General features: G+C 42.1%; 8 protein-coding genes, 1 non-coding gene and 2 pseudogenes across 20 annotated transcripts; 9 read left to right on the forward strand and 2 right to left on the reverse strand.

Annotated features, from left to right (window-relative positions):
• Positions 1-18,579: 18,579 nt before the first annotated feature.
• LOC143410522 (kelch-like protein 5) lies at positions 18,580-20,647 on the forward strand (annotated as a pseudogene).
• A 43,055-nt stretch (positions 20,648-63,702) lies between these two features.
• Ube2g1 (ubiquitin conjugating enzyme E2 G1) lies at positions 63,703-161,701 on the forward strand. Its single transcript, XM_076870658.1, has 6 exons — positions 63,703-64,091; positions 133,374-133,476; positions 142,082-142,179; positions 150,039-150,217; positions 152,563-152,686; positions 158,645-161,701. Exons 1-5 carry the CDS (start codon positions 64,046-64,048, stop codon positions 152,647-152,649), a joined length of 513 nt encoding a protein of 170 aa, XP_076726773.1. The 5' UTR covers positions 63,703-64,045; the 3' UTR covers positions 152,650-152,686; positions 158,645-161,701.
• Trnav-cac (transfer RNA valine (anticodon CAC)) lies at positions 83,446-83,519 on the reverse strand. The gene has a single exon. It is a non-coding gene; the product is annotated as a tRNA-Val (tRNA).
• Positions 161,702-165,191: 3,490 nt separating the features above from the next.
• Positions 165,192-256,877, forward strand: Ankfy1 (ankyrin repeat and FYVE domain containing 1). 4 transcript variants are annotated; one of them, XM_076870981.1, is made up of 25 exons: positions 165,192-165,209; positions 186,016-186,208; positions 190,697-190,815; positions 206,485-206,620; positions 211,303-211,426; positions 213,138-213,287; positions 215,106-215,271; positions 220,879-221,083; positions 222,845-222,913; positions 223,348-223,547; positions 229,265-229,362; positions 234,192-234,420; positions 235,353-235,451; positions 235,694-235,847; positions 237,494-237,665; positions 238,451-238,569; positions 239,031-239,187; positions 241,520-241,720; positions 243,508-243,684; positions 247,170-247,317; positions 247,783-247,873; positions 248,176-248,300; positions 249,778-249,924; positions 252,268-252,358; positions 252,892-256,877. In XM_076870981.1, exons 1-25 carry the CDS (start codon positions 165,200-165,202, stop codon positions 253,022-253,024), a joined length of 3,513 nt encoding a protein of 1,170 aa, XP_076727096.1. In that variant the 5' UTR covers positions 165,192-165,199; the 3' UTR covers positions 253,025-256,877. The 4 variants fall into 4 exon arrangements, with proteins under 4 accessions (XP_076727096.1, XP_076727094.1, XP_076727095.1 ...); XM_076870979.1 differs by lacking the exon at positions 165,192-165,209 and adding an exon at positions 165,372-165,443; XM_076870980.1 differs by lacking the exon at positions 165,192-165,209 and adding an exon at positions 165,372-165,443 and having other exon boundaries at positions 237,497-237,665.
• Positions 256,878-256,942: 65 nt separating this feature from the next.
• On the reverse strand, positions 256,943-272,778 carry Cyb5d2 (cytochrome b5 domain containing 2). Of its 4 annotated transcripts, none has more exons than XM_076870984.1 (4): positions 272,704-272,778; positions 267,996-268,136; positions 265,071-265,257; positions 256,943-262,913 (listed from the first exon to the last, which is right to left on the reverse strand). In XM_076870984.1, exons 2-4 carry the CDS (start codon positions 268,048-268,050, stop codon positions 262,697-262,699), a joined length of 459 nt encoding a protein of 152 aa, XP_076727099.1. In that variant the 5' UTR covers positions 268,051-268,136; positions 272,704-272,778; the 3' UTR covers positions 256,943-262,696. The 4 variants fall into 4 exon arrangements, with proteins under 4 accessions (XP_076727099.1, XP_076727100.1, XP_076727098.1 ...); XM_076870985.1 differs by having other exon boundaries at positions 272,681-272,735; XM_076870983.1 differs by lacking the exon at positions 272,704-272,778 and adding an exon at positions 272,273-272,556.
• Positions 272,779-272,968: 190 nt separating this feature from the next.
• Zzef1 (zinc finger ZZ-type and EF-hand domain containing 1) lies at positions 272,969-395,317 on the forward strand. The gene is made up of 55 exons (XM_076871594.1): positions 272,969-273,444; positions 285,890-286,034; positions 289,999-290,193; positions 291,842-292,013; positions 293,310-293,509; positions 295,042-295,252; positions 298,068-298,184; positions 299,557-299,735; positions 301,671-301,769; positions 305,995-306,086; positions 306,836-306,984; positions 312,203-312,314; positions 313,313-313,525; positions 314,769-314,869; positions 315,700-315,869; positions 316,646-316,779; positions 318,294-318,364; positions 319,487-319,601; positions 330,815-330,974; positions 332,023-332,144; positions 332,240-332,362; positions 333,890-334,056; positions 334,140-334,221; positions 335,015-335,216; positions 336,488-336,636; positions 338,338-338,578; positions 341,611-341,690; positions 344,227-344,320; positions 345,063-345,525; positions 346,616-346,780; positions 350,822-350,941; positions 351,560-351,721; positions 353,914-354,043; positions 355,881-356,019; positions 357,824-357,989; positions 359,247-359,509; positions 360,590-360,759; positions 363,123-363,273; positions 364,492-364,631; positions 367,321-367,598; positions 368,219-368,393; positions 368,980-369,112; positions 374,963-375,162; positions 376,750-376,869; positions 378,745-378,936; positions 379,920-380,020; positions 381,424-381,559; positions 381,652-382,011; positions 383,449-383,592; positions 384,781-384,949; positions 385,127-385,225; positions 385,722-385,887; positions 389,908-390,061; positions 390,654-390,725; positions 392,712-395,317. The coding sequence occupies exons 1-55, from the start codon at positions 273,091-273,093 to the stop codon at positions 392,790-392,792; spliced, it is 8,898 nt and encodes a 2,965-aa protein (XP_076727709.1). The 5' UTR covers positions 272,969-273,090; the 3' UTR covers positions 392,793-395,317.
• On the forward strand, positions 371,729-372,226 carry LOC143409845 (cofilin-2 pseudogene; annotated as a pseudogene).
• A 27,016-nt stretch (positions 395,318-422,333) lies between the features above and the next one.
• Atp2a3 (ATPase sarcoplasmic/endoplasmic reticulum Ca2+ transporting 3) lies at positions 422,334-455,263 on the forward strand. 4 transcript variants are annotated; one of them, XM_077110502.1, is made up of 22 exons: positions 422,334-422,567; positions 432,312-432,329; positions 432,584-432,666; positions 434,102-434,206; positions 434,373-434,511; positions 434,808-434,888; positions 434,974-435,059; positions 436,973-437,437; positions 439,013-439,101; positions 439,255-439,357; positions 440,536-440,667; positions 441,043-441,168; positions 442,603-442,821; positions 442,918-443,253; positions 444,274-444,494; positions 445,361-445,563; positions 446,115-446,200; positions 449,452-449,585; positions 449,793-449,910; positions 450,317-450,434; positions 450,817-450,916; positions 453,807-455,263. In XM_077110502.1, exons 1-22 carry the CDS (start codon positions 422,450-422,452, stop codon positions 453,868-453,870), a joined length of 3,144 nt encoding a protein of 1,047 aa, XP_076966617.1. In that variant the 5' UTR covers positions 422,334-422,449; the 3' UTR covers positions 453,871-455,263. The 4 variants fall into 4 exon arrangements, with proteins under 4 accessions (XP_076966617.1, XP_076966618.1, XP_076966619.1 ...); XM_077110503.1 differs by having other exon boundaries at positions 450,817-450,889; XM_077110504.1 differs by lacking the exon at positions 450,817-450,916.
• A 5,265-nt stretch (positions 455,264-460,528) lies between these two features.
• Positions 460,529-477,473, forward strand: P2rx1 (purinergic receptor P2X 1). The gene is made up of 12 exons (XM_077110460.1): positions 460,529-460,904; positions 469,880-470,024; positions 470,273-470,344; positions 470,795-470,864; positions 471,134-471,230; positions 471,494-471,574; positions 471,810-471,951; positions 474,269-474,396; positions 474,939-475,029; positions 475,538-475,603; positions 475,979-476,080; positions 476,200-477,473. Exons 1-12 carry the CDS (start codon positions 460,768-460,770, stop codon positions 476,263-476,265), a joined length of 1,197 nt encoding a protein of 398 aa, XP_076966575.1. The 5' UTR covers positions 460,529-460,767; the 3' UTR covers positions 476,266-477,473.
• A 3,804-nt stretch (positions 477,474-481,277) lies between these two features.
• Positions 481,278-508,011, forward strand: Camkk1 (calcium/calmodulin dependent protein kinase kinase 1). 2 transcript variants are annotated; one of them, XM_077110481.1, is made up of 16 exons: positions 481,278-481,800; positions 488,008-488,409; positions 489,319-489,366; positions 489,807-489,860; positions 490,262-490,313; positions 490,547-490,680; positions 491,147-491,183; positions 492,402-492,423; positions 493,612-493,700; positions 497,145-497,344; positions 499,690-499,743; positions 500,594-500,667; positions 502,362-502,449; positions 502,678-502,806; positions 503,199-503,302; positions 506,118-508,011. In XM_077110481.1, exons 2-16 carry the CDS (start codon positions 488,050-488,052, stop codon positions 506,188-506,190), a joined length of 1,518 nt encoding a protein of 505 aa, XP_076966596.1. In that variant the 5' UTR covers positions 481,278-481,800; positions 488,008-488,049; the 3' UTR covers positions 506,191-508,011. The 2 variants fall into 2 exon arrangements, with proteins under 2 accessions (XP_076966596.1, XP_076966597.1); XM_077110482.1 differs by lacking the exon at positions 481,278-481,800 and adding an exon at positions 487,845-487,899.
• Positions 508,012-516,822: 8,811 nt separating this feature from the next.
• Ncbp3 (nuclear cap binding subunit 3) lies at positions 516,823-552,677 on the forward strand. Of its 2 annotated transcripts, XM_077110511.1 has the most exons (14): positions 516,823-517,012; positions 518,892-518,957; positions 521,053-521,158; positions 532,649-532,774; positions 534,960-535,088; positions 535,312-535,388; positions 536,511-536,619; positions 538,967-539,066; positions 539,522-539,625; positions 541,310-541,607; positions 543,698-543,852; positions 545,271-545,432; positions 546,244-546,406; positions 546,864-552,677. In XM_077110511.1, the coding sequence occupies exons 1-14, from the start codon at positions 516,830-516,832 to the stop codon at positions 546,970-546,972; spliced, it is 1,887 nt and encodes a 628-aa protein (XP_076966626.1). In that variant the 5' UTR covers positions 516,823-516,829; the 3' UTR covers positions 546,973-552,677. The 2 variants fall into 2 exon arrangements, with proteins under 2 accessions (XP_076966626.1, XP_076966627.1); XM_077110512.1 differs by lacking the exons at positions 516,823-517,012; positions 518,892-518,957; positions 521,053-521,158 and adding an exon at positions 529,784-529,868.
• The last annotated feature ends 10,408 nt before the right edge of the window (positions 552,678-563,085 follow it).

A 563,085-nucleotide genomic window follows, 5' to 3' on the forward strand; every position in this document is an offset into this window, starting at 1 on the left:
TGCAGAGACACAATACACACACAGGAACCTAAACTCACAAATAAACCCAGACACATAGAATTCATATACACCACTGATGTGTACACATAGATACCCACAGGCATGCATGTGTATGCGCACCCTTAGTCTGCCATTCACACTGTAGTCAGAGCAACTGGCTGTTGCCTGTGGCTGCACAGTGCACGGCCCTTTATTTAGACTACTGTGCAAATGGTTGTCCCTGGAGGCCCCACAAACACCAAAATGCTTAGGCATATATACACACATATACATATGCCCATACAAAGACTAATGTGCCCTGGCCTATACATCTCTACCCACAAGCATGTTCTTCCAGAGGTTTAAGCACACAGATAAGAGCATGCACACATAGAGCTTCAGAGACTTGGGTCTGCCCTCAGTCCCACCTTCCTGAGGATAGCAGTCTCCTATGCTATGCTAGCTGGATCCCTAAAGCCATTCCAAGAACTTGCTAAGATATAGGCTGGGTCAGTGGGTGCTCAGCCCAATGCAGAGAATGCAGCCCTTCCAACACTGCAATCTCTTCCCTGAAATTCCCTTATCCCCTGAGTGGTACCTCAGAAAGGGCCAGAGTCTATGGTACCTGTTCATGTGAGCCATATGACTGTGGCCTTATCATTATCATGAAGAAAAATATCCTAGTCAATTTTGTGTTGCTATCACAAAATAGCCAAGGCTCGGTAGTTTATAAAGAAAAGTGGTTTACTTAGCTCACAGTTCTCAAGGTTCAAAAGCATGACACCAGCATCTGCTCCACTCTGGTAAGGGCAAGGGGCATGTGTGGAAGAGAAATTTAGGGAAGGTGCCAGCCTTGTTTATGACAACACATTCTCCCAGGAACAAATCCAGTTTTACTAGTTCTGACCCACGGCCGTGAGACAGCATTAATCCATTCCTGAGCCTCCATGACCCAATTACCTTCCACAAGGCCCAAACCCTTAAAGGTTCCACCACCTCCAAACCACCACAGTGGGGACCATGCTATATCCAAATGTTAGGGGACAAGCTATATCCAAATCATAGCAGAGAACATCTTCAATTTATTGACTCATGAGATGGCTGAGAACCAGGTCCTGATCTGCACAGGTACAGTTGTTCCCCTAAGAAATGGGACCATCACTGTCCCCATTATACAGATGAGGAAACCAGGCTCCAGCCACCCAAGGTTGCAGGACTGGAACTGGGAGCTGGGACATAACTCTTAGCCAGAGGCAGCCTGCCCCCTCCCCCCACCACCTAGCAGCCAAGAAAGGGAGCAGCAGCCCCCAAATGGGACCCTGCAGAAACACCCACACCAAGAAAGCCCCACATCCACACCTCCCAGAGCCGCCAGCAGGGGAATAAAGATCAAAGGATGACAGATGCCAAGTAAGAGCCTGTTGTTTAGTCACCTAACTTGGGCCCAATTGCCACAGCATCCAGGCATACAAACCGTTATGTCTTGTTTCCTCTTTTAATGACACAAAGAAGACGTAGTCATTGAAGAGAAAAAAATAGATAACACAAGTAAGCAAAATAACCGTCTCAATCCAAATCCACTCTAATTGCTCTCTTTAGGAAAGAGGTCCCTTGTTTTGTCTCATCCCGGGGGTACTTCCTGATCTTGTGGTGCTCTGTGGGTGGCCCAAGGCCAAGAGCAAACCCAACTTCACTTTAACCTGTTCCCTCCACCCTGGCCTCCCAAAGACCTGTTTCCCACACGAGAATGTTAGCTGCTGCATGAACCTTTTTTTTTTTTTTTTTTTTAATTAGATTGCCTTTTATTAAGTTGTAAGAATTCTTTTTTTTATTTTGATATTTATTTTTTTTAGTTATCAAGGGACACATCATCCTTGTTTGTATGTGGTGCTGAGGATCGAACCCCGGCCGCAAACACGCCAGGCGAGCGCGCTACTGCTTGAGCCACATCCCCAGCCCCCTGCATGAACCTTATGTCCCCAACAGTCAGCATGGTTTCACTTCTCTTAGTCTTCATCCCCACAATAACCACAGCCTCAAAGGACATCCTGAAGGGGAAGAAATCCCAACAGGCAGGATTCTGATGGCCCAGCCAAGGGCCCCCTGAGCAAGTGGAAGGGGAGCAGGCAGCCCAGACTCCAAGGCTCATAATCTGCATGCCGCATGTCCCCAGCGCCCCTGTGCCTCTCACCCTTCGTACCTCTTCATGTCCCCAGCTCAGGCTCAAACTCGGGCCTCCTCAGCTTTGGCCTGATCCCCTGCAGGAACCTGTGAACTGACGCCCCCTCCCCAGCTCAGTTCACCTCCATCAAGGCCTCAGATACAATTATATCCTCCCATTTAAAAAACTATCCCATGCCTCCCCATTTCCTGAAGTGAAAAGTCCAAGCTCCCAGGATGGCACCCAAGAAGCCCATGATCTTACCCCAAACACCTTTTTTGGAACTATTTCCTGCTCCCTTTGCTTCCTGCCATCCCTGATCAGCCCATATGCTCATGTCGACCCCTCTCAGAATGTCTTCCCCGACCTCATTGCCTTTCCCATCTTCTCAGCTTTCGAGTGTGCAAGTCCTGTGGGACCCCTCCATCCTCAGGGCCACCCCGCTTGCTCTCACCTCATTCTGTTCTTTATTAGAGTGACTAATACATGTGTTCTATGTCCCTCTGAGCAACTCGAAGACAGAGACCAGGTCTGGTGATGTCTGCAGCCCAGTCCCATTTATTCTAGGAGAATGTGCTGAGCCTGTAACTGAAGCTTCAATGCCCTGGACCCAGGGATGTTCAGAAGCTGCAGGGCCCTCTCCTGAGCTCCCCAGCCTGGTCTGTTCCTGCTGGTGAGCTTCCTCCTGTGACTAATATGGTCATTCACGCATTCAGAAATTACAAGTCTGAGTTCCTCACAAGTCTCCAGGGCCCACCAAAGGCTCCTGCCCATAGTTAGTATTTGATCTTGAATCAATGGGTCATGAAAAAAGAAAAAGGTTTCTGGGTGTGGTAGGGTACCCCTATAATCCCAGCAACTGGGGAGGCTGAGGTGTGAAGGTTGAGAGCAACCTCAGTGACTTGCTGAGACCTTCAGCAACGTAGAACCTATCTCAAAATAAAAAGAGGTGGGGATGTTGCTCAGTGGCAAAGAGCCCCTTGGTTCAATCCCCAGTATGAGAGAGAGAGAGGAGAGAGGAGAGAGAGAGAGAGAGAGAGAGAGAGAGAGAGAGGAGAAAGGTTGGTTCTTGAATGAATGAATAAGTGAATGTGTGACAAGAAAAGTGAGCTGAACCCCAGTCATTCTTCAATGAATGAATGAATGAATGAGTGAATGAATGAATAAATGAGTGAATGAATGACAGAAGACAGAAGCAGGTTGTGCCTGGAACCTATAAGAAAGGAAGACAGAATGTGCAATATCTGCCAGCTGCTGGGGGTCCCAGAAGCAGACGAGGAAGAGTTATTCTCGCGGGTGTGGTGGCACACACTTGTCACCCCTGCAACTCGGGAGGCTGAGGCAGGAAGAGCACACGTTCAAGGCCAGCCTCTGCAACTTAAACCCTAAGCAATTTAGCGAGACACTATCTCAAGATAAAAATAAAAAGGGCTAGGGGTATAGCTCACTGATAAAGCATCCCTGAGCTCAATCGCCAATACCAAAAAATAAAAACTTATTCTCACCTGGGAGCTGAACCGAGGCACCCTGTCCTCTAGAACCCCGCCCTGCAGCTCCTCCCAGAACCTTGAGCACATCATCTGCAAGGCACTGTCCTTCTTGTTGCTCTCAGCCACCCAGCGCTCCTCCTGTCCCTACCCTCACACCCAGTGTGGCTCCTTTTAGTCTGGGACTGGGTTGGGAAGTACTCTTCATTCAGCCGTGCCTGGAAAACACCTCCAGGGGTGTGAACACCAGAGATGTGCTCCAAGAAAAGATGTTGAATGGAAGGCCACCAAGGACATGCACCCACAGCCTGCTGGGGTGGACCAGCGGGTGCAGCCCCAGGACGCCTGTCCCTTCCTCACCTGCAATGACGAACCAGTTCATGTAGTTCAAGAGGTTGATGTAGCAGAGAACTGCAGCAGCCACGTATGCTCTCCAGCGAGGCAGGCTCCATGGGGCGGGCATGCTGGGAGGGGGACACTGACCTGAGACCAACGTCCCATAATGACCACCTGGTCTCAGGGCCTGGCTTTGTGGCTCTCCTGGCCTAGGATCAGGGCATTCAGCAGACATCACCCAGTCGTTGCCAACCCGCAGCTCTTGTCCCAGGACGGGTGCTGGGTTAAATGTATCAGCTCAGCACCAAGTCACTTCCTGTGGGCCCCCAGCCTCCCGACCTCAAAGCAGCTGCCCTAACTGTTAGACATCTGATCACAAGTTCCTGCTGAGCCCACCACAACCTTACTGATAAAATTTCACCATCCTCAGCCTCCAAAGCCTGCTGGCAGGGTGAGGAGGGCTCCTGGCACCCCCACCCATGTGTCTGGATAACTCTGTGGTCCCCTGAATCTATCCTGTGGCTTCAATGAGGAAGGGAAACTCCTGGGACAGGAAATGTCTCCCCTGGACCCTGCTGATGCAAGCCACCCAGCACCTAGTGAGCCAGATCAGGGAGGCTGGGTGTTGGCCAGAGGAGCAGCATTGGACTAGACAGTGAGGGAAGGTTGGTGCCTATTCAGTGTCCAATGTGACAAAAAAAAAAAAAAAAAAAAAGATCTGGGGGTGGGGGAGCATCCTATAAGAAGTCACCTGTGGGCAACACACACCAATAGAGCTTAGTCTAGGAGTCATTTTTGGAGAGGGACAGGATAATGGCATGGGCTTAAATGTGTCTCTGTAGATTGCTAGCTAGTAGCAAGTGGGCAAAGAGCAACTACACAGGGCTGGGGATATAGCTCAGTTGGTAAAATGCATGCCTCACATGCACAAGGCCCTGGGTTCAATCCCCAGCACCACCAAAAAAAAAAAAAAAAAAAAAAAGAGAGAGAGAGAGAGAGAGAGAGTAACTACACAATAGAGGGGGCAGACATCTTGACCAGAGATTAAAGCATCACAGATGGGGGCAGATGGCAGTGGGTCTAAAGCCCTGCACCCATCACCGTGCAGTGTTATAGCCAGAAATGCATAATCTGAATTTAATTACAAGGAGACATCAGATAAACCCAAATTGAGGAATATTCTTTTTTTAAGGGACTAGCACTATGATTTAAAAAAGTCAAAGTGGCTCAGTGGTAGAGTGTGTGATTGGCATGCATGAGGCCCTGGGTTCGATTTTCAGAACTAAAAAGAAAAACAATCAAAGTCATAAAAGACTAGAGATTAAAGAGATAAAACAGATATGACAAGTGTAACACAGAATTCTAGGCTGCATTCTGTACTGAGGAGAAATACACATTACTTGATCAATTGATCAAATTGGAATGTAGGGCTGGGGTTGTGGCTCAGTGGTAGAGTGCTCGCCTAGGATGCATGAGGCACTGGGTTCCATCCTCAGCACCACATAAAAATTAAATGAAGATATTGTGTCCACCTAAAACGAAAAAATAAATATTTTTTTAAAAAATTGGAATGTATGGGCTGGGGATGTGGCTCAAGCGGCCCGGGTTCGATCCTCAGCACCACATACAAACAAAGATGTTGTGTCCGCCAAAAACTAAAAAATAAATATTAAAAATTCTCTCTCTCTCTCTCTCTCTCTCTCTCTCTCTCACCTCTCTCTTTAAAAAAAAAAAAAATTGGAATGCAGCCAGGTGCAGAACACTCAGAACACTGAGGCAGAAGGATCACAAGTTTGAGGTCAACCTATAGTGGCCCTAAGCAACTTAGAGAGACCTGTCTCAAAATAAAAAAATAAAATAAATAGGGCTGAGGATGTGGCTCAGTGGTAAAGCACTGAACACCCTGGGTTCAATCCCTGGTACCAAAAAATAAAGTTTGTGAAAGGATGTAGTCACAGGAGAAGATAGCATGGTAGTCCTTGAAAGTTCAAAAAATAAGTAAAATAAAATAGGAATGTAGACAGTAGATTAGGAAGAAATTTTATATCAGTGTCAAATTTACTAAAGGTGATCGCTGTGCAGTTATGTAAGTAAATATACTTAGTCTGAAGCATCTAGAGATAAAGGGCTATAATATATGCAACTTACTCTCTCATGTAGTTCTAAAAAAAATTGATATTTACATATGGTAAGAAAGCAAATGGCGCCAGGCACAGTGGTGCACACCTGTAATCCTAGTGTCTCAGGAGGCTGAGGCAGGAAGATCACAAGTTCAAAGCCAACCTCTGCAATTCAGTGAAGCCCTAAGCAACTCAGTGAGAACCTGTCTCAAAATAAAACATAAAAAGGGCTGGGAATGTAGCTCACTGGATAAGCGCCTCTGGGTTCAATCCCTAGTACCAAAATAAATAAATAAATAAATAAAAATAAAAATGGACAAAGGGCTTGAATAGCCATTTCTCCAAAGATATACAAATAACCAACGTGCACATGAGAAGATACTCAGTGTCACTAGTCACGAGGGAGATGAAAGTCAAAACTACTTTATACCCAGTAAGATACCTATAATAGAGAAGGAGAAAAGAAACAAGTGTTGCTGAGAATGTGGAGAAATTGGAAGCCTCAGATGTTGCTGGTGGGGATGTGAAAGGATGTAGCCACAGGAGGAGATAGCATGGTAGTCCTCGAAAGTTCAACACCAAACTACCATCTGATTAAGCAATCTCATCACTGGATGTGTACCCAGTAGAACAGAAAGCAAAACTCTAATACCTCTCTATACCCTGGTTCACAGGAGCACTATGCACAATAGTCATAAGGTAGAAATAAAGCCAGGCATGGTGGTGCCCACCTATCATGCCAGCAACTCAGGAGGCTGAGGCAGGAGGATCACAAGACTGAGGCCTGCCTGGGCAACTTAGCAAAACCCAACTTAGCAAAATTAAAGGGGGCTAGGGATGTAGGTCATGGAACAGCATCCCTGGGTTCAATCCCCAGTACCACAAAAAAAAAAAAAATGAAGTATCAATTCATGATATATTGTAGATGAACCTCAAAAACAAACTAAGTGAAAGAAGCCAAATGTGAAAGGTCACATATTTTATGATTACATTTATTTGAAATATCCAAAGTAGGTAAGCCCACAGAAACAGAAAGCAAATTATGGTTGCCAAGGGCTGAGAGGAGGGAAGGATACATAATGGATATAAGGTCTCCTTTGAGGACAATGAAATTATTTTGGAACTATATAGAGGTGGCAGAGGCATGTCATTGAGAATTACTAAATGCCACAGAAGTGTATGTTTTTAAAAATATTTACAATTAGGGCTGGGGCTGTAGCTCAGTGGTAGGTAGCTTGCCTCGCATTCGTGAGGCACTGGGTTCAATCCTCAGCACCATATAAAAATGAATTTAAAAAAATACAGATATTGTGTCCACCTACAACTAAAAAAAAATTTTTTTTAAATATTTATACTTTTTTCAGGGCTGGGGATATAGCTCAGTTGGTAGAGTGCTTGCCTTAAACCCACAAGGCCCTGGGTTCAATCCCCAGCACCAAAAAAAAAAAAAAAAAAAAAAATTACAATTGTTTTAAGAGACAGGGAGGGCCTGGCTATGTTGCCCAGGCTAGCCCTGAACTCCTGGGCTCAAGTAACCCTCCTGCTTCAGGTTCCCCTGAGGAGTTGGGACTATAGACCCATGACACCATCCCTGGCTGAAATGTTTACAATTTTTGTTATGTGAATTTCACTTCGATTTTTAAAAAAGGTTAGAAAGCGGGCCTGGGGATGTGGCTCAAGCGGTAGTGCGCTCGCCTGGCACGCGTGCGGCCCGGGTTCGATCCTCAGCACCACATACAGACAAAAATGTTGTGTCCGCCAAATACTAAAAATAAATATTGAAATTCTCTCTCTCTCTCCCTCTTTCTCACTCTGTCTAAAAAAAAAAAAAAAAAAAAAAAAAAAGGTTAGAAAGCAGGCTGAGTGTGGTGGTGCATGCCTATAATCCCAGCTACCGGGAGGCTACAGTGCACTATACTGATCAGGTGCCTATACTAGTTCAGCACCAATATGGTAACCTCCCAGGAGCAGGGGACTATCAACCAGGTTGCATGTGTTGATTCTAATGGAATCACACCTGTGAATGAATAGCCAGGACACTCCAGCCTGGGCAACATATATTTAAAAAAAAAAAAAAAAAGTCACAGCAGGGGGTAGGATTGTAGCTCAGTAGTAGGTCATGTGCTTAGCATGGTCAAGGGTTTGGGTTCATTTCCCAACACAAAAAGAAAAAAAAAAAAAATTAAAGCAAACAAACTGAAAACTGGTCTGGCAAGAGTGTGAGCTTTATAGGGTGAGTTCAAATTCCAATTTTGTAACTTCCTTGTTGCGAGCTATGGGCATATTCCTAACCTCTCTTGAGCCTCAGGGTTCTCATGTGTGATAGAGAATAATTAATATGAGCTTCAGGGATTAACTGTGAGGATGAACTAAAATAAATGCATGGGACATTACTACAGCCTGACACATAGTAAGTCCTTTTGTTTTTGTCTTTTTAGTACTGGGGATTGAACTCAGGGACACTCGACCACTGAGCAACATCCCCAGGCCTATTTGTATTCTATTTAGAGACAGGGTCTCACTGAGTAGACAGGGTCTCACTGAGTTAGCATCTCGCTTTTTTGCTGAGGCTGGCTTTGAACCTGCAATTTCTGAGCAACATCCCCAGGCCTATTTGTATTCTATTTAGAGACAGGGTCTCACTGAGTAGACAGGGTCTCACTGAGTTAGCATCTCGCTTTTTTGCTGAGGCTGGCTTTGAACCTGCAATTTCTGAGCATCTGGGATTACAGGCATGCACCCAACTTGTTTTTGTCTTTGTTTTACACTGCTAGGGGGCCTCATGCATGGTAGGAAGTGTCCCACTGAGCTATATCCATTTATATATATAATGCTGGGGATTGAACCCAGGGCCTTATGCATTCAAGGCAAGCACTCTACCAACTGAGCTATATCCCCAGTCCTGTGAGAGGCGGTCAAACTCAGAGCCTCCAAAAAGAGCGCATGCAAGCAGTCCAGCATCCTGGCTAAGATCCTGAACTTCAGAGTTACACACTGGCCATAAAAACTCAGGTCAATCAATTTATCTCTCTGTGCCATGGTTTTCTCATCTATAAAATGAGATAGCAATAGTAGTTGTGGCTTAAATAAGATAATGTTCAAAAAGTGCCTGGAACTCTGCCTGATATTGAGGAAGTGCCATGTGCTAATTAAGTACAATGGGGATTTTCCCCGCACTTACAGATAAGACTCTTGGCCCCTGCCTTCCTAGTCCAGGAGAAACAGGCAGAGCTACATCCATGACTATGAGTGTACCCCGGCACACAAACACACACACCCACACTCACACTCTCACATGCAAATCACACAACAGTGTCCCAGCTAATGAGCTGGGACAAAATAGAGCTGCCTCCACCCCAGAGGTAGCTGCCACATCCTCCCCCTTTCCAGGGTGCAGACCAGTACAGACCCTACCATGGCTTTCAGAGTCAGTTCTATCCTCAGAGAACAGAACGCCCAGGAGTTGGTCAAATCGGGGAGGTAGGTATTGGCCAGAAAGGAAGCCTTGGAACATGACCATTGCCCTGGACTCCTCCACTTAGTTGACCCCCAGAGGGTTCCTTTTTTTTTTTTTTTTAACCTTTGTACTGGGGATTGACCCATCAGTACTTTACCACTGAGCCACATCCCCAGTCTTTTTTATTTTTTTATTTTTCAGACAGGGTCTCACTAAGTTGTTTGGGGCTTCGATAAATTGCTGAGGCCAACCTCCTACTTGTGATCCTCCTGCCTCAGTCTCCTGAGTTCCTGGGATTACAGATGTGTGCCACAGCCTCCAGCCCCAAAGGGTTCCTTGATAAAGAGGCTTTGCCACAGAGGCATCTTGGAAATCAAGCTAAAGAGCACCCCCAGGAGCAGGAGTCCCACATGAGGTGGCACAGAGCCGTGGACATGGAGGGACATCTGGGTTCCAACAGGATGCTTTCCCTCCCAGGTCTCAGCTTCCTCAGTCAAACCCTGGTGGTCATGTTGGTGGAGGGATTGGATGGACCCAGAAAGTCCAGGTAACTTCCAGTTTGTGTGTGTGTCTGAGGTTTCCTGAGGAATGAGGGGCCAGCAAGGAAAGCCCATGGATGTCTCCAGAAACCACTAGGCAAGAGAAAATGGCTCCTGCCACCTTCACACCTAACACATGGGAGATAAAGCCAATAAAGGCCTGCTTTTCAGAGAACAGAAAAATGTCCGGGGCTGGGGATGTGGCTCAAGCGGTAGCGCGCTCACCTGGCATGCGTGCAGCCCGGGTTTGATCCTCAGCACCACATACAAACAAAGATGTTGTGTCCGCTGAAAACTAAAAAATAAATATTTTTTAAAAATTCTCTCTCTCTCTCTCTCTCTCTCTCTCTCCCTCTCTCTCACTCTCTCTTTAAAAAAAGAAAAAGAAAAGAAAGAAAAATGTCCACATGGAGACTGACAGGGAATACTGTTTTGTTTGGGGGGACATACCAGAGATTGAACCCAGGGAAGTTTAACCACTGAGCCGCATCCACAGCCCTTTTGATTTTTTATTTCAAGATAGGGTCTTGCTAAGTTTCTTAGGGCCTTGCTAAGTTGCTGAGGCTGGTCTTGAACTTGCAATCCTCTTGCCTCAGCCTCCAGAGTCACTGAAGTTACACTGGTAGTCATGCTGGTAAAGCGAAAACTACTTTTAAAGAAAAATATAGGGGCTGGGGATGTGGCTCAAGCGGTAGTGCGCTCGCCTGGCATGCGTGCGGCCTGGGTTCGATCCTCAGCACCACATACAGACAAAGATGTTGTGTCCACCGAGAACTAAAAAATAAATATTAAAAAAATTCTCTCTCTCTCTCTCTCTCTCTCTCTCTCTCTCTCTCTCTCTCTCCCACTTTAAAAAAAAAAAAAGAAAAAGAAAAAGAAAAATATAGCCTGGAAAAGGCAGCTTTATGTGGGATCTGGAATCCCTGACATAGGAGGAAAGGGGAAGGAGAAGGATCTTCATGCTGGCTACAAGTCCTTCAACACGAAGGGCAGCCTCGAAAGACTCAGGCTGTCTGACACTGTAGTTTTTGCAAATTAAGTCATAATATGTTCAAAGTCACCTTCTCTTAAAAGAAAATGTGCACTTTTGGTACATACCCAGAAACATGGAAAGCAGGGGACTGGGGTTGTGGCTCAGCTGCAGAGCACTCCCTAGCAGGTACGAGGCCCTGGGTTCGATCCTCAGCACCACATAAAAATAAATAAACAAAATAAAGGCACTGTGCTCAACTACAACTAAAAATAAATAAATATTCTTTAAAAAAAAAAAAGAAAGAAAGAAAGAAATGGAAAGCAGGGACTTGAACAGATTTGCCAGTACTGGAAACTGAACCCCCAGGACCTCATGCACAATAGGCAAGTGCTCGGCTACAGAGCTGCATCTCCAGCCCATTGAGCAAATGCCCTTATTCAGCATTATTCACAATAACCAAAAGTGGGAACAACTCAAGTGAATGGATAAATAGTCAATGGATTGATATATAAAGAAATTGCAGTATACATACAATGGAATATTATTCAATCTTAAAAAGGAAAGTGGAGAATACAATGGGCATGTGCCTGTAAGTCCCAGAACCCAGGACACCAAGGCAGGAGGATCACTTGAGCCCAGAAGTTCAAGACAAGCCTGAGCAACACAGTGAGACCCCATCTCAAAAAAAAAAAAAGGAAGAAAATATAGGTACCAAATATATGCTACAGGTTAGTTCAAAGATACTTATCTCAGCTGGACATAGTAGCGCACACCTGTAATCCCAGCAGCTCATGAAGCTGAGGCAGGAGGATCATGAGTTCAAAGCCAACCTCAGCAACTCAGCAAGAACCTGTCTCTAAATAAAATATAAAAAAAGGGGGGGGGGAGCTGGGGATGCAGCTCAGTGGTAAAGCACCCCTGGGTTCAATCTCTGGTACCAAAAGTAAAAAATAAAAAAAATATGTATTTATCTCAATTGATTGTTCGAAGTCAGTTCCAGATATATGCTATAAAGTGGATGAATCATAAAGACATTCTGTTAAGTAAAATAAGCCAGTTACAAAAGGACAAATCGTGTCTGACGCCACTCAGATGAGGTATCTAGTTAGACTAGATGAATTCATAGAGATTGAAAGTAGAACAAAGGTGACCAGGGGCTGGACAGTGGGGTGGGGGTGAACAGGGATGGGGAGTTTCAGAAGATAAAGAATTTCTAGATATGGACAATGAGGGCAGCTGCACAACAATTTGAATACACTTGATGCCACTAAATTGCACTTAAAAATGGTTCAAGTTGAGGGCTGGGGTTGTGGCTTAGTGGTAGAGCGCTTGCCTAACATATGTGAGGCACTGGATTCAATCCTCAGTACCACATATAAAAAAACAAATAAAATAAAGGTATTGTGTGTTTGTCTACAACCACACATAAAAAAATTTTTGTTAAAAAGTTCAATGGGCTGGGGTTGTGGCTCAGAGGTAGAGCGCTTGCCTAGCATGTGAAAGGAACTGGGTTCGATCCTCTGCACCACATAAATTAAAAAATAAAGACTAAAAAATAAATATAAAAAATAGTTCAAGGGAGCCTGGGGTTGTGGCTCAGTAGTAAAGCGCTCCCCTAGCACATGTGAGGTACTGGATTGAATCCTCAGCACCACATATAAATAAATTGAATAAAGGTATTGTATCCACCTACAAATTAAAAAAAAAAATTAAATGGTTCAAGTTGGGCTGGGGTTGTGGCTCAGTGGTGGAGCGCTTGCTTAGCATGTGCGAGGCCCTGGGTTCAATCCTCAGCACCACTAAAAATAAATAAATAAAATAAAGGTACTGTGTCCAACTACAACTAAAAAATAAATGATGGGGCCGGGGAAATTTGTTAGGTGATGTTAGCTTACTGGTAGAGCACTTGTCTGGCATGGGCAAGGCCCTGGAATCAATCCCCAGCACCAGAAGAATTAAAAAAAGAAAGGAAGAAACTTGTTAAATGAATAGATATTGAAAGGCCTGGAGCTTCTCAGTCTGGGACAAGAATATGAAAGAATGTGGGCTCTGAGGGAGGCTTGGTTTCACATTCTTGCTCTTTGACCTTGGATAAGACCTTAGGACAAGTGACTTGACCTTCTCCAAGAACCTCTATTTCCTTAGGCAAGTGCTCTGCCACTGAGCCACATCTCGAAATGCCTCATTTTTAAAATGGGCCTACAATTATATCTACCCTTGCAGGGTAATGAAAGATTCAATATATGTAAAGCAGTTTTCCTCCCTGGTGTAGAATGGTTTTCAATAGATAGTAGTGTGCTAATCACTTCTACTGATGTTCTTAGAATGGCAATATAATGAGATGGACATAGAATGTTGTGACAGACAGATAAGGATTTGAATTCAGGCCCTGTCATTTGCTCTCAAAGATTCCCTTTGCTCTCAGAGGTCTCTTTGCCTAAATAATGGGTGATGCCAGGTCTCTAAGCAAGGCATTGTGAGAAGTCACATTCAGGCTGTCCACCCACCTGCCTGGGATGCTATGGAGAGAATTTAGGATTTCAAAAGATCCTGGGAAGGACGATTTTTAAGGACTTGCTAGTCTAGCAAGACTGGACTAAAAATAGCTTCTGAACACTGGCAGATCTGGCAGCAGGGTTGACCAGCACATCTTGAGAGAGAAAATTTCACCTTACCACACCCTTTAGTATCAGCACGTGAGTGGGGGAAGGGGTACCACCTGTCAAGATGCTATAGCTGGAGTACACAGCCATAACTCAATGGTAGAGCACATGCTTAGTATGCTAGAGGTCCTGAGTTCAACCCCCAGCAGGGCAGAAAAAAAGGAAAAAGAAAAAAAAAATCAAGATTCTAAAGGCAAAGAAATATCCTAAAGGCACACAAACACTTTGGCCTAACAATACCACTTCCAGGAACCATGTTTCAGGTATATGTTTATAGGTGTACAGAGGACCACAGCACCATTGTCCATGGTACAAGAGACAAGTGATAACTTGAATGTCCATGAACAGGAGCTACAAAAAAAAAAAAAAAACAAGATATGAGCTTCCTGATTTGCAGAGACCACTCATTCCTGATGTCTACAATTGAATTCTGGTCCAGTAAATATTTCTAAATGAATGAATCAATCCAAATAATAGGATATTCTGCAATCATTAAAAAAGAATGAGGGGGCTGGGGAAATAGTTCTGTTGGTAGAGTGCTTGCCTTATATGCACAAGGCCCTGAGTTCAATTCCCAGTATAATAATAATAATAATAACAATAGGACTGGGGATGTGGCTCAAGCAGTAGCGCGCTCACCTGGCATGCGTGCGGCCCGGGTTCGATCTTCAGCACCACACACAAACAACAATGTCATGTCCGCCGAAAACTAAAAATATAAAATATTAAAATTCTCTCTCTCTCCTCTCTCTCTCTATCTTTAAAAAAAAAAAACAAAGCAAATTGCTTTACCCCATTTAAAAATAAATAATAATAATAACAATAATAATTGAAAAGCTGGACACAGTGGCACACACCTATAATCCCAGCTAATTGGGAGGCTGAGGCAAGAAGATCCCAAGTTTTCAAGGTCAGCCTGGGTACTTAGAAAGACCCTTTCTCAAGGGATGGGGATATAGCTCAGTTGGTAGAGTGCTGGCCTCGAATGTGCAAGGCCCTGGATTCAATCCCCAGCACCACAAAAAAAGAAAAGAAAAGAAAGAAAGAGAGAGAGAGAGAGAGAGAGAGAGAGAAAGAAAGAAAGAAAGAAAGAAAGAAAGAAAGACCCTTTCTCAAAATAAAATAAAAACGACTGGGAGCTGGGTGCAATGGCATACACCTATAATCCCAGCAGCTCAGGAGGCTGAAATAAAAGGATCACAAGTTCAGTGACTTACCAATGTCCTGACCAACTTAACAAGATCCTATCTCAAAATTAAAAAAAAAAAAAAAATTGAAAAATGGGCTGGAAATGTGGCTTAGTGGTTAAGAGAGAGAGAAAAAATGAATTAGAGAAGTAGGCACTATCAGGGTTGGTGAGTGCAGTTGGCACCATGACATCATCAAAGACTCCAGTGCCTCCGTCTTTTCTCTGAAGTCTTTAGTGTTGGATTTTGGTTGCTGTACAACCCCCAACATACCCTGCCCTGAATTACAGATTTAAACACTAGGAGTTGTTCATCATCTCTTATACTTTATGTGGGTCAGAAGTCTGGGAGTGCTTTGGCTATGGCTCAAGATCTCTCATCCTTTCATTGAGGGCTGACTGAGGCTGACTGAGGCTGGAGGCTCCAATTCCAAGGTGGCACACTCACATGGCTAGAAAGTGGGTGCTGGCTGCTGGCTCCTCTCCACATGGGCCCTCCACAGGACCGCTTGAGTGTCCTTACAATATGGTGGCTGGCTTCCTCCACTGGGAGCATCCCATAGGGACCAAGGCAGAAACTGCAACACCTTTCATGACAAAGCCTTCTAGCTCTACATTCTGCTGTATTCTATTGGTCACAAAGACCCATCCAGGTTTACTGTGCTACCCAAGGGCATGAATACCGGTAGGCAAAACTGACAGGAGGGCATCTTGTACCACCACATCCCCCATCCTGAGGCTTGCCTTCTCACATGTAAGTGAGGAGAGGCCAGGTGTGGTGGCACATTCCTGTAATCCCAATGACAAAGAAGGATCTCAAATTCAAGGCTGGCCTGGGCAATTCATTGAGACCCTGTCTCAAAATAAAATTTGAAAAAGAACTGGGGATGTAGCTCAGTGGTAGAGCACCTTGGGTTCCACCCCAGGACAGCCAAAAAAAAGAGAGAGAGAGAGAGCTGCTAAACACTGAGGACCACAAACTTAACATCTCAAGACCAGGATCCTCCTAGTTGAGCGTGACATGTTTTCAAAAAGGATAATTCACCAGCAAGTCCCAGGGACTGACGGTCTGAACCAGGCTTCAATAGCGACACCATGTGGTCAGATGAAGAAACAGCAGTCATGAACTATTCGAGGCATAGGGTAAACCCCCAAAGTTTCTGGATAATTCAAGGTGATCTCAAGCACCTGGATTTCTTGTAATAAATCGTGTGCATGCTTGAGCCATTAATTTGGATAAGAGCTTATGACAATATTGTATGTCAAGGTATGGAACTGATCATATTTCTATAGTATATGCCCACAGCATAAGAAAGACAGGATATATCCCAAAGGGGTAACAGTACTCATCTCAGGCTCATAGGACTGAGTGAACATTTTTCCTTTATTTTCCCCCTTTTTTCTTTTCTTTCCAATAATAATAATATCAAACAATAACAGTACATACCATGTGCTATGCATCTGTGAATTGGGTATAGTAACTATACTTAGTTTTTAGGTAAGGAAACTAAGGCAGAGAGACTAAGTAACTGCCTCATGTGACCCTGAACTCCAGGCTTCTTTCTTCTGTACTATTTTCCCTGTCTGATTTCTACATACTAACTTTTCTGCATCATATTGCTTGTGTAGTAATAATATAAGGAAAGAAATTGTGGTGGCACATATGCTTTAATAATTTTTAAAAACAATAAAACAGAACAAAAATATACATATGGTAGGTGTGCATCCCTACACCTAGCTCCGTGGATTTCTTGATGCCTGACCTGCTTCTTATTTAGGGTGAATTATTTTTGCAGGAGACAACCCAGACCTCCATGCAAATCCCTTGTATCAAAAAACAAACAAACAACACAACCCCACACACCTTCTTACATGATGTCACCTTCCTCCGGGATGCCTCCAGTTTTGGCTAAAGGCTTATCTATCATAGTACCCACTGCTCCTCATTAGGATTTCTGGTATTCTGTCCTGATCAGCAAGTCCTTTAAGAGAAAGGTAGGTATCTGAACCCTTTTTGTCTCCCTAGAGTCTGGCCCAAGCCATGCTTGACTAGAGCAGGCCTTGACAGAACAGGAGTTCTGCATGAGTGAATGAATCTAGCTTCTCAATTTCAGCAAAGGTATTTCTGTGACTGTGACATACACAGTACAATAGCGGGATCCTTATTCCTTTGGAAAACACAACCCCAGCTGGGCGCAGCGGCGCACACCTGTAATCCTAGCAGCTTGGGAGGCTGAGACAGGAGGATTGTGAGTTCAAAGCCAGCCTCAGCAAAGGTGAGGCACTAAGCAACTCCGTGAGACCCTGTCTCTAAATAAAATACAAAATAGAGCTGGGGAAGTGACTCAGTAATTGAGTGCCCCTGAGTTCAATCCCTGGTACCAAAAACAAACAAACAACACAACCCCACACATTTTCTTTGGGATTGTGCGGAGGGGGTTGCTTGTACAGGGAACACCCTCTCAAGTACAAGGCACCTAGGTACTCTGTATATAGAGGTATCCTTCTATGGGGCTCCAGTGTCTTTCAGGGATATGAGGAAGCCGTTGCTGGTCATGTTCAGCGTGCTCCCTGGCTTGAACCAGGAGACAAGGACCAGAGGACAACCAGGGAAGGGGGCAGGGGGGAGACACTTGCAATGAGCCCTCTGATAATGAGATTAAGAAAATTCCATCCACAGGAGCAACACATTACCCCTCTTTTCTCAGAACCTTGGAGCAAGGTCAATGTCTCTCTTGCTCCCTATTGCCACTTCCAAACCATTTTCCTTCCTTGTCTCTTAAAACTCCAGTTCTTATGAATTTCATGCCAACAAACTCAGCCATGCACTCCTCCTCCTCCCCCTCTTTTCCCCCTCCCCTCCCCCTCCCCCCTCCTCTCCCCAGTCTCCTTGCCCATGACTTCAATGGACCCCTGATCATCCTCTCATTCACCCAAGACTCGGATGCCTCTGACCTCTTTCCTTCTTCTATCCTCTAGTGGCATCACCAACCATATGGATGGTCCCTACATCACATGGGCCCCTGGCTCCTCCAATTCTCCTACAACAAGCTCTCTCTCCTCCCAGCCATCACTCCCATGTCATCACCAACATCAGTGCCACTTTTGGAATCACACCTTAAGCATCCCCTCTTGGACCACAACTTCCCTCGTCCTGTCCCCACCTATAAGCCTCTTGCTGGCCTCTCTCTTCAGTCCTCAGGGGACCTCCAGCCTCCCAAGCCCACCCCATGTTCACGAACTATCACCTACTCATGCCTTCTTCCTCCTCATTACCGTCACCCTTAACTTCTCCAAGGCTCTCTTCCTCCCTTGACTGACCTGCCAAAGCCCCAATTCTGGCCTAATCTGCCCTTTCCTACTTTTACCCCAAAAGCTGGCAGCAGGTGGACAGGAGGAGCAAACCATGCTGTTCCAGGGAACAGTTCTGAATCCCTCCCACAGACCTAGTCGCCTGGCAACCTTCTGCTCTCTGGATTTTCCAGTGCCTGGCTGACTCCTCTTTCTAGGTCTCTAGGGCTTGGGTGAAGTATTGCTGTTTAGCTGGGCACAATGACACACACCTGTAATCCCAGTTGAAGCATGAGGATCACAAGATCAAGGCCAGCCTCAGAAGCTTAGGGAGACCCTGTCTCAAAATAAAAAAATAAAAAAGGCTTGGCTTTCCACTCTCTGATCATGATGTGAGTTGCTTCCCTCTGCCACACTCTTCCACCATAATGTTTAGCCTCACCTTGAACCCCAAGGAATGGAGCTGACCTTCTGTAGATTAAGACCTCCAGAACCTTCCTGGCAAACATGGAAAATTAATGCACATTTTTTGGGATGATATAAAATGTCAGAAACTCATTACGGAAGCAATGTAGTATCATTTATTACCAGAGAGACAACCCATGTTACAAAGTCCTCGGACAAAACCTAGGAAATCAACCGTTGGTACATTATTTGCAGTTGGAGGAATGGATTCGACAAAAGGACCAACAAGCATTGAAAAATATGATCTGAGGTGGGCATAGTGGCACATCTGTAAATCCAGCAGCCCAGGAGGCTGAGGCAGGAGGATCGTGGGTTCTAAGCCAGCCTCAGCAACTTAGCAAGGCCCGAAGTAACTCAGTGAGAATTTGTCTCTTAATAAAATAAATAAATAAATAAAAAGGCTGGGAATGTGGCTCAGTTTTTGAGCACACCTGAGTTCAAGCCCCAGTAGCAAAAAGAAAAAATAAAAATATGATCCACCTACAAATATGTGCAAATATGGACTCCCATGGCAAATATGAATGGGAGGAGGCTACAGCTCATGTTGCAGTGTTAAATGACAAACTGTACATGGTTGGAGGGAGAGAGGAACTGAAGAATTTTTTTTATTATTTGTTTATATTTTTAGTTTTCGGCGGACACAACATCTTTGTTTGTATGTGTGGTAAGGATCGAACCCGGGCCGCACGCATGCCAAGAGAGCGCGCTACCGCTTGAGCCACATCCCCAGCCCAGAACTGAAGAATTTGAATACTCTAGAATGCTACTCTTATGGCCCAGGCTATATGAGCAATGACCAAAAAGACTCCATTTTGCCCTGAGACTCCACATCATGTGAAAACCACTTCTCCCATGGGAAAGCTCCGCCTCTGGACCCATCAGCAGTTGCTTAGCATAGCATGTTTGGCCACACGAAATGGCAATTCTTCTGCAATGTAAAATTGTTCTCTTTTTGGTTCCTATTTTTCTTGGACAATGTATCCTGTCGGAGATTGATGTCTAGATGTTAGTGACCATTCTTTAACTTGTACTCAATTAGGGACGTTTTGACCCACTCTCCCTTCTGCCTATGATTTTAGATCTCATGAATTTTTTTTTCAAGCTAATGAATTTTGTTTATGATTTTGAATCATAGCAACAGCCACTTATGATTAATGTGGTTTGGGATTATAAAAGGTGTACTGAAACCCAGGAAGGGGTCAAAGGGTGTCGACTTGTAGCCTGCCCCTTGGTCCACCGGCTGATGGAAATGGACCGAATGCCAACTGGTGAATAAAGGTTCTGTTTCCAGTTTTAAGATCGACTCCTTGATTTATTGCAATCTCGCCACAACACTACAACCCCAAAACAAAACGTTGGAGAATGATGCCTCCAATGTCCACACGTAGACATGGCGTTAGTGTGGCCGTGTTGGAAGGTCCCATGTACGCAGTAGGTGGGCACGATCGCTGGAGCTATCTGAACACAGTAGAATGATGGGACCCCCAGGCTTGTCAGTGAAACTTCATTGCCACTATGTCCACCCCAAGAAGCACAGTAGGTGTGGCAGTACTAACTTCATACAGTTGGCGGTCGTGATGTAAGTCTCAAACCAAGAGAATGCTTTGATCCTCATATGAATAAATGGACACAGTGTTCACAAATGTCAAAAAGGAGAGGTGGCGTAGGAGCGACAACCTGGAATGGACGGCTGTATGCTATTGGAGGACACTATGCCCCTGCATCTAACTTGACTTCCAGACTCTCCAACTGTGTGGACAGATATGATCCCAACACAGACTTGCAGACTATGGTGGCAGCTGTGAGCACAGCAGAGATGCAGTGGGGGTGTGTTTACTGGGCCATAAATTATATGCCAGTGGGGGGATACGAACAACAGACCTACCTTAACACCGTGGAGGCTTATGGTCCCCAGACAAATGAGTGGGCCCACGTTGCTCCACTGTGCCTAGGAAGAGCTGGAGCTTGTGTTGTGACAGTAAAATTATAATTTGGTGCTTTGTTTTCTAAATGACAATATCCTCTTCCTTTATTAATTTGCTACATTATACTATCAACTATATTATACTATGATACTGTTAGTAAATGTGCAATATCATATTCCTGAGTACAGAGTGCCTCATTTCAAGGTGATGATGTTAAAAAAGGAGAGAGCAAGAAGTGGATGGACCAGGATTAAATACTTTCATTTCCTAGATCAAAACTACAACAGGTGAACATATGTCCTGATATGAAATATGAGGACAAGGTAACTACTCCAAAACAATCCAGAGTTAACCGGAAATTTCATTTATTCATGATTAAGAACATATTACTTACATTATTCAGATTGATTTTATTACAGTGCAAACATCATAAAAACTTCTAAAATGTTATTTTGTAAGTTCATCATACATGGATTGCAGTAATTTTTTTTGAGGGGGGAGGGTACCAGGGATTGAACTCAGGGGCACTGAACCACCGGTCCACATTCCCAGATCTATGTTATATTTTATTTAGACACAGGGTCTCACTGAGTAGCTTAGTGCCTCACCAAGGCTGAGGGTAGCTTTAAACTTGTGATCCTCCCATCTCAGCCTCCCATGCTGCTGGGATTAGAGGCATGCACCACTGTGCCCGGTTTTTACTTCTAATAATTTTTATTTAATCACAATCACTATTTTTTCCCAAAAAAATAGTTTATTAAAGATATGTACAGCTGGGTTGTAGTGCATGCCATTATGCCAACTATGTGGCTGAGGTTGAAGGATCAAGTACAAAAGGAGTGGATGACCTGTCAGGATCATATCTCAAAAAATAAACACAGCTGGGTACAGTGGTGCACATCTGTAATCTAGCAGCTCAGGAGGCTGATGCAGGAGGATCGAAAGTTTGATGCCAACTAAGCAAGACCTTAAGCAACTTAGCAAGACCCTGTCTCTGAATCAAAAGGGCGGGGTATGTGGCTCAACGGTTAAGCTACCCTGGGTTCAATCCCCAGAACCAAAAAAAAAAAAAAATTAGCTTATTCCAGGCTGGGCATGGTGGCTCAAGCCTGTGATCCCCAGAGACTCAGGAACTACTGAGGGAAGACTGCAGCAATTCCAGGCCAGCCTGGACAATTTAGCCAGACTCACCTCTAAAGCACTGGGGATGTGGCTCAGTGGTTAGTGCCCTGAGTTCGATCCCAGGAACCAAAGCAAAAAGTGTTAGCTTCCTATGGAGACATGGAGTCTTCTTCTTGTAGGGCTGGACAGCAGCACAGAAGTGGAGGAAATCCAGAAGTGCTGCAGGTCAAAGGCACACAGGCTGCTAGGATACCTCCTCAAACAGTGCACGATCACTGCTTCTGACATACTAAAGACTATACCATTTAGTTTTCTCAGCTACACTCTATATGCTTTGATTGTAGATTCTACCTCTAAAATTGGCTTAGTCCAATAAATTAAAAGAAAACCATAAAGCATTAACACAATAATGACCCAATAAAATGATGTGGTCCTTGATCTATTTAAATCTTCATTCCATTACATTTAGATTCATCAAGAATTACATGTAGGGGCTGAGGATATAGCTCAGTTGGTAGAACGCTTGCCTCACATTCACAAAGCTCTGGGTTCAATCCACAGCACCACCACCAGAAAAAAATAAAAAAGAATTACATGTATGACATTCTTTAATTGAAATTTAAATATGACAGTTTACATTAAACATATGCAAACTTATGTAGAGAAAATAAATATCATATGCCCCATAAAGTTTTCACTAATATACTTAATTACATGGATTTGTTTTGATTTCTATTACAATAAATGGTTTGATTTGTCTTTTGATATTGGCAAAATTGGATGTTCTTTTGTTCTCAAGTCTCCTGATTTTTCTCTTAGTTTTATCACAGTTAGTAATTCATCATGAGACTTTGTAATCAACCAGTTTGGAGGGAACAGGCTCGTTTAATGTTTAAAAAATAAGTTTAAAGCGTTTGTTACTCAAGCTTTTGTGCATTTCTAAACTCTAACTACATATGTGAAGGTTAATACTCTCCCTGAATTGTTTATTCTTTGCAAAAATGCATGGGGCAGTAACATTTTGTGATATTTTCTATGAGGTGTAAGTCATTAATAAATCCATATAAAATGAATCTAAACTAAATTCCCATCTTTCAAAATTTAAAAAAGAAAAAAAAAAGGGCTGGGGGGGCTGGGGATGTGGCTCAAGCGGTAATGTGCTCACCTGGCATGCGCAGGGTGCTGGGTTCGATCCTCAGCACTACATAAAAAATAAAATAAAGATGTTGAGTCCACCAAAAACTGAAATATAAATATTTTTTTAAAAAATTTTAAAAAGGGCTGGGGTTGTGGCTCCATGGTAAAAGATTCCTGCATTCAATCCCCAATACAGAAAAACAATTTTTTAAGTACTGCTGTTTACAAGCGAACCTCAAATACACCTTTCTCTCTCCTTCTCCCCACCCTTCATCTTACTTGTACCTTGGTGACAAAGTTTATCTCTGTGGCTCCCAAAACTGAATCCTCAGGCTTGACCCTCTCCCAGGCTCCAGACTTCCACTTCGTATCCTTGGCATCCTTCCCAAACATCCAACAGGCATCTCAAACTCGCCCAACCTCAGCCCTGGCCAAAAACAGACTTCTTGGTGATTCCTCCCAGCCTCTTCCTCCTCCAGTCTTCTCACGCTCATCAGGGCACCACCATTCACCCAGAGGCTTAAATTTAAAAAAAAAAAAAAAATCTAATGAGTCCCTTCTTTCTCTCACCCCCCACATCCAGTGCTTTATCAAATCCCATTGATTCTGCCTCTCAAACACTTTTTATTTTCATTCTGGTACTGGGGATGAAACCCAGGAGTACTTTACCACTGAGCTACATCTCTAGTGCTTTTTATATATGTAGGTATGTATGTATATACTTTGAGACAGGGCCTCACTAAATTGTCCAGGTTGGCCTGAAATTTGTGATCCTCCTGCCTCAAACTCCCCAACCACTAGGATGACAAGTGTGCACCACCACATCCACCTAAAACACATCCTGAATTCTTTTCTCTCCTTCTCCATCAGTGCCCGCCTAGTTCAGGCCACCAGCACCCTCACCTGGACCACTGCCATGGGATGTCAATTGGCCCCTCTGCTTCCCCCATTTCCCATCAGTCAACTAGTGCAGCAACAGCCAGAAAAATCCCTGTGAAATGAACATCAGATGAAGTCACCTCCCTTAATACACAAGGGGGGGCGGTGCTTTTCAAAGATTTTCCACCATGCACAGAGTAAAATCAAACCTTTCCCCTGGCTTTAGGGCCTAGTGATTGACCCCGCCACTCGGGGCCCTACATCTCTTAGCCTCCCCCAGCCCACGCCATTTACTCTGTACCCACCATCTCTGTCCCCACCATACTGCCTTCTCTGTTTCTCAAACACAAAAGCTCTTCCCTATTTCAGAAACTTAATCAACCCCTGCCCAGAAGGATGTTCCTCCAGGACTTTGCATAACCAGCCACTTCTTCTTTTCAGGTATCTTAAATGCCACCTCCTCCAAGATGCCCTATCTGGCCACCCAATTTGCAGTAGCTATCTAGTGACACTTTGTCCTAGCTCCACATTACTGTCTGATATTTTCTCAGATTTGCTAGTCTGTTTCTTCTCCCCACTCGCCTGTCTTGGCTTCTTGTGTCACCAGTACCATGGCACTTGGGCTGTGCTCATTCACATTTTAACAAATAAGAAAGGAGGGGTCAGGAACAGCGGCACACACCTGCATTCCCAGGGACTGGAGAGGCAGAGGAGGAAGGATCCCAAATTCAAGGCCAGACTCAGCAATTTGGTGAGATTCTGTCTCTAAAAAATAGGGTTGGGACCCAGGTACGGTGGCAGATGCCTGTAATCTCAGCAGTTTGGGAGGCTGAGGCAAGAGGATTGAGAGTTCAAAGCCTGGGGCTGGGGATGTGGCTCAAGCGGTAGCGTGCTTGCCTGGCATGCGTGCGGCCCAGGTTCGATCCTTGGCACCACATACAAACAAAGATGTTGTGTCCGCTGAAAACTAAAAAATAAATAAATAAATATTAAAAAATTCTCTCTCTCTCTCTCTCTCTCTCTCTCTCTCTCTCATCTCTATCTCTTAAAAAAAAAAAAAAAAAGAGAGAGAGAGAGAGAGTTCAAAGCCAGTCTCAGCAAAAGTGAGGCGCTAAGCAACTCAGTGAGACCCTATCTCTGAATAAAATACAAAATGGGGCTGGGGATGTGGCTCAGTGGTCGGGTGCCCCTGAGTTCAATCACCAGTACCTAAAAAAAAAAAAAAAAAAAAAATATATATATATATATATATATATATATATATATATATATATATATATATATATATCTCAGGGGTTGTAGCTTAGAGGTAGAGCTGCTTGCCTAGCATGTGTGAGGCCCTAGGTTCAATTCTTAGCACCTCATGTAAATAAATAATAAAGGTCTATAGACAACTAAAAAAAATGTTCTAAAAAATTAAAAAAATAGGGCTGGGATTGTGTCTCAGTGGCAGAGCGCTTGCCTCGCCTGTGTGAGGCACTGGGTTCAATCCTCAGCACTACATAAAAATAAATAAATAAATAAATAAAGGTATTGTGTCCATCTACAACTAAAAAAAAATATTTAAAAAAAAAATAAAAGGGCTGGGGATGTGGCTCAAGTGGTAGAGTGCTTGCCTAGCATGCGTGAGGCACTGGGTTCGATTCTCAGAACCTCATAAAAATAAAATAAAGATACTGTGTCCACCTAAAACTAAAAAATAAATGTTTTTAAAAAATTAAAAATAGGGCTGGGGTTGTAGCTCAGCAGTGGAGCACTCGCCTAGCACGTGTGAGGCACTGTGTTCGATCCCCAGCACCGCATTAAAAAAATAAATATGATAAAGGTATTGTGTCCACCTACAACTAAAAAAAAAAAAAAATTTTTAATTTTAAATGGGCTGGTGATAAAAAAAAATTAAAAATATAAGTAAATAAAAAGAGCTGGGGATGTAGCTCATTGTTCGTGAACCCCTAGGTATATTGTGTCCAACAACAACTAAAAAATAAATGTTTAAAAAAATAATGAATGAAAAAAAGGAATAAGTTGTGGTGTGATTGCGCAGAGCTTTGCTGCTGTTTGAGCCCTCTGGATGAAGGACTGAAAGACTGAAAGACAGGTTCTGAGGATCTGCCTGAGGCAAGTCAGTACTATGATGACCAGTGACCACCAGGTGTCGCCAAAGACTAAGGAGAGAACTTCAGTAAGCCATCCTTCCTGGGCAGATCCTTCTGGCTTCCTGGAAAACTCAAAAAATTGAAATAAACATGAAGCCTTGGGGGGCAATCCTGAAGTGATGGGTCACCAATTATCCAGTTATCCAGAGCCAGAGCTTGGACCCTAGGCTGTTGCTGGACCTGGGTTCTCATCTACCCACTAGATGCACTCTCATTACCCAGGTTCCTCTACCTCAGACTCCTCCACCCCTTGGTGGGAGGAAGGAGAATGGGAAAGAGGAAGAGGTGCCACTTTCCTCCCTCTTCTGCTCTCAGTGACCATTTCCCTGGGGCAGGGGTATGTCTGTCCCTTGGTGTGCGCCTGGTGCCCTCGCATCCAACGAAACCGGCTTGTAACAGGGAGGCAGCTATGCTGGTGATGAGGTGGTAACAACCATATTCCACCGAATTCATCTTCTGAGGTTGGGAGCTCCCGGAAGAGGAGAGGAAATGTATTTCCCTAAACAAACATAAAACCATTATTAGCTCAGGGTCCAACAAGAATCCACCGACCAGGCTACCAGCAGGTCAGAGTTTGCAGAACCTTAGTTTAGAGGAAGGAAAACCTCATGATGAACCACTTGGAGACTCAGGTATTATTTCAGAGAGTAGCTACAAGGAAGAGCCTTGACTTACCAGGGTCATCTCTTTTCTTCCTTCATGGAAAACATATACTCTTGCATTTGCATGCAGGTACATACATGTGCTGTGGTCAACAGGCTCCTGTGCCTCAATGTAAGGAAGAAATCTCTGATTCTGAGAGCCTGGGACCCCATATCTTTAGTAGGAATGGATTTTACTGCAATAAGAATGAATTTTACACTTCAGGTAGGGCAGAGACCTGAAGGTAGGATAAAGAGATACAGCCTGGCAATGTTAAGGAAAATGAGACTGAAGGAGTGTGCCAAGTGGATTTCTGGAGACAACTGACCTAGAGACTTTGGGGCTGTTTTTGAGGTTGAACCAGAGCCTGGACTTGTAAGTGGTGATATTTTTTTTTTTAAATATGTGATGCTTTAATAAAATGACCCATATGCTAATTATATCCACAGTTGTGTCCTGAGCTATTCATTATAGAGGACTTCTCTCTGATTCAGCTCTTCTGAACCCCTTCTCTACTTCTGTCCCCACATGCACAGAAACTTTGTCTTTACATGTGATCTAAGACAAACCTAGACTCCTAGGCCCTGTGAAGGTTTATGGATACAACCAAATCCTCAGGTGAGCAGGAATCATGGGCAAGGAAGCAAATGAGAGGAAGACAGAGGACAAGGGGCAGTGGTCTGCAGGAGTCAGGCATGGATAGTTGGGCACAGAGCCCAAGAGGCAGAGTGATTCAGGAAGGGGACACTCAAAACCAATGGAAGGGGCTAGCACCCCTTTACCTGCCAGCACTGTTGGCCTTCACCACAGAGACTCAAAGGAGGCCGCAGCATGGTCTGGCCCAAGTAGATGGATGCCAGTCTACATCAGCCCAGTGCCCCCAAGCATCAGCTGGGGATGACGGTCACACCTGTAATTATCAATCAAAGAGCATGGCAATTTTTGCTGGGCATGGTGGTGCACACCTGTAATCCCAGCAACTTGGGAGGCTGAGGCGGAAGGATCACAAGTGTCAGGTTAGCCTCAGCAACTTACCATGGCCCTGTCTTAAAAAAGAAAATGTTGGGGATGTGGTTCAGTGGTCGAGTGCCCCCCCCCCCAGGGTTCAATCTCCAATATCCCCACAGACACAAAGAATGACATTTTCTTGACTTCAAGTGACTTTGCTGGTGGGCATGGGAAGGGGCCTTGATTCTTTCTGGCCGAGGAGACAGCGAATTCTCAGAAAGGTAATGGGCCATTGCAATTCCTGAGATCCCCAAGTGTAGCCCAGTCTCTCCACCCACTTTGTCCCCAGGACTCCCTTTAGCTTCCCTCTCTTCTCTCTCCCCCAGTCTCCTGGCCATCTCAGTACATCCACTGTTGATTTGGTCAAAGTTCTCCCAGAGGAACTTTTTGCAATTAGGTATATACGTGTGCCTGTGGTACATGAACACCCCTGTGCATGGAAAAATGGTGTGGATAGACCACTGTGTGAGCCTGTGTGTATGGTCTGGAAACTACCGAGATACTGCTTTGGGGACTGTTTTAGAGGCTGAACCAGAGCATAGACTGGTAAGTGATGATTTTTAAAACATGATGCTTTAATAAAAGGATCCATATGCTAATTGTGTCCACAGTTCTGTCCAGAGCTATTAATTATAAAGGGCTTCTCTGACTCAGCTCTTCTGAACTAGATAAAAGAGTAGCATCTGTGAGCTCCGCTTTCCTAACCCTCCAAGGCCAGACTTAGCTGCCCTGGGTTCCCCTGTGTTGATAGCTGATTGGAGCAGCAGAGCCCTCCCTGCCCCACCAGGAAAACAAGAGGCCTGCCGTGCTTCTTAGAGAAAGCAAGGAGGAACAGCCATGAGCAGCGCCCCCTTGTGCTCATTCTACAGAATACTTGACTTGGGGATGAATGACACTGGCCCCCAGGAGTGTGGCTAGGATTTTTTTTTTTTTTTTTTTGTGGTGCTGGAAATTGAACACAGGGCTTTAAGTATGCAAGGCAAGCCCTCTACCAACTGAGCTATATCTCCAGTTCCAAGGCTGTGTGTGATTGTTTTTTTTTTTCCCTAGCTTTTCATTGTGACAATTTTCAAACATTAAAAAGTTGAAAATCAATACAAGAATCACCTGTAAATCCCAGAGACTCAGGAGGCTGAGGCAACAAGATCACAAGTTTGTTCGAGGCAACCTGGGTGACACATAGTGAGACTCTGTCTCAAAATAAAATAGAAATAACTGGGCATTCAGCTTCAGTGGTAAAACATCACTCAGTTTAATCCCCAAAACCACCAAAAAGGAAAAAAAAAAAAAATTACCTGTTTACCCCCACCATCTAGATTCAATAACTGTTAACAAGTTACCATATTTGCTCTCTCTAATGTGTGTATGGACATGCCTTCTCCTCTTCTGTCTTACCAAATTTTCCTCTGCCTCACTCTTATAAGGACACTTGTGGTTGCATTTAGAGCCACCTGGATAATCCTGAATAATCTCTCTATCTCCAGATTCTTAATTTAATGGCATTTGCAACCACCCTTTTGCCTTATAGAATAACATTTGCAGATTTTAGAGATTATGGTAAACATAACCACCCCTCAGATCAAGATAAAATAGATCCCCAACTTCCCCAAAAGTCTCCCATATCCCAAGTAACTGCACCATAAATTAAATTTGCCTTTTTTTTTTCCTTTTAATTTTGGTGGTTTTTTTTTCCCCTCTTTCTGAATATCACACAATATGGCATATGGGATATGTCTACATAAAACACACACACACAATATATATATATATATATATATATATATATATATATATATATATATATATATATTTCTCTCAACATAATATCTGTTCTATGTATCAGTAGGTATCATGTTATTGTAGGGATCGATAGTTTTCTTTCTCTATTTCTCTCTTTTTTATTTCTGAGTAATACTTCAAGATGTGAATGGTGTTTAGCCCAGCACAGTGACACATGCCTACAATTCTAGCAACTCAGGAGACTGAAGCAGGAGGATCCCAAGTTTGAGGCCAGCCTCAGCAACATAGCCAGGCCCTGTATCAAAATTTAAAAAATAAAATAAAAATGGCTAAGGATGTAGCTCAGTGGCAAAGCATCCCTGAGTTCAATCTTCAGTACCAAAAAATAAAAATTAAATTAAAAAATAAAAGAAAGAACGAGGCACAGTGGCACACACCTGTAATTCCAGAGATTTGGGAGGTTGAGGCAAGAGGATTGCAAGTTCAAAGCCAGCCTCAGCAATTTAACAAGGCCTGAAGCAAATTCATGAGATCCTGTCTCATATTTAAAAATAAAAAGGGCTAGGGATGTAGCAGAGTATTTAAGTGCCTGTGGGTTCAATCCCTGGTACCTAAATAAATAAATAAGAATAATATTTTAGTCTATTTGCCCTGCTATAACAGAATACCTGACACTGTGTAATTTATAAACAAGAGAAATTTATCGGGGCTGGGGATGTGGCTCAAGCGGTAGCGTGCTCGCCTGGCATGCGTGCAGCCCGGGTTCGATCCTCAGCACCACATACAAAGAAAGATGTTATGTCCGCCAAAAAAAACTAAAAAAAATAAATAAATATTAAAAAAATTCTCTCTCTCTCTCTCTCTTTAAAGAGAGAGAGAGAGAGAGAGAGAGAGAGATTTATTTCTCACAGTTCTGGAGGTTGGGAAGGCCAAAACAAACAGAAGGCATCTAGTGTGGGGCCTACTTGCTAAATCCTCACATAGTGGATGATAAAAGGGCAATCAGGGATGAACATTGTATCCTCACATGGCAGAAGAGTTATAAAGACACAACCCACTTCACAAACCCTTGAACAATGGCATTAATACATTCATTAAGGATGGATGGTTGTGTAGCTCAGTGGTAGAGCACACTTACCCAAGCCAAAAAAAAAAAAAAAAAAAAAACCTTCTGTATCTAAAAAGTGAAATGTCGAAATAAAACCCAAGTGTCTCGAGATAATTTATAAAAACAGGACAAATGGAACAAACTGGGGGCAGGTTGGGGGAACAATAGTGGCAGCAGCAGGAAAGACTGTCTCCATGTTGTTCATGCCCTAAGGGAAACTAAGGTCAAGAGCAGAAGCACATAGAATTGGTGAGTGGCCCCAGCACATGGCACATCTTAGGGGGCTGCTGCAGGGAACCTGGGCCTCACAGGGATGGAAGGTGACTGTGCACCTCCATCATTGCAATAGCTCCTCAATGCCAGGAAGAGGGCAAGGTGAGCCTGGGCCCTGTGGAGAAATAGCAGGGGACTCAAAGCTCTGCTGGCTTACTTCCTGTGCCCCAAATGCAACACAATCCAACCTAGCCCAAGGACTAGGAAATATGGGGGAGGAAGGAAGGAACTCTATGCGGTGATAGGAACATGATTTGATTCGGGTTGAATTTTGGTGTTTTTTCCCCCTCTTCCTGAATTTCATACAATATGGCATATGGTATATGTCTACATAAAACACACTACATACAAACGTGTATATACATATATACATATATATGTATGTGTGTGTGTGTATTTTTTTCTCTCAAAGTGCTTTGGGGCCAAGTATTCCCTTCAATTAGCCACACCTGCTGCTGCTGTTGTGGCAGAGTGGGGCGATTTGAAATAAGATGGGGCTGGGGCTCCTTTATTATTTTGTTTTGTGTGTGTGTGTGTTGTGAGAAATAAGGAGGTGCCCCCAAGAAATCAAACATGAGCTTGAAAGTGGGTGCCAAGGCAAACCTTTACTTCCAACACAAGGGCGGGATTCAGAACCCGGGTGGACAGTTGGCTTATTTATATACCTGAGGTAGCCCTGGTCTTCTCTTTGATTGGAGGACTCCGGGGTACAATCTTAGAAGGAGGGTGGGCAAAAAGCAAGGACTACTACAATTAGATGCCATTAAGGCTGAATACTGTATTTTGAAAATGGACCAATAGACTTCTATTTCTCACAGCGTGTGTTCCTGGGGATTGAACCCAGGAGTGTTTTACCACTGAGCTACACCCTAGCCCTTTTTATTTTATTTTGAAATTTAATTCATGTGATTAAATGATTCAAACATAACATAACAGTAAAGGCCTTGTAGGTTTTTCAGAAACAGAGTCTTACTAAATTGCCCAGATTGACCTTGAACTTCGGATTATTCTGCCTTGGTCGCCATAGTCGCTAGGAGCTGGGATTACAGGTGTGTACCACCATGCCCAGCTTGGGGCTATTTTATTTTTATTTGGGGGGAGGATACTGGGTATTGAACCCAAGGGTGCTTTACCACTGAGCTCTCCAGCCCTTTTTGTTTTTTATTTTTCAGACAGGTTCTCACTAAATTGCTCAGGCTGCCCTCAAACTTGCAATCCTCATCTCAGCATCCCAATTTGCTAGGATTACGGGTGTGTGTCACTGTGCCTGGCTTTAAGGGCTCCTTTTAAGGGGAGACCTCACAGTTCCTCTTGTGGGAAAACAGAGGGAAGAGTAGGAGAACAGAGAAGGATCCCCAAACCAACACCTCAGATGGTGATGTCCCCACTACTAGAGGAGTGAGGATGCAGCAGCAGGCATCGATTGTGACAAAGTGGGACATTAGCTTTGTCCAGGAGGGCAAGAGCATTTGGGTAGAAAATGAAACCCAAGGAACCCTTCCACTCTGGGGCATGAGGCCCCTGCAGTGACTGGAATGCTATAGGGGTGCGGTGGGGTGCCTGGGAGGAGCTGGTGATGCAGGCATGCTGTCTGATGACCAGGTGCACTCTGTTCTCTGGGGTATGTGCTAAGGAGCACGATCCAAGGTTTGCAGAGTGGGCTATGGAGAACTGTAATAGAAACCGCCAAAACACTCCCCAACCGTGCACTCTCCCTCTCCCCCCACTGCCCTTCTGGGGTGGTCCAGCTGCTCCCAGTCCTCCTGAGGGCCTGAGTTTGTGTGTGTGTGTGTGTGTGTGTGTGTGTTTGGGGGGGAGGGTGCTAGGGATGTGCATTGGAGGCAAGGACTTTCCCAACTGAGCTAAATACCCAGCCCATCCTGAGGGCCTTTGGGGCCAAGTACTCCCTTCCATTAGCCACACCTACTGCTGCTGATAAGTGCAGAGTGCTTTGGCCTGCCTTGATGCGGGGAACTCACTATGTCAATTGTCCCACACCTCACGTAGGACAGCACTGTTTTTTTTTTTTTGTTTTGTTTTTTGTTTTTTTTTTTTAATTGGTTATTCAAAACATTACAAAGATTGCAGAATCACATCGGTTACACATCCACATTTTTACATAATGCCATAATAGTAACTGTTGTATTCTGCTACCTTTCCTATCCTCTACTATCCCCCCTCCCCTCCCCTCCCATCTTCTCTCTCTACCCCATCTACTGTAATTCATTTCTCTCCTTATTTTTTTCCCATTCCCTTCACAACCTCTTATATGTAATTTTGTATAACAATGAGGGTCTCCTTCCATTTCCATGCAATTTCCCTTTTCTCTCCCTTTCCCTCCCACCTCATGACTCTGTTTAATGTTAATCTTTTCCTCCTGCTCTTCCTCCCTGCTCTGTTCTTAGTTGCTCTCATTATATCAAAGAAGACATTTGGCATTTGTTTTTTAGGGATTGGCTAGCTTCACTTAGCATAATCTGCTCTAATGCCATCCATTTCCCTGCAAATTCCATGATTTTGTCATTTCTTGGTGCTGCGTAGTACTCCATTGTGTATAAATGCCACATTTTTTTAATCCATTCATCTATTGAGGGACATCGGGGTTGGTTCCACAGTCTAGCTATTGTGAATTGTGCTGCTGGACAGAACTGTTTTGCCTGCAATAATTTCTTAAGCCTTCAGTAATTTTCATTCTGATTAAAAAAAAAAAAAAGTTGGGTGGTTTTAAGTGAACTATTTTTTTTTTTTTTTTGGTACCAGGGATTGAACTCAGAGGCACTAGACCACTGAGCCACATCCTAGTGAAGCCAGATTTAAAGTTAGGTAGTCAGTGTAGTTAGGTAAATCAGGTCTAATATCGAGTAAGATCTAAAATGGAGGCCGTGTTGAGAACGAATTCCGGGAAAAGTTGAACAACTCTTAGAATGTTAATGAAAAGCCCTAGGCCCAAAGCCCATCCCAAAGAAGTGTTAATGAACAGCCCCCAGCAAACTTGAAGGTGCTGACTCAGAAGTCCTTCCTGACCAGATTACTTCTTTGGCCCACCTGTGTCCCACCCCTCGGGCCTTCCCACCTACATTCCATCACTGAAAGAAACTATAAAATGGAGAGACAAGCGCACTTCCATGGATTCCATCTCTTGGGACCCCTTCTTCCTCTGGAAGAAGTCTTTTCTGCTGTCCTTTAATAAACTTCTATTTTCCACTCTGACCTTGCCTTGGTGTGCTTCTCTGGTATTATTCTTCCACATTGGGGAAGCAAGGACTCGTCACCGGTCAACACCGGTAACACTAGGCCTATTTTTTTTCTTTTTTCTTTAAAGTGATTTATTCCTTAATAAATATTTAACACTAGAAAAACTTCTGCTTCTCCTTTTTTGTGTGGGGTGAGTACTGGGGATTGAACTCAGAGACACTTGACCACTGAGCCGTATTTTGTATTTTATTTAGAGACAGGGTCTCTCTGAGTTGCTTAGGGCCTCGCTTTTGCTGAGGCTGGCTTTGAACTCAGGATCCTCCTGCCTCAGCCTCCCAAGCCACTGGGATTACAGGCCGGCACCACTACACCCAGCTTGTATTTTATTTAGAGATAGGGTCTCACTGAGTTCTTTAGCACTTGCTTTTTGCTGAGGCTGGCTTTGAACTCATGATCCTCCTGCCTTGAAAAACCAGCCTCTACCTCAGAGCAAAGCCTGTCCAAGGAAGGGACATGACCTTTGTCCTTGGAAAGACCCACAGAGCACTCCTAGGCACATTCCCACTCTGCTAAGTTATTTATCTACAAATAACAGGAGAGATCTGCTTGCCAGGTGTCCCTGACTCAGTCAGGCTAGGTGGGGACCCATAGCAACCCCCTAGCAGCCACCAATCAGCATGAGACAGGGAAATACCTGGGATGCCAGATGATCCTCCCAGTAGTTTATGGTGTTGGGAAACCATGTAGTTCAGCATGTACACCCCTTGTGGCTTAAACCAATCAGTTCAAAGAATCCCCCTCTTGTAATAACCAATCACCCCTACCCAACTTGTTCCCACCAGTGAATGTGCTAATCATGTTTTAGAGTTGTTATTTGATTTTACCACGGTGTGTGAAGATTTGCTAAGAGATGCTATGATGTATGTGGGGGTCCCTGCCTTCTCCAGAGTGTATAAAACTGCTGCAAACCCTGGGCTCGGGGCCTCTCAGTGTCACCAGTTGCTGTGTGTTCGCGCGGAGGAGCGAGCTAGCTCGCAATAAACACCTCTTTGCTGTTTACATCGATCTTGGTCTCTGGTGGTCTTTTGGGGGTCCCGAATTCAAGCATAACAGCCTCAGCTTCCTGAGTTGGGATCATAAGGGCAAACTAGCTAGTGCGCGCCTGACCTCAGTTCTTTTTATATTTTATTTTGAGACAGGGTCTTGCTAAATTGCTTAGGGCCTCCTAAATTGCTGAGGCTGACCTTGAACTCAGGATCCTCCTATCTCAGCCTTCAGATGGAATTACAGGCTTTCCTCACTGTGCTGGCTTTAAGTGGATTTTATCAAGATGAAGCCCTCTGGAAGTTAGATTTGTGCACACAACCATTGTTTCCATCTTGCAAACAAGAGAGAGAGAGAGAGAGAGAGAAATTTTTTTTTTTAATATTTATTTTTTAGTTATCAGGGGACACAACATCGTTGTATGTGGTGCTGAGGATCAAACCCAGGCCGCACGCATGCCAGGCAAGCGTGCTACCGCTTGAGCCACACCCCCAGCCCTTGCAAACAATCTTTACCCAGATATTTATTCATTTAGATACTAAGGATTGGACTCAAGAGTGCTCTACATCTTCAGCCCTTTTTAATTTTTATTTTGACACAGGGTCTAGCTAAATTGCTGAGGCTGAGGTTGAAATTTGTGATCTACTTGCCTCAGCTTTCTGAATTACTAGGATTACAGGTGTGTGCCACCACAACCTGGCCAGATTTTTAAACATTTAGTTTCATAATGATTATCTAATATAGGCTTTTACATATCAAACTCTTCTACCCAGAGGGAATCTTTGAATTAAATTTTTCCAATGTGATCTCCCTTTGCAGCAAAATTAGAATAAAAGCATTTAGACTGGGGGAGTAGCTCAGTGGCAGAGCACAAGGTTAGCAGGTGGGTTCAACCCCTCAAACCCCCACCCATTTTTTAAAAAACTGATGTTCACATCAGCAAGTCTTCTCAAGTCCTCTCTTTCCATCAGTTTTGGGGAGGTGGGTGTTTGGTTGGTGTTTGGTACCAGGGATTGAGCCCAGGGGTACTTAACCACTGAGCCACATCCCCAGTCCCTTTTCTTTTTTATTTTGAGACAGGGTCTCACTAAATTGCTGAGGCTGGCTTTGAACTTGCAATTCTCCTGCCTCAGGCTTCGGAGCCACTGGGATGACAGGCCTGCGCCATCCCAGCTTTTCCCATTCGTTTTAAACAAAACCACTTGTAGAAGGAAATTGGGTAAGAAAAACCCTAGAGTTATCAATTAAAAAAAAAAAAAAAAAAAAACAACTGTGTGTGTTTGAGGGTGAAGGAATACCCATAACCACATAGCTTTCTGTTGTTTTAACCTTTCCTGAAAGATTCCGAGGTTCCTTTAACAGCTTCCTGGCACTCCTTTTCTGATGGCCTAACGAGCACCCCGCCCACCCCCTGCCCCACACCCCGCCTGCCTCACGGGCAAAAAGGGGAAGAAAAACTCATAACCCAAGTATTTAGCTGCTGCTTCTGCCAATTGCAGAGCAGAAGCTGACGTAAAGGATCCTAAATCAAAGAAGGTTTGATTTACATAAATCTCATTTTGATAGTACCCTTCTCCCACGTCTTCCCCCAGCTGGCAGGTGTCCCAAGTCCCGCCCCTCCAGCTGTCCCTAACTCACCTAGGGACCCTGTGGCTGCCAGTTCCCTCCCATCAAAGTCCGGTCCACCGCCTTTCAGACGCTCGCTGCGAGTGCAGACTGGTCACCGCCGTCGGGAATACAGTCCAGCAGGAAGTGTCAGGAGCTGTAAACCGTCCACACGATCACACCCACTGGGGACAGTACAGGCCGAGCTGGAACCCGCCGCCCGGGAACCAGCGCTCGGGGCGCGGTCCAGGTTCGAGCATCAAGCCGGTGGGTCCAGATCGCTAACCTCCGAATTCCTGGAACGTGGCCCTGGAGGGTCTGCCCAACACCCCGCGGCGCCCAGTGAGAGCACAGGAATTGTCCCAGGGCCTGCGGAGGGTAGTACAGGACTTTCTCTCTCTCTCTCTCTCTCCCATCTGCTTTCTTTGTCATTCTAATGAACGGCTGGGGACACCTTTTGTCAACTGTAGAGAGTTATGCAAATGATTGAGGTTGGTATTGTTATGACTAAGAGGCGATTGGTCTCAAAATCACTTGAATATTCCACCATCAAATCCTGTCTGTTCCGCACCGGGTTGGGGGTTGGGGGTTGGGGGTTGGGGGGAGGGGGGGAGCTCTCCCCAGAGTTTGCCTTTTCCCCTCCCCGTGTGAATTGCAGGGTGGAAACCCAGCCACCGAGCCATTCCGGCTCAGAGTGGGGGGTTTGCCAAGCTTCTGGGGCAGCGGCAGAGTTTGAACTTTGAAATCAGACTGGCAGAGGCCCGGATCCTTCCCTGGGTCTTGGTTTACTGTTTACCTTTAGAAAACCACCGGGCTTCTCGGAATTCCACTTTTCTCACCTGTGAGAGGGAAGTGAATGAACAGTGTCATCAATGTCATGGTGATCCAGTGCAGAGCAAAAGAGAAAAAGAATCTAGTGCTCATAATCCTTATGTGCCATTGTCGAAAAAATTACATTGTACAACAAATATACCACTCATTGTAACTTTGAAATAACTTATAACTTTTTTTCCTTGTTTTGGTACTGAGGATTGAACCCAGGAGTACTTTACCACTGAGCTACATCCCTAGACCCTCCTCCACTTTTTTTTTTTTTTTTTTTTTTTTTTGACAAGGTTTTGCTAGATTGCTCAGGGCCTCCCTAAATTACTGAGGTTGGCCTTCAATGCAGGATCCTCCGGAGTCTCTGGGGTTACAGGTATGAAGCACCACGCTCAACTGAAATATTTATGTTTTCAGAACTCTATTCTTTTCCACTAATGACAATATTAATAATAGTAATGATGTGATTAATGTTACTAGCTGGGCGCACACTTATAATCCCAGTGGCTCCGAAGGCTGAGGCAGGAGGATCACAAGTTCAAAGCCAGCCTCAGCAACTTAGTGAGGCCCTAAGCAATTTAGTAAGACCCTGCATCAAGAAGCAAACCTTGGATCAGCAGGCTTTTCTTTATTCAGTATTTAGCAGTGGGGTCAATTTGTGGAACCCTGGAGTGGCTCATTTTCCAGGTGGAAAATGTCTCAGTGGAAGCAAGCATCTGGGTTGTGTAGGCTTCCTTTAGGGTAGGACAGGAATGTGAACAGGGAATTTCCTGTGGCTCACGGTATTGGCATCAGGTGACCCAGTAGGGTAGAGGTTCAGATGACTCTGGCTGAGACCTGGGATTTTAAAAGACAAAAGCTTTGAGGAATTGTCCTTGGACTTATTTTCCACTTTCACTAGGGATGTGGCTCAGTGGTTAAACATTCCTGGGTTCAATCCCTGGTACACCTCCCCCCAAAAAATAACATTTTTTTTTTTTTTAGAATTTTTTAATATTTATTTTTTAGTTCTCGGCGGACACAACATCTCTGTTTTATGTGGTGCTGAGGATCGAACCAGGGCCGCACGAATGCGAGGTGAGCGCGCTACCGCTTGAGCCACATCCCCAGCCCCAAATAACATTATTAATGATAATAAATTACATAACAAGCTCCTGGTTTTGATTTTCAACGCATTTTAATGTCCCTGTGTCAATTTCATTGAAATATTAGCAGAATTGAAAACTTGAGACTTGGGCTGGGGATGTGGCTCAAGCGGTAGCGCGCTCCCCTGGCATGCGTGCAGCCTGGGTTCTATCCTCAGCACCACATACAAAGATGTTGTGTCCGCTGAAAACTAAAAAATAAATATTAAAAAATTCTCTCTCTCTCTCTCTCTCTAAAAAAAAAAAAAAAAAAAAAAAAAAAACTTGAGACTCAAGGGGTTAAGAACCCAAGTCTGCAGGAGAGCATCAAGCTGACTGGGCTGTGTGGAACTGGCTAGGGGGAAGGAGCAAGGTTATCATGTTTAACAAAAATAAACAGTGTGCAGCTAAATTTGAATTTCACATAAGCAACTTTCATTGTTGTTGCATATGAAGCCTACTGTGGTGCTCTGGAAATTGAACCAAGGGCCTTGTGTTTGCTAAGCATGTGCTGTATTACTGACCTACACCAGAAGTCCCTAATATTTTAGCCTATGTATATCCCAAAAATTGCATGAGACATACCTATACTTTAAAAAATGTATTATCTGAAATTCAAATAGCTATTCTTTTTTCCGGCAACCCTAACAAAAGAGACTAAAACACATAGTATTTATTATTATTATTATATTATTATTATTATTATTATTATTAGTTATAGATAAACACAATGCTTCTTTTTATTTACTTATTTTTATGTAGTGCAGAGGATCAAACCCAGTGCCTAACACATGCTAGGCAAATGCTCTACCCCTGAGTTACAACCCCAGCCCTGCCTAGTATGTTTTGTTTTTGTTTTTTTGCAATGTGGAGGAGCAAACCTAGGGCTTGGTGCATGCTAGGCAAGTACTTTACTACTGCTACATCCGCAGCCCTGTAAAGACTGTTCTTGTGCCACTTGACATAAGTCTTCCTTTGACATTGGCAACTCTGGAAGAGACAGGGCAAGAGGTACTAGAAGATCTAGAACACTAAGCCTTTAAAGGGCAATAGCCTACTGACTGGGTTGACCACCTTTCACTCTCAGGTCAGCAGCAAACTCATTCCAGAAGCCTATATAAGGGCTGGGTTCAGCTGGGCCCAGCTCCCCAACATCCATCCTACCTTGTGTTCCCTCCAGTTCCAATGGTTCTGTTGTCCACCAGGTCAATAGCCACTTCCCAAGCTACCCATCCCTGTGCCAGAGGGAGAGCAAGAAGACAGATAGACCAAGGTGGTTAATGGGAGCAAAGCTAGCTCTGTGTAAATAATCTGCCAAGGAATCAGGCTGCGTCATTAATGGAAAGCCAGGGGCAGGACACCCAGAGGCGGTTTAACCTGCTGTGGTCAGACTGGCTGCATTCAATGTGACGACTACTCCATTGCTATATAGCTCCTGGGAGGACATCAAACAACAAACATTTCTCCTTAGTCCATCCCATAGGCGACTTCCAACCCACCCCCAGATCCTCCCTCCTAACTTCCCCCCCCTTTTCCAAGGTCACTGCCTATTCCCTCTTCTACCTCACCCAGTCCGCCCTGAGGACCATTTCTGACATCTCAGGGTCCATCCCTGCTCCTCCACTCAGGCTTGTTTTTACTCACCTGAGCTGCTTCATCCTCTACCCTCCTCCCCTTCTATCCAGCCCGGCTTCCAATAAAAGCAGGTCTCATCTTGCCACTCCCCAGCTGCAGATCCTCCCATTTTGCGTCAGAGGCCAAGTTCCAGCCCTCAGGAACAGAAAAGCAGGACAAACCAGGGTGGCTGAATAGAACATGCCTCTTCCAGTCATTCAGGAGAAACTGTTACTCATCCCAGGTGAGGGGGTTGAGGAGAGAACTCCTGGGAGGGCTGAGGGCCCAGGCTGCCCTCTTGCCTATAGGGATGCAAAGTATGTGTCACAGACATAGCTTGGGGTAGAGAGGCCAGATATCACCAAGTTTCAAACAGGCCTCTGGGTTTTTATTTCAATGTCATTCATAAAGAAATGAAAAATCAAAAGTTGGAAAAGCTGGGCCCTGTGGTACATGCCTATAATCCCAGGATTTGGGAGGCTGAGGCAGGAGGATCTTAATTTCAAGACCCACTTCAGCAACTTAGTGAGACTCTATCTCAAAATAAAAAAGAAAAAGGAGGGCTAGGGTTATAGCTCAGCGGTAGAGTGCTCCCCTACTATGTGTGAGGCCCTGGGTTCAATCCTCAGCATCACATTAAAAATAATAAATTAATAAATAAATAAATAAATAAATAAATAAATAAATAAATAACAAATAAATAAACAAAGGTATTGTGTCCAGCTACAACTAAAAAATAAATATTAAAAAAAAAAAAAAAAGCAAAAGGAATGGGGATGTGACTCAGTGGGAGAAGATCCCTGAATTCAAGACCCAGTACAAGAAAAAAAAAATAATAATAATTTTAAAAAATAAATAAGCACACATATTCTTTGTCATAGCAATCCCAATTTCAGAAATGAACCCTACAGGTATCCAGGTACTAGAGACACATATAATATGCATCACTAGAGTCACTGCAGCATTGTTTTCTAGCTTAAGTTGGGAACCTAAGTGGGGTTAATTACATAAATTATACTACAACCATACAATTAAGTATTATGTATTACTAAGAATGAGGCAGCAAGGTACTAAAATTAAGTAACTGTAATTAAGGTATTTTATTAAATGCATGCAAAAACAGAGTCAAACGGAAATGGTGAGTACAGCATATAAAGTGAATGTTTTTGTTTGTTTGGTAATAGGAATTGAACTCAGGAATGCTTTACCACTAAGCCACACACCCAGCCCTTTTTTTTTTTTTTTTTAGGGCTGGGAACATCCCCAGCCACCCCCCAAAAAAATTAATTTTGAGACAGGGTCTAACTAAATTGCTAAGGTTGGCCTTGGATTCACAGTCCTTCTGCCCCAGCCTCCAGAGTCCCTGGGTTTACAAGTGTGCACCACCCACTCCACTAAAATGGATTATTTTTCATTTGGTTATTTATTTATTTATTTATATTATTTATTGCACTCTACCTCTGAGCCACAACCCCAGCCCTTATGAATGATTTTTTTTAATTTAAAAGTTTAATGTGTATAGAATGTCTCTAGAAAAATAAAAATGAAATAATTAACTCTAGGGTGTTCTAGAGTCCTAAAAGTAGGGTATGGGAACACCAGAGTTAGCAGTGAGAGACTCACTCATAATTTCATATATATGTATGTATAGGTGTAAATCATTTTAAAAGCAAGCAATTTTTCTACCATAGTGCTCCATGAGAGCAAGTAATGAACATCATTTTGTATGTGTATGTGGGTGTGTCTGTGTGTGCACAAATGGGGATTGAACCCATATCACTGAGCTATACCCCAGTCCTTTTGATTTTTTATTTTGAGACAGGGTCTTGATAAATTGCTGAGGCTGGCCTCAAACTTGTGATCCTCCTGCCTCAGGTTCCTGACTTGTAGGGTTGGCAGGTGTGTGCCATCATGCCCAGCTGTGATGAACATATTATATAGTTGTATGGCCCTGGGCCAACCCCTGACTCTCCCTGAGCCTCAGTTTTCCAACTATACAATGGGAGTTTGGGATCAGAAAAGTACTTCTACACTCTTCCTAAATGTTAGAGCTAATCAACTGAGTACTGGGGTAATGGCATTAAAAAAATAAATAAATACTTGATGGCACGAGGAAGGGAGAACAATATGAAGTGGCATTGATGGAATCAGGATGCAGTGCCCATCACCTGAGGGTCACTTCCTAAGCAGGTGCAAAGTTGCATGTGCCAGGACCGGAGGAGCCTGCTTCAATCCTGCCAGCTCCTGCAGATGTCAGCTCCCCAGGCTTTGGCAGCTTCTCTCTGCCTCTGCCCACTGAAACCCTTGGGTGGCCCAGAGGAGGAGTTGAAGCTGGCAGGGAGCAGGATTCTGCAGAGCAGAGGAAAGGGGTACCAGGCAGAAGGAGGGAGTACACCACCTCTTTAGATGACATTCTGGCCTCCTTCGGACTTATTCCTCACCCTATCAGGCGCTGCCTAGTTTACCTGTCTGTCTGATTTCTCTCCACCTTTCAGGGACCATTCAAAGGAGGCAGCTCCCATACCACACTAAAGCTCCAGGCCCACCCAGCAACTTCCCTGAGTCAGGTCTCTCTTAACAGAGGATGTCTGTGTTGGAGGCTGGGAATCTTGAGATGCCAGCTACCTTGAAACTCCCTGGGAGGTGAGACTCAGAGCTCCTAGAGAACACCCAGAGGCCCGACCTCAGCAGGAAACCACCTCCTTACAAAGGTTTCTTCCAGGGTCAGTTCTGGGCTTTTCTGGTAATATTTGAAGCCAAAAGAAAAAATACATGAGAATCAGAGGAGTGAAACTGGCCATATTTCCCACTTCTCATTCCCTTGCCTTTCCTCCCTGGGTTTTGAAATCAGAGGACTTGAGTTCCTGTCCTAGAGTAGCCCTGGCTCCCTGACAAAGTCACCCGCCTTCTTCATGCCTCATTTGTAAGAACAGGCATGGACCCAGGGAGCTGTTTGTGAATAGGTGTCCACAGGTGGTCCTAATGCAGTGGTCAATTCAAAGGCTTTATTTATTTTTTTTGGGGGGGGTGTACCAGGGATTGAATTTAGGGGTACTGGACCAGTGAGCCACATCCCTAGCCCTATTTTGTATTTTATTAGAGACAGGGTCTCACTGTCTTAGCACCTTGCTAAATTGCTGAGGCTGGCTTTGAACTTGTGATCCTCCTGCCTCAGCCTCCTGAGGATTACAGGCATGTGCCACCATGCCCAGCCTGTTTGTTTGTTTTCTTGTTTTTATTTTTATCTTGAGGATCATGGGGATTGAAATACGGTCAAGAGGCACTTTACCACTGAGCTATATCCTCAGTCCTTTTTATTTTGAGACAGTATCTCTCTAAGTTGCTAAGGGGTCTCACTAAATTGCTCAGGCTGGCCTGAAACTTGTGATTCCCCTGCCTCAGCCTCCCAGGTTTCTGGGATTATAGGTGTACACCAACATACCAGTTTATGGGCACAGGCTTTAAGAAGCAGCCTCCTCTACCCTTGCAGAGAGAGGATTTGGTCTTCCATTCCTCCTGGTAATTCCATCCAGAAGCCAGGGTTCTAAATCGATTAAGCTGGGGCTTCTAGTAATGAAGCAGACGTTCCTTTGGATGGGCCTTGACTCATATAGTCTCTACCTGAGGCCAAAAAGGAAGTCAATGAAAGGTGAGCAGAATCAAGCAGCCAGAGACCAGAGCTACCAATCCCTGGGGACATCAGGAGGCTGGATTCTACTAGGTAAACCAGGCAAACTGTCACTACTCTTGGGATCAGGCAACCGAGCACATCTTCTCTTTGCTGTAGGCAGTAGGGTTAAGTGTTGGGTGATTCTGATTGTTTGCAACCAAAGATTCCTTTTGGATATACAATTCAATTTATTACTTTTTGTTTGTTTCTGTACTAGGGATAGAACCCAGGGCCTCCCACATACTAGGCAAGTGCTCTACCACTAGGTTACATTCCCAGCACTGTATTACATTTTTAATAAGATGATGAAAATAAATACAGTACAGAGAATTGCATATAAATTCCTATCAAAATGGCTTGCAGGACAGGCATTCAACAAAATATTTAACCTCTGAGTCTGTATTTCTTCATCTGTACAATGGGTATAATAATACCTACTTTAAAAGATTCTTGTCAAGACTATATCAGATAACTCAAGTAACAAATAATGCTCAGTGGGGGAATGGGGATATAACTCTGAGATAGATACTTTACTAGCATGTATAAGCCCCTGGGTTCAATAAATACTTCTTAATAAATATTTGTTGTAAAAATGAACTTTGACCTTTGTTTCACAACATACATCAAAATGAACTCAAAATGGATCATAGGTCAAATGTAAAAGCTAAAACTATAAAACGTTGTGTGTGTGTGTGTGTGTGTGTGTGTGTGTACATTTGTTTTTGTTTGTACTGGGGATTGAATCCAGGGATGTATTACCACTGAGCTATATCCCCAGTCCTTTTTATTTTGAAACAATGTCTTGCTAAATTGCCTAGGGCCTTGCTAAGTTGCTGAGGCTGGCTTTGAAATTGCCATCCTCCTACCTCAGCCTCTGGAGCTGTTGGGATTACAGGTATGCACCACTGCACCCGGCACAAACTCTGCTTTTTGGTACCACTGTGTATTGCTGCTCACACTCAGAAGGAAGGTCTCTCTTCCTAGGACCTGCACTCTCACTGCCCGCAAAAGCTCCATCTCTCTGCCACTCTCTGCAGCATCCTCTCCCTCATGCAGCTTTCTTTAGAATCAAAATCAGATGCATGTGATTGATTGAGCCTGGACCACCTGCCTGTGCCCCAGCCAAACAGGAGTCTAGATAGAGTGTGTCTTCTTACATGGGGAGACAGAGTTCATACTGCGGGATATTGTCTTGACATGAAATGGGTTTTCAAAAAATGCTGAGTGATCACAACCTACAAAAGGCACGGCACACACTTATAATCCCAGCTACTAGGGAGGCTGAAGCAGGAGGATTGCAAGTTTGAGGTCAGCGTGGGCAACTTAATGAGACCCTGCCCATAAATAAATAAATAAATAAACAAACCAATATATAAGGCTCAGGTTATAGCTCAGTGGTAGAGCCACCCTCAGTTCAATCCTCAGTACCACACACACACACACAAAAAAAAAAAAAAAAAAAATCCACTGTAAACCCCTTTTGGGAAGAGATGATTATTTATTGCCACTTGACAGTGAAACTGATACTCAAAAAGTCAAGCTACTATCCCTGGTAACCCAGCAGGTCCCTGCCCTAGGGTTTAGACAAGTTTCTTGCCTGCATAACTAGAGCAGGAAGGTACAGGGACTGAGAAAGCACAGGCCCCACTCCACTGGTTCCTGTCACATGAAGATGTGCTTCTCCCTTTGACCCATTGCCTGTAACTTTCAGGAACAATCTAATTGTTGTTGCAAGTTTGAGGCTGGCGTTGAGGATCGAACCCAGCGCCTCGCATGTGCTAGGCGAGTACTCAACCACTGAGCCCTAGCCATAGCCCCCAAACAAACTATTAATGAAATAATGATGGTGATGATGGTGGTGAGATTGTTGAGTATATTTAAACACTGAACACTTGATGATATTAAGAAATTATTGGGGACTGGGGTTGTGGCTCAGTGGTAGAGCACTTGCCTAGTGTATGTGAGGCACTGGGTTCGATTCTCAGCACCACATATAAATAAATGAATAAAATAAAGGTCCATCAACATCTTAAAAAATATTTTTTAAAAAAGAAATTATTAGGCATGCATGAGGCCCTGAGTTAAGTCTCCAGCCACTACAAAAAAAATATTTTTTAAAGATATGATGATATTTATATCTTTATTCTTATAAAAAGAGTCCATCTGTTTTAGAGATATTAAATATTTGCAGCTGAGATAATATTGTATCTAGGTTTTTGTTTTAAAATAATTTGGGGTAGGGGCTAGGGTCGTAGCTCAGTGGTAGAGTATTTACCTAGCATGTGTGAGGCACTGGATTGAATTCTTAGCACCACATATAAAATAAATAAAATAAAGGTCCATTGACAACAAAAAAAAAATTAAAAATAATAATCATTTTGGGTAGTGTAGGGAGAGGTGGGAATAGGGATGTAGCTCAGTGGTAGAGCACTTGCCTAGCCCTAGCACGAGAAAGGCCCTGGGTTCAATTCCCAGTACCATCCCCTCAAAAAAAAGTGTGGAGAGAGAGAGGTGGGGGTTATAAAGAAAAGAATATTGATTGCGAAGTCATATTCAAGCCCAGTGATGGGTACACGAGGGTTGTTTTTTTTCTTTTCACTTCTGTGTATGTTTGAGATTTTCCTTCTTTAAGTTATAAACAAATAAGTAATGAACATCCAGATGTAGAGAACAGCACAACTACCCAACCAGGTTGTACTCTCTCCTCACCCCCAACCTTAAGTGTCTCTGATTCTACCTAAAAGAGTTAAATTAAATGGAAGAAGTAGGGTGGTGCATGTCTGTAATACCAGCAGCTCAGGAGGCTGAGGCAGGAGGATCACAGGTTCAAAGCCAGCCTCAGCAACAGTGAGGTTCTAAGCAACTCAGTGAGACCCTGTCTCTAAATAAGATACAAAATAGGGCTGGGGATGTGGCTCAGTGGTCGAGTGCCCCTGAGTTCAATCCCCAGTACCAAAAAAAAAAAAAAAGTGGAAGAAGTAATCCAGCATTCACCAAGTTTGCCCTGGAGGCCCCTTCCCCCTGGGAGGTCATGATGAGTATGTGTTTGTAGCAAGGCTGAGTTATTTTATGTGGTGAGATAGAGGCTGCTTCTGAAAGAGTATCAGTTGGATGCCCATGGGCCTTTGCTGCTGTTTGGCAATGCATTCTTATCTTAGTGTGGATTCTCCCAGATCCAGGCCCTGAGACAAGATGGGCACAAGAGATTTATTTTTAAGGTGATCCCAGAAGCATTTAACAGAGGAGTAGAAAACTTTCCCATCGGAGGGCAAAGAAATGGGGTAAATAACTAATTCCTGGCAGTCACCAAGTAACTGCTAGGGAGCAGAAAGACATTTCATGGAAGTCCAGTCGTGCGATTGGTTAGTGCACAATACTTATAAGAAGGATATGTTCAAGCCAGGCACAGTGGTTCACACCTGTAATCCCAGTGGCTTGGGAGACTGAGGCAGGAGGATTGAGAGAGTTTAGTCAGGCTCAGTGAGACCCTATCTCTAAATAAAATACAAAAAAAAAGGGGGGGGGGCTTGGGATATGGCTCAGTGGTCAAGTGCCCCTGGGTTTAATCCCCAGTACCAAAAAAAAAAAAAAAAAAAGGTCTGTTCAGCCACCATGCTGGCAGAGCCAATTTCAGCCAAAGAAAGCTCCTTCCAGAAATACAGAGGGTGGCACTGGGATTGTACTACCTTGGTAAGCTCAGAGGGCCTGTGGCATCTACTGCAGTTCCTTCGGAAGAATTACTGTTCTTGTTTTGATCCTAGGATTATATCATCATACACATTTCCAAAGTAGAACTAAATGGGTAACCAGGTGCAGTTATGCATTTTTTTTTTTTTTTTGCGGGGGGTGGGGGTGGGTGTGGGTGCTGGGGATATTGGTGCATTGAATATTTATGAGGATTTGTCAAAGATAAAAGGTCATGGGCTTGTCCTTCATGTGCAATGCCACTCATACTGTCCAGAGTCCTGGGCTGTGCTGGAGGATGCTACCCTTTGAGATGAATCCTGCTGAAGAACTGAAGTACAAATTCTATCTCATTCAGAATCTCTAAGGCATTGGAACAAATGTTTTTGATTTTTCTTAAGTAGAGTGATAGCCTCTTAAGGGCAAGATTTATGAGTGTGTATAGGGTAGGAATTAGGTCCTGAATGTTCCAAGATTGCCTTTCACTGCCAACCTTTCCTCATTTACACACACCTGCTGAATGAATACAGGAAAAATAGAAGAGCGAATGAATAAGCAAATGATTGTCTGCAGGAGTGAATTTGTAACACTGTCAGGAATATGACAGAGCCATCATATCTGAGCTTCATTTGATCTTCTTGAAGTAAACAATCTTAAGAAGAGATCTATTGTCCAGAAATGTCAAGTTCAACAGCCACCACTCTCAGGACTATGAAGGAATCAACCTACATCATTATGTTTCCTGAGTATGTGAACATGTACACGCCTGTGCATGTGCCACAGTAAAAAAAATGGCTGTGGGATTCCAGAGAAGAGTTGATTTTTGTATCCAGGTAGGGGTGATGTATTAGAGAAAGCTAATGTGTAAGTAATACTTGAGTTAGATCTTGAAGGACAAAGCAAGAAGGTAATTTTCTTTCTTTCTGACTATTGTGGATTCAACCCAAGGGTGTTTTACCATTGAGCCACATCTCCAGTCCTTTTTATTTTTTATTTATTTATCTTTTTTTCTTTTGATTATTGGGGATTGAACTCAGGCATTCGACCACTGAGCCACATCCCCAGCCCTATTTTGTATTTGATTAAGAGACAGGGTCTCACTGAGTTGCTTAGCGCCTCGCTGTAGCTGAGGCTGGCTTTGAATTCTTGATCCTCCTGCCTCAGCCTCCCAAGCCACTGAGATTGTAGGCTCAGTGTAATCTGAGCTGTTAGGATTAAGGGTGTGTTCCTGGCTCCCCATTTAATCTTCACAATCATCTGTGAGTGTACTCTTCTTTTATTTGATGAGTTGGGCACTGGGGAGGAGGGTGTCAACCTCCTCTGCCAGGAGGACAACAAAGCCTTAGTTATCATCATACCACCACTTGGTAGGCTTCTGTGGTCTGTGCTGACCTGGAGTCTGTGGGCTGTTTTGCTCATGGCATGTCCATGGATCTGGTAGAGAGGTGTCAAATGCCAATGCCCTGAGCCAGGGACCCTGGCAAGTTCCATTCCAGGAGGTGCTTTTTGCTTTTCCTGCTGTATGATCACTATAGTCATCTTTTTGCCTTCCAAGGTTGGAATCCAAACCCTTTATGAGTCACTGGCTTCAGTCATCTGCTCACAGAGGCTGTTTTATTTTTTTTTTTGTGGAGAAGTTGTGTTTCTCTACCCATGTCATACCCAGAACTATTTCCAACAAGACCACTCTGAAAAGTCACATCTGCCCTGCGGTTGGTTCTGATCATGAAAAACAAAAAACAAAACAAACAAACAAACAACAACAACAACAACAACAAAAACACACACACAAAGGGATAGGATAGAGTAACTACCAAGCAATTTGTCAGAGGAAGTTTTGGTCAAGAATTCATAGGCCTGGCCAGGTGTGGTGGCTTATGACTATCATTACCAGCAATTCAGGAAGTTGGAGCAGGAGAACTGGAAGTTCAAGGCCAGCCTGGGCAACTTAGTGAGATCCTATCTCAAAATAAAATGAACAGGGTTCATCGCCAGTACTGCCAAAATTAAAAAAAAAAAAAAAAGAAAAAAGAAAACTGAATTCATATTGGAAGCCCACACAGTGGTATGTACCTGCAATCCCAGTCACTCAGGAGGCTGAGGCTGGAGAATCTCTTGAGCCCAGGAGTTCAGGACCAGCCTAAGATTCCTTATATTCAGAGCAATGTAGCAAGGCACCATTTCTTTTCTTAATTTTTTTTCTTAGTTGTAGATGGACACAATATCTTTACTTATTTATTTTTAGGTGGTGCTGAGGATTCAGTGTCTTGCATGTGCCAGGCAAGCACTCTACCACTGATCCACAACCCCAGCCTAAGACCCCATTTCTTGAGAGAAAAAAAGAAAAGAAAAGAATTCAGCCAGTGTAATGATGCATGCCTATAATCTCAGCATCTGGGGAGGCTGAAGTTGAAGAATCCCAAGTTCAAGGCCAACCTCAGCAACTTAGTGAAGGCCTAAGCAACTTAGTGAGACCCTTTCTCTAAATAAAAAAAATTTAGGAAAGGAGCTAGGGATATGGTTCAGTGGCAAAGTGTCCCCAGGTTTAATCTCCTGTACAAAATAAAAATAAAAATAAAAAATTCCTACAAGGGGTAGAATATTTTTCTCATTCATTTTTTTCAACCAGTATTTAAATAGTAAGAATGGAGGCATTGTTCCAGGCCTTGGGGATACATGGTAAACAAAAAAGGTTTTTTTCTGCACCTTGGAATTTACATTCTTGTTTGTGGTTAACATCACAGAATGAACTTTAGCTACAAACAACAGTACTTCTTATGCATTAAAGTAGAAGAGCTAGTTATTATTTAATGTTTGCAGAGTTCAGATTGAACCCAGGGCCTTTGGATTTCAACAATGAGGGAACCTAGATAGAGAGCATCATGTTAAGTGAAATAATCAGGCACAACCACATATCCTCATTCATATGTAGAAGCTCAAAACATTGATTCCATAGGAGTAGACTAGGTAACTAGAGGCTACATAGGGTGAGGTAAAGAGGGAATAGAGAGAGTCAAGGTAAGAGGAACAAAACTACAACTAGATAGTGATGAACCCAGCCTACTTCCAGGTTAAGATTGGGAGCCATTCTCATCACAAAGTCATGAAAAGTTAATTTCTGTTTTACTATAAATTACTGCGATTTCTAAACTTGTTTGGAATTCCTTCCTATTCCTTGAACTCACCCATGCCTGGCTTTCCTTGACCAGATAACAACCCTCTCTAAAATCTTAGTGGTGCCTCATAAATTCTGGCTCCCCCGATCAGATAACAACCCTCTCTGAAAACTCAGCTGCGCCTCATAAATTCTGATGTTGGGATCTAAGTTTATTCTATACCTTGAAATGTTAAGCCATGTAGATCATTAAACTACTATCTGCCTTTGTATTATGCTTGTCAAAATCCTGTTATCTGTAAGTTCTCAAGACACCCCCCCTTTGAAACTTTTTGTGCTATAAAACCTTGTTCCTGGAAAGCTGGGGTGCTGATCTCTAGCCAGGGTTGGGAGAGACAGCTGTTGATCAGCTCTTTTTTTTGGGGGGGGTACACAATACAAGTTTGCTTTAATTTGATTTAAAATTGGAGGGGCTGGGGATGTGGCTCAAGGGGTAGCGCGCTTGCCTGGCGTGCGTGTGGCCCGGGTTCAATCCTCAGCACCACATACAAACAAAGATGTTGTGTCTGTCGAAAGCTGAAGAATAAATATTGAAATTCTCTCTCTCTCTCTTTAAAAAAAATAATAATACATAAAATAAAATTGGAGTCAGTGATCTTTTCTTTGTGTCAGGGTTCAATAATAAGAGGAATTAGTTGTAGTGTTCTATAGCATAGTAAGGTGACTATAGTCCACAACAACAGCAACAATTTTGGGGGGTTCTGAAATCAAATCCAGAGCCTTTGGCATTTTAAACATATGTTTTACCATTTAGCTACATCCCCAGACACACACTGTTCATTTATTTATTTATTTATTTATTTTTGGTACCAGGAATTGAACTCAGGGGCACTTGACCACTGAGCTACATCCCCAGCCCTATTTTGTATTTTATTTAGAGACAGGCTCTCACTGAGTTGCTTAGCGCCCCACCATTGCTGAGACTGGCTTTGAACTCTTGATCCTCCTGCTTCAGCCTCCTAAACTGCTGGGATTACAAGCGTGCACAACCACACCCAGCACAGTTTATTATGCATTTTAAAATAACTAGAAAAGAAAAACCCAATGTTTTCCAATACATGGAAATGCTAAATGGTTGAGGCAGTGGAGTGTTGATTACCCTGAAGAGTGAGAGAGAGGGAGAGAGAGAGAACTTCAACATTTATTTTTTAGTATTCAGCGGACACAACATCTTTGTATGTGGTGCTGAGGATCGAACCTGGGCCGCACGCATGCCAGGCGAGCGCACTACTGCTTGAGCCACATCCCCAGCCCCCTGATTTGATCTTTATACATTTGTATACATGTATTGCTTTATCATACTGTATCCCATAATATATACAGTGATGCATCAATTAAAAAAAATTATTTTTCTTGAGGTTTCCCATCAACCTGAAAGAACAGGGCCAATAAAACAGATTCTTTTGACTTATAGCATAATTGTTTTTTCAATAACAGAAAGTATCTGGTCCATCCCTACCATTCAGTTCTCCTGGCCAGTTGTCTTTCTTTCAAACCAGCCTTAAATCATTCCAACTGCCCATCTTCTCTGTATCTGCCTTTAAGCAAGTGAGCACAGCTGATGGGAAAAAACACCTCTGAGCAGATTGGTGCCATTCTAAATTTATTTCAACATGACCTAGGCTCTCAGGGGTGCCTGACGATCTTCTTGTTTCTCCAGTCAGTTCTCTACTATAGGGAGTATTTCTTTTTCTTCTTCTTCTTCTTTTTTTTTTTTTTTTGTGTGTGTGTGTGTGTTGGGGATGGGTACGGAGGATTGATCCCAGGGTGCACTACCACTGAGCTACAAACCCAGCCATCTTTAATTTTATTATTTATTTATTTATTTATTTTTGTGGTGCTGGGGATTGAACCCAAGCCTTGAGCATGTGAGGCAAGCACTCTACCAACTGAGCTATTTTGACACAGGATCCTACTAAGTTAAGGAGATTGGCCTTGAACTTGGATCCTCTGAGAAACTCATGTGACTCCATTTTTTTTTTTTTTTTTAAGAGAGAGGGAGAATTTTTTAATATTTATTTTTTAGTTTTTGGCGGACACAACATCTCTGTTGTATGTGGTGCTGAGGATCGAACCCGGGCCGCACGCATGCCAGGGGAGCGCGCTACGGCTTGAGCCACATCCCCAGTCCCTCCATTTTTGAAAATAAATAAATAACAGCAGCTTCTACCTCAAGGCCTGTCCTAAGGAAGGGGGCGTGACCCTTGTCCTTGGAAAAACCCACAGAGCACTCCTAGGCACATACCCACCCTGCTGAGTTGTTTGTCTGTAAATACCAGGAGAGATCCCCGATTCAGTTAGGCTAGGTGAGGACTCATAGCAACCCCCTAGCAACCACCAATCAGCATGAAACAAGGAAAATACCCGGGATGCCAGATGACCCCCCAGTAGTTTATGGTGGTTGATAACATGTTGGGAAACCATGTAGTTTAGCACGTACACCCCTCGTGGCTTAAACCAATCAGTTCAAAGAAATCCCCCTCTTGTACTACCCAATCACCCCTACCCAACTTGTTCCCGCCAGTGAATGTGCTAATCAATGTTAAGAGTTGTTGTTTGATTTTCCCGCGATATGGAATGATTTGCTGTGTGATGTTGTGATGCATAGAGTATCACCCCAAAACCTATAAAATCTCACTGAACAAAGGACCAGGACTCACTCCCTGGGACCGCTGCATCAGAAACTGTTGTGAGTCCAGGCTGGAGCTTGCCATAAAGACTCTTGTGTGGGCTGGGGACGTGGCTCAAGTGGTAGCGCGCTTGCCTAGCATGCGTGCGGCCCAGGTTCGATCCTTAACACCACATACAGACAAAGATGTTGTGTCCGCCAAATACTAAAAAATAAATATTAAAATTCTCTTTCCCTCTCTCCTCTCTCTCACTCTTTCTTAAAAAAAAAAAAAAAAAAAAAGACTCTTGTGTGATTGCTTCGGATTCGGCTCCTGGAAACCTACTGGGGTCCCATGAATCTGGCATTACACCCCAGCCTCCCAAATCAACTGGGGCTACAGGTGTGTATCACCATGCTTGGCAAATGACTACTTCTTTTTTTAAATCTTTTTTTTTTTTCTGGGGGGGGTGGGACCGAGGATTGAATTCAGGGGCACTCAACCACTGAACCACATCCCTAGCCCTTTTTTACATTTTATTTAGAGACAGGGTCTCACTGATTTGCCTAGCACTTCATTCTTGCTGAGGCTGGTTTTGAACCTGGGATCCTCCTGTTTCAGTCTCCTGAGCTGCTGATGAAACCAGAATTAGACAGGCAGTCAGCATAGATAGGTAAATCGAGTCAGATCAGATCGAGGAGGCCAATTTAGAGTGAGTCTGGGAAGTTGGAGACCCTCCCCAGAGGGATTGAAATGTTAATTCCTTCAGAGCCCTTCCTCCACCCTTATCAAGAACCTGCCCCAGCTCCAACCTGTGGCTAAGGTAACCTCTCCCAGAAATTGCCCCTCCCTACAGGGAGTTCTAAAGTTGTTAATGTGTCCTGGGCTGCTCCATCTTGCCTCTCCCCCTTCAGCCCACCAGTTTTCCACCTTTTGGCCATCCCACCCAGCATTCCTGGGCCTAGTCACCGGGAAGGAGAAAGATAAGGGGAAGAGAGCAGGAGAACAAAGGAAGTCTAGGATTTATAAAAAGAGCAGACACCTCGCTTCTGGGAATACCAGGATACCAGCTATGGCCCCCTTCTCCCTCCTGGGAAAAATCTATATTACCCCTTTTAAAATAAACCCTGCCTTATAAGCTTGCCTCAAAGTGCTTCATGAATATTCAAACTTCTACATTTGAGGGAACAGAATGCCTCACCAGTAATCGGTGGTATCACAGGGATTACAGGTGTGGGCCGCCACGCCCAAGGCCCGCCCAGCTCAAGAGTATTTCTTAAACTATTCTCCTGTCCCCTTTTCTCTTTGTTCCATAAATGGCCTGTTCCCTATTTTACAGATCACAGAAGATAGAACTCTCCCAGCCTCCTGATCCCACTCCTACCAATTCACCTGCATCCACATTAGGTCCTTCCTCCTCTCCAGTTAAAGGGAAGTATTCCTCTACCTGTGGGTGGGTGGTCTACTTCTCCACCTATGCTCTTGCAACTTCCTCCTCTTCTTGCTTAATTCATTGTTCCCTTTTTTCCTAAATCTTCATCCTCTTTATTTTTTCATGCTGGGGAATCAAATCCAGGGCACAGTAGGCAAGTGTCCTACACTGTCACCCTTTCTTTACCCATTGAGCTACCCCCAACTCTTTAATCTTCTTTTCATTGACTTCTTATCATCAGCATTCCAGCTCAGCCTCACCTCCCTCAAACCAAAACACAACCACAAAAATGTCTCTTTTGGCCCCATTTTCCAGCCACTACCTTGTATCTTTCAACTCCTTGATAGGCAAATTTCTTGAAATTCCCCTATGGTCAGTCACCCCACCCTCTAGTATGGTTTCTAACCCTATAACTCCATTCTTAGTGTACTTACAAAATCAACAACAACTTCCTGGTTGCTAAGATTGGCTAATACCTGGGACAGGTGAGGGGACCAGAACTCAGGAATGAGTAGCACCTGGAATAGGTAAAAGCTTCCTGGATTCCTAGGATAGGTGAGAAGAGGACACGTTCTCAGGGAAATAGATCTTAACAGGTTCTGAGACTCAAGTTCACTGTTCTGGCCACACTGTACTTTGTGAGAACACAGGACATGAGAGAAGAGGCCTGTGTTTGACCTCTGAATTGATCACTTGTTGCCTTCTTGAGGACTTCCCTTCTTTGAGCATCAGGGTTATTCTGAGAAGCCCAGCAAGAAGTGACAATCAGTATGCTGCTCCAGAACCCACAGGTAGCTTGGAGTCCTAGCAAGTATTTTCTGTTTTTTTTTCTTTTTTTTCTTTTTTTTTTTTTGTGGGGGAGGGTACCAGGGATTGAACTCAGGGGCACTTGGCCACTGAGCCACATCCCCAGCCCTATTTTGTATTTGATTTAGAGACAGGGCCTCCCTGAGTTGCCTAGCACCTCGCCATTGCTGAGGGTGGCTTTGAACCCGTGCTTCTCCTGTCTCAGCCTCAGGAACCACTAGGATTACAGGCATGTGACACCGTGCCTGACTCATAATCTCATTTTTTGATCTCTAGTTTTGCTTCTTTTTATCTTAATTTTATTTGTGCTTTCTGTTTTCTTGATAAAGTTTAACAGAAGTCTTTTTAATTTTATTAGATTTTTTTTTAATATTTATTTTTTTGTTGAACACAATATCTTTATTTATTTATTTTTATGTGGTGCTGAGGATCAAACCCAGGGCTTCGCAAATGCTAAGTGAGTGCTCTACTGCTGAGACACAACCCCAGCCCCTTTTATTAGATTTTTTTAAAGCACCATGTTTTATCTTTGTTCTTCACTGATTTCCCTGTTTGTTGTTTGTAGTCTGCCTTGTGTTCTTTTTTTTTTTTTTTTTTTTTTTTTTAAAGAGAGAGAGAGAGAATTTTCAATATTTATTTTTTTAGTTTTCGGCGGACACAACATCTCTGTTTGTATGTGGTGCTGAGGATCGAACCCGGGCCGCAAGCATGTCAGGCGAGCGCGCTACCGCTTGAGCCACATCCCCAGCCCCCATTGCCTTGTGTTCTTGTAGTCTTGTTTTTCTTGTTTCTTTGGGTATATTTATTATTTTTTAAAAATTTACTTACTCTAATTTGTAATACTTTATTATTTATTTTATTTTATAACAGTTTTATTAAGATAAATTATATCCCATAAATTCACCCATGCAAAGTATACAGAAACCAGTGCTTTCAAAGTTCATCCTTTTAAGGTTGAATAGTACTCCATTATATGGACATACCACTTATTTTTCTTTGTGTCTCTGTGTGTGTTGCTAGAGATGGAACCCAGGGCCTCACATGTGAGACAACTCTCTACCACTGAGTTACATCCCCACTGGACATACCACTTCTTATCTATTCATCAGTTGATAGACATTTGGATTGTTCCATTATTTATTTATTTATATTCAGGTTCATGTTTTTCTGTAAATGCATGTTTTTAATTCTGTTGCATATATACCTACAAGTGGAATATCTAGGTCATATAGTAATTCTTTTTCACCCCTTTCCTCCCTATTACCAATGCTGGAGGTTGAACCCACTCCCATGGTAGGCAAGTGCTCTACCACTGAGCCCCACCCCCATCCCCTGTGTTAAAACTTTTTAAGGACCTTCCAGGTGTTTTGCAAAGTGAATATACCATTTTACACTCTCACCGGCAATGTGTGAAGGTTCTCATTTACCTATTATTTGTTTGTTTTTTTGTGGTGCTGGGGATTGAACCCAGGGCCTTAGTGCATGCAAGGCAAGCACTCTACCAACTGAGCTATATCCCCAGCCCATAATACTTGTTGTTATCTGTTGTTTTGATTCTATCCATCCTAGTAGGATGAGATGGTATTTCATTATGGTTTAGATTTGCATTTCCCTAATGGCTAATGATGATAAGCATCTTTTCATGTGCTTATTGGTCATTAGTGTATCTTCTTTGGAAAAGTGTATTTTCAGATCTGTGCCCATTTTTAAAAATTGGGTTATTTGTATTATTATGATTTTTATCATCATCATCATTGTCATCATTATTGCAGTACTGGGGATCAAACATGGAGTTCCTCCTCCTGCTCCTTGGTACTGGGAATTGAACCAGGAGTACTTTATCACTGAGTCACATCTGTAGCTCTTTTTATTTTATTTTATTTTGAGGCAGAGTCTTGCCGAGTTGCTTAGGACCTTGCTAAATTGCTGAGGCTGGATTTGGTTCTCCTGATTCAGCCTCCCAAGTTGCTGATATTATAGGCCTGCACCACTGTGCACATGTGAAGAGTCCTACCTCTGAGCTAAATCCCCAGCCCTTTCACTTTGAGAAAGGGTTGAACTTGAGATGTTCCTGCCTCAGCCTCTCAAGTAGTTGAGATTATAGGTGTGAACCACTGTACTTGGCATTTTAAAATTTGAGCATTGTTTATGTATTCTAGATATAATTTTTTTCTTTTTTTTTTAATATTTATTTTTTAGTTTTTGGCGGACACAACATCTTTGTTTGTATGTGGTGCTGAGGATCGAACCCAGGTCGCACGAGCGCGCTACCACTTGAGCCACATCTCCAGCCCTAATTTTTTTTTTTTTTTTTTTTTTTTGGTACTGGGGATTGAACTCAGGGGCACTCAACCACTGAGCCACATCTCCAGCCCTATTTTGTATCTTATTTAGAGACAGGGTCTCACTGAGTTGCTTAGTGCCTCATTTTTTTGCTGAGGTTGGCTTTGAACTCTTGATCCTCCTGCCTCAGCCTCCTGAGCCACTGGGATTATAGGCATGCACCACCACGCCTGGCTAAGAATGTTTTGCTTTTTAATCTGGGTTTATTTTGTGGCTTCAAGAACACTTTGGAAAACTGTTCTCTGCCACCCTCAGCCAGGTACACAAACCCACATTTAATAAACATAGCTCTATACTAATCTTGAGAGATTGTTATTAATTTTATAGAACCAATTTGCTCATTCAAAAGATATCTGTTGAGTGCTTACCATGTAGCCTCATTGTATTAAATGCTGAGAACAGAGAAGTGAAAATGTCCTGCCATGGCAAGCTTATACACAATTGAAAAGCAAAAAAGAAATTGCAATACTGCATTATAATGCTAGGATAAGAAATATAGGGCTGGGGATGTGGCTCAAGCGGTAACGCGCTCACCTGCCACGTGTGCGGCCTGGGGTCGATCCTCAGCACCACATACAAACAGAGATGTTGTGTCCGCCGAATACTAAAAAATAAATATTAAAATTCTCTCCCCCCCCCCCTCTCTCTCTCCCTCTCTCTTAAAAAAAATAAATAAAAGGAAGAAAAGCACTCAGAAAACAAAAGCAGAGATTGAGTATATAAAAAAAAAAAAGAAAAAGAAATATAATACATGCTGGAAATAGGAAGCGGGGGATAAGATTAATTTTGTGAATAGAAAAGGCATTCTGGGAGAAATTGCTTCCTTCCAAGCTCTGAAAGATGAATTAGTAGGAATTTGCCACATACATCTAGCAGAAGACTATTTCAGGTCATTGGAACAGCAAATGGAAAGACTGACCTTTTCGGGGAAGGAAAAGATATGTAGCGTGTCAGAAACACAGAGTGTCAGGAAGAGCCATGGGATGGGAGAGTTGAGGCTGGGAGTTCTGGAACACTACCTGGTGACAGGCAATTGAACCACAACGGGGAGCTCAGACCTCATCCTAAAACAGGGGGAAGCCACTGAAGACTTTTTAGTAGTGGTGGGACAAAAGCAGATTTGTATTTTGAATGTTTTGCTCTGGCTGCAGAGGGTGAATGAGGGAGGCAAGGTCAAGATCTGTGCCCAGGAGATCCTTTAGGAAGTTGTGGTAGTGACTCAGGCTTTGATTAAGGAGTGTCCCTGGGAAAACTTCGGTCTTGGTGGTCCATTGGGTATAGGGGTGAGATCAGGAACACTGAAAGTGACCCTTATGTTTATGTTACAGAGTGTGGTTCTGGGGAGAAGAAAGAGTATAGGTCAGGGCAGTTTGAGGTGTTCATGGGCTCCTCTTCACTTCCTGGCTTTACCTGAACCTGGCTCTTTTCTTAGGAGTCAGCTTCCTTTGCCCTCTCAAAGGAGGACTGACATTCCATGGATCTCAGGGCCTGCAGGCTTTGAATATTCACCTTGTTCCCAATTGCTGATTCTCCATCTTTTTTCCTTTAACTGGTAACTCTTTGGAGGTCAATGCCATACATCTGCACTACTTGTTTAGCCCCTTTATTGCTGTTATCTGCAAATATAGCAATCAATGAAGTTGACTTTTCTTCATCCTACTCCAACCCTGTCCTTTTGGGGGACTGTGTGGGTGACAATTCAGTATGTCTGCCTGACACCTGCTGGACTTCCTCTCCCATCCCACCAGTCAGCCTTTCTCACATCCCCAAGAGACAATCTATAACTATTTCACACTTGAATTCTCGGTTTCAGGTCAGCCTCCTGACAGCCATTTCCTGTCCATCTAGCTGACTTGTTTTAGTGTCCACATCACATAATTCTCTAACCTCATCAAGTCCCCATAATTTTTCATTATCTACCAGGCCTTTTCTGTTTTTGCTTTTTTGTCTCCCTAGCTTAGAGCAGTCCACTACTATAATCGCTTGCTCATGGACTCTCAACAAACTTGCCTGTGTCTCTCTATTTTATTTGCCTAGCTAACCCTTAATCCTAAATGAACCAGACTGTCAGTCACCCTCCACCTGAGCAGCTGAACATGACTGAGAAACAAAAAGCACAACAACAAAAAAACCCCCAAAACTCAACTGCATCTACTGTTTGCACTTTCAGTTCATGACCACAAACCTTAAATAAGTACTTCAACGTTGAGATCTCTACTTCCTCACCTTACAATTGGCCTTTAGGCCACTTTGTTCTGCCACCAAGAAGCACTGATCTATCAAAATCCTATCAAGGCCAATGAAACTTCCCAGTTTCAAAACTCAGAACATACTTCTCAATTCCTGTTTTTCCCTTTTTTTGCAACATGGGGCAGTTGACCCTTGCTCCTGGGAACATTTTCTATCTCAGTTTTTGTGAGATCACAAGCTGGGTTTTCTTCTCTTTTTCCATTTTTCTTTTTCAGCCTCCAATGCTAGTTCCTTTAAATGGGTACGTAGCCAGTCATAGTGGCACATGCCTGTAATTGGTAGTAATCAATAATCAGCCTGTAATCAGTGCCCTGAGTTTAATCTTCACTGCCAAAAAAAAAAAAAAAGTTTAGGTGCTTCATTGCTGATTTAAAAAAAAAAAAAAAAAAAAAAATATATATATATATATATATATATATATATATATATATATTTATATTTGAACCCAGGGTCTCATGCATGGTAAGTAAGCACCCTATAACTAAGCTACACCCTTGTCCCTTTCACAGCTCTTTTATTTTTATGAATGGATATATATGAATGGATCTCAGGGCCTGCAGGTTTCGAATATATATATAGGAGATGGACACAATATCTTTATTTTATTTATTTATTTTTATGTGGTGCTGGGGATGGAACCCAGCGCCTCACATGTGTGAGAGGATTGCTCTGCTATTGAGCCACAACCCCAGCCCCACAGCTTTTTTTTTTTTTTTTTTTTTTTTTTGATCTCATTACATATTCTTCCTAGGAAACCTGATGCTTACTTCTCCATATTTATATCCAGAGCTATGGCTTCTTTCCTGCATTCAAGTCTGATGTATGTATATGCTAATTTGACATCTCTGCTTGGATAGTTAATAAACAGCTAAAACCTAACTCCTTCAAAAATAGATCTCCTGGGCTGGGGATGTAGCTCAGTTGACAGAGTGCTTGTCTCACATGCACAGGCCCTGGGTTCAATCTCTGGCACCAAAAAAAAAAAAAAAAAAATTAGATTTCTTGATATTCTCCCTCCAAACAAACTCCAAACACTTTCTCCAATTTGAAATCAATTCAGTTATTCCAAGAATCATAAACCTACCTTTCTTTTCCCCTTCATCAATATTCAATCTGTTGGCAAATTGTTTTACTTCCAAAATTTATCTCAAATTCATTAACATTTGTCACTGTCCCATCCTGATTCAGGCCATTACTAACTTTAGCCTCATCTTCTGCAATACCTTTCTGATTACCCTTCAGTAATGTCTTCTGTTTTTCACATACTCCAAAATGAGTTTTAAAAAAATGTAAATCAGAGCTAGACTCTATGGCACACACTTGTAATCCCAGCTTTTTGGGAGGCTGAGGCAGGTGGTTTGGAAGTTTCAGGACAGCCTAGTTAGTTCAGCAGAACCTTATCTCAACATAAAATAAAAAGGGCTGGTGATATAGATATAATGGTAGAGCGCTTGCCTAGCTGTGTCAAGGCTAAATAAATATATAATGAAGTAAGTCAGCTCACTCCCCTCCCAAGGCTTCCATTGTAGCCACACTAAATTCCAAACTCTTTGTTGTGATCCACAAGGCCCTTTGTGGGATGATCCACACACATATCTCTCTAATCTCTACTCAGAGCCCCTTGTTCATTAGGCTGCAGTGTAGCTGTCCCACTCTGTTGGCCTCCCTTCTCTTCTTTGAGCTGAGCTCTTTGATATTGAGAGTCTTCATAGTGGTTGCTTCCTTTGCCTGAAAATGTTCTTCCCTAGAATCTTCAAATGAGACATCCTGTTTGTAATCTCAACCCAAATGTAATGTTCTGGGAGATGCTTTCCCTGAAAATGTTATCTAGAAGAAACTTCTTTTTTTTTTCAGCTACTCACTCACCCTATTAATTTCAATCATATCACTTATTATAATCCAAAGCCTTATTTATTTACTTAGGAATTGGGGTTTAAATTCAGGAGTGCTTTACCACTGAGCGACATCCTCAGTTGTTGTTCTTCTCCTTCTTATTTGTACTGGGGATTAGACTGACCCAGGGTTGCTTAACCACTGAGCCACATCCCCAGCTCTTTTTTTATGTTGTTATTTTTTTGAGACAGTGTCTCACTAAGTCCTCAGGGCCTCACTAATTTGCTGAGGCTGGTCTTTTCTGAATTTTCAATCCTCCTGCCTCAGCCTCCTGAGTCTCTGGAATTACAGGTGTGAGCTACTATGCCTAGGTTTTTATTATTATTATTTTAAATTTTGAGAGAGGTTCTTGCTAAGTTGCAGAGGGTCTAAGTCGCTGAGGCTGGCCTTGAATTTATGATCCTCCTGCTTCAGTCTCTTGAGTCACTGGAGTTACTATGCCTGGATAAAGTGCTTTGTTTAAATATTCATTTGCTTCTGTCTTCTGAGTGTCCTCTCACCCTGGGTATCAGTGTTATGAGGTTAAGGATCTGGTCTGTCTAGTTCACACTTGGACCTCAGATCTTAGAGTCATCTCTAACTCATAGTAGATGCTCAGTAAATGCTAATTAAAGGAAAGTTGAGAAAGTTGGATATGCAGTTCTGAACTTCTGTTGAAAAATTTGGGAAGGAGGTAAGGATTTGGGAATTATTATTGGTAAAACTGGGAATCTAACCCAGGGCTTCACATATGCTAGGCAACTCTGCTACTACATCCTCAACCCTAAGATTTGGGAATAATTAGACAAGTTTTTTTTTTTTTTTTTGATGTTTTTTGTTTTTGGTGGTGGTGGTGATTGAACCTGGGACCTTGCACATGCTAATTCAGTATTTTTTATAAGAAAAAAAAAAAAACTGTTGGAATTGGCTTCTCCCGTTTACTTCACCTGGAGCTTACAGAAACCTATGCCTTTTGAGGGTAGGAACAGAGCTGTCTTCCCACACTGAGCTTCTTTGTGTCTTCTATAGTCCAAGTACATAGACAGTAGGGGTTTAATAAACATTTGTTGAAGGAACATAGAAATTTAAGTGTCACTACTGTTGGTTGTTCTTCTGTTCCATTTCTTTGAGACTGTTTTCAAAAGGCACAACACTGCTAGAATGGGGAAGAGGACATAGGGCTGAGTAAGGTTTTTTCCTAAACCTTGGCTTTCACACCTTGATTTTACATAGTAGGTTCCTTTATGGATGCCAGTTTGAATTACATGTCAGATTTTGCTAGTCTTAACTCACCCTACTCAATGGAGCGTTATTATCGATTTATTTAATGGTTTTATACTATGAAATGCAGAACATTTTCCTTATTTCAAGAATCTTTTTGTGCATTCTTCATGAAAAGTGAATTATCAGTATATATTCCCTGTTTTGACAGTTGCTTAAAATGGGGAACATCTGCATTAAGTTTGGCTTTCTAACAATGATTAATTCGCACACCATCTGTGTAGAGTTTGATTGCTGCTGGATACTCGCCAACAACTAGACAACTACTGCTTCTTTTGGCTTCTTTACTCCCAAACCACTTCAAACTAGAGGTGGCGTCCTGACCCTCCGCGACCTCTTTGTCATGGCGTCCGCGGGGCGTCTACTAGCTGAGGGTTTGGCTGCCAGCCGGGCGTGGACCTTCCCAAGATGGCGGCAGCCCGGGCAACAGCGCTCAGGGGGCGGAGCTCCACTGCCGGAGGCGGGGCAGGGAGCCAGAGGGTCGGGCTAGCGGGCGGGCAGCTTCTGAAGTAGGCAGGCCCAGCGCGCTTGCGCGGAGCGGCCCTGCGCGCAGTGAGGCAGTGGCGGGGGAAGGCACCGGTGGGGCCGACTGGCGGGTTGAAGGAGGGAAGCGGGCGAGCGAAGTCCCAGTGCGCGCCGCGGCGGCCCGGGTACCCTCCCCTTCCGGGCTTGAGGCGCTGTGAGAAGAGTCGAACCGAGTGGACCCGCACCGGCGAGGTGCCGCTCTCGCTGCCCGAGCCCGGCCTCCCTTGGCTTCCGCGATCCGGTCGCGGGGCCCGTGTTCCTCAGCACACCCAGCTCCAGCCGCCCCCAGAGCCTGTCCCTAACCCTTCGGAAGCCCCGGCGCCAGCCCGGGCCCTTGGCGGGGAGGATGACGGAGCTGCAGTCGGCGCTGCTACTGCGAAGACAGCTGGCAGGTGAGCAGGCGGGCGGCGGGGCGCCTGGCCGGGCCGCGATCGCGGACAGTGGTGCCCACTGCCTCCTCCCTCCTTTCGGCCGGCGGCCGGGCGGCGAGGGGTCCAGGCCTGCGAGGGCGGGGAGCACGGGCTTGGTCCCAGCCGGGCCCAGCACTTCTTGCCTGGCTTTCAGAGGGTTTTGGGGGCGGGGACGCGTCCCTGCCTTGGCCCTTGGACGGGGCCTGGCGCCCCGGGAGTAGGAGGGTGGTCGCCCCCTCCCCCACTGTTCGGTGGGGCGTTGCGGGGGAGGGGCTGTGGATCCCGGGCCTGACTGACCCTCTCTGAGGGGCGGGTCCCGGGGCTCAGGTGCGGCGGAGGCCGCCGGACCTTGGGGCAGCTGGAGCGTCTGGACCCCGCGCGGCGGTGAGTCCTTGACGCTGGAGTCCAAGCGGTGCAGGGCAACTGGGGCCAAGAGTGGGCGATAGGAGCTGAACCCGGGCCGGATAGGGGAGACGCGCAAAACTTCTCCCCGGGCAGCGTCGGGTCCACGGAGTTACGGCCCACAACAAAAGCGGCGGCCAGGGCGGCCTGGGCGCTGGCGCGCGGTGTCCGGGAACCCGGCGGCTTGCGGGACGCCGCCTCGCCTGCCTCCGCCTGGCACCGGCTCCGGCTACGCCACCCGGCTGGGGGAGGGTAGGAGCGGGCACTGGGGACAGCGGCTCGCTGGCCGGCTCGGGCTTTGTGCTTGCGGCGGCTCAGGCTCCCGCGCAGGCTCGCAGACCCCCGGGGCTGCGCTCCCAGTCTCTGACTAGGGGCGGTGGCCTGGTCATCCTGCCTGGAAGAGTGCGTCCCCCTCCCCCATTGTCCCGGCCTCCGGCCGTTTGCGGCTTCCAGGTTGACTTTTTAGGGGGTTGGCTCCTACTCTGCTAGGACTGTGTGAGCCGAGCATGCGCGCTGGGGGCCTACGTGTGCGGAGTGTAAGGGGGGGTGGCGGGTTGGTGGCTTCACAATGCCGCCCCACGTGCTGCCAGATTTAAAGAGAGATGAACCAGCAGTTACCCCTGCTGTCCAGCGCCCCGTAAATGTCAATCCGGGTTCAGGCGATGTTCCCCCTCATTCTGCAGCCAGACTCCCTTAACCCTGGATGTAGAAACTTAAGGCTGCAATGAAGAAATCTGTCTTTGAAATGGATTGTGAGTTTGAGGTGTTAGTTAAATCACCTTTGTGGCTTCTTAAGGAAAAGGTTGTCGGGGGCTGTTACAGATTGTATAATTAAGTTTATTATTAGATCATGAGCAAGCAGGTTTGGACTAGTATTAAAGTTCTAGATGGTCAGGGGGAGTGGCTTGAAGTGAGTGGAAAAGTTCTAATGATACTATACCCACCAGGAATAGTGTGTTAGAAAAGCAGCAGCAGAAGTATAGCACCTTTATTGCACCTTGTATTTGCAAACAGCCCTTTTTATGTCTTTTTTTTTTTTTTTTTAAGAAAAGAATGAAGGTTTTCTTTTGTCTTCCTAAGAATTCTTTAATCAGGATAAGTTTTTTTAATATGGTGAACTACTGAATATAAATAAATACTAAATATTAAAGCAGTATCCCCCCCCCCCCCCCCCCCCCCGCCCCAGGGATTGAACCCAGGAACTCTTTACCACTGAGCTATGATCCCAGACTGTTTTTTGAGCCGAGGTGTGGTGGTTGGGAGGTCTCCTAAATTGGGAGGATGGTCTTGAACTTGTAAATCTCCTGCTTCAACTTCCTGAGTAAGCTCAACTCTTACATAATGGAAAAGATATACATTTTAGAAGGTGCAAAAGAAGTTTCGCAGTTACTAAGAAAGTAAAATATGACTAATAGCAGTGTTAGCAGTAGCAGTATGTCAGAACTTTGCTATTTGTGAACCAGTTGCAGATTTTAGTGAAAACTTGCTTTAGTTTTGCATTCTTTTTTTTTAAAACAATATTTCAAATGTTGATAAAACACCTCTCAAAGTGCTCGTTATGAATGGTTGATTTTCTGATAGGGCACACTAAAAATACTTTAATGTAGAGGAAAGAATGATTTACTTTGTAATTTTTCAAGCCTCATTGTAAAGTTACTTAACTCTAATTAACTTTTCTTGCTTTCTTAATCAGAACTTGTGTGTGTGTGTGTGTGTGTGTGTATATATATATATATTATATAATATATATATACAATATATATATTATATATATAATATATATTATATTTTTTTTGTGTGTGGTTGAACCCAGGGCCTTGTGCATGCATGGCAAGCACTTTGCCAACTGAGCTATATCCCCAGCCCTTAATATTTTCTTAAATTTTTGAAGGATGTTAATGTATGGAACAGAAGATCAAAGCAGTGTAACTGGAATCAGAAACTTCAAGTTTATTTTGAAAGACTTGATAACTATTTAAAATAAAGCCCTTGTTTTACTTTAGTAGCATGTAGACTGGAATATGTCTATTTCTACTTCTTCAAATATCACTTGAAAACAGGAAAGAATTAAAAAACTATAATCTCTTTTTTATTTTTATTTTTATTTTTTTAAGAGAGAGAGAGAGAGAGAGAGAGAATTTTAATATTTATTTTTTAGTTTTCGGCAGACACAATATCTTTGTTTTGTATGTGGTGCTGAAGATTGAACCTGGGTCGCACACATGCCAGACGAGCGTGCTACCGCTTGAGCCACATCCCCAGCCCCAAAAAACTATAATCTCTTGAAATCACTTATAGTGAACTTTTGAAAGGTTTGATAAGTGCTTTAAAAATCTTGAAGTGTATTTAATTAAGTGGAAAACATAAACCTGTAAGCCCTTCCAGAAGTAGAGTTTCAGAAACTTTCAACATGAGCGGTCAACAGTGACTTCTTTATTTTGCCTTTAGTCTGCCAGTGGTAAGGATTTTAGTTCATTACCTGAGAGAAATTATCAGACGGGTTGTCATTGTAATGAAGATTTGGTTACTTTCAGAATCAAGCAAAATGGTTTACTTGGATTTGCAGAGTTTTTTCAAGTTTAGTACCAATGATATTTTGGGCTGATTATTGTTGTGGGGGCCTACGCTGTGAATTATAGGTTGTTTAGTAGTGTTCCTGGTGTCTACCCACTAGATGCCAGTAGTATATTCCCAGTTGTGAAAACAGAAATGTCTCTATTGCCAAGTATCTCCTGGACAAAAATCATCCCATATTGAGAACCAGTGGGTTAAGGTATTCTTTTAGTGAAGGCCATTATGGCAATTGTAAAGCAAGTAAGAAAACAGATTCATGAAATAAGATAGGTTGTATATTTCTTTGTGATATTATTAGATTATGACTTACTCCTTTGCAAATTCAGTAATGGCAGTTCAACTTTTGCAATGCAATAAGTTAAATACTAAGAAATTCCTCAGCACAGGAGCTCAATTTTAAAAAAGTTCTTTTTAAAAATTAATTTATAAGCACTAGTTAAAATACAGAGTTCAAAAATATATAGTCTTTTCTCCCCATGTTTTTTTTTTTTTTTTTTTTTTCATGGAAGGTACCATCATTGACACTTGTGTGTCTTCCAGAGAGGTTCCTATATACATATATATGGACTAATGTTTACTGAGGACTGACATAAACCAAGTACTGAGTCCTTAACATGTATTATCTCATTTAATCCCCCCAAAAGGAAATAGAGGTTTAGAGAGGTTAAATAATTTGCCTAAGGTCACAGGTACTGTTAGTGGTGTTGCTAGAACGAAGACCTTATTTTAGAGACTGTTTTTAGAGTTGTTTTTTAATTGTGTATATTGCTTGTAAGGAAGTAATAACTGAGACAATCATGAAATAAGATTTTAAAAGGTTATTTGAAACTAATTCATCCAGTAACTAGGCAAATCGGTTTTCTCATCTTAATAAAATTTATTGTACAGAATAATACACATTAAATTCATGAGTGTTTTTGTGTTTGTGGTGTTTGGATTAGACCCAGGGCCTTGCACAAGCTAGACAAGAATTCTACTGCTGAGGGTACACTCCTAGCCTGAGAGTTTTAAGGTAAAAGATATATATTAGTCATTATCAACTTAAAGTCAACATGCTGCAGAATCAAGGAAAAGATGCCTTTGAATTTGTCATAGACCGAAGGAAGATAGCACCAAGCTTTTTTTTTGTTTTTTGAGAGAGAGAGAGAGAGAAAGAGAGAGAGAATTTTTAATATTTATTTTTTAGTTTTCGGCGGACACAACATCTTTGTATGTGGTGCTGAGGATGGAACCCTGGTCGCACGCATGCCAGGCTAGCCCAATACCAAGCTTTTTTTGATGTTGACATTTAATGGAGAAGAAATTTGGGGTTAGTTCAACTTGTTTCCTACATTGACCATACTAAATTTTATTATGAAGAGCAGTTTTAAGAAATAAGAAGACCCTTTTTAAGCTTTTTTTTTTTAAAGATTTTCATTAGTTATGTTTTCGTAGGCATACATAGGTATTCCATATTTTCATAGACATTCTAGAACTAGGAAGAATTCCTTTATGCATTAACAGTAAAATAATTTGGCTTCTTTTACAGTAGAAATCTTGGTTGTACATTTGAAAGTAATCTGGAAAATTTCAAGATCTGCAGTTTCCTGGCCACCCATGTAAGCAGGTTGTGATGAAGTGTTTTTCAGACTTGGTAAACAATAGAATTACTTAAAAAATAGATTCCTGGCCTCATCTCTGTAAAAAATAGATTCCTGGCCTCATCTCCAAATATTATCACTATGTATGTCTTAATGGGATCTTAGAATCCAGGTTTTTTACCCACTTAGTACTGGGGATTGAATCAGGGTGCTTCATCACTAAACTGCATCCCCAGCCTTTTTTATATTGAGACAGTGTTTGGTTTGTCGACATTTACCATAGTACTTGACTGGAATCAATTTTGGGGGTGGGGGGTGGTACCAGGGATTGAATTCCGGGACACTCAACTACTGAGCCACAACCCCAGCCCTATTTTGTATTTTATTTAGAGACAGGGTCTTACTGAGTTCCTTAGTGCCTCATCATTCCTTAGGCTGGCTTTGAACTCTTGATCCTCCTGCCTTAGCCTCCTGAGCTACTGGAATTACAGATGTGTGCAACTGCACCCGGCTGGAATCCAGTTTTTAAAGTAGCACTTGGGGGTGAATGTTAAGCTGGTGGTCTGAGTCGCACTGTAAGGTGCCCTGTTTTCTCCCTTGGAGGATCACCTACAAGGGACCCAATTTCAAGTTTTGTGTTATGTGGTTTCATCAGCAGCTCTGCAATTCATAGGCCATTCAAAGAATGGAGGAGTTAGAAAGATTTAATATTTCTTATTGGCCTTTCTATACTATATAACAATAACAATCTTAGCTAAGCAGAATAGAGTAATTGATTATTACTCTATGAAGTAGAAGAATATTATGTGTGATAGGGTTATACTATTAAAAGTTGGCCTGGGGATATATATAGCTCAGTTGGTGGATTGCTTGCCTTGCATGCACAAGGCCCTGGGTTTAATCCCCAGCACAACCCCCCGCAAAAAATTAAAAGAAGTTGATAATCCACGTATTTAGAAATGGAAGGAATTCCTACAAGTAAATTTACATTGCATCAAATTATTAGTTACTTAACAGAAGTTGGTACTTTTTATATCCAGAAATCATTAACAGTAATACAGAAATAATGCAGATACTGCATATTGTACTGAATACAGTGTCACAGAAAAAGCATAAATCAAGCAAACATTTTCATTGGGAGTGGTATTGTATAGTTTACATTTCCTGAAGTTGAAGGAATATCAAGGATTATTCAATTATTGTGTTGTTATAGAATCTAAAAAAGCCTTAACTTTTTAGTGAATATTTTTATTTGAACCTAGGGGTGTTTTGCCATCGAACTGCATTCCTAACCCTTTTTTATTTTTTGTCTTGGGACAGGATCCCACTGAGTTGCTGAGGGCCTCACTAAGATGCTGAGACTGGCCTCCAATGTGGTGACCCTACTGTCTCAGCCACCCAAGTTGCTGGGATTATAGGTGTTTATCACTGCACCTGGCAACTTTTTAGTGAATAAAAAAAATTTTCTTTAACATTAAGAAGCAAATGACTAAGTAAATAATTTGTCATTTAGTGAATAGCTTTGCTAATATAATGAAATTTAGTTTTTAATAATTGGTGGTTTGGAGCTGGGGTTATGGCTCAGTGGTACAGCACTTGCCTCAAATGTGTGAAGCACTGGGTTTGATTCTCAGCATCTCATATAATTAAATAAAAAAAATAAAGTCCATCAAGAACTTTAAAAAAGAAAAAAAAATAATAATAATGTGGTGGTTTAATTTTCCCTAAATAAAATACTTCAAATGAAGCATACTTTTTATATTAATCTTTGTTTTGGACAACCACGCTTTCTAAATCTAAAATACTGTTTTGTGTGTGTGTGTGTGTGTGTGTGTGTGTGTGTATATATATATATATATATATATATATATATTTTAATGTTGAATATATTCATTTATTTATTTTAAGTATCTTTTTTAGTTGTTGATAGACCTTTATTTTATTTATTTATATGTGGTGCTGAGAATCAAACCCAGTACCTCACACATGCCAGGCAAGTGCACTATGGCTCAGCCCTAGCCCTAGCTCTGTTGAATATATTTAAATGTTGAACTGAACTCTACAATTTGTCAATTTTTATCAGTGTATTAGTACACTCCTATGCTTACTATAAAGTGGTACCAAAGCATATAGTTTTATTGTACAGTTTACTTTAGTACAGATATTTTGTGATACTTCTACATATAAATGCCTTGTTTATTATTAGAGATGTCTAGGGTGGAAAGTCTGATAACCCAGCAGTCAGTCCTGTATTGTTGACTGTTGTTGCCTTTTTTTTTTTTTTTTTTTTTGTGGTTCTAGTTGAACTCAGGTTCTACCATTGCTCTATACCCCAGCCCATTTTATTATTTATTTTAATTTATTTGGTACTGGGGATTGAACCCAGGAGCACTCAACCACTGAGCCACATCCACAGCCCTGTTTTGTATTTTATTTAGAGACAGGGTCTCACTGAGTTACTTAGCATCTAAGTAACTTAGCACCTCGTTTTTGCTGAGGCTGGCTTTGAACTCAGGATCCTCCTGCTTCAGCCTCCTGAGCTACTGAGATTACAGGCGTGTGCCACTGCGCCCAGCCTAATTTTTTATTTTGAGACAGTACTGCCTAGGATGGCTTCAAACTTGGGATACTACTGCCTCCACCTCTTGAGTAGCTGGGATTACAAATGTGTACTACAGCATCATTTTGACCCCGCCCCCCCTTTTTTTGAGGTATTGAGTATTGAATCCATCAGGCTGAGCAGACACTCTACCCTGAATCCTTTGACTTCCATTTTGCAGGTGAAGAGGGACTGCACTTTCAAGATGAATTTCAATTCTTTGTATTATTTTGTTCTTAGTAAAACTGTGCTGTGGCAGGGAGGGTATGCCGTCTTCTGGTAGGTAAACTCGTGTGGGTGAGTCCTTGTTTCAAACAAGTAAAATATCAAGTGCTCTTTTTATTTTAATGTAATCAGATCAATTTAGGATGAGTATTTTGGCATTTCTAACTTTTTATAATACTTTTCTTAGAATTTAGATTTTTGTTAGAATTTAGATATCAGAATCTCTAAGGGTTCTTCTGATATCATTTTTCATTGTTTTTTAGAAAATAACTTTTCAGAGAAAGTATGTGCTTTTGGAAGTAATCTTGACAAGGTAAACATAGTGTAGTCATATAAAAATTTAATTGCATTTCAGATATAGAAAACTACAAATGAGAAAGAGGAAACATTTTCAAGTTTTGTAATGAGCATGAATTATTTGTATTAACACATAAATGACTGAATAAAGAATAAAATGAGGCTGGACATGTAAGAACTCTTAATGAGGCTGGACATGTAAGAACTCTTCTGTAATCCTAGCAGCTCTGGGAGGTTAAGCACCCCCCCCCCTCCTTCAATCCCTGGTACAGAAAAAGAAGAATAAAACAAGGCTGGTTGTGGATACATACCTTTAATCCCTGCTACTTAGAATCTGATGCAGAAGGATCACAAGTTTGAGGCCAGACTGGACAATTTAGCAAAACCCAGCCTCAAAATAAAAATATAAAAAAGGCTGGGGTGTGGCTCTGGGTAGAGGACTTGCCTAGTATGCGGGAGGCCCTAGGTTAAATCCTCAACACTGCCAGGAAAAACAAAAGAATAAAATGCATTTTTGGAAAATAAAATATTTAATTGTTAAAATACAGCAATTTCAACTTTTCCCTGTTGTAGGATAGACTCATTTGAACAAACCAGGAGTTTTTATAAGTGCTTGTTTCATTGATAGATTCTGGCCTTAAGAGAAACTTCTGGAAAAAAATTATAATTTGCCGTTGTTGTAGAGATGTAGACCTTTCTTTATGAAGTTATGTCCTCTAAAATTTGTGAAAAGATAGTTTTTTGTAATTGAATTTTTTTTTTTTTACATTTTATATCCATTTCTAAATCTTAGAAAAACTTAATACTGCTCTTTCTCTGCTTTTCTTAGCTTTACTTATCTACCCTTCTATTGGTTAAAGATATGTTTCAAAGTATGAGTGACAAATAATTCATTTAAACTTTTACCTGGCAATTGTTTTTGCTTTACTCTTCTGGGGGATAGGGGAGGTGGGGTTATTGGGAAGTGAACCCATGGGCACTTTACCAAAGAGCCACACCTCATCCCTTTTTATTTTTTATTTTGAGATAGGGTCTCACTAAGGCAAGGGTCTCACTGGCCTGGAACTTCTTATTCTCCTGCCTCAACTTTGGGAGTTGCTGGGATTAACAGGCATGTACCACTATGCCCTGCTTACTTTACTCTTATAAAGCAAGCTTGCTTTTAAATAACAGTTTAAAAAGTTTAAACATTTTAAAAAATGCCATTTATTTGAGGAGACACTGCTTTGATTTGCTTTTGAATGTGCATACACTTTAATTGCATTATCATTTTCTTTTTCTTATGTAAGACATACTTACCAGGGTTTCTATTTAAAGACAAAGTGTTCTCTAGGTGAAGAGTTTTTAGACATGACTGACTCTCAAAGTGTGATCCATAAAAGGAAATACTGATAAGCTGGACATTATCAAAATTAAAAACATTTATTCTGTGGAAGACCCTATTAAAAGGATGAAAAGACAAGTTACAGGTTGGAAGAACATATCTGGAAAAGAGTTGTTTCTACAATACATAAAATCTCTGAACCCAACAATAAAAAAAACCCCATCCATTTAGAAAATGGGCAAAAGACATGAATAGTCATTTTGCTGATGAGGACACACAGATGGCAAATAAGCAAATGGAAAGATGTAACATCATTAGACATTAGGGAAATGCAAATTGAAACAATAAGATATTACAGCCTGGTGGTTCCTGCTGGCCTGAACCCCAAACTGCTCTGGAGGCTGTGGCAGGAGGATCTCAAGTTCAAAGCCAGCTTCAGCAACTTTATGTCAGCTTCTGCTCTGCAGGTGGCAGAGGCAGCAGCTAAGTGCTTGGGTTTTGAGTTTTTCTTGAGAGGCAGGTGGGTATTTGGCAGGGGGTGCTCTATAGACCATCAGAAAAGGAGCCCCAGCAAGCTGTTAAACCTCTGGATTTTTCAGAAAAGATTAAGATGACAACAAAAGTTATGTGGTTATGGGTATTCTTCCTCCCTTACATACAGTTTCTTTTTTAAAATTTTTAAAAAATTTCTAATTAGTTGTAATAGTGTGAATGCATTTCACACTATTTCTTTATTGATAACTTCAGGATTTTTCTTACCTAGTTTCCTTGTATAGGTGGAAGACTACTTTTGTTTTAAAAGTAGTCTTGTTAAAACTGATGGGAAGAGGAACTGGGGAAAGAGCTCAGTTGGTAGAGTGCTTGCCATGCATGCATAAGGCCATGGGTTCAATCCCCAGTCCCTCAAAAACAAAAGAAACAATAATAAAAAAACTGATGGGAAGAGCCAGATGCAGTGGTGCACACCTGTAATCCCAGTGACTTGGGAGGCTGAGGCAGGAGGATCACGAGTTTGAGACCAGCCTCAGCAACTTATTGAGGCACTAAGCCATTTTTCTTTTTTTCCCTGTGGTTTAAAAGTGACATAAAATTTACCATCTCAGCCATTATAAATCGTGCAGGGTTTTCTTTTGTTTTGTTTTGCTACTGGGGATTGTGTCTAACCACTGAGCTACATCTCCAACCCTTTTGTATTTTATTTTGAGACAGGGTCTCATAAATTGCTTTTAGGGCCTCCCTAAGTTGTAGAGGTTGGCTTTGAACTTGGGATCCTCCTGCCTCAGCCTCTCATCCACTGGGATTTACAGGTGTGCACCACTGTGCCTGGCTAATCAGGCAGTTTTATTTTAAGTCAATTCATTGGTGTGAAACTGACCTCCAGGATTTTTTCATTGTACAGATCTGAAGCTGTGCTCATTAAATCGCTCCTCCATTCCTCTCATTCTTTGTTTCTACTTTAGGTACCTTGTGTGGTAGAATCATGCAGTATTTGTGACTAGCTCCTTTCACTTGGCATAATGTCCTCAGGGTTCATCCATGTTTTGTTTTGGGGTATGGGAATTGAACTCAGGGGCACTTGAACACTGAACCACATCTCTAGCCCTATTATTTGTATTTTATTTAGAGACAGGGTCTACACTGAGTTGTTGAGCGCCTTGCTTTTTGCTGAGGCTGGCTTTGAACTTGCCATCCTCCACCCGAGCCACTGGGATTACAGGCATATGCCGCCATACTCTGTGGTTTCCTTTCTTTTTAAGATTGGATAATAATCTATTATGAGGTATTGGGATTGTGGCTCAGTGGTAGAGCGCTTGCCTAGCACATGTCATGTCCTGGGTTTGATCTTCAGTACCATATTAAGCAAACAAATAAACAAACAAATAAATAGAACCTGAGTGAGGAATGTTTAAAAAATAATAATAATTTATTATGAGTATATGATATGTGGTTTATCCATTCACCTGTGATGGATATTTGGGTTGCTTCCACCTCTTGGCTCTTGTGAATGCTTCTATGAACATATGTGTGCAAATATCTCTTGGAGACCCTGCTTTTGATTTCTTTGGGATATATGCCCAGAAGTGGGCTTGCTGGATCATACAGTAGTTCTATTTTCATTTTAATAAATTTTAGAGCAGTTGTAGGTTCTTAGTAAAATTTGTCAGGAGCTAGAAAGATTTCCCTTATACCTCCTGCCTCACACATACATAGCCTTCCCTGTTATCAACATGCTCCACCATAATGTTGTATTTGTTACAATTAATTAACCTACTTTGAGTAATTCTATTTGTAATTTCTTAATTCTTTCTTTCTTTCCTCTTTTTCTTTTTTTTTGTACTAGCGATTGAACCCAGAGATGTTTTACCAGTGAGCCACATTACCAGCCCTTTTATTTTGAGACAAGTCTCACTAAGTTTCTTAGGGCCTTCGCTGAATTCTTGAGGCTGACCTTGAATTTGGGATCCTCCTGCCTCAGCTTCCTAAGTTTCTGAGATTATAGGTGTGCACTGCCATTCCTGGCTTCCATTTAATTTTCTTTCTTTCTTTTTCTCCCTCCCCACTCTCCCCCCCCCCCCCCTTATGGGCCTGGCCTCATACATGCTAGTGGAGTACTCTACCACTGAGCCACATCCCCAGCCCCTATTTAATTTTTTGATGACTTTCCTTACTGTTTTTTTATAAGAGGTGCACCAATTTACAAATCCTTTCAGCAATATACAAGGAATGATAACAATTTCTCCACATCCTTGTTAATGCCTTTTACCTGTTTTTTTGTTACCTGTAACTGAAGCTTATCATTTTTTTTTCACATACAGAATTCCTTTTTTAAACTTATTATTCATAGTTAAAAACAGCGGCATAATTGTCATTATTAACACTTTGAAGAAATAGGAAGTTGAAACAAATCTATAATTTGAGATAGGAAATTCACTTAATTTTATTGAGCCCTGAATGCAGCTGCATTGAGAAAGGCGGAATAAAAGGTTATCTTATTCCTTTCTTGAAGTGCTACATTTGGCAATACTATGTAAACAAAGTTATAATACAGTATTATAAATACAGATCAGTTTGCTGGCACACGCATTTTCAGAAAATAGAAAGTAGCACTGGGAAGGAGGGATTAATCTTGAGAGAGGATGGGGAGATTAGGCAGGATTCTTAGGAAAAAGGCTACTTGGATAACAGCAGAATCAGTATTTCGGCTCTCTTAAGAGCATTAGGTTGGTTATATGCTTAAAATATCTTTGCATTTATCAGTATAGAGAAAATTGTAATTAGAATCATTTGGCATGATAAAACAAAGATAAAGTTGACAGATTAAAAGTAAATAGTGAGTGACAACCAGCCATGTTTGTTACAGATATAAATAGTAAATGAAGTTCTAAGAAATCAGTCTGGCCCCATGGAGTTGGGAGGCTGAGACAGGAGAATCTGGAGTTCAAAGCCAGCCTCAGCAATGGCAAGGTGCTAAGCAACTCAGTGAGACCCTGTCTGTAAATGAAATACAAAAGGCTGGGGATGTGCCTCAGTGGTCAAGTGCCCCTGAGTTCAATCCCCCATACCAAACAAAAACAAAAACAAAACAAAAACAGCCTGAACACAACTCTAGTGATAGCAATTAAAAAAAAAATTATTTTCTCTCTCTCTCTCTTTTTTTTTTTTTTTGTGGTGCTGGGGATTGAGCTCAGGGCCTCTTAAGTGCAACACAAGCACTCTACCAACTGAGCTATATCCCCAACCTTTTTTTTGTACTGGGGATTGAATTCAGGGGTGCTTAGCCAACCGAGGTACACCCCCAGCCCTTTTTATTTTTGATTTCAAAGTGTTCTTGCTAAACTGGCAATCCCAGCAGCTCAGGAGGCTGAGGCAGGGGATCACGAGTTCAAAGCCAACTTCAGCAAAGCGAGGCACTAAGCAACTCAAAAGCGAGACGCTATCTCTAAATAAAATACGAAATAGGGATAGGGATGTGACTCAGTGGTCTAGCACCCCTGAGTTCCATCCTTGGTACCAAAAAAAAAAAAAAAAAAAGAAGAAAGAAAAAGAAATGGTCTTGCTAAGTTGCTTAGGGCCTCAGAAAGTTGCTGAAGCTGGCCTCAAACTTGTGATTTTTCTCTGTCTCAGCCTTCTGAGTTGCTGGGATTGCAGGTGTGTGCCACCACACTTGGCTTTAAATTTTATTTTATATACTTAATTCTAAGGTTTCTTAAAAATGATGATGATGGTGATGGTCCTTGATGGTTTGTGAGTTGTTTACAATTAACCTGGGGTTTTGCACCTGCAGAGCAGGCAACCTCAGCCCAAGAGGTCCCCACCATCACCGCCTCCAAGTTTATTTAGCAGGTACATGATATAACCAGATTTCAAATGCAGGTTACCTTATTAAGCAATTTTGCTTTTTTGTTTGTTTGTTTCCTGCTCTGGGGATTGAACCCAGGAGCAGGAGCAGTCTACCACTGAGCCACATCCCCAGCCCTTTTATTTTTTGAGTGTCTATTTCTCATCATCTATGCTTTAAGATTCTATAATTAAAGTATCAGTTTCAAGGTTGGTGTAGAGAAAATGTTACTCTGGTCTTACTTAATAACTTTTACTATATATATGCAGAGGATTATATTTTTTCTTTCTCTCTCTCTCTCTCTCTCTCTCTCTCTCTCTCTCTGTCTCTTTCTCTCTTTGTATTTAGCAATGCATAGGGTGATTTGTATTGTCCTCAATAGAGGTCTAGGACTTTAGGTTTGCTAACCTTTTTCAAACTGCTGTGACCATTTAAGGTGCAGTTGTTCCCCCAGGGAAAAACTATTTTCAATGACTTCTTTGGTTGTTTCTGCCTCTCTCCCTTAGGATCATGCCTTTGCTGCTGCTTTTGCCCTTAATTTTTGCCTGGTGGAAACAAACAGAACAGAACTGTTGTTACCCAGTTTGGTTTTATTTAACTCTTGCAGGGGCAGCAGTGGTGCAGGGGAAGGGTTTTGTGCTGCTGCCCTCTTCAGCCTCTAAAACATATTACATAGCTGTTGGGGGAGCAACTGTGTGATAGGCTCTTTTTTAGGGGATGCTGGGGATTAAACCTAGAGCCTAGTGCATTGTTGGATAAGTGCTCTACAACTGAGCTACATCCTCCAGCCTTGTTGTGGTGGTTGTTGTTTTTTAATTTTTAATTGTAAAGCAGTTTTAGAGATACAGAAAAATTGTGAGGTTAGTACAGAGAGTTCCTATATACTCTACACCCATATTTTAAATTTGTGTGGTACAGTTATCACAATTACGAGCCAGGATTGATATATCATTACTAACTAAAGCCATACTTTATTTGGATTTCCATATTTTTCACCTGGATGTCCTTTCTTATGTTGCAGGATGCCATATTGCATTTGTCTGACATGTCTTCCTAGCCTCCCTTGGTTTGTGAGACTTTCTCAGAGTTTGTTTAATTTTTAGGTCTTACTTTGTAGAATTTCCCTTAAATTGATTTGTCTAATGTTTTCTGCATGATTAGACTGGTGAAATGGATTTTCAGGAAGAATACCATAGACATGAGTTGCTTTTCATCCTTTAACCAGTGGTACATAGTATTCATTCCCATTACAGCACTGGGGTTTTAAATCTGGATCACTTGGTTTACAGTAGTGTTGATCAGGTTTCTCTACTGTAAGATTACTGGTTTTCCCTTTTCCTTTTCTTTTGTCACTGGAAATTTAACCCAGGAGCATTCTATCTCTTGAGGTACATCCCTACATCCTCAGCTCTTAAAGATTTTATTTTGGTCTGGGTGCTGTGGGGCACACCTGTAATCCTAGCAGACTAAGGAGGCTGAGGCAGGAGGATTGCAAGTTCAAGGCCAGCCTTAGCAATTTAGTGAGGCCCTAAGCAACTTAGTGAGACCCTGTTTCAAAATAAAAAATAAAGTACTGGGGGGATTAGTGGTAAAGTGCTCCTGGGTTCAACCCCAGTACCAGAAAGAAAGAAAAGAAAAAGAGATTTTATTTTGAGGCAGGGACTTGATAAATTGCCCAGTTTGTCCTTGAACTTGCAGTCCTCCTGTCTCAGCCTCCAGAGTAGCTGGAATTATATCATGAACCACCTTACCCTTGCCCCAGCACTTACCCTTTTCTTTATAAGCTATTAAGTCCAGCTTATGTGCATGTGGAAAGGACTAAGCTTTACCTCCTGAAGAAGGGAATATCTACTTATATTTGGAATTCTTCTATAAGGAAGGTTTATCTCTCCTGTCCCATTTGTTTGTTTTACTCAGTTATTTATGCATTGTGGACTTGTACATTTTATTTTGTTCTTTGGAGTTGAATCTATATTACTCAGACTTTTACTCAGAGATTGATTTTCTTTCTCTCTCCCTCCCTCCCTCCCTTCTTTCCTTCCTTCCTTCCTTTCGTTGTAGTTGGACACAATATCTTTATTCCATTCATTTATTTTTATGTGGTGCTGAGGATCGAACCCAGGGCCCTGCACATGCTAGGCAAGCGTTCTACCACTTGAGCCACAATCCCAGCTCCCCAGAGATTTCTTATAAGAATGGAGTTCCATGATTTATGTATTTAGTCTGGAGACCCTGGGAAGTTCTAGTCTGAATGCAGTCTCATGACAAAATTACCTCTTATTTGAGGGGGAGGGCAGTGTTTTCCATTACAGCCTTCAGCTGGTGGGGTAGATGAGTTCCAATGGCATTAAGAAGTATCATCTGTTTTACTCAGTCAGATTTGAATGTTAATCTCATCTAAAATACCTTCACAGAAACGATAGAACAGCTTATGGCCAAATAAGCTGTTGTTGTCTTGCCAAGTTGATTCAAAATTAATCATATAATTTTTATTTTTATTGAACCCAGGAGCACTTGGCCACTGAGCTACACATGTGCTCACTTCCTTATTTTCTGTAAGATATGGTGTACTTATCTTGTGAATTTTATATTTTTCCTATCTTAGCCCTAGAGTCAGCTACTTGCTCAAGGAGCCCTGGTTCTTTTAATCAAAGACTGGGATCTAGAAACCAAAATTTGGGCATTGGGAGTACTCATTTCTACTGGTGTATCACTGCTCTATAGGAGAAAAGTAGGTGGTTTGTATATTTAATATTACTCCACATAGACATACATCTATGTTTCTACCAGCCAACATATATTAAGTGAAACCTAAGTTCACAGTAAATTATCTTGTTGAATAGAAAAAGTCCTAGAATGTTCCTTCTCCTTTTCTTTCTTTCTTTCTTTTCTTTTTTTTTTTTTTTTTTTTAAAGAGAGAGTGAGAGAGGGGAGAGAGAGAGAGAGAGAATTTTTTTTAATATTTTTTAGTTATCGGCGGATACATCTTTGTTTGTATGTGGTGCTGAGGATCGAACCTGGGCCGCACGCATGCCAGGTGAGCGCGCCACCGCTTGAGCCACATCCCCAGCCCTCCTTTTCTTTCTTATTGATAGTTGGGGGAAAACCCAGCTACCATCTCCTAGTCTATTTAAAAGCAGTTTTTGTTTTTATTTTTGGTGGTGCTGGGGATTGAACCCAGGGTCGTGTGCATGCAGGGCAAGCATTCTACCAACTGAGCTATATATATGCCCAGTCCTTAAAAGCAGTTTATGTCCTTGTTTTTTAACTTGTCCAAGTACTGCTTCCCCAAATCCCTTAGGTCAGCTTTTTTCCCCTTCCATCCCTTTCAGTGAGGTTATCATAATTTGTAATATCAATTTGAGCATCCCTCATAGACTGAAATGTCCTGAAATACTTTGGGTGTTGAATTTTTGGATTAGGGATGCCCAGCCAGCAAAATCTATGTAAATATTCTAAAATCAGAAAAACCCTGAAATCTGAAACATTTTTTTCTGGTCCCAACCATTTCAGATCAGGAATAATCACCCAGACAGGTAAAGTCATTTGTTATAGTCTTCATTCCATGTGATTTATTTATTTAAGAAAAATTTAAAAATTTAAAAATTTTTGTGGTAATAGGGGTTGAAGCCAGGGGCACTCTACCACTGAGGAATATCACCCAGGACTTTTTGTTTGTATGTGGTGCTGAGGATTGAACCTGGGCCGCACACATGCCAGGTGAGCGTGCTACCACTTGAGCAGCCATATCCCCAGCCCTATTTTGTTTTTTAATATTGGGGATTGAACCCAGGGGCACTCTGAGCCACATCCCTAGCCCTATTTTGTATTACAGAGTCTATATTGAGTTGCTTATTGCCTCACCATTGCCTGAGGCAGACTTTGAACTAGTGATCCTCCAGTCTCAGCTGCCTGGATTACAGGTGTGTGTGTGTGTAGACATTTTAATTTTTGTTTGAAATAGGGTCTCTCTAAGGTGCCCAGGCTGTACTGGAACTTGGATCTTTCTGCCTCATTCTCTTGAGTAGCTGGGATTACAGGCATGGACCACTGCACAAAACCATGTGGTTTATTTTATTTGTGTATTTTTGGCTTGGGGACCCATGGACCACTGCACAAAACCATGTGGTTTATTTTATTTATGAATTTATTTTTGGTTTTGGGACCCAGTGATACTTAATCACTGAGCCATTTTGAGATAGGGTTTCACTAAATTGCTTTAGGGCCTCGTTCGGACTTGTATTCCTCCTGCTTCAGCTTCCTGCATCACTGGGATTATAGGCATGTGCTACTGTGCTTGTCCATGTGGTTTATTTTAAAAATGTGTTTTGCATATATCAAAATTCATTCATTAAGATATACATTTTTGTGGGTTTTGGAAAGAACATAGAGTCCTTTCACCATCATTTCAGGAGTATGTAGAAAAGTACCCTAAAATTCTCTGTGGCTCCATTTTTGTCAACCATTCCCTGGCAACCATTGTTCTGTTTCCTTTTTATTTTTTTTTTTTAATATTTCTTTATTTCTTTTTTTTTTTTTAAGAGGAGAGAGAGAGAGAGAGAGAGAGAGAGAGAGAGAGAGAGAGAGAGAGAGAGAATTTTAATATTTATTTTTAGGCGGACACAACATCTTTGTTTTTTGTTTGTATATGGTGCTGAGGATCGAACCCGGGCCGCACACTTGCCAGGCGAGCACGCTACCGCTTGAGCCACATCCCCAGCCCCCCCCCCCTTTTTTTTTTTAATATGTGTTGTGGTGCTGGGGATCAAACCCTCACACATAGTAAGCAAGAGCTCTGTCATGTGAGTTTTAACTCTGTCCTCTTTCCCTATAGTTTTGCCCTTTACAGAATGTCCCATGTAGCTTTGGAGTCTGGCTATTTTGACCTAGCAAAAAGGATTTAAAATTCATCCCATGTTGCATGAATTGGTAGCCTATTGTTTATTGCTGAATAATATTCCATTGTGTACTTTCTATTGTTTGCATTCCATTGTACCAATTTGTTTATCCATTTCCATGTTAAAGAACATCTTGTCTGTTTCCAGTTTGTAGTGATTATGAATAAAGCTTCTGTGAACATTTCTATACAAGTTTTTGGGTTAATCTGTTTTCAGTTCACTTGGGTAAATATCTGGGAGTATGAATGCTATTATATGGAAAGTCTAATTTTATCTTGATAAGAAATCACTAAGCTGGGGCACCTAACCACTGAGCCACATCCCCAGCCCTTTTTTTTCTTTTTCTTTTTAATTTTATTTAGAAACAGGGACTTGCTGAGTTGCTGAGGATGGCTTTGAACTCTAGATCAAGACTTCTGTCCCAGCCTCCCTAGCTGCTGGGATTACAGGCATGGTCCACTAAGCCCAGCTCACATAATATGATCTTAATGAATTGCTATTCATCTGGATTTTTTTTCCTTAACACAGTGTAGGCATCTTTCTGTATTGGCACATAGGGCCTTATTTTCAAACACCTAGTATTATAATGTTATGAATTACAAGCTGTAATTCACTCTTTATTAAAGCAGTTTTTAAAATTATAAAGGGACCGGGGTTGTGGCTCAGCGGTAATGTGCTTGCTTAGCATGCTGAGGCACTGGGTTCGATTCTCAGCACCACATACAAATAAATAAAAAATAAAGGTCCATCAACAACTAAAAAAAAAAAGAGTGAGAGAGAGTGAGAAAGAGGGAGAGAGAGAGAGAATTTTAATATTTATTTTTTAGTATTTGGCGGACACAACATCTTTGTCTGTATGTGGTGCTGAGGATCAAACCCGGGCCGCACGCACGCCAGGCGGGCGCGCTACCGCTTGAGCCACATCCCCAGCCCAAAAAAAATCTTAAAAAAAATAAAATTATAAAAATAATATATGTTCATGGTAAAAAATAAAAAATATATAAGCTATACCAAAGAAAATAAAATGAAAAATAAGTCCTCCCCTACCTGTCACATTCTCCATAATATAATTCATGCTTATGATCCCTTTTTTTTTTTTGGATGATGCTGGGGATTGAACCCAGGGCCTTGTGCATGTGAGGCAAGCACTCTACCAACTGAGCTATATCCCCAGCCCTGTGATCACTCTTAATGTGAGAGTTTGACTTCTATAAAAGGTGAAGAATTTAATGATACTAGTTACTCTTAATTTTTGTTATATATTTATTGCTGTTCTAATGCTTGTCTTCATTAAGGTGAAGAAATTAACTCACTCTTACCCCCTTCTTCCTAATTTTGTTAATCATATTATTGTTATATTGCCAGTGTTAATAATGTTTATATCCTTTTATTATTTATTTATTTATTTAAAAAATTTTTTAGTTATAGGTGGATACAGTGTCTTTATTTTACTTTATGTGACAATGAGGATTGAACCCAGTGCCTCATGCATGCTAGGTGAGCGCTCTACCTCTGAGCCACAACCCCATCCCAATATATTCTCTTTTATAACTGAAATAGTTTTCTGTTTTTTGTCTCAAAAACAAAACAAAACAAAACACCACAGAAAACAGCATTTGTATGGTTGTGTTAATATGTTCATTATAATACCAAATAGTGATTTGGACCTAGAGGAGACATTCTCATCATTGGAACTTAGTCTCTTGGACAGTCTTTAAATACCAAAGTCTTACTTCCCTCTATCTTCACTTAGTTTTTCTGGCTCATACTAAGCTACCATTTTTCTTTTACCTCATGTTGTCCTCTTTCTGATTTTTTTTTTAGAAAGAGTGTATGCTTGATTATTAAAAATTTTTTTTAATATTTATTTTTTAGTTGTAGTTGGACATAATACCTTTTATTTTATTTATTTACTTTTATGTGGTGCTAAGGATCGAACCCAGGGCCTTGCACGGGCTAGGCAAGCACTCTACTGTTAAGCTACAACTCCAGCCCCTTAAAAAAAATATTTTTGTTTGTATATGGACACAATACCTTTATTTTATTTACTTATTTTTATGTGGTATTGAGGATCAAACCCAGTGCCTCACATGTGCTAGGCAAGTGCTCTAACACTGAGCCACAACCCCCGCCCCCTTGATTAATTTTGATTCCATGTGTACTGAAAAATGCTCTTGTGATTTCAAGTGGCATTACGAGATTTCTCCCCACATTTGATTACTAGGTTTTCTGAAGATTGAATTCTGGGTTCAAAATCTTTTCCCCTGGGAACTTTGTCATTGTTCCCTTGTGAACCATATCCAGAATTCCTCCTAAGAAGACTGTGAATGAAAAATGATCCAGATCAGTCTATTTTTGTTCCTGTGTAATTTTTTTTGAAGTTTCAAAGGATTTTCTGTGTACTTGGAGTTCTAAAATTTACCCTTATGTTTCAAGTATGGTGTTTTATTTGCTCATCATTTAAAATCTCTCAGTGGGCTCTTTGAATGGGCTTAGGTCTTTATCTGACTTAGAAAGGCCTTTCATTTATGTATGTGTGTATGTACATGTCTGATTTTGGGTGAGGGAGGAACCTTTCCTCCATAATCCCCTCTTTTGTCTCCTGTCAATCAGATGTTTGAGTTCTTTAATCCCTTTTTCTTGTCCTCTTTTATTCATAGTACACTTTTTCTGTCTTTTGTCTGTGTATTATAGAACCTTCTTCCACTTTGTTTCTCAGATTAGTAACTTGGTTCTTAGGTTCTGAGGCATGCCTGTTGTTTAAATTGCCCATTTAATTTTTCACTTTGGCAGTCATTTCTCTTTCTGATTTCCAAGAACATATGATCTTTTTTTTTTAAATCTACTTTTAATTATTCTAATTTTTTTATTATAGCTGTTTTATGTATGCATGCTTTTTCAAATCACAGCTTTATTGAGGTTTAATTTTTATACCATAGAATTCACTCATTTAAAATATATAGTTCAGTGTTTTTTTTGTTTTTTTTTTCTTAAACATTTATTTTTTAGGTGTAGATGGACACAACACAATGCCTTTATTTTTATGTGGTGCTGAGGATCAAACCCGGGTCCCGCCCATGCTAGGCGAGCACTCTGCCGCTGAGTCACAATCCCAACCCTAGTTCAGTGTTAAGTATATTTATAGAGTTGTACAGTCATTATCACAGCCTTCCAACTTTCTTTTTAATTACCACTCCCCCCACCGGAAATTTCTTGCACATTAGTATTCACCAGCTTTATTCCCAGACATAACTTATTAATCTACTGTCTGTCCCTTTTCTGGATATTTCATATAAATGTTCAGAATAAGATAATACAATATGTGTTCTTGATATATTGCGTCTTTTACTTAGCTTAATGTTTTTAAGGATTAATCATATTGTTCCAACGTTATTTATTGAAAACACTTTATTTTCCTGTTGAATTACTTTGGAACTTTTGTTGAAAACTTGCTCACCAACTTCTAGTATAGTCTTCTTTTGGGACTCTGATTATATTACATTAATCAATATGTCTTCTCTTAGGCGAGTATCACAGTTTTTTGATTATTGATGCATAGCAGGTCTTGAAATTATATCCTCCAATTTCACACTTTTTATTTTTTGGTCTTTGAAAGTTTTTTGCGGGCTGGGGATATGGCTCAAGCGGCAGCGCGCTTGCCTGGCATGTGAGCAGCCTGGGTTCGAACCTCAGCACCACATACAAAGATGCTGTATCCGCCAATAACTAAAAAAAGAAAAAAAAAAATTAAAATTCTCTCTCTCTCTCTCTCTCTCTCTCTCTCTCTCTCTCTCTCTCTTTAAAAAAAAAAGAAAGTTTTTTGCAAGCCAGTTTGTCATTTTCTACAACAAAAAAAGCATGCTATGATTTCAAATGGAATTACAGTGACTATAAAGATTAATGTGAGGAAAATTGACTTTTTTTGGTTTACTAGGCATTAAACCCAGGGTGCCTAATCAATTAGCCACATCCCAAGCCCTTTTTATTTTTTATTTTGAGACAGGGTCTCACTATGTGACATAGGGTCTCGCCAAGTTACCGAGTTTCGCCTCGACCCTGGCAGTCTTCCTGTGAGTCACCACGTCCGACATCTGAATAATATTGAGTCTCTCATTCCTTAAACAACCTTGTTTATACCATAGGGAATGAATAGCTTCTTCATTTAACTTCATTTATGTAAGTCTTTTTCCAGTAGTACTAGGGATTGAACCCAGGGGCTAACATGTGCTAGGCAAATGCTCTACTGCTGAGTTATGTCCCCAGTCATTTTCCAAATTTTATTTTGAGACAGGGTCTCAGTAAATTGCCCAGGCCGGCCTTGAGCCTGAGATTCTTCTGTGTAGTTGGGATTATAGGCATGTGCCACCATACCTGGCCTTTCTTCTTTTCTTACATGTGAGAAGGCAAGTCTCAGAATGAAGGGTGTGGTACAAGATGCTCTTCAGTGAGTTTTGCCTCCTGGTATTCATGCCCTTGGGTAATCCCCTCATAATAAATCAGTATGGGTCTGTGTAACCAGTACAATGCAGCAGAATGCAGAGCTGGAAGGCTTTGTCATGAAAAGTGTTGCAGTTTCTGCCTTGGTCCCTATTTGATGCTCCCAGTGGAGGAAGCCAGCCACCATATTGTGGAGACTTTCAAGCTGTGGAGGACCCATGTGGAGAGGAGCCAGCAGCCAGCACCCATTTTCCAGCCATGTGAGTGAGCTACCTTCAAACTGGAGCCTCAGTCAGCCCTCAATGAAAGGATGAGAGATCTTGAGCCATAGCCACCTATCTAAGGCACTCCCAGATTTCTGACCCACACAAACTATTAGAGACAATGAATAATTCCTAGTGTTTAAATCTGCAAGTCAGAGCAGGTCCATGGTAAGGGTTATATAGCAACCAAAAGCCAACACTAAAGACTTTAGAGAGGAAAAATGAAGACATGGGCCACTGTACTAACCAATCCTGAAAGTGCTTACTTCTTCATTTCTGTCATTTATTTGTTTGTTTATTTATTTAGTGGTATTGGGGATTGAACCTAGGGCTTTACAATGTGCTAGGCAAATGTTCTGCCATTGAGCTGTGTCCTTAGCCCTTTTTAAAATTTTATTTTGAGACAGGGTCTTACTAAATTGTCCAGGCTGCTCTTGAATTTATGATCCTTCTTCTAAGTTTCTGGGATGACAGGCATGCATGCAACAGTGATTTCTTCTTGATATCATCTTTCTGAATCTGATGATTGCTGGGCTGTTTTTGAACTTTTAGTTCCAAGGTTGCTGATGGGTCAGTTCTGTATTTTATACTGGAAATTTCATCTTTAACTTAATATATTCTAATATTTTTGTAAGCATCCAATTCCTCATTAAATTCCTTTTTAAAAACAATGTTTTTGGTACCAGGGATTGAACTCAGAGGCGCTTAACCACTGAGCCATATCCCCAGCCCTTTTTATATTTTATTTTGAGACTTAGTTTTGGTCTTGCTAAGTTGCTTAGGGCTTTCCTGAGTTGCTGAGACTTGCCTTGAGCTCATGATCCTCCTGCCTCGGCCTCCTGAACTTCTGGGGTTGTAGGTGTGTGCCATTACACCCTGCTACTAAATTCCTTTTTTTTTTTTTTTTTAAGTTATAGATGGACAATATCCTTATTTTGTCTATTTATTTTTATGTGGTGTTGAGGATCAAACCCAGTGCCCCACTTGTGTGAGGCAGGTGCTCTGCCACTGAGCCACAACTCCAGCCCTAAAAGTACTTTAGTTTTCTGCCGTGATCCTTTCTGGTATACTTTCATTTACCATATGAATCATTCCAATGGGCCTTTGGAGACTATTTCTTTATGGGTTAAGTTATAAAGTAATGGAGTTTAAAAAAATGATTGTATTCTGGCCGTTTTTCTTGTTAGTGGTTCTTTCATGATCTCATACCATTTTTGAATGAGCTAGAAAAAAGCATATTCTCTGTAGGAGTGTGAAGACAATATTTATTATGGAGATAATATGGTTGGTTATATTATCTAAATGGTTTAAATAGACAACAATGGCCCTGCCATTTCATTATAAGTTTATTTTTTCAGTCCTGGATGTACATCTTTACAAGTAGTTTAATTTGGAGAATAACATTGTCCAAAATGAGAAATTCTGTGAATACTTTATTATTTTGAAATGAATGTTCTAGTTTGACCTGACTTCACAGTGTTCTAAATTCATTACTTTAGCCATACTATATGGGATAGAAATTTGCTGGTTGGTATATTGGAAATAGGATTCAAACTTTTTATTTTTTAAATTTTTTTAGTTGTAGTTGGACACAATACCTTTATTTTGTTTATTTATTTTTATGTGGTGCTGAGGATCGAACCCATGGCCTCGCACCTGCTAGGTGAGCACTCTACTGCTGAGCCACAACCCCAGCCCCAGGATTCAAACTTTTTAAGGAGAATTTGCTCTTCATTGGAGGTACTCTCAATCATTAAATAAATCTTTAAATGCTTTCTTTAAAAAATATTGGGTCTGGGAGACACTGGAGAAATTGCTTCTTTTAGGATGTGCTTTTGTTTAGTAGAGAAGACTCTCAAACTTATAATTGTCATAAAATTGGAGAACCATATAGCTGAAGGAGTTGGAAAACATCACTGTGATATTTAATCTGGGAACTAGTCACGTATTTTAAAAAGTTAGGACAGTTGGGGGAACTTCAGATGCTTGGGAGTAAATCATATTAGCATTTTAAAGTTAGTCATTTTTAATAAAGAGAAAAGGTTTTTTGTTTTGTTTTGTTATCAGGGATTGAACCCAGGACATTTAGACACTTAGCCAGATCCCTAGCCCTTCTTTTTATTTTTGAGACATGGTCTTGCTAAGTTGCTGAGATTGGCTTTGAACTTGTGATCCTCCTGCCTCAGCTTCCTGAGCTGCTGGGATTACACATGTGCATTACTGTGCCTGGCAAGAGAAAAAGTTTTGGTGTAACAATTTTGAATGCTGTATAGACATATCAGTAGCAGATGTTAGAATTCTATTAGTAATCCTAAAGTAAAACTAGTTCAAAGAGTAGAATATTAAATTATTCAACAGTTTGTATCCAAATCATGGCAAATATCACCTTCCATTTTATGATTTGGAATACAACCATGAGTTGTTTTCTTAAATAAGGCTTGTTATGTTCTTCTTCTGCCTTCTCAAGTTGAGTTGCTGGAATCTGTTCTATTTTTACTTGTGGATCTACATACTGAAGCCATCTCTGATTTCATGCTCTGGAGATCAGCAAGAGATCTTCTTTTGTAAGATGAGAATTGTGCAATAGGTGACTATTAGAAAAGTAAATAAGTTTTAGTAAGTTGGTAAACATTTGTTGAGTGAGATTTTTTTTTTTTTTTCAGTAAAAAACATGTTGTACCAAATGTCTGGAACTATGATTGAAGAAACTTCAATAATAAATTTAATGGCTGACTACCTGATAAGTAATTGCTAAACATTTTTTTTTTTGTAATGTTATTGGAGCTTTATTTGCTGTATGTTTTGTTTCAAATTGTTAAGTTTTAAAATTCTTTTTGGATTCATTTAAAATAACATGGGAAATTTATAAGTTATTAGAAATAAATCAGGACTGCTGGATTTTAAAAAATGTCTTACAAAGTAAATTATATCATTTTTGTTGTACAATGGAAGTGGAACAATATTGCTTAAAATCCAAATTGAGCAACATTTAAACTTCTCAGGTCTTTGCAATCTGCCTCAGGCTTGGATTGGAAAGGTTATTTGATTATTTGTTAGAAGATTACCTTTTGCTAAACATTGAAGAGGAGACCCAATGACACTTTTCCCTCCTCAAAAAAAGGGGTGATGGTGGAAATAAACACTGAGTTACTCATTAAGTGGCCAGAGCTTTCTTATATTTCTGACTGGCCATTTGGTGCTGTCATTCTACTTGTCTCCTCTGGGTCTCTGGTTTAGAAAGTGACTATATTAGATTTGTTTGTAAACTGATTTAAAAATTTCTGATAATTATGTTTTCAAGTTGAAGTTTGATCTTATTTTTTGGTTACATAAATGCATATAATAAAGCAAAAATTGAGTTTCAAATTGTAGGAAGTGTAACTGAAGGTAGGAAAAATGCAGTTTGTTCTTTGAAATAGGTATTCTCAAACTTTATTACTTTTATCTTAATTTTAAAAAAAGTTTTAGCATTTTTTCCTGTTTTGTTTGTGACTCCTACTCCCCCTTTTTCCTTTTAATCCGTGTCAAGATAAGTTTCTTAGATTGGGGGAGATAGCTATATGGAACATTACCTATTAGTTGGAGAGCCAGTTAGTACTTTATATTGATTTTGGAGTAATGGGGAGGAGGGAGAAAACAAGGAGGGAGAAAACAAGAATGGGAGATAGGGTATGATAATGTATTTGTTACTGTTTCCTCTAAAAGAAACCAGGGATTCATGGAGAGATGACTGATTGTAGACCTGGGACTGGACGTATTCAGAACATTTTTGTCATACCAGAAAGTAAGAAAGGGAGGACAGAGGCTTGAAAGGCTTCCCACCAGACTGATTGCTCACTGGACAAAGTGGGCAAATAAAAGGAGAAATATATGAGGATCAAAGCACATCAACTGCATAATGCTAAAACTAATAACAATAAACACCTTCCTGGTCATCTTTGGGAAATACTACAGAATCAGTTAATTCTGAGAGCAAGGGGAAAAAGTCAAACATTGATCTTGCAAAAGCTCTCCTGGAAAACCAAATGCAGTAATCCTGTCCTTATCTGTGGCTTTGCTTTTTGCCATTTCGGTTACATGAAATCAACCTCAGTTTGAAGATAATAATGAAAAATTTTGAGAAATAAACTTCATAAATTTTAGTTTGTGCACTGTTTTGAATAGTGTGATGAAATCTTGTTTATGTTCCATCCAGGACATGAATCATCCTGGCATATCCACACTATAGCCTATAGTCTCTAGTAGCTGTCCTGCATTGCCTACGTTCAAATAACTCTTATTTAACTTAATAGTGGCCCCAAAGCCATATATTAAGAGCAGTGATATTGGCAAGACAGATATGTCAGAGAAGCTTCAAAGTATTCCCTTTGAACGAAAAGGTTAAAGTTCTTGATTTAAATAAGGAAAAATATGTATGTTTTGAGATTGCTGAGGTTATGGTAATAACAAATTTATTTGTAACACTGTGAAGAAGGAAAAATAAATTCATGCTATGTTTGCCGTTGCATCTCACACTGCAAAAGTTATGGTTATAGTATGTGGTAAGTGCTTAGTTAAGATGGAAATGGCATGAACTTTTGAGGGGGAAAGACACGAGTAAAAATCTCATTCTGACAGACATAGTAATGAGTTCTGCCAGAAAGCATGAACCTATATACAATGATTTATTGTTTTAATCTCTTATTGTGCCTAATTTATAAATTAAATTTTATCATGCATACACACACACACACACACACACACACACACATACACAGTATATTTAGGGTTCTGTATACTATCTATAGTTTAAGGCACCACTAGGAGTGTTTTGGAACATATTCCTAAGGGAGGGCTACTTTGTACAACATTTGAAGAATATGTTAAAAAACACTGTGGTGTAATATACAATCAATAAAATTTAGAAAGGAAGAAATTCTACAGGGCAAGTGTTTGTTTTTTTTTTCAACAAATGATAAGAGGAATTGACTCCAGAGAGCTATAAATTAAAAAGCACCTCTGGGTGCGGTGGCGCATGCATGTAATTCTAGTGGCTCAGGAGGCGGAGGCAGGAGGATTTCAAGTTCAAAGCCAGCCTCAGCAATGAGAGGTGCCAAGCCACTCAGTGAGACCTTGTCTCTAAATAAAATACAAAAATAGGGCTGGGGATGTGGCTCAGTGGTCTAGTGCCCCTGAGTTCAATCCCCAGTTACTACCCTCCACCCCACACAAATAAAAGACATATTAACTAAAATACGATGTAGAGATCTTGTTTGGAATGATACTGATTCTAAGCAATTAATTGTAAAATTAGTCTTTGGGGGATTTGAATACTGGCTAGCTATCTGGTACTAACACATTATTGTTAATTTTTAAGGGTGTGATGATATTGTGTTTGTCTTTTAGAACTTCTAAATATTAGAACTTACAGTAATATTTATAGATAAATTATAACATTTACTTAAAAATTTACTTGAGAGTCTGGATTGAGCCCTGGCATGGTGGTGCCTGAAATTGGGGTTTCTGTGGAGGCTGAGACAGGAGGATCACAAGTTTGAGGCTAGCCTGAGCAATTTAGGGAGACCCTAAGCAACTTAGCAAAACCCTTTCACAAAATAAAAATATAAAGGGCTGGGGATATGGTTCAGTGGTTAAGTGCCCCTGGGTTCAGTCCCTGGTACCAAAAGAAAGGGAAAGGGCTGGCAATATATACAGCTCAGCTGTGGAACACTTGCCTCGTTAGTATATAGGAGACCCTGGGTTCAATCCCCAGTACAGGGGCAGGAAAAAATCTGGGTGGAGGGGATATGAACTTCTGTTACCCAAAGTTCAAGAAAAAGCATGAATATTGTATCACATGTAGGTATGTTAGAGTTAAAAAGAAACTTTTGCTTTAATCTTAAAAAGGTTTAGAATATTTATATTGATTTATTTATGATCCTCTATAGTTAGGGCTCCACCTGTACCCCAATATTGACCTATCTAATTTATTTATTTATTTTTTAGTTGCCAGTGGGCCTTTATTTTATTTATTTATATGTGGTGGTAAGAATTGAACCCAGTGCTTCATACATGCTAGGCAAACACTGTACCACTGAGCCACAACCCCAACCCACTAAGACCCATTTCTTTGTTTTAGGTACTAGGGATTGAACCCAAGAGTGCTTACCACTGAGGTACATCCCAATGTGTTCATTTTCTTATTTTGAGATAGGGTCTTACTGAGGCTGGCTTGAACTTATAATTATCTTGTCTCAGCCTTCCAAGTCACTGAGACAGGTGTGCGCCACAAAGCCAGGAGACTCATTCCTTTTAATGATATTTGCAGTGGTACTAGGGCAAGCTGTATTGAACTTTTTTCGTATTATTGCTGAACTGGGCTTCAGAATCTCAGGTCCAGACTCTCATGTTGTTTGGTCATTGTTAATAGCTTTAATTACTCTTTTTTTTTTTCTTTTTAAAGGTTTTTTTTTTTTTTTTTTTACATTTTAGTTTTCGGCAGACACAACATCTTTGTTTGTATGTGGTGCTGAGGATCGAACCCGGGCCGCATGCATGCCAGGCAAGCACGCTACCGCTTGAGCCACATCTCCAGCCCTTTAATTACTCTTAATTGCATGTTTTCTTGTTGTATTATTTACTTATCATATTAACTTGCTTTACTGTTGAGGATTATATCAGCTCTGCCTTTAGTAAACGAAGGGATTTACTGTTGTTTTAGAAACTTGCTCAAGTACCAATAAATTCATTTTCATCAGTTTTTTTTCTTGCAGCTAATAGTCATTGCTGTTCTTCCTCCCATCCCCTCAGAGAATATTCCTAGGGATTTAGTCTTCAGAGTTCATATCTGTTGCAACTGAACTAAAATTTACCAGTAATATATATGTTCCCTAAAAAGAAAAAAAAGTTTAAAGAAAAATATAGTGAGCCAGGCACAGTGATGCACTCCTGTAATCCCAGTGGCTTGAGAAGCTGAGGCAGGAAGTTCAAAGCTAGCCTAAGCAAAAGGGAGGCACTAAGCAACTAAGTGAGACCCTGTCTCTAAATAAAATATAAATAGGGCTGGGGACGTGGCTCTGTGGTTGAGTGCCCCCAGTTCAATCCCCGTCCCCCCACAAAAAGAAAAATGTAGTGAAATCTCCCACACTCATATAAAGGACAAGAAGGCTTGGATTTATGAAGTTTTATAGTTTTTAAGTCATGGAATCATATAAAACTTAGAATGGCACTTTCAGCTTAAAGTGCTGACATATAAAATTCAATCTTCAGATTCAGTTCAACATTTAACAAATATTTGACTGCCTGTATTTATAAGTATAATAGAACTTGAAAGAATGGAACATAAAAAACATCTTGCTAGCATTAAGCATTTTGGTCTGGTAACACAGAAAATCAGATAATTAAGTTTAAGATGATTAAGATAATCAGACAATTAAGTAGTGTCAATGTATAAGTGCCCTGGAGAGGGAGGAAAAAGTGGCAAAAGGGAATGAAAAGATGTGGTGCATTGGTGTCTGTGAGAAGAGCTTTCTAGACAGAGCCAGTAACAAACCACAGAAGCCCTGGGATGGGCAGAAGGTCTGGCACAGAAGGGATAGCAAGGAAGAGGGCAGAGGCAAGCAGTGTTTTTGGTAGCTCTTACCCTGGGTGAGATAATCATCAGAGGTTTTTCAAACAGGAATAAAATGATCTAATGCACATTTAAACAGGCTGTGTCTTGGCTTCTATCCTGAGAATATAAATATCAGGGGGACAAGGGCAGATACAAAAAGACTGATTATAAGACTTGATCAGTAAGTCAGGTGAAATATGGTATCGGTACAGTATGGTGGCAGTGGAGAGAAGTAGTTGAAGTTTGGATACATTTCTAAATAGAGTTGCCAGGTTTTGCTGCTGGACTGGAATTTTGGTTGGGGCTGGGAGGTTTGTGTAAGAAAATGTGTCAAGGATGACTCCAAGATTTTGACCTGAGCAAGTGAAAGCATGAAGTTGGCATTACTAAGATGGGAAAAAAACTGTAGGTCAAGGAGGAGAGATTACCAGGGGTTCAGTTTTGGGATATGCTTAGTTTGGATAGCCTATTAGACTTAAATAGAGAAATCAGATAGGCAGCTTATTATATTTGGTTTGGATTTCAGTGAAGAAACTTGGCTTAGAGATATAAACTGGGAAATTACTTAGCACATATAGATTGTTTAAACCATGAAGTTAGATAGGATCAACAAGGGGATAAGGATAAGTAGGCAAAGAAAAAGGGATAAAGGACTAAGTCTTGGATACTAGCATTAAGAAGACAGGAATTACCAGAAACTAGTGAAGTGTAAGGGGATTAGTCAGTGAAATAAAAGGAAAACCAGAATGTGGTGCCCCGAGAGCCAAGGGAAGAAAGTTTCAAGGAGGGAGACAGATCCACTGAGTCATAAAAAAGGTCAGGTGAAAGGAAGGATGAAGTGACCACTGGGGGAGAATGTTACTTTGTGGAAGGCAGTTTTGTGCAATGGTATGGGCCCAAAACCAAATTGGTATGAGCCGGAGAGAACAGGAAGAGAGAAAGTGGAGATTGAGAATGAAGACAGCTCGTAAGTTGTGCCTTAAATGGAACAGGGAAATGGGACAACATGTGGATGGGGAGTGGATTTCAGTTTTGTTGTATTTTGTTAAAGGTTGAAGAATTGATAAGGATGTTTGATGTTGATGAGATTGAATTTAGTAGAGGGAAGACATGATGACAAAGGAGGGAGGGTTAAGAATTTTTGAAGCAGTGTCTTTGGGGGAAAAAAGATGGGTTCCAGTTACCACCCAGTTTGGGAGCCTTATCTAGAAGTATGAAAAATTCATCCAGAGTAAAAAGAGAGAAGGTGGAGTAGTAATTACATGGGCAGAGATTCAGGAAGGAGAACAGATTTTTGTAAAATGTGGAAAGTTTAGTACTTAAAAAAGTTTAGTACTTACAGAGTTTTTGTGAGCATTAAATAAGTCAGCACTTGGGAAGGCATGATTACCAAACATAGTGCTTAGTGAGAATTGACTCCTTAGTACTCACTTAAAATCACTACAGTAACTCTTTGTAGAGGTAACTATGAAAGATTTGGTATATGAGATTGTGTAAGTTTATAACATTTGTAAAATTACAACATGATTCACATGACCAGTTTCCTTCAGTCACTTATATGAGCAATACTCAGGAAATACTGGCTTTTCATTCAAGTAAGATGAATCAGTTAGTAGTTTCTAGTTATGTCATCTTTTTCTTTGCAAAGATTCTGGCCACCACAGGTGCCAGTCACACAGAATATCAACTTTAAAGCACATTTTATAAAAACAAGTTTTATAGTTTTAATCAGAAACAAGGTAATTTTATGTGTTACAATTTTGAAAGTGTTTGGTTTTGTTTACTATCTGTGTAAAAGTTGGTTTAGCAAAATTGTAACATTGTCTAATAGAAAATGAAATTCTTTGTATAAGTTGGTTAGAAGTAGCAGAGAAATTATATATATATATATATATATATATATATATATATATATATATTATAATATATATATATATTATACATACATACATTTAAGTTAGTAATTGCAGTTTTAAGACCAGGTGTAAAGCAGGGGAAGATCATGTGTGACTAGTAGAGTTAGAACCAGAAGATACTTGGAAAGTCTGTTCAAACTATTACTGACTTTAAGTATGTTCCTATTTTAAAATAAGATCCATGGGCTGGGGTTGTGGCTTAGTGGTAGATCGCTTGCCTGGCATTTGTGAATACAATAAAAAGGTATCGTGTCCAGCTATAACTAAATAAAAATAAAATAAGACCCAAAATGTTAAAATCCATAAGAACATCAGTATCAGTTTTGGGTGAGATAGGAAATGAAAAGGTGAAAATGGGGGATAGAAAAAAGTCTGAGAGAGCCCAGAGCATCATCAGAGAGACAGGGTTGATGGAGAATCATCAGATCTTGGTGATTCAGACTCCTGGGTGCTTACTGGGTTGTTGGGTAAAAGTAACAGGGGTGAAGGCAGATTTGGTAAGAAGATTTTAGAATATAAAACCCTTCAAAAGACCTTTAGATGATCTGTGGGAAGTTGGACACTAAAGAGAGGAAGGTTAAAGAGAAATTGATTTAAATCAAAGGTTGGTAATTGAAAATAATTTAAATGTACTGAAGTACCTTCATAATTCAACTAAATTTTTTCATGAAATTATACTTTCTGGTATTCCATGTTCAACATTTGAAAAAAGAACATTCTAAAATATAAAATGAAACCTGTAGTCTAGAAAGCCATATTAGAATAAGGAAAGTTGTATGCCATAAGAAAGATTAAAATATAATATTATATATTCATAAGAGGAGGAGACTACCTTCAGAGAATATTTTAGATAATGGCATGCTTTATTAGGTAGTAAAGAGTAGTGTCTTTACATGGCATATATAGTTCAGGTTAGCCGGGCCTGGTGGCACATGCCTGTAATCTGGAGGCTGAGAAAGGAGGATCATGAGTTCAAACTCAGTGAGACCCTGTCTCTAAAATACAAAATAGGGCTGGGGGTGTGGCTCAGTGGTTGAGTGTCCCTGAGTTTAATATCTTGTACAAAAAAAAATTGTACATCCAATAAATGACATTCATTTCTTAAATTAAGTACAAAAAAAAAAAAAAAATCTCAAAGTACAGTTTGGCCCCCTTCATTCCCCTAGGGAGTTATAAGTCTGTGGGTTACGTGGGTGAGAAAGGGAAAAAGGTGGGAAGATGAGGCAGAAATAAGCTTTGGTGCAATAATTAACCATATAAAGAAATTACTTTAAAAAATTATATAAGAGAATGTAACTTGAAAAGAATAGGCATGTAGAAATGAGGAAAAACTTAGGTACAGAAAAATGCTGTGAATGATTTGCTATGTTCTGAGTTTTTAATTAAAATTATTAAAACATGCAACATGACATGCAAAATCAAATTTTCTTAAACTTTTTAAAATTTAAAATAATAAAATTTTCTGAAAAATAAAAAGCACAAAGACCCAACAGTAAAATGAACAAGGGCATGGACAGTCTGTTTATGGAAAATTACATATACTTTTTTTTTTTTTGGGGGGGAGGGGTGGTACCAGGGATTGGACTCAGGACTACTGAGCCACATCCCCAGCCCATTTTTGTATTTTACTTAGAGACAGGGTCTCACTGAGGTGCTTAGCACCTTGCTTGGAGTCTTGCTGTTGCTGAGGCTGGCTTTGAACTTGCAATCCTCCTGTCTCAGCCTACCAAGCTGCTGGAATTACAGGCATGTGTCACAGGCCCGAATGGAAAATTACACATAATTTTAAACATTTTCAAGATGCTAGGCTTTACTCATAGACATGTTGTAATTGAAGCTACATAAAGATACATAAAGGACTGGGGTTATGGCTCAGTGGTAGAGCGCTTGCTTAGAACATGTGAGGCACTGGGTTCAATCCTTAGTACCGGGTCAAAATACATAAATAAAGGTATTAAAAGAAATCTTTAAAAAAGATATTTTCTCCTAACAGGAGCCAGACCCTCTTATGGTGAATGAAGCTATCAGTTCTCAGGTCTTACTTGTATAGTTTCAGTCCCTTTCCCTTTATTCTCTCTTCTTAAATATGGACAATGAAGTTTTATCAGTTGAGGAAAGGTAAACCTCCTTTTTCCTCATATGAGAAATCACTAGAGAGAAAACAACCAGGAAGAAACATGACCCAGACAGGGAGAAGAGAACTTAAAAAGAGAGACAGACAGATAAGGTGAATTAAGTTTGTAAACAGAAACAGGATTCTATAAAAAAGAAGGAAAGGAGTTGTTGAAAATAATTTGATTGAATAATAGGGGATCTATCAGAAGATAGAGAAAGAATTTTTTTTCAGAAGGTCCAATAAATAGGAAACTTATTATAATAAGAGGAGTGAATAGTTATACAATGTGTAAATATAACTGATTAAATATTTACAAATAAATTAAAAGTGTGGTACATAAAATATTTTTTATGATCAAGCTTCACTCTTTCATTGAGAAATTAAATGGTAATTTTCTTAATTGCACCAGCATGTCTATAGTATAAATTCCTGAAGGGTACACCTCAGTCTCCCCTTCCCTTTGGGGGCTGAACCCTGCCCCCAATATGCTCACACATGCTAGGCAAGGACTCTTATCACTGAGCTATACCCAGTCCCTAAACATGGAATTTAAATAAATGAAAGGGTGAAAAGTAAGTCTTAATGGTGTCAAATTGTGCTGAACAAAAATTTGGTCAGTTAGTTTCATCTATTGCTTGTTGGGTTATCTTTGCCACTTCTGACTAAAATTGATAAGCACTTTCCAATCTCATACATGATTTACTTGGAGTTTTAAAATAGGTTGAATGTTATTCATGTGTCTATTAGGCTTGTGTTTCCACTCCTTTGTGCAAATGTTGGGTTTAATCTTTCTCATTGATTTATTAGTGCCCATTAGTTATGTAGGGATCAGTGCCCCTTCATGTGTGCAAATATTTGTCCCTTAGTTTGTCTTTTGGGTTTTCCTTCCTACCTTTAAATCTTTCAGATGTTTAATTTATTTATTTATCCTCCCCCCACTTCTTTCATCAAGGTGTGGCTTGTACAATTTGTATCTGATTTAAGACTCTTCCTAAACCAAGATTATAGAAATATTCTCATTTCATCTTCTAATATTTGTTTATTTTTATGGTTTTCTGCATTTAAAGTTTTCATCTGTTTGAACCCTCACCTCGGACCCACCCCAGCCAGGTGGTGGGAATTGAACCCTGGGGCACTTTATCCATGATATATTTCATTCCTTTCTATTTTGAAACAGTCACACTGAGTTACCCAGGCTGTCCTTGCACTTGGGATCCTCCTGCCTCAACCTTTTCAGTAGCTGGGATTTAGGCCTACGCCACCAAACCTGACTTAAACTTTTCTTGTTGTAAAGATTTTGGTAGAGATAGACTTCATTTCCAGTAATAGTTAACCAGTTTTCCTAAAATATCATTTTGACTAGTGATTTTTTTTTCTTAATTTGAAGAAGAAATCAGATTCATTACATATTAAGTTCCTTGTGATTTTGGTTTATTTCTGGAATCTATTTTGTTATTTAGATCTCCAGGTCCATATTATACTATGTTAGTTATTACAGTTGTAGAACTGTTTTTCATTTATATCATCTTGTTTTCAAAATTTATTTTTGTCAATTTTGGACAAATAGGTGAATAGCTGCCATTGTCCCTTTTCACTTGGAAGCTCAGTACCAATTTTGTTTGAAAAATTTTTTTTTAATGTCAAAATCTTTTCTTTTTTCTTTTTTTTTTTTGAGAGAGAGAGAGGGAGGGAGGGAGAGAGAGAATATTTTTTAATATTTACTTTTCAGTTTTCGTTGGACACAACATCTTTATTTTTTTGTGGTGCTGAGGATTGAACCCAGCGCCCTGCTCATGCCAGGTGAGTGCGTTACTGCTTGAGCCACGTCCCCAGTCCTCAAAATCTTTTCTATTTGGAACCTTTTAGGATTTGGAATTCTGAAGTTTTTTTTTTTTTTTTTTGTGTGTGTGTGTGTGGTGTCTACCCTTCTTATAAATAATATCCTTTTCTGTTTTTTATGTTCTCTGTTTCTGGAACTTCTGGTAATGGGATGTTAAGACTTGTTATTATACATGTTGGAAGTTAAACTCCACAAAGAGGAGAATAGTAGAAGGTAAGGTAGCTAAGGGACAAGCTGTATGGCATTGCCAGGTTCTGCAGGGCCTTACAGACCATTATAAGGATTTCATAACCGGTATCTTTTGTTTTGTCGTACGTGACTTTTAAAATTGTAGTATTTCTGTTTTTCACCTTATTAACTTTATGTATATATGTATGCATGTACTGGGGATTGAACTCAGGGGCACTCAATCACTGAGCCACATCCCCAGCCCTATTTTGTACCTTATTTAGAGATAGGGTCTCACTGACTTGCTTAGTGCCTCCATATTGCTGAGACTGGTTTTGAACTCGAAACCCTCCTGCCTCAGCCTTAGCTGCTGGGATTACAGGCGTGTGCCACTGTATCTGGCTCACTACATTTAATTTTAATTCTTTTTTTTTTTTTTAAATATTTATTTTTTAGTTATCGGCGGACACAGCATCTTTCTTTGTATGTGGTGCTGAGGATCGAACCCGGGCCGCACGCATGCCAGGCGAGCGCGCTACCGCTTGAGCCACATCCCCAGCCCCTAATTTTAATTCTTGATCAGTTGAAAGTTTTAGATTATGAAATGTCCTCCAAATAGAGATTTATTTATGTACCAAATAAAGATTTTTATATAGGTTGGTTTAAAAAATTTTTTTAATTATAGATAGACACAATATCTTTATTTTTATTTATTTTTATGCGGTGCTGAGGATCGAACCCAGGGCCTCACACATGTGAGGCAAGCACTTTACCACTGAGCTACAACCCCAGCCCTATAGGTGGTTTTTATAATTATTTATTTTTTAGATAATTATTGATTTTGATTTCCATTTTTGATAATTTAAAGAATGATTACAAAATCATCAAGTTTACCACATTAAGGGAAGTAGTATAATTGCTTCATTGTCAGATTGTGGTCAAGACTATTTTTCCTTTTTGAATTTTTGAGGTGTCCGTGGTCTAAATAGATGATCAATTTTTGTAACTCTTTCGTAGATTTGGTCTCTTCTCATCATATGTCCAGCTGTTTTATCATTTGGTTTATTTGATCTTTCAGGATTGAAATGGTGATTGTCGTCTTTTTAAAAATTTCTATCCAAAGGTTTTTCTTGTATTAAAAAGTTTTGGCCCCAAATACATATTATGAAGATTTTGATATACATAGGCTTATAAACATTGTATCTTTTATGATCTTGATCATTATAAAAAGTGACCTTCTTTATGCCTCCTTTATAAATGTTCTTTCATTTTGAATTCAGTGGATTTTAAAAAGGTGTTTATACTTGCCTGGTATACTTTTGTCTAACCTTTTACTTTTAACCTCTCAAAGTCTCTATTTTAGGTTTATCTCTTGTAGATCTCATGTAGTTGGATCAAGGTTAGTCTTTGGAACCCAATTTGAGATGCTACTAATCATTTACATTAATGTTGTATATTTGGTTTTATTTCTATTATATTAGTCTATTTTTGCTGTTGCTGTTACTTGTCTTTTTGCTTGATTTTCTTTTTCTTTTAAACTACATGGTTTGTTTTATTTTTTCTCTTATTTTGGAAGTTACGTACTGTGTTTCATTTTTTTTTTTTAAATCTGCTTGCTGAATATGAGAACAGGCAATCCTGCTTGTTTTCAAGCTCCTATCAATTTCTATCCTTTCATTTTTTTTTAAAACCATACCTTTGTTTTATTTATTTTTATGTGGTACTGAGGATCGAACCCAGGGCCTTGCACATGTGAGGCGAGCACTCTACCGCTGAGCCACAAACCCAGCCTCATTATTCTTAAGGTATCATTGATTTGTTCTATGGTTAGTTATTTTGTATGCCACTAATACGGTTAAATGTCAAAGAAATTATAATACATCATCAGTTGTAATGTACATGGTGATTTCAGATATATTAAATTGTGAAAAAAGTATGTTTTAGAACAGATGAAGAAATAAGGTAGTTTGTAATTCTGTGGTTATAAATCTATAGCTGTAATGTACCTTATTATTATATTTACAAAATAGATTTTTCAGAAGTGGTTGCATCTATGATGTATTGTTACAAGTTCTTTGTTTGAAAATATCTGTCAGTGACTTTCAAAAGTGAAATGATGTTTTGGCTGGTTGCAGAAGTTTTGAGAAAGGTTTCCCTTAATACTCAGTAGACATTGTTTCCTTATCTTCTGGCATCTAGGGTTATTCTAGTGAAGTCTGGGGCCAGCCTGACTCTTTTTTTCCCTTTGTAGGTGACCTACTTCTGCCTGGGTATTGGTAGAATTCTTTCTTTATCCTTGAAGTTCAGTAACTTCATCAGGATATATCTCGGTCTTGGTGTGATTCTCTATTACATTTTCCTGTTACATGGTAAGCCATTTAAACTGTGGACTCAGGGATACTTTCTTATATATATTTTAATATGCTTTTGTTTTTATTTTTCTTCAACAAAAATCAGTTTTATTATTGTTCATCTTCATTTCCTGTCTTCCATTTCATTTTAAAAAATGTTCCTTTGTTCTTTTCTATTGTGCTATATATAATGCTCTCCATTATCTTTGATTTCATAAATTTGTTTTCATCAATATCAAGTCTCCTGCTTCCTGTATCTAATGTGGTTTTCATTTTGCTATGACTTCAGTACTTCATTCAGTTTTATTTATTTTGTCTGTGAGCTGCCCTTTCAACTTGTCTCATTTACTTCCCTCCTTTTAAAAAAGCCTTTTACTTCTTACAGTAGAAACAGGTAAAACTACATTGTTTTTGAGAAGATGGGTTAAAAACAGTTGCAAAGCAACTACTATCAATATTTATCTCCCAAGAACACAAAACAAGTGATTGGTAAATGGTTTTATCACATGCTGTTACCTGTTGTGTTTTATTAATGGCGTGAGATCTGGAAAAGCCTCTTTTTTTTTCAGTCTTTAAATGTACCTTTTTTTTTTTTTGACAGTTGGATAAACTTCTTTTGTACCTTTTGGAATCTGTTTTTGCCATAAGCTTCTGTGTATGGGAAAGTGTTCAATGACTTTTTCCCTGTTAATCATTGAAAATCTGTTGAGGCTATCTTTTATTCAGTAAGTTACAATGTGGAATAGAGAAAATTCCTGGAAACCATGAATCACAGATTCTTTGCCATCCATGTGTACCACAATGAAAAGATTTTCTTCATGAATTTATGCTGAATGCCGATGTTCTTTGTTTTATTCTGAAGAAATGAAGGTAATCAATGACCCATGATCTTCATTCAGGGTTGAAGGAAATAGTGAAAACTGTGACTGTAAGCAAGTTGTGATTACAGAGAGTGAGACTTTCACTGTGATCTATAAAAAAAAGCTGTAAAACTTCTGTACTTCAAAGTAGCTTACCTATTTAGGGAACAGGTTCTCCCATGAATTTTTCTTTTCTTTTTTTTCTTTCTTTTTTTAAATGATGGCTAGGATACAGGTATTCTTTATGTGAGCCATTATTAATGTTAACAAGGTTATTTCAATAGTCTTGCATATTCAGAATGTGCTTATTCCATATTGTGAACAGCTGGAATTTATAGTTCAGAGCTTATCCTCAAAAATTAAAGTTGTTGTAAGTATTTCTTTGGGTTCTCAAACTGTTTTGCTTGATTGTCAATAATTTGGCTTCCTAAGGTGGTATGTATTTTCAACTAATCCATTAATTCAACTAATACTTACTATCAGACTACAATAAGTCATGGGATGATATCAGTAAACAAACAAAAATCTAGGCCCTTCCAGAGCTTGCATGTTCTAGTTAAAGTAGGGAAGTTAGACAAAATCAATACTATGTGGAAAGTAAAATGGAAAGGGAATAAAATAGGGAGCTTGTAAGGATTTGGGGGTTATAATTTACAATAGGGTGACATTTCAATGAGGAATTGCATTAGGTGAGGGAGTGAATAAGCACCAAGGCCCTGAAGTGGGGACTTACTTGAAATTTGGAGGAAGGTGATGAGCCCTTAGCTTAAGCTCAGAATCAGAAAATTGGAGAGAGGTGCTGTTAACTTTGAAGAGCCTTGTGGGCCATCACAGAGAAGAAATACACCACATGATTACATTTTTTACAAGGTTACTTTCACTGATAGGTTGAGAACAGACTCAATAAGATTTGACAAAGCACTTCAGTGTACACATTTAAATAAACGTCTATAACTGAAATGAAAGCTTTACCAACAATATCCTTATTTTAATTTTTTTTAATAAAATGAAATGCTAGTTAAATCCCAGTAGATCTGTTTCATGACTGCACAACTTATAGTTGAAAAACACTGCCAAATGAGATACAGTCTCTCATTTAACAGTAAGAGAACAAATTCTAGAGTTGTGCCTTCAATGGAAAATGAACAAAATGTAACCAAAGAATAAAAAATTAAAAATCAGTTTTCTGTGTATATCTAGCTTTAAAAAGTCAAATAATCAAATACCCATAAATCAAAAGGCCTAATAATAAAGAGCCCCATTCCCCAGAAGCAGCTGCTTTTAAAAAAACCTTTTTGGTTCAGATCTCCTGGGGGCTTAACTCCATGCTTCTAAATAATATGCTGATAGTGTTTATTTTTTTTGGTTTATCAACTTTAGACATTCTCTGTTGACTTCTTGCTATGACAGATGTTTTCAGTCCCACTTCTCACTACTGACCTTCCTCGTTCGACAGTCACTGACCTGGCGCCTCTCTGGGGTTCTACCCAGAAGATTAGCCTTCGCTGCAGTCCCTCTGTGAGTATTCTGCTCTTCTGCTCCCTCCACTCTGCTTATCAGTTCACATTCTTCCATCTGTCTCCATCTTTCAGAACCATGGGCAAATTACCTAGTATTTTTTTTTTAAATTTATAGTTAAAATTATTTTAAATGTTTTTTGAAAATTTATTTACTTAGGTTTTTAGTGGGAAGAAGTGGTATACACATGAGCTTATATTAGCACTTTGAACTTGAAGACAAACTAGTAGTCTAGGCCAAAGCTCCCCCTCCTTTTGTTCTTTAAACTACCTACAGTATTTGTTTTTTCAGACTGAAATATATTTACACTATTTTATCTTTTTAAGAAATTGTAAAATTTTCGCATGTCATCAGATACTCTTTCCAAGTACAAATTTTTTTTTGTACTGGGAATCGAACTCAGGGGCACTCAACCACTATTTTGTATTTTATTAGAGACAGGGTCTCAGTGAGTTGCTTAGTGCTTGCTAAGTTGCTGAGGCTGGCTTTGAACTCTTTTGATTCTGTTGTCTCAGCCTCCCAAGCCTGCTGGGATTTCAGGCGTGTGCCACCTGGCTCAAAGTAATTTAAAATAGATGTATAGCATTCTTATTTCAACTTTTACATTTTTTTTTTTTTTTTTAGAGAGAGAGAGAGAGAGAGAGAGAGAGAGAGAGAGAGAATTTTAATATTTATTTTTTTTAGTTATTGGCGGACACAACATCTTTTGTTTGTATGTGATGCTGAGGATCGAACCCGGGCCGCACACATTTCAGGCAAGCGGGCTACCGCTTGAGCCACATCCCCAGTCCCACAACTTTTACATTTTTAAAATTATAAATTAGTTAAATAACTGCAGATTTTTCCTAAGAAAAACAGTTTTGTGTAATAGTTGATTATTTCTCTCAGGATAAATTTTCAGTAGTGGTTATTGTTGAATCAAAGAAGATAAGCATTCTTTGAATTTCTTAATAAATATCACTGATTGCTTTCTAGAAAAGACTTGCTAATTTGATGGAATCAACCATCATTGTAGTAAAATGCCACTTTATACTATGTTCTTAGCATTATTGAGAACGTTAAAAAAAAGTATTTGATTCTGTTAGGTAAAAAGAAAATAAGAGCTGGATATGGTGGTTCATGCCTGTTGTCCCAGCAACTTGGGAGTCTGAGGCATGAGGACTGCAAGTTCAAAGCCAGCCTCAGCAATTTAGCAGGGCCCTAAGCAACTTAGCAAGTCCCTGTCTCAAAAAATAAAAAAGGCTGGGGGATGTCACTCAGTAGTTAAGTGCCCCTGGGTTCAACACACAGTATCAGAAAACAATAAAGAAAAAGAAAGTTTTTAAAGAAAATTACCAAAAGATTTTTACCATTTTGAGTGTTTTAAGGGTTTGTAAGAGCATAATTTGCCTTTTCTTCTTCTCCTTCACCACCTTCTCCTTTTTTTGATGGTACCTAGGTTTCCAAAGAAGGGACTTGTGCATACTAGGCAGAGATACCCTACAACTTAGCTAAATTCCTAGTTCTTGCCTTTCGTTTTTTGGAGGGAGATGGGTTTGGACCCTTGACATTGTGCTTATGCATGCTAGGCAAGCACTCTACCACTGAACTGCTTTCTTATTATTGTTTTATTTTGAGATAGGATCTAGATAAATTGAGGAGGCTGGCTTCAGACTTGTGATCCTCTTGTCTCAGTTTCCCAAGTAGTCAGAATTACAGGCGTGGGGCTGGGGATGTGGCTCAAGAGGTAGCGCGCTCGCCTGGCATGCGTGCGGCCCGGGTTCGATCCTCAGCACCACATACAAAGATGTTGTGTCCACCGAGAACTAAAAAATAAATATTAAAAAATTCTCTCTCTCTCTCTCTCTCTCTCTCCTCTCTCTCTCTCTCCTACTCTCTCTTTAAAGAATTACAGGCGTGTACCATTAGGCTCCAGCTGACTTTTAGTTTTTTGTTTTGGTGTGTGTGTGTGTGTGTGTGTGTGTGTGTGTGTGTGTGTGTGTTACTGGGGATTGAAATTAGGGCACTTAACCATGAGCTACACCCCAGCCCTTTTTTGTATTTTATTTAGAGACAGGGTCTAGCTGAGTTGCTGAGGCTGGCTTTGAATTCTCTATCCTCCTGCCTTAGCCTCTGGAGCTGTTGGGATCATAGGCATGTGCCACCATGCCTTTTTTCATTTTTTATGTCTGTTTTTACATGTGGAACTTTTATTTTTTAAATCATCTAATCAATTTGGCTTTCCAGCATTTTCTTTTCTTTTTTTTTTCTCTCCTTTCTTTCCTTTTTCTTCCCTCCTTCCTCCCTCCCTGGGGATTTAACCAAGGGGGCACTTTACCACTGAGTTATAGCCTCAGCCCCATTTTTATTTTTTATTTTGTGTCAGAGTCTCCTTAAATTTCTTTGACTATTCTTTTGCATTTCTCCTTGATTACTGGGATGACAGCTTTGGCCATCCTGCCACTTCCTGTGTTTTCTGTATATGACTTAGAAAGATGGTTCTCATTCCTAAAATTAGATAACACAGTGAATATTTTAAAGATAGCTTTGAATTTGAAGGTGTAGGGGTTATGGAAAAGTTTGTTTGAGAAAGTTGACGGCATCTGCTTTAGAAATTGGCCTTTGCCCACTTGAATCAAAGTGTGAAATATGATATATCAAGAACTATGTAATGTTTTGAACAACCAACAATAAAAAAAAAAAAAAAAAGAAATTGGCCTTTGGCTTGTTTAGAAAATCCATTATGCCCAGCAGCTCCAGAGGCTTAGGCCTGAGGATCCCAAGTTAAAGATCAGCCTCAGTAGATCGAAGAGACCCTGACTCAAAATAAAAGAGTTAAGGATGTGGCTCAGTGGCAAAGCACCCTTGGGTTCAATCCCTGGTACTAAAAGACAAAAAGAAAGAAAATCCAAATGATAATTATGGTAAATGATAAATGATAATTTAGATTTTGGATTATTTCAGCCTCTATATGACCAGTCAGTTGCCTTGTACCATAGAAGGTGCTAAATTATTAGATACTTCAATGAAAGTATTTTATAATGAGTAAAACTTTGTAGAGATGAGATATAACTCATTGCTCTGGGTAACCTGATCAAACTAGTCTTTCCACTGAAAGGGGTTGAGACTGATGAGTTTTCTCCTGATGAGTCAGGAGGAATTTCTCACCTTTGGTATAATCCCATTAGAAACTTCTACTGGTTATAGTTAAGGAGGGGAAGATTAATTTACTTAATAACTAAGGAAACTTTAGTAACATTTAGATTATTTATAAGTAGCAACATATTTAAATGCTTTTTTTTTTTTTTTAAAAAAAACCCACACCTTGAAAAAACAAAATGCCTAAATGGCAATGTACTAGGCAACATAGTGAAAAAAGTTACACTGGAAAGAAAGAAATTGATTACTCAGATGATTCAGTTATTTGAAAAGATCTTTATTTTCAGTGGTCTTTGAAATCCTTAACTGTAAAAATGTTTTGGATTTGTAATGTATTATAAAGTTCTTGAATTTTAGAAATAATATCTTTTCCTGAGAGGTTACTTAATGGTGGAAAGAGAAGAATCTTACTCTGATTTTACCGGATAGAGTTACTTATGGTTTTGGTGTGTTTTTTACTCCCTTTTAAAACAGTGCATTTAAAAAAAAGTAATATGTATGTTACGCTGCTTGTTTATATAAACATTTCTCATGATTTTGATGCAGTGTTGTCTTCATTGTCATTTGTAATGCAGCACAAGAAAGAGTCTATCAAAGTGGCAGTCACATTGGTTTCTCATTTAGATTTTTAAAACAAGTTGGCATACTCTTGTGATCCTAGTGATTCTGGAGGCTGACACCAGAGGATCTCAAGTTCAAGACTAGCCTCAGCAATTTAGGAAAGCCCTAAGCAATTTAGTGAGACCCTGTCTCAAAATAAAAAGATGTGAGGATGTAGCTCACTGGTAAAGTGCCCCTGGGTTCAGTCCCTTGTAACACCACCACCCCACAAAAAAAAAAAAAAAAAAAAAAAAAAAAAAAAAAAAAAAAGATTGAATAAGTCTGTTATCTCATGAGTTCTTGGTACCTCACAAATAAATTGTTCTGTATCAGAAGCCAAAGCTTTGATATAGCAGAATGAATAAGGAAGTCAAGAAGCAAGCATGATAGCATCCTATTATCTTATTTCAGCACCTTCACTCTCACAGTCAGGGTGCAGGGCAGAGAATCCATCCCAGAATCTTAGATTTTACTGTATCTTTGTTAGTCAAAATACTGTTGATTCATTTGACATTTATTATGTCCACTAAACCACTCAACTCATGGGAGAGATTTTAGTGTACATAAAGTACTAAAAGTGCTTTTGCAGAAAACTAGCGTTCTGGAAAACAAAATAATTGTAATGGTACATTTGCTTAAAAAATTAATTTGATCTGGGTATGGTGGTGCACACCTGTAATCCTAGTCACTCAGGAGTCTAAGATAGGAAGATCACAAGTTTGAGGCCAGCCTCAGCAATGTAGTGAGACTTTGTCTCAAAATAAAAATTAAAAATGGCTTGGGATGTTGCTCAGTGGTAGTACCCTGGGGTTAATCCTTTGTGCCACCACCAAAAGAATAAAAAATAAAATAAAAAATTTTAGCTTGGTTTGCTTGGTTCACTTCTTCCCTCCCTCTCCCGGTGTCCCTGCCTCCCTCTCTTCCATTCATCCATGAAACAAGTTTGGTTAATTGTTTTATGCTGGTTCTTGTTCTGGTTCTCAGTGGGGAGAACCAGACTGACCATCATTATTCTAGTCCAGGCTTTGAGTTACCAGTTTGTGAAATGATGGCTTGCAACTTTGGTGGAATTTCATATCATTTCCTAAACTAAGAATTTTGTTTTTGTGATTCATTTGGAGTTACTTTGTGTGTGTAACATGCGGATTGACAGTGTTAGTGTACTAGCACTGTACACAGACGAAAATGGGCCTTTCATCTAGGGAGAAACTCCACAGAAAGCAAAGGAGAAAGGGTTCCTATAGACGAAAGAGAAGGGCTTTCTAGGTCATACTAAGGCAAGGAGGGCAAATGTCTCATTGTGTATGTGTGTTTGACTGGTATGCTTGCTGAATACAGTATTGAGAAATTTTATGATTTGTAGTAATGGTGTCATCTTTGGGTGTGGGCCACATCAAAGGCTTAAGGGTAGGATCAGCTATTCAAGGGGGTAGAAAGACACTTGGCTTCCATCTAGTGTGCTCCACATTTATCTAATTTACATGTTGTATTCATTCTTTTTGGTCGTAGTAAGATACAATGAAATACATATAACATAAAATTTACTATTTTAAATGTATGGTTCAGTGGCATTAAGTTCATCCACATTTTTGTACAGCTGTCACCACTATTTTTCCAGAACTTTTTCATGATCCTCATGAAACTCTGTACCCATAAAATAATCACTCTCCATCTTCCTCTATCCTCAGTCCCTGGCAACCCCCATTCTATTTCCTATCTTTATGAATTTTATTACTGTTGGGTACTTTGTGTAAGTAGAAACATATAATATTTGTCCTTTTGTGTCTTTCTGTTACCTAACTTCATCCATGTTGTAGAATGCATCATATTTCATCCCTTTTAAAACCTGGAATAATATTCCATTGTATGTATATATTATATTTAGTTTATCCATTCATTTGTTAATGGTGCTTGTGTTGTTTCTACATTTTGGCTGCTGTTACTAATGTTGTTGTGAACATAGTTGTACAAATATCTGTTTGAGCCCCTGCTTTTAATTATTTTGGATATATAACCTGATTGGAATTGCAAGATCATATGGTAGGTAATTAATTCTGTGTTTAATTTTTTTGAGGATATACTGTACTGCCTTCCACAATTGCTGCAGCATTTTATATTCCCATCATTAGTATATAAGGCTTTCAGTTTCTCTACATTTCGTCAATGCTTGTTAACTTCTGTGTGTGTATGTTTAATAATAATCATCTTAATGGGTGTGAAATGATATCTCATTGTGGTTTTGATTTGCCTTTCCCTGATGAGTCTTTTCCTTTTTTTTTTTTTTTGATACTAGTGATTAAACCTAGGAGCATTCTGCTTCTGAGCCACCGAGTACTATTGTGTGTATGTTCAAAAATGGGGAAATGTATACAAAAAGAGATAAGATGAAAAGGGTGTCATATTTTGAAGGCAGCTCATAGAGGACTTTGAATACTGTGTTAATTACCGAAACTATGTCTAGTAAAGGTTATTCTAGTGGCCATTTGTTGGATGGATTGTTAGGGAAGACACTTGGAGAACAGGCATCAATAGGTGTGGATATAGGGTATAAGGAAGAGATCAGTAGGTAGTGATTGCCAGATTCAAGGTTGGGTGATTGAAGGGAAATAATTGAAAAAGAGTGAAATTGAGGGGCTGGAGTTGTGGCTCAGTGGCAGAGCACTTGCCTAGCATGTATGAGGCACTGAGTTTGATCCCCAGCACCACATGAAAATAAACAAATAAAAGGTAATGTGTCCATCTTACAACTAAAAATAAAAAAAATTAAAAAACTCTTAAAAATAGAGTGAAATTGAATAACAGGTTTAAGGGGGAGGATGATTTAGGTTGAGTTTCTGGTAAGACAATCACTACTGGGAAATGATTTTTAGGGCTTTTGAAAGATAAAATTGGAAGTTATCCTATATAGAAGATAGAATTTTTGAAGTCTTTGAGTGTAAGTGCCTGGAGTAAGATTGTTGAACAAATAGAAGACAAGGAAAATGAACCTTTACACACTGAAAAGATGTGTCCAGGGAGGAAGGAGAAAACCAGGAGTGAAGGAAGAAAGTCTCCAAAGCCTAAGTAAGGAAGGAATGAAAGGATTCATAAGCCCAGAATGTTTTCAGGGTGTCAGTAATTCAGAGGAGAGGATAAGGATTGAAGTGTAATTAAGATTTTGGAAGTGTATACAACCAGAGATATGAAAATTGTGTTCTATATATGTAATATGAATTGTAATGCATTCTGCTGTCATATAACACATTAGAATAAAAAAAATTTGGAGAAGGATCTGTCTGAGGAATTTGACAGAGAATCTAAAAAGCTTTTAAAAATTATGATAAAATTACATAATTTTATGATAAATTTAAATAATTATGAGTACTTTGTAAGTGTGCAGTTTAGTGGCACATTAAACATCACATTGTACAACTACCATCATCTAGAAAGATTTTTGAATAGAGGGTATGCTTTGATAAAAGTGTTGCTTAAATTTTTTTGTTGTTGTTTGGTGAGCTGTTGAACTGTTGTTTTTCCCATCTTATTCTGAAAGTGGTTTATGGTAGCTTATTAGGAATTCTTGGAATATGTCAATATCCCTATGTGCTCCCACTTTAAAGATTTTGTGAACTACTATCATGCACCCGTGTCATTATCTTTTCCCTTACCCTGTGTACATTTTTTTATTAGGAAGTAATCACCAGTTAATATGTATTTGTTTGTGTATCTTCTTTATTGCTGTATTCCCAAACCTGACACATACTATCAATAAATAATTTTTGAATAAGTAAATTCAAACAAATTGACAGCAAATAGAAATGAGAACAAAAGGCAAAAAAAAAAAATGAGTAGAGTCAAAGTATTTGTTAGGATTATAAAAAATACATACCAAGTAATTCTGTGGACCTATTGCTGGTGTAAATAGGCTCTTCTAAGCTTTCTCACAGCCAGACTTCAGAGGCAGATTTAATCGATTACACAATTCATGGTGTGGATAAGATACAAAATAAACTACATTCTCTGAGAAAGCCTAAATATTACTAAAAGCCTAAATATTACTAAAATAGAAATAATTCTATTTCTCCTGAATGCCCTCCCTCACAATATCCTCAAAAAACATCCTTACAGTAAATGCAGAAGACCACCTTTAATATGAATAGAAGACAGTGGGAATAGTTTTATTTTAAGATAAAACCTAAAGAAAAAAAAAAAGATAAAACCTATAGTGATGTTTTGAAAGGAAGGGAAGGATGTCAGGCAGGTGACAAGATGGATATTTACACTGAATGGACAGATAAAAGGAATGGTTGAGGACTGGGGTTGTGGCTCAGTGATAGAACGCTTGACTAGCACGTATTAGGCAATGGGTTCGATTCTCAGTACCACATAAATAAATAAATGTCCATTAACAACTAAAAAATATTACAAAAAAAAAAGGAATGGTTGATGACTAACCCTGAACTTGGATGATTGGTTCAGGAAAGGGGAGCCTTGGTAAGGGAAGCAATGTGTGGGTTGAATATAATAAATTCAGTGCCCCTTTTGGCATGGAATAGCCTTTTCTTTTCTTTTTGTAGTGGGAACGAGAACAAGGTCTTTGAATTCTAGGCAAGTCTCTACCACTGAGCTGTATCCCCAGCCCTGAAATAACTTTATTTTCTGATTGTAAAAATATGTCAGGCTTTTTTTTTTTTTTTTTTTTGGTGGTGCTGGGGATTGAACCCCAGGGCCTTGTGCATACAAGGCAAGCACTCTACCAACTGAGCTATAACCTCAGCCCTAGGACAGGCTTTTAACAAAACACATCTAGGCTGGTGTGTGGTGGTGCACTGTAATCCCAGTGGCTTGAGAGGCTGAGGCAGGAGGATCACTAGTTCAAAGACAGCCTCATCAATGGCAAGGAGCTAAGCAACTCAGTGAGACCTTGACTCTAAATTTAAAAATAGGGCTGGGGATGTGGCTCAGTGGTTCAGTTCCCCTGAGTTCAGTCCCTGGCACCCCCTCCCCCAAAAATCTATGTAACAATTTACCAAGCATTTCTCCCACTATTAAAAAAAAAAAAACGAGTTATTTAATTATTTAACATTATTAAACTTACCAGTGAGCACATTTTCTGTTTTTTGGTACCAGGGATTGAACCCAAGGGTACTTAACCACCAAGCCATATCCCCAGTCATACCCACTCCCTTTTAAAAGTATTTTTATTAGTTGTTGATGAACTTTTTAAAAAATTTAATTTATTTGTTTGTATGTGGTGCTGAGAATCAAACCCAGTGCCTCACACATGCTAGGCAAGCGCTCTACTGCTGAGCCACAATCCCAGCCCTCCCCAGCCCTTTTTAATATTTTATTAGAGACAGGATCTTCCCAAATTGTTGAGTCTGGCTTTGTACTTGTGATCCTCCTGCCTCAGCCTCCCAAGTCACTGGGATTACAGGTGTGTGCCACCACGCCCATCAGTGGGATCTGTTAATACTATATTATCAGATAGGAATTATATTTGCATTCTGTACTGTAATGGATATGTGCTATAATGTAAAACAATGGAACAATATTTAAAAGACACATAGCAGATGCAAACAATATCAACAAATAAAATAATGGTAATGAATTGTAGATTTACCTAAGTCACTGTGGCTGTGAAGTAAATGAGAATTATTTGATGGAATGAAGTGGTTCATCCTGTGTCAATTCAGTTTGCCCTATTGGATAATCATTTTCTTTTCTTAAGGTTCCAGAAAGGGATTGTTATGAGCAACCTTACAGAGCAACAGAATTAAAAACCTACAGCTCCTCAGAATTCCTTTTATTGTATTTACCCCCCATTTTGGGGTTGGGGTGGGTTGGGGTGTGAGTAGTAGGGATTGAATACAGAGGCACTTAACCCCTGAGCCACATCCCCAGCCCTTTTTATTTTTTATTTTGAGATAGGATTTCACTAAGTTGCTTAGGGCCTCTAAGTTGGGGAGGCTTTCCTTGAATTTGGTATCCTCCTGTCAGCCTCCTAATCTGCTGGGATTATAGGCCTGTGCCACTGCATCTGGCTATTGTATTCCCATACAACCTACCATAACATGAGTTGTGCTTACTTTGACTTTTTGAATTTTGTCTTCCTTTGCATGTCATGATGGCCTTAGTTGCAACAAATTATTTTGTAACCGAGATCTAAAGCTTCTTTTAAAGATTTGGCACTAAGTATTTGTCATTCCTTTCTTCCTCCCACTAACAATTATCTTCAAATTGAACAAGATTCTTGGTATGAAGTTCTTTATTATGTGATGGGCTTTTCAATCTTTTCACTGTTTACTCAATACAGAGGCCTTAGTAACATCTAAGATTTTCTCCCATTATCAATTTCTTCAAAATTTTCAAAGTCAGCAACAAAACTGAGAAACCAAATTCTTAGGTAGTTCCTTCATTTTTTTGTTTGGATGAATTCAAGTTTCATTTTAGTATTATAGCACTTATAATGCCTGTCTTCTTCAGATCCTGCATCAGAAATTGTATCAATAATAGATAATAAATATTTTAAGGTTGTGACATAGGTTGCAACATACTTTGCAATACTACTGTATTTATCAGGAAACAAAAAAGACTATAAACTCAGTAGTACCAAAAGGATGTTCCAAGACATTTTTCTTATCAAAATGAGCCTTGTTTGCTTTCTTTGTATATTCTTTGGATGCTAACTTAAGCTCCTAAAAATGAAAAACCTTGCTAGGTGCAGTGGCCTGTAATCCAAGAGCTCAGGAGGCTGAGGTAGGAGGATCTCGAGTTCAGAGCCAGCTTCAGCAACATAGGGAGGCTAAGGAACTCCGGTGAGACCATGTCTCTAAATGAAATACAAAAAGGACTGGGGATGTGGCCAGTGGTTAAGCACCCCTGGGTTCAATCCCTGGTACCAAAAAGACAAAAAACCTTCTTATTTGTATCCAGACAGTTCTGTTTGAGTCTCATATCAGTGCATTCTTCAACACTTAGTCTTAAGTATTGGGGTATGGTGGGGTTTACACCCAATACACCAAGAAAGGCTTTTAGTTAATCTCCTGTAGTTAAAAGTAGCGATAGCCTGATATTCTGTCTTTTTTTTTTTTTTTAATATTTATTTTTTAGTACTTGGCAGACACAACATCTTTGTTTGTACGTGGTGCTGAGGATCGAACCCGGGCCGCACGCCTGCCAGGCAGGCGTGCTACCACTTGAGCCACATCCCCAGCCCTGATATTCTGTCTTAATGATGGCTTATCCTTAAGATGGTGTTCCTTAAAGGAAAAAGAATTCCATTCTTGTTGAAATTATAAATTTGCTTTTTCCAATATTTCCATCTTTTTTAATATAGTTTTCTGTGGTTCACTGGGAAAATTTGTTGCAGCCTTGAAATCAACAGAAAATGTATTTCCAATGATATTTAATTTAAGCATTCTTGCAGTTATAAACCTCTCAATTCTGAGTTTGCTTTGCAACTCAGTGTTTCCACTTAATTCTCTTCTTCCATTTCCACCTTCATCCCAAAGAAGATACCTATTGCTATACTCACAGTGCTAGTGGCATCCATGCTGATTGTTGGACAAAGAGGTTATCCATAGTTTTCAGAAAAACACCATGCTCAAGTTGTCATGATCTTGGTTTTTATTTCTCTTGCATAGGAATGAACAGTCTTGGGTGTGGTCAAGGGGGATTTTCTCATAGTCAAGCTTTGATATTCTAGTTGCCTTATCTTATTTATTTATTTATTTATTTTTGTATCAGGGATTGAACTCAGGAGCACTTGATCACTGAGCCACATCCCCAGCCCTATTTTTATGTTTTTTTTTGAGAGACAGGGTCTTACTGAGTTGCTAGAGCCTCACTTTTGCTGAGGCTGGCTTTGAACTCAACATTATCCTGTCTCAGCCTCTCAAGCCACTGGGATTACAGGTGTGCACTACCACGCCCGACTAGGTTGCCTTATCTTAATGAATTTTATTGCTTCCTACTTTTTTCTTTGTATTTCCTTTTCGGGTGTCTTATTAGGCTCACCTGTGTTTTCACAGGACATTCATTTTCTCTGAAGCCAATGTGGAAAAGATGATCACTATAATGTATAACATGCCTTTCAGGAAAGGTTATATTGCACGCACATTATTTCTGATCATGTACCAAGTCTCTTTTTGCTAATGTGATTTTAAGGAGAAAAAAGAAACACATGCAAATAAATAATGGCTTGAATTAGAGAACGGTAATATTAATGTCAATTTCAGGGGAGGATTTGACAGTCATACCTGTTCTTCCCCTCTGGAAGAAATCTTGGATTATAACTGGCATGGCCTGCTTTAGGTTCTTTTCTCTCCTAAGACTAGAGATGGATTGGGCCTACTCAGAGGAAGTAGTAGATGAATGAGGAATTGACACTGTGCTGAAGCATGCATTTTGTGAGGTAGAAAGTCTTACGTTTACTTTATGCATTGACTGTTTTTGTATTTTTTTTTAAGTGAATCCACTTGAACTAAAAATAGATTAACTCAGTCATGTTAGAAGTACTTGTTTCCTATGGTTTTTTTTTGGTACCAAGGATTGACCCTAGGGGTACTTAACCCCTGACCACTTTCACAGCCTTTATATATATATATTTTCTCTTTCTTTCTTTCTTTCTTTTTTTTAATTGTTTTAGGTGGACACAATATTTTTATGTGGTGCTAAGGATCAAACCCAGTGCCTCACGAATGCCAGGCGAGTGTGCTACCACTTGAGCCATATCCCCAACCTTTTATATTTTATTTAGAGATGGGGTCTTCCTGAGTTGCTAAGTGCCTGCCTAATATGCTGTGGCTGGGTTTGAACTCTCAATCTTCTGCCTCATGCTCCCGAGTTTCTGGTATCACAGGTGTGTATGACTGTGTCCAAGGAAACTGTCATTCTGATATATATGAGTTTTGAGTTGCATGTCATGCTTAGCCAGCCTTGGCAATTTAATGAGTCCTATCAAAATAAAAAAGACTGGTGATGTAGCTCAGTGGTAACATGCCCCTGGATTCAATCCCTAGTATTGTAATCAATAAACAAACCTAGAAGTAACCCCCCTTCCCCACACAAGCTATCACAGATGCTAGGTAGGTGCTCTACCACTGAGCCTTTCTTTTCCCAAGCCCCACCACAAGTAATTTTGATGTATGATATAATTTAGATTTTGAGTTTACTTCCCTCTCCCCAAATGGTAAATTCTGAAAATTCCCAAGGAGCACACTTCTGCCCAGCATATTAGATTATCATCTGCTTTTTTTCGTACTTACCTATTTTGTTTTAATTATTCAGTTTTCTATTTCCTTTTGAATCTGTTACATTCCTGATGTCAAAATTCAACACAGAGGGTAGAAATGCTCTGGATGAAACCTGGTATACATACCAATATCCTGAGTAAAATTTTAGCAAGTTGAAACCAGAAGAAAGTAAATGAACAATGGGATTCTGTTTGGGAATGCTAAGGAAATTATAACTAGCTGTAGTAATACAACTTATGTATTAAAAAACAAACAGCTCCTTGGTTGTGGATCAGTAAGAAATATATATCATTTTTAAGAATTTGGATTCCCTCTGGATAATAAAAATAGTACAAAACAAACAAAAACCTAACTTAGAACCTATGGAAAGACTGAAACTGTTTTTTTTTTTAAATTTTTTTTAAAAAATATTTATTTTTTAGTTCTCGGCGGACACAACATCTTTGCTTGTATGTGGTGCTGAGGATGGAACCCGGGCCGCACCCATGCCAGGCGAACACGCTGCCACTTGAGCCACATCCCCAGCCCCCTGAAACTGTTTTAATAAGATAAATAATAATTATTGGAACCCAACAGTAATTACATGTGGATAAATAATTTTTAAATTTATATTTATTGTATAAGTTTACATATGGTTGGTAAGCAAGTTAGAGATATTCCTTTTAAAAGTCAGACATAATCAGACATAATAAAAGGATTTGTATCACCAGTGCTGTTTATATGTTTTGCGTAGCATTCTAGGCGTTTCAGGGAAATGAGACAAAAACAAGACACGCTGGGCGCCATGGGACATGCCTGTGATCCCAGTGGCTTGGGAGGCTGAGGCAGGAGGATCACGAATTCAAAGCCAGCTTTAGCAACTTGGTGAGACCCTGTCTCAAAATAAAAAAATAGAAAGGGCTGGGAATGTGGTTCAGTGGTTAAGTACCCCTGGATTCAATACCTGCTAACCCCCACCCCCCAAAAAAAGAAAAGCCCACACAATCTATTTTTATAAATATTTTTAAAAAGACTCATCACCAGTAAATTCTTCTTTTTTTCTATTTACCTACTAATAAGCTTTCTTATCCACCAACTAGTATTATAGAAAAGTTGGAGAAATTTAGGGAGGTTACTTTTTTTTTTTTTAAAGAGAGAGAGAGGGAGAGAGAGAGAGAATTTTAATATTTATTTTTTAGTATTTGGCGGATTCAACATCTTTGTTTGTGTGTGGTGCTGAGGATCGAACCTGGGCCACACTCATGCCAGGCGAGGGCGCTACCGCTTGAGCCACATCCCCAGCCCTAGGGAGCTTACTTTAATGTGGTGCTGAGGATTGAACCCAGGTCCTCACACATGTGAAGCAAGTGCTCTACCACTAAGCCACAACCCCAGCGCTAGGGAGGTTAGTTTTAAAAGAATATTTATTTATTGTGCTGTGGATGCTAGTGAAGCCCTCTGTCACTGAGCTACACCCCAACCTGGGAGTTTTAATAGTTTTGTTTGGTATCCTTTCTAGGTGCTCTATATTCAGTGTATAACAAATGAAAAAAAATAGGACTAGCAATTTGGGTTATTTTAGTTTTTTGATAGATTTTAAGGTAATTTCTGTACTTTATAAAGAAATGTTATTATTGGTAAACAGGTCAGGTCTGAAAGCAAGCCAAAATTCATTGCTGTAGTGCAGACATGCAGTGAGTTTAGTTAAATGATCTAAGATTTAGCAAAGGCTAATGCCCTAGCACAACTGGTTAATCATATTTGGGATAGGTGGAAAGGAGCTACATTTAGATCTTTATGTTTAAATAAATTATAAAAGGATTTTGGTATTTATTGAATGTTTACCGTGTGTCAGGTACTGGGTGAGCACTGTCTCTATGAATGTGTTACTCAAACAAACCTTAGTAGGTAGGCCTGGCTCTGGTCAAACAACTAGCCAGTTATTGAATTAAAAGAGGAGATCACTACAAGAATGCATTCAAGAATATTTTAGTCTGGAGTTGAGGGAGGAGTGGGGCTTTTTTATCTACTCATAACAAACCAAAATGCCATGAAGATAGGCTTTTTAAAAAAAATTAAATGGCTTGAACTTTGTTTAACAAAAATTGAGAAGTATAAAAGATAAAACAAGTCAGGGATGTTTTAAAGCAGAAATGGCACTGTATAAATAGTCAAAATGCTTGAGAAGCTCATTCAAGAAGGAAAAACTATCAATGTAAAAATGGGCAAAAATATAAATAAGTATAAAAAAGTAAAGTGCATGAAAGGAATATAAATTGGCAATGGGAAAAGAGCATTGATAAGGTTGTAGGGAAGTAGGTATCTACATTGTTTCTGGGAATATAAATTAAACTTGAGTTTAAATGAGTTGATAGGTGTGCTCTTTTGACTCAATTCAATTATAAATTAAGTTTATATGCTAGGTATGTTTGAACAGATGTTCAAGGAATAGAGACATTCTATGGAAATATTACATATAGTTGAGAAAAAGGTCAAATGTTCAAACCACTATGAGTGGCCGTAAGATATAAAATAGCATGAGTCCATTTGAAAAATATGATATGGTAGTATAACCATAGAAGACATAGCAAATAGTTAGTAGTGGCTATCTTGGAGGGGGCAATAAAATTGTGTTAACTCCTTACATTTTTGTTTTCATATATTATTTTAGGATAAATAGTTTTTTATATAATTAAAAAAATCAAACAGGAAGCTGAAAAAATATCCTACCACATAGTAATAAATAACCATCACCTACATTTGGCCAACATCTTTGCAGGTATCTTTTTAATGCATATGTATTTGCAGGTAAAAACATGAGGTTATGGGCTGGGGCTGGGGCTCAGTGGTAGAGCACTTGCCTAGCATGCGAGAGGCACTGGGTTCAATCCTCAGCACCACATAAAAATAAACAAATAAAATAAAGGCATTCTGTCCATCTACTACTACTACTACTAATAATAATGAAAAAGAAAGAAAAAAACAAAAAACGGGGGCTAAGATTAAGTGTAGAAATGTGGGATTATAATATGCATGCCATTTAAAATTTTAAAAACTAATTTGGCTGCATTGAACTGAAAAAACTAAGGCAATATAAAAAAATTGAACTTTAGATAGACATTTGCCTTCTTGAGATTATTCCTTACAAGAATCCTAAACACCACCTGCCTGTAATCCCAGTGATTTGGGAGTCTGAGGCAGGAGGATCACAAGTTTGAGGCCAGCTAGAACTTCAGAATTAAAAACAACAACAACAACAATGACAAACAAATAAAACCTGGGGGCGGGTGCTCCTGGTGATGCAGCTTTGTGGTAGAGCACCTCTGAATTTAATCCCCAGTACTGGGGGAAAAGTTAAGAGGAGAAAAAACGTAAAATACAAAACCTTTAAATAGTTTTGAGTCTATATGGATAAAATGCACTGATACATTGAGGTCTATGATGAGGGAATAAATATATACAGTTTTGTCTTTAGGGTTTCCTGTTGTAGGTCTTCTTTAAAAAAGACATTATATTTCTGTATTGTTTTTAAATGTAAGCATATATTTATTTTACTTTGTGTGTTTGTCATATTGTGGGTTGAACCTAGTGCCTAAGGCATACTAGGCAGGTGCTCTACCACTGAGCTACATTCCCCATATTTTAGAAAATATGAAGTAGAGTGATCAACAGTTCTTGCCCCCATTCCCCCACCCTGAGGCTGGTCATATCCCTGCATCCTTGGCTGAGAATCCCTGGGTGATATGGTTGAGAGAGGAAAGTTGAAAACTGCTGTTCAAGAGCATTGGAGGGGAAACTGGCTAGAGACCAGCTAGGATGTAAACTTGAAAATATGACTCTGAAGGATCCGAAGGGAATTGAACTAAAGCTTAGCAAAAAAGAAAATTTTGACTGTAAACCAAGTTTATGGGAGGGCAGAAGTGGTACCAGGTGTGGAAAAACACCAGAATCCTGTTCCAGCCTCCCTTCCTTGTTGTTTCCTTTTGCTTATTTCGCATTTTGGCTTCATTTTCTCAAATCACCTTTCTCTCCCTGAGATTTCAGCTGTGGCTCATGGAAGTTCCCAGGCTTTAATAGTACTGTTCCCCAAGGGCAGTACTCTCCTTCTTTAATTCCAGTTTGGAAAGTCCTCTAGAAGAACTCATTCCCTCATTGCTATGGTTCAGAGATGTGGGGGCCTTGTAGCAATTCCCACTAAAAACAGAGTAGTTGGAGTTAATGTTTGAAGGTGGGTAGTATTATTCAAAGAGGTTTACTAAGCCATGAACTTGTTCTCATTGGTACCTGGGATTTAATTCAGGGGTACTCCACCACTGAGCCACATTCCCTAGCCCTATTTTGTATTTTATTAGAGACAGGGTCTCACTGAGTTGCTGAGGGCCTCGATAAACAACTGAGGCTAGTTTTGAACTCATGATTCTCCTACTTCAGCCTTCCAAGCCTCTGGGATTCTGCGCCTGGCTTACAGAGCAGTTTTGAAAGCAGAAAATGGACAACTAACATTCAGTATACCCTAAGATGGCCCTATTTTGCACATACAGTATCCCATCTGTTTTGCAACATTGCTATGGGTGAGGAAAATGAGGCTTAAAAAAAGAAAAAGAAAGAACTTGTTTAAGTTGACGAGGCTAGTGGGAAAATTGGAATTCAAACCCAGGTTCGTCTGACACAATACCATGTGTGGTGCCTCATATCTTGGTCCACATTTTCTATTGTGAAGTGAAATTCAGAGGTCCCCAAACATTTAATCTGTTTAATTCTATAACATAGGTGGGATCAAGGTTGATGTTTATATAAAACTATAGAATACATTGTTAGGTTATAATTTCTTTTGTTTGTTTTTTCCTGGTGCTGGGGATTGAACCCAGAGCCTTGTGCATGTAAAGCAAGTACTATACCAACTGAGTTATTTCCCCAGTTCATACGTTATAATTTCTGCCCTGAGGAATTCCTGCTGCAGCAGATGTTGACAGCAATGTGTTAATTATGCTACTGTATATAAACACAAATAGTAATATACTTAGGACTTAATATTAATGAACCCTTAATATATATGTATATCTATATTTTAATTATTTTAGATGTCAGTGGACCTTTATTTTATTTATTTATATCCAGTGCTGAGAATCAAACCCAGTGCCTCACACATGCTAGACAAGTACTTTACATATAACTGAACCACAACCCCAGCCCCTAACCCTTAATATTAAGGTGTTTGAGGTAAGGTGTTTGCAGGAGGATATAAGCAGGGTGAAATATGGCAGGTAGCGGAATGTCTAAGTGTTATTCTAGGAATGTGATTCTGCATTTTGCTTAGCAAATCCTTTTGAAAGCATATTGACAAAAATCTTTACAAGATAAAGATCTCTGATCTGTATATTTGTTTTTGAAATGCAGTAAAAGAAATTCATGTGGGTTGAAAGTGTTTTTGATTAGGAAATTAGCTAACTCTAGCCCATCACTTGGTGTAGAGAAATAAAAATTCTAATTTATGTAGACTTTTAAAATTGACTAGAAATCTGTAAAGATTAGATTGATGGACATTTGGCGGGGTGGCGGGGTTGTGGTGGGGTGGAGTGTTGGTGCCGGGGAGCGAATCCTGGGCCTTGTGCATATAAGGCAAGCATACTACCAACTGAACTATTTCCCCAGCCCCAGATTGATGAATCTTAAAACCTGTATTGGAAATAATATAAACCTTTATAATTGTTTGCTGACGCATTACATTTTTCCAATATTGGAGGAAGTTTTCTCAGTTAATTTTGGTGACTAGGTATGTGGCAATTTTTGTAGTTTAAGGTTATATGGCAGTTTATTAGGTATGTGGCAGTTTTTGTAGTTTAAGGTTATATGGCAGTTTATTCCTGTGCCAACAAGGTCAAGAGTATTTTGACAAACCATCTCAATATGTAGAAGTAATTAGGTGGTGTTGAGTAAAAGGTTCTGCCTTCTCAAAAGTTGATAGAGAATGCAGGAGTCCTTGGATTCTATTTCGAGCACTGAAATGAAAAATAAAAGAGAAGCTACTATAAAGTCAGGCACTCTACAGAAATGGACTATGCAGCCAGCTGTGTGGTACATAAATAAACTTGATGGGAACACATTCCCCTGAGCAGTATACCACAACTACACAGACACAAAGGGAAATCAGAGCTAAGCTAAAATCTGTTTGTAGTTGGCTTTGTAGTAGTTAGACTTAATGAGCGCTTGGTGTTGGCAGAGTAATTTATTTCAGTTAGTGAAATACAGTATAAAGTGGCATAGTTGGATCTTTATGTGTTATTCTGAGACTTCGTTTTCCTGAAGCTCCAGGGAGGTTTATTTTTATTTATTTTTATTTTTATTTTTTTTTAAAGAGAGAGGTGAGAGAGAGAGAGAGAGACAGAGAGAATTTTTAATATTTATTTTTTATTTTTTGGCGGACACAACATCTTTGTTTGTATGTGGTGCTGAGGATCGAACCCGGGCCGCACGCATGCCAGGCAAGCGCGCTACCACTTGAGCCACATCCCCAGCCCCAGGGAGGTTTATTTTGACATTATTATTATTATTTAAATTTTTTAAATTGTCAATGGACTTTAGTTTATTTATATGCAGTTCTGAGAATTGAACCCAGTGTCTCACTCATGCTAGGCAAGCACTCTACCACTGAGCCACGATCCCGGCCCTTGACATAATTATTGATACAATACTTAAACAATATTGTATACTATATTAAGGTATGAAAAAAATCTTAAATGTGTCACAATTCTGAAGTAGACAGATTGATATAATGAGCCTTCATGTACTCACTTAGCCTCAACAGGTATTAGTTGCCATCGGTCTTGTTTCATGTATCTCTGCCTCTCTCGCTAATGATTGTAAAACATATCCCAAGCATGTTCATAAATATTTCTCAAGAAATAGGAGGAAAAAAAATACAATATTGTATGTTTTGAAAAATAAGTATGTTTTTCATACTTCAAGTTAACCATAATTTCTTAATATTATTATACAGTCTTCATTTATGTCATGTATGTTACATTTTAAAAAATATATGGGCTGGACACGTTGGCCCATGCATGTAATCCCAACAGCTCAGGAAGCTGAGACAGAAGGATCACTAGTTCAAAGCCAGCCTCAGCAACCCAGAGGTGCTAAGCAACTCAGCAAGACCCTGTCTTTAAATAAATACAAAATAGGGCTGTGAATGTGGCTCAGTGGTTGAGGGCCCTGAGTTCAATCCCTGATTACCCACCACCCACAATTGGACTTAGTCTACCCCCGCCCCCAGCAGTATATTTGCTAAAGATTCCTTGTCCTTTAGAATTTCCCATAGGTTAGAGTTTACTAAATGTGTTCCAAGGATATCCTTTAACTGTTTATGTGTTTTTTTCTTTTTTGTAAATTGGCAGTTTTATCTATGTTGCTTAAACAAGTTTAGGTTTATGAGGTGGAATTATTTCCTAAGTGATGACTTGTTGGTTTATCAAGAGACCCCCTACCCTGTCTTTTTAAAATGTCCAGATTGAAGTGACAAAATGGCAATGTATCATTGGTTTTCATTTTTTAACTGGAGTATTTCTAATAGAGAGAAACCTTATTTAATGAAATAATAGTTACTAGGCAATATAATTTATATAGAAAAGAAATACTTTTTTTTTGCTTCCTTTTTATTGCTTTTCAAAATAATAAAATGATTAGATTGGGGATGTAGTTTAGTGGTATAAGAGTATTTGCCTAGTATGTGAGAGGCCTTGGGTTTGGTCCTCAAGAATGCCAGACAAACACAACAAATGAACAAAAAGAAAACAAAACAACAAAATAGCTTACTGGAATAATGTAATGGTGATAAGTTAGTTTTTTGTTTTTTGATAGCACAGGTATGAACACCTGGATTTAAACATATTTATGTTTTAGTTCTTTGTGATTATTAAGTTGATTGATATTCAAATTGTCATATTTGACCAGTGGGAGCCTTTGAAGAGGCTTGAAGTTTAGCTCCTGAGTCCTTTTAACAAAACCATTTATTATTATTTAATAGCTTACCTTTTGTCAGGTGTGTATGAGATGAGCCTGACACATTTCTTACCCTAGACTTGAAATCAGTCACTTCTCTATAAAGAGCTCATGTCCCTGTTAGTAGTAAATTCATGTTTGGAGACCATCTTCTGAGTAGTAGGGATACTCAGTAGTAGGCAAGCCATTTTTCTAAACCTTTTCAAGAGCAGAAATAAAGTTTTAAAGCTATGGTATGAATTCATATTGGTTCTTAAAATTCAGATTTAGTATTATAGGGTTTCACTTTTCATAAGCCCCTCCCATTCTTTTTTTCTTTATTAGAAAAAGGTAAAAGAAGGTTTATTGCTTTGCTAGCAAAGGAAAAACATGGGGACTCCAGTCCCAAAGGCTGCAATTCTCTTTTTAGTCTTATTCTGGATAATGACTGTATTTTAGCAATTGTTGTTATGCATTATTTCCTATTACATACACTTATTCAGATATTCTCTCTAAAGGACATTTATTTGTCCTTAGTTTTCTCTTTACTCATGGGTTGTAAAACAGTCTGACCAACAGTGATTTCCAGATTCATAGCATGCACATATAGCTTCCATTTAACAATCATGTGACACACTAGGATTTACTGAGTTTCAAAAATTGTAGTATAACACACAGAAAACTACATAAATATCTTGTATAGCATGTCGTTACCAGCACCCCAGAATTCTACTCACATTTCCTGCCAGATACTATTCTTATTTCTTCCAAAACAGAAAAAAGAACTATGTCCTAGTTTCTAATACTAGTGATTAGTTTTGCCTCCTTTAGAACTTTATTTTTATTTTTTTAATATTTATTTTTAGTTGTAGTTGGACACAATACCTTTATTTTTTATTTATTTTTAACTGGTGCTGAGGATCGAACCCTGGGACTCACACGTGCTAGGTAAGTGCTCTGCCACTGAGCCACAACCCCAGCCCCTCCTTTGGAACTTAAAAAAAAAAAAAATTCTTTACTGTGGAAAATGAGATCTTTCAGGTCCTTTGCAACTCTCTCTCTCTCTTTTTAATATTTATTTTTTAGTTGTAGTTGGACACAATACCTTTGTTTTATTTATTTATTTTTATGTGGTGCTGAGGATGGAACCAAGGGCCTTGAATGTGCTAGGCGAGTGCTCTACCGCTGAGCCACAACCCCAGTCCCCTTTCCAACTCTTAATTGTGTCTCCACAATTTGTATTAGGCATGTTAGACATTTATCTGTTTTGTTGCATATATTCTCTAGTACAGTCATTTGTATTTAGACTTTCTTGCTGTACTGCACTTGCATCCTTGACTTTCTTTTTGCTGAATCCAGTAGACTGGATTTAGACCTCTTGTTCCTTTTTCATTCTTGGCTATTGTACCTTGCCATTCATCTTCTTTAGCTTCTTTGATACAAATTCTTTGGTTTTTTACTTCTCTTTTTATCTTCAGAATATGGTGTTTTCTAGAGGTCATTCCATTCCATCCTTCCTGGGGTAATGTCATCATTAATCTAATGATTTAAGTTATCAGAATATTTTGATAACATTTCTTTCCCTCCCTCTCTTCTTCCCTCCAAACATTAATTTTTTTTTTTTTTTTTAGTAGTATTGGGGTTTGAACCCAGGGCCTCATGCATGCCAGGCAAGAGCTCTACTCCTGAACTACATCCCCAAGCTCCACATTTCTTTTTAAAAGCAGTGTATTTATGTTCCTTAAGTATTTAAAACTAGACCCATCATCTGTTCTTCCCCTTACCCCTCAAACTAGTACCTCCTCCTGTATTTCTCATTTTAGTGAATCTGTGTGTCATTTTAAGAGTGAGGCGAAACTGACATACATTTAAGTGTTCAAGCACATCACTCAGTGGTGTTGAGTGTAACCACTAGCACCTTTTCATCAACCCATAAGCCACTCCTACAAGCTCAATAAGTAATACTCTCTCCATTTCTCCCACTTCCTATCCATTGGTAACCTCTATTCTGCTCTTTGTGTCTTTTGAATTTGCCTGTCCTGGATTTATCATATAAAAGAGGTCATATAATATGTGACTTGATGTAACTGGTTTCTTTCCCTTAGTCTGATGTTTTGTTTTTTTTTCCGGTGCTGAGGATTAAACCCAGGATCTTCTATAGAGTAGGCAGTCACTTTGCCTCAGTTTATATCCACAGCTGTAGCCTGAGGTTTTTTTTCCCCTCTTCACTCCCAAGGTTTGAACCCAGGTCTCTGTCACTGAACTACCCCACCCCAGGCCCTCTGTATTTTATTTAGTGTGGGATAGGTCTCACTAAATTGCCTAGGTTGGCTCAAACTTGTGATTCTCCTGTCTCAGACTCCTGGATAGCTGGGATTACAGGCGTGGCACTTTGGTTTAGCCTCATGTTTTTAAGGTTCATCTAAATCGTAACATGTGTTAGTACTGCATTTCTTTTTTTTAAAAAAAATGTTGTTTAGTTGTAGTTGGACACAATACCTTTATTTTATTTATTTTTATGTAGTGCTGAGGATTGAACCCAGGGCCTTGCATGTGCTAGGTGAACGCTTTACCACTGAGCCACAACCCCAGCTCCAGGACTGTATTTCTTTTTATGGCTGAATAATATCCCATTATATGTTTATTCCACAATTTGTCTGTTCATTCATTGAAGAAGCTATTTGAGTTGTTTCTTCTGCCTTCGGGCTACAGTGAATAATGCTGCTATAAACATGTATGTATGACATGTATGTATAACTGAGGACAGATGCTTTCATTTCCCTTGGGAATATACCTAAGAGTGGAATTGCTGGGTCATAATAGCAACTCTGTTTAACTTTTTGAGAGCTTGTATGTCTGTTTTTGGTTTGTATGGGGGAACTCAGGGGCGCTCAACTTCCAATTCACATCCCAGCCCAATTTTGTATTTTATTTAGAGACAGTGTCTCATTGAGTTGCTTATTGCCTCACTGAGGCTGAGGCTTGCTTTGAACTGCGATCCTCCTGTCTCAGCCTCCTAAGCCGCTGGGATTACAGGTGTGTGCCAGTACGCCTGGTACTATTGGTGCTTTTATTATCATGCCTCACCTTATGGAGCAGAGGGGATCATGGAGAAGAAAACTCAATGTGAAATCTAAACAACTGGGTTCAGATCCTGTCTTTGCCAATCACTTCGTCATTCCATGCCCATTACCTGAGAAGAAAATTGAGTACACCTCTGTTCTCCCTTCCACAGGGTTTGTGAAGAGACTGTTTCCACACTATGTCCCTATGCACCTTGAACCCCAAAGAGCCCAGCCAGAGGGAAGACCCCAGTGAGCAAACCAGGGCTCCTCAGCCTCCTGTGCTGCTGGGATTACAGGCATGCACCACCACACCCGCAATTGTATGTCATTTTGACATTTAACACTTTATCCCCCACATCACCAAGTTTGGTTAATTAATCTTATTTTCTAAATATTCCTGTTTTCATTCATTTTTTTCTCCTGCCCTATACTTAAGATACACTTTCCAGGATTAATGGGTTTTTTTTGTGTTTTTTTTTTGAATTTTTTAATATTTATTTTTCAGTTTTCGGCGGACACAACATCTTTGTTTGTATGTGGTGCTGAGGATCAAACCCAGGCCGCACGCGTGCCAGGCGAGCGCGCTACCGCTTGAGCCACATCCCCAGCCCCCAGGATTAATGTTAATAGCTACCTTTTAATTTTCTTAGTCTTCCTCATGACACTATTTCTGTAATTTCTACACACACAAGATTGGTTTTTGAAATGTAAATCTCATGAGGTCACCCCATTGTTGAGAAAAACAAAACAGTGGAGTGTGGGGCATGTTTGAAGTGTGGTCATGAATGCAGTCTTAGTGCCAAGGAGGCTGAGATAGGAGACTCACTTGAGCCCAGGAGAGTTCAAGACTATAATCAGGCCAACATAGTGAGACCCCTGTCTCTTAAACAAATGAACAAACAAAACCACCCCCCCCCAAAAAAAATAAAGGGGGGGCGAGAATAGGAGGAAGGGAAAAAAGACAAAATAACTTCATTACCCTCTGGATAAAGTCCACATTTACATATCATTGAGGGCCCTTTGCTATCCAGTTCCTGCCATTCTGTCTAGTTCCATTTGTGTGCCCTATTTCAGTAGTAGATTCAGCTCCATATTTCAAATTTTGCATATGCTTCTCTACCTATATCTTGCACCCAATCCTTTGTCTCCTTTTTCTTTTGAGAAGCTTTTGGTGACTCTCATTGATTATGTTATATGCCTTTCTTTGTTGGACTGCCCCCTACTTCTGTACTGTTGTTAGAGCATTTACGACATATTGCCATTGTCTACTTACTTCTCCGGGAATCAGAAGCTAATAATAGTCTAGTGCCAGGTAATAAAGTATAATGAATAGGAATTTAGCAAAATGTTGAAAGATTATTTGTAAGTTATTTAGGAAAGGCCTTCTTGAACTAGACCTTGAAGGAATCATTCATGAAAATATGATAATGGCCCACCATTATGGGTGCATTTAAACCTGTTAAATAATTTGTCATGGAACCAGGCCTAGGAGGATCCATGTTGGGGGCAAAAGCCATGATAAAAGTTGGGACATTTTTGAGCCTTACTTCACCACTTAATTGAAATGTGCAGGGACACAATCATACCTGTAGACATCATGTCATATGAGTTTCAAAAATTAGGGTGTATTGACAAAAGTAATATAAACAATGATATGCTTTATGGAAAGTGTAAGGACATTTTCAACGGTAATTTTGACCTCATGTGTTAATTTCAGAGCTTGCTACCTACCTACTTTTATAAAACTTCACTGGACTTCTGTTGGAAACTGCAACAAACTAGGTGATTTCTGGATAAGTTATAAAATCATGATTGGAGAAGAAGATCTGAGTAATACAATTGTCCCTCAGTATCTATGGAGGATTGATTCTAGGACATCATTCCCTCAGATACCAAAATCGAAATATTCAAATCCCTTGTGTAAAATAGCATACCATTTGCCGATAACCTCACATGTACTTTTAAACATCTCTAGATTACTTATAAGACCTAATATGATATAAATGCTATGTAAATTGTTGTTATACTATATTGTTTAGGGAATAATAACAAGAAAAAAGTTTATGTTCAGCACAGATTCGATTCTTTTGTGGGGATCCAACCCAGGGTCTGATGCATAGGAGGCAAATGCTCTACCACCCAGAAATGTTCCCAATATCATTCCCCGTCCTTTAAAAATTTGTTTTAAATCTGTGATTGGTTGAATATGTGGATATGAAGCCTGCAAATATAGAGGGCTGATTATATAATAATGTTTGTCTGTAAAGTGGTTAGAAATGAGAGAACTCATGTAGAAAGTGACTGCCCATATTACATTTGTCTGAGCATTTTACTGTATCCTTCAGTCGACAGTAAAAATGGGACTTTCTTTTCTTTTCTCCTATGTCTGCAATATAGTTGGCACTCAGTAAAGGTATGCTTGCATAAACAGCCACAAATCCTATCTTAATTTCTTTGCATTTTCAGTATCTTTTAATAAAAACTTAGAATATCTATTTAAAAGTAAAAATGCATTTCTTGTAGTTTTAGCTGTTAAAAGTCCACTTTGCCTACCAGGCAAAAATAATAGACTTATAAAAATTTGAGAAAAGAAGCTCTTCATGTTTAAATATAAACTTTTACTTTTTATTCTCTCCATGTTTCATTGACCTGTTGGGTGTTAAGTCCTAGTTGTTGAAATAACACTATCCCTGAATCCTCAAAGAATTAATACCTCCTTCTCAGTTACCAGCACACTTTGTTCAGTCTTTTATAGCACTGCGGATTGTGTTACACTTGCTTCCATGATTAGATGGAATGTCTTGAGGATGATGGCAGGTGTTACACGAGAATCACACTCTTACTTAGATTTCCAGAAAGTCCTTTCTGAACTACTTTCCTTGTCCTCAGTTCCCCCCCGTTTTTGTTTTTTTTTTTTTTTTTTTTTTTGCAGTTCATAGTGTTGTTTGTAATTGATGTTTACTATCATGATTGGGCAGTGACTTCAAAAGTGTATACAAACATCAATACTTAACCAAATTGGGTATGTGTGCAGTTCACAAAATGTCATTTATACCTCATTAAAGCTTTTAAGAAGCATGCTGATTGTGACTTGTCCACTCTCAGTAGGTTACTATATTATTAAGCCCTTTGTCTCCCAAAATTGTTTAGACTGTGTATCCCTTCCTGCTAAGGTTTTTCTCTTGGCCTGTGTTCCCCTACCCCTTGAATTCTTTGTCTCTGTTCTTGTCCCCCACCCTTATTATTCTTTCTCTGTGCTAGGGTACTCTCCTTATAAGAGTAAAAACTTCGCCATGACACAGCCATTCTTGTAGAAAACAGCTGTTATTCTGAAGCTATTCCTGTATGCTAGAAGCTGTGGCTAGCAGAGCATTCAGCACACACAAGCAGGAAAGATGGAGCCTCTGCTCTCTTGGTGCTAGTTATGGTGGGCCACTTGGGAGAACACCATTTAAGAGATGTGTGTCCCTAGACTACAGGGGACATGTCAAATAGATACACACATATTAATAGAAATAAGAGTTGGTTAAACTCTGAAAATTCCAATGAAAAAAGTATTATTTGGTACTCTGTCAATGTTTCTGAAAATGTGCCCTAAAGACCTCACCATTAGAATTACCATTTCTGATTTAATGGCTAGTTCTCTCTGAGCTGAAAATGGGTCTAGACATCTTTTTTGTACCAGTCTCTCTTAAAGATGGCTATAGGAATACCTAGAATGGTAAGAGTTTGGCTGGACAGAAGTAAGAAGGGGAGAAGTAAGAAGGCAATAGAAGTTGATCTGCTGAATAGTTGCTATTATCTTGTAGTATGGAAATGGAACATTTGTTTGTCAGGTACCATTTTGCCTGGCGAGGTGTATCCATTTGAGGGTTTAGAACTTAAGGCATGCATTCTCAAGTCCTACAGTTTATAAATTGGATGAAAATTATGTGCTTGAAAGTTTTGATCAAAATTTTCTTTTTCCACAGAACTCAACAAAAATCCAGTGGAAGGCTTTTCAGCAGGTTTAATAGATGACAATGATCTCTATCGATGGGAAGTCCTTATTATTGGTCCTCCAGACACACTTTAGTAAGTATAATGGAACTGACATTTTCAAAATTGTTCTTTTAATTAAATGAAATTAAAAGTTATTTTAGCAGGCCAAAGTGAAATTGCTTTCTAGGGAGCAGGTTTATACTGAATTTGATTACGTCTCAGGTTTTTGTGTTCTTTTTTTTTTTTTTTAAATAAAGGATAAAGGTCTATTTATTTATTTATATTTGGGTTTTGTGTTCTTTTTGAAATTCCAAGGTCTACAACCTTTGCTCATAAAAATAGATAATGTTTTCAGAAATTCAGATACTCTTGATACCTGGAACAAATAAATTACAAAATAGCTATCTTACTGTGAGGTTATACAAAAAAGTTTTTTTTAAAAAAATATTTATTCTTAAGCTTTAGGTAGACACAATATTTTACATTTATGTGGTACTGAGGATTGAACCCAGTGCCTCATGCATGCTAGGTGAGCACTCTACCACTGAGCCACAACTCCAGCCCCATACAAAAAAGTTTTTTAGTTAACATCTTAGAAATTGAGAGTTTTAATTTTAAAAGGAGCAGGAAGGAAGAAAAATTTCTATTAAAACATGTCTTCTTCTTCCTTTTCTTGTACTTATTGTGCCTTGATCTCAAAATGGAAAATAATAATTTTAATAAACATGAGTTCAAAGCCAGTCTCAGCAAAAAGTGAGGTGTTAAGGAACTCAGTGAGACCCTGTCTCTAAATAAAATACAAAATAGAGTTGGGGATGTGGCTCAGTGGTCAAGTGCCCCTGAGTTCAATCCCTGGTACCAAAAAAGAAGAAGCAGCTCCAAGGTCTCACCATTCTTAACAGTATAATATCAAGTCATAGGATTATATTTTTGTGAAAAATTTTAGTATATTGTGAACATATCAGCATCTTATGAAGGCTGGAGTAAACTTTCAAGATCATTTATATTCTAGTGGTCCTCTAATTGGGTTCCCACAGAATACTGATCATAGAAAAGGTTTTCTGACCCTAAAGTGAAATAATGTCCATTTCTCTTTTGTTTATAAAAGTTATTATTAGGGTATAAAAATATTAATTGATTGCCAGTTGTTGAACCATTGATTTAAAGGTAGATAGTGGAATGTAGTGGTATCAAGGAATAATAGAAAAAAAGAATTTCTCAAGTATTTCATGTAATACCTTTCTACTACAGTCTTATATTCTGCTCTGGGTATTTGTAGACTAACTTTACTAGCATTTTTTTTTATTCTATAAGACATCATTACTTCTTGTTGTTGGTGACTTATACTTTCATGTTTTTTATAGAAGTTGAGGTATTGGGTGGAAAAATCAGATGATTTTCCTCAAATCATATAGCTGAGTAACAGGGACAGCTCTAGATCTGAATTTTGAGGACCACACTTTCTCACTCAATATTGGTCCTCAATGGTACTAAGTAGGCAAGGATTTGGACTCATTGATTTTTTTTTTTTTTTTGGGGGGGGGTGGTCAAATCATCATTTTTAGGTTTTCTTTTTTTTTTTAAAAAAAATATATAATATATATATATATATATATATATATATACACACACACACACACACACATAATGTATATATGTATTAATTGTAGATAAACACAGTACTTTTATATGTATTAGTTGTAGATAAACACAATACTTTTATTTTTATTTATTTTCTTTTATTTGGTGCTGGGGATAGAACCCAGGGCCTCATACATGCTAGGCAAGTGCTCTGCCAGTGAGCTACAACTCCAGCCCCTATTTTAGGTTTTCTAAGATGGTAGCCCCCCACTCTCCCCTAACAGCTTGTAGGAAAGAACTTTCAGAGCTACTTCTATAGAAGAGCTGACTGAGACACAACAGAATTGAATCATAATGTGGATGTTCATCTTTTCTATAATCTGAAAAAAACAATTTGTTTTGTTATAACTGTTGCCAATCAGAATTTTTGCTGATATATTTCCTTGTGATATATTCTACATTCAGATAACTGAATGTGGCCAATCCACAGCATTGGAGTTTTGAGGTAGGAAAAAGTAGCCATTAAAAACCATCTTACAGGTATTGTCTCTCAATCTTGTAATTTGAGAGCAGATTCTCTCTCTCTCTCTCTCTCTCTCTCTCTCTCTCTCTCTCTCTTAATTTTTTAGTTATAGGTGGGCACAATATCTTTATTATTTTTATGTGGTGTTGAGGATCGAACCCAGTGCCTCACGTATGCTAGGCGAGTGTTCTACCACTGAGCCACAACCACAGCCCTGAGAGCAGATTCTTTTTTTTTTTTTTTTTTTAAGAGAGAGAGAGAATTTTAATATTTATTTTTTAGTTTTTTTGGCAGACACAACATCTTTGTTTGTATGTGGTGCTGAGGATCGAACCTGGGCTTCATGCATGCGAGGTGAGCGTGCTACCGCTTGAGCCACATCCCCAGCCCAAGAGAGCAGATTCTTAACAAATTCTGTGCACAAAACCATGTCTGTGAATTCAAGTACTTTCTGCTGTACTGTTTTTTTTTTTTTTTTTCCTTTAGGGAAGACATAGGAACATTATAGTGATGGAAATCGAGTTACCTTATAGTAGGTACAAGATAATGAGAGAAATTCTGTTAAACTGATATCTGTATAGAGTATTGGGTAGGAATCCTGGCTCAAGCCTTAACTCCATGAGCTCATTGCATTTATTTTTCATACACATGCGCACATGCACACATGCGCATCATGAACTTACTGCACATATTATTAGGTGGTCCATATATGCATTGTATACCTCCAGCTTAATCTAAGAGAACAACTTTTTAATAAGCATTCTACTTAATAGGCCATTTTTTTCACTAATAAAACCCATTTCTAGCCTTCACCGAACATTTATTAAAGTATTGGCTGTTGATTTGAGTTTAGAATGGCAGAAGCATTTGTGGTAGCTCCTCTGGAGTGTGTACTTAACAATGAGACACTGGTGGCTTCTTATAATCACACATTGTTTTTGTGAGATTCTTAGTCCTTTGTTCGGGGAAGAGAGAAATTGGCTTAGTTCCATTGAAAAGCCGTAGGAAAGTAGCCACGAAGATACAAGGAAAATGAGGAGAAGAAATAGGCATTTTAAAATTCTATCAAGAATTTAGTACTTCATAGAGTCCTTAAAAAGTGTTCGCTGAACTGTAAGGAAGTTAGTGTTGTTCTTACTGTTGTTTCAGTTGAATGAAGAGGTTAGAGGGGTTGAAAATAAGTTAGCATAGGCTTAGGTGTTATCCAAACCTAAATGATTAGCTCGCCATTTAACAATTAGATCATAGAAAATAAACAACTGTACCAAAATTTTTATAAAAGCTGGTGTGAAATTTTGTGATGGCATTATTAGCCTTCATTTAGTAGCTAGAGGGCAACCCACATTCTTTACAGTCCATGTAATCGGCTAGCACATCATTTGAGGCTGGTAGTCAACATGAACATGAATGTGGTCATTATACTCATCTTCCGGTTATATTTCATTAAATTTTTATTATTGAATCTTTCTAGCACTGTTAAGAATGCATTTCTTCTTTTTCTCCACCTTTCCCTCCTTTTGTTCTTTTCTTTTCTTTTTTGGTCATTCAGGGATTGAACCTAGGGCCCTGTCCATGCGAGCACTTTATCGCTAAGCTATAACCCCCCATCCAATAATAAATTTTTGAGCTTTCTGTGAAGTATACATTCTGGAAATGGTGTGGGATAGCTCCTATTTTCAGACTAATTATCAAGTAGTATGAATAGCCACCTCTATCCCCAGAAATAAAATTTTCAGATAGAAGTGGCAGTGGTTTTTTTCAGAAAAAAGAGACCCAGATATCACTAAAAGAAAAAAGACAGATGCAAATATCCCTAAATAATTATAAATTTGTTGTAAATAATGAATACCCTCTTTTATATTTAACTCTTTTTTTTTCTTTCATCACCATTGGTTGGTCTATTTAAGGAGTATGTTTTTTTAAAAATTTCTTACCATGGCCATGGTATAAAAAATTTTGTTGGAGTCTTTAAGATTATATGTGTTTTATAATTTTCCCCAACCTTGGTTGAATATAGAAAACATGTAGTTAATGATAGAGGTCTTATTAAAACTCTTTTACAATTGTGAAATTCTGTTATATTTACAAAATTCTTTTACAGTCTTATTAGAGACTTGAAGGCAGAAATCATATATTCTATATTCAAATTCTGTAGGGAATGAATCTAGTGTCTGATCACTTAGAAACTGAGTGATCAATGGCAGTGTCATGTCATTTATCATGTGCTTTGAACATGATAATATGGGCTTAAGAATATGGGCTTTGGAGACTGCCTTGGTATAACTCCCTTACTCTATCATTTTTATTGGTTGTGTTACTTTGCATAATTATATAAACTTGACCTTAGTTGGTATCTTTCATGTCTAGATTAAAGAACATAAATTGAAAAAAAAATGCTTAGAATGTGTTACATTGCATTATAACAGAAGCAGGGGGAGAAGAAGCAGTCAAATATCAGAATAGTGGAGAAATTGTGGAATGTGTCAGGTAAAACGAATGAACAAAAGGCAGATACTAATAGAGACATAGATTGAAAGAACAATATTGAGCAAAATTTCAGAAGGCAGCATACAGCATGTTATTAAAAAATAAGTATGATAGAACGATACAGTACAATTCTTGTAGGGTTTTTATAATTTAATACAGTAACAGTAAGGAAAACCTCTGGGCAAAACTTGGCCTATGTTTAACTTGGCCTATGTTTCTCAAACTTTTTAAAAACTGTGGAACAGTTGGTTTCGTACCTCTTTTTGACCCATACTAATAATTATGTTATTAGAATCTGTGATGGAAAAAGTCTTTAATTGTGTAACAGAAGTAAAGGTATTTTGAATTCATTTATACTTTATTTTTGGTATGAGGGATTAAACCCAGGGGCACTTAACCACTGAACCACATCCCTTGGCATCCCCACCCCGCCCTTAAAAATTTTTTTTTTCTTTTTTATTAGAAAAGACTTCCTGAATTACTCAGGGCCTCGCTAAGTTGCTGAGGCTGGGTTTGAAGTCAGGATCCTCCTGCTCCAGCCACCTGAGTCGCTGGGATTACAGGCATGTGCCACCTTGTCTGGTTATTGATACTTTTAATAACTTTTAATTTTGTTTACCACAGTTGTATCTTTGTGGGCTTGAAAAAATGAATATATTGATGTTTAGTCTGTAATTACCCTGTGGGTTTAGGATTCCTCTCTGCTCACTTGACTATTGAGTAGAAGTTTGCACCCAGAAATTGGGTACTACCAAGCAAGGCAGTGAATGAATGAAGGTAGAATTTCCCCAGATAAAATAGAAGGTGATGGGTTCACAGAGAGAAGAAAAATTATGAGAACTAGCATAGTTGTTTCTCAGTGTTTTAGAAGAAGGGAAAATTATGTGTTTTAAATCTTTAGGGCAGTCTTACTAAGTAAATTTCACTGACATTTTAAAGTTTGAAAATAATTTATAATTTAGAGGCATTAAGGCAATGTTTTTGTTTGTTGTTTTTTGTTTTATTTGGGGTATTACTGAGGATTGAACCTAGGGGCACTCCACCACTGAGATAAACCCCAGCCCTTTTCATTTTTTTGAGATAGTGTCTTTAAGTCCTTGAATTTGGAATCTTCATGCTGGGTTTGGGCCACCATGCCTAGCCTGAGGCAGTTTTTCATAATGAGGATTCCATTAGGCCATTATGGAGCCTTTTGATGGCATCTGATAAATCAAAATTAAAGTGATCTGGGAAAACCAACTTAATATTTCTCAAGGAATATCAGAATATCCTCACTAGTAAAATAAAGTGTATGGGTATGTGTGTGTGTGTGTCTGTATCTGTATTTGTGGCTTTTCAACTTTGTTTTTTAAACCATGATCAGACAATATTTTGTATCATGATCCAATGATATATGTTTATATAGGTTAGTGAGTAGAAATACATAGATTTTATAAAAATACATGTTTTCTGTTCTATTTCTGTTAACAAAAGAACTTGATAAGTGACTCACTGAATTGCTTTTGCAGCCTATGTGGAAGACTAGTCCATGTAATTAATATGTCCTAAGACCAGTTTGGCACTTATTAATGCAGGTTGGGGTAGCTGAGATAGTACTTCTCTTTTGTCAATGTAATGTACATTCCACAGCAGCTGTTTCAGACTCTGTTCCCTTCAAGGCTTCATGTTTTTTTCCTTTCAGGTGATAACCTGGTAAATTATCCAAGAGTAAGGCCCTAGGCAGGCATAGAATTTGTCATTCTTTTGATACTTTTAATAACTTTTAATTTTGTTTACCACGGTTATATCTTTGTGGGTTTGAAAAAAAAATAAATATATTGATGTTTAGTCTATAATTATCCTTTTTACTCCTGGATATCTGTACTATATTCAATCTGTTTTTCTTCCTGTGGGAAAGGAAAAGATGTTCTTTCTTTTTCATGGTTAGGCACTCTACTACCTTTGTTTCCTTTCTACTTATAGATAATTTCTCATTGTTCTTTTTCTAATATCTCTAGCCAACACATTCATATCTTCTTGCAAACAAATTAGTCTTCCCCCTTGGAAAGTACTTTGTTTGTACTTTTTCTTCATCTTCTTTCTTAAATTTCTTGTACAATTTGTCCCATTCATCATGCTTTATACTGTACCATCCCATTCTTTCCTTAATGCTTTGTGATCTTTTTCTGTTGTTTTTATCAAAATTGATTTTGAAGGTCACTGAATTTATATATTTTTGAATCAAGTTGCCTTTCCTAAGATTCACAAGTGTGTGTGTGTGTGTGTGTGTGTGTGTATATATATACATATACATATAAAAAAATTTTGGGTGGTGCTGGGGATGGAATCCAGGGCCTTGTGCATGCAAGGCAAACACTCTACCACTGAGCTATATCCTCAGCCCACACAAGTATTTGTAATAGTGATCTACTTATCTTTTTAGCACTTAGTTCCATTGCAGTGATGCACCCCTGTAAGGGCACCCAAAGCAACTTAGCCAGACCCCGTCTCAAAATTGAAAATAAAAAGGGTTGGGGATGCGGCTTTGTGGGTTCACGGTGGGAACCACAAACAAAAAACTTAATCTGTACCTGTTCTTGCTTTCTTGAACAGAAAAGTTAATACTTGCTTGTACTTTAAAATTCAAGCTATATTGAAATGTGCATATCAGAAAGTAAAATGATCCCATATCATACTCTCTATAGAGTTAACCATTATAATGTACTGATGATATACTCCCAGACATTTTTCTATTTGTGTACAAATGTGTCCACATTTTTGTTTAAAAAACAAATGGGCTTATTCTATAAATATTTGCTTTTTAAAATAGTACTTATTACTGGTATTTTGTTTTTTTGCTAGATATTTTGTTTCTAATTCTAGAATGGTAAGCTTCACAATGATTGCTAATGCTTTGTTCTTTTTTAAAAAATTATTTAGAACAATGCTTAGCATAACTAGATAATGAATTTTATCTAGTTTAAGTATGTAATGTATATTTGTTCATGAATCAAAACTATTTTCTGATCTAAGAATTCCATTTCTCATTGATCTGAAATAATCACGACTCTGCTCTAATGGAGTGTATACATTGAATAATAAGAGAATCATATATGCAAAATGCTATTGCAGTAAATTAAAAGAAGTCAGTGTGATAGAGGGGACCTAGTGACTAGATTGGGAAAATCTTTTTGTCTAGGTAACAGTTAAAGCTGAGTGAATGATGATCAGAAGAAAAACGAAAAGGGTATTTCAAGCAGAGGAAACATCTAGCATCTGGGTTCCAAGGAAGGAATTTGGTCATTTTTGCCCTTTAAGGCTGACTTGATCTTTTGGGTTTTAGTTGGTATTATATACATCATTTTATTGTTTTATTGACATTTCTTCAAGAATGATTCCCAGTTAAATGGCATTGATTTATAACTGGGCTGTCCAGTATGGTAGCCAATAGCCACTTGTGGCTAGTGACTCTATATTGAACAAACAGAGGTATAGAACATCTTTAATTTTGCAGAAAGTTCTTTTCATGAGCACGGTTCTGGAAAGTCAATAGACTACAAACTCCTTCAGAGACTATATTCTGTTCACTGCTGTACTCCCAATATTCAACACATAACACATTGGTTCCCAGACAAGGAACAACAAATGCATATAAGCTTTGAGATGACAAGGAACTTATGTGTTTGAGGAACTGAAAGAAGACTGGCTAGAACAGAAAAAAGAGCGATAGTTTGAGATCAATGTAGATAAATTGGCAACTCGAGCCCTATAAGCAGTGTTAAACTTTCTGAATTTTGTTATAAGTGCATTGGGAAATGATGGAAAGATCATAGCATAACTACTGATGATCTGATCTGAATGCCTGTTTTACCAAACCATTTCTTTTTCCTTTTACTAGCTCTCTTGAGAGTTTAATAAAGTTGTAGGTATGATAGTTACCTCAAACACCCAGTTTAATAAACTATTTGTAGGGAATCCAAATTATTCACTATGTTTACTTTTGAACCCTTGAATTATTCACTATGTTTACTTTTAGTGCCTACACTCTTGTTTTATATTTGTTTTAATGGTTGTATACTTATAAGCAGGAACTTATAGGCAAGAACTTGTTTTTGTTTTTTTTTTCAGTGAAGGTGGTGTTTTTAAGGCTCATCTCACGTTCCCAAAAGATTATCCCCTCCGGCCTCCTAAAATGAAATTCATTACAGAAATCTGGCACCCAAATGGTAAGTTTGTCTGGTTTTGTTTTTACTTGAAATATAAAGATTTCAAGGTCAATAACAGAGATGATAGTTCTTGGTGAAATTGCTTTGGAATTTACTTTTTAGGTTCATTGTATTCATTGTGCACATGGCCTTGTAGTAGCTTTTTTAAGATAGAAGAACTAATAGATCACATGGAAAATATTATTTTTTATTTATTTACTTAGATTTCTCCTCTTTTTGAGACTCGGTGTTCCAAATTACAGGCAGTTTCTGAATAGTATTAATTACAAAGAGCATAGAAATCATGAAACATAGGTTTCTAGTATATATTTCGTTAACTCAGTTTTAGAACAATGGCTACTCTTAACAGCTAAGAACATAGATAAAAGTTAAAAAGGACTTTCCCACCTGCTACATAGGTGATTCATAGACAAGGGAAATACATACCGTTGAAAGCATTCAATACTGCTGTGCATGTCGTGATGACACTGACCTGTTTAATCCAAAGATTGGCTGCCCTGTAAAATCTATGTTGTGACCAAAGGTTAGGCCAGATAAGCTTCTTTTATATACACAGGCTCCTTGAATTTTTGGCTTTGGTTTGTGTGATAGACCTTGTAAGGGTTTCTTTTCTGTTTTGACTAGTTATCTTTATAGACTATTATACTAATTTGTGTTCTGCATCTTATTCTCAAGACTTTTGGTTGCAAGGAATAGAAATACATAAATTAAATTAAGCAAGAGTCAGTGAGAGGAATGATGGAATGAATGAACAAATTAAATAAGGATTTATCCTAAGCAAATGGGGTATCAAGGCTTTAAAAAAAAATGTAGTAGTTCCAGTTTTCTATTTGACTGTTCCAGTCTCATCTACATATATGTATGTGTGTGTATGTATGTATATATATATGTATGATGAGACTGGAACAGTCAAATAGAAAACTGGAACTACTACATTTCATTATATTATTAAGACAGCAGGGTCATACAAGTAGTATCTTGGGGGTAGGGGTATAGCTCAGTTGGTAGAGTGCTTGTTTTGCAAGTACAAGGCCCTGGGTTCAATCCCCAGCACCAAAAAAATAGAAGAAGAAGATAAAAGTAATATCTCTAGTTAATAATGACAGAAGGCATTAATGATAGTCCTGCCTGATTCCTGGATACTTGATTTGGTGATGTACTTCGTGACATTTCTTTGATCTTTTTCTGGACTTTGGGCAGTGCAATTTCTTCTGCTTTCACTTGAATTACTTGATATATGTAATAGGCATTCTTCTTGGGCTTGATTTGAAAGAAGGTCCAACAAAGTTTCTCAATTTTGTTTCACTACAAATTAGCTGTGTGACTCTAGGCAAAGCCTCTATGAATCTTACGTTCTCTGCAAAAATTAAATAAGTGCATATATGTAAGCAAAATAATGAAACTTCCTTCCTGTCAGGAGGGAGGATAGTAGCATCACAAGTTTGGGAGGAAAATTGATGTGTGGTTTTTTTTTTTGTTTTGTTTTGTTTTGTTTTTTTATTTTTTAAAGGAGTCTTTTCATTTTGTAGAGACAGGCTTTAGAGAAGGAAATAATCAAAATTTTATTGGAGAAAGGATAATTAGTGAAGAAAGGATACCTGAGGAAGTGATGGGGTAGGGATGGCAGCTACAGAAAGAATTAGCTATAGGACGGAGTGAAAAGTCATTCTGAAATGGAAAAGAGAAAAACTGGGGCAAGCAAGATAGTTAAAGAATGTGAGTATCTGGAAAGCACTGGGAGTATAGCGATGTTTTCTCAGCTATACTTCCCATAAGATGTCGTGGTCTCTGTGGAAGAGGTGCGCATTAAGCAGAATGGTGAAGCTGTGAGGTGATAGTGATATAGGTATCCATTTTTTTCTGGAAGCTGAAAAGGAGATATGTTCTTGAATGGAATTTTGAATGTTGAATATGCCTGACTTGAACATTATTCTGCAGGCTGTAGAGTTTCATTAAATTGATGAGTTTAAAGTTGTTCCATAGGTTCATCATGATTATATTTTCCTTCCAGAAAGCTTAGACTAGTAGAAGATTGGAAAAAGAAGCCAGACAGACATATCAGTATCAGAGTAAGAAACAGTAAAAGCTTGAACCAAGAATAGTATCAAAAAGGATGATATAGTTCTCTTCACTTGTTGATTACCAGATATGAGTGGAAATAAAGACATAAGAATTTAGGATTGACTGGTCATTTCAGAAAGTAATTATAGAATGAAAACCACAATGAGATAACCACTTTTGCCCATAAGGATGGCTGTAGTAAAAATAGTAATAACACGTATTAATAATGAAGCAGAGAAATTATAACTCATATAATACTGAGAAGAATGTAAAGTGGTGCAGATGTTTGGAAAATAGTTAGCAGATCCTTAGAAGGTTAAGCATAGTTATCATTATGATCCAGCAATTCTATTCTACTCCTAGGTAGATAGCTAAGAAAATTAAAAACATGTGCCTCCCAAATCTCATACAAGAGTGTTCTTAGCAAAATTTATTAACCCCAAAGTAGAAACGACCCAAATGCCTGTCAATTGATGAATGGAAAAATAAAATGTGGCATTATATCTGTGTAATAGATTATCATTTGTCAAATAAAAAGAAATAAAGTACTAATACAAGTGACAACATGGATAAACCTTATAAGCATGATGTTAAATGAACAAAGCCAGTTTTAAAAAATAACACAGTGATTCCATTTATATGTAATAATTGGAATCTGTAGGGCCAAAATAGATCAGTAGTTGCCTAGAGCTGGAGGGGTGTTTGGGTGGAAATAAGGAGTTATTACCAGTTGGCTATGGGATATCTTTTGGGATGATGAAAATATTCTAAAATTGATCCTGGTGGTGGTTGTACAATTGTAAATACAGTAGGTAGAAACCATTATATTGTATGTTTGGAACAGGTGAATCGTATGGTAGGTGAATTATATCTCAGTAAAGGTATTACAAAATTATTATAGGGTAAATAATACTTTTGAGTGGCTTAGATGCATTCAGTTTTGTTCCTCCCCCCCTTGAGATACACTGATATTTTCAGATAGATAATTAGATGAAACTAGGATTCAGTAATGAATCTAGGGCCTTGGAAGTTATTGCCTTAGGATGACAGATAACAGTATGATCTACTGAATGAATTAATTTACCCAGAGAAACAGTTATTAAATGTTAGGGATTAGGATAATGTCAAAAGTCAGGTTAAAGAAGGGGAAAACTAGGGCTGGTTGTGGTGGCACATGCTTGTAATCCCAGTGGCTCAGGAGGCTCAGGTAGAGGATCATGAGTTCAAAGCCAGCCTAGCCAATTTAGCAAGGCCCTAATCTTGTCTCTAAATAAAAAATATTAAAAGGGGCTGGCAATGTGGCTCAGTGCTAAAGCCCCTCTGAGTTCAGTCTCAGGTACCAAAAAAAAAAGGGGGGGGGGGAGGAAAGGAGAAGCTGAGAGAAAGTGGAGTTGAAGAGTCAAGAGGAAAGAATTGACATGGAAGCCAAGGGAGGAAAATACATCCAGGAAGATGCTGTCAAGTATCATTTGTGTTGGGCCAGAAGGGTTGGCTTAGATTGACTTCCTATATGTTATCCAGACCAATTTTTGAAAATAATGTTAGTATCCTGATAGGCAGCAAAAGTCAGTTTTCATAAGGTATAAAAGAGCACCCAAGTAGTGAGTAAGTGGAGAAAATGAGAGCAAGCCAGTTTTTTTTAATTGTGTGTGTTTTGTTTTATTTTTTTTTTAATTTAAATTATTGGTTCTTTTAAATTCATTCTGATATAATTACATGAACATGGAATATATCTTATTCTAGTTAGGATTCCATTCTTATGGATGTACATGATGGTGGGATATTCACTGTGTTGTTTTCACATGTACATGGGAAAATTACGTCAGATTCATTTCAGTGTCAGTTTTTTGTAGTTTTGGATCCGTATTCTCAAGAAAGGATATATTAACTAGAATGCATTGTTCAGAGATTTTTTTTAAAGTTATGATTTATTGTACTGGTGATTGGACCTAGGGGCACTCTATCACTGAGCCATATCCCTAGCACTTTTTATTTTTTGAGGCAGAGTTTCACTAAATTGCCAAGGCTGACCTCAAATTTGTTGGGATTACAGGAGTGTGCCACTGTGCCCAGCTCTACAAGTGATTTATTTATTTATTTAAAAAGCAGTCATTATCATCTATTTGGTATATGTTGGGAACAAGAACTCTCTAGCTTCAAAAATAAACATTGAAAATACTGAGGGAGACAGGGAGAGAGAGACTAAAAGGAAATGATAGTTCCCTGAATATAGAATTCTTCACTGAATCTTCTATCAGAAATGAAGAATAGCTCTAAAGTACATTGAGATGAAACGAAAAAGAAGCAAAAATTAAAAATTATACACAGGAGCTAGGCATGGTGATACATGCTATAATTCCAGTTCATTGGGAAGGTAAGGTAGGAGTGTTGCAAGTTTGAGGCCAGCCTGTATAATTTAAGTGAAACCCTGACTCACAATAAAAATAAAAAAAATTTCAAAAATGGATGTAGCTCAATGGTAGAGTAGAGTGCTTCCCTCTAGCAGGTACAAGGCCCTGGGTTCAACCCCTAATACCAGGGAAAAGAACACAAATTATTTAGGGGTAAATTGAGAAGCATTTTGTAAAGGTAAATATAAACACTTGACCACATAACTGGCTAAAGGATAAGAACAGACATTTTTCAAAATGTCTGTTTATGTGGAAAGTTGTCATGGAAAAAAAATTTGGAAAAGCTAATTATTTATTAGATGTTATGAAATTTCAATAAAACTGTTAATCCTGAGTGAGGAGGCAGTGATAATGTTCACTTCATATTGCTTATGGCTGCATAAAATATATGACCTTTTAAAAATATAATTTGGTAATAGGTCTTCAACCTAAAAGTTTTCTTATTCTTATACTGTTTAAAATGACATGACACCTTCAAATGTGAAGAATGTGGAAAAGATTTTACTCAAAGACCACACTTTACTGAACAGTAGAAGATTCATACTAGAGAGAAGCCCTACAAATGTTAACATTGTGCCAGAGACTTTAAAAATGGTTCAACCCTTATTGAACACTACAGGAATCATAGAAGAGAGAAATTATACAAAGAGCCAATGCGACAATGTCTCTAAAGTTGTTCGTTCCTTACTCAGCACTGGAGAATTTGTAACGTGGAAGGATAATATGAGTTAAAAACTATTGTAGACCTTTTAACAATTTCTCAAACATTGCTTATCACTGAAGAATTCATAATGCATAGATACTCTAAACAATGTAAATACTGTGTCCAAGTCTTTACTCAAATTTCAAACTGTCTTCAACTTTTGAAACCTGATATCTATAGGAAATGTAGAAAGACATTAGATATAAGGCAAATAGATAACAGCAAAAACACCTTGAAATATTTAAAAATATAGCTAAGTCTTTATCTGTACCTCATATCTTGATATGAAAAGGAAACAAGGAATTGCCTTTTGCTTAAAATTTATATTAAACACCCTTAGATGATGTAGTAGAAATAAAGAAATTCTCACAAATAATCATAGAATGATATAGAAAACTTGTTTCTCTCTTTTTTTTTTTTTTTTAAAGAGGGGGAGAGAGAGAATTTTTAATATTTATTTTTCAGTTTTAGGCGGACACAACATCTTTTGTTTTGTATGTGGTGCTGAGGATCGAACCTGGGTCACACGCATGCCAGGCGAGCGCTACTGCTTGAGCCACATCCCCAGCCCCAGAAAACTTGTTTCAAATATTACTCAATATCCTCACTTCTGAAAACTGGAGAAAACAATTCTAACCGAGATCTTTTTATCAGAAGAAGAGTTGTTCCTGAGAGTTGTTTATCTATGTTTTTGAGACTTTACAGTAGATTTTGAAATAGTTTATTCAGATTATGTAGGAATTTGTTTACTAAATAAATGTAAAATGACACAAGTAAGTAAAAAGTTTAAAAGATCCTAGTGGGCCTGGTGGTGAATACCTTTAATCCTAGCGACTCAGGAGGCTGAGGCAGGAGGATCATAAGGTCAAGGCCAGCCTCAGCAACTTAGAAAAGCCCTAAGTAACTCAGCATGACTCTGTCTCAAAATAAAAAATTTACAAACCAGGGTAGGGGTAGGGATATAGCTCCGTGGTAGAAACACCCCTGCGTTCAATCCCTGGTGCCAAAAAATAAATAAAAAATTTAAAATCCTAAAAAATAATACTTCATAAAATCTTAGTGCTGAACTTTGTAAGTGTTTTTGGTGTTATTTTTGCCTCTTGATCTACTAATTCCTTTAGTTAATAGAGTCCATTAGCAGGTGGGGGTAGGTTGAAGACTAAGGCTGTACTCTATGTCAGGTGTGGTATGGTCCTGGCACATAGTAGGCATTCAAAAAATATTAATAGAGCAATAATATTGATTTGTATGTATACCTACTTTGATTCTGGTTCTTAGAGTTTTCATTGCCCATGCTGGCGTTCTGAGAGGAAATTCTGAGTTAGAATTTTAAGTATTCACAATTCATTAGGTTCTATAAAGAAGCAGCTAGGAGCCAGGTGCAGTGGCGCACACCTGTAATCCCAATGAGTGGCTCAGGAGGCTGAGACAGGAGGATCAAAGCCAGCCTCAGCAATAGCAAGGCACTAAGCAACTCAGTGAGACCCTGTCTCTAAATAAAATAGAAATAGGGCTGGGGATGTGGCTAGATGCCCCTGAATTCAATCCCTAGTAAGCCCCCAGCCCCTAACCCCCTGTCCCCCAAAGGAAGAAGTTAGGAGTGAAATGTATAAAAATATGGTACTCGCTATTTATAGAATTTGGAAATTTGGTTAATTTACAGCAATAAAATTTTTTTTTAAATGTTTATTTTAGTTCTTGGCGGACACAACATCTTTGTATGTGGTGCTGAGGATCGAACCCGGGTCGCACGCATGCCAGGCGAGCGCGCTACCGCTTGAGCCACATCCCCAGCCCCTACAGCAATAAATTTTAATTAAACATCTTTTTCTAAAATTTCCCCCTTAAAGTATGCTTTTTATCCCTCTCACCCCTTTTTTAAGAGAAAATTTTACCATTAAAGATTACTTTGGCCAATAGATAGGTAATACTTTTGTGTTGTGTAAATGGATTTGTGGATTAATGCTTCCAACTTTTTTTTGTAAATTGATATTTTATTTTTCTCTGAACCATTTGAAAGTAAGATATAGTTATGTCAATACATGTCATCTAGAAATGTTCTCTTATTCTTACTCATTATTACTTGTGGTTTGAATTTTAAAATGATTTTTAGAAAAGAAATCTCATGAATATCATGATATTGACAGATTTTCATGGGTTATAAGTTCCTTTTTGTGCATTTGAACATAACTTTGCTTTTACATGATTTTGAAAGTACATCACTATATTAGTTCCATTTTCTTCGAAAAAAATTCTAAATCTTTGACTATCACCAATTTAAATCAGTAAGTTAGTGGGAAGACTAGAAAATCATTCCATAGAAACAGTTTCCCTTGTTTTAGATCATATGCTTTCTACAAATGAGGAACAGATTTAGTAGTTGCAATCTACTCATTTACATTATATTAAGTATATTTCAATGCTAAACACCATCTATATGCTGTTTATCTTAAAAACTTTACACAAATGAAAAAGCTTACACTATGAGTTTGTTGGATACTATGTGTTTGGTAAAATCTACAGCTTTCTTAAAAAGTTAGCAGATTCCATTTTGGAAATTTTCTGTGTAGTGGTAATGTTTTATACAGGTGTTATTGTAGATCAGGATCATATTTGTAATAGATAATTTATGTCATACCAAATTGGTGATATATTAAACAAAGTTTTATTCTCTAATTTTGCAGTTGATAAAAATGGTGATGTTTGCATTTCTATTCTTCATGAGCCTGGGGAGGATAAATATGGTTATGAAAAGCCAGAGGAACGCTGGCTTCCTATCCATACTGTGGAAACAATCATGATTAGTGTCATTTCTATGCTGGCAGACCCTAATGGAGATTCACCTGCTAATGTCGATGCTGCGGTAAGGTGTTCACATCCTTCTGTCCTCCCTCTTCCATCTTTCCCACCCACCTCTTTTGGGACAGAACCTAGAGTGCTAGGCAAGATTTCTACTACTGAACTGTACCTTCAGCCTGTCACTCTTTCTTTCTTTCTTTCTTTCTTTCTTTCTTTCTTTCTTTCTTTCTTTCTTTCTTTCTAATATTTATTTTTTAGGTGTAGATGGACAAACACATGCCTTTATTTTTATGTGGTGCTGAGAATCAAGCCTGGGTCCCGCCCGTGCTAGGCGAGTGCTCTACTGCTGAGCCACAATCTCAGTCCATCACTCTTTCTTTTAAGAAGACTCAACTTGTTATGTGTAATATGTCCTTTTAAAATATATCTACATCAGGAAATAGCAATTTTGTACTAATTAACATATGTATTACCTCATATCATTTTTTGGTAAAAAAAAAAATCCTGCCTTTAGCAGTTTTTAAGATTATTAACTTTAGTCACAAGATAAAATAGATTTTTAAACTTATTCTTTATCATTGTGGCTAAAATGATAAAAAGATGTAATTTGTGATATTAAAAATTGCATGGGCTATGGATATAGCTTATTAGTGTTTGCCTTGCTGCTCAAGGCCTTGGATTCCATCCCCAGCACCACATATAAGTAAATAAAATAAAGATCCATTGACAACTTAAAAAAAAATTAAATACAGCGTGGGAATGTGTGGATTAAAAATGTAGTTTTTAAAATGTGATCAAAGTTATCAGTTTCAGATAATCTCTTATAAAATTCTTAGCTTTGTGGTAACTACAAAGCAAAATCCTATAGTAGACAAAAACAAGGAATCAAAGCATACCAATAGAGAAAACCACTTAATCACAAAGAAGATGGCAAGAGAAAGAAAGGATCACAAAACAACCAGAGAACAGTGAACAAAATGGCAACAATAGATCCATATTTACAATTAGGGTTAGGATTAGAGAGCTCTCTTCTGGATTCCTATATCCAAATTAGATTGATTCTCTCACCCTCTCATGCTGGCTGCCTCTATTAGATTTTTCCTTTGTAGCTCTTCTGGATCAGATCTTCTGTTTCCTGGATCACATTTTTCTTTTCCTTTTTCCTACGGACTTCATCCTAACATTTTAGATATGTGGGAATTAAATCTAGAGCCCTTTCATGATTCAAGGTGCTTTATCCTTCCCTAAAGCTTGATTGATACTTTGTTTTTAGAGTTCTAGGAAGAAAATGCAAAATTTAGACAGAATTAATTTTTTAGTTTTTATTATTGATGACAGGAAAGTTGATTATAGGCTGATTCTCCATTGTTAGATGTCAACCACCCCCATTTCCTTTTAGGTTCTTTATTCTTGGGTCTTCTGAAATTTCGTACAATTGTATAAACTCTTTAATCTTTCACCTCTGAAGTTGGTATATACCTTTTGAAATTAAAGACTTATGTTTTGGAAAAATGTGTAATTGTTTTGAGACTTTATCCAATTTTAATATTCCTTCCTTTTTTGAACTTGTTTTAATTTATACCCATATTGATCCCCTAGCATTATCTTTTATCTAAATAATGCCCTTTTTTGTTTTGGAGGTGGGTGCTGGGGATTGAACCCAGGGGCACAATGTATTTGCTTATTGGTGTGTCTTGCTTTGAGGGGAAACCCTCCCTCCCCCCTTTTTTCTTTTTAATATATCTTCCTTTGTAAAGGCAAGGATTGATGATTTCCATAGTCTTTGCTGTTCCTAAATTGATGATATGCAAATAAAAAGAAACAGGCTGAGCATTTTTGAGCACATTTCTGTTACTTTTATGCTAAATGAAATCACCTCTTTTCTCATTGGAACTGTGTTGGTGGTCTTATGTGTTCATGATTGATAAGTTATCTGTTTACCCGTACTTTCTACCCCTACTTTCTACCTACTAGTACTCACTATCATTTCAGTGTAATGCATCTCACCTATCTACTTTAAAGATACAAGATAGTTTTATGTTGACTTTGTTTTCTGGTTATTTTCAAGTAAGGAAAGTTAGTAATCCTTCGCATAGCTTGAATGTCTTTTTTTTTTTTGTAAATTGTAGCTTTCTTTCTAGTGTAACATAAAACCATAGCTATTATTTTTTGGGGTCTTTTCTTTTTTAAAAGAGAAATTTTCTTGTAAGGGTAATTAGCAGAAATTGTTTCTATTTGTATATTCCAACAAAGTACCTTACAAAAATACTTTTTGACTGTTTTCTGCCTTGTTAAACTTTTTTAAAGTATTCAAACTACCAAAAGATTATATTCAAAGTTAAAATGATTATTTGAGATTACAAGGAAAAGTTTACATAAAATCATTTGATGTTACTTTTGTACCTACAGAAAGAATGGAGGGAAGACAGAAACGGAGAATTTAAAAGGAAAGTTGCACGCTGTGTAAGAAAAAGCCAAGAGACTGCTTTTGAGTGACATTTATTCAGCAGCTAGTAATTTCACTTATTTCAGGGTGAGTTCATTTAAAAAATTATACTACTGTTCTGTCTTTTGGAAAATGCTATGTCAGTTTTAAAAAATCATATGATTTAGATATTTGAATTGTTCGTTCTCATTGATTTTATTATTTTTAATAGTATTATTCAGAAATTCTTAAGGCTATAATTTAATCTGTTTGTTTTTTCCCTTTAGCTGATTTTAAGTAGATATTTTGTTTTAAAATAGTTGTATGATAGTCTTTTTCTTTTCATTCATGGTAAAATTTCTAATATATATATAATTTGTACTGGGGATTGAACCCAGGGGTGCTTTATCACTGAGCTACCACCCCAGACCTTTTTGTTATTTCCTCTTTAGCAACAGGGTCTTGTTGAATTGTTCAGGGGTTCACTGATTGCTGAGGCTGGCCTCCAACTTGTGATCCTACTGCCTGAGCCTCCTATGAGTAGCTGGAATTACAAGAATGCGGCTACTACTCCCAGCTGCATTGGTTTTTTATGGGTGTTACACCTTCTTAAGAACAAAATAACCCTCAGGGCTTGTTCTTCTCACCCATATATTATGTTTTCCATTTATTTAAGAGCTTGATGACAACAAGGAAGTGGAGTAAAATAGATAATATTGAAGCTTAAGCTTACTCATATTTATTTTTTAGTTGTAGTTGGACACAATACCTTTATGTTATGTATTTATTTATTTATATGTGGCGCTGAGGATCGAACCCAGGGCCTCACACACAAGGTGAGCCACAACCCAGCCCCTTATTAATGTTTTTACTTGTGAAACGGTACTTTATAGATTATGGAAATGACCAAGGCTTTTTTTTTTTTTTTTTTTTTTTTTGGTATTTGGGATTAAACCCAGGGGTGCTTAAATCACTGAGCCACTTTCCTAGTCCCCTCCCCCCCCCTTTTTTTTTGTGACAGGGTCTCACTAAGTCTCTGAGCCTGGCTTTGAACTTGGATCCTTTTGCTTCAGCCTCCTAAGCTATTGGGATTATAGGCATTTATCTTGATAGCATTTTTAAAATTAATTAATAATACTAATGAAGTTGCACAAGCAAATTGGGTAAGGAGTTATATATTGTTTCTTTTAAAGTTGAACCATAGAAGACTTAAAAATAATAAAAAATAAAAAGTGGGGCTGAGGTTGTGGCTTAGCAGTAGAGTGCTTGCCTAGCACGTGCAAGGCACTGGGTTGATCCTCAGCACCACATAAAAATAAAAACAAATAAAAATAAAGGTATGTGCCCCCCCCCCAAAAAAAAAAAAAAGTATAAGCCATATGCCTCAGTGCATAAAATAGGTTAATCAGGAAATAGCATAAGACCTTATAGTTACATAGTAAGGAAGCAATAATTGGAAATTTTGACTTAATAGGTCATCACCGTCGACACAATGATAAGAAAGCACACTTCTTCTTAAAAGTTGCAGTTACTAGTTACTTCATAAATATTCACAGGCACTAAGCAACTCTCTTCCCAGGGCCTTGCACTGTTGCACAAGGGTATGGGAGCAGCAGTTATTGGTAGAACAATCTTGAATTAAATTAACACATTAATTTTACTGAAGATATTTGAGAACCAAAACCTTCTCTTCTTAAGCACTGCAGACTACATTTCGGCCCTTTATTTATTTATTTTTTAACACACAAGAGTTTATTTGTCAGAGCTGACAAATAAAGGCCATCTCTCCATAGATGGAGAGGGGCCTCAGTTCTTTAAGAACTTGGTGTTACTTCTCTAGTATGATGTGATGTAACTGGGAAAGAAAAGCCTCAGTAATCATCTAACCTAATCAGTAGTTTTGTTTGAGCCAAGGTGTGAGATCATTTGAAAACTAGATTAAACATTTCATACCCAAATCCATGACTTAATAATGTCTAAAACTCAATATGTCATTTTTTAGGTAGATGGTAGAAGAAAAGTTTGAAAAACAACAGTGATTTGAAGAAGCACATAAAATGTATGAAGTCTGCAGTAGTATTTACCTTAAGGGAGGAAGAGAGGAAACATGAAACAAAGGGGACTTTACCCTTTTATTTTTTCCCCTTTATTTTTATTTTATATATGTTATTTTTTTGTGGTGCTAGGGATTGAACCCAGGACCTTACACAAACTCTCTTTATTCTTGACTATCAGTCCTCCAGTCTCATGTTAATGTTTGGCTCTTCTCACCTCTCCACAGAAAACTAAACTCCTAAAGACACTAAGTACTGGTTTTTTGGGTTACATCTTCAGATTTAATTAAGTTTTGATTCTGTAACATTTGGCACTACAGATATTTCCTCCTAGAAACATCTCTTATCCACCTGGGTGAATATCAAGGTTCTATCTTAGTTCCTTCTAAATCTGATTGCTACGTTTATCTGATTTTTAATCTGATTTGCCTGCCTCTTTGTTGCCCTCCACTTTTGCTTCTCACTCTGTGTCCCTAGTTGCAGGGACAAAGTAAGCAAACTATCTGTTTCCTACCTCAGCCTCCCAATTCTACTCCCAGAAATAACCACTAATAATAGTTGAATCTTTCAGTAATTTAATCCTCCTTGGACACACATAAATACTTTGAACATGTGTATGTATATTGTCAATATACCATATATTCTATGCTTTTTTATTTAATGTTGTCTTTTAAGGTTTTGCAAGCTCAATAATATGCATCTGCTTCTTTGCTGATGGTTGCGTAGTATTAAAAAGTAAGGTTTATATCTTGAAAGAGAAGATTTATATCTTTTTTTTAAATATTATTTTTTTAGTTGTATATGGGCACAATATCTTTATTTATCTTTATGTGGTGCTGAGGATTGAACCTAGGGCCTCACACATGCTAGGTGAGCGCTCTACCACTGAGCCACAACCCTAACCCAAGATTTTTATCTTTTTTTTTTAAATGTATTTTTAGTTGTTGATGGACCTTTATTTTATTAACTTATTTACATTTACATGTGGTGCTGAGAATCAAACCCAGTGCCTCACACACATGAGGCAAGCAAGCACTCAATCACTGAACCACAACCCCAACCCAAGATATTTATATCTTAAAATGAGAGATAACATGAACAGGCAATTATGAATGAGTTCATTTCAGTTTTTGTTAATTTGTGTTTGTTAATCACCTACTATTTGTAAAGGCACTGTTCTCTTGGAGAAGCAGAAGATGTAGAATACTATAGATACATTTCCTGGCTGAAAAAAGAAATATTTGTTTAGCCAGATAGACCAGCAATTATAAAACAAACAAGGCCGGGTCTGGTGGCACACACCTGTAATCCCAGCAGCTTGGGAGACTGAGGCAGGAGGATTGTGAGTTCAATGCCAGCCTTAGCAATGGCAAGGTGTACTAAGCAACTCAGTGAGACCCTGTCTCTAATAAAATACAAAATAGAGCTGGGGATGTGGCTCAGTGGTCCAGTGCCCCTGACTTCAATACCCACCCTGAGTTCAAACAAATAAACAAAAGTAAAATTAAATCACATTAAGACCTAGAGTAGAATTGTAGAGTGTTGCTTTGAGAAGTTCACACATGACTGTCTATTGGATAGTTAGAAGTAGGGCTGCTAGTGACATTGGAAGTTTCCTGACTAGAAATAAAGTTCCATTTGGTGTTGAACTTTATTTCTATTGTATTATATCCAAGGACAACATCTTGAACTATATCCATTTTTAGGGGACAAGAAGAAGAGACAGAGACAGAAACATGTAGATTGGCTTGGTCACAAGAACTCGGCAGGAAGCAGTTGTGTGTGGTCACCAGTGTCATGTTGGAAAAGAATTCAGTTTGGGGGAAAAGTCAGTGGAAAGTAGTGCAAGATGGATTGGAACTTTTGGGAGCACTTATGTGAAGTGTAGCAGGGCAGACTTCATTGATGGTAACCATTTTCCTCATGGATTGTTTTCACTGGAGTGATTAAGATTTTTGGAACACTTCCTTCAAGTGAGAAATTACTTTTATTATTGTCTTTAATATCAACAAGAGAATAGGGAGGCTCAGAAGGGGCTGGCAAATTTTGAGGCTGACCTCAGCAACTTAATGAGATCCTGTGTCAAAGTAAAATAGGGCTGGAAATGTAGCGCAGTGGTAGAGCCACTTTTGGACTCAAATTACTAGTACCATAAAAATAAAACAAAACATGAGAAAAAGCTGGGTTGCCTGATTTTAGGTGTTTAGTGATTTTCAATGGTCTGTCCTCTTTGAGGTATTTTCTGAAGTATTTTCATTTAAAACCTCACTTAGAAGCAGTTTTTAAATGATTCTCTTGTGGCCCTGAAATTTTTCATTGTTTATATCTGGGGGGAGTGATTACCAAATATACAAATGTACAAACTCCATACCCAGTTCTCTATCAGCTTTGGGAGATTTATTGGCGAGGGATTAATTTGGGCATCATATAGACTTTGGAAAAAAAACATAGTAACATTACCTAAAAATATAATTCCTATTTCATAGCATTGCCTTTTGAGTTTCATTCAGTATATGCTTTTGTATTGTCTAATAAATGATATGTATATGTATGTGTGCAGATGTTAAAAATCAATTCTAGTCAGGGTAATAAATATATTCATATTTGTGCACTTTCATGCTGGGATGTGGGTCATTTTCGTTTATTGGTACAACCCTTTTGTAAAGAAATACAGCCATAGGTCTACCTTTTCGGATCTATCTTAGAGAGGTTCTCTATATTATGGAAAACAGGCATATGCTGGGCCACAGATTGCCTCACAGCTTCCTTCCTTCCCCAAAAGAGCTTTTAGTATGGTTGGCTTTGGGTGATTTTAAGAAATTTACTTGGGGCTTTAGAGGACACATCATGAACATACATGGTGTGAGTTAAATTTTGCCATTGCTCTTAAAGCTTCTCTGTCAAGAGTTTAAAATTATATCACTTGAATTCCCAGGAATTTTCTGTTTGAATTTGCCCCAGGTGGAGGTTTCTGAGAACAGCTGTTCTCTTCCCTTCAATCTCTGACCCCACCTTTAAATTAAAAAACACCTAAATATAATAAAGGGTCAGAAAGGTCCTGTTATTAAGTGTCCCTTTTAAAACTCAAATCCAGTTTTCTCCTAACTTTTTTTTGGAATAGGAAACTATCATTTATTAGCTGTGTGACCTTGCCTTATTTTTCTCTATAAAGTGGAGGGAACTTCTTTATGTAATGATTGTGAACATTATCTGAGATGAGTTTTTAAAGCACTTATCACACTGTTTGGCACATTTTAAACACTTGATAAGGTAGAAGTATTTTTTTTTTTAATTTAGATGAGTTCTTGACCTCAAATCTAATTTAGGTCATGAGACCAGCAATTATAAAACAATTAGAACTATCATTGGGATGGAGGGGTTTGTTGGTGGCTCCATAAAGAAATAGGTTTGAACTGATCCTAAAGAATTAACTTTAGCAAGTTGAGAAGTATGGCAGTATTGTTTCTCTGTACATCCTCAAGTATTTCTAAATTTCCAAATTACTTGACACTTAACTAATCCTTCTTGTGATTCTAGATAGAATTTGAAAGACTTGGAATATGGAAAGACTAAATTATTCCTGTCCCATGTGACAGCCACTAGCCACATGTGTCTGTTGAACACTAGAAATAGGTTCATGTGTAGTATGGTAGAAGAATTGAATCTTAAATTTTACTTAATACTAATTTAAATTCAAAATTAAATAGTTACATGGATAGTGGATACTGTAATGGATAATCACAACAGTGAGGGCTGTGGCTGTGGCTGTGACTGTGGCTCAGCGATAGAGCACTCATCTCACATGTGTGGGGCCCTGGGGTCGATCCTCAGCACCACATAAATAAAGTAAAGGTATTGTGCCCACCTACAACTGAAAAAATATTTTTTAAAAAATCACAACAGTGAGCTTAAAATAAGAGTTTGTTGCCAAGGTAAAGAATAAAAATTTCTAGTCAGTTAATAATTTGGTAATTTATAACATCATTATATAATGTTGTTTGTTTTCTTTTAGGTCTTCAATTGAGAAACATGGCACTGTTTTTCCTGCACTCTACCCACCTATTGCTGGACTTCTGTTGTAACAAGTTGGCAAAACACTGGCTGGAACTGGGCTGCAATAAAACATGCCAGTTATCAATGCTGACAAGAGCCTAACAAGTGCCAACTTACAGATGATTACGCATTTTGAATTCTAATGAACTGTTTTAACCTTCAGGAAGAATTGTAAAGACGTGTACATAGCACAACATGATCCGGATAATATATATACTGTTCATGTACATCCACAAATACACCTTGTACCAAATAATGCTTTCTTGTAGTAGAATAAGAATCGTGTAAATTCTAAAAAGATTTTAGCAGGTTTTCTTTCCCTATTCATTGTTTCTTATCAGTTTAAAAAGACTCCTTAAAGCATGTCAGATGAAAAACAATTAGGATTAAAAGTTTCCATTTAATTTCCTTTAAACCATTGAGGCTTCATTAACCCTTGTCACTTACTAAACTTTCGTATCTTCTTTGTTTTGACAGTCCCCTTTGCTTTTATCTCTTCTATCTGCCAGAAAGTTCTCAGATGATTTAGTTCAAATACTGAAATACTTAATAAGCAATTACTTGATTTTTAATGATGACTTCAGAGGAGTGGTCATCACTAGGTGCTTTGTCTTTTTGTATTCTAGTTGCACCCATCTCTTGGATTGGATGTAGCAATAACATTTTCTGGCTGTTGAGAGCTCTTGAACCTAGACATTATCCCAAGAACTTTAAAAAAAAAAAAAAAGTTGGTTCTAAATTCAACTTACTGAAATTGACCCCAAATAATACAAAATTCTGATTTGGTTTTATTTTTGCCCTTCAGTTGACTTAATGTTAAGTTTGGATAAATAAAGCATGCACAACTACAAGCTTTTTACTTCTTGGTTTGCTATTAAGAATGCTATTTGCCCTTATATCCTCCTTAATCCTTCATATTTCTTTGTCTCTATTCTTCAATACTAGAGATTTTTCCTCACCTATTGTACAAAGAAATTGCGATGTATATTTTCATGTAATTTGATTTTGGAATTCTGTCACCTTATGTAGTGAGTTCTTCCAAAATATAATTTTTTTCCAATAATTGTCAAGTTGTTGGCTTTTATTGTATTGAATGAAGGTTATAATACTGAATGCCAGAGAAGTGCAGTTTAGAAAACTCTCAGGTTGATTCCTTATGCAAACAAACTTAATACTTGAAAATCACATGGCCATGGCAGTGTAAAAGTATTGGGTTTTATCTGGATTCTTACGTGAGTCTAAAAGTATTTCAGAGGTAAATGCTTTGCTATTTTGACATACAGATTCTGTCACTGACATAGCACACTTGGATTTAATTATGAGCATAAGTATATTTCATATCATAAAATTTTCTGAACTTTAGCAATTGGTGAAATGAGCATGTGCACTGACAGTCCTAGGCTTCTCTCTATTGTGAGGTTGAGAGTGAGAAGCAATCTTTGGCATATAAGGGATAGAACTTGAGACAGTACCAGATCGGGTATGGCGTACGACTGCGAGAATCAGTGAGAACTGGTGCATCCCTCCTCTGTGGGGTTTGGAGAAATGCTTTGGCAGAAGAGAGAAAGGAATCCTGTCAATAATGTAGACCTCTACCAGTTTGTCAGTTTTTTTTTTTTTTTTTAAAGCAGAGGTAAAATGGTTACAGATGTAGTCCCAGTGAAGAGTGATTTTTATAAATCCCAGTCTGTTCTTCATTCAAGTATTATAGAAACCCATAAATATTATTAAAAACCATTACATGTTCAGTGACTATAAAAATTGATTTGATTCATTGGAGCCCAATTTTCTTCAAGAACTTAATGACTTTTGTCTTTCCCAGAGACTTTGTAAAAATTGTTGCCCCAAAGTGCTAGCTAGACTGCACTCCTACTAGGGACTTTGAATGCAATCTCCTTCACTCTTAAGTCAGAAATCGTCCACATAGTGGTTGCTTGTGGAGTTAGAATTTTGTCTTATTGCTATAATCCACTAGCAATCTGTTGAGTTAAAACCTGGGATTTGACTGCTTAATAAGTAGCAAATGACCTAGTAACTCAGGGACAACTGTTTCTGAACAAAACTTTAAGTGCCACTTTAATGCAGTTATGTTGGTATGACTGGGTGGTTTTTTAGGGCTGGACGTAGGGGAATAGGAGAGGCAGGAGCGAGTGCCTCTCTTCCTCATACTCGTTCCAACTATGTCCCCTCACCATACTACAAACTGAAACACAGGCCTTGATAGATGGAGGATTCCTTTTCCTCTGTCAGAGATGTCATCTGTGCCTTTCCCAGTGTTCATCTGACCTTGAATTTAAATGCTTCTACATTTGATATCTAAATCACTCAGGTGACACTGAACTAGGTGGCTTTTGTCCCACCAGTGCCTCATCATTAGTGTGAGGTGATTCTTCTCTGCTTTAGGAAAAGGACCCCCCCTCAACCCCCAACTTTGTGCCAACCATTAATATCTGCATAGTCCTTTGGGTGTAGAACTGTTGGCTCTTACTAAATTTATTCCAAGTTTTTTGAGAAACTTGTAGATTTTAGTCTGTGTTCATAACAGAAAAGATGATCTCAGTGGCTTTCTGGACTCTTGAGTTTAAAAATCCATATGCGGTTGATTTTCTTGTCATTGTAAGGTAAATATATTTGTGAGGTCATTCCACTGGTTCTGTGATCACTTGGATGTCATAGTATCTTTAATGGCCTTCATTCCCAGTTGTGAAATTTTATTTTATATGCTCGCTCACCCTTTACAAATCTGCCCACCTCGGGTTGTGATGCCTGTGTATCTTTGCCCATCTGGTCTCTAGTTGGTGGAATTGCCTTTTTTGTACTGCCACTTCTCAGCATCTTTGAAATTTGACATAATATTGCTTCATTCCAGTTTTTTTTTTTTTTTTAGTTCTGTAATTTGTTGATTGTATTTAACTATGTGAGTTCTGTTGTGATGTTTACTGTATTGTAAAGCACCTCAATCATGTGATGGGTGCTCTATAAATCAATAAATGATGACTTAGAGGCTGTATCATGAGCTATTTTGGTCTTAAAAGGATCCTCCAAAGTAATGGTTTCCCATGAGGAAAGAGGTTCAGATTAATTTGCCAATATTGTAGAGCAAATAAGTTAGATAGCAGGGATTCAGTTCCATGACATTCTTTATATACTGAGTGCTGTTAATTCTCATTTACAGGTGAGAAAACTAGAGCTTAAGAACACTGACTTCTGGGGCTGGGGGTTGTGGCTCAGTGGTAGAGCACTTGCCTAGTACACGTGAGACACTGGGTTCCAGAACTCGGCACCACAGAAAATATAAATAAAGTTATGTCCATCTACAACTAAAAATATTAAAAAAAAAATTGACTTCTAAGGTCACACAGAGTATGTGTATTGAGGCTGGTACTTGGGCCTAGTTCATTGGACATGGATCTAGAGATTTCCTCCTCTTCCCCTTCTGCCATGTCACACTGCCTCCCCCATGTTCCTTGCCTAAGACAAACCCACACAAAGTTCCTTTTAATCTGATAGCAAAACTTGAACTGGGTCTAAAATAAACCATGTTCCAATGCGCAGATTTTTCAAAATTTTTTCAGAATTTTTCTATATTTCAGCTTTTATTATTGTAGCTTAGGGCTACCCAAGTTGGGTGTTTGTAGTTCACCAAGTACTATAATACTTTATTAAATTCTCTAGCTCAAATAGGTTTACACTAAGCCATTTCTTTTTCTTTTTTTTAAATATTTTTAACTGTACACGGACACAGTACCTTTATTTTTATGTGGTGCTGAGGATTGAACCCAGTGCCTCAATGTGCTAGGTAAGTGCTCTGCCATTGAGTCACAACCTTCTCTGATAGAGGGCTCCTTGAAGGTAGTTTGTGATGAAGAGGTAGTAAAATCCCTGGATTGCTTGCTTAAATCCCACTAATGAGTTCTAGTTTGGTTTTAGGTATCTAGTCCAGGAACACTCTGAAAGGGTACATTGTTTTTTATTCTACATGTGTGCGGTGTTAAGTGAAAGAAGTCCTGGTTTTCACCAAATTATCAAAGGGGGGATCATGACTCTGCAAATCATTAAGAACCTTGAATTCGAGTCCAATATCCTCATGAAACTGATGGGGAATCTGAGATGCAGAATAAAGATTGCAGGGACTTACCTGTCATCAACACAGCAAGTGAATTGCAAAGCCAAACGTGAACTTAGTTTTCCTGACTCCCAGTGTAGCTCTGGGTGATTAACACCTCAGCAAACATTTGAGCATCTGCTATGTATTGGACCTTAAGCTGGTACCAGTGAGGTACCAGCTAAGATAAGTCTTATGATACAACACTCCCCAAATATTTTAGGATTCTCAGGACAGATGAGGGTGCTTCTAGCCACAGGAGGCTGGCTTGCCTGGTTAACCCTGAAATCCCCCAAAGCTCATCATTTGGTACACCTATTAACCAATCTCAACAGAAATCTTTGGGTTCTCAGATCTCCATTAAGTCTGGCAAGGTATTCCCCTGACGACCTTGTCTAAGTGCTGCTCCTGCCCAGGCTTTCTTAGTTTCCTGCCACAATTGGAACATGAATTTCTTTGTTTTGTTTATTTTTATGTGGTGCTGAGGATCAAACCCAGGCCTCACACATGCGAGACAAGTGCTCTACCACTGAGCCATAACCCCAGCCCTTAGAACATTAATTTCTAAGCATTCAATTCCCCTTTCCCTTGCATACTCCATGTGTCTTATCAGTCAGAATCCACTCCTCTTCCTCAAAATTTCAACCCTTGACCCCATAATTCCATGACCTTTCTCTACTCCATTTCACTTCCTACTAAATCTTTAACCTTGGCAGCACCTAAAACTTGCCCAATTTTGAATCCTTTCTCTGGTTCTGACAGCCTCATCCTGTTCCCATATTTCAACATCTCCTATTCAGCTGTCCTCCAAGGCTACTACTTCCCCTACATAAATTCTTCATTGAGTTAAAAAAATTTTTTTTCAGTGTTGGAGAATCAAACCCAGGGCCTAAGCAAACACACCCAAGTTAAAAAAAATTTTTGAAGGGTCTTATATGCACTCCATGGCCTTGCCTGTTTTTTTTTTTTTTTTTAGTTTCCTAGTGCTATTCAACTGATGAACTACTTTGCCACTTTGATCATGGGGCTCTAACAACTTTTTTTTTTTTTTTCAGTTATTGGACTTAAATTATAGAGTTGCCCCTAGCCAGTCTACATGCCATATTTGATGACCTGGGCTGTAGTCTCATAGGACTCTATTTATTCTTAAAAAAATTTATTAGTTTTTGATGGATTTTTATTTATTTGCTTATATGTAGTGCTGAGAATTAAACCAAGTGCTTCACACATGCTAGGCAAGCGCTCTACCACTGAGCCACAACCCCTGCCCCTCAATTTATTTTTTTGACAATAAAATCCCAAGCCCTGGCAAATATTATCATTTGAATTCTTTGCTTCTCCGCCAGAATCCCAGCAGCTTGGGAAGCAGAGGCAGGAGAATCTCGAGTTCAAAGCCAGCCTCAGCAATTTAGCGAGGTGCTAAGCAACTCAGTGAGAGCCAGTCTCTAATAATAAATACGAAATAGGGGAGCTGGGGTTCTGGCTCAGCGGTAGAGCGCTCTCCTAGCACATGCGAGGCCCTGGGTTTGATCCTCAGCACCCCATAAAAATAAAGATATTGTGTCCAACTACAACTAAAAAATAAATATTAAAAAAATACAAAATAGGGCTAGGGATGTGGTTCAGTGATCTAGTGCCCCTGAGTTCAACCCCTGGTACCCTCCCCTCCCCCAAATATGAATTCTTTGCTTCCGCAGCCAGGTAGCTGAGTTCAAGAAAATAGTGACCCATCTACACATACATGAGCTTGAACCTGGCCTTCCAATGTCTCAGCGTCCTCTTCCAAATTTTCTTCACCCTTCTCAGGTCTCCTTGACTAAAAACTTCAGGCATGAAACTGATGTCCTCAAATCATTTTCTTGAAATCTCTTTCCCCTACACGTCTATCTGCTTGCATATTCCCCCTTAAAGCATGTTGTTTCCTGATGTCTTAGGAGAATCATAGGCGACCTACTTTCCGCTAGTTTCAATTTAATCCCTTCTCCCGGAGTTCTGTTTCTAATGCTGAGCATCCCACCCACCATGGGACCCTAGAACCGTCATTATGTTAAATTCCCTCTGAAGCTCTTTCCTCCCAGTCTTTCACAAGCCTACGTAAAGACCAACCAAGTCCTTTTCACAATCCCTTTCCCCAACCTTTCACAGGCAAGCATCTCCAGCGAGTGTCCTGTTAAGGGCGTGGAATACGACAGAGCCCAGACAGCGCCTGGTAAGCCCTAGCTTCGAAAGCATCCAGTGAAGAGATAAGGGTCTCCCGCGGTGCTCAACTGGCTACCCGCTCTACTTCTCACTCACGCCTCTTTCCTACTCAACTCCTCCCTTTGCCGCGCCCCCGCCAGTTCTCGCGAGACTTCTTGCCTCCGTTCCTCACGCACTTCTCGCGAGACTGCAGGCAGGGCCGGGCCCGACATGGCGGAAGGTAGGGGTTTTGTGGAGCCTCACGGGAAGGCGCGGAACTGGTGGGACGCTGCTCGCCGGGCGGGGCAGCCCTGGGAGGGGATGGCCGGGCGGGATCCGTGGGGCACCGCGGTCTTGCGAGCCTTCCTTTCCAGCCCCCCCTGGGCTTCTCTGGCCGGGGTCCTGAGCACTGTTCCTATGGCAACGCCCCTCCCGCCGTGTGACCCTGCGGGACCGTGGCGGGCTGCAGAGCCAGGTTGGGATGACGGGTGTGGGGACTGAGGGCAGCCGCCGGGATCCCGAAGGCCCGTAGGGGAGGCTGCTTGCATTGCTTGCGGTGTCGGTACGGCGGGGGAAGTGACCCTTTGCTCAGGAAATCGAAACTGCTGTCCTGGCACGTCTTGCATCCGGAAGGGTTGCATCCCTCTCCTGCGCAAGGGCTTGGAACTCTTCTTGTGATGAGGAGTGGGCGGGGAGGGGCAGTCAGGGCTGCAACTGGCCCACGCTCCAAAAGGGCGCGCCCTGTCGTTCTGGGCTTGGAAGCACGCGCGGCGTGTGGTCCTGTTTAGATTCTTTTCCCGGGCTTACAGATGGGGACACAGGGGCGGGGTTTGCTTGGTAAGGGAATTGACCAAGGTCACAGTGCTCCAAGAAGTGTGCTAAAGCCAGACCTGGACTCCTTTGCTTTCAGTCCAGTTCCTCTTTTCTTGCTCTCTGTTTATGACATTGCAGGTAAAGGCAGTCTCTCAGATTCTGCCTCCCTAGTGTAGATCTTTCATTGTTGAAGTCTTATTGTGCGGGTTGGGGGAGGGAGGGCCTAGTGATGGGGATTTACCTGCCAGGGGCTATACAGCTACACGGTTGGATCTGGCCCATGTGCTTTTCCTATCTAGCCATTATTGGAGAAAAAGTCTCCTTGTTTGACTTAACATTTATTGTATGACTGCCAGTGTGCTGGGTCAAGACCTGCCCTGTTGATTTTGAGCTAAGCTTTAAATGAACCCATCATTTCTTGGATCTTAGATTTGGGGTAGCACATGACAATTTGTGGGTTTTTCTTATTTGGATTAGATTTAAGAGTAATCTTGTGAGGGAAGCTGATAAGTGTATTATTGGCTCTTTATGGATAAAGGAATTGAGGCCAAAGTTAAGGAGGTAGCTGGGCCTGGGCCCAGTTTTTTTTTTTTTTTTTTAACAGTTTTTAGGTGGACACAATATCTTTATTTTAATTTAATTTTATTTTATGTGGTGCTGAGGATCGAACCCAGTGCCTCACGCGTGCTACCCGAGTGCTGTACCTCTGAGCCACAACCCCAGCCCAGGACCCAGTTTTTATCTTTGATTTTGCTATCACATTAGACCCTCTGGAGGGGAAACTTCAGGTGAATACAGTCTGAAAGCAGAGGGACAGAAAGAAAACCAAGGCATTTCGTGAAGCTAGGTTTTGGGAAATTCATAGAATGTTGTTTTACCTGAGGCAGACAGCAAAGTGGAACTTGTTGCTCAGAGTAGTGAAGTGGGATACTAAAGTCAGTATGGCATGATGTGAGGTTTAGTTTAGTGCTTTTATAGTAGGAAGGGCAGTTAACTGTTTTGGGAATACTTTTTTTTGGAGGGGGTTCCAGAGATTGAACTCAGGGGCACTGGACCACTGAGCCATATCCCCAGCCCTGTTTTGTATTTTATTTAGAGACAGGTTTCACTGAGTTGCTTAGTACCTCCCCATTGTTGAGGCTGGCTTTGGACTTGAGATCCTCCTGTCTCAGCCTCCCACCCTGCTGGAGGCTGTGCCCTGCTTGTTTTGGAAATTCTTTGATAAGGAAAAATTGAGGAAGGCATTCTGAGCCAGTCAACTCATTAATTGAAGGTGCTTGCTATGCAAAGAGAGGAAAGATTAGTTAGGAAATGTATGTAGGGTGTTGCTTATTTAACTTGCTGTTCTTCTATGTGCCCAGCATGCCTTTACTTCTGTTTTGTCCTTGCAATCTCTTTGGCCTGGGACAGTCTTCCTTCATTTCTTCACATAGCTGACCAACTTTTATTCAGTCAGGTATCTGTTTAGTTGTCATCTCATTAGAGAGCTGCCCTCACTGGAATATAAACCCTATCAGGGCAGAAACTTTTCCTGTTTCCTGCTCTATTTTCCAGTGTAGAATCATCCCTGTAGTTGAAAGCATGTGTGATTTTTTTTTTTTTTTTTTTTTTTGAGCATCATTTACTGATTATCAAGAGAGTTGCCTGGGAATTGGGGTTGTAGCTCAGTGGTTTAGCATGTGCTTTGCATGTGCTTGGTTTGATCCCTCCGGGCCGTGAAAAGAAAAGACTAGAAAAGAATGTTGCCTGAGTATATCCTTGGTCTTTTTATCTAGTAAGCTGATTGGCTTAACTTTTATTGTGCTCTGAAAAACTTCAGTCTTCTAGGAGTTTTGTAACCTAGTTTTCATCCAGCCCATTTTAGTCTTAGCAATCAAAGTGTAGTGCTTAAGAGTTCCGACTCTACTTGGATGTAGGTTTGAATCTTAGATGAACTAAGCTGTGGTGATAGGCAAGCCAATTAATTGTTCTCAGTCTCAGTTTTCTTGACTTGAGGATAATCATAGGTAGCTGTGAGGATCAAAGGAAATAGTGCATGATATAAAGAACACTTTTGGCACAGTGCTTTATGTTTGACCCTGGCATGCGTCTTTCTCTTAGTCTCCTCTTAAATGCTATCTGATTCTCTGCCTCAGTAAAATAAAAATGAAAATTGGAGGAAAGAAAAAGTGATAATTGAAAAAAAATTTTATTAAATAGTAAGTTGATCCTGGACTTTTATTAATGGAATTTGATGGCAGTTCAAGTTCCAAGATGAAGGCATTCCTTATTCTGGGCATTAACTTGCCAGTATGGTAGCCATTAGCTATGTTGTTATAGTTTGAATCTAAAAATGTCTCCAAAAGAGCTCATGTGTTAGGTAATGTAACAGTGTTTAGAGGTGAAATGATTGGATAATGTGAACTGTAACCTCATCAGTGGATTAATCCATTTGATGGATTAATAATTCAAATGGACTACTGGGTGGAAACTGTAGGCAGGTGAGGTGTGGCTGGAGGAAGCAGGTCACTGGAGGCATGGCTTAGACTATATCTGTTCCTGGTCTGTTCCTCCCTCCTACTTTATCTCACTCTCTTTCTGTTTCTTCTCCTTTCCCATCCTTCCTGGTTGTCATGAACTGAGCAACTTTCTTCTTCCAGAACCCTTCTGCCATAATGTTCTACCTCACCTCAGGGCCTAGAGCAATGAAGTTGGCCAGCCAGGGGCTGATACTTCTGAAACTGAGCCCAAGATAAACTTTTCCTTCTTTAAGTTGTTCTTGTCCCATGTTTTTGTCACAGCGATGAAAAGCTGACTACCACACACACACATATATCCTGAATTTAAAATTAAACATTTAGTTCCTAGTTGTACTAGTCTCCTTTCAAGTGTTCAACAGCCATGTGGGTAGTGGTTTCCTAACTGGACAGTGCAGATTTTTGAAACTTGCATCATTATACAGAGTGCTGTTAGCACTGTTCCAGAAAACCATTCATCAGTATGGGCTGGTAAAAATGGGGAGAGAAGAAACTTTGCTCTATTTCCATTTTTGAAATTTATATATTCATTTATGTTTTCATTCATTCAACAAATATCCCAGGCCATTGATAATTACATATAGTCTACAGACCTCTCAAGAACTGTTTCTTTTATATCATTCCCTTCTTTTCTCCACCTTTCCATTCTTTCATTTCTGTTACAAGCTGTGGCTGTTAGCTTTCTCCTTGGGAATATTTTCATAAAGAAACAAAGTTTATGTGTTTATTGCAGTGTCTGTGAATGTGTCAGAATAAAGCTACTGAATCATGCTGAGATATGCAGAGTAGTCTGTAGGTAATTTGAGACATTATCATTGTTTACATGCATAAAATGAGAAATTGCTGTGCTCTGACTCTCCTGTTGAATCTGAGTAGACCATAGAACCTACTGTGGTATTCGTTGAACTCTACCTAGTAAGGTGCTGTAGGGAGGAGAATGAGATAAGCATGCAGTGAGTTGGAGAATGCTGCAATACAGTAGTTAAAAAAGAATAACCCGATTTAAAGTGTACTTAAAGGGAACTCCAAAGTCTGGGTTTTTTTTTTTTGTTTGTTTGTTTTTTAATGTATGAGAAACTGTATCATAAGGTGAAAAATGCCCAGAAGTTACTTTGAAAACTCAGAATAGGAAGTGACTTAAAGTGTGTTTTGGTTGGTCTGTGTTTCAGGAGATAGTATTTAATCTGGACTTTGAAAAATAGTCCTTTTAGAGGGGTTGGGGGCTATAGCTTAATGATCAAATACTTACCTAGAATACCAAGGACCTGAGTTCAATCCCCAGTACTGATTAAAAGAAAAGAAAAGGAACAATAGTTCTCTTTTGACATGGGAACATGAGAGTGGGCAAGGGTCAATACTCAGTGGGTGTAGCAGTGGAATATGAGGTTAGAAAACTATATTAAGGGTCAGACTATGATGGACCTAGGTTGAGTATTTGGGTTTTAATCTGTGGGTCAGAGGGTGATACTACTGGTAGATATCAGACAATGTAGTGACAACTAGAATTTTCTGAGGCATGTTTAAATGACTGCAATATATAAGATGTGTTACGTAACGTAACAGTGTTACATTATAGGATAGTTTGGTAGGAAGGGAAGCTTGAGAGGCAACTATAGCAATTGATGATGAGTCATTTGGTAAGAGGCATTGGGGCTGGTAAAAACTGATAAGAGAAAGAGACTATAGGAGACATAAAAGGACTTTTTGAAACGAAGGACATTTGAAACCTGCTTGAATGTTGGCAGGAAAGAGTTTTTAAAGATGTCTTAAGGGTTCGAGGTCTGGATGGCTCAGATAATGGTAGGACTGGTAATATGAAGAGGAAGAACAGATTTGAGAACAAATATCTTTATTATTATTATTATTATTATTATTATTATTATTGTAGTTGGACACAACTACAATAATATATTTATTTATTTATTTTTATGCAGTGCTGAGGATTGGACCCAGTGCCTCGCATATGCTAGGTGAGTGCTCTACTGTAGAGCCACAACCCCAAACCAGAGGAAAAATATCTTTACCTCATTTTTGCACACAATTCTGGACCAATATACCTGTAGGAGGTGATGTCTAGTAGGTGATTGGAAGTGTTTCCAGGCTAACATGAATTTAAGGTGGGAATGAGCTAATCAGATCATATGCATTGAGCATCTTTTGTGAAACTAGACTTACCAGTGTTGTTCAGTGTGAGGTTTTGGAAGGTGTATAAGTCATGGTACTAACTTGAACATAAAGACAGACAAGACAGTTGAATTACATTCAGGAAAAATGTATTTTATTCTTCGTGCAATCTACTATGTTTGGGATGACAAAATGACCAAGTAGCAGTCTTGACTTTAATGGAAATTCCAGAACAGAAGGGAAGGAAAAATTTCTCAAATAAGTATGCATATTGTGCTTTGTAGTTACTGAGTTTTTTCTCTGTTGATGATTAATGGTACTCCCATCAGCCAGGCTTTCAAGCCAATAACCTGGAGGTCATCCCTGACTTTTCCCACCTCTGCAGTCATGGCCAAATCTTGTGGTTTCTGTACAGCTCTCACATTTGTTCTTTCATTAATTCCATTAATTCAGACACTGTTATTCCATTAATTCAGACAAGTGGTTCTTAGCCTGGAAAACCTTGCACATTAGAATCACCTAGGGAGTTTTGAAAAACCCAGATTTATGCATCTCTCAGTTTCAGAGAAGATCAACATATTCCACAAAACATTTGTTTTTCAAACTGAATCAATATTGAATAAAAATATGGTTTTACTGAATTAGTTTTTTAAAAATAACTATGACAGTTCATATAGTGCCATCTTTCCTCCCAAGAAATCCTCAGTAGTAACTTTTATCTGTGGCTAGAATAAAAAAATTTTTAAAAATATTTATTTTTTTTAGTTGTAGTTGACACAGTGCCTTTTATTTATTTATTTATTTTTTATGTGGTGCTGAGGATTGAACCGAAGGCCTCACACGTGCTAGATGAGCGCTCTACCGCTGAGTACAACCCCAGCCTTGGAATAAAAAATTTTAAAAGCAAACTTTGATTAAACAATGGGTTTTGGACTTTGTCAAAGCATCCACATTAATGACAATTATAATTGCTTGATTTTTTAAAGGGTAGAATACCGAAATATGAATTCTCTATTAGTGCTATCCCATCTTTTTTTTTTTTTTTTTTTTTTTTTTTTAACTGAGTAATGAACCTTGGGGTGCTTTACCATTGAACTACATCCCCAGCCCTATTTTAAAGAAAAAAAAATTTTTTTTAGTTGTAGTTGGACACAATACCTTTGTTTTTATTTATTTATTTTTATATGGTGCTGAGGATTGAACCCAAGGCCTCATACGTGCTAGGCGAGTGCTCTACCCCTGAGCCACAACCCCAGTGCCCCCCCACCCCCACCCCAGCCCTAATTTTTATTTATTTGTTTCAATTTTTGAGTCAGGATCTCAGTAAGTTCCCCAGGCTGGCCTTGAACTCGCCATTCTCCTGCTTCAGTCTCCCCTTCTGGGATTTTAGGCATGTGCTATCAAGCCCAGCAGCACCAGCATACTTTAAATTCTGTTTGAACTTTTTTTTTTTTTTTTAAATGAAGGGAGGATTTAGAGTGGCTGGAGTACTATGACCCTTCCTATCCCTTGCACTGTCTTCTAGATGGTATTACTATCTTCTTTACTTTCTTCTTCCCTTCCTCTTTTCATTAAGGTGTAATGCAAGTTTACATTCTTAGTAAATATGTCATTTGTTTTCTTAGTCTCTATTGAACAGATTTTCTATATTTATCAATCCTGATTAATGACTATTCAGTTATTACATTGAAAGGAAAATTCCATCTGCATCCTCACAGGTTTAGAAAAGTAGTAGTGGTAGCAATTCACTAGTAAGGAGCTTTTCTATTCTGATGTAGACAAGAAAGATAATATGTTCTGGGAAGGCGATATTTTAATGAAATACCATATATGGAAGATCCTAATGTATTTCTGAAAAAAATTATTCTTGTAATTCTCAAAATGGAATTTTAACATCTTTACAGTAATTTCTCTTTTATCTAATTGATATAATTAACCAGAATGGGAATAAAGTAATTCAACATTACAGAATTATGCAAAAAACAAATGAACAAACAAAAATCCCTCTCTAAATCACTGCTAAAATTGTGGCTAGAATATAGGTGTGTAGAGAAAGGAAATGTTAGGGTTTTGTTTTAATGTAAAAAGACTTTTAGCTGGGCTTAGTGGCATGTGCCTATAGTCCCATCTACTCCGGAGCCTGACATAGTAAAATTGATTGTGCCCTTGGGTTCAGGACCAGTGTGGACAATATAGTGAGGCCCTGTGTGAGTAAGCTAGGGCAGTTACTTCTATTCCTACAAAGGGCTGTCACTTTAAAATATTTTCTATACTACAAATTTTTGGTTTTTAAGGATAGTTATGTTAGTTTCCTATGGCTGCTATAATACATTTCTACAAACTGGTAGCTTAAAACCGTAGAAATGTATTATGTCCCTGATTCTGGAGGACAGAAATCAGTATTATCAGTCCAAAATCAAGGTGTCACTAGGACCATATTTCTTCTGGAGACCAAGAAACAATGTTTCTTGATTCTTCCGGCTTCTGGTAGCTGCTGGCAGTCCTTGGTTTGTGCAACTCCAGTCTTCAGGGCCTCTCTTCAAATCTTTTTGTATGTCTTCACATGACTTTCTCCTTTTATGTGTCAAATCTCCCTCTGCATGTCTTTGTAGGGATATAAGTAATTGCATTTAGAGCCTACTCAGATAATCCAGGATTATCTTCTATTTCAAGATTATTTTTCTTGTGGTGCATGTGCATGTGCTCTACCACTGAACTGCATCCTCCGGCAGCCTCCACCAAACAATATAAGATAATACAGGTTCCAGAAATTATGATGTATATCTCTGATCAGATGGAGTATTTTTTAATTTACCACAATGAGCAGTGTCATATAATTTTACCTATTAAGTTAAAAGATTTCTGAAATGCTGTGTTCAGTTTCTGAGTGCTTGAGGACCATGCCTCAAAGTTCATGGTACTGCTGATAAGATGAATAATACTGGTTCTGTGCTTTAACTTCAGGAAACTTACTTTTGTGGGCAGTGGAGAACAACTTAAGTTGTTTGGTTGAGCTATGTTTTAGGAAGATTAATGATGACATATGGAATAAAAGAGCAAAAGGATGAGATTGGTGACTGCCTACAAGTGTGTGAATGATACTAAGGCCTCAAGGAATGTTGGCGTTATGGTGTTCAGATCAGCAAGTCAGAAAAATGTCAACATCCATCCCAGAGGAAGGAGTTTATTTGGTGAAATTCATCAGTTTTAACTGTTGGATGACAAATTTTTATAGTCATGTAATGGCTACAATGATAGAAGATTTCTATCACCCTAAAAAATTTCCTTGAATTAATTTGTAGTCAGTCCCATTATCTGAGCTGGCAACCACTTATCTGCTTTCTGTCCATATAGTTTATCTGTTCTTCAATTTCAAATGGAATCATATTGTATGTTGTCTGTATCTGGTTCCTTTCACTATATTGCTTTTGATACACGATTTTATGTATCATTAGTTTTGTCAAATAGTATTCTGTTGTATGGATATAACACAGTTTGTATCTATTCACCATCAGGGCATTTGGGTTATCTTCCATTTTGTTTTGTTTTGGTTGGGGGTGTTGTTATCCGGGATTGAACTCAGGGGCACTGAGCAACATCTGAGCAACATCCCCAGCCCTATTTTGTATTTTATTTAGAGACAGGGTCTCAATGAGTTGCTTAGTGTCTTTGAACTTCCAATCCTCCTGTCTCAGCCTCCTGAGCTTCCGGGGTTAAAGTCATGCTCCACCATACCTCTCTGGAAATCCAATTGTTGCAGTCCAATTTTCTTTTCTTCATTGAAGTAGCATGGCTCTGATGCCAAGTTGTTACGTATGTGGAGCTCTGTTTTTTTATTCTGTTCTATTGCATTTCTCTGAAATCAATCTTGATAGCAATGTGTTGTCCTAATTACTGTAGCTTTATAAAAAATGAGTCATGTAAGTGCTTTTTTTCCTTTTTTTAAAACTTGTTTTGGTTACTGTAGGTACTTTGCATTTTTTTGAACATTTAATTTTTAGTTTTAGATGGACACAATATCTTTGTTTTATTTTAATGTGGTGCTGAGGATCGAACCCAGTGCTTAATACATGCTAGGCGAGCATTCCACTACTGAGCCACAACCCCAGCCCCACTTTGCATTTTTATATAAACTTTAGAATCATCTTTCTACAAAAACTTTTGGAATTTTTATTGGGATGATATTGAATCTTATCAATTTTGGAAGAATGTCTTAACAATATTGAGCCTTCCAATCCATGAGCATTGTATATTTCTCCACTTATTTAGGTTATCTGTAGTTTCTCAGCAGTGTCATGTTGTTTTTACTGTGCATGTATTGCATATTTCTTGTTAAATATATTCCTAAGTATTTTATACATTTGCTATGCTACTAGGAATGAATCACATTTTGTACATAATAACACAGAGCTTTCAAGTCTGTATAACAAATGAAATGGAAGGAGGAAAAAGATTGATTTGAGGAATATGTTAAGGTTGGTTTTGGACTTATTGAATTTGTTTTTTCAATGAGTCATCCTTATATTAGGAGCTGTTGAAGGGGAGGGAGATTTTGGAAAATTTACATAGTACCAACAGTAGAAAGTATGGGTGTGAATGAGACATTATTTAAGGAAGAAAGTTAAGAAAGTAAGTTCTAGGTCTGAACCTTGAAGGATTGTGTTCTTTTATTTTTATTGATTGATTGTGTTCTGAGAACTGAACCAGGGCCTGGTGCATGCTGGACAAGTATTCTACCACTGAGCTATATACCCAGATCTTTAAAAAATTTTCAATTTTGACATTCCTCCTACCTCAGCCTCCCAAATAGCTGGGATTACAGATATGTGCTACCCTACCCAGCAGGATTTGTGTCCTATTAGAAAGTAGGTATTCACAGTAGGAGACAAAGGATCTCTAAGAAAGGTAGAAAGAAAAGTACAGAGGTAGGAAGCCAAAACAAAGAGTTTCAAGAAGGATAAGCTAATTGAGAACTGGACTGTAGAAAGTTAGAGAAACTTGGAGAATAAATTGGAAAAGGCAGTTGAGTGGGCAGTTTTAGCATGTGATTAAGACTAGTAGAGTAGTATGGGTGGAAGCCAAATTTCAAATTAGGGAGGCTAGGAAATAGTGACTCAAGAGACCTCTCTTGAGAAATTGGTGGGGAAGAAGATACAGTCTTTTGAAGAAATAGACTAGGCAGTTTGCAGTGTAACATCGTGGAAGAGAAGTTTGTCCAGGTTGGAAAATCGTGAACCTGCATAGAATGGCACGTAATGACCCTGGAGAGGAGCACACCTTGAAGGTGCAAGGGCTGTTCTAGTGGCTTGGGGACTGGTAAGAGGAAGTGGAACAGTGTAGGATGCTAGGTGTTTGCTTCCTTTTTGTTTGGTCTATCATTTTGATACATTCATTCTTTAAAAATCACCTAGGATAGAGGTCCCAGGTTTGAACTGGGACTTGTTAACTTATTTATTTATTTATTTATTTTGTAGTCTCAAGCCAAGAATGAATGAATGAATGAATGGATGAATGAATATATTCATATATACATATATAAAATATATATAACATTACATCTTACAATGTCATAATTACGTATTTTTATAACATATACATACTAAGTATTATATATTTAAACCATATTTTAAGTGGTTGAAGAAAAATATGTGAAAAGTAACACAATTTAATTTTTAGTGTCTATAAATGAGGTTTTTTAGAGAACACAGTCACATATTCATTTGTGATTTTGTGTTACAACAGCAGAGTTGAGTAGTGCCACTGAGACTGTACACACAGAGCATCAAATATTTCTGTCTGGCCCTTTACAGGAAAGTTTGGCAGCTCCTAACTTAAAAAGAATATTATAGCTGGATGCAATGGCTCACACCTGTGGTCCCAGCAGCTCGGGAGGCTGAGGCAGGAGGATCATAAGTTCAAAGCCAGCCTTAGCAAAAGCAAGACACTAAGCAACTCAGACTCTGTCTCTAAATAAAATATAAAATAGAGCTGGGAATATGGCTCAGTGGATGAATGCCCCAGAATTTAGTTCCCAGTACTAAAAAAATGAATATTATAAGGTTAATTGTTGCTCCATTTCCTAACTGTCCCATGTAACTTCCTAAGACATGATTAACTTTTGTTTTCAGTAGACATTGGGTTCTGTTGTAGCCCAATTCTATTCATAGTGAATGCACACTTTTTTGTCTTAAGCATCTTTGATTATATCAAGACTCCTAAAGTATCAGAAAGGATGCTTATTAAAATTCCTGGCTCCAGTCTGCACTGGAAAGAACAAATGGGTATTTTGGTGAAAGAAACATGATAAAATTGTAAAGGAAGTTGCTTCAGTGATAGCCTGTAGCTCTTCTGGTGAAATTGTAGGCTTTATCTATTATTTAAGTTTGTAGGCTTATTTTTCAAAAGGAAAGTTGGAAGGAAGAAGAAACCCCAGGTGAAAACAGGTGAAAATTAGCTATGTAGTAGTAGCAGTGACAAACCTTACTAAACCAGATATTGTACTAAGTGATCTCTCTCTCTCTCTTTTTTTGAGACTGAGTATTGCTGTGTTGACCAGGCTGGTTTCAAACTCTTGGGCTCAAATGATCCTCTTGCCTCACCTCTTGAGTAGCTGGGATTACTGGTGTGCTGCTGTGCCCAGCTGGGTTGGGGTTCTTAAGGATCAAAATGCTCAATTTGCTTAGAATATAGTGTGATTAAATCAAGCTTAGATGGTTCAGTTTGATTTGTGGAAGAAAAATTTCCATTCCACAGGTACAAGTTACCTGAAAAAACTTGGAAACTACCAGGGGTACCTGTAATTTCAGGAAGTAGAGGAAGAAGGATCACAAGTTCCGCGTCAGCCTGAGTAGCTTAGCAAGACCCGGTCTCAAAATAAAAAAGGATGGGGATATAGTGATAAAATGCCACTGGGTTTAGTTTTCAGTACACCCTACCCCCTATATTCTCTCTCTCTCTCTCACACACACACAAAACAAACAAACAAACAAACAAACAAAAAAACCCACCCCCAAATGAAAAAACAACAACTTAGAAGCTGTCTCTTTGAAGGTGGGATGTAATTCTTCAACACTTAGGTTGAACTAGCCAGATGAGGTATGCCATGGTCTTTCTCTTTCTTTCTTTTTTTTTTTTTTTTTTAATTTTTTATTAGTTGCTCGAAACAATACAATGATCTTGACATATCATACATTTGATTCAATGTGGTATGAATTCTCATTTTCCCACATGTATTTCTTTCTTTCTTTCTTTCTTTTTTTTTTTTTTGGTACTGGGGTGTGAATCCAGGGGCACTCGACCATTGAGCCACATCCCCAGCCTTATTTTGTATTTTATTTACAGACCAGGTCTCACTGAGTTACTTAGCACCTCACTCTTGCTGAGGCTGGCTTTGAACTCAAAATTCTCCTGCCTCAGTCTCCAAAGGTGCTGGGATTACAGGCATGCCCCACGGCTTGAGGCTGGTCCTCCTTTTTAGTTGACTTTTGTGAGGCCTGTGAGTGGCAGGGTTTTGGTAGTGAGTTCTTGGAAGACTAGGATGTGCTTGGATTTACTGTTGTTGCTGTTGTTACTATTATTATTATTATTTTGGGTACTAGGAATTGAACCCAGGGTACTTTATCACTGAGTGACATCCCCAGCCCTTTTTATTTTTTATTTTGAGACAGGGTCTTGTTAAGTTACTTGCACTTGCAAGTCTTCTGCCTCAGCTTCCCAAGTCCCTGGAATTATAGGCCTGCACCACAATGTCTGGCCAGTGCTTATAATTATTTGTATTTCTCGGAAAAAATGTATAGCGTTTATGTATTAATATCTGCTTGACAAAACCTGTTGTTGACTCATGTTAGTTTACAAGGAGGATCTGACCCAGAAAGTAAAAAACTTAAGTATTGATCTTACATTTTGTGGGCCCACTATGTTACAAACACTTATGAGCTTTTAAAAAATCTTTTGAAGAAAAACTCGTGGTTGTTTTCTTTGCATTAGCTTAAGCCAGATGGGTCTTTTCACATTGTAATTGTAAACCTTGTCAGAAAATTTTTAAATTTTACTGAATTGGCTTAATTGCCCATCTTCACTATTACCCTGTAACTTGGTAAAAACAGATGCTGAGGTGTTGTTTTTACCTTGACAGTGGTACTTCATAGATGCTTCATTTTTGATATATGACTAGATTATATACCTGTCTTCTTCTTCTTCTTTTTTTTAAAGACAGGGAGAGAGAGAGAGAGAGAGAGAGAGAGAGAGAGAGAGAGAGAGAATTTTAATATTTATTTTTTTTTAGTTTTTGGCGGACACAACATCTTTGTGTGTGGTGCTGAGGATCGAACCCGGGCCTCACGCATGCCTGGCAAGCGCGCTACCCCTTGAGCCACATCCCCAGCCCTGTACCTGTCTTCTTAAGAATTAAAACTCTGGACAAATCAATGAATGAAAGGAAAAAAACAAAAACAAAAAAAGAAACAACAAACAAAAATGTTAGTTGGGATTCTGTCTAAATGGTGATATTCCCAGGACAGTCTGTGTGTGACTTGACAAAAAGTAGATTTTGCCTTCTCTTTCTACCTACCCCTCAGTCTTGCTCACTCATTCACTCTTTTTGCTTGTGTCTTCCTTATTTACCTCTAAGTGATAATGCTTATATTGCTATTTCTAGATTGATCAACTATATAGATGTTATCATACTTTTTATTATGGTTGTCTGGGAGTTGCCTCTTAGAGGGTTTGTTTGTTTGTTTGTTTGTTTTGGCAGTACTGGAGATTGAATCCTGGGGGGCTCTATCATTAACATCCCCCAGCCTATTTTATTTTTAAATTTGAGACTAAGTTGTTGAGGTCGAACTTGATCTTGTGATCCTCCTTCCTCAACTTCCCCAGTCACCACTCCTGGCTTGAGAAGATTTTTTAAAGAGCAGCCTGACTTGTACCTCTTCCAAGTGGATAAAGGTGATGATTTTTAAAGCATGTTGGACTTTACACCTTTTGGTTCTGTAATTGCCAATTCAGACTTCCTATGAGGTGATGCAGTTATTTAAAGTAGCTCATTCATTATTTAGTAGTTCTTTTCATTTGTTTTTACTTTTGTTCATGACTTCATATTTCATATTAATGTCCTATTAATTTTCTTTTTTAAGTTTTTGTAGATGGATACAATATCTTTATTTACCTTTATGTGGTGCTGAGGATCGAACCCCAGGCCTCATATGTGCTAGGCAAGCACTCTACCACTGAGCTACAATGCGCGCCCCCCCTTCCCCTCCCTCCCCAACGTAATTTTTTATGGCTTTAATTGGTCAATCTTTTTTTCTTGTTGTTGTTCTAATTAGTTATACATGACAGTAGAATGTATTTTGACACATCATATGTAATGGAGTAATTGGTCAGTCTTAGTTCTTTGAATCTCATTCTACTTTTCATGACTCAAATAAAAAGAAAAAAGTAAACTAATAGTTTACAATTTTGAATACGTGCCAATCACAGTAGTCTTCATTTAGTTCTGATAACAACATTGAAATGTAGATTTTCCTCTTGTAAAATAAAATGAAGCTCAGGGAAATGAACCATTGGGCTTATAGCTAGTTATTGAAGGATTTAGATCCTCATTACTTTGACTCTAGAACCATGTGTAGATGTATATCAGTGTTTGGTTTTAACTTTGTAATTGAAAAAAAAAGTACAGAAAAGCACAAATTCTAAATGTACAGAGAGGTCAGCAAATTGTCAAAGTGAAATATGTACATACCACTAAGTAAAAATTTAAAAATATATTGACAGTACCCTAGAGGGCACTCTTCGGTACCCAGTTACCACATTTCTGCCATTCCTTCACACATACTGTTTTCATGACTTCTGACAACCATAGATTCACTTCACTACAAGTGATTCTGCCAGAAGTTTTTGAAAAGAAATTTGTTCCTTTTTTGGTTTTTGATGTTAAGAATCTAACCCAAGGCCTTGTGCATGCTAGACAAGTACTCCCACTGAGCTATATCCCCAAACTCCTTGAAAGAAATTTATCAGTTTTAATTGTATGCCCTTCTACATATCCTATTACGACACTTAGAAATCCATTGTCATTTTATTTGTTTGTTTATTTGTTGGTACTAGGGATTGAACTCTGGGGCACTTGATCACTGAGCTACATGGCCAGCCCTATTTTGTATTTTATTTAGAGACAGGTCTCATTGAGTTGCTTAGTGCCTCTCTAAATTACAGAGGCTGGCTCTGAACTCATGATGCTCCTGCCTTGGCTTCCCGAGCTGCTGGGTTTACAGGCATGTGCCACCGTGCCTGGTCTCCATTTCTTTCTCTCCAGATAAATTTACTGTCACGTAAATTTACTGCTCTGCTCATGTTTCCCATTCAAGGTGAACAGTTGCAGTTTCTTGGTCCTTTAGTCTAAGTCACTGTGAACTCTGGAAAAACCAAAGACCTGTGTAAATTTGTCATACTAGATTAAAAGCTCAGAGCTGAGTCTACCCAAGAGGTTTGGTGTAACTGCATATGCAACTTGCTGAGATTTGAAAAATACAGTAGTATTGAAATTGGAGTTTTGAGATGAAATGGATTCACAGCTTTTGCTGGCAGGTGGGGTCTGCACAAGCTGCAAGCCTCTGCAGCTGAGAAATATTGCAGGTCTTAATGACAGACCATGCATGCCCTTTAATGTTACAGCAAACCCCAGCAGCTCACCTTTAATTTCTTCTTTCTGGGTTTTTGTTTCGTGAATTTGAAGAACGAACTCCACAGAAGGATGAGTATAAGAGTAGGATTTACCAAAGAATAGAAACAGGAATTGAACTCCTGCAGTGCAAGAGGGGTCCCAATACCAGGTTTTCGCCATCTGCTTGTGCTACTCTAGGGATTTATATAGCACTTGATTCATTGCTAGTGGTCCAAATTTATGCTAATTAGGGTTTGGAATTGTACTAATACTGTTGGTCAATTTTTTAGTCCCAACTTTCATTCACATCTGCCCCACTTCTATTTTTTCATCAGGAAGCGGGAGGTTGACCATTGATTGCACATGCTTAGTGGGGTGTCTGGAGCTGTTTGTAGCTCTGCCTGTGGTGCACTTCTGAGCAGGCACCCAGACTCTGCAGGCTGGCTGCCTTGGAGTGACAGGGTCAGCTTTCTCTAGCTCACCTCAAGGCTGGCCTACTGTGCCTCAGGGCTGCCACTCTATTGCTACATCACTTCTTGGCAGGGACCAGTAGGCCAGCTGTGGGGTTTGGCAGCTAGGGAGGCATGTCAGTGTCATTTTAAATACTACTACTTTCCTTTAGCCAAAGTTTTTTTTTTTTTTTTTTTTTTTTTTCCAGTGCCGGGGTTTGAAGCCAGGGCTTCATGCATGCCAGGCAACACTGAGCCAGCATCGCCTTTAGCCAGCATTTTTCAAGCAGTGTTTTGTTTGCTTGTTCTCATGGTGCTGGGAATTGAACCTAGGGCCTCATGCTTGCTAGGCAAGGATTCTACCATTTTGCTATATCGCCAGTCCAAAGCAATGTTTATTTTAAATATTAGTAGACCAGTTTGGTACACACTTGTAATCCCTGCTGTGTAGGAAACCCCAAGTTCAAGGTTAGCTTCAGCAACTTTGAGACCCTGTTTATAAATGAATCCTAAAAAGGGGCTGGAGGTAGTTCAATGGTAGAGTTCCCCCAAGTTCAAGGTTAGCTTCAGCAACTTTGAGACCCTGTTTATAAATGAATCCTAAAAAGGGGCTGGAGGTAGTTCAATGGTAGAGTTCCCCTGAGTTCAACCTCCAGGTGTTTTTTGTTTTTCCCCCCTTAAGTAGGCCAAATATTTTGAAAAAAGTTTGTTATAGGAAATTTCTGTTTATATGTAATTCATGAGCACACTGATCAGTTTAGTAGCTAAAAGCAGAATTCCAAGGATATTGTTTTATACCTGAGACTTAGCATCCAATTTTTGATGTCATTGTTGTTACCAGGAAATTAACCCAGTGGTGCTTAACTACTGAGCCACATCCCCAGCCCTTTTTACTTTTTGAGTTAGGATCTCACTAAGTTCTTAGGGTCTACCTAAATTGCTGAGGCTGGCTTTGAATTTGCAATCCTCTTGCCTCAGCCTCTAGAGAGCTGCTGGGATTACAAGTGTGTGCCACTGCACTTGGCTTGACATCCAGGTTTTTTTTTTTTTTTTTTAACTCCAGGCATTTATTTAATGTAGATCTCTTAAAAAAAATTTCCTATTACATGTATGAAGAAGATACTTTATTGTATTTAAATATTTTTCTCTTGAAAGGCTTTTTCTAATTAGGAAAGTAGGATGTATTTGTTATAGAACACTTGAAATATACAGAAAATGTAAAGAATAAAAATCCATCCTCCTCAGAAGACCTACTGATATTTTTGTGGTATCTGTCTTTTAACTCTTCATAAGTGAGTATTTATATAAAACTGGAATTATAATTTTATAGGCTGCTTTTTAATTTTTAAAATTTTACTATTATTATTTGAACATCTAAATTTGATATTACATACGTCTTTGAAAATGGTAAATGGTTGTAGAATAACTGTAAGCTCATCTGCCATTTTTGATTTGACCATTTGTCGGTGTGTCTGTATGTCTGTATGCTACAGGGGAGTGAATCCGGAGCCTTGTGCATGCTAGTATAGAACTCTGCCACTGAGCTACTTCTCCATCGCTTTTTGTATTTTGAGATAGGTCTCACTGAATTGCCCAAGCTGGCCTTGAACTTGTGATCCCCCTGTCTCAGCCTCCCAAATAGCTGGGATTATAGGCATGTAGCACCAGCTTTCTGTAGGTTTTGAGCCATTTTTTTTTTGTTTTCACATTTATAAAGAATCAGCTATTGAGTGGCAGGTGGGAGAGGGTTGATGTTGATGAAAGGAAAAGAATTCTCTTTTCATGGATTTTATTTGTTCAATTTAATTAATTAGATACTTAGTGAGCACTTGTGTGTTAGACTCTGTGTTAGATTCTGAGACTCAGAGTGAATCCTTTCACCTTGAAGGAGGTCTTATAATGATAACTGAGAACCCGAATTAAAGTCATAGTAGAAATGGAAATATAGAAGACAGGAAGGATTCTCTGTGATGTGTAGGTAGGAAAGTCAGTAGTTTTTTGCTGAGCGAGTGTTGGATGTGACTGAGTAGGAGACATCTAAGTCTATTCCCTCTACCATGCGGCCAGCGCAATGGTTTCATTAATGAGGTTCTTGGCATAAAAATTAGCTAGCGAGATCGAAATAAACACACAGACTCAGTTACCTTTTTCTATGACCAGGTCCGAGACGGCTCCCCTCTCTGGTTCCCTCCTCTAACCGCCCGGCAGGGCAGCAAGGATTACTCAGAGCCAGCAGGAGAGAGAGAGAGGGAGCACGCCAGGGAGTAGCCTTTTATTGGGGAGCAAGAAATTCAGGGGAGAATTCCATCCAATGAAGGTTGAAGGGGGGGCCGCACTCCAAGGTCAGGGTCAGTGATTGGGCCTCCGGGGTCAGTGGTCAGTTACACCCCCACAGGGACAGGTTCTCTCATCAGGAGAGGGCCGGGAAAGCTCCGACACAGCCAGAGCGCCTCAGACCCTAACCGGGAGTCACCCAGTCACGTGTGAGAATGGCTTCCGACAATTCCCACATAACATTTTTGGGTAACAAGGATGGACATTAGTGTAATTTATTAGTATGGGGCCATGGAGAGAAGTACAAATTTGCTTCAAGTTTCGTTTTGAGCAAAACAAATTAGAGGTGTCTGTGGAGCACTAGAATGTTGGATAGATGAATCAAAGAAGAGCGATTTGAACTAGAGAGATGGATCTCTGGATTACTGGTACCTAGATTGTGGTATCAGTAATAGACTAGATATCTTGTTGAACTTCCCTTGGGGGAGAATGTATATTTGAGAAGAGGTCTAAGGAGTGTCCATATAGGCATGTGTGGAGGTTATAAGGACATATTTGAAAGAGAGAACCAGAATTGGAAAAAGGATGGCATTGTATTTACTGAAATAAGAAAAGAGGTATCCACAACAGTGTTATCTGCTATGTCATAGAGGTTTAAGAGGAGAACCACTGGCAAGAGTGTATTGGATTTGTCAAGGTCCTTGGTGAAAGGAGTTTCAAGGGTAGGTGGAGACAGAATGAGGGAATGGCAGGTGAATTACTAGTAAGGTAGATAGTGTGGTAGCTAGAGATGGAAGGGTGGAGGTTGTTTAGATGTGGTATGAAAGAAGGGTTTTGCTTTAATAAGGATTTGAACCCATTGATGATGAGAAGCACCCATTGATGGAAAGATCAAAGTTGCTGGATGACGAAGTTGATGATAAGCAAAGATCCTGAGCACAAAGAGAAAGGAATGGGATTTAGAGCTTAGATGGGGGCAGTACTTTTGTGGAAGAAACTTGGGATAGATGGGAGTATTTGCTAAAATGGTGGGTGTTATTGGCAGTAACTCTTGTGTTTTTCAGGACATTGGCTGAGAAGGAGGCAGATTGGATGGGGGAAGGGCATGAGGGCAGTGTCAAGATTTGAAATAACTGTGGTGGGGGAACCAAGGCCCAGAGGATGATTGTAAAATCATTGTGGTTTCATAATTAGGGGTCTTGATTTGTAGAGATACCAGTTTGCAGAGTTTCCCAATCCTATGCCCTACCAAAATTCCAAAGCCACTTAAAACAGGAGGGAAATTTCATACTTCCCTAGAGGACCCTTCCCTGACCTCCGAAATTAAATGTCTTTCTAGTCTCTCATCACTGTTTTTGCTTTCTGGCAATCTAAGTCAGAATATAGTTTCATCTTTTATTGTCTTAGTTGTTATAAATGAAAATAACAATCATTTGAGTTATATGTATTTCCCCCAGATAGATCAGATAGATCTGATTTTGCTTACTATTGCAGAGTGTCAGGCACCCAGTAGCCACAGGGTAAGTTTTCACTGAATTTTGTTGATCAGATACGTGGTTTTTAACCTTTTTATCTGTCACAACACAATTCTGCAATATGAACATATTTGAACCATTATGGACCGCCTCAGTCCTCATCTGAAGAAGGATGGTGTCAGGTAGTGCAGGGTGGCGGTTGCTAGAATCACAGCTCTTAGAATACAAATGCCTGTGCTCATTCATCAGCCCTGTTTCTCAGAAGATTTCTGACCTTGGGCAAATTCATAATTTCCCTGTGCCCCCGTGTCCTTTTCAGTGAAGTGTTACTGGTGATAGTGCCTACATCATAGGGTTGTCATGAAGATTATATGAGAGAATTCTTGTAAAGCTTTTAGAAGATTATGTGACATGTAAAAGTTATTACTATTAGTGGTTTGAAAAAAATCTCCTAGGTGATTTTGATAGCCTTTTTTTCTTGAGGTGCCTGACTTTACGATAAGGAATTTGCAGGGCAGAGCCTGCAAATTTGTATATGTATGATGATCTTCTTGGCCCAGTGACCAGCATCTGGAAATAAGACCATTCCTGATCCTGTAGGACTAAAATCAAGTAATAGAATTGTCATGTAACTCATCATTTTTTTCACTTCCCATCTGTGGGATGAAGGCATAGTGAATGCTATCTGCTTTATGCATGCACTAGTAAACTTGCTTCTTTGTTTCCCTTTCAGAGGAGGTGTCCAAGTTGGAGAAGCACTTGATGCTTCTCCGGCAAGAGTATGTCAAGCTGCAGAAGAAATTGGCAGAGACAGAGAAGAGATGCACTCTTTTGGCTGCACAAGCAAACAAGGAAAACAGCAGTGAGTCCTTCATCAGCCGGTTGCTAACGATAGTGGCAGACCTGTATGAGCAAGAGCAGTACAGGTGAGGTCTTGGACACAGAAGTGAGCCCTCTTGCTTTTCTCCTGGGCCACATCACAACATACTGCAACTGTTTATTTTCTTGCCAAATTTATTTCTCTCTAATCAGAATTATTAGCAAGCCTTTATTCCCTAGCATTTAAGTTCCTTGAAGCAAAGTTTTTTTTCTCCTTTTTATTGCTTCTGTCTAGCACAAAGTGTGTGAATTGTGGTGATAGCTTTGCTAATTTGAACAGAAATTAGCTTACATGTCTGGGAATCCGAAGGGGAGAGGTTACTTTCTCTTCAGATGGTGAAAGCCATCCTAGATCTAAGCCATCCTAGGTCTAGTGGGCAATATAGCTTGGCTGTTGAATTGTGGTGCCATACAGCCTGTGTTTGAAGCTCAGCTGGTGCTGGGCATGGTGTCACACCTGTAATCCCAGCTACTCAGGAGGTTGAGGCAGGAGGACTGCCAGTTTTAGGCCAGCCTTGGCCAGTGAGTGAGACCCTATGTCAAAAAAAGAAGAAGATGAATCAGAAGAATCCCAGCTGGCCATTTACTAGCTGTGTGATTTCAAGCTATATCACATCTCAAATTCCTAATCTGTAAGATGGATTTACTACTTACCTAAAGGTCATTGTGAGGCTTTATTTAATAAATACATGTTAAGTACTTAGGGTAGTGCATGGCATATTGTAAGTGCCTAATTGTCAGCTGTTGTTATTAAATGAATTTTGAGGTAGATGTTAAAGAATAGATGGGATTCAGTAGGTAAAGACATTGATACTGTAAGTAAGGGCAGTGACTAAGAAAAGGCTCAGAGAAACAGAGTTTAGAGGACAGTTTTTAGGGTATGTAGGTATGTAGTAAGGAGAGCAGTAGGAGAGGTGAAAAAGGTAGGATGGATGCTCAGGTGAGGAGTGTGGACATGATCCTTCAGGAAGTACAGTAGAGTGTTTTTGAGTTTGAAGATTTTCATAATGCAAATGGTATTTAGGAAGATGAACCTGCTCAGGTCATATAAGTGAAACTGTAGAGAAAAGAGCAGGGAAAGCACTTGTGATGTCTGTCGCATGTGGTACAAATCAGAAATAATGGAGGACTAAATTGGGATGGTGAATATGGAAAAAAAAGGTGTGAGTGTGCATAGAAGAAAGGATATTGCTTTAAGGGACATAGATGATTGGACTAGGTAAGAATTGGTGATATTTCCAAATAAATTATAATACCTAAAGTAGATCAAAATCTTGAACTACTATTTACCATCTTAATCATTTCTAAAAGGAAGAAAACTCTAATACCTTTCCTCCCCTCCAAAAAGAGTAGGTATTTATTCTGAGTAAAGAAAAGTTACACAAATTGAATACATGTGTAGCTTCTTGTCAAATATAGTTCATTGTCTTTCCTCCTGCTATTTTCTGTAGACAAATGAAAACTGTTTCCTGCTGGCCCAAGGGAGTCCAACATAAGTCTGTTACTGACATGTCTCTCCCATGTTTAAAGGCTTTTCCCCGTTGGCTCCCATCATTTATCTTCTCAATTACATGTCATTTGACTATATTCATTATGTTGTAGTCTTTCTAGGAGATAATGGGAATGAGAACAGGCAGATTCCACTCTGGTCACTTTTTACTTGCTCAGTTATAGTATGGTTTTATAATGCCAGTGTGTCTCCCTTCAGCTTTTAAAACCTGCCTTTTCCCTAAAGAAGGTTGAATACTTATCTTATTATCTACTATTATCTATAATTGTTTTGATTTTTTTTTTTTTTTTTTGTGGTGCTGGAAATTGAACCTAGGGCTCTGTGCATTCAAAGCAAGCACTCTATCATCTGAGCTATATCCCAGCCCTATTATCTATAATTGAGTAAGAGGTGGGGAATGGAACCTTCATAAAGGACTGAGCCCTTGAGATGGGGATAACTAAAATTGAGAAATCAATTTTTAAAGCAAGTATCTTCTTGCCAAGATAGTAAAAAACTACCTTTGTCTCATAACCTGCATTTTGTTGAAGAACTATTATTTCTATGTGCATTTTGATGACTGCAGTAACTGATATATAGTTTGAAATTTTTTTATGTTGAGAAATGTGGAAGAAATGGGTACATATCTTTTATTTTTATTTTAGGTCAAGAGAAGGCTTTTGTCCCCATAAGGTAGTTAAAAATGATGGTTTTATATATTTTTTATTGGATTCAATATTTTACCAACCAAGTTTGTGGTTTTTCTCATTGAAATGTTTGAGAAACTCTAGTAAGAAACTTTATTTGTATCTGCTCTCCAGTGATAGCATCCTAGTTTTCATATTTTAAAGAAAATCCTCTTTTTAAATTTACTTTTCTGCAGTGTTGGGGATCAAACCCGGGGTCTTTCACATGCTAGACAGGTCCTGTGCCGCTGAGCTATACCCCCAGTTCTGATTTATGTGTTTGAAAATTATTAATAAAATCCTTATCTTTATTTCCCTTTGGTATGTCAGACTATAAAAGATAGAAAAAAATTGACCTGATATTTATGAATAGTGTTATAGAAATATTTAGTTTTAGAATTTTTTGTGGCTTTTGGACAGTAGAGACAATGAAAATCCATTTAAGTTTTTAGAATCTATTTCCTTTTTTTTTAAATTTTTTTTTTTATATTTTATTTTTTAGTTGTATTGGACACAATACCTTTATTTTGTTTATTTATTTTTATGTGCTGCTGAGGATCAAACTCAGGGCCTCGCATGTGCTAGGCAAGCATTCTACTGCTGAGCCACAACCCCAGCCCAGAATCGAATTCTTTTTTATTGTATTGGGGATTGACCTCAAAGGCACCTATATTCCCAGACCTTTTTTTACTTTTATTTTGAGACTGGGTCTCATTAAGTTGCTTAGGGTGGCCTTAAACTCATGATCCTCCTGTCTCAGCCTTCTAAGTTCACTGACTGGGATTACAGGCATATGCCACCATGTGTTTTCTAAATAGTTTGTATTTTCATTCAGTTCTTAAAACTACCATTGTATGTAATTTGAGGCGATTTTATGTTGTTTTAAATAGAATATTAGTTCTATTTCTTCTTTATTGATGAATACATTGTTTTTACTATAACAACTTACAATAATAAATAATCTTGTGGTCTAATGAGTTACAGCTTGGTCTTTAATAGAACTATAACTATCAATGCTCTTATGTAATTATAAAGCTTGTTCTAGACAGTATTTTGTGGGACATAATTTATCAAGTGTTAACATGGAAACAATATTTGAGCTGGGTGAAATGGTGCATATCCATAACCCCAGCTACTCAGGAGGAAGAGTCAGGAAAATTTCATATTTGAGGCCAGCCTGTGGGATTTGGCAAGACCCTGCTTCAGGCTGGGGTTGTAGCTCAGTGGTAGAGAATTTGCCTTAGTATATTCGAGGCACTGGATTTGATCCTCAGCACCACATAAAAGTAAATAAATAAAATAAAGGTATTGTGTCCATCTACAACTAAAAATATTAAAATATATATATATAAAAAGGAGGGCTGGGCATGTAGCTCAGTGGTAGAGTGCTTGCCTAGCATGCATGAAGCCCTGCGTTCAATTCCTAGTACCATGAAAAATAAAAAAGAAGAAACAACAATATTCTGTTAGTTTCCTTTTATGTGGATGAGTTAATTCATGTAATAGCTTCTTTTCTTTTATTCCCCCCATGTAATAGTTTTTGTCTATTTAATTTCTAAAGATATACATAATTTTAATAAATAATTTTAAAGGGTAATAAGAAAATAAAAAGGAATATATAAATACAAGCAGAGGATGATAATAATGAATGACTGTATTGCTGCCAACATAGCCATATGGCACATGCTCATGTCAGCCCAATGGGTCATCATTGTTACTTGCCCAGGTGCATTTCTACCTTAGCATTGACATTTCAGAGGTAGGTGTAAATACCTATTTGGGAAACTCTTTTCACATTTGGTATGTCGTAAATATGGAAAAATTAAAAAAAAATAAAACATTTCTTCTCTCAAATGCTCTGAATGTTTCTGCTGGGAACAGATATTGATTTCCATATTCTTGACTGATTTGTCAAAGCTAATTTGTTCATAGTTTTTCTGTTTAACCTTGCTTGAGCATTAATATAGAGCATAGCAGCACCATAGTTTCAGAGCTGTCATCACAGGGTTTAAGCTTTCTATCGTTCTCTCCTAATGGTTTATCTTAATCCGTTCTGAAAAAAAAAATCTATTTTATATATTAATATTAATCATCCTGCTTAACTTATAGGAGTAATATTTAAAAGCACTGCATACCATGTGAATTAAAGTCAACAGTTAGAAAACATTTCTAGCAACATATTATAAACATGATCCATTAGAATTCAGAGCTAGTGTATAGAAATAATTTTGTTGTGATTTTTTTTTCTTTTGCAGATGCATGTTGATCAGTCAATACCCATGTATTTATTACTTGTGAATTCTAGTTATATCTAATTATGATGATATTTTTCTTTTTATATCTATGAATTTTTTCACCAGTGATCTGAAAATAAAGGTTGGAGGCAGGCACATCAGTGCTCATAAGTTTGTCCTGGCAGCCCGTAGTGACAGCTGGAGTCTGGCCAACTTGTCTTCCACTGAGGAACTGGACCTGTCAGGTGAGCCTCTGACCCATCAGGGACACAAAAATTGATAGTACAAGAACTCCTGGTAGAAAGTTATGTGTGTCATCTTGAAATATTTGTGGTTTAGTGAAAGTAAAGTATTTTTCTATTTAATTGATGGAGACCAAGAACTACTTAAATATTTGGTGAATCTCCTTAGCTTGTCATTTGTGGATTCCTGTGTTTAATTCCTAATAAAAATTTAAAAAAAATTTTTTAGAAGTTGTTTGACCTTTATTTTATTCATTTATTTATTTGTGGTGCTGAGAATCAAACCCAGTGCCTCACATATCCTAGGCTCTCCCACTGAGCCACAACTGCAGCCCCCTTTAATAAAAACCTTAAATATTTGAGTATCTAAAGTGTTATTAGGATTCATAAAATAGGAATAGCTTTTCAGAAACTCATTTTATATAGTGATAATGTCATAAACATAGAAGTATGTGCAGAAAAAACAATTCTGCCTGTACTGTAAGGAGAAAGTCCTTCAGGGTTGGTTAAAATTTTGTAACTTGCAGAATACTTTTTCTCTTCTGAAAATATTTAACTCTGAGTAACAGTTACTATAAAGAATAACAGTAGGGCTGGGGATGTGGCTCAAGTGGTAGCGCGCTCGCCTGGCATGCGTGCGGCCCGGGTTCGATTCTCAGCACCACGTACAAACAAAAGATGTTGTGTCCGCCGATAACTAAAAAATAAATATCAAAAATTTCTCTCTCTCTCTCTCTCTCTCTCCTCTCTCACTCTCTCTTTAAAAAAAAAAAAAAAAAAAAAGAATAACAGTATTTTTTTCTGTAAAATCAAAGGATATCATTAGTATTTAGAATTTTTTTTTGCGGGGGGGCACTGGTGATTGAACCAAGGGGCACTTGACCACTAAGCCACATGCCTAGCCCTTTTTTATTTTAAACTTTGAGATAGGGTCTCACTGTGTTGCTTAGTGCCTAGATTTTGCTGAGGCTGGCTTTGAACTTACAGTCCTCCTGCCTCAGGCTCCCAAACTCCTGGGTTTACAGGCATGCCCCACTGCATTCAGCTAGCCTTTAGAATTATAACACCTTTGGGCCAGGTGTGGTGGTACATGCCTATAATTCCAGTGATTCAGAAGGCTGAGACAGAAGGATCAAAGATTCGAGATCAGCCTCAATACCTTAAGGAGGCCCTAAGCAATTTAGTGAGATTCTATCTCAAAAGAAAAAAAATTTTGAACAAAGACTGGGAACTTAGCTCAATGGTAGAGTGCCCCTGGGTTCAAGTCCCGGTAACCCCCGCTCAAAAAAAAAAAAAAAATTAATAGGTTTGGGTAACTATGTGAGGTGGTAGATAGGTTAATTTATTTCAGTATAGTAATCATTTCATACATAATGTTGTACTATTTTAAAAGAATGGATACATTGGGCTATTTTATTCTGCTATTAATAATATGAGAATTATAATATGAGGAGAATATCCAGGCATAAGTCCAAAAGTTAGGACACATTGAGTTGGGGGTGTAGTGTGGTGATAGAATGCTTGCCTATCATGCATGGCATATATAAATAAATATATAATCAACTAACCAAGGACAAATTTGTAGAAGCGATAAGTTGCGTGACAATGCTACTGATTAATGTCTTTATTTAGGAAGTTTGCCAGTTTATAAGGCTCTATTTCCATGTACCAGGATGATTATAATATTTTCCCTGCCATATGGAGCTCATATTTGTTGTGAACAACAGGCAATTAACATTTTAGGCCAGAACTATAAATACAGTAATACAATTGCTAAACTATGTGGTACTAAAGAGGCTAAATTGAGCTGATAAAGAAAGTATCAGGAGCAGACTGCTGTGACCCCGGCCCACCCACCAGGCGAAAGGAACAGCAGTGGATGGCTTCGACCCTGGCTGGCCCTCCATTCTGTAGGAGCAGAGCGACCCTTGAATCCACACTGCTAGAGAGGAAGATACATCAACAATATGAAGAAACGGGAGGAAAATGACCCAAACAAACCAAGCTGATCCAATAATAGATTGGATTTCATTGACAGCACAGTAGGTGAAATGTCAGAGAAGTAGTTCAGAATGTAATGATCTGAGAAGCAAAGAATGAATTAAGAGAGCAAATACAGGCACAGCTGACAGTTCCAACAAAGAGATATGAGAGGAAATACAGATAGCAAAAGATTACTTCAAGAAAGAGAGAGAAAACTCATGAAAAAAAAAATCCTTGAAATGAAGGAAACAATAAACTAAATTAAAAATTCAATAGAAACAGACTAGATCCCTTGGAAGACAGAACCTAAGGCAATGAGGACAAAATATATAATCTTGAAAATAAAGTTGACCACACAGTGAAGATGGTGAGAAACCATGAACAGAACCTTGAAGAATTATGGGACAACATTAAAAGACCAAATCTAAGAATTATTGGCATAGAGGAAGGCACAGAGATACAAACCATAGGAAAGCACAATCTCTTCAATGAAATAATATCAGGACATTTCCCAAACATGAAGAATGGATTGGAAAATTAAATACAAGAGGCTTGTAGGCTTACAAATGTACAAAATTATAACAGATCTACACCAAGGTATATTATAATGAAAATGCCTAGCACAGAATAAGGATAGAATTTTAAAAGTCGCAAGAGAAAAGTTTCAGATTACATATAGGGGGAAACCAGACCATCAGATCTAGGAGATCCTGGAACAACATATACCAAGCTCTGAAACAAAATGTATGCCAACCAAGAATCTTATATCCAGCAAAATTAAGCTTCGGATTTGTTGACCAAATAAAAACCTTCCATGATAAGCAAAAATTAAAAGAATTTTACAGCAAGAAAGCCTGCACTACAGAATATTCTCTGCAAAATATTCCATAAGGAGGAAAAAAAAAAAAACATGAAGATCAGCAAAGGGAGGAACTACACTAAAGGAAATTTCAAAGGAGAAACCAAGTCAAGTTAAAAACCAAAAATAAACCAAAATGACTGGCAATACGAACCATGTCTCAATAATAACCCTGAATGTTAATGGCTTAAACTCATCAATTAAAAGATGTAGAGTGGCAGATAGGATCAAAAAAAAAAAAAAGATCAAACAATATTCTGCCTTTAAGAGACTCATCTCATAGGAAAAGACATCCACAGACTGAAGCAATTGATAATAGTTTAATTCATGAATTTTCAATTAGGGCAGGGTTCAATGGGAATGACTTGTCTCCATCCCAAGAGGATGAGCGATGGAGAATCTACTTTCAAAATGACACTCATTTTGCTACATATGGATTTCCAGTGGGACTACAAATTGGTGCAACCACTTTGGAAAGCAGTATGAAGATTCCTCAGAAAACCGGGAGTAGAAACACCATTTGACCCAGCTATCCCACTCCTCAGTCTATACCCAAAGGACTTAAAACCAGCATACTATAGTGACATAGCCATACCAATGTTTATAGCAACTGAATTCACAATAGCTAAACTGTGGAACCAACCTAGATACCCATCAATAGATGAATGCATAAAGAAACCATGGTATATATACACAGTGGAACATTACTCAGCATTAAAAGAGAGTAAAATTATGGCAGTTACAGGTAAATGCATAGGGTTGGAGAATATTATGCTAAGCGAAGTAAGTGAATCCCCAAAAAACTAAAGGCCAAATATTTTCTCTGATTAGTGGATGCTAATCTATGATGGGGGGCAGAGCATGGGAGGAATTGAGATACTTTGGATTGGGTAAAGGGGAGGGTGGGGAGGAGTTATGAGGGTAGGAAGGATGGTGGAATGAGATGGACATCATTATCCTAGGTAATGTATGATTGCACAAATGGTGTCTGTCTACATCGTGTACAACCAGGGAATTGAAATGTTGCACTGCATTCGTGTACGATAAATTAAAATACATTCTGCTGTCATGCACAACTAAGTAGAACAAATAAAAATAATAATAATTAAAAATTAAAAACGAAGGTATCAGAAGTGGTTAACACCTGGGCAGTGTTGTAAAGGGTAAGTAGGTATTTATCTCATGGATTTAGGGGAACTGATATTTCATGCTTCTTTACTGTGAATTAACTCTAAATCTTTGTGATAATTTCTTGGGTTTACCTTGAGGTCCAGTTGTAAGCACACAAAAGACACAAATATGCATACAGGTGTGCACATGCGAACATGGCTTGGGAAACAGTCCCTACTGGAAGGGCACCAGTCCATGTGAGTGTAATCCCAGAATATAGTTTTTTTAAAGTGTACTCTTTTTTAGCCTCATACCTCTGACTTCATATAGAACTGATTATAAATAACTTTTTTTTTTTTTTTTTTTGATACCACAGATTGAACTCAGGGCACTTAACCACTAAGCTACTTTTTTATATTATAAAGCCCCCAGCCCTTTTTTATATTTTATTTAGAGGCAGGGTCTTGCCACGCTGCTTAGGGCCTCACTAAGTTGCTAAGCCTGGCTTTGAACTTGTAATTGTCTCTCCTCAGCCTCCTGAACTGCTGGGATTACAGGCATGTGCCACTGTGCCTGCCATGAGTAAGTTTTAAAATCCATTAGATCATGGGGTATTCTTTGTATAATATATGATAGGTTCTTTTTTTTTGGTAGTTGGGATGAAACCCAGGGATGTACTATCACTGAGTCATATCCCCACTCTTTTTCATTTTTTATTGATATAGGGTTTTGTTATGTTGCTAGGCTGATTTCAAATTTGTGATCCTCCTGCCTCAGGCATCTGAATTGCTAGAATTACAGGTGTGTGCCACTGCACCTGTCTTATGATAGGGTCTTGAGTATTTGAACACAGTTTACAAAGTCTAGAAGAGAGAAAAGTAAGTATATGGAAAATAATGATCCTAATTGTTTTGAGGATCAAGAAATTGGTGCTCTTCTACGTTGTCAGTGACATTATAAATGCATTGAAAAGTTTTAGAAAGTAATTGGGCAGCAGAACTATGAAATGTTCTTACTTTTTAATTTTAACCTCATCTGACTTCTATGATACTGTCATAGGTAATTCAGATAGCTTAGATGTTAATCTTAATTCTATTTGTGGTTGTGAAATTGACTGCAACTAAAATTAATAAGTGGAAAAACAAAATGACTCTTCTGGAACAAATATAATTACATAAGAACACAGAAAATTGCATTAAGGTATAAAAAGCCTTATTTAAACATTGGATTTAAAATTTTTATGCTGAATTTTTTATTTTTAAATTGTGCTACTTGGGATTGAACCTATAGATGCTTTTTCACTGGGCTACATCTTTACCCCTTTTTATATATTTTGAGACAAGGTCTCACCAAGTTGCTGTGATGTCCTGGAACTTGGAATCCTCTTTCCTCAGCCTTCCGAGTCACTGGGATGATAGACCTACACAACTATGACTAGCTGTATTGAACTTTTTTAGTGCTTAACATTTAAAATTACCTTTAACTCGGTGTTTTCTGGTCACAAGGTTTCTTCACTGTGAATCAGGTTTTCTAGAGTGTAGGAAAGGAGAATGTTAATACCATTAAATGTTCTTGGAGGGCTGGGGATGTAGCTTAGATGTAGAGTACTTGCCTAGCATGTTCAAAGCCCTGGGTTCTATCCCCAGCACTACAAAAACCAAACCAAAACGAAAAGTCCCTCCTCCTGTTGTAAATAATAAACATGTATTGATCCTGTTATCAGGTTTGCTTTCAGGAGTGATCTACTTCAAAACCAATGAATGGGTTTTAGGCAACTACAATGATAACTTATAGAATCTATAGCATCTTTACTTTCTTTATAAAAATTTATCTTTCAAGTGTGTCATGGGGGAGAGATATATGGTTCTGTTTGTTTTTCCCAGCAATCCTGCTGGGATATGTATGAATGCTTAAATCTTGGGTTGCAGCAACTAAAACCACTTGGAAGCCTGTGTTATATGATACCTAAAAGTACCAACATGGCATTGCTGCCCAGCAGTTTGAAGGAGATTGAAAACAGGCTCATGTAAATAAGTATATAAATAGCATAAAAGCTATATTTTAAGTTGAGCTTTTCCACACTAACAGACTTGATAAAATCATTTTATGGATTTATTGATGTTCAGCCTCTTTGAAATTACTCCAATATAACAAAAGTTGAGTGGCATGTTTTTTTTCAAAGTGCTAGCAATACAACAGTGAATAAAATTAAATTCTTACTTGCTTGAGGCTTATATTCTTAGAAAAATGAATTTCTTAAGCTTAATATTTTTTTAAAAGAATATTTTTAGTTGTAGATGGACATAATGCCTTTATTTTGTTTATTTAGGTTTATGTGGTATTAGGGATTGAACTCAGGGCTTCACACATGCCTGGCAAGTTCGCTACCACTGAACTACATCCCCAGTCCCCTCAGCATTTTTCTTTTGAAGTTTTTGTCTTATTGAGATTTCCTGAAAGGGGGAAAAAATCTTCAAAATCTATTTTAATTCTTTTTTTTTTTTTTTTTTAACAGTACTAGGGATTGAACCCACAGGTGCTCTACCACTAAGCTATATCCCCAGCCCTTTTTAATTTTTTTAAATTTATTTGAGACAGGTTTTTATTAATTCTGTTGTTGATTATTATAAGAATTTTAGTACAGCTAGGTGTACTAAAATTACATACTGTAATCCTAGCAGCTTGGGAAACTGAGTGAGATAAGAGGATCACAGGTTGGAAGCCAAACTTGGCAACTTAGCAAGACCCTGTCTTGAAACAAAAATAAAAAGGACTGGAATGGGAATGTGGCTTTCAGTTGGGATGGGGATGTAGCTCTGTGTGAGTCCCCTAGGTTCAATCCCTAGTACCACAGGGAGGAAAAAAAAAAAAAAAAAAGAATTGATAAAACACAACAGATATCATATACTAAGTTTTTTTTTTTTTGGGGGGCGGTACCAGGACACTCAACCACTGAGCTACATCCCCAGCTCTGTTTGTATTTTATTTAGAGACAGGGTCTCACTTATTTGCTTAGTGCCTCGCCATTGCCAGGTTGGGCTTTGAATTTGTGATCCTCTTGCCTCAGCCTCCGGAGCTGCTGGGATTTTAGGCGGGAGCCACCATGCCTGGCCCATTTATTGATTCTTGATTTTACTTCTTGTTCTTTTTTTTTAATTTTATTGATTTTTTTTTTTTTTTTGTACTGGGAATTGAATCCAGGGGCACTTTACCACTCAGCCACATCCCCAGTCATATTTTATTGTTGTTGTTTGTTTGGTTTTTAGTTAGAGTTGGACACAATACTTTTACTTTATTTATTTATTTTTAATATTTATTTATTAGTTTTCGGCAGACACAACATCTTTGTTTGTATGTGGTGCTGAGGATCGAACCCGGGCCGCACGCATTCCAGGCGAGCGCGCTACCGCTTGAGCCACATCCCCAGCCCCTTACTTCTTGTTCTTTAGTAGTCTTGTTCAAGAAGTCAGGTCCTAAGCTGACATGATGAAGATTTGACCTACTTTTTCTTCTGTTAGATGCAGGGTTTCTATTCTAGTCTTTGATCCAATTTGAGTTGATTTTTGTGCAGGGTGAGAGGAGAGGTTTAATTTCATTGTGCTGCATTTGGATTTCCAGTTTTCCCAGCACCATTTATTGAATAGGCTATCTTTTTTTTTTTTTCCAGTTTATGTTTTAAATTTGCTTTTTATCAAGTGTCAATATATAAGTTTGTGAGGTGATAGATGTTAATTGGCTTGCTTTTACCATTTTGCAAAGCATACATATATACACACATATATACATACACATATCTATATGTACACACACATCATATTAGGTCTGGGGATGTAACTCAGTGGTAAAGTGCATGATCGACTAGCATGCCTGAGGCTCTGGATTGGGACCTCAGTATTGGAAAAACAAAACAACAACAAAAAATCATGTTGTATACTATAAATATATGTAGTGTTATTTGACAACTATAGCTTAATAAAAATAAAAAATTATATATTTAAAATATATATATAAGTTTATAAATATACTGTTCCTGGAGCAAGGATATGCTTTTAGACCAAGAGAAAATGACAAATCTTGATGCCCAGAGGAGAGTACTGTATTTATGTTTTTCTGAGTTAAAGTAGTTTGCTTCAGGCACAATGATTATTTATAGTCCCCTCTAGCATTTTATCACTAGCAGCTAACTTGAGAGGTTCCAGTGCATTAGAATGGCTGTTTTGAAGCTAGGGTTTCTTGCATGCTTTCTCAAGCAAAGATCTTATGATTCCTGGCATAAGAGCTTAGGATATGAGTTATTCAGCTCTCCTGGAATGTGTTCTGGGTCCTGTCAAGCCTTTCTAAAGAGTAGAAGGCATCTTTCTTTCCTCTTTTTCATTCTGGTTAGCAGAGCTATTCACTGAAACACTATCTCAGAAGGTTGCATTATACATGGAATGAGTTTAGGTTCCCAAACTGTTCTGAGGCACCCCAAGGTACTGCAGCAAACTCAGGAGGATTTGTGTACTATTTCAACTTTTCAAGAGATACAGCAATACTTGACATCTGTTGAATATTATGTGACTACTAGCTTAAGAATTTCAATTTCAGCATTAACTTTTGCTGCTGCTATGTTCTTTTGATGACATCTATGAAAGTTTTAAAATATGCTTATATTCCTATCGTGGTAATGCATTCCTGTTCCAAGTGACTTGGGAGGCTGAGGCAAGTTTGAGGCCAGCCTCAGCAATTTAGAGAGGCCCTAAGCAATCTGTTGAGACCTTATCTCAAAGTAAAAAACAAAAACAAAAACAAAAAAAACTGGGTGTGTAGCTCAGTGGTGAAGTGTCCCTGGCTATTGAAGCCCCCCCCCCCAATAATTAAATAATATGCTCACAAATTCTTTGATAGTCCTCCCTTCAAAAGTAGATTCTAATGCCCCTCTTAAAGATAGGCTGACCCACTTCTCATGAATAGAATGTGATAAAAGTGAGAACATGTTACGTCAGAGACAGGTTTGGAAACAGCATTGTGTCTTTCTCCTTGCTCTTTCCTTTGGATTGTTCTGTTTAAGGGAAGTTAGCTCTCACATCATGTGGACACTAAAACAGCCTATGGCCTCCTGCCAACAATTCAGCCCCAGTCTAGGGATTCATTCTCTCAGAGCTCAAAAAAATTTATTTGTTCTCATATCCCTTTACTCAATCCTAAATGTTGATTTCATGTTTTTCTCTCCAGTCTTTGATTTTTCTAAATTTGTCTGTGTTGGTTTATTCAAATTTGGTTTGGACTTCTTAATTGTTCTTTTTGATTTATGTTTAGCCAATTCAATAATTTCTTTTTACCTATATTAAATATTTCTCTGGAATTCTTTCAACTTTTATTTTTCTTTTTAAATCATGTAATTAATTTATCTTTTCCTCTTTCCTTCTTTGGTACTGAGGTTTGAACCCAGTGGGTGCTCTATCACTGAATATCCCCAGTCCTTTATATATTTTTAATTTTGAGACAGGGTTTCACTAAGTTGCTGACCCTGGCCTTGAACTTGGAATACTCCTGCTTCAGCCTCCTGAGTCATTGGTATTACAGGCATGCATCATTGTACCAGGCTTATCTCATATTCTAAAAAGTTTAGGATACTGACTTTTTCATTGTGTGAATCTGATTGCACCTCAAATATTTTATTTATTTATTTTTTAAAATTTATTTTTTAGTTATAGTTGGACACAATACCTTTATTTTATTTATTTATTTTTATGTGGTGCTGGGGATTTTTAATCATCTCTTTGCTGAAAAATGCCTATCCTTTCATTTTAACTTTGCTTTTCTTTAACGCTTGAAGCTTAGTTATATTTGGGTGCTCTTAAGTCTGAGATAAATTCAACAACTGAGTCATTTCAGGTCTGGCGTCTGTTGATTTGGCTTTCTCCCTCCCTTGGACACTACTGAGCTATATCCCTAGTCCTTTTAATTTATTTAGTTTTTTATTTTGCGATAGGGTCTGGCTAAATTGCCCAGGCTGACCTTGAACTTGCCATCTTCTGCCTCAGCCTCTGAGTCCTTGGTTTTATAGGTGTGAACTACTGTGCCCAGCTTTGTCGATTATATTTAATGTAAGAAATGGACACATTTTCCTTGTTATTCCTATGTCATAATTTTGGATTTTATCTTATCTTGGATCTCATGATATGTTCTGTTATGCTTTGTGGACTCTGGGTCCTGTATAAACTTCTGAAAAATGTTGTATCTCTAGATTCAGACAGAAAGAGCTGTGTGATCATCTATGGGTAGCTATATAGATATTTTTTCTTTTTCTTTCTTTCTTTTTTCTTTTCTTTTTTTTTTTTTAGTGCTAGGAATGTATCCAGGGATTCTTTACCATTGAGCTGCGTCCCCAACCCTTTTTATTTTGACACAGTCTTACTAAGTTGCTTAGAGCCTTGCTAAACTGCTGAGGCTAACCTCAAACTTGTGATCCTCCCTTGCTTCTGCGTCCTCAGTAGTTGGGATTACAGACACACACCACCAAGCCCAGCTCCCTTTAATTCTTAAAGCCAGATGGGATTGTATTGTTCATGCATGAGTAGCTCAGAGATGAGCCCCAAACCAGTGCAGATTCATACACAAAATTAGAAGATCTCCTTTCCTGGCTATCTTTACTTTGGAATTTTCCTTGTTATTTAGTTTTGAGGGGCTCCTTTTCCTGGCTCAGTTGGACAGAAAGACCGTTTTTTTATTGGCATTTTAGCCATTCCTATGGTAACTGTGGAAGTTCTGCTCCTTTACTGGAGTCCACCTTCAGGGCAGAGCCAAAAGAGTGAAAAAAAGAATTGGGAAACTCATCCAGTGTGGTTGCTCTTAAATTTTGCTTTTCTTCATAATTACCTTGCTTTTCTTTACTTTTTCAAATCCTCGGGTACTTGTTTTTCTGTAGTTTTTAGCCATAATCAGTTATAATAGGATAGGTTGTTACCCTATCATAACAAAACTGAAATTCTTGTCCTTGTTAGTATTTCTTTTTGACCCTGGGATTATTTACAAGTATGATTTAGTGTTTAATTTTATTCCAAGAGGTTATATATAAGGGTATATCTTTCATTGGACCAAAATGTGTTTATTGATTAAAGGTACAGTCTACCAAGAATTTTTAATTTTATTAATCAAAAATTTTTATGTAGAGAAGGAAAATAGTTAGAAACTCAGATTTTTTTTTTTTTTTTTTTTAGAAACTCAGATTTTAATTAAACCGGAAGTTTAAAAAAAAAATAGGGGGCTGGGGTTGTGGCTCAGCGGTAGAGCGCTCGCCTCGCACCCACGAGGCCCTGGGTTCAATCCTTAGCACCACATAAAAATAAATAAGTGAAATAATGGTATTGTGTCCATTTTTCATTTGAAGAAGATTCAGAACACGTTTCTCAGCTTTTGATGGATTAGAGGACTTAAAAAACAGAATTAATTAATTCAGGACTCTATATTTAATGGCTAATTGCATACAGATAAGCTTATTCCCTTTTATAAGACATTTTAAAATGTCTTATAAAATATTCATTTAAAATCAAATTAAAAACAAAAACAAAACCTTAAGACTGATGTCTTTAAAGAGAACTCCTGGTCTACCTGGGAGGCTGAGGCAGGAGGATTGCAAGTTCAAGGCCAGCCTGGGCAAGATCCTATCTCAAAATAAACAAAAGGGGCTGGAGATGTAGTTCAGTGGTAGAGTGACCCTGGGTTCGGCTCCCCAGTACAAAAAGGAAAAAAGAAGAAGAGAACTCCTGGTATATAGTGTCATCTAACTTTTATGGCTATTTCCTAAACTAGCTGTTCCTGTAAGTAGGCTGGAAACCGATAGACTGTTCAGTTTGCCTAAAAGAATACAGTTGGAAGTACACACCTGCCTTGTGGCCCATCTTTATACTATTGGCTGCTTAGCATGAATCTCAGAATGAATTTATTCTCCATATATTTTGGAGATTAAAGGAAGAGACCAAAATGAGAAAGCTTAGAAATAACTTGAACATCATTTTGCTTGAAATATTAAAGCACCCCAGGAAATTGCTATTTAAGGTGGTTTAAAAAATATATTTTTAATCATTATTTAAGTTTGGTTTGTTTGTCGTACAAATAAATCTTACTGATTTTGGCAATTAAAAGAAATCAACCAAATTTTCATACAATTAAAGAGAGATTACTACAAGAAAGATGTTGGGGGGCAGTTCTGCCACCCAACCAGCATGAGCTTCATAAAAGAAGGTTCAATGCATAAGAAATTGCTAGTGAGTTTTAATTAAAGAGACAGACTCTCATTTACCTTTAAACCCCAGCTCCTAGAAGGCTTCTCCTAGCTCCCGCCTCCAGCTACCTAATGTGGTAGGGTGGCGAGGTTTACAGAAGAGGCCAGAGAGAGAAAGAGAGAGAGAGAAAAAACGTGTGTGCGTGCGCACACGCCAGGGAGTGAGCTTTTATTGGAGGAACAAAAAATTCAAGGGAAAATCCCATCCAGTGAAGGTTAAGAGGGGCAGCATCCCAAGGTCAGGGCTAGCGATTGGGTCTTCAGGTCAATGACCAGGCATGCTTCTGCACGGACAAGCCCTCGTATCTGGATCAGGGTTGTGGGATGATGGCTTTAACACCGCTGCGTCCAAGCACCTCTCACCCAGCCAGGGAGGTAACTCAAATCATGTTTGAGGATGGCCTCCCACAGGCAGTGGTAGTGATAATTCTGTTATCAGATAATAATAAGCTGTCTTTCCAAAATAAGGCTATATGAGAGGAATAGTTTGTGTTTTCACATTTGGAGCAACTCTGGACAGTTGCATGACCCACCTTTTTTTTTTCTTTTTTTATTAAGATGATATAAGTATTAAATCTAGTTTACAGTGTGGTGGTGTACACCTATAATTCTAGTTTTTCAGGAGACTGAGGCAGGAGGATTATAAATTCAAGGCCCGCCTGAGCAAGTTAACAAGACCGTGTCTCAACATAAAATAAAAGGAGTAGAGATGTAGTGCAAGGCCCTGGGTTCAATCCCCAGCACCACCAAAAAAAAAAAAAAAAAAAAAATCCCAAAGAAATCCCTAAACCTTAGTTGAAGTACCTGTTCTTAAGTAAATTTTTAAAATGAATCTTTCTGTTTAATTTTAAAATGTTTCCCCTTAAAACATTTTTAAAATGCTGTTACTATATTACCAAAGAAGAGAAAAAAAGAATCAAACTTTAACATAATGACAGGTATTTCACTTTTTCTCCTCACTATTCATTTTTTTTTTTCTTGTAATGCCTGATCATTTCAGGTGATGGTAAATTTTACCTGATTCACATAAATCAGAGGTCTTCAATTTCCATTCGACATTACTCTCTTTAGATCTTTCCTCACCACTGTATGTAATCAGAGCTAATGAACTATTGCTTTATTATTAATAAAATGTTATTGGCTCTTAATATACTTCTTATAAATAATTAAGAGTTTTTCTTTTTCTTTCTTTAGTTTTTTTTTTTCCCCTCCCCTTCAGTACTGGGGATTGAACCCAGGGCCTTGAGCATGTTAGGCTGTACCACTGAGTTATACCCGCAACCCTTTTTTTTTCTACGTTTGAGACAGGGTCTTGTCAAACTGCTCAAGCTGGGCTCTACTTGCAGTCCTTCTGTCGAAATTTCCAAGGAACCGGGATGACAGAGATGCTCTACTTTACTGGCACATTTGTTAAAGTTTCGTGAAGGTCAGGATAACATAGAGGACTTAGTCACAAATGCTTGTCCCATCTTCAGATTTTGAGGTTTGGTGTAGGCCTGAGATTTGGACTTTATAACAAGTTCCTCCTCCATGATGCTGATTCTGGCAGCCCAGGACTACACTTTGAGAACCACTGATAAAGACCATGATTTCAAATGGTCCTTTTTTTTTTTTTCCCTTGGTACTAGGGATTGAACTCAGGGGTGCTAAGTCAAATCTCTAGCCCTTTTAAATTTTAAATTTTTATTTTGAGACAAGGTCTTACTAAGTTGCTTAGGGCCTAAGTTGCTGAGGCTGGCCCTGAACTTTCAATCCTCCTGCCTCATCCTTCCGAGTCGATGGGATTACAGGTGTACTATAGCACACCCAGCTTCAAGTGGTCCTTTGAACATCATTCTCATCATTAGACTTATTTTGACTAATCAAAAGTTGGTTTTAGTTGAAATAATAGTTTAGATATTTTATGCCACAATTTGTCTCAAGCAGTTCTTCCAAATTGCTGTATAGTTTTTTTTTTTTTTTTTAAAGAGAGAGATATGAGAGAGAGAGACAGATTTTTTTTTTAAATTTTTATTTTTTTAGTTTTTGGCGGACACAACATCTTTGTCTGTATGTGGTGCTGAGGATCGAACCCGGGCCACACGCATGCCAGGCGAGCGTGCTACCGCTTGAGCCACATCCCCAGCCCCCAGTTTTTATTTTAACTTTAAAAAAATTTTACAAGTAATGTTCAAGAGTAAAGATAAAATAAAATTAGTTATTAATTATGCCTGGTTTAATATTTTAATATGTATCCTTCTATCTTTTTTTTTTTAGTTGTCAATGACATTTATTTTATTTATTGATATGTGGTGCTGAGAATCAAACCCAGTGCCTCACACATGCTAGGCAAGTGCTCTGCCACTGAGCCACAACCCCAGCCCATATCCTTCTATCTTTAGATAGACAAAACTGCATGTGTATATAGTATGTGTAGTTATATAACACATAAACACATGGGTACATATATATATGAACCATGAATATGTCTAACAAAAATGAAATATTGTTTTATAATATATTTTAGCCTATTTTTACCTGCTAAAGTTAATAACTTTTCATATTGTAGATATGGATTTTTAATTGCTGCAGATTTTTTCCACTGCATATATTTTATTCTTTATTTAATCAGTTCTCTCTTGTACTTTTAAGATTTTTGTTCCAGTTTTTTGTAATTAAAAGCAACACCGTGCTGAGTTTCTTAGTATTGTATTTTGCCATATTTGCCCAGTTGTGTTCTTAGGATAATTATGTGTGTATAATTGCTGTGGGAAAGTTTGTTTATTTCTTAAATCTGCTAGTCTTGAGAAAAGATACTGTAAATTTGCATGTGGTTATTTATAATAATAATGTATTAGTAATTTTTGGCTTATCTTTCTGCGCATTACCTGTTGATATCCATTTTTCATTTTTTCATTGAGTGCCTGTCTTTCCATTTTTATTTGTAAAATCATTTTATTAGAATGGTAACTTTTGCCTTATGTTTCAGATATTGTCCCTAGGTGATTTGATCTGTAATTTTTGTGGTTTCATTTCCCTAACCATAATCCTATGTAAAACTTTCATTTTCCTGGAGTTGGATGTTGCCCAGACTGCTTTGTTGCCATTTATTTATTTATTTTTTGGGGGAGGGGGTACCAGGGATTGAACTCAGGGGTACTGGACCACTGAGCCGCATCCCCAACTCTATTTTGTATTTTATTTAGAGACAGGCTCTCATGGAGTTGGTTAGCGCCTCACCATTACTGAGGCTGGCTTTGAAATTGTGATCCTCCTGTCTCAGCCTCCCAAGCCGATGGGATTACAGTGTGCACCACCATGCCTCGTGCTTTGTTGCCATTTTTAATGACTCAGTATTGCTTTGAGTTGGGTGTCCCATATTTTTTTTTTTTTTTAGTAAAAAGGTGTTCCTCAAGAAGGCCTAAGTGTTTCATTCAGTGCTTTTTCAGTTTTTCTACTTTCTTTCTTTAACCAGATGCTAATCCTGAGGTGACAATGACAATGCTTCGCTGGATCTACACAGATGAGCTGGAGTTCAGAGAGGATGATGTGTTCCTGACTGAATTGATGAAACTAGCAAATCGGTTTCAGCTACAGCTCCTTAGGGAGAGGCAAGTCACAGCAGATATATTCAAGCACCTCAGATGGTGATGACTGAGCTTTAATTATTCCAAGCTCTGGGAAAACAGCTTCTCCTGCTAATGTAAATAACTTTTGCAAGGTGTTCTTTTAATGGTGTTGGTGGGGAGAAAATCTGGTATCTCCCTTGTTTTGTATTATTTTGCAAGCTTACTTTTTGCCAAAACTTTTAGGTATTCTTTTTTTTTTTTTCCCCTGTGGTCTGTTAGCTGAGATTACATAATTATGTAAACAGATACTTTGAATATGAAATATTATTGTACAGTATTCAAATTCTCAACTTTCCATCCCATTCTATTTTCTTTGACATTTTATTCTACCTTCTGATACATCTAGTGAGATGAATGTACTTTTACTTGATCATATACTTTTTACTTTTGGAAGCATACCAATGCCTAAATTAATACAAGAGAGTGTGGTTCAGTAAGTTTTATAGCTAGTGTTTCTAAATTTAAGTTATTTGCCTTTTAGGTCCCAAGGAGATAGCAGGCTATATATCTTATATCTTATCTCTTGCTCTCCCAAGTTGGCATTTTTAGAAAATAAAAAAATAAGTGCTCCCTAAATGATGTCAGGAGAATGCCCTTGAGCATCAGTTGGAGATGTGGCCCTTGCAATATCTTTTTATATGGAATATGTTTTTATAACACTCAGTGATCTTTTATATTCTCTTGGGTACATGAAGAAATGGCTTTTCTCCTGGGTGATGATGGACTGGGTTCAGCCATCAAGTGATGCTCCACCTGTTGCTGTGTTGCTCTCACATAAGAGAACCAAGAGAGACTTTGCTGCTTAGAGCTGCTTGCTCTGTTTTCACTATGGAGCTGATGTTCCCCCTGGGATTGCCCCCCTGTGCTTCTTGCAAATCAGTAAACAGCTTACTTCTAACTCTTCTGTAATTGATATTGGCTTGAGTGTATTTTAATATCTGAATCCAATAAAACAACAACAAAAACAGGTCCAAGATCAATAGGATTAGGTTATAAGCAAAGTAGTATTGGCTTAATAGCAAAGCTAATTTTATTGTTAAAGCCTTGCAATTAACTTTTGTTTGTTTTTGAACCATCTGAGAGTAAAGTGAGACTTATTTTAATTAGATTGTGATTTATATTATTATTATTTTTTCCAGATTTCCTGAGCTTTCTCTCATTGACCATGTCAGACTTGCTTACAAATTAAATTGCTTTAATAAAAATGCCCTTGGGTTGGTTTAGAGAATTGTAATCTGTGTAATAGATTCTTTAATTAAAATGTTTGTTGTTTATTGACTGATTAGGTTTCATAACTAGCAACATTACCAGGTGCTCAGATTTGTAATGTTGGATATGGGTATTAAATTGTTCTATCATGGCTTTCTTTAAGAGCTGGGATGGAAGAGATCAGGAGTGGATTCATATATTGACTCTTTAAAGGGTCACACATGTCAGCAGGAGAAATAACACGTTTGAGATAAGTAAGTGAAAGGGCTCAGACAAATGTGTGCAGTTCAACATGAAGCAGGTGTTGCTCATTTGTAATCTTGGTGGTTTTACAATACTATCATCAATTTGATGAAGAAGAATTGTTTTTAATTAGCAAGAAAATGCTTTTATTAAAAATAAGAATGTGTATGAAAAAAGTTAATAGTACAATTTTTTTTTCACTTAAAAGCACACTACACATTCAGTGTATGGTATTTGGAAAATACAGACTCATACAAAGAAAAAACAGTCCTCTCTAATTCCAACACTGTTCACCTTTTGTTGTTTTACTTTCAACAGTTCTTTTGTGGGGGTTGGGGATGTGGCTCAAGCGGTAGTGCGCTCGCCTGGTATGCCTGCGGCCTGGGTTCGATCCTCAGCACCACATACAAACAAAGATGTTGTGTCCGCCAAGAACTAAAAAATAAATATTAAAAAATTCTCTCTCTCTCTCTCTCCCACTCTCTCTTTAAAAAACAAAACAAAAAAAAAAACAGTTCTTTTGTTTCTCACATACATACAAGACTCATTAAAAAAAAGACATGAGTTTGTGTGGTGCTTGATTTGTACTTTAAAAACTAGGTTGATTGTTTTTATGTATCTATATGATTTTTGCTTATAAAATTGAAAGCATTTTTCCTTCAGAAGAAAGCCTATGCTGCTACTTTTAAAAGAGAAGAGAGATAAAGTGAGGTCACATGTTCTTTGGTTGTGTAAATAAATGTCAGTTAACTATTTATAGGCTACCCCAATGATAAATAGCATTCTGAGGCTCCTAGAATTAGTAAAAATGAGGAATCTGCCAGTTTTAATAAAAGTCTTGTCTTCATGAAACATGTTTGAGTCCTGTCATTTGACAGTAAAAAGGAAGAAAATGGAATTTTGAGATTGTCTGCATTTGTACAAATGCTTCGTAAAGTGTTCTGTGGGTATGAATCCTAACCACTGTGAGATTATTCTGTGGTAGGCTTCCTGGTGTTAGGATGGCAAGCTCCTGAACATCTGTCATTGTAAAAGTAGAAAAAGTTTTCATCTGTCTGTAAAGGGAAATTTTCTACTTGAATGCCTTGATTTCATAGCTGAGGTCAGAATGACTTTGCTGTGGTATGGTATGAGTTTGGGGAAGCCAGTGGTACAAAAATTGAGGTTTAGAAATATGATGCTGTTGAATGGAACAGTACCATATGGAATTCTTGCTATCATAGTAACCTTTTTAGATAATGATTTGAATTGGATTTAAAACAAAACAAAACAAAAAACACCTTGGGAGAGGTGCTTATTTACACCAGGTCAATAAGTTAGTTGAAGATAGCACTGAAGCCCAGGTCTTAGTTTGTAAAGTAGGTGCCTGCATATATAGCTAGATGGAGAAATGATTCTAAGACTATATTGTTGCTCTGGACCTCAGGTTTTATTAGAGAGGTTTGAAAGTTGGTTCTTCGTTCTTCCCAGGTTCTTCTCACAACCTTTTTCCTTTCTTTTCCCATGGTCACGTGGAGTTTTTTGTTTTTTAATTTTAAGGCACAGTCTCACTAAGTCTCAGGCTGTCCTTGAACTTGTGATTCTCTTCCCTCAGCTTCTCGAGTAGCTGGGATTATAGGTGTGAGCCATTGCCCCCAGCTTCTTTCTCTACTTCTGTAATCTAAAGCTCACCTATTGAGATTGTAAATTATCTGTTAGCCAGTTATTTATAGTATGAGTATACCTGCTGTGCACCTCAAACTATACTGAGTAGATCTAGTATTCTTTCATCTTGAAAGACACAAGATTCCGCAAACCTCTGAAGTAGAATATCATCCTTATTTTACAGAGAAGTAAACAAGAACTCAAGTAATTTGGCCCTAAAATTCAGAGAATCTTGCTAAGCCTGGAGGCAGCTACTTAGGAAGCTGAGATAGGAGGACTGCAAGTTTGAGGCCAGCCTGGGCTACTTAGCGAGTTCCTGTCTCCAAAAATAAGAGGGCTGGGAATGTAGTTCAGTGGTAGAGTACCCCTGGGTTTAATTCCCAGTATAAGGGGAAAAAAAAATTTTTTTCCAGTGGCTCTCAACCCAGCTCTTTCTTTCCTTATAGTTCATTTTGCTCTCTCCACTACATTTGGCTTTTCTGATGAGAAAAGAGTTTAGGTGGTGGATATGGGCTAGGAGAAGCAGTGGTGAAATTTCAGGGAATACTCCTGCCACCGTACTATACAAGCCTCTGAGTTTGCTCTTGGAGGTAAATCTGATTTGTAGGGTGATGTGTAGACAAGGGAGACGAAGGACCATGCCATGACTTCTTTTCCTCATAGGCCTAGTTCTTAGGGAGACTTGCTCAGGTTTCCAGGAATTATGAGGTAGAGGTTACCCTGGACTTTCCAGTGCCATGCCTTCTAGGTTAGGATGTGCTCCATCAGAGGCTTGTTTTCCTCTATATAGCTCTCTCTTTCCTGATGAAGTTGATGTTCTCTTATTAGTGATTCGAAAGGAGTCTTGTTACCTGGTTTTATGGGGGACATCCTTTGTGGCCTCTTTTTCTCAACCCTGGTGTTCTATGGCCTGACTCTTTAATTGTATCTATATATTATAGATATTTTGGGAGGGCTTTTAAAATGTAGTTTTATTGAGTTATTATTCATATATCATACAGATTCATCTTTTGGGAGCTCTTTTAAGGAGACTTTATTTTATTGAGGCATAGAGCATCATTTGAAATAATTTTTAAGTCATAATGTCCACATAATGAAGCTTTGATGTTTGGAACTACAGATGTGTCTCATATTATTGTGTCTGATTTTAAAATTATCTGTGTATCTGACCATCGAGTTTTATGTGATTACTTTTAAGGCATTTGAGGTATTTTTGCTCATTAACAAGTTTATATGCAGTTTGATTCTGACCAGAACTGAGCAAAATAATACTGTAATGAAATTCTAGTACTATGGAAATATGGGAGCCTGTCTATAATTTATTTATAATTACATTTAATTTTTTTTTTTTTTTTTTTTTTTTTGTGACGCTAGGGATTGAACCCAGGACCTTGTGCATGCAAGGGAAGCACTCTACCAACAGAGCTTTATCCTCAGCCTACATTGTTTAACTTTGTACATTAGTGGTGTTACATATAGCCAACCAGTACACAGATTATGCTTTGATTTGTTCATTTGTGACAGTATTTTTCCTGTTAACACTGTTCATCATTAATGTTCTCTTACAGATGTGAAAAGGGTGTTATGTCCCTGGTGAATGTTAGGAACTGTATTCGCTTCTATCAGACTGCAGAGGAATTGAATGCCAGCACACTGATGAACTACTGTGCCGAGATTATTGCCAGTCATTGGGTGAGTGAGAGATTGAGAGGTATGGACAGTGTGTTCCCACTGCCAGTCAGAATACCCAGGCAAGGGACCTGATTGTGAGAACAGTTGCTTCTGTGGCACCTAGTTTTCTCGTATTACAATATTGAAGGATAAGTAGTTGGATTTGATGATTTTGTGAGACTCTTTTCAGTTTTGAAAGTCTGATAGTTCTGTGATTTCAGACTAGAAGGTAGTTCAAGTTCAGAAACAGACTTGGAAAGTTCACTTGCCTTTGCCCTCATTCTGTGGAAGCAGTGACCAAACTGCAGGAGCAGAATGCCACTGTGGGACCAGCAGGCCCCAAGTTCCACTCCGCAGCACCATTTCAGAGTGTTCCCTTGCTTTCTCCATCAGGTGGAGACATTATTAAATGTATTTTAATTTTTCGTTCTTTATTGTTGCATTGTAATTATACATAATTGGAGACATTTTTACATGCCTTTGTTGTCATTTTGCATTTTTAAAATGCCAGGGCTATGTTTTGTAAACTAGTTTCTGTGCATTGCTTGGTATGCAACAACATGTTGGGAAGAGTCTTAATACTTCAGAAAAGGTGTCTAAAAGAACTGTCTTTTAATAGGGGGCTGGGGATATAGCTTAGTTGGTAGAGTGCTTGCCTCGCAGGCAGTAGTGGAGGCAAGCCATGACTCAATGGGTGAACTGTTTGTGAAAGTTCTGATTGATTCTGTAATTGCCATCTTTGTAGGCTTAGTGAGGTGGGAACTATTCTCATTGGGAGGGCTTCTACTTGCCTTGGTTCTTGGGGGATATCAGCAGTGTGTGTGTGTGTGTGTGTGTGTGTGTGTGTGTGTGTGTGTATGTGTGTATAAATAAATAAATACATTGTAAGCATGTACTTTTTTATTTTTTGTGGTGCTGGGGATTGAACCCAGGCCTTGTGCATGTGAGTCAAGTGCTCTACCAACTGAGCTATATCCCTAGCCCCTGGCTTATGCTTTACCACCTTTTTTTTTTTTTTTTTTTTTTGAGGGGGAGGTAAAGATTTATTGGAAACATGGTAGTAGCTTGTAAAGTACAAGTAAAAACTGAACAAATTAAGCCTTTGTAAGGATAGGATACAGAAAAATTTGAGAGATCTAGGTCTATTCAGGGTTCTGCTAATGGAATGAATGAGGTCCAACCATTTTCCCATATTACATCACTTTATATGCTTTACCATCTTGAGAGAGATAGTAGTACTGTGGTAAAGAGTACAGGTGTGAGAAGTGGGCCTATTGATTCCAGATACTGGCTTATTAGCCATTTACTCCCAGTCTAATTGTGCACAAGTTATTTCACTTCTTTTGTTTCGTTTTGTTTTGTATTACTGGGGATTGTACCCAGGGGTGCTTTACCTCTGAGCTACATCTCCAACCTTATTTATTTTTTGAGACAGTGTTTTGCTAAGTTATCTAGGCTGGCTTCCAACTTGCGATCCTCCTGCCTTAGCCTCAAAAGTTGCTGGGACTATTGGTGTGTGCCACTATGCCTGGCATTATTCAGCCTCTTTATGCTCTACTTTTTTCATCTGTAAAATGCAAATGACAATAGTACTATCTCATGGGGTTTTTGTGAGAATTGAATTAGTTGGGACATGTTAAACTCTAAAGTAGGGCCTGACACACAGACTAAGTGACAGTTGTCATTACTGTTAACTCTTTGTTTTGCTATTCATTGTGTTTTTAATCCCTAGGATGACTTACGAAAGGAGGACTTTAGCAGTATGGGTGCTCAGTTGTTATACAAAATGATCAAATCCAAGACAGAGTACCCATTACACAAAGCTATCAAAGTGGAGAGAGAAGATGTGGTCTTCCTTTATCTGATTGAAATGGATTCACAGGTACTGTAGCTGCTTTGCCATTTTTTCCTCTTTTCTAAAGCTGTAATGCTCTTGTTTTTCCCTACCGTACTGCTCACTTCCTTCCGGGCCAGTAGCACACAATATTTAATACACATTTAATATACATATACATATTAATAGCTTGTTCAAGGAAATTTATTTATTTATTTATTTTAATATTTATTTTTTAGCTGGACATAATATCTTTATTTTGTTTATTTTTATGTGGTGCTGAGGATCGAACCCAGGGCTTCACACATGCTAGGCGAGTATTCCATCACTGAGCCACAACCCAGCCCTTTTTTTTTTCTATCATGCTTAGTATTTCTTTCTTTTTTTTTTTTAAAGAGAGAGAGGGGAGAGAGAGAGAGAGAGAATTTTTAAATATTTATTTATTTTAGTTCTCGGTGGACACAACATCTTTGTTTGTATGTGGTGCTGAGGATCGAACCCGGGCCGCACGCATGCCAGGCGAGCGTGCTACCGCTTGAGCCACATCACCAGCCCCATGCTTAGTATTTCAATCTCAGTCTCCTGAGTAGTTCCATAGCCACTTTCATATTTTTTGGTAGTTGTTGTAACCATATCTAACTTCCAGGTACTGAAATTTGTTTTTTTTTTCCCCTACTATAACAAATTATCACAAACCTAATATATTAAAACAATGCAAATTTATGATCTTATGATTTTAGAGATGGAAAATCCATTACAGGCATCTTCAGACCAAAATCAAGGTATTGGCAGGCTATGTTTCTGTACAGAACTATAGGGGAGAATGCATTTTCTGCTTGTTTGCATTAATGGCAAGATTCTGCTTCTTGTGGTTATAGAACCAAGATCGCCACTTTCATTCTTTCTTTTTTCTTTTTCTTCTTCTTTGTGTTTGTTGTTGTTGATGAAGCTTTATTTTAGTTATATGTGCTGAGAATCGAACCCAGTGCCTCATACATGCTCGACAAGTGTTCTTACCTCTAAGCCACAACCCCAACACCCCCCCCTCCCCCGCAATAACCACACATACATTCTTGTTGGCTGTTAGCTGTTGGCTATTCCCAGAGAAGGGTGCTACCACATTCCTCAATTTGTGGATCCCGTCTCTATCTTTTAAGCCAGCAGTGGCAGATCATGTCCTTCTAATGTTGCATTTCTCTAACTCCTCTGCTTCCCTCTTTTACTTTTAAGAACTCATGTGATTAGAAAGATTGGGCCTTCCTGGATAGCCCAGGATACTCTCCTCATCACAAGGCCTTTAACCTTAATCACATCTGCAGAGGGCTTTTTGCCATGTAAGGTGTACATTCACAGAGTTCTGGGATTAGACATAGAAATCTTTGGGGAGCTGTTATTCTGCCTACCACTGCCTGCCACGCTACCTTAATAAAAATCAGTGGCTTTTGACAGATGGGAATGAAACATTTTATCTTGGGTATTCAGTGTGTGAAGAAACATTAAACTGCTGGGAAGAATTAAGCCATAGCCTTTCATGAAAATGATAGCTCTTTTCTGTGAAGTTCTCTGAACTCTGCCATTGGCACTTGTGCCCTAATGAACTGTCTGCTTTTCTGCCACGGTCCTTAATTGTCCTCGGTACTGTTTATGTCTGTTCTATAATCTTTTTAGTTCTCTGCTCTCTGTAAGCATGTGCCTTGAGGAGGCCTGGTAGGTGTTTATGAATGAATTGAATTTGGAAGTAAGCCATGTCATAGCACCAAAATTTGACATTGGTCTAAGAGATGATATTTAGGGATCCAGGTGGGAGAAGTTAAAATATATTAAATTATACCATCTGAGTGCTGATTTACAAACTTTTCTGTGCAGCTCCCTGGGAAGCTGAATGAAGTGGATCATAATGGAGATCTTGCATTAGATCTAGCCCTTTCACGACGACTAGAGAGTATTGCTACCACGCTGGTTAGTCATAAAGCTGATGTGGACATGGTAGACAAGAATGGCTGGAGCTTGTTACATAAAGGAATCCAAAGAGGTAAGGTGAAATCTATTTCATATTTTTCTTTGCAGGCAGTTTTCTTTTTATTCATATGGTTTTTGAAGACTCCCTGACTCAGTTCCAAAAATTCCCAAGGCATCTTGAGTGTATTTGCAGGCTACAAGACTTAGAATTTGATTTGAGTAAGAGGAGGGATTGAAGAACTGTTACTCGGGCCTTGTTAGTTTGGCTGTTCATAGGACTGACAGGGCCTGAGGGAGGGAGGTTAGAAAGGTGGCTTTTGAGAAGTACCTTTTACTTGATACATTTACTTGTTCAACATTATCACATTCTCCAGAAATTATGATACAAAGTCTTTCTTTTATATCCTAGCATGAACATAAGAAAAATACCAAAACCAGGAAAACTTAAAAACTTTTTTTTTTCTTTTTGTACTGGGGTTTGAACTCTGGGGCACTCAACCACTGAGCCACATCCCCAGCCTTGTTTTGTATTTTATTTAGAGACAGGGTCTCGGGTCTGGGGATGTGGCTCAAGCGGTAGCGCGCTCGCTTGGTGTGCGTGCAGCCCGGGTTCGATCCTCAGCACAAATTCTCTCTCTCTCTCTCTCTCCCACTCTCTCTTTAAAAAAAAAAAAAAAAAAGAGACAGGGTCTCACTGTTCAGTGCCTTGCCTTTGCTGAAGTTGGCTTTGAACTCATGATCCTCCTGTCTCAGCCTCCGCCTAAAAACTTATTTTGGGGAGTCAGTGTTTTATCTTTCACAGACTTTCACATAGCAAAATGAGTAAGATTTGTTTTGTTCTAGCAATGTTATTTTGATTATATTATCAGTAGTGAGATAATGTGGAAATGGTAGGATTACAATCAGAACATTTTTTTTGAATATTTATTTTTTAGTTATAGGTGGATGCAATATCTTTATTTTATTTTTATGTGGTGGTGAGGATCGAACCCAGTGCCTCACGCAAACTAGACGAGCGCTCTACCTCTGAGCCCCAGCCCACAATCAGAACATTTTAACCTTATTTTTTCCCCTAGTACTGGTTATCAAAGCCAGGGCCTCTTGCTTGCTTGGCAAGTGCTCCACCACTGCCCCTGTCCTGAATTAACTTTTTTTTTGGTACTGGGGATTGAACCCAGAGATGCTTAACACTGAACACTTCTCTAGCCCCCCATTTTTTTTTTTTAAAGAGAGAGAGAGAGAATTTATTTATTTAGTTTTTGGTGGACACAACATCTTTGTTTGTATGCGGTGCTGAGGATCGAACCTGGGCCGCACGCACACCAGGCAAGCGCACTACTGCTTGAGCCACATCCCCAGCCCTCTAGCCCTTTTTTGTATTTTTTTAGAGACAGGGTCTCACTAAGTTAATTAGGGCCTTGCTAAGTTGCTGAAGCTGGCTTCAAACTTGTGATCCTCCTACCTTAGGCTCCTGAATTAACTTTTTAAGTGGGAAAATAGGACTTTTTTTTTTTTTAAACATATCCTTATTAATTAATTAATATGTTCCAAGTGGATGCTGCCCAACTTTACTTGGCTGTGGTCATTTTTGACAGAGAATCTATGGAGAGATGAAAGCTTTTTAAAATGTCAAAAGCCACCAGGTACTGTAGTACATGCTTGTAATCCCCAGTGACTCAGGAGGCTGAGGTGGGAGGGTTGAAAGTTTGAGGTAGCCTCAGCAATTTAGCAAGGCCCCAAGCAACTCATCAGGACCCTCTCTCAAAATAAAGAATAAAAAGGGTTGGGATGTGATTCAGTGGTTAAGCACCCCTGGGTTCAATCCTCCATACCAAAACAAAAAAGTGAGAAGGTTTAATTTTGTAGAGTGATAGTTGGCTTGACAGAAGAACTTTGCTGTGGCTACTTTTTTGTTGTTTCCCTATGGACAGCAAAGACAGGATATACTGATTTCACCACAGTGTGTGTTGTGTGTGTTGCTGTGGATTTAACCCATAAACCTTGTGCATACTGGGCAAGTGCTCTACTTCTGAGCTACATCCTAGCCCTTTTTTATTTTTATTTTGAGACAGGGCCTTATTAAGTTTCCTAGGCTGGCCTCAAACTTGTGATCGTCCTGCCTCAGCCTCCTAAGTCACTGGGATTACAGGCATGTGCCACTGTGCTTGGCTTCACCACATCTTACTCATGTGCATTTTAGCTTTCTCTTCATGCATTATGAAAATATTATTCCTGCTGTGTTTTTGCCATGTTGCTCCTTGTTGGTGGAATATATGGTGCTTTGTGAGCAAAGGTTTTTAAATAAATATCCTCCTAAGCCATGTATTAGAGTGTTGAGCTTGTTGGCTGGTAGAGAGGGAAATTTTGCTATTTATTGGGTAGGGAAATCCTTAGAGTGAGTCAGTTTTAAAAGCAGATGCATTTTCCCTAAGCATCACTGTGCACTATGCAGAGCCGTTGGGTGCTTGGCTCTGGGTATGTGTTGAGTGGAAAAAAGTTTTCACCACATACGGAATTGCTCTTTCTCATACTGTTTAGTATGTGAGATGTTTATTTTGGAAACAAATATACTTGTTGCTTAAAAAAAAAAAATCTGAAAATTATATTCCTTTCCTCTCAAGGAGTTTAATCATATGTTTGATGAAAAAACATGTATGAGTTATTCAATATTTTGGTGATTGCTTAGTTACATGAACTGCCAAGAATTGTTTTTAGATGTTTGATGCTTGTTTTCAGATGATTTAATCTTCCATTCTGAATTTATGAATTGTCTGCAAATTTGTGGATATTATAAACTAGATTGTTGTTTTCAAGTGTGGCATGGTGTGGTGGGCAGACTACTTACTGTCTTTGGACCTTGGATGTACCAGGGTTTGAATTATGTCTCACCTGTTTATGCTGTGGACAGACATTTAACCATACTGAGTTTTCTTTTCCTCATTTGCAAATTGGAAATCATTTCTGCTTTATTGTGTTTTGGGGAACATGAGAGACAGTGTTAAGTAGTGCACTTAGCACAGTGACTACTACTTGACTGGTAGGATCAACATGGTGGCTTTTACATTGCCATAACCAGATTCAATTTCTGTAGAAATTTTTTTTACTTGACCTTGATATCAGTCTTTTGACCTGCCTAAATGATTAAATTGAGTAATAGACTTAAGTTAGCTGTTAAACCTTCTTTAAATTTATTACAAGAGGAACAAAAGGTGGTCTTTAATATGTGACATCTATGTCTAGTTCTGGACACATGTTATAGTCTATAAACAAAATAGTGATCATCCTACTAACTAGGTGTACTAGTCTGTTAGAAGAATGCAGGCAATGTCTTCAGGTGAATTCACAGGAGGCACATGTATGACCCCTGGTAGCCATCTCCTTTGATTAGCCTGCTCTAGGCAAGGAGATGAATGGTTGCTTTCATTAAAAAAATCTAGTTCCTCTGCTACTTTTTAAACTGCAATAGCCAGTATCAATCAATGGATTTCTTAAATAGGGATCCAGTTATTTGTAGTAAATTTGAAAACAGTGGCACCAACTGGGACAGTATGAAATGTGGTTTTATTAATTGAATAATAAAAGTTACTGGCTGTTTCCTGAACAATTGTATATGGATTGTTAAAAACTTAACTTTTTTGTTAGGAATTTTTTTTGGGTGGGGGGTGGTTACTAGGAACTCAGGGGCACTCGACCATTGAGCCATAGCCCCAGTCCTATTTTGTATTTTATTTTGAGACAGGGTCTCACTGAGTTGCTTAGCGCCTCTCTGTTGCTAAGGCTGGATTTGAACTCGTGATCCTCCTGCCACAGCCTTCCAGGCCACTGGCATTATAGGTGTGTGCCACCATGCCTGTTCCAGGGTCTGTGTTTTATAAATCAATAGTGAATATGAAAACACATGAAGTAGGTATCTCCTTTCCTTTTAGGAGCTAATTGGTGCCACCTGGAGGGCACTGAGAGAAACAGTTGCTCCCACCTAACTAGGAGGAATGCCTAAAAACACTAGCTACTAGGTTTTCTGTTCATTAATTCTTTGTTATTCTTGCCTTATTTTCTTAAGAAACAAATTTGACATATAGCCAATTTTTTTGTCTTTAAATTATAAAAGGAATTAAATCCAAGGAAGATTGAACTTTAATCTTAAAATATAATTATATGATCTTTGTCATCCTCCAAGTGAACTTGACAAGTATACTTTACCTGGTTTTTTAAACAACTAATTTTAATATTTAATTGCCACTTGTCAAATTGCTTAGTTGTGAATTCAGACATGTATTTGTGTAACCTATCTAGAGTCATCTTTCCTTTATTGGTATCTGACAAAAGTATTTTCACAGTTGTATTCTTTTTGGGGTGTGGGTACTAGGGATTGAACCCAGTAGTGCTTTACCACAGAGCCACATCATTCGCCCTTTTTAATTTTAAGACAGAGTCTCACTAAGTTGATTAGGGTCTTGCTAAGTTGCTAAGGGCTGAGGCTGGCCTCAAACTTGCAGTCCTTTTGCCCCAGCCTCCCAAGCCACTGGATTACAAGTGTGCATTATTGTACCTGGCCACAATTGTATACTTTTAATATCTTTAGATAAATTTAATTCTTGGCCTCTTGTCAATATATTAAGGTAAGTTTTTTTTTTCCCTCCATACAAAAGTGTTAAGGCAAAGGAAAGAATTTTCATTTTTACAACTAGTTAATTTACCATGTGAAAGTTTTATAAATAATAATTTATGCAGATTCTCTGTTCAAATATTCAGTAGTAAACTTCTTGGTTAAGACTGTTTTGTTTGCATGAAATGAGAACTAAAAGAAAAGACTTCTTTTAAAAATTTTTTTTAAACTTTTTTTTTTTTAGTTGTTGATAGATCTTCATTTTATTTATTTATATATGGTGCTGACAATTGAACCCAGTGCCTCACACATGCCTGGTAAGCGCACTACTGCTGAACCACAGCCCTAGCCCCAAGAAAAGATTTTTTATAGTAATAAATCAGACATGGATTTACTCTGAACAGGAATCTGTGTGCAAGTACAGCAGATTGGAGCTGAGTACTACTTAGGTTTAGATTGTGGTCAGTCAACAAAGTAGAGAGAGAGAAATTGTGCTGGGGAGGAATCTCAGAAGCCCTTTTTGAGAAATGACCAGAAGAAGCCTTTGAAAATTAGAAGCTTGGTTTTCTTAGATAATGAAGGGGATATTATGGTGAGGAGGCAGGACAGATGATCACAAGTAATAAAAGATTGGACCGGGAGGCCTATTGAATTAAGATATATAACTCCATAGTCTTTTTTTTAAAAATATTGTTCTTTTTTTTTGTTTGTTTAGAGAGAGAGAGAGAGAGAGAGAGAGAGAGAGAGAGAGAGAGAGAGAATTTTAATATTTATTTTTTAGTTCTCAGTGGACACAACATCTTTGTTTGTATATGGTGCTGAGGATCGAACCTGGGCTGCATGCATGCCAGGCGAGCGCGCTACCGCTTGAGCCACATCCCCAGCCCATAACTCCATAGTCTTGATGATGAGTTTCCACTTAGAGGTATCTCAAGAGATTTCTTCAGACTTACCTACTTGTCCTTCTTTTTTGTCTGCAGTTATAGATTGCTGCCTTTTGAGGAAACATTGACCAGAATAGCTCACCCTGAATGTTGACATATGTTACTTTGTCTTCTCTTATTTCTTTTCAAGGAGATCTCTTTGCTTCTACTTTCCTTATTAAGAATGGGGCCCTTGTTAATGCTGCTACATTGGGTGCCCAAGAGACACCATTGCACCTTGTGGCATTGTACAGTTCAAAGAAACATTCAACAGATGTGATGTCTGAGATGGCACAGATTGCAGAGGCCCTCCTACAGGCTGGTGCCAATCCCAACATGCAGGACAGCAAGGGCAGGTAAGTTGGGAAACTGAGAGATGATAACCTTAGCACAAATCCAAGAAGGGTATTTTATGGTTCTCCATAATTGGTAAACATGGTATTTGGCATTATTGAATATGATGTTTACTGAAATCATAAATGTTTATTTATTCTGCAAATGAATGTCATGACTAAGACCAGAGAGAGGCATTTGTGGAAAACATTTCCATCCTGATTAACAGAAGTCTTTGAATTTCTCAACAATTTTTGTCATCTTCGTGATAGAAGGAACTAGACTGGTTATCTAGTCACCTCTTCTAATGGGAGCTTCTTTAGCATTTCTTAGAGTTGCTTGGATAGTTGGAAGAAGAGCACACTAATTCAAGGCAATCTTTTATTTCTGTGAGGTCTAATTGTTAGCAAGTCCCTATTTTAAACCCAATTCTGCCTTATAAAGAGACAACTCTTTATCAGCTTGCTGTCTTCTGCTGCAGCATAGCCCTTCGTGTACTTGCCAGTACTTGTGTTCCCTTTGGCTTTTACTAGGACTTAGTGAAGGATTCCTTGTGGTTCAGAATCTCAGAAAGGGCCGCTTTTGGGACAACAGTGTGGGAGGCTCTAAAGGTCGATAATAAAGCCACCTACATCACAAGCCACAGGTGGGACCTACCTATCATTGTAGCAGCTCAGTATTTTATTTTTATTTTTTACCTTTGAAAACCCTCAGAAGAAATAAGAAAAGATTTCAGTGAAGTGTCATTGTCAAAATAGGAAAATGGATTAGGATAGGTGAAGTACTTTAAAGTATAATAGATCTCAATGAAATCTTAATATCATGTGATAATTATCTTATTCCCTCCCAAAATTGCATCCTTTATGCCCCCTGTAGATTTTTCCCCCCATCTAACTGCAATGAACTTTGGTAATCTTTCCATCTCCAGGTAGATGCCAGTATTGGGTGCCCTTTCTGCAGTGGCAATCTCCTTTAGGTCACTTCAGTGCTAAATAAAAGCACTGAAGAGGGATCAGATGCCACTTTAATCAGTGGGAGGATGGGGGGATACTGGAAATGGAACTCAGGGGTACTCAACCACTGAGCCACATCCCCAGCCCTATTTTGTATTTTATTTAGAGACAGGATCTCACAACTGAGTTGCTTAGCACCTTTCTTTTGCTGAGGCTGGCTTTGAACTCGAGATCCTCCTACCTTAGCCTCCCGAGCTGCTGGGATTACAGGCATGTGCCACCATGCCTGGCTTTAAGCAGTTCTTTTATTTTTTTTCCTCAATAATTTTTATTCGTAGGTGGACACAATACCTTTATTTATTTATCTTTATGAGGATCGAACCTAGTACCTCACCTGTGCTAGACGAGTGTTCTACAACTGAGCCCCAGCCCCAGCCCCTTCCTTAATCAGTTCTCATCTGTTACTACTCCGGTGTTTAACAGAAGATTATGGAGAAGGAAGAAAAGTTTTTTCTCCCCCCAGAATTGGTAGAGAATAAGTAAGGGAAAATAAGCAGACTTATGATAGAAATTGCTGAAGTAGTCAGTATTAAATTAGAGAATATTTGATATCTTTTTCTTTAATTGCTTTTGTCATTTTCTGGTCACTAAATAAATGATAAATTTAAAAAGTTCACTTTCATATTTTGATTATTGGTCATGATTTTGGAAAACTGTTGCAGAAACATAGAATTTCTTGTGAATGATTATTCTGCCTAGGAGTCTAGTCACTTCTGCTGTGAGAAGTCCTGAATTAGGACTGTCTTAAATTGACCTCTTTTTATCCTGCAGGACTCCTTTACACCTGTCTATCACCGCCAGGAATGAATATGTGTTCAATCAGCTGCTGCAGTGTAAACAGTACGTAGGGCGACATGGAGAAATGAAAAAGCAGTTGTGAGGGTGGGATTGTGAGTGAAAAATTCTTTTAAAATGTCTTTTAGTGTTAAGATTTTTTTTTTTTTTTTTTAAACTGGGGATTGAACTCAACCACTGAGCAACATCCCCATCCCTTTTTCATTTTTTATTTTGAGACAGGGTCTTACTAAGTTACTTAGGGTCTTGCTAAGTTACTGAGTTAGTCTCGGATTTTTAATCCTCCTGCTTCAGCCTCCTGAGCCACTGGGATTTATAGGCATGCACCATTACACCCAGCAGTATTATAAATCTTAATAAGTAAAAGGAAAAATAAAATTTTATTATTCAAAAAGTATACAAAGACTAATAAGACTGTTGGCAGTACAGAGCGTCTGAAGATTATACTTATCTTTCTTCACATTGCTTCCTTATTTCAGGTTAGATTTAGAGCTAAAAGACCATGAAGGCAGCACAGCTTTGTGGCTGGCAGTACAGTACATCACTGTATCCTCGGATGCATCTGTAAACCCCTTTGAAGACCTCCCTGTGGTAAATGGGACTTCATTTGATGAAAACAGCTTTGCAGCCAGACTCATTCAGCGTGGCAGCAACACTGATGCACCTGATACCATGACAGGTACAGAATAGTAGATCCCTGAAAGTTGATGCTGAAGTTAGGGGCTCTGTGGAATATCTTATAATTGTTTTTAACAAAATGGCCTATGTTAGGAAAATTATTTTATACTTAATTTTATTTTTATTTTTTTTTTAAATTTTAATATTTATTTTTTAGTTTTCGGCAGACACAACATCTTTGTTTGTGTGTGGTGCTGAGGATCGAACCCGGGCCGCACGCATGCCAGGCGAGTGCACTACCGCTTGAGCCACATCCCCAGCCCTATACTTAATTTTAAATAAAAGTGCAGGTTGTAATTTTTTTTCTTATACTTCAAACAGTTTAGACAAACATCAAATTAAATATTTCAAACTGAAATACTTTGTTTATTATTTCTGGTACTGGGATTGAACCCAGGGTTGTTCTACCACTGAATTATACCCCCACCCTTTTTAAATTGTATTTTGAGGCAAGGTCTAGGTTGCCCAGGATGGCACTGAACTTGTGATCCTCCTGCCTTGGCCTCCTGAGTAGGTAGGATTACTGACCTACACCACTGTATGCAGCAAAAGTGGCTGGTTTCTTATATTTGCATATATATTCAATCTTTTGAGATGTTGTTTTGATTAAAGTATATGAAAATAATACATCTTTCACACAGATATATAGTGAAGGGATTTATATTTTAATATCCATGAAATTCAGTATTTTGTTATGTTGAAATCCAGGTCTCATTTGTCTTTTGAATGCATCTTTTTCATTGGGAAAAATTGGTTCACTGAGTTATGCAGATCTTCAAAATGTTCATACATTTCAGAGAGAATTTTTTTTTTTTGATATTTATTTATTTTTTTGGTGGACACAACATCTTTGTTTGTATGTGGTGCTGAGGATCGAACCCTGGCCGCACGCATGCCAGGCGAGCGCGCTACCGCTTGAGCCACATCCCCAGCTCCACATTTCAGAATTATGTTTAATCTGTATCACCAATTATCTTATCAGAGAAGTCTTAGTATTGAGACAGTATTAAATTTAGGATTGCCAAGAAAAGTTTTCACAGATTTTTAGTTTTATCATTGGGTACTAATATTGTCGATGGTTTTTCTTTTTCTTTTTCTTTTTTTTTTTTTTGTTTGTCTGTTCTTTGTCAGTTGTTCAATTTCAAGAAAATGTCTACCAGATACTCATATTTGAATAACAGTAGTGTATTAATCGGTCTTTTTTTTTTTTTTTTTTTTTCTTATTTATTTATTTATTTATTTTTTTTTTTTCTTTTCCTTTTTTTTTTTCTTTTTTTTTTTTTTTAATTAATTTTTATTGTAGGTTGTTCAAAACATTACATAGTTTTTGATATATCATAATTCACACTTTGATTCAAGTGGGATATGAACTCCCATTTTTACCCCATATACAGATTGCAGAATCACATCAGTTGCACATTGATTTACATATTGCCATTCTGGAGTCTGTTGTATTCTGCTGCCTTTCCCATCCTCCGCTATCCCCCCTCCCCCCTCCCCTCCCCTCTTCTCTCTCTACCCCCTCTACTGTAATTCATTTCTCCCCCTTATATTTTCCCTCCTTTCCCCTCACTTCCTCTTGTATGTAATTTTGTATACCCCTGAGGGTCTCCTTCCATTTACATGCAATTTCCCTTCTCTCTCCCTTTCCCTCCCACCTCTCATCCCTGTTTAATGTTAATCTTCTTCTCATGCTCTTCTTCCCTACTCTGTTCTTAGTAACTCTCCTTATATCAAAGAAGACATTTGGCATTTGTTTTTAAGGGATTGGCTAGCTTCACTTAGCATAATCTGCTCTAATGCCATCCATTTCCCTCCAAATTCTATGATTTTGTCATTTCTTAATGCAGAGTAATACTCCATTGTGTATAAATGCCACATTTTTTTTATCCATTCGTCTATTGAAGGGCATCTAGGTTGGTTCCACAGTCTTGCTATTGTGAATTGTGCTGCTATGAACATGGATGTAGCAGTGTCCCTATAGTGTGCTCTTTTTAGGTCTTTAGGGAATAGACCGAGTAGTGGAATAGCTGGATCAAATGGTGGTTCCATTCCGAGCTTTCCAAGAAATCTCCATACTGCTTTCCAAATTGGCCGCACCAATTTGCAGTCCCACCAGCAATGTACAAGAGTACCCTTTTGTCCACATCCTCGCCAGCACTTGTTGCTGTTTGACTTCCTAATGGCTGCCAATCTTACTGGAGTGAGATGGTATCTTAGGGTGGTTTTGATTTGCATTTCTCTGACTGCTAGAGATGGTGAGCATTTTTTCATATACTTGTTGATTGATTGTATGTCCTCCTCTGAGAAATTTCTGTTCAGGTCCTTGGCCCATTTGTTGATTGGGTTATTCGTTATCTCATTGTCTAATTTTTTTAGTTCTTTGTATATTCTGGATATTAGGGCTCTGTCTGAAGTGTGAGGAGTAAAGATTTGTTCCCAGGACGTAGGCTCCCTATTCACCTCTCTTATTGTTTCTTTTGCTGAGAAAAAACTTTTTAGTTTTAGTAAGTCCCATTTGTTGATTCTAGTTGTTAACTGTTGTGCTATGGGTGTCCTATTGAGGAATTTGGAGCCCGACCCCACAGTATGTAGATCATAGCCAACTTTTTCTTCTATCAGACGCCATGTCTCTGATTTGATATCAAGTTCCTTGATCCACTTTGAGTTAACTTTTGTGCATGGCGAGAGAAAGGGATTCAGTTTCATTTTGTTGCATATGGATTTCCAGTTTTCCCAACACCATTTGTTGAAGATGCTATCCTTCTTCCATTTCATGCTTTTAGCCCCTTTATCAAATATAAGATAGTTGTAGTTTTGTGGATTGGTTTCTGTGTCCTCTATTCTGTACCATTGGTCCACCTGCCTGTTTTGGTACCAGTACCATGCTGTTTTTGTTACTATTGCTCTGTAGTATAGTTTGAAGTCTGGTATAGCTATGCCGCCTGATTCACATTTCCTGCTTAGAATTGTTTTTGCTATTCTGGGTCTTTTATTTTTCCATATGAATTTCATGATTGCTTTCTCTATTTCTACAAGAAATGCCGTTGGGATTTTGATTGGCTCGGTCTTTCTTTTGGGTGAAAATACTGTTGCATGAGAAAAGCCAGTAGTTCAGCCCATAAGTTAGTGCCATAAATGCTTTTCCTCCAGACAACATTATACTTTGATATGTAGCAAAAGTATCTTTATGTGTACTTTTTATTTTGTCAATATAGAAGTTTTGAGACATATTCAGTTGAAATTTCACAAATTTAATAATTTATATTGATGAAAAAGGATCATCCTGAGTGAAACTGGCTCTTTTTAAAAATCTACTAATATACTTTGATGCTACTGTGTTGATTTTTGCTAAAGCTCTTCAATTTGACTCACTATTGCTCTCATAATATCTGTGCAAAAGCCAATAGTGAAGAAAAAGTAAGTAGGGGTATTATAGTTTTGGCCTAGTGGTTCCTCTGAAGACTCTCAGGAACTCCAGAATCCATAAGCCATACTCAGAGAACTAGAGTTTGAATTTTTACATTTCCTTGATCTGGCTAAATAATACAGGGATATTTTAAGGGGAAGGATTCCATATATTTCATGTTGAATACTAGCGGTGAAGAACGTACAGGTAGTTGCCACTAAAAAAGAGAATTGACTTCTACCTGAAAAATACAGATGAATGTTAAACAGCCCTTTACTAAAAAAATTATTACTTAAAGATCAGAAGCTGGAGGTATAGCTCAGGTAGATTAGAAAACATGTTTAGCATGCATGAGGCCCTGGGTTCATTCCCCTGAACAAAATAAATCAGTAAAGGTCAAATGAAATCACTATTCTAGGTGACATAAAAACTAAAGCAGTAGTTCTATAGGACAAGGACTTCAGGAAGAACTATATTTTAGATTGAAAACTTCTGGAAATTTAGAGCTTTAATCTAAAAAGATGCATTGGTTATTGGCCATAATTTTACTGCTTTTCAATTTAATCACATTGTGTCATATAGTATGGCATGTAAGAGATTGGTTCTTTGGGGGAAAAAAAAAAAACAAAAAACAACTTTGTACTGGAGGTTGAACCCAGGAGTATTCTCTGCCTCTGAGCTACATCCCCAGCCCTTTTTATTACAGTTTGAGACAAGATCTCACTAAGTTTCCCAGGCTGACCTTGTGATCTTTCTGCCTTAGCCTCCTAAACAGCTGAAATTACAGGCATTTGCTATCCTGTCCACCTGTTTTTAAGACTGCCCCCGCCCCCAACCTATGTTTAAGGTTCTTTTAGAACAAGTTTTTATAAGAGTTTGACATATTTGAAAACAATGTATACTTTTTAAATTATAGGATGCAAGATTTTCTGTGTGAGTCACAGCAAAGTTGTTCATTATTCTATTGAAATCTTACACATACTTATTAACTTTAGGACTGCTTGGACTATCGATTTTATTGCTTTCTTTTCTTTTCTCTTTTTCTTTTGTGGCTCTGGGCATTTAACCCAGATTTCACACTTGCTAAGCAAGTGCTCTGCCACTGAGCTACACCCCAGCCCCTGATCTGTCACTTTCTGAGAGGTATTTTTTTGTTGTTGTTGTTGTTTTTTTGCTAGTTCTGTCAGTTTTACATTGTATATTTTGGGTTTTAGTTGTTAAATACATACAAGCTCAAGATTATGATCTTTCCTATTGATTTGTTCCATTTTTTATTTTACATGGAATAACCTTAGTCCATTGATTTTCAATAGTACAGTAATATTTAGTAGTCACAAGTTATCTTTGTTCTAACTGTAAGACTTGGATAGATAGGAATGACTGCAAAAGTAAAAATGTGAATCTTCATTTAAGAGTCTAGATTAAGATGATTATCAATTAGAGGTGGAATCACTTTCTCTTAAGGGAAAAGGAAAACTGCTTTGTCTCATTTTTTAACCTTATTTTTAGTCCTGGTTAATTTTTGGGGGAGGGTTTCTAATAGCATAGTTATAAAATGGGAGATTTTATGTTCATTTTTAGGAACAGATTTTAAAAGAGTAGAAACACTATTCTGGGTCTAAAATCATTTTGAGGAATTTTTTTTTTTTTAACCTCATTAAGATTTTACTTGGAAAAGGGTGGCAATGCTAACTAAATTATTTCTAAGTCAAGAATAGGCATAGCTAAGGCCCTGGGAATAAGACTGAAGTGTTTAAGGGGCATTTTCTAGCAGAACTTCAGTATGCATTGTTTTTGAAACAGTCATCTAGTCCAGTGCTTTTTACCAGGGACAGTTCCACCCTCTCACCACCTTGCTCCAGGATATTGGGCAATATCTAGACACATTTTTGGTTGTCACATCAAATTCAGGGGTCCTTCCTTACATCTCTAATGCGTAGAAGCTAATACACTTTGTATTACATGCAGGGAAGGCTCTAGAACAAAGAATTATCCTATCCAAAACGTTAGTAGCACCACTGTTGAAAAATCTTGCTAATCCAACCCTGTTGAGGAGACATAACTTAGCTCTGGTCCTAAGCAGTGGCTAGTGGGAAACCCGGGAAGAACAGATGTTCCAGCCCAAGGTCTTCCGCGTGTCTGTGTCCCCATACAGACAATGCCTATAAGGACTTCTTAAATGATACTTAGTATATAGTGTAGACTGGTCAGTAGTATGATAATGGTAGAGAAAGCAGGGTGTTATGCAATGTGGAATTTGACCTCATTTCTATGCAAATAGAAGAATGAATATACCCATTTTCTTCTAGGAAATTGTTTACTGCAGCGGGCAGCTGGAGCAGGAAATGAGGCAGCAGCACTTTTCCTGGCGACCAATGGTGCCCATGTCAACCACAAAAACAAGTGGGTAAGTGTGACAAGGCAGGGAAAATGGTTTTGGTCTGTGAAAGAAACAATAGTGATAAATGTGTAGGAAAAATGAAACAAGGTTCTTTATGCCTGTTGTAGTGGCGCATACCTGTAATCCCAGTGGCTGGAGGGGTGCTGAGACAGGAGGATCTCGCATTCAAAGCCAGCCTCTGCAACAGTGAGGCACTAAGCAACTCAGTGAGACCCTGTTTCTAAATTTAAAAATACAACTAGGGCTAGGATGTGATTCAATAGTTGGAGTGTTGCTACATTTAATCCTCAGTACCAAAAAAAAAAAAAAAAATATTATTCAATTTTTGTGAAAATTATATATGCAGATTGTTAAAAAAGGTAAAACATTATTTTATGTATTCTTAAATATTGGCTGTTTGGTTCATTCAGCAACCATTTAAGTATTTATTGTATCAGGCCCTGAATTAGATACTGTGGACTTTATTTTCTAATAGAAAGTAGCAAACATGCACACACAAACCTACTGTAATAGGATCTTGATTCTTTGTAACACTTTGCATTTGCCGGGGTTCTTCTATGTGGTTGTTGATTTAATCCCAAGCTAATAAGGTAGACTGTATAGTAATTCCCCTTATCTGTAATTTCACTTTCAGCAGTTTCAGTTACCTATGGTCAACCATGGCCTGGAAATAGTAAGTGGAAAATTCCAGAAGTAAACAATTCATAAGTTTTAAATTGTGCACCATTCTGAATAGCATAATGAAATCTTGGCACTGTCTTACTCCATCATGCCCAGAATGTGAATCATCCATTTACCCAGTATATCCATTCTGTATATGCTACTGATCCATTAGTCACTTAGTAGCTGTGTAAGTTATATCAGCTGTCATAGTATCTACTAAGTATATAGTGTAGACTGGTCAGTAGTATGATAATGGTAGAGAAAGCAGGGTGTTATCATATGCTTGTGTTCTAACAGCCCTTAATGTATATGTTCAAGTAATCTAATGGGGTGTCACAATGCCTAAATCATTTATCTTACTTCATCTCATTACATAGGCATTATATCATCTATATTATCACAAAAAAAGATGATAAAGAACAAAAGATATTTTGAGAAAGACCACATTTGCATAACTATAGTATATTGTTATAATTGTCTTATTTTGTTATTAGTTACTATTTCTTTTTGTGCCTAATTTTTAAGTTAAACTTTATCCTAAATACATATGTATAAGAAAAAACATAGTATATGTAAGGTTTGTTACTATTTGTGGTTTTAAGCATCTTCTGAGAGTAGTTATAAAACATATCCCCTATGGACAAGGGTGGCTACTAAACAGAGTTGTGGTTAAAAGTGTGACTTTTGGGGTTGAACATTACTAAGTTTATCAGCTTTTCCATTTCTTAGTCTTAAGCAAGTTACTTAAACATTCTGAGCTTCAGTTTCCTAATTTATAAAATGGAATTAATCCTGATGTGGGGATGATAAAAATAAATGATATAGCGTATATTACATAATATCTAGAATGTTCAATCCTAAGTGATAGTTGTTTTACTTTATTATTTTCAGACTGAGAGGAATGTGCTTACCTTTTACATCTACTTTGTAAGAGTTTTCAGGTTATTACCCCTTTAAATTCTTAAAAATGTACCTAGAAGCAGCATATATTATTAGGATTGCAGAAACATTTTTCATATCTATACATCCCATAATTCATGGTGAAGGACCTTGAGGTTATGAGGGGTTAAGTGACTCATAAATATTGGAGCTAGTATTAAGACCCAGATACTAAGAAATATAGTCATCCTCTTTTGACAGCATTGGACAAAGCAGTAAGCAATAAAGCATGGTATCCAAGACATTCCAAAGTATCTTGGGAGCACAGGGGCAAGGACAGTGTTGTCCTTTCCTCCATTAAATCTCATCTGTCTACACACATGGCCTATACTTCAATTGAAATTATTGAAGGTATTTATTCCAGTGCTAGGGATCAAACCCATGGCACTGTACCTGCTAGACAAGTACTCTACCCCTGAGCTCTGTCCTCTATTTTTGAGGTCTGCCTCTCATCCCTCTCACCCTTTCATAAACTTTGCTTCTACCATTGTATGGCTCTGTCTCTAATTGGCTGTCTCTCTTCTATTATTAATTTTTCTCACTGTTCATTCTGATAGTAGAGAGACATGCTGTATCTTCTAACTTTAAAAAAATCCTCCCAGGAGACCACATTGTCTACCAGCTCTTGATCTCCTTCATAGCAAAACTAGGTGAAACCTAAGATGTTCAGATACAGGGGAGACCTGATGTGAAAGTAAGAGAGAGTCACAATAGAGAAAGCCCTGGTGTGCTGATTTAAAAGCATTTGGGCTTTATGTGGAGGATATCCCAAACGGGTTTTGGGCAGAAGAACAGTATGATCATTTTAGAGCTGAGAGAGCTGCCTGGGATGGCTACCATGGTGAGTGTGCCATTGATTCCAGGCCTGAGACAGGTAGGAATCATCTACAATGACTTGTCCTGACCCCTCTTATTGGGTTTAGATCCAAAATGATAAGTTTCAGAGGAATTGCAGAATTATAGTCACCAGGCCATGCCTTCTTACGGCTCCCAGAAGCAAGGATGAGAGAGGTATTAAAACTGTCTTGGGGGCTCTGGTTGTAGCTCAGTAGTGGAGCACTTGCCTCACAAGTGTGAGGCACTGGGTTCGATCCTCAGCACCACATAAAAGTAAAATAAATAAAGGTATTGTGTTCACCTACAACTAAAAATAATTTTTAAAAAATTGTCTTGGTATACCCTTGAAAAGAAAGAAAGAGGGTGCTGGTTAGGAGGAGGGACTGGCATGGAGGGAGTACATTCTACTGCAGTTGTTGAATTCTTTCTAAGCATTTAGTCAGGGATAGCTAGTGGGCAGTGGGAAAACTGGATGTAAAAACAAGGCTGGAGACCTGGGTTTGTAGATACTGGTAGAAGCCTTGGGAGTAGGAAAGGAAAGCACACCTGATAAGAATATTTAGGAAGAACTGCCGCAGTCTGGCTGGGCACAAAATCACGAGCCACTCACAGCCTTGTAGATTCAAACAGCAATTCTTTATTCCCGAACTCACACCGACACTCTACAATCACGTTCTGGGGAAATCCACGTTCTCTGCCAAGTTCCACGTTCTGGATCCCCAAAACTCTCTGAATCCCAGGAGAACTCAACTCCCAGGGAACTACAGGAGCGGGCACGCCTGAGGCAGCAGGGTACGCCTTAAACCTGGAACCGCCCTAAACCCAAGGAAAGCCCTAAACCCTGATCCACCCTGGTCCTTGAGCAGGGTCACCTTACATGCAATGACACTGCAAAATGTCCAAGGCAAGTCCATTTCCACGAGTCCTTCCTCTAAGCAACATGGGGTATGCTGGCAAGGAAATTGTCATACCTACTTGGCTAATGGCTCTCAGCACAATTGTAATGAAGTTCTGTAGTGTGGGAGGTGCATGTGGGTCAAGGAGTGAGAGTGCTTAATTTTCCTTATCTTCCACAGATAAAGTAGAGGTCTGACAGATAAAGTCTTAAGCTGGAAAGTCAAGAGGTAGCAATAACAAAACATTAGTTAGAAACATGGGGATTATAAATGCCCAAATGAAAGAGTTAAAAGTGGTTTCCTCTGGGAAAGGAGAATTTTGAGAGAAAAAGGGGATAGGATCTTACTATTTTTCACAAAATGTCTCTTTCCATGATGTCTCTTTCTTAACTGTGATAAGAGCAAGGTACAGAGCAATATGTTCATTTTATTTCTGTTAGTTTGGGTTCAAAAAACTCTACTAAGTATATGCCTATATACACACACAAACATATACACACACACTCATCTACATTTGCCCATTTTTCCTTATGAATATTCTGCCACTGGAGAAAAATGTGAAACTAGTAATAATAGTTCCATTAGAAGATACTTGGGTGTTGGGTACTGGTGTGAGAAGAGACATCATTTTACTGTGTTAAAAAATGGATGAAGAAGGTCTTGATCAGAGTTCAGGTGGTACTGATATGAATAGGTTAAAGAAGCAGGGTGTAATGGGGAGTTAAAGACAGTAATGTCAAACTGTTAATACAGCTTATGAGACTCTTCTGTTTTCTACAGTGTTTATTTTGGTGACACTTGGTGATAATTTGCTAATGTAGTTTTATAGCAAGCATATATTATTTTTATGCTTAAAAATTATTATGGAAATAAAATGAAAGATGGTTAAGGAGGTGAAGATGGTAATAGGAGATGAAGACGATTGGAAGCCAGGGTATTTGGAAGATGATTGGGAAGACATAGGGGAAAGGGATTCAAAGTCACAGAAGTCGCAACAGGAGGGGTGGGAGGGAAACAAAAAGGACAGGGGATTAGCAGGAGCGGTGGAATGTGATGGATATCATTATCCAAAGTACATGTATGAAGACTCGAATTGGGTGTCAACATACTTTATATATAAATAGATATGAAAAATTGTGTATATGTGTAATAAGAATTGTAATGCAAAAAATGTACATGTATAAAGGCATGAATTGGCGTGAACATACTCTATTTACAAAGATATGAAAATTGTACTCTACATGTGTAATAAGAACTGTAATGCATTCCGCTATCGGGTATTTAAAAAAAATAATAAAATCAATTAAAAAAAAAAAGTAGCGACAGGATAAGCCAGTGGCGGACTGGGTATGAGCCAACTCACATCTGGTGACCAAATGAACCAAGGATTGTGGCTGGCATTGAGGACCAGAGTTTCAGCACTTATTCTATCTTTATCCCTTTGTGAATAGAACCCCTAGCCAGCAGGTACTCAGATTTGGGCCATTTGTTTGTGTTCAGGGAGAAACCCCATTGCACACAGCTTGCCGGCACGGCCTGGCCAACCTCACAGCAGAGCTCCTGCAGCAAGGTGCCAACCCAAACCTGCAGACAGAGGAGGCTCTGCCTTTGCCAAAGGAGGTCACATCCCTAACCAGCTCCATGGACAATGTGTATCTGCAGACGCCGCTTCACATGGCAATTGCTTATAATCATCCAGATGTGGTATCTGTCATCCTGGAGCAGAAAGGTAAGTAGGAGGGAATTCTGCCCATCAGTTTGACCTAGCAGACAGCAGTTTGGAGTAGTTAATTTACAGAGTTGATGTTTGCTCTTTTGGTGATTTTTTTATAGCCAGTTTCTTACTAGAAACATCCTTTCAGGTAAGACTACATCAGTTTACAGTCTGTCTCTTGACTATCCTCTTTCCCTATGTATGTATTCAGGATGTTCACCTGGCAGGTTAAGATGTGAGAACAGGTGACTCTGCTCTCCCTTGTTCTGGGGTGGTTTTCTAAGCCATTTTGGTGTAAGTCAAGCAAAGCCTTGCTTTGGCATGAGCACTGTCTTTGAGAATTCTCTTGTGGTTTCCTGTGAGTTAGTCAGCACTCTGTGTCTCTGAGCCTCCCTGGAGGTGATCCATGAGAGAGGAACCAGAAAAAGGGACCAAGGAAGCCCCTTGCAGGAGACTTGCTTCCTCAAAAAGTCCTCGGTTTTTCTCTTTCCCATCTTGAAGTTTGTTTTACTCTTGCCTAGTTCTTCAAAAGTCCAGCACTTTTTAGCATTGTGCTTCTGAAAGGAAGCAAGATCTTAGGTAGAATGTTCTTTTTTCTTGATCTTTTGAAGGAGTTGAAAGATTGTAGGAATTAAATATGAGGAAAATATTGTCAAGACATTGTTTCAACCCTCTTTCTAGTAATCATGTGTAATTGATGTGTGTCTCTATAGTGGAGTCAGTTTTCAAAAGAGTTAGTGTTTCAATATTTTTTAAAAATTCATTTCCCTTGTAAACTTTGATCCAAAATATAAGATTTTAGTCTTCTACTCCCCACAAGAGAATAGCAGTGATCATATTATAGCCAGCTAGTCAGTTTGAAACTGAATTTTTATTCTTTTGAATGATTTAAATGTGATCCATGGGATAGTGAAATCAAGTGTTCTTTTCCTTTTCAAATAATTTAGCCAATGCTCTTCATGCCACCAACAACTTGCAAATTATTCCGGACTTCAGCCTCAAGGATTCCCGGGACCAGACTGTGCTGGGCCTGGCATTGTGGACTGGTAAGGTGGTTCTAGAGAGTATTTATGTCTAAAGACATACGTCAGAAGAGTAGGTGGGTGAATGGGGTGAGGAGGAGTGAAGCTAATCATTTGGTGGTAGAGTAACCTCTGTTTGGGTTAAGCTTATGATGTCCAGTGGGAAACTAATGACTTTGAAAAGTTGAGAGGGAATGTTTATTGTAGTGAGATGAGGAAGTGGGAAAAGCTCAACATGCGTTAATCAGGATTTGTTTGTTTCCCAGGCATGCATACCATTGCAGCCCAGCTACTGGGCTCTGGGGCTTCCATCAATGACACCATGTCAGATGGGCAAACCTTGTTGCACATGGCCATACAGCGGCAGGATAGCAAGAGTGCGCTCTTTCTCCTGGAGCATCAGGCAGATATAAATGTCAGGTGGGACTCTCTGCTGTAATACTGAGGTCATATTTAACTGAGATGGTGCAAATGTAGCCTTGGTTGTACAAAATATTATTACTTATTAAAGGAAGGGAAACGGCAGTTCTAAAAAAGTACAAATACAAGGTTATAAACTGAATATAATTTACTGATACAAGTGGAACTGAACTTTTATCTTTGTTTCTTTTAATATTTATTTTTTAGTTATAGTTGGATATAATATCTTTAATTAATTAAAGGTAGTAATTAAATTTATTTATTTTTATGTGGTGCTGAGGATCAAACCCAGGGCTTTGCCTGTGCTAGGTGAGTGCTCTACTGCTGAGCCACAACCCCAGCCCCCTGAGCTTTGATCTTGTTGGAACCTCAGGACCAGTGCAAAATATTGCACAACTATCATTATAAAGAACAATCTGAAAATTGTTTTGTTTTGTTTTGTACAGAAGGTTAAACCCAGGGTCGCTTAACAACTGAGCCACATCCCCATCCCTTTTTATTTTTTATTTTGAGACAGGGTCTCACTGGTTGCTTAGAGCTTTTGCTCAGTTGCTGAGGCTGACTTTGAACTTGCTATCCTCCTACTTCAGCCTCCTGAGTCACTGGAATTACAGGTGTGTGCCACCACACCTGGCTCAAAATCAGTTCTTAGAATTTCAGTTATGAAGAATGTCCCAACAAATAAACTACAAATAAGGCTTAAGAGAGAAAAACACAGACTTAAATTTTTAGTGTGATTGCTTTTTTCAGAGGAATTTATCTTTTTCCCCAATATCAAGTGACTCTGAATGACTGAGAGTGGGGCAAAGAAGTGGTTTCTGGTTTTTCATTTTGTTTTTGGTACCCAGGATTGAACCCAGGGGTACTTAACTATTGAGCCACATCCCCAGTCGTTTTTTTAATATTTTATCTAGAGACAAGGTCTTGCTAAATTATTGAGGCTATCTTTGAACTTGTGATCCTTCTGCCTCAGCCTCCCCAGCTGGTGTGTGCTACAGGGTCTTGTGCAAAGAAATTGGTGGTTGGAGTGGCATTTGTTTTATTGGCATTTTAGTAGGATGCTGTTAGACTGGGATTGTAACTTAGTGGTAGAGCATTTGCCTAACATGTATGAGACCCTGGGTTTGATTCCTAAGCACCACCACCAAAAAATAAAAGTAGTGGCTTACCTCTGTGATCCCAGTAACTCAGGAGGCTGACGCAGGAGGATCTCAAGTTCAAGACCAACCTCAACAAACTTTGTGAAACCCTGTCTCAAAATAAAGAAAAAACAAAAACAAATTAAAACACAAAAAAGAAAGTGCTAGAGATGTAGCTCAATGGTAAAGCACCACTGAATCAATCCCTAGTACCAAAAAAAAAAAAAGTTGGTCAGTTATTATCAGGGTGTAATAGGGTGACATTTTCTAAATGTGTCTCTCTCTCCGTGTGTGTGTGTGTGTGTGTGTGTGTGTGTGTGTTCTAAAAAGCAATCAGAATAGATACTACTGAGAGGTTTAATTTCTCTGAGAAAATTCTAATGACCGTGAATGATGTTTATTTAAGGGATATAGTGAAGTCTGGACTCTGGAGTGCCCAGGAGGGCACTCTTTTTCTTTTGACTCTAGATACAAATATTAGTTTTGGTTTTGGTGTTCATGTTCCAGCAGGACTCAGGATGGGGAGACAGCCCTTCAGCTGGCCATCAGAAATGAGCTTCCGCTCGTAGTTGATGCCATATGCACCCGAGGAGCTGACATGTCCGTTTCAGATGAGAAAGGGAACCCCCCACTGTGGCTTGCGTTGGCAAATAATTTGGAAGACATCGCATCCACTCTGGTGAGACAAGCACAACATTAGTTTTGGCTTACAGATGGGACTATTGTGTCAGGAATGGATTTGGTGCCTACATAGTGATCACAGGAGCAAGAGATCTGCCAAGTACTAGCAGATTAAGAACGAGGACAAGCAGTTGAAAGTCACATTAAAGAAATTTTCAGCATGGTCTTGGCCAACACTTTTGTTTTTAAGCTGATTTTACCAAGAAAACCACTCAGAAGCAAAAAATTGTAGGGATTTCTTCAGTGTCTTCTATGGTATTAATTTGGTATGGACTCCCCTCACTAAATTTTCAAATCTCAGGTTTGTCTTCCTATTTACAAGACCAGCCTCCAAAATGTAGATAAACCTTGTCTTTTCTCCTTAGTTCTCTGAAGGGCCTGCAGTGTGACATGAAGGCATTTTGCACCTAGGATGTTGAGGATCAAACCAGTGCCTCACACATAGTATTATTATTGTGATTACCTGTTAATTACAGGTATACTATATGTGTTGCTGGGGGCTTTTGAGTACCTGTGTGAGCAGTACCTGTGTTTTCTCTACCTTCTACCACACAGCTCTAGAGGCACTAATTAAACATGTTTATATTTCCCTGACTACAGAGCAGATTTTAACCAGTGTTTGTAAAACTAATGATTAATACAGACTAAAGTAATTATCACTTAATTATCAACCACATCTTACCTGGAAAATGGATCTAATGCTGTACATATAGCTCAGGTTTGACAATACATTTTTTACTTTTGCTTGATGATATATATAAGAAATCTCATATTTTTCTGCAGGTCAGACATGGTTGTGATGCCACATGCTGGGGTCCAGGACCTAGTGGTTGCCTCCAAACACTTCTGCACAGAGCTATTGATGAAAACAATGAGTCCACTGCCTGCTTTCTTATTCGCAGGTCTGTGGTGCCCAAGTATCTCTTGAATCTTTTTATCCAGCTTCTTGCAAACTGCCTCTTATGTTAATCTACCTCCAGTCTCGACTAATTTATAGTTAAGACTTGACTTTCATAGTTCAGACTGTTGGAGAGTCAGCCAACTCTAGTCAACCAAGGGTTGGGCTCACTTGAGGAGAGGGGCCCACATGCCGGGATTTAAAACTCTAAAAGCTGAGGCAGCATATGTTTTGAGAGTTGCATATCTCCTGGGGAACTTATAATGATTCTAATGCCCATGTTGCCTCAAGACCCATTGCAGAAGAATCTGTGGCAGTTGCACCCACACCCTAATGTTTGAGGCCAGGAACAGGATTGCAGACTGGCAGTAGCAGCTTTTTGGTAGATTGGTGAGGCTGCTGCTTTCCATTCATCAGCATGCCTGTAGATGAGGTGGAAGCCTTTTGTTTCCCCCTTTCTTTCAGTGGCTGTGATGTGAATAGTCCCAGACAGCCAGGTGCTAATGGAGAAGGAGAGGAAGAAGCCAGGGATGGGCAGACTCCCTTGCATTTGGCAGCTTCCTGGGGACTGGAAGAGACTGTGCAGTGTCTTCTGGAGTTTGGTGCCAATGTAAATGCACAGGTAGGTATTTCTCCTTTCCAGGGAAAAAGAGATAACTGCACAGTTAGGGAAATTGCATCTTATGGGATGGGAAAGGCCCTTGCAGGTTGCCTGTAAGAGACCTTTACTGTACCACGAAGAGGGATTTAGTATTGTTACCAGCATCCTAGGCCAGAGCCTGACTTTAGTGGTCCCAGCAGACCAGGTCCAGTCACTTGCCAAAAATATCCAGTAGAAAAGGAAATGGTGAAAAGCAGCGGGGAAAAAAATTAATCAGAGCTGGGCGTGGTGATGCATGCCTGTAATCCAAGTGGCTCAGGAAGCAGAGTCAGGAGGATTGTGAGTTCAAAGCCAGCCTCAGCAGAGAGGCACTAAGCAACTCAGTGAGACCCTGCTTCTAATAAAATACAAAATAGGGCTGGGGATGTGGCTCAGTGGTTGAGTGCCCCTGAGTTCAATCCTTAGTACCCTTCCCCCCAAAATTTAAATCAGTATAATCATATTGGGAAGGCTTAAGTGAGCTCCAACATCTGAGCCCCCCTTTTTCCCTAATATTTTAACTATCTATCTATCTATTTATTTTCAGCCCTATTTTCAGTTTGGATTTTGGTTTTTGAATATATATTTTTTAGTTGTAGATGGACATAGTGACTCTATTTTATTTATTTTTATGTGGTGTTGAGGATCAAACCAGTGCCTCACACATAGTAGGCCAGCATTCTACCACTGAGCCACAACTCCAGCCCCTGGTTTTCAGGTTGTTGATAGGAGCTTTAGGGTTAATAGAGGAAGGGTTTGGGAAGGATGTGAAAGGTATGCATAATTAAGCAGTCTTGGTCCACTGTGGTCTGACTGATCATTCTTTCAGTTCTGGTTCTGTGAAATGGATGGAGAAGTCTTTTTCGCTTGGGGTGTTTCATAGAGACCTGTGATCTGGAAGCAGGCAATTCAGTTCCCATGGGGTGATTGCTTCTACTGTTTCTGGAAGGTGCAGGACATGGACTAAAGATTTCTAGGTGCCATTCCAGAACTGAAAACTGGTTGCCACAATCTTGCCTCAATCTTGAAGGGGTACGAGATAGGTTAAGTAAATTTAGAGCAAATAAGCTTTGTATTACTAGCTTTTAGTTGAACACTCTTTAAATGCTTAACATTTGTACATGAAGAGATGAGCATTGTGACAAAGTTTAATATAGGAGACAGATACAAAATGAAAGCACAGGGGCTGGGGTTGTGGCTCAGTGCTAGAGTGCTTGCCTAGAATGTATGAAACACTGGGTTTGATTCTCAGCACTGCATCTAAGTAAATGAATAAAATAAAGGTTCATCAACAACTAAAAATATATATATATATACGTATATATATATACACATATAAATAAATAGATAAATAATGGCTCATCCACAAATATATATATATATATATCTCGAAAAAGACTTCTTCATCCATGAGAACTGAGAGAATGATCAGTCAGACCACAGTGGACCAAGACTGCTTAATTATATATTTTATATATATAAAATCAAAGCACAGATGCCAAAATTTATCTTGCTTTTATTTAGCCATTGAGCATCTGCAGGCCTAAGTAAAGAGTCACTTCTTTTAGTAGAAGCAGCCTTTCTATGTCCCTGTTTAGTATGACAGATGACTTTCTCTGATTCATATAGCCAGTCTAGTAATTATAATGATTCCAGGTTAAGGCTTTTCTTCTCTGTGCCTTTGTCCTTATTACAGCATGAGAAATGTTTTGTTTTGTTTTGTTTTCCTCTATTGTTCCATGACTCCTACTTCCCATTAGTTACAGATTTCCACAGAGAGCTGAGTATTGTGTTTAGTATAATGTTCCTTGATGCACTTCAGTATTCTGGCCTACGAAAGTTTATATCTGATACCCCATAGCCAAATAAGGAATATTAGTATATCTTGGAGGTGAGAATGAATGAAAATCTTGTAAAACAAATGTTTGTGCTGGACCCACTATTGCCACTGGATGCATGGTGTAGCAGGAAGTGGCAATTAGTCATTCCTTCGTTTGGCCTCTTTAAAACCTGATTGCAAGCTGGGTGTGGTGGTGCATGCCTGTAATCCTAGTGATTTGGGTGGCTGAGGCAGGAAGATCACAAGTCAGCAACTTAGTGAGGCCCTAAGCAACTGAGGGACACCCTGTCTCAAAAAATAAAAAGGGCTGGAGATATGGCTCAATGGTAAAGCATCCCTGTGTTTAATCCTCAGTGCAAAAAACAGCTGATTGCAAACACAGGATGGCAGTGTTTATTCTTATAACTGCAATTCTATCTAAAAGTTATCTCCCTTTTATCTTTCAACTGGACATTGCAATCTGTGCTTTGTTAGGATGCAGAAGGCAGAACACCTGTCCATGTGGCCATCAGCAACCAACACAGTGTCATCATTCAGTTGTTGATTTCTCACCCTGATATCCACTTGAATGTACGAGACAGGCAAGGATTGACCCCATTTGCCTGTGCCATGACTTACAAGAACAACAAGGCAGCTGAGGCCATTCTAAAACGAGAGTCTGGAGCAGCTGAACAGGTGAGTGACTGACACCCCCATTTTTACCAGCAGAACCTCTTACATGAAGACAAAACAAATGTCACCTACTAAACAGAGCTCTTCTATATAAAGTCATTTGTTTTGGAATTATCTCCACTTTCTGAAAACTTGACCATTCAGATGTCCTGTGAGTGCCAGCTGAAAAGTGATATGACCATTCTGCTCTGTATGTTAGCCACATGATGATGTACTCTTAGGTGAAAGTGAGAGCTTGCTGGGTCTAGTGATAGGAATTCTGTGGCGTGTACAGTCGATTTCATTCTCTGCTTTTGCTGGTGTGTTAACTGCTTTAGTGATGAATGTTTTAGAAGGACTTTTGTATTCCTTGCACAGTATCCGTGCTAATCTCTGTATTGCTCCAATTTTAATATATATGCTGCTGAAGCGAGCACTAAAAAATGATTTAAATTGAATTTGAGGAGCTTGTATTTTGATGTTGAACAAATTTCTAAGTGTTTTAGAAGAGTTAAATTGTTACTCAGCATAGCTGGCCCAGTTGTCCTTGTCTTTGTGACTCTTTATCAGCTGCTAAATCTGGATGGTGACTTATTGACCTACAAAGAGTGGGTGGGAAATGACAGTAAACATGGATCTGAGCCGGGAGCTTGAATGGTTTTGTCAGTCAGTCTCTCTGAAACCCTACTCTCCAGTAAGCTTGGAGAATACTGCCAGGATTTACAAATAGCCATTTATGAAGGTGAAATGGAGATGTGGAACCTGAATGAAATTCAGTCCTAGTGTGGTGAAGATTGTTGCTTGGTATTTCAGGCTTCTGTACATCACCTTTCTTCAGCATTTTCGTAAGTGAGACTGCATTGCTAGGTGTTAACCTCACACTCACTCAGATAGTGTAAAATGTTCATAAGCGGAGAAAGTTGTCTCACATTTCCTCTCCATCTACTATGGAACTAGTACTGTTTGTCCAAGTCCTTTGCAGATATGTTGCTTGTTACATCAGCACGTGCTGTGGACATTTGTGTGTGAGGTAATTATGTGTGGAGCATGTGGTGTCTCTCTCACTTCCACCTGAGCACTCATACTAATGACAGTTCATATAACTGCAGTGTATGGTATGGTTTGATTTGAGTGAGGTGTCTGCTTTACCTTAGGGGGTCAAAGTCCATGACATTATTTTGGCTTCCTCTGTCATTGTGTTTCACCTATAGAAACTTGCTCCAAATTTCCAAACCCTGTGTTTGACTCTGTAGGGGTCAAGCTGGGACTGGGGATGTGGCTCAGTAGTGGCATGCATGAGGCCCTGGGTTCAATCTGTAGCACCACACACACACTCACACATATACAAAATCAAGGGTCAAGCTGGCATTCTAGCTGTGGTGTTAGGACACTGGGTGCTTGATTTAGCCAAAGCGAATAGATTCCCAGAATTGGTCTTCACCTTTGTCTCAATCTGAGCACCCCAATATTTTGGTAACTTCCTTTCTCTTTCCTTCAGTTTGTCTCTTTCTTAGCTTCCAATGCCTAGTTCCTGCTGCAGGAGGATGCCGGAACAGCTTGGATCAATGCAGTGGCTTCCTTCCCCTGACCACTTGAATGTGACCATGCACATGTGGTTATGTGCACAGATGCATAAAGTGGGTCTGTTGTGGGGTGTAGGGCTGGAGGTGGCATTTAGTGTTGGTTTTTTGGGAGGGAACTTCTGAAGGACTACATCATGAAGCTCCAGTTATTAGCACTGCTTGCAGAAGCTCAGGAGGCACTCTTAAAAGGGAGTCTACTAATATTTTGGTTCCTACTTATTGCCTTAGGTGGATAACAAGGGCCGGAATTTTCTTCACGTGGCAGTTCAGAACTCTGATATTGAAAGTGTCCTGTTCTTGATCAGTGTCCAGGCTAATGTGAATTCCAGAGTCCAGGATGCTTCCAAGTTGACTCCTTTGCATCTCGCTGTCCAAGCAGGCTCAGAGATTATTGTCCGCAATTTGGTAAGTGACACAGAAATATTGTTGCATGTTTCCACTCCCCTGGGTTTCTTCACTTGTCATCCTGACCTCACACCCCTACACCCCATCCTCTAGGCACCTTCTTTAAAAGCTCTCTTAACTCAAACACATTTCAAGTTGTAAAGATTTTCTAAAAAGTGTTTTTCAAAACAAAAACACCCCAGATGGAACATGCTGGAGTGAGGCCTTGAGGGCCAGTAGGATTTGGATAGCTGAGGCAGGGTGGGAGAAGAAAGGGAGTGGAGGTCATTTAAGAGCCATCTCTTTTAATTTTCAAAACTGCAGAGGGGTATAGGAAATTATCTTATGTTTTATGAAGGAGAAAATTTAGGTTCAGAAAACCCCTCCAAGGCCATCAGCTAGTTGTGTAGCTGGGAATTTAGTCATTCCTGTTTGACCTAAAAGCCTGCAACATGATGCCTGGCATGGGAACAGTCTGAGCAAAGATGTGGAAGCTGGAAAATACATGTGGTGCCTTTTTTTTGGTTTTGTTTGTTTGGTACTGAGGATTAGACCCAGGGTTATTTAAACACAGAGCTATATTCCTAGCCCTTTTTATTTTTTATTTTGAAATAAAAATTTGAAATTTTATTCAAAATAAAAAAATAAAAAGGGCCTAATGCAGTTGCTTAGGGCCTTACCAAGTTGCTGAGACTGGCTTTGAACTTGTGATCCTCCTGCCTCAGCCTCCTGAGCTGCTGGGATTACAGACATGTGCCGCAGTACCCAGTTACATTTTATATAGGAAAGCTGGGTTGAAATTTGAGTAGAGAGTAGAAAGAAATTTGAAGTGGCAAGAAGAGACCAGATTGTGGAGCATCAATTACAAACCAAGACCTTTATTTGCAAGCAATGAAGAAATCACACTAAGAGTTGAATAGTCCCAAGCCGAGATAGAGCTTCATGTCACTTAGCCTGGTCTTCAAGAGGTAGTTGTCCCTGGTGCCTCCCATCAGCCCCAGGTGCACACTGCAGAAGTGGCCACAAGAACACTTGGCCAGCCTTTGGTGCTATGGTGTTTTGTTTTGATAAGCACTTTTTAGAAAAGCTTTATAACTTGATATGTGTTTGAGTTGAGAGAGCTTTTAGAGAAGGTGCCAAGTGGGTATGGTGTACAGGTGTGGGGCAAGATGACCAGTGAAAAGACCCAGGGGAGGCAGTGGTGGCAAGCTGTAGACTAGAGAGGTGGAGGATGTAGGGCTGATGGTGACAGGCACAGACTGCATGCAGGGATAGCAGCCAAGAGATGGAGTGGCGAATTAGCCTTATGTTCACCAATCTGTCTCACATCTCAGAGCCTAGGGAACACTGAGGTCCTCCACCAAGGTCATGTTCATGTCTTACTGCAGCTTGACCTCACACATGACACAGGTACCTAGTAATAGCTGACCTTCCAAACAGTGTCCCTGTGGTGCTTCCTCTGTGAATTGGTGCAGCAAAATGTTTGAACCTGTTCACATTGAAAGCACACTGTGTCCATCCCTTTCTCTCCTTAACCAGCCTTGGGATTGGCTATGATCCCTAGCCATAGCACTAGTGACTATGGATATCCCTCTAGGTATGTCTTACCTGGAGGGTCCCATATCCACTCATGATTGGTCCTGTCTATGATGGATTTGATTGGGTCCCAAGAGTTCTGAGGAGGCTTGGACTTAAGTCCAGGTGAAAAACAAGAGCAGCTCATCAGTGTCTGTATTCTCCCAGAGGCATATGCTTGTACTCATAGATAGAGGAACCTGGGGGAAGGGTAGCAGACCCCAGAAAAGGCAAATTGGGCTGTAACTACAAACTGCTGAGTATATCTGTTAATAGCAACTGCCTTTGAAGCTTTGACAGAAAGTGGATGATGATGAATGAATTTCAAATACTAAATGAACAGGCAAGATATTATTTCTGCCTTTGATCCTATAATTTGTACTCTTTTTAAAAATAGTATGAAAATGGTACATGTTCATTGTGGAATATAATGTTATGAAACCTATCTCCCTTTTACTCCCAGCTTTCCTCAGAGTTTGTTATATAGTTATTTGCAGCTGAACAACAGGGTTATGTTCTGCGAATTCTTTCTGTCTGTAGGTGTTTTTGTCATTGTACCAGCTTCAGGGAGTGTGCTTATAGCTGGGTATGGTGGCATATGCCTCTGATCCTTGTGACTTGGCAGCTGTGGCAGGAGGATTACAAGTTTGAGGCCGGCCTGGTTAATTTAATGAGTTCCTGTCTCAAAATAAAAAATAAAAAGGATTGAAGAGATAGCTCAGTGGTTAAGCACTACTGGGTTCAATCCCCAGTACCAAAAAAGGGAAATTTTAAAAAGAATATACTTACACAAAGATGGCTGCAATGTCACTAAGCAATAGGCTCTTACCATCTTCATGTATGTGTTCCATTGTTGAACAAAGTGTCATTTCAGCACATGACTATGCTATTGAATATGTTCAAATTATTTCTTTATCTGTACACATGTGCATGCATGTGTGTATACATATCTTCTAACTTGCCTTAAAAACAAAGAAACACAAAACCCACTTTTATTACTTTGCATTAGTTTAAATCCTTGAAGGGTACAGCAACATAAATTCTGTGCCTGATATCCTTAGCTGGAAGATTGCTTTGGGATTTGGCACAAACTGTGCAAGTTACCGTTCCCCAGATTGCATTGGTTTCATTCAGTCTGCTATTAGGAGTCACTGTGTATTTCATTGCTTTTTTTCTTCTCCACATTTTTTTATTGGTGCATTATAGTTGTACATAATGGTATTCGTTACTTTTTATACATAAGTGTGACTCTTGACTAGAGAGTAGAATTTAGTTTTATCCCAAATATAAACACCTTAATTTTAAGAAGAACAGGAAGCTACTTTTGGTTCCAGAGACTCCACATCTGCCAACAACAACAACAACAACAAAAAAGCCTTGCACCACAACTTCCAAATGTATTTGCTTTTAGGAGTCCTCTTCCCAGCAGGCCTCCACAGTCTCCAAGATGGCAGGAAGAGGTGCCTTTTTAATTTTTAACTTAATTGTGGTTGGTATCTTTCTGTGTTAATTTATATATATTTATCATCATAATGGTCATCTTACTTTATTGTTTGCATATTCAAATTTTTATAACCAGTCCCTTTTTGCTGTCAGCTTTTACTATTGTAAGCAGTGGACAACTTTATATAGTAGCATAAATATCACTTCAGTCCTGTATAGTTTTTATATACCAGAATCCTAGAATTAGAACTCCTCTGCCCCAGGGAGTAGCTAGTGAACATTTTGGTAGCTAATTGCTCATTTGCTCTGGGTACAGGTTTTGCCAGGTTTCCTCATCAGGACTATGTCTGAGGCCCATGTGCACCCAGCTTTGCCAACAGGGTGGACCATCAGTCTCAGTGGATATCAGAAGAGAGACAAGCTTGGCCCCATAAATGGGACCTTGATTGTGATAGATAGACAAGCTATTCAGTAATCAACTTCAATAGCTTCTTGCAGGAGCCAAGGTGAATGAATTAACCAAGCATCGCCAAACTGCCCTCCATCTTGCTGCCCAGCAGGACCTGCCTACCATCTGCTCAGTTCTCCTAGAGAATGGAGTAGACTTTGCTGCTGTCGATGAGAATGGAAATAATGGTAATTCTTAGTCATTACTTTATGTACAGTTCTGTGTGCCTTGAACAATCCCTGTTTTCTGGGAGTAGAGTTATGCTGCACCCTTGGACATACTCTCCCCCTCAGGGAGGTTGACTTGCATAGGTACAGAGTTGTGATGGGAAATGCTGTGGGCAGGGCATGCATCCTGCCACTGATGAGGGCTTGGACAGCCTCCCCCAGTCTGATTGGTAACCCTGGAAGCCTAAAGTGACTTCTGAAACTGAAGTCTCACCTTTGAGACTTCTGAAACAGAAACAAAGATCTGAGATTGCATTTATGACTCATTATTGTAGGTGGCAAAAGAAAGGAAAAGAAGGCTTTGTACATGGGGCTGGTCGCTATTCCGGCTGAGTCTCATTTAGACGGGGTTTGTGAGGGTGGGGAGAAACTGAGACTTTTCTACATGTGCTCTGGGCCTGCACAGTAAGAGCATTTACTCCCCAGCTCTTCATCTTGCTGTCATGCATGGTCGACTCAACAACATCCGGGTTCTCCTGACAGAGTGCACAGTGGATGCTGAAGCCTTTAATCTGAGGTGAGTGTGTCTGAGAGACCTGGGCTCCACGTCTCCTGGCCTGTTTCTCAGAGCTAGCCATCACCAGTGCCACCCCTTATCCCTGATGCACACTGCAGAACTGGCCACTGAGGCACTTGATTAGCTTTTGGTTCCATGGTATTTTTGTTTTTGTAAAAAAATACCTTTTAGAAAAACTCTTTTGATCTGTAAATGTCCCTTAGATTTATCTAGCATAACAGAGTTCAGGAAATTCCTTATCTTTTGTTGTGTGATGCCCATGACAGATAACATCTAACTTTTTTCCCAACTTGTTTTATTAGAGGCCAGTCACCACTGCATATTTTGGGACAGTATGGCAAAGAGAATGCAGCAGCCATCTTTGATCTGTTCTTAGAGAGCATGCCTGAGTATCCTCTAGATAAACCAGATGCAGAAGGAAACACAGGTATGTAATAAAGTGTGTGAATGTCTGTCTCATTTGTGCAACTTGCCTCCAGGATAAACAAGAGTGCAGGCTCATAAGGGCATTCAGCTCAGTGCATTTCATTTAGACACTCTCAAAATTGTGAAAGATCCCTTTCGTGGAATTTGGAGTATCTGACATCTGAAGTGCATCTACTGCTCTAGAGCCATACCCATGTTGAAACAGGCCTGCCCATCTGTTTTTATTGCCCTTGTCTACTTTTTATACAGTTAACCAGGCCCTTTCCCAAGTAGTCACCATGTTCATTTATTTAACTTTCATGAGGTACTTTTGCACATGGTTTCATTGAACACTCACAACAACCAACCCATGAGTTAAGCAGTTCACATAGTTGTGTCCCCATTTTTCAGATAAGGAAACAAGACTCAAAAAGACAGGCTAAAGAACAGTCTCTTTCCCCCTAGTGGGTGCTTCTCTAAACACCTTGTTGCTTCTGCATTCCCATTCATTCACATTCACCCCCACCTTAACTCCAGACAGAGCCTCCATGGCCTTTGACAGAAATGTAGTCACCACTGGGTACTCTGAACCTTAGCAGAGAATCAAATATTGTATCACCTGGTTTTTAGCTTTGGAAAGAGTTCTTACTGGCCTTGATACATGAATATGTTTTTTGAGCTGCCAGTGATAGGCCTGAACTTCAGAGGATTCAGCTGCTGGCAGTAAGCTGCTAGACTCAGCATATGCTCAGGGAGCATCACTGCCCAGGAGCAGGTCCACAGGCAGAAGGGAGGGAGGGGCTTCCAATTTATAGGTTTCACATGATTGAGTAAATTTTCTAACCTCTCTGTGTTGATAATGGGAACGATAACTTTCCTCTTACTACATCATTTTGAGAGTTAAGAATATAACTAAAGTATCTGGTAAAGCTAAGCAAAGTGAGCTATGGTTAGCTGAGATTGTTCTTAGAGAAGGCCAGTAGGATGGCTAGACCAGAATCCAGAGTTTCATATTCCTTCTGGGCCCATACTTTCTTACAGGAGATAATCCATTCAGTGGAACATGTTTTTCTGGAACATATTCCCTACACTGATTTATTATTTTTTTCCCAACATGTGTATATAGGTCATAGGTCTTCAGATTTCATTACATTTTATGAAAGCAATGCTACATGCCATAGGAAGGAAGCTGAGACAACAATATATTTTTCCTTTAGTGTTGGATCCTTACCTCAATTTTCTCATAGCCAAAGTTCTGTGTGTGTGATTCCAGAACCATCGCTATTCTTGAATCCCTTGACTTGTGGCTGGATCCTTTGTTGGAAGGATCTCGTGGCTGCAGATCCCCCATGGAAGTCTCATTAGCACCTCAGATCCCTGTGTATCTTTGAGGACTTTCCTAACCAATGTTCTACCCTCAGCTATCCTCCACGCACCCTTTGGCAGTCCCTGGTTGGGGCCAGATGGGACGTAGCCTTACCTGTGGTTTTATTTTTCAGTGCTGCTCTTAGCATACATGAAAGGGAATGCCAACTTGTGCCGTGCCATAGTCCGATCTGGGGCTCGTCTTGGGGTGAATAATAACCAAGGTGTGAATATTTTCAACTACCAGGTTGCAACCAAGCAACTTCTGTTTAGACTATTAGGTGAGTGCCTCCTTTGTGCTCTTCTAGTGCAAGCACAGTTCAGTGTTGATTTTCTAGATGTATTGGTGATCCTTAAATCTCATAACGTCTTCCTATAAGAACTGTTCATACCATTTCCATACACCATATAGGGGTGTTTCTGTGAATGGGTGAAGGACCTTTGAATAATGTTGGAGAAGGTCATTGTTAGCAGTCTCTTTTCAGAGTGATTTGCAGTTTCCAGTTTCCCTGAACCTTCCAGAAATTCATAAGCACTAGGCAGGTCACCCCAACGTACCTGCTGGCTGCTTGTCTACACACCTGTCCTCCTTTAGCTCAGTCAGTCTCTATAGTCTTAAAATGGCTTTGCTTCATTCTTCACTGACTCTTCCTTCTCCATTTCCTTTTGTGGAGAGGAGTGCTTCATCTTAATTTCTTACTTGCATGTTTTTACTCCTTGTTGAGGTGGTAGTAAGAATCAGAATGCTTTCAGTGTGTGTTTTTTCATTATTGGCAGTGGAGACCCCAGGCAGAGAAACATGCTCGGAAATACTTACAGCTATGTCATCTTCATGAGGGCGACTGGCACCAGCACAAAGTTGGTTGTGCAGAATCATTATTCAAGCATGGCATTTCAGTAGCCAGGATGAATGGATAAAGAACATGTGGATATATACAGTGGAATTCTCTTCAGCCATAAATAAGAATGAAATCTTGTTATGTGCGGCAACATGGATTAACTCTGAGGACATTAAAGCCAGGCACAGAAAGATACCAAATGTTCTCACTCATGTGTGAAAACTAAAGAAGTTGATTTAAAGCTAGGTGCTATGACACATGCCTGTAATTACAGTGACCTGGGAGGTGGAGGCAGGAGGAATGCAAGTTTGAGGCCAGCCTCAGGAATTCAGTGAGACCCTGACTAAAATTGAAAAGGGCTGGAACCAGGTGTGGTGGCGCATACCTGTAATCCCAGCAGCTCAGGAGACTGAGGCAGGAGGATCATGAGTTCAAAGCCTGCTTCAGCAACTTATTGAGGCCCTAAGCAATTCAGTGAGACTGTCTCTAAATAAAATACAAAAATGGGCTGGGGATCTGGCTCAGTGATTAAGAGCCCCTGGGTTCACCCCAGTACAAAAAAGGTGGGGGGCTGGGGATGTAGCTCAGTGGTTGAGGGCCCCTAGTTTCAATCCCCAGTACAAAAAAAAAATGTTGATTTCATGGAAGTAGAGGGGAGAAGAAGAGTGGTCACTAGATGCTACAAAGGGAACAGCAATTGAAGAACTTGGGGGAGAACTGTTCATACCAATAAAGAATACCAAAATACAGCTAGAAGGAATAAGTTCTAGTGTTCTACAGCATAGTGAGGTGCTTAGTCTATGACCATTGTTTATATATTTTATAAAGAACTAGAAGAAAGGAATTCAAAGGTTCTCAATACAAAGAAATGATAAATGTTCCAGTAGAGGGAAATGCTAATTACCCTGATTTAATTATTGCACAGTATACATGTATTGAATTATCACATTGTAATCCATAAATATGTATAGTTATTATGTGTCAATTATAGTGTTTGTGATACCTAGTCTGCTTTAGTTTTCCAGGTGCCAGGCACTATGTTGGCCTTTTGAGAGCTTGGAGCAGACGGCCATTGTGGTGCTTGTACTAGAAAGTGCTCAGTTAGAAGGTGACTGGCCCGTCTACTGCTCCCTCCCCTGAGCTTAGCTTCTCTCTACAGAGTGGTCAGCACAATACTTGGTGTGCAGTTAGAGCTCAGTACATAAATACTGTAATGGGTTATCTCCACTGCTAACTCTCAGCTTGGAATATGAAACTGAGCTCATCTGCTCTAGTTCTTTCTTTAGGTCTCTTCTGTGCTGGTGGCCCCACCACACTTAGTCACTCCATCCACAAACTTGGGAATCCTCCCTGCCTCCCTCATATCCTGCACTCCTTTCAGGCCCCAAATCACAGATTCGGTCCCCTCAGTTTTTTTGTCTTGGTCCTCTCTGCTGTGTTCCCCTGATCACCCCTCTACCCCCAACCTCTCCAGCTGTGTAGTCTCTGCTTTCCTTACCGTACCTCATACTCCAGCTGCCCTGACTTAGGTGTATCTCTGCCCAGGTGCTGCTGTTTCCCCTCCTTGAACAGTGTTACCTCCTCCCCTGGACTGATGAGGCCTCATAATCCATAGTCTTCTCTGTGAGCTTTTCCTCGCCATGTTAGAATACATCATTCCTTTCCTTCTCCTCTCCCATCATGCTGCAGTGCTATTTACTGGTTTGTTTCCCTGCCCCCTCCACCCTGTGTCCTGCCTAGCACAGTAACTGTATTGCAGGAACTAGTCTTTTGTGTGTATTACAGACATGCTGTCCAAGGAACCTCCATGGTGTGATGGCTCCAACTGCTATGAGTGCACTGCCAAGTTTGGAGTCACAACTCGCAAGCATCACTGGTAAGTCACCTGCCTTTTTTATGATAAGCTATGAACCCTCCAGGATCTTATCCTCTCCTGGGCAAAACTTGACCAAACGGAATGATGAAATGGCAGGACCAAACAGGGTCCTTCAGAGATGTGGGCAAGGCAGGGAGCAGTCCAACTGGTGTCTTTCCTGATGGCTAATACAGCACAAAGCTCTCATATAGTCTGTCAGGCCTGTCATTTGCCCTGGGCTTGTAGCAGAGCTGAGTTATTGCCCTCACAGTGTGCCTGAGTGCTGGGTGCTGTACTGAGAGGACTAAGGAGCTGTCCCTATTAAAGTGAACCATTTTGTTTGTTGAACTGCTCATTATCTTTAAATGAAGCCTTCTGTATTGCTTAAGCTTAATTATTGTCTAGAATTTTGTTTTTATGGACTAAAAATTATGCATGAATTGGAGTAACTTGGTTAGTAATTGGCAGAATTGGCCACAGAGCCTTGTCTGCTCCTGTGCCCAGCAGTCTCTTTGTGAGGATCCCTCTCATACTTCCTTTCTTTGCTTCCACAGTCGGCATTGCGGACGTCTGCTATGCCATAAATGTTCTACCAAGGAAATTCCTATTATAAAGTTTGATCTGAACAAGCCTGTGCGAGTCTGCAACATTTGCTTTGATGTACTGACACTGGGTGGAGTCTCTTAGCTCCCAGGACGCCCAGGCCACATCCCCATCACCTCCCCAGCAGCTGCTCTGCTCACCAGCCTGCCTCACCGGACCCCCACCTAGAGCAGGAGCTGGCAGTCGTCTTCCTGCGGCAATACTGGAACAATTAAGGACCGTGATCCCGTTTCGAATAATTCTGTATGATTGTCACTATGTCAGACTGTGATTGAGTTCACTAGATGTCTCACTAATCGAACCAGGCCATTTAGCCTAAGTGGTAAACATGATAGTAATTAGACCCCATTCTGCTAGCAACATTCAAGGACACTTTGAGAACATTTTCCCTCCAGTAGCTTAGTGTCCATCTCAGAGTATTCCTAAGTCTTCCTGCCTGGGCTGGCTTACGAGGCAGAGCCTAACAGAGTGGGAAGCTGGCTGTATCATGAGAGCTGGCTTCACTCTAGGTTAAGTGGCTCTGGACTTTTCTGCTGTGTTTTCATAAAGTTAATAGGATCCTCTTTCCCTGAAGTCTTTTCTTTTTTTCTTTTTTCTTTTTTTAAGCTAAGCTGTATTTTTAGCAAGCTGCCCCTTTTAAAAAGGTGAAATCTTTCTAAACAGGGTTCAAAGATGAGAGCTGAAAAATCGTGGCCTTAACAACTGAAAGCTTTACTAATGTTCATGCTGCCCAGGTGTCTGGAGTACAGTGTGGCGGCTTGACACCTCCTAGCAGCTGTCTCATTCTCTCGTCTTGCTGCGTCCTGTCTGTGGAGTCCTTAGTCACTCTGCCACTAAGTGAGTGGTGGAGGAAATGCACTTTTATTGTGCCGCACTTTTTATATAACTGCATCATTGGTGATTCCTATTTAAAAATTCATAAACAAAAATAAACTCATACATTCTCCTCACAGCAGTGATTCTAATCTTCAGCTATGACTAGACCTCAGCCCACCCTAATTTTAGAGGAAACTCCTGCTGAGTGTCTCTTAGAGCAAGAGATTCATACAGGCCAAGTGCCCAGAGTCGGGGGATCAACAAGACTGCAGCCCTAAGGCCTTCTCCAGCCTCAGGCTGGCAGATCCCATCTCCTTGACATGAATGCTTCTTGCTGAAACCTTTCCTGGTTATGCTGTTAGTGCTGTTGATCCCAGTTCTGTGTAGCTTGCCTGCCCCAAAAGCCAATAGCTGAAGGCCCTGGCCAAGTGTGTGCAAACCATTTTGGAAGGCTCTGACTTGATTGCTGATTGAGGCCTCCAGAACTCATTTGGGCCTTATTTGCTGCTAGTACATACATCTATTGACTCTGAGGTGTTAAACTTCTTTTCTTTTGAAGGTTTGGCCAGTTTTTAAAAAATGCACATTGAAAAAGAAACTTTTACCACTGCTTTTTAATAATATTCAATTCTGAGATGAACAATATGTGCTATATAGTTATATTCAGAGATTAACAATCTCAAAAATACTGATTTTTTTCAGACACTTAATAACCACTACATTTTTTTTTGCATTAATGAAGTATGGATATATGTGTAAAAGGGACTGAGTATTATTTTGCAACATCCCTGTTTTGTTTGTTTTTCCTTTGGATAGTGGTATGTCCTCTATGTTGCTGTAGATTTAAACATTCTATTGCCTAAATATGTGTGTAAAATGCGCTGATAAACCAGAGTGCTACTTTTAAAAATATTTCTGTGATTTATAAGATATATATGCTTTTTATGTTAATATGAGCTTGTGCACAATGTTTAAAAAATGAGAAAAATTTCCATTCACCCAGTCTGTGATATATTTCATACAGAATTTTTATAAAATATTTGACCAAGTTTTGGTAAATGACCATGTTTAAGCATGTGGTCAGTTTCCATTTTCTGTTGCCTGAAAAGGCCCACAAGAACATAAGGCTTCATTAGGTAGCTTGACATTTAGAAAGCAAAATAATTATGATTTAGATATGAATTGAGGTGGTCGGTACATACATACTTGTTCTTTTAATGTTCACAGTGGAAAGGAAAGGACAGGAATTCAATTAGGGATTGTTCTGCCCTTGCCCTCCCATGCCAGTTTCAATAACAGTCTCGCCTATACTTGCACTTAAAATCTTAAGATCATGTTTAAAATGTGTTGATTCAAGCTTTTATTCAGAGTCCAGGGATAGCAATGATACTGACCAACCGTGGATGCGGGGGAACATTTTTGAGTTCTGCACTGGTGCATTCATGTAGTGATAGAATAGGCCTCTTTCCCAAGTCTTAGGAAATCTCCCTAAATCTACCACACTGCTTGCTGCTCACTGGGCTGCACTCAGCAGGCTCCTTGAGGGGTATCTGCCCTGTGGGACCCCAACATACACTGCCCTGGCCAGGACCCGATACACTCTGTGTCCCTCTTATGCTCTTCATGCTGTCAAGACTTGACTACAAAACTGCCTAGCTGTTCTTGTTAAATTTTAATCAGTAGCTTGAGTACTAGTAGCAAAATTTAATTTTATTCATTTGGAAAGTTTCCAATTGTGAATGAATAGAGCAGGAAGAATAAACTTTGCTGAAATATAATTTGCTGCATCATTCAACATTGTTAATGCCGAATTAGCTCTGTAACTGTCTCTTGCTCGTTGCCAGACTTAAGACAGAGGTACAAACCATGTGATATGTATAAATTGAATGGCTTAAACTAATTTGCTGTGATCCTCTAACACAAAAATGTCCCACAAACTTAAGTGCCTACACTTAGAACTCTAGTTTCAGTTATCTTTCCAGTGGTGTCTCACTGAATGATGTATTAGAACATGTGTTCCATTTGCAGTTTTGTGCCTGTACACTGTCAACACCAATTACCAATTTAGTTGAGGCTGGAATAGATTGCTCAATTCACCTGCCACATTCTCTCCAAGGAGTGGGGTCCACATGACCTTCAGTCCTCTACCTCAGAGCCTTCAGTCATTTCTGACCACCCTGATCAGCTTCGCCCTCTGTACCCAAATGGGCCCCTGTGTGGAGCTCAGTGTGCATGTGGTCTCTCTATTCTTCCCGATTCACGTCTCATGTATTGTAATAAACTGTTCCTGTGTTAATCTTGTCCACAGGCATGGAGGGGAGGGAAGGCTTGGGAACAGGAAGATCACTGAGCTCCACTAGGTTTCCTTCATCCGGAGAAAAAGAACACTTCTGAATTATGTAATGCTTAGACCTGAGGCAAAGCAAACATCCAGGTGACAGAGGCATGCACAATTAAATGTACACTTCCATCATAGAAACACTTGCTTCCTTCACAAAAGCCCCAGAATAACCATGTGAAGCACCAGAGCTTCCCCTTCCAGCTGGAGAGAGGAGCCAGCAGAGAGAAAATGGTTACCCAGGCACTGAAAGCCACACTCACACCCCGTGGCAGTGATTTAGTAAAGAGCTGAGTGTCTGACCAGATATAAACAAAACACTTAAATCCCCAAAAGTTGTAGATGCCTTAAACATTTTCTTTGGAAGATCATCATCTGTAGTTTCTCTTTTGTGTGGCGTAAATAATATATTAACCTGTTACAACTGACAACATTGGTTCTCTGTAACTAACTAAGGAGTCTTGAGACTGCTTGACCTAATGACTTGCCTTTTTGGCAGATGTGTGGAGTTGGCTGTTCCATGACCACCCTGTGGTACCAAGGGCAAGGGCAGTAGCTGGGCAGAAACTGCAGGTACACATTTGGGTTGATCACCTTGGCTTCCACATCATTTGAGGTGGTGTTCAGTGTGGGATAATGGCATCATATAGGACCATGGCGCTTATGGGCTTTTTTTTTTTTTTTTTTTTTTTTTGAGTCTATGTAATGGAATGTATTTTTCAAATACTGATATTTGGATTTTCTGTAACAATTCCTTATAATAAAATGAGGTAAAATTGTGCATTTCAAGTGGAAACTTTAATAAGACATTTGTAGTTACTTCTAATGCAGAAGTACCAATAAGCATTAAAAACAAACAAAAACCTCTTGACATGTGAATAAATTTCTTTTAACAGCTACCCTTTAGGAACATTTGAATTCCAACATTTTTCCAGAAACATATTGGTGATAACAAGTCAGAAAGTAGCTATTTCAGGGAAAGCAAACAACTGCCTGAACTTCTGTGCTTTGGGTCCAGACTTTTCAGTGCATGGCAATGGGTGTGGTTGAAGTTGCATAATCCCAGTTCCTGATCCTATGGAAATTCCTCAAAGGATCCTGAAAATAACCCCTCTGGTTCCATTATTTAGGAGCAACTCAAGGAGGTCCATTCAAGGTTTGAAGGAAAGTCTGGCACCACCGGCTTCAGAGCAAACTATAGAAGGTTTAGGGGCTTGCAAATTTAAGATTTAGTGATTCATAAAACCCCTGTACAAATCTAGTAGCTCACCTGGCCCTCAAAACACTTTATTGCACTAACATTGTATTCCCTTTCTTTACCTTTCATTTTGCTTACCCCCCCAGTTCCAACCAGTTTTGATACACCTTATTCTCCAATGTATTCTCTTGTGGTTAATAGGCACTATTAAGAACTTCCACTTAATCCCAAGTAATAATTTTTTTTTGTACCAGGAATTGAACCCAGGAGTGCTTAACCACTGAGCCACATCCCCAGCCTTTTATGTTTTTTGAGACAGGGTCTTGCAAGTTGCTTTGACTGCTAAATTGCTGAAGCTGGCTTTGAACTTGCAGTCCTCCTGCCTCAGCCTCTTGAGCTGCTAAGATTACAGGTATGTGCCACCATGCCCAACAATCCCAAGTAATTCTAGTAGCTGTCCTTGAAGATAATCACCCTGTCACTGATGTGTAGCACAATTAGCAGCCTGATGGATGTTGACTTTCATGTTTTTGCCCAACCAGGAAAGAGCACTGGGCTTTACTTCTGCTTTGTCATTGATTCGCTGATAGTATTGGGCAAGCTGCGTAATTTCTGTGCCTAAGTTTCCCTGTCTATATAATTGAGGTGACCAGAGTCTTTCCTAGCTCACAAGTCTGCCTGGAGGAAAATGATCAGTAGTCATTAATATGTCCTTCCTTTCTTCCAAGCGCACAGGTTCTTGTGTTCTCACCCTAGGGCCTGTGGAGGAGGTTGATGGCTGCAATCTCTCTCTGCTGCCCACTTGACCAAATCTGGGGCCTCTAGTAGAACAGGACAGTCTCAAGGGAGAGGGGTCCAGCTCAGGGTTGTCCTCAGAGGGACACAGCCCCAACCTTTCTGTGGGATTGAGGTTTTAGTTACCAGCTTTCCCTAGAGCAAAGCAAGTGATGAGACGGGGGTTTTGACAGGCTGAGATGTCACTAAAAAACCCAGACTCAGGGCTGGCGTTGTGCTCAATGGTAGCTTGCTTGCCTTGCATGCGTGGGGCACTGGGTTTGATCCTCAGTACCATATAAATAAATAAATAAATAAATAAATAAATAATAAAGGTATTGTTGTGTCCATCTACAACTAAAAAAATTTTTAAAAAATCCAGACTCCTCTTAGTTTTGTGTTCATAGCAAACTGAATTCTCAGAATTGAAAGGCAGGTGATGAGATTACCTTCAACATGTTGGCCAGCAGTTGCCCAGCCTTTTTCTTTTGACACTGCTCACTGGTGTGGGGGAAAAAAAAAACAGCTCAGTTCTGTCAACTTGATGGCTACTTTAATCATTGATAACAGCTATATAATGGCTGTGGTAGGAAGTAGGTATGATAGCTAAGGAAATTCTACCTCTAGTAAAAGATGGAGAGAACTTTATGCCTCTTTTCTGGGCCATAAAATGGAAACCTCTCAAGGCTGACATGGAGATTAAATGAGAACAAAGCTCCCTGCACAGGGCACAGCCTGGCACAGTTGCCCAACACATTTTCTTCTACTTCCCTCAAGTCTAACTGAATGCTCAGCCTAAGCTGGACTTTCTGTGGCTTCCATCAGGAAGGGACTGCCCTTCTCTGCAGTTTTGCCCAGGGTTACCTTTACTGGAAAGAGAAGGCATTTCTCCATTAATCACCAGCTTATGACAAAGCCCTTCGAATCATGAATCATTTGCTCTAACATGAGGGAAGTTCTTTACCACTAAGTAAGTGGTTGGCAGCAAAGGAGAAATGAGCTCTCATTGAGCAAGGAACTGAGCAGGTGCCCAAGGCTGGCCAATTTGTCCTGGAACGTGGATTCAGAAGTTTTGTTTCAGTCAGAGACCACGCACCTTCTAGACTCTGCCAATGTCCACTAAAGACACCTGTTTTGCTCCTTTTGCAGTTTGTTTTGAAGGGTCTACACATCTCTGGGCTTGTCCCTCACACTATCCCTGCACTCCTGCCCAAGAATGGCCTCTGACTCCCCCACCATACAGTAAGTCCCAGAGGCCAGGATCTTCACTTTCCCCTATCCTCACACAATTCAATGCCTCTCCCTTAGTAAGTTTTTTATTTTTATTTTTTTTCTGGTGCCAGGCACACTCAACCACTGAGCCATATCCCTAGCCCTATTTTGTAATTTATTTAATGAGATAGGGTCTCACTGAGTTGCTGAGGCTGACTTGAGAAATCCCTGCCTCAGCCTCCAGGCCACTGGGATTACAGGGCCTGCACCACATCACCCAGCCTTAGTAAGAACTTAGTAAGGTCTTAATGGTACTTGCTGAACGACCAAAGGAGTGATTATTTTCCAATTAACCTGGAATTGAAGACGGTTTCCAGAACAGGAGCCTCAGGCACTGACCTCAGAGCTACGTGAAACTCAGAACAAGGTCCTAATTTCAGCTCTCCTGCTTTCTGCTTCTGCCCCAGGGAGAGCAGACATGCAAAAATGTGGCGGAATGGAAATAGCACTGAATCAGGAGTCAAAAACCAAATTCCAGGCTCAGCTGCATTGCTCTGGCATCTTAAGTTTTAGGGGGCCTTAGTTGCCTCATTGCCAAAATAGATCTAATCCTGTGCCCTTGCCACATGTTGAGCACTGTGAATATGTGTGTACAAAGCTGAAGAACCTACGCTTCTGTCCTCAAAGAGTGTGACTCACTGAAGAGGCTGATAGGAAATGCATGGCTAAAGCACACTGATATATTCTTATGGGAGTGAATGCCAGGGACCAAAAGGGAGTTCTCCTTCAAAGAATAGCCCGACAGTGCCAGGGACCAAAAGGGAGTTCTCCTTCAAAGAACAGCCTGACAGTTACAAGAAACAGCCCCCTGGGAGACATCTTGCCTGACACCCTGCAGCCATCTATCTCCCTGAGACATCCTATGGCCATCTGTCTTCCTGAAGCATCCTGCGTTATCTCACCTTGTGAAGACTTCTAGCAACTGCCGATAAGAGAGCTTCCCCATCCCCAGCCCATAAATACCCCTGTGTGAACAATAAAAGTTTGCAGCTTGATCAGAACTACTGTCTTGCTGTCTCCTTTCGTGTCTCTTGTCCCTTCATTCCTCCCCATCTAGGTTCGCTGCCCACGTTGATGTGTCCTGCCGGTCGGGACAAGTGAACAGGGTGCTATGGGAACTTAGGGCAAATGCATTTAAATCCAGCCTTTGGGCCAGTGGTTAATGAAGGCATCCTAGAGAGGTTGGATTTTGAAGAAACAAGCAGAGAAGATATTGTTCTAGGCAGAGGAAACCAATGTGTGAAGGCATTGTAGGCATAATACTTTGAGAGGAAGGCTGGAGAGCAGATGTACATGGGAGGATACAGGAGATACAGGGACTAGAAGGAGATAGGCCACAGAAAAGCCCTTTGCAAAGGCTCTGGAGATCTGGCACTTAGTCCTCATAGATGCAGGGAGCCACTGAGGAAAGATGACTTGCAGCAGTGTGGAGGAAGGAGTGTGGACTCCTGCAGTAGTTCCAGAATAGTTCAGGAATAGGTACAGGAATGGCAAGAGAACTGAGGAAGTAGGACTTGCAGGATTTGGAGAGTGGTGGGAAGGAGGGAGGAAGGAGCTATGACCAATTGCCAGGACATTTTCTTGGGGTCAGGTGGAGATGGAAGTGCTGCTCTCCTGGAAAACAAGGGCTGTGGGTGGAATGATGAAAACAGTATCAAAAACGGGGAAGACTCTGGAAAGCTGCTCATTCTGGAGGTACAGCCTGACAGTAAAAGTGGCTGCTGAAATAGGAGGGAGGAGAGCCAGTAGAAAGAGGTTCATGGAGGAGGCCAGGTGTTCAAGGAGACTGAGAAGGAAGAGTCAGAGGGAGAAAAGGAAACCAGGATAAAGCCAAAAGGGTTCCATGGAGGACCTCATGGTCAACAGGGTCAAGAGCTCAAGGTAGATAAGAACTGACTGTGACTATGGTGTTTACCAGTACAGAATTGATCTTGCTACTGAGTAGAGAAGGCAGGTGACTGCTACATAGCAAATGAGGGTTGAAAAACAAAGATCCTGAGTATAAGCTATTTTTTCAAAATGCTTGGCTATAATAGGAAGTAGGTATGATAGTTACCCACTACCATGGGGTTGAGGGACAGTATTTTATTTGTGATGTCATAGAAGTGACCTCTTTAATGCATACTCAAAGGGAAGGGCAAGAGACAGGAAGAGATACAGGTCTAGGTGGGGTAGGCCTGGGGTGGGGATGGAGAGAGAACTGAGGGGAAGGCTCAAATAAGGCAAGCCCACAACCTGTAATAGCATCAGTCTTCATGTCCTTATCTGTGAACCAGAAACATTCCTTGCCCTCATCTACTTAATAAGAATTCAAGAAATAACTGAGAGGGCTGGGGATATAACTCAGTTGGTAAAGTGCTTGCCTCTCATGCACAAGGCTATGGATTCAATCCCCAGCACCACAAAAAGAAAAAAAAAAAGGTAACCGAGTATGAAATTTGTCAAGTGTAGGTGATTACAGATGACCTTAGACATACACACCGCTGGACAGGTTGCAAGCCCAGCCACTTTGAGTCAGGGCTCTTTGCAATGACATTTGCAGTCTTGCCTAGATGTTGATGTTAGGCTAACCACTTAATTTTATAGCTGCAAAACTACCTTTCAATCACTATGCAGACTTCTCCCATTATAAACACACCACACCTGATTTTAAGTGTTTAAAAGAATACCCTTGCTTTAAATTGTTATTTTGTTCAGAGACACATGGATTTGATGCAGCCATGTATATGCAAAAACTTTCCAATTCCAGAATTGGCCTACCCCATTTTATTATCCATGCTTATTGCAGGAGCTCTAATCAAGCTAATGGGCTTTGGGTTGTAAATTCAAGTTTGCCTTGGGGTGGAAGTCAGAAGAAAAGTCATGAAAGTCAGTGATCACAAGTGTTCTTCCTTCCGCTGGTGCTGTTAACGTGCACAGTTTCTTGGGTTGTATCTGCTGAGACACTGCCCCTTTCTGCCACTGCTTCAGATGCTGACAGAGCTGGGGTTATGGGCAGGGCCCAGGCTGGCAGCTGATTAGGCAGCTTGGGAGTCCACAGTAAAGAAAGCTCAGAGCTTTCCCCTTGTTTATCCATTATTTCTGAATTGGTCATATCTGTGCCCTTAATTTCTGAGGGCTCTGAAGGAAGGTCACAAATAGGCCTAGGGGGAATAGTGTCAGAACAGGCAGACAAGTATGAGGCTGGCTGCCAATCTCTTGCCTGTCACCAGAATGGGGAGCCCATGGTGAGGCACATTTGCAGGATGTGGTCAGATTCCTTCAAGACCTTTCTGTCTCATGCCAGGAGCCATCCTAGGATACAGGAGCGTAAGTTTTCAGCAGGGTTCCCTGTGTTATCAAGATTCAGGGTGTCAGCTTAGAGTGGGAAGGAGCATGTGATGGCCAGAGGCGGGCAGCCTGTGTATTCCCCCAAGTTGGGGTCATCCAGGTCCCCACGATTTGTGTGTGTAGGGTTGTCAGGCAGCTGGTCACTAGGGGGACCGGTTGTTCTCACACACACACAGCGGGGTTCCTTGGCTCCTGGCTTATATAGCTTTCTGGGGACGCCAATCCAGTCTCTGCTCACACCTCCACTATGGGCAGAAAAAAAAGAGGTCTCCTTAGTGAGTTTTTCTGTGACAAAGAACAAAGGAAGTAGCCAGTGAGAACTTATGAAAAGGAGAAGCCATTCCACTTCCTACCTTAGCGCTATCCCAAGCTGCATTCTGCAACATTCAGCCCACGCCTTCTTGCTCTCCTGACTTCCTCCAGCTTCCCCTGCATGGCACCAACACCACTTTCTCGGGGTCAAAGACAGTGCCCATTGTCCCTTTCACTGCTCTTTGGCTGTTGCTTAGTGCCTTTAAAAAAGGCAGCACCTCTTCCCTGTAGGATGCTGACAGCTGGGAAAGGATCCCACCTTTGGGTATGTAAGCTTCTCTTCTCTAGTCCCCATTCTATCCTAGTGCAGGACATCTTAACTTTAGGGCCTGGGAACTTAGTGGGAATTGGGCAACTTGGTAGGTCTTGGCCAGCTAAGTCAGCCTTCTCTGGGAGCCACTCACATCAAGAGTTGTTGCCAGCTGTACTGGTCCTTGTATAGGCCTAGCTCTTGATGCCACCAGGCTTCAGAGATAAGAGGATTCAGCTTGGCCCAACATAGTCTGGCAACCTCCTGTCCTAGACAGAGACCTAACTCATTTTAGGGTACTGAGTTCTGTGTCTTGTGGACTCAGAGGTCTTGCGAAAGGAAAATGAGATTTTTAGAATTGATACCTCATATATGTTCCAGTGCCTGGGACCAGGATTACTTGCTGTCAGAAAAACTGCTACCCAGTTAGAAACCATCCCACTTGTAGCTTACCTAAGAACAAGGTTGTTGGGGCCCCAAATACCTCCTTCCCATCTAGTCATCCATTCCACTGGTGATCCTTACTCCATATCTGAGTCCTATCTTCAGAGCTCATTTCTCTCAGAGATACACATTTCTCTCAAAAACAAAAAACTGGGCTGAGGCTCAGGGATAGGGCCCCCACATTCATTTGAGCAGCTCATTCCTGAAAGCAAGGCAGGGTTCAGGAGACAGATGGGAGGGAGAGGGAGGCAGGCTTTCCAGCAGAGCACAGACAAGCATCTAAATGTACTCTATAGGCCCATGGGATGACCTATGGCAGCCAAGTGTTCTCAGGCCACCTGCATTTGAACCTGTGCCTCAGAAAAGCCCACTCAGATCCCAGCTCCTCCCCCTAAAGTGCAAAGGCCCAGGTTCTCACATGACACATGACACCAGAGAAGCTGAATCTTCAAAAATGCTGTTTAGGAGAGAAAGGCCTTTCCTTCCTGCACCTTCCTTTACCCCACTCCCCTAATGGGTGATGATATAGTAGCAGGATCTAGGGAAAACTGGTAGCTTTGACTGCTTGCTCTTGTCCACACAATGAGCCACCTGCCCTGCAGAAGAAGGTGGATCTACACAGTTTAGCACTTAGGGATGTGAACTCCCCCCAACAGTCCCTGTCCCTTTTCAGTGAGAGCTGGACTCATTTTGAGGTCTTTGAGGCTAGAAAGTTTGTCCAGTGTCTGGTTTCCTTTGTCCCTTTAGTAAAGCTAACGGCAATTTGAGAGTCTTGAGTTGAACCTCAAGTCTGGCTGGCCTCATGTTTAAAGTAGTAAAAATACCAGTTTCTCCAGCTTCCCAAACCAACCCGGAACAATCTCTGTGGCATCATTTCTAATCAGGCTCACCTCACTTTGTTCTTTCAGGGAAAGACTTTTCCATCTAGCCTGTACCTCCTGGAATTACTCAGAATGTGCAGTGCCTTTAAAGGGCATTATGGCATGGGCCATCTTCCCATCCTTTTCTCCAGCAGGCAGGAATAATGTGCACTGACAGACAAGAAACCCAAATCATAGTTGGCTGAACGTGTCAAAGCAAGTGAGAAACAGTACTCATGCCTGCTCCTCACTGCCAGACCCCCAGGGTCTTGGGGCAGGGGACAGTGGGAGATACTCAAATCTCAGATCCAAGTCTGAATCCTAGTGTTACTCAATCATTTGGAAGGAGATCCCACCATCAGTCATTTTTTAAAATTCCCCAGAAGATCTAACATGCAACCAAAGTTGAGAGCACATGTATTTTGAAAAAGTTCCCTGGGTTAACAATTAATTCATGGATTCCCTGAACAATGCAGGCAGGACAGCCTAGAAGTTTGATTTGGATAAGAGATGGAAGGGAGCAGAAGCTGGCTTACCTCTTTTGGGAACACCAGAACCGGCTACCCTTGGTGGCACTCCACTCAGCATTGCAGGGTGGGAACTTCTGCTTCTCTTTCTGTTCCCATTTATTTGCCTCCAGGCCTTTGACCATCATGGCTTCCACCTGAATCAGTTCTGGGGTTGGCTGCCCATCTTCTCCATAGAACCTTCCTATCACCCTTCCTGTGGTGACAGGAGAGCTGAAGTCAGAGTAAAAGTTGGGGAGAAGCATGAATAGATGCTGAGTCATTGGAATCAAGCTCAAGTTCCCAGGGGTTTGGAATTCAGTGCACTACAATAGCCTGTTGGGTACTTGCTTATTGAGAACTTGTACTAGAGACACTTTGTGCGAGTGCATGCACGTATGTGCATATGTGTGAATGTAGTGCTGGGGATCAAACTCCAGGTTTTGCACATGCTAGGCAAGCTCTCTACCACTGAGCTACACCACAGCCCTGGAAGGACTTTTGGTGCCTTCTCAGTCTCTGTCAGCATCCTACAAGACTCCATATATAAGCATCCCTGTTCTGTCTGAACTATCCTCCAGTGCAGAAATTCCTGAATCTTTCTTCCCTCCAGACATCGGTTCCCTGAAAGTAGAACATTGTGTGATTCATTTACTAATGCTTTACAAAGCTTAGGGCACACAGTAGGTATTTAACAAATGTTTGCATGAATAGCTTATTGGTTTACATTTGTGTAACTCAATTCTACTCAAACAAACTATTTACAAGTTATTTACTGAGCACTTACTTTGTATCAGACACTATGCTGTATACTTTATTACTTATATATACTTACTTTGTATCAGAACTTCACCAACAGTTTAAAATCCCCATAGCAACCTATCTGAGAGAAATAATTGTTTTCATATCTATAAGACAGAAATTAGGAGATCCAGCAACTAGGGAAGGCTATGAAGCTAGTAAGAAGTCTGGCTTGATGCCCACTTTCTCCCCTTCAATGGCACAGGCTTTCAGTGGACATGAATGGAAACTGGTTTTCATTTAAAATGCCTGTCAAAATTAAAGTCCAGACTATGGCAGCAGCTAGCAAGTGGTCTGCAGCCTACAGGCCAGAACCAAAACAGATCAGTTCTCCTTGGGTGCAGGGTCCTAATGTGTCCAAGTCTTGAGGTAAAAATGGCCATCACAGCCAGCTTCTGTCACGGAGCAAGGGAAACAACAGAAAGCACTTCTGTAAGGTTTGATTACATAGGTGGTATTATGTGTTGCCTGTCCCCAACTGTGTGTGTCCTATCTCTGCAGTCACCAAGAACTGACTCAGATTCCACTGGCATGTATATTCTACATGTTCAGGATTCCATTCATGTCAAGTCCAATCCCTCCCTGACTTCCTCATATCTTTTTATGTCACTTCTGGCCTTTGTTATTTGGATGAGGAGCCTTGGATCTCTCAGACTCCCCCTCTTTCACATCCAAATATATACTTCCCTTAATTCATGTCTAATCCATTAGTGAATCTTATCAATCCTACTTCTAAAACATATCTCAATTCTGTCCATTCCTTTCCATTTCCACCACTACCATCTTAAACCAAACCACAGACTGTGACAATAGCCTCCCAAGAAGTCTCTGTGTCATCTCAGGCCCCCCTACAGTTCTTTATCCACAAAGCATTTGGACAAAACATGAATTGAGCCTGGTATGGGGGAAGCACACTTGCAATCCCAGCTACTTGGGAGGCCAAGGCAGAAGGATCATAAGGTCAGGGATGGCAACTTAATGAGACTGCGTCTCAAAATGAAAAATAAAATAGACTGAGGATGTAGTTTAATGATAGAATACCCTGGGTTCAACACCCAAGATGAATGGATTGATAGACAAGACAGATAGATAAATAAACATGCATCTTACCATGTCATTTCTATGCCTATTTAAAACCCTAGAATGGCTTCCTAAAATACAAATTTCTTAGCCTTCCCAGCTCTCAGTGCCCTTGAAGGAATCTATCGTTTAGCAGTGTCTTAGGACACTGTTAGTTATCTTTTCATTTAAGATGAGTTCCCTCATGTGTCACCAGTAAGTACCAGGTGCCATTCCTTACACAATTGCCTTTAACGAATATTCACTCCTTCTTTCATTCAATCATTGGTACTGGTGAAAAAAACCAGGGGTTCTTTACTGCTAAGCCACATCCCCAGCCCTTTTTATTTTTTTGAGACAGGGTCTCACTAAGTTGCTGAAGCTGGCCTTGAACCTGTGATCCTCCTGTCTTAGCCTCCTGAGTTGCTGAGATTACAGGTGTGTGCCTCACAACCAGCTAAAAAATGTCTGATTAGCATAACTTCCACCCTGGAGACAGTTCACTCAAGATTTTTGGTCTCCTTAGAGAGCAAAATAAAAAGGTACTGTCAAACTGCACACCAATTTAGACTTCAAGCTTCCTGGCTGTGTGCTGAAGCTAGATGCCTGGAAAAGAGTGAGACAGTGAAGCTGCCCTTCTGGAGCTGGCTTAGTTCAAGAATGGGACAGGCACCCATCGGCTTTGGGCAGCTGAGGCCAAGGCAAATGGTTTGGCAATCCTCTTCCATGACTGTGATAAAAACAGATGCCCATCCATCTCCATCAGGGACTCACTGCCACACTAATAACCAGAGTTTAAAGTGAAAAAAAAAAAATCCAGAGCTGGTTTTCAGATTTGGGGTGGGAGGATGCTGGGGATGAAACCCATGGTCTCATGCATGCTAAGCAAGAACTCCACACTGAACTACACTAAAATATTAAAAAAAAAAAAAAAAAATATATATATATATATATATATATATATATATATATATATATATATATATAATTTTTCATATTTTAACCTTTTGCCCAATTCATAAAAAATCTGGCCTTTTGAAAAACACTGCAGAACAACCAAGTGAAATCTATGGAAATGACCTGTGGACTACCCACCAACAAAAACATAATTCTTCTCATAGAATAAAAGCCAATTTTGAAGTATCAGCATCTCAGAGAAGGACAGATCAATTACATCATCCACAAGGCCTGCTTCAGTGTAGTCTCCAGTCACAAATGCTCTGGATGCATCTCTGCCTGCAGGAGAGAAGTTTCCAACAGATTCAGTTGTAAATTACCAACACTGTATGAACTTAAAAATTTCTTTTCAAAAAAGATTGTCCTGATAACCCCCATTCTCCAGGAAATGTAATCCCCCTCCTCTGTGATAGACACCCCTGAATCTGGAAAATACATTTCTTTGACATTTGGCACATTCTTTCATTTACTTTCAGTAACATTTAATACAGCTGACCACTTCCTTTGGCTTCCATGATGCTACCTTCCTGGTTTTCTTCCTCTTTTTTTAGCTCCTGTCACAAGCCTCGGGGAATGATTATTGTTTACACCCTCTCACTTGACAACCTTATTCATGCTTCTGTTTTCAAATTCTACCTGTATGTCAAAGATCACCAAAGTTGTATCTTTAGTTTAGACCTCTCTTGGGTACCAGACCTATATAGCCAACTACCTACTCACCATCACTCAGTCATCTTACAGACATCACAAGTTCAAAATGTTCACAGTGAACTAATAGTCATCAGCAACTCCTACCCCAGGAAACCTGCACCTACTCTAGTTTTTCCTATCTCAGTAAATGTCAACCATTCCAGGAATGTGATCCTTGACACCTCCTTCACCCCTCACAAGTACTCAGTGCCCAAGTCCTATTTTTCCTTCCAAAAAAGTTCTTGTATCTACTTGTCTCCACATGCCACCAAGCAAGCCCAGGCTGCCATCAGCTCACATCTAAACTGTTACAGCAGAAACCTAGCAGATTTTTCCACATTCATTCTTGCCCCATGAATATATTTTCCATATAACACTTAGACTCTCTTTTTTTGCAGTGCTGTGGATCAAACCCAGGGCCTTGCACATGCTAGGCAAGCATTCTACCACTAAGCTACATCCCCAACCCAAGAATGATATTTTAAACATGAATTCATCATGTCATTCCTCTGCCCCGTCCCCCCAAAAATGTCCTGAATAACTTTCCTTTGTCCTATGGCAATGTCCAAAGTTCTTAACATGTCATGCACCAATGGCTGCCCTGCACCAATGACTGCCCATCTGGCCTCACCACTTTCTACATTATTCATTATATGCATGCATGCGCGCATGCTTTTTCTTTGTCTTTCTCTCCTTCTCCTCAGCTAGGTTAGGGTCCCTGATAAAACTAGTCTTTTTAATGATTATCACAAAATAAATCATTAATTGCATAATTCACTTAATGTCTTGTCTTTTCTATTACTAGCCTGTACATTTTATCAAGGAAAAGAACACCCAACCTCATTTAATATTGATTCTCCAGTGTCTGGTATAGTGCCTAATCTTGAGTCAAGTTCCCAATAGCTATGGACTGAATGAAATCTCTAGATTTTCTTTTTTTGGTATTGGGGATTGAACTCAGGAGCACTTGTCCACTGAGCCACATCCCAAACCCATTTTTGTATCTTATTTAGAGACAGGGTCTCACTGAGTTTCTTAGCACCTCACTGTTGAACTTGGAAATCTATACATTTAAAGCCAACTGATTGTTAACAAAGGTGCCCAGACGATTCAAAGGAAAAGAATAGTCTTTTCAACAAATGGGTGCTGGAACATGTGAAGAGCCACAAGCAAAAGAATGAAATTGGACCCCTACTTCATACTATATACAAAATTATCTTAAAATATGTCGCAGTCTGGCTGGGCACGAAATAACCGGGAGGTCACAAGCCACTTGTAGGTTCAAATAGGAACTACTTTATTGCCCGAACCCCACGGGAACACAACCAGAACTCCACCGAAACTCCGTGAGAACCAACGAGAACTCAACAGGAACTTCGTGAGAACTCAACAGGAACTCAAAAGTAGCAGGCACCCGAGGTAGCAGGAGCCGCCTTATTGCCGGACAGCAGAGGTTCATATACACAACTGAACACACAGCTTGCTTCAATTTAGCATCATCCAGTTACAGCAATCAGTCATTATCCCAATAACCATACACAGCTTATCTTAACCATCATCATCCTAATGGCTTGCTGGCATTGCCTCTCAACCACTCCTTCTGGCAAAATGCCAGGTGCCACCTTGACTTGGTTGTGGCTCCCAATATCAATAGATCAAAGATGAATTTTTCAGTAAAAACTATAAAGCTCTTGGAATAAAACAGATGTAAATCTTTGTGATCTTAATTGGGCAATGATTTCTTAGGATATCAAAAGCACAATCAAAGGAAATAGATAAATTGGATTTTCTTTTTGGGTGGTAAAAATGTTCTGGAATTAGTGATGTTTGCACGAGTTTCTAACTTAAAAAGCCCCCACTGAATTGTATACTTAAAGGGACATATTTTCTGTGGATCATATCAATAAAAATATAGTAAATAAACAAAAATGAATAAATGAATATGTCTCATTCCCTACTAGACTATGTGGGCATCTAATTTCTTAATCCTCGGGATCTACTGTAAGGTAGAACACATGGTAGCAGGCAATAGATGGATATTTAATGAATATCAGGCAAACAGAACTCAGTAGAGCTCAGTGCAAAAGAAAAGAATCACCTCAGAAATGAAAGTTTTTTTTGCCCATACTTATGCAGACATCCATGACAAGTGAATTAGCATGTAGGAGGACAGTGTACCAAAAAGTGCTCTCAACTGGCAAGTACAAAATAAAAAACAGCTCTGCTAGGTAGCCCCTGGATAAGATGCTCCCCTTGCTGGAATGTGTGCTGAGCTTGGAGAGAAGGAAGTGATTTGTATATAAGGGCCAGAGGCAGCTTCCCAGTTCCTCTAAGATAATGACAAGTGGAAGATGCTAATTTAATATCAGCGTAGTTACTTGTCTTAGATTTTCCCTTGTATTTTATTTTTCCTTTTAAATTTTGGCAGGTGAACTGTCCCTGGGTCTAGTTAAGAAACACTCTCCAAAACACTAGGCTGCAGGGCTGGGATTGTGGCTCAATGGCCTCACATTTGAGGCCCTGGGTTTGATCCTCAGCACCACCAAAGATAAATAAAGTATAGGGCTGGGGTTGTGGCTCAGTGGTAGAGCACTTGCCTAGCATGTGTGATGCACTGAGTTTGATTCTCAGCACCATATAAAAAAATAAATAAAGGGCCACCGACAACTATAATAAAATATTTTTAAAAAATAAAGTGTAAAAATTATTAAAAAACAAACAAACAAAAACCACTAGGCTGGTTGACCTGACTCACGTTCTGTCAGTGTTTATTTGTGAGGGCTGTTTGGCAAATCTTCTTCAATCTCCTCAGATGTAAAATAGTGACAGCAGGAAAAACTTGAGAAGATTCTTAGGAGCCTAACATGCACAGCTTTATTACAAGGTTTTGTCATTGTCCTCGTTATTATTGTTTGAGACAGGCTGGCTGTCTGGTTGCCCAGGCTGGCTTCAAACTTGCAATCCTTAACTCCCGAGTAATTTGGAATTACGGTGTGCACCTGCAATCCCAAATTACTCAAGAGGTGAAGTTTATTCTAAGTATTAAAGGACTGTTCAAGTGACCAGACCTCTTTCCTATGACCTAACCCCATAATATTTTTTTTTATAAATAGGTATCTTTTTTAAATATTTATTTCTTAGTTTTAGGTGGACACAATATCTTTATTTTACGTGGTGCTGAGGGTTAAACCCAGTGCCTCATGCATACTAGGAGAGCACTCTACCACTGAGCCACAATCCAGCCCCTAACCTCATAATCTTTTTAAAGATAGGCAGATAAGTGCATCTGCAGTGGAAGTAAGAATGACACAAACCAAAGGTGCTACTTCTAGGGAAAACGTGGGGTAACAAGAAAACTTACTTAGAGTCGGGACCTAGAGAGGAGGCTGAAATACATAGATTTGTGGGGGCAGGGAAGAGGATCTCATTCATCTCTGTGTCCTGAGCGCCCTGCACTAAACCTGGCACAAAGCAGGTATCCTCCCGTTTCCCAAAGTGGGTAACCAAAACATGTTTTTCAAACCTAAGTCACGAACAGCGGTGAACAGGGAGGATACAGGTCGATAATAGTTGGCTGTAGTTTCGCCAGAGACCAAAAAGATGGAGCAGCTGGTTCGCCACCGCGGTCTGAGGAACGTGGGGGTGGGGAGAAACAGTTGAAAAAAATGAACGAACGACACCGGTCCCCGCGCAGGAAGAAAAGGAATGAGCAGCCTCGCTAATACCTGCAAAACCGCTATAGTGTGCCCCAGGCTCGTAGTGCCTTCGGCCAGAGGACACGTCGTAGACGCGGCCGAGCAATGCCAAGTAAAGGCCCGGATCCCCTGGCCTGCCGCGGTACCGGGCCAGCTCCTCGGGTATAAAAAGGCGAAAGACGGCGCGGGGACCCCACCAGCCCATTAGCCGTGCTGCCAACACTGCCGCCGCCACCACAGCCAGGCTCAGCAAGAGTCCACGCCCGCAGGTGCTCTGCATCTAGACAGCCGCGACCACACCGCACTTACGAAGTTGCCGCCTCTCTTAACCACAATTAACATGGCAGAGACGCGTCCGTGACGTCACCGGCACGACACACACACACACACACACACACACACACACACTTTAAAATTCTTGTGCGAAAAGCTTATTACTTGGTCCCGACTCTTTCTCATACTTTTTAAAATATAGCTTGGGAACGTAAAGGGATGGCGAGAATGCAGAACAGCAGCGGAAGACCTTCTCTGATTATAGGCTATCCGCCCCCAACAAAGATGGCGGTAGAGGAGGCTGCGGGATGACGTAATATCTTGACAGACGCGTCTTCTAGGGAATCAGGGTTCTATCCTTTGCTAAGGCTGTCCTTGTCTAACTGTCGTGAGTTGGTAGAGTCGCTTAACGGCGATGTTGCAACAGTCCTCACTTGACGGCCAGGAAGTCGGAAGCCGCTGCCGCCGCCGGCGTTCCCTGCCTGTCCCCACCCGCCGGGTGCTGTCGGAGGTTGACAGGTCGTGGCAGGGAGGCGGCGGCGGCAGCAGAGCCGGGCACCCAAGACGGAGACCCCATGGGGAACGCTCCGAGTAACAGCAGTGAAGACGAAGCGGCAGCCGCCGGGGGCGAGAGTTGGGGCCCACACCAGGACTGGGCCGCGGACTCGAGCACGACCCCTGGCTTGGGCCCTGCGGCCCCCGCGCTGCCTCCCGCTGCCGCGCTGCTGGAACCTGCCCGGCTACGAGAAGCAGCCGCTGCTTTGCGGCCCGCACCGCCCTACGAGTCGCTAGTGTCAAGGCACCACGGCGCGCTGCTACGCTGGTTGGAAGAGCGGCTGGGCCGCGGCGAAGAGTCCGTCACCCTTGAGCAGTTCCGGGAGCTGCTGGAGGCTCGTGGCGCTGGTTGTTCCGGCGAGCAGTTCGAGGAGGTCAGGGCCGGCTGGGTACTAAGGGGGCGGGGGCAGGGCGATCGCCTCTAAGGGTTGTAAAGAGGTGGGCAGTCGCTCTGGAGAGATCAGGCAGGAATCCACAGAGTCTGCAGGTTCTCAGAATCGAAGCATGGGGTTGCCGGGACTTATTTGAGGTGTTTGTAACCTGTTCATTCTGGGCGCGTGCTACCTCTCTAACCTTTTTTAAAGGCGTAGAAAGAAGGGTCTAGGCTGGCCTTGCTCTACAGCGCTGAATTAGCCAAAATGTCTTTGCATGTTGTAGTGCAGGTATTCGTTCAGTTGACAGACGCTGAATTAGTTGCTCGGTGGAGTTTCCTTATTAGGCTCTAGATCAGTTTAAGAGAAAGGATGTTCAAGGATCAAGGGAGTGGCAGTGAACACCATTATGTTTTAATGGCCTGCGCAGATTTTTTTTTTTTTTTTTTGAAAACACCTTCTCAATCGAGTGTGGCAGCCAATAAATGTGGAAAGAGAATAACATAAACTGGGAAGATTCACACTCTATGGGCTATTCTCATCTCGAAAACACTGGCTTTTCCAAAATACATACTTGATTTTAGATCCTTGAAGAATAGGTTGTAGACTCATTTAAGCCATTATAAGCCCCTCCAAAATTAGGATCCCCGTGGGTACTTGTAAATATCCAGTTTCTCCTCATATCTGCACTGAACACTTCATTTTAGAGTTAGAAAAAGACAGATTCAGGATTACCCAGTGAGTCATTTTATTGGCAAAATTGGAACTATCATTCAGATCTCTTGATTTTTAAAAATGTCCCATTACTTTCTTCCTAGATCCTATTTCAGTCCACAGTGTTATCTCTCTCTCTCTCTCTCTCTCTCTCTCTCTCTCTCTCACACACACACACACACACACACACACACACACAGAGAGAGAGAGAGAGAGTTGTTTAATCTGAAAATGAATAAGCCGTGTAGAATCATCAGTCAATGAAGGATGAGTACATAAAACAGTAAACCAACAGGTACTTATAATGTCATTGAAAGGTTCTGTTTACTTTAAGACCAGAGACTTTTCAAATGTTTTAAGAATATTTTCCTGTACATGACAAGAATATTAAGGCAATATAGTTTATATGTTTGTTTTTTTTCTTTGGTTCTGGGGGTCCAACCCAGAGTCTTCACATTCTAGGCAAGTGTTCTACCACAGAGCTATTTACCACCAGCCCTTGTATGTTTCTTTTTTTTTTTTTTTTTTTTTTTTTGGTGGTGTTGGGGATTGAACCCAGTGCCTTGTGCGTGCAAGGCAAGCACTCTATCATCTGAGCTATATCCCCAGCCCCCTTGTGTATTATGTTTTCCTAGAAGAAAATGCCTTAAGACATTCTGATTCTTAAAAATATTGGTCTTTTTTGGTCTTTTTAGCAAAAGATCTCCATTAAAAAAAAATTCCAAGAAAACACATAATACTTTCATTCTAGTACCTATACATATTATAAGAACATGAAGCAGTGGTAGAAAGAACTGCAGATCTGCTCAAGGAGTTGGCACTTTTAAGATTTGTCTAAAACCAAATGGAGAGAAATGGTCTTTACATTGTGAGACAATCTGACAGGAATGGACTGATAGATGGGGGTTTATAGAAGTCCCAACATAAAAGGCCAAGAAATCCATGGGGTGTGGTCCAGAAAAATCATTCCAGGGCCGTGGCATTAGTCATATGTTCAATTGAGCAAATATTGGTTGGGCCAAGCATTTGGATGACAGTGGACAAAGCAGATACTTATCTTAGAGTATGTAGCATGGTGGAAGAGGCAAATATTAATCCAAGTAAATGTGTGATGAATATTTTCTAAGGTAAAAGGTTAGGAATAAATTTGAAATGTATTTAAGCTCATCCAGATGTCAAACAAGACTTAAATAAAAAAGTAATATCTTAGCCTAGATTTGAAAGGTGAAGCAGTTAAGGAGCTGGACAAGGTAGCAGTGTTTTTAGGTAGAGGTAATTGCATCCAGAGAATCCAGAGAAGGGAGAACCTGGAGTCTGTTATGGTATAAAAATTTAGACAAAACTGTTTCAGGGAACAGGAAACCCAAAGAATTTTTTGTTTTTAAACAAAAAGAAGTTTTCTTCTTGTGCTGGGGATTTAGCTCAGTTGGTAGAGTGCTTGCCTCACATGCAGAAAGCCCTGTGTTCAATCCCCAGCACCACAGTGCGGATGCTGCGGGTGGGGGGGGGGGGGAGCTTCTTATGTGAAGGTCCAGGGATGATATGGTGGGTTCAGATATCAAGGACTTGTCTTCATCCATTTTGTGCTGTCTGCCTTTCACTGGTACCTTCAACTTAATGATCCAGTTGACTTCTCCTGCTCTCACTTTCCACATTCCAACAAGCAGGATAGGAAAAGGAAAGGAGATGGCCACATCCCCCTTTTTTGTCTTTATTGTCACCTGGCCACACTTATCTGTAAGAGAGGCTGGGAGCCTGGCCTGGTGGTGCATGCCTGTAATCTCAGTGACTCAGGAGTCTGAGGCAGGAGAATCACAAGTTCAAAGCCAGCCTCAGCAACTTAATGAGGACCTACATAACTTAGCAAGACCATGTCTCAAAAATTAAAAGAGGGCTGGGAATGTGGCTCAGTGGTTAAGTGCCCCTAGGTTTAATCCCTTGTTCCCCACCACCACACCCCCACCTCCAAGCAAAAAAAAAAAAAAAAAAAAAAAAAGAGAGAGAGAGAGAGTGAGGTTGGGAAAGATTATTATTCCATGCCCTTATTTTAAGCTAAAAAAACAAAACAAAACAAAACAAACAAGATTTAATTGCTGAGGAAAAGGAAAGCAAATATTGGGGTACAGTTAATTTCTTTAACACAAGGCCAGATCATAGAATGTAGAAGGAAGAAAATGAGGTGAATAGTAGGCAGGAGCCAGACATTCCAGTACTTTGCAGGGAATTTGGAAATTGGAGTTTTAGGCAAAGAATCACCATAATGATTCCGGTTGCCTGATGGAGAACCAGACAGAGAAAGACCATAGTAGACCCACGTAGAAAAGTTAAGAGATTATTGTCATAGTCTAAGTGAGAGATTTGGTGACTTGGGCTAGGGTGGTGGCAGTGAAATGACATGAAGTGGATAACCTTTTTAAGTAGAATATACAGTTCTTAGAAACATTGTATATGGGTAGAGGACTAGAAGGAGAAATAAATTAAAGATGATTCCTATATTACTGTTAAGACTAATTAGATGGTTTTGCTATTTTATTGAGAAAGGAAACATTTCAGGGAAGGTAAGATCTGGAGCAGGAAGAGTTATGTTTTAGATATGTGAGTTTCAGATGCTGAGTGGAGATGTCAGACTGTTGAGTTTGTGTGTACTGTGCATGGTGTATAGAGTCATCTATTTGCAGATTGTATTGGGCCTTATGAAAAAATATCCACATTATGTCTATAGATTATGCTCAATGATAATCCCTCAGATGTGGTCCGTGGACTATTTAGCATAGTTAAAATCAGAAGCCTTTCAGTTGCAGTTAAAAAATTACATGGGAAGAAAACATGAACAGTTCTATTTTATTAAGGATCCCAGGATCATTATATCATCTATGTGGCAAAAATTGACATTAAGGAGTCGTTAGCATAGCATTCGAACTGGTGATTTATAAAATGTTGGAAATTTTTATTTCATTTTTTGTAAAAATCCCTGGGACAATCTGGAGTTATGTCATAGGATAATTAAGTATCCAAACACAGCCACATTCCCAGCCCTTTTTTTTTTTTTTTTAAATATTTTTTAGTTTTCGGCAGACACAACATCTTTGTTTGTATGTCGTGTTGAGGATGGAACCTGGGCCGCACGCATGCCAGGCGAGCGTGCCACCGCTTGAGCCACATCCCTAGCCCCCCAGCCCTTTTTAATTGCTAAGTTGTGTAGGTCCTTACTAAGTTGCTGAGGCTGGCTTTGAACTTGTCATTTTCCTGCCTCAGACTCCTGAGTCACTGAGATTACAGTGTGCTTGGAAGTTGTTTTTCATTTCATCTCCCTCTTTATATCAGCTCAAATACATGGTATCTGATTACTTAGGCCAACTCTGTGGAGCAGGTGGATGACAAGTACCAAACTAAGAACAGAGAACTAAACTAAGGTCTTAAAAGGATCAGTGATTTATGTAAGATAAGAAACTAAGTTTGGGCACCATCTTTCAAAGACTCCAGAATTTGTGGCCTTTTTCCCTTAAGAACTGGTGCTCTGGGTTCATTTTTCTTTGGTCTTGAAAGTAGATAATAAACTCTTTAATTTTTCCCTCATGCCAAGGAAGGCTGGGCAGGGATAATACAAACTGGAGAAAAAAAGTCATGTGTTTTTCTTGAAGCTTGTTTACCATATTCAGGTTTGGTATGGGAGGAGTTGGGGCTTGGTTTGATACTAATATTTGGTGACCCCAACTGGTTAGCATTGGTTAGTTGAAGAGGGCACTTTTGACTCAAAGCCAAGGTTTAAAGTCTTGGTGGTGATAATCTCACAGTGGTTCTTCTATCCATAAATGAGCAATAATTATATCAGAAATAGCCAAAGAAAATAAATACATTTGATACTGTGCTTTCAAAATATTTCTGTCCTTAGACTTGAATAAACTTCTGTATATATGATACATTTAATTCTACACCTATTTCCAAAAATGTAAAATAAATTTAAGCGTTTTGTGAAATGATAAAATGTCTTTTTGTAACAACTGAAATGACAAGTGATTTTCCCTTCATTCATTTTTATAGTAGCTAACATAAGGCTGAGCATGGTGGCCTATACCTGTAATCCCAGCAACTCAAGCAGGAGGCTCAAAAATTTGAGGTCAGCCTCACCAACTAAATGAGACTCTGTCTCAAAACATAAAAAGGGACTGTGGATGGATGTAGCTTGGTGGTAAAGTGCCCTGAGTTCAATCACCAAAAAAAAAAAAAAAAGCTAACAGAATAGAGCAAATTATCATGGGTGTACATGATTTATTATGATAATGCTAAGAATTCCCAAGTATATCATGCTTGCTAATTTGCCTCCCAGTTTGTATTGCTGTTTAAGCCCACCCAGTTGTCTTATTTTCACATATCTGAGACCTTAGTGGCTTGAGGTGATGTCATAAAGAAGATCTTGGAGTTGTACCAAGAACCAAAGTCTGAAAGCTTATCGTTTTATAGTACAACACACCTTTTCTCATGACAGGTGTGGTCCAGGAGAAGGACTCTTTGGTTTGCTCACAGGGAGCAACATTTAATAGACTGCTATGTAGAAGAGAAAGTTAAAATTAAATTCTTATTTGACACCAGAGATTAGAGATTAGATATTTGTATTCTTAATAGGGTATGTTTCTAGAAAATCATATAGACTGTAGGGCAGAATAAAGTGCTGAGCACAGGATGATAACATGACTTAAAGGGGAGAATTTCAAATGAACGGGTCTTATTAATTTTTCATACTGTAAAATTCATTGGGTTGTAAGCTCTGAGGGAAGGGCCATTTCGATTCATCTTTGTTCATTGTCTTGGCACAGTCCTGGCTTAAAACCAATGCTTAGTAAGTATTCCACCTGTAGTGGCCTCAGCGTGATTTAGCAAATTGAGTAAGGTGCAGTCATTACACTGCAACTTCATATTTCATATTCTATCTGTAGCCTTTTACTAATAATGTATTTATTGGCATCGGAGAAAATAGTGTAATATAGTTGTTTTTTTTTTTTAACTAAAAATGTTTTTTAATTACTTCTGGGTTTAGAGAAAGTTTGGAGAAAAACTGTAAAGCCTATCTTGGTATTTTCAGGTCAAAAGCATTAATCAAAAAAAAAAAACCAAAAAACTGTAGAATGACTTTGAGCTCAAGAACTGTGCAGATAGAATTATGCAAATGTACCTCTCTCCCCTGTGTATGTGCACCACAAAGTGACAGCAGACTATAAGCATTGCTTACCCTCTTTTCAGAGCCCTCATCTCCCCACTGCCTAAGGGACCAAATACATATTGCTCTGAATGGTTGGAGCCCACAGGCCAGCCTGTCTTCTTCAGCCTCATCTCTCTCTGTCCCACTGCAAAGCCCTGTGCTAACTCATGGAACACTCCCTTGTCATGTGTGTGGACCTTACTTCTCTTAATTCTTCAGAATTTTCCACCTTGACACCATCATCTGGTTAGCACCAAGCCAGCTTGAGGCATGATTCAGATGGCCTGTTGCTCCATCCTAAGTCTGCTTTCAAGGACCACAGAGCAGCACTTAACTAGTAGCATGACATTTGAGAACGTCTTCACCAGGTGTGAGATGCTGAAGAATTTGCCTGGCAAGCGAAGAAAGGGATATTCCTCTTAAAAGACACAGCAAATTATATAGAGATGGAAGAGAGCAAATTTTGTGAATGATACTCCTTTGGCACCTCATTAAGAGTCTGAGCTGTCTGGGATCCTAGTAGTCATTGCATATAGACTGTCCCTCTCCTTACCCTTCCATAACATCCTGAATGGATGTGTAGTTAGCCTGTAAATGCTCTCAGACACTTTTCACTTTATGAATTTGTCCCTGCCACTACTGTTTTTTGGACTGAGCTTGAAACTTGGGCCTAGAGCCAACCTATTTGTGGCCAAATCCTAGTTCTACCATTCTTAAGTCAGGTGACCTTGATGACCTTACTTTACCACTGTGTTTCTCAGTTGCCTCATTTGTAAAGTAAGCAGAATAATAGTATCTGCCTTATATAATTGGTGCAAGGAGTAAGTGAATTAGTTGATGTAAAGTGCCTAGAATAGTGCCTGCCATGCTACATACTCATAAATGTTGTAATGGGCTATGCTATTTATTCCAGTTGCTGTGTGACAGACATTTAATACTTTACTTAGACAAGGAATGTCAGACAGTCTTACAGATGAGCACCCTGAGGCTGTAAATGGAGAAGTGACCCACTCAGTAGACCAATGGAAGAACAGGGACCAGATCCAGATTTTGGTCTAAATCCACAGTTTTTTTTTTTTTTTTGTGTGTGTGTGTGTGTGTGTTTTGCTGGGGATTGAACCCAGGGCTTTGTGCATGAGGCGAGGTAGGCACTCTACCAACTGAGCTATATCGCCAGTCCCGAGACTTAGTTGTCATTTACCTTCCCATGCCCACACCGGCACATCTCAGTTTTGTTTAGATCACCCTTTGAGGTTTATGTTATTATGACTATGTAAATTCTTTTCATAGCTGAGTCATGCTATGAAAATAGTTTACTTATGAATTCTTTTGTTTGCTCTAGAGTTAACAATTGAACTGGTACTTTTTTCTTTTTCTTTTCTTTTTTGTGGTGCGAAGGATGAAACACATGGCCCCACACACTCCAGGCAAGTGTTCTACCACAGAACTGTACCTCCAACCCCTGAATTGGTACTTTTATTTTTCATGTATTTTATCATTAATTCAATCTCAGATTGTCTGCCTAAATTTCATCTAACAAAAAATATTGAATGTATTCAGACACATGGATATTGTGTCAGTTTTGTCTTCTCAAAGAAATATTTCCCAGAGCTTTCTGCTCTGATTTAGTTTAGATCAGCCGTGCTGTGGTCTTAGAATCTCCATCATCATAGGGATTCATTTTTTTCTTCTAGTTGGATCCCATTCATTCTTTCCCTTTCTTGATATGTTCATTCTGGTAGCCATATCCTCTAGTAGCTTTTTGGAAAAGGGAACATTAAGTAGTTCATCTATGGAGAACTCTGCACGTGTAAGAATGTCTCTATTCTACTCTCCCACAGTATTTTGACAGAGTATTAACTTCTGTTTTAGAACTGGGCAAAAATGTTGCAAGCACTGCTGCCTTTGCCTTCTGGCTTCCAGTGTGACTTCCGAATCCACCCCACTCTGGTTGTTGACCTTTTGTGAGGAAACTTTCTTCTTCCCAGAAATAGGAACTCTTTCACTTTGTTGTTATGACATTTCATTGTGATGTACTCTCATTCATGGTGCCGATTATTCAGCCCCTTCAGTCTCCAAATTCACCCCTTTAGATAGGGGAATCATAACTTTTGTGATATCCTTCCCTTCCTTTTCTGTGTTCCATCTTTCTGGGACTCATGTTATTTGGAAGTGGGACTTCCTAGACCAGTTCCCTGATTTTTTTTCTCTTTTCTCTCTCAGTTTCTATAATTTTTGTCTTTTTGCTCTACTTTTTGGCCTTTTAGTTAACTTTACCTTCCAGCCTTTCTAAAGGTGTTCATTTCTTTGTGATATTTTTATTTTTAAAAGCATTAAGAATTTTCTCAGGGGCTGGGGTTTGGCTCAGTGGTAGAGCACTTGCCTAGCATGTGTGAGGCACTGGGTTCAATTCTTGGCACCACATACAAATAATTGAAATAAAGACCCATTGACAACTAAAGAATATTTTTTTTAAAGAGAGAGAAAGGGGGGGGGGAGAGGGAGGGAATGTTTAGCATTTATTTTTCAGGGTTTTTTTTTTGGCGGACACAACATCTTTGTTTGTATGTGGTGCTGAGGATCGAACCCAGGCCGCACACATGCCAGGCGAGCGCGCTACTGCTTGAGCCTCATCCCCAGCCTAAAGAATATTTTTTTAAAAAAGAATTTTCTCAATATATTCTCTTCAGTAATAGTCTCCTATTCTTTCATGGTTGCAATATCTTATTTTATCTGATACTAGTTGTCGTGGTTGCACATCTCTGAATAAACTAAGACCCAGTGAATTATACATTTTAACAATGAATTTTATGGTAAATTGTGAAAGTAGAATTAAAATGTCTTTACTCTCAGTGAAAGTAATTAAAATGTCTTTTAAAACAATTTTATGAGGACATTAATCATCCTTTTAAAGTTTTCTTCTCCTTGCATAGTCTTCCTTTTCTTCTCATTTCTCTCTTTGTGTTTCACATTAAAGCTTTTCTCAAATGTCTCCTGGTTCTGGATTGTCCACTCACTAAAGAATGAGGACTAAGAACTTAAAATTTGGATGCTCCATATATCTGGCTTGTTGACTGGTGAACCTTGATGTCAGGTGAATTGGCTGGGCCCTTTCACTGGGAAACTCCTTTTCAGATTCTAAAGGGCTATTCCCTACGGCTTGTCAGGTTCCACAGAGAAGATTCTTCCTTCTCCTACTGAGAAGGGTATGGGACCGTGTGCTAGCATTCTGAGATCCCTGAAGGGAGGTTGAGTTTTGACATATTTAGCAAGTGAGCATCAATTCCCTTATTTTCAGCATGGGGTTCTCACTTTTAGCCGTGCCTGGTATTTCTGTATTTCCTGCTTCACACTCTGGAATGCTCTCCACAGAATCAACTCCAGGCTTCTACAAGATTGGGAGGGGAATCTGCCTTTTCTTTTTTCTAACAGAAAATTTTAAGCATAAAGTAGAAATAAGAGTAGAGTGGCTCCCATGTACCTATTTGCCAGTTTTAGCACTTACCAACTCAAGACCAATTTTATTTGATTAGAAGACTTCACCTACTAATTTCTCCCATTCAAATTATTTTGAAGCCAATCTTGACATCATATTATTTTATCCATAAATGTCATTATGTATTTCCAAAAAATAAGAACTTCTTTAAAAAAACCCCACAAAGTAATAACATTCTTTCCACTCAGAAACAAAACAAAATAGCTAGTGACTCCTTAAGATCAGCATCCAGTCTTTTCTTTTTTTGTGGTACTGAGAATGGGACCCAGGGTCTCATATACCATAGGCAAATGCTCCACCACAGAGTAACATTCCTAGCCCTTTTTAAATTTTATTTTGAGACAGGGTCTCACTAAATTGCCCAGGTGGCCATGATCCTCCTGCCTCAGCCTCCAGAATAGCTAGGATTTATAACTGCTTTTTTTTTTTTTTGAGAGAGAGAGAGAATGTTAATATTTATTTTTTAGTTTTTGGCAGACACAACATCTTTGTATGTGGTGCTGAGGATCAAACCCGGACCGCACGTATGCCAGGCGAGCGCGCTACCTCTTGAGCCACATCCCCAGCCCTATAACTGCTTTTTAAAATGAACTTTGATTAATCATTTCCATCTTCTGTATTACCTATTTTACCAAATCTTAAGCTTCTGCAGTATAAAGCAGTTTGTTTCTCAGATTACCTATTCCCAGTGTAGGATCCCACTTTCTTGGGTCAGCCAACTTGGTATTACTCATCTGTCTATTTCTCAGCTTCCAAAATTTTGTAGCTATTGCATTATCTCCTATTTTCTTTGTCCTTGTGCTTTCAAAAAATAGGAAATCCATTTATAATATTGTCTTAATGGGACTTTGTGTGGAAACAGAGGTAAGTATATTTGTTAAGTATGACTTTTTTTAATACATGGTTGGTTGTCTGGCTGTTCCTCTGAAACTCTGAGGGATGGGGTGGACATTCCTTCTTAGAGCTGCCTAATCCATTTTATATACTGGAAAAAAAAAAAAAAAAACAAGTCCAGCTTTTCCCTCTAACTTCTATTGATGAAGTTAATTTCAACTGCTACTTTCCCACCTTCCCATAATAGCTCATCATATTTAAAGAGAAGGATTCTGTTACTTCCTACTATTTCTTCTCCATTGCAAAGAGTCTGGTCCAGGGAAATAACTCAGTAGTAGAGTGCTTGACTAGTGTATGTGAAGCCCTGGGTTGATCCTCAGCAATACAGAGAAAGAGGTACAAAGGCAGGGAAAAAGAAGAGAAAGAGAAAGGAAAAGAAAATGAAGACAAAATAAATGTTGATATTTAAGATTCCATGGAGGGGTGGGGGATATGGCTCAGTTGGTAAAGTGCTTGCCTGACATGCACAAGTCCCTGGGTTCAATCCCCAGCACCATCAAAAAAAAAAAAAAAAAAAAAAAAAAAGATTCCATGGAGCTGGTCCCCACAGGCTATAATTTCTGGTCTTCTCATTTCATTTTTTTTGATATATAACTTCACTCAGCTTTCCCAGTTAGTTCTAATCAGAGGAGAACAAGATCTCTCCTTTGGAACATTTTAACTTGATTAGTGTAGTCTTTGAACCTGTTAACTTTTTGGATACTCTGTGTCAGGTTGATTAGAGACAAAAAGAATGCTGCCATCTTTATTTTGCACATCACTTCTAAGCTCTCTGTCCCCCATCTTGCACTCATGCTCAGGTTTTTGGGCTCAAGCACAGGAATTTGCTTTTGTTCCTATTAAACACTGTATTGTTCAGAGATCTGTGTTGGGATGGAAATAGAACTACTGTGTCATGAAACCTCATTAGGATATTTCCATATTTTATAGGGCAGTGAAATAAGGAAAAGTTTTAAGGAAGAAAAAGGCTTACTTGGCAAAGAGGACCAGTAACTCCTCATTTCATGGTAATGAGGTTTGGGAGTACAAGTATCACAACAGGATAGAAGCCACAATGAGTCAGGAACTGAGATCCAGGTAGAGGGTGTAGCTGTTCCAAGAGAAAGGTCTTGTAGGATATGAGAGGGAATGAAGTCAGTGTTACCAGAGGCTGCCTATTAGAAAGGAGGAAGGGAACACTGTACTGCAAATGGCTTTTACTAAATTGAACTCTGTTCACGTGTCCATTATGAAAGTAGCTGTCTGTGAGTTTGGCAATTTTTATTCCATTTTTCAGATCAAGAAGTTGAAAAAAAAGGGAAAAAAAAAAAGAATGTCCAAAGAAAGTTTTTATTTTTTATTTTTATTTTGGTATGGAGATTGAATCCAAGGGCTCTTAACCACTGAGCCACATCCCCAGCCCTTTGTATTTTTTATTTTGAGACAGTGTATTGCTGAATTGCTTAGGGTCACCCTAAGTTGCTCAGGCTGGCCTCAAACTTGTGATCCTCTGCCTGAGCTTCTCAAGACTCTAGGATTACAGGCACGTGCCACTGCACCATGCTCCAAAGAGTTTTGTTTTGTTTTGGTACTGGGGATTGAACCCAGAGGCAATGATAAAGTGGGTTAAATCCCCAGATCTTTTTTTTTTTTTTTGTAAATTTTGAGACCAGGTCTTGCTAAGTTACTTAGGGTCTCCCTAAATTGATGAGGCTGACATTGAACTTGTGATCCTCCTGCCTTAGCTTCCTAAGTCACTGAGTACAAAGATTGTTTAAAAGAAAAATCCTGTATAAACCTGAGGTGCTACTCTAAGCCAATTTTTCCAAGTTTTGCTTTTTGTTTGACACTATGCAACCATTGAAAAACTTTGCAGTAGATTCTTTCTTTTCAAATTATTTGGTGGGGAGGGGCATCTCCTTGGAAGGGAGATGAGATCAGATGAGATAAGATGGCAAAAATGGCATGTATGTGTATACTGGTAATATGTCCTACAAAGCACAGTGAGGGTTATGATTCTGAATTTATTTGTTCTTTGCATGATATATAGAGACTCTTCTCCCTGCAACCAAAACAATAAAACAAAATAAAAAATCATTGGTCTTGATAATTATAAAAAAAATTAAAAATTGAAACAGTGCAGATTTTTTTGCATCCTTGTTTTATAGGCCTTTGCCCAGTTTGATGCTGAGGGTGATGGTACTGTTGATGCTGAGAACATGTTGGAGGCCCTCAAGAATTCCAGTGGAGCTAATCTTCAGGGGGAGCTAAGCCACGTCATCAGACAGCTACAAGCCTGCTCTCTTGTTCCAGGTAAGACTTTTATGGGATTTTCAAATGCTCAAAAGTGTTCTCTTAGAACCAAAATTAATTTATTATGCTTTAAATTGAAATTAGACAATCTTGAAATTGGGCAAGCTTATTGGCACAATGAATAAAGTTCCCCCACTAGCATTCACTGGGCACATGATCTAAACTAGCATTCAGTGTAGCCATCTCTTTCATTCCCCATTATAATAATGACTCCCCATTTCTACTGTTTTTGTGAACCTTTGTCAGAAGGCTGCCTTCCTTAGTGGATCTTCTATTCACTCTTCAAGAGACTTCTCTGTCCCTCTTGCATTTCTTTTCTGGAACATATTAGCATTGTAATTTATTAAAAAATGACACAATTATTTGTTAAATGTCTGTCTTCATTCTTGTACTATGAGCTTCATGAGGACAGGGACCTTCTCTTTTAATTCTGCTGTCCTCACATTTGACTTTTTTTTTTTTTTGCACTTGGTAAGCATTTTGTTTTTGTGTGTGTTTTTAGAAAGCTATTACTTTGAAATTTAAGAATAAATAAATTAAAAGTAAGCATTGCTGCTTTTATCTTTTACATACAGAAAAACTTAGCCTATTTTTGAATGATTTTCTTTGGGAGCTCTGACTCATGTAAAGACAGAATCAGAAAAAAAAAAAAACTAAAGAGAAAACAGTTCAGTTTCAAGGGGAAAAAAACATTGTACATCTTCCTTTTAGTTGCAGTTCATCTTACCTAAGAATTTTTCCTGCTCTGTGCACTCTGTGTTAGAATACTTACTATATCAGGCTGGGGATGTGGCTCAAGCGGTAGCACGCTCGCCTGGCATGCGTGCGGCCTGGGTTCGATCCTCAGCACCACATACAAACAAAGATGTTGTGTCCGCCGAGAACTAAAAAATAAATATTAAAATTCTGACTCTCTCTCTCTCTCTGTCTCTCTCTCTCTCTCTCTCTCACACACACAAAAAAAATAGAATACTTACTATAGCTAGGGCAGCAGTGGAGGCAAAATAGATTTGATAGACAAATGTAAACCTAGTTCTTTTGCCCCCTCTGGCTTACTTCTTAGTGATGTATTAAGCTAGGGAAGGATATCTGTATTTTAATGAAGAATGCATGCTTCCATTCCTCCTTAAGTTGTCTTTAATTATGTAATTTTTATAGAGCATTATAGGTAGCCTGTACATATTAGCATTTTTTCTAGTCTTGTGGCAGTTTTAAAATTATACTGTGAGCCAAGCGAGGTCGCATGTGTCTATAATCCCAGTGACTCGGGAAGCTGAGGCAGGAGGATCCCAAGTTCAAGGTTACCTGAGCAATTTAGCAAGATCCTGTCTCAAAATTAAAAAAATGAAAAGGGCTGGGGATGTAGCTCAGTGGCAAAGCAATTCCCAGCACCAAAAAATAAGTAAATAAATAAATTATACTTGGAGTTGCATTTGGCTGATATATATTTTAGCATTTACATATTACTGTCATCTTTGCATCGTTTTGTAGGATCTTTATGTAGATACTTCAGTGAGATTTTTCTGGAGAAGAGAAAGGGAATATGCACCAGGGAATCTATCAACAGTTAGTACCTATTGCACTGTTGTGCTGATTCCTGGGGCCAGGAGCAAAAGAGGGTAGAGAAAAATTCAGAGTCCAGATCCTAAGATGCTTATACAGTAGGTACATGACTTAGGACTTTCTACTAAAAGATTTCCATCAACACTCAACTTAAAAGAATTGCATTATCACCATCTTAGGACAAATCTTTGTAAGCTGAAGTCACCTCTGTACTGACATCTCACAGTTTTCTAATTCCTCTCTCTGATATCCTCCTATACTAAGACTAGTTCCTTTTGTATCCCATTGTAGTGGTGCGTTTTACTAAATTCATTGAGTCAATTCATTCATTTACTTAATATTTCAACATCTGAACACATTTCCCCATCATTCTGGAGGGTTGTTTTAGTGTTTTTGTGGTTGTCGTTTTGTTTTGTTTTATTCTGGAATTGAACCTAAGGGTGCTTTATCACTGAGCTGCATCCCAACCCTTTTTATTTTATTTTTTATTTTGAGACAGGATCTCACTAAGTTGCTGAGGCAGATCTTGAACTTGTGATCTTCCTGCTTCAGCCTCCCAGATTACAGGAACTATAGGTGTGCTCCACCACACTCAGCCAGTATGTTTTTTGATGTAAATTCTGAGCGACTCAGTGCAGCATCAGCAGTGTTATGAATATGAGGCATGGGTCCTCCTGTGGGTGGGGAGGGATTAGCTGGACTTTTTGAGTTTTCATAAATCAGCTGTCTCTAGGCATTGGGGATATAGTTTGAACATAGTTGAACTAGGCTATTTCAAGTGTAAAATTTATTCTCAACTTCATGTTTCATCTTAAAAATTAATACAGAGTTTCATTCTGCTTTAATGAATCTGTTTCTTATACTATTGAAGACAGCTTCCTCTAGAGACTTCTGGAGTTTTGTTTTGTTTTTCCTTGTATTGGGGATTGAACACAGGCCCTCACACATGCTAGGCGAGCACTGTACCATTGAGCTACATCCTCAGCCCTCTGGACTCTTGATCTGGGGTTGCTTACATGGGTATTTTCAATTTGTGAAAACTCTTTAACTATACAATTATTTGTACTTTTTGTTATGTGTTTTACATGATTCATTGGAAGATTAAAACCCCAAACCAAAACTAAACCAAGCAAAAAAACCTCCCCCAATCCACAAATATATCTGATCTCCAGGAAAAAAAACTATCATGTTTTTCCTCCCTTCACTTAACCCTAGCACTCCTAGATTATGAGCCACTTTGTTTGAGGTGTGTTAATATAGGTTATGAGGAACCAGGGAACGATTTTAAACAGAGGTATATATGGTCTGTTTTGTGTCTTATAAGATTACCTGGAATGATGTTACATGGGAGGCAGCCAGGGAGTCACTTATCACATCTGTTTAGGGCATTTGAGCAGGAGGTATTGAGGGCAGAGGGTGAACAGAGGGGCAAATTCAGAGGAGTCACACTGGGGAGAAAGACTAGAATGTTGGAAGGAGCATCTAAGGGAGTGTGAGGAAGTATTCCCCATTCTGTTCCTTTCTTTTCTTTCTTTTTTCTTTTTCTTTTTTTGGTACTGGGGATTGAACCCACAAATGTTCTACCTCTAAACTACATACCCAGCCCTTTTTAAAATTTAATTTAATTTTATTTTAAGACAGGGTCTCATTAAATTTTCCAGGCTGGTCTCAAACTTGTCCTCCTGCCTCAGCCTCCCAAGTAGCTGGGATTACAGGTGTGCACCACTGTGCTCAACTTTATTTTACCCTTTTCTTGTTGACATATTGTTATGTTACCTGAGCTTCATTTCATCAGTTGTAACCAAGGATACCTTTACCTTCCCTGTCTACACCTTGTGAGGACTGAATGAGGATATGCCTGCAAGTACCTTATATGTTGTGAAACATCATCAGAGGTCATGGTAATGGCAGTAGTTGTATTGTAACTTAATATAAAAGCAGCTGTGTTTTTACTCTGTAATGCAATAAATTCTATCCCTAGTCTGTATCCTATATCTTTAAAAATCTCTATTTAAGGGTTGGAGATTAGTTTAGTCACAGAGCACATGCAAGGCCCTGAGTTCAGTCCTCAGCCCTGAGAAAACCTAAGGAAACAAAAATCTCTAGTTAATATTTACTTGCTTATACATTTTTAACACTTGAATTAAAACAAATAATCATTGTTCTACATCTTCTGAAAGTCTATCCAACAAAAATGAAAATAATTCTTAAACTGAGATTGCCAATGGTTCGTTTCTTTAAAACTTATTTAGATTTTTAAATAATTAAGGCTGAAAATATCAATGAAGGCTGTTAATAACTGCTTTTAGTTCAGCCAATTCAGATGGGCCACCAGACAGGGAGTGTGGAAACTATTATAGTAGCTTCCCCAAAACACCAAAAATGTATTTTATCTCTTTAGGTTTTATAGACATATTTTCAGAGTCAAAAGAAGGCCTTGGTGTTCACTCATCAATGATACTTCGCTTCCTGCATCGCAATCGGATCTCTAGCATGGTAATTCCCTACCCGATGTTGGACCACTGCAATAACATGTGCACCATGCGGTCTTCGGTTCTAAAGGAGTCTCTGGATCAACTGGTACAAAAAGAAAAGGGTATGTACATAGGAGATTCTCCTGACTCTATCATTGTTTCTTCTAAACCATGCATTTAATAAGATGAGCCAGTCATTGTCCCAGCCTTTATTTCTGAACGTAATAGAAACCAGCTTGTAGCCTAATATGATTGATTCTTCCTTCCTTCCTTCCTTCCTTCCTTCCTTCCACACAGCCAGTTTTAGTTTCTCATCGTTCATCTCTCAGTTTAGATATGACTTTAGGGATACCTTTTTTTATTACTCTAATAGTCCCTGCCTCCATTTCCTCAGTTTCCACCTTCTGATTAATATTACCTTGTAGGTTTAATGACATACATAGCACTGATTATTTGAAGTCTTAGCATTATTTATTACCTGTGTTCTGTGGGGGGTTTTTTTGTTTGTTTGTTTTTTGTACCAGAGATTGTACTCAGGGGCACTCAACCACTGAGCCACATCCAAAACCCTATTTTGTAATTTATATAGAGACAGGGCCTCACTGAGTTGCCTAGACCCTCACGTTTACTGAGGCTGGCTTTGAACTCATGATCCTCCTGCCTTAGCCTCTCAAGCAGCTGGGATTACAGACATGCACCATTGTGCCTGACTGTTCTGTGTTGCTTTTTTTTTTTTTTTTTTTTTTTGGTTCCTTATCCTTAGTAACTGAGACTCCTCTGTCACATAGTAGAATATTTATTTAAGGAATATATATTGAATAAATGAGAGAAACTACCTCAGACTCACTTAGTGATGGTAACAGAAGTTGAGGTGTTTAGACAGGTCTATAGCACATAATAGGGTTCAGAAATAGATCCAAGTTTATGTGGAACTATAGAACCAGATAAAATCAGCTATATAAATTAGAATGGAAAAGATGAGTTGTCAACAAATAGGGTTAGGGCAACTATTTAGCTATTTGGAGAAAAAAATAAAAATAGATTCTTATTTCACTCATTAAAATAGATTTCAGATTTATCAAAAAGTTCAACTGGAGAGAAAATGGTAAGAGTACTAGAGAGGAGCTGGGTTGTGGCTCAGTGGTAAAGTACCCCTGGGTTAAATCCCCAGAACCACCAAAACAAAACAAACAAACAGAAAAACCTGACTCACAGTAAACACTCAAGTAAATGTTAGCTATTATATGTATGTATATACATGATACAATGTATAAAATGCATTACTTAATAGACTAGTGACCCAGAAGAAAATGAAAGAGGGAGAACTCAGAAACATAAGTGGCTTAAAAAGCCTCACTCATAAACTCAAAGTATAAGAATCCATTTTCTGGTCTGGGGTTGTGACTCAGCGGTAGAGTGCTTACCTAGCACATGCAGGGGGCTGGGTTCAAGCCTCAGCACCACATAAAATAAACAAACAAACAAATAAATAAATAAAGTAAAGTTTAAAAAAAATAGAGTTAAAAAAAAAAAGAAACCATATTCTTCTCTTGGCATCCTTTTGTAAATAAATATATCAGTGATTTCAATATTGTATTATAATGAGATAATGGGCAATTCTTGGCTAATGGGTTCTTTGGAAGGAGATTTTAAGGAACATTACAGTTTCTGGTGCCAAAGTGACCAAGCATTTTCTGTTAAATATTTTAAATGACCATTTTTTCTCTTTGTGAAAGAGATGTCATGTGGTAAATTCTGATTTTCCTGCAGAAAGCCCTGGAGATCTAACCAGAAGCCCAGAGATGGATAAACTCAAATCAGTAACAAAGTGCTATGCTTATATAGAAACATCCTCCAACCCTGCTGACATCGACAAGATGACAAATGGAGAAACATCATCCTACTGGCAGTCAGATGGCAGTGCCCGTTCACACTGGATTCGGTAGGTAGCACAGCACGTTTATTTATTTATTTATTTATTTAGAGACCAGGAATTGGACCCACGAGCACTCAACCACTGAGCTACATCCCCAGACCCTTTCTATATTTTATTAGTGACAGAGTCTTGCTAAGTTTCTAAGGCTGGCTTTGAACTTCCACTCCTCCTGCCTTAGCCTCCTGAGCTGCTGGGATTACAGATGTGCGCCACTGAGTTTGGCTTATTATTTTTAAAATTTGGAATGTTTTGTATTCAATTGCCCAATTTTTTTCTTATGAGTAGCTTTCTGTAAAGATGCCTCAATCAAGTATAAGGAATCATGTAAAATCATGTAGCTTGATTCACATATTCATAAACATATAGTTTCTTTATTTGATGTTTAAAAGAAAGAAGTAACATTTGACTAATATTTTATAATACTGATTTCAGATCCTTTTCAGTAGTTCTCAGGAAAATTAATATTACAAAGGACAAGAACTTTTTTACATAGATGTAATTATACTTCTATACTTTTTCAAAATTCATGTATGAGTTGGTCAGTTCAGAAGGAAGTGGGATGGCCAGGAATCCTGGAGTGATGTTCTTGGCAGTAAACTGTGGAATTTCTAGAAGTTCTGAAACTGCTGTCTAAATTTTCACATTTCCCTTCAGAAAATGGGCTAATTTTAATTGGCAGGAATAGAAACAATTTTCTAATTTTCTTTTAGGGGTAGGTCACTTTTGACCTTTAACCATTTACCTAATTTAAAGATAAGGGAATATACTCAGTTTAGGGAATGCAGTTTAGAATTTGCTTCTTGGCATGTAAAGGAATTTTGTTAGAATGTTCGTTGTTCATATTGTCCCTTCCTGCCTATCCTAATACTGAAAAGGAAATATAAGATTAATCTTGACCTGAAAGGCTTTTTAGAGATTTGGGAATGTCATATGGACCTTGAAACTCATAACCAGTATTTAAGTTATTTGCAATTAGGAAAAATCAGTGTTTGGTTATATCAAATATCAGACCTTTGAAATGGGTCTTGTTTTTGACCCATATTAACATAAAGCGTTGTCTTAGCGATGAATGTGACACTAGGATTCATGGTCTGAGGGCTGTTGCTTTCAGAGAGTTAAGTCTAGGATGCTTCGGCAATATGGTATTGGTCTCTGCTGACATCTCTGGTAATGGCTTCTATGGAGACAAATCCCGCCTTTGTCCAGACACTGCTGCACAATAGTCAGTAAGTCGATCTCTGATTTCCACCCCATCAAGGTGCATTCATATAAACACTGTGATTTCTGCTTTTTGTTTTCCAGCTTAAAAATGAAGCCAGATGTTGTGCTTAGGCACCTGTCCATTGCAGTTGCTGCCACTGACCAGAGTTATATGCCACAGCAGGTGACAGTAGCTGTGGGGAGGAGTGCCGGCGATCTTCAGGAAGTTCGAGATGTGCACATCCCCAGCAATGTCACTGGCTATGTGACACTGCTGGAAAATGCCAATATCAGTCAGCTCTGTGAGTCAAACAAAACTAAGGGGATGGGGAGGAGATAAAGGGAAGTTTTATTTTTTAGCAGTAGAACCTCTGAAGTAGAAAAGCTGCTAGTTTTCTTTTGAGATTTGATTTGCTTCTCATGACACACACATAAGTGATCATTATTTCACCTCGTAAGTGTTTTTAAAACTATTGAAAAACAATAAAACCTTTTCTTAGTTTAAAATATTTTATTCTTTTGTTTTATTAGAAAATTAGAAAAATATGGAAAAACAAAAGTACTCAAATCCTACTACCTAGGGATTGTCAGTATGACTACCTTGGTGAGAATCCTTCCATAACTTCTCGTGTATTTGTGGATTTATGTGCACATGTATAAACACACACACACACACACACATACACACACATGCACACACTTTTTTTTTTAAAAAAAGCATTATATTCACATACACATTTATCTATCCATATCTTTTTACAAAAATGATAATAATATACTCAAGTTCTTTGGTATTTTTTGATGTGTTGTTGTATCATATATTCATGAACACCTTTATTTAATGTTGTAAAAATAAGTCAATTTTTTTTTTTTTTAAATATTTATTTATTTAGTTAGTAAGTTATTGGCAGACACAACATCTTTGTTTGCATGTGGTGCTGAGGATCGAACCCGGGCCGCACGCATGCCAGGCGAGCGCGCTACCACTTGAGCCACATCTCCAGCCCCAAAATAAGTCAATTTTAACCCACTCTTATTCTTGTACATTTATGTTTCTAACTTTATACTGTTACACCTTGCTTCACACATAGCTTTTTGGAAATAATCACAATTGTGTGATTTCTTTCCAGGCTTATTTCATTCAGGGAGCCGGAATACTTCATGTTTTGTCTCATTTCTTCTAATGCTTTCCTGGGTCAAAAGAAGTGTTCTTACTTGGCTCAGAGGAACTGAGGCCTAGGGAGGTAGTGTCTTTGTGTTTTGCCTGTAGGCAAAGAAGTAGTAAAGCTTGTGGAGTAGAAGCTTTCTGCCTTACCCCCTTTGGTGCTCTTTTCTCTAATTTGTGTCCTTAACTTCTCACCTACCCCCAAACTCAAATAAGAAATTGTGACATCTCCTGAAAGTGAGTCATGTCTGTGTCTTCTGTTTGGACTTGATTGCACAACTACTTATGAGCCAGCTGCTTTATAACTCAATCCAGATTTCAAACTCTAGGAAGAGTTCTAGAAAGTTCTCACCAAGTGTTCAGTCAGGATTTATAATGCTCTTTGTGAAGCATTATAACTTTTCAGAACTCACAAGTTCCTAAGAAGTTCTATGATAAGCCACCCTTAATTTTACAAATTACTCTTTAAATTTCTTGAATTCATCAATGTTTTGTGACAGGTTTATTATGTACTAGTTCCATTGTGCACATTTATTTCTGTCATCAAAGTATGTCTTCAGAATTTTCTTTTCAAAACATCAATTACCATTTTGCTTTTAGTTGAGAGCCTAGCATTTACTGAACTAAAGAAGTCAATCCAATACTGAATTTGTTGTTTGTGCTTGACAGATGTCCAGATTAACATAAAGCGTTGTCTTAGCGATGGATGTGACACTAGGATTCATGGTCTGAGAGCTGTTGGCTTTCAGAGAGTTAAGAAGTCTGGGGTCTCAGTCTCAGATGCTTCGGCAATATGGTATTGGTCTCTGCTGACATCTCTGGTAACGGCTTCTATGGAGACAAATCCCGCCTTTGTCCAGACAGTGCTGCACAATACTCAGTAAGTCGATCTCTGTTTTCCACCCCATCAAGGTGCACTCATTCTTCTCCACCCATCTATGGAATGTCACTGAACAGCCTTCCATCATCAGGGCTCAGTCAATAGCTCATCCCCGGTTACCTATTGTCTTCTATTTGTACCTTTCAGCTCCACATTGCTTCTTTCTTCATAGATCATTTTATTTTGTTGCTGTCCTGGGGATTGAACCCAGGCCTCATTGTGCATACTGGGCAAGCACTCTACTGCTGAATTACATCACCAGCCCTGACTTCACAGACTTTGAAGAAGCATCCATTCTACTTTCCTGTTTCTCTTTACACAGTTCCTCCAGTGTCTTTATCAGCTCACTGAGTACCTCAGTCTTAGGAGGTCACTTGTGCTGTGCCTGTTTCTTATCTACTGGGGAACATTTGCACACACACATACACATACACAAAAGACTCATGGAATCTTATTAACTGGGTTAAAATTAGCCACAGGTTTGGTGCTTAGATTGTCCCAGATTTGGCCAGTGGCAACCCCTTCAATCTAGCTAATATCCTTCTCATTTTAAGAATACTTCCTTACTGGTGTGTGTCTCTCTCTCTCTCTCTCTCTCTCTCTCTCTCTCTCTCTCTCTCTCGTGCATGTATGCGTGTCAGTGTGTGTGTGTTGTGGGGAAGATGGGGTGTTACTCTGTAGCTGGTTTTAAACTCTTGGGGTCTAGTGATACTCCCACCTCAGCCTCCCAAATAGCTGGGACTCAGGTGAACACCATTGTACCTTGCTGCTACTTTTAGCACAAGGCATTGCAGGTTTGAGTGTTCCCTCCCTTAGTCCTAGAATCAAACATTTTTCTAAGGAATCAGGGTCCTTTTTAGTGGATAATTATGCTTTTGGACAAATTCATTACTGTCAAGGTGTTACTTCTTCCATATCCTTTCAGTGGACATAGCTAGGCAGAATACATTTGTATAGGAATATTGTATAAACATTTATATCTGTTTTATTTTTCTATGAAAATAAAAACTGAGTTTACACTGATACTTTCAGTTCTAATCCAGTACTACAGAATTCATTCTAGTTTTCTCCCTTTCAGGATTTGTAACTGCCTTCTCTGATAGTGACAAACCTGGCTGCCATCATCCTTCATATGTGTACTTACTTCCTCAACCTCTTTCTATATAGTCAGAGTCCTGTTGCCCCTGTCCTTGCATAGACACACTTCTCTTCTTACTACTGCTCAACACCTTTAGCAGGGCTGCTGCTATGGCCACCTTTGCACAGATGCCTTTCTTGTCCTCTGTAGAGTCTGTGTGTACCCTCTTCCCTGTTAGGCCACCCTTCTTGCCATCATTGGTACCTGCATTCCAATTGGTCTGTTCCTTTGTGCAGATACCCGACTGTAGGCCACCATGGCTCTCCCCACCTCTGGCACACTTGTACAGCTTGTACAGCTCTACAAAATAGACTAGATTTTTAGGAAGAGGGAAAGAAAGAGCTTTCTACATTATTATTATTTTGAAGATGTGCCAGGTTATTGAAGAATGGAATTATCCTGCTCAGTTTTACTAGTGCATCGTCAATGACATTTTTATGCACCCCTTCACTTTTAAAAATCAGTTATCTAAAACTTTCCTAAAATTGAAAATATATTGTGAAAAAGATCAATGAGGAAAAATAAATAAGAAAAAGTATATTTGGAACATAAGTGTTTACTTTTATCAGTGGAAATAAACTCAGCAAATGATCACATGCTACTTGTATGCCTTAGATCTCATTGATGAGCTGTACCTGAGTGTAGCTGCCATACAGCCCAAAGACAGCTTTTCAGGTGGACAAGAGGGAAATCAGAGCAGAGGGGAAATTGACATAGTGTTAGCTTTGCTGTATCTTGAAATGCAAAAATAAAAATGTTTCAGGGACTCATTATTATTATTGTCATAAAATGACAATTCTAGAATTTTGAGGGGTTTTTGATCCACTTGTGGTATGCCTTCAAGCTTTTCAGGGTATATTCACCTAGCATAGCTTCTAACATGTGGTAGGACTCACTAATCATTTGTTGTATATATTTGTTAGATGAACTGGATGTGTTGATGCACATCTGTAATCCCAGAGACTTAGAAGGCTAAAGCAGTAGGATCACAAGATCAAAGCTAGCCTCAGCAACTTAGTGAGGCCCCATTTCAAAATAAAAAATAAAAAGGGTTGGGAATGTAGCTCAGTAGTAGAGTGCCCCTGGGTTCAATCCCAAATTAAAAAGAAAAAGAAAAGTTGACTGCTAGTCCAGAGAAGACAAGTCCTTGGGGGATTCAGAAAGATAAAGCTAAACATTCAGAGGTGATGAGGAAAGAGAAACATTAAAAGAAACATGAAGGTGAAAAGGCCAAGACACACACACAGGAATAGAGAATGTGATGGTGTTGATCTATTTAGAACACAATAAAATTCATGACACCTTTTTAGATGCCATAGATCTTAAGAGCCTATGTATAAAACAGGCTTCCTATTGAACTACACTCTGCACTTGCCTCTGAGGTCAGATTCCCTAAGAACCCCTGAATTTTCTATAGTTTTTCTTTCGCTTACACTACTTAAAATAAATGCTGGCTTCTAGAGTACCCCATAAACTTTTCCAGAGGGAAATGATACTTTGAAAAAGAAAGAAACCCTATTACACTACTTAGCTAAATCTAATCTACTATGACTCCTAGGGATAAGGCTGGTTTATATTGTGTCTTAGGTTCTCTGTAGGCATACTGACTGTTTATAAGGGATGAATCAGAACAACAATGTTTTTGTCTAATGCATGTTTGGCTTATTACTTTTCTAGGAAGGCACTACAGCACATGCCTCCACTTTCCCTCTCACCAGGATCTACAGATTTCTCCACTTTCCTGTCTCCCAATGTCCTGGAAGAAGTGGACAGCTTCCTCATAAGAATAACTAGGTAAAATCAAGGTTGATGAGGTAAACTCTTTGTGGGGGGTGGAGGGCATGTATGCGTGTTAAGTCTTTCAAATTTTTTATTTTATTAAAAAAAATTATTTTTGGTACCAGTGATTTAACTCAAGGGTACTTAACCACTGAGCCACATCCCCAGCCCTTTTTATTGTTTATTTTTTATTTTGAGACAGGGTCTCGCTAAGTTGCTTATAGCCTCGCTAAATTGCTTACAGCCTCCTTAAGTTGCTAAGGCTGTCTTTAAGCAGGTGTGTACACCACACTCAACTAAGTCTTTCAAAATTTAAAAAGGAGATCTTTTAAAAATTACTACTGAAAATGATCTCTATCTTGTGGCTGAAGAGAAAGTGAAATAATAGTTCATCCTTAGTCCTATTGGTATCACCTGTCCTCTAGAATTATTCAGGCAAGAGGAAAAGTCCTTAGATTCATCTGGAAGAGATGTCTCAAAGTTCAAAATGTGAAACCTCTCAGTTCACTGTTATCCCCAGGCCACTGCCCTCACTCAGAGCCTGCTTACCTTTGCACAGGGCTCAGGCCTGATTCTACATAGAATGGGAAGGGGCTTCTTGGTTGTTTGACCGAGGGAACACTTAGTGTAGGGACACTCAGCTCTGCCTCAGTGAGCTCTGGGGACATTACTGTGTTAGAAGACAAACCAGACCCTGATATCTAAATAGTTTTAAATGTTTCAGTGTGATGTATTTAAAAAGGCAGTGAAATGTGAAGGGAGTAAATATAATTATTTCATGCTTCTCAAGAAACATACTCTTTAGCCAAGCCAACTCATTACCACAGGTTTCTGAATAGTAAAGGCTTATTGCAGCAGCTCATTTATTTTTGGTTTATGATTATCATTTAGTATTTATAGAGTATGATTTCAGAAATGGGAATTTAATTCCCGGTTCCCCTGGGTTGATTTAGTTTTTCCCTAAGTTATCTTAAGGATATTAAAAAAGTATTTCTGATGAATATATAGAAAGCATATGGCAGCCAGTCATGGTAGCACATTCCTGTAATCTCAGTGACTCAGGAGGCTGAGGCAGGAGGAACTCGAGTTCAAAGCCTGCTTTAGCAACTTAGTGAGGTCTTAAGCAACTTAGCCAGACCCTGTCTCAAAATGTTTTAAAAAAGAGTCAGTGATGTGGCTAAATGAGAAAGTGGCCCTGGGTTCAATCCCTAAGTACTAAAAAAACAAACAAAAAAAACAGTGAGAGATAAGAAAGAAAGCATATGGCAGATTAATTTCACTCATTGATCAATTACATGGTTTTGAGCTATCTGGGTTTCTTTATATTCTTTGGAAGTGAAGAGGTCTTTTTTGTTTTTGTTGTTGTTGTTGTTTCTGTTCTTTATAGCTGCTGTTCTACCCCAGAGGTGGAACTGACTCTTCTGGCTTTTGCACTAGCAAGAGGAAGTGTTGCCAAAGTGATGAGCTCTCTGTGTACCATCACTGACCACCTGGACACAGGGTATGATGCCTCGTCCCTCATCTCATCCATGGCATCAGTCAGACAGAACCTGCTCCTCAAATACGGTAAATGACCTGGGCGTGATAGAAATGCCAGCAGTGGACAAATCCTAAAAGCATCCTCAATCTGGGCCCTCGTGGCATCTTCCTGTCTTTTGGGGGTAGTTTGAGGACTGTCTTTTGTTGTAGTTGTACCATGATTCCTTGTGCATATCCTTCCAGTACAAGACTTCTACTATAGCTGGTAGGGAGACGGGGAATGTTGTTTTATTTATGGTAGGGTCAGCAGAAGAGGACATTTAAGTGTATCCTGGGCTATACTCCCAAGATTTATTAGAATAGTCCCTATGTCTGGTGGCATTTGAACACAGCCATCTTTAGTGAAGTACAGGAATATCTTATTGGATAGGTTAAGAGATTTGAAAAGTTGGAGTACTTCTCATCTGGAGGGAGGAAGCTAGTCAAGACCTGGTGCAAAGGGATCCTTGGCTTAAAGTGCATCCCGCACAGCTTCTTAGAATTATATTTGTACATAGTTGCCACAACTTTCCCCTCCTGGGCCCATTTGCAGTCCATCCTAACATAGGACCCCATACAGCTGTTCCCCAATGACTGTACCTGTCATGTGAGGAACAACTTGCTTGCCATCCTGACCTCTAGTAATAAGTTTTTGTTCACAAACTTTGGATATTAGATCCCATCCTCTTTAATAATAGAGGCATTGCTGTGATATTTGTACCTTTGTTTTAATATGATTTCATGATTTAATTTTATGTTTAACTTCTAAAGTCATACAATTAATGTCTTTTAAATCCAATTTCCTTCTACATTTGGAGAGGTAGGGTCCTGGTTCAGGCAAGGCTAGGTAGGAGGGAGAGGTAGTTTCTAGAAGCTGAAGTGTTCTTCAGGAAAGCTGATGATTCAGATTAGTTGTTCTGAGAGGGGAACAGCAGATAATTAGCCAGTTATGGGTTGTGTTAGAGGTTAACAAGTATTTATTATATTACTAAAAGAAGTCAGATCAAGTGTGAAATATGATATATCAAGAACTATGTAATGTTTTGAACAACCAACAATAAAATAAAATAAAATAAAATACAAAAAAAAAATAAAAATAAAAGAAGTCAGATCACTGTAACAAAAATTGATTTTTATTAAAATTGACCTGGATATTTTGGGGGGTGTACTGGGGAGTGAATAGAGGGGCACTTCACCAGTGAATTACATTCCTAATCTTTTTTATTTGTTTGTTTATTTATTTTTGAGACATCTCCTAGAGATGTTTTGAAGAAATAAAACCTAAAACATTGTTTATATATTTAAAATACAATACCAGTAAAACTGATTATTAGCTTCAAAATGATATTTTAGGACTCCATCTCCTACAAAGTATGTTGAATCTGTAGTATTAATCTATGTTATAATATGCTTTGTTTCTGAAACAGTGATTATTTTAGAGACCTCTCTTTGGAATCACTCAGGGACATAGCTCTACTTTTTTCTTTTAGGAAAGCACAGAGGAATAATGTCCACTTTTGCCTAATATCACGCTTTAAAATCAGTAACTTTGCTAAATGTGGTGGCACATGCCTATAATTCCAGAGATTCCAGAGGCTGAGGCAGGAGGAGAGTTCAAAGCCAGCCTTGTCAACTTAGCGAGGCCTGGTCTATAAATAAAATATAAAAAAGGGTGGGGGGCTGGGGTTGTGGCTCAGCGATAGAGTGCTTGCCTAGCATGTGTGGGGAACTGGGTTTCATCTTCAACACACATAAAAATAAAATAAAGGTAATGTGTCCAACTGTAACTAAAAATATTTTAAAAAGAGTTGGGGATGTGGCTTAGAGGTTAAGTGCCCCTGGGTTCAATCCCTGGCGCAAAAATAAATAAATAACTTATTAATGGTGTGGGTAACTATAGGCCTGCATTTCCACCCACAATGCCCACTAGTTTTCATTTTTCATAGAGCTAACTTAAGGCTTGCCTTCTCTTTTGTTTGGCAGGTAAACCTCTCCAGTTGACTCTTCAGGCTTGTGATGTCAAAGGAAAAGAAGACAAGTCGGGACCTGAAAACCTCCTTGTGGAACCGTGGACGAGGGATGGTGAGCAGTGGGTGGGACAATTGCTAGTGTGCTCAGAAGGCAGCTGTGTGAAGTCATACTCTGGTCTTTGACATTTTCAGGCATGCAGTCTTTACCTCAGCCTGTTGGCAACAGTTGCTGAACTATTTGTGTTAGTAATCTGTATCGGTATTAATAACCTATAAGAATTTATAAGTATTTGAAAGTCTGAGAGCTCTTCAAAACTCAAGTTTTGAAAAGCAAATTCTCCTCTTACAATAGAAAGTTATTGCTTTTCTCTGTTTTTTAGTTTGGATTGTCCTTCTGTTGTATTATATCAAAGTGTTAAGAAATTCAGTAGATCAGTAGCACCACACTGCTGAAAACACAGCTAAAAGGAGTTTTTCCCCCAATGCAGCTGATTTGGCATTTGATTACCTAGGAGGAAGCGTCACTCATCCCTAGTATCAACTTAATGATTCTTAATGGGCATTTCATTTTGCTGGTGGTTCTTTTGCATATCCAGGGGGTGTTTGTGAATCTATTCCTCATCCATCTTGGTGGCCACCAGCTCAGTGCCATATATGTGTCACTTTTCTACTTACGGTACCTTTTTGAATCTCGCTGATTTTTAAAAGGAGGGTATAGAACATAGGAAGGCATGGCTTGTTGCTTTGAATTGGTTTCCCTTTGGCTTTCCTCACGGCACTGCTGTCTTCATTTATACATTCTCAGTGTTGCCTCTTCTCTTTCCTGTTTCCTGTGTTCATTCTTAGCACCAATGAAGTACAGACCCCTGGGAAAACATGCCTTCCCTGTTGTACCTCCTTTTCTCAGTACCTCCTCTTAAGCATTATACTTGCACAAGATGGTTTCCCTAGTTTTCCCTTAGCAGTTCAACCTCTGCAGGAAAATTTCCTTCACTGCATCCATGTCCGGCCACTCTCTAGGTCTGTTGGCCAGTGAGGTTGGGAGGAGGTAGAGACAGCTCTTTGCACTTTTCTCCTACCTTACACAGGAAATGTAAGACTTCTTTGCCAAAGACCCTTTGCGTTTTCCTTCATTCTGAAAAATTGGAATTTTTGCCTCTGGAGCATGTGGAACCAAATTATCTGACACCAGAATGAGGAATTGATGTTATTGTTTTATCGGGGATTGATCCCAGGGGTACTTTACCACTGAGCTACACTCCCAGCCCTCTTATATTCATTTATTTATGTATTTTTCCTTTTATTTTTTTAGAGAGAGAGAATTTTAATATTAATTTTTTAGTTTTCGGCAGACACAACATTTGTTTGTTTGTGGTGCTGAGGATCGAACCCGGGCTGCACGCACGCCAGGCGAGCGCGCAACCGCTTGAGCCACATCCCCAGCCCTTATTTTTCCTTTTATATTTTGAAATATGGTCTCACTAAGTTACCTAGGCTGGCCTCCAACTTGGAATCCTCCTGCCTACTAAGCAGCTAGGATTGATTACAGGCACATGCTACCATTCCCAGCCCAGAATGTAGATTTTTAACACTTTTAAGTTGGAAAAACCTACACTAGTTTTTCCTACACCTGCAAGTTGCATTTGCTAGCTCTTGGTGGTGTCTAATTTTAATACTTTGTTATTTTTCTCTGTGTCTGACATGGACCTACCTCTCCTTCCTACCTTCCACCCCCTTGGATGAGTGAATTTTAAAATCTTGCTGTAGCTGATAGCTTTGTTATTTTTGTTGTGATTCCGTGTGGATGGGTGAGGGAGGAGCCCTCAGTTCCTCCTGGGCTTCTCATTACAACTCCCTATGTTGTAACTCAGGTTACCTGTGGGTCTCTTGCTCTGCTATGAAGAAAGGATTCTAGAGACAAGAGCAAAGTCCTTACAAGCAGAACTGCTGGGTTTGGAAGAACAGATTTTTTTTCCCCCTTACAGGATGAAAGTTCTGTTCACTGGTCTACCTCAGGTTCCACCACTGCAGGGATGTGCCATTTGTGGACAAGTGCCACTGTAGTACCCAAGAATGCCAGAGAACGAATGCCAACATTCCAGAAAGTTAACACTCCTTAAAGCCACTGCCACTTGGTCTGGTATTTTAAAGGAAAACTGGAGCCTAATATGATGACACACGCCAGTTACACCAGGATTTAACCAAGCTTCTTGGGAGCCTGAGGCAGAAGAATCCAAAGTTCCAGGGCAGCCTCAGCAACTTAGTGAGGCCCCGACCTCAAAAAATAAATAAAAACTTTAAAATGTAAACATAAAGGTTAATTTAGAAATGAAAGGAAAACTGGCTAGTAGGAACTGAAGTGGAAGATATTAATTCTTTCTTTATTTATTTTTTTGGTACTGGGGATTGAACACAGGGGCTCTTAACCACTGACCACAACCCCAGCTCTTTTTATGTTCTTTATTTTGAGACAGGGTCTTGCTAAGTTGTTTAGAGCCTCCCTAAGTTGCTGAGACTGACTGAACTTATGATCCTCCTACTTCTGCCTCCCGAGTTGCTGAGATTACAGGCATGCACTCTGCTCGGCTTAAGTCCTTTAAATCCATGGTTGATTAATTTTTTTCCCGGTCATTTGAGAGAGTAAATTTGACAAGTAGGGGTAGGGTGTCAAATGATCATAGATATAAAATATCACAACTAAACTTCCAAGCTGGTTTTTTACCCAGAAAAGGAAACACAAGGTTTCATTTTTTAAGGTGTGTCTCCCACTTTAAAAATAACTTAAATGTGAGCTGGAGTATAGTTCAGTGGTAGAGCACTTGCCTAATATGCATGAGGTCCAGAATTCAATCCCCAGCATCGCCAAAAAGACAAAAAAAATAAAAATAAAAAACAACCAAAACCAAAGTTTAAATGTGTACCTGGTGACAGTGTTATATAAAAAATATTGTCTTTCCAATTCTGTTGCTTTAAATTATTATTGCTTCTACAACTTTGAGACTAACTTAAATGGCTGATGAAGCACTTAATTTCTAGGTAATATTTTAGTCGTCACAGTAGACTCCTTTTTAAAAATTATCTATTTATTTTCTTTTGCAATAAATACTTTCAAATAGAGTCATCCAGACCTCTGGGAAAGATTTTAGTTCAATAATTAGGATAATTTTTGGTATTGCTGTTAGGAGAGTTTATGCATTTCTGCCACTATGCCTTCTTAAAATTGTCTACAGAACTACTGTTTGGTAGAACTAAATCATAGCATCTGTCTATGAATTAGTACAGGTTCCTTCAGATTTCATTTTCATTGATTTTAGTGACAAATTTTGCACATTGTTCTATGGAGATTCAGGCTCATAAATTTTTATTTTACTGAATGAAATAAGAAGCATGAAATTGGTTTCAGTCTTTTCATCTTGACAGGAAAAATGGTTGAGAACAAGTCAGGGTTTCAGGAAGAATGGTCATTTAATGCTGATGTGACCATATGCTTGCCTTATGTATAAAGATATTTGAAAGGGAAAGGCAACTGTGAGTCTAGCAGAAGACATTTTTGTGAGTTGTTAAAGGATAATTAGCGACAAAGGTAAATCATGACTGCTGTGCAAATGGAAACAAACATGACATACTTTTTATTAATGGAGAATTCATAAAATACACACAGACCAGTAAGAATACTGAAATTAATTTACAGTTAGATTCAAAATTGCTTAGTTCCATAAGGAATAGTCAGTTTCATTTCCACAGAACACAGTTTTTATTTCCAGCAGGGATCATTTGCATTGCCATCAGGAATCATTTGCATTGCCCACAGAATTATAGAATAGCTTAGAGACAATAAAAGATGGATTTAACCAAAGAACGTGTTAGACAGGATACCCAGTGATTCTTTTTTATCCATTTCAGTGTCTTTTACAATCTTTCCCCCATAGTCTTCTGAAATTAATCCCTCTCTCACCTCTAAGCCTGCTTGCATTGATCAGCCTAGTCAAACATCAGTTATGGTTTTAGGTATGATTTAGGAAGATGATTGAGTGTGCAGTCTTTTGTCTCTGAATTAAACTCACTATCTCTATAAACCTTTTTTTTTTTTTTAATCGTTACTTCAGAGCAGAGCTGCCTGTAAGGTTGAAGAGTTGTGCTCTGAGGAAGTAGTACCTGGCTGGTGCTCTGCTTACTTAGGGCTTTGTCAGGGAAGTTGCATCTGTCCAAAGGTGAAACCTTTACTCATTTTTATGATGGTACCAGATAGACTAGTTACCCCCTTGTTTTTGTGATCTTAGTTCTTAGGGTTGTAAAAATGCGCAGTCATCCTAACTGTACATTTTTCTTTCTTTCAGGTTTTCTTACAGAGACTGGAAAAACCAGAGCAAGTACTATTTTTTCTGCAGGAACTGAGTCTGCCTTCCAAGTTACACAAATCAGAATCATGGTAATTGTCCTATTAACTTCTTTAAGCAATGTTACTACTTATTTTTTTTTAAGTAATAGGATTACATTTTAGAAGGCCATATTGTTACTGTTTCATTGAGTATATAGTGATTATTGACCTTTGTCAGACCTATAGCAGAGGGTAAGGACACAAAGATGGATAGATTAGTGAAATCTGTGAATGGTATGACTGTAAGGATTGAAAAAGAACACTTCTTGAGATGCCGCTTTCTCATTTTTCTATGGCTTAATAAGTCTGAGTATCATTTCACTGGTTTGTGTTAGAGGTTTGAATTTAACCATATTAATTGGAAATGAAATGGCCACAGAATTTTTTTTTTTGTAATGTGTATTGAACCCAGGAGCATTCTACCACTGAGCTTCTTTTTGTCCATTTCAGTGTCTTTTACAGTCTTTCCTCACAGTGTTCTAGAAACTAATCCCTTTCTCAGCCTCTAAACCTGCTTGACTTGATCAAACATCAGTCAAGGTTTTAGATATGACTCAGAAAGATGGTCAGTTGTGTGATATTTTCTCTCTTCAAATTAAAAATCACAATTTCTATAAACATTTTATTTTATTTATTTTTTATTGTTACCTTAGAGCTAAATTGCTGAGATTGGCCTTGAACTTGAGATCCTCCCACCTCAGTTTCCTGGGTTGAAGGGATTACATGTGTGTGTCGCTGCACCCAGCTAACTGTAGAACTTTTACCACTTTGATGTTCTCCATCCTGATCTCTGTTTTCAGGTTCGACGTGGCGGCATTGGTGCCCAGTGTGGCCTGGTTTTTGCCTATAACTCACCTTCTGATAAATTTCATGCAGAGGAACACTTTAAGCGGTTTGAAAAATATGACAAATGGAAGCTTCAGGAGCTCAGGCAATTTGTAAAAAGCAGGTAAGGAGCAGATCAAAAATCTGTGTACTTGATAAAAATGTACTTATTCTCTAATTGGTGAAATATGCTTTCTTGTTTTTATAGAAAAGTACCACTACTATTTCATGGGTTTTGACAATTTTATACACACATTTATTCACTATCCAGTTAAGACATAGCACATTTCAATCATCCCCCAAAAGTTCACTGTCACTTCCTAATCAAGTACCCTCCACATCTAAGGCAATCACCATTGTGATTCCTATCACTGTAGATTTATTTTGCCTATTCTAGACTGTTATATAAATGGAATCATTGTATATCCTTTCATGTCTGCCTTCTTTTACTCAATGTGATTTTAATTTTCATCTATGTCATCATTCATCTTTTTTATTGTTAGGTTGTATTCCATTATGTGAATATACCACAATTTGTTTATCAGTCTTCCTGTTCATTTAAATTTGGATTACATATAATTTGAAGCATTATTAATAAAGCTGACAAGTGTTTTTTTATAACCAGTAGAGGGGGAAAAAAAAGAAAAAGTACCACTAACCCACCACAGTGGATAACATTGACTGCATATGTAGAAATGTGTGTTAATTTGTTTGCTGCTTCCTACTCTGTTCTTTTTATGAGCAGGGTCACACATCTTCAGAATGTCTGGAGAATAATACATTCCTGAATTAGGGGAAAGTACCCGGACACTGGGAAATTTACCCTTATGGAGAGGGTGACGGGGAGTAGAGCAGGGAGGAGAGTGAAGCATGTAATGGAGGAGTTTCAAAGAAGAAAAATGAGATAATATGTTTTAGAAGAACTACTTTGGCTTGTGTTATGTACAGCATGGATGGAGGAAAGCAATCACAAAGGCAGGTGGGATAGAAGGAGGCTGGCACTGTTGCCCAGGAAGTCAGAGCTGGGGTGACCTTGACCAGAGTGGCAGCCACAGCAGCTGTAGCAATGGAGTGAGGTGAACTGATAAAGAGACTCCTAGAATTTCAAAATAGTAGTTCCTGGGAACAGACCAATGCGGGGAGCAAGAGAGAGAAGATGACTTAAGTGGCACTAGGTCTGGGGGCAGGGGCATTGGGGCTTGGGTAGCTGGGGATCTTGTTAGCACCTTTATCTGGGATAGAAAATAGCCCGGGGAGCAACAGGTTGATATAAGATGATGAGCTCAGTGTTGGCCCTGCAGAATTTGACATTCTAGGAAACCTTTGAAATGTCCAGCAGCCAGTGAACAAACAAATTAAGAGCATAGAAGAGAAACTTAGGCTGAAGGGATAGAAAAGGAAGTCATTGAAACGATAGTTTAAAATGTGGGACTAGAAGAGATCACTTTGGAATTCCAGGGTGTGTGGACTTGGAAAAGAAGAGAAGGTAGGACATCATAATAAGCAAGACAAGTGGCACCAGAATATAAGGGGCAACATAGAAAAATTCCTGCAGAGAAGTAGCAGGAAAGCAGGACTGAGGTGTCCACTGTTACCCAGCAATTAATAAGATAAATGCTAAAAGCAGATCTATTGATGTAGTCACAGAAGTCATTGGCAACCCTTGGGCAATGTTGCCTCCCTTATTGCTGTGAGTAAGTTAGAACTCATAGAGCAGAACTGTAGTTTCCATTTATGTACTTGTATTTGACAGGAAATAGAATGGAGTTAATACAAGTCTTTAATTATCAAGTGCAGTGCTGCTTACACTTTAATATGCATTCAAGCCACTGAGAGATGTTGTGATAATGCAGGTTCTGATTCATTAGTTTTGGATAGAGCTTGAGACTCTTTTCTAACAAGCTCCCATGTGACCTTGATGCTGGCCATCCATAGACCACACTTTGAGTAGCAAAGATCTAGAATAAATCCTTCTCTTCACTGAAATTCCTTTGTTGCCTCCCTGACAAATGATCATTCTGCCTCCACAGAGTATTCAGTGATGGAAATCAAGGAACTTCAATGATTAGAATATGAAGCTTTCTTTTTCTTTTTTTCTTCATTACTAGGGGATCCAATCCAGGACCTCACCTAGTGCTCTACTACTGAAATATACCCATTTTCTGAAGTTCACTTTTGTAATTTCTATTAGGTGGTCTTAATTTCAGCCTTCTAAGGCTGAACAATTGTGTCTCATTCCTGAAATCTCCCTTTGCTATGCACACATATTTTTGTTGTTGTTGTTGTTGCTGGGGGCAGGGGGAGTACTGGGAATTGAACCCAGGGCGTTCTACTTACTAAGTAAGCACTGTATCACTGAGTCACATCCTCAACCCACACACACCTTTATTTTTTGGTACCAGGGATTGAACCCAGGGGTGCTTAACCATAGAGCCATATCCTCAATCCTTTTTATGTTTTAGACAAGATCTTGATAAGTTGCTTAAGGCCTCAGTAGGTTGCTAAGCCTGACCTCAAACTTGGTATCCTCTTGCCTCAGCCTCCCAAGTCACTGGGATTACAGGTGCACAGGTGTGCACCTCCACATCTGGCTCCACATATGCCTTTTTAAAAAATGCTTTGTTTTTTAATAATAGCCAAAAATGACACCTAATTTGAAGCTTCTATATCCCACTCTTGGGACATATTAAAATAGTTATTTCCCCTAAATAAAACTGCTGTCAAACAAGGTCTTTCACATCTTTTTAAAATATATGCTTAGTTGTCAATGGATATTATTTATTTATTTATATGTTTATTATGTGGTTCTGAGGACTGAACTCAGGGCCTCACACATGCCAGGCAAGTGCACTACCGCTGAGCCACAACTCCAGCCCCCCCCCACCCTTTTTTTAACCTAAATACAGGCTTATTCACTATTCCCTTAATGATTTTAATGGTTCCAGCCTGAACTACTCTTAAATCCTGATTAGTTGGCCTATATATTAACAGTTTCTTTACAGTGTGGAAATTAAAATGTTAATGTGCACACACCTATCTTCTTGCACATTTTCTTTTCTTTGTTTGAACATTGGTAAGGCACCATGCTCTAGGGTCAGCTGTTTGGCTGCTATGCTTGCTTAAGCACAATAGCATTCAATTCTTGTTTTCCCTTCTTGCCTGCTTTGCAGTATGGTTTAGTGACTATGGTTGCTTCTCTCTTCTCTGACACTCTGCATATTCTGTATATCACAGACATTTCTTTGATAGTACCCAAAGTAAATTGTAAAATCTTCATATGTAGGCTGTGGATGAAATTCATTGATGTGGTTTTGGTCTCAGAGAAGTCTACCTGTTTCTTTTTTTTTTTTAATTTTTATTATTGGTTGTTCAAAACGTTACATAGTTCTTGACATATCATATTTCATACATTTGATTCAAGTGGGTTATGAACTCCCATTTTTACCCCGTATACAGATTACAGAATCACATCGGTTACACATTCACTGTGTTACATATTGCCATACTAGTGTCTGATGTGTTCTGCTGCCTTTCCTATCCTCTACTATTCCCCCTCCCCTCCCATCTTCTCCCTCTACCCCATCTACTGTAGTTCATTTCTCTCCCTTGTTTTTTTCCCCCTTTCCCCTCACTTCCTCTTATATGTAATTTTGTGTAACAATGAGGGTCTCCTTCCATTTCCATGCAATTTCCCTTTCTCTCCCTTTCCCTCTTACCTCTCGTCCCTGTTTAATGTTAATCTTCTTCTCGTGCTCTTCCTCCCTGCTCTGTTCTTAGTTGTTCTCCTTATATCAAAGAAGACATTTGGCATTTGTTGTTTAGGGATTGGCTAGCTTTACTTAGCATAATCTGCTCTAATGCCATCCATTTCCCTGCAAATTCCATGATTTTGTCATTTTTTAATGCAGAGTAATACTCCATTGTGTATAAATGCCACATTTTTTTTATCCATTCATCTATTGAAGGGCATCTAGGTTGGTTCCACAGTCTTGCTATTGTGAATTGTGCTGCTATGAACATCGATGTAGCAGTATCCCTGTAGCATGCTCTTTTTAGGTCTTTAGGGAATAGACCGAGAAGGGGAATAGCTGGGTCAAATGGTTCTACCTGTTTCTTTAAGGGTTAATTGTATCACAAAAGGTTTGTGCCAAGAACGGCTTATGTTACTAGAACATTTTTTTCCCCTCTATTCCAGAATCTACTCTGGATTGTCTTTCTTCTTCTTGTCATAGTTCCCGGAGTTTGTTGCTGGTATCCATGCAGCCTGAACTATTCTGAACATATCTGTCATGTGTTCCTAGCTTGGTAACTGTATCACAGCCAGAATAGTGTAATGTTTTAGGAATGTTATTTGAAAAGACAGCCACCTTCTTCTTCTTAATTATTTAATTCCTGAAAAGGGAGTAGTATTAAAGAATGCAGTTTTTTAAGGGCTGGGGTTGTGACTCAGTGGTAGAGCGCTTGCCTTGCACATGTGAGGCCCTGAGTTGGATCCTCAACACCACATAAAAACAAACAAACAAATAAATAAATAAAGTTCGGTCCACCTGTAATTAAAAAATATTTTTAAATGCAGTTTTTTAATAGATATGCATTTTTTAAATATTTATTTATTTGTTTTTGAGATGGGGTCTCACTGTGTTACCCAGGCTGGTCTCAAATTATATACTCAAGCAGTCTTCCCATCTCAGACTCCTAAGTATCTAGAACTGCAGGCACATACCACCATGTACAACTAGTACCCAGTTTTCAAAAAGAAATGGCTCACAGTTATGTTTCTATGGCTTCAAGGCTGGAATGCTTTCCTGGAAGGATTTCTTAAGGAACAGGAAAGAATTCTGAGGATTATGAAGGCTGGGGTTTTGGGGTGTTTTGTTTTATTTTGTTTTGTCGGAGCTCCAAGGTGCGAAAGTGTTCATCTAGGCTGGTCATACACATATTAACTAGAACTAGGGAAGAAAATAAATCTCTCCTTAGTTCTTTCTAGGACTGCCCTTGTTTGAATCTTCCTCCTGAGAATCTCAGTTAAGGCTCCTCACTTCATGTTTCATTCTTTAGATGAGCTATTTATTTAGAGAAGCACACTTCCTTCTTAGTTCCCAAATTATATTTGAGTCTGACATAGTTCCCAATTTACAGATAAGAAGTCTGAGAGATGGAGAGGCAATTACCATCAACTACCTTTTGTATTCCAAGCAGTACCAGGTGCCACACCCGGTCCCTAATTGGTCACTGACAGCCTTTCTATACAAGCTAAATGCCACCAGGTGATGCCTCACTTGACAAACACTAGAGAAGTTTAGAAATAGAAAAATGTTTTGTGATTACCCTTGTGTTCACAGGATTGGTTGCTCATCTGATGACCTGGGAGAGGATGATCCTATTGGCTGGTTTGAGCTGGAAGAAGAGTGGGATGAAGCGGATGTCAAATTGCAGCAGTGCAGAGTTGCCAAAGTAAGCATGAGTGTGGCCTTCATGTGTTTGCCTGCTGCCCTGCTTTTATTTTGTATACATTGTACTGCTTGTTTACCAGCCCTGTGCCAACACTGAACCTCAGAGAAGGATTGACCTCGAGGAGTTTCTAGTCTAGTGAAAGAGAGAGATGTGATATGGGCTGTGATAAAGGGAATTTCAGAGGGCTTTTGCAGCCCAGATGCAGAATATTCTACCCAGCCTTCAATTCACTCAGGAAGGCTTCCCAGGAATTGTGATATGATGCCAAGTTTTAGAAATTGACTAGCCTTCATCTTTAGCCAGGCTAAGATATGTAGAGTAGGCATCTCAGGTTGTGAGAGCAGTAAGTTCATGTAAAAATGCAGGAGAGATGTTTTTCCATGGCTGCAAAAGAAGCAATGACCATCTGGCTGCTTAAATTTTTTTTGAACCTCAAGCATAAATCTTACACGTAAGAGAATTAAGAACTATCTTTAGGACTTACACAAATCAGATGCTCAGTAGATATTTATGCAGTTAAGTAGTAGATTATAACTTAAACTCTAAGAAGCAGGTTGATTATACAAAAGTTGGACTTTGAAAATAGCCTAGCTTTAGCAGATAAGACTGTTTCCTGGGCTTCCAGCACATGAGTTGCATTTATCAGTTGGGGACTTGGAGACAGTTCCTCAGGGCATTGAAGGCATGTGTGTTTTCATCACATATCTGATTTTTGTTTTTAAGTGACCATACTAAATTGCAAATATACTTCTCTTATTCTGTTTTTGCCTTGAAGAGGGCTATTTCTCTTAGGATGATCTTTACCAAAACCTGCATTTGTACTATCTATTTTTCTGTTTGTTGTAGATACTGGACGTAGATTTTGTATCCAAACTAGTGGGCATGATGGTATCTAATAAATTATTAAAACCTGGAACCTCCCCACAAAACTCTTTTCCCCACTTTTATTGTATTTAGGGATTCTGAGTCCTCTTGAAATCTCTTTTTTCCCCTTCTAGTATTTGATGGTGAAGTTCCTCTGCACCCGTCAGGAGTCGGCAGAGCGCTTGGGAGTGCAAGGCTTGAGCATCAGTGGGTACCTCCGGCCTGCAAGAGCAGAGGCAGAGCAAAACATCCTCTGTGCCCACTGCAGAAAGGACACAGAGAGTGTCTGTGGAGCCACCCTGCTCCTCAGGACCCTTCAGTTCATCCAGCAACTCGCCCATGACCTGGTAGGCTTTCCTCAGTTGTTACACCACATTTCTTTAGGAAAAACAAATGACAGTGTTAAAAGAAATGAACACCAACCAGTAAACCTGAGTCTACTTATACCATGGCAGTATGAATGTGTATAACAGACATCATGCTTCTGTAATGACTTTGAAGGGCCAAGGAAAGTGGAATATTGGGCACTTATGGCATTAGCCAGTGAAAGACTAAGTGGCATGTGGCCATTGTTGTGATGTCTCCTCTAATAGACCTGCAAACACTGCTTAAAGTTCTCTAGCCATAGGACTGGGTGTGTAGCTCAGTGATAGAATGTCTGCTTAGCATGCACAAGACCCTAGGTTCCCACCTCCAGCACTATAAAACAATAAAATTAAAAAATAAAGGGTCCCCAGCAATGGTTGCCCGGGGAGGAAGGTAAAGTAAATTCATGAGGCTTATGTCATTTTTAAGTCTTAAGATAATTATTATTGAAGTTTAGGTGAATTTTATTTATTTACTAAAATGTCAGGATTTAAAATCATTTGTGGGTTTGATACCAACTTTTATAGCCACTAATAAAACCCAATAACAATTTATTCAATGGAAGATTACTATAAACATTACCATGGAGTACGCAGCTCATCTCAGGAATCCAATGGAGCCCTCTCATGGGTGTATACAACAGTGTCTGCTCCTGGCTTTCATTTTCTTCAGGACAGTTAGAGGCTGGTGACTCAATGTACATATATGACTAGTTTGGTTTCTGTCATCTAAGAGCTCATATTGCAACAGAAAAGAGCAAATTAGAGGGAGAGACCTAGGAATAGCAGGTGGATTTACAACAGAAGTTCAGTCCGTAATGCAGGAAAGGGTCGAACAAGTCCTGGACATTAATCACCATCAGATAAAGACTGTGCTGCATTATGAAGTCAGGAAACTTTTGCAGATGTGTGTATGGTGTGTGTGTTAAGAGGGTTGTGTATATATATATATATGTACATACATATATATAAATATGTGTGTATGTACAATATATATAAATTTATACAATATATATAAATTGTACATACACATACATATTTTAGAAAAATTTACACCAGAAATAGTTCCTGACAAACATTTAGTAGTTAAGAGTGTCAGTTATATGAGAATTTCCCTCATGTGGAGCCACCTCACTCCTTAACAATGAGTTAACAAAGGCGTTACAATATTGCTGTAAATGCATTTTTTTAATTTTTCTTTTTCTGGTCTTTATAATTTTTTTAGGTGCAGCAGAAGGAAAGTGGCCTAAAATATAAATCTTTTCTGGACTTTACGGGTCTTGATTTGCAGATCTTCTGGAATTTTTACAGTAAACTAAAGCAAAAGTAGGTCAGAATTTGTTATGATAATCACAAACAAAAGTGAAAACATTGAGTTTTGCTATTCTGAATGGACAATTTGTTCTTTTTTTTTAAATTTTCTACTCATATATATTATTCTGATTTGAAAGATTTGGTTATTATTGAAAAAAATACCTTAAATTTTGATGAAATACTTTATTTAAGAAGTGCTTTCACAGATGTTTTCTTACTTGATTAACTTCACAACTTTTAGAATAAGCAGGTCGAATATTTTAGTAGTACATGTTGAGCATTCCTAATCTGAGAATCTGAAACATGCTCCAAAATCTGAAACTTTATGTACCACAAGTGGAAAATTCCACACCTGACCTCATGTGGTGAACTGCAGTCAAAACACAGGTACACTAAAAATTAACCAACAACTACAGATACACTGAAAATACTGTATGAAGATGTCTTCAGACTATTTGTATAAGGTGTATATGAAACATTAATGTATTTCATGTTTAGACTCAGATCCCACCAACAAATATCTCATGTGTGTACATATATTCCAAGATCAGAAAAAGTTCAAAATCTGAAACATTGTGGTCCCAAGTAACTCATCCTCATTATACAGATGAAATGGCAAGATCAGAAATGAATTTCCTTCTCAGTGGAGGGCAGCGTCAGATGAGGCCTGTGTTTCAGACTCCTAGTACAGTATTCTTGCTGTTCTGCCCTTCCTCTTGCTTGGCATTCTTTTTTTGTTAAGCCTGTTATCCAGAGGAGAGTCCTCTGTAGACCGCTGTATGGCTTTGGAGGGTGAAGGCAACTTGCTCTTTTGCTCTCTGATGTTTTTTGTCCTTCTGCAGCCCAAAGGAAGAGTGCATATGTGCCCAAACCTTGCTGCTGCGGCTCCTCCAAAGTTGCTTCTCAGTGCTGCAGGGAGATGCACTGGCTGCCTCTGGGGAAGAAAAGCCTCCAACCCAGCGCCCTGAGGGAATGGAGGCTGCCAAGGAGCTCTACACACACTTATGTGATGGTAAGGATTTGGGGAATTCCCTGAATACAACCCTGCACTGGCCTCTTGCTGGCATGGGGAGGTTCCTGTGTTCATGCAAACCAGAAAGGGATTGCTGTGGTGGGTTTCTTTGAATTACCATTTCAAGTTCCAAATTTATTTCTTTATCAACTGACTTCTCTTCCTACCATTTTCTCCTGTGTCACCGTGAGAGTAATTACTGTTACATTATTCAGTTTTGAGCTCTTTTTTTTTTTTTTTGGGTGGTACCAGGGGTTGAACCCAGAGGTGCTTAATCACTGAGCCACATCCCCAGCCCATTTTATTTTTTATTTGAAGAGAGTATCTCGCTAAGTTGTTCATGGCCTGGCTAAATTGCTGAGGCTGGCTTTGAACTTGTGATCCTCCTGCCTCAGCCTCCCAAGCCACAGGATTACAGGCATGCGCCACCACACCCAGCCACACTATTCAGTCTTAACCTCAATCAAGGCTGAGGTGAAGAGATTATAGTGACAAATTGAAGATGAAATGAGACAATCTGACAGTATTTTTAAGGTTTTTCCAGGTTATATCTCAAAAGAACAGAAAAAGAAATAAGAACTGACATATATAGTCTTTGTTTTAGTTAAATGTTAACAAAAAATAATATTCTTATACTGCCTAACCTGTACAAAAGCAATTCTTGCTCTGATATTAACTATAAAACGGAGAGTTTTGTTCACCAGTTTTTAGCGATACGTATTGTAAGTATATAGATGGAACATATTAAAGTTGATTCTATTGTTCATTTTTATTAGTGGTAGATAGGGTGGATGGAGATTCCATGCCCATGGAGATATTAAAACAAGAGGTCAGGAACACCCTTCTCAACGGAGCTGCCATCTTCTTTCCTGATCGACAGACCCGACGGAACCATCTCTTCACCATGATGGTAATTATTATCTGAAAGGACAGTTCCCATTCCTGAAGTCTATTAGGATGAGATCTATTAATCTTTGTTCTCTCTGAATATATTGTCAGTTTTAATTTCCCAAATGTTTACTAATACTTACTATGTGCCAGGCTTTGTGGGGGACACACAGATATCCAAGGACAAGGACAGTATTTCATCTGTGTTTCACAAGTGTTATCTCACAAAGTCACAATTTAGTCTCCATCTTTATGACTTGCCTTCAACAAAATTTTGTTTTATTTCCCAATTATGGGAAAGTTTAAAATGAATACCAAAGTTGACTAAATAGTATAATAACTCCTGTCAGCCCCAAATGTCCTAATCACCTAGCTTCAACATTGATGAGCTTGGGCTAATTTTATTTCATCTATAAAATGCTTCACCTACTCTTTCCCCCACAATCCAGTATCATTTTGAGGTAAATCCCTGTTGTATTTTATTCAAACTATTTCAATATAGATCTGTAAAGAAAATATGACCAAGTTTTGATCTTCAGCTGGTTCTCTTCTCCCTCCTAGACCCCTTCTCCATGTTTTTCAGACTTCATACAGGAATGAAAGATGCTTTCAGTATTTACAGGCATTATTTTACCAAATGGAGTATCCTATACAAAAATCTGTTTCACTTCTTTGCTGGAAGCATTCACCAGGTGGCTGAGCAAATGATTTTTGTTGCTCACATATATCTCACATGATAAGTAAAAAGAGAACATATGATCTCTTGAATGACATTGGTGTCTGTTAGCAATGCAGTCTTGTCTCTTTTGCCTTGCCCATCCCTTCAGACAGCAGCAATGAGGATTGTTTTTTTACCTTCACATGCTGATGAATTGAATAGCACTGCTGACTTTTCACCATTCTAAATAGTTCTTTCTTTAGGTAATTATGTTTATTGTGACCTTATCTTAGCTCCCCACTGTGCTGTGCCAGGCAGGGCCCTGGGCTTAAATTCTCTGGAAATCCCTTGTCAGTGCCTTATATTGAAGAAAGTGTTCAGTACATTTATTTAAGAAAAAATAAAGTTCCCCCAAAGTAGCCTGATAGTCCCACTAGAAGGTCTATCTATTTCCTATTACTGACAGCATAGACTGTAAACCTACAAGACAAAGGAAAAGCTTTGATCCTGATTAAATACAGAAAGCTCATGAGAATTGCACTGCCTTTGCCTTTTGCTCTGGGGTGGCGTGCCCAATGATAAAGAGTATATATCCTCTGGAAGTCCATTGTCTGAACATTTGTATCAGGCTTTTCTACAGGAAGGCTTACAGATGTTACCTTTGGCAACTAACCAAAGTCACCTGCCATCTTCTGTGTGGATGGTTGGTTCTGCTGCTTCTTAGCACTGGACCAGGTTTTAGGTGGTTACTGTAATATGGTCCAGGCCCTGCTCTCCTCATACTGTGGACCAGTGGGTGGTGGTATTTCATGTTTCTATAGGTTTTTGGAATGTCATGGAATAGATTTTTTTTGAATGTATACTTTCTGGTTTTGTAGAAGAATGTCACTGAGCAAGAGCACAAGCAGTCCCTGCAGCTCACTTTCCATTCACTATGCACATATTTTAGGTAAGTTCATACTTCAATTGTCAGATATTTCAGATCTTGCAAAGTCATTTTCTTTAGCTATCCCCTCCTTCCATGTCATTTGGAGTAGTACTTTTCCTGCCCTACTAGAAAGCTCAATTTCTGGAGTGAATTATTACTAGGAACAAGGACGATTAAAATACTAGTTGAATTATAGCCTTGTCAAGAGCTTAGTCCAAGTTCCAATCATTATAAAATGAGTTAGAGTTAAACCTGCTGAAGGCTTCTTTGAGTTCTTCACTTTCTAAGTAAGTTTTAAAGACAAAAACTAAAAAAGCCAAAGAAGTTGGGGTTCTGTATTCAAGTGTACAAACCCAATTACATTAAAACCAACTGTAAAAGCACAGAATTGTAGTTCACACAAGAAAGGTTCCAGGAGGGGAGGCTTGGAGATTTGTAGTGTTTTGATTACCAAATAAACACAGCCCACAGGACCATTAGCTTCTTTGTTAATCAAAACACTACAAATATATATCTATATAGGTATATAAAATTTAGTTGTACATGGACACAATACCTTTATTATTTATTTATATTATTGAGGATTGAACCCAGTGCTTCACATGTGCTAGGCAAGCACTCATCCACTGAGCTATAGCCCCAGCCCCCAGGTATAGACTCTTGATGGAGGAAGAAAGCTAATAGCTCAAAACACCTGCCTGCAAGTCACACTGAGCCTGGTACGGATGCCTGACTTACAAGGCTAGCTATATAAAATGTTTCCAGAATCAAATAGCAAGGATGATGGAAGAGCCTGGGGCCGTTATCTGAACAACATTTGAAGACAGGGAATCATTAGCCTGGATTGTCCAGTTAGCATTCATGAGATTAGTATTTCTTTTTGGTGGCCAAGGTGATTTACTCATTAGATATATTCCTTAGGATCTTTTCTAAGGCCTGGAGGATTTCTGAGTCTGTGCTTACAGAAGGGTATGTGAATAGATAGTGGCACAGTCCTAGCTGAAATTATGGCTTATCTTCCTGATGCAGACTCTTTCCGTCCCATAGAACTGATACTGAAATCTTTCTGGGATTTTTTAAGATAGAAAACATGAAAATCCCCTTCTTGAAACCAGATATGGTGACTAATTTGTGTCCTTTCAGTGATAAGGATCCAGGCGGCCTTCTACTTTTACCTGAGAAAAGTGACCTGGCTGACATGAACATCAGTGAAGTCCTGGCAGTCATGAACACCCTCCTCTCTGTTGCTGCTCGAGAGGTATCACATGGCTTCCTCTCTCTTTTCTTTGCCTTGTGCTTTTAGGAACACATGATATGGTAGTCGCTATGCCTGTCCTTTAGCCCTTATCTACAGTATGACTTGATGATTACACATGAACACAGAGGTTTCCCAGCTAACCCCTATGAACAAGTAAGGGGACCTTTCCTTTCCTGTCTCCTGGTAGTCAGCAAGGAGTAAAAGCACAGATGTGCTTATTAAGACTTCTGTGAGGGGCTGGGGATGTGGCTCAAGCGGTAGCGTGCTCGCCTGGCATGCATGCGGTTTAGGTTCGATCCTCAGCACCACATACAAACAAAGATGTTATGTCCGCCGAAAACTAAAAAAATATAAAAAATATTAAAATTTTCTCTCTCTAGGGCTGGGGATTGGCTCAAGCGGTAGCGCGCTCGCCTAGCATGTGTGCCGCCCGGGTTCGATCCTCAGCACCACATACAAACAGAGATGTTGTGTCCGCCGAAAACTAAAAAAATAAATATTAAAATTCTCTCTCTCTCTCTCTAAAAAAAAAAAAAATTCTCTCTCTAAAAAAAAAAAAAAAAAAAAAAAAAAAAAAGAAGGGCGAAACTCATTGATGAGTTTATTTAAAAAAAAAAAAGACTTCTGTGAAAAAAGAGGAATGGATTTGTATCAAGGGCCCTGGTACTGTCAGTCATCAGCCCACCACGTAGTTATATATTTGTGATGTGAATTTTGTGGAAAACTGTTTTGACATTTTAAAAAAAACTGATTACTCAGTAAATTTGAAGACTAATCAAATCTGAAAATGTAGTCTCTTTTTCCCAATGTTAATGATATTTTTTAAACTTTGTACTTCTTTTTTTTCATATGAAAGGTTTTGCTTCTCAAAATGTAGTTCATGCTCTTAATGATGGGAAGCACCAGGAATAGTGAAAAAAAAATTGAATTTCCAGATCCTACCCCAAGCTACTGATTTGGAATGTCTAAAGATAGGTTTAAGAATGTGCATTTTTACTAAGCACTCCCAAGAGATTTGGAAAAGAGAGAAGTGCTTTCCTAGGAGCCAAGAACTACCTCATAGGGCTAAATATAGGAACCAGAGAGAAGAGGTGTTATGGTAGGACAATCCACACCATACCCTTGAGATATTTAATGATATGGACGTCAAGGCAACTTATCTGTTTCTTGTAATTGAACTTAGTGTCTTTAAATCTTTTATATTTTTGATAGTGCTTTACTGTTCTCAAGTTGCTATTAAGAGCCATGATTTTATTCATTCCCCACAGGCTGGAGCAATAGGCCAGTGAATACTTATTTCCCTCCCACCATCACCAGTTCACTTATGGTGTCCTTAGAGAGCTTATAATCTGACTAGGTTATCTGCCACAGTCACACTGATGCTGACTGTTATTTAGGCCTACTATTGCTTTAAATCCAGGGTTGGGATTTCACTATGGTGCCTATTTTCTTTAAGCTAACATTAATTCTTTTTTTTTTTTTTAAAGAGAGAGAGAGAGAGAGAGAGAGAGAGTGTGTGTGTGTGTGTGTTTAATATTTATTTTTTTAGTTTTTTTTGGTGGACACAACATCTTTGTTTGTATGTGGTGCTGAGAATCGAACCCGGGCCGCACACATGCCAGGCGAGTGCGCTACTGCTTGAGTCACATCCCCAGCCCCAAAGCTAACATTAATTCTTTATACCTGATTGGTTCTCTGTTTTCCACTGTTACATTAATTTTCTCTTATTTTCATTGTGCTTTCTGTCTTATTTCCAGAGTCTTCTGCCTACCTCTTGTTTTCCTTCAAATTCTCATTCCAGCCTATTGCTCATCCTTACTTGTTCTCTGCTCCGATTTGCCATTCTCATCTCTATCTTTATTTTTACCATTTCCCACACCTTCTCTTTCTCTTGGAAGCTCACCTAAATTATAACTGTTACACAAACCCTTGAAACTTTATCTGAGCTCTTACCCTAACCAGTTCTTCCATTAAAGTCATATCATCAGTTCCATTGGGCAAAAAACCTCAGAGTTCCCACCTGGTATTCATAGATGCTGCTGAAACTTAGACCACTGGACTCTGAGTCTTATCCTCTTTCCACTAAGCCACACTTGCTTTAAGATATATGTGGGGAATCAAGGTGGCATTTGTCCAAGAGAATTTCCTCTAACTATTACCATATGGAGATCAAATACTTGTCCTTTTTTCTCCTCCACTCATCTGTGATACAGAGGTTACAGATATTATTGGACCTCATAGGCCAGAGATCACTGTAGCCATTAATAGAATTCTTTGAATTATCATTCATGGAGGCATTTATGGTTATGTTAAAGAGGTAGTTAGTTTAGAGGAAAAATGTAAAGGTGATCCAAAGTATACCTAGCATGAAATTTTTCTGCTAAGTCTGTTAACGGTATCACTGAATACCTGCTATGTATGAGGCCCTTTTCTAGGCACAGCAGATACAGTGATGGCAGAGCCCAGTCTTGAGATCAGACAAATGTGTGATTAGACAATTCTGACCACACGGCAAGGACTGTCAGAGGGTGGGTATGGGGTCCTTGGGGGAGTCAGGGATTCATACCTCACCATGTCTGGTAGAGCTGAGAAAAGGCATTTTGGAGAAGATGGTGCTGAAGCTCTGCATAAGACCATGAATAAGGCTTAAGCAAGCAAAGAAGAACAGAGTGGCACTGTAGATGGAGGGACTGGCACACACAGAAGCCTGTGACAAGGTGGGGAGGAGCAGATGTTCGAAGAGCAGGAGTGATAATGGGTGGACTCTGAGCATGCTTAGTTCATAGTTCCACCAGTGTTCAGATGTTGAGACTGGTTGCACTCAGGGTAGTAGTCAGTGCTGGAGATTGTAATCAGTAAAAAACAAGTGATAGTTGAAGTCATGATTAGAGATAGTGTCATGTCATCTATGTGTTTCTTGAGGCAATCTTACAGAGAAGGGGTAGAGTCTCAGGAAGAAATTCAGGAAAAACAGAAGCTGGGGGAGGAGACAGAGCTTCATGGGGGATAGAGGTCAAAGAGTCTCTGAGGTTCATTGGGAAGGATTTGCTCGCCAGGTAGTAAATGGTGTCTGAGGGGAGTGGTATCCACAGAAGCAGCAGAGTGGGAGGGAAGGGGAAAGCAAAGCCTCAGAAGATAGAGACAACTTCTAAAAATGAGGTTATATATATATGAGTATATATGACAAGGTGCCTTGGCCCACACCTATAATCCCAGCTACGTGGAGGCTGAGGTAGGAGGATCACAAGTTCAAGGCCAGCCTTAGCTTAACAAGACCCTTTCTCATAATAAGAAATAAAGATGAGTTAGGGTGAAGCTCAGTGATAAAGCACCCCTGGGTTCAATCTCCAGGACCCTCACATGCACATACACACACTCATGAAAGAGTGTGTGTGTGTGTGTGTGTGTGTGTGTGTACAGATGGCTTACAGAAACAACTCTCATTTAAGGATTAGAACATTACTAGTATCTTTGAAATCCTCTCCCCCATCCCCATGTCTTTTCATGGCTCATCTTACACTTTCCTCAACAGCTACAGCCACCATTCTGAAGTTTGTGTTCATCATTCCTTATTTTTCTTTTTCTTTGTAGTGATCCATACCCAATGTGTTTATTTTTCCTGATTTTGTCCTTTAACAGAATCATGTGTACAATCTTTTTGTGGCATGTTTTGAGATTAATTCATGTTGATATATGTGTTGTCATATACTTTCCCTGGTGTGCAGTATTCCCTCCATAAACATGTCACACTTTTTTTTATCCATTTTTACTTTGGAGGGATTGTTGGGTTAGTTCCAGCTTGAGCCCATGACAGTGCCAATACAAGCATACCTCATGATACTTATGTGTAGGAGTTTATCTCTAAAGGTCAGGTGATACTTCAAAGAAACTCCCAATAACAAAGATGATGGTTAGAGAGCCATGGAAAGATGAAGATTTATTTATTTATTTATTTATTTATTTTTATTGTTGGTTGTTCAAAACATTACATAGTTCTTGATATATCATATTTCACACTTTGATTCAAGTGGGTTATGAACTCCCATTTTTACCCCGTATACAGATTGCAGAATCACATCAGTTACACTTCCATTGATTTATATATTGCCATACTAGTGTCTGTTGTATTCTGCTGCCTTTCCTATCCTCTACTATCCCCCCTCCCCTCCCCTCTTCTCTCTCTACCCCCTCTACTGTAATTCATTTCTCCCCCTTGTATTATTTTTCCCTTTCCCCTCGCTTCCTCTTGTATGTAATTTTGTATAACCCTGAGGGTCTCCTTCCATTTCCATGCAATTTCCCTTCTCTCTCCCTTTCCCTCCCACCTCTCATCCCTGTTTAATGTTAATCTTCTTCTCATGCTATTCGTCCCTACTCTGTTCTTAGTTACTCTCCTTATATCAAAGAAGACATTTGGCATTTGTTTTTTAGGGATTGGCTGGCTTCACTTAGCATAATCTGCTCTAATGCCATCCATTTCCCTCCAAATTCTATGATTTTGTCATTTTTTAATGCAGAGTAATACTCCATTGTGTATAAATGCCACATTTTTTTTATCCATTCATCTATTGAAGGGCATCTAGGTTGGTTCCACAGTCTTGCTATTGTGAATTGTGCTGCTATGAACATGGATGTAGCAGTGTCCCTGTAGAATGCTCTTTTTAGGTCTTTAGGGAATAGACCGAGAAGGGGAATAGCTGGGTTAAATGGTGGTTCCATTCCCAGCTTTCCAAGAAATCTCTATACTGCTTTCCAGATTGGCTGCACCAATTTGCAGTCCCACCAACAATGAACAAGTGTACCCTTTTCCCCACATCCTCGCCAGCACTTGTTGTTGTTTGACTTCATAATGGCTGCCAATCTTACGGGAGTGAGATGGTATCTTAGGGTGGTTTTGATTTGCATTTCTCTGACTGCTAGAGATGGTGAGCATTTTTTCATGTACTTGTTGATTGATTGTATGTCCTCCTCTGAGAAGTGTCTGTTCAGGTCCTTGGTCCATTTGTTAATTGGGTTATTTGTTATCTTATTGTCTAATTTTTTGAGTTCTTTTTATACTCTGGATATTAGGGCTCTATCTGAAGTGTGAGGAGTAAAGATTTATTCCCAGGATATAGGCTCCCTATTTACTTCTCTTATTGTTTCTTTTGCTGAGAAAAAACTTTTTAGTTTGAGTAAGTCCCATTTGTTGATTCTAGTTATTAACTCTTGTGCTATGGGTGTCCTATTGAGGAATTTGGAGCCCGACCCCACAGTATGTAGATCGTAGCCAACTTTTTCTTCTATCAGACGCCATGTCTCTGATTTGATATCAAGCTCCTTGATCCATTTTGAGTTAACTTTTGTGCATGGCGAGAGAAAGGGATTCAGTTTCATTTTGTTGCATATGGATTTCCAGTTTTCCCAGCACCATTTGTTGAAGATGCTATCCTTCCTCCATTGCATGCTTTTAGCCCCTTTATCAAATATAAGATAGTTGTAGTTTTGTGGATTGGTTTCTGTGTCCTCTATTCTGTACCATTGGTCCACCCGCCTGTTTTGGTACCAGTACCATGCTGCTTTTGTTACTATTGCTCTGTAGTATAGTTTGAAGTCTGGTATCGCTATACCGCCTGATTCACACTTCCTGCTTAGCATTGTTTTTGCTATTCTGGGTCTTTTATTTTTCCATATGAATTTCATGATTGCTTTCTCTATTTCTACAAGAAATGCCATTGGGATTTTGATTGGCATTGCATTAAACCTATAGAGAACTTTTGGTAATATCGCCATTTCAATGATGTTAGTTCTACCTATCCATGAACAGGGTATATTTTTCCATCTTCTAAGATCTTCTTCTATTTCTCTCTGTAGGGTTCTGTAGTTTTCATTGTATAAGTCTTTCACCTCTTTTGTTAGGTTGATTCCCAAGTATTTTATTTATTTATTTTTTTGAGGATATTGTGAATGCAGTGGTTGTCCTCATTTCCATTTCAGAGGATTTGTCACTGATATACAGGAATGCCTTTGATTTATGCGTGTTGATTTTATATCCTGCCACTTTGCTGAATTCATTTATTAGCTCTAATAGTTTCTTTGTAGACCCTTTTGGGTCTGCTAGGTATAGAACCATGTCAACTGCAAATAGTGATAATTTAAGTTCTTCTTTTCCTATTTTTATGCCTTTAATTTCTTTCGTCGGTCTAATTGCTCTGGCCAGTGTTTCGAGAACTATGTTGAACTGAAGTGGTGAGAGAGGGCATCCCTGTCTTGTTCCAGATTTTAGAGGGAATGCCTCAGTTTTTCTCCATTCAGAATGATGCTAGCCTGAGGCTTAGCATAGATTGCTTTTACAATGTTGAGGTAAGTTCCTGTTATCCCTAGTTTTTCTAGAGCTTTGAACATAAAGGGATGCTGTACTTTGTCGAATGCTTTTTCTGCATCTATTGAGATGATCATATGGTTCTTATTTTTAAGTCTATTGATGTGGTGAATAACATTTATTGATTTCCGTATATTGAACCAGCCTTGCATCCCAGGGATGAATCCTTCTTGATCATGGTGCACAATTTTTTTGATATGTTTTTGAATCCGATTCGCCAGAATTTTATTGAGGATTTTTGCATCTAGGTTCATTAGAGATATTGGTCTGTAGTTTTCTTTCTTTGAAGTGTCTTTGTCTGGTTTAGGAATCAGGGTGATGTTGGCCTCGTAGAGTGAATTTGGAAGTTCTCCCTCTTTTTCTATTTCCTGAAATAGCTTGAAAAGTTGGTATTAGTTCCTCTTTAAAGGTTTTGTAAAACTCTGCTGTATACCCATCCAGTCCTGGGCTTTTCTTAGTTGGTAGTCTTTTGATGGTTTCTTCTATTTCCTCAATTGATATTGGTCTGTTTAGGTTGTCTATATCCTCCTGACTCAATCTGGGCAGATCAAGTGACTTAAGAAATTTATCGATGCCTTCACTATCTTCTATTTTATTGGAGTATAAGGATTCAAAATAGTTTCTGATTATCTTCTGTATTTCTGAAGTGTCTGTTGTGATATTACCTTTTTCATCCCGTATGCTAGTAATTTGAGTTCTCTCTCTTCTTCTCTTCATTAGCATGGCTAAGGGTCTGTCGATTTTATTTATTTTTTCAAAGAACCAACTTTTAGTTTTGTCAATTTTTTCAATTGCTTCTTTTATTTCGATTTCATTAATTTCAGCTCTGATTTTAATTATTTCTTGCCTTCTACTTCTTTTGCTGTTGTTTTGCTCTTCTTTTTCTAGGATTTTGAGATGAAGTATTAGGTCATTTATTTGTTGGTTTTTTCTTTTTTTAAGGAATGAACTCCAAGCAATGAATTTTCCTCTTAGAACTGCTTTCAATGTGTCCCATAGATTCCGATATGTTGTGTCTGTGTTTTCATTTATCTCTAAGAATTTTTTAATTTCCTCCTTGATGTCTTCTATAACCCATTGATCATTCAGTAACCTATTGTTCATTCTCCAAGTGATGCATGATTTTTCCTTCCTTCTTTTATCGTTGATTTTCAGTTTCATTCCATTATGATCAGATAAGATGCATGGTATTATCTCTACTCCTTTATATTGTCTAAGAGTTGCCCTGTGACATAATATATGATCGATTTTTGAGAAGGATCCATGTGCTGCTGAGAAAAAAGTGTAACTGCTTGACGTTGGGTGGTATATTCTATATATATCAATGAAGTCTAGGTTATTAATTGTGTTATTGAGTTCTATAGTTTCCTTATTCAACTTTTGTTTGGAAGATCTGTCCAGTGGTGAGAGAGGTGTGTTGAAGTCTCCCATGATTATTGTATGGTGGTCTATTAGACTCTTAAACTTGAGAAGAGTTTGCTTGATGAACATAGCTGCACCATTGTTTGGGGCATATATATTTATGGTTGTTATGTCTTGTTGGTGTATGGTTCCCTTGAGCAATATGTAGTGTCCCTCTTTATCCCTTTTGATTAACTTTGGCTTGAAATCTATTTTATTTGATATGAGTATGGACACTCCTGCTTGTTTCCGAAGTCCATATGAGTGATATGATTTTTCCCAACCTTTCACCTTCAGTCTATGTATGTCTTTTCCTATCAAATGCATCTCCTCTAGGCAGCATATTGTTGGGTCTTGTTTTGTGATCCATTCTACTAGCCTGTGTCTCTTAATTGGTGAGTTTAAGCCATTAACATTTAGGGTTATTATTGAGATATGGGTTGTTCTTCCAGCCATATTTTTTTATTTATGTTACTAAACATGGTTTGTTTTCCTTTTTGATTATTTTTCCCCCCTTTGCTGTCCTACCTCCCACTGTTGGTTTTCATTGTTATTTTCCATTTCCTCTTCCTGTAATGTTTTGCTGAGGATGTTTTGAAGACATGGTTTTCTAGCTGCAAATTCTTTTAACTTTTGTTTATCATGGAAGGTTTTAATTTCATCTTCCATCCTGAAGCTTAATTGCGCTGGATACACGATTCTTGGTTGGAACCCATTTTCTTTCAGTGTTTGAAATATGTTATTCCAGGATCTTCTAGCTTTCAGAGTCTATGTTGAAAGATCAGCTGTTATCCTGATTGGTTTACCCCTAAATGTAATCTGCTTCCTTTCTCTTGTAGCTTTTAAAATTCTCTCCTTATTCTGTATGTTGGGCATCTTCATTATAATGTGTCTAGGTGTGGATCTCTTATGATTTTGCACATTCGGCGTCCTGTAGGCTTCTAGGATTTGGGATTCTGTCTCATTCTTCAAGTCTGGGAAGTTTTCTCGTATTATTTCATTGAATAGATTGCTCATTCCTTTGGTTTGGACCTCTATACCTTCCTGTATCCCAATGACTCTTAAGTTTGGTCTCTTTATATTATCCCATATTTCTTGGATGTTCTGCTCATGGTTTCTTAACAGTCTTGCTGAGCTGTCTATGTTCTTTTCAAGTTGAAATACTTTGTCTTCATTGTCTGATGTTCTATCTTCTAAGTGTTCTACTCTGCTGGTAGTATTCTCAATTGAGTTTTTAAGTTGGTTTATTGCTTCCTGCATTTCTAGGATTTCTGTTTGTTTGTTTTTTATTACCTCTATCTCCCTGTATAGTTGATCTTTTGCTTCTTGGATTTGTTTATGTAATTCATTGTCGAAGTGGTCGAAGTGATCTTTCATTGTCTGATTTTGCTGTCTAATGTCTTCATTGAGACTCCAGATCATCTGAAGCATGTATATCCTGAATTCTTTATCTGACATTCTATCTGCTGCAGCTATTACCTCTTCTAAAGTTGAGTTGACCTGCATTGCTTGTGGTCCTTTCTTTCCTTGTCTTTTCATATTGCTTGTGTTTCTTTCTGCTTGGTGAAACTGTTGTGTTTTTGAAATTTTCCCCCTATATATTTATATTGCTCTTGTATAGTTGAAAAGTCTCCCTTGCAGGGGCGGGCGGCGGCTCTGCTTCTCCTCCAATTGGGATGATCTGTCTACCACGCTGGCAGGCCGCTGGAACTGTTCTGCCGGTTGGTTGCAGGTCTGCCTACCTTGCAGGTGCGGGTGGCGGCTCTGCTCTGCCCCTACTCCAGTTGGGGTGACGTGTCTACCAGGCTGGCAGGCCGCTGGGCCTGTTCCTCCGGTCGGTCACAGGCCTGCCTACCTTGCGGGCGCGGGTGGCAGCTCTGCTCTGCCCCTACTCCAATTGGGGTGTCGTGACTACCACGCCAGCAGGTCACTGGGCCTGTTCCGGGCGCGGGGGGTGGCTCTGCTCTTCCCCTACTCCAATTGGGGTGACGTGACTACCACACCGTCGGGCCTCTGGGCCTGTTCCGGCCACGGGCGAAGGCTCTGCTCTGCCCCTACTCCAATTGGGGTGACGTGTCTACCACACCGGCAGGCCGCTGGGCCTGATCCGCCAGTCAGTTGCAGGTCTGCCTACCTTGTGGGCGGGGGTGGCGGCTCTGCTCTGCCCCTACTCCAATTGGGGTGACGTGACTGCCACGCCAGCGGGTCGTTGGGCCTGTTCTGGATGCGGGCGGCGGCTCTGCTTGGCCCCTACTCCAAATGGGGTGACGTGACTGCCACGCCGGCCGGCCGCTGGGCCTGTTCCGGGCTCGGGAGGCGGCTCTGCTCTGCCCCTCCCCCAATTGGTGTGACATGTCTACCATGCTGGCAGGCTGCTGGGCCTGTTCCTCCGGTCGGTCACAGGCCTGCCTACCTTGCGGGCACGGGTGGCAGCTCTGCTCTGCCCCTACTCCAATTGGGGTGTCTTGACTACCACGCCAGCAGGTCGCTGGGCCTGTTCCGGGCGCGGGTGGCGGCTCTGCTCTGCCCCTACTCCAATTGGGGTGACGTGACTACCACGCCATCGGGCCGCTGGGCCTGTTCCAGCCGCGGGCGAAGGCTCTGCTCTGCCCCTACTCCAATTGGGGTGACGTGTGTACCACACCGGCAGGCCGCTGGGCCTGATCCGCCAGTCGGTCGCAGGTCTGCCTACCTTGCGGGCGCTGGTGAAGGCTCTGCTCTGCCCCTACTCCAAATGGGGTGACGTGACTGCCACGCCGGCGGGTCGCTGGGCCTGTTCCGGATGCGGGCGGCGGCTCTGCTCTGCCCCTCTGGCCTCCACAGTATTCAGCAGGACCCGGACCGAGAAGCAGTTTCCGCGGGTTCTTTATCCCTGGGCCAGAGCAGTTCCGGGAGCCAGAATTCAGCCTCTCCGGGCTCGGTGTATGTTCTGATAGGAGCAGGCTCCAAGAAGCAGTTTCCGCGGGTTCTTTAGCACTAAGTCTGAGTTAATTTGTCTGCGAGATGCAGACAAATGTCAGCCTGAAATTACCTGTTCTATAGCTGAAAGAGCTGCGATCAGTCAAAAACCGAAGATTTATTTTAAGGTGAGAAAGATTTAACTGAAAGTTCAGGAGAAGGAGCCAAAGAGAAAAGAAATTTTTAAGATTTAAGACAGGGAAGAAATAAGCAGTGGGGTGGGTTCCTGAGCTGTGGAAGGAAATATCCCATGGAACAGAAAACATTGCTGTAAAGTTTCTGCAAATTGCAGGGCAAGAGAAGAGTTTTCATAATGCCATCTTTCTTGGTTCACTTCTGGGTTGAAAACTCTTCTGAGACTATTCCCAATACAGGTAGTATTTTTTTTTTTTTTTTTTTTTTTGCTAGTAATAGCTGCTCCCATAGAGGGCCCTTGGCTGTATTCTTTGAGTAGCCTGCTTGGGACATTTTGTATTTGTCTGCTTTCTTGTAGTGTGAGCTGTTGATGCTCAGTGGGACCCAAGGGGAGGCTGGCTCTGTGCTCCTCTCCCTCTTCTGGTCTGTCCAAGGCAGCCTGCTCTCCTGGTGCTATCTGCAGCTAAAGGCAACTGACACAGCAGCCAAAGGCCTGGCCGTGGACCTTATCGAAAAATGTGAGTGTTGATATTAAATACACAAGAGCAGGTGTCTGGATTTAACTCTGAACAAAAACTTTCTCTTTCGTAACTCACACAGAGATGTGCACTTGGTTCTTTATTAGAGTTCAGATCTGTGCTGGATGCAGGGATGCACACCTATACTCCCAGCTACTCGGGAAGCTAAGGCAGGAGATTACAAGTTTGAAGCCAGCTTCAGAAATTTAGCAAGACCCTCAGTACCTTAGTGAGACCCTGTCTCAAGATTAGAAATAAAAGGGACTGGGAATGTTGCTCAGTGGTAGAACTCTACTGGATTCCATCCCCAGTGCCACAAAAACAAAAAACACAAAATAAAACCAAAAAACTGAATAGGGTAACTTTTGTCTTCTTAAAATAAAATTCTATAGTATGTCTTTTTTGCTCAAAATTTCCTATCTGAATGTGGTATATGTCTTAGTTTTTTTTTTTGAGGAATTGGGTCATTCCATAACCTGACATTCTCACTTCAGTCACACAGCACTCTTAGATGATGTCTCAGTTTGTCAGGAGAGTCTGTCATCCCTGGCTTAATCAAGTCATCTAAAAAAGAGTTTTGAGCTTAACAAGTTCTGAGAAATTGGGTGGGAAAAGTTTGGTTTCATCAAACCTGACCTGAGCAGCTATGGCATAAATGCTTAGGGTACTGAGTCCTATAATTGGAACCTGTTCCTTCAGATTGGTGCCCCTAATGCATGGGCTCATTGTATACTAAAGGAAAAAAGGAAGCTGAGAGCTGGGCCCACTGACAATGTAATTTCACTTAAAGAAGTGATATCTCCACTTCATCAAAAACTAACAAAGATAGAAAACATCTCTTTGAAAGTAACCTTTTACTGAAATTTGCATTGCTTTCCCTTCCAGATGAAAGCATTTGGATGGTGCTTGGTGGTCCCCTGGTCTTCTATTGTTGAGTCTTACATACACACAGCTTCTGTGGTCCTCTCTGGCTTTGCTCTTGGTAACAACTAAGCAAGTGATATTCCCTCCATATAAAATATTAACCGCTTTCTTTATGTTTTGATAGATGTGGCACAGTTTCTGGCAAGCATGAGAGTGATTTTGGAATCCCTTTTGACACAGTATAGTGGGAAAACCATAGTAGAAAAATTATGTAATTCAGTGTTTTCGATGGCAGCTCGTCAACTGGTAAGAAAATGTAACAAGGAGAGTAGGGGTTGGTGATCAGTACCCCAGGCAGGGCCTGAGGTGGACACTGGGTGCCTTTGTTCATCTTTCTTTAGGTCATCTTCCTGTTGGACTTCTGCACTTTAGACATTTCACACTGCACACTCTTGAGAGAGTTCAGTACCCTAACAGAGCTATTGAAGAAGCTCTGCAGTGACCCTGAAGGAGGGCCAAATAAGGTAACTTGAGTGGGTGTTTGACCCTATGTTGCTTCCTCTCAAAAGAGATGTGACTGTACTGAATGGAACATACCACTGACTAGATCTTCACAAATAAGTTGCCTCTATAAGGCAATTTTATTGGTGGTTTTTTCAACAAAGAGAATAAATGGTGATCCAAGTTTATTTGTCATAGTCAGCATTAGAAAGGAGATACAAAGAGTAAATTATGCAATTATAACACAAAAAGTTACATAAGATCCATATATGTGAATAATCATTGAAGTCTGGAAGAGAAAATGTATGTTGAAAGGCAAATTAGAACTAGGCCTAGTGGCACATGACTGATTTCCTAGCAATTTAGAAGGCTGAAGCAGGAGAAGCACAAGTTTAAAGCATGCCTTGGTGATTTACGGAGACCCTAAGCAACATAGCAAGACCCTGTCTCAAAATAAAAATAAAAAGGGCAGGGGATGTGGCTCAATGATTAAGCACCCTCTGGTTGAATCCCTGGTACCCGCTGCCTCCCCAAAAAAAAGGCACATTAGAAAGTCTGACATTTAAAAGAATTGTCTCTCTTACTTAATTTTATAGTACACGAAGCTTTTTCACAGTCTTATTTAAGTATCACAAAAACCCTTAGCAGTAGAAAGGGCATATATTTAATAGGTTTTTTAAAAAGTAAAGATTCAAAGAGAGATAGTGGTCTTAGATTTGCCGAGGTCCCAAGTAGGAATATGAGGCCTTTAAACTCTTAATTCAGTGTTCTTCCCCCACCCCACTGGAAATACATATTGTCAATGATTTGTAAGAAATAGTTCTGGCTAAGTGTGGTGGTGCATGCCTGTAATTCCAGCAGTTTAGGAGGCTGAGACAGGAGGATCACAAGTTCAAAGCCAGCAAGGCACTAAGCAATCAGAGAGAATCTGTCTCAAAATAAAAAATAGAGACCAGTTTTTGAATCACAAAGAACGTGTTTACTACTGAAATGCTTCCTCCTCACATCTATTTGACCACACTGGCTAGGTATTTGGCTCAGTGGTTAAGTCCCCCTGGGTTCAATCACCAGAACCAAAAAAGAAATAGTTCTGGACTGGGGATGTAGCTCAGTGGTAGAACACTTGGCTACATATGTGAGGCCTTGGGTTTGATCCAGGGCAAATGCAAAAAAGATAAAGACTGATCCCAGAGTTCCTACAGCAGACTAAAAGCACATGTCTACCTTGCTGAATGATAGACATCTGTTGATCTCTGTTCAGATGGGAAGGTCAGGTGTCTTTTACCCTGCATGACAGCGTGGGGCTGTCAAAGCTCATGTGCCTACAGCACTGATAGAGAAAGCCTATTGCGTATGGCTGGGTGTGGAGTGATGAATACTATCTTTTTTAAAAAATATTTTTTTTAATTGTCAATGGACCTTTATTTATTTATTTTTATGTGGTGCTGAGAATCGAACCTAGTGCTTCATACATGCTAGGCAAGCACTCCACCACTGAGCTACAAACCCAGCCCGAATACTGTCTTTTCTTGACTCACTTGTTTGCCTAGCTGGATGTAGAGACCTGGCAGCAAGAACAGCCTGTGGTTCTGCATACATGGACCAAAGAGTCTGCCCACAACTATGAAAATAACTGCCACGAGGTGTCTGTCTTTGTTAGCCCAGGGGCAACCTATTTTGAGGTGGAATTTGACGAAAGGTGTGAAACTGAAAAAAGGTAAGACTTACGTGTTCTTTTCTCCCCAGCAATAATGGGTCAAAAACAAGAGAAGAAAAGTAATAAAGATTATGCTTTCACAGATATGATTACCTGGAATTTACTGATGCTAGAGGTGGGAAAACACGCTATGACACAAAAGTCGGCACTTACAAATGGCCCAAGGTGAGTGATATTCTTAGAAATAAATGAAACACTTTTGCAGCAATTCTGTCAACCATTAGAGCAAGAGGTGTGATCTTTGAAGGGAAGCATTTATATTACACTTTAATAAAAGTAAGATTTGTATCAAAGTTGACAAACTGCAATCTGTTGCCTGTTTTATAAATAAAAAAGATTTGAAACACAACCATACCCATTTATCTCTTATAGCCACTTTGGTACTGCTTTGGCAGGATTGAATGGTCACAACACAGATTGTATGACCTGAAAAACCTAAAATATTGGCCACCTGCATTCTTTATAGGAAAAGTTTACCAACCCCCAGACTCTTTCAGCATTGTCCAGAATAAATGAGGATCTGTCACTCTTGTCAAGGACGGACTGGTGGATCTGAATGAAGGCCCAGACCATGGTGAAAGCCAGGAGTCCAGTTCACAGTTGGATCTGCTCTCTCTGGGTTGGAGATTAAGAGCTGCCGCAAGCTGTTGACCTTCTCTCTGTTCTCAGGGGTCTTGGCTAGCAGCAAAGGACTAAGCAGGTGTGATTACTGGCTGAGTAGGTAGTAGACGGATGGGCATCTGAATTTAGAAAGCAAAGCAGTAGTTTTCTGCCAATTATGCTTTTTCCTGAGTGTTGCAGTAAATTTTGTGTTTCAGTCACACCTTGTACATTTCTCCTTCAGTAGTTGTGCACTTGTGGAAATAGAGACCAGTTTTTGAGTCACAAAAAATATGTTTACTACTGAAATGCTTCCTCCTCACATCTATTTGACCACATGACATTTGTCTGTCTCTAGAAAGTGACCTTTAAGGATGGTCCTCGGCTACAGTTCCTCTTTCACTCTGACAGCAGCAACAATGAGTGGGGCTACAAATTCACTGTCACTGCCTATGGCCTGCCTGATGTTGCTGTGTCTTGGGGGTTAGATTTACAACTCCTTGTCTCCCGACTGATGGGACGCCTCGCCTCCCAGTGCATGGCACTCAAGTCTACGTATCGTAAGTTCACAGCCCTGTCCCTTCCTTCTCCTTACAACTGTGTTTAAGAGCAAAACATGTGCTCTCCCTTGTGGCATCTTCACATAAGATCAGGGCAAGGTATTGATAATATTCCCTTCAGTTTCCTTTAAACCAAGCCAGAATAAATTGTCCACTTAACATCATTGACGTGAAATTTCTTTTTTCTTTTTTTTTTTTTGGTACCAGGCATTGAACCCAGGGGTGCTTAACCACTGAGCCACATCCCCTAAATAATAGGTATATTATTTAGAGACAGGGTTTCACTAAGTAGTTTAGGGCCTTGCTAAGTTGCTGAACTTGTGATCCTCCTGCCACAGCCTCCTGAGCTGCTGGGATTATAGGTGTGCACCACCACTCTCGGCTGACATGAAGTTTTTTGGCTCAGTCTTTGGTCCACATCACAAAGGGTTTTGTGGATTCCTCCTATTGAAAGAGAACAAGAGAAAGAGGGAGCTGGATTTTTTTAGCAACATCATACTCATGTATTTTTGGAGGTAGATTTAGGTATACTCCAACCAGAAGGCAGAAAAATAGAATCAATTAATTGTATATTGTTTGAGTAAATATTTATGTATAGATATAGATATGTGAGTATGGATTTGGTCAACTTATTATTAAATTCAATTTATAGAACTTGTTATTAAATTCTTATAAGTAATAAAACTTATAGAATAAACCTTTCTAGTATATTTTACTTCTGTATGATCTCTTTGAGTTTTTCCAATTACAAAAGTAAAAGCTCATACAAAAATTACATACTGGAGAAAAATTGAAGAAAAGTAGAATCACCCTGACTCCTAACACCCAGAGATAACTATTATCAACATTTTTAAAATTCCACCTAATCTTTATTTCTGTGTCTATTTAGATCTATGGTGGGTATTTAATTATTTTTTTAATAAAATTAAGTTTATAAATTGTGAATGTTTTCCCATAATTAATATTCTTAAATGACCTCCTATTGTGTGCTAGAAGTAGTTTACATTTGGCTTTCAGTTTAGTAAACAGGTTAATCACTTCAAAGGTACCTAGTAACTGAAGTTATCCCACAGAACAGCAGCATTTCAGGACTTGTGGTTTAGGTTAATCTATAATGTGTTTCTCGGAAATGTGAGTGAATTTCCTCTTAGGTTTTTTTTGTTTTTGTTTTTGTTTTTTTCTCTCTGTTTAACCCTTTTCTTTGTTAATTCAAAGAATCTCAGTGTATTAAGGAAAAAATAGAACTCTCACAAGTCACCTTCTTTTTCCAGAGTTAGGAAGTAACATGGTAATACCACAGGCAAAAATGGCTTCAGTCCTGAACTCTCCTTTGTGGAAACCTGTCTTCAGGCATCAGATTTGTCCCGAGTTGGAATTAGAAGCAAGCTGGCCCACTCACCCACACCAGGATAGGAAGGAGGTATTTACTCTTCTGTCATCTTTACATCTGGGTGGAAACTGTTTACTAATGTCTTATCACCCCATTAAACTGTTAGTGCCTTGAGGCAGAAACTGTTCCTTGTTATTTGTTATCCCACTGTGCACCCCAGGGACCAGTCAGCAATGGGTGTTCAAAAATAAGGAATGACTCCAGTGAAATATAGTAGGTATTCAGTAAATCTTTCTTGATGGCATTATCAGTCAAACAAGTGGAGTCTGTTTCTAGTGCCTACTGAGTCACACTTTAGAGTAAATGGTTTTTGCTATTCCTTTTGTTCTCCATACAACTGTAGTGCTTTATTTAAGTGTTCATAATATTTTAAAAACTAAAAAATTTGCCCTCTGTTTCTACTTTCCATCTCTTCTTCCCTTTTTCTATACTATTATTTCTCCTTCCTTCTTCGTTCCCTCCCTTTCTTTCCCCTTCAAGTTATTCCATGGTCAATTGCCAAAGTTAGTGGCTCTTTCTCCATTTCTACTCTCCTTTATCTCCTGTTAAATCAAACTCCTTCAGACCCTCTCTTTTTTTGATTCCATGATAGTCCACTGTCTTCTCTACATCCAACTCTCTGTGTGCCTCCTCTGTTGGCTTTTCTCATTTCTTCTTCTCTATAAGGTAGGCCATATTCAGGCTTCCTCCCCTTTTCTAACATCCACCAAAACTTTATTCTCTCTTTTCTCTTTAACTGTCCCACCTGTGGGAATAATTCCTTAATATCAGTTTCCAGCCCTTTTTCTTCTCCCAGACTCCAGTATCTTCTCCATATCTTCATCTTCCTGTTAGGCATTTTCATTTTAATGTCCTGACTCCCATTAACTCTGAAGTAAAAAACCAGAATGTCTCCTTTACTAACTGCTCACTTCTGTTGTAGTCATTGTTTGCCCAGGCCCAGAGCCACTGCTCACTCACATCCCCTTCATCCCTGCCCTGCTCTTGCCTTTCCTATCAGTCAGTTGCAAGCCCTGTAGATTCTTCCTTATGATGTTCATCTCTGTCCTTTCCTCTGTCTCCATTTTTATCCAGGCCCTCATCACACCTGCATTATTACATTGGTACCTGCCAAGTTTTTTTTTTGTTTTGTTTTGTTTTGTTTTTTAAATCACTGCATTATCTTGTCATTCCACTGCCAAGCACCATTAATGGCTCCCCATTGCCCACAGGGTGAAGTCTAAACTCCTCAGTGTGACAGTCAAGGCTCTCTACAGTCTCCTTTCACCTTAACTATCTGACTCTAGTTCCCACCACTCCCCAGCTGAGACTTCAGGCCAGGTCAGTCTCCCCACTGACTCTTAACCTCTGCTAGTGGTTATATGCCTCAAGGCCAAGCCTTCCCATCCTTCAGGGTTCAGCCCTAATCCCAAGTCCTTCAGAAGGCTTTCTTAATTACTTTAACCTGCCAGGAACTCCTTCCTTTGAGTTTTCAGCACTGGGTGTCCCCTTTAGGCATTTGGCACTGGATAATCTTTTGCTTTATGGTAGTGTTAGTTTTAATGCATTTAAGTTTTATTTTTATTTGCCTTTATTAACCCATATACATCTGTCTGGTCTCCCTAAAATAGATTTAAACTTCCTGAGAGTATGCACCATTTGTTTATACTTCTGCTTTATCTTAGTAGGTGCTCAGTAAATTTTACTTTTTGATGAATATTTCAAATGTGATTTTTTTTTTCTCGTTCCTAGGTTAAGAGCATCCCTGATGATCCCTGCCGCCATTTTCTCCTTGATTTTGCCCAGTCAGAGCCTGCTCAGAACTTCTGTGGGCCATATTCAGAACTTTTCAAAGGATTCATACAGGCATGTAGAAAACAGGCCCCAAAGACAGATATAGTTGCTGGTTCCACTATTGATCAAGCTGTGAACGCCACCTTTGCTGCTCTGGTGTATCGCACTCCAGACTTATATGAGAAGCTGCAAAAATATGGTAACTTATATTACAGGGAATATGTTTGATCTGAAGGCTAATTGCTAAGTTTTAAGAAGCCTATCTTAAGGGAAAATTTAGAAATTCTAAACTTTTAACACTTATCTACAACTGTAAACTTCATCTTGTTCTACTTTGTCAATCAAAAGATTCATGGCCAATTTATAGTTAGCAGATAGTTATGTGTGGCAAGTAGCCTTGAGTTTCTGAATTAGCAGATACTTTGTCTTTTTCCAGAATTCTCATGGAAAACTTCCAAGAAATTTAATAGAAAGAAACCTTAATGGTTTCGGTTCTGAAACTCAGAAGCTGCACTGCTTCAGGTTAATTAGACAGCCTTCCTGCATCTCTGTTTCCTCATCTGTAAAATTGGTTTAGAATTCCTTAGCTCCAACATTCTAGAAATTCCAATTAAAGCCACAGGTATTTAAGTTATTGACTGTGCTAATAACATGCTTGTAGAAGGAGGCAAATGAAGGTACTAACTCTTTCTCTAGACTTGCAGCTTCTCTGTGGCATGATCCCACCAGGCTGCCTCTGGTGGGATCTCTGTGGACAGCCTTCCCTTCACCATTTCTCTTCCTCAGTTCCCTCAGGGCACCATCTCTGCGTATTGTTCATATGTGCAGCTTACATCCTAACAGGATCCTTACAAAAGATCTCTACTCTCTCTACATTCACACTTTTTCAGGGAAAAGCATTGCAAATCCTATGTAAAGATAAGGCTTACAGCTGGGGTTGTGGCTCAGCGGTAGAGCACTTGCCTAGCATGTGCAATGCTCTGGGTTTGATCCCCAGCACCACATAGAAATAAATAAATAAATAGGTATTGTGTCCAATTACAACTAAAAATTAAATATTAAAAAAAAAAAAAGATAAGGCTTAGGCTTTTCCAAGGTGCTTGGCAAGATATGTGTTCTTTCTGATGCAGATGAAATAAGTGAGAATAGATGCTTCCTTCCTTTAGAGTAGGTGATTGATTATTGCTCATGTCACTATAATTGATATTATCATTGCAACATGTATTGCTTAGTTCTTTAGCTCTCACATTGCACTTTATTTCCTGATTGAGAAACTATCTCAATTACTTCTCAAATCTTAACATCTCCTTTAAAAAAGCCACCACCTAAATAAAACTACATTGAAATGTGAGTAATGTATGGAAACAAATGTCATATGGGAGAGTGTATCTTCACTAAGGAATGGGGAGAGGGATAAGGGAATTTGCATGGTTTTGAAGGAAAAAAAGAAAACTATATATTTTTGTGATCAAATGACAGTAAGAAAGCTGGACAGTCCTTGTTACTTGAGGGACTTTTCAATAAATGGATAAAGGCCTGTGGGTTAAAAGCTGAAAAACAGAATGTTTCTTATTAGGGGGAAGTCAAACCATGTTCCATTCCACATATGTGTTTGTAGGAGAGAAACACACAAGCAAATGTGGGAGCTAGAAATAGCTGGCTGTATGCAGCTTGTTTCTAGTCTGTCCTTGTTGAATGTGGCCCATTCAGTTCTTTGTGCATCTGCCTTTATGATATAGATATCATAATAAAGACTATTCATGAGTTCTTTAAAACTGAGCTACATTGAGAATGCTTTTTGTCTAAAAATTGGGTTAGAAATGAAAGAGAGGAGTTTTTCAACTTGAACATACACTGCATGAGGTCAGTGACCATGTCTTTTTCTCAGCATTGTATTCACAGTGCCTAATGTAGAACCCAGCACATGCTAGGGCTTCATAAAATGTTTATTGTATTGAACACGGATGCAACAGAGAGCTTCATACTGTTTTATTGTATTGTATTTTGGTTTATGAGAGGGACAGGCCTCTTAGGTCTTTAAAAAAATTTTTTTTTCAAATTATAAAAAAAATACTCATGTAGAGACTGAAAAAGTCTAGAAACATTTAAAATAATTATGAACTTGTTGTACACAGTGCCGCACACCTGTAATCCTAGTGACTTGGGAGGGTACGGCAAAAGGATCTCAAATTCAAAGCCAGCCTCAGCAACTTAGTGAGACCCGATCTGAAAATAAATCATAAGAGGACTAGGGATGAATCTGTTTGTTAGAGTACCCCTGGGTTCAATCTCCAGGTTCAATTTCTACTTCTGAAAAAAAAAAATTATGAACTACAATCTCACTATTTAGAAAACACCTCTATTAACTTTTTTCTATATATTAAACTGACCTTTTATCTAGGTGTTTTATGTGTGTATATGTCCATCCATGTTATATATTGATTGATTGATATCTCAATAATAATTTTTAAAATTAAATTATTTTTTAAATTATTATTATTATTTTTAGTTGTAGATGGATACAATACCTTTATATATTTACTCACTTATTTTTATGTGGTGCTCAGGAGCAAACCCAGTGCCTCACACATGCTAGGCAAGTGCTCTATCACTGAACCACAACCCCAGCCCCGTAATTATTTTTTTTACTCTGTTTTTGTTTTGTTTTTATTTTTGGGACAGTGTCTCACTGATGCCTAGCCTAGTTTGGAACTCACTGGCTCAAGTGATCTTCCTCACGAATAGCTGGGACTGTTGTATTGTATTTTGGTTTATGAGAGGGACAGGCCTCTTAGGTCTTTAAAAAATTGCACTGTTGTGACTGGCTTTCCTCAGTTTTAATTTTTAATGTTTTAGGATTCTAGGGATTGAACCCAGTACTTTGCACATGATAAGCAAGCACTCTACCACTGAATTACTCCCCTGACCTGATATTTTAAAGATTTTACTTTAGGTATTTTTTTATATTTTATTCACTTTGAGTAGTATTTCTATTTCAAAAATTATTAGTTTGAACGAAGTTAGTTTGAAATAACACAGAGAACCCATCCAAGTATTTGTGGCTTAATCGATGATTTTTCCCCTCAAGTCTCTCTTACCACCCCTAATGCATGAGTATCAGGAGGACTTCTTCTGTATTTTAAAAGGTTCAGAAAATATTTTGTGCTTAAAGCTACAGTAGTGAATTGAGTAAACTGAGTGTAATCACTTTGTCTCTCCTCCTCTCCCTAGTAAACAGCCGGGGCAAGATAGCCCTGAGTGAAGAGTTTGCACAGGTGTATTCTTTGGCGGATGGGATTCGAATATGGATGGTAAGATTTTCCTTCCCATGAGCTTTTGATATATTTTAGGTTTTCCTACCATGATATCATGGCAATAAGTAAGTAGGCCTCTTCTCAAGAATATAATATGAGGAATTTTTTTAAACTAAAGTTCGGCTATATGAATATAAATAAAATAATTTAGAACCCTTGTAATCATAATTTACAGGGCAGGATATTGGCCAAATTATATTGTTATATTGTATACATATGCTAATATTTAACAACAAATCCCGCCCCTACGTACAACAATAATGCACCAATAAAAAATGTGGAGGGAAGAAAAGAAATGTAATTTGGTGATTGTTGATAATATTGAGTAAATGGGGTTTAATTGAGCCCTCTTTACATCTTTTAGTAACCCTAGAGGCTACTCCATAGATCTTCTTAGACCAGAAGGAAAAGGATTGCTTTATATACTCAGCATCCATTGACAGTTTTAGGCAGGGGAGAGGCCTCGGGTCTGCATCTTAGAAAAATGGTTCTGTAGCATTGTGTGACAGCAGTAACATGGAAGAACCAGCTGTCCATCAGTAGGAAAAAGTGACAAGATATACTGAATATTATATTATTACAAAATACTACGTTATAATATTATATAATGATGTAATATTATATTACAATGAAAGTGAATGAAAAGAGCCACATGTATCACCATGGATAACTCTTACAGACTTGATGAACAAAAAAGCAAATTGCAAAAGAATGCAGAAGTGTGGAAATCCTTGTAAGATCCTAATTCAAACCAAATCTGTGTGTTACACCTATAAGTATGTAGTTAAAACTTTTTATAAATTCATAAAAAAGATAAACACTAAATTGTTTTTATTTCTTAGGCATGGAGATGAATACCTATATATTAGTGTTATTATTCCTTACATATTTGCATGCATCTTAAATATTATGTTTTAATTGAGAAAAAAAATCTTTGAGTAGAGGATAGATAATGAAATTGAAAGCAGAAGACTTAATTGCAGTAATTAGATGAGGATGGCTTTTGCAACTGAGGAGATAAAATCCACAGGGCTTTGTGATTGATGTGAGTGGTGAACAGGAAGAAGGAATTTAGAGTAGTCCCAGGTTTCTGGTGGTGATTTGGTGGGTGATAGAAGTGTTGACCAAGCATTAGTCTTAGATCTGAGAGTGAGGAGGTAAGTTCAGTTTAGAACCTGTTGTGTAAAAACGTCTAGGTTATCTAAGACATCTACCTGGACAGTTGATTAAAGAACCTAAATGGATGATGCTTCACAGAAATGTCAAGGCAGAGATAAAGAAAACTTTAAATAATTTGTAATAAGTTCTTTATTTTGTTTTGTTTTTAAATATGAATTTATCTAGGAACAGACAGCCTTGGACAGAATACACAGTGACTAGAACATTGGTTAGTGCCTAATATATCCTGAATAGATAGAAACCAAAGTGAACAGAATCTGTCATAAGAAACTAAAAGGCATTGTTTTCAGAATGGTAGGAAGAGATTCAGAAGAGTATGCTGACAGAGAAGCCAAGGCAATAGTAAAGTTTAAAGAAAGAAGTATTGGGCTGGGGATGTGGCTCAAGCGGTAGCGCGCTCGCCTGGCATGCGTGCAACCCGGGTTCGATCCTCAGCACCACACACAAACAAAGATGTTGTGTCCGCCGAAAACTAGAAAATAAATATTGAAAAATCATCTCTCTCTTTAAAGAAAATTTTTTTTTTTAAAAAAGAAAGAAGAATTTAGGAAAGTCAGCCACCATGGACAATTCATGTAAAAAGGATTTGGCAATTGACAAGGCACATTGTAGGTTATGCTCCTGGGTTAGCCTAGAACAGACTGTCCATAGTTGGACAACATATCAACCTTCTCTTTGGTACCTTGACACCTCATACATCACACATGGCTTTCTGCCTGAGCTTTCAGCATTGTGGCCCATGGTGTGACCATTGCCTGGACTATAACTAAAATCACCATTCTCCACCTAGAAGTCTCAGCAGCACTTAGGGGTTTCTTCTCATTCGAGATAGAATGGATCAAATTTTGTCTTAAGTCAGATGTGGTGGCATACACTTGTAATCCCAGCTACTCAGGAGGCTGGGGCAGGAGGATCAGTTGAGTCCAAGGATTTGAGGTTAGCCTGGGCAATATAGTGAGAGCCCATCTCAAAAATGAAATTTTTTTGGTCCAAGCTTGACTCTTAATTTCTCTAGACCTCAGCTTCTTTGTCTGTACTAGTAAGCTTTAACTATAGACATCTCCTATACTAATGTTTTAGATTTTTTTTAATAAAGTCATGTATATAAAATCCTCCTAAATAACACATACTTGAAAAGAAGGTAGTTTTGCAGATATACCTTTAGACAATTTCAAAGCCTGGAAGACTTTCAGAACATACAATAACAGCTCAGCCCTGTGTCCTAAGCAGCTGAATAACAGCTATAAAGTCCTCTGTGCTCTTCAATGCTATTTGCCTTTGAAGTACTTCAGGGTAACTGCCCTTGAAACCCTGTCTGGACAGCTTAATTATGTGACTCAAATCCTCTCCCCAGTTAGAGATGAAGCAGAAGTCCCTGATGAGCCTGGGGAGCGAGGCAGAAGAAAAACACAGTTTGGAAGCGACTGAGGCAAATCCAGAGAGCCTGGGTGAGTATGCCACCGCCAGCTGTCATCATCCGACCTTCAGTTTTCTTTTCAGAACTTTGAGAACCAGCACCCTACCTTTGGGTTATGCTAGTTGAGGCCACGTAGACCAAAGAAAAGTAATAAAGTTGCTAAATGTTGTTTCCTAATACTTGTCACTAATGGAGAAAATGCCAGAGAGGAATAATTATTTATTGGCATGCTCTAAAGTGGAACATCTTTCTGGTTACTTGCCTTGTCAACCTCAGCAACTTTGTGAGACCCTGTATGAAAATGAAACATTGCCTAGCATGCAGGGCCCTGAGTTCCACCCCTAGTACTGTATATGCACAAAACAAATATGCTGAAGTTTTTACAGGTGAAAAAGTCTGATCCCTAGGATGTACATGGAAATAATTCAGGGAATGGGAGCCAGTGGGGGTGGGGGAAACAAGATTGGCTATGAGTTAATAATTACTAAAGCTGGATAATAGGTATATTGAGAGGTTCTTACACTGTTATCTATTTGTTTGAAATGTTCACCATGAAACTATTTCAGCATAGTCCTGGAAAGATCTTGGTTTTATATAGGGAGATAAAATTTGTTTCTATTCCATCAGTACATGTATATATCACAGTATTAACGAAGGTATTTCTTGCCCTACATCAGAAAGTTTAAATAGATTATTTTCTCTCTGAAAGTAGGCAATATATTTAATTTTAATTTTTTGTTCATTACCATTCTTGTTTTGTTTGTTTCATTTAGCAAAAGAGTGTATTCAGAAAAGTCTTCTGTTACTAAAATTTTTGCCCATGGCTAAAAGTTCAAAAGAAAGCAGTGATAAGGTGGTGACTGCTGATGAAACTGATCATCTCCAGCCACTTGACAGGCGCCAGAGGACAAGCTCTGTGGTCGAAGAGCATTTCCAAGCCTCAGCGTCACCCACTGAAACAGCAGCCCCAACTGTAGGAGACAAGAGTCCTGGCTTGGAGATCCCACCAAAGTTGCCACCCAGCAGTGGCCCTCCCACTGCAGAACCTTCTACAGCTGAAGAGCCCTCATCACCTTCCACACCTACCCGGCGGCCCCCCTTCACTCGAGGGCGACTCCGGCTGCTCTCCTTCAGATCCATGGAGGAGGCCAGACCAGTGCCCACAGTGAAAGAGAAATACCCAGTTTTAAAGGATGTCATGGACTTCATTAAAGATCAGTCAATCTGTCATGAGAGGTGAGCCAGTCATTCCTTCCTAGTATTCTGTCTTTTCAAGACACAGGTACCCAGTATAGTCAAAGGCTTAAAGTTCATGTTAAAAAGAACAGATAATATTTAGGATAAACCAAGTCTTATTTTGAATATTCAAGAAAAATTTTTAATTTTTTTCCTTATGAGTATTTTTTTTTCACTTAAAACTTGGACATTATACTATTTGTAAAATGTAGCTCAGCAATGTATCATTAGGATTTAAAAAAAAAAAAAAAAGACGAAGCATTTCTTTTGGTAGCTGCCACTTAAAATTTTGTCTTTTTTTTTAAACTGATCTGTATTTTTTTTATTATTTTTAATATTTTTTAGTTTTCGGTGGACACAACATCTTTGTTTGTATGTGGTACTGAGGATCGAACCCGGGCTGCATGCATGCCAGGCGAGCACGCTACCGCTTGAGCCACATCCCCAGCCCAAAATTTTGTCTTATTTTAACCCTGGGGGAAATTTAGAATTTAATGTTTTCTGACAAAATTACTTGCCATAGACCTACCTCTTTGAAAGTATGATGGGTTTGAAGTTAGTGAGGAATTTCTTATGCTAAGAATGAAAGCTTTGTCTCTTCTGGAAGTAAAGACGTTAGAGTTCCTTTTGAATTATTTAATTTTAAAAAGTAAATTGTTGGGCTGAGCATGGTGGCGCTCACCTGTAATTCCAGCTATTCAGAAGGCTGAGGCAGGAGGATCACAAGTTCAAAAGCCAGCCTCAGCAATGGTGACACTCTAAGCAACTCAGTGAGACCCTGTCTCTAAATAAAGTACAAAATAGGGCTGGAGATATGACTCAGTGGTTGAGTGCCCCGGAGTTTAATCCTTGGTACTAAAAAAAAAAGAGTTGTTGGGTTTCTGCAGTTAATGTGAACTAATTTGTAATGCTGAGTGATGACCTAACATAGCAAACAGATATTGATACTGTTCATGCATGTTATTTCTAATCCTCACAATAGTCTCTCCTTTTCATTCATATGGCTTCAGAACTTGGGTGGAGGATACATTTTCTTTCCACCACAATTCAGGAGTTTTCTGGGCATTCCTGACTTGAATTCTTTCTCTAGTGTTGTAAAGGTTCTTTCCTTGAGGAAAGCCCAAGCCCAGAGCATCCTGGAAGTCCTGAGGATAATTCAGTACTGTACAGAATCTCTTGGGCAGCCTCACTGCTTCCATCCACCATATATACTTTTCCTGTTGGAACTCCTGACCTGTCAGAAAGATTTTACCAAGTAAGTACAAATGCTGAGTCTGCAAGGAGACCAAGCAGAGGTCATTGTAAAGAAGTCCTAATTGTCTTCTCTAATGAATAACTGTCATTTCTATTTAGGAGTCTTAAGTTATATTTTTGCTGAATTTATTTTCTCATTCTAAGGAAAAATGGGTTATATCATTTTAGAAAGTACCAGGAACATGTTCAATCTTCCTGATGACATACCACCTTTATTTTATTAGAGAGTCAGAATTGTATTCCTTGTGTATCCATACTGTCATTCAGCCCCTGGCAGCTTTGAGCTAAATGTAATGCTCATTTACAGTAATGATATTAACCTATCTCTCAAGGTGGTTCTAACCTTTGCTTGATAAATAATTTTTTGAATGTCTACCCCTCTAAGCATTGTATATAATAATGAGCAAGGCAGACAAGGTTCTAATGGAGCTTATTCTCTACTAAAGAGCAAGAGAGAGCATTTAAAAATAAATAAATAAATAAATAAATATCATGCCGGGGGTGCTGGGATTGTGGTTCAGCAGTAGAGTGCTCACCTAGCATGTGCAAGGCACTGGGTTCGATCCTTAGCACCACATAAAAACAATAAATAAAATTAAGGTATTGTGTCCAATTATAACTAAATATATATGTATATATATAATGCCAGGTATAGTGGCACTCACCTGTAATCCCAGCTACTCGAGAGTCTGAAACAGAAGGATTATAAGTTTGATGCCAGCTTGAGCAACTTCACAAGAGTCTCTTTCTCAAAATAAAATAAAAGAGCAAGGTGCAGTGGTGCACGCCTGTAATCCAAGCAGCATGGGAGGCTGAGGCAGAAGGATCACAAGTTCCAGCCAGCCTAAGCAACTTAGCGAGGCCCTAAGCAACTCAATAAAACTCTGTTTCTAAATAAAATATAAAAAAGAGGACTGGGGTTGTGGCTTAGCGGTAGAATGCTCACCTAGCACGTGTGAGGCCCTGGATTCAATCCTCAGCACCACATAAAAATAAATAAATAAAATAAAGGTATTGTCTTCAACTACGACTAAAAAATAAATATTAAAAATTTTTTTAAAAAAAGGGGGGCTGGGATTGTGGCTCAGCGGTAGAGGGCTCGCCTAGCACATGCAAGGTGCTGCGTTCGATCCTCAGCACCACATAAAAATAAATAAAGGTATTGTGTCCATATTTTAAAAATCTTTAAAAAAATTTTTTTTAAATATATTAAAAAAGGCTGGAGGTGTAGCTCTGTGGTTAAGCGCCCCTGGGTTCAATCCCTGGTACCAAAATAATAATAATAATAGAATGATCTGGGAATATAGTTCAGTGGTAGAGCATTTTCTTAGCATGTGTGAGGCCCTGAGTTCAATCCCCAGGACCAGGAGGATTGGAAAAAAAATAAAGAATCAGATAGTGATATTGCTATGTGGTGATTTAATACAGAGTTACGCACTTTGGGTAGTCAGGTTAAAGCAGACTGAGGAGACGACATGTAAACCAAAAGATGATTGACCAGCTGAGGTCAGGAGAAAGATATAGAAGAAACAGTACAAAGGTTCTAGGAATTAATCCACAGAACAGCATGGCTGAGTGAAAGGAGAAATGGTGTAAGGCAAGGTCAGAAAGTTAGGCAGGACTCTGATCACACCAAGATGTGTGAATTTTATACTGAGTTGTAGATGGAAAAAACCATTGAAGATTTTGAAGCCCAGGAGAAGCACACTTTGATTTATAAAAGATACCTCTAGCCACTGTGTGAAAAGAGTGGAAATAAGAAAAGCAATTAGGATATAGTAGTTATTATAGGACACTATTGTGTCCTAAGCAGACAAGGAATGGTGATGGTTTGAACTATGGAGTGCTGCTAGAAATAGAGAAAAAGAATGACCTTCAGGATAGATTTTGGAGGTGGAATTGTCAGACTTATCTGTAGGTTAGACAGAAAGGGTGAATGAAAGGTAGGAATCACAGGAAAAGAAACTCTTAGGATTTCTCCCGGAGCAATCAGGTGCATGGTGATGTATTTTACAGAGGAAGAGAATATGAAAGAAATGGATAGGACAAGAATAAAAAGTTTTGTTTTGACCATGTTGTTTGAACCACTTCTTTGATATCCAGATGATATCAGGAAGACCGAGATTAGAGTCAGAAGTCCTGGAAAAAAGTCAGGATGAGGGATAGAATTCAATTGTCATCCGCATATAGATGGTTTTTAAAATCATGAGACCAGATGAGACCTAGAAAGAGTGCAGAGATAGACAATAAGGAGCCCAGGATTGAGCCTTTATTTAGGAATCTTTATTTAGAAATCAAACAGAGGAAGAGGAGGCAGCTTATGTTATCAAAAGGGCCCTTGAGATATATTAGAAACTTAGGGATGGTGGTGCCATAGATGCCAAGAGAAGAATGTCTCTCCAAAGACAAGAATGGTCAACTGTAGGGCTGGGGTTGTAGCTTAGTGGTAGAGCTCTTGCCTGGCATGTGTTGAGGCACTGGGTTTGATTCTCAGCACTGCATTTAAATAAATAAATTTAAAAAATAAAGGTCCATTGACATTAAAAAAAAAGAAAAGAAAGAATGGTCAGCTGTGTCAAATGCTGGTGCAAGAAGTGAGATAAAAACACACTGTATTTGGCAAAAATCCTGGTGGACCCAGGGGGCTGAAAGCCCAGTTGGACTGGATTGAAAGAAAATGGGGGTGATAAGAGGCAAAAACAGACTAAAGACAATTAGTTCAAAAATTTTGAACTTAGAAGGGAGCAGAGAAGGGGGGATGTGGGACAACTAAGGATTTTGTTTTGTTTTGATTTTTCGTGGTTCTGGGGATTGAGCACATGCTCTACCATGAGCTACACCCCCAGCTTTGCCACTGAAGTGTTAGAATGTTTTTGATTATTGATGGGAATGAATCAGCAGGAGGGGAAGCCAATGTAGGGGAAGTAGGGATAGTGTGCAGTAGCAGCTGTGGAGTTGAATTTGGCTTTGCACAGAATCAGGGTAGCTTTGTGATAGCAGAAAGAAACAGGATAGACAGACAGTTCAGTGCAGATGCAAGTTGGTTGCTAAATTGGGTGGTACAAAGATGAGGGATTTCCTTTGATCACTTATGTTTTTTTTTTAAGTAAAATGTGAGGATAGTCATCAAAAAATGGAGGGTTGAGAAGGCTGTTTAAGGAGAAGCAAGAAGGTTCTAGATGATATGAAAATTGAAAAAAATCAGTCTATGAGACTGCCTTATAATATTTCTAAGTGCTTATTTGAGAATTATAGTCATGAATTTAAAGTGACACTGGTCCACTTGTTTATGTGACCTAGCTACATACAGCAGTTTTGATACAAGTATAAAATTTCTCAGCAAGCAGATAGAAGTAGAAGGAAGCCAGAGAGTTGGCATGGGCCAGGGCTCATTTGGAATTGAAGAAGAGATTGTGTGAGAGTCCACAGTAAGACAGCAGGATGAGAGGTTGTAGGCAGAGTTGCATGCTCTGAAGTCAGCCATCATTTGATGACAGTGTCAAGGAAATGACCATCAACTTGGGATGGCTAAGGGCATGGAAGAGAAGATCCTTGGCAATGAAGGTGGCAGAGAGTTTGAGAGAAAAAGGAATAGTGGCATCACTCCTAGGGATGTTGAAGTCACTAAGGTAAAAAGGATGAAGGTAGAAAAGCCAGTGACCTTAGTACTAAAGTCGTCAAGGGAGGCAAAGGGGTGGGCATGATTATGTGGAGATGATTAAATGAGATAATTTGTGAAAAATACTTAACAAAATATCTGGCACTCAAGGAGTCGGGGGAGGCATGGTTTTTTTTATTAATAAAATAAAAGAAAGATGAATAGTTAATCATCTCCAAACTTCTGTCAGGTAGCTCTTGACCTGGTCAATTTGACTCACTTGATGTTTTCTCCATTACTTTCTAAAATTATTACTCCTGTTATCATTTAAGTTTCAGCACACTTTGTTCAGCTTACTGCTTCTGGGCTCTTTCATGTAAGGAATAAGGATTATTAAATAAAAGCTGTCTTGGCAATTAAGTCCATGGTTTCCTTTCTTTCTAGTTACTTTGGACACTTGGAAGGCTGTGGTGCTGATCTACACAAAGAAATTCGAGATACTTACTATCAACTTGTTATGTTTTTGGTCAAAGCAATTAAAGGATTTAATAGCATAAATGACAGGTACTGGATGACTTTTTAACTTCTAGAGGAAAAAAATGCATTTTTTCTGCAAAGTTGAAAATAAGTTGAAAAGAAAGGATAAGATAAAAATAGCCTCTAATCTTATAATTTAGAGCTATTCATTAATGTTAATTTATTAGTATATTTTTTGCTAGTCTTTTTTCTATTTGATATGTACATTAAGTATGAGTTTTGTTTTATCTAGGAGTTTTATAACCTATTATTTTTAGTTTTTGATGTATTATTTGTAGTTTTAAAACTTGAGTATAAAACTATTTTTCAGTATCCTCCTTACTAAGTGGTTTAGATATAAACCTTAAGTCATATGTCTCTTCTGTAAATCTAAATTGCATAACTGTAGCTAGTTTGGGGTGGCCCAATTTGCTGACCTTTACTGCTCAGCCTCTACTGTAAAGAAGACCCTGTGGTAGTCCTACCAGAATGGAGAACTTACCTTACACCTTTCAGGCTTCTTTTGCTTAATCTTTGGAAGATGTTTGTATGGAATATGAGTGTTTCTGCTTTCCTATTACAGATCAGATACTGACTTGCATTGCCCCTGTTGTCTATATTGGTTATGGACAGCTCTGGTAACTGTCACTTCTGTGGCCTCCTTAGATCCCTGCTGCCTGCCTTATCCTGTGTTCAGACAGCCCTGCTTCATCTGTTGGATATGGGCTGGGAACCCAGTGACCTTGCCTTCTTCGTTGACATTCAGTTACCAGATCTCCTCATGAAAATGTCACAGGAAAATATAAGTGTCCATGACAGTGTGATCAGGTAAGAACACAGTCCTATACTCCACAATTCCTAAAGTAGATGATAAGATACAGGGATCATAGCATAAGGGTGAAGGGCATGGGCTCCAGAGCAAGAGTCTGTGTAATATAGATCCTGGCTTTGCCACTCACTGGCTGGGTGACTGTGGGCAAGTTATTTAATCCCTCTGTGCCTCAGTTTCCTCATCTTTAGAGATAAGATGATAACACAATCAGCCTCTGAGGCTGGTCATGAGGAATAAATATGTTTTATTTCTGAATTCAAATGATATCTGATACTTAGTGATGCTTTGTAAATTGGCAGCAGTGGTATTGTGAACTCAGAAAATGAGGATTTGTTTTTTTTTGGAGATCCTAATATAGCTTGTTGAATTGGAGAATTCTTTCCTTTTTTTTTTTTTTTCTTTAACACTTATGTGTGGTATTAGCCACTATATTCTAATAAATATAAGGACTTACCTTATAAGAAAAAATAATTTACGAGTTTTTTTTTTTTTTCATTCCATTTTTGACAAATGTCTCTTCAAAGTCCAGGTACACTAACCATTATCTACTTGGTTGTGTGGAAAGAAAGAAGAAAATAGAGTCGGGGGGAGCAGGCTTCAAGAGGGGAGAATGAGGAAGAAATAAATCAGTGAGGCAATTTTTACTCTCAGGAGAGATATTCTGAGAAAAGAAGACACAATTAAAACTGTCTTCTTGTTTGACTTTAGCCTTGATCTGCTGCCAGAGAGCAATGAGGGCAGAGAGAGGGAACACAACGCTGGGTGGGCATCAACATGCAGTTTCATCTTCTGTCAGTCTGCCATTGTTTCAAGCTTTGTCTGCATCTACATGATACAGTCTTTAGGGGTAGGTCACACCCCTCACACCAATCCTTCCTGGCACTAGCCCAAAGCTATGAAGAGCAGACCTAAAATCATTTTGGTGGGATACGTGAATAAATGTATATTTATTTGTTGGTTGGAACATTTTGTATTTGCTATCAAGCAAATCATTTTGTGTTTAAAATACTTGTTGCTAAAACAAACTGAAAACTGAAATGATGGAAATTTATAGTTTTGAATCTAAAAGGAACCTGCCCATGAGATTATCTACCTGAAATCCTTTATTTAAAATGAGGAGACAGGACAAGGGCAAAATACAGTCTTCCTCAGTATTCTTAAGAGATTGGTTCCAGGACCCCCTCACCAATAACAAAATCTGCAGATACCCAAGTCCCTTATATAAAATATTAACTACCCACATCCTCCCATATACTTCAAATTATTACTTATAATATCCAACAGGGCTGGGGATGTGGCTCAAGCGGTAGCGTGCTCGCCTGGCATGCGTGCGACCCGGGTTCGATCCTCAGCACCACATACAAACAAAGATGTTGTGACTGCCGAGAACTAAAAAATAAACATTAAAAATAAATTTTAAAAAAAAGTAAAAAGTGAATTAATGCTAATAAAATAAATACTTTAAAAAAATATCCAACATAATATAAATGATACTTAAATAGCTATTAAGTTAAATAGCTATTACATTGCTATAGCTATTTATACATTGTTACACAATGTTACACATTGTTTAGGGAATAATGACAAGAAAAAAAATTGATTCAGAACAGACACAATTTTTTTTTCTAATTTTTGATTCAATGATGGTTGAATCTAGGAACATGGAACTCTGGGCTATAGAATCCACAGATACAGAGGGCCTACTCTAATGTATCAAGGCCTTGTAGCAGCTAGTGGTGGAGCTGAAGTCATATGTCCTGACTCCCTTTTTGTGCTGATTCCACTAGGATGTTCTAAGCATGTCCATATAGAACTTTTTTTTTTTTTAAATCACTGTTTTGGCCCAAGAGCCTGGCACATGGTTGGTTCACCTCACCCAGGGTAATCTACTCTGAAAGGGGCTTCTCCATTTTTATTAGCATATATCTAGCAAATAGTAGACAAACCCTGCAGTTTTTAAAAGTAATTGACTTTTCTCTTAAAATGTTTAAAATTGCCCAGTCTATTAGACCCATAGGTCATGGAGTCTGCTAACTAGCGCTTTCCTTGGATATCCAGAGATGCATGCTCCCTCTTCTTCTTCTCTCCTCCCTTCCTCTCTCTCCCCTCATCTCAGTTTTTTTTTTTGTTGTTGTTGTTGTTGTTTGTTTTTTTATGTTTTTTTTTTCTCTTTTTGCCCTTCTTTTAGCCAGTGGAGTGAAGAAGATGAGCTTGCTGATGCCAAGCAGAACTCAGAGTGGATGGATGAGTGTCAGGATGGCATGTTTGAGGCCTGGTATGAAAAAATAGCCCAGGAGGATCCAGAGAAGCAGAGGAAAGTAAGACCTCCCAATTAGAGTGATCTGGAGTTTGGAGAGGAGGGTGTGCTTTGGGCCTGCTGGCAGGCTTTCTCCTGAGAGGGCATTCTGGACCTTCACATCTGGTATTAACCTGAGAGGCTCTGCATGCTGATGTGACTGTCAGTGGCTCCCTCCCACAGAACTAGACTCAAAAAAGAGTGTTTTACAAGGCTGGTGTACTGTGTTAGGTATCAATTCGTTAATTTACAGTGAGAAATAGAATTGTTACAGGACCTGGGTTCTTGTGTCCTTGGGCAGCATATTTTCTTCTTGGAGGCAAGCACCAGGGAGGGTTGTCTGATGAGTGAGGAAGCAGCCATCTGTATACTGCAGTCAGAGCTGCATGATGCAGATGAGTAAGGCACCTGGCTCAGGTGGCCTATCCATCCATCTCCACATTAGGTGTTAACTTTGTTGCTACCACAGGTGCCAGGCTTCTGCTGCCTCAGGGTCATTCGTATTTTATGCTTGAGTGCCTACTTACGCCGACCACTTTGCTCATGTGGCACTTCTGAGGTGCTTGGAATTTTTCTCTGGGCCCACAATTGGGCCTTGTTACTTTTTCTCTCTTTTATGTTAATACCTTATTTGGAGCCATTCTGTATTTCTCAAGTGATGGGCATATTTCCTCTGCTACTATATATCTACTACTATATGTGACTTACATATTTAGTTCCTTCATTTCTAGGCCCTAAAGATAAACTGTACTATAGCCTCCAAATATTTCCAGTAAACAATCTGCTTGCTTATGAAACAGTGCCTTTACTATCTCCCTAAAGTTTTTTTTTTTTAATTTCCTCATTTTTTTTGTTGTTGGTGCATTGTAGTTGTACCTATTGATGGGATTTGTTGTTATATATTGGTGTAGGCACAAAATATAACAATATAATTTGGCCAAAAGTTTATTTCTTAACACTTAAAAAAACATGCACCTTTTGCAGTGTTTCCTGTGTCTGTGAACACTACCAATGTCCAGCCAAAAACCCAAACTAAATATTTGGATGCTATTCTTGGCCGTTCCCTTTTACTGAACCCCACATCAAGTCAGTCACCAAAGTTCCTCATTTCTGCCTCTTGAATACCTCTCAAGTCTGCTCACCTTTCCCTACCCAACTTCTTGCTCAGTTCCAGGCCATATTACCTGTTCATTTGAACAACTTCTGTTGTCATCATTTTCCCTGGCTTTCGTCTTGCCCTCTTCAATCCCTTGTTTTACTCAGCGATCAGGGGAACTTTCAGAACATTCAAATCTAATTCCATTACTCTCCTACTTAAAAACAGTCAATAGCTCCTTAGGCTAGCATTCAAGTTCCTTGTGGTTTAACCCTTTCAACTTTATCTGGTTATTCCCCCGCCTTCTCTATATTCTACATAAAGAGTTATTGCCAATTTCATAAACCCTTGTCTTGCCGTCTTTTGCTTCCTGTAGAACTTTCTATATCTTTTACTTTTATCTGATATGTCTAACCACATTTACCCCCTCCCAGCAGTACGTCTTTCTTCCTCAGGTCTCAACTGAGGAATTTATCTCCTTTGGAAAACCTTCCTTGACCCTCCTAATACCCATTGATAGCCATCCTCTATGTCCTGTAAGCCTCCCAAATTTGTATGTGAAAGCACATATCACACCCAGATGATCATCATCTGCTTGCTTAAAGGATTTCCCAACTAGACACTTAGTTTATTCAGCTTCAAATCCTAGCACCTAGTATAATGCCTGGGTCATCTTGAGTACCTATTGAATGAATGACTTGGTTAATGAATAGTGGCCACATTAGAAAGTCTCATGGTTAATTGTGTTTATTTCACCTTACAGATGCACATGTTTATTGCTCGCTACTGTGACCTGTTAAATGTGGACATCTCTTGTGATGGGTGTGATGAGATTGCTCCCTGGCATCGCTACCGGTGTCTACAGTGCAGTGACATGGATCTGTGCAAAACTTGCTTCCTAGGTAAATTTCAAAGACTAAGTATGTCATATTCAACAGTCATAATTGTTTCTATTTTCTGTGATCTGGCCATCTTTTAAAACCCTCCTTTTACTAAATAGATATACTGCCCATTGGTATCCTCTGACTCTGGCTCTATCTCCCCTGCTCAGTAATCAAGTCCACTGCTCTTATATGACAGCCTTTTATCTCCCACTGTGCTGGGTGGGCACTTAATAAATACTCAGGACCAATGGATATATGTTTAGTTGGGTTTCCAGGAAATTTTTTTTTTTTCTTTGTGGTACTAGGGATTGAATTCAGGGCACATCGATGCTAGGCAAGTGCTCTACCTCTGAGCTACATCTCCAGACCTCAGGAAATAGTTTTTGCTTCTGAATCATGCTGTATTTACAAATAGCAAATCACACACACAAAGAAAACCTTCAAAAAAATCTTTAACTTGTAGGTACTGAGTGAGGCAAAGCATATCAACAGAAGTGAACATTGGACTGCTCTGTGTACACATGGTTAGACACAGCTCCTGCTCTGGAAACATTTATAATCTAGCCGGGAGACTGACTGTAACCACAGATGTCTATTCCAATACAAGGGTGTATATGCTGAGTTATCAATGAGTAGTATAGATTTCTTCTGGAAAAGTTAAGAAGTAGCCATGGTGTTGTTGTAGAAAAGGCTTGTGGAAGAAGTAGAATGAGACTTGGTCTTTGAAGAAAAGAACTAGATGAGTCAAAGGAAATTCTAAAGATGGGGTCACCATCAAGGATAGAATAAGCCCAGGAGGAGAGGAGTGAATGCCTGCAGTGAGTTTAGATGGACACACTTGAGTGTCTGTCCAACCAAGTGATAGATTAGGACAGGTTGGACCCCAAGATACCAGGCTAAGAAATTTGAATAGTTTACAGACAATAGGGAAGGTTTACCAAGCATAATATTAACATGATCAGAGCTATATAGAGAAAACAGTTCTGTCTGTGTGAGAGTATCTTTTAGAAGTCAGTGGTTACAAGAGTATTAGAGCCTGAACCCGGTTGGTGGCAACAAGAACAAAAGTGGTCAAATATGAGGAGTATTAAGCAGAATCTACATCAGGACTTAGAGTCCTGCTGGACTTGGAATAGGAAGAGAGCAGAGCAACCAATCTCCCTTTTTTTGAAGTTCTGGGGATTGAACCCTAGGGCACTCTACCGCTGAACTATATCCCTAGCCCTTTTAAAAATGTGTTTGGTTTTTGGCACAGGGTTTTGCTAATTTGCTTAGGCTGGCCTGGAACTTGTGATCCTCTGCCTCAGAGGCTGAGGCCTCCCAGATAGCTGAGATTGCAGACGTGCACCACTACACCTGACTAGCCAGTACTTTTCACGTCTATCATCTAAATCTCTACTCTCTAGATCTGAGGTTATGAAGTCTGTTTACATCTGTGGTTCTAGAATGATCATTCCTTAGTGTTTGCTGAGGAACATACCTACAGATTCTTCATATTTGTCAGAGGAGAGTCGTGGGAGACAGCTCACAAATTGGCATAGACTTGATTCTGCCAAACAACATTCATGATGGGAATTGGTAATTTATTTAATCAGACTGTGCCACTAGAGAAGTAGGGTCAACATTGCTGAGCAATTCTGTACTGGTATTGTCATTCACATGCTCAGAGGCACTAGGGCAGAGTGTCCTGGTCTCCAAAGGATGCCTGCAGCTCCTGCCTTCCTGAACAGTAAATTGGGAGCAATTCTAGTACTGAGATTGGTTTGTTAGAACTTCTGGGAGCCCTGTGCCCTATCCACCTAATACTTCTGTTTTTCTCCAGGTGGAGTGAAGCCTGAGGGCCATGGAGATGACCATGAAATGGTCAACATGGAATTTACCTGTGACAACTGCCAGGGTTTGATTATAGGCCGGAGAATGAATTGCAATGTGTGTGATGACTTTGATCTTTGCTATGGATGCTATGCTGCAAAGAAATATTCCTATGGGTAGGTCTCAGGTGATCTAGAGCCATGTAACCTTTTCTTTATTTATTTCTTCACTTAAAGAGAGGGTTTCTTATTTTTTTCTTTTCTTTTTTTTTTTTCTAGTGGTACTGGGGATCAAACCCAGGGCCTCACACATGCTAGGCAAGTGCTCTACCATGGAACTATACCCCACAGCCCTCCTTTTATTTTGTGGTACTAGGGATTGAATTCCAGGGGCACTGAACCAATGAGCTACATCCTCAACCCTTTTTATTTTTCAGTTTGAGACAGAGTCTTAGAAAATTGCTTAGGGCCCCGCCAGGTTGCTGAGGGCCTCATCAAGTTGCTGAAGCTGGCCTTGAACTTATGATCCTCTGCCTCAGCCTCCCAAGTCACTGGGATTATAGGAATGTGCCACCACACCAGGCTAAGTAAGGTTTTTATTAAAGTAGAGAGACTAGTGCAGTGAGTCTTCCTATACCCATTGCCCAGATTCAGCAATTAGGAAGATTTTGTTATATGTGTTTAGTTTATTTCTTTTTTTTTCTTTATAAAAAATCTTGAAGCAAATTTGAGACCTTAAATAACTTTTTTCCCATGTACTTTGTCTAAAAATTATAAGTGTTTTCTCACATTACCAAAACACTATTACCACGCCTTGCAAAATTCACAAAAGGCGTATTTTCCACAGGCAGTTCTCTAAAGATTATGAAACCCTGAGCCAAGTGTGGTGGCACATGCCTGTAATCCTAGCAGCTCTGGAAGCTGAGGCAGGAAGATCATGATTTGAAGCAATTTAGAAAGGCCCTTTGAAATTTACTGAAATCCTGTCTCAAAAAAAAAAAAAAAGGGCGTGGGGGGGGCTGGGATGTGGCTCAAGCGGTAGCGCGCTCGCCTGGCATGCATGTGGCCCGGGTTCTATCCTCAGCACCACATACAAAAAGATGTTGTGTCCGCTGAAAACTAAAAAAAAAATAAATATTAAAAAAAAATTTCTCTCTCTCTCTTTAAAAAAAAAAAACAAAAAAAACGGCTAGGGATGTGGCTCAGTGCTTAAGTGCCCCTGGGTTTAATCCCTGATATCCCACCCAAAAAATTGCAAAATCCTGTAATGTAATGTTATGTTCGATGTTTGTGTTTATTATTTTTCTTGTCTTTAACCTTTGAATAACTACAGCCTAGAGGTGACTAATCCCAGAAGCAACTAAACACATGCCCTGGGCCTCTCTTTGGAGCTTCATAAACTCTATAGGCCTTACATATGTCTTACCTTTGCAGCCATTTGCCTACCCACAGCATCACGGCCCACCCCATGGTGACCATTCGGATCAGTGACCGGCAGAGGCTCATCCAGCCTTACATCCACAACTACTCCTGGCTGCTCTTTGCCGCCCTGGCTCTCTATAGTGCACACCTGGCCAGCACAGAGGCTGTAGATGGGGAGAGACTGGACCCCCAGGCCCACAGCAATGCCATCATCCTGCGGAGCCAGTGCATGCAGCTTGTCGGGGACTGTCTGATGAAGGCTCACCAGGGGAAAGGTGACTATTCATCATGCCCAGAAACCAGGACCAACCCTCAGACTGCTTAACCCAGAGGTAGAAGAGTCCAGTATTCCACATGAGGGGCTTACCTGGTGTGGTACTCAAGTCCACAGATTCAGTTGAGAGAAATGATAGCATTCAAGGGCATTTAGTTTCTCTAAAATATTTACATGAAAATATAAGAAAGTATTAGTAATTAAAACTCTTATTAAAGTCTGTGATTGGATTATTTAGTATTTTGATCTACTAAATTTTATGAGGAAGCCTAAATTATTTTTAACATGAAGTACAAATCTACTTCCATGTAACTATTCTAGATGAGAGCTATTTATAAGTAAAATAGTTTAATATAACAGCTGAATGATCTGATTTCACCAAGGATGTTAGGAATAAAGTAAATATTTAGCTGGGCACGGTGGCACATGCCTATAATCTCAGCAGCTTGGGAGACTGAGACAGGAGGATTGCGAGTTCAAAGCCAGCCTCAGCAATAGGTGAGGCACTAAGTAACTCAGTGAGACCCTGTCTCTAAATAAATACAAAATAGGGCTGGGGATGTGACTCAGTGGTTGAATGCCCCTAAGTTCAATCCTTGGTATGCCCACCAAAAAGAAAGAAAAAAGAAAAATGTGTAACTTCTGAGAAATTCACATTTCTCTCTGATAATGAATTCCCCATTCTGGTTATTTTAGAGAATCAGACCTACATTAAATAGCAATGGGTAATATCAGTGCATCAGGACAAGTTTTTTTTTTTTTTTTTCAGTTGTAGATGGACACAATACCTTTATTTTAATTTATTTTTATGTGGTGCTAAGTATAATATTTTTAATTTTTGAAACAGACAATCCTGTTGTATCTTCTGTGTTTTCTTGATAATAAAATGTCCAGACTTTCACCTTCTGAAGTCAGGAACTAAATAGATGTAGATAGCCAGGGATGTTTTTATTAAGTTCTCCTGATTTTGGTTTGTGTAAACCTCAGCCATCTGTTTCTATGCAGTGATAAGTGATTTGAGTCTTTTACATGAAATAATCTTTGTTATAAACTTTTACCTATTCTCTTTCTTCCCTTATAGGTCTTAAAGCTCTCGCTCTTCTTGGTATATTGCCAGATGGTGACTCTACGCCAGAAAACCAATCCCTCCCACTTAGCGTACCTACCCACACATCAGAGGAACAGCTAGAGAAGAAAGTGGTCCAGCCTGCTGAGGAGCCGGCAGAGGCAGGCCCTTTTGTGCACTGCAATGTAAATAGCACTTCTCTATGCAGAGTCATAGTTGAGCTCTGAGAGCCATTCACATGATGAAGCAGAGCAAAATGTTAAAAGTACAGATCCTCGCTAGATCGGGCTGCTGGGTTCACATCCCTGCTCTGTCAGACCTTGGTCATATTACTACAATCTCTGCCTCCATTTTCTCATTTGTAAAATGGGGATGATAATAACAATACCTATGACATATGGTTGTTGTGAGGAGTTATCTTATACACTTTGAAATAACATGTAAGTCATTAGAATGTGTGCATGGTAAGTTCCATGTCATTGTTAACTATTCCTATTATCTGCCTCCTGGTGGTTTTCCTAATGACTGAACAAGATATGCAACTAAAGAAGTTCTTAGTCCTTGTATTGTATATGTGTAGGTATTTTTATGTTCAATCAACAAATAGTTGATACCAAAATCTTACTATTTAGCAAGTAGACACCATAAGTTTATATGTATTTGCATAGACAGAAAAGCCTTTCTGGGTCCAGGTATTGCCTGTGATAGTGACACTTAAAAGGACTGTCTGATGAATATAAAATAATTTTTATTTAATATTTAAGGTAAGGATCTTTAAGACAAAGATTATGTTTAAGATAAACATTAAAATAATTCACCAGAACTTTGGAATTACATTGTCTTCACACAGTGGCACGTGGTACAGGGAGCACATTGAGATCTTTCAGTAAGGCAAGTACCTCTCACAGTCACAGTTGTCTCTTAAAATGGTCTGTATCCATTCTCAGGAGGTTAGGACTGATGTCAGCTAACAGTATCCAGAAAGGGGGAAGCATAAGTTAGCTCCCACTGGGAGAGGACATACCTTCCCCTGTATGTTTGGTGTTACATAACACTTCACCTTTGGCTGCAGAGAGGCAATCAAATTTGGATTTCCCAGACTAAGAGCTGAGCTGCCTCTACCACACACTGAAGTCTTCCCACATCACTTAGATACCTCATATAAGTCTGCATGACAATGGGGGAAAGAACCTAAGGTCCTGATCCACACGCATTCATTTTCTGACCCCTGCTCAGAAAATGCAGACTGAGGGCTCTCATCTTGTGTGTTGGGCAGCTCACCCTCAGATTCCTAATCCCAGAAGTTTCCCAGCTTCAGCAAGAGCCCCCTTAACAAGTCTCATTGCCAGATGAGATTCTCAAAAGGGCAACAGAGGTATGCTTGTTCATTTGTTAAAATAGGAAACAACTAATGCCAGAATGTGTTAAAGAAGGTGCAAGTATGTGGTTTAGAAATGGTGTCTGGTTTGTTTGTTCAAATTATATCTGTTGTGATTTTTTTTTTTTTTTTAATTCTGGGGATCAAACCCAGGCCCTTGCGCATGCAAGGCAAGCATTCTATCAAATGAGCTATATTCCAAGCCCTGACCAAGTGATATATGCAATAGATTTATCAACACCTACCGTATTAACACAAAGTAGATTCTATAGAAAACTTATAGATACATAGCCCACAACTCTGTCCCACAGCCTAAGAATGCTAATTTCTAAATTTTTGTTTTGTTTTGTACTCAGGATTCAACCCAGGGGCACTTTACCACTAAGATGCATTCCCAGCCCTTTTTTAAAAAAAATTTTTGAGACAGGGTCTTGCTAAGTTGCTTAGGGTCTTGCTAAGTTACTAAGGCTGGCCTTAAACTTGCTATCCTCCTGCCTGGGCCTCTCAAATTGCTGAAATTATAAAGGTGCATCAACATGCCTGGAAGTAACTCTCCCCCCAAACCCACTGCCCTGTGGTACTGGAAATTGAACCCAGGGCCTCACACATGCTAAGCAAATGCTCTACCGCTGAGCTACATCCCCCTACCATTCCAAATACCAATTTATATATCAATAAAATGTCTACATCAGTGGAATGGAAACAGTATCAAGCTTCTAGGCTTTAGATTTGGTAGAGTCGTATTTTCGTAATAATATGAAATCTAAACGTTTTTTCTAATGATAAAAATTTGCTTTTCTATTGAAAAAGAACATACATCAAACATAGTCACCATGGTGTACTAGAAGGAAATGGATAACTTTTTCTTTTTCCCAAGGGAAGAACTTTCCATACCTGGCTAAACAGAATGTATTAGAGATCTGGAATAGAACCATTGCTTATGTGACTACAAGGTCTAACAGGGGCATTTGGAAGATGTTTGGAGGAATGTGACACAATGACTGCTATCTTAATGAATCATAGATGTATTTTAAAAATGAGTGGCATTTTTAATAATGAATTCAGAAGTTTTTTAATTTATTAAAACTAATGATAAAATTGTATTATAAATAAGATAAATTTTTGTTATTAAAAACCTTAGTTCTTATACACACACCATCATGTTTTTAGGGAAGGAGAGCTGCAGACAAGGAAATTAGACCTTTGGATTACAAGCAGAGAAGTAAGGCAAATGCAGGTATCTTGTTCATGAAGGATCATTCAGGCCAGACCCACATTCCAAATGTACCTGCAGATGCTCACATACCTCCAGGACTTCCAGGTAAAGAATATCTGGCCAGTACCGTATCTCTTTCATCTTCGAATGTACTCTAGCCTGAGCTTGTTGGTTTTACAAAATTTTATGTTATTCAGCTACCAGTGTTTCTCCATTCAGTTCAGATAGGGCTGATAACATTTTGAAAGTCACCTTTCATTCACTTTGACTGCTTTCCCACCTTATTTATTTCCTGTATTTACTGAGTGTCTCCCATGTGCCAAGCACTATGCTAGACCCTGGGGAGAACAGAGACTGACTCAGAGAGACACACAGAGCCTCCCTCTCACCTCCCCATTCCACCCCCACATCCCTGCTGAAGCTCATAGCCTAGGAGAACTTAAGACAGAGGTATAGGTAAGTGTCATAAGGGACCTTGATATATGAGGATCTGTAGTAGGGATCAACATTCAGGGCAGAAAGTACACCATGAGCAAAGACCCTGAAGTAGGAAAGTCCTGGAACAATACAGAGGAGAAGTCCCTCTTGGCAGGTGTGTAGATATGGGATACAAGATAAAATGAGACCTCTGCAGTGGGGTTCCTCTGCAAAGGCTTTAGCCGCTTGCCTAGGGATTCCAGGCTTCTCAGCCTGCCTAAGGAATGCAATGGCAAGGCGAGAGCCAGGTTGTTAGAGAATTCATGCATGATGCTGAGGCTGAAGAGATCAGAAGCAAGCCTCAGCCTCCTTCTTACTGCAGCCCCTGGTGGCAGATGTGTTCCTTCAGCCCTCTGTGTGGAGGTGGGACTGAGCACCTGGCATTCTGCCTCATATATGGAACCAGCTCTCAGAAGGGGCTGACACTCCACATCCATCCAGGCCATCAAAGTCCTCTGGAGTTGGATTCCCCTGAGGACCAGCATGCTGGTTCATAGGCAGCAAGTATTGTCAACTACCTAACATGCTCCAGAGACATTGCTAGGTGCCCGGGTACAATACTGAAAGAGATAAAAATCAGAAGGGCAGACAATAAATATGAAATGTTAAGTGATAAAATGTTGGCATCTAATTTAAGAGCAGAGTCAGAAGAATGGGGAGGTATGGGAGGGTAACTGCCCATTCCATAGGGAACAGGCAGGCTTCCTTGAGAAGAGGACATTCTAAAAATGTGCTCAGCAATAGTTTTTTAAAGTTCCAGCATTACTCTGGAACAGGACAGCACAGTGATTTACTTGGCATGTATAGAATGTGGCAAAATCTGAAAGTTGGCATTTTACAACACAGATGCTGAAAATTCAGAAGTGTCACCTCAGGAGCCAATAGAGGAAAAGGCAGTTACTCCCAACCCTGAGCAGGTGTTCGCTGAGTGTTCCCAGAAGAGGATTTTGGGATTACTAGCAGCCATGTTACCTCCCCTAAAGTCGGTAAGAGACAGGCAGCATTTCTTTGTAAAGCGGGTAATGTCATACTCAGAAAAAAAAAAAAATGTTGTTATACTAGATGCTGAAGCAGACTGTTAATAACAGTCATCTGTGTACCTCTAAGGGAGGAATTTTCAATTAAAATTATTTTCTTCATTGAGCCCCCACTACATTTTGAATGTATGTATGTTTATACATGTATGTGTGTGTGTGTGTGTGTGTGTGTGTGTGTGTGTAGTATATATTACAATTTACTGGCTTTATTATAATCATTTTTCTATTATTTTATTTTGAAAATTTTTAAGCTAAGAAAATTTTAAAAGAATGAATGAAAATCTATATAGATTTACTAGTTGTGAATTTATCTCTGCATATTTACATATTGCTTATATTTTTTTCCAAGTTTTGAAAATAACTTGAAATGATCACTGACACTTCAGCATGTGTCTCCTAAAAAGACAATCTCCTATATAACTACAGTGTCATCATCATATTTTAAAATTTTAACATTGATAGAGTAGTTTTATCTTATATAGAGGCTATATACAGATTTTTCTAAAATATTCCTTCAAGCATTTTTTTTTTTAAATCAGAATCTACTGAAGAATTGCATTGCATTTACATGGAATACTTATTAGTCTCTTTTAATCGAGTTTTCTCTCCTTTTTGTTTGTTGTGTGTTTTGGTAACTTAATCCCGAAGTCTTCAAAGAGTCTAGACAGTTCAGATATGTCTTCATTATTTTTTATAATTTTCTGGACTCTGCATATTTTTCTTTTTTAAAAAAAAATTGTAGTTGTAGATGGACAGCATGCATTTATTTTATTTGTTTATTTTTTTATGCGGTGCTAAGGATCGAACCCAGTGCCTCCATGTGCTAGGCAAGCATTCTGCCACTAAGCTACAGCCCCAGCCCCATAATGAAGTTCTTTTTGAACTTCAGAATAATTTTTTACCAAGGATTTGGCTAGCATTTTCATTGAATTTACATATTAATTTAGGAATTACTGACATCTTTTATAAGAGTCTCCTTTTTTTGGTGGGAGCGGGGTTGAACAGAGAGGAATTGGACAGAACATTGATGAAACAGAATTTCTCAAGTCTGCAGAGTTTGGGGGAAAGGAGGTGTCCCCAGTACCAAAGATTTGGTCCTCAGGTCTTTTGATCCAAGGGCCTTTTTTAGTGTTTGCTGGGAGATGCTCAGACTTAGCAATAATTTTTGCTTGAGAGTTGAAAATGATTAACGAATTAGTCACAGTTCACAGGGGCATGTGTCTGTCATGAAAAGCAGTGTGTTCCTCTTGGTATATAAATGTACAGGGATAAAGAATGAGTCATAAATTCATACCAATCCCTGCAGTTATCATCATAAACCACAGGTTCATTCTAGTTTTTTCCTTTTTTGTCTTTATAACTCCTGTCTTTAACAGTGAGATCCGAGATCCCATTATCATTTATATGATTACTTATTTGATCAACCTCCCAGCTGCCATTCTTCTTCTTTCAGAGGTGTCCTTGTCTCCCTCTAGACTCTTGACACTCTGCCCTATGCCTCTACTGGTAAATATTTCCTTTCCATGCCTGGGGCTGTCCTGATGTCAGGGTACCCCCTTGCATTGAGGCCACCCTCACCCACAGCAGGCTGTTACTCAGCACAACATTCTCCTTAGGCTGCATGAAAATGCATGCCAGGCTAAACTCCCCACTGGGACGCCCTCACCCCTCCACAGGTGCTCAGACACTCACTTCAGGCTGCACTGCCACACTGATGCCCCCATTCAGAACTCAACTCTTGACTCTTGAGCATGATTCCTGGGAAGGCCTTCCTCACCCCATCTGTACTCTGCTGTTCCTGATATGGAAACTCTTTGCCCCATGCTTGGACTCTGACTGCAGCCCACACCAGCTCAGTCCTTACCTAGATGCCTTCTTCATTCTTGGACACAGTACCCCCACAGGCTGCCCCTTCAAGGGCATGCCTTCTTGAGAATCATTTTTTATTTCTGAGAACATTTTTTGTTGTTGTTCTTCGGTGCTTTGTTTTCATATTATACACATAGTGCCCTCTTGAATCACACTGTAGATAACAACTCACAACGTGCTCCCTCTTGGTATATAAACCTAGAGAGAGAGAATGAATCATAAATTCATTCCAATCCCTGTAATTATCATTGTAAACCACAGGCTCTTTATCCAAATGGTATTTATAATGAAGAATTGGAAACAAAGTAAGTTAATGGGCAGTATTTAAAGAAAGAAAACTAACTTTAAAATTGCTAATTTGTTTTACATGTGTTACATGTTAATGTACTTAGAAAAAGGTTGAAAGGCTATTCATTAATCCATTAATAGCTGTTATCTCCTGGACATTGGTGAAAGGGCAGATTATGGAAAGCATTAATTTTTGTGTATTTCTGAGTTATTTAATTATTTTACAATGGACATATCAGGAGGGGAAAACATCCAAACATTTAAGTTTACTTTTTAGGGTAAAGGATTTGGAAAGTAGGACCATAAGATGATATTCAAGAATATTTATTTTGCAATTGATCATACACATGCCATTTATGAAAGCCACTGCATAATTCTTTTGGCACTAGGCCAGTTGTAAATAATACTCAAAGGGGATGAAGAGTTTAGCTGATCTGGTTGCGTGAATCCTCTACTGAAGAGCTCTCCCCTCTCTTGGCAGGGTCCCACAGTTCCCCTGATAGACCTGGAGCACGTCCTCCCACTCATGTTTCAGGTTGTCATCTCCAATGCAGGCCACCTGAATGAAACCTACCACCTCACCCTGGGTCTTCTTGGCCAGTTAATCGTCCGTCTTTTACCAGCAGAGGTAGATGCCGCAGTGATCAAGGTTCTCTCAGCCAAACACAACCTGTTTGCTGCAGGGGACAGTGCCATTGTGCCAGATGGCTGGAAGACCACCCACCTACTCTTTAGCCTAGGAGCTGTATGTCTAGACAGGTAACCTTGGTTCTCACTCACCCGCCACCCCCACACCACTCACTGTGGTGTCCATTTGAGTCAGAGGACTGACTGGTGATACATTTTAGGTGCTACAGTGCTGTTGATGAGAATTTCCTTTGGCCATAGAATTGGTTTAATGGAAATGCTGTCATTCCACATTAAACGGCTGAGCCTCAGCACTGCCTGCTGATTTAATACTCTGATTATTCATATTCTGTTGTATTTTGTCCTGAGAGCATTAAATGTAGGTCTTGGGGTTAAAAATCTATTTCCTATGAAAGGCACATAACCACAATACCAAATTTGGAAAACAGAAATGAAGAAAAAAAGTCAGCCTAATTTGCACTGTATTAATACATCAGCTATTTTAGTGTATTTACTCCTGAGCCATTTTTCTGTGTGTAAATGTGAGTGTGCATGTGTGCATATGCACAGGTGACTTTTTATAGAGATTTTTGAAACCACTTGTAGGCTACCAACCAGCATCTTTCTGGTAGTTTTAAAACTAATTAATGAGTAGCCCTTTGCCTCTGGGTCTGCCTTAGAGTATAGTGAGCTGTAACGGGTTGAGTTTGGAGCCTTGTGCTCTACCACCTAATGGAGCTTTTGCCTTCTAGCCGGGTAGGCCTAGACTGGGCATGCTCCATGGCCGAGATCCTGCGGTCACTTAACAGTGCCCCTCTGTGGCGAGACGTCATTGCCACCTTCACAGACCACTGCATCAAGCAGCTGCCTTTCCAGCTGAAGCACACCAACATCTTCACCCTGCTGGTGCTGGTTGGCTTCCCTCAGGTACAGCAATCAAAGGTCTGCTCACCCCTCCTGTCCTCATCATGTTTATCAAAGACTCTGTGACATATATACATACTGGTATATTTTTCAAGATTGTGGGGTGGGATGATTTGTTCAACTTGCTTTTTTTTTTTTTGGTTTGTGTGTGTGTGTGTTTTCTGGTGGTGCCAGGGATTGAACCCAGGGCCTCACACTTTCAGCTTGCATTTTTAAGTTTAACCATTTGATTCATTTTAGTAACTGGTAATTGGCTTTGAGTAATGAATAACTGTAATGTATTAAATTGCAAAGAACGTCAAATATTGTCTTTCCCTCTGGCATTTATCTTGATCTCATTTCTAATCTTCATGTCTCTCAACTGACTGAGACAAAGAGGGCTATAAAAATATGGCATGTCAGCAGGGGCAAATCAATTCTGTGCTAGGCGTGTGCAACATCCTTTGGACTTAGAGATGAAAAGAGCCCTATCCTTAAGTGCTTGTTGAAGTCTGAGACACAAGAAAAAGGCCTGAATTTGTCCGTGGATATTCTTTCCTGTCTCAGTGTGCTGTTGAGTTGCCTTTTCTGTCTCTCTCTCATGTTTTAGGTTCTTTGTGTGGGGACCCGCTGTGTTTATATGGATAATGCCAATGAGCCCCATAATGTGATCATCTTGAAGCACTTTACTGAGAAGAACAGGGCTGTGATTGTGGATGTCAAAACTCGGAAAAGGAAAACAGGTTTTCAACATATTTACTTTTTCTAAGAATGGAATAAATTGTCTAATCCTTGCATGCCCTAAAATCAATGAAGATATTATGGTTCTTTCCCCTGCATCTGACTTCTTTAGAAAGCAAGTTCCCAAGCTACTTTTTCTTGATCTCTGAAATAATGTGATAGAACATAATTTTGAAGGCCCCTTTCCATGCTATAATTTTGTATATATAGCTCTATTTTTTCAATTGGACAAATATTTAGGTTCTGAACATTTCGTTTTACCATTTGCAGGTATCATTTGTTTTCTTATGTGTAATTTTAACATAAAGCCAGGTGACTGCACATTGAAGATTATGTTGGTATCAGTATGACTTTTCATTTTGTTTCACTTAAAATAACAACTTAAGTTCTTTTGACTTAATTTTCAAACCCCAAACAGTATGGAGTATCTAACCATTATGTTCTCGGTTCAGCTCCTGAAGTAATCAGCTTTCTCCTCAGCTTTAGCACTAAGCAGTGCCAGTGTTGTTTCTGAGCTTTTTTAGAATATTTTTTAGTTATAGTTGTTGATGGACCTTTATTTTATTTATTTATTTTTATGTGGTGCTGAGGATTGAACCCAGTTCCTTACACATCCTAGGTAAGCACTCTACCACTGAGCTACATTCCCAGCACAATCTGAGGGTTTTTTTCACATATGAATGAATGTTCAGTAGTTCCCCAACCATTTGTTGAGCAAACTATCCTTTCTCTATTGAGTTATCTTGGTACCTTTGTTAGAAATTAATTGGCTTATATGCATATATCTATTCATGGATTCTATTATGTTTCATTTTTCTCTATGTCTGTCTTTTACACCAGTACAACACTCTCTTGACTATTTTAGGTTTCTACTAAGACTTGAAATCTGATTCTTTAACTTTGTTCTTCTTTTTGGAAAATTTCTTTGACTCTTCTAGATTTTTGCCTTTCTACATAAATTTTAGAATCAGCTTTTCATTTTGTATTAAAGAAATTGCTGGTAATTGACTGGCATTGCATAGAATCTATAGATCTACTTTGGGAATATTGACTTCAAACTCTGAGTTTTTGTGATTTATCTCCATTTATCTAGGGAATAAATTTAAACTCAGAAAATTCAGGTCTTTAATTTTTGTCAGCCTGACATAGGGTATTAAACTGCCTTCTCTCATTCCTGAATTGGTAATTTGTATCTTTTCCTAGACAGACATTTATTATTTGATTTTTTTCAAAGGATTTTTTTTCCTCTTGTTTCCTTCCTTCCTCCCTTCTTTCCTTCTTCCTTCCTTCCTTCTTTTCTTCCTTTCTTCCTTCCCTCCCTCCCTCCCTCTCTTTACCAGGAGCACTTAATAACTGAACCACATCCCCAGTCCTTTTTACTTTTTATTTTGAGACAGGATCTCACTGAGTTGCTTTGAGCCTTGCTAAGTTGCTGAAGCTGGCTTTGAGCACATGTTCTTCCTGCCTCAGCCTCCCAAGTCACTAGGATTATAGGCATGCTCCACTGAGCCTGGCCCTCTTGTTTTCTGTTTTATTAATTTCTGCTCTGATCATTATTCATTTCTCTGTTTATGCTTGTTGTGGGCTTAATTTCTTTTTTTGCTTTTTCTGGTTTCTTAAATTGAAAATCATCACTGATTAAAGAACTTTCTTCTTTGCCCTAGCATCTTACTGCTATGAATTTCTCTCTATTTGTGATTTTAACCATATCTCACAATTTTTGATATGTTATACTGTCATTTTCATTAAGGTCAGAATATTTTCTATTTTGTAATTTCTTATTTGCTCTGTGGATTATTTTAAAGTTATTTCTGTTATTGATTTCAAGTTTAATTCCTTTATAGTCAGAGAGCATACTGAGATTATTGCAGCTTAGTTTTGGGTTTAAAATTTGACTTTTTTTGTGAAGGCTTCATGAGCACTTGAAGAAAATGAGCGTACTTTGTTGTTGGTGGAGTGTCTCACAGATGTTATTTAGATCAAGTCAATTAACAGTGTTATGAAAGTCTTCCATACCCTTTCTGATCTTCTACTTTTCCTAACAATTACTGAAAAAGATTGTTGAAGTGTATTGTTCATTCTCGTTTCATTATGAGGTGTTCCTTTTTATCCTTGATGATAGTTTTTTTTTGTTTGTTTGTTTGTTTTTTTGTATAGAGATCGATCTCAGGGGTATGTGACCACTCAGCCCATCCCCAGCCCTATTTTATATTTTACTTAGAGACAAGATCTCACTGAGTTGCTTAGTGCCTCACTTTTGCTGAGGCTGGTTTTGAACTCACGATCCTCCTGCCTCAGCCTCCTGAGCCAATGGGATCACGGGCGTGGGCTACTGCTCCCGGCAATAATAGTTCTTGTTCTGAAATCTACATTAATATTTATGTAAGCTATCCTGATTTTTTGAAAAAAAAATAGCACTTGCATGACATGTCCTTTTACTTTAAACATGCATGATTTGACATTTAAATTAAATCTCTTGGCCCACCAGGCCCACTGCCTCTTTGGGGCTACAGCTCTTGGCATGCCCCACACTCTTTTGGCCCTCTGCCTGCCTCTTCTTCTCCTCCTCCCAGAGCCATAGAAGTGGAGCCACTGCCACAGTCACAGCCACAGGCACAATGGCATCTGAAGTTACAGTGAATGATGAAGTTATCAAAGTTTTTAATGATAGAAATTAAGGAAATCTAATACATAAGAGAAGATCAAAAAAAAGAAAGAAAGCAGTTCTCTTCTGTTCAGACAATGACAAATGAAAAATAATTGTAGAGAAGCAAAGCAGATCTTGGTGAGTGACATTGGTAATACTGTGGAGGACCCCTGCACATCTTTTGTGAAGTTACCTCTGAATGACTACCAATGTGCTTTGTATGATGCCATGTACAAAATGATTCTAAAGAAGAAGATCTAGTATTTATATTCTGGGTTCCTAAAAGTGCACCCTTAAAAAATAGGATTACTTATGATAGCTCTAAATATGCCATTAAAAGAAATGTACAGGTATTAAACACAAGTAGCAGGTAACTTACTTGGATGATATTAAGGACCAGTCAACACTTGAAGAGAAATTGGGAGGCAATATAGTAGTTTCACTTGAAGGAAGGCCATTTATCAAATGACTATCAAGTGCCATCTGGATCTTAAGGGGTCTTCATTTCTCCAGCTCAGTCTGTTGGAGAATGTCAGCATTTGGTGTTTTTTGTTTTTTCCCTTTCCACTAGGCCCTTGCAACAAAATGAGTGAAAGAGAGATTTGTTTAAGCAGCCTGCCAGTGATTGCCAGACTCTTTAATATGATTACTTTTATGTAGAATCCATCCCCCCCAAAATAAATAAATAAATAAATAAATATGAATTTCTTGTAGATAGTGCATAGTGAAGGGGTCTTCTTTTTTAATCCAATCTGATAATGCCTGCCTTTCTCTCCCTCTCGCCCCCTCTCTGTCTCTCCACCTATCCTGCCCCCCAGTCCAAGGGATTAAACCCAAATATGCTTTACTACTTAGCTACATCTCCATCCCTATTTATTTATTTTTTGAAACAGGGTCTCAATTAGTTGCTGAAGCTGGCCTCGCAGTTGCAATCTTCCCACTTCATCCTCTCTAGTAGTTGGGTTTACAGGTGTGTGCCACCACATCTGGCTGATCCCTATCTTTCAATTGAATTGTTTAAACTTTACATTTAATGAAGTTATCAGGTTGATTGAGTTTAAATCTACTATCTTCTTACTTATTTTCTATTTGTTTCATCTATTCTTGGTTCCCTTTTTTCCTTCTGCCGCCTTTTGGAGTTTTATTTTTTATATTTTGGTACTGGGTATTGAACCCAGGGGCACATTACCACTGAGCTACATCTCCAACCCTTTTTATTTTTTGAGACACAGCCTTTTTAAGTTGCTTAGGGCTTTGCTAAGTTCCTGAAGCTAGTCTTGAACTTGTGATCATCCTGCCTCATCCTCCTGAGAGACTAAGATTACAGGCATGGGCCATCACTCCCTGCTTGCTTTATTCTTTTTTAATGATTCCATTTTATCTTCACTATTGGCTTTTTAACTCTGTTTCTTTATCTTCTTTTCAATTTTTCTTTTTTCAGTGCATACTACATAAGCACCCTACCCTTGAGCTACATCCCTATCTCTAGCCCTACTTCTTTCTTTCTTTCTCTTTTATTTTTAGCGGTTGTGATTGTTCTAAAGTTTATATTGTACAATTTTAACTCATCCATAGTCTACCTTCAAATATTATACCATTTCCCAATAAAGTAAAAATATTATAACATTTATTTCCATTTCTTGCACTCATTCTTTGTGTTATTGTTGCCACACATTTTATTCTACATGATATAAATGTCACATTTTTTTCCTTTAAAACATTAGAAACTTAAAAAAAAAAAATATATAGGTGGATGCAGTGGTGCATGCCTGTAATCCTAGTAGTTCAGGAAGATCCCAAGTCCAAAGCCAGCCTCAGCAATTTAGTGAGGCCTAAGCAATTTATCAAGACTCTGTCTCAAAATTTTAAAAAGGGACTGGGATGTGGCTCAATGGTTAAGTACCCCTGGGTTCAATCCCTGGTACCAAAAAATGTATATAAATTATATCTTATGTTTAGTTACATATTTACTATTTCTACTGTTCTTCATTCCTTTATATAGATTCCATTTTTCATGTAGTATCATTTTTCTTTGGCCTGAGAAATTTCACATAGTGTTTCTTAAAGTGGAGATTTGCTGCTACAGAATCTCTTAGTTTGTCTAGAGATGTTCATTTTTACCTTATCTTTGAAAGATTTTTTCTGGGTAAAAATTTCTCATCTGAGAGTTTTCTTTGAATACTTTAAAGAGGATTTGCTCATTGTCTTCTAACAAGCATAGATTTTTGGCATGAAGTCTTCTGTCATTCTTTTTTTTCCTCCACAGTTTTTTCTTAGTGCATATAGTTGCACATATGATGGGATCTGTTACATATTCACGCATAAAACGTAACAATATAATTTGGTCTGTGTCACTCCTCAGCATACCCCCTCCCTTCCTTCAAATGTTTTTTTCTGTCTTCTCCCAGGACATCTTCACTCTATGTGGTGAGAAGACAGAATAGTTCCAGCTTTGTTTGAACTTCAGAAATTGTTATGCTTACTGCTTTTTGGTATTTATTTCTCTTGCCCTAGATAGTTTCCTTTCACATATATGCAGGTCAATATTAGCCTAAGACTTATGAGGAACCCTCTTGAATCTCTAAAGCTTTCTCCTACCCACCTCTCTCTCTCTGTATATTTCTTTTGTTGATATTCTGCCCCATGAATTCTAGCTGCTTTGACTTCCCTAAACTTCAGTCTCCATCTCCTCAGTTCCTTGAGATTTCTCCACTCTTCTGGGACATCTGCTTCCTGCCCTGCAGCCTTGAAATTGTCTCCAGATTTCTGGTGCACTGAGGAGCTAATCTAGTTTACATCCCTTTTCTTAGGGATCTTAATCCTGCACTACCTATTGCCCAATGTTTGAAAAACATTGTTTCATATGTTTTCCTCATTGTTCTAGCTGCCTAAGTGGAAGAGTGAATCAATTATCTTACTCCATCCATCTTGTTTGGAAGTGACAGTCTCACGTACTGTTTTTTGAAGATGACCCACTTGGCATTGTGAATTATCCCTCTTATTTGCTCAGTAGATGGGTGACCCAGTACCATTTTTGTGCTCACCTTCAAGCTGGCCTTAAATATAGTGACTACAGTTGAGCCCAGGAGATTGTTTCTGCATTTCTTCTTTTAATAAGGCATATTACTCTGGAAGAGATTTGGCTACAGGAAGCATTAACTATACTTGTTCTGCCTTTCTCTTCTGTCCGCTCTTTCCTCTCCAGTGAAAGACTACCAGCTGGTCCAGAAGGGAGGAGGACAAGAATGCAGTGACTCTCAAGCCCAACTGAGCCAATATTCCCAGCACTTTGCCTTTATCGCCAGTCACCTTCTGCAAACCAGCATGGATAGCTATTGTTCCGAGGCTGTAGAAGCAACTTGGATCCTATCCCTGGCCCTCAAAGGTTTATACAAAACACTAAAGGTAATTGTGAGCCTCTTTCATTTCATAATAATTCTGGCTGTGATTTGACATCTGCAGGAGATTAACAAGGGAGAAATTCCATCTGATTTCAGTGAATGGTTAATCATAGGATCTTGATTATTTTTAGAAATGGTTGGGGCCTTACACAAAGATAAAAAAAATTTTCCCAATAGATTGGTTTTCTATGTTTTTTGTACTGTTTCATGAACTAGGGTATTATGACTTCATGAGGACATGACCTTGGCAAGTGAGAACAAAAGACTTCCGAATGACAGCTCCTCTGGTTCATTGTAGGAGCTGGGAGGAAAAATAAAGGGTGTTAGCATCCCATTGGATCTTTAAGCAACAGGTTTGATCATTGGGGTAGAAGGAAGTAGACAAGTTAATGAGCTGGGTGATATTTGGTAAACTACGGACTAGTGTGATCTTCTTGCCCTGGGGGGTGCTGGTGGAGAAGGGGATCTTTCAAGGATGCATTTCAGCTCACTTGGAGTTTGTAGTCCCTTAACTCTGAAGGGTATTCAGTGGTAGAACTGGTGGCAAGGTCACAGAAGAGACTCAGAAACCACAGGAGACTGGACTTACTGCTCTGGGCCAGCCTTAATTTAAGGGTTTGTACTTGTCAGGTTTTTTGGTTTTTGTGATTTGGTTTTATTGTTGTGGTTGTTGTTTTGTTTTGGGTTTTTTGTTTGTTATATTTATTTTTAGTTGTAGTTGGACACAATACCTTTATTTTATTGATTTATTTTTAATGGGGTGCTGAGGATCGAACCCAGGGCCTCGCACATGTGAAGCGAGTGCTCTACCGCTGAGCCACAACCCCAGCCCCTGTGGTTTTTTTTTTTTTATTCATGGCATTTATCACAATGTCTGATTGATTTCTTTGTTTACATTGTAGTAGGAACAGGAAAATAAACTCCTTGGGGGAAGAAATCTTTGAATCCTTCACTTATTAAATATTTGTTGAGCTTAGTTGCCAAACAGAACTAAGTATGTAGTAGTGAATGAAAAAGGTCCCTGCACTCACAGATCTTCCACTTTAACCATCCAGAGGCTATAAGGAACCTGCAAAGAAGACTGCCTTGGGCAGAAAAAGCCTTCTGAAGAGATAAAATTTGAGGTAATCGGTTAGAAGTCAGCCTTGGAAAACAGAGCAGGAAGAGTAGCAAGCTCCAGACCTTACAGAGGAGGAGGCATGATTGTCACAGAGCTGAAATACAACCTCTGGGGCTTTGGAGGATAAGGCCAGAGAATCAGACAGGAAGCCTTGTCGAACCTTGTCAACCATGATGAGGGGCTTGGGTTTTAGCCTCCACGGCAGTGGGAAGCTCTAGGAAGGTAAAGCTGAGGGATATTACATATAGTTAAGTTTCAAAAATGTTTGTTGAATTAATGAATTAAAGAGTGAATGAGCAGACAGAGGGTTATGGTTAAGGTTCTTTCTACTGACTCTAGAATTTTCCCTGGAAGGTGAGTCTAGGCCACCAGAGTTGAGATTAGTCTCTAAGAAAAGCTTGCTTCTTTCCAATTGACCTTTATCTTCTTTACTCTGAAGTGGCTGTAAATCATTCTTTTTCTCTTTGGCAGGCTCATGGTTTTGAAGAAACCCATGCAACCTTTCTTCAGACTGATCTGCTGAAGCTGTTGGTGAAAAAGTGCAGCAAAGGAACCGGTTTCAGTAAAACATGGCTCCTCCGGGACCTGGAAGTAAGGGACAAAGATGGCTCCTGCTGCTCCTGCCTGGTGCAAGTCTACAGGCCTAGAAGCTAGAAGCTAGAAGCGAAAGCTTGTTCTGGCTGCTTCTGCCCTGTGCACTATAGTTCTTTACAGTTTTTAAAACTCTGCCTTGTTTCTGTCTTCCCTTTTGGAATTAGGAATTATGACACCTGTCCTCCCCTGTCAGGGAAAATGAATTTGATGTTTGTTCAAAGAATATTGAGAAGTATATTATGGAAGCATATAATTGACCATTATATCATGTAATAAAGTGTGCCCTTGAATTATTATTTCCCTTTTTAAAAAGTTCCTTGAGCTAATCAGTTTCTAAATTTGTTCTCACTTATGTTTATTTTATGAGGGATTTCAGTTTATAATTTAATTTTATTGCTATTTCCCTGAGGCCTTAGATTTTTCTTAGTGGAGTTACTGTGATTCCCTGAGGACTTTCTGTGCCAAGTATGCACTCCAGGTGCAGGCACAGCTGCTGCTGCTGCAACAGGGGTAGTACACCTGCCACCCTTGGTGGCACAGAGGCCTGAACTGGAAGAAGTTATTCTGAGTACCAGAGGAGGTTGGCTTAGGGTTATATGCTAAATATGCTAAAATATGAGAGAGCATTTTTTTTTTCCAATTTAAAAATGGGAAAGAGGGCTGGGTTGTGGCTCAGTCATGGAGCGCTCGCCTAGTGTGTGTGGGGCCCTGGGTTCAAACCTCAGCACCACATATAAATAAAATAAAGGTATTTTGTCCATCTACAACTTAAAAATATACATTAAAAAATGGGAAAGTTTTACCATTTATTTTATTTGTTTATTTATTTGTTCTTTTTAGTTGACATGACAGTAGAATGTGCTTTGACATATCATACCTGGAGTATAACTTCCCATTCTTATGGTTGTACATGATGTGGAGTTACACTGGTTGTATATTCTTATATGAACATAGGAAAGTTATGTCTGATTCATTCTACTGTCTTTCCCATTCTCATACTCCCACTTTCCCCCATATGAGAAAGCATTTGAACTCTGAATCTTAGAGAATCTTTTAGAGTATTTTTGTTACTTAAACAATAGAACCATACTGCAGAAAATTTCAAAAATATAAAGGAAAGAAAAACTCCAGATTTCACTTTCAAACACAGCTACCATTAGCATTTTGTATATTTCCTTCTAATTTTTTTTCTACATATCTGTAGTAGAAATGTAAATTTATATTGCACAATTCATATACTATTCAAATAAATTGAGGTCATATGACAGGCATTTTTCTCAGTTTCTATGCAGTTTTCATAGCTACAATTTTGGGCTTGACTTTGACATACTGTGGATTGAACCCAGGGCCTCATACATGCTAGGCAAGTTCTTTACCTCTGAGCTACATTCCCAGCCCTATAATCACTGTTTTTCATGGCTATATATGATACAGGAAGGTGCTTTGCAGTTTTTGGTTTTGTTTGTTTTGGTTTTTGCCTTTATTGATACTTCACTGACTGTATTTTGAATAGAACGTTTTACATATTTTATACTCTTCCTAAAGATGAATTACTGGGTCAAAGAATATGAACATTTTTATAGCTCTTTACAGTTTGTCAGAACAAGTTTTGAAAGTATAATATCAGTTTACACTGTCATATAAAGTTAATAAACTTCAGGACCTTCATGGTTGTTATTGCATTTCTTCGATTTCAAGTGTAATTGAACACTTTTTCATGTTTCTGTACTAATTTTACATGTTTTATGTGAATTATAATGTCTTAAAAAGTTAAGTAAAATATTTTCTCCCTTTACATGGTTAAAGGACTGTGTTGTCTTCTCACCCACTGAATATTACCTTTCTGCCCTACCTGATTTCCTCTCCATGTAGATTCTGTCCATCATGCTCTATTCTTCAAAAAAGGAGATCAGCACTCTGGCTGAACATGGAGAACTTGAACTGGATGAGCGAGGGGACCAAGAGGAAGAGGTGGAACGACCAGTCAGTAGTCCTGGAGACCCAGATCAGAAAAAGCTAGACCCTCTGGAAGGCCTGGATGAGCCCACCAGAATATGTTTCTTGGTATGTTCTTGGGTTATTGTGCAGATGGAGCATGGCTTTGGAGGTGTGGGTTCTTTTGGTACAGGCTGAGCTTTAGCCTAAACATGAAACGCTTCGGTCTCATGTCCTGAGAATTCACTTGTTAAAGACTCAGTCTACATGTTATGCAAAATTGATCCAGAAAAATGGAAAAGTGCCAAAGAAATAGTTTTAAATGTTTTTAGTCGTGGACCCAAAAGCTGTCATTCCTCTCTCCCATAAAATACATATTCAATTTTACATATGCTTATAAAATTTTGCATGTAATTTCCAGAATAAATAAAGCCCTAAGGCTTATCTATGAACTCCCAAGTGATAGTCTCTTTCCCCTTCTCAGAAATACTCTTACTTTCCCACATTAACTACTTTTGTTTGGAATGATGTGAAATGAGTGGAACTTAGACTTCAGAGAGTCTAACTATATGAAGAGTAAGCAGAGAGTGCAGAATATATACCAGAAAAACAATGTTTAAAAAAAATCTCAAAAGAAAGTATAGTTGGGGCTGGGGTTGTGGCTCAGTGGTAGAGCACTTGCCTAGCATGTGTGAGGCACTGCATTCGATTCTTAGCACAGCATATAAATAAATAAAAATAAAGGTCCATTGACAATTAAAAAATAAAAAATAAATAAAGGATAGTGCTTGGGTTTGTGTGCTGGTTGTCAAACCTGAGTATGGGACAGCTACAGAGAAGCTGGCAGGGAATGACAAATATTAACTATTAGAATTGTGTGTTTTGTTGTCATCATCTTTTCTTTGAATTTACAATAGTAGTGTAAATTTTATAGTTCATGTTTTAATGCTTTATAATTTTATATGCTTTTTAAAATTACCTATGTAATATTCTTCAATCATAACCTGTAGTAACTTTTGAGATATGGTTTTTATCCCTTCTAATTTCAGATTCTCACTAACGTGTTGAAACACTGCTCATCATTTCTCTTTTGCTTCCTCCTATGCCTTTAGATGGCTCATGATGCCCTCAATGCCCCTCTGCACATTCTCCGGGCCATATTTGAGCTGCAGATGAAAAAGACCGATTCTTTCTTCCTGGAAGTTCAGAAGAGGTAAGGGACATTTAATTGCACCACAGTGTGCCAAGTGAGACAGCAAGTGAGGGTAGGAGGATGAGCCAGCTGCTAGTGGGATCCAGAAAGAAGCCCTACCAGGCCAGGCTCAGGAAGGATGCTGGGTTGTAGTTCTTTGTGGAGTCACGTGAAAGGTAACTGTGCTGCACTGCATGGATCACCAAAAAGTATGTGGTTGGCTTTCTTGGAAAAGGATACCTATGCAGTCTGCCTCTTAGAGCAAACCCATTTTATGGATGCAGTCACTGGGCTGTCTCTCATATGTGACCCCAATGAGCAGACAGTACAGAGGAGGCATTTTGGCTCAAAAGTGTTTTTTGGATTTGGTTTTTCACCATTATAAATTATTTTCCTGGCTTTGTCTCAATAGTGATTATGTAATTAATAATATTTCTTTCTTTTGGCCAAGAGGTTCAGAGGTTGTTCATGGGCTTAGCTCATCAATTTGTTTAGAACTTCATGTATCTGCAATCTGATCTCCTCCTTTATCTCCAGATCCTAATTTTAACTTCTTGAGTGTGTGTGTGTATGCATGTACACACAAGCACATGCATACATATGTGGTCCTAAAAATGAATCCCAGGGCCTCACTCATGCTAGGCAAGCACTCTACCACTGGGCTGCACCCCCACCCCTTTGACTTCTTATTCTAATTTATCATAAATTCTAATTTAATTTTTTATTCATGTTTCTATTCTATCATATATCTCTTTTTTATATATTGCCTTAAGTCCTTAGTGAGATGAAGCAGAGGCTGTGAGATGATGACTGTCAGGGATAGTTGAAGCTGCTATAACTTAAAAAGCAGGAATATTACAGATCAAGACAAATAGAATTTTTATTTCATGTAACAGTCCAGGGTTGGTGACAGTTCTGCCCCATAAAGTAATCTAGTGATCCCAAGGGGTTATCCTCATGTGTGTAATCAAAGCTAGCTCATTCTCACCATCTCTGGGTCCATTTCAGAGGAAAGATAAGAGGGAGAGAGAGGAGCACATCTTTAGTACAATTGTTTGAGGGTAGTCTCTGGATGGGGCACAATACCTCATTCACCTCCAGTTATCAAGAATCTAGTTGCATGTACATCAAGCTGCTGGGGCTGGGCACAGTGTCTCTAGCTGGGTGACTGAGTCTCCTGCTAGAATTCCAGGGAACCTTGTTTCTAAAAGAGAAACAGAATAGATCCTGAAGGACAGTTTTTATCCTCTACACACATGAATGAATAAATGCTGTGACTCCAATATATAGAATATAGAGAGTAATACTGTAATTGCATACTTACCGGAAAATAGTCCTGATAACATTCTGACAAATTTGATTACAGGTGAAACTCTTGTCTTTGTACATTTGATGTACCCAACTTTGTGTATTTTTCCCTTCAGGTTTGATGGAGATGAGCTCACTACAGATGAAAGGATACGGTCTCTGGCTCAGAGGTGGCAGCCCAGTAGAAGTTTGAGACTGGAAGAGCAGAGCGCCAAAGCTATGGATACAGACATGATTATCTTGCCATGCTTGGTATGTCACTCACCTTAGGAACAAAGTGTCTGCACCCCCCTCCCCCACTGTGAAAAGACCAGACCTTTGTAACAGTGGTCTTGGCTTTGTAGTCCTGGCCTGCACGCTGCAACCAAGCCACTGCTGAATCAAACCCTGTGACCCAGAAGCTGATCTCCAGCACGGAGAGCGAGCTACAGCAGAGCTACGCCAAGCAGCGCCGTAGCAAGAGTGCTGCCCTCCTGCACAAGGAGCTGAACTGCAAGAGCAAGAGGGCTGTCCGGGACTACCTCTTCCGAGTGAATGAAGCCACAGCTGTCCTCTATGCCCGCCATGTGCTTGCCTCCCTGCTAGCCGAGTGGCCTGGGCATGTGCCAGTGAGCGAGGACATCCTGGAGCTAAGTGGCCCTGCACACATGACCTATATTTTGGATATGTTCATGCAGCTGGAGGAAAAACACCAGTGGGAGAAGGTAGTTAAACATATTAAGCTTATGCACTCATCCTCCAGGCTCTGCCCTTTCCTCCCTATCTCAGTGGCCCCTGTCCCAGTTTGGATAGGCTTCTGGAGTTAGTTCCCAACAGCTATGAAGCAGCAAAGGTAGAATCACTGTTGATTCTCCCATAGATTGACTTGGAGCAGAGTTTACAATCTAGCACAGACTTGATGCTCAGAGAATGTTGACAATAGTGGTCCCATGAAACCTGCCTGGATTCTGCCTCTGTTGTTTACACCTACACATCATACAACTCTCCTAGGTAGTCTTTGTTTTTTCTTGACCCAGAGTCTCACATAATACAAAGTCCAGAGGACAGGGTTAGTGAGGACTCTCTGGTAGCCTATTTCCATGATACAGGAAGACAGAGGTTTTTGTCTTCTGTTTTAAAGCATCATTTCTAGAATGTCAACTCAGGTCAGATGCTCTGTTCATACCTGTGTTACATCATGACCCCAGATATTGTAGGTGGAGATCAAGCCAGAGCAGCTTTGCCAAGACTCCTGGCCTCTGGGTAGCAGAGCTGGAGTCTCACCAGGGTCTCTGCCATTCTCTGAAGTCCAATTCTCTAATCTTAACTTTCAAGCTGAAGGCCATTTTCTGTTGTTTTTAAACTAAGTCTTCAATTTGTTTTTTAAAGTAATGCTGAGTGAGAAGCCTCTCTTCCACTTCGTACTACCTAGAAGCAGAGGACCCAACATAGCAGAAGACACCCTGGCCTAGAACTCAGCAGCCCTGGCTGCTTCTTTCAGCTGAATCAGAAAGTTTTGTCACCATCTTTCCATTTCAAGTGCAGAAATCTCAAGTCACATTTAGTACTTTTCTATTCTATCCCCCTGGCCTACATGCACGTGGTGTCTTCTAACCCTTAGTTCATCCATCTAAGAATACCACCAGTTTCTAAGTCTCTTCTAGGTCATCTGCCAGTGACACAGCCCTGGAGATGTTTGCAGTGTCTAGTTATATTTATTTTCTAGATACAAGGGAACTATTATGCCCCTAGTAGTCCTTCTCTTGGACATGTCCTTCCTCCATTCATATCCTATAGAGCTCCTCACTCTATACTTCATCCTGGCCATTAATCACTGTGTGCTGGAATTACTTAACCAGAGGTTCCTCTGCCTGCTCAGCTAGTATCTCTTTGGGGGCCAGGATCATCTCTGATTGGTTTTATTAGTTCTTTCAGACTTCTTAGAAGTAGCATTATTCTGAAAAGACTTCAGTATTTTGATTTACAGCAGAGACTAGAAGTGGCCAATGGGTTGGTTTTGTGGGGAAAGCGTGGCAGAGACTTGTTTTGGATCCAGGATGATGCTGGAACCTTTGGGTGGACCTTGGGCCAAGGTAGGCTCTCCCTCCTTCCTCCTGACGCCATTGGCAGGTCCTGCCCTTAGTTGCCTTGTGTCCCACCAGATCCTACAGAAGGTGCTGCAGGGCTGCCGAGAGAACATGCTGGGGACCATGGCCCTGGCTGCCTGCCAGTTCATGGAGGAGCCAGGAATGGAGGTGCAAGTGAGGGAATCGAAACACCCCTATAACAACAACACCAGCTTTGAGGTATGGCCAGAGCAGTTCCCTCACGTCCTCCCTCAGTAGCTCCTTCATAGCCCTGACAAAGAAAGTGCTTCCTTCTGCACCCTGCTGTCTCTTCTCTGAAGCTGAGTCTCCCTTCTCCTCACCTTCCTTGTCTTAGTAGGGGGAAAATGGCCCTCTGGCTCCAGGAGGGAGTTTACTTTTTCCCACACAAGCTCCTCAGAGTAAATCCTTGGCTTCTGGTGGCAGTGAGTGTGTGGCTCTAGTTTAGCCTTGCTCTTCAGCTGTCTCCTGGAGACCTGGCCACACCTTAGTGACTCCAGCCCCATTTTTAATTACCAGAACCGAAAAGCCTCATCTTTTCCACCCTTAATTTGTATCTAAACAGAGAGAGAGGAATTTGGATGAACCAGGGGTGGGGCAGCCTCAATTATTCTCAACAATAGCACGTGCCATTTTTCAGCCCTTTAGAAATGCTGGAGTTGGCAAGACCTAAGCTTCCGAGTGGAAAGCATCCTACAGCAACAGGGTGGGTGCCGAAAGCTGGTTTAGAACTCACCTGCTACTCAGCTGAGATGTTGTTTTGCAGTAGTCCATTTCACCCTCTCTATCTAAGCTTCTTTTTACTGGGCTCCATTCCCACTCCCCAGACCTCACAGAATCTCTGATTAGCCACCAAGTCGTGCCCCAAAGAGTATCATACTGTCTTCCCTGTCTCCCCGCAACTGTCTTCTCCTTCTGTGGGGTTCCTGCTGCTGCTCCTTCCTGACTCCCCACCTCTGGTCTGGCCCCAGCCCAGCCTGTCTCTAAGCAGTTGTAGAGTGACCCTTCCTTAGTCAAGACCAAGGCTTTCTCCTTTCTAAGGCACGCCCTGCTGTCCAAAGAGAGCCTGAAGACGCCAGACCTTTCCAGTGCTGCTCCTTTCCTGAAGACTCCCCAGTGTGTTCATGTGCCCCTTTCTCCTGATAAGTTTCTCCTTTGTTTTTCACAACAACCTGACCGCCACTACACTGGACCCTTTTCTGCCTGTCCTGCTGTGCCCTACCCTGCACCACACTGCAGTCTTTGTGTTCTCCATGTCCCAGCTGGACTGAGAGCCCCTGGAAGGCAGGACTCTGACTTACTCATTCTCATACCCCCAGTTGCAATGACAGTCACAGTGGTACCCAGTGGTCAGTAGTGATGGAAGCATTCTTTGTCACTCCTCCCTAGGATAAAGTTCACATTCCTGGTGCAATCTACCTCTCAATCAAATTTGACCCTCAGTGCAACACAGAGGAAGGCTGTGACGAATTAGCCATGTCTAGCAGCAGTGACTTTCAGCAGGATCGACACAATTTCAGCGGGTCTCAACAGAAATGGAAAGATTTTGAGCTTCCAGGTAGTAAAAAAATACTCAGTCATATAGACTCTTCACATGAAGGCTTTAAATGTAATACTGAGAAGGGAAATCGTTGGAGGATTTCAAATTGAACTTAATACATTCACTGGCAACACCTCAGTTGCCATTCCCTGTTGCTCCTGTTTCCTGATGTGTCTTTGATTCTTTGTGACCCAGGAGATACTCTGTACTACCGATTTACCTCTGACATGAGCAACACTGAGTGGGGCTACAAATTCACTGTGACGGCTGGACACCTAGGGCGATTCCAGACAGGTGTGTGCTCTACTCTTTCCGTTCGTATGGTTTGCTGGCCAGGACTTTCTGTAGCTGTTAGTGGCATCGTGTCACTGATCTTCATTAACTTTAAAGCAAGTACTTTTCTCTAAGGCTTCCCAAAGGTATCTCACAAACTTCATGCCTGCCTTTCTTAGATATGATATGTTTAGCTAGTTGTAAACGTGAATGGTCAGATAAAAAAGCCATCTGTTGAGACCAAAATAAGACTCTGGTTCCCTTAGAATTTGCCAAGACATTTTGTAAAAAAATGATAAACTGAGAATGTTGTTCCTGTTTTTCCTATTATTTTTACAAAAAGCTTAGTTTCAGCTAAAATTTTAATGATCACAATTATTTTATCCTATTTATTAAAACCTGTGCAGTTTATAAAATATTATTTTTATAAACTGCTGTTTATAAAATGTATAATTCTTAATATACTTAATTGTTAGAGTTGGTTTTTAAAATATTTGTGTTTTGTGGGATTGGCCAGGGTTCGAGATTTTGAAGCAGATGCTGTCAGAAGAAAGGGTCGTGCCTCATCTCCCATTGGGCAAAATTTGGGAATGGCTGGTGGGCATTGCTTGTCGCCAAACTGGTCACCAGCGACTAAAAGCCATCCACTTACTTCTGAGGATTGTGCAGTGTTGCACCCACAGGTAGGCTCCGAGTCATTTGTTGGCCATATGGATTGCAGATGTTTCCCCCCACCCTATGGCTTGCTTTTTTCTCTCTGTTGATAGTGTCTTGATAAAAAGGCTTATGTAATTTTAATGTCTTCCATTTCATCTGTCATTTCCGTTAGTGCTTTGGGTATCCTGTTTAAATAATTTTTGCCATACTTAAAGGTCATGAAGATATCTCATATGTTACCTTCTAGAAGCTTGTTTTTCCTTGCACACTTTGCTCTATAGTCCACCATACAGGTTTCCACTTGTTCTTCAGAAACCACTTTTTCCCTCTCCCACTTGCAGCACTACCCTTGTCCATACATGCATAGGTCTGTTTCTGTTCACGCTTGTTTCTTTGGTCTTTTGGCTATCCATCTGCCAATATCACACTGTTTAGATTATAGCTTTATAATAGAGATAGCAGAGTTACATATCTAAGAGTATAAGTCCTTTGCTTAGTTCATCTTCATGATTATCTTGAGTTTTGGTAGCAGGGATTGAACCCAGGGGAAGTTAACCACTTAGCCACATCCCCCACCTTTTTCTTTTCTTTCTTTTTTTTTTTTTTTTTTTTTTTTTTTTTTGAGACAAGGCTTTGCTAAATTTCTGAGGCTGACTTTGAACTTGTGATTCTCCTACCTCAGCCTCCTGAGCCACTGGGATTACAGGTGTGTGCCACCATGCCCAACTGTCTTGGATATTTTTTTTTAATATTTATTTTTTAGTTGTAGTTGGACACAATACCTTTATTTTATTTATATGTGGTGCTGAGGATTGAACCCAGGACCCTGCACGTACTAGACAAGCACTCTACTGCTGAGCCACAACCCCAGCCCCTATCTTAGGTATTTTTAACCTTGTGCACTTCATTTTACAATCAGTTTGTTAATTTCTTCATGTGCTTCCATACCTGCATATACATACACACACACACACACACACACACACACACACACAAGCACGCACATTTTCACACATGCATACCTGTCTCACCTAAGGAAATTTTTTTTTTTTTTTTTTTTTTTTTTTTTTTGCAGTACTAAGATTGAACTCAGAGCTTTCACATGCGAGGCAAGCACTCTATCATTAAGCTATACCTCAAAGCACCCTAATAAGATTTTGATGGACTCTATAGGTCAATTTGAGGAGAATCAAGTCCTCTAATCCACAACCATTATATCTTCCGCCATATTTAGTTCTTCATAATATATCATAATTTTCTTTTTTTTAATATTTATTTTTTAGTTGGACACAATATCTTTATTTATTTATTTTTATATGGTGCTGAGGATCAAACCCAGGACCTCGCATGTACTAGGCAAGTGCTCTACCACTGAGCCACAACTTCATCCCCTCATAGTTTTCTATGTAGACAACTTGCACAACATTTTTTAAAATTTATTTCTAGGGTTTAATGTTTTTGATGCTATTATAATTAATAATTTAAACTTATTTTTGTTTTTGCTGAAATATGCATATCTCAGCAAAAGACTAAACAAATTGATATATATTTATATATTGCCCTAATATCTAGTAACCTTGATAAATTTTTTGTTTGTTCTTTTTTTGTGGTACTGGAGATTGAACTGAGGGGCACTCCACCACTGAACTACATTCCCAGCCCTTTTTGTTTTTTTATTTTGAGACAGGATCTTGCTAAGTTGTCCAGACTGTCCTGGACTTACGATCCTCTTGCCTCAGCCTCCCAAGTAACTGGGATTACAGGTGTGTGCCACCATACCCAGTTTAAATTTTTTTATTCCAAGAGTGAGTGTACATGTAGATAAAACAGTGCTCAGTCATGTCGTGTACATTTTATATTTAATTCTTAGAAGCAATTTTTTGCCTTTTACACTAGCTGGTACCTCCAATATAATGTTGAATAGAAGTAGGAATTGCAGGAATTATTTGCCTTATTCTTCCTCTCACAAGAAAGGTGATGGACCCCCATCTGTTAGGAATTCCATTTTCCTGCATCTTTCTGTCATTTTTAAGGCATATAGACATATAGAATGCTAGCCAAAATAGGATGATGATATTTGGAATAAAAGGTTGTCTTCTGTTGTCATATAGAGTTGCTGTTTCAAAAAAACTTTATTCCCGCAGAGGTTGTAGTCCAGTGATAGAGTGCTTGCCTCGCATGCATGAGGCACTGGGTTCAATCCCTAGCACCTCATAAAAGTAAATAAAAATAAAGATATTGTATCCATCTACAGCTAAACAAAATTAGAAAAAAAAAACTTTATTCACTGGACAGGGTGACACATACCTATAACGTTACTCAGGAGACTGAGGCAAGAGGATCACAAGTTTGAAACCAGCCTCAGCAACTTAGTGAGACCCTAAGCAATTTAGTGAGACCCTGTCTCAAAATAAAATTTTAAAAGGCTGGGGATGTAGTTCAGTGGCAGAGCGTTTACATAGCATGCATAAGGCTCTGGGTTCAATTCCCAGTATCACCAATAAATAAATAAAGGCTCTCCAATTCAGGTAAGATAAATGACAGCTCATGAAGTCAGCCATAGGGTGGTGTCAGGGAGGGAGAGAGGGAAAACTAGACATGGTTGCTGTTACCACCATGTCTTCATATGCAGGCATCAAGGTTCTCTTAGCCCCATATGGACTTCCAGTGAGAGCTATTTGGGTGAATATATCTGTAGTCTGCAGTCTGGCAGAGCCGTAGTTTGCAGGTCTTTGCCAGTCTTCTTCCAGTAGAGACACTCCTGCACTCCTCAAGGGAGCTCCCAAGATACCTTGCCACCCTTGGCTGTTTGCTCCTTAGAAAGTTAGAGATATGCTGGCCTGTGAGCTTGGCCTAGAGGCCAAACCAGAGAGGTACCCCCAGGGGAGAGAGGCCAGATTAGTTGGGTGCCTTTATCTCACATTCCTAGTGCTTTCCTAAAAATTACCTGGAAAGTGTCTCTATAAAGTCTGGGATGTGACTCAGAGGAAGAACACTTATCTAGCATGCTTGAGGCCCTGGGTTCAATCCTCAGTGCTGTAACAACATCAAAAAAAGGAAAAGACACTGTCTCTATAAATCAAATTAAATTGCATTTTCCTGTTTGCTTATTCCTCTGAGGGAAAACTGTTGACTTAAGATACCACTTAAGTGGACAGAATTCTTTTTCAAGTCATAAGAGAAAAAGCAAAGAGAAAAGGCAAAATCGTTACGTGTGTGTGTGTGTGTGTGTGAGAGAGAGAGAGAGAGAGAGAGAGAGAGATCATATAGTAAGCCCCAGAATATTACTGATTTTCTGCTTTTCCTTCTCTGAAGAATGCTGAGCTAGAATCACAGCACACCCTCCACTGAAACACAGACCCTGGATTCTGTTCTCCTCAGGGGTCTGAAAAGGACTCTGCTTTTCTTAGGTGCTCTCTGGTTGACCAATCTTGCAAGCAAATTTTCTGTGTTTTACAAGCCTAGCATCAAAATAATGGTTGCTGTCATGATATTTTAAGTAGTTCTGTTTTTCACTTTTAAATTATCTTTTGTGTGTGTGGTGTTACATCTTACTTTCTTTCACTTAATATTTGTCTTCAGATTTTCCCACTGTCATTGGAAGGTCTTCCCAACAGTCATTTTTAAAGATGCACACACACAAAAAAAAATAAGAGAGCTCATGTATAATGGCATAATTTGGCGTGAACATACTTTATATACAGAATTACGAAAAATTGTGCTGTGAATGGATAATTATGAATGTAATGTATTCCACTATTGTCATGTATGTAAGAAATTTTTAAAACAAACAAAAAAAAGATGCACAATATAATTCTAGTCAACATACTTCAGGCTCTCCTGTTGCCTTGGGGTCGGTTTTAAGTTCTTTGCTTTTCCCTCTTTGCTGTTGGTGGCAGCTATTCTAGAGGGAGTGTGGGTGGGACTGTTTTATGATAGCTGTACCAGGAGTAGGAGAAAGGGTCTGAGCCGCAGTTGCCACCAGCTGTCCACTGTGGTTTGCCTGGTCTTCAGTTATCCAACCCTGTTTTGGACTCCCCCTTCAGTGATCTCTGTGACCTTGCACTGTTGAAGCCACTGTGGCAACTCTTTACCCACATGGAATACGGCCTGTTTGAAGACGTGACCCAACCTGGCATCCTCCTCCCCTTGCATCGTGCCCTCACTGAGCTCTTCTTTGTCACTGAGAACCGCGCCCAGGTGAGGGTCCTGCCCACCTCTAGCCCCAAGGCCTAGGCAGGGAGGATGATGTTCCATGTGTTTTTCCCCCTCTACTACTCAGGGCAGGACTCGGGCCATAGCTCCATTCTGGGCCACCAGCTGTCTGGCAGGCCTGCACAGGGAGGCCAGCTTGGCCCTTAGTCTGGGCCCTCTCCTCTCACTAGTCCTGGGAAGCCCTGGATTGCTTATTTTGTCTGGCCTAAAGCCAAAGGGGGAGGGAGGGGTACCGCCTTGGACCAGCCCTTGACAACAAGGGAGTTTTGGAAAATCAAACGAATGGAGTGGGTTCCTCTTCCTCCTCTTCTCTCTTCCCCTGTGCACAATAGATTCATTGAATGTGCAAGATGAAAGGGCCTTTCAGACGCCTTTACCTCTCCCCCTCAGTCAGAAGAGACTGACCTGAGGAGGGGGATCCCTGCCTCAGGGCAGGACCAGCCCTGGAACCAGCCCCTGGCCTCTCCAGTCAGTTTCTTTCCATGGCTCTAGAGCAAGTGGGACTTCTGTTTCTTGGGTGGGCTTTCCTTCCATCTGGTCATGCTGCCCTTGCTCACTGGCCGTGCTTTCTCTACAGGAGCTTGGCTTGCTGCAGGAGTACCTGCTGGCCTTAACCACGGATGATCACCTTCTCCGCTGTGCAGCACAGGTACCTCCTTTCCCCTAGCAGAACTGTCCCTGGGGCCATGTCCCTGTGGTGGACATCATGATCCTACCATTGCCAGGGCAGACTGTGGTGCCCTCAGCAACAACTACTAACTTCCTGCAATTTACAGAGCTTGGTTCCAATTCAGAGAGAGCAGGCGAGCCCCATTTATCAGTGTCACTTGTATTAAACTGTAGGGTCAGAAGACACTAGCAAGAATTTGTGTCTTTAAAACCAAAACAACTAGTGCCTTAAATTTAGTTTGGCTGATCTCTGAAGTTTCCACACAGTCAGATTTCAGATATTTTTGGATGTAATTTGCTTCCCTCATAGGAAAACTCTTCTTCCGAAGAGTTTAGAGCTGTTTAGACTCAGGACCCCTCACACTTTTTTTTTTTTTTTTTTAATGAATCCTTATTTTTTTTAAGAGAGAGAAGAGAGAGAGAGAGAATTTTAATATTTATTTTTTAGTTCTTCGCGGACACAACATCTTTGTTCGTATGTGGTGCTGAGGATCGAACCCGGGCCGCACGCATGCCAGGCGAGCGTGCTACCGCTTGAGCCAAATCTCCAGCCCCCCCCACACTTTTAAATTGTTGAGGATCCCAGAAAGTATGCATCATATACATTACTATATATTCTTAGAAATTAGATATTTAAATCTAGAAATTAAAATCAAAATTTAAACATTTATCAATTAATTTTTTAAATAATGGAAAACATATTTCATATTAATATGAGTGACTTATTTTGTGAAAAACAACTCATATTTCAATACTCTGGTTTGTTTTCTTTGAGACAGATTCTTGGTTGGTCTCAAATTACTGTGCTCAAAAGATCCTCCCACCTCAGCCTCCCAAGTATTCGGGACTCCACGTTAGGCTAACCATCATGCCCATCTTACAAAATAATTACTGAGAAGGATGGCAGTGTGTTCCATTTTTGCAGATCTCTTTAATGTCTGGCAGCTGGATTCTCATCTGTAGCTACTCTCGGTCTGCCATATTTTCACAGTTTAGCTGCTGGAAAACAGCACTATGTGCTCACAAGACAGTGAAACATGACCTTCATTACCCCAGAGGGGACTCTGGGAATTCCCCAGCCTCAGGCTGCTCATGAGAACCTTGGACTCACAGACTGTGACCCACCCCCATAGCAGACAGGCAGGACACAGAAGCTCACAGGTCACACCTGAGTGGGCAGAAAGCTAAAATTCCTAGCCAGAGCAAGTAAGAGCTCTATCCCTTGAGAGTCCTCTCTGCACACAGTCTTCCCAAAAGAAAGGGTGTCCCTGATCAATGCAGTTTAGGAATAGCAACTCTGAAGCTGGAATTGCCTCAACAAAGACTGAAGAGTCTGTGAGCATCACCTGCGGTTTGTAAACAGAGTAAAAATTCCTTCCCTCCTAACAGCCACCTGCCAACATTGCTGCCACCATGCTTGGTTTCATGACACAGTATAAGGAGTTTTGTAGTTGACAGTTTGGGTGCTAGAAACTCAACATGGCAGCTTTTCTGTGCGCCTGGCTCTGGTACCTGCCCCTTATCCAGTCTCCATTGCCTCCTTGCCCTCCCTGACCCTCCCACAGCCCATCTAGTTGGTCACCAGTGGTCTTTGGCCTGTCCCCCTATTCCCTCCTCCACCTCCACTCTCCCGCTGTCCTCAGCTTGAAGGACAGACTTGACCTGCCTTCCAGGGCATCTGCCTTTCCAACACTATTTTTTGGACCCCTATGGGGTTCCCTGACCCTGGCTACTCACTTCTCATGTGTGTCATGTCCTTCCTCTTCTGCACCTTTGTGTTATTTCTCCCCAAAATACACCTCTCACTCTAGCCTGTAGTCCTCCAGGTGACAGGGACCACATCTGGCTCACCTCGGGAACCTATCCCTACTTCCTCAGTGCTCAGCTGAGGGTCTTGTTCATCAGCATTCAATGGATGAGTAAATGAATGACCCTGGACCCTGGTGACAACTCTCTCCCTCCACAGGCTTTGCAGAACATCGCTGCTATCAGCCTGGCCATCAACTACCCAAACAAGGCCACCCGCCTCTGGAACGTCGAGTGTTAGCTTCCATGTGATATGCATGGGTCTCACTAACCTGTCCACAGGGGTTTAGAGCAAACATCCAGCCTCATTCAGGAAAACTCACATGGCCTCAATGCCCAGCTTTCCTCAAGCTCACTTCAGATGCCAGGCAGCCTCATCTCCAAGAACTCCCTGCGTGCATGCTCGGTGTGTACACAGGCCATTGCACATGAGAACAAGCAACACAAGGCAGAGTGACTTGAGGAAGGGCAGGCAGGGGGCTCTTGGGAAGGCTGTTGAGAGACCAGCCTCCTCCAGGGGCTGTCTGTACAGAAGCTGATGGCATGGGAAGGCCTGGAAGAGCCTCTCTGGAAAGGTTCTATCTCTGCTGAGCTGGAGCCGCCCGTACTCATCATAGAGGGAAGGCACCAGCCGCCCAGAGCCACCCTCACAGTGAGACTGCAGCAGTGGCAGCTTGGCTGGGAGCTCCCCTTGCTTTTTCTTCTTGAGACTCAGAAATCAAAACCAAACCACAACTGGCATGAGCCCTGCCACCACTGATCCCCCATCATTCTGAACAGGACCCATAGTCCTAGATCCTGCACTCCCAGCTGTCCCGGAGGACTCCCCCGTGAAAACAAGTGCCCTTGGGAATAGCTAGCAGGCCACATTGCACATCCACCCCACACCGGCTCCCAGCACTTCAGATTTTTTCAGTTGGTTGTTCTGACGCCTTTTAGTTTCCATCTCGCGTTTTCAGAACAGAACTGTACTGACTCACCAAGAAGGCCCCTAGGGAATGACCTGGGGCTTGGTGGCTCAGGGGTCAAGCTGATGTGCGTGAAAGTAGCAGAGCTGGAGGAATCCTCTAGCCTCGGTACCTGCAGGCTTGCAGTGCTTCAGAGGAGGTCTTATTTTAGGAGAATTGATTTTATTTCTGCTTGATGGTCATGGTAGTCCGTCACGTCTGCCACCGGTGGGGCCCTGCATGGTTGCTTGGCTGTCACTTGTCTAGCAATAACTACATTAGTTCTAATGAATGCTCTTCTACAATTTTATTTTTATGGTTTTAGCTTTGCCCTGAAGTGCTAATTATTCTCTTTCCAGAGCCACACTTTAGAGTGTGAAGCTGGATTGGCATGTGGGCCATGGACCAGCCTCAGTGGCACTTGCAGGAGTGGAGAATGCCTGAGATGGCTATCATTCAAAGACAGGTGTCTGGGTCAGAGGCACATCACCACCCAAGGCCAAACCAAGGAAGGGCCAAACATGACCAATTGTATTCACCATGGCGCACTATGCCCCTTGGCCTCAATCTACAGAGGCAGATCCGTGCAGCCGTGGGAGCAACTTCCTGCAAGGGCACTTTTGCTTCTGGCTGAGTAGACCAAGATGCATTGACCTTCCCATCCTAGAATTAGTTTCTCAGCCGAGCCCCAGGGTACAGGGAAAATAGTCACAGAGTGGGAGGGGCTGGGATTCAGAGGGGACAGGAAGAAAGGCAGCAGTGACCTAAGGTGCACTGCCTTGATGTTGGGGGTGGGGCCTGGCCTGGTTCCCCCACTGCTGGGATGTATGGAGTTCTATCCCCACAGGTTCGATGGAAACCCCTTGCTCACCTTTTGCTCATTACCAAACCAACCTTGCTCTTGAGCTTCCTGAACACCAGAGAAGACCCATGGTCTATGCCACTCTCACCCAAAAAGGTCTCAATACGGAGAAGTTTCCAGAGAGGGCAATCAAAGATCAAGTCTCAGTGCTTAGAGGAGAGGCCCTACTATGGGCTCAGACTCAATGAAGGACAGCCTGGAAAATAGACAAGGAGATGGTGCCACCCATACCCCTCCACATCTTGGACTGACCTGAGTTAAGCTGAGCAGATGGGAAGGGCAGGGCAGAGTCGCTCCCTCAGCTGTGCCCACCAGCTTTACTCCACCCTCCCACCAGGAAGAGCAATTGTAAATAAACGCTGGACTCCTCAGAGCTTCTCTGTGTTCGCCACCCTTGCTGTTTGGGTCTCTCTGTACTTCGTTTGCATAGAACAAGCCTAAGTTTTCCTTCACACACAACTGCTGCCATCTGGCAGGGCCTCTCCTGGCCTGGCCTGACCTAGCCTCCCTACAGACCATCGCTGCCTCTGCTTCTGATCACCAGGTGGCGCCGTCGAGCCATACCCCACTTTCCTGGTCCCCAACCCAGAGCAGCAGAATCCCAAAGGACTTCCATCAAGGCCAACATCCCTGTGACCCTTTTTAAGAAGCAAGACTGCTGGAATGAGATAAAACTGGCAGGAATATGGTGTCGTGGAAACATGTGCCTAATCTATAAAGAAATTCTGTTCTAAATCATATATTGTACAGACACTGTTCCTAATGAGAGGAGTGACTTATTTTCATCATCGTTTTTAATTTGTTTTCTTACAGGTTTACGATTTTGAATTTTTCTTATTTGGTTGAAAGAAAGAATTTTGATTATATCAGCTGAGTGAGTTCAGCCTATAAAAAGGATGTTAAGTTGTGGATAAAATATGCAAATGAAGAGAAATATATTGTACAAATTCTATATAAAAAAGTACAACTGTGTGTGATTCTTTTCCCTTTCATTTCTGTTTCTCTTTTGAAGATTATACAGAGTTTCTACCAAACCCAAACGGATGGGAGATATAGAATCTCATGGCTTTGGGTTTGAAAGGAATCAGGAAAGCTCTTTGGTCTCATCATCTCAGTGTCTCTGGAATCTAACAGCCCCCTCTGCCACATGACTAGGGTGGATGCAATCAGGACCACCTTCCCCCTCCCTCCTCATACCTTCCAAGGGCTTGGATTCACTTCAGACTAACCCTCCTTTTCAGGGCTCCTGAGGTCTCTGCACACAAATGGTGTCCTGAGTGTATTCCCTAGCAAGATTTCTCAATCCGATCCCACTGTCCTTCACCCCTCCTGTGGCTCGCAGGACACAGGCTGGGAGGGGGCATGAAGAGGAAGGCAGGGATCAGGTCCCAGGACCAGCTGCTGTCCTAGGAGTCATTTCCCTCTTGCTGGCCTCTGAACCCATCTTCTGACAACTGAGGGCTGATTGTTTGCAGCCCTTGGATCTCACCCTTCTTCCTCATATCTTTGTTTTGCCACATACTGCACTGCCTGTTTCTCAGACATTCCCCAGGGCCAAGAGCTGTCTTGCAAGTTAGAGGAGAGTGCCTTTTTGATGGGAGATGGACTTAGCTAGCTATTGAGGCCCATTTGTTCTAGCCCTACAAGCTTGACACATAACCCTAAAGCCCCAAACTCTTCTGGGGAGTCCCTATCATTACTGAAGCAGGGCAGAGGCCTGGTTTAGGGTGACATTCAGGAGAATGGGGTGCTCCCAAGTCCCATACTCTCCCTCTAGGGCTGATATTTGTGCCCTCCCCTCCTCATCTTGTCACCTGGGCATAATGGGGCTTTACCCAGAAAAGCAGGTCTCTGTGTCTCTGAGCCCTGGCCACTGGTGAGACAGACTGCTTTGCTGAGCTGGAAAGCATAGAAGAGTTGGGAAGTTCACTGTTAAGACCAGCACACGATCTACAGAGACTCAGAAACACAAGACAATTTGAAACCAAGCCTTTTAGCATGGAAGAGAAATAGGATTTAGCCAGTCAAGCCTCCTTATTTGATAAAGAACAAGATACTGTGATAGCGTGGAATGGGAGCAAGAAAGCACAGAGCTGAGCAAACTCAGCTCTGACTCCCAGCCCCTTGCTGCAGCCATAGCCTTGTGCTCATCCATTCACCACGTCCACCCAGAACCAGCACTGTGCCAGGGGTCAAGGCCTCCTGCAAATCATCCAGCTGAAAACCCAGCCTCTCAGACTGAGGCCAACTTTCAACATGGCTCTTCTAACTACTATTTGCTACCTACTCCCCTCCTTCCCTGCTTGCAGAATCCATTTTTTTGGCAGGTAGTGATTGAAGATTCTTGGATCTCAGGGAAGGTGGGACTTTGTACCAGTTCAAGAAGAAAGTCCTCCTAGTAATCTCACCTCTATTTGCAGAACACTTCCTTTCCCAGCTCCCCTTGGAGTGACTATGTGACCCAATTCCCTCTGAAGAGAAACTAATGCCTGCTGGAAGGCTCTGCTCCTATCTACTCCCTTTGACTGAGGTGAGAGAGTGTGCTGCTTGGCACTCTGGGCAGTCTCACAGCCATCAGGTGAAAGAGGGAAGTGGAAAAGCCAATACGCTGAGACTATGGGAGCAGGAAGATGGAGTCTGGCTCCTTACCTGAATTGTTTGAGCATGTGAACAGAATGTTTGTGGTTGGCTTTCTCTTGCAGATGAAAGCATTTCTGACCCAAATTAATGCAACAGTTTGGCTCCAGTGGGTTGAAATAAGATCGCAGCTTTTTTTTTTTCCTTGTCACTTTACTGTGGACAGTATATGGACAGGAAACATGTAAGAAATTCCTGAAATATAAAGGCCTATGACCCTATCCAGTCAAGCTGGATAGTATCAAGTTGTAACTATTATCAGATTATTTCTGGGAACTCTTGCATATGCAGCTTTGCTCATGTTCAGGGAGGATCCAGCCTTTAAAACTCATTCAATTGCAAGTTAAACTTCAAACTAACTTAATTTAAAAGGAGAATTTATTGACTTACAAAATGAAAGTCCTAAGGGTTTCATCTGGCTCTAGGCAAAGCTAAATTGTAGGGATTCAATGATATGAGTTCAGTCTGTCTCTCCCTCCACCCTGCCCTCCCCTCCCAACCCCCTGTTCCGCTTTCCTTCTGGGCTTTCACTAAGGTTCAAGGTGAACATGAGTGTGCTACCTGGTTCTCTGCACCTGGCCCCACCTGCTGCTGACTGCAGGGCAGAGAGCTTCCCATAACCACTTAGTGAAACTCCCTCAGTTGTTAGCTAATGGCTTCTAGCCATGATTTAGGCTCATGTTTAAAAGCTACTTGGGAGACCTATGAATTTGCAGGTTGTCACTTCAACTGCTGAGCAACAAGGCATCCATGACAACTAGGCAGACACTGCACCTGGGAAATCCCCACACAGCCACTGTGAATCATTGTTAACATATCTTCCTTGGTCACTCAGCTACTCTGACAGGCAAGGTGCCCCATAATGTGGCAGAGAGCAGATACATTAGTACAGAAATTCACAATGGGAGTGAAGAGAGACATCTAAAATCACTGATTCTTTTCCCTTATTAAAAAAAAAAATGTTTAATCGACACAATTGTATTTACTGGGTACTGTGTGATATTTCTATACATGTTTAAAATGCTTAATGATCACATCAGGGTAATTGGCATGTCATCACCTCAAACATTTATTATTTATTTGTATTGGGAACATTCAAAATCCTCTCTAGGATTTGTAGCTCCATCGTAGAGCACACGCTTAGCGTGCACAAGATCCTGGGTTCAATTCTCAGCACCAAAAACAAAAATTCTTTCAACTAGCTATTTTGAAATATTTATCTAATTATCAACCACTAATATTCTGTACTATAGAACATTAGTAGCTATTCCTCTTACCCAAGTATACCCGATACCTGTTAATATTCTCTCTCCACTCCCCACTTTTTCAGACTCTGTTAAGCACTATTCTGTTTCCTACTTCTGTGAGATCCATGTTTTAGCTTCCACCTATAAATGAGATTTTTTTTAAAAAGTAGGTTTAATGGAAAAGAACAAGCACAAGTACATCAAGTTTATGCAAACAAAATCAGAGTCATTTAGTATCAGGCAAAAGTCTTTCATATATCAATATTTTTTTGCAGAAAAAGGGTATCATTTGCAATAAAAATATAATACGTGGTAGACACAGTGGCACATCCTAGCTATCCAGGAGGCTGAAACAGGAGGATAGCAAGTTTGAGGCCATCCTGGGCAACTCAGTGAGACCCTGTCTCAAGATTAAAAAGGGCTGCAGATGTAGCTCAGTGGTAGAGCACCCTTGGGTTTAATCCCCAGGACTGAAAAGGAAGTAAGGAAAGAAAAAAAGTAAGGGGATGAGAAAAGATATATCTTGGAATTGGCTATCCATCACAAGAAAGCAGGAATAACTATATTCAATCAGACAAAATAGACTTTAGAACCAAAAAAAAAAATGATTCTAGAGATAAAGAGAGACATATTATAATGAAAAAGGGTCAATACATCAGGAAGATAAAATGAATTATAAATATATATGCACCTAGTAATAGCACTAAAAGAGCCACTCACACTCATGGCAGGGTTCAGTTCCTCACAGGCTGTCCAACTGAGGGCCTCAGATCCTTGCTAGGTGTCACAGGCTTCTCCATAAATTGGTAGCTTACTTCCCCCAGTATGAAGGAGCTAAGAACAAGAGCATCCAAACCAGAAAACAGTCTTTTTATAACCCAATTTCAGAAGGGACACCTTATCACCTCTGCTTTTTTTTTTTTAATTGGTTATAAGGCATCAATAAGTCCCACCCACCACACTCAAAGGTTGAGAATTTCATAAGGGAGGTAGGAATGATGGAGGTCATCTTGGAGGCTTCCCTCCACAGTGCCAGTTACTCTCTTTCCTCACAGTGTTGATCACAGTGTGCACATATACTGACTTACAGATTTATTTGTTGTATCTCCCTATCAAACTCCATGGTGGTCGAGACAGTATCAATTTTGTTTATCACAGTGTGCCCAAATTAGAGCACAGGGTCTGGCATGATAAGCACTCACCAAATATTAGTTGAATCAGTGGATTTATAAATATTTACTTTGAACACAGAAAATACCTGGTAGCTTAGGTAAGAAAGTGAAGAGTGGTTTTATTTATTTATTTTGCAGATCTGAGGATTGAACCCAATACCTTGTGCATGCTAAGCAGGCACTCTATCACTGAGTGATACCTGAAGTAGTTATTTCTTTATATATATTTACTTTTTAGTTGTAACTGGACACAATATCTTTATTTTATTTATTATTTTATGTGTGCTGAGGATCGAACCCAGGGCCTTGCATGTGCTAGGCGAGTGCTCTACTGCTGAGCCACAATTCCAGCTCCTGTAGTGGTTATTTCTGAGGCATGGGTATAAGGTTAGAGAGGAGAAAGCCTTTTCTATTCCCCTCTTATCCCTTTGTACCATCTGAATCTATAACAGTGGACCAAGTGTTATTTTTGCAATCAAAACTTTTTTTATGGCACTGGGGATTTAATCCAGGGGCGCTCTACCACTGAGCTGCATCCCTAGTAGTCACATTTTTTCTTTTTCTTTCTTTTTTTTAAATTTTGAGATAGGGTTTCAAGTTGCCAAGGCTGGACTTGAACTTGTGATCCTCCAGCCTCAGCCTCTAAAGTCACTGGGATTACAGGCATGTGCCACCAAGCCTGGTTTACAATCAAAACATTAAAACAACTGGACCTTAAAATCATAAATAAAAGACAAATGAAAAATTGGAAAAAATACTTACAACATATACAAAAAGTTGTTTTCATAATCTTTAAAGAGGCCTTACAAATCATCAAAAGAGAGCTGGGGTTGTAGAATGCTCACCTAGCATGTGTGAGGCACTGGGTTCGATCCTCAGCACCACATAAAAATAAAATAAAGATATTGTATCCACCCAAAACTAAAAAATAAACATTTTTTAAAAAATCATCAAATGAAGATCAGCCCACCAAAAAAAGAGCAAGAGCCATATACAATTCTCAAAAGAAAAAATACAAATGACCAGTAAGCAAAGGATAAATGTTCACCTGTATGAGTAATCAAAGAAAAGCAATAAACAAAACAAATCCAAGATATAAATGCAGAGGTTTTTTGTTTATTTATTTTGATACTAGGAATTGAACCCAGGGGCACTTAACCACTGAACCACATCCCAAGACCTTTTTTATATTTTATTTAGAGACAGGATCTTGGTTGAGTTGGTAGGTACCTCGCTCAGTTGTTGAGGCTGGTTTTGAACTTGCGATCCTCTTGCTTCAGCCTCCCAGGCTGCTAAGATTACAGGCTTGTTCCACTGTACACAGCAAATACTGTTTTATTGGCAGGAATGAAAAGGCTCAATAGAACAGTCTTGGGTAGGTGAGGGTAGGAAGGAACCTGGGTCTGCTTGTCCACCCTTTGCACCCACTGTTCCCCCTCCTAAGAATTATCTAATAATTGGCCAACATACTGAGATGTTACAGCACCAGAAACCCTGAAAATATCCATGTTAGAGAATTTATTAAATGTGATCATATTCTATGCAAGTGATTAAAATAATATTGTACACGTGCTGTGGTTTGAATATGTTTTATCCCAACCAAAACTCATGTTGGGACTTAGTCCTCAGTGTAATGATGTTGAGAAGTGGTGGGACTTTAAAGAGGCTTTTGGGTCATGATGGATCCACTTTCATAGAGGGATTAATGTTGTCCTGTGGGAGAGCGTTCTTGCTCTTACAGGACTGGATTAATTCTCATAAGAGTGGATTGTTACAAAGCAGGTTTGTCCCTCATGTCTCTCTCTGTCTCATGTAGCCACTTGCTCTTCTGCTTTCTGCAATGAGTTAAAACACCATGAGGCTCTCACTATATACAGTAGCCCAGTCTTGGACTTCCCAGCCTCCAGAACTGTGAGCCCAAACCTCTTTTTTTTTTTTTTTCTTTTTTTTTTTTTTAAAGAGAGAGAGAGGAGAGAGAGAGAGAGAGAGAGAGAGAGAGAGAGAATTTTTTGATATTTTTTTTTTTTTTTTTTAGTTATCGGCGGACACAACATCTTTGTATGTGGTGCTGAGAATCGAACCCGGGCCGCACGCATGCCAGGCGAGCGCGCTACCACTTGAGCCACATCCCCAGCCCCCAAACCTCTTTTCTTTGTAAATCACCAGTCTCAGTATTCTGTGATAGCAGCAGAAAACACTATAAGACAACAAGTATATTTATTGATAATGCAAAACATGTTCACCACATTGCTTAGTGAAAAAACAAGTTATAAATAATACCAACAACCAATCACTTAAATTTTAAGTGATTAATTAAATTTACTTAAATTTTGTAGAACAAAATTATATTTTTACCTATAGAGAAATGTCTGACATATTTTACAATAAAATGTTAACATTGATTATCACTAGTGGTGAGATTATGGAAAATGTTATCACTTTCTGCTTATCTATATTTTGAATTTTTTCTACAATAGTGTAGTACTTGTATAATAAAAAAGGAAAATAAAAAGTTTTTTTTTTAATGTTCTATTGTGAGAGTTTTTTTCAAGTTTTGTTTTTAAATTTGTCACAGGGTTTGGCTTTCTGGGCTCCAGGCTGGAATATGTGGCGGGTTTCCTGCTCAGGGAATTGTGTGTTTTCCAGGTTGCCTAAGAGGCACTGGGAATTTGGAACAAACAGGAGTGGCCTGCTTCTCATGGAGCCTGGACAGTGGGCCTGGGTCACACACAGCCCTGGATGCTGAGCTCCACACACCAGCCCTGCTGCACTAAGCAAAGTGTCCAGTCCTGTGGAGCACTGTAATGAGAGCCTCATTGTTCTTGCTATTTACCCAGATCCATCCTTTTCTTCTCCCTGTGGCTCACTCAGTAAGAGTAGCCATGTGACACAGGTCTAGTCAATCAGAGTCTGCCATTCCCCCACTACAGTGATTGGTCCTGGGTTGGATATGTGACCCCAGAGAGCCCAATGAAACTCAGTCTCAGGATTTTTGCTCCAACTCTGAAGAAAGAGAAGTTCTCTCTCTGTTGGGGTTGCTGGAGAAACAAGCAGCCCACGCATGTTTTGTCCCTTGTTTCTGTCACTAACAACCCAAAGAGGTCTAACTAATTAGTGAGCTAGGAGCCCAGTGCCATGCAAGGCCCAGAGCTGTGATGGTGACTGCACACCATTTCTGTCTTGCAGCACCTGCAGCCCAGTAAGCTCCAGGCTTCCTCCTCCTGGTTGACCTTGCCTGTAGTCTCCCCACCAACCGGCCCAGCCAGCCAGCCAGCCAGCCAGCCCTCTGGGTCTTTCCATCTGCAAGTCCCTGGAGATGTTATGAACTCCTCCACACAAGCCCCTCACTGGCAGAACAGCAAGATGTTGAACTCATGTTCCCCCCAAATACTTGGCTTCAATTTTCAAACTCCTTCATGTCTCTCATTGTAGCTTAAATTTTGTATAAACTTTGCATTCTCTACCGGTATGTTCTAACATTTAAAGAATGTTTTTCTCCCATGACTTCTGGAAACTAGACCCTTAGCAAATACATGACTTGCCAAAGTTTTCTCCTATTCCTTGGGTTTGTCTTTTCACTCTGTTAATAGTATCTTTTGATGCACAAATTTTTAAATTTTGAGGAAATCCAATTTATCTAGCTCTTCTTGCATGTGTTTTCAGTGTCCTGAGAAACCATCATCAAATCCAAGTTCATGAAAACCTACTCCTACTGCCCTGGGAAAATGGAAAAGGACAGACTAGGAAAGAGAAAGAGATGGCGAGTCAAGACAGGACAAGAGGACAAAGCAGGAGGGGAAATAAATAGGACGCAAGAGGTAACTGAAAATGAGGAGACAAGGACAGGCAGGCTGGCTGGGAGGGGAGGACAGAATCCACCAATGACCACAGGAGAAGGGGTAGCTCACCAAGAGCCCAGAGACTGGCACTGGGATGAGGCAGAGACAGGAGACAGGAGCCCCTCACCCACCCTACTGTGATACCCATGGAGGATAATGATCCTCAGAGGGTGACAGAACAGAGCATCTGACTGACCGCTCTCAGCTCCTGGGAAAACCATTGATTCCATTCCTCACCTCAAAACAGATGTTAGTGTTTCCAGGTAAAATGTTGCAGTGGTCAAGCTTATGAATTCAGAAAGCCACCATCAGTATTCAAATCTTAGGTCAATTTAATCTGCACCGTGAAGCTTTAATAGAATACCACATGTGGTCATTTATAATGAGCAGAGATTTCTTTGGCTCACAGTTCTGGAGACTGGGATATGTCCAAGCTGGAAGAGTGGCATCTGGTGAGGGCCTTCCTGCAGTGTCATAACACGGTGATAGTGCCACAGGGATGAGATCAAGAAGGAGAGCCAGAGGGAAGGAGGGCGAAGCCATTGTTTATGACTCCCTACTCCCAGGATGACAATGCTAATCCATCCATTCGTGAGGGCACAGCCCTTGTGGCCTAATTACTTCTTAGAGGCCCCCCTCTCAACTCTCAACACTGTTGTATCTGGAGACTGAGTTTCTTACATGTGAACTTTGGGGATCTGCATGGATCTACTATGAACAAGCATGTGGTGGACAAGTGACTTCACCTCTCTGAGCCTCCAAGACCCCAGAAAAACCACCAAAGGAGGAAAACTTCAGGATGTAGCTAGCCCATTCTGTATGCCAAATATCAAACACTGTATATTGTGGGGATCTAGGAGCAGGTACCTGATTTATCTAATGACACATTTCCTAATTCTTTGCATATTTAGATTAATTACAAAGAGGGTTTGTGCATTTGTAAATAGAAACCCCACGAGGCCCTGTGTAGCCCAGACTTTCTCCCAGCCCGGGATGGGAAGCTGAGGGCGAAGGTCACACTATTGGTTTGACCTGAGCATGGCCAGGCTGGGCTTGGCCTGGGGCCGACTCGGGCAGGAAACATTTGCTGCCAGGAGTCCCAGACCCTTTGTGTCTGGGGCTACTGGGACAGGGGCTGCTGGACTGTGACTCTGTGAAGAGCCAAAGCAGGTCCTCCTGCTTTGTGATGTGACCCATTTTACAGCTCCAGGGTGTCTCAGAGGGAAGGCGACTTGCTCAGGATTTCACATGTTTCTGGCGAGGCAGCCCCGGCCTGGCCCTGGCTCCCTAGCTCCGTGGTTCCCTGGCTACCTGGCTCCGGCTCTCAGCCCCACCTCACAGAAGGCCAAGGTCTAGGTCCAGGAGCTTGGGAGTCTTGAGATGCCTGGTGTCAGCCTCTGACCCCAGCTAGAGAGCCACATCCGCTGTTTGGCCGCAGGGTGTGGGCTGTAGCACCTCCTTGGGGAGAAGCTGGCATTGTGTTCTCAATGGCCAGTTATGGAAAAATCTCACACAGGGAGCTGAGTAAACAGAGACGGGGGCTGCCACCATGGAAACAGCCGGGTGGAGGTGGCATTGGAGTCTAGTGGAGAGAGGCTGCAGCTTGGCCCAGGCTCACCTAGGAGCAGGGATCTGCCAGCACTGAACCAGGGTCCCTGAGGGGTGGCCCAAGGAGACCTGAAGCTCAGCAGTCCCCCAGGGTCACACAGCATGTCAGGGTCAGGATCCAGGGCAACACACAGGTCTCTGGTCTCTTGGTCCTCTAGCTTCTCTGCTAGATAGGCCAGCAGAGAAACAGCAGGCATTTTGTTGTTGTTGTTTGTTTGTTTAACTATCATTTGAAGAGGCTTCAGAGACAATCCTCATCTTTTGTCTTCCAGGTGATGACCTTGATTGATGCCCAAAGCACAGAACCCTTGATATCCAGGTGAGATGGAAGTTGCTTTCTGAGTCTGCTTTGTGCTGTCTAGTTAAAACTTTGCAAAATCTCCAGAAAGATGTTACCACCTGGGAGACCTGTCACCCAATGGGTAAGCACACAAGGCTATTATCAGCACACAGAGGGATTAGCACATGGGAGGTAGTAGAGTTAGATTCAGTGGAAGCCAGGCTTGGTGGCATACGCCTGTAATCCCAGCTACTTGGGAGGCTGAGACAGGAGCTGCACAGTTCGAGGCCAACTTCGGTAATTTAGAGAGCCCTGTCCCAAAATAAATTTTAAAAAAAATATATGTAGCTCAGTGATAAAGCCCTTGCATATGTGAGGCCCTGGATTTGTTCCCCAGCATTGGGAACAAATTGAAAAAAAAAATTTTTTTTTTCAGTAGATAAGGCTTCTGACACTCTCCCAGTACCAAGGACAGCTTTGTTGAAGTGGATGACGCCTAACATTGAGCATGGAAGTGCAGAGAGGCAAGCTGTGCTATAACACGCTCCCTCATGTGAGATAGGAGCAGTCCAGCCCCTGAGCCACATCAAGGCTTGGGCATGAGGTCAGCTTCTCTTGGGAAGCGACCACTTCCTCTTTCTAAGAATGAGGATCAAAGAGCATTTCCCTCAAGAAGCTCCTGGCCACCAGGAGGGACTTGTCCTCTAGGGCCACAAGCCCTCCCCGATCCCCTCGGCAACTTGGGCTGCTGTGTGTCCCCCCGCACACCCTATGTCATAAGCCTCCTCCCTGAGGGCTGTGTACCTGCTGCTCCACCTCAGGGACTGGGACTGGGTACTAAGTGGCCTCTGCCCTTCCTTTGTGGGGCCTCACTTAGAACCCATGAACAAGGATCTCTGACCTGAATGTTCCCAGCCTGAAGCCACCATGTTCCTGTTGCTCAGCACCTGGACTCTCTGTGGTGGCGAGTCCCCGCCTCTGGCCTTAGAGCACAGGCGTTCATGTGGCCATCTGGAACAGTACAGAGACTGGTGTGGGAAAAGACCTGACCCCTTGAGGGCCCAACATGAGACTCAAGTTAGAGGTTGATAAAATGATTGGCAAAGAGAACCTCCTTCCCCGGGGGTGACCACTGAAGTGTGCTGTGAAATGGAGCTGCTGGCAGCCATTTTACCACTATAAAGGAAGAACCCCCCTGAAAACAGAGCCCAAACTCAGAGACAAGTTCTCAGACACAATTTTTTGGTTTTAGTTCAGTTTTGGTTTTTGTGGTACTGGGGATTTAACCCAAGGGTACTCTACTATTGAACCACATCCCCAGCCCTTTTCATTTTATTTAGAGACAGTCTCTCCTAAGTTTCCCAGGGCAGCCTCACATTCTCAATCCTCCTGCCTCAGCCTTCTGAGTAGCTGTGATCGTAGGCACACATCCCCACACCTAGTTTCTAAGACATAATTTGAGAACTCCTTTCAGCCATTTCTGAAGCCACCTACCCCTGGAGCTTTCAGTGAATTGAGCCTGTGACTTCCCATCTGTGCTTCAGTCTGTTTGAACTGGGCAGTAGAAAGGGGACTGACTGTCCATGTCAAGCTCAGACTCTGCTGGACCCTTTTCTCTGGAAGATCTCAGGGGTGAGCTGGCTTCCTGCTGGTCTCTGTCGCTCCCTCCTCACTTAGACCTTCTGAAACACTAAGGGGCCAAGGGCACCAAGGAGGTGGTCCAGGGAGGGTGCAGGCTGGGCAGAGGTGTGACAGCTGGGAGCTGGGGCCACTGGGCTGTGGGTTCAGGGATGCTGGCTGCCCTGGAGGTGGCCCGAACACAACTGGGAAGTTTCCTGAGGTCCTGAACTGAGTGAGACTCAAAGGGCTTAGTGATACTTCCTTGTCCATCCCATTGTATTGGCAGGGTCACTGACATCACAGGCTACAGGGACTGCCCAGAACCCAGCCACCCAGCGGGTTCTGTCTGCTCAGGATCCTGAGGAAACAAGTGAGGCTCTGCTCCCACCCTGCCTCACCCGGAACCCCCCTCCCAGCCACAGCAGGCTCAGGATCCTCTGTAGAAGGTTCCTTTAGAGCACAAGTTTCTGCCTAAAACACTGGGCACTCAGTGGCTTCTGACCTTCCTTTGGAATTCCTAAGGGCCTGGAACTGGAGGGAAAGCACCTCAGAGGCCACCTATACATCCCCACCACCTGCCCCTGTGCAAGACGGGAGACCGAGGCCCAGAGGGACTGGTGTCTACCGCAATTTTCGTAGCAGGTTGTGGTCCTGGGTGTGGACAGGAATAGGAGCCTCCTGACTCCCAGGCCAGGTTTTGCCTAAGCATGGGCATCTGGGGACATGTAGAGAAGCTGCCCAGAGGGAAAGCCGAGGACCATGAGTCATCTGGGTATGTGTCTGAACACGTTGATGTGTCTGTCCCTGGGCAGGGTGGGGGTCTGAATGTTCTGTAGCCCCCATTCCCATTCCCATGGAGCAGGATATGCCCGAGAGGCAGGACACACCCAGGGACAGAGGTCAGCAGGGGCTGGTGGAGAGCAGAGCTCATGGCCCCTTCAGGGGATCTAGGCTCCTATCCCCAGCAGCATGGTCAAGGTGATGGTGCATGGGCAGCCTTCCGTCCTCTATACCTCACCTTCTTCTGTCCCTCCGGGTCCCCAGGTTGAGTTTGTTGGGCCTGTGCCGGGCGGAGGTGCATTCTAAATGAGAAGCCAAGGCAAGGAGTGTGCTGGTGGAGTCACGGTAGACAGGGATGAAGGGGCATGGGTCGGCATGGAGCAAGGGCACCCTGCACCCACCTAGGGTCACAGTGAAGCCAAGTACATTCCCCACAGTGGACAGGTGCTCCTCCAGCCATCTACACAGGCCCCGCTCTGGAGAGGCCACACTCCAGCCCTGCAGCCCGCAGCCCCCTCCAGAGGAAAGACCACACCTCTCCTCCACAGCTAAAGGGCAGGACAGGAAGTTCCCAGGTAGGGATGTTTGCCTCTGGGACTTTGGGTTTTATAGTGACCTGTCCTTGTTCAGCTGCAGAGGCATAGAGGCACCCGGTAGCTTTCTCCTTGATGCCTGGGGCTGCACGTCCAGGCTGGCTGAGGTTGACTGACACGCGGTTCCTCATGCAGAGTCCATGGGTGGGGCAGGCCAGCAGAGTCCGGTGGGTACCTTACTCTTCAACCCTGGGGCTGATGTTGCAAGGTAAACTTACTGAGATCTGGCCAGGCCTGGAGTCAGAGGGGAAGAACCAGAGCAGATTCAGCCCAGGAGACCAGAGGATGGACATATATGACCTGGGGCAGGGCTAGGAAAATTGTCCCAGCACCTCCTGCAGCAAGCACCAGCTTCCTCTGGGCTGGAGCTGGAGCTCAGTAATAGAGCTTGCCCAGCAAACGTGAGACCTGTGGTTCTGTTCCCAGGACCAAAAAAAAAAATTTAATTAAGCACCACTATAGAATTTCTTTAAGGATATAAGCAAACCAGGAGGCTGGACAAAAAGCCTTAGGGGCCAAGGTCTCAAGATGACTCATCTTGACTGGGCTTATCCTCAGGTCTCTGCAACCCCACCCGGCCTCCACCTTTATTGTTTAATCAAAAATGCTGCCGGCTCTGGAGTCATGTGGTTTCACTTCAGACCTGGATGAACTCCGGGCAGGCGAGATCATCCACTGTCTGAAGACACAGGTGGGTCTGTTGTAGCAAAAAACAGCATTCGTTCATAAAGCCGGTGATTAATCCCTGGGTTGCAGGGGAGCTGTGCTGCTCTCTCTTCCTTTCTTTGTTCTCCCTGGGAGCCCTCTGCTGGGTGGCCCTTGTCTGTTGGCTCCCCTCCAGCAGTGGCCTCCAGCAGAGTTAATGGCACCTCTGGCAGTTCTGATTCAAATACAGCACCAATGTTTACAAGGTCGGAGCATAAGGCAGAAACCGGGGTGGGCAACATGACCTTGAAGGCTTCCAGGACAGGAGGGGACATTGTCTGCCAGTGGGTCCAGCCTCACTGGCTTTCCTGCCAGGTGGGAGTTCAGCAGCAACTCCACCTGAGATCATCGCTACATCCTGGGGTCTCTGGAGATGCTCAGGGCAGCAGAATCATGGCTGTGTCCACTCATTCATTGGGTGTGGGATCACCCACAGCATTGATACCTATCCTTCCTCCCTGTCTACTAAGAGCACAGAGATGAATATGGAAAGTCCTGCGATGTCTCTGTGAGATCACAGCTGATATTGATTGGGTACATACCAGGTGCCATATATGGTGCTAAGGGCCTATATCCCTGGCGGTGCATTCAGATAAAAGAAGCCAACAACTCAGATCCCAGTGGCCTTAAATAAAGGTATTTAAAATCATCTCTCAGAACAAGAAGATTGGAGGTTGGTAATTTCAATCTTTCTGCAGCTTAGCAATGTCCCTCATCCTCTGGCTCACACAACCTTATGTGTGCTTCACATCCTCAAGCTGCATGCCTCATGGCCACAAAACAGCTGCAGCAGCCTCCAAGCATCATAAACTTTCACAAGCAGGAAGGAGGAAAAGCAAAGGCTTCATCCTCTGTATTTTATCCAGTAAACCCCTGGCAAATTTCCCCTGATACCTCATTGGCCAGAGCTGTGTGACATGGTCATTCTTAACTGCCAGGAAAGTTGGAAAAGCCAGGATCTAGCAAAGAGGATGGGCATTTGACTTAGACTACTCATGATTCATGCCCTGGGCCTGGGCACTTTGCTACCTGGAACAAATTCAGATCTTTATTAGTCAAAGGTGTGTGTGTGTGTGTGTGTGTGTGTGTGTGTGTGTGTGTGAGAGAGAGAGAGAGAGAGAGAGAGAGAGAGAGAGAGAGAGAGAGAGAGATCTGTTGGGCGGATTGTTGCTCAGTGATCGAGCACTTGCCTAGGATGTGTGATGCCCGGGGTTCAATCCTCAGTACTGGGGGGGAAAAAACTTTACAATAGTCCACTGGGGTGTGGCCTATTATTAATTCCATTATAATGCAACTCAGCTGAGACTCAGAGACATTTAGTAATGTTCTTAAGATCATGAAACTAGTAGCTAATTGGGATTTGACCCCAGAACTGTCTCCTGTCTCCAAAGTGCATGTTCTTAAGTACACTACTGCATGCCTTAGGTACCTGCTGCTTAGGTGTGTACCACCCCAGACCCTAGAGCTCTGAGACAGAGTCTCCATAAGGTGCTGGGGCTAGCCTTGCAAAAATCCTGCCTTGGGCTCCTGAGTCGCTGGGAGCACCTGCATGCACCACCGTACCTGGCTACCGTTATCCTCTAAGGGTGAAGAGGTATCGTGCCAGGGTCTTGCTGACAGAAGCCCTCTGAGCTGATTTAAGCACAAAGCCATCTGGTTTTGATACTTGCTGCCTTGTAACGTGTTTCAAAGCCAAGAGGACAAATTTGCCAACACTACATTTAAAAACTACACCTATCTTTCCTTCTGTATTGTTTTCCACGTACCCATGCTGGGTTCTCCAAGTCCTGGGCAGGATTCCAATGTAAATATCACCAATGATGGAAATTTGGGGGAAGGAGAGGAGGGTGAAAGACCAATTGAGGCCTGAAGAGTGTCAGTTCCTCATGGACTGCAGAGGTATGGAAAGTTCTTTGTTGCTGCTTGTTGGCTGCTTGCCTCCAGGATCTGGGTGGGTATTACCCTTGGCCAGCTTCCTGGTCAGGTCACAGACAGTCTGATCAGAGGCAGAGAGTCCTGGGTAACAGAGGCCAGAGCCAGGCTAGGTCCTTGGGAGTGAGCCCAAGAACAAGATGGTCACTGCATCTCTGCAGGTGGCCAGGACCCTTCGCTAACTCTCCCTCATTTAGCTCTCAGGATGTCCCCATGGGACTGAGACTACTACACTGTCTGTTTTATAGTGAGAGGCTCAGAGTTTGAAGTCCCCTGTCCAAGGTCACAAAAGTGCAGCCAGAACCTGTGGGCAGCTCAGGTGGAGTTCCTTTCCTAGCCATAGGTAACTGGTAGGGACCTTGGAGCCTTGAAGAGGTCATCTTGGGAGCCAAGGAGGTCTGGGGCCTCTTCAGATCTCCCCCCAGACCATGTAACTCAGTGGCCCAGAGCAGGGCCTTTGAAGTCAGAGCCTGGGTACAAGCCCTGATCTGCACATCGAGGTGACCTGGGGCCAGCAGGAGGGCACCTGTGCTATTAATGGCATGGTTAAAAGCCTGGGTTCTGGAGCCAGAAGGCGAGGGTTGAACTCCCCACCTTACCAGGCCCCAGTGTGTGACTCTGGCCTCCTTGTCAAAACAGACCCTGCTCTCCTAAAGAGCAAAGCGCTTCTCCTGGAGTCTGCATCAGCAAGGAGGCTGAGGAGGTCCTTTTTGTTAGCTATCATCACTTCCTACCTTCAGGCCCCCTGGGGTAACATCCTTTCCTACACCCCAGCTGCTGCCTTTGTGACAGAAGTTTGATTTGGGTATGCAAATTAGGGGTGTGGCTCCAGGGAATTTGAGGCAAATACAACTCAACTTGCAAATTTGGGCATTTTCGTGAAGTGCAGTTGTTAGAATCAAGGTGACTGAAAGTCCCTGCCCACCCAGAAGCCCAGTGACATGCAGGTCACCCAACCACCTGGGAGTGACCACACTCACCGCTAACACAGATTCCCTTGGTCTCCTAGGCCTGGGCGGGGTTTGCCATGAGTCAGGGCCTCCGGGAGGGAGCCCAGGAAGGTAGAGGACATGCCAAGGTCACCCACAGGGCCAGCTCTGGGTTGGAGAGCCCGGCCTACCCATCTCCCCAGGCTGGCCAGGGCCCAGCCGTCAGATGTCTTGGATACCAGGCTGGGCTCTGCCATGCTGGGGATCTGGTGCCTTTGCCAACTTTCCCCACTCTCTGGGCTCCCAAGCCCCACCTGGGGACCTGGAAAGGCCCCAGAGCAATGGGGTTGGCCTGGAAGACGCAAGTCTAGGCGCTGGGCCACAATGGCAGGATATCCCCGGAGAGCCGGGCCAGCTGCCCACACAGGGAACACCAGGGCGGGGACCTGGCACCGCTGAATGAGAAGGCCCAAAGGGCACCAAGGGAGGAAAGTCAGAACAGCTGGGCTCCAAGAAGGTAGAGAACAGGCCAGCATTGACATGGAGGCCATGACTGGGGGCGGAGGGGAATTGGGTGCCCACAAATAGGGACCTGAGTTTTTCTACTGCTTCCAGTCTGAGAGCCAAAGGGAGGGCCCGGGTCACCTGCTATTTTGTCCTAATGGGCCATAGGAGCAAGTTCCTACCAGAAATCATAAATTCCAGATACTGGTCTATCTCACCCCAGCAGCCAGATGACCTGGGGGCAGCAGGGAAGGGGCTTTCCCAGACTTCCACAGCCAGTGTGGTATCCAGGAGGACCCAGCCTGGCTTGAGGACTGGCCAACCACTCTAGGCCAGTCACAGGCCTAGAAGTACCCTCTGTGTAAGGTTGAACCAACAGCTCATCCCCCAGCCCTGCCCCTATACACTGGGGGCAGGGATGGCCTCCATGCCCAGGGTCTAACCAAGATGAACCTTACCCTCAGGTGCCTGAAAGCAGCCTCTTCCCCATCCCAGATCTCAAATTCCTTTTCAAATTGTACCTTCAGGCTTACAAGCTTGGTTGTTTGTAACAATTTACAAAGCAAATAGGGATTTTGTGTTTTATCTGCTTAGAATCCACTACTGCTGAGGGCCCTGCAGGTAAATTGGTCAGGCTCAGCCTGGAGCAGCAGCCCGCTCCCTGACAGGCAGGGCCTTGGCTCTCATGGCCAAGGTGCTGATAATCATGGCACAAGGTTAGCCTAGAGACTGCATGACAGTGGCTGATGTTGCAGCAGGTAGAGTGGCACAGAGCTAGGAGGGAGCCCAAGGCACTGTGTGGCAGTGGGCAGATTCCAGCCCCTCCCTGAGCTCATGATAGGATCCCTAAGTCTGATGCATCCGGTGGTAAGAAGGGCATGAGCTTAGAGAGGCAGGTGTTCATTTGTTCTTTCACTTCCCAGTATTTGTACTTCGTTCGCTTTTCTTGTTTTATTGCGTTGGCTAGAATAGTGTTCATTTAAGCAATATTTTTGAGGGTCTAGTAAAGGGAAGCCCAAGGGCTGAGTGGACACTGAGATGCAGCCCTCAGTGCTTCAGGCCCATCTCCTGTCTCAGGACGTTCCCAGTCTAGAGGGTAACTGTATAGTGACCTTGTGCCCCAGCTGTGCTGTATAGGCCTCCTGACGATTCAGGTGGGAGAGATGTGTGGTTTGGAGGCTGCAGATTCTGGCAAATTCACACAAATGCTGGATTGCTGAGGAGATTCCTGAGAGAGCAAGAGGACTTCTTGGAGAGGATTGTGAAGAATGAGGAGTGTTCAGACACATAAACATGAGAAGAATGACTTTCTAAGTACAAGTAATAACATGGCCAAAGGCAAGGAGGGAGGAAGTCTTGGAGGAGGAAGTACAGAGAAGAGAGGTCAATGAGACCAGAATCTGGGGTGGTGGAAGGGCAAGGTTACAAGGTAAGGCTGACAAGTCAGCCTTAAGGACACGCTATGGACTTGATCCTACCTGGGAAGGCCATAGGGAGCCATGGAAGGCATTTGAGCAGGTGAGTGCTGCATGGCTGTTTTAAGAGGATAACTGTGGTTGCAGCAGAAAGAGGAGGCAGGCCTGGAAGGGGCAGGCCCAGCCTTACATGACGCACTGCCCCTTCCTGAGGTCCAGGGGGGTCTCTGTCCACCATTGGGAGGGAGAGGGCAACTTCCTCTCCTTGGTCTGGCCGGGAAGATAAGGGGATGAGGACAGGAAGTTGCCTCAAGGAGCTGAGGAGCATGCAGCCTGGCCGAAGCTCCCAGCCCCATCCTGCAGGGTGTTCCTGTAGTGGTGGATGTGAAGGGAAGGGGCAAGTCCCCTTGTGCCAAATTGGAAAGGTGCCCTGGGCTAGCCAAGGGGCCCTGCGTGCCTGCTCTGTCCCCAGAAGGCCCTATGAGCTCTGTGCAGGAGGAGTGTCTCCTCTGGGACTTCCCACAGCAGTTCAGCCCTTCAGCAGACACCCTCCTGACATGCCTGGGAACCGCGATGAGTCAGACCAGGCGACACAACCTCAAGGGTGTCTGGCCGCAGAGGCGCAGAGCGATGATGAACACCCAGGGTGCTGGGGGCTAGTGGGGTCACTTGGGGCATCGGGAGCGCTACTGGCCTCAAGGATCAGGGATGGTGGAATCAGCTGGCTGGATGGTGGAGGGGTGTTCCCAGGAGAGACCCCAGAGGTGAGAGCTTCCTACTATGAGATGTGGCCCCAGGGAGGCCCCCAGAAGAGGCAGGAAGTGGTGAGAACAGGGTGGGGAACATGGGGAAGTGGCTCTAGGGCTGAATGGTGGGATGGGGTCAGACTAAGAGAAGGCCAGGAGGGTGGAGCTGGGGAGGACTCTTGGGAGGGGTTGGAGGAAAAGGTGTGAGGAGAGCTGGGGAGCCCAGGAGGATGGATAGGGGTGTGTCAGGGCCTTGCACAGAGTTCCCAAGCCTGAAAGACTTAAACAAAGGCCTTAAGGGGGGAGTCCCCTGCTCTGGACAGTGGGGAGCAGAGGGCTTCCCCACAGCAGGAGGAGTAGACTCAGAATAGGGTCTTAGAATGCCTGGGACACAGGCTCACTGGGTTCTAGTAACCCCCAAAAGATACAGTCAGGTATCTAAACCTAGAGGAATGTTTACAATTAAAAAAAAAAAATTCCGTATTAATTTATTTTTACAGTTCTGGGCACTGAACCAGCTCACAACTCTACCACTGAACTACATCCCCAGCTCTTTTTATTTTCTATTTTGAAGAGGGGTCTCACTAAGGTGCCCACACAGACCTCGAATTTATGATCCTCCTGGCTCAGCCTCTGGGATTATAGGCCCAAACCACCACGCCCTGTTGCACTGTTTGCATTTTGATTCAAACTCATTTACAAACCAAAGCGGGGCAGTGGAGACAACCCTGGCCTCTCTGCCTCTCCCAGGGCAGAGGCTGCCCAGCCACGTGCACTACCCACACTGACAAGACAAACCCCAGAGGCCTCGTGGCCACGTCAACTTTGCGTGGACAGTTCCCTCTCCTGTTCCTTTAGCCTTCAGAAGAGTCACTCCCTCCAGAGGGTCTCTTCTGGTCTCCCTGACTAGGAGAAGTCATCCCCTCTTCATCCGCCAAGTTCTCAAGGCACACTGGCCACACCCACTGCAGTCTGTTCTCATGTGTGGTTGGTTGCTCCAACCAACTTTGTGCCCCCAGTGCTTGGGATTGAACCCAGGGGTGCTCTACTACTGAGCTACATCCCTAGCCCTTTCCATTTTTTATTTTGAGACAGTATCTCATTAAATTGCACAGGTGGCAACCTTGAACTTGTGATCCTCCTGCCTTAGCCTCATGTGTCATTAGGATTGTAGGTGTGCACCAAAGCCCAGCACATGAGTTGAGTTTTTTTTTTTTGGTGGTGCTGGGACTCAAACCCAGGACCTTGTACATTGCAAGGCAAGTGCTCTACCACTGAGCTATCCCCCAGACTGGTTATTTGTGATTCATAAAAACAGTGAATTTTGTCCAAGCTCTGCCTCAGCCTCCCGGGCTCCACACCACAGCTTCAATCCATTTCTCCCCCTGGGTCTCAGCTTCTCCTGTGTACATCAGGGAAATAGGACTTGATCTCTGGGTGTCTTCTAGGGGTCTCATTCAGAACCCTAGTCAAAAGCACATAGGGAAGAGTTGGGCTCAGTGGCACGCACCTGTAATCCCAGCAGCTCTGGAGACTGAGGCAGGAGGATCTCTTCAAAGTCAGCTCAGCAATTAGCAAATCCCTAAGCAATGTAGCAAAGGGATTGGGATGTGGTTTAGTGGTTAGGCACCCCTGGGTTCAATCCCCAGTACAGGGGAGGGGGTAAAAAACTGTGCAGGGAAGAGAGTGAATATGTAAGGTGAGGGTGGTCAGCGAAATGAGCTTCCAAAGTGGGGAGAAATTTTAGGGAGAGAAAGCTGGAAGAGCAACCTAGGCCAGAGGAAGAGTATAGACAAATGGATGAAGCTAGAATGTGCCAGGCCAGTTTGGGAAGGTTTGAGGAGACAGTTTGAGGAGACCTGGCTGTGGTAGGTACCAATAGCTAAAGGACTTCGATTGCTAGGTGCAAGTGTTTGGATTTAGTCCTTCCAGTACTAGGAAGCTAAGTAGTCTCTTAAGCACAGGAATGAAGTAATGAAAGCACCTTCTCAGTGAACCAATGTTCCTATACCAGAGGTAAGTCTGGAGGTAGGGAGGCCATGGAGGAGGCTGTGGAAAGGCCCAACCTCACATAGAAGACGGAGGCTGGGTTTGGGCAATGATAGTAAGTAGGAGCAGGGGGCATGGGGCCCATTCTAATCTCCACTGAACTTGTGCTTTTGGAGCGATTTCAGGCAGGCAGGAGTCTCAGCCAAGTGCTCTTGGGAAAGTCCCCTAGGCTCTCTGAGCCACTCCAAAACTTTGTTCCTGTGTAAAATGCAAAGAGAGCAGGCTATACAATTTTGGAGACCCAGTGCAATGGGATTCCCATTTAAGAAACAGGAAAAACAAAAAGGACCATTAAAGACATTAAGATATAATGCTTTTGTTTAATCTCTCTCAACTTCTCATTATGAATTGTTCTTGTTTTTGTTTTTGTGGCTGGGTACTGAACCCAGGGATGCTCTACCACTGAGTACATCCCCAACCCTTTTTATTTTGCAACAGGGTCTCCCTAAGTTGTCCAGGTTGACCTTGGACTTGTAATCCTCCTACCTCAGCCTCCCAAAGTTGCTGGGATTTTTTTTTTTTTTTTTTTTGGTATTGGGGGTTGACCCCAAGAGAGCTTTACACCGAGCAACGTGCCCAGTCCTTTTTATTTTATTTTTTTAAATTTTGAGACAGGGTCTCATTAAGTTGCTGAGGCTAGCCTTGAACTCACAATCCTCCTGTCTCAGCCTCTCAAGTCATGTGTCACCGCACCTGGCTCGTGTCACCATTTTTAATGCAAGTGGTTGATTAACTCAGGAAAGTAATGTAAGAGCAAATAGGAATTGCATTTTTTAGAGCACTGATGTCTTCTTCCTGCATGAAACAAGTTCTGGTTCAGACAGAAAGCATTGCCCAAAGCTGCCAACACTGGCCCCAGCTATAGATGTGGCTGCACTTTCCTTGGACTCGATTGGAATCCACCGAATTCCCATGCATCAGAATCCACCAGAGTTCTGTGCTCACAGAGCAGCAAGAACATGTTAAATAAATGATATGGTGTATTATATGTGTCTTCTGTGCTCCTACCATACATATAGCCAGCCATCAGACTTCACTCACAAAGCCCAAGTTCAAAGATAAAATGATTTTCCAGCCAGATATGGTGGGACATACCTGCAGCCCCAGCAACTTGGGAAGTTGAGGCAGGAGCATGGCAAGTTCAAGGGCAGCCTCAGCAGCTTAGTGATGCCCTAAGCAATAGTTATACAAGGGTTGTTGTGAAGATTTAATGAGGCTTCTTTGCATGTGGTTCTGGGAGTGAACCCAGGGCCTCATACATGCTAAGTGCCACTCTACCACTGAGCTACAAGATGAGATTATTTTTGAAAAGTGTTCTGCATGGGGCCTGGCACATGGTGAGAGTTGATCTCACTGTCTCTGATCACAGCTTAGTTTCCCCACCTGGCTTGGAGACTCCTGCCCTAGGGAGGTCATAGGTCTAAGCCCCTAGGCAGAGGGAGGACTGCCCCAGACAATCCTGAGGCAGATCAGGAGCTGGGCTAGGTGCCAGCCACAGACAAGGCCTGTCCAGAGCAGGGACCTCTGGGAAACTTTCCTTTCTTGGGCCTGGGTTCTCCATCTCCCTCTCTTGTCTATTCCCCAATCTCCACAGCACATTGCCCCCCCCTTCCCATAATAACAATGCCAGAAGCTACCTGTGGAGTCTGTAACTACTTCCAGATACCGTGCTTTCCAAACATCCATTGGTTAGTTCCCAACAGCTATTTCAGCCCAATTCTTTCTTTTTCAAAGAGCAGAAGCCCAAATACATTCCCTAAAAGGAATTTATTGACTCATATAACTGAAAAGACAGAGGACAGACTGATGTCAGGGCTCATAACCAATATCCAAGGGCTCATAACGTAATCAGAAACCTGCCTCTTTCTGTTTCTGTTTCCTTCTTAGTGGATTTATTGACATTCAAATTCTACCCTTATGGTGACAACATGGCTGCCAACCACTGTAGCAGCCAGCTTAGTTATCACCTTACTTATAGAATATTTCCTCCAGTAGTCTAAGAAAAATCCAGGTTGACATTCTAATTGGTTGGCTTTTGGTCTTGCACTCCTCCTAAACCAATCTCTGTGGCCAGGGAATTGGAGACCTCTTATTGGCTAGGACAGAGTCCTATACCCACCTCTAGATCTAGGAAATGGGATCAGGTTTATGGAAATCAAAGGGAATGGGGAGAGGAAAGGAAGATTCCCAAAATGAAAATCAAGAAAGAAGGATAGACACTGGCTGTGGGAACAATTTTTTGAACCCTGGGAGTGGGCTGTTATTATATCCATGTCTGGCTTGAGACTGTTTACATGTTTACCAACCCTTTTTCATCATCTTTCTGGGTACAGCTGGACTACATTTCCCAGGTTCCTTTGCAGTTAGGGAAGGCCATATGACTAAATTCTAGCCAATACAGTGTGAGTGAAAATAATGTCATCACCTCCAGGACTGGCCCATAAAAACCTGATTATCATCAACATCCTCTTTCTTCCTCTCCTGGCTTGCTGCAGTGTGGTGACCTTGCAATCAAATTGAAGATGGCAGAGCCACAAAAGGGAAGGGGCCTGGGTCTCCGTATCACTATCCCACTAAGTTGACAATGGGCTTCCGATTTTACATCACTGAGAAATAAACTGGGATGCCTTTGCACATTTTTGGAGTGACTTTGAAGTAAGTTAACCTAACTAATAATTGCAGATGAGCAAAGTGAGGCTCCGAAGGGTGACGTGTCTTGCCCTGGGCCACACAGCCTAGCAAAGGTTTAAAGCTGGATCCATTTTTAGACACAGCCCTTTGGCTACAATGACCGGCTAAACAAATCCCCAAGAAACCTGCTCAAATACAGGCCATTCTCTGGGAAGGGCACAACAGTATGCTCCATGGAACCTGGGGAACCACAGGGAGGAGTTCAGTAAAGCCTCTGAGGAAACTGGGTGCCACAAGGCAGCGCCTCTCTCCATCCCTCTCTCTCCCCCACTGGAAGTTTTGTCTCAAATCCCTGTTCCTTGTGCACTTGACTTTCCTTTGCTCTCCTTCTGTCCCACTTGATATGATATTGATCTGACCCTCTAACTCTGGTCCAAACACCAGTGCCCTCCAGAAACAATCTCTGGCCCAAAGCTTAGGATATCAGCAAGGAGTCAGCTTGGGCCAGCAAACCTTCTCGTGGCTGACCTACTCTGGGTCAGGGCCTCCAGTGTCTATTTGGAAGGGGTCAGAAATTACATGAGCAGCTCAGGCTGACTCCCAAGAGACCTTCTTTAGCCCCAAACACAGAACTATGTTTGTTTGTTTTTTTTGTACCAGGGATTGAACCCAAGGGCACTTAACCACTGAGCTACAACCCTTTTTTATTTTTTGATTTTGAGACAGTCTTGTTAAAGTTGCTTAGGGCCTCACTAAGTTGATGAGGCTGGCCTCCAACTTGCAATCCTCCTGCTTCAGCCTCCCTAGCCACTAGGATTATAGGCATGCACCACTGCACCCAGATGAGACTGCTCTTTTTGTGTTTTTGGTTTTGTTTGGGATGCTGGGAATTAAAACCAGGGGTGCTCTACCACTGAGCTACATCTCCAGCCCTTTTTTTAAAACTTTATTTTGAGGCATGATCTGGCTAACTTTTGAGGCTGGTCTCAAATTTTCAACTATCCTAGCTAAGCCTCCTGAGTAGCTGGGATTACAGGATTACGGGTGTGCACCATCATGCCTGGCAACTCAGGCTACTTTTGATTACCTGTAACACCCTCTTCACTAAGTATCCAAATTCTTCTGGGGAAGACCTACCTTTCCTCTGTCTTGGCACATAAAGCAGACAGTCATGGCTGCTCCAGAGAGTGATACATTCTGCCTCTCTCTGTCCTGTGGGGTAGTTGGGAAGAACTGAGATGGTGTCAGGCCTAAAGCTCTGGGCCCATAGCATCTGGGAAGTGGGGAGGACAGACCTGTCCTTTGGACAGTCTTCCTGTGACCATATTGTTCTTGTCACTAGCTCTTTGTTTAGCTGCAGACAGAGGGCATAATTGGGGACACACAAGCAACTGGGCAGGTAGTTGGAGTATAAAATGACTGTGTGTGATTTGGTGGAGCTTGGAGGGAGCAGAGCAGGCAGGCATGCTGACAGGTGTGTCAGCCTTCCAGGTGGGGGCCATGCTTGCCGGCAACTGTTTGCCTGCCCAGGGGTGGTTTGGAGGTAGGGTGGGGTGGGCTGAAGAAAAGGAAATGGGCCAGCCTGCCAGAGCAAACAATCAGGTCTTCTGGCCCTACCTTCTAGCAAATGCCAACTCACAGCAGAGGGTGGGGTGGAAAGGGAGAGGCTTAGGGTTAAGATCCCCAGGGCTGGCAAAGGGCCACTCAGACCCCAGGATATATGTGTTTGGGGTAGGAGTATTGCAGCTGCTTGAATGCCTAGGACTCCACATTGTCTGAGACAGAAGTGTCTAGTGGGGAGCTATCTGGCATTGTCCTCAGCCTCATCCTGCCTGACATTATTCCTAGCAACTTACGGATGCAATGGGACTTTGTAGACTGTAGGGGGTGGGAGGAGGGAAAGGGACCAGTGGAGATATCCGGAGATATTGGCTTGTGATCTAAAACGTCGGGCTGAAAGGGTTCATAGCCAGACAACAAGCCTCAATCCATCTCCATAGCAGTAGACTGATGTGAAGTGGACGGACGAGGGAGTCTGGGTGACCCTTGAAAAGTGGCAAAGTGGACCAGCCAGTCCTGACCACAAGTGTGTAGAGAGGGAGAGACATTGGAGGAGAAGCCCAGTCCTATTTCCTGAGCAAAAGCTAGAAACCGGGGTCAGACATGGCTAGAACTTGAGGCTTGCAGGTGGGGGCATCGGGAGGTGGGTACAGTTGCTATTATCCAGGAAGGCCACTCCTGGAATCAATGATCCTGTGCAGCCTTGGTGATCCCAGAGGTTGCATCTCTGGACAGTGGAGGCCTGCTTGGTGGATTGGGGTGGGGTAAGACTGGATAAGTCTCTCAGGATGGAGGGGTAAAGATCAGATTGCTCTCTTTGCTCCCCTTTTGGGTTGGGTGGGTGGTTTCTGTCTTCCCTCATCTTCTTCCTCTGATCTGCACTCCTTCTCCTGGCACTGGGGGTGAGCACTGGAATAGGGGACCCTCTGTGCCCCTGCCTCCCTTGATCAGGGTCACTTTCCTCAAGGACCCTGGGCAGAGACCTTGGTACCACCCCTCAGGTGTCTCTAGGAGCACACACACACCCCCATCACCCCAGCAGCTACATTTCCTGCGGGGGCAGAAGGGTGTGCTTGTGTCCCAGGTAACAAGCCTGGTTTTCTCTACCTTCTCCTCCACTGATTCATTGTTAGTCTTTCTGGTTGTATGATGAATAACCCGCTCATCGCTGCACATTAGGAGAATAATGAAAGCACAAACATCCTAAGAGGAAACCATCAGGTGGTTTCCTCTGGAGGAGCCCTGGCTTATTCAAGGCTTTTGGGTTCCCTCCAGATTCAGGGACACACTGTGCTGAATTGGAGTTGGGAAGTAGGACGCCCCTCTATGGACAGCTCCATTTTGCAACACATCCCCCCTCCACCCCAGGAGAACAGAAAGGAGGTGAATGTGGCAGCTCCTAGATCAGCACTGAGCATTCCCCCAGCTCTGCAGGGACAGGGATGGAGCCCCCACCGCCACACCACTCCCAGGTCACGCGCCCTCAGCTGCCCCTGGCTCCGCTGGGGCTCCCCCCGCCAGCGGCCTCAGTGCCCACTTCTGTAGAATGGGCAGGCGGCGGGGCTGGGCGCCCCGGGGCGCGGCAGGCGGGGCCCTGAGGCTTGGAGGGGGCCGGAAGGGGTGTGAGTGCGGGGGCGGGTCCCGCGCCGCCCCGCCCCGGGGAGGGAGCCCGGGGCGCAGCATCCTGGCGCGGGCCTTGGCCGCTGCTGCCACTGCCGTCGGGGAAGGTCCCAGCGCGGACATGGCCTCGCGCGGCGCCCGCCTGGGCTCAGGCCCCCAGCGACCGGTGCAGTAGCTCAGCGAAGAAGCGGCCTGGAGGGCGCAGACGGCCGGGCGGGCGGCATGGAGGAGGCGCACCTGCTCCCGGCCGCCGACGTGCTGCGCCACTTCTCGGTGACAGCCGAGGGCGGCTTGAGCCCGGCGCAGGTGACCGGCGCGCTGGAGCGCTACGGCCCCAATGGTGAGCGCGCGGGCCGGGCCGGGGAGCGGGGGCCGCGCGCGCCTCAGTCTCAGACCCCCTGCCCCGCGGCCAGGCGGTGCTCTCCCTCCAAGATCTAGGTCCCCGCGGGCGGGCAGGAAGTGAGGGCTCCGGAAACCTCCGCAGATGCTCTTGGGGCACCCGGCTGGGCTGCGCGGCCACCTTCGAGGGGGTGGGGGCGGGTTCCGGCTTGGGGGACCGACGCCTGCCACCCCCTCCGCGCTGGGTCCTTTCAGGCTTCTTGCTGCGGTGCGGTCCCATCCATTTCTACAAGCCTTAGCCAGCCTCATTCGCAGTCCAAGCTGGAACCCCGCACCGCGCTGCAACCCGCGGGTATCATGCAGGTGCAGCAGACACTGAGACCTGCTGGCCGGGAACCGGCCAAGCACTCTGAGGTCCAGCCTCCTAGCCGATCCAGGGGTCTCCCCTCAGGGCGCAATAAAACCCTCAAGTAGGTGCAGTTTGTAGGCTAGCGGCCGTGGTGCCCCCGCCCCCACCTCCACCCCCAGGTCTTCCTCTTTCTGCAACCCCAAGCGGATGTAGCTGGCAGGAGTCGTTGGGGGCTTTGAACTACTGGGGCCATAGACCCATCTTCCTGGGCTGGCCAACTGGAGGTCCCAGAGAGTTGCCAGAGGCTGGGTGACCTGGAGTGGTGCCTGCCCATTTTGGGCACCAAGGGAGCCTTCCTGCTTTTGCAGTTTGCATGGGAGAGAAATGGGTTCTTCCTCATCGCCTTCAAAGGAGTGGGGGATTCTTCTTTTTTTGCTAAGGCAATGGGCAAATGCCTCCTGGTACTATCCAAATGAGGCCCAGCACATTTGGAGGCTCCTGAGGTGGAAGACTTAGAGGTCTCTTGACTGCATCCCTTCCAGGCAGGACCTGCTACCCTCCCAGTACCTGGTAGAGTGTGAGGGGACCAGAAAGAAAAGTTGCTTCCATCCCCAACGTATTGCCTGAGCCTGTGTAGTTTTGGGATTTGGGGTCTCATCCTTTGGGGTTCCCATTCAATTGGAGGGGAGGGTGCTCTGGACTGTGTCCCTGTGCTTAGGGCTGGCTTGGAAATTACACATTGCTGTCAGAAAGGTTGCTTCGGTTCTGTATTGGTTTATGAAAACCACCTCTTATATAAATATTATCTTTCTGGAGCAGAAATCCTTTTTCAAAAAAATTAGTTGCTATATTTAGTTGAGCTGTGGGAGGAACTGGGGAGATAAATATTATTTAATATCCCCCATTAATGACTTGGCAGGGAGGGTGTCCTTCGCTACAGGAGAACAGGGTAGCAGGAACTGCCCCCTGGCTCTGGGGTAGGGTGGGAGTCCCTGTAGGCAGGTCTGGGCTCCCACAGCCTTTTTGGTATCGCTGTGGTCCAGCTTGGGAATCTTGATTCCCAAGGGAAGCTGGAGATCCAGCCCTCCCTTCCATCTCCAGAATCTCACACATTCTGCCCTTGCATGACCCTGGCCAAGGTTCCAGTGCTTTCTGGCTCTCTTGTCTTCAGGGGTCCAGCAGAGGAGGAACTGACGGTGCAGTCCCTAGTCTCCTGCCCCTGTGTAGTTTTGTCTGGGTGAGGGGATCCTGGAGTGCTCTGGCCCCTCACTGTCTGTGTGAGGTGATGGGCGTGGTGTATAGATCCACAGGTAGGCAGGTGTGTGTTGATATGGTAGGAAAATGGGGACATTGCTAGGTTCCCCTGGTTCCTCTGTACTTTGCTAGTATTAGTAATAAAAGCTGATGCTCACTGAGCACTTACTATGTGCTAGGCACTGTTCTCAGCACTTTTTCATCTATCATTTCATTTCTTTCTCCAAACAATTCAGATGTAGGAGCTATTGTCATCTTTATTTTAGAAAGGAGGTAACTGAGGCACCAGAAATTTAAACAACTTGGCAAGATCACACAGGTTTGTAGTGGACTTAGCACAGATGCCTACTCCTCTCTGGGCCTCCGTTTACCTATGTGTAAAAGATCACAGGTTCTGCAGGCTCGGAGACCCTGGTGTGGCAGCATCTATACCAGTTTTGTCCTCAGACCCTGAGAGGCCTCAGAGGGCTCTTCCCTCACATCTCTGGTGCTTCTTCCTCAGGAAGCATTCCAGGCCTCTGGAAGTTGTCCGGTGAGCAGAGGGAAGCCAGCTGCCCCTTACTGCCCCGTGCTCCACGGCCTGTGGATGAGGCTTATATGTCCTCTAGGTGCTATCTGCACAGCTTTTGGGAAGGGACTGATGGGGTTCTGCATCCTGGCTCTGCCCCTTCATAGCTGTGTGACCCCAGACAAGCCCCTGGGCCTTTCTATGCCTTGGTTTCCTCATTGTCAATGAGGCCGCAATAAAATCATCTCTTAGAGTTGTTTGTGCGTGTTTAGTGAGATCACTTATACTAAGTCATCTGCCTCTGTAGCGGAGGAGGTGGGGCTGGGCTCCTGGCCAGGAGGTGGTTGGTAGGGTACAGGGCCTGTGGGTGGAGGGAACACCCCAGGGACTAGTGTTCCTCCCACCCCAGGCGTCTGTGCACCTGCAAGGTCGTTAGCACTGGAAACCACAAGGAAGTCATTTGTTTAAGTCTTAAAGTTTGCAAATTCTGCCAGGGGCTGGGGGAATGGAGCCTGGGGATCCCACCCTCCTACCTCTCCCTTCTCCTCCCTCCTGAGGACAGAAGCCTCAGAACAGGGGGTGGGAGCCTCAGAGGCACAGTCAGTGTGTGTGCCAGCCGGAGTCCCCTGTGCATACAAAACACCATCTGTCCCAACCTCACAGGAGCTGGTGAGGCCCCAGCAGGGTTTATCTTTTTTGCAGTACTGGGATTGAACCCAGATGTTTTCTACCTCTGAGATACATCCCTAGCCCTCTTTAATTTTATTTATTTATTTATTTTTTAAATTTTGAGACTGGGTCTAACTGAGTTGCTAAGGCCGGCCTTGAGTTTGTGATCCTCCTGTCTCAGCCTCCCAAGTAGCTGGGATTACAAGTCTAATATATACCCGACATAAAATTTTTTTTTAATTAAAATTTGCATACAGTGGGCTGGGGATATAGCTTAGTTGGTAGAGTGCTTGCCTTGCATGCACAAGGCCCTGGGTTCAATCCCCAGCAAAAAAAAAAAAAAAATTGCATACATTATAACCTTCAAAGGGTACAAAAGGTATATAGTAAAGACTTCTGACTCTGTCCCTAACCACCTATCCCAGTGTTCCCAATTCCTGTGTCTCCTTCCCAAAATATTCTGTGCATATATGCATGCACATCTAGGATCTTTTTAAAAATTTCCTGGCTGTGCTGGGGATTGGACCCAGGGCTTGGCATGTGCTAGGTGAGCCCCTTACTAAGTACACTAAGTACACCCCATCCCTGGGATTTTTTTTTTTTTTTTTTTTTTGCATGAAAGGGAGTGAGTTCTATGTGCCGTTTCTACCCTGCTTTCCACTTGACCAGCACTCTTGGAGGTGGTTCATAAGGGAGCTTTCCTGGGTTCCCAGTGGCTGCGCTGGGTTCCATTGTGAGCCTGTTCCAGCGTTTCTTCATCCCACTTCTGAGAGCCGCTTGTGGTAGTCACAGCCTCTGCTATTACATGCAAAAGATAAAGAATATCCTTGTCCCTCTATCACTTGTGAATAGCCCTGAAGGATAAATTCCTAGAAGTGGAACTGCTGTGTGCACAGTCTGACAGCTGTTGCTACTTTACTGTCCCGAAGGTTGAACCAACCGACCTGCCCATCTGCCACCTGGCCAAAGTGTATAAGGCACTTGTGTAAGTGTGTAACTTGATCTGTGCCAGTCATAGAAAAGTGTCCCCTTGTGGGTTCTGTACTTGGCATTTTTCTGTTTACAAGTCAGGCTGGGTATCTTTTTGTACCTTCAGGAGTCATTCGATTTCCTTATGTCCGTGAATGGGCTGCTCACATCCTTTGCTAGACTGGGGCCAAGGTCAGAGACTGGACTGGGTTGGGCACGTCTGCCACACAATCTTGCTCCTAAAGGCCCTGGAAAGCCCAGGGATCTAAGGGTCAGATTAGATCCCAAGAGGTCTTTGGGGGTGGCCCCTGTTCAGGGGAACTTATGAAGAGAGAGCGCCTGGCCTAGACCCTGCCTCCCTGGTCTGCACACTGCCTGTCTGTGCAAAGGGTACAAGGTCCCCAGGGCTGCCGCAGAGTGGGAGCGGTGGCCCAGATTTGGAATCCTTCCAGTGGTGTTTTGGCTATGGCCTTATTTCCTGCCATTATCCCAGGCCTCAGTTGGAAACCCATATGCATGACCCCTGGAAACCAGGCCACCAGGAGTGGGGTAAGTGGGACAAGAAGGTGACTACAGTGGCCTTACTTGCTGAGTGGCCCCAGGCAGACTTGCCCTTCCTTTGGTCTCAAGATCCTCTAAGGGCCTTGAAGGATCTAACACTGATTCCCAGTGGGAGAAAGTGTGATTCGGCCGCAGGCCAACTGGAAACTCAAGGATTTTCAGGCTTCGCCCTAGTTTTCACACCTACTGGCCCTTGCTGGGCAGCCTTCGTCCCCCATGAGCAATATCAGGCCTTGCCCCACACTGCCACAAGACATATAGGTGTTGAGCAAACCCTTAGCATCTAGCGCCAGGTCAGCCAGGTAGGCCGAGAGCCTCTCTGCAGAGCAGGAGCCACTTTCTAAGGCCCCTCAGTGTCCTCTGAGGAGCAGGGCCAGCTTGTCCACTGTAGGTGGACCCTGGAGACAAGGTCAGGGCCAGGTGGGCTGGGCGGGCTCTGACCAGCCAAGGCCTCTCCCTACCTCTGCAAGTGATGATTTGATTGCTTTGTAAATTTACCTTGGAGGAAGCCCTGGGTGAGTGCTCTTCTCTCCCGCTGCCACTGACATTTAGAAGCTGAAATTCCAGTTTCCAGTGTTGTGAGAAGGAAGGAGTTGGGGGATTAGGGAGCAGGTGGTGTGTGGAGCCTGGGGGCAGCCCTGGCTGTACAGCTTCTCCCTGGCTGCAGGCTGTGGGCCCAAGCCCTGTTCTGAACCATGGAACAACTGAATAAACAAAGGCCGGGAGGACTTGGTAGGGACCAGGAATACTCAGCCTCTTCCTGCCTCGGAGGTGCTCCAGTCTGGGGGGTGGTGAATACTGATGACTGGGCCTGGAAGGCAGGGCCATCAGGTGGGCGAGGAAGGCTTCCTGAAAGGGTTCAGATGAGATAGAGAAGGGTTTTCTGCACAGAAGGTAAGATGCAAGCAAAATATTGGTGGAGGAAAACAGGGAGGTGGTAGCAATCCTGAGGCTTGATGGGTTGCAGAGGGTCCTGCATCTGAAATGTGGACATAATTCTAGAAGGGCAGGTTGGGGGTAGCTCCAAGGTCTGAAAGACCATTCCAAGGTCAATTATTATTATTCTGTAGGCTGTGGACAGCCACTGAAGGTCTATGACAGGGCAGAGGCTGGGTCACTCATTCTTCATTTTGTTCTGAGTAACTACTATGTGACAGGCACCGTTCTGCTACACTAAACACAGTCCCACTATCATGGAGCTTATGGTCTAATAACCTTTGTGCCAATGACTGTCACTGTGGGCTATACATCCCGGGCACTTTGTGCATGTCATGCAAGCTTCACATAACCTTATAAGGTATCACTGCTACTAGCTGCTGTGTGCTGACGGGAAAAGAGACAGAGCTTTCATGGCCTGCCTGTTGCTATGACAGTACTAAGAGACAGAGCAGGACTTGAACTCAAGCCCTTTGGACCATATTCTTTGCTTTAAACCCTGGAGTTTCTTGGATCACTGCCCCACTAGCCCGCCCTAAGTCCACAGTCTCGTTCTCAGGCTCCTTGGCCCCGCAGGGGCATCAGCGGACACCAGATCTCTCAGTCTGGCAACAGTGATCCAGAGCAGGGGTAGGTTGGGAGAGGCCCAGATGAGAATAGTAGGGGTCGTGTGCCCCTTGTCAGCCAGATGGGGATGCAGGAGGAGCAGTACCCCCTTACTGCTTTGCCTTGAGCTGCCCAACCAATAGCACAGAGGTGAGCAGGGTAGGGCAATCCCCCACTTAGCAAATGCAGCATCTGGCTCAATGGGAACTGGCTCAGCCCCACACCATGCAACTGCGGGTGGCATGGGGGACCCAGCATCTTCCTGGGATGCCTGTGGTGGGGGCATGGGGCTCTCCCAGCCATGGTTTCCTTCTGTGGCTCTGGGACTTGTTCATGTGAGGGGAAAATTGTATCTTTGGATCTTGGTGGAACTGACACTTGAAGCAGACTGGGCCTGGGCTGGCAGGGCCTCGTGGCCCCCATATACCTCTTGTGAGAAGAGCAGATCCTTTTGGACAATGATTTTGGTTGGTGGCTCTGGGGCTGCTACAGAGGGATGGGCTGGTGATGGGATGACGGCATCCAGTCCAACTATCAGGACACTATTTAGGATATCAAATTTTGTTAGGTGATGGCTGGGTGATAAAGGGACCAGAGGAGGGAAGGCAGGGCAGCCTAGGTGTTAGCACAGGAGGCCCAGAGCAGAACTGCCTGGGCTCACTACCTCTCTCTACGCTTCCTGGCTGCATAACAGTTAAGTAGTCACTCAGCCTCTCTCTGCTTTGGTTTTGTACTCTGTAAAATGGGAACAAAAACAGCATCCTCCTTCTCAGGTTGCTTGAGAATCATAAGGAAATAACATGCCCAAGGGGTTAACACAGTTTCAAGACCCACTGCTTCTGGGTTGCCTGCTGAACACCTCTTGGCTTGGCCCCCAGTTATCATCCCATGTATCCCCTGGATGTGAGGTAGGTAAGATCTGGTACACTGCTTGGTAAATGGTAGGAGCTCGGTGAATGTGGCTCCTGATGGTGATGATGATGATTGTCACAGCAACCCTTCAAGGTGGGTGTGGGTACCCATCCTCCCAGTAAGGTGCAGGGCCCCACAGGGAGTCAGCTGCTTCTGCAGGACTGGAACCACTCATGCCACGTGCAGGGATGGGCAGGCTGGCTGAGCCTCCCCAGGTGTGGGTGGAAGGGGAGCCTGGTGGTAAAAGCCAGGTCTGAGCCAAGGTAGGTTATTGCAGTAACAACCCCAAGATCTCAATGGCTGGCTGGGCTCCATGGTGAGCACCTGCAGTCTAAGCTACTCCAGGAGGCTGAGGCAGGAGGCTTTCTTGAACCCAGAAGTTTGAGACGAGTCTGGACAGCATAGCAAGATCCCATCTCTCGTCCTTTTTTTTCCCCCAAAGTCACAATCCTCTTGCCTCAGCCTCCAGAGTAGTTGGACTTATAGGCATGCACTACCACACCCCAGCAAGATCTCATCTCTTAAAATATCAAAAAACCCCTCAATGGTTCATTTCTCACTCTTGCTGATTGCCAGTGGCAGGTTGGTCATCTGAAACTCTGCTTCCTGGCTCTGTGATGAAGATGACCAAGCAGACACCCCTGCACAGGTTGTTGCTGCTGTAGCAGAGGGTCACAGAGCTCCAGACCTGCACTGTCCAGTGCAGCAGCCACCAGCCTTATGTGGCTACTTAAATGAACAAAGCAAATTTTAAAGCATAGTTCCTCAGTTACACCAGCCACAGTTCAATTGCTCAATAGCTACATGGTAGCTGGTGGCTACTGAACTGGACAGGACAGGCAGAGAGAATTTTTGTCATCACAGAACATTCTACTGGATGGTGACCTTCTATAAAGTCTTGCACCCAAAATACAATGCTCCAGCCTGGAACTAAAACATACTCTTATTTTGCGAACTCACACAGGAGCCAAGAGGTACAAACTTACTATGTGGCCGCAAGGTTGGAAGAACCAGAAATATTTGGGGAACACCATCATGATCTCCAAAGAGTGGATTCTGGGTCATTGTGGGTCAGGGAGCAGGAGAGAAGATTCAGGTGGACAGGTAGAGATCACTTGGGACAGGCAGAGGCATCTTGGAGGGACGAGAGTTGGTATGTGTGACTGTGACATACATTCTAACCTCATGTCTTGCCCCACCCAGGGTAGATGCACTAAAGAGCATGGCAGCCTGGGAGCTTCATACCTCATAGGGAGGAGTTAGGGAAACCGTAGGAGGGATTCAAGGGAAACTGTCAGATGGACTCTCCCCTTGGTCAAAATCCCTAAAAAGGTGAGGGTTTGGGAGTCTCCTCAGTAGAGCATGTCAAAACCTGGCTGATATGTGCCAAAAGGTTGGCAGACTTCTGTTGTGAGACTGGGGCATGGCTGAGATGACCTCTAAAGAACCCTACTGCGTCGGAGAATTGGCCCAGAAACCAAGCCTGGCCCTCCTCCCGCCTTTCCTGTTCGCTTCAGTTAAATAGATCAGAAGGAAAATGTCTGTTTGATTTTAATCTCAACGCAGGACACTGGAGATTACATTTTCCACGGAAAATGTCAGCCGTTGCCTAAAATAGGACTTTAGAGAAAATGCTAGAAAGTGTATTTTTAGGTTATAAGTTTCCCTCCTGGATTCCTGCGGTCCAGTAGGCTGCTTAATACTCTCTATGGTGCAGCTGCCAGGTGCAGACCCCAAACCTTCCAAACAGGTGGTCTGGAGCAAGGATTCCCATAGGAAAAAATGCTTATAGGCCAAGAACAGGTGGACAGATGCAGGATCCGTCCCATGTGGGACAGGGGCCAGCCAGGGGAAGAGGGCCAGCCAGGAGCCTCAGATCGGCACCACTAACAAGCTCCAGGGTGCTGCTGGCTCTGAGTGGCGAAGGTCACAAGACGGTAGAGATGGGTTAGGCTGCAGCCTGGGAGGAGCGTCAATGGCTTCAGCAGGGACAGGAACTTGGCCCAGGGTCGGGGAGCCCATCAAGAGTCCAGCTCTTGCCCCCCCGCACGGCCCCACACAGCCACTCCCTGTGAGACCTGGCTTCAGCCTTGTCCAAACTCGGACCCTCGATTGTGGTGTGTGTGAAGTAGATCTGGAGCTCCCGCCCTGCCTCCCTTTAGGCTCTTGGGAAGATTCAGGCTTGGGTACGAGTGGCAGCTGGCTATGGCTGGTACAAAGTGTGTTTGAGGAAATGTGGAAGATTAAAAAAAAAAAAAATTGGCAGGTAAAGTGAGGCAGGTGCTTGTGGTGTTTGGAAACAGCATTCTTCAAGATGGCGTGTGGGACTGGGCACGTGGGGCAGGGCTGAGGGTCCTCCCTGAGCAGGTCTGGAGTAGAGGCCTAGGAAGGAGTCAGGGAAGGGTCCTCACTGTCTGGGCCATTGGCGGCTGGAGGGTTGGTCCAGGGGAGCCTGGCTGGTGTGGGGCTCCACGGGCTGGCTCTGCTGCTCACCTTGATCAGGTGGTTCTGGAAGATCAAGTGGGTCAGAACATGAGGGAGAGGAAGCTGAGCAGTGTTCAGAAGGGGCTCCCTTGGCATGGGGTTGAGTGACATTGACTAGGACTGGGCAGCCAATCAGGGGAAGAGCAACCCAGGGGACCATGAGAACTGACAATTCTCTGTGTGACCTCGGGGTTCCTTGTGTCCTCCAGGCCTCAGTTTCCCCTCTGTGAATGGGGGGAGGCCAGAAGGGCCCCTCCTGGCTCTGGTCTTATGCTAAGGTGAGCCAAGCCACAATAGAGCTCACTTAATGTGAGTTGGGCGGGGTTGGAAGGACTTGGGCTCAAGCCATGCTTTCACAGAGTGCTGTGCACACATGTCCAGGCCAGTGTGGCCTGGGCAGCACAGTGGGGAGGGGCTGCCAGACTCCTCAAGACCCCACTGCATAACCCCCTCCTCTCTTGTCTCCTCATGCTCCTGTGGCTACCTGGATTCTGCAGAGCTCCCCACCGAGGAAGGTGAGGCCGGACCTGGGGCATGCTGCCAGGCGGGGGCAGGACATCCTTGGACAGTTCTTTGAGGTTGTGATTTTCCTCTCCCCCAAGAATGAGGCCCTGCTGAGTCCCCAGCATTGCCCAAGCCTCTAGGGGCCTTGGACTCTCCATCTTTGAACTGCAAGGAGAATCGGGGATAGGGGGTCCCTGAAGCCAGCCCTGAATGGGGAGGGCAGTGGGTCAGAGACCCAGACCTCATGCCGCTCTCCTGTTTCCAGGGAAGTCCCTGTGGGAACTGGTGTTGGAGCAGTTCGAGGACCTCCTGGTGCGCATCCTGCTGCTGGCAGCCCTGGTCTCCTTTGTAAGTAAGCCCCGCCTGCCTTCCCACAGTGTTGAATAGCCCAGGAGGGTGAGCTCGTCCCTGCGGTGCTCAGAAGCTCAGGCTGCAGGCCACAGAGCCACTGTCCTCTCAGCCATGGGCACTCCTAATCTGCTCTCTGCCCCCCACCCCCATGTCCCTTTTCTGCTTTGGTCGGACTTCAACTTCTGTTGCCTGAGCCTTTGGACCCTCAGCACTGGGCCCCTGGCTCCTATCTGCCCTGCCCCCATCCATCTTATGCCCTGCTGTCAGAGTGAGCGGTCAAAATCACAAGCTGAACTTACCCCTCCCTCAGCCTGGGGTTCCTCAACCTCAGCACTGTTCACATTGGGACCAAATAATTCCTGGTGAGGGTGGAGGGATGTCCTGTGCATTGTAGGCTGTTTGGTAGCATCCCTGGCCTCTGCCCATCCGATGTTAGTAACAATCAAAAATGTCTTCAGATGTTGCTAGATGTCTCCTGGTTGAATGCTGCAGCTCCTTCTAGCACTCTTCAGGCAGATGCTGGCTTTAACCTCCTGCAACCTCCTCCTGGCTGCTGCTTCTCTTTGCATTTCCCTCATTCCTGCTGCCCACACCCCCTTCTAAACGTAGGGCAAGGCCCAGGGTGGACATGTGCTAAGGGACAGTGGTCATTGTTTTTGGCTGAATAGCAGGGACTCGGGGCTGGAAAGTAGCCCCCTGAGGGTGAACATATGGTTCCTGTTCCCAACAGGGCTTGGTGGGGGGGACCTCATCTTGGTGACCTGGAGTGTGGAACAGCAGGGGCACTGGCTGGGACCAGCTCTTCCCCTCTAGTTGTGCCTGGTCCTTGTGGAATATGGGGACTCTTAGAAAAAAAAAATCTGCACATGGCAGAGCCCCAAGCCTGCTTGCACCCCTCTACAGCACAGATGGCCACACTGAGGTCCAAGTACTTGCTTAGGCCAAGAGGTGGACATGGGACTTGACTGGAGTCTCTGTTCGAGTCCTAGGCTCCAGGGCTGGAAGGATACTCCTCTGGCCAGAGACCTTGAATGGGAGCATGCATCAGAATCACTTGGGCTTTTCAAACAGATTCCTGGACCCGCCCCTGAGCTGTGACTCGGGAGGTCTAGGATAGGCCTGAGCACTGTGTTTCTAACAAGTCCCCCGGGGCTGTGATGAGAAGCGCTGCTCTAGGCAGACAGAAGTCTCTGGCTTACCCCCACACCCCTTGAAGGTGGTCCTGGACGGGTGGGAGTTGTGGTGGTCATATCTATAGGATGGGTGTCCTCTACCAAGGCCTTCTCAGAGGGCAGCCCCTCTGCAAGCCCAAGACTCCCTGGGGGTATCTTCCCCCAAGCAGGGAAAGCAGACAGAAGACCTAGGGTACAAAGGACAAGGAGAACAGCTAGCACCCCCAGCATGACCTGGCTCACCAGCTCTGACCCCGCAGGTCCTGGCTTGGTTCGAGGAGGGCGAGGAGACCACAACAGCCTTCGTGGAGCCCCTGGTCATCATGCTGATCCTTGTGGCCAACGCGATTGTGGGCGTGTGGCAGGTGAGAGGCACAGAGGTGGGACTAGGCACAGGGCTCTCCTGGCTGCAAGTTGGGACCTGTACCTGTAGGTCCTCCTACTAGCTCAATTCCAGGTCCCAAGGGCGTCACTCTGAGGGGAGGCCTGCTGGGGGTTCCAGGACAGACCACCTGCCCGTCTATTATACAGGAACGCAATGCTGAGAGTGCCATCGAGGCCTTAAAGGAATATGAGCCTGAGATGGGCAAAGTGATCCGCTCAGACCGCAGAGGTGTGCAGAGGATCCGCGCCCGGGACATAGTCCCTGGAGACATTGTGGAAGTGGCAGGTATGCTGGGGCCTCCTCCTGCCTGTACATAACACCAGGGAGCCCTGGCCCTCTCTGTGCCTCCATCTTTTCAGTTATTTATGTCGATGGGGTGTCTGTCACATCCCTCCAAAGATACTTGGCTGAAGCCTTGTTAAGCAGATTGGGTAGCTGCAACCAGACGGGCAGGGATCTTCTTGAGGGATCACAACTTGGGCTCCTGACTCAGCCCTGGTCTTGGTTCCTTGGAGCCTTCTTGACTTTCCTGGGGGCTAGGGCTCAACACCACCCTCAGGCAAACCATTCTTCCTGCGTAGTGGGAGACAAAGTGCCTGCTGACCTCCGCCTCATCGAGATCAAGTCCACCACACTGCGAGTGGACCAGTCCATCCTGACGGGTGAGGCCCAGGGGCTGGGGTTGGGGCAGGGCAAGGGGACAAGCATGTCTCTGAGTGGGGCTTCTCATACTAATTCTACAACCAGGTGAATCCGTGTCCGTGACCAAGCACACAGATGCCATCCCAGACCCTAGAGCTGTGAACCAGGACAAGAAGAATATGCTGTTTTCTGTAAGTTCCTAGGATGCTCAGGGCTTTTGCCTGGATAATGATAATAAAAACAGTCACATTAATGTTAATCAAAGTTCTATTGGAAAGAACCTTCTCAGTTATCAGCAAAGCATGCAAATTTATAACAATAATAGTAGCTTGTGTTTACTGAGGCCTGTGTGCCTGGCACTGTTCCAAACTCTTTGGACACACTAGTTTATTTAATCCACACAACAAACCTTTGAAATAAGGTTATCTGGATCTTGTTATCTGTGTTTTTCCAGAAGGAAACAGTCTCAGAGAGGTTAAGTAAATTGCCCAAGGTTACACAGCCTGAGTGGCAGAGCTGGGTTGTGAACTTAAACATCCTTACTCGAGACCTTTTCTTCTTTCCTGCTAGGATACCCAGTTCTAACCTGGGGAGGGGCAGAGCTTGCCATTAGTCATTCAACAGAAAATCCTCTAGAGGGAAAAGAGTTACAAAAGTAGGGGCTGGGGATGTGGCTCAAGTCGTAGCGCGCTCGCCTGGCATGCGTACGGCCCGGGTTCGATTCTCAGCACCACGTACAAACAAAGATGTTGTGTCTGCCGATAACTAAAAAATAAATATTAAAAAAAAAATTCTCTCTCTCCTCTCTCTTTAAAAAAAAAAAAAAGAGTTACAAAAGTAGTGGAGGGGCTAGAGGTGTAGCTCAGTGTTAGCGCGCTTGCCTAGCATGCATGAGGTCCTGGTTCCATCCCCAGCACTGCAAAAAAATAAAAAATTAAATTAAATTAAAAAAAGAAGAAGAAGAAAGAAAGAAAGAAAGAAAAGAAAAGTGAAGGATGGTGGGAATGGTCCATTTCTCAGATATAAAAACTGACCCCCTCCAAGGCATGATACCAAGTACCCTGGCTCTTCTCAGGGAGAATGGTAGCTTCAGCTCTGATGAGAGTGGCCTGTCCCCGTGGCCTCCAAGGGAGTTAACAGGTAATACTCACAGCTGTCCAGCAACAGCCTGGAGCCAGCATTGCATTTGGTGCCTCAAGGAAGGGTCAGACCAGTCGAACAGTAGCCGGGGGCACCCAGTTAATTATAAGGGACTGTACAGTCTCCCTGAAAATGGAGACCATGATGTTCATGTGGAGCACTTCTGAGGAGAGTGCCCTGCCCAGCTGCATGAATGCCTTGGACAAGATGCTTTGGGTGGGAGGGAAGCTCCTAGAGGTTTTCTCCAGTGTCAGCAGCTGTCACTAGGAAGCTCTCTGAGGGTGGTGTGGCTAACCACAGGCTATTTCCTTAGCTAAGGGGCCTGCGCTGCTCAGGGCAGAGGGAGACGAGGCTGCCGCAGCACATGCCCTCTTGCCAGCCTCCACAGCATGGCCCTTTGAAGGCACACTCAGCAATTGGCTTCCTTATCACACTGTCTTGGGCCTCTGACGAACCATTTTGCAAAAGAGAACTGAAGCACAGAGTTGCCTGTCCCTTACATGGAATTTGGGGATTTTACTGGGGCCTTAGGAATGGATGAACTTAGATTCAGGTTTTCTTCATTCTTCAGTAAATATTTAAGAACTGTGTACCTGGAATCATGGTCAGCCACTCTGCTGTGTGGCCATAGTGGTTGTTTATGAATCATGTTATAATGGGTTTGATGGGCTTATGCCCAGGCTGTGCTAGTTGTTCAGACTGTCAAGCTCAGCCCCAGAGCCACCTCTGTGCCAGACCCTTTGCTAGGCACTGGGGATATGGCAAACCAAATTCCTACTTTCATAAATCTCAGACTATCATGGAAAGTTATCAATGCCCCAATAAAAAAGTCTACAGGCACTAGCAGCATGGAGAAAAAGAAAGCCAAGTCAGAGAATGAGAGTCCTCCTCCTGCCTTGAAGAGGTTGGGTTCCTGGCCCTGGCTGGAGGCTGAGCAGTTCTTTCCTTGTCTCTCCTTGGCCAGGGCACCAATATAGCATCAGGCAAGGCAGTGGGTGTGGTGGTGGCCACAGGTCTGCACACGGAGCTGGGCAAGATCCGGAGCCAGATGGCAGCAGTGGAACCTGAGCGGACACCACTGCAGCGCAAGCTGGATGAGTTTGGGCGGCAGCTGTCCCATGCCATCTCTGTCATCTGTGTGGCTGTATGGGTCATCAACATTGGCCACTTTGCTGACCCAGCCCATGGTGGCTCCTGGCTCCGTGGTGCTGTCTACTACTTTAAGATTGCCGTGGCCCTGGCTGTGGCTGCAATCCCCGAAGGCCTCCCAGCAGTCATCACTACGTGCCTGGCACTGGGCACACGGCGCATGGCACGCAAGAATGCCATAGTACGGAGCCTGCCCTCTGTGGAGACCCTGGGCTGCACCTCAGTCATCTGCTCTGACAAGACGGGCACTCTCACTACCAATCAGATGTCAGTGTGCCGGGTAAGTGGCTGTAACCAGCTTGGGGTCCATCAGGTGTTGCTATGAGATCCTGGGCAGCTGGGCTTGCCCCCTTCCCTCTTTTTTGGCAAGGGATAGAGGAGTAAACATGGGCTCTCTCCCCTGTGGGAAGCAGATCCAGGTTCTATGGGCCAGAGCAGATGACTGGTAGGCTGTAGCAGATGATGCCTGCAGGACACATGTCACTGTGGCCTGTGTGTTACTGTGGGGCCCTGGTAAGTCTGTGGACCTCAGTCTCCTCATCTGAAGCTTGGATGTGAAAACCCTGCCAGGTAACCATTAGGAATCCAGGAGAGGGTCAAGTACAACCCTGGTGTCTCAATCAAGCTGGGTCTGGACCTAGGTTCTATCCTGCTCGATCATGACAGTGTAGCTGATGCTTGTCACTAGATATGCCAGCTCCAATGACCTAGGAAGGATGAGGGCAGGAATTATTCATTCCCTGGCACTTGATCCCACATCTTGGGCCCGCTGTCCGCATGCTCCAGGGAAGCTGGCTGAGACTTCAAATGGCAGTGGGCTCCTTCTGACCCAACAGAGAGGTGGGTGGGGAGACAGTGAAGGCTATGGGTTCCCCACTCTTCCCAGGTTCCCCATCACCCTTCTTCCAACCCTGCCCCTGCAGTCTGAGCACTAGGCCTCAGGAATCCAGGCTCAGTATTTTGAGACCCTAAGGTCCCATAGAAGCTCATCCATCAGAAGGGGAAGGGACTTTGGCAAGCTTTATTGCCCTGTGGACCCTGACCTGCTAAGATCCCTAGTAGGATTTTATCTGAATAGTGTCTCCCTTGACTGAAATAAAGATTTGAAAAGCCCAGTGTAGGGAAGATATAGAGGCTGGACACACTGGATAATAGGCTTGCTTGCTGGAGGAATGCCTCTAGAACAGAGATAAAAGCAAGAAGGTCATTACTGAGCACCTGTTGCATGCTAGACTGGCTATTTGATTATGTGCAGTGAGGAAAGCAATCTCCAGGAAACAAGAACTGTCTCCCTAGTGGAACTAGCTAACAGACAAGGAAGCAGGCTGCCCTGGGTGGGAAGAGCAACCCTGTTTCTGAGTTGCAGAGATATGGGCCTGCCAGCAGGGCCTCCCTCTCTGGAGTCACCTCTGAGTTTGGAGGTCTCTGTGCCTCAGAGCAGGGTGTGTGTTTCCTACCCTGAAGGCCAGGAATTCATCCCCTGGAAGAGAAAGGAGCAGCTGCTGGACTCTGAGCCCATTTTTTTCCCATATTACCATTGTGAAATCAAGGTTCAGGTACTTGACCAGGGATCACACTGTGAGACAGGAAGGACCAAAATCAGCAGCAGCTCCCAGACACTGAAGAATCAGCCAAAACCCCCTCAGAGTCTACAGCAAATGGCCAGACCAGAGCTGGACATACTTGGGCAGAGTATCTGCCTCAGCTGGGACCATGTACTTATTACTTCCCTCTGAGGAGGAGGGAACAGGTGGCTCTTGGGGTCGGGCATCCAGGGGTCAAGCTTTATTCAAACTGGCTACTCTGGGAGAAGGGAGGCCATCCAGCCGCCTAAGCACTCCTGTGTGCTTCGCAGATGTTCGTGGTAGCCGAAGCGAAAGCGGGCTCCTGCAGTTTGCACGAATTCACCATCTCGGGTACCACGTATACCCCGGAGGGAGAAGTGTGAGTACTCGAGAGGGGTGGGCGTGGCCTCCGGTGAGCGGGGCTCACGGAACAGCTCAGAGGTGTCCATGGGCTGGGCCTTCTGGGGGCGGGGCTAAGGGCACCTCCCGGGGGCGGGGCCGCAGCCTTGTACTGACTGTCTCAGCTTCGCAGGCGGCAGGGGGAGCAACTTGTTCGCTGCAGCCAGTTCGATGGGCTGGTGGAGCTGGCGACCATCTGTGCCCTGTGCAACGACTCAGCGCTGGACTACAACGAGGTGGGCTCCCAGTCCCTTTCCTGACCTCTCTAGTTTCCAGGCGTTCCAGATCTTTTCCCAGAGTCTCAAAGTTCCCAGGGGTGGGTGGTCTTTCCCTCTTGGGAGTGTCCCAGGAGCATACCCACCCCTGCACATCCCTGCTCCCTCCCTCTGGCTCCGATGGCTTCAGAACCCTGTCCCTGGGTTTGGGGGATGTGGAAGATCGCAGTGTAAGGGTCTGAAGGGCCAGGGATGCCTGGGGAAAGAAGTGAAGGAGGGCAGGGTGCGAAAGGGCATTTAAGGCAAAAGGCACAGCCCAGGACAGGCTGCGATGTGATTTAAGCATTGAATACCATTCGTGTGGCGAGTTGGGGAATGGAGTATTAGTAGTGTGCCCCAGCCTGAGGGGAGGTCTTCAGTCAGATCAAGTCAATGCCCATGCCAAGCTGAGGGCAGTGGAGAGCCAGCAAAAAGTTCTGAGCAGGGAGTCATGTAGTGAGCCTTGCATTTACTAAAGATCTTCCAGGTTTCTGGGTAAATGATGGTAAAGGCAGGGCAAGGTGGGAGCCGGGTGCCCTGTGTCATCTAGGCCAGAGAGATACCAGCTGAACCCTGACTGCAGGCTTAGGGAGAAGGGAGAAGGCTTGGGTCAGAGAGAGATTTAGGAACCGAAAATCCTATGACTTGGTGGTTGGGTAGGTGAAAGAGAGGGAAGAAGTCACTGCCAAAGTAGGGAGAGGAGGAGGTGGCCTGAGGGGACCTCAGGGAACAAGATGCCCTAGGCAGCATGTGGGTGTGTGGGCTTAGAGTTTGCGAGAGAGGTTCTTGACTGGGCCCAGCACTGGCAGTCAGGAGCACTTGAAAGGCAGTGGAAACAGGAGGCATTTGGGGTCTCAAGGAGAGAAGGTGGGAGGGGAGAAGCAGGGCTAGGCAGCAGGTTTTCAAGACCCAGCAAGGAGAACCTGTTGAAGGAGGTTGAGAAGGAATGGACAGAGACTGGGAAGGCACTGATGCAGGGATTGGGGTGTAAAAGTCAATACCAGACACCATGCCAACCCCAGGTCAGGCTGGCTGGGAAGGGCTCACAGGCCTGTGCAAAGACACTTTGGCAAAGGGGTCTCCAGGGGGCAAGGAGGGAGTGGGAAGTGAGGCTGGAAAGCCAAGCTGGGAGAGTCTGCCCCTCACTCCCTGTCTTCCAGGCCAAGGGCGTGTATGAGAAGGTGGGAGAGGCCACAGAGACAGCTCTGACTTGCCTGGTGGAGAAGATGAATGTGTTTGACACTGACCTGAAGGCCCTGTCCCAGGTGGAGCGAGCTGGCGCCTGCAATGCGGTGAGCAGGGTGGGGGTCTCTGGCTGCATTGCTGGGGTTCTGGGTCATCTGGAGAAGAGAAAGAAGGAATCAGAGTCTTGGGAGGCTTCTGGGAGGAGGAAGGACCTCAACCTCCTAGTAAGAAGACTCGGCTCTAAGCAAGGAGAGGGAAGGGATGAATGTGGGCAAGGGTTTGGAGTTGGGAAATGCACATTAGGCCAGGGAGTGGTAGGCTTTTAGAAAGGAAGGAAGGGGCCTCAAATGCTGTGACCAGAGGAGTACAGATACCAGGCCACAGAGAGCAAGAGGTGTCTTCTCGGGGCCAAGTGGTTGGTGAGAAGCAGAAAAGAGTTGCTGGCTCTGTCCCTCATGCCCTGACCTTCCTGGACTCTGCAGGTCATCAAGCAGCTAATGAGGAAGGAGGTCACCCTCGAGTTCTCCCGGGACCGGAAGTCCATGTCAGTGTACTGCACACCTACCCACCCTGACTCCAAGGCCCAGGGCAGCAAGATGTTTGTGAAGGTAGGGGCCTGTCTCAGGGATACCTGATTGCCAGTCCTCTGAAGCACCAGAGCCAGTAGCTACAAGAGGTTGAACTAGGGGAGGAAGAGGCCCCTTGTAGAGTGACCATGCTGTGGGGAACTAGGAACAGTATCCAAGCGTGATGGGGAGAAGCCAGGGCCAAGGGACCAAGGCTGAGGGACCCTCCCTCACCACATGGCCTTAGAGTCATCCATGCTTCTTTTTGGGCCTCAGTTTCCCCTTGCGAACAGCAGGGTCAGGCAGGCAGTTCTTAGAAGACCATTTTGCTTCTGTGGTTTTGAAGTAGTTGGTACCCTCCCTTGGTGCTCCCCCTCCCCCACATTTTTTAAATTGGTACATAACGATGGGATTTGTTGTTACGTATTCATACATGCACACAGTATAGCAATATAGTTTGGCCAGTATCGCTCCCCACCACTTTCCCCCTTCCTCTGTTGTTCTCCTTTTATTTTCATGAGATCCGTGCCCACCTTTGTTTTCCTTTTTCCTCTCTAGCTTCCGCATAGGAGAGAAAACATATGACCCTTGACCTTCTGAGTTTGACCTATTTCTCTTGACATCATGGTCTCTAGTCCCACCCATTTTCTTGCAAATGCCATAATATAATTTTTATTTAGAGTTGAATAAAACTCCATTGTGTATATACACCACATCCTCTTTTGTCCATTCATCCATTCGTGGACACTTAGGCTGGTTCCGTAGTTTGGCTATTGTGAAGATGCTAGGGGTTTTGGGGACACTGACTCCCTCAAAGAGAGAGGCACCAGTTCCCAGGCAGACCTCCATGCAGAACACCTCCAGGTGCTGCTTTCCAACCTGAAGTAGGAATCACAACCGGGACTTCACCCCACAAAGCAGATTTCAACCCTTTGCAAAATGAAAAGACTTCCACCCTGGGAGCCTAGACTACTTTGAAAAGTGAGCAACCTTTAGAGAGAAGGAGACGCCATTGAGGGAGCTTTCAAAGACTGTTCCTAGGCCTGGGGTAAGGTCCAAAGTGAGACCCTGAGGCTGCAGAGGAGCCTGTCACCCCCAACCCCAAACACACATCAGCTTCCCAGGCTCCCACCCACCACAGCCTCTGCACCTCTCTATTTTGGATCCCCTAGCTGGGCTCAGCCTGCTTCCCTACTTCCAAGGTCCCTACAGAATTGGTCCCCCAGAGAAACCAGGCAGGCAGGGGCATAGTGCCTGCATGGGATGCCATTCTCACCCACCCTACCCCTAAATGCTGCTACAGGCCTTATCAATTGTGGAGCCTATTTGGTTTCTACTCGGAGTTATCTAAGAATGGATTCTGTGCATCCTTGGGAGACCTTTCCCCATATCTGGGTCTCCTTTCCTCAGGTGGGCAGGGAGGGGTTGTGGAGCTCTGGCTGATGGAGTTGCCTCACCTCCTCCCCACCTCTGCAGGGGGCTCCTGAGAGTGTAATTGAGCGCTGCAGCTCAGTCCGTGTGGGGAGCCGCACAGCACCCCTGAATACCACCTCCAGGGAGCAGATCCTGGCAAAGATCCGAGATTGGGGCTCAGGCTCAGAGACGCTGCGCTGCCTGGCACTGGCCACCCGGGATGCACCCCCCAAGAAGGAGGACATGCAGCTGGACGACTGCAGCAAGTTTGCTCAGTATGAGGTGGGTGCTGGCGCCATGCATCTCCCTATGGTGGCCAGGCAGGTAGCAGGTCAAGGGTGGGCTCAGGTCCAGCTTGCACCTATTCCCTTCCTACAGACAGACCTGACCTTCGTGGGCTGCGTGGGCATGCTGGACCCCCCACGGCCTGAGGTTGCTGCCTGCATCACACGCTGCCACCGAGCGGGCATCCGCGTGGTCATGATCACAGGGGACAACAAAGGCACGGCTGTGGCCATCTGTCGCCGGCTTGGCATCTTTGGGGACACAGAGGATGTGAAGGGCAAAGCCTACACAGGCCGCGAATTTGATGACCTCAGCCCAGAGCAGCAGCGCCTTGCCTGCTGCACTGCCCGCTGCTTCGCCCGAGTGGAGCCGGCGCATAAGTCCCGCATCGTGGAAAACCTGCAGTCCTTTAACGAGGTCACTGCCATGGTGAGGTTATGAGGCTGGCGCCAGGGGAGGTGGTTGACTTGATTACAACTGTAATCTAGTTCTTGATCTTATGTTTAACTTCAGTGCTGACTTTGTCCCTGACCTTGACCTTGATTTCTGTCTTTTTTGTGTGTGTGCCAAGCACTCTCTGCCACTAAGCTATATGCTGGCCCCTCTGACTTCCATTTTAATCTGGTTCTTACTTTGAGCTCTACCCTAATATGGGTTTCAGCCTTGACCAGGACCCAGAGCTGATCCCTGACCACCCACCCCACCACACATACTATGCAATACTTTAATGTTGACTACAGCTTTAATATGGCTTCCAATCTTGACCTTGACAGCAACTCCAAACTTGACTATAATATCACTTCTAATGTGGATGGTAACCTTGACTTGGCCTCTGATTTTGACTTGACCTCTACTGTAATCCTTTTTTTTTCTTTCTTTTTTGTAAGGTCACAGACACCCACTGGGTAGTATACTACTTCTACCAGCCCACAATTGATAAGGCCTGTAGCAGCATTTGGGGGTATGGTGGGTGAGAATGGCATCCCATGCAGGCACTATGCCCCTGCCTGTCTGGTGTCTTTTTCAATACTAAACCTGAGTTTAGTATTGACCCTGACCTTCACTTCAAGTCCAGCCTTCACCTTGACTCCAACACATACCTGGCCCTTGACCTGGGTCACAACCTTGGCCCCTGAAGTGCCCTCAACTTTCTCCCTAACTTCAGCTTCATCTTCTACTCCATATCCCACCTGAGTTTCATCCCTGCGCTCATCACGGACTCACCCTCACTCTCTCTCCACCTCTTCCTCTTCCCTGACTTTACACTTGATCCCCCCAACTTTGCCATGGTCTCCACCCCTTGCCTTTCCTTTAGCTTCATACTTCACCCAGTTTCTAAGTTCATTCTCGATGTCATCATTTGTTCTGTCCAGCTGTCTGCTGAATTGAGGGCAGTGGGGAGGTGGAGGGAAGTTTCTCAGGTGCTGTGCTCCCTGACCTGGCCCACAGACTGGTGATGGGGTGAACGACGCACCTGCTCTGAAGAAAGCAGAGATCGGCATTGCCATGGGCTCGGGCACAGCTGTGGCCAAGTCAGCTGCAGAGATGGTGCTGTCAGATGACAACTTTGCCTCCATTGTGGCTGCTGTGGAGGAGGGCCGGGCCATCTACAGCAACATGAAGCAATTCATTCGCTACCTCATTTCCTCAAATGTTGGCGAGGTTGTCTGGTGAGGCTCTGCATCCTTCCTTCCATTCCTCTGGAGTAGCTCTGTGTCCCTGAGACTGGACTGCAGGGATTAAGGGACACATGTCCTGACCTGGTCCCACCCCAGGATGAGGAGAAGCAGGGGCACCTCATCATTCTCCAGAGGCCCTGATGACCTATGTGGACCCCAGGGAGGTACCTGAAGGGTCCCCTGTCATTCTTCCAGCTAGAGCCTCCTTTCTACTTTCATAGAACTAGTGTCACCTTTGGGCATTAATGTGTCTATGCATGTGCAAGAGTTAATTGGCCTGTGTGTGCACTTAGTGTGAGTGCCTAGTGAGAGGTACGTGTGTATGTGTGTTTCTGCATGCACGTGTGCTCTTATGCATCTTTGGGCGTGAATACAAATAGGATGATCAGGACGTGTGCATCTCACCTGTGACCCACCTTCATTCCTGTCCCCATCCATCATTTTCCCCTTTACACATGATCTTCTCCCCAACCTTGTCCTTGTCTCCAACTTATGTTCATATGTGAGAGATGTCCATGGGGGGTGGTGAGCACATGCTTGCTGGACATGTGGCTTCTGCACCTCTGCATATTGGGGCAGGCAGGTAAGTGTCTGCTTGTGTTGTGGGACTCTAGGTTTTTGTATGTGTCTAATGCTTGGCCATGTGTTGTTTGTGTGTGTTTGTGCACGCATGTGTGTGCGCGCGCGTGTGTGCACATGTATATTTGGCCTCTGGTAGGTTTAAAGAACAGATGTGTCCAGGGTCCAGAGCTGGGACTAGGGGAGGCAGGGCTGGCCTGGGTATGAGCAGGAGCTGGACCCTCCATCTGGTGGAGGCTGGGCCTGCTGGGGGCTAGAGCCCATGACTCTGGTTCTAGCATCTTCCTCACAGCAATTCTGGGCCTGCCTGAAGCCCTGATCCCCGTGCAGCTGCTCTGGGTGAACCTGGTGACAGATGGCCTACCTGCCACAGCCCTGGGTTTCAACCCACCAGACTTGGACATCATGGAGAAGCTGCCCCGGAATCCTCATGAGGCCCTCATTAGTGGCTGGCTCTTTTTCCGATATCTGGCTATTGGAGGTGAGCAGGGCCCAAGCCGTAGGTGAGCTTCCTGAGAGCCTGTATTCGTTAGGCTTGCAAACTACAGACAGAGCAATTTGGCAAACTTACAACCAAAAGAAACTCTGAGAGCTTGTGTAAAAAGACTAGAGCATACCTCAGATATGGCTGGATCCAGGCGTCAGACAGTATTATTGTCATATTTTGGCTCTGCATCGGCTCCATTTCTCAGACATGCATCCCTCAGTGTGGCAGAATGGTTGCTGCCGCTCTAGCCCTCCTGCTTGCTGTATTACAACCCCAAATTCAATGGAAGAGAGAATTTTTTGATAAAATTCTCAAGCCTGTTCTCATTAGCATAATTTGGGTCACCTGCTTAACTTCTAGCTAATTACTGTGACCACCTGGTTGTCACTCAGTGGCCACTGTTGGCATTGAGGGTAGGTGTCTACAAACCACATGACTTAGAGAGGGCAAGGGTGGTTCCCTGATGGAAATTCAGGAATTGGCTAGGAAGGGGAAATGGAAGCCAGGAAACTGCCACTACAGCCAATTTCCTCCCCTCCCTGCAGTGTACGTAGGCCTGGCCACAGTGGCTGCCGCCACCTGGTGGTTCCTGTATGATGCCGAGGGACCTCACATCACCTTCTACCAGCTGGTGAGCAACTGATGGCCAGGAAGCCTGTTGGGTAGACTCAAGGTAGAACTTACCATTTGGGCTGTTGGGAGTTCCATGGGAGAAGGATCCAGAACCCCATGGTTGCCCACCACTGTCCTACCTCACTCCCCGTATTAAACATCCACCACCTAAAGAGCCAAACTCAGAATGACTGGAAACTCAGAGACCCCAGAAGAGATGCTGCTTCCGCTCCCAAAGGGAGTTACAGGGTTTCCTTCCCCTGAGTGTGTCTGCCCCTGGCACCCGAGCAGGAGGTGGCCCCCCCGGGTCCACACTCCTGGCATCCAGCAGCCCTTGAGGCTATGGGATGAGCCCTCCTGGGCAGTGGAGAGCCTGGTCCCAGGCCCTCATCCTGAAGGCCAGCAACCCTCCCTTTCCGCCCACTACCGAAGCTCAGGTCAGCCTTGGGTGCCTGTGCCCTCTTGGTTCCTGTGGGAGCCAGACTATAGTGAGGAAGATGCCACCTCCTTCCAGCCCTGTCTCTATAATCTTTCTTTAAAGATCCCAAATCTCCAAGACCCTGCCCCCCACCTTTCGTTGCCGCATACATCCAGCTGGATGTCCCTGCAATGTCCCATGGGCACATTATAAATCCTAAATCAGTTCTTTTACCTTCCCCCACATTGGTCCCTCTCTTCCCTCCCTATCTTGGTTGCACTGCCTGCCTGGTCACCCAGCCAGTCACCTGAGAGTCACACTGATCCCTTCCCATGCCCTCCATCAATCAGTGCCCGTTGGCTCTGCATTGCCCTCTCAATAGTTGGAGCTCATCCCTTTTCTCAATTAGCTGCTTGACCAGGAAATGGCTATTAAGCATCCACTGTGTGCCCTGCACAAACTAATAAGCCTTTGGCAGTGATGAGAAAGCAGTTCCTGCAGAATTTAGTTGGGGGATGGGGGTGGGGAATGAGAGCCATGGAAATAGGTATTCACATTCAGCAGAGAAAAGACAGGTGGTTGTGGGACTCAGAAGTGGTCAAGTCTAGACCTAAGGGAGAACTTTCAGCTCCAGTTGTTGGGTTTCAAGAGGAGTCTAAAGCCCAAAGTTGCCCAGAGGAAGCAGCTAAGAGGCCACAGAGCAGGAGGCATGGAGCCTGGATCACAGTTGCCAGGTTCACACCCTAGGTCACTACATGCTAGCTCTGTGAGCCTGGGCAGACTGCTTAACCTCTCTGTACCTCATCTGCAAATGGGTAATAATAGTTCCTACCTCATAGGGCTATTGAGAGGGTTAACTGGGTTAATACTTATAAAGTGCTTAGAATGACACCGGGTACACAGTAAGAGCCATGGGTGTTCATTAAGTTAGTCAAACCCAAAGCGCCTTACAGGGTAAGGCAAGGAAGAAACAGGCAAAGGGAAGGAGTAGACACAGCAGTCGCTTCAGTAGAAATGGGCTCGAACAGGGATTCCTGATGTGCTTAGGAAACGGACAATTCAGCCCGAGCACCTTCCAATGAACCATGTAGGAATCCACACTGCGAGCCATGACCTGGGGTATAATGTGTGTGTGGCCTGGGTTCACTGGGTAGCATCTAGGAGGTCAGAATGGACAGTGTTTATACCAATGGATTTATTGAAACACCTAGGTATGATCCTGCTGGTATTTTTACCCCCTGTGCAGCTCAAGGCTGTACCTGTTTTGCATGTTCACATAAGTTGTCAGGATCTGGGAGGGTGGGGTCTGATGGTGGTGGCACAATTAACAGGAAGACTTGGTTCTCTTGGCCTCTTGGTCACTGGGTGGGTAGAGCCAGGTTCCAAGTCCAGGACATTTTCTTGGCTGTATGATCAGCTCCAAATAAAAGCGAGTACCCTTGCCTCCGATGTGTGGCTTTGGGAGAAACAATTCCTCTCAAAAAAAGAGACAAGATTCTCTATCTCTTGGTTAAAATAAGAACTAGCCAACCCATAGTTTCCTAATTTTCCTTCCTGCACGAGAGAACAGAGGCAGGTGCCCAGAGCTTCCTTGGCCACTGCCACTCGTGCCGTGGGGGAAAAACGGGCTGCCCTCACTGCACAGGTAGACAGACAGTGCATCCCTTCATGAGTTCCCCTTGGAGGATTATTTTCACAGCACAGCGCCCCATTTTCAAAGCTCTCCCAGAAGCAGATTTATGTTATCATAGAACTGATCTGTCTGGTGGTTTTGAACGTTTACACCCATCCCCATGACATGGAAGAGAATGCAATGGAAGTTCTCCTGAAGGTTCTCACCTCAGTATCTCATCTCATTAGATGAGCAGCAGGGAAACTGCCCCAGGCTACAGGGGCCAGGGCCACTTCCTTTATCACACCCTGACAGTTTCTTGTTAATTGCACCCATGATTCATGACCCATGATTCATGACCCATCTCATAAGCAAAAAGCAAGTCTGCTGGAGCTCAATTTCAGTGGCAGAAAGGGAGTGAAGTAGGAAGAGGATTGTCATTGTCATCATTGTTTTTGGTACCAGGGGTGATTAACCACTGATCCACATCCTCATCCTTTTTTATTTTTTTATTTTGAGACAGGGTCTCATTAATTTACTGAGGCTACCCTCAGCCTCCAGAGTCATTGGGAGAACCGACATGCACCACCACGCCCAGCTGAAACCTTTTTCCTAATAGCAGTAAAGAGCTGGGCATGGTGGCCCATGCCTGTGGTCCCAGCTACTCAGGAGGCTGAGTCAGGAGGATCACTGAACCCATGAATTCAAGACCAGCCTAGGCAACGCAGCAGGACCCTGTCTCAAAAAAAAGAAAAGAGAGGAAAAAGAATCAGAATCAGAGTAACAGTGAATAAGGCCTGTGTGGCCTTCGTCTTCTACACTCTAAAGGGAAATTTCATTCACCCATGATTTTGTTGTTTGGTTTTCACATGCTTTTACTTATTCACGGGTCTTGGTCAATTCCTGCACCTGAGAGACTCAGGGGACCCTGCAGAGCCTTGGGGCAAACCCTGGACCCTCCCACCAACTGCAGGCCCCTGTTGTCCTCCCCAGCCTCATGCGGCTGTTGTGCCTCAGATCTACAGGCCCCTGACAGTGGCCCTCCTTCCTCAGCGTCTCCTTGCAGCACAGTGTAGCCCCATGTTCCCCCCACTGAGAAGCAGCTCTCATGGGGTCCCTGAGTTCATCCTGTGGGAGTGCTCTGCCCCCTGTTGTCCTCAGGTGTGGCTGAGGGCAGGGATCGGGGGATGCTTTCCTGTCTACCTGCCCGCTCCTCCCTGACCATGCCCTGTGCCCTCAGAGGAACTTCCTGAAGTGCTCTGAGGACAACCCGCTCTTTGAGGGCATCAACTGCGAGGTCTTTGAGTCCCGCTTCCCCACTACCATGGCCTTGTCGGTGCTTGTGACCATCGAGATGTGCAATGCCCTCAACAGGTGGGTGGGCACAGGGCTGGAGCTGGGCTGAGGGTCTGGGGGTACCCAGGAGGGGCTCTGAGAATCAGTGAGGCTAGAATTGGGACCTGGGGGACAAAGGAGGCCAAGGCTGGGGTGTGAAGGGAAGTCTGAGTGTGCTAGAATGGGGGTGGCCCAGCAGGGTCCCCTGCACCCTGGCCTGAGGTGAGTACCCCGTGCCCTTGGCAGCGTCTCGGAGAACCAGTCGCTGCTGCGGATGCCGCCCTGGCTGAATCCCTGGCTGCTGGCGGCCGTGGCCATGTCCATGGCCCTGCACTTCCTCATCCTGCTGGTGCCACCCCTGCCCGTGAGTTGCCCAGACTGCCTCCTCCCCCGCTTTGGTTCCTGGAGTGATAAGAACCAGTCTTTGGATGTTAGGGGCCTTAGGCTGGGCACTGGGCCTTCCCAGGTCCCTCTGCAGTAGAAGGAGCCCCCTGACTAAGGGGCAGATGTGGAGATCCCTTGCAGATAAGAGTGTCCCAAGACTGAGGTGGGAGGCAGTCGCAAGGATTTTCCAGAGCATGGATGGGCTTAGTCCTGTGGGCGAGAGAGGGGAGAGCACTCCTGACAGAGGAGACTGAGTGGACAAAGACCTGCAGGTGGGACATCAAGGGGGGTCTTAGAAGTGCTCACAGAGAGGCCATTGGTGTCCAGGTGGATGAAGTAGGTGGCCGGCTCAAGCCTGAACCAGATCCCTCTTTTCTCCCCACCAGCTCATTTTCCAGGTGACCCCACTGAGCGGGCACCAGTGGGTGGTGGTGCTCCAGATATCTCTGCCTGTCATCCTGCTTGATGAGGCCCTCAAGTACCTGTCCCGGCATCACATGGACGGTGAGTAGAAGGCCCCAGGCCCTCTGTCCTGCTCGTCCCCAGCCTGTCTCCCTGCCTGCCTCTGCTCTTGAGCTGCCATGGCCACTCAGTGTGGGTGACTCAGATGGTCCCAGCTCCAGCCTACCTGTCTGTATGGTGAAAGTTTTCTTGGGTCACAAATTTGAGGACAGGAAGGGGTTTTAGTGGCTGTGACATGAGGTGTGTGGGGGGGTTTTGTGTTGCAGGGGTCTGGTTGGGCTCACAGGGCTGCCAACGGGGACACTGCTGAGGGGCACGCTGCCTTGCTCTCCTCACTCACCACCACCCCACTCACTGCCAGGACACTGTGCCTTCCTTCTGGCCTTGGCCTCTGACCCCTCTGCACTGGCCTGTCTTTATCCAGGCATTCTCGGGACAGTCTCACAGGCCTGGAGTAGGCAGCCGCTGACCAGCTCCCGGACCCCAGACCACACCGGGTTGGCTTCTTTGGTGTCACCTTGTGGGTGGGTGCAAGGGGAGGGTCTGCCTTCATCCAGCAATGGAAGACAGAATGACAGGGGTCAGGTGGGGAGGCCCCACATGGAGGAGCAGGCTAGGGGAGGGGCCTGCTCTGGGCACTAGGTCTTTGGGGGCTACTTCTGGCAGGAATGTGTTCCTGCTTTAAGGAAGTGAGACGAGCTATAAATAAATCACATGCTTATCATTCCACAGGGACCAAGGCAATCAATTGGCTTCCATCCCCCCGCTGGCCAGTGTGCTGGACACCACAAATAATTTGTCTTCTTTTTTTTGGTACCGGGGACTGAACCCAGGGCTATTTAACCACTGAGCCACATTCCAGCCCTTTTTTTGTATTTTATTTAGAAACAGGGTCTCGCTGAGTTGTTCGGGCCTCGCTAAGTTGCTGAGGCTAGCTTTGAACTCACCATCCTCCTGCCTTGACTTCCCGCCTTGACCTTCTGAGTTGTTAGGATCACAGGGATGCACCATCACTTCCAGCTAAATAATTTGCCTTTTAAGAAGGATCTAGACTTGGGTTGTAGCTGAGTGGTAGAGTGAGTGTGTTGCACCTACAAGGTCCCAAGTTCCACACCCACGGGGTGCCATAAAAAGGCCAAACAACAACAAAATAAAAAGGGCCAAATGAGTCAGCCTCTTCACTCTGGAGAAGCTGGCCTGTTATTATAAGTCTGTCTGGAAAGTGACTGGACCCAAAGCAGGGTCTGTTGGAGTCCCTGAGAGGGATCTGGGAGCTGGACTGGACCACTTTCCCTACCCTACACACGTGATTCTTTCCAGCTCAACCCTCTGTGGACACCCCTGGGAGATGCTGAGGAGAAGATGTGTCCCACACCTATGGGGGCCCAAGGCATCCCGGCTCTGGCCAGAGCACAGGGATGTTCTACTAGGAAAATCCTCTGGCCAACCCTGAGCTCACTAACTCACCTTCAAGGCCTCCCAGGGACACGGGCAACTTGGATGGCTCCTTTGTCCTCATCAAGAGATTTCCCCAGTGGCTACAGCTGCTGATGAGTGTAGCAAGTTTTCTTGAGAAAACTTAAAAATGAGAAAATTCTGTCCAGGGATAAAATTCCTCAGCCAGTGTCATGAGGAGCCGTGTCATGGGTGCTCTTTAGCATTGGCTGCTGGGAAAGGAGGGTTCTTAGGCCCAGTGGAAGTGGGAGAGGGAGCCCAGGATGGGGGCAGGAGGGAGCTATTCCTGCCTGCCTGGGGTTCAGGCTTAAAACAGAGGTTAAAAAGGACAGGACAACCTGGTGAGGCAGGGGCTGGGGGTGTGTCTTATGGGGCTGGTGCCTGGAGTTCAGGGCAGAGAGGTAAGGCCCAGAGGGCAGCAATATCCCTGAATGTCATGGTGAGGGCCTGAGCATTATCCTTAGGGTAATGGGGAGCCACAAAGGGGTTGCAAGCTTAGAAGGGCCTGTGGCAACCATGGCAGACACGTAGAGGGAGACTGGAAGGCTGTAAGCAGGGAGACTTGGGGGTGCTGAGCTGCACCAGGGAAGGGAGCTGATCTCAAGCAAGACCTTTTCCTCCACCTTTTTTTTTTTTCTTTTTTCCCCCAGTACCAGGGATTGAACCCAGGGGCACTTAACCACTGAGCCACATCCCCACCCCTTTTTTATATTTTATTTAGAGGCAGGGTCTCACTGAGTTGCTTAGGACCTCGCTAATTTGCTGAGGATGGCTTTGAACTCACCATCCTCCTGCCTCAGCTTCCCAAGTCACTGAGATCACAAGCACACTACCACACCTGGTTTCCCTCCACCTTAAACCAGAGACGTTAACTGTGGTCCCCCTGAAATTTTACTTGAAAGGGCAGTGACTTTGGGGCTGGGGGGAGGGACCCAGGGTGGGTACCTGAGGCCACTTCTAGAGGTGGGGTAGAGGAATGTGCTTGCTGGAAGCCTGGACAGCTCTTCCCTGGGCATGCAGGCGGGCAGCTGCCGTCCCTTGAGACTCCTAAAGCCGATGGAGTGGGGGTGAGAGAGGGGACCCTTTACATTCCCAAGCCAGCCAAGTGGCCTTTTAGGGAAGTTTTGCTGAGGCTTGATGCCTGTGGCTTCCCCATGATTTATGAAGGATGTGTACTGGGGAGAATTGTGGATGCAGGGTCAGCTCGAGGGTGTTGGGATGGGGGTCCTCTTGTTCCACCTCCTGGCTCTGTCCAGGTGTGGCTGGTCAACTGTCAGGGGAGGCCTGTGCTGGGCTATGAGGAAGGAAGGATGGAGAGGCCAAGTGGGGACAGATCTGGGAGAGTCCTGAGTACAAGATAGGCTTGGACTTTATTCTGGGGACAGTGGGGAGCCATGAAAGGGAATGGGCTGCTTTGGACTTTTGCTGGTTGCCTGTGGCTGGAAGTGGATGGTGAGGGGAGACAGGGCTGGGGACTGGGACAGGGCTTGAGGTCTTCAGGCCCTGGTGACATATAGTAGAGGAAGACTTATAACTCAGGGATTTAATCGAAATCCAGCTGAGGTATGTGTGATGGGGAGGATACAAGGATGACCCCCACTTCTAAATCTCAATGAGAGTAGGGGGTTCCCCAGACTACAAAACATGAGGACCTTTCACTGAGTGGTTGGGGGCATTAACAGAGTATGTGCAGTGCAGGAGGCCTGGGGGGACCCCAGGGGAAGATGTCCAGGCCGCAGATGGATTCTTAGGGATGCAGCTGAGGAGAGCTGACAGACTGAGGCTAGACCAGGATCCTGAGGAAGGAAGACTGTGGGGAGGGGGTGGGGAGGTGGCGGGGGTGGCACTGTCTCCAGAGAAATGGAGAGTGGAAGGGGCCCAGGAAGGAGCTGGGAGGCGCTGGGCTGGATGTGTACTTTCACACATGTATCTTAACATGATCTCTGGTTTTTCTTCCAGAAATAAAGGATCAGAAGTGAATGCAGGGATCAGAGCAGAGTCTCCAGTGTGTACCTCAGACTGATGGTGCCCAAGCATTTGTCCCACTCCCACCCCTGCCACCATGCTCACCCACCTGCCCACTGGGCCCTGATGGACACGCAACAGTCCTGAGGCCAGAACGGTCACACCCAGGTCCAGTCCTGGGGTCCCTGTCCCCACTGCCATCTGACCTGGGGGGGCTGTGTAGTTCACGTCTCTTGAACTCTCCTGGGAAGATCCCTTGCTGAAACTCTGGCCCAGGAGCTGAGCCTGGGAGGGGGGCTGCGGGAAGCCAGAGCTGGCGGTAGATCTGGAGCTGCAGAGTCCCCGGAACCTTCATATCTACCAGCACATACTGGAGCCTGCACCCCTTGCATGGAGGCTGGGCCTCTACTTGGTGACCCGTGCCTCTGCACTGATGGAGAACACCGGCTCTGACCTGTCAGTCAGTGCCTGGTCTGGAACCTGATCAGCTCCACGGAGGGGTATCGGAGGGGGCCATCTGGGCCCAGCTGTATACAGCGAGGCGGGAGGCCTCCACCAAGTTGGCTCCTGAGAGCTGGAGTCTGTTTCTGTTTATATGTGCAGGCCCCAGGGGGTTGAAACGTCAGAGAGAAAGGAACACAAGGGGCAGGGAGGAGGGGCGAGGCAGAACCCTCTTTGCCTGGGGGAGACACTGGGCTGCCTGCCTCAGCTCAGCTCCCTTTCCAAACTCAGGTTTCCCTGTCCTCAGCAAATGACTGGGTGGTGCCTGGTCCACCAAGCAGAGGTCAGATTTGCTATCCATGTCCCTAGTGCCTGAGACCCCCAGATGTCCTTAGGTCCCTGACCACTATACTGTCCCATCCTGTCTGGTGTGCAGCTGTCTCTGCATAGCTGGCTGATGCTGAGTCTCCTGGACCCTTGGCCTCACTTTTTGCCCATTCCCTCCATACACACGCATCCATGAGCCAAAAAGATGTCACTAAGGATGGCTATCTCCCAAGGGCACTTACCCCCTCTTCCCGCTTCTCACTGGAAGAATGCATCTCTCTGTGGGTCTCCTGTCAGATGGTAGGAAGACAGCAGTTTGATTGACAGGAATTTCCTCTTACTCAGCTTTTGTTCCTTTGGCAAAAACTAGCTAGGCATAGCAGAAAATAGCAAGTAAAGAACTGTCTATATGTCTTCTCCCCTTCTTGAGAGTGTACCAAGTGATGATTTTACATGTAAATCAAGACTCACATCCCTGTCCTGGTCCCCAGAATTTCCCCCCTCCGCCTGCCTCATAGTTTAATGGTCTCCTCATTCTGTGGCCCCTTCCCTCAAGCTTCCTCCCACCCTCTTGCAGTTTCTGGAAGGGCCCTGAGAGAAACGAGTTGGGGGTGCTCTGGCAGGGGCAGGGCCCTGTACCCACCTGCTGACATGCTGCCTGGTAGAGAAATAAAAGTGGTGTGCCTGGGGCAGTGGAGGGTGGCCAGTGTCTGTTTTCTGGAGTGTGGGCCCTGGGGTCCACCGCTCCATCCCTCAGCAAAGCAAAGGTCTGAAGCTCCTGCATCAGCCAGAAGTTGTCTCTTCCAAGACAAGGCTTTGGAGAGGCACTGAATTCCAAAACCACATCTCATGACAGATGGAGGTTGTGGCGAATCTTCACACTTGCTTCTCCTGTGGACAGCACTTGACAGTTTGAACACATTCAAAGGCCTTTTAAGATTGTTATGATCTACATGTCACTCCAGCATGTCACCAAAGCCCTGAGGCAGGGTTAGGTCTGGAACCTGAATATTGAGAGCCTCTTGCACATCATAGAGGCTCCCTCATCCCTGGCAGTTTTGTAGGTCTGTGATATTCCCTGAAAAGTCCCATGACTCTTTTGCTCTGTTTCCCTCCCTTCAATCCTTAGGATCCCATTCATCTATGGTGCTAAGCCTTGTTCAAATGTGTTTCCCATCTCCCCAAGGCTTCCCCCAGATCACAGGACCCTGAGGCCTCTGTGGCTGCTTCAGATGACCTAACCTGCCCAAGTGGCCTTGCCTTTCTGGGATCAGGGCTCTCCAAAGGGACTAGCCATGTCCGTTGTTTCTTTGATCTGGAGGGAGGACATATCACTAAGGTTTGGTATCTAATCCTCAGCTCACCTGGGAAGGACACTCAGGCCCTGCCAATGAGACCAGAGGCAGGACCCACTATACAATTTGCAGGGCCCGTCACAAAATGCAAACATGGATCCCCTTGTTCAAAAATGAAGAATTACAGTGACATCAGAATATTACGCCAAGTGCCAGAACTTTCTGTTTCTGAGCATAGGCCTAATGCAGTTGCAGAGGCTGCATGTCCATGACTGGAAAAGACAGACCTGCCTTTAGGGGCTTCTAGGGTTTTTTCCCAGGGAGTGAGACAGGATGGGTCAAAGAAGTCTTTCCACAAGGGCCATCTATAGGACCTCTCGGACACAAAACCTTTTTCATACTCCTCATCTCCCAGGGTCTTCAGCAGGCCTGTGAGATGAGCCAAGAGGTGTTATGACTCCATTTGGACTCTGAGGATTTGAACTCTGAGGAAACCAAGGCCCAGAAAGGCAATGTATTGCCCAAGGCCTTCTGAGGACCTGACCATTGTGGCTGGCACACAGGGTGTGGGGCTAAGTCAGGCTGAGGGGACTTTTGTTGTGCCAGTTACAACCTTCCCAGAAGCCTCTGGGGCTCCATAGTCAAGTCTACATTGCCTCCACCCCCACCCAGGCCTGCTCAAGTCCAGCTCTATCCGGCCCACAGCATGGAGTCCGCAGGCCAAGACAGGGCGGCCAAGGTAAACAGAGAGGTTTCCTTACCTCGCAGCTGCTCACCCAGGAGGGAATTCCAGGGCAAGCCCTGGCACACTCCTCTCTGGCAGCTGCCAAAATGCCCGTGGGTTCCTCTGCCCCTCCAGAGACCAGGACTTCATGCTCCCCAGGCCCCCCATCCTCCACCCCTCACAGTGGAGCAAGAGACCATGTTGGAGCTGTGTTAGGAGAAATGGGGGAGAAACCCAGAGACAGGGAAGAGAAAGGAAGACACGTGTCCCTGAAGACCTGGCTTGGGTGTCTGTCACATCTTTTCTCATTATAGGGCCCAAAAGTTCACCTGTGATATGTCCACACAACAGAGTACTCCTCAACAGCAAAAGGAAACAAATTACCGATAGATTAATAGCAGGAAGGAAACTTAAAATCACTGTTGAGTAAATATAAGCCAAAAAAAAAAAAAAAAAAAAAAAGAGCTCATCCTATATGATTCCACTCCACTTCTACAAAGTTCTAGAAAAGACAGAACAAATCTGCAGTGACAAAGCAGATCTGTGACTGCCTTGGCCTGGGTGCTTGGGAAAGATTGACTGCAAAGGGGCAGGAGGGAACCTTCTAGAAATGATGTATTGCAGGGATGGGGAGAGGGAGCTCCACGCATTTGTCAGAGCTCATCAAACCCTGTGTCTAAAATGGGTACATTTTATTATATGTGAATTATACCGCTACCTAATTTGATTTAAAATACATGAATAAATTAAAAGATAGGAGCTGGAGAGGCAGGTTAGTGTGTGTCCCGCATGGGGGTGCTGGGGCGTCCAGTGGAGCTGGGGAGGAGATGGAGACTCCTGAGTGAAGTGGAGGAGACCTCAGCCAGCCCCAGGGGCTCCTTTCTTTCAGCAACTCGAAGAGTCTGGGACCCAAGGGATAATAGCCCTGAGGGATGGAGAACAAACAGGGTCCTTGAACACTGGGCAAGATGGCTCCCAGCCTGGTCATGGCCCACACATAGTAAGGGGAGCAGCTGTACAAGTCCCAACAATGGGGAGAAGCCAACCCTGGGGGCCACAGCTGTGCCCCAGGCCTCCACATAGATGAGTGCCTTCCTGCTGCCTCCCCTTGATAGTCTGTTAGGCTGCCCCAGGTCTCTGCTCAGTGCTGTTTGAGAGGCTGCTTGGAACTGTGGAACCCAGGACAGCCAGGCAGGCCTGACGGCATGAGAGTTGGACTAAGGTGTTGGGACCCTTGGGACCTGGGTGGCCAAGGAGAGCAACTAGAGCCTGGTGCACACCCTTTTGAGGGTTCAGGCTGGCCTCCAGACCTGGGCAGTGGCTCCAGGATGGGCACCGGCCCCCTCCATGCACCACAGAGCCGCTAAATTTAGCCAGGCAGGGGAGGCCATCCTGGGGCCGAGTGCTTGGCAGCAGGGTTTTGTCTCCCTACAAGGCCCGGCCCAGTACCCGAGACGGCCACCCGGCCTTTGGGCTTATAAGGCAGGCTTGGCAGATCTCAAGTGCTGGAGTCTTTAAGTGGCCCTGGGCCAAGCCCTCAGACTTTGGGGAACCTCCTTTTCAGTCACCAGCAGACATGAAAACTACTTGTTCTGTGACCTTGGGCCAGGGACTCAACTGCATCTGTAAAATGGGGATTCTGGTACCTACCTCTTAAGTCTGTGATAGAAAACCCTGCTTAGTGTGTGCAATTCTAACCTCTGCCCGCCCACCCATGTCCCCATAATGCCCAGAACAAACACAGGTGTCTGTCCCTGAAGATGCTGGATGGAATTGTGGCCAAGGGTGAGAAAGATGCTCCCCTCTGAGCATCATTTGCAAAATTAGGCATGGTTTCAACATGGACCCCATCAGCTGGCTGTCTTACTCTCTCTTAGCAAGAAAAGAAATTTAGGTTTTTGGTCACACTTTTTGGATTTGCTAATTTCTCCAAATGAGCTTGTCTTCCATGACAGTCTTCTTTTGAAGGTCAGTGCCAATGCCCAGGCTGTAACAGAAGCACATGTGTGGAGGATATGGTTCTTGCTGTCTGTCTGTCCATCCCCAAGCCTGGCTCCTTAGAGGAGGAGGAGGGAAGGGAAAGGAGGAATAAGAGAAAGAAGAGGAGAAAATGAGGGGGAGGAGGAGGTGGAGGAGGAAGAGAGAAGGGTAAGAGATTAAATGATGACTGCCTGCCTGCCTCATTTCCTTCCTTCCTTCCTTCCTTCCTTCCTTCCTTCCTTCCTTCCTTCCTTCCTTCCTTCTCTCCTTCCCCTACTCCCTCACTTATTGCCTGCTCTTCTCTGGAACATGGCATGGGTGTCAGGGAGAAGGCTGGGTACAGAGGGGCACAGGAATGGCTCAGCCTCAGCACATACCCACTACCGTCACACACTGCTAGTGTTCTGGGGCCTCCTAGACCAATGACCTTGGGTCAGCTGGGAGAGGGGTAGGGCTTTTTGTTTGGGGTCAAGACCAGGCCAAGGGGATGTGCCGCCAACCACAGCTCTGGCTCCAAGAATCTCTGGATCTTTTTCCTTAGAAAAGTGCAGGATGTGATTCTTGCCAGCTCCCCTTGAAGGTGGCGACGAACAGATGAGCCCTGAGTTATCTATCCCCACTGGATCGGCAACAGCTCTGCGTGTGGTAAGGCTATTCTCCTTCACGAGGAGGGATGGGCCTGGGCTGTGGGCTTGCCTTCTTTGGGAGCCTCTTGCTATCCAGAAAGCAACCCTGCTCATGCTGGTTCTGGGGGCAGCCCGGATTCCCTGCCCCAGGGCCTGGCTCTCCGCCCAGAGCAATTCCCCAGCTAGTGGCCTGCCAGGAAGAAGATTCCTTATCAGCCCTGTGGGGGGTGGGGGCCTCCTGGACAGAGTTCTTGAGGTAAGGGCTGGCTGGGAGGCCCCTGCTTCAAGCTTGAACCTCCAATACTGCCCATGGAGAGCTTAGGACACTCATCTCTCCCCTCTGAGCATCATTTGCAAAATTAGGCATGGGGTAAGGAGGTCTCCAGCTCTGGGGTCTGGGGCCCCAGATTCAGGGCCAGAGTTACTGTTGGGGAGGGGAGAGGCTGCAGAAGGGCCAGACCCCAAACTCAACAGTGTCCTCAAGACCTCTGTCCTCAGTGTTGTCAGGACCCATCCGCCAGGGATGGGTCTCAACCTCTGAGACAAGTACCATTATCATCACTCCCTCTACAGATGAGGAATCAGGCTCAGAGAGGCAAGGCCACGCTCCTGATCCCCACTGCCAATAAGTGGCAGACCCAGGGATGTCTGAGGTCAGACTGTCCCTGCTGGGCCTTCAGGCCCCATGGCAACGTGTGACCAAGATGGTCCTTGCTTTGTCTGGGCATCTTTCTCTCCATCTGCTGGTCAGGAATCGGGGTGTGGAGGGGTCAGGAGGTATGGCCAGGGCAGGAAAGAAAGAAAGAGGGGAAGATGGTGAGGGGAGGTACCAGCCTAAAGCTGAAGCTAGGCACAGTGCAGGCTCAGCACAGGGACAGGTGGTGGCAGGTGGTGCATTACGGCAGGGCAGGCAGGCTCAGCAAGTGTCAGGCAGCGGGAACTGAAGCGCTCTCTGCTTCTCCCCATAGGCCCCAGGGACCGAGTTGCCCTCCTAGGGGTAGTGTGTGGGTGACGTTGTGTGGGGCTGCGGATGGTCTCTGACTTGAGGGTGTTCTAGTCTGACCCCACCCCAGCTTCCCCCCAGGGTCTGGCCAGATCCTCCAGCTCTGTCCTGACAGGTTCTGGGGGGTGGGTTGGGGGAAGTGATAGATTTATCTCTGCTCCTGTGTGACTGGTGGCTGGTGGTTTCCGGCCAACAGCTTCTGTTTCCGGAGGCCCAGCAGGGCCCAGGCGGAGCCATGAGGGGCTGTGGGGCTGGGCCTGGGTGGCCCCATCAGCCCCGCCTCTGTCTATCTTTGGGAATTTATTTGTCACGGGCACTGCTGGCCTGCAGTCCATTGCCTGCCAGGGGCCCAGAGTTGTTCTGAGCACCCAAGGATTCTCCCTCTCAACCCATGCATCTCTCCAGCTGACCTCTGACTCCTGACCTCTGGCCTCACCTACCCTGCTCTGCTCTCCCTAAGGGGGTGAGAAGCCCTCAGGAGCTCTGCCGCTGTAGACGTGGGTGTCCTAACAGCAAAGGTGTGCAGGGGGCTCAGTCCTGAACCCCAACCTGGCCCACCATGGCACGGAGGCTGCAGGATAAGCTGGCTGCCTTTTTCTTCGAGTATGACACCCCCCGAATGGTGCTGGTGCGCAACAAGAAGGTGGGCATTGTCTTCCGGCTGATCCAGCTTGTGGTTTTTATCTACGTCGTTGGGTGAGTCTGGGACCCCTCACTACCACCTTCACGCAAAAGCCCCCAGCCTGGCTCTGTCCTGTCAGATCTGGGATGCTCTCCTTGATGCCAAGGAGCCCTCTTTCTGTCCATCCATCCGGAAGCCCTGGTCAGCCACTTTGCCGTTTAGACAGAGGGAAAACGTTGCTAACTCACTGTCGGGATGGGGATGCTGGGGCAGGAGGGGTCACCCTGCCTGGGGCACATGGAGGTTCTGAGGAACTGACTCGGATTTGAGTTCCTTCAAGTGGTGAGTGGCTTTCACGGCCAGGGTCCCTTCTACCTCTGACCTCCCAGCAAACCAGACACTACCACTGAGACGGAGGCTATATCCTCTTTCACAGGCCAGAGATGGACAGGCTCTGCTCCGACCTTCCCTGTCTAAATTAGGGTTATCCTAAGATATCTGAGACCCTGGGAGCAGAGAAACCCTCAAATTCTGAACACCTGGTATCTGAATGGTGGAGGTCAGCTCTGCTCCCAGGGATGACAGCTCCTTTCTGGGCATCTCTGGACTTGTCCTACTTGAGCCAAGGGTACAGGGTGGGGGCCAGGTGGGATTCCTTCTGTCATCTGACTGGGCTGGGGACCATGCAGAGGCCATTTTCCTAAAGTCAGTCTGGCTGTCCTAGAAGCTAAGACAGGTCTGGCAGGAGTTTGCACATGTATGCCGCAGGGGCACATATGCCTGTGTCATGTAGATGCACGTGTCCTACCTAGAGCTCTGTGTCTGTGTCCATGTTCCAAGTATCTGGGTGGGTGCCCATGTGTATGTGCCCTGGCTGTGTCTGAGTCTGACTGATGCTTATCCCCTGTGTATGGTATATCATATCCACTCACATGACTGCAGGGGGTTCCTAGAGCCCCTGGAACCCTGAAGGAGGTACCTCCTGCTGGGGACCTGGGGACCCAGTAGCCTTAGCCTGACTGTGCTGTGTGATTCTGAGGGATCTAGCCATCCTTCATTTTTGTTGTGCCTCTAAACTGCCAAGTGGGGCCCAGGGTGGCCTGACCGGAGGCCCAAACAGTGGTCACATAGTCCTGGTCCCCCCAAAACTTCGGGCATCCCAAGACCTGATCAAATGGGGCTGAGGCCAGGACCCCCTGGTGTCTTTTGACCTCTGCCTCCCTCTTGTTCACAAACCAATTTGACATCTTTGGTATTGGTTGAACGTGCAAGGGAAAGTGAGGACCAGAGAAGAGCCGAGGGGTTTCCAGGTCACACTGCAAGTCAGTAGCAAGGCCAAGCTTAGGATTTAGGCCTCCTCCCCCACCCCAGGGTTCTGCTTGCCCTTCTTTCCCAGCATCACAAGGCCGCTGCAGAACTTTCTAATGGGTACTGATGCAGAGCACCAGGTACGGACAGATCTACAAGCCCACTGTCAGCTTCACTCCCGACCCTCCAGGGAAGAGAAATCACTCCCCAGAGTCCAGCCTGACATACACCAGAAAAGGCTGGGGGAAGGTCACCCTCACTCTGGCCTGAGGGCTCCCCATTCTGTTTTCAGATCAGGCCCTGTAAGCAGCACCAGGTTCCTCTTGTGGGTTAGGCACAGATTGTCAGAGTTTGAGGGACAGTCTATGTACCCGATGCAGGGTGTGCCCCAGCTACCCGATGCAGGGTGTGCCCCAGCTGCCATCCAAGCTTGAACAGATACTTTCAGTGATGAGGATCTCACTACTTCCTTCCTTTGCTATCTTCCCTCTCAGGACAATCTACTCAGTTTTCAAATAAACATGGTCCTTCTCAGTGTCTGTGGGGCTCACCAGCACAGGGATCTAGCTGGCCCTCAGCTAGAAAGAGGCTAACCAGGATCTGAACCAGGTGCATGGCTCCAAAGACAGTTAAATATCCTGGAAAGGAAGCATCTGCAGAGAGGGGCACTGAAACACCCCAGATTGCCCTCCATTCCGGCCTTGCCCCCAAGACCACGCCTCAGATCTGCTTCGCTTGGGCTGCGGCTCCTGCTGTCTCTGTCGCCCTCATCTGGCCACCTCCTAGTGCTGCACTGACCCTCGCATCCAGGAGGTCCCAGCCGCAGACTGAAGCCCTGATGCAGCCTAGACTTAGTCTTGGCATCTCAGGCCTCAGTTTCCCAACTGTCCCGTGGGCAGGAGCTGGAGGGAACAATTCTCTCTTAACTGAGGATGACAGGGCTGGGGATGTGGCTCAAGCGGTAGCGCGCTCGCCTGGCACGCGTGCGGCCCGGGTTCGATTCTCAGCACCACATACAAACAAAGATGTTGTGTCTGCCAAAAACTAAACAATAAATATTAAAAATTCTCTCTCTCTCTCTCTCTCAAAAAAAAAAAAAAAAAAAAACTGAGGATGACAAACTTTGGCTTGATCACCCTCCCTTTCTGTTTGAGTGCATGGTCCTTTGAGCACTGCAGGGCAGATGGAGGGAGCACGGGAGGAGACTCAGATCCCCAGGTCCCAGGGGTGGCAAAGTATGTGTGGGGGGTGGGTAGGCACAGACAGAGCTGAACAGGGGACAAACATTGGAACGCAACTCAGATGCAGGAGACCCTGAACCTTAGGGATAGAATTACTGAGGCAGAGGCAGAGAAGCTGAGCAGCTGAGAACTGGAACAGGTCCACAGGTCGCCACTGGGCATGCTCTTCTGGGAGGTCCAAACAGGTAGAGGGGACCAGTGGGCTTCAGGGTTTGGAAGGCTGGGTCTCTTTTGGCTCACAGTAAGGTGGTCTCACAGATACTGCTGTTTTCTGAGAGGTGAACTTTCTGTCACTGGAGGTATGTGGTATCGTGACTATGCAGGTATGTCCTAGGGGCATGCTGGGACATGTTCCTGTCTAGGGGGGTCTGGCTGGAGGAGGAGAAGGATACTGGCTGGGGTACACAGGAGGGTCCCCAAGAGTATCTGCAAGTGCCTCTTAGGGAGGGGTTCCTAGGAGGCCTCCCTGGAGAAGATGACCCAGTGGTGAACCCAGCCATGGACAAAAGGCCTTCGGCTGTAGCCTGGGTAGAGTTGCTCTTGGCTCTCTTTCTGGCCCTCCTGGGCCTCTTCTCACTGTAGTCCTCACTTGTCTCTTGTACCTCTATGCAGAGCTCTTAAAATCAAGTGGTCAGTCGAGCATGGTGGGGCACACCTATAATCCCAATGGCTTGGGAGCTTGAGGCAGGAGGATCATGAGTTCAAAGTCAGCCTCAGCAACTTAGCGAGGCCCTAAGTAACTTAGTGAGACCCTGTCTCAAATAAAAATTTAAAAAGGGTGGGGATGTGGCTCAGTGGTTAAGCACGCCTGGGTTCCATCCCTAGCACCAAACCAAACCAAACCAAACAAAAAACAGGTGTTTAGAAATCACAAAGTGGATCCCAGAGTGTACAAAACAGAGAGAAGGACAGATACAAATTATGGTCACAAGGAGTCACACAGGGACTATTTCTGCAGCATCTTCTCCATTCTGAGTGCTTTGCCAGGGACCTGAGGCAGGACACAGTGTGGGCAGAGGGAGAGAGAAGAACTGAGGATAGGTTAGCCAGAACTACTTTAGTTCCCACAAAATAAACTCAAACTGGTTTAGAAGGCATGATGATTTGGGTTTTTGGTTTTTTTTGGTTTTTTTTTTAAAGAGAGAGTGAGAGAGAGAGAATTTTAATATTTATTTTTTAGTATTTGGCGGACACAACATCTTTGTCTGTATGTGGTGCTGAGGATCGAAACCGGGCCGCACGCACGACAGGCGAGCGCGTTACAGCTTGAGCCACATCCCCAGCCCTGGGTTTTGGGTTTTTTTTTTTTTTTTTGGGCGGGGGGTACAGGGGATTGAACTCAGGGACACTCGACCGCTGAGCCACATCCCCAGCCCTATTTTGCATTTTATTTAGAGACAGGGTCTCACTAAGCACCTCGCTTTTTGCTGAGACTGGCTTTGAATCTGTGATCCTCCTGTCTCAGCCTCCCGAGACACTGGGATCGTGTCTGGCAAGGGTGGGGTATTATATAAATTATATATAATTGATATATTATTTATATAATATAATTGAAAGATCATTTGGGACTTCAGGCCTGGATGGACCCTCCATGACAAGGACACAGAGGGGCAAGTTCTCTGGGGGAAGTGAGGAATCCAGTTTGGTCCAATTTTGGTTCTCAAATGATGCTATCCAAGATCTGGCTCTGCTTTCCTCTGAGGAGGCACCGTGCTCAGGTACCATGGAGGCATCGGGCAGGCTCTCTATCCTCTTGGTGGCAAAATGGCAGATCCACACTGCCATCCCCACAGGTTAGCTACCCCTGAGGTGCAAGAGCATCTCCTTCCTTCAGGGTTCTGGCAAAAGTCCCAGGTCCAACTCTTATGGGGTGGGGGTTGGACATGTGCCCCTCCCCAAACTGATCATTGTGGTCAAGAAAATGGGATGTCCTGATTGGAGGGGCCTGATTGTGTGCCCATACCTGGTCCAGGGCTCTTCTGTGGGATGAAGAGTTCAGGTTGGGCCAGTTGAAATATTTATTTATTTATTTATTTTTGGTCTCAGGGATTGAACCCAGAGATACTTAACCACTGAGCTAAGTCTCCCCAGTAGACTAAATCACTGAGGCTGGCTTCAAACTCTGGATCCTCCTGCCTCAGCCTTTCAAGTGGCTGGGATTTCAGGCATGGGCCACTGTGCTTGCCTGGGCCAATTGAATTTTTGTCTAGAAGTTAGTACTTTGCATTTGGATTGATTTCATATACCATAATATTCCCCTTTAAATTAATTAATTAATTTTGGGTGTTGGGGAATCAGAACCAGGTCCTTGCATGTACTAAGCACGCAATCCACCACTGAGCTAAATCCTCGCCTTCACTTAAGAAATACAATTCTGTGGTTTTAAATATTCATGAAGTGTGCCACCATTACCACTCTCTAATTTCTCTAACATTTCATTCCTCCAAAAAGAAATCCTGTACCCCTTTATTAATCACCCCCCTTTTTCCCTTTCTCACAGCCAGCTTTGCCTATTCTGGGCATTTCGTATAAATAGAATCCTGACACATGCCCTTTTACGTCTGGTTTCTTTCTCTTACCATAATATTTTCAAGGTTCATCCACATCGGTTGTAATTTGTGCCTCTGCTGCATTCCTTTTTATGGCTAAATAATATTCCATTGGAGATATCACGTTTTGTTTAACCACTCATCTGGAGACAGATATTTGGATTCTTTCAATTTCTTGGCTCTTATGAAAAATGCTGTCCTAAATATTTGGGTATTAGTGTTAACATGGATTTTTTTGGGGGGGAGGTACTGGGGATTGAACCCAGGGACACTTTACCACTGAACCAAACCCCCAGCCCTTTTATCTTTTATTTTGAGACAGGTCTCACTAAGTTGCTGAGGCTAGCCTCAAACTTACGATCCTCCTATCTCAGCCTCTCCAGTCTATGGGATTACAGGTGTGAGCCCTTGTGACAGGCTGGACATATGTTTTTATTTCTCCTGGGTAGGTACCTACTAGTGGGATTGTGTCAAATGGAATCAGTGTGTAACTTTTAGAGTCACTGAAGGACTGTTTTGCAAAGGGTCCAGTTGCATGTGAGGTACCTGTGAGATGTCTGGGGAGGGAAGTCACCAAGTGACTGGAGCCTCAACTTGTACGTAGGCTCCTTGAGTGTAAGATTTTTATTTTGTTCACTTGCCTATTTTTGCCTAGACAGTGCTTGGTGCACGATATGGACTCGTTTGTTGAACGACTAAATGGATGTGCAGAACTGAATCTTGGGGTGAGCAGAGATCTGGAGACAGGAATCTGGGGACAACAAAATTCCAGGTGTCACATGTCTTTGACAGCTCACACAGGGCTCTCCCACAACTGAGAATGGAAGCCAGGGAAAGAGTATGGCTGGACAGGGAAAGGAAACAAGTGAAGGAGGACCAGAGACAGTGGGAATAAGAGATTTTAGTTTTTTTTGAATATTTTATTAGTTGTTAACAGATCTTTATTTATTTATATGTGGTGCTCAGGATCAAACCCAGTGTCTCACACATGGTAGGCAAGCATCCTACCACTGAGCTATACTCCCAGTCCAAGATTTTAGTTGTTTTTTTTTTTTTTTTAAAGAGAGAGGTGAGAGAGAGAGAGAGACAGACAGAGAGAATTTTTAATATTTATTTTTTAGTTTTCGGCGGACACAACATCTTTGTTTGAATGTGGTGCTGAGGATCGAACCCGGGCCGCACGCATGCCAGGCGAGCACACTACCGCTTGAGCCACATCCCCAGCCCCGAGATTTTAGTTTTAATGAGTCTCTGCTGTGCCAGACCCTGAGCTCATTTCCTTAATGAGAACTCACAGAAACTTCCCCCAGTTACCTACATGCCTTTGCTTCAGGGGCCCACCCCAGGACTGAGTACATGGCTTTGCTAAATATTTGTTGAATGAACAGCATCTTTGAGGTAGTGCCATCACCTCTGTTTTATGGAGAAAATCAGGACTCAGAGAAGTTTAGTCTGTAGCCTGAAGCAACACAGCAGATAAAAGGCAGGGTTTTTTATGGGAATCTGGGTCAATCACCATTTCCTCTTCTACCAGAAGAGAAGCTGGAGAAGAGAGCCCCAAGAGAGGTGGAAAAATTGGGAAAGATTATTTCTGGAAGGGAAAGAACTTCTGAAGGTGCCAGTTTCTTTGGTTTTAGACCTCCTTGGTGGCCTTCCCAGGATGGTGACCATAGGCCAGGTCAAGGCATGGCTGTGGAGGGGCAGGGCTGGCGCCATGGTCATTCTATTATTACCAGAACTGAGGTCATTAATGCCAGAGTTGACTTTTCCTTTTGACCCCCAAGACCAGCAGCCCCAGGGGCAGACAGAGGAAACTCTGCTTTCATTGCAGCTTGCAACCTGGCCCGGCTCCTGGGAGTCGCATTGGCGCCAGTGTGGCTCAGTGGAGGGGTGCAGAGCCCGGGAGCTGCCTCCTGCCTGGCCTCTGAATTTGGAGAGGGGCACTTCCCCAGGCCTCAGTTTCCCCATCTACCGTGTGGGGAGCTGGTATTGGGCAAAAAGAAAAATACCGTTGGGATGTTGGGATGGGGCTCCCAGAGGGAAGCCAGTGACTTTCCTGCAGGAGGCTTAGAATAGGGAGCAGCTCCCCCATCCTCCACAACAGCTCCTTCAAGTGTGGGTGCAGAGCCAGAGGCCTTCCTAGGGGAAGGCTGAAGGAGGGTGGGTGGGTGACGTCCCTTCTTCCTGATGCTGCTGGAGGCAGTGTTCCGGCTCAGGACGTTATTGGAGGGCCTTTGTCATGCCTCACCTGATGCAGTCTGAGACCTGCAGGGGGCAGCAGTGACCACGCTTAGGCTTGGCCAGGAGTGGAGTGGAGGATGTGGGTGGGTGGGGGGGGGAAGCTTGGTGCTGATGCAGGCTGGAAGAGGGATTTGGAGAAGGAAGGGTGCATTGTGTGGGAACACGAGGGACCTTGGTGAGCTGCCTCACTGGAACTGAGAGCCATGGAGGTTCTGTCATCAGGCTTGAGCTCTGGGGAACAGGATGGGGGAGTAGAGGGCCTGAGCTTGCTTGACAGAGGTGAGCTTGACAGGTGAGGGACGGAGGAGACATAACACATCTACCTCCAGGTGGACACAGGTTTTCCTAGAAGTACGCAGCTACGTACTCTAACGGGTCTCTCTCAGACGCATGCACACATCCACATAGTACCCTCACTCCTGGAGAGAAGCATCATCCAGAAACCAAACTCAACCTGGTTTACATAAAGGCAGGGAACTGATCATCTTATGCAACTGAACAGACCTTAAGTAGATTTTTTCCAAGTGTGCTTCAGGCCTGCTAGATCCAGGTCTAAAACAACATTGTCAGGAATCTGTCCCTCTCCAATTCCTGTCTCAGCCTTCCTCAAAGGTGGCTTCATTTTCAAGGTTGCTCTTTCTTTGAAGCAGCCAAGATGACTTTGAGGTTTTGATCTTGCTTTCACCCTGCTTAATCACCAGGCAGAGAGGGTATTTCTTTCCCAATAATTCTCCCCCTGAATCCTGGCTTCATTGCTGATACTCCCCTGGTCACATGCCATCCATCACTGCTGCCAGGGAGATGAAATATTGATCGGTGAGTGTTGGTCATGTGCCCACCCCTGGGGCTTGGAGGGAGGTCAGTCTCACCCAACCTCTCAGACTAAGAGTGTCAGCCCAAAGGGACAGTGGTTCTCAATTTGGGGAATGGAAGGCCAGAACCCCCTGCAAAAAAAAAAAAAAACTGGGAGATCTCCAGCCTGAGCCACAAGGGCGAGGCTAGGGGGCTAGATTCTTTAAGTCCTTCAAAGGGTCATGTCCCCATGCCCACTGTTCCCCCTCCCAGGAGATCCCAGCCTGGCTGAGATGATGATGATGATGACGACGACAACGACAAATAATAATAATAATGTCTATATAGCTTTTATTCTGTAGCAGTCCCCAGTGTTTTTTATGCATTGACTCATCTAACACAAATTACAAGCACTATTATTATTCCCGTTTTGCAGAGGAGGAAGGGGAGGCACAGGAGGACTGGATAGCTTACCCCAAATCACACAGCCAATGAGGAGTGGTGCTGGGGTTCAAATCCAGGCCACTGGACACCAGTGGCCAGACTCAGAGCCATCATGCTGTGTCAGGCACAGCACAGGAAAGGAGGGGCATTCTGGGACAGAGGATTGGAGGTCCCAAGGGGTGGCCCACAGGCACACCCTTGCTCCTGGAATCTGGAAGGCCTCCTCCCTGGGATGCTCTGAAAAGATGGTGGAACTTCAGGCTCAGGCCAGCAGGGGATGGCAGGTGGGCTGTTTTGCCTCCGGTCCAATAGCTTCTGAAGCAGAGAGTGGCTCAGAGAGGCATCTGGGGAGGGCAAACAGAAAGCCATGACACATCCAGCAAGTGCCAGAAAGGAGAGAAGCCCACAGAGCCTCTGCCATCCTTGGCCCACCCAGCTGTGGCCCAGGACCATAAGTCCCCTGTGTCCCTGCAGGTGGGTATTTGTGTACGAGAAGGGCTACCAGACCTCAGGGGGCCTCATCAGCAGTGTGTCTGTGAAGCTCAAAGGCTTGGCCGTGACTGAGCTCCAGAGCAAACTCCAGGTCTGGGACCAGGCCGACTACGTCTTCCCAGCACAGGTGAGCCACCTCGGGGCCGCACCTTCCACCCTCAGGGCCTGACTTGGTGGGCTCTGTCCCTCTCATGGAACCAGTCCAGCTCCTTCCTCTCCCTAGGCCTCAGTTTCCTGAACTGTGAGCCTGGTACTATCACCCCATGTGACATAATGGGGCGTGGAGGCTGCTGGGCTCCAGGCGCATACAGGGGCCGTGGTGTTTGGGTTCTAGGAGCTGTTGTGCCAGATCCCAGCCCTGTTCTTCACTTCCAGGGGGACAACTCCTTTGTGGTCATGACCAATTTCATCATGACCCCCCAGCAGGCTCAAAACTACTGTGCAGAGGTGAGGATTTCTGCTTGCCCCCTTCTTGGATCCCTCACAAAGGAAGATAACATGGAAGAGGAGTCCCCTTGGGCACTGGAGATGACATGGGACAGACTTTCTGCAGTCACCCAATGGTAGAATGTCAGGCATAGATAAAGTCACACAAAGTAGCCATCCACCATTGGCAGTGCCAAGCCTTCCACCTGGCTGTGTGTCCAGCAGGATTCCATGTCTGAGTACCACCTCCTTTCCCCTACACCCTCTCCACCCCTTGCCAGCTCACATCAGTGATAGGCAGCTGGGCATGGACCCGGAGTGGTGGGGACTGGGAGAAAGAGGCTGTGAGCAGGGGTCACCCCCAGGATTCTGAGAGTCCACCCATGCCTGCCAAAGGCCCCAGGGATGGGAGGGGCTCTTCTCAGGACCATACCCCAGAGGCCTGGGCCCAGCAGCTTTCTCTTCTCCCAGAACCCTGAAGGGGGCACGTGTAAGAACAATAGTGGCTGTACCCCTGGGAAGGCAAAGAGGAAGGCCCAAGGTAAGCTCAGCCTCCTCTTAGAACCTCTGTGGGCCCCTCTCCAGGGCCTGTGCCCTCCAGCCTGCTTCTCTCCACACCCTGCCCAAGTCTTGCTTTCTCTCTCCTGTCATCCTGGCCTGGCTGCCTGCCCCAGACCCAGCCCTATTTCTGTCCTCATAGTCCTCTTTGTCAGTGTCCCATCACAGGGAGCTCCCGTGGGAGGGACCTGAGAGGCCTCCTCTACACCCGTAGCTTGGAGTGGGCACCCAGGGGCTCCTCCCTCACCCTAGGCATCCGCACGGGCAAGTGTGTGGCCTTCAACAGCACTGTGCAGACGTGTGAGATCTTTGGCTGGTGCCCGGTCGAGGTGGATGACAACATCCCAAGGTAACCAATGCCCTGTCTTTCCAGGGATTTGGGGGCAGGGTCCCAGCCCAGATGCAGGGGCAACTGCATCTGGAATGGATCTGGTCAGGATTCTTTTGACCCTGTCCTGACCACATCCGTGTGACTCGGGCCAAAGCCCCCCCCCCAGCCCCCTCCCCACCTATGCCAGGCTGCGGGAGCAGCTGGGTGTCTTCCGTCCCCAGCCCTGGGGTCGTGCGGGGCACTCCTGGGGAAGGGCGGTGTGTGAGTGCAGTCTCCCCCAGCCCTGCCCTTCTCCGAGAGGCCGAGAACTTCACCCTCTTCATCAAGAACAGCATCAGCTTTCCACGCTTCCAGGTCAAGAGGTGCGTGGGAACCGTGGGCAGTGCTCAGGCGGCTCCCCGGGCTCTTGGGATGCTTTCAGCTGTCTGCCTCTATTAAGGCTGCTTTGGTTCTAGAGGGGGAAGCCTGGGATGGGGTTCCTGAGATTGGTAGCAGAAGGGGCATTCTGAAGCCCTGGAGGGTCCCCAGAGGTACAGGGCAGGGTGGCCACCCTCCCAGCTGGCACATGGCTGCTACCAATGCCCTTTGCCCCCATAGGAACAACCTAGTGGAGGAGGTCAATGCCAGCTACATGAAGACCTGCCTCTACGACAAGAAGCTGCACCCTCTGTGCCCTTTATTTAACCTCAGCTACATAGTACAGGAGTCCGGCCAGGATTTCAGTAGCCTGGCTGTCAAGGTATGGCAGGGAGTGCCAGGCAGTGGGGAGCACTGGCTCAGGGCAGAGTAAAGATTTTTCAGGGTCAGTTCATCTTCCTAATCCTCCCTGGTATAGGCCCAATATATGTATGAGTCTGTCCCCTAATACTGGGCCCCTGCTGATCAGGCCTGTGTCCTCAGCAGGGCTTGGCCTAGACACGGCTCAGAAGAGGTGCACAGAATAAAGAGGTGTGGGCAGATATCACCTGGATGTTTGCTGATGTCCTGCTATTATTTTATTCTGCATGGTACAGGGAATGGATCCCAGTGCTTTGTGCATGCTAAGCAAGCACTCTAAAAGAGCCATACCCGCAGGGTCCTGCTATTTTTAAAATTTTAGGTAAAAGTAGAATGAATTCCATAGCCCATGGCTCTAAGGAATCTTGTGTCCCGTGATACTCACAGTCCCCTGATATTCTGAGAGAAGCAGTCTCTTATAATAGACATGGACCTGGGAGACTGGGTTCAAATCCCAGCTTTGCTCCTTAGTAGGTGGTGTGATCTCCAATGAGTCTCTTAACTTCAGTGAGCCTGGGCTTTAGCACCTGTCACATGAGGACTCTAATAGTGCCAGTCTCCTGGGGTTGTCTTGAGTGCAAACCTGGGACAGCCCTTCAGCACTGCCTGGCACCTGGCAAGCCTATGTCCTGTTCTCAGGTGCTCCTTAGTATTCCTGCAGTTGCCTATTTAGGGATGGAAATCTGTCCATTTTCTGTGATGTAACCATAGAACCCCACTCATGACATGCTTGACTTCAGCAGAGGTCGGCAAACTTTTTCTTTCAAGAGCCTTTAGTAAATATTGTCAGTTTTGCAAGCTGCATGGCCTCTGGGTCAGCTAACCAGGTCAGCTACTGTAGGGCAGAAGCACAGCGGATACTACACTAACAATGGGCGTGGTCAGATTCCACCCACAGGCCACTGGAGTTTACAATTTTTTTTTTTTTTTTTTTTTTGGTATTGGCGATTGAACTCAGGGGCACTCAACCACTGAGCCACAACCCCAGCCCTCTTTAGTATTTTATTTAGAGACAGGGTCTCCCTGAATTCCTTAGCGCCTGGCTGTTGCTGAAGCTGGCTTTCAATTCTTGAGCCTTCTGTCTCAGCCTGCCGAGCTGCTGGGGTTACAGGCATGCGCTGCCGTGCCTGGCTGGAGTTTACATTTAAGCAACACAAATGACCTAAAAACTGAACTTGAGCCAGCACTGAAGTGCTGCCTGTAGTCAATGTCCATGGACCCTCAGGCAGGAGAATCGTAAGTTCAAGTCTAGCTTTCAGCAACTTAGCAAGATCCTGTCTCAAGGTTAAAAAAATAAAAAGGGCTGGGGTGTAGCTCAGTAGGGGACGGCCCCTGGTTTCAATCCCCTGTACCAAAAGCAAAATAGAATGAAACTCCTCCTTATTCCTAAAAATATCCCCATTGGAAATTTGTCAGTTGCAGCCTCCTGCCATATTGCTCAGCTCCCGGCCCCCTCTTCTCTGACTCCCTCCTGTCTCTCCACCTGTTGCTCAGCTTATTCCTTGCCTGGCCCAGAGGAGCTTCACTTTCTCAACTTTTCTCTTTCCACAGATCCACTCTTTAATTCACTTTAATTCATAACTATTTGCTTGCCTCCCATTTCATGACGAGTGCTGGAAACTCAGAAGTTAGTGACAAATGCCCAGGCAGCTCCATCCTCTTGGACCTTATAGTCTTGGAGGAGGGGGGTTAATAATGATCAAAGGAAATAAACAAATGGTTACAATGTGTCAAAGTATCCAAAGGCCAATACAAAGAGTACAGCAGGAAAGAATGACAATGGACATATTGGTGTGGTGGTCAGGGATGCTCTGTCAGGCAAATGACCAAAGGATGAGCAGAATCCAGCCTTGAGGAAAACTGGAAGCATAGCATATGCAAAGGCCCTAAGGTAGGAAGAACTTGATATATTCTAGAAATGATCAGAAAGCTGGAGTGTGAAATGTGATGAGTAGGAGGTGAAGCTAGAAAGGGTGACAGGACCTTTACCCCAAAGCAGCACCCCACTGCCTTTTCTCCAGTCAAAAATGTTTCTTCAGGGGCTGGGGTTGTGGCTCAGTGGTAGAGCACTAGCCTAGCATGTGCGAGACGCTGGGTTCCATCCTCAGCACCACATAAAAATAAATAAATAAAGTTATTGTGTCCATCTACAACTAAAAGAAAAATATTTTTTAAAAAAATGTTTCTTCATGGAGTAAATGTAGGCACCAGCTCTAAGACAGACAATTTCTTCGTCCTGAAATTCCAGATCTTAAACACCTGTGTTCGTTCCTTCACAGGGTGGGGTGGTCGGCATCACCATCGACTGGGACTGTGACCTGGACTGGCACATACGACACTGCAAACCCATCTACGAGTTCCACGGGCTATATGGGGAGAAAAAACTGTCTGAAGGCTTCAACTTCAGGTGCCTGCCAGGACCACATCTTTCCTTAGGGTCCTCCTGGCTTTTCTACTCCCAGAATCCCATGGGGCTGAACAAGGGTTCCCAGAGGGCAGCAGAGGATGGCTCCCATCCTGTGTGGGTGGCCAACCAGGAAGCCAGCAGGGAGCAAGATCTTTTTTTAAATATTTTTTTAGTTGTCAATGGACCTTTATTTATTTATTTATATGTGGTGCTGAGAATTGAACCCAGTGCCTCACACACGCTAGGCAAGTGCTCTACCACTGAGCCACAACCCCAGCCCAGGGAGCAAGATCTTCAAGGCCTGAGTCCCCTGCCCTTTGGTCTCAGTCCCTTTGAGGCCCACTGGTCAGGAGCACTGGGGAAATCACTGGCAGCAGGAGTTAGGGCAGAGGCTGAGTGTGGCATTGCTAGAATGTGGCTTGTGAGTCTCCCTTTGTGAAATGTTGTGGAGGTGGACCTCTGTGGGCTACGGTGTCCCTGAAGCTCTGACACCTAAGACAGTTTTCCATCACCTTCTCTTGCTACCTCGCCCCCTCCCCAAGGTTTGCCAGGCACTATGTAGAGAATGGGACCAACCGCCGTCACCTCTTCAAGGTGTTTGGGATTCGCTTTGACATCCTAGTGGATGGCAAGGTGAGTGTCCTGTATGAGGGGATGGCCACTGAGACACATCTTGCCTTTGGGTATCTGTATATCTGTAGTTATGGATGACAGGAAGTTGGACAGGACAGGGTCTGTTCAGCACGTCTACTTCTAATGACATGTGGGGCATGGGTGGTGTCCAGGCAGACAGTGACCATGCCTCCCTCATAATGTCCCTGGGTTCAGGGGGGCAGAATCTAGGGCAAACACAGGTCTGAGGCCTGGCAATGTAGCTCAGAAGTAGAGTGCTTGCCCTGCATGCGTGAGGCCCTGGGTTCCATTCACAGCACCAGAAACAATGAAACAAAACCAAAAAAATCTTGAGTCTACTGACCAGCAGCTGGTTCCCCATGAAGAATCAGATCCCTGGGCACCAGGCAGAGTGGACAGGTCATGGTTGAGAAGAGAGGACCAGGAAGTTCCTTGTCCCAAGTCTGGCCTTTTCCAGCTGAGTGCCTTCTAACAGTTAACCCTTCTTTTCCCTGGGCCCTACCACCAGGCCAGAAAGTTTGACATCATCCCTACAATGACCACCATTGGCTCTGGGATTGGCATCTTCGGGGTGGTAAGTGTTGGGATCACTGGATCACTGTGTTGGGGTCCGCCCCCCACCCCCTTCTATATCTCAGTAGGAGTATCAAGTCCCTTATCCCCAAATTTGACTGTAATTGTCCATCGTTATTGAGCAGATGTCCACCATACCACCCACAGTATGTCTGAGGACACCAAGGCCCAGAGCTGGGGTAGGATAGAGGTAGGATGGGGCTTTCTTGGTTCCCTGAAGGTCCCGAGGTGCCCTACCAGGAAACTGAGGTCTAGAATGCAGGATTCAGCCAGGGCCCTTAGTGACAAGGACAGCAGTGAGATGTGGGAAGTCCTGTACCTTCCTCCAGGTTCTGTATCTCTTTCCTTTGTTCCTTTTGCCACTCCCTGCCCTTAGGCCACCGTTCTCTGTGATCTGTTGCTACTTCACATCCTGCCCAAGAGGCACTACTACAAACAGAAGAAGTTCAAGTATGCTGAGGACATGGGGCCAAAGGCGGTAAGAGAACTCCTTGAATTGGGCCCTTCAGAGACCTCAGGCCTGTGTGTCTGTGCTGGGTGGGGGTTAGGGGGCAGCAACTTCTGGGACTGACCTGTATCCCCTCAATGCATATATAGGGCGAGCATGACCCAGCAGCCACCAGCTCCACCTTGGGCCTGCAGGAGAACATGAGGACCTCCTGACCCTGAGCCCTTGACTCCTGACTGGATGCAGCACTTGGCCTTGGGCTGGGGCTCTGGTGGATCCCAGCCAAGGGCAGAAGGGTCTCCCATGCAGTGTCCTACCCTCTTAGCCAAACAGATACCATTTACCAGCAGCTTAGGATAGACCTGTGCAGTTTAGGACTCTGGCTCCAACTCTGTACCCCCACCCCAAGAAAGCCCCACTCCAGTCTCAGTCATTCCTGGTCGAAAAAGCCTGGGGATCCTCACACATTGGTACCCCAGCTTTGTGCTTATCTCTTGGGGCCCCTCATTGTCCATCCTTCTGCCTCAATTTCTCTAGATCTGTGTCCTCCAATATGGCAGTCACTAGCCACAGGTGACTATTTAACTTTAAATGAATTAAAATTCAATAAAATAAAAAAATTCAATTCCTCAATGGAACGAGTCACATTTTGACTGCTTGGTAGACACACGTGGCCAGTGACTGCCATGTTGGACAGTGCTTGTCACTGATGAAAGTTCTGTCAGACAGGTGTGCTCCAGCCCTATTTCTGCCTGGTCTCAGATTTCCCTGGGGAGAATATTGACAAGGCAGGTGCCTGGGTCCACCCCAGACTTCCTGAACCGGAAACTCCCATGCTGGCCACAATGATCTGTGTTGATAGCAAGCATCAAGGACATTTTGGGACCTACATTTAAGTACTGCTGTCTTAGCATTTTTTGACTCCGAGCTCTTGATTGGGACGGGGTCTGCACCAACTGGCAGGTATGGACACTGAGCAGGGTTTCAGACACCCTCAGCAAGTGTGTAATGTGTTCACGTGCCACACAGTGATTCACGCACACACCCCCGTGTGCATGCACACCTACCTACATGTACACGGCCCTCATGTACACACCACCCACATGCACACAGCCCTGTGTTTGAACAGCTTGGGGCCCTGCAAACACAACCATCTGACACACCTACACCCTCAAGCAGAGACACATGATCCATGCTGTGTCACCTCCATGGGGAAATGCTTCTTCCCTAGTGTGTCAGGCTAGGACATCCCTTCTAGCCACAAATCCTTACTCAGCTACCTCGGGCTGGAATGGGAGCCTAAGCCAAATCCTGGGCTCCTTGCCCACGGCCAACTCCAGCTCCCACAGCCTCCCTGGCTCTGTCAGAACACAAGGTCTGGGAAAAGTGAGGGGTGGAGTACAATAAAAGGAATGAGGACGAATTTCTGCCGTGTCTTTGCCTTCTTTCCAGAACTCTCTGAAATTCAGTGTGCCCATCTGTGGGATGCAAGGCTGTGCTGAGCAAACACGGGAGCCCCTGTGGGTCTGCCAGTGGGTAGTGGTGAGCTGATTCCCATGTCCTGAGCCTAACAGGGTCAGCTCACATCTGTCCATGGGCCACTATCCTGGCACAGCCCCAAACCCTGCAACTCTTCCTAACCCACCACAAGCTCCTCCCACGGCTTCTGTGAAAGGCCTAGCACTGGGACAAGTAGAAAACCCTCGGAGTGGCCTCATGAAACGGGGGATGAAGAAGGGGATGGCTACCTAGGAAACCCCAAAGAGGAAGGTAAGGCCTTGACTGTAAACAAAGTGGAAGGATCCCCAGGGGCCCTGCTATGGAGGTGACCTCCAGGTCCTGACTCACAGCCAGGTAGAGTCTCAAAGCATCCACACCATCTTGCTGGGTCTAGCCTTCTACAGCCCAGAGATCTCCTGCTATCCAATATGGGACTTCCTGCAATGATGGACACATTCTACCATAGTGAGTCCACTATGGTAGCCACTGGCCCCAGATGGTCACTGAACACCAAAAATGTGGCCAGTGCAACCCTGGGGGCAGTCTTTACTTTGTTATTATTTTTTTCTTGTGATACTGGGGATTAAATCCAGGAGTGCTCTATCACTGAGCTCCATCCCCAGCCCTTTTAAGATATTTTTTAAATTTTTGAGATAGGGTCTCACTGAGATGTCGAGGCTGGCCTCAAATTTTCATCCTCCTTCTCAGTCTCCTGAGTTGCTGAGATTATAGGCTAATGCCACCACATCTGGCTATTTTTAATTCATCTAAATAGCCACACAAGGCTAGTGGCTACCAATTTGGACGGCATAGGCTAGCCCCTCCCCTCTCCCTTGGACCCTTGGCCTTCTGCCCTCTTCCCCAGTCAAGAACCATGATGCAGATCTTACAGGACTGGAACTCCTTCTTCCACCCTCCCTTTCTTCTCCTCCCTATCTGCTTTTGTACCTCCTGCTCCCTTCCCTCCTGAATGAGCAGAAAAGGGCTCCTTCTCTGCATCCAGCCTTCTACCAGCCCAGAGATCTCCTGGCAAAAGCCGCCTCCTCCCTCTACCATCTCTGGATTTGTTCCCCTCTTCTCCCTCCTCCAGGCCCTCACTCCCTGCAGATCTGCCTACTCTCCCTTTACCACCACCTTCCCAGAAAGACTAGATGGCACTTCCCTCTGCAATTGGCCTCCACCCCCACCACTTCTAGATGCCCTTGCCAAGGTTACTAGCAGTGTCCTTGTTGCCAAATCCAAGCAGACACTTGGCCTGTCGGCATCTGATGCTATGGCCCAAGTCCTCTTTGTCTAAATATTCCCTCCACAGCTCCTTGGATCCACCCTGTCCTGATTTCCCAAGCAGCCTGATGTGCAGGGCTTCAAATGCAGCTCTGCCAGAGCTCACTAGGTGTCCTTGGGCCAGTTGCTTAACTCTCTAAGTCTCTTCTGTGATTCAGGGATAATAATAGCCTCTGCCAGGGTAGGGGTAAGACAGACTCTGTGCTAGGCACAGAGCCTGGCATACAGTAGTGCTCTTTCCCTCGATTTATCCACCCATTGGATACTGGAGCCAGTCAGTTGTCCCTGGATATATATTTTCCTTATGGTGATACAAATCTGGATTTTTGGTTGGGCATGTGGCCACCATTAGTAGGTGGCATTTCATGTAAGTTGCATTTCTAGTTCTGTCTCTTTGCAACTGGGTCTGGTCATGTGATTAAGTTCAAAGTAATGAGGTAGATGGGGAAGTGTCATATGACAACTTCTGGGAAATTTCCTTCAAAGATAATTGGTGCAGAACCTTGCCATTCTTCGTCCTTTCTTCCATCTCACTACCTGGAATGTATGTGATAGCTGGAGCCCTATTCTGAGCCATGAGGACAGAAGACACTCTTAGAGATTGCGGAGCAGTGAGTGGAGAAAGCTACACCTGGGAGGGCTTTGTGGAAGTGAGCTGCCTTATCAGCCCCGGACTGTCTTCTCTGAGGCTCATGTGTTTGGATTTGTTACTTAGGTCAGAATTCTGATTCTACCCAGTACAGAATTCTTTCCCCTTTAAAAGCAAGTGATTTGTCCTTGGTGCTTGATTTATTTTGCTTGTGGTATTTTTCCCATGGCTCTATTAACAATTTCGGGTCCTTTCTGAGGACTCTCAAAACTATCTCTTTGAGGGGCCATGGGTATAGCTCAGTGGTAGTTTGCCTAGCAGAAATGAGAACCTAGGTTTGATCATCCCCAGCATCCATTAAAAAAAAAAACAACAAAAAAAAAACCAAAAGGTGTCTCTTCGGCTCAGTCCTCTTTCCTGAACTTGTGCCCCATATTTCCATTCCCTAATTGCCGTATCCAATTAGTTGCTCATTCATCAAACATCTATTGAGCACCCTTGAGTGTTTCAAATTGTGCTGAATTTATTAGGCACAACCCATTCCCTCAAGAAGCTCCCGGTTCAGATAGAGAACAAGCAGGCAAACAGGAGGGTACAATAAAGTTCCTAAGAAGGGATGCTAACCAAGCTGGGCAGTGAAGAGGTCATGGGGAAGGTGTCCTGACAGAAGGGGCATTGAACTGAGCTCAGAAAGAGCTTAAGCAAGCAGCTAGTTAGGAGTGTGGTTATAGAGAGCTTGACTGGAACTATTCTCAGGGTAATGGCCAGCCATGGAAGATTCCTCAGGTGGAGCTGACTGGTTAAACTTGTACTTCTGAATGACTGTTCTGCTGCCAAGTGAAGAAAGGCAAGTGGAGACTGAATCTGGATGGTGGTGGGAAGCCAGCAAGGTTGATGCTGCAGTAATCAGGTGGAAGACAGTGGTAGTGGCCTGAGCCAAGGGAGGGGCAGAAGGGTGGAGAGCAATGGGCAGATTCCAGGGATTATATATTTAAGATTCCGAGCTGATGCTATACTGGTTAGGGCAGGAAACAAGCTGTAAGTGACTGGCAGGTTCCTGGCTCCAGCTTGAGACAGGGAAACAAGAAGCCAGGTTTGGGGTAATGATATGGAGTTCTGAAGCAAGTAATGCTGCGGGGATTCACTAGTGACAAACTTAGCAGCACTGAACCAAGAGTTGGTAAGCTTCCCGGGGAAGAGATGAGGGGTTGAGTCCCCAGGTACAACCATTGGAAAGGTCACTTGGTCCTGTTGGGTTCCCTCCATTCCTTCTGCCCTGGCTGTCAGTTTTCAGAGTCCTTCTCCAAACAAGAATCCCACTTGGACCCTAGCACTCTTTACTAAACTTCCCTCTGGCCTCCCTACCCACCTCCTGCCCATTTAGCAGAAGGCTAAATTCCTGGGGCTGCCATTCAAGGCCTTGCTTCCTCAGCTCAGGCCTTAGCCACCTCTCTGCTCGCCAATCTCGCCTTGCCCCTCCCTAGCACGCACCAAGCCTCACCCCCAGAGGGAGGGGGCGCTCTTGCTCTTGCAGGCCAGGACTGGGGAGAGGGAACAAAGCGTTTTGGGGGAAGTACCCGTACCCTTCAGGCCCAGTTAACCGGTCATGACACGTCCTGAGGGATTTCTGGGGACCCGGGAGGCTTATATGTGGGCGCCGGGGGCGTGACGCGGTTTGGCTCCGCAACAGGGCCCCTCACCAGCCACCACCCGCCGCGGCCCCTCCCCTTCAGAAGCGGGGCCAGAGTCTTGGACTCTGATTGGGCAGTGTTGGGGGGGGCGTATAGCTCGACCAATGAGCGCCGACCGGGCGCGGCGGCAGGCGGGGGACCGAGCGCTGCCTGGAGCCGCGGCGCCGGCGGTCTGAGCTCCGCGATCCCGGCCCCGGCTAGGCGGGCGGGGCGGGACGCGCGCCGCGGGAGCGAGCCTGGCCGCCCGCCGGGCCTCAGAGACTGGTGCCCCGCGGCAGAGGTAGGGGGCGGTGAGAAGGGTACCTGGAGCAGGGAACCGGAATTCGAACACCTGAAGGATCATCTGCTCCCAGCCTGCTGGGGAGAGGGGTGTCTGCAAGGCTGTGACTGTGAGGACAGCTGGGACCTTGCCCATTCAGGGATCCTTGCCCTCTATCTGCGGAGCTGGGTCTACCGGGTGTCTCGTGGAGCCTGCTTCTGTCTAAACCCGCAGCCAGGACCGCATCTAGGGGGGCGCCCTGCCATCCTCGTCCCTCCCCCAGCTCTTGTCTACAGGACTGCGTCCGTAGCCCGCGCACTGTCTGCCCTGCCCCGGTTCTTAGTGGAGGCCGTGTCTATGCCGAGTGGGCCCGGACGCGTGCACCCACGTGTGGATCTCCGCGGAGCGCTCCTCCCACGGCCCTCCCGTGAGTCTTCCTTCCACAGCTGGGGGCGGGGGTGATGAATGGGACGGATGCGGCTTTAGCTGCGCAGTCTTCCCCTGATCCGAGGCGGGGAGGCGGGTGGCGGAGGTTGGCGTTGTGGTTTCTGGGACCGGGTGGGCACAGGAGTGGTGACTCCGAGGGAGCACACGTGCGCGGGAAGCCGTGTGTGGTGTTTGGAGGCGGGTATGCGTGTGTCACGTGGACACAGGAGTGTGCCTGTGTGTGAGGGGGATGCATTTCAGGATGGAGTGGCGTATGAGGACCAGTCACGCGGACATGGGCGTGCACGTCTTGAGGGTGTTGCAGGAGTGTGCAGAGAGGGTTATGTCACAGGCCACAGATCCTAGGACTGTGCCACGATGGGTTTCCCCAGGGCTGTGCATCTGTCAGGTGGACTCAGAAGTGTGGGAGAAGTATACATCTTATGTCCTTGAGGTTCTCCTGTGAAGAGGCACCTGTGTACCCCATAGCCCTGGGCTCCTTCATTCAGCACATACAGACTGAGCACTGTGTCCTAGGCCCCCACATTTTGGGAACCTTCTGCCTGCTCAGTCTCTCATCCTTAGTCCCCACAGCAGCCAGAGTCATTTTAAACCTCATCCAACTGAGTCATTCCTCTCTTCAAAACCCTTCCTTGGCTTTGGATGCCTTGTGGTGGCTGTCCACAAAGCTCCTCCCCACACCCCTAGCAAGCCCAGAGTCCCAGCCAGGGGAGGGTTTTTGGTTATGTGCTACATAAATTCCCATTCTCATCCCCTGCTAAAATCCAACTCATTGGCTGGCCAGGTGGTGCACACCTGTACTCTCAGTGGCTGAGGAGGCTGAGGCAGTAGGATTCCAAGTTCAAAGCCAGCCTCAGCAACTTAGTGAGGCCCTAAGCAATTTAGGAAGACCCAATCTCCAAAAGGCGGGAGGGGCTGGGAATGTGGCTCAGTGGATAAGTGCTTCTGGGTTCAATCCCTGGTACCAAAAAAAAAAAAAAAAAAAAAAAAAAATCCTCATTGATTAAAAAAAGAGTTTCAGCATCATCTCCTCAGGAATCCATCGCTGAGGCTAACAAGTGGACTGTGCCTTCTCTCCAGATCTAGCTCCTCATGACATCCATACTCCAGCCACATCAGCCTCCTTTCTATTCCTCAAAAAAGCAAGCATTGTCCCATCTCATGGAGTTAGCACTCATTGGTCTCTCTGCATGAAGTGCTCTTCTTGGGTGACCACATTGCTTGCTCCATTACTTCCTCCAGGTGTCTACTCAAGTCCTGCATTGTCAAGGTCTTCCCCAACTGCACTGAATCAGTAGTGTTCCCCAGTCCCTTAGGCTTGATCGCCCTTACTGCTGTAGCTTTCTTTACAGCACATGCCACATGACATAGCGCATATTAGTTACCCAGTTTCTTATTTATTATATCCTGTCCCTCCTAGAAATTAAACTATGTGCAAGCAGGGACTTTTGTCTTTTGGGTTCATTGCTTTATCTCCCTGCACCTAGCATCGTGCCTGGCATATAGCACATGTTCAATGAATAGTTATTGCATGAATGAATGACTGGATTTGCAATCCAGGAACCTGTGTTCCCAGCTGTGCCCCAGCCTGAAGCCCTAGTCTAAAGTTAGGTCTTCTGTTCCTCTGTGCCCCAGATTCCAAGTTCCTGGAAGGCCAGGTCTGAAAGAACTATGGCTGTATTTGCATGTTAGAAATCCTTCCTTTAGCAACTGGTGTGAAGGATGGAAATGGGATAGAATGGGGATGTGAGCCTGGAGGCAGGGAGACCCATGTGGCAGAAGCAGTGAAAGGACAGTTGGAAAGGAGGTCAGAAACTAGACTTTTTTTTTTTAATCTGGACTTTTTAAGGGCTTTAACTTGGTGATCTCACCCAGCCAGCAGTAGGGAGATCAAAAAGTGCTCTCAGAGGAGGCAATGTCTGAGCTGTCCTCCAGGCTGCAAAGGAGAGGGAGGTGTGTTCCTGGCAGAAGGCACAGCTTGTACAAAGGGCTGGCAGCAGAACAATCTGCAGTTTGGGAAGCTTCAAGTTGTGTGGTGCAGCTGGAGTGGAGAGTAGGTGTGAGGTAGTGGAACAAGGATAGGAATGGGGAGCAGATCCCTGTGGTTCTTGGACTTCTGGCCTGGGTCCAGTAACAACTGGAAGGATGTGGTTCCCACCTCTTCAATGGAGACAGGAGGAAGAGCAGGTTTGGGGGAAGATGCTGAGTTGATTCAGGGCCCTGTTGGAGCTGAGCTGCCCAAGAATGAGGAGGGGGAGGAGGCAGCAATATGGAAAGAGAGGCTAGAGGCACAGACCAGGAGTGGAGCATGAGGAAGGGCAGAGGGAGAAGTGAGGCCTGGAGACTGTCAGTCTCCTGGGGCGAGCCAAGGGGATACCCTAGGTTAGTTGTGATGAGACACAGGGCCCATATTGGTAATTGGGAGCTCCCCAGGGGTGGTGGGAGGGCACATCCTCACAGCAGGCATCCTCAAGCATGACTTGGCACCAGACTTCTGGGCCTCCCTTGAGGGGACTGAGTCATCCCAGGCGGGGGTGGGAACTGCGGAGGGCACCATTGCCAAGGCCATCAGACACTTGTCAGGAACATAAACAGCGCTCCAATGAGGCAGTTCACAGGTACCTTTCGTGTCTGGCCAGGGTGGCTACTACCCACTTGCAACTTTCCCTTCTGGCCAGCCCTATGCTGGGCAGAGCTGCTCATCTTTTGCCTGGACAGAAGTTAGTCCCATACCTCAGCCTGGCACAGGGGTTCAGAGTATCCTTCCAAAACTCAGAATGATGCTTGATTGGGTACTTGTGCTCACCTGAGGCCAGGCTACTTGAACCCACATGGATGACAGCAGGATCTGTCTACTCTGTTCTCTGTGCCTCTGGTGAGGGACCCAGTTGAATGGGGCACATTCTGAGGAGGTGGCCAGGTCAAGCAGGAATCTGAAACCAGGAGCTTGTATGCTTGGGAGTGGCAGATGATTAGAGGTCTGGGACACAGCCTGGGAGGAGAAGCCTAAGAGTGTGTGTAAGCCAGGCCATTCCTATGTCAGGAGGCTGATGTGGGTTGTATTTTACACATGAGGGCTCTCTTTCAATGGCTTCTAGACGCAGACACATCAGCCCCACATTGCTCAGTCCCAGACCGCTCCAGTTTATAAACCTCACTGACTTCCTTCCATGGCCCTGGTAGTAGGCAGGATGGTGGCCATATGACTGATTCACATATGAGGAAACTGAGTCTCCAGGAAGCCCAATGTCTTGTCCCAGGCAACACAGGAATTCTTGGCCATAACACTTGGCCAATGGCTGGGAGGTCCCCCTTGACCATAGAAGTCCTTGCTGGGCCTTGGTCAAAACCTGTCCAGTTTTCTGTTTACCCACATGACTGAGTTAGTTAGCTGCTGAGTCAGTTTCTACAAAAGTGTCTACTAAGGCCCCAACTTGGGAAGGCCCTTGAGAGACCCCCTGGGTGACCCCCCAGGGAGGATGGGGCTTTGCCTGGGAGACACGGACAAGCCAAGTGGGCTGCTCCAGGCGAGTGGGACAGAACCGAGTGGCAAGTCCAGACTTACCTTCTAAGCTGGGCATCCCATGGCCACAGGGGGTGCTGACCCTACCCCAGTCCTGGGGCCTGTGTACATGTAGACCTAAAGGACACTGGTACATATGAACACACTTGTATACGCACAGACCACACTGAGAGCTTTTGGTCTCCATGCATATGCACTTCTAAGGGTGGACACTCAGACACAGTGTGCGAGTGTCACAGTCCTGCTTGAATACGTTCTCATGCTCAGACACACTCATTCACTCACACAGCTTTGGACGACAAGCCCTGTCGCCTGGACACGCGGCAGGAACCTCGGGTCTCCCTGGCTGCCTCCCTTGCGACTTGCTTAGTCACCTGAATTTGATCCAGGCTGGAGGGAGGGATGGACGGAGGGTCTGACGTCAGCCCTCACAGCCACCTCCTGCTGCCGCCAGCGCATCCATCTGGGACCCAGCTTGTCCCAGGCAATCAAAACCGCTCACTTCTACTGAGTTTCCTTCTAGGCAAGCTTGTTCTGAGTCCCTAGTGGGTGTCAGCTCCTTTACACCTCATAACCACTTGGGGAGCGGGAACTTGCTGTGCTTCACTTTCCCCACCTGAGAAAAAGGGGAAAGGGAGCTAAAGGAGGGTGGCCTCTGGCAGGATAGCAACCTTAGGGAAATCATATGCAAATTTTGTGGACCAGAGCAGCCTGTCTCATCTCAGGGGCAGGGAAGCAGAGCTCCTAGCCACAGTCCTTCCACCTCGTGTGGCGTGGGGCCTGCTGGAGTTCCCTTGCTGAGGCTTTCCCCTCAGTGTAATGGGGCCTGGGCTGTAATGATCACTATGGCAACCACCCATTCAACAAAGTCTTTATCTCTAGAGCCTGCACTTTGGTGGGAAAGGCTGGGGGATGGGTAGGGGTTACCTACAGGATGGAGCCTGGCCAGGCATGGAATCTCCTCTCATCCTTGGTCTCTTCCTTCCTGCAAGCGATCTGGTTTCCAAAGCCTCTGGAGCTCCAGTCCCATCACTCCTGCCTCTCTTACCTCCTCCAGGGAGGCCTCACAACCCTCTATCATTTCTCAAGGTCCAGCCTCCACATCTTTTCCTATTGTCAGTCTGGATCTCCTTCCCTCTTCCCTTCTGCATGCCGACATCGGCTCTACCACCTCCAGGCTTCTACTCATTCAACACACTAATGTCAGGCAGAAGAGCTGGACTGTGCCCTTACCCACAGTCTCCCTCCAAGCCTTGCTGAGGAAGGTATGGTATGAGTACAGACGGGGAGACTGAGGCTTAAAATTTGCAAGGAACTTTTATCTGTGGCCCTGTAATAGGATGACAGGCAGAATTGGAACCCAGCCCAGGCTCCTCCATATCCAGAACACCCGATCAGCCCCACCTCCTTGACACCCTTATCAAAGCAAGGAGATGGGAACGTGAAGAGTGAAAGAGAAGCATGGCACTCATAAGACCCAAAGACTTAAGTTCTCAAAGTCACTGTGGGGGACAGAGGAAGTTACCAACAAACAGGAAATACAGAGGGTCAGGATTCTGCTCACTTCCTTTTCCTGAGAAGATATTGAGTCTAGCACAGGAAGGAGAGGGGTATTGGGCTGGGGTGGGGTCCGTATGCATCTTGGGGCAAAGATGAAGTCTGAGTGTGAGAGTCGGGGTTCAACCTGGGGGTAGGGTATGTAGCTTAGATCATGGCAGGAAGTAAGGGATAGGGCTGAGGCTGGAGGTTGACTGGGGCTTGAGTTGGGGCTTCTGCTTCACCTAGTTTGAGGATCCAGGGATTCTGCAGTAGGTCCAGGGTGGGTATGAGACTGGACCCAGGGAATATCTTGACTTGAGCGGATGTGGCACACATTTTTGCCACATGAACCATCTGGAAGGAAAAAATCAGGAGAAATATGGAATGACCTTTTAGAGCAATAAAATCTCACTTGACAGTTACCCAAGTGGCAGCCTCCTCCCCTGACAGACCTTGTCCTGGACTGGAGGCTCTGCTGGGGCAGGGAAGGGAATAACCAGTCTCACTGTATGGTCCTGGAGATGGGAGCGGAAGTGAGAGGCAGGAGTTCTAGGGAAGTTTTCTAGGAAGCAGGGAGAGGGACTAATGGAGGCTGGAACATCAAGGGGGCCTCTTGGAGGAGGTAGCTGGGCCTGCAGCACCAGGGAAGCCTCTGCATCACTAGAGCCCAGCCCAGCTTCCAGGGGCAGGAATGCTCTGCCATCAAGGGGTGGGACTGATGAGTCACTGGACTGCATGCTGGGTGGGGCCCAGCTGCTTTGGACTCTTTCTCAGTGCTGCTGGGCCACTGTTCTTCTACCCGTGTCTGTCTATCCTGACTCCAGAATACCAGGTTCATTGTGCTTCCCTGTGAAGCATGGCAGAAATAACTGTCTATTTGCAGGTGGGGACACTGAGGTCTAGGAGGCTGGCATGCAGCACAGCCAAATGAGGTCCTGGGATTCAGCTGTAGGAGCAGACCTGAGACTGGGCGCTGGCATCTCAGGCAAAGAGAGCAGCTAGGGCAAAGGAATAGAGGTGGGACCTTGCAGGGCTGTGGCTACAGTGGGAGAGAGTCTCGGTCTGGCCTCCTTGCCCATGGCTGGCTTGCTATCCAGAAGTGAAGCCTTCTCTACCCTCTCTCAGGTTCCCAACAAGGTGACACAGAGGATCCCCTGGACCAAGGCAATGGAAAGCGGCCCAGCCGTGTGTTGCCAGGACCCACGAACAGAGCTGGTAGAACGAGTAGCAGCCATCGACGTGACCCACTTGGAAGAGACAGATGGAGGCCCAGAGCCTGCCAGGAATGGTGTGGACCCTCCGCTTCGGGCCAGAGCTGCCTCTGTGATCCCTGGCAGTGCTTCAAGACCCCCTCAAGTGCGGCCCAGCCTCTCAGCTAGGAAGTTCTCCCTCCAGGAGCGGCCAGCAGGAAGCAGCCTGGAGGCCCATCCTGGGCCTTATGCCACAGGGCCTGCCAGCCACATCTCCCCTCGAGCCTGGCGGAGGCCCACCATCGAGTCCCACCATGTGGCCATCTCAGACACAGAGGTTGGTGAGGCAGAGCTAGGGACTGTTCATGAGCCCCTACCCTCTACCCCGTAGGCCTCCATGAAGGCCCCTTCTGCCCCATCTTGTACTACATAGTTAAATGGTCTTAGTTGGCATACCCTTAGAGTCGGAGAGCTCATTTCCTAACAGTATGGCCTCTTGTCACCCAGGGAATCTCCATCTGAGCTAAAGGCCTCCTATGAATCTTACCATCCCACCCCTAGGAAATAGGTCCCTCCCTTGTCCTCTAAGAAGTCCTCTTAGAGATTTAAAAATAGATGATGTGTACCTCCACCCCCTAAGTCATCCCCAGCTCACTGCCTCCCTCTGTCCCTAATCCTGCCTCTTAGAGTCTGCTCTGACTCAGAAGCTGCCAGCATGCTTCCAGCTTCTGGGCTCCTGCTGGCCCTGTCCTTGCCACTTTTATCTGAAAGTGAACTTGGGTACTGAGCTGATTGCAGATAGCAGAGGCTGAGCTTTTTGTGCCTGAACCAAGGCTGTCTTCTGTCCCCAAGCGCTTCTCCAATATTTCTTGTCTCTGCAATTTAGACCTTTTCAATTAGCTGCTTCTGAAAGTAGTTGCTCCTGGGTTTTTTTTTTTTTTTTCACAGTTTGGGATCTCCCAGACCCAGAGTGGAGCAGGAATTAATGCATTATCCCCTCACTCCGTAGGGAGCAGAGCATAGCCAGGGCTTCACCATCCATGTTTTTAAACGTTATCTGAGGCTTCTCACTTAGGGTGGCTATGAAACCACCAAGCTTCCCCCATTGGAACTTGAAATGTTGGTGAGACCTGGGCATTTGGGAATTAGGACCTTGAGGCAGGGCTGGTCCTGAACAGACTCCTGAAGTAGGAGTGGTCTTGTGACTGGATCAAGCTGTACCTGATGCTTGCATCTTTCCCCCCAGGACTGTGTGCAACTGAACCAGTACAAGCTACAGAGTGAGATTGGCAAGGTAGGTCTGAGGGTAGGAGAAGAGCAGCAGATACTTCAGGGTCCTCATCTTGTCACTCTTCTTTTTCTTCTGTGGGTGAGAATGGGAAACAGAGCCTGAAAGCTCTAGCTTGAATGTGAAGAAAGTTTTTAATCATCTATGGGAAATTCCCAAGGGGAGGTGGGAGATGACTTCTGATTCCTGGCTCCCCCAGGGTGCATCATGGATGACTAAGAGAGATTGAGGGAGGCATGGAACTGTGCTGGGCCCGGTGGAGCAGCTTCCACGGCACAGAAGTACCTTCCCTGTCTTTCAGAAATGTGTGCTCAAGAGCCAGCTGGTGCTGGGGATGGAGCTGGGATACAGGGGAGGGGACCAGAGCTATCAGTCTGGCCATTTCCTGTGCTGGTCCTGGGGGAGGTTGCCCTGTCCAAGTGGAGCTGACTTGTTCCTGTCTGCAGGGTGCCTATGGCGTGGTGAGGCTGGCCTACAATGAAAGTGAAGACAGACACTATGTGAGTCTGGGGATAGGAGGGAGGTGTTGGCAAGCTGGCCTAAGAGCCTGGAGAGTAGGGCAGAAGCTGGGGAGATAGAGGATCAGGCTGCCTGGTAAGGGAGTGAGCTCCTTATCCCTAAGGATGTGCAACTGGAATTAACTCCCTGACCCTCGGGGTGTGCAAACAGAGGCTGGTTTCCTCTGAGGGGAGACTTCCAGAAAGGCTTGTTGAGGGAGCAGGGGGGGAAGGCCTAGACTCAGATATAGCCACCTTTTTACCCAGTCTGACATATACCTGAGCCACATGCTCAGTGCCAGTGGCAGATGCCCAGTGTACCCTTCTCCCCCTCAGTCCACATGTAACCAGCCTCTTCTAGCTCCTAGTTGCTAAGTGACACATTTCTGTCCCTCTCTCCTCAGGCAATGAAAGTTCTTTCTAAAAAGAAGTTACTGAAACAATATGGCTTTCCACGTATGTATCTATCTGGTCTGGTCCTTGGGAGCTGCTGGCCTGGGGACAGAGGAGACCATGGTCCCCAGCTAGTTTCAGTTAGGAGTGGGGACAGTATGGTTGAAGGCCTGGGGATGGAATATGCTTGGTGGACAAGATCATGGTCTTGTGAAAGTCTTGCTTGAGGCTGGTTGCAGGGCCAGGGAGAGGCCCAGCTCCTAGAAGTAGGATTTGATTCCCTTTTCTGGTCATAGGTCGCCCTCCCCCACGAGGGTCCCAAGCTGCCCAGGGAGGGCCAGCTAAGCAGCTTCTGCCCCTGGAGCGGGTGTACCAGGAGATTGCTATCCTGAAAAAGCTGGACCATGTGAATGTAGTCAAGCTGATCGAGGTAGGAGGTGGTAGTCAACAGGGAGACCAGCATGCTCTATCTCCTGTGAGTAGCTTCTGGTGGGTGGAGGGAGGTGCTTGGTACAGACCCAGGTCCCACTAAGGGAGCAGGTATGACTGAAGTCTCCGAGGGCATGCCAGACTTGGGGTGGGGACTCCAGGGAGGCATCAGGGCCTGGCTCTGGCTAGTCAGGGATGTTCTCATTGAGGGTGAGGGATTGCCCCAGAGGCAAAAAGTGAGCCCCTCATCATCTTAGGGAAGAACGACTGGTTGCCATGTGGTGGGCCAAGATGGTGGATGGTCAGTGATGGGTGAGACCCCTCTTATCTGGCAGCTGTTCCTGCTGTATGTCTGAAGTGGCTTCAGAGCATACTAGGGGTCCTGGGGCTGGCAAGGTCAAAAAGGCCTGAGTTTTCCAGCCCATGCCTCCTCAAACCCTATCCCCATATCTGCTCCCTCTAACCAGGTCCTGGATGACCCAGCTGAGGACAATCTCTACTTGGGTGAGTGACCCAGCTCACTGCCACAACAATTCACCTTGGACTAGTCCCAGGGCACAATGGGGTTGCACATGACTCATGTGAATATACTGACCTCCTGAAGGTAGAGGGAAAACACACATTCGCAAGCCCTGGGTTCCCCAAAAATATCTCTAAGCCCCAACTCTCTGCTCCCCACTGATGGGCAAGACAGTGGATCAGATTTGGGTTCTGTACTCAGGTTAAGGCAGGAGCTGGTTATGTGGGTTCCCAGGCCCTGTCTAGTAGCTCTGTGCCTTAGTTTTCTCACCTATAAAATGGGATAATAGGGGCAGGTGTTTAGCTTAGTGGTAGACCACTTGCCTAGCATGTATGAGACTTGTGTTCAATCCCCAGCACCACACCCACAGAAAATAATAATAATTTTTCAAGGATGAGATAATGGTGGCATTTACTTCATAGAGTTGACGTCAAAAGGCGATGAGCTACTATATGCAGAACATACTAATATCTTTAATATTATTATTATTAATGTTAATGTATTAATAGCAATGTTATTATTTAAGTTCCTCATGCCTGCTTTAGGACTGGTCTTAGAGGAGTTCTCAAAAAATGGGGCATGGGCTGGGGTTGTGGCTCAGTGGTAGAGTGGTTGTGCCTTGCACACATGAGACCCTAGGTTCGATCCTCAGCATTACATTACTATGTAAAAATAAATAAATAAAAATAAAGATATTTTGTCCATCTACAACTAAAAAAAATATTTTTTTAAAAAAATGAGGCAGAGGACCAGTTCAGGAATTAGAGGTCAAGGCTTGAGTCTGCCGTCTACATCCTGCCTGTCTGCTTGGACCATTAGGAATATTTCTGCCACATCTCTGACCCTCAGTTTCTCCTTCTAAAAGGGGTTCATTTGGGGCTGGGGTTGTGGCTCAGGGGTAGAGTGCTCGCCTAGCACGTGCAAGGCACTGGGTTCCATCCTCAGCACCACATAAAAATAAATAAATAAATAAATAAATAAAAGGGTTCATTCTGTGGTCCTCACCTGGCATTAAGGATCAGATAAGGCAGTTCCACAGCAGATTCTACTCTCATCCATTTACTTCCTCTGACATCCTGAGACCATGTCCCTTGAGTACACCTGCATGCCTGCCCCACCTCCTACCCTCTGAACAGGGAGGGACTTTGGCATTGCCTGCTTTGCCAGCACCTTACATCTCACCTTCTTTTCTTTTCTTTCAGTGTTTGACCTCCTGAGAAAGGGGTGAGTTCCCCATCCCGAGCAGGCAGGTCAATTCTAATCCCTTTCCCTTTCCCTCCTTGCATCCCTCAGACCCAAGGGTTAGCCACTAGAGGAGAAATCAGAGACCTAGGCCCTGTCTTCAGGAGCTCTATTCAGAGAAGTAAATAAGAGATCAGGAGGACATTCTCAGAAGGCTGGAGGGGAGGGTCACTGAGGCTGGAATAGTAACTGGGTTTTGAACCAGGCCTCAAAAAACTGAAAAAAAGATTTGGATGGAAGAGAGGGAGAAGAAAGGAGTGATTTTCAGGCAAAAGCTTACTGGTAGGACTCACTGCAACCTGCATTTCAGATCACAAAGGGTTCTTTTAGCTTTATGACAAGCTTGGGAACTGAGCGGGTGGGACTCTATTCCCTTCCATTGATGAGAGGGAAAGCTGAGAGTCAGAGGGTAAATAGCTTGCCCAGGGTCACACAGCAAGTCACTGGTGGAGCATAGGGTTCTAACACATGTCTGCCCTGTTTGACTTCTGGGGTATTTGTAGAATAGCTGACACGGAGTGGTGGGCATGGGGCTGAGTGGACAGGCACCCTTCACTGCCAAGACCTTGAACGTAGCTGTGGCTTGTGTCTCTGTCTGGGTTCCAATTTGGGGAGGGGGTCATGGAGTGGTGTTCCTTTAAGATTCAGGAGCTTTCAAACATTTGTACATCGATTCAAACAAAAAATATATGTTTATATTGTTATCCATATCTGTAACTGAAACCAAAGTTTTACAGAACGGTAAATATCTTCATTACATGGGGTACATTCTACTTTGTTAGCGGGAAAAAAAAAAACTGTCACCGCTAAATTGATTTCATCACCCTCTATTGGATCTGGATCCAGAAAGACATTGCTTTAAATGGCATCTTTACAGTTCTTCGATTGTAGATAAGTAAGTGCTTCTAAGAAGAAATACAAGCCAATGGAAATTAAGATAAAACTGATTTAAAATTGCAACTGACAAGGGATATTTGTGTCTGTGTGTTTTTAAATTTTCATATACTGGAGGAGAAGGTCATATCTTGGTTCCTAGGGACCCTGTGCTCCCAGAGGGCCCCCTGGAGGTCGTTAGGGGCCTGAATGGCCAACCCATATTTCCCTTCCCCTGCCGCAGTTTTTACTCATCCTGATACCGGCTGAACACCCCTCCCTTCTCCTTCCCCACAGGCCGGTCATGGAAGTGCCCTGCGACAAACCCTTTCCGGAGGAGCAAGCTCGCCTCTATCTGCGGGACATCATCCTGGGCCTCGAGTACTGTGAGCGAGGGGCTGCCTGTCGCTGGAACTGGGGCTAGGGGATGCAGAAGGGTACCGAGGATAGGCTAAGCGGGACCTGAGCCATTCCTGTCCATCAGCACTGATCTGCCAATCAGCTTTAGTGGAGGCGGGGCATCGCTCTATGGGCGGGGCCGAGGCCGTTTTTCACTGAGCATGTGCAGGTCTTTAGCTGCGGCTGGTCTTCAACCCTTCTGTGTGCGCTTTGGGGTGTTCTGTCTCTATCTTTCCTCTGCTTAGCCTCTCCACGGGGGCCTCAATAGATACAAGGTGGAAGGGATACATGTCCAGCAGCTTGGGGAAGAGTGTGTCCTAGTATGGGGCTGGTGGGTGGTGGCAGGGTAGATTCAACTTGGGAGGGGCCCTGAGGTGGTGAGAACTCAGGAGGGAAGATGTTAATTTAGGCTGTTTGCCTGGAATTCATTTACTCATTTGCTCATACATTTCACTCACTTCTTTCATTTATGACTACCTGTTAAGTGCCAGCTGAGGGCACAGAGAGGACAAAGACCCAGATCTGACTCCAAGGACCTCTCAGCCCCGGAAGGGCAGGGACCTAAGCAGGCAGACAATATAGGTGATGCCTGGCAACGCCAGGCAGAGGCAGGAGGGAGTGGGTCTGTGCTGTTGAAGGATGGGGCAAGTTCAATCTGGTTAAAACATCCAGTGGACAGAGGAGGTTGGTTAGTGAACAGTAATTCGGAAGCAATGTGCAGGCCACACCAAGAGGGCTGGGAGTGCCTCCAGGAGGACTTTCCTGACTTCATTCAGACAGCATGCTGAGGCCCCCAGGGCTCTTAGCAGGGGAGGGGTGTGATGAGATTTGTGAAAGCTCTGTCTGGCAGCTGTGTGGTGGCTGGATTTGAGGGTGAGACACGGCCAGCTGGGCAGGGAGGAGGCTGTTTCTACAGCTCAAGTGACAGATGGTGAGACTTAGATTAGGTCAGTAGCAGTGGGGAGGGATGTGAAGGGGGTAGGGTATGGCTGGCATAGGGTGGCTGACTGGTCTAATGAGGGGAGGGCCCCAAACCTAGGGTTCTTGTCCAGGTTGGGGGCCAAGGGTGCTGCCTATCTCTTAAAATCTTAGCATATTCTCCCTGGGAGAACAGAGTGTGAACCTAGCTGAGATGTGACCTGCAGTGACAGGAACAGGACTGCTTTTACCCTGCTTGAACCCCCACTGCCCTCAGTCTGTGTACTTGTGGGGAAACTGAGGCACACAGAGGGGCAGTCTTTGCACATAGTCCTAGCTAGGACCTACAGGCATAAGACAAGGAGGGGACATTTTACAGTTAGTATGGTCAGTGGAGGACACAACCCTGCCTGGCCTTGGCTCCGCCCCCCTTCCTGTTCTCAGCCTTTCTCACCAATTGAGGGGCTGTTGTCTGCCATCCGTGTTCTCCTAAAAGCAAGCTGATCTCATCTGTTTCTTGGTGAAAGCCTGGTCAGGACCCTGCTGATCGCAGGGAAGTAGGATGGTTAGTGCCAGGGCTGGCAGATAGATGAACAGAGGCACTGGGAGGGCTGAAGACTTGCCATGTGATTCTGACCTCAAGAAAAGAGAGTCCAGCCAGGCACAGTGGTGCATGCCTGTAATCCTAGCAGCTTAGGAGGCTGAGGCAGGAGTACTGAGAGTTCAAAGCCAGCCTCAGCAATTTAGTGAGGCACTAAGCAACTCAGTGAGACCCTGTCTCCAAATAAAATACAAAAAAAAAAAAAAAAGGATTGGGAATCTGGCTCAATGGTTAAATACCTAATACCAAAAAAAAAAAAAAAAAAAAAGAAAGAAAGAAAGAAAGAAAAGAAAAGAGAGTCAAGGCTGCCCTGAGAGCACTCTGGGGTCAGAGAGGCTTAGGCTTGATCCTCAGTAAATAGAGCAAATACAGCAATATAGGTAATGAGATGCTGTCACATGGGGGATACATTTTGAACTTGAGCTCACAGGGATAGCTGATGTGAGGTCTGAGAGAAGGGAGTTAAAGATGGTCCCAAGATTTTTGGCAACAATAATATGGCTTTAATGGAATGGGAAACACAGGAAAGGGATTGGGGTTTTATGTTTTGTTTGGTGTTGGTGGTAGTGTGGTTTGCAGGGAGAAATCAAGTTCTGAATTAGTGCAATATATTGACATACATAATAAGCTATCATGTCTGTTGGATAAAGAGCTTGGAATTGAGGGCAAGGCTAGTGTTTGAGATAAAACTTTTTTTTTTTTTTTTTTTTTTTTTTTTTTTAGAAAGAGGGAGAGAGAGAGAGAGAATTTTAATATTTATTTTTTACTATTTGGCGGACACAACATCTTTGTCTGTATGTGGTGCTGAGGATCGAACCTGGGCCGCACGCATGCCAGGCGAGCGCGCTACCGCTTGAGCCACATCCCTAGCCCCTGAGATAAAACTTTGAGACCACTTTCCGTGGTCAAATATCCAGATCCCTGAGCTTCTGTGCTCTCATGGATGTGGACCGGATTTTTGTGTGCCAGCACACAGTAGGCTATTGGTTTGGTGCCAGCACACAGTAGGCTATTGATTTGGTGGTTATTGGAGTACGGCACTCCCTCCCTCTGCCCCCAACCTTCTCCTCTTCCTGTCCCTTCCTCTTTCTTCCCTCCTTATCTTCCCTCCTTATCTTCCCCCTTTTCCAACATCCTGGGCACTCTTGGTCCAATTGAAGGACTTACTGAGGAGGGAGGCCACAAGTTGATGTGGTGGGGTGGGGTCAGAACCTCTTCTTTCCCTCTGGTCATCTCAAATTGAGCCACCCATCCCTTCCTAGCAGGGATGCACAGGAGGCAGGGCAGGCTGCCCACCTTCTAGGCCATTTCTGATTCTGGCTTCATCCTTCATCTGGCTTCATTCTGGCTTCACCCTCATCTGAGCCATATTCATCCTGATAATCCCAAGGCCTGGGGTGCCTTTCCTCTGTGAAACTTCATCATTCCAGATCCTATGAGCTGAAACCGTATATCTATAGGACATTACAGTCCCCCAAATCCAACCCTTAATCCTAGGAGTAGGGACATCTTTGACAGGGCTGGGTTGGGGATGGAATTGGGGAAGGGTTTGCATGGGCTTTGGGTTTGTAGACAGTACTCAGTGGGAGGGGTACAGACAGCCTATGGAGAAGTTCCCGTACCCAGTTTCCTCTGACCTCCTCTCTTCAGCAATAGGTACCTTATTGGTCATGGAAAGAGCACTGGACTTGGAGTCCAAAGGTTCCTAAGAATCCTGTCCTGGCTCTGCTGCTAATATCCTGGGCTGAGCCTGAGCATCTTCACCTGCATAGTAAAGTGGATGGTCCTCACATGACAAGAGTGTGGGGTTCCACACTGGGATATGCCAGTTGGCCTCCCTGGCTGGGCAGGGTTGGTGAGGCTTCCTGGGCAGGGGTCTCCCAGACAAGCACTCGGCTGCTTCTCTTTGCAGTGCACTACCAGAAGATCGTCCACAGGGATATCAAGCCATCCAACCTGCTCCTGGGAGATGACGGGCATGTGAAGATTGCCGACTTTGGTGTCAGCAACCAGTTTGAGGGGAACGACGCTCAACTGTCCAGCACGGCGGGGACCCCAGCATTCATGGCCCCTGAAGCCATTTCTGATTCTGGCCAGAGTTTCAGTGGGAAGGTGATTCCCAGGGTCTGGGCCAGGTGGCGATTCAGGTAGAGGAGCAGAACAGCTTGCAGCAGAGCTTGAGGGTGCCAGGGTTCTTGCATCTACAGAGTGACATCCTTGTCTCTTCCTTAGATCCTGACATGTCCCCCAACCTTGACTTCCTCTCATTTTCCAGTAGAATGGTTCCATACCTCCCTTGCAGATATTTACTGCCACTTGCTCTGTGCTGGGTTCTGGGATGGGCTGTGGAACAGGCAGAGTCAAAATAGCCCTGCTTTCCAACTTCTGCATGTTGAAAAGGTCAGAAGAACTCAAAAACAGGGGGAAGGTGGAGGCCATGTCAAATCTTGGCATTGCAGGGACTGAACTGGCCCTCAAAGAACAGGGGGATTTGAGCAAGAGGTGGAGCCCAGAGAATGTACCAGAGGTCTGAGAGGCATGGGGGTAGGGGCAGGTTTTAGAGTACCTTGTCATTTGGGCCACCTGAGAGAAGTGGTAAGAAAGCTTTCTGAGGGGTTGCTGCAGCCATTGTGTCCCCCTGGGCACTGCCCTACTGCACCTGCCAAAGAGGGGAGGGCTGAGAAAGTTTGGACATGGGTGGAGGCCTCCTGGGCCTCAGAGGTCAGGAATGTAGCATTCCTTTTTTTTTTTTTTTTCTTTTTACTTGTGGAGGAACAAGATATAGCTCAGTGGTAGCATGTGTGATATCCTAGATCTGCTCAAAAGAACCCCAAACAGCTGGGCATGGTAGTGCATGCCTGTAATCCCAGCAGCTTGGGAGGCTGAGGCAGAAGGATCTTGAGTTCAAAGCTAGCCTCAGCAATTTAGTGAGGCCCTGAGCAACTTAGTGAGACCCTGTCTCAAAATAAAAAAGGGCTGGGGATGTGGCTCAGTGGTTGAGCACCAGTACAAAATCGAAACAAAACAAAACAAAACAAAACAAAAAAACCCAAAAAAACAACTGAGCCAAAGCCTTTTATTCTGATATAATTTTAAATTTATAGAAAGTTTGGACACTGGTGGGGGATATTTTTAGTGGATATTTCCTAAGAGCAAGAACATTTTCTTACAGATCCTCAATGTAATTATCAAAATCAGGAAATTTACCACTGATAAGACTTATATAATTTGTAATATAAATTTCAATTATTATAGTTTATGTTTTGTCAGTTTTCTCCATGTTGACCTTTGGAACTGTTTCTGGTCCCAGATACAATCTAGGGTCATTTGCCTCACTCACTTGTCTTGTTTGTTTCACATCCTCTGGTCTGGAAGTCTTTGCTGGCTCCCTGGCTTTTCCTTGTCATTCCTGACCTTGACTTTTGTATGTGTGTATATGAGGCTAGGGATTGAACCGAGGGCTTTGCACATGCTAGGCAACTGCTCTGTCACTGAGCTACATCCCCAGCTTTCTGACCTTGGCATTTTTGAAGAGAACAAATCTGTTGTTTTGTAAAATTGTAAAATGTTTTGGTTTGCATTTGTCTCATGTTCCCTGAATGGATTCCAGTGAGTCATATGTGGCAGGGATATGGAGGTAGAGATTTGAGAGCCACTGCTATAAGAGGGAAGGTGGAGTCTGAAGAGGGAAATGAAGAGAGAGCACACAGGAAGATCCAGGGCAGGGGAAGCCCAGTGAGTGCTTGGGAGGAGTGGTAGCAGTGCACAGGGTGGACAGGGCTTTGCTTTGGCAGGGGGTGCATCTGGTGTCAGGAAGGGAGGTGGATGATGGCTTCTCCACTGGATTAGCAGGATATAGAATGACCCCTTGAAGCCAAAGGTAGGTTTTTTTTTTTTGGTACTAGAGATTGAAGCCGGGGGCACTCAACCACTGAGCCACATCTGTAGTCCTTTCTGGTATTTTACTTAGAGACAGTGTCTCACTGAGTTGCTTAGTGCTTCACCGTTGCTGAGGCTGAGTTTGAACTTGTGACCCTCCTGAGCCACTGGGATTACAGGCGTGTGCCACTGTGCCCGGCACCAGAGCTGGTTTAATGAGTATAAATTCAACACAGACTGTTATTTCTGGATGCATCTATGTCATAGGGGCTGCAAATGTGATCTGATCCTATGGATGAAAGAAGCTGTGCACCTGCTGAATTAGAAATACATCTGGTTTGGGCCTGTCCCAAAGAAACTTGGAACATCTGAGTAGCAGCAGCTCTGCTCTGGTCTCCCCTGTGTCCCCGTGCTCAGTACAGGACCCAGCATGGAATAAGCATTTGCAGTGTCTGTTCAGTGATTACATGGTGGTGGGAGGAGAGTGCCCACAGGCCCTTTCTATAGCCCAGTGGAGTTGGGTGTGCGGTGGGCAGTGGTACCTATTGGGGTGCTGATGTGAGCATGTTTCTTTCTAGGCCTTGGACGTGTGGGCCACTGGGGTCACACTGTACTGCTTTGTGTATGGGAAGGTGAGTGCTGGGGAGGTTGGCACTGTGGGCTGGGTCTAGGGAGCCAAACTTAGGAACAGATACTGTCCTTCTTTTGTGTCCTTAAGTTTTGATTTTTTAAAAAATATTTATTTATTTATGTATCTTTTAGTTTTAGGTGGATACATTAGTTTGTTTTTATGTGGTGCTGAGGATGGAACCCAGTGCCTCATGCATGCTAGGCGAGCTCTCTACCCCGAGCCACCACCCCAGCTCCTTAAGTTTTGATTTTGAAAGAGCCCACCTGGCTCAGAGAAGGCTGAAGGAGAAGAGATTTTTTTCTGTTTTCCTCTCTTCCCCTTGGGAGGGATCATCGTGAAGGATCCTGGACAGCAGATGTCTGAGGGAGATGTCAGTGGTGCTGTTTCCTCCTTTCTAGCCAGAGTGCTCCCTGTCCCTCTGTCCCTTGATGCCAGTCATTCATTTACCCATGCATTCACTCAATCGTTTATTCATCCAGTAAATTGCCCGTCACTTCTGTTCTGGATCATACTGGGCCTTGAGGATACCCACCACTCACATGACTTAGATCCCTGCCCACAAGTGCTTCTACTCAGGGGAGCACTGAGGGGCAGAAGCGAATCTCAGTGAACACGTTTCCAGACACCAGGTCCTGGGAGTGGAGATGTTGCTGCAGGTGGTAGTGACCCAGCAGGTACACCCAGCCTTATAGCTCCCTCAGTGACTTGGTTGTTCAGTCTCATTTGTTGAGCATTTGCTGTGTGCCAGGCCCTACGCAAGTTAGATGGCATCCTTCCCATGCTAGGGGCTGGTCCCTGGCATGGCTCAAGGCCCTGTGCCTGCATCCTGTGTCTGCCTCTCCCCCACACAGTGCCCGTTCATCGACGATTACATCCTGGCCCTGCACAGGAAGATCAAGAATGAGGCCGTGGTGTTTCCCGAGGAGTGAGTTGTCTACCCAGGGGACCATAGGGTCCCACTCACTCCTGAGAAGGGGTGTCTGAGCTTTAGCAGAGCTTTTTGCCGTTTGAGGGCCCCAACCCAGCCTGCAGATCTGGAGGTGGGGGTGCTATTCCCTGGGAGGGGCCCTGAGCAGATGGAGGGGTGGGACCATGGAACTGACAGTGTCTGAGACATCAGGGTCAAATGGCATTGTGTAGAGGGACCATCCAGGCCCAGAGTTGGGCATGGATGACCCCCAGTCATACATTCACACCACTCCTTCACTATATGTCAGTGGTACCAACCCCACACATGGGTCCCTGGACCCATGGGGAAATCCCACATGGGATGGGCATTGGTGGTGTTCAAGATGCTTCCCAGTTCCCAGATGGAAAAGTGGAGGCACCTGAGGAGAGTTACTAGTAGGGGTGGGGCTTGAAGCTATTCTTTCCTCTCTACTCCTCTCAGACAGTTCTCCTGGGATCAAAGACCCCAGGGGCACTCAACCACTGAGCCACAGGAGGTCTTTGATTCCAGGAGAACTGTCTGAGAGGCCTCCCTGCTCGTCCCTAGGGCTTCTGGTTAAGGCTTATCTGCTGTGGCAGTGGCCTGAGTTCTTGATGCCTCAATTTTTAGGGTCCTTCTATCATCTGCTCAATTGACTGAGGTGGTACAGAAACTAAAATAGGAAATATCCATAACTTCCAACTCTCTGGCACCCATTTCCTGTATGGTCCCCAACCCCTGTTGTGTCCACCTCTTACCTATCTTTGGGTCCCCATTGTACCTGCACACAACAGATCTGACCATATCTCCTGCTTAAAGTTTGCCCAAGTCTTCCCAAAGCCTGCAGGACAGAGGCCATGACCTGGCCATGGTGTTCAAGGGCCTCTAGTTTCTAGGTGCTCATTGGCTGCCGTATCACTCTTTCCCCCTGAGCACTAGCCAACTGGATTCAGTGTTTCCTCTTTATTCTTTTAATTTCCTGGCTCTTCACCTCTCCCCGCTATATCCCCTACCAGGAATATTCTGTAGTCTAGGAATTTTTAAAGAGATTAAGCATCTAAGACAGCAGAAGGAACCCATCCTAATCCCAAGAGTGGGTTCTTCCTCCCCAGTATTGGAAGGATGGGCTCACCAAGAACATCACTAGCAAAGAAGCCTGGAATTTAGGCCGAGACAGTCGGTCCAGGCTGTCTTGAGGCTGAGAATGCCATGCCCCTCCCCTAGTCTCCCATCCATGTCCTCACTTCTCAGTGGTGACATACCCACCTCCTGACCGCCCTGGGCCTCAGTTTCCCCCCTCTGTCAAATGAGAGAGGATCTTCCCTGGCCACCCAGCAGGTAGAGGAAGGATAAGATGGCGAGTGGGAGTGAAGACCCTGGTGTCCCTAAAGTAGCTCTTTTCGGACTATCCTCATTGTCTTTGCCAGCCAGAGGGTGTATGTAGTCCCCCGGGAGCTCTGTTTGTGGTCTCCGCTCCAGAGGAAGACTGCTTCACTTTCTGTTCAGGAAAGGAGATCCACATACTTGTTCTGAAACTCTCCCTTCTGGCCTGGTACCTTGGGGGGCCCTCCTGCTCTTCCCATCTGTGGGTTGGGTGTGTTTTTGATCCCAGGGCAGGGAGGCAGAGGAGAGCAGGAAGTGGTCCTCATCAACAGTCTCTCACCCTCATCTCCTTCCTTCCACCGCTTTAGGCCAGAGGTCAGCGAGGAGCTCAAGGACCTAATTCTGAAGATGCTAGATAAGAATCCTGAGTCAAGAATTGGGGTGCCAGACATCAAGGTGGGGGAACAAGAGGTCTTTGGGCTGGGCTGGGTTATAGAAAACAAGTCTCGATTTTCCTTTTTGGAGAGATCCAGGCCAGGATGTAGGTATATTGGGTTTGAGTTTCAGGATTTGTGGGCTTTGGATCCCTTGTAGGACATTACTGTGGGATGCCTAGAATCATTTGCTGATCCGGTGTCTGTCTGCCTGTGGTCCTAACCTTTCCCTCCCTTCTGGCCTCCCCAGTTGCACCCCTGGGTGACCAAGAACGGGAAAGAACCCCTTCCCTCAGAGGAGGAGCACTGCAGTATGGTGGAGGTGACTGAGGAGGAGGTGAAAAACTCAGTGAAGCTCATCCCTAGCTGGACCACAGTGGTAAGAGGGTGAGGGGCTGAAGGCTTCCTTGTCCTGTTAGAGCCTGAAGAGGGCGTGTCTGTTGCCTGAGGCTTATTCTGTGCTTGGCTTTGGGCGAGGGGGGGGGGGGGGGACGGACAGAGGGCTGCCTGGTCAGCCAGCCACAATGCGGGGCCACAGAGGTCACTTTTCTGCTGGGGGGCCCATGCAGAAAGAGGTCCTTTTATTCAGGCAGGGAGATAAGGAGGCTTGGTGAGGAGAGTGAATGACAAAGAAATACGCAGGCCTTGATGATAGATGAATTCACTGTGACTGGAGGAGGCCTTTCCTTCATTCCAAACGTTCCTCAAGTTGCCCCGGCATGTCTGGGCACCCGGGGGGCTATGTTCCTCACACTGACCTTTGCTCCCCAGATTCTGGTTAAGTCTATGCTGAGGAAACGATCCTTTGGGAACCCCTTTGAGCCCCAAGCACGCAGAGAAGAGCGCTCCATGTCTGCTCCGGGAAACTTACTGATGTAAGTACTGGTGGGCTGAGGCCTTTGGGATGCTCCTTAAGGTGGCATGGGTGGAAATAAGGCACATCTCCCCACTTGCACTGTAGTAAGACTGTGCAGGTATCACAGAACCTAGGGACACAGCCAGGTTTCAGAATAGGCCCCATATGCACCTCAGTTCTCCAAACTATTGGGCCAGTCTTACTGCAGTCTGGGCCCAGTATCCCTCGTTTACACTGCCAGGAATGATATCTCCCTTGGTCCCTCCATGGGGCATGAAGACCCTTCCCTGTGATGGAAGCTTGATGTTATCAAATGCTTTGCCACTTGGGTGCACCTCAGCCCTTGGCATTCTAGAGGTTTGCAGACAATCCTTTGTCCATTTTCCCTTTGTAGAGACTGGGCTATCCATAGAGGGACGGGCACTTCTGCCCACTTTCCCTGGCCCAGGGTGGGTGTTAGCTACTTTCCTGAGTGGCCTGTGCCACCTGCAGCTGGAGCTTTGTGAGTGCTTACCTAGCTGGTCAGTGTGGGCAGGCCAGCTGACAGGGCCAGGAGAGAGGAACTACCATTTGCTGAGGGCTCCCTAGTATGAACTATACTTATGGGTTCACCATCTCCTAGGAGAGGCCAGAAAAAGTTTCCCAAACCTCTGTGACTTTGTCCTCAGTTTTTCCACTGTAATCAAAGTCAGCTTGGGATGCCACTAGGGCCTGCTGGAGTTTGTGCCTAGATCAGCAGAGAACACCAGGAAGGATCCTGGGCTAGAATGCGGTTCTGGATGTTGGCCACTTCCTCTGGTCTGTGATAGGGGCTGTGGGGCTGACAGGTGCCTTCTGACCTGCTTTGGGCTGAAGGCGAGCTCTCCAGAGAGTGAGTGTGGGGTGTTGTCCAGGTGCCCTGGCTTTCAAGAAGGAGCACTTTGACTTGTGTCCTTCCAAAGATGTGCCCACAAAATGAGGGGAGGAGCCTGAGAGACGCCTGAAATCCAAGCTGTGGTTTTCTCATCTTTTCAATGAGGCTGTTGGTTTATGGGAGGGGTTTCTGTTCTTATTAGGTCTCAGGGCCCAGATGCTGGCACTGAGCTTAGAGTAGGCGGAATTGTATGGAACTTAACATTCTACACAGAGCCACTTTTGAGAGTGGAAGAAGAGGCGTAGTTATGCCAGGACAACAGGGGGACTTAGCACTACACCCCGCACACCTGGCATTTGGTCACTCCAGTTCAGTGCTTGTGGCCTAGTGCCCCCTAGTGGTGGGACAAGCCCACCACAGGTTCAGAGCCCACCTGGCACCTAGGACACATTTGTGCCCTGCAAACTGATTTGCAAAGACTGGGCTCAGTACTTTCCAACCATAAAATTCTACAATTCTGTGACCTCAGTTTAATGTTTTCTGTAGAACCCAAGGATGTTCTACCACTGAACTATATCCTCATCCCTCTTTTATTTTTGAGATAGGATCTTGCTGAGTTCTGAGGCTAGCCTTGAACTTTTGATCCTCCTGCTTCAGCCTCTCAAGTTGCTGAGATTACAGGCATATACCACCATGCCTGGCCCAAGTTCAGTTTTTTTTAGTACCTGGGATTGAACTCAGGGGCACTCGACCACTGAGCCACATCCTCAGCCCTATTTTGTGTTTTATTTAGAGACATGGTCTCACTGAGTTGCTTGTGCCTTGATTTTTTTTTTTTAATATTTATTTTTTAGTTTTCGGAAGTCACAACATCTTTGTTTGTATGTGGTGCTGAGGATCGAACCCGGGCCGCATGCATGACAGGCGAGCATGCTACTGCTTGAGCCACATCCCCAGCCCTTGTGCCTTGATTTTGCCGAGGCTGGCTTTGAACTTGTGATCCTCCTGCCTCAGCCTTCTGAGCTGCTGGGATTACAGGCATGCACCACTTTGCCTGGCTGGTTCAAGTTTAATTTATTTTTTAATATTTATTTTTTAATTGTAGTTAGACACAATACTTTTATTTTATTTATTTATTTATTTTATTTTTTAAAGAGAGTGAGAGAGGCAGAGAGAGAGAGAGAGAGAGAGAGAGAGAGAGAATTTTAATATTTATTTTATTTATTTTTATGTGGTGCTAAGGTTCAAACCCAGGGCCTCTTACATGCTAGGCAAGTGCTCTACTGCTGAGCTACAACCCTAGCCCTCAAGTTTAATTTTGAAAGCAGATTTCATGTTATCAAGTCCTAGCATTTGTTCTTGATAGTATGTGGGATAATTGTTGAAACTTTAGAGTAGAGTTAAATGAGATTGGTCCTTTCACTGGTTATTTTTTAAGAAGAGGTACTGGAGTGGGGGAAATCAGATATAGGAATTCACTGAATATGTAACAGAATCCCAAGACTGATAAGTACTCTGCCCTGTGAAGAAGGCAAAACACACACACACACACACACAAATGAAAGCCCTTCTACCCAGGTCTGCTGGGGGCCTATGAAGGTCAATGTGGAAGGCCCTTGACCTAGGTGATATTCCAAGGATGCAGGAAAATCAACTAGTCAGATATGAGAGACTGCAGAGGCCAGACTGAGAAGTTTAGATTGTATCTAAGACAATGGGAGCCATTGTCTTAGATACAATCTAAGTGTGCTGAGAGTAAGGAGACCAGGAGAGTGACTGCCAGGACAAGGAGATCCCAGGCGAGCCTGAGTTTGGGGAAGTGGGTGAGGGGGATTGAGAGATTGTGGGATACAAATGCTCGTGTGTGTGTGTGTGTGTGTGTGTGTGTGTGTGTGTGTGTGAGAGAGAGAGAGAGAGAGAGTGTTCCTGTGTACATGTTCTGACTCCTGAGGTCCCTCTGGCCCTGGTGTCCCCTAAACAGGAAAGAAGGGTGTGGTGAAGGGGGCAAAAGCCCGGAGCTCCCTGGTGTTCAAGAAGATGAGGCTGCATCCTGAGTTCCTGCATGTGCCCAGGGCCACCAGGCAGCACGCTCATCCCGCGCCTCCAGAGGCCCACCGCCCTTATGCGACAGCCGCCCCTGCAGGCAGGGGGCTGGGGACTGTGGCCCCTCTCCCGGTCCCCCTCCCCCGTCGTGCTGCATGACCTCCGCGCGTGCACGTCCAGGGACAGGATTGGAATGTGTATCATCTGGGGTTTGGGGGAGTAGGGGTCCCATGGTGCCTTCCTTCTCGCCCTGGCTCTTCCTGGCCTAACTCATCCTGTGAGGAAGCCAGGGGTCCATGGAATCTCAGAAACCCTACCTGGCTGGTTGGCAAGGCCCAGGGCACAGGACAGAAGACCAAGATGGCAGGTGGAGGCCTGGCTTACTGCAGCTCAGGGACCTCCCACTAGGGGCTGGGCAGGCCTGGCTCAGCTGCCACATCACATGGAGGGATGCGCCCCCACCACCTCGGGTGGGGGTGCTAGAGATTCTGTCTACTCCAAATGCTGGTTTGGAGGCTCTGACTGCTTCATGTATGCCTAGGCCCCACTGGGGAGAGGCAGGTATTGGAGAATTCAAGATTCTCTTTTTTTTTTTTGTTACCTTTTATTTTTTATTTTAATTTGGGGGCCAGGGGAGTGGCGAAGTCAATGGGGAGTATCTTGGGTATGTCCCAGCATATCCACCATTATTTGGCAGCCAAGCAGCCTGGACTGACCTTCCTGGATTGTTTTGTACTCAGCACATCTGGAAAATGGACTGAATTGAGTCAAGCTCAGAGCAAAGGCCTGAACCAGGAATAGCACAGCTTGTCTGCCCACCTCATCCCCGCCCCCCACCATGATTCCCCAGAGCCAAGGCTGCAGGAGAGACACCAGGAATGTCACTGGCCAAGGGCCGTGGACTAGCACATGCAGAAATAACTGGAATTCAATCTGATCCCACACTGGCTCATCCAGAACATTCCTACCATGAAGGATAAACCATCTGAATTGGAGGCCTTGCTAGGTGAGGGACCCCATAGGGGTGTGCACCGTGGCAGGCAGCCCCTGTGCCAACTGCCTCACTCCCAGGACAGTCACTGGGGTGTGCTGTGGACATGCTGTGCTGGAGTAGGCTTCATCTTCTCTCTGGGATCTGATACTGGCTGGCCAGCTTGATGTTTACTGACCAAATGCTCAGAGAGATAGGCTCCTAAAGGGAAATAATGCAGGACTCAGATTCTGCCCCTGAAAACATGGGCCACGCAAGGAGTTTCAGCCACCTGCATGGGTTTCCTATTGCAAAAGGGCTCATTTGGAGAAGGAGAGGGAGGCTGGGCAGAAGGAGGGCCTGCACCCTGCTGCATCTCTGTGCCTGTGGTGTACGTTGCGCCTCCACGCACATGCATGTGCGTGCCCATCTGCTGCACACAGCACATACACGTCTTGCACCAATACATGCATCTGTAATATAGTTTCTATGTCTATTTAAGGCTAGGAGCTGAATGCAGCCCATTGTCAATGGGCCCACATTTCTCCCTAGTTCCTCTGCATTAAGGCAGTCAGTGTGACCTGGGGCTTAAAAAATAATCCAGTACTATCTTTAAGAACACTTTTATAGAGTTAATGGAGGCAAGTTGAAAATCAATCACTGATCAACAGGTTTTCAAAAAAATTGGGGGGGTCTGTGCTGGCACCTGGAGGGCCAGGGCTTCAGGAAGCTTCATGGGTTGGACCTACCTGTGAAAAAGCTCAGAGGGGGCCCTTCATTGCCCCAGCAGAGTGTGGAGGGAATGTCACCTGTTACTGAGGGTTTGGGTTGACATCATTGTTTTCAAATGTAGCACAAATGATGAACAGACTCCATAAGAGTGTTTTAAAAATTAACTTCCCAGGAAGTGAGTTAAAAATAATAAAAGCCCTTTCTTTCTTGAGTTAAAAAAAAAAAAAGCCTTTATTTGTGCATTTTCTGCATCTGGATGTGTTCTTTCTCACCACCTGGACCAGCTGGCTTGGCTTGCTTTTCTAGAAAGCTCTGAGGCATCCTAAAGAGTTGCAGGAGGTAAAAGGGAGGAAGAGCTGTGAGGGAGGCTGAGGGGAGACCATTCAGGATGCAATTCAGGTTCCAAAGTAGATGCTGTGGCCCCTCCTTTGGGAAGAATTGGGTGTTTGGGAGCTGGTGAGCTCCCCGTGGTGTTTCCTGCCTGTTTCACAGGGACACAGAGGCCAAAGAGGCCAAGGTCTGGTTCAGGTGGGAGCTGCCATAATTTCTCATGGGTCACAGACCCAGCATCTTCCCAGTACCTCCTTAGCCTTGGTTACCAGTACCCTGTCCATAGGAAGGCCCTCCAGGCAATGATGATGAGTCACTGCTAAAGTTAGATGGGCTTGAGCCTCAACCCAAGCTTTGTTAAATAGCAAATTACTGTGTCACCTTTGGCAAGTCACGGGAAGAGCCTCAGTTTCTGTTATAATTGGTTCTTGTGACAGTAAATGAAGTCCTTGTGCTAAACACCTGGCACAGTGCTTGTCACAAGGTAAGTACTCAGCAAATGAGACCCTTAAAAGGAAAACATGGAAGCCCTGGGCACACTGTGCTTTGCATGACTGGTGTTTGCCCAGCCGTGGGGCTTCTAGCTGGGTGACGCTGGAGATAGACCACAGGGCCTGGCACTGAATGCCCAGAAGGAGAACAAGCCAGAGGCTGCCCAGCACAGCCATCAGCTTTTCCATCTGAAAAACAAAGACCAGGTGTTATGCTCGAATTCGGGACCCCCAAAAGACCACCAGAGACCAAGATCGATGTAAACAGCAAAGAGGTATTTATTGCGAGCTAGCTCTGTCCTCCGCGCACACACACAGCAACTGGTGACGCTGAGAGGCCCCGAGCCCAGGGTTTGCAGCAGTTTTATACACTCTTTGGAGAAGGCAGGGACCTCCACATTCATCATAGCATCTCTTAGCAAATCATCACACACCGCAGAAAAATCAAATAACAACATGATTAGCACATTCACTGTCGGGAACAAGTTAGATAGGGGTGATTGGTTACTACAAGAGGGGGATTCATTTGAACTGATTGGTTTAAGCCAAGAGGGGTGTTCGTGCTGAACTGCATGGTTTCCCAACACGTTATCAACCACCATAAACTACTGGGAGGGTCATCTGGCATCCCAGGTATTTCCCTGTCTCATGCTGATTGGTGGCTGCTAGGGGGTTGCTATGGATCCCACCTAGCCTGACTGAGTCAGGGACACCTGGCACAGCAGATCTCTCCTGTTATTTGTAGATAAACAACTTAGCAGGGTGGGAATATGCCTAGGAGTGCTCTGTGGGTCTTTCCAAGGACAAAGGTCATGTCCCTTCCTTGGTTAGGCTTTGCTCTGAGGTAGAGGCTGGTTTTTCACAGGCTGCTCCTGTCTGCTTCCTGGCCATCCTGTGAGGGGCTGCCCTGAGCTCCCTCCAGAAGGAGTGTTGGCGGCCCATCTCCGCTGCCTCTCCATGTTAACCCTCACATCTCTCACCTCCTTATTGTTCTCCTGGTTGTGGCCTTCAGCCTCCCAATCCTGGCCCTCACAGGCTGCTAAGCACCTACCTGGCCAGGCCCCAGCCCCTCTCAGGGGCTGATCAGTAGGCTTTCTTCTGGGTCTGCTCTCCTGACTCAGGCTCCATCCACGCAATCGCCCTACCCACTGCTTTTCAGGCCTACCCCTTCCTCCAGGGCACTGGCCTTCCCCAATCCCTGCCTTTGATTGTCAAAGGTGGCCCCACCCTCTAAGGCCTATTAGGCAGTAGGAACTTCCAAATTACCTTTTTTTTTTTTTTTTTTTTGTACTGGGGCTTGAACCCAGGGGCACTTAACCACTACCACTGAGCCACATCCCAGCCTGTTTTATTTTTAATTTTGAGAGAGGATCTCACTAAGTTGTTTAGGGCCTTGCTGAGTTTCTGAGGGTGTCCTTAAACTTGTGATCCTCTTTCCTCAGCCTCCCAATTTGCTGAGATTACAGTTGTGCACCACCATGCCCACATGGGAGCTTTACAAAGGAACACAGATGCTTAATGTCATTACCTCTGAGTACAACCCTTCTAAGAGGCACCTCGTAGGGAAATAAGCCCAGAGAGCAGTGACTAGCCCAGTGACACATAGCATGTCAGAGAAGAGCCTCTCTCCTGCACACCCACCTCCACCCAAGCCTTCCTACACCAGCTGTCAGAAAAACTGTGAGCCCCACACATCTGAGAAGATCAGAGACAGAGACACTTGTGTTTTTTTGTTTGTTTATTTGTTTGTTTTGGTACTGGGGATTGAACTCAGGGGCATTTGACTACTGAGCCACATCCCCAGCCCTGTTTTATATTTTATATAGAGATAAGATCTCACTGAATTGCTTAGCTCCCTCACTTTTCCTGAGGCTGGTTTTGAACTCATGATCCTCCTGTCTCAGCCTCCTGAGCCGCTGGGATTACAGACATATGCCACTGTGCCTGGCCAGAGACACTCTTCTAGAACTCACCATACAGGGGAGCTGAGCTGGGCAATAGGGGGCCCAGCTGAAGGTTTGGGAGGCACTCCAGGTATCTTGGGCTCCTGATCTCCCACAGATCCTTTGTCTGGTTGACCCCCACCCCAAACCCTCTCAGCCTACATGGCAGTCTTAGCCAGGAGAGGAGAGGGAAGAGCCACCAAGAGTTCCAGCTTTTCCAAGGGACACACATAAACACCTCTCAGGATTCAGGGTCACTCCCACCACGCCCAGGCAGACATACTTGCACAGCCTCCCTTTGGGCAAACAAGTTGACCTGTCTACTGGGCTGTCTCTCTGGGAAGCCATGCAGTGGGTGGCACTGGGTTCTGGGGTCCACTGAGGCCCAGGAGGAGACCAGGAATATCTGGGGAGGAGTCAGACCTCCCTCTCACCACTGACAGAGCCCCTGGCCTGCAAGGACTGATTCCCTGTGCTGCTCTGGCCCCTGCTGGACAAGGTCCCTAGGTCAACTGTGTTCCTGGGTTCCAGTTTCAGTGACATTCCCTCCCCCATACACACTTACTCAATTCTAACTCTGAGACCTGCGACACATCTGTTTTTCCAGTTAGGATGATAAAACCTGGGTCCCTTTGACCTTCAGGTGCTGCCTGTCCCCACCCACGCTGTGCTGACCAATTTGTCATCAGCCCATCCTAGCTTTGTGGTCAGCTTTCCTGCTCTCCCCACTGCCCCAGGCTCCACCATCTCCAAATTACCTCCTCTAGGAAGCCTTCCCTGAGCCATATCTGTGACATGTAATCTGGTATCATTGTCTCTCACAAGACTGGGACCAGGGCTTCTGCCCACAGCCTCACTCATTGGCTGAGCCCTCTTCCCAGCTTCTCCCTGCCCACTTACTATTCCCCCCTGCTGAAGATCACTGGAAGGGCATCTCAGCCGAACTGCTGGAACAGGGCCTTCTTTTGGGAAATCCTGTTCTTTGTACTTGATTCCCACTAAGCCCTTTCTCTACCTGTTTATCTCTGGTCTTTTCTGGTCCTCTGTATTCTGCTCCTCAACCTACAATGCTCAGATCTTAGTAAGAACTACATTTCTGTCCCTTTTGCTTTCTGAAAGCAGCTTCCCTGTACTCCAGCATACTGTCCTCTCTCAGACGCCCTCTGCATGGGCTCTCTGTCCCATCCCCGGCAGGACTGGTAACTACTTGTACTAGCCATGGTCCATGTGGTTGGTGGATGTCCTCTGCACTCTGACCCCCAGCCCTTTGGTTCCCCCAACCCCCGCAAACACTCAAGGCTTTTGAGCAAGTCTACACTGAAGGAATGGAATCAGAGCTCAAAGCAATGAGGAACTGCAACACTGTGGGCATCTGCTGAACGATTCCTCACTTGGTCTTCCAGAGTCCAGGAGGGTCCATGCCTAAGTCACTGAAGCTTTCATAGGGAGAGGACATTGCTCTCAGGTGCTCCCTTTTCCTTTAAGGCCATATCTACCCATTTCCCTGGGAACCCCATCCCAACACTGAGAAAGTGCTCCCCCTGTGGTCTGCCTGCTCCCCTCCATTCCCATTCAGTCTGAAGCGTAAGATTTTAGCCTAGCAATGTGTTATAATCTCCTGGGAAGGGTTTAAAAAGTCCTGAGGCATGGGCCTTCCTCTCAGAGACTGATCCAAAGGTCTGGCTGTACTCTGGGTATCAGCTTTTTTTAATTTTTAGATTTTAGTACCAGGGATTGAATCCAGGGGCAGTTAACTACTGAGCCACATCCCTAGCCATTTTTGTGTTTATTTTTTTAATTTTTTTTATTTTGAGACAGGCTCTTGCTAAGTTGCTAAGGCTGGCTTTGAACTTGTGATCCTCCTGCTTGGGCCTCCTAAGCTGCTGGGATTACAGGTGTACACCACCATGCCTGGATGTCAGGTGTTTTTTTTTTTTTTTTTTTTTTTTTTTTTTTTTAATGAATAGATTTCAGGTTTTTTTCCAAATAGTTTCAGATTTCTAGAAAAATTGAGCAGAAAGTACAGACAGTCCCTATATACCCCCAACCTCCACTTCCTGCCTTCCAGTTTCTCCTATTATTACCATCTTGCATTGGTTGATTAACCAATTTTGATATGTTATTGCTGTGAAAGTTCAAAGTTCACATTAGGATTCACAGTTGGTGTTATAACTTCTAAGGGTTTTGACAAATGTATAAGGACATGCACCCACCATTATAATGTCATATTGACATTAATGCTGCTCCCCCATCCCCAAACCATGGATCAGTTTACTGTCTCCATAGATATGTCATTTCCAGAATGTCACATAGTTGGAATCATACACACCCAGGTGTGGCGCATTCAGGTAATTTTAAAGATCAGCAGTTGACAAGAGTAGCTCTCATTTGAAGTTGGTAGGGGGTGGTGGGGGTAGATCTGGTGTTCTATGCGTCTAAATCTAGTGTGGACAGAGGCCTCATTTCCTTTTGCTCAATCTATCCAATATTGTCCAGGGCCCTCTGTAGCCTAGCACTGAGTTGGACACTGAATTAAACCAACAGTTCCACCAGCGCTCAAGGCTCTCCTGGTCCATCTCAGGAGTCAGACACTAATCAAGTTGCCATGCATGTGTGCAGATGATTTTGAACTGATATAAGCACTTTATAGAAAATGCTCATGGTAGATGGCTCTTTGAGAGCAGATGGAGAGGCTCCACAGAGGAAGAAAAGATCCAGTTGAGATAAAAGTTGAGGAAGAATTAACTAGGTTAAGGGTGGGGAAGGCAGGGGAAGAAAGTCCCTAACAGAAAGATCAGCTAATGCAAGGGCCCTGAGGTAGGAGGGAGTGTGGCACTTTCTAAGAACTGAGGTGGTGATGTGGGCAATGAGGAGAAAGCAGTGCAAGATGAAGCTGGATGGGAGCTGGGTAATGTGTGTTGAAAAGATCACTGGCTACCATGTAGAAGACCAGAGTGGAAGAAATAGAAAAACAGAGATCAGTGAGCAGGCCACTGCAGTGTTCAGACAAGAGGTGATATAAGGGTGACCATGGTAGGTGGAAGCTGAGGGGTGGTAGCTGAGGAGATGGAAAGAAGCACACAGATACAAGGATGTGTGCACAAGGCCAGACTGACAAGACTATTTGGCTGGGCTGTGGGGATTAGAGTGGAAGGGTTGAAGGGTGGCTCCTGGCTTCCAGGCTTGCTTACTTGGACTGACTGTTGTGCTACCAGGGAAGTAGGGAACCCATGTATGGACCTCCAAGTGGAGTCTGAGGTGCGTTGAGACATTCAATAGGCAGCTGGCAGGTAGTCTGGAGCTCAGAGATGAGAATGGGCAATAGAGACCTGGGGTTCCTCAGGGTATAGATAGCAGTAGAGCTGGAAGCCATGTATTGATGAGCTAGCTTAGGAAGTGATCATGGGGTGAGAAGAGAGCCCAGGGCTGAGCCATGATAGACTGCCCTGCTGGTGGAGGAGAGGAACCTGCAAAGGCACTGCGACAGGAGCAATTGAGATCAAAGAACCAGGGACAGCATTATTACAGAAGGATGCCTATGGTTTCAAAAATTAACGAGTGGCCAGTGGCATCCATGATACTGTACAATTAAGAGAGGTGAAGGCCATACAGAAAGTGAGGCAAGAGTCTTTCCAAGAATTTAGCCATATAGTGGTGAGGGACGTGGACATAGCTCCCTCCTTGGGGCCATTGGCCTCATGACCTTTTCGTTTCCTGTGGAAACTCTTCCTTAATAGCTGACCTGCATATGTTACAAGGATAAAAGTGGTTTGGGGTAAGGGAGTTGTAGGTGTCTGATTTAAAACTGTGTTAAGGAGCATCTCTGCTTAATTAGCTGGGCTTCTCCTCAGGGGACCATTTAGCGGCCCTCAAGCAGCATCTGATTTCACCTTTGAAGCTTATATTACCTCTTATTTATTTTTGTGGTACTGCCTTCCCTTCACAGACATTGGTCTCCTCAAAGCCACCAACAGCTAACAATTCTCTAGACCCAAGTCAGATTTCACTGTGAACTTGTATTTGTATTTGACGATTCGATTCCTTCTTCTTCTTTTAATATTTTTAGTTGTAGATGGACACAATACCTTTATTTTATTTATGTATATGTGGTGCTGAAGATCATAACCAGTGCCTCACAGGTACCAGCCAAGCACTCTACCACTGAACCACAACCCCAACTTGACAATTCCTTCTTAAACCTCTCTCCCCAAGCAGTCCCAATGATCTACCCTCCTTGTTTCCAATGTAATGGTGGGGCCTCTGACCTTAACCCAAAGTTGGCAACCCCAAGCACAAAATTTCTTTGAAATATTCCCTAAAATGCACCCAAATGCATTCTACGTATTCAATCCAACTTTATAACTATTTTGTGCCCTTTTCATCAAGCAAAATCAGTTTTCTAAAAAGTTTTTTTTTTTAAGAGAGAGAGAGAGAATTTTTTAAAAAAATATTTATTTCTTAGTTTTCGGTGGACACGACATCTCTGTTTGCATGTGGTGCTGAGGGGATCGAACCCAGGGCCGCACGCATGCAAGGCAAGTGCGCTACCACTTGAGCCACATCCCCAGCCCCAGTTTTCTAAAAAGTTCAATGGTGGCTTGTACGCTTGTAATCCCAGCAGCTTGGAAAGTTGAGGCAGGAGGATCAGAAGTTCAAAGTCAGCCTCAGCAACTCAGCAAGACCCTAAGCAACTCAGCAAGACCCTGTCTCAAAATAAAAAATAAAAAAAAACTAGGGATGTGGTTCAGCATTTAAGCGTCCCTGGCCTCAATCCTTGGGACCAAAAAAAAAAAAAAAAAAAAGGTTCCATCTTGTGTTTGTCCTAAGGGTTATCCCCAACTTAAGAAAAACTATAAGGTACTGCACCACTTTCTGTTGGCTCCTGTATCTACATAATTATCTCATTTAACTCTCTCAACCTTCTTTGGAGTTATCATGGTTCCACTTTACTGATGAAGGATCTAAGGCTTGAAGGGTTAAGAGGCTTTTCCAAGGTCATACATGTTTTGTCTGACTCTGATCATGTGCTTCTTTGGTTTACAGTTATTTGTCCCTCCATGAGTAGAGCTGGTAGGGCTTCAGAGACTCTAAGGTCCCAGGCACCTCTTTCTCAAATGGGAAGACAGACCCAGAAAGAGGCTAGAATAGCCTGAGGTTATACAGAGAAGAAGATACAAAATCAGGACTCAGAGCAAAACCTGACAAGGGGCACCCTCTGGAAGCCTAAGCATGCCCTCTTTCTCAATTAGGGTCTTATTACAAACATCTGTGGTAAATCTTTGCTCACAGGTCTCTGATGGATGGAGCCCTCAGGAATCAGAAATTGGAGTCCACACTCTGATCTTTGGGTGGGTCACTACCCTCTTGGAGCCTCTTTTTTTTTTTTTTTTTTTAAATTTTTGCACCAAGGATTGAACTCAAGGGCTTCTGACTACTGAGGTACACCCCTAGCCCTTTTTATATTTTATTTTGAGACAGGGTCTCACTAAGTTACCTAGGGCCTGGCTAAGTTGCTGAAGTTGGCTTTTAACTCTTGATCCTCCTGCCTCAGCCTCTGGACTCGCTAAGGTTACAGTCCGGCGCCACCACGCCCATCGTTCAATTTCTTAATATACGAAATGGAAAAAAGAGACAAGGGTTTACATGGTAGTTAACTTTGTAAACCTACAGTCTACTAAGAGGTGATAGAACAGGGCTCATTCTGGGCTCTTGGTGCAGACTAGGGTGGGATCCAGGCTTTGTCTCTAAAGAGCCTGCATCTTGGGTAAATTTCTGCCTCAGTTTCCTCACAAGGAAAATGAAAGTCTTAAAAATAAGACTTAATACCTAGGATTGTTGTACGGGTTCGAGCACTTGGAAGCGTCTGGCATACTGTGATCCATTTGCAGTTAGCTTTTAGGGCAGGTTTAGTCCTCGGTGTGCAACATCGGTAACTTCAGACGACCCCGTCTCCTCCAAGCCCCGCCCCCGTCCTTACTCGGTCCCGCCTTCACCTCGCTGGGTCCCACCCCAAGCCGGCCCGGTTCCCTCCCGCCACCGGGGGGCGGCGGCGCTAAGGGCCGCTTTCTGGCAGAAGCAGGCGACGCTCTAGGTGACGACCGCACTCCTCTGTGGCCAGTGGCGGCGGCGCTCTAGTCGGCGGGTGTGCGGGGCGGGTTGTCAGTGGTGCGGCCGGGAGGCAACGATGGCGGCCGTACGCGGCCTGCGAGTGTCTGTGAAGGCGGAGGCCCCGGTGGGGCCGGCCTTGGGGCTCCCGTCGCCTGAGGCGGGGTCCGGTTTGGAACGCGGCGAGCCGGAGCCCATGGAGGTGGAGGAGGGCGAGCTGGAGATCGTGCCGGTGCGGCGCTCCCTGAAGGAACTGATCCCGGTACGGGCGGGGGGTGGGGGGCGAGGAGGAGGTCGCGGAGCTAGTGCCCCGCGCCGGAGGGGGCCGGAAGGGGAGGCGGCCAGCGCGCCGGCCGGGGGAAGTCAGGGGAGGAGGAGAGAGGCGCGAGCGCCGGCGGGCGGGGGGCCAGGCGTGAGGAGAGACCCCGAGCAAGAGAAAGGACGCCGGGGCGCCCGGAAATGGGTGTTGAGAGGACTGGAGGAGGTGGGGGAGAGCCGAGAGAGAGTTGAGGACGCACCTTTTGCTGCCCCTCGGAGCCAGACTGTGCGGGGGAGTGAGTGAGGAGAGACTGGGGTCCACATTAAAGGGGAGTCCCGGGCGGGAACCCAATCGGAGCGACCCAGAGGGAACTGTGAGGTGGCGCCGGCATCCAGGTCTCCCTGTGGGTCCCGCTCTGGTAGAATTGGTGTCTGTTAAACATGGCACTCGCTCTTTCTCTTGCGAGGACTATGCTTGTCAGCAGCAAACAGTATGTTGCTGTTGTGACTTGAGGGTCGTCTTGCCCCCGCGCACCTCCACTGCCTTGTAGCACCTCCACCGTCGCCCCAGCATCTCACTTGCAATGAAATCAAATGATCAGGGACCAGCATTTGTCCTTGGTCTCTTTTACCACAGCGGGGATGGTGAATGGTGTTTTGCTTGTGGTTTTGTAGTCATATGTCTGGTTCTTAGATCTGGTCTCAAGTCTAGATGACTTAGTTGCACACATAATATGAACTATTTGAAAAAACAAAACAAAAACCCTGCATGTCAGCAAGTCTTGCTTTTAAACTGAAGTTATGTGAGTTATGGAAAAAGGCTAAGGTAGGATAGCTAGTGATGGAAACAATAACAACCATGGTAACAACATGACATTTTGACAGTTACTATTCTATGTCATTTAAAAATAATTGCAGTTGTTGGATAGGTAGTATCATCCCTTCATTCATTTTATGCAGCCCCCACCATGTGCCAGGCATAGTCCTATGTGCTAGATCAAAATCAGATTTCCTCCTAGAGTTTGTGTCCTAGTAGGGACACAAGCAAATAAATGATTTCCACTAGTGTTAATGCTTTGAGGAAAAAAGTATGCTAATGAAATAGTACAGGGGCCAGGGGGGTGTGCAGAACATAAAGCAGAATGTGATAAGATGGTCAGGGAAGTCCACTGAGACAGTGACAGTTAAGCTGAACCCTACATGACAAAAAGGGGCCAATCATGTGCACAGTGGAAGTGAACATTCCTAACAGGGGCAACAGCAAACACAAAGGGTCTGAGATAGGAACAAGATTACTTTCTTGGGGAAATGTTAAGTTCTGTAGCACAAACGGGAGAACAGAAAAAGAGGTTAGGAGATAGGCAAATATCAGGGAAAAGGCCTAGAGAAGTCAAAGTTGTACGATATAATGTAATTAGTGAAAGTCACCCTTGAGACTTACCCCATCCTTTCATTGCACTGTGTGTTTTCCCAGGAGTTTTAAATGAAGGTTGGGCTTTCTACATTTTGGTGGAGGTTTGTGCTCCACCTGGTGGCCTAGTGTGGGAAATCTGTCCTGTCTGGGGTGAGGAGATTAGTGACTCTGCCTCATCTTTAACACTTTTCACAAAAGCCTTTAGATTTTCATTTACATATGTACTTTCAATTGATAAAGGTACTTGAGATTTTGAACAGGCTCTGATCTAGAAAATGCTTCTTAGTAAGAGTGGTTGATTACTACTGTGGAGTCAGGGGATTGTCTTCTTAATAAGGGGTTGTCAAGGTTTAGGGAAAGGTTGCTGAAAAGAATGACTTTTCAAAAAGAAGCAGTTGTTAGGCTGCCTTTTATCATGGATTTTTCCTCCATTGCTATCAGAATTTCTCACCCTTCCTCTTTGTGTTAGGACACAAGCAGAAGATATGAAAATAAGGCTGGCAGCTTCATCACCGGAATTGATGTTACCTCCAAGGTGAGACAGACCATGATTTATTTATTCAGTTTGACAAGTGAGTAAATTTAATGAACTTGGTCCCTAGGACTTTTGTAGAACAGTAAATATTCTTATCCCCTTTTTTTCATTTGTTGCTGGATTAAATTTTTAAATTTCTTGTTATGCAATGGTGTCTTCATGAATCCTGAAACATTCAGGCAGCATTTGTGTATTCTTGCATCCACAAAAAGATGAAATCACTATATCTAGATTTCTGTGCTTAATCATTTCCAAGAAAGAGTGCTGAACTGGGATTTATTTACTTATTTATATTTTTTGTGAGGGTGGACACACACTATTTTTGATGCTATGTCCATTCTGATAAAATGTGTTTTGTTTCCTGAGGGCTCCACCCATCAGAGACCTGTGAGCACCTAGCACATAATAGGCCCTTAGTAAGTGTTTTTATTCCTCCCTGGTTGCAAACTTAGAAAAATAGTTTCCTAATTGTATACCTGTCTAAACTTTGAAGATTAAATCAACTATAAATTATTCTCAGTACTGGAGAATAGATTTACCACAGATGTTTGTATGCTTAGGCTTCCAGAGGGTGCCCCTTGTCAGGTTTTGCTCTGAGTCCTGATTTTGTATCTTCTTCCCTGTATAACCTCAGGCTATTCTAGCCTCTTTCTGTCTCAGATTACTTAAAGACCAAAAGAAAGAACTAATCATTTTCTGGACAGACAAGAAAATAGAAGGAAGTGAAGGGCTTGGATTAAAACTAAGTGGTAGAGCGGGGCACGGTGGTATACACCTGTAATCCCAGCAGCTCAGGAGGCTGAGGCAGGAGGATCTTGAGTTCAAAGCCAGCTTCTGCAAAAGTGAAGCACTAAGTAACTCACTGAGACCCTGTCTCTAAATAAAATACAAAAAAAAAAAAAAGACTGGTAATGTGGTTCAGTGATTGAATACCGCTGAGTTCAATCCCCAGAACTAAAAAAAAACCCCAAAAAACCCAAAACAAAAATAATTAAGTGGTAGAGTGCATGCCTAATACAAGGCTCTAGGTTCAATTTCTAGCACCCCCCCACCCCAAATAATAATACATAAAGTGAAAGTGTTTTCTTACTATGCTTGAGAAAGAAGCAGACTGTTCTTAATTCTACATCATTTGCCATTATATGAAACAGGTATATGGGGAAAGAGTAGAAGTCCCAGAGTTAGTATCTAAATTGTTACTAAAGGGAAGTAGATTATTGTTTTTAATAGGAAGACTTCAGTGAAAAGAATTAGCATAACTATTGGGAAATAACAGAAGTGTTGCTGCTTTACCAATTCTCATAAGCTTTCTGTAGTCAGACCTTCAATTAGTGTGACAAAGTCAATATACAATTAATGAAGGGTTCCCAAGAGCCAGCCACAGTTGGACCTGGATTATTTTAGCTCTTTTAAGACACTTACAAAGCTGATTATTTTTTCAGTAAAGGATCAGTGCTTATTGTCACTTAAAAATGAAAACAAGCAATTCTATGGACTTAAGGTTGGAATAGAGGAGTTTCTTTGCTTCAGTGTTATTTTTAAACAGGAAACTAGCTTTAGGGAGTGGACTTTTCAGGCAGACATAATGTGAAAGAGGGTGATAGGTGTGATTACTGTACCCACATAAAATGTGAAGTGGTGGCAGGGAGTGCTCTTAAAAATAGCATTGGATTTAGAAGATCTGTCCCCTTAGCTAGGAAAAGTACATCCAGCAATTTTTTTTTGTTTTTTTTACTCATTTATGCCTCAGTTTCTGCAGCTGGAAAATTGAAACGTTCAGATTGTTTAATTGTAATTTGTTGGAGTGATTGCCAATAATAGATGAAACTTCATAAACATATAGTCATTGAATTCCTGCTATGTCCCAGGCATAGTAATCAACTGTGTTAGGATGGAGGTGATTATAAATTATAACAGTATTACTTTATACCCTCTAAATTCGAATATCTGATTTTTGCAAAACTCATTCAATGTGCAGTGTTGCTTATTTCTTCTGATTTATTTTAGAGTTGTCATTGATGCATCATGTATTTGTGATTTAACTTTCTGTTTCTATGCTTTACCTCTTTGATTTTTTTTTTTCTGGACTTTCTAGGAAGCCATTGAAAAGAAAGAACAGCGAGCTAAGCGCTTTCACTTCCGATCAGAAGTAAATCTTGCCCAAAGAAATGTAGCCTTGGACCGAGACATGATGAAAAAAGGTACAGGGTGTTTTGGGGGCAATTTTTCACATTCTTCTAGAGAGTGGCTTTTCCCTGACATTGCCTCATGCTTTTGGCTTTGTCTTGTATGTCCTTTTCTCCCCCCAGTACTCCCAACAGAAGGAACTTGTGAAGTCTCCCATCCTAAGGTTACCTGTTAAAAATTGAGATGCTGTCAACTATGTCTCAGATGTTAGAGGTGGAAAAAGATTATCTTCCTTAAAGCGGCCCAGAGAAAGAATAGTTAAGTGCAGAGATGAGATGAGAACCTATGTTTCTATGGACCATTGCTCATTTTCTGCTTTTATCATAGAGGTTGCTTTTAAATGTAGTGGAAAAGTATCACAATGGGATCTTTTTCTGGAATTGGAGCAATGTAGGGACTGGTGGGAGAAAGCTGTTAATTCTTTCATTGATAATAAATATGTAGAAAATACAAACCACACATTAATATCCTGTTGTCAGAGCAAAACTAATCCTGCCCCCTGGATTTTAAACCTGCTCCTATAGTTGAACTCGTTATTTCATTTTATTTTTGTGTTTTATTGGGGTATTTTGCTCCCCAGAACTCACGTTGACTTGTCATGTATGGTAATCTGCCCAGTCTTACCAAAGTAATTTATAAATAAAAGGGAAAATTATTCCTTTTAAGTGAGTCTACATCCTTATTTATTATTCTACTCTAATATAAAATCGTGAATGCAAAAGGTCTCCCTCTGTTGAGTTGCAAATTTGTGTTTACAAAGGGCTCAGAAGGCAGCCCACTGGATGCCTATTGAAGGTCTGTGCTGTGCTGTGTAAGTTTCTTCAGCCTTATGTTATTAATAAAAGCAAAAGCCCAGTAAATGAATGAATGAAAGAATAAATACTATTCTTTTTTGGGAGCTTAGTTTTCTTACCATATTTATTATTTACATATTTATTTTTTATTTGTTTCTCACAGCAACCCTATGAGGAATATCTTATTTTATATTTTGTTGCTGGGGATTGAACCCAGGAACACTTTACCATACTGAGATATATCCCCAACCCTTTTGATTTTTTATTTTGAGATAGGATCTTGCTAAGTTGCTTAGGGCCACTAAGTTGCAGATTGGCCTTGAACTTGCATTCTTTCTGCCTCAGCCTCCTGAGTTGCTAGGATTACAGGCGTGTGCCACCGTACTAGATATATATCTTTTTCACTGTTTTATAATGGAGGAAAGAAGCTCTAGAAGTTTAATAAATTGCCCAGGATTATGCAGTTAATAAAAGTAGAGTCAGGAACTGGGAATATAGCTCAGTTGGTAGAGTGCTTGCCTCGCATGCACAAAGCCCTGGGTTCAATCCCCAGCATCACACAAACAAAAAAAGTAGAGTCAGGATTCCAAACCAGGTTTATCTGACTCTAAAGCCTTGCTCTTAATTCCTTTACTCTGTTGCTGACATTATATGATATGATACCATAGTCCCAGACTGTGTCCCTCCTTAGTCAGTCCTAGTGGTCAGAGAAGCTAAATTCTGGGAGCAGCTTTACTCTTTTTCCCACATCATGAGTTCATATTAGGGATATGACCTTGCTTTCCTTGCAGGCTGCTATTCCAGGATCTGTTTGAGTGGATTTCTGTTTTAGGAAAAGTCCTATGAAGTTCCAGGACAGCTATGTAGTTTGGCATTCCTGTACCTGCACAATCCTGGTTGAGCAGACTTTTTTTTTTTGAACCAGGGATTGAACTCAGGAGTATTCAACCACTGAGCCACATCCCCAGCCCTATTTTGTATTTTATTTAGAGACAGGGTCTCACTGAGTTGCTTAGCATCTTGCTTTTGCTGATGCTGGCTTTGAACTTGCGATCCTCCTGCCTCAGCCTCCGCAACCGCTGGGATTACAGGCATGCACTATTACAGGCATGCACTACGGCCTGGCAAGACTTTTGAGTCCTTTCTTATCACGCAGCCGATAGCATCACTACACCTGTTGGTGTCTAGCTCCAGTCTCTGATATTATCCATGTCTTTTAGTCTGTTCATTTGCCCTTCCTTTCCCCATGCCTCATCTGATTCAGGTGTTACTTCTTCCACAAAACATCCCTGATCACATGGAGTTTTTTTCCCTGCTTCTGATGGAGCTCTTTAGGATGGCAAACCCTCCTGGAATCTGGTCTTGGTTCCTTTGTGATAGGCAAGTTATTGAACCTTTTTAGTGTCAGTTTCCTTGTCTGTAAAATGGGAGTAGGATACCTATCTTAATAGGATCTCTTTTGCATAATTTTAACTTAAAAGTATTTTTTTTGTTTGTTTGGTTTTGGAAACGCAGTCTTGATCTCATGATTCTGAAGATACTTATAAAAAAGGCAACAGGCCTGTCTGGGATATCATCTGGGGAAGGTTCTTCATTTTGGGACACAATGCTAAAAATGTGTCTTAGGCCGAATGACCTAAGATAGTGTTCCTGAATTCTGAGGAATCTTGCTGCCAGTGCCAAATTGATTTAAGTTAGAATTGTGAGTGAGTGGAGTTAGATAAGTCTTGAAGATAGGTATTTCCCTGAATAGTTTCAATGTGCAGCCAGGATTGATAATCTTTGGTTTTGTGGTTTTGAGTAGAGGCTTTCAGCCCAACTGCCTGAATTCAGATCCTAACCTGTCACTTTTTAGTTCTGGCTTTGGAGAAGTTATTTATCCTTTAGGAACCTCAGTTTCCTCATTTGAAAAGGCAGACACTAGGAGTTTAAACAGAGTTGTTAGGAGGCTCTAATAAAATGTTATAGTTTTTAGAGAGTACCTGGCAAATAGTAGGTATTCAGTAAATGTTAGTTATCATCATTATCTGGCTTTCTCTCTCTTCTAAGCAGTCATTTAAGTAACCCAGCCTCTTGGGAGAGTGGGGAAGTTGGATTAAGTATCCTGATTCCTCTGTAGCCATATTAGGCATCAAAATTATTTCTTATTAGTGTTAACAAAAATAATAAAAGATACTGTTTGTTACTGTGTTCCATTTACTCTAATATGTGGATAACTTACTCTTAGGAGTCTTGTGAGGGGAAGGTATTTATCATTTCCATTTTACTTATGAGAAAACTAAGGTGCTATGAGGTTGAGAAGCTTGCCCAAAGTCCCACAACTAGGTAAGTAGCAAGGCTGGGACTGAAAGCTGATCTAATAGAAGCATGTAATCCTAATCACTCTGCCAGCTTCAGGGATGCAGTTGGGACTATTCTGCCTCAAAAATGACTTGTTAGTGGGATGTGGTGACACATGCCTATAATCCCAGTGACTTAGAAAGCTGAAGCAGGAGGATCACAAGTTTGAGGCTGGTCTTAGTAACTTAGTGAGGTCCTAAGCAACTTAGCAAGACCCTGTCTCTAAATAGAAACTAAAAGGGGCTGAGGATATGGGGATATGGTTTAGTGGTTAAGTGCCCCTGGGTTCAATCCTCAGTACTCCCCCCACTTTCCGCCCCCTGCAAAAAAAAAAAAGTGACTTGCTACTTTTGAATGGCTCGGTGTTGAACAGCTTTGGTCTCCCTATCTCCAAGATCAAAGTTCTCATGGTTGGAAGATTGGAAGGACCTTAGAGGTCATCTAGATCAACCTCTTGCTGGCCAGTGCAGGCTTTTTGGCAAAGTTCCTAATGGTCCTTTGGCCTCTGCCTGAATATCAAGTAATGAGGCAGACAGCTCTCTCTTTGAACACTTCCTCATGTTGAGCATTACTTTCTAGGAAATTTTGTCTTGAGGGTTGCTGTGTGACTCTTAGAACAACACTGTTAAGTCCTTTCTTCCTTCACATAATAACCCTTCAGGTGATGGAAAGCTTACTGCCTCTTCCCTGGACTTCCTTTATGTGGCATGGCTTTCTGGTCTTCCTTTCCTACTTTTTTCAGCTTCTAAATGTCTTCCTTAACATCTTGTCGGATAGATGAGATACAGATTGCAGGTGTGGTTGGGTACATGGAGGGTGGCAGAATTATTGCTACCTTTCATCTCCGTCCAGCTAATTCATAGTATTGTACTTGTCTTGTGATCCAAGCACTCAGGTCTTCACTTAGAAATTTTCCAAGCAAAATAATCTTTCTCATATTGTGCATGAGACACTTTAAAAATTATTTTTTAATTTATTCCTGTTAAATTACATCTTGTTGATTTCAAACTTCCATTTTTAGGCTATTAATTTTCATTTTAACTCTAATTTCACCTTTTTAGCTACTCCTGTGTGTCTTCTTCACCGTAATATGTTTGGCTTCTGCTTCTCATCTAGTTATCAGAGAATGTTGAGTAGTATATTCCTGTATCATGCCATGAATCATAAATGGGCTAATTATAAGTCTTTATTTGTTATCGTCAGGCCCACATTTCATTTTATTGTCAGGAAGAACTGGATTATATGCCTTAATGAACTCAAGATGGAACACGGTCTTTTATATTCTTTGAATTTCTTGACCTAGTAAACCTGTTTAAAAAAAAGAAATGAGGTTAGTGTGACTTTCTTCTTTCATGTCATTTCCTTTGAGAAAGACTTAGTTTCTTAAAGAATCATAGATTTATCTAATAAGTGACTTTCTTTTAAATTTCAGAGACTGATAAGCTTTCCAATCTGTAGTTTTAGGAATTTTTCTTTCCTCTTAGGAGGAATTGGTATAGGATTAGTCCTTCTAAAGGTTTTCAGGTACTTCTGTCCAAAATCACAACTCCATGCTTTTTTTTTTTTGTTGTTTTGTTTGTTTGTTTTAATGTATATTTTTCTAGGTGTAGATGGACACAACACATTGCCTTTATTTTTATGTGGTGCTGAGGATCGAACCCAGGTCCCACCCATGCTAGACAAGTGCTCTACCGCTGAGCCACAATTCTAGCTCCACAACTTCATGTTTAAGTCAGTACATTGGGATAAAATTCTGGATTGGGGGGTTTAAATCTATTAAAATTAATTCTTATGCTATTGTTTTCTGTCTTAGGTTTTGATGCTTATTTAAATGATAGCTGTTCTGCTATTGTTTAGTAGAATAGTAGAATAAGTCAACAGTTCTGCCTTTTTTCTTGCATCATCTTCCCATAGCAGCCTTTCTCTAAACACTTAAAAAAAATAAAGAAAGTCATCAGCACTTTTTTAAAAATATTTTTTTAGATGTTGATGGACCTTTATTTTATTCATTTATTTATATGTGGTGCTGAGAATCAAACCCAGTGTTTCACACATGCGAGGCAAGTGCTTTACCACTGAGCCACAACCCCAGCCCAGTCACCAGCACTTTTGATGAACCTGTTCATTTTGAACTACAACCTTTTCTTCATTAGGTATTTTATAAGCAATTCATACTCACCAAAGAAAATTTAGAAAGAATAGGAAGGAAAGTGGTCACAGTTGTACTCTCATTCATTGCCAGCATTTTGTGTATTTACTTTTAAATCTTATTTTGGGCATGGACTTTTTTTTCCTTTTTTGTCATACTGCTTTTTTCATTTTCACTTGACGGTTTATCATCAGTGTTTTCTGTATTGCTGTATAGTGTGACGTCAGTCTCTCAGATTGTATTCTTGTTCTCTTTGTCGTCATAATTTACCCTTTATCCATTTCCCATATGTGTTCTTTTCACCTAAGTTTTGCTGCTTTCTCTTTCCTTGGGGGCCTTCTTTCATGTTGAATTGTTGGATTTAATGTCTTTTGACTTCTTGGATAATTCTGATTTGAGGCCTTAGAATTGATAACTTATTCTCCAAAGACTTTGAGTTTTATATACTATTACCCCATTATTTGTTGGGGTAATAGAATATAAAAATATTTATATTAGTATATAAAGAAACTTTCCCTGTTAGAACATTTAAGGTAATACCCTTAACACCTGGTTTGTACTTGACACATAGTAAATGTTCAGATCTCATCCCTTCGTGCATCTGTTCATTGCCCCCTCAATACTTAGCCCTTTCTGATTGGTTGGGCAATAAGCCTAGCAGCCTGTTTTGTTGCTTTGATTTATTTTGCTTGGTGACACTGTTAGCAGGGTAAAGGCCTTCTTTTTTGGCAGTCTTCCATAGAATCTTGATTTTTTAACAAAGTTCCCATTTATAGTGGATCTTGCCACTGCCAATTTGGTTCTCTTTTAAGAATATATTTTTTTCCCACGAGCTAATTTTGAGACCTGTCTCTGCATTGATAATGCTTTTGCTCGCCCCTTATTCCTTACCCACTTCTTTGGAACATAATTGTCCATGGGTCAATTCTTGATATGTATACCATTCTGTCTGAATAAAAATAAACGTATGTGTCCAGAGGTTTTGTTCTTTTTTAAAATATTAAAAACATTTATTTATTCTGTACGTGACAGAGGTTTTGTTCTTTACATTCTTTTGTACTTAAATATTTTGTCATTTTTTTGTTTTTTTTTTTTCCCTCTTCTGGATGTATCATTTAAAGTGAAGTCCTTTTTATAAGTTCACCAAGTCTCCTACCTGAAATTTTTTTCCCCCTAATTTTCAGTCTGTTTCCTTTCCTATCACTGGGCACCCTCCTGTTTTTCCTTACCATCTGTGGAACCATCTCTTGACTTCTCAAAGGCTTTTTTTCTTCCAGAATCATAGTTTTCTGCTCAAGGAACCGAGGAGTCTACCTGGGCAAAATCAGCCCTTGTTTCCTATGTGCATTTGGGCTTCTATTCATTCTTGCACTGCTGGACTCCAATGAGGACATGCTGGAGTTCATAAATCTTTAGGGCGTCTATGTCTTCATGTATCTGGACTGTCAAGAAAGTACTCTCTTGAGCTGGGCATGGTGTTGCACACCAGTAATCCCAGCAATTTAGGAGGCTGAAAACAAGAGAATTGTGAGTTTGAGGCCAACCTCAGCACCTCAGCAAGACCATCTCAAAATAAAATAAAAAATAAAAAGGCCTGGGCCCTGGGCTCAATCCTTAGTACCAAAAAAAAAAAAAAAATCCAAAAACCCCTCACCTGATTTAGTCATACCTACATGGGTACTCATTAAACCTGTATTTCTCTCTCTTTCATTTAGTACCAGGGATTGAACCCAAGGATGCTTAACCACTGAGCCACATCCCCAGCTCTTTTTATTTTTTATTTTGAGACAGAGTCTCACTAGATTACTTAGAGCCTCACTAGTTTGCTGAGCCTGGCTTCAAACCTGTGATCCTCCTGCTTCAGCCTCCCGAGCTGATGAGATTACAGGTGTGCACCACCATGCCTGGCTAAACACATTTCTTATTCTTCAGAATAAAATGACAAAACAAACATTATTTTTTTTTTGTATTTATAAGTATTCATAAGTATTTTAACTTTAAGTAAAAGAAATATATTACATATAAAAAGTATTTGGTAATAGCCATTCCATTTTTTTTCTTTTTTTTTTTTTTCCTTCTGTAATAGCCATTCTTTTTTAAATTTTTATTTTTTAGTTTTCAGTGTACACAACATCTTTATTTTATTTTTATGTGGTGCTGAGGATCGAACTCAGCACCCCACGTATGCCAGGCGAGCGCACTACCGCTTGAGCCATATCCCTAGCCCTGTAATAGGCATTCTTATAGAGTGAGGTGATATCTCATTGTGGTTTTTTTTTTAATATTTATTTTTTAGTTATATATAGGTGGACACAATATCTTTATTTTATTTTTTATGTGGTGCTGAGGATCGAACCCAGTGCCTCATGCATGGTAGGCAAGCGCTCTACCTCTGAGCCACAACCCCAGCCCCTCATTGTGGTTTTGATTTGCATTTTTCTGATAATTAGTGATTTTGAACATTTTTTTCATACGTGCTGGCCATTTGTATGTCTTTTGAAAAATGTCTATTTAGATCTGTTGTGCACTTTGTAATTTTTTTTTTTTGGCCATTGAGTTTTTGTAGTTCCTTTTATATTCTGTTTTTCTCTCTTTTTTTTTGTTGGGCGTGGGGGTGGTACCAGGGATTGAACTTGGGGGCACTTGATCACTGAGCCACATCCCCAGCCCTATTTTGTATTTTATTTAGAGACAGGGTCTCACTGAGTTGCTTAGCACCTCACTTTTTGCTGAGGCTGGCTTTGAACTCTCAATCCTCCTGCCTCAGCCCCCCAAGCTGCTGGGATTACAGGTGTGCACCATTGTACCTCGCCTGGCCTTCCTTGTATATTCTGGATAACAACCTTTTGTCAGTTATATAGTTTGCCAATATTTTTTCCCATTCTATAGATTGTCTCTTTACTCTGCAGATTGTTCCTTTGCTGTGCAGAAGTTTTTTAGTTTGATGTAATCCCATTTATATATTTTAGCTTTTATATCCCCTGTTTTGGGAGTCTTGTCCAGAAAATCTTTACCTGTTCTAGCATCCTGAAGTGCTTCCCTGTGTTTTCTTTTAGTAGTTTCATGTCTTTCATTTTATTTTTAATTTTTTTAATAATTTTTTTAAGAGAGAGAGGGAGAGAGAGGGAGAGAGAGAGAGAGAATTTTTTTTAATATTTATTTTTTAGTTCTCGGCGGACACAACATCTTTGTTATGTGGTGCTGAGGATCGAACCCGGGCCGCACGCATGCCAAGCGAGTGCACTACCGCTTGAGCCACATGTCTTTCATTTTAAATCTTCAATCTATTTTGAGTTGATAACAAGTGCTGATGAGAATGTGGAGAAGAAGGAACCTCTGCATAGTATTGGTGGGAATGTGAATTAGTTCAGCCATTATGTTAGAGTCATCCCCACTCCCCCTATGGTGCTGGAGATTGAACTCAGGCCTCACACATGCTAGGTAAGTATTCTATCTGTGAGTTATAAACCAAGCCCTAATACAGCCATTAGGGAAAACAACCAAAGGTTCCTCAAAAAATTAAAAATAGAATTACCATAGAATTACCATATGATCCAGCAGTCTCACTACTGGGTGTGTGTGTGTGTGTGTGTGTGTGTGTATATATATATATATATATATATATATATACAGTCAAAGGAAATGAAGTTGGTATGTCAACGAGACATCTGCACTCCCATGTTTTTTGCAGTACTATGTGTAGTTGCCAAGATATGGAATCAAACTAAGTGTCCATCATCTGATGAATCGATAAAGAAAGTGTGGTACATATATACACTGGAATTTTTTTTTTTTTTGTAGTTGTAGATAAACAGAATACCTTTATTTTATTTGTTTATTTTGATGTGTTTCTAAGTATCCAACCTAGTACCTCCCACGTGCTAGGCAAGTGCTATGCCACTGGCTACGACACCCCAGTCCCTAAACTGAAATATTATTCAGCTATTAAAAAAAGAATGAAATCCTATCATTTGTGACAACATGTATGGATCATTATGTTAAGCCTGGCATAGAAAGACAAGGACAGCATTATCTTAACTCAGAGACTCTGAAAAAGTTGAACTCACAGTTATCAGAGACTGGGAAGAGAGTAAGGGATAGAGAGGGATGGGAAAAGTCTGGTCAGAGGAGACTAAGTTGCAGTTAGGAGTAAGAAGCTATGACTTTATGTGTCTCTTTGTGGTGCTGGTGATTGAACCCAGGGCCTCTTATATGCTAGGAATGTGCTCTATCTTCAGTGGGCTACATCCTCAGCCTTAGAGTGAATATATATAACAGTTATGTACTGTATCTTTCAAAAATCTATAAGAAAAGATTTTTGAATGTTTTCACCGTAAAGAAATCATACATATTTGAGGAGAGATATGTTGAACCTGATTTAAATGTAAATATATATAATTTTTTTTAAACATCACATAGCAACCATTAATATGTGCAGTGGAGGAAGGGAGAGAGGGATGTGGAAAGATTACAGGGGCCCCCATTTTACAAGAAATGTTTTACTTGTCTGATCTTTTAAGAAATTAAGCTTAAAATTATGAAGTAGACATATAGGTATTTTAAATTTTTATGATATGTTTATATATATTTTGAAATTAAATAGATTAAATGATATAATGTTCTTAGAAGTATTTTGTGTAAACATAACAGAATTCTGATGAGGCTAACTTTCCTTTTTGACCACAGCTATTAATCTTTCTCCCTCCTCAGAGGTATCAACTATTATCAGTATAGTGAGACTCATACCAGGCTTTTTTCTAGGTATTTGTGTATACAAATATATTTATCTCGAGAGTGGATGGTTGTTTAATTTTCTACAACTTTTTTTTTTCTTTTTTCTTTGCTGGAGATTGAACCTAGGGCCTTATGCAAGCTAAACAAGTAGGCAAGTGCTCTACTACTGAGCTATATTCCCAGCTTTTTTTTTTTTTTCCCCCTCTTTTGAGAAAATTTGAGTTGCCCAGTCTCTCTTTAAACTTATAATCATCCTGTCCCAACCTCCCAAGTAGTTGAGATTACAGGTGTCTACCACCATACCCAGCTCTCATTGTTTTTTTACTGTATTATATTCTATAATATGGATAAACTGTGCTTTATTTAATATAGATAAACCACAATTTGTTACTCTTGCAGCTACTTAATTGTTAGAAATAGTGCTGCCCTAAACATCTTTGTGTGAGCTATTATGTGAGTCTGTGTGTTAAGGTAGATAGGACTAGAATTTCTAGGGGTGTGTGCTAAATTACATCCTTGTTTGTCCTTCAGAGTGGCTGTGCCAGTTCCACACTCCCACTGGCAAGGGGAGTAACTCCTCACCCACTGCCAACACTTCATACCAAAATGCATAAAATCTGTTCAGTGAAAATTGGTATCTTCTTTTTAATGTGAACTTTCCTGGTTAACAGAAAGGTTAGCCCATTTCTTCACATGTTTATTGGCCTTTTGTAGTTTCTTTTGTATAAATTGCCTGTTTATGTCCTTTGCCCATTTTTATTTTGGAGTGTCATTTTCTTAATGACTTGAGGATTTCTTTTTTCTAGTTTCATGCCATAAAATTTTTTTTTTCTTTTCTTTCTTTCTTTTTTTTTTTTTTTTGTATTGGGGATTTAACCGCAGGAGCTCTTTGCCACTGAACCATGTCTCCAGCCTTTTTATGTTTTATTTTGAGACAGGGTCTTGCAGAGTTGCTTAGGGCCTCGCTAAGTTACTGAGGCTGACTTTGAACTTGCAATCAATCCTCCTGCCTCAGCCTCCCTAGTCACCTGTTACAGGCATGCGCCCCTGCACCTGATTTCACTCTATAATTATTTTAGTTTTGTGCTTTTATATATTCAGCAGCAATTTCTTATCCTTCATGATTATCTCCACTATTGTACATCTCTCTTTGAAATGTACTTAAAACTTTTAGAATCAGATTGTCAAGTGTAGAACAATCCTTTTGAATTTAGTATTGCTTTCCTGCAGGTTAATGTGGGGATAGGTATCATGTGCTTTACTAACATCATATTCTGAGCCTAATATCCCTTTTCTGAATTAAATCATTTGTTTAATGCTGGTGTTCATTGATTAAAAATTAAAACATTTTAGTTTACCATCTTGTGTTCTTTTGAACATCTTTCTTTCAGCATATTTCTTTTCTAAAATTTTATAAATAGTACTAGTGGAATGTGTGATTGCAGGTGGGAAAATTCTGTCATCTTTTCTGTGTCTTATTTTTATAGCAATTCCCAAAGTGAGACTAGAGACAATCTACATTTGTGGAGTAGATGAGATGAGTACCCAGGATATCTTTTCCTATTTTAAAGAATATCCTCCAGCACACATTGAATGGTTGGATGATACCTCCTGTAAGTACACCCAAGTTTTCTGTTGAATATGCTTTTAAAAATGAATTATTAAGAATTCTTGCTGTCTAAAATGGTAAATGATTATGGCCCAAACTCCTTGTTTATGCCTAACCTCTGTCCTTAGTCTAGAAGAAAAAATATTGCCCATCGATGAGAACCAGTCTGTTAACTCATACTTCATGGGTATTCCAAGTCAACTCATAGAAATTCAGGCTGTAGCAAATTGATTACTGGCATCTGAGTCTTGTATACTTGATTAAGGCCTCTTTTTCTCCCATGGTCTCCCAACAAAGGGGTGGATCCAGCTGCATAGTTTCAGGGCTATGTTTTTAAGGCTTTAAACTTTGGCATTGCTACTTGCCATAGTTATTCAAAGGGTTGAATCTGCTCCAGTGTTTCTGATCTAGAACTAGACGAGAATGTTCTGACAGATGTCTCACCTCTACTTGCCTTGTACTGTGTTTTCTGGAATATCACCTGCCCTAACCTGTGAGTTGGCTTGGGAGTCAAATGTAATTTTTAACTTGCCTTCCATGCCAAGTCTTACTTGACCTCTGGTAACTACTTTACTGGCTTCTTGTCTTGACTTACTTCTAGTCTGGCTTTACTTGCTGCCAGCTGGCTGACCTACTAGGCAGTGCCCTAGATGGCATCTAGTTTCTCAGCTAAAGGTGTTGATTCAGTGTTTTCATTGAAAGAAACATGACTGAGTCAAGGGTTTTCTCCTTTTCTCTTTTTACTTAACTTAACAGTATCCAAATTCAAGGTCAGTAAACCTTTTTCTAGAAAGGACTAGATTATAAATAGTTTAGGTTTTATAGCCATATGGTCCCTGTAACATATGTTCAACGGCTGTGGTAGCATGAAAGCAGTTGTAAACAGTATAAAAACTCATAGCCTGGCTGTTTTTCAATAGAACTTTTTTTTACAAAAATGGGCAGTGGGTATGTATTTATTGTACATTAATTATTCTTTAATAAAGATGGTTCAAATATAAAAAGTACATATGATGGGGCTGGGGTTGTAGCTCAGTGATGTAGCGCTTGCCTAGCATGTGTGAGGCACTGGGTTCAATCCTCAGCACCACATAATAATAAATTTTAAAAAAGGTATTGTGTCCGTCTACAACTATAAAAAAAAGGTGACAGATGATGAGCTGGGTTTAGCCCATGGGTTATTGTTTGCTAAACTCTGATTTAAGTTATTAAATCTATAGCTAAGGATATTAGAATTAAAGGGATCCTTGGAATTATTCAGTTCAGCTTCCTCATATTGTGCATCAGAAACTGAAAAATAGATAAAGGAAATTGTTTGCTCAAGGCTTTGTAGCCTGACATAAGTGAAAATCTTTAGGCCTTAATTTCCCAAACCAAGATATAGGGATAACATAATTTTGAGAAGTGCTATTTGAAACAGTTAAAGAGGTCTTTATTCTATAAGACTTTTTAAATCCTTTTTCTTGGTTGGTTTTCTTTCTTAAAAGGGTAAATTAAGTTAGTTGCTGCAAAGCCAAGTGGCTGTCATATCTGCATTGTACACATCCCATGGATACCTTACTTACCCACACTTTATTATGGGGGAACATCATTTAGCATGTCTAGATAATAAAGAATAGCAGGGGGCAATAGTATAATGGATAATCCAAATTTATTTGACAGTTATCATCATCATCATCATCAAGAACTGCTAACAGGACTGGGGATATAGCTCAGTTGGTAGAGTGCTTGCCTTATATGCACAAGGCCCTCTGGTCGATCCCTGGAACCACCAAAAAAAGAAAAAAAAAATTGCTAACATTTAGCTGGATCAGTGCCTATAGTCTCTACTATGAACTGATAGAGAAGGATTGTTTGAGCCCAGGAATTTGAGGGTAGCCTGGGCAACAGTGAGATTTCATTTCAAAAAAAGAAACTGACTGACACTTGGCATATTCTGTTTTTAAAATACAGAATTCTTCTTCATGGAATATTTAATAATTATTTTGTGGAACCCAGTTTGGGAATATAGCTTTAGGCTAAATCCATCAAAGAGATTTTTTCACTACTTTTATACTTCTTTTCATTAGCTGATATGTATATTTACTGATGACTGTCTATAACTAGATTAAGCTGTAACAATGAATATGATGCAGAATCTGATCTCAAGTAACTTAATCATTTGGATGCATTGTAACATTTTATTTTAGGTAATGTGGTTTGGCTGGATGAAATGACAGCTACACGAGCCCTTATCAATATGAGCTCTCTGCCAGCCCAGGATAAAATCAGAAGCAGGGATGCCAGTGAAGACAAGTCATCTGAGAAAAGTAAAAAAGGTAACAACACAAAGGAAGGAACTTTGGCATGAAAGTCCTGTTCTTTACATAGTCCAGTCCTTGGGAAGTGAAATATCATATGGTATATCATCAACCCATGTTTTTGAGATAAACTATGTTGTTTGGAATCAGCAGTAAACATGAGTAGAAAATACTAGACTTTAAAAGTTCTATGAAATGGAGTTATGTTAAGGTTCATCTTGTCCTTTACATTCCATTTTAGACAAGCATGAAGACAGTTCAGATGATGATGAGGCTGAAGAAGGAGAAGTTGAAGATGAGAACTCAAGTGATGTAGAGGTTAGTAATAGGGCAAAGATACCTGTAAGATTTTATTGTAAAAACATTACTTATTGGGGCTGGGGCTCAGCGGTAGTGCATTTGCCTGGCATGTGTGAGGCACTGGGTTCGATTCTCACCACCATATATAAATAAAATAAAGATCTATTCACAATTTTAAAAATTAAAAAAAAATTACTTATTGTAGTTTTAAATTTAATTCTTAAAAACTTTGTTGTGTTCTTCATTTAGCTTTTACCATGAAACCTTCTGAGGGTGCACCAGACTCTCTTGGCCTTTAACTTATGTGGTTGTAACAGTTTATCTTGAGATCTTAGAATAGTGTTCATATTTCTGCCTGAAAGAAAATGGTTTTAGCGGGCATGGTGGTGCACACCTGTAATCCTAGCTACTTGGAAGGTCGGGGTAGGAAGATCCCAAGTTTGAGGTCAGCCTGGTCAACTTGGCAAGACATGGTCTCAAAGTAAAATTTAGAAAGAGCTGGGGATATAGCTGGTAGAGTGTCCCTAAGTTCAATTCCCCATACTGGAAAAAATATAGTTTTACTGATAAATATTTTGAAGTATTATTTAATAAACAAAATTAAGGAAAAGCAAAGTAGGGTTGGGGCTGTAGCTCTATGGTAGAGTACTTGCTTAGTATGTGTGAAGCTGTGAGTTCCATCCTCAGCACCACAAAAAAGAAAAAGCAAGAAATGGTATATTCCCTAATGGATTTTATACTATTAGAAATATGAGTGTATTTATTATAAATATTTAAATTTTAAATGTCTATGTGTACCAAATTCTTGGTAATAGAGATACATCATCAAATAAAACAAAGTTCTTACCCTCTTGGAACTTACATGTTAGTGGGGAAGAATGACAATACAGATACACACATACATGAAGGTAATAAGTATTATGAAGAAAGATAATGATTAAAGGAATAGAGAGTGATGGAGACTATTGTTTTAAACAGAATGGTCAGAGATGACCTCTGACTTTAAAATTCTGCAGAAGAGCTAGGCTGCAAGGTTGACAGGTATTAAAGGTAGAAGGCTTTTTTTACTGGTTAATTGTCAACTGAATAAATATAAAAAAGATTTATTTTTACATTGAAAATGGTCTTTTTTTTCTTAAGTTGGACACATTGTCTCAGGTAGAAGAAGAGTCTCTGTTAAGAAATGATCTTCGTCCAGCTAACAAACTTGCTAAAGGAAATAGGTTATTCATGAGATTTGCTACAAAAGGTAAAATAAATTTTTTTGGCATTTTTACCTTCAATCAAAAATGATTTATTGTTGAGTGACATCTCTCTCTTTTGAAAAGAAGTTAGATCAAGTCATTTCAAGGTTCCCTGTACACTGTGGTATTCTGTGTTTATGAAAAATGGTTTGTAAGCTGAAAGGAATTTCTGACTTTCAAAGTGAAAATCAACTGTTTGTATATGTTGGTGAATTCTGGCCACGGTAAGTTATTTTCTGTTAAAGTGGTTTGCCCCGTGTGCTTTTCAGCCAGTTATCTGAACTATGAAAACTTTAAAAAAATTATCCTGTTAGCTTATTATAGCAATAACATCCTGGTGACATCACTAATATGCCTTTCAGCTCTGATTCTTTTCTAATAAGACTTTTTGCACACTGATTTTAGGTGGGAATTAGAAAATATGTATGTATATGTACATATTTATATATACACATATATGTTCTTTTAATCATTTGAAAGCAAGTTGGCATTAACATTTCTTTACCTCTAAATACTTCAATATGTATTTCTGAAGAATAAGGACATTGTCTTAACCTACAAGCACAGTTATCAAAAATCAGAAGATTTAACTTAATACCATACTTAATACCTAATCCATAGTCCATGTTTAGATTTCATCAGGTCTTCCAAAAATAGATCCTTCATGGATTTCCTAACCCCACAGATCTAGGATCCACTCCAAGATGGAGTATTTAGGTATGTCATTTGTCTTTTTAGTCTCCCTTAATCTGGAACTACTCCTTCACTTTGTTTTCCTTGACTGAGAAATTTTTAGAGTATATAGGCTCATTATTTTATAGACTGTCCCCCAGTTTGGATATGTTTAATATTTTCTTCCGATTAAATTCATATCATTTTGAGGCAAGAATACTACAGAAGTGATTATATGTCATTTTTAGTGGGTTGTATAGGAGGAGGTACATGAAAGCTATTCTTCCCATTCTCAAAGATATTAACATTATTTACTTAGTTAAGGTAATGATTTCCTGTTTTTCCAACTGTAAAGTTAACTGTTTTTCTGTTTGTAATTAAAACAGTTGTGGAGAGATACTTTGAGATTATATCGCTTGTTGCTTATTGCACTTACATGCAGTAGCTTTAGCATCCATTAATGGTTATTTCTTTATTAGTTGGCAGTCTACTCTAGGGAAGAACTTTCTTTTTTACCTGTTTATGTATTTGTTTATTTACTCATATCAGTTTAGGCTCGGATTTTTATTTAATAAGCCATAATCCATAGCTGTCATCATTTTGTTTCACAAATTGTCTTGGATTTGGTCCAGTAAAGCTCCTTCAAGCTGTATTTTGATATTCCCACAGTTCTTTGAGCACTTGCTTACTTGCAATACAACAAAACAGCTTATTTTTCAAGACTTAATTTGTACTTCACCTTCCCAGACCTGAAATCAGCCATTTCTTCAGGGAGATGGTTCGCATGGTCTTTTGGGGAATAATATAGGGGAGGTACACATACTGATAGATGATGTCCTGTTTTCCTGTAGCACTGGGTACATTTACAGTGTTGTTTGTCCTTTGCAATCAGAGAGTGCCCAAGCAGCTGTTGAAGGCCTTTATATTACTGCTTTGACCAACCACTTTCCTTTCCTGTTAACTAGCATTTTAATGTGACAAATGTGATCTTTTCCACATTTACTCATTTGAATGTTTTTTTGAATATATTTGAAATGTTTGGTACTCAATTTTGTTTTCTTGAAGTCAGTTTGAGGAATATAAAAATAAGCTAGAAAAAAAGATTTATTCAATATGTGAAATTATGGGCTGGGGTTGTGGATCAGAGGTAGAGCGCTTGCCTAGCATGAGTGAGGCACTGGGTTAGATCTAAAGATATTGTGTCTGCCTATAACTAAAACATAAATATTTAAAAAATATGTGAAATTATGTTGTTTTATTCTTTAACCCTTGTTCTGTGTTGTTGAAGTGTTTGTCATTCAGAAATGAGTATCATCCCTCTAAGGGCCACAAAAGTGTTATCTCTTCTAAAAGAAACCTCTCATGCCTCTTAGAACCTTGTATCTTTTATCTTGTTTATTTTTTTAGTATTTCTTCTGCCAAGTTAGTCAGCTCCTAAACAGCAGCTTAACCTCAGCCATCTGTGTATTTTACTCCACCTCCTCTACACTTGCATTGCCTTAGTGAACACTCAGAGAGCAAATGTTTATAGTTTATAGGGGCTCTGTCCTTTTTTTTTTTTTTTTTGGGGAGATTGCACTGATCAGATCCAAGCTACGGGAAAACATATACTTTTAAAAACCATTCAACGTTGCCTTCATGACCAGGAATTCCTAGCTAACTGTTTTAATTAATTTTTAGATGACAAAAAGGAACTTGGAGCAGCCAGAAGAAGTCAGTATTACATGAAATATGGGAATCCAAATTACGGAGGCATGAAAGGAATTCTTAGCAATTCTTGGTGAGTCCAAAACCTTTAAAATACAGTAGTTTATATAATAATTAAGCTTTTCTTAATCGTTCAGTTGGTATTCTGTCATGAAATGTAAAAACCCTTTGTGGACTGAAAAAGGAAGACGAGAAAAAAGAATTCAAGCTTCTTAACTGTGGTAAATGATATGAGAATGCTGTGCTGTTTCATTTAAAATATCTGTTTCAGGGCTGGGGATATGGCTCAAGCGGTAGCGCGCTTGCCTGGCATGCGTGTGGCCCGGGTTCGATCCTCAGCACCACATACAAACAAAGTTGTTGTCTGCCGAAAACTAAAATAATAAATAAATAAATATTAAAAATAAATAAATAAAATATCTATTTCAGCACCTACTATTGTATCATTGTGTAGTTGGAATGAATTAGTAGATTTCAGAATCCTTCCTATTGATTTCTGATTATGTGCTTATTTTGGCAATGTTCCAGGAAGCGAAGATATCATTCCCGTCGCATTCAGCGGGATGTGATCAAGAAGAGAGCCCTGATTGGGGATGATGTTGGCTTGACGTCATATAAACACCGACATTCCGGTAGTTGCCTGCTCAGCTCTTGGGTAGACACATGTTTGGCTCTCGAAATCATATTTTTATTCTTAATACAGTCTTTTAAGGTTCCACACTTTATCATCCTCTCTTCCTTGCCCTCACCCTCTGCCAACATATAGGAAAGTAAGTCATGTCACAATTAATTTTAAATTGCCCGTGCAAAGAGGTCAAATGATTTTATAAAACTGTTCTAACAAAAAAGGCCAAATGTAACATAGGAAAAGCTAAATAAAACTTTTCTTAGAAACCTAATTTTTTTACTATTAATATCAACAACTGCATGAAAAATAATTTTTTAAATTATCTGATCAAATGGGCTGATTTTATTGTTCCTTTTCTGATAATGTAAATAGGCTGTTATGTTGAGTGCTTTATGCTTATTGATTTGTGCCCATGAGTACCATAGAAAAATGGGATATCATGACTTGGGTCTTTCTCTTTCTTTTTTCTTCATGCTTATTTAGTAAATTAATCATTTTCTTAATGTTTTATGAAGATTTGTTTTTATTTGAACTTAATGTGTGGAATCTTCTACATGTTTATAGAACTAGTCAAGTCATCATACAAACAGAAAAACATGTACACTTATCACTGGAATGGGATAGGAAGAGGTGAAATCTATATATTTTTACTTAATGAGTTTGAAGTCTGAGTATTAATAATGCGTATGTTTTTCTATTATACTTTTCCAATTTCAGTTAAGATATCCACTCTTTATGCTAAAGAAATTAAAAAGTAAATTGCCCCTAATTCTAGTCCCTAATATAACAACTGATTTCATTTTATATTTTTCCCATGGTTATTTTCATAATAAATATTTATAATTCTATAAATATATATTTTATATTCACTTATTATAAGCATTTTTCCATAAACTTTAAAATTAATAATTGACTTTCAGTAATTGGTGTGGTTGTGTGCTATGAAGTCACTGCAAACATTAAAATAGTAAATACTAACAATACGAAGCCTTAGGTCACGCTATTTTCATCAGCTGTTTAAAGATACATTAGTTTACATATATTGTTGATTAATGAACAGTGAATTCACAGCCAACAACAGTACTTTAACTTAGGCCTGAATTAGGCTTATCTAACACATGTATTTACTCTTTAAGTCATATCACAGCCTTCATGCACTTAATAACAACACTAAGAATGCTGTGCTGTTTCATTTTCACCAACAAAAAGCATAAGTAGCAGAAAAATAAGACAGTCAGTAGACTAGAAAAAGGATGTTTCTTACAGTATGAGAGATGAAACAAAAAAGTAGAGTGTTGCTTTGTTTGACCTCTGCTGGAAACTAACTCATCCAGTGACTCAAATTTCTTGGTTGCTCTGCACGTGTCTGCAAATGACCTTGAAAGTACCCCAAATATTGACTTAGGGTTACAAGTAATTTTGACAGATTTGCAAATACAGAACTTGTAAATAATGAGAATTGACTGTAATTTAAATAATTTTATATATAATATTCCATTAACCTGCTAGATCATACTTTATCCAACCATTCTCTTCTGGACATCTGAATGGTATCTGGTTTGGCTCTGTTATGGATAATGCTCCAATAAATCTCAGGGGTGGGAATTTTTCTCCTTTGTAGAATAGAAAATCACATTTACTAGTTTTAGCTAAGCTTTTCCTAATGTCTTTTGGTTAAATTTCTTCAGCATTAGTGAATGTTCCTGAGGAACCTATTGAGGAGGAGGAAGAGGAGGAAGAGGAGGAGGAGGAAGACCAGGACATGGATGCAGATGACAGGGTGGTGGTAGAGTACCATGAGGAGCTTCCAGCTCTTAAGCAGACCCGGGAGCGGAGTGTGTCTAGGCGGTCCAGTGCCAGCAGCTCAGACTCAGATGAAATGGACTATGATCTAGAACTGAAAATGATTTCCACTCCCTCACCAAAGAAAAGCATGAAAATGACTATGTATGCCGACGAAGTAGAATCTCAACTGAAAAATATTAGGTAAAAGTGTTTTATCAGTAAAAGTTCCCTGTATTCCTAGACCCTCATGAGAACAATTATTAGCAGTTAAGTGAATAACCTTCTAGTTATTTTCTGCATATACATAATATACAAAGAAACTATAGGTATATTTGTATAGAAATGACGCAATGGTATTTATATTGTTTGCAGTGTGCTTTTCCCCATTTAATATATTATAGACATCTTGTTTTTTTCAACCACATGTAGTCTATTGTTTGAAAGTATCATGATTCACTTAATTCCTTATTGATGGGCATTTAGGTTTATTTTCTTACTATTTTATTAACTAGATAGATTCCTCAAAGTCTAATTACTATACTAGATTTCCTTCCAGGTTGTACCCATACTACACCTATTACCCATATCTACACCAACCTTAGGTATTCCATTTTTCCTAATCTTTTATGAACAAAAAATATAGTTATTTTAATGTGTACTTTTTTTTACTATTAGGGATGAGCATATTCAGTGACTGCAGATAGTATATCTAAAACTCCCAAGAGTTATATTCTGGGGATGGTTTATGATGTTCTTGGTGATACATTTGGCGGAAGGGAGAAAGACCTTTAAAGCTGATTGATTTGTTTGTATGGCCTTGTTCACATCATTAGTATTTTTAAAATTAATTTAATTAGGTGTATATGACAGCAGAATGCATTTTGATTCATTTTACATTTCTGTGGTTGTACACAAGTAGTGTCACACCATATATACAGTCATACATGTACCTAGGTAATGATGTCCGTCTCATTCCACCATGTTTCCTACCCCCATGCACCCTCCTTACCCTCCTCCCCTTTGTCCAAAGTTCCTCCATTTTTCCCATGCATCCCCCCTCCCCATTATGAATCAGCATCCACTTACCAGAGAGAACATTCAGCCTTTGGTTTTTTGGGATTGACTTACTTTGCTTAGCATGATGTTCTCCAATTCCACCCATTTACCTGTGAATACCATAATTTTATTCTCTTTTATTGCTGAGTAATATTCCATTATGTGTGATTACCACAGTTTCCTTATCCATTTATCTATTGAAGGGCATCTAGGTTGCTTCCACAGTTTAGCTATTGTGAATTGAGCTGCTATGAACCTGGTGTGGCTGTGTTACTATAGTATGCTGATTTTCTGTTTCTATAAGGAATGACATTGGGATTTTAATTGGAGTCACATTGAATCTGTATAGCGTTTTGGTTAGTATGGCCATTTTGACAATATTAATTTTGCCTATCCAAGAGCATGGGAAATCTTTTCCATCTTCTAAGATCTTCTTCAATTTCTTTCTTTAGTCTTCTGTAGTTTTCATCATAGAGGTCTTTCACCTCTTTTGTTAAGTTGATTCCCAAGTATTTTATTTTTTTGAGGCTGCTATGAATGGGGTAGTTTTCCTAATTTCTCTTTCAGAAGATTTCATCACTGATGTATAGCAATGCATTTGATTTATGGGTATTGATTTTATATCCTGCTACTTTGCTGAATTCATTAATTCTAGAAGTTTTCTGGTGGAGTTTTTGGATCCTTTAAGTATAGAATCATGTTAGCAAATAATGATAATTTGAGTTCTTCTTGAACTCACATCATTATTTTTAATTTTCATAGAACTTCCTAATAGAGCCTACTGGCAGAATAATGTTGGTACATAGCATGGTAGTAGAACTCGTTGACAGAGAAGTCTGCCCTTTAAAGAAGGGGATTATAGACTCTATATGTGTTGACTACAGCCAGATCACATTCTAGGTGAGCAGAAGCTCTTTGCAGGCCTCAGCCTAATATTTGTTTGTCCCAGAAGAAGGGTGCTTATAGTTATGTACTCTGTGATAGTGTATGGGTATCATGAGTGGAACTCACCATGGGAAACAGCAAAATTCTGCTCAACCTTACTAGTCTCTTCACAGCAAGATGATCTTGGTTTTCCTTAGTAAGTTATAATCGTATGTGGTATTTGTAAGTGAATGTTGGCCATAATGGGTTGCGTCTCTTAAGTTGTTTTTTCTAGAGTATGAGATTATTGCTTGGGCTTTATTTCATAGTTGAAGTTGACTAACTGTGCACTTTACTTTTTTTTTTTTAAGGAACTCCATGAGGGCAGATAGTATATCCACGAGCAATATAAAAAACAGAATTGGTAGCAAATTGCCACCTGAGAAATTTGCAGATGTCCGACACCTGTTAGATGAAAAACGCCAGCACTCCCGTCCACGGCCACCAGTCAGCAGTACTAAATCAGGTATCTTTCTTCATTTATGTTCCTGGGCTTCATTCTGAGCTCCAGAGAGCAAACTGGGGCAAGGATAGGTTTTTCGATAAAAACTTTGCTGTTTTGAACTGATTTAAATTTCTGTTCATCATGTCAAAATTTTGGTTTTATATTGGAATTTCAGGACATGAAAAATAATTGGACTTTGGCAAAACTAGCTTTTAATATTTTTGTTCAAAATAATTATTTTACTCTTTATGTCATTGGTATACATTGTATGCAAGAATAGTAGAAATTAAATTGGGTAGTTTTATAAATGGTTAAGAGTTTAAACTAGACCATTTATGCATGCATTCATATAGCAGGTATGCAGTTGTGCTTGCTGTCAGGCCTGGGTTAGAAGCTGGCATGTAAGAAATCTTTGGAAAGACTACAAAACCATCATAGATCTACTGGGAGAATTGTGGAAGGCTTCTTAGAAGAAATGGTTTATGTGTTCTAGAAAGATAACTTGAGGATGGAGTAGGGTGGGTTAGAGAGTTAAGTAAATAATGAGAACCTGAACTAGGTCAGGGACAGCAGAGACAGAAACGGTGAGAACATCCTGTTCTCAGTCTTGGGAAGGAAGACTTGGTGCTGGGAAGTAAGGGGGAAAAGGCAGAGAAACATAGAAGGGGCTCAGCCTGAGTGATCAGGGAGATAAATGGGTGCCTCTCTCTGGGAGCAGTTTAAGTAAAATGGGCAAGAGCCCCAGCACAAGGCTTTTGCTAATGATTGTCACTAGTGTTGTTGCTGTTAGGGGGAACCAGTTCAAATAGCTTTGTGAGAAGGGGTAAGAGGAAAAACAAACAAATTTGGCTTGGGACATCTGGCCTTGATCCTTTGCTTTTTGCCAATCATCTTATGTTTACTGGTTAAATGAAATAAGTTTATTGAGAACAACTTATATGTTCAAAGAGTGTGGCTTCTCCCCTTGGGGAACTTGGAGTTTTCATAAGTTATTTAGTCTTGCTTGGTTCCCCCCTGCCAAAAAAAAAAAAAAGATGTTCCTGCTTCAGAAATTTTTTTCTGAATTGAGATTCTTTTCCCGGTGATAGCATCTGCCTCTGAAATTCCCTAGCAAAATAATGTAGATTAATTATGAAGAAAAGAGTCTTTTTTTTTTAAATATATATTTATTTTTTAGTTATAGGTGGACACAATATCTTGATTTTATGTGTATGTGGTGCTGGGGATCAAACCCAGTGCCTCACACATGGTAGGCAAGCACTCTACCTCTGAGCCACAGCCCCAGCCCAAGAAAAGAGTCTTTTGGAAGGTTGATTATGTCTGGTCCTATGTCCTCACTCAGGGAGATTTGGTACCAGGTCTATAAGAAATTTCAGGTTAACAGTACAAGTAATGAAACACGCACATTTGATCACTGTAGTACTTTTTTCTTTTTCCAGATATACGACAGCGGTTAGGAAAAAGACCTTATTCTCCAGAAAAGGCTTTTAGTAGTAACCCAGTGGTTCGGAGAGAGCCCTCTTCAGATGTACATAGTAGGCTAGGTGTTCCCAGGCAAGATATTAAAGGCCTCTACTCTGATACTCGGGAGAAGAAATCAGGTAGGTAACCTTAAAAATGATGGGAATGGGAAATTGGACAAGAGCAGAGGCAAGGAGCATCACTTGCTACAAATAAATTATTTTTCTCTTCCATTATCATCATTGTGGTCATGGTTATTGTCATCATCATCATAAGGCTAACAAGAAAGTTTAGACAGTAGAAAAGAATACATACCCCTGCTTCTTTTAGATTAGCACAGTTCTTTTTAGTTTCATGTATGTATTCCAGTCTTTGTCCATATACATATCCTATTCTTTTTATATGGTATTTTATTGTAATCATTTTTCCACATTGTTATACTCTTCATAAGTTAAACTTTTAATTGCTTTATAGAGTATCTGCACGATAAAATTCTAAACACGTATTTTTCTCTTGTTAGATTTTAATAAAGTATACTTTAAAAAATGAATGGACATATGCTGAAAATAGTTTACAGGCCCCCCTCAATTTGCAGAATGTTAGAGCTACAATTTCCTGGCAGAGTGAAGCAGCACACAGTGTGGTGAGTCTCACCCAGTCCGGGCAGGTGTGGCAGGGAATAGCCTCTCATGTGCTGGACATGGGGGCACCTGCTCCTAGCAGTAAGGATCTCCCATTCAGTCCTGACCCCTTCATTTGCAAGTAGAAGCTGCTGCAGCCAGGGAAGTGAGATTTTTTTTTTTTTTTAAGCCTTGGCTGTACAGTGGTTCCAAGTGTTACAGACATTAATCTCTCTTGCATGTCAGGGGTTTGTCAGTGCCCCTGCTTCCTCAGAACTACTCTGGATCTCAGCATTGGCTGCCAAACTAAAATGCCTTCTCACCCAAACAGGTAGCTTATGGACTCGCTTAGGATCTGCACCCAAGACCAAAGAAAAGAATATGAAAAAAGTGGATCACAGGTCACCTGGCACTGAGGAAGATGACTCCGAGCTACAAAGGGCGTGGGGGGCTCTGATTAAGGAGAAAGAACAGTCTCGCCAAAAGAAGAGCCGGTTAGATAACTTACCATCTCTCCAGATTGAAGTTAGTCGGGAAAGCAGCTCTGGTTCAGAGGCAGAGTCTTGATGCCCCCAGGGCCTTGCAGCTGCCTAAAGCCTGACATTCTTGCGCAGGGTAGGGTGCGTGGTAGGAACCTTCCCTGCAGGAGTTGGCGCCCCCCCTGCTCCTACTCATACAGTCACCCTCAGCTCTTGCTGCTTCAGCAAGTTTTCTTAAGAATGTGACAAGTTTTGAAGGGCATCTCTCTTTTGCTGCAGTTATAGTTTTGGGCCCTCAATTCTTTCCCCACTACCCCACAAGCTTTACCCTTTGAGAAAAAGGCAGCCCTGCAGATTTTGTAGACGTTTTTCTTAATATTTTTAACATTGTGTCTTTTAAAAAGAAATGTTTTACACAGTTCATCCAAAGAGCAGAGAACTGAACTTCTCACTATTGCCTTGGCCCTGACAGCTGTTACCAGCACCCTTTTCCCAAGAAAAGTCAATTCCCAGGTGCTTATTGGACAGCCTCCGAGGGGGAAGATGAGGGAAACTGCCAGCTCACCCTTCCAGGACCGTAATGTGGGGGTCGAATCTCGTGGACCTGACCTCAGAGGTACACCAGTGCCGCCCAGGTAGATAAGAGACGCAGCATCAATCGTGCTTCCGTTCCTCCCTTGGGAATTTCTGTTAGAGGCCTCTTACTGGCTGTCAGCTTGATGTGAAGATAAAGTTCAGTGCTGTGGGGTTTTTAGGAACAAAAAACTGTGACTTCTGGATTTGGGGTTGATTTTTGTGCTAGGGGTGGGGTCATGGGTTAACGTTGAACAATTTTTTAAGTCTGTATTATGTTTTAAAAATATTAATGATTTAAAAGTTTAAATTTTTAATTTTTATATGTGGAAGTTTCTCCTGTTGGCTACAGGGAAGTTCAAGTGGTGTCTTCTTTGTGCTGTTAAATATATATTATATACTTTAGAAGAAGACAAAGAGAGGAGTCTCATTATTTTTAAATGATCCTAAGTGTATGGTCTGTTTTTTGTACATAGAATTTAACTTGCTTTTTGGCCACTGTAGAAAAAAAAAATCCATCCATCTGAGATGGGATCTTGTTTATTATCACTTTAGAAGTGAAACATTGATAATTTATTCTTTCTGTCTCTAAGTTGTGACTGAAGACTTCTTGAAAACTGGCAAATGAGATAATAGTTTCAGAAATTTTTAGTTTATTTTTTAGCTCCTTTCAGATTATTTTACCATAAAAAGGAGGTAGATTATTTTGTCTTCCTGTCTGATTTTTATGTTGAAGTATTTAATACCATATTCTTCTACAGGCTTAAAAGTTGCATTTCACTTCACTTCATTAGAACTTGGGAGTTAAAGAGATAGTAAGTAGTAAGGCTTTAATCCCTTTTGTGATGCTACAATTCTTCACTTGCCCGGATTGTTCCAAACCCAGTGCAACCCTGGATCCTGGAGATCTTGTGGCTGAGTTGATGTCATATTGGTAGTTGATTACACTGTGATGCTAATAAATGCACAACAGTGTTGTTAATAAAGAGGGTAAAGGCTGTGAGTCTTGAGGGCTGTAATGAAAACTGTATTATACTATATTTTGTTGGTTAATCTGCTTTTTTTTCCTCCCTTTAGAAAGATGAGATCATATAACCAAGGCATATTTCGGCTTCCTAGGGTTCTAGGAAAGAGGTGGTTCTGACTTCTTTGCCAGTGGAGACAGGCCTCTGTGATTTCCCAGCTCAACTCTACTTGCCTTGTGAAGCATTCAGCTCAGAGCCAGGTTCTTAGGAAGAAGATTTTAGGGTTTGGGGGATTGGTAGAGTTAGAAGTACAAGGCCTGTGAGTCAGATACCTGTGTGCCAACTGCTGGCTCTGCTCCATGGACCTGGGCCTTAATTTTACACCTAGCAAATGAATGAGCTTCTGGCTTTGTTGGAGCATCTCAGTGGTGTTTTACTCTTCCCAAGCTGCCTTTGCAGTGGACTATTCAGTACTGCTTTGTGTTGTAGGTGGCCCAAGGGTCAAAGAAACAATGGCAGCCATGAGGTTGTGGATAGGGACTTATCCCTATCCTATCATAGTCTCTGGTTCTACTGATGAGTTAGTGATATCCTTGTGGTTTCCTAACTGACATGGTCTCTATAGGGTTTAGAAAATTCCCCTTCAGAGACTTTCCTTTTTTTTGTTTCCCAATAGAAGTTCAACTCGTCTGCTCTATGGCTTTTTAGAACTCTTTAATCTCCTAAATTTACTGGTTTCTCTGCCTCTCTCACTCTACAGCCACTCAGGTCTTACAGTGTCCCAAGTGTGCCGTGGATGCTCAGCCCTATCTTTGGAGCTTTGGAGTGAGAGGATGGGCCTGGTGCACCTCTGTGATCACAGAGACTCTAGAGGCTAAGGCAGGAGATCCCTAGTTTGAGGCCATCCTTAGCAACTTAGTGAGACCCTGACTCAAAATAAAAAAATTGTGCCAGGGATGTAGCTCAGCAATAAATATTCCCTGGATTCAATCCTTAGTATTGGGGAAAATAAACAAAAACAAAAACAGGCAGGACAGTGGGGACAGATTGGTGAGCACTCTGGCATGTTTTTCTCTGGGGCACTCTGTACATGAAGGCAGTAGGGCTACATGCTTTTTGTATTCCTCTTAGTCCTTACATGTAGGATATTTTAAATACAATTTTGCTGCTTGATAATGACTGCAGATACCTCATTTCAGTTTACCACTCTCCCTCATGGGAGAAGTACTAGGTACCCATGAGAATTTTAAGAGCCCGCCACAAGATGTAAACTATCCTCCCCTGCCACCCGCTCCTCCCAGTCTGTTTCCATAAATCTGATCTTGTTTCACTGTGTATTTCATTCCCTCTTCCTTGGCCTCTGCCTGACTGTCCCTCTCCATTCTGCACATTGCAGTTGGGGTAGACATGTGTTATTGGCAGCTTAGTTGAGATATGATATGCATAGCATATGATTCACTCATTTACAATATATATATACCTCAGTGTTTAGCCATCGGCATAATAAATTTTAGAACATTTCATCACCAAAAAAGAAATGCTGTACTTCTTAGTAGTCATTCCCATTTTTTCCCCTTTTCTAGCCCTTGGCAACTGCTAATCTTTCTGTCTTTATGGATTTTCCTGTTCTGGATATTTTTGTATAAATGGAGTCATATATTCTTTTGCTTATCATATTTTCAAGGTTATCCATGTTGCACTATATCAGCACTTCATTTTTTTAAATTGATAAATGATATTTCATTGTATGGATATACTACATTTTATTTATCCATTCATCAGTAAATGTACATTTGGGTTGTCTCCACTTTTTGGCTATTATGAATAGGTTTCTATGAACATTCATGTATAGGTTTTTTCATGGATATAAGTTTTCTATATTCTTTTACTTTGGAGTGGAATTGCTGGTCATATGATAACTTTCTGTAATTTTTTGAGAAACTGCCAGGCTTCCTAAGTAGCTGTGTCTTTTCCTTTCTTACCAGCAATGTATGTGGGTTCCAGTTACCCCCACATCTTTGCCAACATTTTGTATTTTCCAATATGAAATGTTGTCTCATTGGTTTTAATTTTTATTTTCCTAATGACCAATCATATTGGGCAATTTTTCATGTGCTTCAGGATGAACTTTTTTTGTGGGGAGGAATACTGGGGATTTGATTCAGGAAGTCTCTACCTCTGAGCTACATTCCCAGCCCTTTTTTTAAATTTGAATACAAGGTCTTGCTAAATTGAGGCTGCTCTCAAACTTTTGATCCTCCTGCCTCATTCTCCTAAATCGCTGGGATTACAGACACGTACCACTGCACCCTACATGGAATGAACTTTCTTAAATATAAATCTGATCCTGTGTTTCCTCTGCTTGAAATCTTTCTAGAGCTTCACCATTTACTTTTGGAATAAATTCTTGTCCTTTGATAGCTTATAAAGCTGGTCAAGATCTAGCTTCTGGCATTATTTCTGTCCTGTTCTCCCCTGCCTTCTGCTTACTAATTCTCTGGATCCCTCTTGATCTCACCATCCTTCCAGACTCTGCAGTTTGCCCTCCTACCCCATAACATGTTTACCCCCATTTTCTCCTCCTCCTGCCTCAGCCTTGCCTTCTTTATTCCCCTTATTCTTGAGGTCTTAGGGGCTCTTACAGGAAGTAGCCTAAATTTCCAGAGCCAAAGTACAGGCTTTTTCTGTGTGTCCCATGATATTGCCACAAAGGAGTTGTAGCTGAGTCCAGGGTTAGGTTATAGTCAGCATCTAAGTTGTATGTGGTGGTGCACACTTATAATCTCAGCAGTTCATTTTGAGGGTCTGAGCCAGGAGGATGATGAGTTTGAGGCCAGCCTTAGCAGTTTAGCGAGACCCTGTCTTAAAATAAATCAAAGGGACTGGGGATGTAGTTTAGTGGTAAAGTGCCCCTAGGTTTAATCCCAGTACTAAAAAAAAGAAAGGAAAAAGTCATCAGCATCTAAGATCATAATTGAATATAATCGAAATTCCAAGGCAAGTGCCACATTGAAGACCACTATCACAAGGTCCCTTGCAGCTTGCAGTCAGTTTTGTCTGTATGGGAAGAGATCACTGTTCCTTTGGTTGAGTAACATTTGAAGTAGTTGACCTGCAGTTAGAGCCATGTTATACAAACTCACTGATATTTAGGTGTTAGAATCACACTAAGTGAGAAGGTCACTTTTGAGGAGCTTGAAACTTTGGCAGGCCACAGAGGCAAAAACTTGCCCAGGCAGTACTGCGTGTTTGGGCTTACTGAGGGAAGGAGAGAAAGATGGAATGGCCAAGCCACTTGAAATTGTTTTTCTTTCTTCTTGTCTTATTTTGGGGGAGGGTACCAGGGATTGAACTCAGGGGCACTTGGCCACAGAGCCACATCCCCAGCCCTATTTTGTATTTATTTAGAGACAAAGTCTCCATAAGTTGCTTAGTGCCTCACTTTTCCTGAGGCTGGCTTTGAACTCACGATCCCCCTGCCTCAGCCTCCCAAGCTGCTGGGATTACAGGAGTGTGCCACAGCGCCTGGCTTCTCCTTGTCTTTTTAAATTTTTTTTTTTAAACTTTATTTTTCGGATAAATACTGTTGTGTTAACTAAGTGAAAAGTGTACGTATAATGCAAAATCACTACTGCCCCAATTCAGCACCCTTATACACTGGACTGCAATTTCCTATTCTTAGTTTGTCTGTTTTGCTAGACTGTAAGCTCTGTGAGAGCAGGGACCATGTCAGGCTTGTTCATCAGGGTTTACCCAGTGCCTGCCATCATGGTTGGCACCTAGCAGGTCTTCCATTAAACAGCTGCATCCTTGAGGCCCATCCTCTTACAGGCTACTCACATTTCTGCCATGGATGTGCAATGCCTTATTTTCCTGTTTTGTTTTCCATCTAGCCTATAAGCTTGTAACAAAGCACATGTCTCCATGTTGTTTTCTCTGTAGCCTAGCACCAGGAGAGCCCAGAGTAAGTAGTGCTTTACAGGTGTTCAGGAAATAATTGTTATAACCCTGTCCAGATGAATCACCATTATCTGCAGTCTAGCCTATTCTAGATGAGCCCACCAGATACAAAAAGGGGAAAATTATTCAATGGTATAAGAAAAAAAGTTCTCATTACATAGACCTCAGTAAACATCAGATTTTGATGGTTGGGCTATATCTGAGCTGAAGCTTCCCCACCTCCTTAAAGAATTTGCTAGGAAATAATGCATATAGTTCAGACTGTTTTTTACAAAAACAATTCTTCTGCCCTGGGATAGGAGGGAAAGGAAGCTGGTGGGTGAGAGGCATGAAAGAGGGCCTGCTGAGTCAGTTTGTAGCCTCTGGTCCTATTGGTGAGGAAAGTGAGAGCCATCCAGACAGGTGACAAGAAACAGTTTATTCCAGCAGCAGAAGAAACAGTTTATTCCAGCAGCAGCTCTGTGGCCTAAAGCAACATTCCTCAAACTTATTATGCCGAGCATCCTTTAAGGTCATGATGAAATGCTAACATGCACATTGGATTACAGTCAACAGCAAATTGTGGCTTCACAGATTAATTAACTGGTAAGAAGCAAGTTTGATGCATGAGTATTTACTTTTAAATCTATATAACAAGAAGTAAATTAGAAGTTAAGTCGTTTTTTTCTTTAAGATAAGAACTAAAAGGAGAGAGTGCTTTTTGTAATCTTGAGAATAGCACATTTGCTTCAAGGAAGATTGTGATTGCATAATTTGACCAACAATAAACATCTACTTTTCTTACATGTTTATAAAATAAAATAAATGATAAAAAAAAATACTGTAATGCTTTTTTTAATTTTATTTTACCTCAAAGAAACTCTATGAGCATTTTACAGAACTTCAGTGTTCCTGGGAGATCTTAGGGAAATGCTGCCTCAAAAGCCTATTTTAAATAATTGTGAGGCATTAAAGTAGAATTTTGCTGTACTGTATATAAAACTCAAAAGAGTGTGGGTAATATTTGACCTACCAAAGTCACTACTCTGCTTGGGGAGTTCACTACTCATCTATTTGAGTGATTCCAGAGGCCCTTTCCAGATGCCCAGATTCTTATGTAGTTAAGACTTAGAGGTACTGCAGACTATTTGTCACCTTCAACCCCGTACCAGTGTAGGTTAGTGAGGACCAAGAGGCCCATATGTTGGCAGGAGAGAAGACATGGTCTTCCTGTTTTTCTCTTCCTAGGGTTGTTGTGGAAGTGTTTGATCTCATGATGTGTATTCCTCAGAGGGCATGTAAACAACTGGCAGCATATTTAGCTCAGGAGGACTATCTTTTGGGGAAAGTCAAATAAGATGGTGGCTGGAGCTGGGGCTAGGACCCTAGGGACTCATTCTACCTCATAGTCAACTGGGAAAAACCAAGTAAGTTCCATCCTCTCTGGGCCTTAGTTGCCTTGTCTTTCAGGCAACTTGGATGATCTTCAAGTTTTCTTCTGGTGCTAATGTATGTCCAGGACCCCTTGCTATACTTTCCAAGGAGCATTGGGAATTGCAAGTTAGACAGGAAGGAGGTGGGGCAAGGAAGAAGCCTGGTCCCATGCCCCAGTGCACTTTTCCTAGCCCCTCAGCTATAAAAGGATAAGAGAGTCCTCTCCCTTGCTCCTTCTGCCACTCCTCTGACTTTTAGCACATGCACATGTATGTGTGTAGACATACCATACAAATCCCACTCAGTCTTGTTTTGGGTAGGTAGCCCAGTGTATCAGTCTGCTCAGGCTGCCATGATAATATATAGACTGCATGGCTTAAACAACAAATATTTATTTTCTATTAGATCTGGAGGTTGGGAAAGTGAACTCAGGGTGCCATCATGGTGAGGGCCTTCCTGGTTTCCTAGTTCATGGGCCTTTCCTTTGAGTGTGCTTGTGACCCTTAAAATGCCACTGATTTTATTGGACTAGGACTGGGCTCCACTCTTCTCACCTCAGGTAACCTTAATTATCTCCTAAAAGACATGTCTCAAAATAAATAAATAAATAAAAATAAAAGACATGTCTCCAAATAGAGCTATGTTCGGGGTTAGAGCTTCAGTGTATTAATTTGGAAGAGGATGCTATTCCATTTACTGCACCCAGTGATGTAATGATGCCAATCTATATTTGTGGAATGAGCCTCCTCCCTCTTTTTGGTAATGGGGGATTAAAATCAGAGGAATTACATTCCCAGTGCTTTTTATTTTGAGACTAAGTTTTGTTAAATTGATGAGGCTAGCCTTGAATTTGAGATCCTCCTCTGACTCAGCCTCTTGAGTCCCTGGGATTAAAAGCATGTACCACTGTGCTGGGCTAGTCCCTATTGTTTTGTTTTAATTTAGTTGTTGATAGACCTTTTTTATTTATTTATATGCGGTGCTGAGACTCGAACCCAGTGCCTCACACATGCCAGGCAAGTGCGTTACGCCTGAGCCCCAGCCCTAGCCCCATAATTCCTAATTTTTTTTTTTTTGAAGTTCAAAACACGTGTATTTGAAGGCAGGAGGTTTATAATGGTTCAGTGTCCTGGTTCTGAAGGAGACAGACCTCTTTGATTTCCACTTCAGCCACTTACTAATCATGTGGCATTTGGCAAAGTACATAACTTCTCTCTGGGAGTTGGCATCCTCATCTGTGAAATTGGGGTACCCTCGGAAGAGGGCTTACCTGAAAGGCCTTGGCCCTGAGTTCAGTGCTCCCTACTGAGCATTCAGTGAGTGGTGGTGAGTACCTTTGCTCTGCCCCCGACTCCCTTGCACCCTTAATAAATTTATTCTTCCAGCTTCCTAGGACTCAGAATCCAGGTGGGTGTCTAGAACCTTTTTTTTTTTTTTTTAATTGTTGATGGACCTTTATTTATTAATTTATTTTATGTGGTGCTGAGAACCAAACCCAGTGCCTCATATGTTCTAGGCAAGTGCTCTACCAACTGAGCCACAACCCCAGCCCTGTTTAGAACCTTTTCCTGTGTCTGGAGGCTAGGGACAGGCTGGGGGACCAACCCCTTCCACTTTCAAGACAGTGTGGGTCCACCTCATGCTGCATACTTCCATCCCTGGATTATTTTAAAGAGCTTTTTATTATGAAATAATTTCAGAATAATAGAGTGTCAAGGACAACAGAACATTTTGCCACATTTTACTATTCATTCTTTCCTTCCTCATCCTCTGGGCTCCTTCTTTTTCTTTCCCTTCTCTCTGAGCCATGAACTATTTAAGAGTTATTTGCGTACATCATGCCCCTTCATCCATACAGAGTTTTTTAGTGTATGTTTCCTAAGAACAAAGGCATTTCCTCACATCTCCATAGCATAGTTACCAAATTCAGGAAATATGTAATCTCTGGCCTATATGAGAGCTACTTATTTCTATGTAGTTCATCCCTCAGTTTTGTCAGCTGGCCCAATAATCTACTTTAAAAAATAGTTAATTTTTTCTGGTCCAGGGTCCAATTCAGCATGGAGGACTTTCCTGCCTTTAGTAATCCTCTCTTGTTTCCTTTAAGCTGGAGAAGTTCCTTAGCCATTTTTTGTCTTTCTTGACATTGATTTGTTTTGAAGATTACAGTCAAATTGATGTAGAATATCCTTTCAGTTGGTCCCTTAACATTCATTTAAAGTAAAATGAGTTAGGAAACCACTTTCCCTTTTCTTTTGTATAAATATGTATTTGCTGAACACACAACCTTGTATTGCATGCTGTGAGGGAGGGACAAAGCCTGGTCCCAACTTGAGGACCTTAAGTTTGGGTTTGTGGGAAAGTATTTCCATCAGGTAGGCTGAAGGGACCCCCTGTGTTCTTGTGCCTGGAGGCACTCACAAGCCTGGATACTTATATCTTGGATGGATGCAAGATGAGTCAGCATTCTAGAGGCCTACAAAGATGCAGAAAATGGCCCTGCTTCCTTTCCAGCATCAGTCATCATTACCTGGACTCCTGAGGCACTCCAAAGATCACACTCCAAACACGAAGTTTTGCGGAAGTCTTGAATAAGCTGCAGCCATCGTTTCTAGCCCTGCCTACCAAAGGATCTGCTCTGATTTGGGGATATTCCCTTTCCTTCTGGGCCAGTGCTGGGAAGATGAGTTCCTGTGTGGCTCTACTAAGTGCCACTGGAACTCAGGATGAATTGGGGAAAGGAAAGTCACTGAGCCCTGGAATGATGGGAAGGTGGGCTGCAGGTTGCAGACCTCAACGCAACCTGTGACAAGGTTAAGCAACCTTAGGATGATCTGCATTTTGACCTGGCTGGCAGATTAGATCCTCAGACCTGAAGCTTTGCTTTTTTCAGCTTTTTAGCTTCTCTGCTGGGTGATACACAAGGAGGATCTAGTCAAGTATTTTATCAGACCAAAGCAGACAGTGCAAAAACATTTGAAGTGTCATTGAATCTTCACAAAACAGTGGCCAAACAAGGTTTCAATGTGAGAAACAAAATAAAATTGATTTTCATGTAGTCATTATGTCAACACCATTGCCTACTTTGTTAATACATTAACATTTCAAAGTACTTTCTGGGCTGCAGACATTCCTATAATAGATGAGAGACAACCCTGCCTTTCTGAATTTAACTTAAGTGTTAAGTACAAGCTGGGCATAATGGCTCATGCCTGTAATCTGAGCAGCTCAGGAGGCTGAGGCAGGAAGATTTCAAAGCCAGCCTCAGCAACTTAGCAAGACCCTAAACAACACAGCAAGACCTTATCTGTAAATAAAATATAAAAAAGGGCTGAGAATGTGGTTCAGTGGTGAAGAACCTATGAGTTCAATTCCTGGTACCAAAAAAGAAAAAGAATAAGTACAATATAAAATTCAATCCCTGGGTTGCTCTGATGACATTTTAAGGGTTCAGTAGCCACATGTAGCTGATGGCTACTGAGTTGGACAGTGCAGTCCAGAGCAGTTCCACCTCTTCACAGAGTTAAGTTGGACTGTGCTCCCTGCACTTCCTGAAGATTGAGGAGCTGTGGTGTGGAGAGGCCTCCTTCCCTGATTGATAGACTTTCACAGGGGCAAATTTGACAAAAGGTCAAGTTGGCCCTTAAATATGATTGGAAGCTATTAGTAATTTGGTTTCTGGAAGGCTGGGATGGGTCAGAGGTGTACTGAAACACTTTTGTGCTAGACTGACAGCCCAGAGCCCTGTGAAACTAGTTTTAGTATCAGGGTGACTTAGCCAGATTTTTTTTTAATTCTAGGCAATTGGATGGAGCAGTGGTGTCAGCTGGTGAATGGGGTCTTTCTACTCACTTGGCCCCTTGTATGCCCAGCCCTTGAGTGCAGGGGCAGGCACAGGAGCCCAGTTTCTAACAGTGGGGGCACTTCCTTGGGGAGGGGAATCCCTGTCCCAGTTGTCAAGACAACTACCACTAAAGACCCTGGGCTGGGAGCTGAGCTGAGCTGTCTGGTGGTAGATTTTGAGGCAGGACAGGCTGGGAACTCACGTGGATGATACAGACAACAGACAATGGACTGGATTATTGCTCCTGCTCCTCCTCTGCCAAGAACATCCAGAACCACTACCCCAGTCAAACCTCTGCTCACCATTCCAAGAAAGTGGGGTGTAGGCGTGAGTGAGGGAGTGGGAGGACAGTTGTCTCTTAGCTCCTGGGACCCAGCCCACAGCTGCTGAGGAAACCATACGGCTGACTGTGCACACGCGGGAGTGACTGTGGCTCTTTGTAAGTGCCTATCTGCCTGTGGGTCCTTGCCTCTGTGTGTGCACCTCTGTCCCCGCCTCCCAGCCTCAGCTAAGGAGGGGAAGCTGAGTGCCTGGCCTGGCCCATCTCTAGCTCCCTACTCAACTGCTCAGCTTGAACGCACCTGCCTCTGCTCCAGCTAGGATGTGGCTCTTCCACGCTCTGCTCTGCATGACCAGTAAGTCAGTCTCACCCCATGCCTCAGCTCCAGCTTGATGTCTACAGCATGTAGCCTTTTGTTTGGGGGCTCAGGGCCAGTGTTAGAGAAAGCAGGAGTTTCCCCAGGGATGCGCTCTCACTTGATGGGTCAAATCTCCGGGCTTGTTGAGAAGGACCTACGGTGCTCTGCTTCGACCATGTTGATAGCTTGTGGCTCTGGATTCCAGCGTTCTGCCACCCAGTTCCATCTCCAGCCAGTCTCCTCTTTCCAGGGCACCCACTCAGGGCAGGTCCTTAGGTCTTTGCCAGATTAGTTGATCAAAGGGCAGAAGCCCAGCTCCACCCAGCCGAGCACCCTAATGTTACAGAGCAAAGCTTTTGCTGTTGAAGGTGAGGACCCTATGGGAATATAAGCACCAAGAGACTGGGGTGAGTGTGTTAGGAAGCAAGAGACTGCTTCCTGTTCCTGTGGTGTGTGGGTGGCGGTAGGGAGGCACTTCTGCTACTTGGGGGTCCCATTCTGGTCTTTAAATTCCTCACAGTCTGGTTGTGTTTGTGTGTACCCATAGTCCTAGCTCACTGGCTAGCCTGGCCTTTTTTAGGGAGAATGTAGATTCCTAAGGGCCTTTATACTGCTCTTAGGATTACTTGAGCCCAGGAGTTCAAAGCCAGCCAGACCATGTCTCTACAAACAATAAAACCTCTCAAGAAAGATACTTTAGGCAAGCCATGTCCCGAGTCTGCCCACGAGTCCCTGGGGACAGGACAGCATGGTCAGCGAGCCCTTGGAGGCTGTTTAGATAAGAAAAGTGATCCTCATTAGTGGTCCAGCAGACCTGGGATCTTCACCTGGTCGAAAGCTTGGCAGAAAAATTAGGTGGACCTCAGGCATGGTAGTGCAAAGGCTCCTAGGAGCCTGCATTCTCCCTGGAACAGGCCAGGCCAGCCAGTGAATGCCAGTGTCTGAAAACTAAGTTGATGCTTAGAGCTTAGAGGATTAACATCCTCCATGGGCCAGATCACCCAAGAAACAGACCAGAGCATGCTCTGCTTTGCTGTAGCACCAGCAAACATACATTTGGAACAAATTTATTTTTAAATATTTTTTTAGTTGTTAGTGTACCTTTATTTTGTTTATGTGTGGTGCTGAGATTCAAACCCAGTATCTCACACATGTTAGACAAGTGCTGTATCATTGAGCTATAGCCCCAGCCCCATTTTGGAACAAATTTTGATATTTGATATTTCAAAGCATCAGAGTAGTCATTATGAAAAGATCAAACCTTTGTTGAACTTCCTTTTTCTTTTTCTTTTTAATATTATTTTAGTTGTAGATGGACACAATACCTTTATTTATTTATATATTTTCATGTGGTGCTGAGCATTGAACCCAGTGCCTCATACTTACGAGGCAAGTGCTCTGCCACTGAGCCACAATCGCAGCCCAAACTGCCTTTTTCGTATTGCATGGTTTAGACTTGTCTTTATTTTTGTTATATACGGGATATGGAGCAGATTCATCTTTCTTATGGCTTTGATGCTCCATCACCAAGAATATCTGGAGATATTTAGACTAGACTCTGGTTCACCTTCATCTAGTATGGAGGACGTGATGAAGGCCTATAACAGGACAGTGATTGTCCAGGGTAGCAAAAAACACCAATGAGACAGGGCTCAAGCCCAGGCCCCAGTAGTTTCTGAGCTCCAGAATATTCCCATGGCCTGGGATGCTAACCCTGGCATCTTCACTCTGGGCTCCTGATCATCTGTCTCCTGTTGCTCCTCAGACAACCACCGTCACTTAAGAATCTTCACCAACAGGTACCATTTTTCAAACCCCTTCTGAGGCCTAGGCATGTCCCACATTGGTGGACAGCAGAGAACAAGAGGAGAAGACTGGCAGCACTAAGACCTCTTAGCCTACAGCTTATCTACACTGTGGGATGAGTGAGAGCAGGGCTGCAGCCACTCAGTCTGAGTGGAATAAATGATGCTGTGACAGTCCTGCTATATGCTGTGAGGCCCTGAGATCTGGGGATAAACAAGTCTTGGGGGGCTTCCCAGAGAAGGCGAGACTGGTTCTGAGAGTCTTGATGGCTAGAAAGAATCTGGAGAGGAAGCAGGGAGGTACCAGGGAGGATGGGAAGAACCCCTCAGGCCATGAATTCAGGCCCACCCCAAAATTCTGTGCCTGGCTGGCCTGGGCTGAAGCAAATCCAGAACTATTTCTGGCCTGGCTCTGACCTTCTACCCTTTCCAGGCCACCTGCTATGGCAATGTCCTTTTCTAGTCACTCTTGGGAGCAGATGAGATAAATTATCTAAAGGTTTGGAAAGAGGCACAAATAAACAGACACCCTGAAACCTGGAGCCACCCACACCTGAGTCTCCAGCCCCAGCATACCCTGCTTCCATGTGGCCCCCCAAAGACCCCAGGTCACTCCTCAGCCCTTACTCATTCTGTGGCCACAGCAACTCACTTCTCCCTCCAAGGTCTCAGAACTTAAGTCTACTTCCCTCATCGTGTGAAGAAGGAACTGTGCTATTGACCTATGAAACCGTGGGGGTGAAGAAAAAGGAACCAGAGTCTAGGGCCTGCTCTGGTCTGACACCAGCTCAGGCTGAGGCCTGTGGCTTTGCCCAGGGGGCAGAGGGGAGAGACCTGGCTCTGCCTGGCATAGCCCTGCATCTGTGTACAAGTTGGTGAGAGAGAGCTGGGGATATAGCTCAGTTGATAGAGTGCTTGCCTTGCATACACAAAGTCTTGGGTTCAATCCATAGGACAAAAAAAAAAAAAAAAAAAAAAAAAACTGTGAGAGAAAGCCTTGGTCCTCATGGAGAACTGTGGTTTCAGCTGGCCTTGGAGGCTGGGGAGGTCGTTAGCAAGTAGTCTGGTAAAAACAAGGAGCTTTCTGGTTTGAGAGAAGACCAGGGATAGAAACCTGGGTGTGTGGAAGATGGAGGGTGAGGTTTGCGTGGGACCAGAAGACTGTATGTTCTTGTGTCTGTCCCACTCCAAGATCAGAACATCTTGGACCTGGTGATAAGGGAATTGTCCCTCTCCTGTGTAATGAAAAGATAGCACACACAGTAACCTCTCTAGCTCCATCAGAAGACCTAACAAGGGTGCCCCCAGGACTTGATGGGGAGGGGTCAGGCCATTTCAGGTGTGGGGGTGAGGATAGCCCAAGCCAAGAAGAAGAGTGAGGCATGGTGACCAGTGACTATGGAGGCTAAAGCAGGAGGACTACCTTATCAATGTTGCAAGACCCTATCAAAAAATAAGAGCCTGAAGCAGTGGCAAAAAATAAGAGCCTGGAGCAGTGGCACATGCCTGTAATCCCAGCAGCTTGGGAGGCTGAGGCAGGAAGATTGACAGTTCAGAGCCAGCCTCAGCAACATAATGAGGCACTTACCAACTCAGCCAAGATCCTGTCTCTAAATAAAATGTTAAAAAGGGTGGGGGATGTGGTTAAGTACCCCTGTACCCAAAATAATTTTTTTAAATAAATAAAAAGGGATAGGGGTAGAGCACCCCGGGTTCAATCCTCAGTATTGTGGGGGGTGGAATGAAAGAAAGAAAGAAAAGAAAAATGTCAGAGAAGGGCAGTGCTTTAGGAGCACCAGGTGGAGTATGGGCCCCGTGGAGCCCTCTGGGAAATTGGCTTGGTATGTGAGGTATGTATGGAGTGTCTTTGGTACATATGGGGTATGTATGGGATGTGTATAACATATATGGTGTGTATGGGGTATGCATGATGTGTACAGAGTGTATACAGGGAATGTATGGGGTGTGTATGTGTGTGTGAGGTGTATGAGGACCAGATAGTGTGTGTGGGGGGTATATATGGAGTATAGGAATGTTATGAGGTATGTGTGTTGTGTGTGGAATACATATTGTGTATGGGGTATATATGTTGTCCATGGGGTATATGGGGTGCAGGTAATGAGTATAGGGTATGTGTGACATGTATAATGTATAGATGTGTGGGGTATATATAGGAAAGCATATATGATGTGTGTGGGGTGTTTGGGGTGTATGAGGTGTAGGGGTTGTATGGGAATGTATATGGGGTATAAGGATATATATAAAGTGTATCTGCTATATGTATATTGGGTGTGTATAGGGTAGGGTAGGGTGTGTGTGGTATGCATGGGGTATGTTTTACTGTATATGGGGTATATATGGGTATGTGTGTGTGCATTGGTGTACATGGGTGTGTAGGGTTTGTATGGTGTATGGGGTATATGGGGCTCATGGGGACACACAGGAAGCCAGTCCTGAGAGGTCCATGGTGATGGGGGTAAGGAGTGTGGAGGGCCCAGAATGCTAGGCTGAGAAATCTTGGACTTCACTGGAAAGGGAATAGGAAGCCATGGAAGGCCTCAAGCAGGGTAGTGACAATGTCACCTTGCTTCAGTCTGTCTTTGAGACACAGGGATACATCGATAGACTTGTATGTTGTATGGAAGATGGAGTATAGAAGAAAGAGGATGCAGAGAATCCAGCAAGAAGGCTACAGTCATGGTCTAGTCCACAGGTGCTGAGGATGGCAGGCATGAGGAGGAGGAGGCACTCATGAGAAATAGGAGGACAACTGGAACAGCAACAGGTGCTTAGCATAGTGCCCCACACACAATGTTGCTCAAGACCTGTGGCTATTGTTTCTAGCTAGCCTGTGGAGGGTGAGGGAGCCAGTGACCTCAGGTGACTAAGGTTTGAGGTTGAGATGATAGAAAGACCAAGGGAATGGACTGAGGATGTGGTCCATGGGCGGCTCCCCTGGGCAGGCTCTCTGCAGATTGTTCTGAGGTGTAATCCTCTCCCAAAGCCTTTTTAGGCATTCTGGGCCAGGTGTCAGGACACCCGAATCTAATTCCACTTCTAGAAGCTATGAGCTATGCAGCTCATTGCATAGATTTGGGCAAACCATGTCCCCTGGACTTTGGTTTATTGGGAATATCAATGATCACTGTACTGCAAAAATGTGTATTTAAAATGCTCAAAGCAAGCCAGGCATGGTGACATACTTCTGTGATCCCAGCTACTCAGGAGACTGAGGTGGAAGGATCTCAAGTCTGAGGCCCTCTCTCAAAATAAAAAATGAAAAGGGCTAGGGGAAGTAGCTCAGTGGCAAAACACCCCTGAGTTCAATTTCCAGTACCACAAAAAGTAAAAAAAAAAAAAAAAAAAAGTTCAGTGCAATGGGGAAAGGGAGAGGCAGTGGGGCTGACAGGATGGAGGGGCTCTTTGTCTGACTCAACAGGCCCACGTGGAGAGCAGACCTGTGGGTAATGTGGTGACAGACACTGGTTTAACTGCC

This window comes from Callospermophilus lateralis, chromosome 11, assembly GCF_048772815.1.
Source record: "Callospermophilus lateralis isolate mCalLat2 chromosome 11, mCalLat2.hap1, whole genome shotgun sequence".
NCBI classification, from domain to species: domain Eukaryota; kingdom Metazoa; phylum Chordata; class Mammalia; order Rodentia; family Sciuridae; genus Callospermophilus; species Callospermophilus lateralis.

What these genes read in the sequence shown, in the direction of transcription:
- Ube2g1 (XM_076870658.1), top strand. Translation starts at nt 64,046, where the DNA reads ATGACGGAGCTGCAGTCGGCGCTGCTACTGCGAAGACAGCTGGCAG. An exon ending in GGTCCTCCAGACACACTTTA is followed by an intron (nt 133,477 to 142,081) that starts GTAAGTATAATG and finishes TTTTTTTTTCAG; the next exon opens with TGAAGGTGGTGTTTTTAAGG. An exon ending in AGAAATCTGGCACCCAAATG is followed by an intron (nt 142,180 to 150,038) that starts GTAAGTTTGTCT and finishes CTAATTTTGCAG; the next exon opens with TTGATAAAAATGGTGATGTT.
- Ankfy1 (XM_076870979.1), top strand. Translation starts at nt 165,386, where the DNA reads ATGGCAACGCCCCTCCCGCCGTGTGACCCTGCGGGACCGTGGCGGGCT. An exon ending in CAGCTGCTGCAGTGTAAACA is followed by an intron (nt 222,914 to 223,347) that starts GTACGTAGGGCG and finishes TCCTTATTTCAG; the next exon opens with GTTAGATTTAGAGCTAAAAG. An exon ending in AGATTATTGTCCGCAATTTG is followed by an intron (nt 243,685 to 247,169) that starts GTAAGTGACACA and finishes CAACTTCAATAG; the next exon opens with CTTCTTGCAGGAGCCAAGGT.
- Cyb5d2 (XM_076870983.1), bottom strand. Translation starts at nt 272,522, where the DNA reads ATGCAGAGCACCTGCGGGCGTGGACTCTTGCTGAGCCTGGCTGTGGTG. An exon ending in ACACTATAGCGGTTTTGCAG is followed by an intron (nt 268,137 to 272,272) that starts GTATTAGCGAGG and finishes TCTCTCCTGCAG; the next exon opens with GCAGAGATGCATCCAGAGCA. An exon ending in TTCTGGTGTTCCCAAAAGAG is followed by an intron (nt 262,914 to 265,070) that starts GTAAGCCAGCTT and finishes TTCTGCCCATAG; the next exon opens with TGGAGGTGTGAGCAGAGACT.
- Zzef1 (XM_076871594.1), top strand. Translation starts at nt 273,091, where the DNA reads ATGGGGAACGCTCCGAGTAACAGCAGTGAAGACGAAGCGGCAGCCGCC. An exon ending in CACACCAGGATAGGAAGGAG is followed by an intron (nt 336,637 to 338,337) that starts GTATTTACTCTT and finishes TCTCGTTCCTAG; the next exon opens with GTTAAGAGCATCCCTGATGA. An exon ending in TTTAATAGCATAAATGACAG is followed by an intron (nt 350,942 to 351,559) that starts GTACTGGATGAC and finishes TGGCCTCCTTAG; the next exon opens with ATCCCTGCTGCCTGCCTTAT.
- Atp2a3 (XM_077110502.1), top strand. Translation starts at nt 422,450, where the DNA reads ATGGAGGAGGCGCACCTGCTCCCGGCCGCCGACGTGCTGCGCCACTTC. An exon ending in CGATTGTGGGCGTGTGGCAG is followed by an intron (nt 434,207 to 434,372) that starts GTGAGAGGCACA and finishes TCTATTATACAG; the next exon opens with GAACGCAATGCTGAGAGTGC. An exon ending in TCTTTGGTGTCACCTTGTGG is followed by an intron (nt 450,917 to 453,806) that starts GTGGGTGCAAGG and finishes TTTTTCTTCCAG; the next exon opens with AAATAAAGGATCAGAAGTGA.
- P2rx1 (XM_077110460.1), top strand. Translation starts at nt 460,768, where the DNA reads ATGGCACGGAGGCTGCAGGATAAGCTGGCTGCCTTTTTCTTCGAGTAT. An exon ending in GTTTTTATCTACGTCGTTGG is followed by an intron (nt 460,905 to 469,879) that starts GTGAGTCTGGGA and finishes GTGTCCCTGCAG; the next exon opens with GTGGGTATTTGTGTACGAGA. An exon ending in CCACGCTTCCAGGTCAAGAG is followed by an intron (nt 471,575 to 471,809) that starts GTGCGTGGGAAC and finishes TTGCCCCCATAG; the next exon opens with GAACAACCTAGTGGAGGAGG.
- Camkk1 (XM_077110481.1), top strand. Translation starts at nt 488,050, where the DNA reads ATGGAAAGCGGCCCAGCCGTGTGTTGCCAGGACCCACGAACAGAGCTG. An exon ending in TTTGACCTCCTGAGAAAGGG is followed by an intron (nt 492,424 to 493,611) that starts GTGAGTTCCCCA and finishes CCTTCCCCACAG; the next exon opens with GCCGGTCATGGAAGTGCCCT. An exon ending in TCCCTAGCTGGACCACAGTG is followed by an intron (nt 502,807 to 503,198) that starts GTAAGAGGGTGA and finishes TTTGCTCCCCAG; the next exon opens with ATTCTGGTTAAGTCTATGCT.
- Ncbp3 (XM_077110511.1), top strand. Translation starts at nt 516,830, where the DNA reads ATGGCGGCCGTACGCGGCCTGCGAGTGTCTGTGAAGGCGGAGGCCCCG. An exon ending in TACTCGGGAGAAGAAATCAG is followed by an intron (nt 545,433 to 546,243) that starts GTAGGTAACCTT and finishes TCACCCAAACAG; the next exon opens with GTAGCTTATGGACTCGCTTA. An exon ending in TCTCGCCAAAAGAAGAGCCG is followed by an intron (nt 546,407 to 546,863) that starts GTTAGATAACTT and finishes TGGCCCTGACAG; the next exon opens with CTGTTACCAGCACCCTTTTC.